The 576,716-nt window shown below is 31.8% G+C and overlaps 1 protein-coding gene, 1 non-coding gene and 1 pseudogene across 2 annotated transcripts; all 3 read left to right on the top strand.

Annotated features, from left to right (window-relative positions):
- The first annotated feature begins 115,546 nt into the window (after positions 1-115,546).
- LOC142332475 (fat-like cadherin-related tumor suppressor homolog) lies at positions 115,547-355,991 on the top strand. The gene is made up of 3 exons (XM_075378921.1): positions 115,547-116,128; positions 321,839-325,224; positions 355,918-355,991. The coding sequence occupies exons 2-3, from the start codon at positions 321,870-321,872 to the stop codon at positions 355,989-355,991; spliced, it is 3,429 nt and encodes a 1,142-aa protein (XP_075235036.1). The 5' UTR covers positions 115,547-116,128; positions 321,839-321,869.
- Positions 200,230-200,346, top strand: LOC142332692 (U2 spliceosomal RNA; annotated as a pseudogene).
- Positions 274,480-274,597, top strand: LOC142332647 (U5 spliceosomal RNA). The gene has a single exon (XR_012758361.1). It is a non-coding gene; the product is annotated as a U5 spliceosomal RNA (small nuclear RNA).
- Positions 355,992-576,716: the final 220,725 nt, after the last annotated feature.

Genomic DNA, 576,716 nt, shown 5'->3' with positions numbered 1-576,716 from the left:
TTAAAATAAAAAGGCAAAAATTATGTTTTTCTGATATTTCAAACTAAAATTAAAAGCCTATTACACTAGTACAAAAAAATCAAAGGGACTCTTACATTTTATGATAAATATGATTGTATTCAAACTACTTTAACTTTGCAACCAAGAGGCTCAGAGATACGAATGAAAAAAAATAAAGCTTGAATATTCTACATTTGACTGTATACTTCAGATTTAAAAAATCATCAATTAAAAAAAAAATCAGTGACAAGAAAAGTTTTAAAAATTTGAAAGTTTCTCTTCGTGTTTGATCGAGCGCATGGGGGAAACGAAATTTTTTGCATATTTTTTTTTGCATTAAAATCGTTTAAAATCTTATGTCTTTAGCTTTAATTTCTTTTTTTATCTCTACAATTTTTCTAAATCGATATATTCTACTAAAGAGAAAAGGCCGCTTTTTTCTTTAATGCTGCATATCTCCTGATCTAAGCAGCGTATTGATACAAATAAATATGGACATTAAAGGGTTTTGATTTAGCTTTAATGAAAATTGTGAGGTCTGTAATGTAGCGTTGCAGTTTTTGGCTTTTGTTCATTTTGTGTTGAAACCTTTAAAGATTGAGACTGTAACATGTACCACTCGCTTTCAGCTTGACCCGAGATCAATTGAATGTCCTATCGCTATTGTTATATAATTATATATATACGATTGTAATTTTTAATTTAATTTAATTTAATTTAATTATATATATACGATTGAATTTGCCTTTAATTGCTCTAATTTAAAATGTAAGTTTCAACTCAGAAATAGGATATGCCACATCTAAAAACAATAATTACAATTGCTGTATTAATGAGCGCATCTTAAAAACAACAACTGCAATTATTATTTTTAACAGATGGTAAATTTAAACATTTTGGAAAGCGCTAGAAGATTTTTGGTTCTCACTGTGGGGGCGGGCGAAAAAGTTTGAGAATCATCGGTCGAAATGAACTAGTTGGACCCTAAAACGTAATTATTTCTAAAAAACAATCTCCGATATCCTATTTTTAATATGATTATTACACTTTTTCTTATAATACAGCTATTCTACCTATATTCGCCGGGAAAGTAATAAGCCTAAATATAATGCTTTGCTTTTTGTAGATAGTGAAGTGAACTGTTGGTGTACGATGACTAGTATATTTAGAAAGCATTGGTGGAGATAAATAATGTTATGTGCGAATAAAAAGAACTGTCGTATTATGAAAAATAAGATACATACCTAAATATTACTTTGATTTTTCGTGTAAAAGTTGATATCCGCATTATATCTGCTAGTATTTATTTTACATCTTATTAAAAATACACAAAATCACATTTTATTATTTTTTTTAACCTATATACTTTGTACAGACTTTTGGTATAAAAAGCATTTTCACGCTACGCGGGTAATACAGTAGCTGAATTTATAAGCGGTGCACTAGAGGAAATAAATGGATTGTAAATTGTACAAATGTTAGGGGATATTAATAGCTGTTGTAGAATAGGAGATATTGTTAGTTTGATATAACAAATTGTCTAGGATTTTCTGTTATAAGGTACATAATACAAAGAAATAAGAACTTTGTAAAAATAGGCGACATTGTTATCCATTGAAAAAGCTAAGATGAATTACAACAGACAATATAATCGATATAGTTTTCTTTTATCTCTTTGTACCTTTTATTTATCAAACATTTTGCTTTTATTCTCTTTATTCTATTATGTTATATTATACGTTCATTTATAACACGATCCTTTTAATACCTATTTAAACAGTTTAATTTATAAAATTGTTTGTATTAGAAAGATAATGTTTTTAAAAAATTATTTTATCGTTAATCTTTTTCTAGTCGTTTAAAACATAAATAAATACAAATTAACTATATTAAACAGGTAGTGTAATAAAATAATAAATAAGTACCGTTTATAAAAACAAATATTTTAAACAAGTTACGCATTTCGATTGTTAATCCGTCATCATCAGTATATAAAAATAAAGTTGTAATTGAAATTATAAATACAAAAAAAAAATAATGTAAAATTAATGAATTCATGTAAAAGAAATTTGAACGATAAAAATTATTTATTATATATATAAAACCATTTATCACTGAAAAATCTTCCTTTTTCCTGTTTAGCCTCCGGGAATCACCGTTAAGTATTACTTCAAAGGATGAATGAAAATGATATATATGAGTGTAAGTAAAGTGTAGTCTTGTACAGTCTCAGGTCGATCATTTCTGAGACGTGAGGTTAATTAAAACCCGACCACCAAATAACACCGGTATCCACGATCTAGTATTCAAATCGTTGTAAAAGTAACGAACTGCCTTTACTAGGACTTCAACGCTGGAACTCTCGACTTCCAAATCAGCTGATTTTCGAAGACGCGTTCACCACTAGACCCGATGGGTTTCAATGAAAAGTTTGCGAATTCTTTCCCGAACGAACATTCTTATTATTGTTACTGTTTTCTCAACGATTAATCTATTTTTTTTTTAAATAATATAATCTATTTATCTCGTGTTTTGGCGATTTTACGGTATTCTTCTCTTTTTTCAATTATTAAAAGATCAGTTTTTTCGCCAGTTTGGAGTCTCACACGTGATTTACACATACTTATTTCATGCGTTTTCGTAAACCTTAAATTAGTGCGTTTGAACCAACATGATAGCTTAATCGTTATTGCATAATGATTATTAAAAAAATTTATATTTTTACGGCCATTTTGAGGTGAACTCAACGGCTGATTTGTGAATTTTGGTAATCATCTAACAATTAATCTGAATTCAAAATCCGAAACAAATACTTGCATACATATTAAATTCAATAAGGAACTGTTCGTTCTTTGAAAATCTAGTGGTTTCTGTTCATCTGTTACTCTTTCGCGCAAAAACTATTTAATCGATTGCATGAACGTACCTTTTATAGCTGGAATGAACAGAGGGTTATTGTCTTTATGAAATTTTTCATCGTTTTGAAGGCTGTGACCGCTTTTAAAACAACTGGATTATGTTCCTTGACGATATTCAACATTGCCGTGGCCATACCGTTGGTTAAATGGAATTTAAAGATCACTTTTAATATTTGAAATTAAATTTTCAACAAAAATGGTTTCGTTGTCTGTCTCGACATCTCTGTTGGTTATTGGGAAAAATAGCTTTAAATGTATGACACTGTACGGCGCTACGGCACAACTAATAAAGCCACTTAAACTATTGCTGTATGTGCGACGCGACAAGCTGCACCTGCCTCCGGCTACTTCACTAAAAAGCATGAAATAAAAAAATGAAAAAAGCATATATATTTTTTCCCACAATTTCGTTTCTAAATTGATATAATAAAGACAAGTTTTTTCTTTCATGTGATATTAAGATTATTATATCTGTTAATGAAGGGAGATATTTTAATTATTATTTTCTTGAATGACAAAAGATTCAGAATGACAAGGTTAAAAAATCCTGAATTGTTATATTTATTTTTTAACACCTGTTGTTATTTAATATACATATTGAAAACCCGGTTCTCTCTCTCTCTCTCTCTATCTCTCTCTCTCTCTCTCTCAATCTCTCTCTCTCTCTCTCTCTCTCTCTCTCTCTCTCTCTCTCTCTCTCTCTCTCTCTCTCTCTCTCTCTCTCTCTCTCTCTCTCTCTCTCTCTCTCTCTCTCTCTCTCTCTCTCTCTCTCTCTCTCTCTCTCTCTCACTGTCTCTCTATCTGTCTGTGTGTGTGTGTGTGTGTGTGTGTGTGAATGTGTGTTTGTGTGCTGTGTGCGTGTACAGTAGTGTACGGCTGAAGTACTACATATAATTATGTATTAGTTCTTAAACACCTCTATAAATGTTCATTACAAATAACACACTTTAATAGTTCTGAAAATTGGGTACTGCCTTCGGTAAATGTTTAAAATATAAACAGCACTTAACTCTTGGGTAACTTCAAAAGAGATTAAATTTTTCATTCTGCACAAAGGCCTCTTCATTATATACAAAAGCACTTGAAAAGTAATCAGAATCTTGTACTTGGAAATTCTTATTACAGTTTTACAGAATTTACTTACAAGATAATATGTAAAATATAATAAAAAACAACCAATTTTGTACCTTGTAAAAATATGAAATGAAATTTTTTACCGTGAAGTAATTTGTTATAAAAGAAAATTTTTTTCCAACAAAGACAAACACATTTTTGGGTTACTCTCTCTAAAAAAATAATTAAAGATTGAAAATATATTTTTAAAAATTAATAATAAAATATTTAAAAAATGATTGTTTTTTTTTTTTTAATAATGTAACATGAAAAATATACGAACAGAAAAGGGTAACCTAAGAAACTCAGTCAAATTAAGGAATTAGTTTAAAAACTCTTGCGTAGTTCTACGCAAGAAGTCCGACTTTTCGTTTCCGACGCTATCACTATTTTGCAGTCAGAAACGCATTGATTTTCAGTGTACAACGCACTATATACTTTGGATTGACGAGTAAATGCTACACAAAAACGTCAAGTGTATACTCAGTGACCACTGTGACTCGCTGCATAAGCGCGTACGAAAAATCCTAAAACATAACCTCAAAGTGAGGTTATGTTGTTAGATGTTAACCTTAAATTTTACGTAATTGAAGCGACTCAACTGGTCTTCAAAAAATTTCACATGTATAAGTTCAAATAGACTATTATAGCAAATCTAAATTTCAATGAATTTGATCTCGTAGTCTTTGATATTTTCGAGCGCAAACTATACATTAATACGATACGGACTGGTGAGAGAAGGGGGGACAGACAGCCCTCTGCACAGCTGGCGTTCCTTCGTGCTTGCATGGATGGCCGACAGTGATAATGCACGGGGACTCTGAACACACTGAGCTCGAAGACACCTCCTGGGGTTGACTAATTCTTAAATGCGGTTTCCGGCCTCGGGAGGTGGTGCTGGTGAGGTGGAGGTTTAGTCGGTAGGGCTCAGGCTACATACGCCGTAACATTTGCAGAACCTGTTAATGAGTAGCGGCCTCGCAGGCCGCTACTTTGTCCGTAAATGGGATTACTTCCCTTACTAGAGGAAAAAAACCTGTATTAATGGTATTTTGGAGATTTTCGTGTTGTAAAATTTAATACATGAATGGTATTTTCGTACTCTTCATACCTCAAAACCTAACGAAACACACTATACGTCTGAAAGTAATACTCTAACTGAGGTTATATTGTCTGTTATCGACCTTAAATTGAGCATAACTCAGGAACCACTCGACCAATCTTCATCAAGTTTTCATATGCACAACGTCAGATAAACTACTACAGCATATCTAAATTTCAATAAAATTGATCCATTATTTTTGGAAATTTTTGAGCCACAAAATTTAATACATCGTCATACAAGGACAATTTAAATTCATATAAGGAAACTTCATTTTAAGTGAATTGAAAATAAATAAATCAAAGAAATAAGCAAAAAAAAATTACAAAAATTTATACACCAGATTTTATGTCTAGATGAACTAGTTGGACTGATTTGCAAAAAAAACGTCAAATACCCAATTTTGGAAATCACCATAATTTCCTCTTTAGTATATCTATTTTAACTGTATTTGTCGGGAAAGCAAACAAAATTTTTGTTTGTTTGGATTCGGAGCATTTCAAAATATTGAAAAATTCTAAGGTAGATCATTTTAAATAAACGGTTATATTTTCTAACTTACATTTTACAACAACGGAGATACCAACATGTCAAACCTTTCGTTCAGTTATCGAAAAAAGTGTTTTGTTTTTTTTTAAACTAAATAATGCTGCAAAAAGTTCACCTTGCAAACTGATTACGATACGCATTTCATTCCTATTTACGTTAACAATATTTTTTCAAAATCTTTTATGTTAATAAAAGTGTATGGTTTATAATGTAGCAGAGGTTGATATAATAAAACAAGCACAGTTATAATTTATGTTAATATATTATAATTATAATTCGATTCAGTGATAGCGTAACTTTGATTAGATAATATTCTGGAATAGCCATATCGCCTAATTTTGCCATAACTGAACTACTTCTGCTATTATCAGTAGTAATTAACACTATAACCAATGTAACACCTGATACCGGAGAGCTATATTCGTGTAGTACAGAAAGAGAGAGAATGAAAGAGTGAAATGGTGATATTGGATGGTTAACACCAATATGAGCGAACGGGTGAAGTAGGGGTTGCTCTATTAGAACTGTCGTGTAGTCTAATATATATAGAAGTGGGATGAATAGTCATGGTATCTGGAAGGGGAATCTTCTCCCACCACTAACTAATTCCCCTCCTTATTCTTTACATTCTTAAATATTCTCTTAAATTGGTAATTGCAAATAGTTAACTAAACAATTAATTATAATCTCTTTAGATTATAAAATTACTTCGCTATTAAAAATGTATACATGTTTAAAGATTATTTACAAAATATAACTTTTTTTTAAAATCTTATTTCAAATTAGTTTGGTAAAGTAAATATTAGTAATTAGTTAGGTAATGTTAAATATTAATTTTAATAAATTAACAATTTATAAATTGTTAATTTATTTCGATGAGGAATAATAAAGTATAATTTATGGAGATTTTTTTTAATTTACTGGTGGTACACTAGGTTCCACAAATGAGTTAAAACATTCGGAGTTAGGGCTTCAATTTCAACTCGAGTTTCAATTGTTAAATGGTCGTTGGCTTATTAATAAACCTTTCCTTTAGATATCCCCAGAAAAAATAATCTGTGGCTGTGAAAATAAATCCGGCGAAGGAGGAGGTCAGTAAATTCCAGAGATTTTAAAATCATCCGTTCACCAACGATTTCTTTTAAGACCTTCGTAGTGAATCCGGCTGTGTGTGCAGTGGTTCCGTCTTATATAGAAATGGAACATAGTTTCTGGCTTACTTAGATTCTTAACTCTGCCGTGGATGGCTGAGGGCGTCTGATGCTGTTACGGATGTAACAGTATCCATAACAGGATGGTTAGTGGCCCTTCTGGATGCTTGGTTTGCCAAGGCAAGCGTTTTGACATCGAGTCCCGGTTTACTGAGATATTCGCTGTTAGGATGAGAACGGATGTGTTGAGAATTCTATAATGGAGCTGCGATGCGGGAGAGTGAATGCATTGATCTCACTCCCTAAAGCGGACCAGAGCAGAGAGAGATAGGGTATGATTTCATTAGAGGCTTATTAAATTTGTGAATCTCTTTCTTGATTTTTAAGTAAAGCAAGAGAACTTATCGTTGTTGAGATCAACACTTTTTGTGTTGGTATGAGGATTTTTTACGTTAAAAAACTTTTAAAGATTCAATCAAGTAATGATCCGTGCGCATAGTCTACCTATTAATAAGAAAGTTTGTGTGAAACCTTCGGAGTTAGAACAATACGTGGGGATCGCGCTTCCACACAAATCGGTTAATTTGATAGTTGAGGGTTGTAAGTTATGGTAGGTGGTCGTGGTTTGAAGAGACCATACGACGATGATAATAGGTTGTGTAAATACACCGATGAACGTATCTTTCGAGGTATTTGCATCGATAGCATCCTGACAGAGGCCAAACTGAAGAACGTATTGTGTTATAAGGTTTAGAGGGTTTAATAGTCGACCTCCGGTAAGGCCAATCAGAACCAGAAACGGAAGGGTAGAGCGGCAACCGGGATCGTCAAAAGGCGGATGTCTTTCCATTTTCTTTTTCTGTTTAGCCTCTGGAACCACCGTAAAGTATTACTTCAGAGGATGAATGAGGATGATATGTGAATGTAAACGAATGTAGTCTTGTACACTCATAGCTCGACCTTTCCCAAGATGTGTGGTTAATTGAAATCCAGCCACCAAAGAATACCGTTATCCTTGATATAGCATTAAAATCCGTATAATAGTCACTGCTTTTACTAGGATTTGAAACTTAAAGCTGTGGACTTCGAAATCAGATGATTTTCGAGGGTCTTCCCCTACGGTGGTCACGATGGCTCCATATTTTTGGAACCAAAATCGCTTGATTGTCAGCAACAGCAGGTCGCAAAAAAATTTGAATAGTATGCCGGTATCGCTTAGCAGTTACGGTTACAGCACTCTAGTCAACACCTTCAAAAAACTACGGCCCAATAATCGTTTCAGTTGTAATATAGCACCAGACTGTACATTTAAGAGGATGTAATTCTCTTTGGCAAATAACCATTGAATTTGCAACCTTCCACATTCGAGTACATAGTTATTAATCAGCCATTCAGATGAAAGTGGCTTAATCGCCACTAGTAATAATTATTGGGCGATAATTTTTCTTCAGATTTGTTCCCCATCTTTAAAAAGTATATATTCTTCTTTTTTTTGTTCTGACTCTATTTTTTTTTTCTTCATTACTTAAAGGGTTATTAAAATTAAAGCACCTGACCCAAAGTGAGAAGCAATTTTGTTTTTATTATTTTCATAAAAGTTATATCTTATTTTTCAACAACTCGTTTTTAAATTAATTTTTCTTTTGTTTATGATCATTTCTTTATAAATAACTTTTTTCTAAATTTTACCCACAGATTAAGGGATCCCCTAAATCGAAAATCTTTTTATTCTAAATTTGAAAATTTTGATGTTTACATCTTATTTTGTTAATTGTGATTTGATCGGTGTAGCCAAGAAAGTCATGCATTACTTGTCATTAACATTCACTAAAGGCTACGCCTTGATTTAGCTACGTCACTCTCATCTCCGCTTCTCTCTTCAAGTCATTATATCAACCAAGGCCCATCTCTTCTTTAACATTATTGATGATGGTTGCTTTCGGCCTACCTCCAGGTTTTTTACCCAAAACCTTGCCTCAAATATATTAGTCAAGAACTGTAAGCTTTTATGTTTATAACTAGCAGACCCGGCAATGCTTAGCTATTGCCAGATTTGAGTATATATATATATAGATTAAATGAACATAATTGAAAGTTTATTAAAACATTAACAAAATTGTACATTACGGAACTTTACAAAAGTTAACCTTTCCTCTTCTCCCTTTTGCTTTTCCCCCTTTTCCACATTTTCCTTTTTCTGATTTTCATTTTTACCATATTCCCTTTTCCTTTCCTCGTTTCCTCCTTTTTCCCTTTCCTTTCACCATTTCTCCTTCCTTTATTTCCTTTTTCCCCTTCTTCTTTCTTTTTTCCCCTTTTATTTTTTCTCCTTTCCTATTTCCATTTCCTTTTCCCGGTTTTCCCCTTTTTTCTTTTTTCCATTTTCCCGTTCTTCCCTTTTACCTTTTTAAATCATTTTTAAATAATCATTAAAGTGACATAACTAAGGATGTAACAAACAAAATTAATGATGAAGCAGAAGAAGAATTTTAATTAAACCGTTTATGAAATATAAAAAGGATTAGAGAAATAAAATGTCAAGAATTTAAAAAAATACTTTTTTTAAATTAAAAAATCTGATGTAGACAACACATGACTTCCTTCTACACCTTTTAAATTACATTTACACATTTAAAAAAAATTAAAAGTCACAAAATTTTATTTCATTAAAATCTTCTCATATTTTTTATTGTTGTTATTATTGAATTATTATTCATCGAAAAACTTTTTTTACAATGAGAGATTATAATTATTAATAAATAAATATATTTAAATTAAAAAAAAAAAAAGTTAACAAAAAAAAAGAAAAGGAAATGATGACTAATTCGAAACCGATGTACCTTCCCCTAAGATCCAAATATTTCATTAATTAAAATGTTATTTCGCTATAATTCTGGAACCGATGAAAATAAGTACCACTTTATGATACACCGTTGAAAAGCTCTCAATGAGAGCTTATTACTGCAGTTAAGAAAAAGCCAAAAATCTAATTTTTTTTTTTTTAATTTGGAATTTTTTGTACATTTTTGGTTCAGTCGATTGCAATCAAAAGGGTAGGTAGGTTGTTAACAACTAATGTTACGAAAGTCCAAAATCCAAAATTTCAACATCCAACGGTTAATCGTTTTTCAGTTATGCGAGGCACGTATGTACTGTGTACAGACGTCACCCCAAAACTAATCAAAATGGATATTTTTGTTAAAATCTGAAATCCGAAATTTTACTTCGTACAAGGAAGTAAAAAATAGATTTATCTGTATTAGCGGTGCTATCAAATGGAACGATTGGGAACTAATCTACAGTCAAACTAAAACTGTCGTTTTTGGTCTTTGATTTTAGACTTAAATTAACACTGTACTCCTCATCTAACAGATATTATAACAAATTAAAACCCGGTGTGTTTTTTTGTACACCCGGTGGTATACTGACCGATTCTATACCGCATAATCTTAGCTATTTAAACTTTATTGTTTTGCTTTTAAAAATCAAGAAAAATTAAAAAAATTCTAACGCTTTAGTTACTTTACAAATTTCCAACGATGTTAATAAAGTTTTTTTTTTGTTTTTATACGTTAACTTTGTATCGCTACACGAAATTAACGCTAATTGGTACATGTATGATTGAATAAAATAACATCGACTTTGATGAGTAAACCAAATCACTTTTTATACACGAACAAGAAATAGAATCTATATGACAAAAAATACAACGTATTATTTTTTATAATTAATTAAAAATATTAAATTCACAAGTAATCTTTGCTACGAGGGTTTTGTTCATTATTCAAAGTGTTCTCTGTTAGAAGGATTCTATTAAAAAGCACTACGTTCGTTGTTTAGAATTTATCCGTAATTGGAAGGTATGGGTTAATAAAGGGTTTCAATTTATTTTTTAAAAAACTAAACAAATAATTTTCAGTAAAATTTATGATTTTTGTTTAATTTAAAATATACCAGCAAAGTAGATTACGTAATACAATTTAACTCGCAAGATAATACAGTATTATATTTTATTTATTTTAAAATTCTGTTTTTCATTGTCACTTTAACTTGTAAAATATAAGGTTACTTTACAATAGAGTGCTGTTGCTGTATATTTAATATGAAGAGCTTTTAAAATGGAACGTTGGAGTAAGATAGGAAATACTAATAATAATGTTCAAAGATGTACGGGAGGTAAAAGTATATGCTAAAGACATAAAAAAAGGATTTAAAAAAAATACATTCAACTTTTCTATGATGTGATGGCAAGTCAGTTGTAATTCATTTTTTAAGAGAGTAAAATTAATTTAAAAAATGAAGGAAAAAAATGATACGGCGCACTATATCGAATTCCTATTCATTATTTAGATTTTTGTTAAAAGCATTAAAAAATATAATAGTTTCGTATTAAGATATTGTTCCTTCGATTTACTTATTTATTTTTAGTAGAAATAAAAGGTTTTTCTTAATTACACTCAAGGGAAAATAACAGAACAATAATCTCTTAAGCTATCATTTGCTAAAAATCTATTTGCAGTAATTTGTATTTTCTTACTTGTAAAAAAACTATAACATTAAAATTAAATTAAATTCAAATCATATTATCATTATACAAATAAAAATGTAAATGTTCTTTTGTTCAAAATCTTAAATTTCCGTAAGTTCTTTGAAATTGCTTTGATTGCTTTGAAATTTTGACACAACGTTGCATTCGAATAAGAGCGTGTTTTGACATCTATTATATAGATGTCACACTTTTGACAGGTAAAAAACATGCTTTTATGGAAAAACAGCGCTATCTATTGGACGTAAAAACACACGCTATACTAAATATTTTACGATTCCATTTCAGTGTTTCCGATATGTATGTCCGCTATAGACTAAAAAACTACTGGACCGATTTGCCCGCGGGGAAAAAGGGAGAAAGGGAAAAATCGGAAAAGATAAAGAGGGAAAAATCGGAAAATGAAAAAATCTAAAAAGGTAAAAGGGAAGAACGGGAAAATGGAAAAAAGAATAAAGTGGAAAGCCGGGAAAAGGAAATGGAAATGGGAAAGGAGAAAAAAATAGAAGGGGAAAAAAGGAAAGAGGAAGGGGAAAAAGGAATAAAGGAAGGAGAAATGGCGAAGAAGAGGAAGGAGAATGGTGAATGGTTATCCGAGGGAAGGTTTTAATCATAGACTGAGACCCTAGCCCTCTTCGGGGTAAAAATGATAATTAAAGATATTTATTAAAGAAAGAAAAAAATATTAATCCTTTCACTTCATTATTATATTTCTACTACCACGGTAACAGAAATAAATAATAAATTTTTCGTTTTCAAACCGTGTGTGTCCTTTGTTTACCGTATTTGTCTCTTTTAATTTTCTTTCTAGTTAAAGATAAAAACAAGCAAAAAAATCGATACAAAATAAAATAACAATTTAGAATCGGTTTATTTATACCGATATATGAACTTAAAGTAGTAAACGCTAAACAGGAATACGATAATTAAGGTTTATCTATTCTGAAATGAATCAAAAAACTTATTAAAATAATAATATCGTTTTCTTAAACGGAAAGTACAAATTCATTTATTTTATGTCAATAGAGAAGTGTTATTTTTAACCAATTCTGTTTACTATTGATATTTAACAAATTTTCCGACAAAAGATAACAAAATAGCAGGGAATTCGGTTGAAACCCACCGGGTTGGTCTAGTGATGAACGCGTCTTCTCGAATCAGATGATTTGGAAGTCGAGAGTTGCAGCGTTTAAGTCCCAGTAAAGGCAGTTATCTTACACAGATTTGAATATTAGATCGTGGATACCGGTGTTCTTTGGTGGTTGGGATTCAATTAACCACACAGCTCAGGAACGGTCGAACCGAGACTGTACAAGACTACACTTCATTTACACTCATACATATCATCCTCATTCATCCTCTGAAGCATTATCTGAAAGGTAATTACCGGACTCTAAATAGGAAAAAGAAAAGGGAATTCGATTTAAAACACAGCCATTCAAGTAGTAATTTATAATCCCTACGTTAAACCACATGTTATTGATATCAGACGAAAAAACAACACAGTTTACTACGTAATGCAATAAAATGAAAAACAAATTAATAAGGCGTTTTATAAGTTGCTTAAAGAAGAGAAATTGTTTCTTTTTTTAAATCTTAATTATAACTAAAAAAAAAAGGAGAGAAATGATTTGAAATTTTAGGACGGTAAACTAAATAGATTATTTTGTTTAAAAACCTGATGATGATCGATAATAATCGAAAATGGGTGTAGATTTTAATTAAGAAGTTTTTGTAATTTTTTTTTGAAGCGTAATCTTATATTCCAGTTTGTGTCGTTAACCGTTTATGTAACTCTTTAATTTTAGAAGTTATGAAATTATACTACTGAAGATAGAGAGAAAATTCCGATATTTTTCATAAGTAATTTTTCGTTATCGTTCTTCAAAAAAATCGAAAATCAGTAAAACAATCTAGAAAATAACATTTTAATGCCGTATAAAACTGATTTTTTTTTTAACCAAACACTAAAGATATAGTATTAAAAAAATAAGTTTTACTTTTTTAAACTTATATTACTATATTTGAATTATAGATAACTGGGTTGAAAATATTTATATTTTTTAACGTAAAAATTTCAATGTACTAATTCAAATTAGGAATAATATATTTAAATAAAAAGGTTATTTGATTCAATATTGTATTCAAACACTATTATTTTTTTTTGCTTCGAAATTATTGATTTACCCGTGCGAAGCATGAACGTCAATTATGTTACTTAACTATATTTAGATATTAAAATAACTACAGCGTTAAAAAAAAAAAACATTTAACCTGTAGAAGTTTACAATTCTAAATTATTTGTAAAGAATTATGTCAATATTTAATCATTTGACCGAGAATGAAGCTCTGAAAATCCATACATGTCACGTATGATTACAGTTGCAGGTTACATTTGTTATATTGTATGTCACAGTTTGTTTATCCACAATGAAGAAAAGTTATATTGTTGTCACTTATATAGATAAACTTATATAAATATAGTACTCTTATTTCTATATAGAATATAGAATTTCTAATATAGTATACATTCTATAAATTATGTCTCTTATTTTATTTATTAACACAGTAGCAAATCCGGCAATGTTTCGCTATTGCTAGATTTGAGTAAATATATATATAGATTAAATGAACACAATTGAAAGTTTGATAAAACATTAACAGAATGAACATTACGAAAATTCACAAAATTTTACCTTTCCCTTTTTCCCTTTTACTCTTTCACCCTTTTCCCGTCCCCCTTTCCTTTTTCCTCCTTTCCCATTTTCATTTACCATATTCCCTTCCCCCTTTTCCTAATTTCCTTCCCCTTTTCCCTTCTTTACGACCATTTCTTTTTCTCTTATTGCTCTTTTCTCCTTTCGATTTCCTTTTCCCGTTTTTCCTTTTCGCCTTTTACCCCTTTTTCTTTTTTCCATTTCCCCTTCTTCCCTTTACCTTTTTCGATTTTTCCCTTTCTCCCTTTTTCCCTCGCGCGTAAATCGGTCCAGTAGTTTTTGAGTCTTTAGCGGACACACATATTTAGATTCCAAACGCTGAAATGGAATCTAAAATATTTATTAACATGTGCTGCTTTTACGTCCAACAGATAGCGCTGCTTTTCGAAAAAAGCGTGTTTTTACCTGTCACAAGTGCGACATGTTAGGTATATAAATAGTAGGTATATAAAAACACGCTTGTAATCGAATGGAACGTTGTATCAAAATTTCAAAGGAATCGATGAAGAACTTACAGAGATTTAAGATTTTGAACAAACAAACAATTTACATTTTTATTTATATTGATGTCACATTAATAAAACTGTATATTGTTTTATTACGATATTTTGAAAATGTCCACGTATATAATTTAAATTTATTTATTCTTGGCCTGTAAGAAGCTGTATCCCTTGTTAACGAAGGATAACTAGCTCTTTAAACCTACGGATTAACAGACTGGATGTGTTATTAATTATAGCACTGCTAGATAATAGTGGATAAGGACGGTATATCGAGTCATTAGTTATCATAATTAATTATTAATGTAATCCGAACAAAGAAGGATTTTAAATCCATAATAAAATCCTAAATTTTTATTATTTTCTCATCTTTATTTTTATGTAAATTTTTTCTTTTTTTCATACGCAGAGTGATTTACGAAAGATGTACAAACTTTCAGCGCATGTTCTACTGGTGAAAATAGAAGAAAAACGTTTTTATAAACTTGGAAATTTTTATGATTTTATTTAGTATTTGTGGACTTAATTCGTATGGTTTTACTCGTAATCAAATACGTACAAGTTCTATTTAAAACTTTTATATGTTTATTACCTATTTAACAAAGTTATTTTACGCCAAACATAAAATAGTGTGTTTTTCTAACTCTGACTTTTGTATTTTACCACAGATTTCTCGAACGCTACTAAAAATTCTGTTCTAGGACCTTTTTTTTTATCGGTTTTTAAGATCGGATAAAACCATTAAATTTACGGCTTAATTTGGGTTCAAAGAATTACAGCCTAACTTGATTTTACCGAAAGCGTAGAAATTAGGATGAAATTTTTCGCCGGTCGACACTTGCTAATGAAACTTTTCCGAACCTACGTTTTTATGAGCTTTTTTCTTTATTTACACCGGTAGATATATCCTAAGAGTTTGTTATATTCTTCGTGAATTACTCTAAATAAAATAGCCCTTATACGGAACGGTTACAACTAATTGAAATAAAAGAAAATATTTCATATTCGAAAAAATATTAAATAGTAAGTTATTATTAATATAATACTCGTACTTGATATATAATACGATGTTGACGTGAAAAGAAAGTAGATTTGAAAAACGAATACTTTCTTTTGAGGTAATTTCGAGTAATTCTGATAAACATTTCGTTTGAAAATATTTTAATAAATATACATTCTACAAATAATAAAAATAAAATCGTTTAAAGAGCGCTCCTACACAGCCCCACCCGATTTTTTTCACTAAGCCCTCTAAGAAGAGATCGAATCTAGGACGATCAAGTGCTATTAAAAATAGCCGGGTTTCACGAGAACAAGACACCAAAAAGTTAAGTTATCAGAGCCTTGAGGTTAACAAGCAAATAAATGAAAACACTTCCTTTAAATTTTCTGTTAAATAACTTAGAAATACATACGTATGATTCCAAATGCGATCTATAACATTTACGTTACATTCTGATTATGAATAAATTATTTATTCGTTTATTTAATGATTCTAGATTTTTTTATAGTACAATTTTTTAATTATGAAAATAAATAAATCGTATAATTTTCAATATTATCCTGTAGCAAAATTAAGCTTTAATAAAATTTCATGAAATATCAGCAACGTTGTTGACAGTTTTTTAATATTTCTATATATAAATAATTAAACGTTAAATCAACGGTTATTAAGGTTCCTCGCATCCTTTGTTTTCTTACACTTAAAATAAAAAAGCCCCTACGGATAAATCATACCAAATTTTAAAAATAATGAATTATTTTATTTTTTAGTAACGATTCTGATGATGAATGTAAACTCTGTGCTTTGTTAAAGACGGTATGTAAATGTTGAAAACTAATTATTTTCAACAGGAGGAAAGATAAAAAATCAATTCGGTTTAAATTTTGATTACCGTTTTTCCTCTTGAGATTATGTTTTAAATTTCTTTTTTTTAATAAAAATGTCAGTCTCCTACCTTATTTTTTTCTTTTTTTAATTTTTTCCAGTAATTTATCAACCCTGAAATCAATCTCTAAATTGTAACACATTATTAATCATGATGAAAATTAATTTTATAAATTAAATTTTTTTTAATGAGATTCTTTTTAAATAAAATAGGTTAAAATCTTATTTAATAAAAGAATAAGGAAATTTCACGTATTTATAAATCTATTTTTTTTTTAAATCGACCTTTATGGTGGAGTGATAGCGTCTCTACTTTTCGTTTGGAAGGCTCTGGGTTCGAATCCTGGTATGTTTTGGCATCTTTTCATAGGTTACTAAAAATTCATTCTCATTTTTCTGTAACAGTTTAATTTATGAATACATTTTTTTATTTTTTATTTTCACACAAAATTACAAATAACACAGTTACATATTTTATTATATTCTCGTCTAAATAGCGATATAGCAGAACTATAGCTCTAGAAGGGAAAGTATTGTAATCGGTCCATTTTGTTGGGCGTATAAAGTTTTCACCGGATTTTGAAGTTTTGACATCTAAGAAATCGAAAAAACCGGATGGAAATTTTTCGGATGTACGTGTATGTTTTCGGTGTTGGACTCTAAATCACCTTATCTCTATAACTACTGGGCCGATTTTGCTCGACCTTGGTCAAATTACTTCTACATATGGGGCATTGATACCGTTCAATTTTCTTCTTAAAAGGTCAAGGGAAGTGAGGCTGTAGAGCAAAGTCGCTCTCAGTATCTCGAAATTTTCCCCGATTAAGGTCATATTTTTCTTAACAAAAATACACATTTCTTAAGAAATAAAAAATAACAATACTTGCAAAAAAATTTGTAAAACCGCATCCCAACTCCAAAAAAGCTCTAAACTACTGCTGTGTTGTAACGTCACAGGTGAGCGGTTGAATTAAATAAATTTATAATATTTAAAGTGTAAAAAAAATAACTCGATCTAGCTGGATCTCGAACTCGGAAGCTGGTGCGTTAATTCTAGTGGCTATACCGGTTTGCCGACCGTACAAGAGAAATTTGTTCTGTATAAGTTGTGAAATTACATTAGTTAATTAGTGCCGACTGTCACCGCTAGTACCGCCACACCCGCGCGATTTAAATACGGCATGCGCGCGCGCTTTAGTTAGAATCGTTGAATTAAATAAACGAAAAAATATTATATTTAAATAAAATGTTAAATTAAATTGTAAGTGGATGGGTCAGTAAGCCGTGCATCAGAAACAAGGCCACACTTCTAGGACTTTCTCGAAACGCGGCTCTAGCCGCGTGACGGGAAAGTCCTAAAATTATGTGTTCAGATTTTTTTAATAATAATGGAAAGAAAATAAAATAAAATATATTCTGCAATATAACATAAAATGTATATGAAAATGAAGGTACCCTCTGTATACAAATCCGTGTTACCACTACAATAATATTTTATAAAGCGAAACGGAAATTCTGATATACACCACCGACAATTTAAAATACAATAGAATCTATAAATATTGTAATCCTAAAATAGTAATTTCTTTTAAAAATTTTCTTCAGTAATTAGATTAGAATAATAACTTTTCAATTTCATCGATTTCTAGTAACCGTACAAATAATAGAGCGTTGAATTCTCTAAAGTTTCTTGATTCATTTATACAGTATTATTAGGTAACAAATTTTACACCTTCAGAGTCACAAATGAAAAAAAATGTCTATATACTTCCAATTTTAGGAACGGTAATGCAAATCTATCATTCCTGCTTAAATTACTTTTGACATATATGTGCGTTAGTCTATACATATTACTCCTTTTATGAAAGCTTTTTAGGACTTTAAAAACATATCTGATTTACTTTGGAATAAAAAATACCTGTTTTTACTAATAGAATAAATAAACTAATTTTAAAGAAAATATGTTTTAAGCGCTTAATAATCATAAAATAATGATTTTTTTTTTTTATAAATTACTAGCCGGTCAGGATTCCGCTCCCTGGAACTCCTGTGTTTATTAGTAAAAAAAAAACCATGAAAAGCATAAGGATTATGCTTTTTGTTTTGTTTTCCAAAAAAAATCTCTGCCAGCCGCCATCCGGCTCGGCAAGTACGGGGCTCTTACCCGCTAAAATACTTCCCCCTCTAGCCAGGCAGGGCCCAGACTTAATCCATATGTTATGTACACAGTCCCTCCGCAATTACCCGGGCACTCTGGTCACCGAATTATAATAGATTCTTCGTACGATTACGAGAATAATGCTGCTTAAAAACCTGCTCAATTTATAAAATCTATCAGCGTATTGTAATTTCTTCAGAGCACAGGACTCTGAGCGATCTGAAGTATGCCGGTTTCAGAAAAGTTGGCCGCCATTTAAAAACCCCACTAACCCGACTAAAAACATCACGAGGAAATGTCCGTACTTCGTTTCTCTTTTTTTCTTTTTCTTTTTTAATCAAGTAACGGGAGGCAGGTGAACCCATTCACGTCGCACACAGTAATATCAACAGCGGCTTTCTTGGCTAAGCCGCTGCACCGTACACCGTTGCACCTTTGAACTATGTTTCTTGATAACCGAAAGAGATATCGAAAAGAGAAAAAAGAGAGACCCTTTTTGTAAAAGAATTAAATTTTATATACTGCAAGAAGTCTCTAGATCAGTGGCGGCTCGCGTATAGGCGCTGTAGAAACTGCTGCACCCGCTATGTCTATTTAATATTAATATAACGAGTCCTTTTTTCTTTAATTCTTTCTTTACGATTGTACAATTTATAATCTTTTAAGCTTAATGTCAGTAGCCATCCCCCAGTTTATGAAACGATACAAAAATTTTTGTATGGAACATACAAAAATTCACAGTTCCAGCGGCGTGGTGTTTGGATATTGTACGTATGCGCACATAGGAAGCTGCACGCGAGGTTGTGAGGGACAGAAGCACTGTCGTTCCCCCAGTTCTGACTCTGGCGTGCTGGTGGAAGGTAGTTTTTTTTTACTCCGCGTCTTTACAGAACGTTCCTTGTTCATTTCCTTTTCTAGTTTAGTCGGTGGAAGGAATATGAAAGCAGTTTAGTTGTTTTTTAAGTAGTTTTCAAAAGATGGCGGAAGGCAAGGGATCTTTGATTACTAAATCTGTGCAATAGCACGCCGGAAGGGTGAAAGAGAAGGTAATTAGTAGAAGCTAATTATGCATTTTTTTCTGTTTACATAGAAATTTAAATTAAGCACCATTGTATTACAATGTTTTTAAGCGGACATTTTATTTAGTTATCTAATTATACTAAAAAATATTATACATATCGACATTTTATATTTTCGGTAAACCGAATACTGTTTTTAAGCGCAATATGCTTAAAGACCGTGTACCATATTCTTTAACGTGATAAAGTGTAGAATTAGATTATTATCCTGCTTCCGGCTATTCTATTCGGTTCTTTAATTTACAGAAAACTTTAACCGTGGCCTTGAAAAGGCCCAGAAAAAAATTTTCTGAAGCAGCCCACCCGCTAATTTTAGGTACGAGCCTCCAGTGCTCTAGATTCGATTAAACCAACAATTTAGCCGTAGTAAAATTCAATATCGACAAGGAATATAATCCGGTTGTTACCGCAAGCCTATGATGGTAGCCTTTATACGACCATCATCTTGAAACGGTGTCATTTTGTTATAACAATAAGTTTATATTCTTTTCAGATATTAAATCTATATTCATGAATAATTTTTGCTCAGTCGGTCGAGTTGTTTTTGCATGAAAGAGTAATGGACTGACAGACAGACACGACTAGATTTATACATATATCAGATGATTTTTTTTAATTTTTTTTTTTTTCTTTCGATATGAGATCTTACATCCGATTGATTTGTTTTGTTAAGTTACGTAATTATTGTTGTGTTGTATTCCTAAAGACTTTTTATTTTATTATTTTCTTAAGCCGTATGTTACGTAAAGAGTTTGCAGCAAATGAATGTTTTTTTTTAATTTTATTTTAGTCTCTGAGAGTATTTTTTGTTTTATTGATTTATTTACAGTCTTTTTTTATATCTTAGATTTTACTTTTTTTGAGAAACTTAGCATTTTTTTTGTTTGTAATTTAATTCGAAATATTGTTTCTTCTTTTTAATCAAGATTTAAAAATAATAATTTTTAAATTAAATTTTAAAAAACAAGGATTTTTTCACGCTACGTCTGTTTTATGATAAGTCACATTCCACCAGATACATATACTTTTAACGCTTCTTTTTTCTTTTTTAATGGAAATTCATTTGGCAGTCCCGCTGTTATGTTATAGATAACTTATGTAAATATTTTTTCAAGCCGTCCGATTTTAATTATTCTTTTTGTGTATAATTATTGTTTAGTATTCCAGACGATTAAGTAGAAAACATTTTAAAGAAGCAATTATAATAATCGTATATTTGATGATGTTACACATCATTATTTAATATTAAGTTATACGGCGTAATAATGTAGTTTTGTGTCATTGTGATACTGTTCGTACAAAAAAAAAATATAGTATTAAACTAAAAACCGCCACTAATATCTCTATTCTGTGATAAAAAAAATCGTTCTTCCGTTTTAAAATAATTGAAGTTTTTAACTTTCTGACTTCATTCGTTATATTTATTTCATGGAATGGAATGGAATGCAAAGTTGGCAGGAGTTTATTTACTCCCTACTTTATCGCAGAACCTGGACAGAGTCCCTTGCTGCTGGATCAGTCTAATCGGGCTTGGTTTTAAAAGGGTTATTTTTAATCTCGGATCTAGTTTTTTCAAGTTTTGTCTATTATTAATTTAGTGAATTTAAGACGGATTTAATTGCATTCCAATCCGTTGTTAAACCAGCGTTATCGAACCCATTTCATGGGCCGACCGCGGAAGGCTAGGCTTATAAAGCCTGTCCTCCCGACGTAATTCCCCTTCAGACCGTCCACTGAAGTCTTTTCGGTGCTAACTCTTTAATAGGCTAGCAGGAATACGCCACAACGGGGCACTACCTGTAAGGAGGGAGCAATGCGTCCCCTTTTCCGGAGGAGTCGCAATTGCTGGGTTATTTTATCTTACTGTAAGTTTTGAAATAGGAGAGGTTGTGTAGAAGCTCTTCATCCGCTTCTGGTATGGCTGCCCTTCAGGACGCATCTCTGCTGGGCTCTGTTCCGGACTCCAGTCCGTGATGTTGAGGCGAGTGGTTGGTCTTCCTTCTTCTTCTCCCTCTTCTTCTTCCGAAGACCTCTTCGTTCTTCTTTGGCCTGCACTTTCCAAGAATTGGTAGTAACCGAAGTTACATACCATTAACCTTGAAATTCCCGAGGCCCCGAAGGGCTGAACGGGGGAAAGTGCAGGTTTCTTCGTTCTTCTGTGCTGTCAGTGGCTGCTGGGCAGGTGACTGCTGGGCAGGTGGCTGCTGGGCAGGTGGCTGCTGGGCTTGTGACTGCTGGGCTCGTTCCCTCTTTCTTCTTTCTTGAAAGGATAGGAAGGTAATAGGGAACTTACAAATGGTGACACCTATTCGCGATCGCGGTTTTGGGGCGGCGATTTTCTGGAAAGAAGTAAACAGAAATTATTCACTCCACGTAATTATTAACCTTCAGACACACGTGTGTCTGAGAAGGGGTTGGGGGGACCGCGTGGCCGCAGTGAAGAAACCATTCGTTTTTGTGGTGGCTGTTGGTATCTGCAACAAAAGAAGCAGAACACACACACGAGAAAAAGAAAAAAAAAAATTAATTTTTACTTTTCTTTCGACTGGCAGGATGAGACGGCACGACGAGTCGTTCCACATCCACGTTTCTCCCGTTTCTGAAACAAGAGAAACAGAACAAAACACACGCGGAGAAAAAAAAAAAAGAAAAAAAAAATTTTGACCGCGTTTTTGTTTTATGCGCGACTTACCGTGTTTGACGTCTTCAAACTATATAACTCGCGAAAACTATTCACTCGCGACCCCGGAAACGCGTCCGACGCACTATTCCGTTTATGGCTCATGAGATATGGAGGCCCCTAAGCCTGGTTTGTCGAATTTATTTCATCATCATTTTAAGTTTCCTTTAATCCAAGTTTTCACGGGTCGGGCCATTACTCTTTCTCTCTTTTCATTCTTTTTTATGTTTAGCCTCCGGAACCGCTGTAAGGTGAATGAATGAAGATGATGTGTAAGAATGTAAGTGAAATGTAGTCTTGTACGATCTCAGGTCGACCGTTCCTGAGATGTGTGGTTAATTGAAATCTTACCGCCAAAGAACACCGGTATCTACGATCTAGTATTCAAATCCGTTTAAAAATAACTCTGCCTTTATTAGGATTTGAACGCTGGAACTCTTGATTTCCAAGTCAGCCGATTTGGGAACACGCGTGCACCACTAGACCAACTCGGTGAGTTTCTGTACTCGTGTACTTGTTTCTTTAACCGTTCTCCCGTCCTCAGAAAGAAACTGATCCCGGATAAGTAAACTGTTTTACTCTTTCTATTTAATTATTTATTTATCTATCTAGGAGTATATTTTATACTTTAAATTTAAAAAAATACAATATAATAAATGGATTTTTAGTTTTCTTTGTTACGTATTATTTTAGGACGAATTACAATTCGTGCTTTATTACATAAGTATTTTATGTGTCTGACTTATTATGATGCCGTATTTTGTGAACCAAAGTTCTCAAGACGGATAACAAATAGTACATACGGGCTAATCGAATAATTCAGTAGTTTTACAGATCTCGAATCCTGTAAACTCCAATCTGCACATACAAAACCGAATAAAAAGCTATCAGATATCTAGCGGGCTGTGACAAAAGTCTTACCGCAAAGAAATTTTAATAAGACAAACAGTTTTACCTAAAGAGATCCTGAAAGTCTTTTCTAAGCAATGACTGTCCATTCTGATTTCAGTTCCTTAAGAGATTGTGCATTTTTACCCGCATGGCAACAGAACATAATTTATCAATGATTTTCAGTTCATGAATTTAACCATTTGATCGTCAAAATATTTAAGAGTGGGTGGCCGTTTATACTCTTTGTACTTTTATTTGGGGGGGGGGATTACTGCTATATATTTCATTTTTAAATAAAAATTTCAAAAAATATACGTATTACTTACTCGTCGTAAACCCATGGAAAAAATATAAGTTTTATTCATAGTTATTTTAAGATATGTATTATTTTCATATTGCTAATAATTTACAATTAAATTTAAATAAATCTTGTTCTTTTAACTTTATTTAATTTGTGGTTTTTTAAATTTTTATTATTAGCCTACAATTTTCAAAATAAATTAAAAATAAATATTATTCTTTTAACAGAAGAATTAATTTTTTAAGGTTTTTTTTCTAATTTTGGTCACACATGAGATTCTAACTTTGCGCTTAGAAAATCATAATAAAATTAAGGAAAGTTAATTAAAAAAAATTGTACTGTAATTAAATATAAATGTACTTTAGTACAACTATTTATAATATATAATAATTTGAATTAAGCTTATAAATCAAATACGACACCATAATACACGTTACATAACTTGTAAACACGATAAAATTTGACCTTAGTGGCAGAATTAAAAAGAATCCTAAATATTCCGAGTTCGATTCAGTTAATCATGATATTCTTCAATCCTACAAATTTTTTTCAATTAATCCATACACATGTTTCGAATATATCCTTTAGTCATATTGGTCACCAAAAAAATAAATAAATAAAAACTAGGTCACAATGGTTAGATGGCCGGATTTCCCGTTTTGGATGAAAACCGGAAAAGTATAAAAAAATACCCCAAAAACCAATTATTTTGCCTCTCACTCTGGTTCCTGTGAACCGATTCGCTTGAAAATCTATAAAGCTCTATTCTCAATAGGTTTACATCATCCCACTAAATTTCATCAAAATCGGTTAAGATTTACTTCCGGTAGAGCGGACTAAAAATGTTATTATATGCATATAAAAAAAGGAAATAGATGTGATTAAAATACATATTAATTATTTATAATCAACAGCGTAATGAACATTTCGGTAAATATGTGAAGGAAACACAAAAAAATAATTCGCATTTCAGAAGCCGTTAATGAAAATTATTTTAGCACGTACTTACAAATGCCAGTGGAAGCTAATAAGTTACTTTTCGTAACACGAAATATTGTATCGAATTACAACTAAAAACTTCTGTCGTCTGATGTAGTAGATGTAGTTTGTTATTTTTGTACTTCCTTGTATGAACTTAAAGAAGTATTGAGGTTACGATTGTAACGTTTTCGGATATATTCAGATAATGTAATTTAATTAGTCTACTAAAACACATACATCTTCACTTACGCGTAAAAATGAACAATAAATTACAATTTCTGTATCGTAGATGCATAACATCTCGTTTCATTTATATAAATAATAATGATTTAAAATTCCCTTGCGGGTTACTGAAAAAACATTTGATGGTAAAGTTTTAACTTTGATGGCACTAGTAAAGAAAAGATTATGTAATTTTTATGTAAAGAAAAAATAATCACACCCGAAAAAAGCTACCTACAATTCTTTTTGAGGGGGAAATTATGATTATTTTTTATTAAAAAATTATCATTATATATTAAAATAAACCAAAATAAATTTTAAAAATTCGAAAATCGGTATTTTCTATTTTTTATGCTTCTCACCACCAAAAATCCTCTTCCAGTATATTTTTTTTTCGTTTACAATGTCAAATAGAAGAAAATACAAAATAATTCACTAAAAAATAAACAAACAATAAAAAGTACCTAATATATCTATTTTCTGGAGGATGGGAGGTGAATTTTGATGAAATTTTATTGTAATATTATTTTTTATTTAATAATATTAAAAGTTTAACTAAATCAAAAAAGATTTTTAAAAACTCAGAAAATCGATATTTTAAATTTTAATCGGCTTCCCCACCGGCAAGATTATTTTTTCACTACTGTTATGTCTAGAAAGACATAAAGAAATTTCGTTAAAAAAATATGCAATAAATAAAAAAATAGTTTTTTTCAGATTTTTGGGGAAGGAGGAGAATTTGGGGTCAAATTTCTTTTAAAAATTATAAGATAAGCATATATATGCATTTAATATAAAGTAGTGGGATTATATTAGAAAAGTTTTAAGAATATTGATCATAAAGAAATTATCTACCCCCCCCCCCCCTGAGGTATTAATTCAAAACTTTACATCCTGACCTCTTTAGGGGAAGACACCTGGCTTGTGACCATTCCGGTCGCCACTCCACCCCTTCCGTTCCTTAGCCCTGATGGGCATTACAGGAGGTTGTCTTTTAGACCATCTAAGTTTGGTAACACAACACTGTCATAAGTTTTGGCCTTTGTCAGAATGTCACCGATGCGAATGCCAAAATTTTACGGATAGATTGCCTAACATACAAACCGCCACTTTTATTTTGTTTTTTTTTTGGAGGGGGGGGGGGGTTCCTGGGTGATGAAACCTCGAGAAATTCAAAAAACCCAAACCCCTTTTTCTGACTGATTACCATAGTTTCCTTCTTGTAGCGTAGTTCTAGATCTATAATGTCAGGAAAGTAAAAATTAAAACAATGATGCCTCTATCTATATAAATAAAAATGTAAATGTTCATTTGTTCAAAATCTTAAATCTCCGAAATTTCTTCAACCGATTGCTTTGAAATTTTGACACAACGTTGGGCAATGTTGTACCTATTATTTATATACATAAGATGTCACAACTGTGACAGGTAAAAACATGCTTTTTTTGAAAAACAGCGCTATCTGTTGGACGTAAAAGCAACACACGCTATACTAAATATTTTACGATTCCATCTCAGTGTTTCCGATATGTGTGTCCGCTATAGATTAAAAAACTACAAGACCGATTTACGCGCGGGGAAAAGGGGAGAAAGGGAAAAATCGGAAAAGAGAAAAATCGAAAAAGGTAAAAGGGAAGAAGGGAAAAATAGAAAAGAGAAAAAGGGGAAAAGGAAATGGAAAGGGAAAGAGAAATGGGGGAAGGAAAGGGAAAGGAGGAAACGGGGAAGGGAATATGGTAAAAATTAAAATGGTAAAAAGGAAAGGGAAAAGGAAGAAAGAGAAATGTTAAATTTTATGAAGTTCCGTAATGTTCATTTTGTTAATGTTTTATCAAACTTTCAATTGTGTTCATTTAATCTCTCGCTCACTCTCTCTCTCTCTCTCTCTCTCTCTCTCTCTCTCTCTCTCTCTCTCTCTCTCTCTCTCTCTCTCTCACTCTCTCTCACTCTCTCTCTATCTATCTATCTATCTATCTATCTATCTATCTATCTATATATATATGACGTAATAACGTGTATAATAAAGTATATATATATACTCAAATCTAGCAATAGCGACGCATTGCCGAGTCTGTTAGTATTTTTTTTAAAAAAAAGGTGTTATACTTCTACGCGTAGTAAAATCTGAATAATACTTTTGTAATGTTTTGAAGTGATTTTACGCGTATTCACATGATTTTAAGTATTCATTTTTTTAAGTAAATATTATAGATTTTTCGTTTGAAATCTCGTGGATAACAGCTTTGTCCTTAACTAGAGATTATCAGCAGATATACTTCAAGTAAACGATTATTGAAAATATTACTAAACGTTTCAACTTAAAACCGACTTAATATTATATGGGTATGCGTACATATTTTATGTATTAAAAATTACATAATATATAATACATCTTTCATGTTTACGTTGTTTCTAATCGCTTAAACCAAAGTTAGACAAAAATTTCTAAATTTTTACAGTAATTTAGTTGAATATCATTATTAATAGTTTATCATGAACAAAATGGCGATCGCCTACTACCTTTTAAGGTACTTAATATTGGACGTCCGTTAACTGTATGAATACACGAACACAGTTTATTTTTTGAATTTTAAAAAAGTGTTAGATCTTGCGGAAGGTTTATCTTTAATCTGGATATTTCATTTGTACTTGTGTTTATATGTACATGCGTGTGTTCAAGCACACGAGTGCGTTTGTTTGGGCGTACTTTTTTTTAATTATTAATTAACAAATATTCCGATAGCAGAGAGGAAAATATGTAAATGAAAATCAACAGATTATTAAATACAAATATGTTTAATAAAAATACCTTTTTGCCTTTAAAATCAATTAAAATTATATATGAGTATTAATAAATTCTTTAAAATTTCAACAAATAACGGTACGTTATTATTTTCTGTTAATCACTGATAAAAAAAACGGGCGGGGCTTTGTCGGGGTGCACTGCCTTTGGTTTATTGATAAGCGTTACAGAATTTGGATGAAATTCCTCCGAGCTGCAGACCGACCAACCTATCTGTTATATGGTATCCACGATCTAGTACTCAAATCTGTATAAAAGTAACTGACTTTACTAGAATTTGAATCTTAGAACTCTCGACTTCGAAATCACCTGATTTATGATGAGTTTACCACCAGACCAACCCAGTGGGTTTCCTGTAGTCGTCTGCTATGTTGTAACGTCACTGGTGAGAGGTACAATTAAATAAATGAATAATATTTAAAGTATAAAAAAGTATTTTTACGTAGCCGATAGTACCGCCACACCCTCGCGAATGAAATACGGTATTCACGTGCGCTTTAGTTAGAATCAACAAAAAAAATTATATTTAAATAGAACGATAAATATTTTTAATTAAGTTGTATGTGTATGTACGTGTAACCCGTGCAACCGAAAAAAGCCACTTGATGAGGAAGTGCTACAATTCTGTTGTCAGCTTTTTTTAATCGTTAAAGTGCTCCGTTTTATGTTTTTTTTTTTTTTGCTTCTGGAAATTTTTATAACTTTTATGGTAAGAATGTTTTTTTGTTTTTTTTTTCAGAAATAACAAGAAACAATTGTATTGGTATTTAAAAAAAAAAAATCTTTAAAATCACTGACTGCTGAATTCGAAATCCTATTTGTAATAACAAAAAATTATATTTTTTTTTGACAGTTCAATTATATAATTATTTGTTGTTTTTTTTGGGAATTCTTTTATATTAGTACTTTAAAGAATTCCCTTTTAGTTAACAATGATTTTTTTTTATTCAGTATATTTTATGAAATAATTTTTTTTAATCTTTTTAAAGAATTCCCTTTTAGTTAACAATGATTTTTTTTTATTCAGTATATTTTATGAAATAATTTTTTTACGTTTTTTAATTCTATTAACATCCGTTTGCCATATGAGCATATTTGTACAAATGAACTCATATAAAATGATGTATTTTTTTTTTTGTTGTTAAAAATAGAGAAAATGAGAGAGAGAATAAGGAAGAACGGTAGAAATTGAATGAGTAAAACAGAGTAAGGCGAATAAAGTTGTATTCGCCCCAAGTTATATGAATCCTTGTTGCTTATTTGGCACTGATCAGCGCCCACGCACAGTCAGCATTCGTAGCGCTAGTCAGCAATGAGCTCTCATCAACGATAAAGGAGAAGTAGGAAGGTTTTCACTGTTTCTGATTACATCCCTTCTCCCTTACTCTCCTCCTCGGTCCTTCTAACAATCATGGCTAAAATCTCCCCTACCACCAACTTCCAACCCCACAAACACCTCATCATAACTTGCACATACTTAATACTTTTAACTCTAAACTGAATGATCATCTATGTCTGAAAGTAAAATTTGGTTAATTTTATAAGGCTGCCTTTGAGCCATCATTTTTTCCCGTTTACTTACATTTTTCATTGAATATCAGAAACGTTGTTTAATTTTTTTTAAATATATCCTTACTACAAATTTTAGATTTTTTTAAATTTTATAATTATTTAGTTATTTATTTTGATTTTAAAGAAATTTTTATTTACTGTTATTATGTTTTTTGTAAATTTGTAACCAGTCCGTAAGCCAGTATTGTTTGATTGATAAGAAAATTTAATTTGAAACTTGAAAATATTTTATTAGAATCGAGTAAGGGAATGAAAAATTATTTTTAATTATAAATTTTTCCTGAGAAAAAAAAAAGTATATATATGTAGAGAGAGAGGGAGAGAGAGTGAGAGAGAGAGAGAGAGCGAGAGAGATTCACGAAGAAAGTAAGAAACGTTCAAGACAAAGAAAAAAATCATATAAACGTAGGTTTGGAAACGCTTCATTAGCGAGTGTCGGCTGGCGGAACATTTCGCCCTGATTTTTACGCATTCGGTAGAATTAAACCGGACTGTAATTCTTGGGACCTAAATTAAAGAGTAAATTTAATCTGACAAATTGAAAATATTAGGTCCCAGAACGGTATTTTTAGTAGTCTGAAAATCCTAGGGTAAAAGACCAAAACCCACCGGGTTGGACTAGCGATGAACGCGTGTTCCCAAATCAGCCGATTTGGAAGTCGAGAGTTCCAACGTTCAAGTCCTAGTAAAGTCAGTTATTTTAACGCGGATTTGAATACTAGATCGTGGATACCGGTGTTCTTTGGCGGTCGGGTTTCAATTAACCACACAGCTCAGGAACGGTCGAACTGAACCTGTACAAGACTACACTTCTCTTCATTTACACTCATACATATCATCCTCATTCATCCTCTGAACTATTATCTGTAAGGTAATTACCGGTGGCTAAACTTGAAAAAGAAAGAAGGGTAAAAGACCAAAGATTGGTGTAAAAAACTGGTTATTTTTTTGTAATACGTAATGTATTTTTTCAATAGTTATTTTTCAATTTGTGTTCAAAGAATTATAATGCGACTTAATTTTATCGAAGGCGCAGAAATCAATCAAAATAACTCACGTCAGCCGGTGAAAGATTTCTGCGCCTTCAATTAAGTCAAGCGATCCTGTAATTTCTGGGATCTGAAGGCACGCCTCTGCAGATAAGCACTCCGGGCTGTTTGCCCTGGCGGTCGGCGTCTCGGATTGGGATTATTAGGTGTCCAAAATTGATTACCTCTTGAGTAGAAATATTTTTTTTTTAAATGATGAAAATGATGTAACTAAAGTTAAATTAGAAATTTAACTCGAAATAGGAACGAATCGGAATTTTCCGCTAGTGATTATTATATTCCAGTGCCTACTTTTTCGTTATAGTTCACTATTTTATGAAGAAAAACAATCACATAAGAAAAGACCCACATATAAATTCCCTTTAGTACGGTGGGGATGATTATTTATTTTTCTAAAATATTTAATTCTTTTATTTTGAAATATTAAAGAATTTATACCGTGTTAAAATTTGTAAACACATACACATATAAAATTGCTGCTATATTTATATCCTCTTCTAAATTTCACAATAAAAATCGGTGGGGCCTCTGTCGCTGACACGGCTGTGACGTAAAATACGTCACGCGTGGTGTAGTGTTGCTGATGTGAAATGAAAGAAAATGAGCGATGATAAACTTAGTTTTAAAAACTAAAAATATTTATTGACAATGTCATCACATAAGGTAGACAGTTAGTTCAAGCAAGACTTTATTTAAAACCGATCTGTGACACGAGAAGTTGACGTCGGGTATTTGTCATTTTACGCTTTTTGAATTTGCCATAATCTGTTTCAATCTCCCGTAGATGATTGCGGTAACATCGCAGTCGTATACTGCGACATTTCATCTAAACAGATAATTTTTAAAACTTTAATTCCGATTATTAGGACTTTAAAACAATATCGATTTGAAAAATTAAAAAAATCCCAGAACGGTATTCTAAAAATTTTCGAGAAATCTGCAGTAAAAGCAAAAAATTGGCGTACACTATTATATGTTTGATGTAAAATAACTTTCTTAAACGTAATTAAACGCATTAAAATTTTAAATAAAACTAGTAAATACTTGATTCTGAGTAAAGCGATATGAATAAAGTTCACAGAAACTAAATACGAAGTAAGAATTTTGAAGTTTTTTATAAAACAGTGCATATAAAAATGTGGCGGATTTTAAGTAGGTATTAAGCGAAACAAAATTTTTAATATTACAAAAAAATAATTAAATATTTTAGAAAAATTTTTTTTTAATTTTAAAACAAATAAAACATCAAGGTGGTTGATTGTATGCTGAACAGCCCCTAATTCTAATCTTTAAATGTAATTAAAAATTAATTTTACCTTAATTTGTTTTAAACAATTTATTTGATAAGTAGTCAATAGCAACCGAATGAAATATTTTGTTGGCTCGTTCCAATAAAATATTGAAATTTTATATTTTGCAAATATTTTTCGTAATGTACATGTTAGAAAAAAAATTTAATAATTTAAAAATACTGAAATTATTTTCACAGAAAATGTGAATTTTTCCCGTTGTTTTGCATTACATATACTGCGTTCTTTCTAACAGATGACCGTGAGGCACTCTCCTGTCAATTACCACTCTGAAGATATTAATTACTGTACACTAAGTAAGTTGACGATTGCTCCTGTCAGTCAACCGAACTTTCAGCTGGCTTTGGCGGGACGGGTGAGCGGGGTTTGTTATACTATCTAACCAGATGACATCAACCGATTACTAATAACTTGACACATTTTAATATAAAATGTCGACACAAGACTATTGCAATAAAGTGATTAATACGCTAGACATGGCAGTTCGCGAAGGACAAATTTTCCGTTTACGTATTGTACAAAGTGATTCAGGAAGAAAGGACAATAACTTGGGAACCGAGTCTAGAGCTTGAAATAAGGAATAAAGTTCATATAACCGAAAGTGATATCAAGACAATAAACGTTTGTCTCTTCCCTTTTATCTGACCATTTCTACAGGAGAAATATTCCTTACGATAATTTATTTGCAGATAATCGATTTACCATATTAGTCGGATCATCATATCTAAAGGTATCCTAAAATATCTAAGGAATTCCATCGTATCTAAAGGAATTAACAAAATGACACTGATATAAAAGGTTAAGAGACTTACATTTCTGTTATTAATTTAGAATTTTGTTTAAAAATAAATGCATGTTAAATATATGTAATAGACAATAGATATTCAAAATAGATAATAAATAATGTTTAAGCGTTCCATTTTTTTTTTGTCTTCAGTCATTTGACTGGTTTGATGCAGCTCTCCAAGATTCCCTATCTAGTACTAGTCGTTTCATAACCGGCCCGATTTTATTTATTAAACGATGAATAATCGATCATAAGAATTGTATTATTTCTGTAAATGTGATATGTATTACATATAAATGAAATCGGGCAGGTAAGAGTTTTGTAACAAATTTTTCTATTTTTTGCTTATTATATGGAACGCTTCACCATTGATTATTATCTATTATTATATATCTCTTGGCTATTACATATATTTAACATGTATTTTTTTCAAACAAAATTCTAAATTAATAACAGATTTTGATAACAGAAATGTAAGTCTCTTAACCTTTTATATCAGTGTCATTTTGTTAAATTTTTGACAGAAGAAATGATATCTGCGAGACACTTACCGTACGGTTTACAATTTCATTGTAATTTTTTTGGATTTTAATTACATTTTATCAATGATTACTTTTAATGTATATCACTTAACATTTCGGAATTGTCTGTTATTAATTTTATCTTAAAAATTTTCATGAAATAATTAAATGAAAATAATTCTTTATTAATGTTTTATCATTGTCTTTTTTAGTCTCTGACTATTCAATAAATTAAAACGTGATAAAAGAAAAATTATTTTCATAATATACCTTTATTTTTTTTCAATAGATATAATTGATTTATAAGACAGTATTACCAATAAATTAACATTATTTTGTTATAATCGTATTTTCTCTTTTATTTATAAAACTTACTTAAAGATACTAATTTTTTTTTTTAGAAATTTTGTGGCTTTTTTTTCTTGATGTGGTAATTCACCAGAAATTTACTGAGAAGTTGTACGTAGGAATTCGGAAATGGAGTTTATGTAGCGTATGAAAAATGCCATCTCTGACCGTGATTCAAACCCGGGACTCGTGGATGAAAGGATAAGACGTTACCACTCCCCACGAAGATCGGTCTATTTAATACATTTCCAATACGATTATTATTATTTCTCATTGTATTTTTTTTTTTTATTATTAAAAAAACGAGCCCAAAAATCTTAAATTAACTCGAATTTGTTTTAAGATAAGGCATCCCCATCTCTTCTAGGAGATATTAAAAAAAAAAAAAAAAAGCATTTAATGCATCAAACTAGTAAAACTCGAAGAAAGATGAAACTTGCCGTAAGGTTTCAGCTTCAGTCGTATTCAAATTATTCCTAATGTTGCTAGCCAGCCTACTGCTCGTAAAATTTTATCTTTCTTTCTCGAACGTAGATTTTTCGTACGATTTTAAGGCAGGTTACAATACGCGAGCTGAAAATTTGCCGTCACCAACTGCTGTGTCTAGTGTACTAGTAATGTTGCGTTTGCATTTAATTATATACAAATGTGTCGTGTATATGGTAATCGATTTATGTCATATGATTAGATCAGGCGTGGCCAGCAGTTTTCGCCAACGGGCCGAATCGGCCAACGGCCGAATGAATCGGAAAGAAACTTTTTTCACGAGCCGAATGAAATATTACAATTAAAAAATTTTAAATACAAAAACGATTTATTTAAGTAAACAAAATTTTATTATGAAATTTGTTGTACTTTTATTAAGATACATTAACGATAAAGTTTGTTCACAAATACAAGTTGAGCTGAAGATTAATAAATATTTCTTGGCAAGTTTTTTTTTTAAATTTCCGTATTTTCCATTATTCAGTTGCTTATCAAAAAAGCTAATATTGAACAATTTTTCGCGGATAGTATATTGGCCGTGCCTGGGTAAAATACTACAACAACCCCGCTCGCCAGTCCTGCCAAAGCCAGCGGACAGTCGGTTGGCAAAGACAGGGGCAGACCTTCAACTCACTTAATGTAGACTTGTTCTAGATAAATTCTCCGGTCCGTATGTAGATGTACATTTGAAATTCAATTCCCTCATTGCAGGTAAAACAGAATGGGTCTGTTAAGGACGTTAAGTTCTCTGTATACGGGTCATATTATTTTCCTTAAAGCAAATGGGACTGATTGTAGGTAGACTCATAGACTCGGCCCGTATTTTCAAAAGGCCTTTTTTGGCCTTTCAGTGCCTTTTTCTTTTTCCTGTTTAGCCTCCGGGAATTACCGTTCAGTTATTATTTCACAAGATGAATGAGGATTCATCCTCTGAAGAATTATCTAAACGGTAGTTACCGGAGGCTAAACAGGAAAAAGAAAAAAAAAGGATGAATGAGGATGATATGTACGAGTGTAAATGAAGTGTAGTCTTGTACAGTATCAGTTCAACCTGAGTTGTGTGGTTAATTGAAACCCAACCACCAAAGAACACCGGTATCCACGATCCAAATTTTAATATATTCAAATCCGTATAAAAGTAACTGCCTTTACTAGGACTTGAACGCTGGAACTTTCGACTTCCAAATCAGCTGATTTGGGAACACGCGTTCACCACTAGTCCCCGGTGGGATGGCCTTTCAGTACCTGCATTTGTAGAAACAATCGTGAAATTTATTATTTCTCCACAATTTTATTTCTTCTTAACATAAATTAAATGCTTCACATAACCAGACATTCATTAAATTATGTGCCAAACAATGTGCGTGCTTCAATATTTGATTTATTAAATCACCTCACATTTTGAACTATTTAAGAAATTAAAAATATTTTCCAGTCGCATGCGTTCTTCTACAGGCAAATACAAACTTACACTTCACCATAAATTCTCCACCAAGTAGACATAAAATATCATGGTTTTCATTTTTTAAATGAGCACAATTATTCTCATAACCGTGAGATAAAAAATTATTTTTTTGTTTCAACATTAATCCGTACACATTTCCTAATAAATGATTTTACTGCTCAAACGTTTTGTATTTTTGGGTTCTGGAAAGGTAAAGAAATTTTAAAAACCTTAAGTAGGCTGGCTATTTTTATTAATGTTTAAAATGTTGTTTTTTTTTATTTTTACTGCGTTTTCGGAATGTTCAGTATGCTTTAGAATTATGTGGTACGTTTGGAACTTTCGGCGTTAAGTTGGTTGCCCTATGGGTTCCTTGGACGTTGGTAAACCAAGACGTTAGTTGTTGAGTTGAGACGTGCTTCGTTTAGTATGTTGTTTCGTTTACCGGAATCAATATTTGCGAGAAACGTAATGGTTCTTTCTGTAGAGGAACGCATTTTTCTCGTTGAACACTTCTCTCGTGAAGGTGACAAGCATACTGCTTTAGTAAAGCACAAGTTTCCAAATATTCCTGTTCCTCACCGCAACGCAGTTCGAAATCTTGTCGAAAAACTTCAAGCCGCAGGCTCTGTTGATGACGCTGATCAAAGTGGATAATCACCTAAACTAAATAAGCAGAAGCTGCTTGATATTTCGGAAGCTATGACCGAAAAATCCATCTAAGTCAATGCTTAAGTTAGCACAACAGAAAGATACCGGACTTGTTACCGCACATAAAGCTGTAACAAAAAACTGAAACTTTTCCCCTATAAATTAATGCGTGTTCAAGAACTAAAACCTACAGATCATGCAAAAAAAACTAAATTATTGCCAATGGTTTATACGTTTTATTGACCAAAATTCCGTAGATATCCTCAACATTACTTTTTTTACAGATGAAGTGCAGTTTCATTTGGCAGGGTAAAATGCTCGACTAACTCCCATGAATCACACGAACAATCTTTACCAAAAACGAAAATTGGAGTCTGGGTTGGTGCGAGTAGAACGCGCATTGTCCGTCAAATATTTTTTGAATATATACTTAATAGCGATCGTTATTGTGTTTTTTAACAACCTTTATTACTCAGTTAACGGAAGTGGAAACAATCAGGGTTGGTTCCAACAATATGGTGCCACAGCGTAAACAGCTAACAGGTACTTTTATGAAAATGGTATAGGACTTTTTTACGAAATGTTTTTGATGAAGGAATCAATTCAGCGGATTGTGGCCTGCACCTTCAGCCGATCTGACCCCCAGATTACTTTCTATATGGTTAACGATCCCATTGTATCGCAACAGTCCACGAACGATTGACGAACTAAAAACCGCAATAACGGCATACATACGAGCCATTCCAGTATATCAGCCGGTTAAGTGTTTGAAAAGAAATTGAAATGTGTGCATTGTTGTATTTTTGTTGGAAGAAGGTCATTTTCAACACCTTTTATATTCTAATCCAGTTATTGTAATATCCGTTCCTATAAAATAATTAAATAAAAATATAAAAAATAATTAAGAAAATTCGTCATTATACTTCCCTAATTCTGGTGCACAGCATCTTTCCCAACGCTATGTAGTACAGGGTCATTCACGGTAACCGGATGTTTTTAAAATAATCATAAAAATTTAATATTTACTTTAAAAAAGTTTTATTGGTAGTGAAACACTTGTTAAATCAAAGCATTTGTTACTTACTCGTGAACGAAAAATTATGTCCGGCAAGCTATGTCCATTTTGTGCAATACATTGTTGTAGCGTTTCACGGTAACTGGCCTCAATTCTTTGTAGCATGTCTACATCAATCTGGGTGACGCGTTGACGAATTGGGATCTTTAGGTCCTGCAATGTACGCGGTTTATTGCCGTACACACGCGATTTCAGAAAAACTCCCACAGAAAAAAGTCACAACTACTCAAGTCGCGGGACCGAGGGGGCCAAGGAATGTCGCCGAATCTGGAAACGATCCGTCCCGGAAACAAGTTACGGAGAACAGCCATCGTTGCCCTCGCTGTGTGCGCTGTAGCTCCATCCTGCTGGAATAACACATTTTGAAAATCGATTCCACCATTTCGTAACTCAGGGATGAAAAACGTATTCAACATCGCAACGTAACAATCAGCTGTTACAGTTACGGCAGCGTCATTTTCTTCAAAAAAATATGGTCCAATAACACCGACCTTCCCTATTGCACACCTTTGGGCTATAAAGTGGTCTCTCGTGAAGCTGATGCGGGTTTCTTTCTGCCCAATACCGGCAATTCTGTTTGTTGACGAAGCCATTCAGATGAAAACGGGCTTCGTCACTCATTAACGATAACAAATTTCATTTTCTTCAAAAACGGTAAGCATTTGTCGACAAAATTGTAATCGCTGCGTGAAATCTTGCTCGTTTAACTGCTGCACGACGGCTATCTCGTAAGGATGGAAATGCAGGTCTGTATGCAGAATTCGTCTTACCGTACTTGTGCTCATTTGAAGCGCTGCTGAATGCCTCTGAATAGAGCGGCGTGGGCTTCTGACGTTGGCTTCCCTTACTCGTTCGATGTTCTCCGGAGTACTAGCCGTTCGTCGGGGACCCGGTGGTTTTTTCTTCAATATTGATCCGCTTGTTCGAAGGTTGTTTACCCGTCGCAATATTGTGTTACGAAAAGGGACACTTGCATTACGATGTATATTAAATTGACGGCGGAAATCTCGCTGAACAGCAGTTACGGATTCGTTATTTCGCACAAAACTCTCATACGCGTACAGGCGTTGCTCTTTCTTTTTTTTCCTGTTTAGCCTCCGGTAACTACCGTTTTAGATAATACTTCAGAGGATGAATGAGGATGATATATATGAATGTAAATGAAGTGTAGTCTTGTACATTCTCAGTTCGACCAATCCTGAGATGTGCGGTTAATTGAAACCCAACCACCAATGAACACCGGTATCCACGATCTAGCATTCAAATCCATGTAAAAATAACTGGCTTTACTAGGACTTGAACGCTGGAACTCTCGGCTTCCAAATCAGCTGATTTGGGAAGACGCGTTCACCACTAGACCAACCCGGCGGGTTACAGGCGTTAGCGTCCACGGCTCCATCTCAACGACTAAAATGTAAATGCTATGAACAAAGAAAACGTCAGACACCAGCCACGTGCCCCTTCCACCACGAACGCCCGAGTGCAACCCGCTTCAAAAGCATCCGGTTCCCGTGAATGACCCTGTATAAGTTAAAATCGAAAATGTATAAAAAATTAAAATAAATGTACGCAAAGTATGTATATTTTTATACATATAGCTAGATAAACATATATTTAAATAAGTAACGTGCTTTGATTTTTATTATTATTATTATTTTTTTTTGTTTGTTTATTTCAATGTATGGGGGATTTACAATGTATACATTTGATATATAAATAAAATGCATATGAGATGAATCATATCAGCAAAATGACCGAAGTAATAATAACATTGATCGTCATTCTTATTTATTTTTTATTGAGTTTATTACTGTTCGTTTGTGTCTGTATGTTTTGTTTTCAGCTTATATGCAGAAAAGCAATCGGTAAAACCAAAAGGCGGATTTAGATCAATGTTGATATTATGCTGTAGAATAAAATCAGTTTGACTGATGATAATGCCAAACTGAGTACTCAAATCTACCGAAATCCTATCCAAACCTACTATTAAAGTACATTGAAATCTGCATAAACCATTCTATTGTTTTATACCTTTTTTTTTATTGTTATAAAACCAGTTAAACCCAAGTCTTTGTAAAATGAAAATAATAAATATAATACCCAAGTATTTTCAGTTAAAATTGATGCATGTATGAATAAATCTGTATTTACAATTAAATATTCGTTTAATATTAGCGATTTTTTTTTTTATTAAAGAATATTTAATTTATAATCCAGAAATATTTATTTAAAAAATAAAAATTATTTATTTCTTAAAATTTTAAATATTTTTAACCTCCGGGTCAACCGTTAGGTATTGCTTCAGAGAATGAGATGAATGATTTGTAGCGTGTGTGAAATTGCCATGCTTGACCGGGATTCGAACCCGGGACCTCTGGATGAAAAGCCGAGACGCTACCACTCACGCCACGGAGGCCGACTGATTATGATTGTTAAATTAAATTAACAGCTCTGCTAAACTGTTATTGAAATTTATTGAAAAATAAAATTACGTTCAAAAAAGATTAGATGACTATTTAGATAAATAATCATCAGTAAATCTAAAAATTGGTGTGTGTATATATATATATATATATATATATATATATATATATATATATATATATAAAATTCAGCCGTTATCGATCCACTGCATGATGAAGGCCTCTTCTGTATGTTTCCAATTAATTACGGTATTGTGAAATGTTCTACCAATCAGTCCAATATAATAGACATTATCATCAATCCAACGAACTTTTGATCATTTTCGTAGGCGTTTAACAACTAGTGGTATCATTCGAATGCTAGTTTAATCCATCTGTCACCAGCTCTTCTTACTACATGGCCTGCCTACCGTCATTTTAATTCTTTATCTTTAATGATGATATCATACGCTTTCGTCTGTTCTCTGATCCATACACAGCTCTTTCTACCACGTTCGGTAACTCCAAATATCAACGTTCCATAAAATTATTTGTGTTAACCGCCGCTTCTGTAATGATAGAACAGTTAATGTCCAAGTTTCGCTTACATAGTTAAGGACTGGCAGGATGTATTGATCACAAACTTTTTTTTTATAATAAAAGGAGAATTTGTTCTTGAAAACAATGTTAAATATCCGGAATGCCTACCAACCAAGTTCAACTTCTCTGATTGTCTCACTGTCAGTTGATATCGATTGGCCAAGATATTAATATAATGATCTATCTCCAGAGACAAAAATCTTTCTTTCCTCGGCAGACGTTATGAACATCACCTTTTTTTTGTTTACCCTCCGGGAATCACCGTCAGATGTTACTTCAGAGGATGATATGTATGAGAGTAAGTGAAGTGTAGTCTTGTACGTTCTCAGGTCGACCGTTTCTGAGATGTGTGGTTAATTGAAACCCAACTACCAAAGGACACCGGTATCCACGATCTTACATTCAAATACGTATAAAAGTAACTGCCTTTATTAGGATTTGAACCTTAGAACTCTCGACTTCGAAATCAGTTGATTTGCGAAGCCGCGTTCACCACTAGACCAACCCGATGGGTTGTTGAACATGACATGACTCTTTTTACGAAAACGCATTTCCTCAATCAGTAGTATATTGTTAATAAAGGGTTCGTTAACGTTTATATGATTCAAATGTTTAACGGCAAAAAATCATACGATTAACTCGTGGCGTCGTTTAACACCTCAACTTTTTCAATGTTATATTCATGTGTATATCGTTCTGTAGAATCCTTCGAACACAGGTTAACTATGTAAAACTGAATGAAATCGGGTGCACCGTTTGAAGCTTTGTAGCGTTGCTGTTCTCACTTATATAGGTAAACCCATACAGTAAACTAGATTTTTTTTTTTTAGAAACACAAATGTTGATATTGCTTTCAAATTTGATAATTATATGGATAAATTTATTGAGAATACAAAATTAAAACTGATAAACCGGTGTTTCCCAAACGTTTCCGAGTCGCGGCACCCTTTTTCAATTATAATTTTCCCATGGCGCCGTACCCTAAGTAAAATTATGACTACTCAAGTAAGAAATAAAAGTAAGTAAAACTCGACTATCTTCTTTTTTTTTCTTTATTAACATTAAATTAATAGTTTTAAATATCTTGGTTAATTAATTATGAAGCTTTTACAATATTTCGCGGCGCTCCTATGAAGAGGCCCTGGCTCCCCGAGGCGACGCGGCTAACAGTTTGGGAATCATTGTGATAAACTTAAAAAATATAGAGTTTACAAACTTGAATGCGGTTCTCGTGATACGATTTATATTGGACAGACTGGTAGATCTTTTGAAAAACGTGTAAGGGACCATAAATCTTGTTTTTCCTATAATTAAAGGATTTCTCATTAATGCTTGACATTTAACTGATGAAAGCATGTTTTTTTAACGGTAATTTCAATGTACTTCATGTTGAGAACAAATATTTGTAACTAAACCTTTTGGATTCATTGGAAGTAAACGTAAAAATTCTAATTTACTTCTAAATGATCGTTTAGACTTAAATAGTTCGCTGTTGTTAAACTTATGGATGTGAGAAGGAACTTCTTATGTTTTTCTAAGTACCGTCTCTTTTTCTGAATTGAATGATCAATAGTATTTACTGATAAATTTTTATACTACTGTAAAATGTGAATTCTCCTTTTTGTTGCGCTTTAACTTTATGCGTTTTATCTCTTTTGATTTTTGTATTTACCTTCTTCATTGTATTTACATTTAGTTTTAGTATTCTATTTGTAACACTTGAGGAAGATATTGTGCACCGAAACAGGTGTTGTGATTTTTTAAATAATTTTGTGAAATCAAACATAAATGTGTATCTTTTTTGTTATGATGAACTTTCATCGATTATCGGCTTCATCCATCGATTAGTTCTACTATATTCCATTTTTTTACAATGAAACAATTTGTTTGATTTATCAGTTTTATCAAGATTCTTGACCGAGAATTTATTGATATAGGCTGATGATTCCGCATCATTACGATAGATACTGAAGTGATTTAGAAATAACCATTTTGCAGTTATAAAACTATCACCCACCGGGCTGGTCTAGTGGTGAACGCGTCTTTCCAAATCAGCTAATTTGGAAGTCAAGAGTTCCAGGGTTCAAGTCCTAGTAAAGGCAGTTACTTTTATACGGATTTGAATATATTAAAATTTGGATCGTGGATACCGGTGTTCTTTGGCGGTTGGGATTCAATTTACCACACATCTCAGGACGGTCGAACTAAGACCGTACAAAACTACACTTCATTTACACTCATACATATCCTAATTCATCCTCTGAAGTAATACCTGAACGGTAATTGCTGGAGGCTAAGCAGAAAAAAGAAAGAAGTTATAAAACTATCGACCTTTTTGCTACGTGATCCCGGGATTCACTGCATGAAGAGTAAAACCGGATCCACAGAACCGATAATGAGGAAGGATAAAGAATAATGAAAAGAGATGAGGTGAAGTGATGAGATGACATTATTTACCTTTTTAGGAATCACAGTAAGAAAAAACAATTTTATTAAAAGGAAAGTTCAGAACCCCTTCAGGTTGCAAGAAAGATTTCCTCGAAAATCCCTCCTAAGTTGGGAAATTTTACTTCGATGGAAATAGCATATTAATGATTAAATATTTTGCGATAATCTGTTTAAAATACGCGTGATTTAATTTATTTGTCCCCAGAAATTTAAGTGCCATACCAAACAGTTAAAAATTCCTAAAGGGACAATTTTGTAAATCCTGGATTTTGTGGCATTATGAATTAAAGAACTGAACTATAAACCGGGATCCTCAGTGAAAGTATGCCTAAAACGAAAGTAGAAATCCCTGCTTAAAAATGTTAATTGTGGGGATACGTGAAGGAATGGTATTTTCGCGTTATATATGTACTCTTAAATTGGTGGAAAGGACAAATTTTGTAGATGAAACTAAAAATTTATATTTGGAATAAAAATATTTTTTTTAAATCCGAAATATCTACTACGATATAACTGTAATAATACGTTTGTATGTGTGTGTGTTTTTTTTTGTTTGTTGTATGAGTACGCGAGAGCTTAAAATAAGGAACGCTTGTCTGTTTCATTCAATCAAGTAATTTTCTCTGTTTTTCGTTCTCAGACTCTCTCTCCCTCTGTTCTCACGTTATTTCTTCTATCTTTCAATTTTCTTTTACGCTCTTTTGTTTCAATTTTCAGAATTCAATCATTTCCCAGTATAATATCCTTTTCAAATATCCTTTATTTTCAAATATATTTCATTTCCCTTATTCCGTTACAGTGTATCTAGATGTATATATATATATGTGTGTGTGTGTATATATTTATAATATTTTGTTTTATATATTTATACATATATATATGTATAAGGTGTATAGTATATTCTTAATTTTTTTATGTATACCAATTTCTTTGGTTTATTTTTCATATTTTCATTTAAAGATAACGTTTTTTGTATTTTTGTTATTTATTTTTTAAGAAAATAGTTTTAAATGTTAAAAACAATGTAAAAATAAACATAAATAAAAATGTTTAAACTTTAAGTAATATTCAAGAAAAATATAGTAAAAAGTTGACTACAAAATTGTGATATTTTCCTGGCGTTAGTTATTTATTCTTAGGTAGTGGAAAAATAATTTTAAAAACTACCTAAAATTTCATTTTTAACGTGAGGGTAATTTATTATGGATTTTTTTTAAAGTAATCATTATATGTTTAAATAAACCAAAAAAGTCTTAAAATTTCAAAAACAGGTATTTTTTTCTCGCCGATTTTGGAGGTGAATTAGAGGCTCCCCTTCTCCAAAAGCACCTTCCAAGAATATTTTTTTTTTAATTTTTTCCACGTATTATGTTAAATGCAAGTAACTAAAATATATTCCACTAAAAATGTACAACCAGTAAAATGTTACCTAAAATTACCTTTTAGGAGAACGCGGGGGGGGGGGGGAATTATGTTAATATTATTACTAAAAGTTTAAATAAACCCAACAATTTTTGGAGAATTAAAAAAATCGATATTTTTAAACTCTGATCGGCTACCCATCCGCAATTTTCCTAGCTACGCCTAGGAAGACAATAAAAAAAATCGGTTAAAAAATATACATATAATAAATAAATAGACAGACAATTAAAAAATAATTATTATTAATGAGAAATTAATAAATAATGCTTATTATTATAAAAAATGAAAATTATTTTAATTATCTACAATAAATAACCAGATTTTTTCGATTTTTGGAGAAGGGAGGAATTTTAGGGAATTTTTTTAAAAAAGCGGTGAGGTTAGGCATGTACGCAAGTACTGAGCTTAATATAAAACGGGGTTATGTTTGCAAACCTTTGAGAAAATTGACCTCCAAAAATTCCCCTTCAAGATATTGACCCGAAAATTTTACCAACGAATTGTCCCACATACGCGAGTTTCTGTGTACCAGATTTCATCAAAATCGCTTTATCCAATCAAAAATTCCTTCAAATACCCCTACACACGTGCATTCGTATTCGTATGTACATACATACGGTCATTACCCCCACTTTTTTTTGTCTTTTGGGGTCCCTGGTTCATGAAACGTTGAAAAAAGCAAAAACACCTATACCCCATTTTTGACTGATACCATACGTTCCCTCTTACAGCATAGTTCTAGAGCTGTAAGCCAGCAAAGTAAAAATAAACAATTATAATAAAAACGTGTCGATATTGTTTTTATAACCTCATTTAAAATGATTTTCGTAAAGTTTAAATTGTTTAATCTATTTTTTTTTTTTTTAATTATTAAGCTAATATCTTAGAATCATCATACATCTTTAAAAAAAAATAAAAAACGTAGAATTTAATCACATTATTATTGAAACAAACGAACAGATTATAAATTATAAATATAAAAAATAATTATTGAATATTCAATAAAAACTCTAAACTATTCCTGAATGAAAAATTAGTTCTATACAGTGGCGGTTCGCGAACAGGCATTGTGGAACTGGAGCACCTCCAATTTCCACTTGATATTATCGATAAAATTTAATATAACGAGTCCTGTTTTCTTTAATACTTTCAACATATAATCTTTAAGCATAATGTCAGTAGTGTACTCTAACTGATCCATTCCATTCTGGTACACATTAATTATTGTACCAAACAATAAACGATGAAATTAAATGTTTCAACACAAAGTACTATGAAAGAAATCTAGAAAACTATTAAGTTCAGAATCTATAAACTTCCCTGGAAACCGTAAAAATCCTAGAAGATGGGCAAAACTAAACCCTGGGAACTTACTTTAACAACCACAATCATTATTGACATAAAATCTAATGGGAATTCTAGATTAAGCATCTAAAAATAAATTTCAAAGATTTCACATCTACGCTATACTGAGTGATTCATCTTCTTTCTTTTTCCTGTTTAGCCTCCGGTAACTACCGTTTAGATAATTCTTCAGAGGATGAATGAGGATGATATGTATGAGTGTAAATGAATTGTAGTCTTGTACATTCTCAGTTCGACCATTCCTGAGATGTGTGGTTAATTGAAACCCAACCACAAAAGAACACCGGTATCCACGATCTAGTACTGAGTGATTCAGAAAAAAATATAACAAACTTTCAGGACATGTACGAGAGAAAATAAAGAAAAATTCATATATATATAAGTTCGGAAACTCTTCCTTACCGAGCGTTTTAGCTGGCGAAAGATTTCTCCACATTCGATAAAATTAAGCCGGACCGTAATTCTTGCCACCAAAATTAAGGCGTAAACTTAGTGGTTTTATATGAGATCTGACCTTAAAACATTTTTTAAATAGGTCCTAGAAATTTATTTTCAATGATGTTCCAGAAATTTGGTGTAAAAGACAAAAGATTGAGGTGAAGCAATACACTACTATTTTATGTTTGACGTAAAATAACTTTGTAAAATGGATAATAAACACGTAAAAGTTTTAAACAAACCCTGTAGAGAATATGATTCTGAATAAATTGGTATGTATGAAGTTCACAGAAACTAAATACGAACGTAAGAATATCGTATATAATAGAAACGTATCAAATAAAAACTTATTAAAAACAAAATGTATCAGGTTTTAACCGGGATTAATCAAGAAATATATTGCGCTGTTATTAGATTTTATTCTGTTGTTCTTTTAAATATATCTATTCTTGTTTATAATAAATTTCATTTATAATCAAATTTTTCAAGGAAAAAATTGAAATACCACAATAACAGAACCACAATAAAAGAGACCGATTAAGTAAATTACATACATGAGGAATTGAAACCACAAGTTATGTAATATCTATCAACTAGGCGTAATAGAATTACGTAATACCCTGGTCTGGGACTTTATTTGGAATTGAAAGGTAATTGCAGGTCTGTACTTAGTTCAACAATACGTATATAACAAAATATTATCGATAAAATTTGTAGAAAATTTATATTATAAAAAATATAAATACAGAAAAGCGGTCTTGTTTAATTTCATTGATTGATTGATGCTATTTGTCTATTTTTCTCATCCTCTGAAGCAATACCTAACAACGGTGGTCCTGGGTTGAAAAAAAAAGAAGAAATTATGAATCCTTGATCAAATGGAATTTTTTGTCGATAATAAATTGTACTAAATCTGTAATATAATTACTGAAGAAGAAAAAAATTCTCTATTTGAGGCCCTGAGAGACACCTTTCTCATATAATATTTTTAGCAACAGCCTCGAGTTGAAAAATAAATAAAATATCAGAAAGTATAAAGAAATTTAAAAAAAGGTTTAATCCTTAAGTTGTGTCCCATGAGATCTCCTTTTTTTAAAAGGTTCTCATCATCATTATCTAATCAGTGTTAGATACAATATTGTGCTTTCTACCTTGAAAATGAATTTTTTTTTAATTCATATTTTCTGTGTGGGTCCCCCCATTTTGCTCTCTTGTTTTTTAAAGATTAAACGTTTAATTATTTTCTTTGATAAGTCGACCAATTTCGTGTAATATTATTAAAAAACTGTAAAAAATTGAGTTTTCTGAAATAAAAAAATAAATGTATAGGCACCAAGATATATTGTCTTTTTTGATTGTCCTTTTTCTTGGGGAAAAAGGTTTTTAAATAATGAGGATAACCTTGTGTAGAAATAATGTTAAATTATTTTCCCCACCGCTAAACGCAATTAAAATTTTAGAATTTTAAATCACAAGAACATTTATCGTAATAAAATCCTTTTTTTAAAGGGGTTGAAAGCTTAAGCCAAAGCTGGGATATATACATTTATATGTAACTAAATATTTGTGTCAAATTTCAGCTTTTTTGGGCAAAGCATTTTTCAGATGAGGGGAAAACTGTTTATAAATAATTTTGAATAATCCCCAATCCACCAATAAATTCAACTGGCTTAAAACTTTAGAATTGTAAATAATTTAATAAGAACATTCACGAAACTAAATCTCAAATTTCTAGCACCTGTTTATAAAAAGTTAAATTAAAAATGGTGAAAACCAACCTCCCATTATTTAAACCTTTTTTCAAAGTGTTGTACTGACAGGACCGGCCAATGTTTTAACTGCGTGGAGGTTGGCCATGTCAACATAAATTGCCAGAAAGAAACCTGCTGCTCTTCCTGAAAAACCTCTGGCCACTCTTTGGGGGGTGGAAGTTGCAGTGACGTACACTGGAAGTGAGGTGTACTCGCTGTGGAACATAGAATTATGGTGGCTCCGGCGCAGGATAGCCTCGTCCAGGAGAGGTGGGACGATCCGGCGTCTCATCATCACTGATGAGTGGACGGGAACGTCTGGCCATGGAGGGTAAATAAGATCGTAGTCCCGCTGGGGGTTCCCTTCGGGGTTCCCCATTAGAGGCAAGGTGGGGAGAATATGTAAGACCATAATCCCGGTAGGGGTTCCACCTGTGGATGCCTCACTAGATGCGAGACGTAAAAACCGGAGTCCCGGTGCGGGGAATCCCTTCGGGGTCCCCTCATTTGAGGCATGGCGATTAATCGAATGACCGGGTCCCGACTACCTGGGTGGAACCTTGACTTCTGCGAGGTACTTTGAGGCGATGGCACACTCCCCGGAGCTGTATTTATGCTTAATTTCGGGTTCGGCTCTGAGGGACGGAATAAAAAAGAAGAAATAAAAAACTTTTTGTACAAAAACAAAAAATAATCCCAAAAAATTAGTGACATAATAAATAAAAACAATAAACTGTTTATACTTATTAATATTTCTAAATTTATCCTTTGTATACTATTAATTCTTCGAGATATTGCTAATATTTTGTCCTAACTTTAAATTAGGCCGATTTTCGTGGTGAAATGGCTCTGCCTTTAATCCAGATATTCTGGGTTCTAATCTCGATCATCAGGCATTCATTCTTTAACACGCTACACATTTTTTTTCATTACGACGACAGGCAGTTGTTGTAGGCTTCCGGCCAGAATAAAACGGGATATAGAGGAATTTTGCTAATAGTCTTTCTTTCCTTCAAGTCAAATTATAAACATTCAACACATCAATTCATTGTTCTGAGAGAACAGGTTGTAGATATTTAATTGTGTCCCAGAAAATTATTCAATTAAATTTCATATTAACTTATTTTTGAGTTATTTTTACTACAAAAATGTAAATTAGTTTTATTATCTCTTGGTATTAAGATTTTTTATATTTCCCTGACCTCTGTTTCCTTGAATAAAAAAAAAATATTTTTTCATTTTCTGGAACGAATAGAATTTTATAATAAGAAACAGATGCCAATATCATAGCATGACTATAAAGAAAAGATTCCGTGATCTTACAAGAGTATTTAATATCCTAAAATATATTTTTTTTTTTACATTTTATAAAAAATGTAATTTCTTGTAATTTCAGTGAAGAGAAGCGTTTTTTTGCAATTTTTATAAATATTCTATAGAGAATGTGATGAAAAAAATATGAAATTCTATCCGGATAATTGTAAACTTTAATTTCCGTTTACCGTTAAGTAGTTATATGTCAGAATGTATTCTTAATACAAAATTTATTTTTCTAACATTTATTTTTATATTATTTTTTAAAAATCTAGTGGCCCCACGCTGTTCCGCAGCATTATTTTTACAAAGTAATGTTATATATTTAAAAAAACTTGGCTAAAAACGTATTCCTATACAACACGTTTCAGCTCAACCCTCTTCTTTTTCTCTTTCCTTTTCTACCGCCAGAAAACCTCGTGCTCAAAACCTACTTCCAGTCCGTTCAGACATTCTACTAAATAGAACGGGCTGATTTTTTTTTTTACTCTGTATATGTCGTAAATGTCATCAAGCATCGACAAACTTTCAAAGCAATCTTCTTGCGAGTAATAACTTCGGAAAGTCCTCGGTTAAGCAATAAATGAAAATTTATTGAGGAATTCTCAGAGGAAGCTCAAGTTTGGGGTCCGGTGATGCTTGATAATGTATCGTTGGTCATTTTCAGCAAAATAAAAGAAAATCAGTCCGATCCGTCCAGTTGAACTCTCACACGGACTGTCGACAGAAATGTCGATTTTGACCATCCCTGAATCCATTTTGACTAGTTTCGGCGTAAGGTTTTAGGACTGCTATAACATCTAGTTGTGCACTTCCCGTTTTGGTTGCAATCGACTGGGCCGAAAGAGTCCACAAAAGCCCAAAATCCAAAATATAAATATTTTGGATTTTTTATTACTGCAGTAATAAGTCCTGGTTGAGAGCTTTTCAACGAAATATCATTAGTAGCACTTATTTTCATTGGTTCCAGAGTTATAGCCAAATAGAATTTTAATTGATGAAATATTTAGATATTGCATCGATTTGAATCAGACTTCATCTTTTTTTTTTTAATTGAAATACATTGATTTATTACTAAATTAACCTCTTATTATAAAAAACTATTTACAATAAATAATAAATTCAATAATAACAAAAAAAAAATATGAAAAAAAATAAAAGTTATTAATGATATAAAATTTTATGTACTTTTCATTTTTTTTTAAATGTGTATATATATATATATATATATATATATATATACAATTTGATAGGCGTATAAGGAAGTCATGTGGTTTCCACATCAGATTTTTATAATAAATATCGGCAAAGAAAGGAAGGAAATATCACAATTTGTTTATAGTCAGGAATATTTCATAAAAATTTTAAATTATTGTCAAGGAAAATATTAATATTGTTTTATAAAAAAATTTTTTTCTACATTACGTACATATGATACTTAAATTTATTTTATTTTATACATATATTTTTATAATTTTAAATTTTATTTATAATATTTCACACGATATATTAAAAAAATTGGGCTAAAAACCTATTTCCTGTTCAATAATTCAATTAATGATATATAATTAATAAATAATCAATATTTATTCAATAATAACAGTGCAAAAAAATATTATAAATAAAAAAATCAGAACTTATTCGTGAAATAAAATTTAATGTTTTTTACATTTTCATTTAATAATTTTACAATCAGAGATTAATAATAATTTCTAAATCAATATATTTAATTAAAAAAAAAAGTATATGGATAGTAAGTCGGATTCGAACCGATGTGTGCATGTTTTCGGATCCGACCCGTTTTCAATTACACCATATAAAATGCTGATACGGACACCACAAAAAAGTGTGATGTATGTGGTGTCCACCACAATGTAATTGTGTAAATGTCCATTTTATTAAAGAATATTTCAAAAGAAATAAGTTTAAACGAAGTACAGCAAATAACGTGTATACGAGTATGTAATTAACAAGGCGTACAAGGAAGTCATGTAATGTCATCAGATTATTTTTTTGGTCTGGATGAACTATTTTTACCCAAAAACGTAAAGATATTCCAAAATAGTAACGGGTAGAAAGATACCCGTTTTTACAATATCATCATAATTTCTCCTTTAATATATTTATTCTGGTGATATTACCCGGGAAAGTAGAATGATTTTTCAAATTATGAAAAAATTTAAATTAGTTGAATTTAAATTACCGAGGCTTCATTATGTATTCCACACAGCGTACAACGGAATAGTGTTAATATATTGTATTAAATTATCGGTTAGATTTTGATACAAACACCTGAGTTACAACACAAACACCCTTCTATAATTGATGTTAGGTTACTTACTATATAACGCAGTACACTCTTGCAGCGGTAATGATTTATTGCTACCGCACGAATAGTGAACAATTCAATCAACACGCACCAAGGAAATGAATTACATCACGTTCATATTTCTCTCTCAATCAGTCGCTCTCTCTTTTTCTATCTGTATTTTACAATGTTTATCTCGCTTTCTAACACTTTCCTTTTCCAGTACTCATAACGGCAATCGTATTTCTTTCTTTCTACGCAAGAGTATGTACATAATGTTTTCGAACGCATAAGTTAATTTTATTTGCGTGATAACATTTTTGTGCGTGCATATGGATAAAGGAAACTTTATAGTACAAAGCAACATATATAGTACTTGGTAAGCCACTGATGCGTGAAACGTGTGTACGTAATGATTCCTATATTCTAATCAGATATACACGTAATCCTTCATTTATCATTGACATATCTTAATAGCAAATCATAATTGTTCTAAGGAATACAAGGAAGTAAAATTTGAGAGAAACATATTAATTATTTTCTTCTAACATATACAAAATTTCTTTTCGTCGTAATTACGAGAGGTTTATGTTTAAAGTAAAGACCGTTTCATCGTAAAATAATTTATTCTGAAAACTTTATAAATATTTTTTATTTCGCTTAAACTACATACCTTATACTACTTCCCTGTATAATCTCCATATGAATCAAGACATTTATCGCAGCGATACACCAATTTTAATATACTCTCGTTGTATTCTTTTGCCGCCAACCCATTTAACCATTGATTAACAGCATTTTTAAGTTCATCGTCACCCGCGAATTGTTTACCACTCAAAAGTTCTTTCAAATTCCCAAACAAATGGTAATGAGAAGAGCTAAGTCCGGACTATATGGTGGATGATCGTAAATTTCCCATCCAAATGCTCTCAGTAAATCACGTGTCGGATCCGAAACGTGCATTATTGTGCAGGAGGACGATGCCGTCGGTCAGCCGCCCACGCCGCCGATTTTGAATGGCGCGCCGTAACTTACGTAGAGTTTTTGCACTTGTAGTCGTTCCAAGTGGCATGAAATCGATCAGCAGTATGCCAAACCGATTCCAAAAGACTATGGCCATCAGTTTGTCTCCGAATGGGCTATGGTTTTGTCGGTCTGGTTGGTGATTGAGGATGACGCCATTCACTTGACTGCCGTTTTCTCTGTGGCGTTGTTCCGTTCCACGTCGATCCGTCCGGTGCTGTGATCTAGTGGATGCTAGCGCTCACCGGAAAGTTAAGCCGTACTAGCATTCCCGCGCAGTACGGTCGCAATTTTTCATTTCGTCCGGATGGACAATCAGTATTACTCATAGTTGCTAGCATTCGGCGCTCGAATCTGATCCAAGGCGGTCACGTCATACTCTTAGCCCGCATGGACTCCATTCTTTGTTCGGATGAACGTTAGCTTTAATGTTGTATTTAAATTTTTATTTTTATATGTCAAGTTATACATTATGTTACGATTCATTTCATTAACTGTCAACACGACACTTCATTAAACCATTATTCAACAAGCAACAAGGCGTTGTCTTCATTCATCACCTATGAACATATATTCCAACCTCGCTCTAAAATCTACCAGGCGTGTAATTCGAAATTCATGATTCATCGCCGATAACAATCGAATTAAGGAACTCATCACCTTTTTCTATCTAGCACATCAAAAATTCTAAACCGGATCCTATTCGGATTTTTTGTGACGTTCCGTTAAGACGTATTAGTTATGTTAGTTCATATAGTAAAGTTCTAATAAGTATAGGTCTGCATTCGCTTTATTTTCGAGTTTTACGGCTAGTGAAAATATTTGCCCGAATTTCAGCTCTTGTAATAAAAAGAATCCTTACTATAATTTTTGGGACCAAAATTAAGGAGTAAAGTTGGTGGTTTCTTATGTAATTTGAGTTGTTAAAACGGGATAAAACAGGTCTCAGAACTGTAACTCCACTACTTTTTAAGATATCCGACGTAAAACAAACTTCGGTGTCAAAAACAAGTTTTTTTAGGTTTGTAGTGCAATAGCTTTATTAAATGACTGATAAATGCGTAAGATTTAGTTACAAAACTTGCAAAGAATTTAATTTTGAGAAAAGTAAAGTAAATACAGTGATAAATGGTAAATTAAAACTTTTAAAAATCGGTTTTTTATTAAAGCAAAACAGACGTAAAATAGACAGAAAATTGTGTTATTTTTTCTGTATCTAATAAATATTCTTTTTAAAAACAAAAACGCTAGTTAGTTTGTAGCATTCTACAGAAAAAAAAAATTATCCTTTCTGCCTTCAGAAGGTTCAAAATTTGCGGCCAACAGATTACCCCCAGCGTTTAAACTTCTGTCCTTGGCTTTTAGACAACGTTGATAAGGTAGATTCAATTTTATTTACTGTTAAAGATATTTTTACAAGAAACTGAGTCAATTCTAAAAATAGTCATTTATGTAACGTAGACAAACCACATGGTACTGTGGAAACTATCTTCTAACATAGATTTCATATTAATATTTGGTGCGGCAATATTTATGACAAAATTCTGGGACCATTTGTTTTCAACGAAAACCATGCTGGAGATGCATACGTACATTTCTTAAAAAATAATTTTCCGGCACTTTTAGAGGATGTACCTTTACAAAACAGAATGAAAATGATTTTCCGGCACGATTGTGCTACGCCACATTTTTCTTTAGTAACTAAAGAATTCTAATTCTTTAGTAACATTTGAATGCTAATTTCTTAAACTGGATTGGTCGTGGTGGACCCTTTATTTACTTTTTATTGGATATAGTTACATTAATTTTCTCAGAATTAAATTCTCTACTTGTTTGTACTAAATCTTCGGTATTTATTAGTCATTTAACAAAGCTATTGTACTACAAACCTAAAAAAAAACGTGTTTTTTAACACCAAATTACATGTTTTACGTCGGATATCGTAAAAACTGCTGGAGTTACAGTTCTTGGACCTATTTTATCCTATTTCTCAGCTCAAATTAGATAAGAAACCACCAACTTTCCTGCTTAATTTGGGTCCCAAAAATTACAGAAATTTTTATTAGAAGAGCTAAAATCCGGTTGAAATCGTCCGTTAGCCCTAACTAATAAACAAAGCGTTTTCAGACCTTTGTTTATATGAACTTTTTACATTACTTTCACTAGTAAAACATGTCCTAGAAGTTTCTCCGTTTCTTTGTGAAGCATCCTATTAACTAATTTACTTGCAGAAAAAGGAGTTATAGAATTAAAATTTTAAAGGACATTACAATATATGAAGTAATTAATTAAAGTTGAGCGTGAAATTTTTTTATAAAAATTAACACAGAATTGAAAGCAATAGAAAAATGCATAAAACCAGTCAAATTAGTGATGAAATATCAGTCTATTTATCTTACCTTCATTTTAATACAAGTTTTTGGAATGGAACCAAATTTTTAGTTTAATAACTTTGAAAAAAAACCAGCACCTGGTTCATCCATCGTTAATAAAATCTTCGGTAGTTAAAAGTTGGATTGATTCAAAATGATGGTTAGAAAGCTGAATTAAAAATGTGAAAAATACAAAATTATGAGAGTTTAGAAAGGATAAATAAAAACTAAGGAAAATGTGTTAGCAGTAGTAGTAGTAATAATAATAATAAAATTCGAAATAGCGGAATAATTTAAAAGTTTAGTTAGTCCATATATATCAGAATATAATTATATACGTACATTTATATAAGGCAGTAATAAAGAGTGTGATAAACTTTGTGCGCGCGTGTGTGTGTGTGTGTGTGTATCGGTGTTTGCGCGGCCTGTGTATTTGAGAGGTATCTAGTGAAGCAGATCCCCGGTTTCCATTTCTCCTGGTTTTCCTCAAACTCTCCCGTTCCATTTCCTTTTCCGGAACTAAAAAAAAAAAGTTGCCTTCTTTTAGACGTTCTGTTCCAATTCCGTAGTCAGAAATCAACATATTTTCATCGTACTGCTTAGGTTAATTTTTTTTTGTTTTAAATGCCAAACAAAAATTAATGTTTCTAAATTGTTTTCCTTTTAATAAGAATGTTGTTATAATATAAAATTAAATTAGAGAAGAGTTTTTTCTCTTAAATAATTATTATGTAACTACCCGTTCAGAAGACGCTTCGTTTATCCTTTCCATCTAGCCAGACCCCCAATATGTTTATTATCTTCGTGCTTGTGAGAATAATACTGATAAATAACAATTTAACCTGTTCATTTCGTAAAAATTATCATTATATTGTAATTTCTTCAGAGCAACAGTTTGGTCAGCACAGGATTCGAAATTTTGTGTGATCTGAAGTACGCATATTTCAGAATAGTCGGCCCACATATAGCTGGTTACCCGTCCTTTTTACGGGTAAAAAACACGGTTGTCAGCGTTACCCGCAAAAAAAAAAACTCCGCGTAGATGTGACAGTACTTCGTTTTTAATTTTGAATTAATTTTTTTCATTGTATGTTTTTTAATCAAGAAACCGTAAGCAGCTGCATCCAGTCGCGTCGTATCCTGTAACAGAGGCAGTGGCTCGGTCGGTTGATCCTTACACAATTTCACTTCTAAAGCTACTTTTCTCAATAACCGATAGAAATTTGAAAAGAAAAAACAGAGACTATTTTTGTAGAAAATTTAACTTTTACTGCAAGTGGTCTCCGAATTTGGTTTGTCCATAATAAAGTCGATTATCGGCAACGAACGTAATCCGTTTATTTACCCCAAGCTACTAAAACGGCCACCATCCTGAAACCGTAAACAGTTCATAACAGCAATAGTTTTATGTTCTTTCCAGATAAAAAAATCGGTGTTCATATAAAATTTCAACCCGGCATATCTTCTAATTTTGAAATCATCTGTTAAAATGACATCGATTTAAATCTTAGCAAAGATATTTCCGAAACATATTCAAATTAATTTTCTTTCTCGTGCGTAGATTCCTTTAGCTTCTTTTAAAATTATTTTTATCATACGGTATTATGAATATTTATGCGTAATGAACAACCAAAAATCGACAAAACAAATATTTAATTTCTACATAAATAGAGCCGCAAAGATCAACCGGTTTAAAAAATAAAAACAGATCTAAAAACATTAAATATTTCTAAGGATCTGTATAAAGGCAGAGATAAATTTATAAAAGTGATTCGAGAATATATTTTCTAGAGAGAAAGAAAAAGAAAGGTATAAACCTGAATAGATTGTCGGAAGAAAGGCAATAACAAGAGTGAATGAAAACTTTTTGGGAAAAGAAAAAGAAGGTAAAACTACGCAAAGCATACGTGATCCTTAGTGGTCGGAACGAAAAGGAGAAAAGCATCCAGTTATTCTTTTACTTTTGTCTATACACCCTTATCAGTCGCATTCCTTGTTGTTCTTCATTACTTCCTACATTTTCTACAATCATTTATTCAATTTTTCTACTTAGTCTTTATTTTATGTAACGTTAGATATAGTATAGTTAACTATACTTCTTGACTTCTTTGCTTCTGTTATGAGCGTGTACGCATCCAGTAGTAGTAATATCCTAGAATTTTTAATAGTAAAATAATAATGTCCTCAAGAATATTTAAGTTGAACGTGTTAACGTATGAATTTCTCTTTTGGAATAGCAGTATTTATGATCATCCAAAGTAAACTCCTACGGTAGGAAAAAATATTGGAATTCCGAATAATTGACGCTAGCGCTTTCTTGGATATTTGGTTTTTATACGGTGCGTTCCGAAAGTCGCTGTGTAGTACGCTTTAGAATTACGTAGTGCATTCTGTTCTTTATCCTGTGGGTTCGTTTCTTAGTAGTAAACCAAGACGTCAGTTGTTGAGTTGTGATTGAACGCGCTTCGTTTTCTTTCGTATTGTTTCGAGTATCGAAATCAATATTTGGCAGAAACGTAACGTTTCTTTCGGTAGACCAACACGTTTTACTCGTTGAACTCGTCTTCCATCAAGGAGACAAGTATTCGTATTTAGTGAAGCACAAGTTTTTTCAAAAGTTTCAAAATACTCCTGTTCCTCACCGCAATGCATTTTGAACTCTTATCGAAACATTTCGGGAATAGGCTCTGTTGAAGACGCTGATCGAAGCGGAAGACTACTTAAATTGAACGAACAGAAGCTGCTTGATATTTGGTATGCTGCGGTCGAAAGTCCACGAAAGTCAGTGCGTAAGTTAGCACCAGCAGCAAGAAATCGGAAATTAGGTTCTGAGGTGGGGAAATAAAGACCGACATCCGGTCTGGGGATACCGGATTAAAAGCAGACGCTTATTAAAGACCGAGATCCAGCCGCTGAGGGGTGCGTCAGGAACGGCGTAGCCGGGTCTGGCATGGCCTCCCAGGGGAGTAGAGGCAACTGGCACCCTCGAGTTATACGGGACCGTGGGTCGGGTCTTGAGGGAAAGGGAGTTTAAAAAAAACATATCGGAAATTGCTACCGTATATAAAGAAAAGAAGTGAAACTTTTCCACTACAAAGTAATGTATGTTCAAGAATCGATTCCTACAGATCATGCCAAAAACCTAAATTGTTTTGTAAATGGTTTAAATGATTTATCGACCAAAATTCCGTAGATGTCATCGACATTACGATTTTTTAAAAGATGAAGCATCTGGGAGGGTATATTAATTCACAAATACACGACTGTGGTCGATCATGAATTAAACGAACAGTTTTTACGTGAAGCGAAAATTAGAGTTTGGGTCGGTATGAGTAGAACGCGCACCCGCAATCTTTTTTTTGTTGAAAATACAGTTAATAGTAACCGTTAATTTGCTGTTTTAACGAAATTCATTATTCGGATAACAGAATTTGAAATCGGTCACAATTTGTTGCAACAAGATGGCACTATATCGCACATAGGTAATAGATAAACCCCTCAATTTCGAGGGGTTTGTGGTCTGCATAATCGCTTGATCTCATTCCCCCAGATCACGTTCTGAGGGGGAGCAGTGAAATAGACAGTGTTTGGCAACAGAGCACGTACGATTGACGAAGTAAAAATCCCTAATAACGGCATACGTACGAAAGATTCCAGTATATCAATTGTTTAGTGTTTGAAAACAAATTGAAACGTGTGCAGTATTGTACTGATGTTGGAAGAGGTCGTTTCAACACCTTTTATAAACTATTCCGTTATTGTAATATCAGTTTTTATAAAATAATCAAATAAAACACCAAATAATAATTAAGAAAGTTTCGTCGTTACTGTTCTACGATTCCAGTGCACGGCAACTTTCCGAAGGGGCTCTGTATTACATACTATTCACAGATACAATCGTTTTTCCCTTTTCCTATAAAACGTAGATTTTGTTAAACTCCAATAGAATAGCAATATTTGGACGATGTTTTCTGAATGGTCTATAACGATTTAGCATTTTCTATTTTGTATTCACCGTAAATTGAATTTTAGTATTTGTATTTATTTATTCAAATGAATATTATAATAATTATGATAAAAAATATATTATAAAAATATTTCTCAAATCTTATGTTATCTTCAACAACAGAGGCAATCAAGTCATCAGAGAGTTATATATTTTGTATTATTCTAACCTTTTTTTTTGTTTTTTTTTCAGAAAGATGACAAAGTAGTGATATTATAATAATAGATAAAAATCAGGATAATAATTGATAGTATAATAATAGTAATGCGACAATTTAATGTAGTAAAACATAATAATATATAGTTTAAAATTTCATGGCAGACTTTTCAAAGACTTTAGGCTAAACCACAACAAGTCAGATTGCCCTACAGCTTGTAATTAAAATGAAAGATCGTTTATACGTGTTTTAATGTTTTGAAGATAAATTTTAATTTATCAGTTCATTTTTTGGCTATAATATTGTAATTTATTTTATTTATAATCGATTTATTTCTAATAACTTTTTTTATTTAAAATGCATAAATTCTATTCAAGATCTATGAAAAAATTCACTTATTAAATTTAAAAATAAATTTAAATAATCTTATTTATATAAGAATTTTTATATTTTTTTTGTTTCGTTTTTTCCGTGAAGTAGGAAAAGGAATAATAAAATAAAATCCACTTATAATAGAGTTCAAAAGTTTTTCCTTTTTTTTTTTAAAAAAAGTTAAGAGATTTTTATTTTCAATATTAGAATTCTTAAAATTCAAGTTTATTTCTTGTAAGGATTGCTTATGATTACTCCTTATTATTAAACTAATCGTTTTCGAAAAAAATGCGGATGTAGCCTAAAACGTTAGTGATCCGATATTAAACAATAGTTATATTTAGTAACCAAAAAATATTTATTTATTACTTCCTTGTACGAAGTAAAGGAAGTATTGTGATTGAGAAAAAATTCGGTTTTCAGATTTCAATGGAAATATCCATTTTCACCGTCCCTGAATCCATTTTGATTAGTTTCGGCGTGACGTCTGTACGTACGTACGTACATATCTCGCTCAAAACGATTAGCTGCTGGATGTTGAAATTTTGGATTTAAGACCTTTGTAACTTCAAGTTGTGCACCTCCCCTTTTGATTGCAATCGACTGGACCAAATGTCCAAAAAAAATTTGGATTTTAGACTTTTTCTTAACTGCGGTAATAAGCCCCCATCGAGAGGTTTTCAACGATATATGATAAACGATAGTTATTTTCAACGGTTCCAGAGTTATAGCCAAATGAAATTTTAATTAATGAAATATTTGGATCTTACAAGGGGAAGGCACATCGGTTGGAATCCTACTTCATACAAAAATTTTTTTTAAATTTATTTTTGTTTTTTTGTTTAACCTCCAGGACCGAGTTAGGTATTGCTTTAGAGGATGAAACGAATGATTTGTAGCTTATATGAAAACGCCATGCCTGACCGGGATTCGAAGCCGGGACCTCCGGATGAAAGTCCGAGAAGCTACCGTTCGCGCCAAGGAGGCCGGCGTGATTTTTAAAGTTAAATACCCTTCTGGTTAACCTACTCCGATAGAATGTCAGCGGTACGTAATATAAAACAACGGTCATATGAGATCCATTCAATTACGATACTCGATGTTATTAAAAAGATATTCAATTTATACGTTACTAGTGCACCAGAATGTTTCCCACAGTTCAAATCTCAGGAATCTCACTGCTATATAAATCATAAATAAATAATCTAGAATTTTTTTGAATAAATTCAATGTCATTGTATATATCGAGAGATATCGGTTATATCGATTGTCATTGTCTATATCGATCGATGTCTATGTCGATATTGACTTCCTCAAACGGTTATTATAATTACGATTATATATTATGTTATTAAATTATTATATTAATAAATATTATGGAACTGATAACAAGAAAACATTTCCGGGATTAATCAGCGTAATCGATTCAGTACTTTTTGAGTTATTAGGCACACACAAAACGAAGATTGTCTTTTATTTATGTAGATTTATTTTATTTAAATTTATTAAACAGGACTTTATTAAAACTATAATTTATTTTGTTAAAGAAAATAAACATACGCGTAGATAACTTCTCCTTCCACTAAGAGGGTACGAATCTTCTTTGCAAGGTGAATCCCGAACGGTAGCGTCTCAGCCTTTCATCCGGTGGTCCCGGCTTCGAATCCCGGTCAGGCATGGCATTTTCACACACGCTATTTTCAGCCTCGCCTTCGGGAATGAATGATGAATGAATGAATGATTTGTGTTTAACCTCTGGGACGACCGGAGGATACGGTGGTCCGGGAGATTAAACACAAAAAAAATTAATCTCAATATTAAAAATAGATTTAAAAACACGATTCACTTGAGCATGGTTTATAGTCTATAATAAAGTTTTTTTTTTTTTAACTACCAATTATATTGCTATTTACCACCAGATCTTTAGCCACCCTTATAATGCAATAAAAATGTAAGAAAATAGTGGTGAAATATAAATCATTTTGGGGTAAAAAGAAATGTTAACAAAATATTTGTTTTGTTATGTAATTTAAGAAACTAAAGTATATCACGTACTTCAGATAAACGTGTTTTTTATTAAGAATTTTTTTCCTACCCCATCGCATTAAATAAAAAATCTGATGTGGATACCGTATAACTTCCTTGTATGCCTATTAAATTACTTATACACTTCTTTTTTTTAAGTAAAATTTTATTTCATTGAAAACTCCTATACGTTTGCTTTTTTTTTATCATTGAATTATTATTCATCGTAAAAATTTGTTTACAATGAGAAGTTAATAATTAATAAACCAATGTATTTAAATTAAAAAAAAAGTTAAAAAAAAAGATGAAGTCTGATTCAGACCAATGTAAGACCAAATATTTCATTAATTAAAATTCTATCTGGCTGTAACTCTGCAATTAAGTACTCTGGAAAACTCTATAACTCTGAAAAATAAGTACCTGTTATGATATCGTTGAAACGCTCTTAATGAGGGCCTATTACTGCAGTTAAGAGAAAGTCCAAAATTCAATTTTTTTGGATTTTGGACTTTTTTTGACGCTTTTGGTTTAGTCGATTGCGATTAAAAGGGGAGATGCACAACTAGATGTTAAAATAGTTCTAAATCCAAAATTTCAACATCCTAGGCTAATCGTTTTTGAGTTATACGAGTTACATACATACGTACGTACAGACGTCACGCCGAAACTAGTCAAAATGGATTCAGGGGTGGCCAAAATGTATATTTCCGTTGAAATCTGGAAACCGAAATTTTTTGCGATCACAATACTTCCTTTACTTCGTACCTCAAAACATGAAAATGACATTTTATTTTTGTAAATCGGTTAGCGAATAATCGAGTTACGGGAGAAAATTCTTGTTGTAATTTTGCGTCATAATTATCAGGTCTACTATTGTGAGAAAATTATTTTTTAATTTGATACTAAATTACATTACTAGAATAATAAATAAATAAAACGTTTAATATTTAATCGAATTGAACGTAAAGTGGAGGACATGAGAACAGACACAAAATTACGACATCAATTTTCTACCATAACTTGGTTATTTGTTAAGCGATTTTAAAAAATAAAATGTCATTTTGTTTAAAATAAAAGGTTTAATATTTTAACAAATATAAATTTTGATAAAACTAATATTTACGGAGAAATAACGGAGTAAAAAATAAACACGGCCACCATTTGTAATTTGCGAAGGTTTTAAGTCCTGATTTTTTGATAATTTTAAAACTTTATTACCAAGACGGTTACCAGATATTAATATGATTCGTCTGCTGAACTTGAGATATAAAGCTTTATACAAAAATAACAAATTGGCGTACAGGAGTTAAACGAAGGAGAAATCGCCATTTTTCCTAAGGATATTTTTTGTTTAGTTTTACAAGCAGAATCGAAAAAGTATTGCCAGCTCACCATTTTACAAACATTCTGTATAAAAAAAAATGGTTTTCCATTAAATGCTAACGCAATTTCAACTAATTAAAAAAAAAAGTTAAATAATCCAACTTTTGAATCGATCTCGTGAAATTAATAATAATATTTAACAGTTTTATTACTGATTCAGTAAAATTAAATTATCATATTATTAACAAGTATTTAAAGGTTTAATATTTTAGCAAACATAAATTTTCATAAAAATAACATTTATGGACATATAACGGATTGAAAGATAAACATGGCCGCCATTTTGTAATTTTCAAATGTATTTATGTCTGATTTTTTGCTAATTTTAAAACAGTACCAAGATGCTTAGCGAATATTAATCTGATACGTCTACCCAAACTTGAGATATAAATTATTATAATATAAAAATAACAAATTGGCGGACAGAGGGAGAACGAAGGAGTAATTGCCATCTTTCCTGAGGATATTTTCCGTTTAGTTTTAAAGTAGAATGTGAAAAATTATAGCCAGCCCACCATTTAGAAACACTCTGTATATAAATTTATACATCCTGTGACATATCCGGTAACGTAAGGATTACATCGCGGGTCCGTACATCTAAATCATTTCAGTCGTAGAGTTGCTGCAGTGAATCGTTCCGAAAATCATTTTCTCGAGAATTTAACGTAGTTTGGAAAAAATAGAGATGTAGTTTACTAAGATTCATAGTATTAGAAGTATTTTTGACCCCGAATTTCTTAATGAAAAACCACAAGAAAAAAATACGTGCGTGTGGCCCTCCGCGGATTATATCTCATTACACATGAGTTTGTTAAAAATTTTTGCCGGCTGTTCATGAATTTAGCGTATTATCAGCAAAACTTGTACAAAGAAAAGCTTCAAAATCCTGAACATTTTTAACTATTTCTTGAGTTGTAATTTTTTAACACAGTTCTAACCTCAATGCTTTCATTTTTTATCCCCAAAACACAAATATAATTTTAGGTAAATCGTTCTTATAAAGAATAATATATCCTTCGAACGAATGAATAGTAAAATTTATGAATAGCAAAACATAAATTTTGATGAAACTTATATTTATGGAGATATAACGGATTGAAAAATAAACATGGCCGCCATTTTGTAAATATCAAGAGGTTTATCAAATATTAACGCGTTTCGTCTATTCGAACTTGAGATATACATTTTTATTTAAAAATAACAAAATGGCGGGCAAGAGGAGAACGAAGGAGTAATTGCCATCTTTCCTGAGGATATTTTCCGTTTAGTTTTACAAGTAGAATCCGAAAAATTATAGCCAGCCCACCATTTAGAAATACTCTGTATATAAATTTATACATCCTGTGACACATCCGGTAACGTAAGGATTACATCGCGGGTCCGTACATCTAAATCATTTCAGTCGTAGAGTTGCTGCAGTGAATCGTTCCGAAAATCATTTTCTCGAGAATTTAACGTAGTTTGGAAAAAATAGAGATGTAGTTTACTAAGATTGATAGTATTAGAAGTATTTTTGACCCCGCATTTCTTAATAAAAAACCACAAGAAAAAAATACGTGCATGTGGCCCTCCGCGGATTATATCTCATTACACATGAGTTTGTTAAATATTTTTGCCGGCTGTTCATGAATTTAGCGTATTATCAGCAAAACTTATACAAAGAAAAGCTTCAAAATCCTGAACATTTTTAACTATTTCTTGAGTTGTAATTTTTTAACACAGTTCTAACCTCAATGCTTTCATTTTTTATCCCGAAAACACAAATATAATTTTAGGTAAATCGTTCTTATAAAGAATAATAAATCCTTCGAACGAATGAATAGTAAAATTTATGAATAGCAAAACATAAATTTTGATGAAACTTATATTTATGCAGTTATAACGGATTAAAAAATAAACATGGCCGCCATTTTGTAAATATCAAGACGTTTATCAAATATTAACGCGTTTCGTCTATTCGAACTTGAGATATACATTTTTATTTAAAAATAACAAAATGGCGGCCAGGAGGAGAACGAAGGAGTAATTGCCATCTTTCCTGAGGATATTTTCCGTTTAGTTTTACAAGTAGAATCCGAAAAATTATAGCCAGCCCACCATTTTAGAAACACTGAATATATTAAGTAGTGGAAAATTACCGGTTAAGCACAAACTTTAATGAATTGAATTAATGAACTGTGAACTGTGATCCTCTATCACTATGCAACCTTGTACGATTAAAATTAACCGAGTTTAGCCTTTTGAACTAATTCAATCTTTTAAATTCGTTAATAAAGGTCACAGAGTTAGGGCTCTTTTTTCCTAAATAATTTTTTAACAAAGTTTAATAACAACAAAAAAGATTTTAATACTAATTTATAGCGGTATTTATTCTTGATGATTTGCTTTTTGATTTTATCTGGTACATGCGACTCTAAAATGTCTTAAATTGTATGTCAAAATAAATTTTCCCAAAAATATTAGTATGGAATTTAAATAAAATCTATTTTTACCTTTTTAATACTTCAGTTTATATACAATTATATAACGTTAAGCTGCTGTACAGGAAGCACTGTTATATATGTATAATACACGTTCTGTAATTCAAATATACAAGCATCTAATCTCAGTTTTCAACAACCGCAATACACGTTAAATTCCAAACCGCGTAGGAATCCTTGGCAATGAACGATTTAATGTAGCCGCTAAGAAAGCTTACATTCTACTGACCTTCACGGAGCGAGTGATTCAACTCCTTTTTTTTAAGAGCGATAACAATAATTCAAATATTATTTCGGCCAGATAGTTTAGTTAATCCGTATAATTTAAATTTCCATGTTAAATATACCGTTAGAAATTCTGATAATAATACTGTAAGTATATTTATATATATTTAAATTGTAATTTTAAGTATATATTATTATAAGACGAATCTAGCTATGAATATTTTTGACCGGTTAAAAATGATAATTAAAGAAATATACTTCTAATACTTTGAGTAAATATTTGAAATATCTTTAAGTTATTTGATCCGGCAAATAATTATTAGTTAAATAAAATTTTATTAAATAGATAAAATGTAAATGAATTCAAGATATTAAAATGAAAGGAGTTAATTTAAGTGCAAGCGGCTGAAATTAGATTTATTTGTTCTGTTAAAAGTTTATACAAGAGAAATAGATTGTACATTAATAATAGAAAGAGAGAATTATAAGTGAAGTCTGTTCATTGCTTAATAAAACAGCCAAAAGAACATTGGAAACGGCATATGGAAATAATGGATGATAAGAGAATTCCATAATTAGCTATGTATTATCGTTTTTACAGAAGGAGGGAAGTAAAATGAGCAAGGAAACGTTTGTGATTTATTTTTTTGTTTTTACGTAGGAACAGGAAAATTGCCTTATTCGTGAAGGAATATGACGACAAAAATATATATTTTATCCTAAAAAAAGTATACGATAAAAATGTATAATTATTACCATTAATTGTACGTATAATATTAAATTTATACGAGTTCTCTCTCTTACTACATATATCGTTCTTCTTTATATGTTGTACATTCGCGTCCGTAAATTTTTCTCTTCACGTTTTCACATCATTAGTTATTCCACTAAAATCTGGCAAAGTGCCGCTGGAATATTAAACTTTAATTCTGAACTAATTTCTTTAGCGAGATATAACCTAGCTTACTTGTAGAATAGAAATTAAACACAGTTTTGTTATGTTTTTAATGTATGTTTTTTCGTTAAAAAACAAAACGTAGTTTTTTTTAAAGTCTAGGTATAAGTAAAATTTAGGTTAATTTTTTATATGAATATCATTTATCTTTTTTAAAAAGAAAACAATGAAAATTCGTAATATAGCGAAATCCGCGAATAACCAGCTCGCTTGTAACGAGGATTTAGTTGTAAAATTCCGGGATTTGTTTGGTTTTCTATCTCATTAATGATAAAATAACTTGCGTTTAGAGCGGTATCGACGAATCATAAACTTTGTTATTACGAGCAATTTCATTTTTTTAAATACTGTAATTCAAAAACGTTAAATAACAACCAAATAATCTCAACGCAAGGGAAATTCCATTTCTACATTTGCGAAATATACATTTACGATTTATACGTAAAGATTGTGACATTTTATCTTAGGCTTGTTCAGGTCAGGTCTGAAGGGTGAAGGGTCTGAAGGTTTATAGCAGGGCGTTTTAGAGTACGTACTTGAATTGTACCTAGAGTGAAAGATCCATTGCGGTATTACTAAGGTTGAAGTTATAATTACTCGGGTTTTTCTGTTTGCAAAATTCCAGGAAAAACTGGGACCGAACAATGATCCGTGAAAACCGCCTGAACAGGTTGATCGAATTCTATAGTGAATTTTAAACGATCTGAGTGAAACTCTGAAGAGGGGGTGATCAAAGATACATTTTATCTATTCTACCCCCTCTAATGAATTCTGTAGTCATAATTTTCAGTTTAAAAATACAGTATTGTACCGTAAAATCAGTTAAACAGACAGTATTGCGTTAAAGTGATCGCTCGGATACCTAATATTCAAATACAGTACAGTAATATTTATTGCCATTTTTTTTTTAAATTAATTGAACGCTAATAGATTTAGTTAAAAGCAAAACGTATTAGCGTCTAAAAATTGTACTACATGTAAATTTTATTTGTCTGTCTATAATACAAAAAACATCGATATTTTATTTTAAAAGAACTTCTTAGGTATACAGCAGTGGTTTCCGAACTTTTCCGAATCGCAACGTCCTTTTTCAATTAAAATGTATCCATGGCGCCCTACCCTAAGTAAAAATACGACTACTCGTAAGAGATAAAATAAATAAAACTCGTGTATCATCATTATTTTTGTACTTTATTAATATTAAATTAATAATTAACTGTAAATGTCTTGGTTCTATTAATTATGAAGCTCTTACAATATTTCGCGACGTCCCTGTGAAGAGGCCGCGGCTTCCCGGGGCGCCGCGGCGAAACGTTTGGGAATCACTGATGTACAGTTTATACTTTGTATCGTAATAGATAATGACGGCCTAAAAATTTACGGTTACGAGGTGGCAACTCGGAAGTACCTAGCATTCGGCTGTAACGATCATATCTGATCGGCCCCTTGAATCTCGTTACAACCAATTTTTACTTACTTTTTGGTACTTTTATGGAATACTGACGCCTCCATTTATCCCCTTCAAATCGGTGGCTTTGTCGAACGAATTTCTTTATTCGTTATTAATTTACGTGCTACTGCATTATTTCAACTTAAAGATTACCAAAAATTTACTTACTGACTGCTAGATGGCGATTTCCAGTGATCAAAGAGGCTTATTGCGTCGAATATTTTCTAGAATCACTTCACATCCACTACCTTACGACGCCCCTTGAATTCGGTGAACTAGGATTCCATGCGGTGCATCGCAGTTCCCATGTGTGATTTTTGTTTCACCGTTTAAGCGATCCCCACAAGTTTTTAGCGGTTTGATTATGATCATCGCTTTGAAGGTCAACAAAATGACACCAAGATTCACAATATAACGGTGGAATCCTTCCGTTTCCAGTGTATCGCTTTGGTATGCGCAGAAGAATTCGAGTACGATTTACTTCCGTCATCGATGACATGCGGCAGTCTTTGAATCGATCTCTCACCAAATCTCACAACGAAACGCTAGCCGTTTTCACGAAATATGCCGCTGAAAACTCAGTGTTGTGAGTAGATGCGACCAACATCATTTTTGCGCCTCGAAAACTATCTGGTCGATTTCGACTACCGTATCTTTTCCCCCAATTTTACCTTACCGGGTACCGTTTAATATAGTCAACTCATACGTCTCAAATGAAATTATTCCAGTCGACTACTGTATTCGAAGCTGCAGCCGATTCACGATGATACCGAGCAACAGTGATTTTAAGTCTGCGATAGGCAGAATATATATTTTTATAAATGGCTTGTTTAGTAATAGGTATAGAAAAAGGTTATTTAATAACGTGTGAATAAAATATTTATCAACAATATAAAAAAAAATTCTTCAGATCATTACAAACATATCTTTAATTCATAAAATATAAATAAATATTTATTCTGATCAGTTGCACATTAATATACAGAGTGTACAAAAAGGAATATCGGGGTTTATGCTTTTAACTTTAACTTATAAGTAATGAATCATAAATAAAAGAGTAATTCTTTCCCTTTAAGTGTTGAATATGAGCACATTTCAGAAGGCTGCTCACATCCAACCGAGCTTCACCCGTACTTTAACTAGCATGGCTTTTTTTTTTTTTTTTTTTTTGTCTCTCAGCTCCCCTGGGCCGGACCGACTTGTTGGTATTACGCCGCCCAGGGGAGTGTCTTTAAACTCAAATAGGCCTCCCCACCTACCGGCTATATACCGGCAAGGCAGGTCGGCCTACCGGTTAGCTCTTTTTGAGAGTTCTTTATCAATATTGCCCCCTTGGGGACCCAAAAGGGCAATACTAATACACCACATTATTACACCACGCCAGACCCAGTTCGCCGCGATGCGGTACCGGGTCCCTTCAGTATTCAGTGTGCTGTTGCCTGACTGTTACCCGTGGAGTCCTTGGTGGCTCATCAGTGCCAACACACCGCAGCATGCTGGACCTCACCAGCAAGGCTGTCCACCCAGTCCTATTCTAGCCAACACCTTGTCTTCTCTCATCGGAGTATTTCTGTAGAACAACTTGTCTAACAAAACTAGCAAAATTATTCCAGTTTGACTCGCTTCTTAGCATGTAGTCTATTGTTGTCTCTGGAGTTATACCTGTGAGTGCCTTACTATGTCTAAGTGTGTCCCACCTATTGCACTCAAAAAAGGTGTGCTCAGCATCATCTATCTCGTTGCAGTAGTTGCAAATTGGCTCTTCTCTCTTGCCTATTTTGTGCAGGTAATTATTGAAGGAACCATGTCCTGTAAAAAACTGCGATAGGTGATGATCAACCTCACCAAATCTTCTCGACAACCATGGCTTGATGTTGGGGATGAGGGTTCTCGTCCATCGACCCACAGCTTCCTGCGACCATCTTTCCTGCAACTAGCATGGCTGGAATAACAGAAACGACATCTGCTTCAAGCCTGTGCCTCAAATCGGGTAGATCAGCACGTAGCGGAAACAAGTACAAAATGCTTTATAAAACCTCAAAGGAAAAAATCACATGGGATCAAATCGGGTGCACCTGGTCAAGCTTTTTCATCGGGTCAATGCTGACCGATCCAGCGGTCGGAAAAGAAGTCATTCAACCGTCCTCGTACAGAATTAGAAGAGAGGTGCGCCTCCTCACTTATTGGTGAGGAGGCGCCAAACCTCTTGTTGCCAAACAAAATTCTCTGAACCATCTTCAAATTGAGGAAAGAGCAGCATATCCAATTAATCAACCGCTGTTGTGCTTGTTTCAGCGGGTTGCCATGCAGCCGTGAGGTGTAGCGCCGTTTTCACGAGGTCAGTTTTTGAATGAACAAACATCACTGTCGGCAGAATGGCGACTGCACTGCCGAGGGCATGGATTCTTATGCATCCTTGATGTGTAGCGGCATCTCCACGATGGTAGTAAGTGAAGTAATGTCACGCGGGACTCTGCGATGAAGCCGAGTGGGAGTAGGAGGTCTGTCCTCTTCTCCCTTGTAGACCAGACCGTAAATTAAGTCCGTAAATTAACCGAGTCAGAGGTACGAACTGAAGTTGAGTTTATTAAGGGAACCAGGAATAAATTTTCGTTGTTGCGAACAACATTTTTGGTGGTATGTTGTTTTTCAATTTGTCTCGAAGAAATCATGAGACGTTTACAAGAAAGTGACTCAGTAAAAGTCTCACTATAACTAGGCGCGAGGTTCGTACTTCCGCGAACTCGGTTAGCTAGTTCAGAGGGAAACGAATGTAGGATACATTCAAGATGTCCGGACGAGGCATACAGCGAAGGAAAAAGCCGAGTTAAAAAATCACCGATGTAAATGCCTCGGTAGACATTTACATCAGTGGCATCCCAACAAGGCCTGGCTTATTACTATGAGATGTAAAAAGTTAGAGGGCGAAAGACGAATCCCGTTAAAGCTCATCAGGGCTCGTATCTGGGGGGGGGGGGTTGCAACCGGAAGGGTCATCCCCCTTGTAGCGGAGAGATAAAGAATCAATTTACGATCATAAGCACAACTACTACCACTGTTCTTTTTGCCCTCTGATTCTAGTCTTAAATCAACGCTGTACATACCATCCAAGAGCCGAGAGATATAACAAATTAAAACCGCGATAACGGTTTTTGTTCACCCATGTTATATAAATCACGCCAGAATAGGTGAATAATATTATAAAAATCTTTTTTTAATTTTTAAAAACTTCGTTTTATACTTTTTAGTGATACTTTAATCAAATTATTATCATACACTGCATGAGTTTAATTAGTAGGTTAATTTGGATTTCAAAAGATAACATATATTGAAATTTCTAATATTTTTATAAAATATCAAACAAATCTGCTAAAAACATTTTGGTTAGGATCTATGTGAATCATACGGAACTCAGTGAACCTCCAGGAGCTGTGTTTCAACTTAATGCCCGCCAAAAATCATCTGTGTGTGTGTGTATATATATATATATATATATAATGTAAATGTTCGTTTGTTCAAAATCTTAAATCTCCGAAAGTTCTTGACCGATTGCTTTAAAATTTTAACACTACGTTGCATTCGAATATGCGCGTCTATTTATAAACCTAATATTATATAGATGTCACACCTGTGACAGGTAAAAACTTGCTTTTTTCGAAAAACAGAGCTATCTATTGAACGTAAAGCAACACACGCTATACTAAATATTTTACGATTCCATTGCAATGTTTCTGATATATATGTCCGCTGTAGACTAAAAAACTACTGGACCGATTTATGCGCGGGGAAAAGGGAGAAATGGAAAAACTGGAAAAGGGGAAATCAAAAAAGGTTAAAGGGAGGAAGAAAAAAATGGAAAAAAGAAAAAACAAGAAATGGCTAGGGAAAAGGGGTGAAAAAGGATGGTGAAAGATGAAAGAGAACTGGGGGAAAGAAAGTAAACGGGGAAATGGGGAAAGGAAAAGGGCGTGGGAAAAAGTAAGGAATATGTTAAAAAATGAAAATGAGAAAAAGGAAAATGGGGAAAGGGGAAAAGGAAAAGTGTGTTAGGGAAAAGGAAGAAAAGGTAAATGGAATGATTTAATTATATGATGTTCCGCAATATTTTATCAAATTTTCAATTATGTTCATTTAATCTATATATATATATATATATATATATATATACTCAAATCTAACAATAGCGAAGCATTGCCGGGTCACCTAGTATATATGAGTGATGACGAAATGTTGTCAAATACGAAACCACAGAAACTCCCGTACCAAGCTTTTTTTTTCATTTTTTTTATGTCAAACGGCAGTCGGACTTGTCAGCTGTGACCTCAAAAACCCCACATAGCCGTTTTGCAGATTTTGCAATTTTTTACACCCGCATCCTTCATTTACCTCACTATGGGGGATGTTTGCAAGAGGAATGGTGGAATATTATATTGTCATCCGACCTTAGTAACTATGCTAAATTTCATCAATCGGCAATGTCAGGAAGTATGTTAAATTAAAGATGCAAGATTTGAGGACAAACATGAAAAAAAACATTGTGAGTTAAAGAAAATCAAGTAAAAAAAAAATCGAAAGAGAATGAATCATATTGGCGTTCAGGAACAGGGAGGCAACCCCCCATGACAAGCTGCCCGGGCATGCCCCCACGCAAGAGTGGGTGAGTCCGGGTGCGTCTGATGATGTTACGGAGAACCCTCATGGTATGAGCGGGTGGACGCATTACGAAGGTCGTGTGAAACATATGTTCGGAGCATTAGGTTACGGTCGGGAAGGGCAGCTCCTTCGTGGAGGATTCAGGAGGGGTTTCCTGAATAGTAGGTTCGGGTATTCCGGTGATGTGAAGGAGACCCCGACGGTTGAGTTCCTAAATGGATTTAGTCATGCTGGGTGGGTAGTCATCCGCCATGACATGCGGGACGGATTTAAGAGATGCCTTACGGCGATTCCTGGTTGCCCCCGTATGTTAAAAGATGGTACGAAAAAAAGGAAAAAATAAAAGATACTTTTTCTATAGTTTAAAAAAGATTAACTGCTTTAAAATTTGTTTGCGTGCATGATTCTTAAGTGATGAAAAACACCGAAGTGTTAAGTATATAATTTTATCTTTTATTTTATATCCGTAACAGCGACAGTTGTTGATAGTAAAGATAACTAAGTCATTTTCTATGTGATCGATTAGTAATGATTTTTCGTATATCCACAAAAACTCCCGCGGTTAATTATGGTACTTCTAACTGTCCATTGACCTTTTAATTAGCAGTCATCAGTTCTTACTAAATCTGTATATCATACATGATATTGTTGAATTATTGATTAAAGCATTCGGAGAAAATGGAAACGACTCTTATTTTACACGGTTGAAAGATTTATATAAGAAATAAATATCTACAAAATACGTAAGTATATGAAAACGAGATAGCTGACACAACGCAACAGAATGGATATAGTAGTGAATAAAGGTTATGTGTAGATAAAAACCTTGAATAAATGTGGACATTTCCAGTGAATCCGTAGTACATATGAATAAAGTAAAATAAAATTTATTCATGCGTACAATTTATACACTCGTAAGAATTGCACCCGTTTGGAAACATGCTTTATATATTAAAATAAAGAAAATTTTCATTTTCTGTTAAATGTTTGTAAATATATGTCAAGAATTTATTTTACATTGAATTTTTTATTTATTTAAACAAGAATATATTATAATAATAATAATAATAATAATACTTATTGTAACAGTTATTTTTACACGGATTTTAATACTAGATCGTGGATACCGGTGTTCTTTGGTGGTTGGGTTTAACCACACATCTAGCAATGGTCGAACTGAGACTGTACAATAATAATACACTTCATTTATACTCATACATATCATCCTCATTCATCCTCTGAAGTATTACCTGAGGCTAAACAGGAAAAAGAAAGATCCTATAGTCGTATAAGCCCTCTTATCCAGCCTCAAAGATTGATTACCGCCAATCAACAGACCGATCTCGCTTAAATGTTCACACATTAATTGTTAGGCAAATTACCAAGATGAACCACGAAGGTAATTTTGACCGGACTTGGTCAAATTACCTTCGTAAACAAAGAACCACATTTTTATCAGCGTATGATCGATATCATTTTCTACGAATAAGTCGAAATAATTTTTTGATTCAGATCAAAAAAAATCTGACAACTAAGTTATAATACTTTCCTGGCTTTTGATTATTTATTCTTACATAATGGAAAAATAATTCTGCACGAAAAAGTAACCTATTACTTTTACCTCCCTGTTTAGCGCTATAGCAGAGCTATAACTTTATTAGCGAAAGTATTTTTATCGGTCCATTTTGGGCTTATGCGGTTTTTACGCGACTTTGTCAGATTAACTCTGTATACAGGGCATTGCTGCTATCAAATTTTCAACTTAAAAGATCAAGAGGGTGATGCTGTAGATCAAGGGTGTCCTCAGCATCCCGACATTTCGTTTAATTAAGGTCTTATTTTTCTAATGCGCATTTGTTAACAATTAAATAATAATATCCTCACCGAAAAAATTTGCAAAATCGCATCCCCCAAAAATGCTCTAAATAAAATAGTGGCTAAGCGGGTATACGGCGTCAACAATACCCCCTCTCACCACAAGGAGCGCTAGTGTAGCACTGACGTACAGCTGTTGTAGTCGCCTGCTATGTTGTGACGTCACAGGTGAATGGTATAATTAAATAAATGAATAACATTAAATTGTATAAAAGTATTTAAAGTGGTCGCTAGTACCGCCACATCCGCATGAATGAAATACGGTATGCGCCCGCGCTTTAGTTAGAATCATTGAATTAAATAAACCAAAAAATATTTTATTTAAATAAAATTATAAATTAAGTTGTATGTGTATGTGTGTGTAAGCCGTGCAAAAAAAATCCGCATGACGGGAAAGTGTTGTCAGCTGTTTTTTAGGGTAGGGGTAAGTAACTTATGATGAAGGTTGATTGCAAAATTATCATTATGTGTTTAAATAAACCAAAACAATTTTTTTTTTTTTTATTTTATCGGCTCCCTACCTTCACAATAATCTTCTAAGAAACTTATAATCCCCCCCCCAACAAGTGTTTTTGCACTAGTTGTTCAAATCCTTGTAATGACAGTTATTTTTATACGGATTTGAATACTACATTGTGAATACCGGTGTTCTTTGGTAGTTAGGTTTCAATTAACAACACATCTCAGGAATAGTTGACCTGAGATTGCACAAACGTGCAGTTCATTTACATTCATACTTATCATTCTTATTCACTCTCTGAAGTAATAAGTTACAGTGGTTCTGGAGGATAAACAGAAAAAGAGCGTGTTTTTACACGGCTGCCAAAAATGTATTTATTATGTATGCATGTATTCCACAGTAGCAACTCAACAGCCGTTCCGATTGTCACCCGTTCTCTCTCTTTTCCCATATAAGTAATTATCCTATATTTAAGAACCATTTTTTTTTTGTAGTGGTGTTTTTTAATATTTAAACTGTTTTACAAAAACAAAGTATTTGATTATTTTTTTTTATTTAATGAATAAAAAACTTTCGTAATAAAATATTTTAACTGAAGAGGAGCGATTTGGAGGTCACGAAACGCATTGATTTTAATTATTTAAGTAATGTGGTTATACTTGACTTTTTAACCGCTGATGTTACTTGTGATTTTAATTATATATATATATATATATATATATATATGTGTGTGTGTGTGTGTGTGTGTGTGTGTGTGTGTGTGTGTGTGTGTGTGTGTGTGTGTGTGTGTGTGTGTGTGTGTGTGTGTGTGTGTGTGTGTGTGTGTGTGTGTGTGTGTGTGTGTGTGTGTGTGTGTGTTAAATTGAGATGTGAATTGGGGCGTGTATATATGGGACAATAACTAAATAGAGTGCCTCATCTCACCTAGGTCCTTTTTTTCTCTTGTCATGACATACACTATGAACAATTTTATTGTTAACAGATCGTGAGTGCAAATGAAAAAAAAAAAACAATTAACAAGTTTAATTTTAGCAATCCAGGGATTCCAACATTAAACTACCTACCGATTTTTATCTCTGAAATGAGTTCTTATTCTAAAATGCAGGTTTTTTCCTGAAATAGTACTAAAACCAGTCGAGATTAAAAAAGCGATTTTAGAAACTACACGTTTATCACATACACTTTAACAAAATATTTTAATGAAACTTTAATTTTTCTTTTTTTTTTGTTCCTTATTTTAGATCCAAATGTTTATATATAATCATTGTTAAATGTGAAAATTTTAATCACAATTTTATAAATAAATACCGCGTTATATATATTATTTTAATCGGTTTATAAAAAAACAAATTCTAGATTCTTTTGAATTTAAAACAAATACTATTTCATTAAAATATTTACTTGAAAAAAAAGGGCAATTATTAATATAATGACTACATTTAACGAGGTTAGTGATAGAAAAATTTTTATAACTGGTAAAGAGAATTTGTTAAATAATTTTTCTCATCATATGTAAGAAAATTTTAGTTAAATTAATAAAAGAGTACTTTTTTTAAATAATCTTCAGTTGTTTTTTTTTCTTTTTTTAAGAAATATTTTAGTATCAAACGAAATACAACAGAAAAAAATCTGATGTGGACATCACATGACTTTCTTGTACGCCTATTAAATTGCATATCTTATTAAAATGGAAAATACATAAAATGTTATTTTATTAATAACTTCTGATACTTTTTCATTATTTTTTATTGTTGTTTTCGAATTATTATTTATTGTAAATATTTTTAGAATCAGAGGTTAATAATTGTTAATAAATCAATATATTTTAATTTAAAAAAAGGAGATGAAGCCGGATTCGACCCGATGTGCCTTTCCCTTGTAAGATCCAGATATTTCATTAATTACAATTTTATTTGGCTATAACTCTTGTACCGATGAAAATAAGTACCATTATGATATATCGTTCAAAAATGGAAGGTGCAAAATTAGATTTTGCACCTAAATTAGATGGTACAAGAGTCCTAAATCCAAAATTTCAACATCCTACGGCTAATCGTTTTTGAGTTATACATACGTACAGACGTCACGCCGAAGCTAGTCAAATGCATTCAGGATTGGTCAAAATGGATATTTCCGTTGAAAACTGAAAACCGAAATTATTCGCGATCACAATACTTCCTTTACTTTGTACAAGGAAGTAAACTGTTAAATATATAATATTTACTGATAAAAATTAAAAGAGTTAGAGGAAAAAACAGAATATATTTGGTAGATTAAAAGGTGTTGAGCCTTTTGCGCACCAAAAATCGTTAGCGTATTCTGGCAAAAGTCGAACAAGACCGACATGTAAGCAATCATAACATCGCCAATGACCTAAACATCCATCATCACCAGACAATTTTAAGCCGTTTGGAGAAAGCTGAATACAAAAAGTGATCCGACGTTTGGATGCCACATATTCTGAAAAATTTATTCTATCGAATTTCTATTCGCGAATGTCTACTGAACGTAACCAAATTGAGCTATTTCTGAAGCGATTAGTCGATCACGAGTGATGAAAAGTGGATAACCTACGGCAATATGAGAAAAAAGATCGAGGAGAACCTCCAGAGTCTGTGGCAAAGCTCACGCTAACGTCCAGGAAGGTTTTGCTGTGCGTTTGGTAAGATTGGAATACAACGTTCATCATGAGCTACTTAATCATTAGTATCATTGGTTTCGGTTTCCGCAGAACTCTCTGAATCGTGTTAAGTTACTTTTAACAGAGACCTATGAAAACCACGCGTCAATTTTTGATTAGAAACCGCAGAAGTTCTATAGCGAGGGGAAAAATGGCAGAAGGTCATCGAAAAAGATGATGCATTATTGGTTTGGTAAGTTATTTTCCAGTAAAAATAAATGTATTCTCAATTTTACTTCCAAATTACCTCGATTTTTACCTCTAAAGGCACGTTTTAGAAAATCTGAAATATTTTTTTAGAGGTGGGGAATAAATTTTAAGAAAACTGTTTCTAAAAATATATTATTATATAAGGCCAACCTTAACAGGTTTGCGTAATTAAAATTTTCTCTAAATCTACATCTTCTTCAATAAAGTTTAAAATAAGAAAAAAAATGTATATTATAACTTTTCTACTTTTTAGGTCCGGGATCTGTAATTTAAAAACTGTGACATATGGACATGACTTCCTTGTACGCCTATTAAATTACATATACACATTTTTTTTTTAAATGAAAAGTACATAAAATTTTATTTCATTATTAACTTCTGATATTTTTTCATATTTTTTTTATTATTATTATTATTGAATTATTATTTATCGTAAAAATATTTTTACAATTGGAGGTTAATAATTATTAATAAATCAATATATTGAAATTAAACAAAAATTTAAAAAATGGACATGAAATCTGATTTGAACCGATGTGCCTTCCACTTGTAAGATCCAAATATTTCATTAATTAAAAGTTTATTTTGCTATAACTCTGGAACCGATGAAAATTAGTTCCACTTACGATATACCGTTGAAAAGCTCTCGATGAGGGCTTATTACTGCAGTTAAGAAAAAGTCTAAAATCCAGATGTTTTTGGATTTTGGACATTTCAGGACACTTTTTAGTTCAGCCGACTGCAATCAAAATGGGAGGTTTACAACAGTCCTAAATCCAAAATTTCAACATCTTACGGCTAATCGTTTTTAAGTTATGCAAGATACATACTTACGTACGTACAGAGATCACGCCGATACTAGTCAAAATGGATGTTTCCGTTGAAATCTGAAAGCCGACGTTCACAATACTTCACTTCGTTCAAGGAAGTAAAGAAATTGTAAATATTCCGTGGTAACGCTATATAACACTATATTTTTGAAGTATTAACTTCCAGAAATATTTAAATCGAAGGGATACAGTGCAAAAGATCAAATAACATAAATTTCAATTTTATGAGTTGGGGAGGGGGTTGATTTTTTGAAAATATTTATTTACTTATAAAATATATGCATTGAAGGCTACAAATTTGTATTAATAAAGATTTCTCAAAAAAATGCCTCTGAAGAAAATCAGAATGGTTTATCACGATATTCTTCCAACCCTTAATGAATTTTATTAAAAAATATTAATAATATAATTAAGGTACCATATATAGAAATATTTTACCCAAATTTAAATAAAATCTGTTTGATCAATACTGAGATATAAGGCCAAAAGTAGTGCGACGTACGCACATACGTATGCTTTTTCGGTTTAGATGAACTAGTTCCTAAAACGTAAAGATTTGCCAAAAACATGATACCCCATTTTTGACAAGATCATCATACTTTCCCCTTTAATGTAGTTATTCTAGCTATATTAGCCGGAGAAGTTAAAGTAGAATTGGAAATTAATATAATTAAAACTTTCCTATATATGGTGATTCTTGTTAAAGAAACAACCAGAACATGAACATATATGGGTCGTAATGGTATACAGTTACCAGAAAGGGATATGAACAACATCGATGGACAGGGGAAAGGGGAAAATTTTATAAAATTACAAAATATATTGTAATTTCTGAACGGTCTGGTATTGTACAATTACATACTAGTTCAATTTTAAACACTATTTTAATAATAATAATAATAATTTTTTTTTGCGGAGGGAGGTGGAAATGCATTTACGCACGGAGTGTCAGGCTCCCGCTGATGGTATTATCCAATCACTATCAGCAGACTACCGACTAAAACTACCCCCCTTTATTCCAGGACTCCACCCGGAGCCGTTTAACACATTACTTCCGGTCGAGTCCTCCTATACTAGCCTGATTAGGTGCTACCTAATTTTCAGGACTAACCAGATCAACCTTTTTGGCCCTGAGAATGTTACCGACGAATCGGGCTACACTTTCCCAGCCGCTCAGGTCACGGAGCATCATCGCAACCACGTTGTGGGGACTCACTGCTCCGAGATCCGCCTCTAGTGTTCCTCGATCTGCCGCCCACCGAGCACATTTGAAAAAGGTGTGCTCAGCGTCGTTCCGTACACCGGGGCAATACAGGCAGTCGGGGGACGGCGCTTTCCCTATGACATGGAGGTAAGTGCGGAAGTACCCGTGATCCGTTAAAAATCGGGTCATGTAGTACTCCACCTCACCATGCCGTCGCTCCGTCCACGGTCTGACCAGAGGGATAAGCCTTGCGGTCCATCGTTCTCCGGTCTCGTGGTCCCAGGTCTCTTGCCGTGCGAGGAACGTGCGAGTGCGTTCCTCGTTGGCAATGGTCACCCGGTCTTCGCCTGCCCGAATAATAATAATATATTCTGGAAAATAATTCTACTTGTTATTCATAATAAAATGAATTCATGAAAATCTATATTCATTTTGTTATATATTTAAGCAATTTATCAACCATAATATAAAAAATGTAGTATTTGCTACATAAATTATTGGTACAAAATTTTATCATGTCATATATATATATATTTAATTTATTTGTTAATGAAAATTTCTAGAAATACACATTTAACGTTTCTGCTATCAAACTAATTTATCGTTACGTTACATCATTTGCAATAAATTGATTGTTTAATGATTCTCTTTATAACAGAGGTAAAAAATCAAATAAGAGCTTATTTTATTCCTTATTCGTTTTATCTACTTTTTTTATCAACTTATCCATTTTTTTATTAAAAAACAAACTCAAAAAAAATTATTTTTTTTAATTTACTTCTTTGCGAGATAAGAAAAAAATATATATATTCCTATTGCATTATATGAGCTGAAAGTTTGTCCCTCGCCAACTGATATGTCTAATTTACTAAGTAATAATGGGAAGAATCGTGAACGAGTCGTTCCTTCGATTCGATTCTTTATACTGAACGAAAGAATCGAGAATCGGTTTGCGGGAGAAACCGATTCTGTTTACGATTGTCAACAATGAATTGGATATAGATTTATTTTAAATTAAACTTTTTTTTTTTTTGCTTAACCGTACGTGTCGGTTTTAAAAGAAAATTTCATCATAAATTACTCCAACCCCGATAAAGAAATCTTACGTAGGTTTGTTCACGTATAATTATTTTTCTGCTACGTAAAAACAAATAACCAATGCCAGGAAAATATTACAACTTTCATCGCCTTAACATTTGGCACCGTTGGTATTTATACGATTATTAAAAAAATATATATGTTGTCTTACCAACAACTGTAAGTATTAATTATCCAAGCGCTTTCGGATTATTCCTCCATCATCAGGATTATTGATCGATAATGAATTTTATATTTGTGCATATAAATGTTTTTTTGTAAGATTAAATAAGAAGATAAAAATTAAAATTATTATGTTCATTACAGTTGATTGTCAAATGTTAAAATAAGTCATGCGTAAAAGAAAACGTCAAACTGACAAGACGTTTTCTAAGTCAGGCGTTAAAAGAAAACTTCTTGTCAGACTGACAAGACGTTTTCTTTTAACGCCTGACTTATTTTAACATTTGACATTCAACTGTTATGAACATAATAATTTTAATTTTTATCTTCGTATTTATTCTTACTTACAAAAAAAAACATTTATATGCACAAATATAAAATTCATTATCGATCAATAATCCTGATGATGGAGGAATAATCCGAAAGCGCTTGGATAATTAATACTCACAGTTGTTGGTAAGACAACATATATATTTTTTATAAATGTATATTTATATTTTTTATATATATATTTTTTATTTATCTATACTTTTTTATATAATATTACAACTTTGTTATCAAATTGTTTTGTGTTACATAAATAAGCGAATGGAATTGTGTGTCATCTAACAGCGCCTTACAAATTTTCCGATGAACAATATGCAAACGTGATTTTTCTTTATGGATTCTGTAATTTTTCTTTTCTTCAGCAGTTAAGCAACACTTAAATGGGATTTGTTTAAATAAGTGAATTGGAGGTAGCGGACCTAACTACTGACCTATAAGGTTGCCTGACTTAACAACCTACCTGCGGAGCTATTTGAAATCATTAGTACGTGAACAGAAGTGTAATACAAGTGAAGAGTTAGTTAGAATTCTCAGCGCGGTTCAACTAACACAAAGCAACCCTTTTGAAATACGGAAAGAGCCAACGTTGAAAATGATACGGAAAAACATTTTCCGTCGGGAAAAATACTGTAACCTCTCTCTGTATCGGAGAACATTTTTTTTTACCATTTATTAGTCGATTATATTGTTTATGTTTCTTATTTTTGTAAAATATTTATTTCTTTTGTTTATAATATTGAACATTTTATTTTGATAAGACCGTTATCCGACTTAAATGCTTGTAAGCAACAGAATGTCTGGAATCACAAACAAAACGCTGTGCTAAATTTTTTTCACTTGAACGCAAAGAAAGATCCTCAAGGAAATCCTAGGTGTAAGGAAAGGCGATGATAACTATAAATTCCGAACCTAAAGATTTCATTGTAGAAATGCTATTTTTGTATGATTTTAATTATTTTTTTTTTAGAATAAAACTTAAAAGAACAATAAATGAATCGATGATATCGGTATTTTTTTTTTTTGTCTTTTTTTGTCTTCAGTCATTTGACTGGTTTGATGCAGCTCTCCAAGATTCCCTATCTAGTGCTAGTCGTTTCATTTCAGTATATCCTCTACATCCTACATCCCCAACAATTTGTTTTGCATACTCCAAACGTGGCCTGCCTACACAATTTTTCCCTTCTACCTGTCCTTCCAATATTAAAGCGACTATACCAGGATGCCTTAGTATGTGGCCTATAAGTCTGTCTCTTCTTTTAACTATATTTTTCCAAATGCTTCTTTCTTCATCTATTTGCCGCAATACCTCTTCATTTGTCACTTTATCCACCCATCTGATTTTTAACATTCTCCTATAGCACCACATTTCAAAAGCTTCTAATCTTTTCTTCTCAGATACTCCGATCGTCCAAGTTTCACTTCCATATAAAGCGACACTCCAAACATACACTTTCAAAAATCTTTTCCTGACATTTAATTTACATCAAATTAATTTTTGATGTAAACAAATTATATTTCTTACTGAAGGCTCGTTTAGCTTGTGCTATTCGGCATTTTATATCGCTCCTGCTTCGTCCATCTTTAGTAATTTTACTTCCCAAATAACAAAATTCTTCTACCTCCATAATCTTTTCTCCTCCTATTTTCACATTCAGCGGTCCATCTTTGTTATTTCTACTACATTTCATTACTTTTGTTTTGTTCTTGTTTATTTTCATGCGATAGTTCTTGCGTAGGACTTCATCTATGCCGTTCATTGTTTCTTCTAAATCCTTTTTACTGTCGGCTAGAATTACTATATCATCAGCAAATCGTAGCATCTTTATCTTTTCAACTTGTACTGTTACTCCGAATCTAAATTGTTCTTTAACATCATTAACTGCTAGTTCCATGTAAAGATTAAAAAGTAACGGAGATAGGGAACATCCTTGTCGGACTCCCTTTCTTATTAGGGCTTCTTTCTTATGTTCTTCAATTATTATTGTTATTGTTATTGTTGCTGTTTGGTTCCTGTACATGTTAGCAATTGTTCTTCTATCTCTGTATTTGAACCCTAATTTTTTTAAAATGCTGAACATTTTATTCCAGTCTACGTTATCGAAAGCCTTTTCTAGGTCTATAAACGCCAAGTATGTTGCTTTGTTTTTCTTTAATCTTCCTTCTACTATTAATCTGAGGCCTAAAATTGCTTCCCTTGTCCCTATACTTTTCCTGAAACCAAATTGGTCTTCTCCTAACACTTCTTCCACTCTCCTCTCAATTCTTCTGTATAAAATTCTAGTTAAGATTTTTGATGCATGACTAGTTAAATTAATTGTTCTGTATTCTTCACATTTATCTGCCCCTGCTTTCTTTGGTATCATAACTATAACACTTTTTTTGAAGTCTGATGGAAATTCCCCATTTTCATAAATATTACACACCAGTTTGTATAATCTATCAATCACTTCCTCACCTGCACTGCGCAGTAATTCTACAGGTATTCCGTCTATTCCAGGAGCCTTTCTGCCATTTAAATCTTTTAATGCTCTCTTAAATTCAGATCTCAGTATTGTTTCTCCCATTTCATCCTCTTCAACTTCCTCTTCTTCCTCTATAAACCATTTTCTAATTCATTTCCTCCGTATAACTCTTCAATATATTCCACCCATCTATCGACTTTACCTTTCGTATTATATATTGGTGTACCATCTTTGTTTAACACATTATTAGATTTTAATTTATGTACCCCAAAATTTTCCTTAACTTTCCTGTATGCTCCATCTATTTTACCAATGTTCATTTCTCTTTCCACTTCTGAAACTTTTCTTTAATCCACTCTTCTTTCACCAGTTTGCACTTCCTGTTTATAGCATTTCTTAATTTCCGATAGTTCCTTTTACTTTCTTCATCACTAGCATTCTTATATTTTCTACGTTCATCCATCAGCTGCAATATATCGTCTGAAACCCAAGGTTTTCTACCGGTTCTCTTTATTCCGCCTAAGTTTGCTTCTGCTGATTTCAGAATTTCCTTTTTAACATTCTTCCATTCTTCTTCTACATTTTCTACCTTATCTTTTTTACTCAGACCTCTTGCGATGTCCTCCTCAAAAATCTTCTTATCGGTAATGATATCGGTAATGATTTGCAAAAAATAAGCATCACAAATGAAGAAATACAAGCCAAGTACTTATTTCAAGACAAAATCAAGAATTTCAGTGCGTTTCAAGAACTAATAAAACAACTCTGTTACAACTTTGCGTGGTCTGAGGAGAAAATAACAACTTCATTCACAAAACATGAAAAATTACCAAATCAAAAAGATTAAAAATCATACGTAATATTTTTCACTTTGTCCATAGATTGACTGAATCGTGAAAAATAAGATCTGATGTGGACATCACATTACTTCCTTATACGCCTATTAAATTACATGCACACATTTCTTAAAAATGAAAAGTACATAAAATTTTATTTCATTATTCTGATATCTTCTCTATAATTCTTCTATATTTTTATATATATATTTTTTTTATTGTTATTGAATTATTATTTATTGTAAAACATTTTTACAATCGGTAGTTAATAAATCTATATATTTAAATTAAAAAAAAGGAGATGAAGTCTGATTCAAACCGATGTTCTCTCCCCCTTGTAAGATCGAAATATTTCATTAATTCAAATTTTATTTGGCTATAACTCTGGAACCGATTAAATAAGCATCACTTATGATATTCCGTTGAAAAGGTCTCGATGAGGACTTATTACTGCAGTTAAAAAAAGTCCAGAATCCAAATGTTTTGAATTTTGGGCTTTTTTGGTCTTGTCTATTGCGATCAAAAGGGGAGGTGCACAACTAGATGTTAAAAAAGTCCTAAATCCAAAAGTTCAACATCCTACGGCTAATCGTTTTTGAGTTGTGCGAGATACAAACGTATCTCCGAAGATACAAACGTCATGCCGAAATCAGTCAAAATGGATATTTCCGTAGAAATCTGAAAACCGAAAGTTTTGGTGATCACAATATTTCCTTTACTTCCGACAATGAAGTAAAAATATATTGTACTCTATATTAAAAGATATGGTAAATTAAAAAAAAAGTTGAATATCGAGTTCTTTTTAGACAACTCTTAATTGAATTTTTTTTTAGTTACATTTTCCTTTACTTTTTTTACTTTTACTACACTCAAATAATAATATTAAAAAAAATTCTCTACCAAAAGATGGGTGGATTGTCTCATAATAAATTTAATATGTATGATTTAAATTTTAATCAAAACTAAAAGTAAAAACAACTTAGCTATCTTTTTAATAAAGAACTAAACCTTTAAAAAAATATTATCCAATAAGAAAAAAGCAAAAAATAATATTGTAAAATAAAAATATAAAAATATAAAAAAATAAATATAATATTTATTATCCAATAAATATTATCCTAGTTACGTGCCTGTCATCAAGACAGGCACGTAACTAGGATTTTTTTTCGGGTGGATTAGGGAGGTTGATGATAATAGTAATGAAAATCATTTTATATTGAAACCGTTTTTACTTCCTTGAAAGATGTAAAGGAAGTATTGTGATTGCAAAAAATGTCGGCTTTTAGATTTCAACAGAAATATCCATTTTGACCTTCCCTGAATCCATTTTCACTAGTTTCGGTGTATATTTGTATGTATCTCGCATAACTCAAAAACGAATAACCGTAGGATGTTGAAATTTTAGATTTAGGACTGATATAAATCTAGTTGTGCAGCTCCCGTTTTGATTGCAGTCGACTGGACCAAAAGTGTCCAAAAAAAGCCACAATCCAAAAAACATTGGATTTTTTCTTAACTGCAGTAATAAGCCTAATTGAGAGCTTATCAACAATTTATCGTAAGTGATACTTATTTTCATCGGTTCCAGAGTTATAGCCAATTAAAATTTTAATTAATGAAATATTTGGATCTTACAAGGCGAAGGCACATCGGTTCAAATCCGACTTCACCTCCTTTTTTTTAACTTTTTTTTTTTTAATTTAAATATATTGATTTAAAAAATAAATAACAAAAAACATAAGAAAACATATCAAAAGTTATTAATGAAATAAAATTTAATGTACTTTTCATTTTTTTTTTTAAATGTGTTTATGTAATTTAATAAGCGTGCAAGGAAGTCATGTGGGGTACACGTCAGATTTTTTATACTACTGCATTTGAAAAATACAAAACATATGCTTAGATTTAATACATCATTTACAACGCAACATAGAATCGTAATGTTAGTATATAATTGTTTTCATAATCCACATTTATTCGTCACACACACACACACACACACACACACACACGCACACGCACGCGCACGCGCGCACACACACACACACACACACACACACACACACACACACACACACACACACACACACACACACACACACACACACACACACACACACACACTTTCGCGTACACTTATTTATACTCCAATTAAAGTTATGAATTATTACTAAGCTAGTCGTCAATTTTTCTTTCTCCCCATATTATCTAAAACTTTATCTAGATTAACAGTAATATCTCTATACAGTGATAAACAACCGAATTTAATCCTCTATTCCCACGACTTGCTACACACAATAGTTTTATTTCCCTTTGTTGTGTAGAACGAGCATTCGTTCGTACGTGTTGTTACCGGAAGAGTCGCTTAAACTTGCAAGAGATATTCGGAAAATATTCATTATACAGCGATCCAATAATTCAATATTTTCTAGATCGCGTTTAAATTTAATTTTTTTAGCTCCTCACACCAAATAAGATACTCCGCTTGGAGGACAGATTCGGAACATTTATTTTGATAATACACGGCTAAGATTTTCAGTTCGTCAATTTGTCCAGGACTAGCTGAACCTGGCAAAAGAACATTAATTCTTTTTGAAGATTCTTCGAATGCCGTCTAGCTGCCTGCTCATGTGTTTGGAATGGGATAAACAAGTTTTGAATTTCTGGCTTGCGGGAAATCCACAGTAATCAGTTTTTTTATTAGTATTGCGTCAGAGTAAGCAAGGAGCTTACAGGTCTAGTAACGGCGGGTTAAGGTATATAGGAGCGGATTAATGTGTAGGGTGATGATTATGTACTGATTTATCTCAAATTTTGTGAAAATACTTTTGAGATGTTATACATTACACATACATTATACATTACAATATAATACATTACAATTATAATACATTATTATACATTACAATATAAAATGCTAAAAATTGATTTTTGGACCCAATTTACTAGATTTAAGCTCTGGATGATAAATTCTAATAAGCCTCAATTTCGGCGGACGGCTGTAGTCCCCTTAGCTTCCCGCTTGTTACGTGCATGGATGAGTGTCATAACAAAATGAGTAGTTGTTGATTCCTGACATTATATAATAGTTACTCTAGAAAATAAAAATTCTATTTAATTTTCAGTTTATTTCAAATCAAAAGTAATTTTATTGTAAGTATAATAATAAAAACTTCAGTTATTAAGTGTATAAAAAGTAATTACATTTTTTCTGTTCTTTTTTTCGTTGTTGATATTCTTTGCGTAAAGAATAAAACTCTTGGTGTTGTGAGAAAGAGTCTTCATTATTCGTATGCTATGTTATTACTTATCAAAATTATTTTATTTTTCCTTTCCCGGCGAATATAACTAAAACAGTTTGTTACATTAAAGGGAAAAGAATTGCGATGATATGTCTGACCCAGGTACGAAGCTGAACGTACCAAATTTTCTAGAGAGCTTATGAGGATCGATTGTGGTTTTCATCTCTAAAACTTAATTGAAAAACTGAAAGGGAATGGAACATAGTTGGCTTACTTAGATTCTTAGCCTTGAAGAGGGCTGAAGGGGTCTGATGCTATTATAGATGTATAGGTAGAAGAGAAACCAGGATAGCTAGGGCCCACCTGGGTGCTTACGTCACCAAAATAAGCGTTTTGACATTGAAACTCGGTTAGCCTAGATATTTTCTGTTTGGATGAGATGGAAATTTGGAGAACTTTGTGTTGGAGCTGTGGTGTGAGAGAGTGTAGGCATTGAACTCGCTTTCGAATTGCATCAGAAGAGAGAGAAATAGGGTATGTTTTTTGTTTATTTATTTATTTATGTATTTAATAAACCGTGCCACCACTGCCAATATATGAATATATATAAATTTTTACAATATATTAATGATGTAGTATTTCAGTGGATTTCAAGAACTTACAAAACAAGTCAACAACTTTCTGTAGTCTGAGGAGAAAAAAGACCTCGCTTTAGAAAACACGAAGAATTCAAATAAAAGATTAAAAATCACACGTAAAGTTTTTACGCGGTCCAAAGATGGCCTAAATCGAGAAAAAAAATTTCCTCTATAATAAAAAATATAAGCTTTAAAAAAAAATTCAATATCGAAATGGGGCTTGTTTTCATTAGAGACTTATTAAATTGGTGAATCTGTTTTTTTGATTTTAATGTAAGAAAATTGAATTGTAGGACAAAGTTGTCGTCGTCCGATCACTTGTTTGTCGATATGAGGATAATATTTTTGGTGTTAGATGTTGGAAGAGTTTTTGTGTGAAATCTTCGTTGGTAGAGGAAGGCGCGGGGATCGCGCTTCCGCAAATCGGTAAATTTGATAGTTGTGGGTTGAATGTTAATGGTAGATTGTCGTGGTTGGAAGAATCCGTACGAAGGCGATAGTAGCTTGTGTAAATATACTGATGGAAACGTCTGACGAGGCATTTGCATAGGTAGCATCCTGACAAAGGCAAAATTGATGACTGTTATGTGATAAATCATGTTTAGAGGATCTTAAAGACGATTTCCAGTAAAGCCTTTTAGGACTAGGAACGGAGGGGTTGGTGTGGCGACCGGAACCGTCACAAGGCCGGTGTTTTTTTCCTACGGGAGTCAGGATGATCGTGTCGAAAATGAAGTATCGGTTTTTTCTAAATCTTTTCTTAGGATCCAACTAGTTCATTTAGGCCGAAAAAACATGGATGCAAGAGCTTGGCTAATAAATTTTTCACATGTATGCGTAGCATCGGAATGAAATAAAAAGTACAATATCTTAGTTACAAAATGCAGTATCTATTTTTCAGTATAATCTCAGTTTACACCGATACATTTTTCCCAACGTGTGACAAGTTTTTACATACACCATCACTGAAAAATTCTGGCGGTCTTTCTCGGATCCAAGTGGCCACAGCTTCCTTTACCTCATCGTCGGTGGTGTAATGATTACCTTTGAGATCTCTCTTGAGATGAGGGAAGAAGTCGCTCGGACCCAAATCCGGCGAATATGGCTGATGCGGGACACGCTTAAGCTTCAGCTTGCGGAGACCTATCAGAGAGTTTGCGCGGTACCCATCGTCATAGATTTTACGGTAACCCAATCGCTCGATAATATGATGTACTCGTTGTTTAGATATGCCTAACTGAATAGCGATGCGTTTCTGGGTGATTAGCCGATCACTTAGAAGCAAATAGTCCACCACATTTCGATATTTCTCGTCAGTCACAGAATCTGGTCGTCCGCTGCGAGGTGCATCCTCAATTGTCGCTTTACCAGCTTCACATTCGCAAAATTTCAACGCCCACCTATTCACATAGTTCTCCTGTCAACAGTTCCGCTGCCGTAAACCGCTTTAAACGATGAAAACTATTCGTAGTATTCACATTTTCTACCGTTAAAAATTCAATCACTGTGCGCTGTTTTAACCGTGTTGTTATTAGCCGTATTCGACTCCATTTTAACTGCTATTGAAAACAAACCGGTAAACGGATTTCAACGCATTATCGCAGGTTTGTAGAGAGGGATTTTAGCTATCATATGCTGCCACGCCCGACTCGATAGTACCTTTTGTTTCCGTGTAGTACGCTAGTGTGCAAAATTTTTCAGCCGAGCCTTGTACGTGCGAACGTACGTATTGTGTTGCACTGCTTTTGGCCTTAAATCTCAGTATTGAACGAACCGATTTTCTTCAAATTTGGTTCAAAAATTTCTATAAATGTGAACTTAATCGTATTATTATTTTTTTAATTCGTTAATGGTTGGAAGGATATCGCGATAAACCGATTTTGATTTTCTTCAGTGGTATATATTAGAAAAAAACTTTATTAAAGCAAATTTGTTTCCTGCAAAAAATATTCCAGTTTTTTTTATAATCAACCCCCCTATTACATTTTAAATAAATGGTTTTCTCTCTTTTCCCTTTGGTTTACAAATTTTTCAAACAATTTTTGAAGGTTTATGCTTCATATGTAAAGCTATCAATAATGATTTCATCTTTTTTTTTAAATTATAGACCTCGGATCTAAAATACAGAAAAATGAAAAGGTTTTTTTCTTACTTTAGTTTCTATTGAACGGGCTGTTAGATTTTGAGAAAACAAATCTAAGCTAATTTGAAAAACTTAAGCAAATTTGCTATACATTTTAACAGCAATGTTTATTATTAGTATCCAGGAAAATTTGGAATAATTTGGCAGTTTTTTATGGTCTGTAGGTTGTGTTTTAAAGCGTTTACTGTTGTGTGTAATATAATATTGTAACATGACTGTACTATTGATCTACTTGTTTTAGCTATGAGTGGTTAAATATGGTATTTGTCTTGCTCCTGAAAGGAGATGATGTCTGCCAGATATAATTTATGTCACTCAGTAATGCGGTCTGTCAGGTCTAGTCTATATCCTTTATTCGCTCAGGTTGTATGTTGTAAAGCTTTTGTCCCAAGTATTCAAAGTTTCACTGCTCAAACGTCGAATCTCCTTTGGGGACTTGTTCAAAGCGTTTACCGATGATATGCGAGAAGTTATTATTTGACTATTTTTTATCTGCTATATCACTGTTTCGGAAATGTAGACTGTGGTTAGCGCAATTGTCTGACCTGTTGGGAAGGTTTTATTTTAGTGGTCCGCGTTTGAATTTTAAGGGTAAATTTTGGGTAATCTGCAATTTTTTTAGAATTTGATAAAAATCCATCTCCACATAAAACAAGCAGTTAAAGTCGAATATATAGCAAGTACTTCACGAAAATTTTGCAAAAGTAAATTGATGTATGATTAAGCAATTATGCATCAGCGTGACCTGGATAAATTTGATGAAACTTCGTTTAGGAACAAATAACTTTTTTTCAGTACAGATACCTGTACACGTTAGATGTAAAATAAAAAGTTAAATTTTACTTTAATACGAGCGGTCAGATATTTAGGTGAATTAACGTAGAAAAAAAAATCACGGTTTAGAAATTCTCCTGAATACGTATTTTAACTTTCCACGTAATATAATTAATGAAGCATGGTATTTCTGACTTGAAACTGAATACAATCAGATATTTTTGTGACATTAAAATTTTTTTAACCGTTATATTTTTAACAGATGAGAAGAAGGGGGAAGAACTCCTAGAAGGAGTTTTGGTGAGTCGTTTATAAAAACGGCCAGTCATTATTTATAATATATTCGTATTACAGATCTGGTACAAAACAAAGTATTACGCTACTTATGGTTTAAAAGATGTATTATTTATACAACACACATTGCCCATTCTATGCTGATGAATTTATTTTGGATATGGTACTTTGAAGCAAAGCAGAGTATCGCGTCTGTAATATACGAAAAAAATAGGGACAAGGGAAGCAATTTTAGGCCTCAGATTAATAGTAGAAGGAAGATTAAAGAAAAACAAACCAACATACTTGGCGTTTATAGACCTAGAAAAGGCATTCGATAACGTAGACTGGAATAAAATGTTCAGCATTTTAAAAAAATTAGGGTTCAAATACAGAGATAGAAGAACAATTGCTAACATGTACAGGAGCCAAACACCAACAGTAATAATCGAAGAACATAAGGATGAAGCCGTTATAAGAAAGGGAGTCCGACAAGGATGTTCCCTATCTCCGTTACTTTTTAATCTTTACATGGAACTAGCAGTTAATAATGTTAAAGAACAATTTAGATTCGGAGTAACAGTTCAAGGTGAAAAGATAAAGATGCTACGATTTGCTGATGATATAGTAATTCTAGCCGAGAGTAAAAAAGATTTAGAAGAAACAATGAACGACATGGATGAAGGCCTACGCAACAACTACCGCATGAAAATAAACAAGAACAAAACGAAAGTAATGAAATGTAGTAGAAATAACAAAGATGGACCACTGAATGTGAAAATAGGAGGAGAAAAGATTATGGAGGTAGAAAAATTTTGTTATTTGGGAAGTAGAATTACTAAAGATGGACGAAGCAGGAGCGATATAAAATGCCGAATAGCACAAGCGAAACAAGCCTTCAGTAAGAAATATAATTTTTTTACATCAAAAATTAATTTAAATGTCAGGAAAAAATTTTTGAAAGTTTGTGTTTGGAGTGTCGCTTTAAATGGAAGTGAAGCTTGGACGATCGGAGTATCTGAGAAGAAAAGATTAGAAGCTTTTGAAATGCGGTGCTATAGGAGAATGTTAAAAATCAGATGGGTGGATAAAGTGACAAATGAAGAGGTATTGCGGCAAATAGATGAAGAAAGAAGCATTTGGAAAAATATAGTTAAAAGAAGAGACAGACTTATAGGCCACATACTAAGACATCCTGGAATAGTCGCTTTAATATTGGAAAGACAGGTAGAAGGAAAATATTGTGTAGGCAGGCCACGTTTGGAATATGTAACACAAATTGTTAGGGATGTAGGATGTAGAGAGTATACTGAAATGAAACGACTAGCACTAGATAGGGAATCTTGGAGAGCTGCATCAAACCAGTCAAATGACTGAAGACAAAAAAATATACGAAAAACCAATATTTGTTTGCTAGTACTTGTTTGCTGGTAAATGTTGAAAAATGTATTGCCTTGTTATAACAGGTTAAAATTTTCTGCCGGTTATTGAGATGTTATTTTCTATGGTAAAGTTTTGCAGTTTGTATTCTTTCGTATTGTATTTAGTGTCTGCGTGTTTCCAACATTGAAAATATGATTATTTACATCTCTCCAGTGTATCGGCAGTTATGTTTATTAACAAAGCCGTTTAAAAAGAATTCGTTCCAATAGCCTAGAAAGTCATTTAGAAAAAACAAACATTTTTTGTAAACATCGGTCTGGCAACTATTAATCATCGTTGAATCATTTATTCACAGAATTCTTCAGTCAGCATCATCTTCATTCAATTATTGATGATACGTTTGAATTTTATAAGGCAGAAAATTATAATCTTTTATAACAAGGTACGAATACATATCAAGCTCATTCATCATCTGCAGTAATACCTTACGGTGGTTCCGGAGGCTAAACACAAAAAAAGAGAGGATATCTGTCATAAATACAAAAAGAATTGATGGAAGTAGAGCGTAGTGACATTTTAAATGAGTCATCTTCATTACTATGTACGTGTAATAGGCGACTACACATGTTTATGATGTACCGCTTATACAATGAGCTTGACGGCACTATTTTTTATAGCTGAAGTCCAGGAACGTGAGTGCAATACAAGCACGCATGCTTACGCTGTTACTCATTTGCTACTGTTTGACGAACAGTTAGAAAACTTTTCATAACGTTATTCTGTTTATAAAGATTAATACGTTTTATTATGTTATGATATGATGCAATGAAAACTAAAAAGTTTTACTTAGTAACTATAATAATAATAATAATAGCATTTTATTTGAGTGAATTCCTGAGCAGAAATAATTTTTTTATAAGATGTTTTTTTTACTCCCCGTCTACCAGACTGTGCTCTTCTGTCTGGAGCGTCTTTGTTTTTTTAGCCTCCGAGAACACCGTTAGGTATTGTATCAGAGGATGACATGAAACGAATGACAATTCTTTTTACCTTCTGAAAGTGCCATGCCTGACCGGGGTTCGAACCGGGGACCTCCAGATGACAGGCCGAGACGCTACCACTTGAGCCACGGAGATGGGCGCATTATCCACATGCTTGTTAGAATAATACTGATAAATAACATTTAAATCACGTTCAATTTATAAAAACTATCGATTTATTATTTGGAAAGTTTTCAGAGTTTAATCAGCCCAGAACCGGAAACTTAGAGTTATCTAAAATATGTGGGTTTCAGAATAGTCGGTCTCCATTTCAATAATAACAGTTGTAGCTGGGTTACTCGTCCCTTGTATGGGTAAAGAAATGGCTCTTAGCTTTAACCGATGAAAAACCAAAAACCACATGTCGGTTACCACACTCCTTGTTCTCATTTTTTTATTTTACGTATTTTAGTTAAGAACTAAAACTGGCAGGTACACCAGTCGCGTCGTACACGTAATAACAGTACCAGTGACTGTATTGGTTGAGTCATCGTGCCGTACAATGTCACAAATTAAAAAAACTGCTTTTTTCGATAAAACCGATATTGAAAAATATGAAAAAACATTTTTGTAAAAAATTTAATTTGAAATATTGTAAACAGTATCCGAATTCGATTTGATCAACGGTTTTTTATTCGATCGTGAAAGTCCATTCCTGGCCAACAAGCCAGGAATGGACTTTAGATTTTTAGGAATGTGACCAGGAACACCATTAGATTTTTGCATCTGCATATGAATGAAAAATATTATATATAAAACAAAAATACATTCTCGCGAGGAATTAATTGGACTAAAGTTGCGGCTGAGCAACTTACGGGCAGCCGGCCTCCGTGGCCCAAGTGTTAAGCGTCTCGGCCTTTCATCCGGAGGTCCCGGGTTCGAATCAGGCACGGCATTTTCACACGCTACAATAAAAATTGTCATTCATTTCATCATCCTCTGAAGTAATATCTAACGGTGATCCCGGAGGTTATAAAAAAAAACTTACTGACAGCCCTAAAGAACTAAAAAGTACAATAAAAGCAGTACAGAAGCGTACCAAGAAATGTATAAAAAAATGGCGGGCTCATTTTTGAACATTTATTACCAACTGGTACGTATAATGTCCTTTGATCTAATGTACTGTTCTAAATAAATTAAAATTTTTCTTTATTTTATTCATCTTTCAGAACTTATTCATTCACCATTCGGTTCTGAATTAAATTCTAGAAGTTTTGTTCTTTAAGTTTTGTTTAAAATTTCTACATGTTTATTACCCGTTTAACAAAGTTATTGTACGTCCAACATAATAAAAACAGGGTTTTTTATCCCATTATATTGGGTTTCACCCCAGATTTCCTAAAAACTACTGCAGATACGGTTCTGGATCTATTTTATTCGATTTTCCAGGCAGTGGCGGATTTCTAAATAGGCTAACCGGGTTATAACCTACGGCGGCAAATTTTCGAAGGCGGTAATGGGCCGCACGGCAGCGCCGGCCCGTCGTTCAGCCTTTAGGCGACACATTTGTACTTCTTCTGTTTCAGGTCAAACACAATAATAAATCATTAGTTGTGGCCCTTAATTAATATCCTAAAAAATTTCAGTATGTTCTCATTTCACCGGGTGAAATGAGAACGAAATCTTTCACTAGCCGTAACTCGCAAATTAACCGTTTTAGGATGTATGTTTATATGAACTTTTTCTGTCGTTTTTACGGGTGGAATAGATTCTGATAATCCCGGAAGAATTTCGTGATACACTCAGTATATATATTTTAGATAAGATTACTTAATTTTTTTATTCTGCGTATAGCGGTATTGGTTTTACGATGCATTGTAATACACGAACAAAGCCGTTAATTTTTTTGTGGTAAATGATAACAATATTCAAAAATGTTTAAAATAAATTACATAGATCTGTTATTTACATGTATGATTTAAACATTTAGAATAATGTAGCGTTGAAATGTATGAACAATCAACTTTTTTAATGAACGTTTTAAAATTAACATATTTTTATCTCGCAAATATTTTATTGTGCTTATATGTATTATATTGTTATTACCACATCAGTATAAAATTTAACAAAAAATGAATTCCTATTTAAAACGTATCATTTTCATTACATTTTTTCCCATTTAAATTAGTAAATAGATTAATTTATTTATGAACAATTTTTTTAGCTTTTTATATTTATGAATTTATTTCAATATTCGTTTTACATCGCTTTTTATTTATTTCCCGATTTAGGCCATACGTGGACCGCGTAAACTATTTCTTCACGAGTAGTTTTTAATCTTTTACTCCAATAAATTTTCATTTTTTATAGTAGAGCTGTTTGCTCTCCTCAGATTACGCCATTTATTGGCTTGTATTTATTGTTAGTTCATTAAATCCTATGAATATTGATCTGTTTATTACTTGATATTTCCGAATTAAATGGACCGATTTGATGAAATTTGTTATGATGATATATGGAGAATTTAATTTTGGTCATCAATTTGGTTACGGGGGAAGGGCGATACGGACCTCATGGATGATCCCATTTAAAAAAAAACAATAATGTTTACTCAAAGGGTAGATAACTTTTTTACATAATTTAATTCCTCTTAGGTAACTAAAATATTTTCTAATAATTTTTGGTTTTATTCGTACCCCATATTTTAGAGGAGAAAAAACAGTCTTTTCGTTTGGTTGTTTCAGTACAGCAATATTTTTGTTCTAATTAGATGATTCCGTTACGTAAGTATGTCGCTTTGGTTTTGTATTTGAGCAATTTAATTAAGTTTACGAAGTAATAAGTCTTTTTTTTTTTTAATTTGTATTTTTTTTAAATTTTTTCAGACTGGATTAACTGATGTTTCTGAAAATTTATACAGTAAATTCTGTATGCGGAACATTGATATGGTATAATTTTGATTACAGTTGTTCAAAGAGTGACGAAATAAAGTCACCAAGGGTCCTGTTTCTCAAATTCTTACTCAGAGTAGAGTAATTTTTTTACACGACTGCCCAAAAAGGTAGGTAATTTATTTAGGGCGTATTTATGTACGATTTTTCCTCCGTAGAATCTCAACGGCTAAACCGATTTAGTTGTATGACTCCGTGTTGGAATCCTTACGTTACCGGGAGTGACATTCATAGGCTGTACGTATATATATATATATATATATTTATATCTGTTGTGTGTGTGTGTGTGTGTCTTGTTGTTAAAGTAGCAGTAGCAATAGCAGCAGTGTTAGAAATTTGCAGGTCGAAGCATAAAACTTCAATGAATTGAATCAATGAACTGTGAGCCACAATCGTTGTGTAAGCTTGGTTTAAATTGTATGATTCGAATCGATCGAATGAATAATATAGCACAAAAATAATAGCGTTAAATTTTCATTAAATAAAATAATATTAAATAAATTAAAAAAATTCCTGTTTAATAATAATGGGCTTCCCGTGGGGACTGCGTGCGAGGCTAGAATGATAAGGTGATACTAGCGTCTTGTGCGACCCTAGACCAATCATTACCGTCAATCGCTAACAAACGGAGTCCCCCTGGGGCACTATTTTGGGAGGAATTTCAACGGGGGTGCTCATATATCTCGGCAAACAATCGTCCGATTTTCAAAATTAAAACGGGGTATTTGTTAGTAGGTTGAAGGCTAACTTTTGCACGCATCACGTGATCTAATACATCACTACATACACTCCCGATCTAATAAATCGCAGTTACTCGGAAACGTTGCTAAATCTTCGCAACCAATCTTCCGATTTTAAAAATTCAAACGGGATATTTGGTAGAATAATACAAAATTACCGTAGAATCAAACCGGAACAAAGGATTGAAATGTATTTAGGTGTGTATGTATATACGTAAGGTTTGTTTCACTGTACCGGCTCAACGGATGAACCAATTTAGATGTATGACCCCGGGTTCGATCCTTATGTTACTGGGAATGTCGTAGGCTATATGTATTTAAAAAAATTGAAAGAAGAATTCTACTGTATTGTAACCCGCACACTCTTTAATTATCCTATATTAAAAGCAATCTTTATTTTTGGCAACGTGTTTTTTAATTTTTATATTTATTTCTTGTTTTATGCCTTTCTTTATTTGCGTATTTATACACTTTAATGTTGTTCTTTAGTTTCCCTTCTAAGTAGGAAGAAACCGTTTTTTTTGTCAATTGCGTATCAAAAAAACACTAAAGTTTTGTAAAGATAACAAACTTAACGGTAAATCATTTTTTTGTTGTAAAAAAACAAATCATTTTTTAATGCATTTTACAGCTACGTTATTCTAGATGTGTAAATTATTCTTTCGAGAATACATATATCATATAATTTGTTGTAAACATTCTTTTATATTATTATTAATCATTGAATACGTTTTATAGCTTTGGTTAAATATTATAATGTAAATAATAAATATTATAATAAAAAAACTACAATGTTACTTAACATAATATTTAAAAGCAATCGTTAAGAAGTAATTTCCAAATTTATGTATTAAAATTTTTTTTAAATATTAATAGTTAGAAATTAGCTAAAATTATATTTTTAGTATTACAGTAGTTACTAATAAAAATTGATAAACGTTTTATTTTGTATGGATAATCATATGTCTATTTTTGTTATCATATGAATTGCACTAAAGATGGTTTTTTTTTGTTTTCTTTTTTTTACCTCCGGTTCCACTGTTAGGTATTGCTTCAGAGGATGAGATGAATGATTTGTAGCGTGTGTGAAAACGTCATGCCTGACCGGGACTCGGACTCGAGACCTCCGGATGAAAGGCCGAGACAGCGAAGATTACGGTTCAAGAACGGCATACGAACGTTTAGTAACAACTGCGCATGCGAGTATAATAACACTCTTTGGAATTTATTTGGTCTTTACACAGATTCAAAAATTGCCCCTTATATTAGTTTAGAGAAGTACAAGGATCACAAAAAAAACAAATAATATTATAAAATAGATCTTTGACATATAATTATTTAATTATTTCATACGATATATTTTATTTAGAAAACTGACAACTAAGCTGTTATACTTTCGTAGCGTGTTTTTATTTATTCTTATATAGTAAAAAAAAAACGATGAAACTAGAAAAAGGTATAAATAATTCAAAAAATCGATATCGATCATTTTTCTCCTCCCCATCCTCAAATTCCACCACCCAATAAATTTTTTTTGATTTATCTACGTTTACTATGGTAAATGGAAGAAAGTAAAAAAAATATTCTACTGTGAAATATATAACCAATAAAAAGATGAAAATTTATTGTGATGTTATTAAAAATCGGACAACACAGTTGTAGGACTTTTCTGTCACACGGCTTTTTTATGATGCACGGCTTACAACCACAACTTAATTTAAAGTATTTATAATGTTATTTAAATATAATATTTTTTGTATAGCTGTACGTCAGGCTATACTAGCGCTCTGAGTGGTGACGGGGCGTACTATTGACTCCGTATACCCACTTAACCACTAGTTTAGAGTATTTTTTGAGGTGGTGGTGCGAATTTGAAAAAGTTTTTGCATGTATTTTATTTTGTAATTGTTAACAAATGCGCCTAAGAAAAATAAGACCTTAATTAGACGAAATCGTAAGATACTGAGAGTGGCTTTGCTCTACATCACCTCGTTGACCTTTTAAATTGAAAATCTAATGTCATCAATTTCCCATATACAGAAGTAATCTGACCAAGTTTGCTAAAAATCGGTCCGGTAGTATTTGAGGTATAAGTTGTGAGACACCGAACACACACACACGTTCATAGAAACATCCACAAAATTTCCATCGGTTTTTTTGGTTCCGATGTGTCAAAACGTTAAGATCAGGTGAAAACAGCATGTGCCCAAATTTGACTGAATACAATATTTTTCCTTCTACGGCTATAATTCTTCTATGGTGCTAGACGGGAAAGTAAAAATTTAAATGACCTAAAAAACGTTTTAAAATTTTCAAAAAAATCGATATTTTAAACTTTGATTGGTTGGTTCCCCCACTACCAATATTGCCCTCAAAATATGTAAAAAATTAAAAGATTTTTCGAGTTTTTGGAAAGAGATAGAATTTTGGGACAAAGATTTTTCAAAATGATAAAATAACCAAGTACGCATGTACTCAGCTTAATATAAAATGTGGTTATGTTTGAAAAATTCTGAGAAAATTTTTCCCAAAAAATTATCCGTCCCATCCCATGGAGATATTGACTCCCAAACTTTTACCAGAAAATTGCTTCATATGCGCAAGTCTTTGTACAAAATATCATAAAAATCGGGTAATCCATTCAAAAGCTATTATGCTCAAACATTCCAACACAAGTACATCGCACGTACGTACATTATCCCCCAGTAATGGTTTTTTTTTTTTTTTTTTTTTTTTAGTTTTTTGAGGTCCCTGTGTCATGAAACGTCGTGAAAAGAAAAACTTATACCCAATTTAGCCTCCGAGAATTACCTACCGTTCAGATATTACTTCAGAGGATGATATGTATGAGTGTAAATGAAGTGTAGACTTGCAGTCTCAGTTCGACCGTTCCTGAGATGTGTGGTTAATTGAAACCCAACCACCAAAGAACACCGATACCCACGATCTAGTATTCAAATCCGTATAAAACTAGAGCCTTTACTAGGACTTGAACGCTGGAACTCTCGACTTCCAAATCAGCTGATTTGGGAAGACGCGTTCACCACTAGACCAACCCGGTGAGTTTCTTGATAGAACTGTACATTATTTTCATTTCGATGATATTATAACCAATTAAACACAAATCTTTAAAATATTTTTTTGAAAAATATGATCAATTGCTCTTCTACTCTCGTTTTATAATTATATCCAACTAAATATGTAGTTTTGGTTTTATTTAATCATTAAAGAAATTCATTTTTTAAATGAGGTAATAATATAAATACTAATGAATTTGTAAATATATACAATCCTGTATATATATGTAATATATTAAATGAGCACAATTGAAACTTTGATAAAATATTAATAAATTGAAGGAAACTTCGCAAAATTTAACCTTTCCCTTGTTTCCTTTCCCCTTTTCGTTTCGTTTTCCCTTTTTTCTTTTGCGTTTGCGTTTTCTTTTCGTTTGCTTTTTTCTTTTTCCCTTTTCTTCCCCCATTTCTCTTTCCCTTATTTCTCTTTCCGGTTTTTTCCTTTCCCCGTTTTCCACTTTTTCCGTTTTCCCCTTCTTCTCTTTTACCGTTTTTCGATATTTCCCTTCTTCCCTTTTTCCCCGCGCGTAAATCGGTCCGGTTATTTTTTAGTCTATAACGGACTCGCATATTGGAAACATTGAAATGGAATCGTAAAATATTTAGTGCTGCGTGGAATGCTTTTACGTCCAACAGATAGCGCAGTTTTTCAAAAAAGCGCTAGCTGTTGGACGTAAAATATATTAAGTGTGACATCTTAAATATATTTATAGTAGGTATATAAAAACATGCGCGTTATCGAATGCAACGTTGTGTCTAAATTTCAAAGCAATCGGTGAAGAACTTCGGAGATTTAAGAATTTGAACAAACGAACATTTACATTTTTATTTATACAGGTATATGTAAATCACCAAACACAATCTAATTTGTTAGCTAAAGACTACCAACGTTAAAAAAAATTGTAATTATAATCAAAGAGCCTGAAAGGAATAAAATCTCTTATCTTTTTTTTTTGAAAATATTTATTTTTATTTCTTTTCTGATATTATGTGTTAGTTCTTAACATTTATAGAATGAATTATCAAATAACAAGGAATCAAGTATTAAAATTTATATTCAAACAATCAATTATAACAGTTGTCGAAGTCAAAAAATATTATACTAAATCAAGTTGATACCTAATTATTGTAACATACAACATGATAAAATTAATTCTTTAAAATTATACCTATATCATTTTGAGTTCTTAATTAAGGAAAAATTACTTTGTAGGTGAATAATAGGAGAAATATACGGTAGAAGTAAACATTTGTAAAATATTACCTCTCATTTTCCTGTTAGTTCATTAAAAATATTTAGTAAAGTTACTTCGGTAATTACTTTATTTTTATTTATTTATTAAAATAATGCATAAAAGAGTGTAAATTTATAATTACAAGAACAAAGGAAGAGGAAATTACTTTTATAAATTTATATATATGTTGTTAAACACAGGATGGATAAATGACGACGTTGGAGACTCGTTAAAAGGAGGCGTCTTTACGGGTTTTAATACACATTAAACGGTTTAAAAGTCTTTATTTCTTCCTTAACATTGTTTTATATGTACCTTAATAAAGTATTTACCCTAAAACATCTTTCCTTCTTTTAATATATTGTTAATATATTAAAAAAAGTGAACGTATTTTTATTTACTCAATTAAATGAATTCTTATTTGTCCTTCAGGATAAATCTAGTGACGTAATAATAAGTTAAATTAAAAATAATAATAACGGTATAGGTGAGAAGGGAATGCCTGATTTATAACGCTAATTAGGTTTTCTGTTTCTTTACAAGCGGATTTATTATTTATGTTTCCGTTCCGCAGAGATAATTTTTTTTTAATATTAAAAAAGATTTTATGAATTTTTTTATCACTTCTATTTTTTACTGAAATTTTGTTGAAACGGTTAATAATAACAGATAGTATTCTAAACATAAATATTAACACGTACGTTGAAATACTTTCAACGTACCCCATTTACACGAATCGGAAAAATCAACGGTTCGGTTTTTGATTGTTAAAACTTTTTTATTTTCGTGGCATTATAAGCTTTAGAGTTATGATGTAAGAAGGTAAGTAAGCCGGCCTCCGTGGGGCGAGTGGGTAGCGTCTCTGACTTTTATCTGGAGGTCCCGGGTTTTAATCCCGGTCAAGCATGGCATTTTCACACGCTACAAATCATTCATCTGAGCCTCTGAAGCAATTCCTAATGGTGGTCCCGGAAGTTAAACAAACAAATAAAAAAGTACGGTAATCAAACCCACCGGGTCGGTCTAGTGGTGAACGCGTCTTCCCAAATCAGCCGATTTGGAAGTCGAGAGTTCCAGCGTTCAAGTCCTAGTAAAGCCAGCTATTTTTACACGGATTTGAATACTAGATCGTGGATACCGGTATTCTTTGGTGTTCGGGTTTCAATTAACCACACATCTCAGGAACGGTCGAACTGAGAATGTACAAGACTTACACTTCATTTACACTCATACATATCATCCTCATTCATCCTTTGAAATAATATCTGAACGGTAATTCCCGGAGGCTAAACAGGAAAAAGAAAAAAGATGTGTAAAATAAGCCGGCCTCCGTGGCGCGAGTGGTAGCGTTTTGGTCTTTCATCCGCATGTCCCGGGTTCAAATCCCGGTCAGGCAGGCATTTTCACACGCTACAAATTATTCATCTCATCCTCTGAAGCAATACCCACCGGTGGTCCTGGAGGTTAAACAAGAAAATAAAAGATGTGTAAAATAAGAGATCATAAAATAAGCGAATTAGAAATCAATAATCATTCTGTTTTTCAAATCATTATGAAAATTGGTACATACGATATTTTTGACGACATACAGATATATTAGAAAATGTCCTACGGGAATCCTCGATAAGAAAGAAGCACAAAACCTCAAACATTAAATAATAACCAGCGTTTGTAAAGTACTATGATAGTAGAAATTTACTTCTTTCGTGATAATCACCGATAATGTGTCAATTTCACGTTTATGTTTTTTCCACACATTTTTCTTTACGGACTTGTATCGACAATTACACAATTTTTACTGTGACAACTATTTAATCGTAAAAACGTTTTCTAATTACAAAAAAATGAAACAAGTACCCGTCAATTAAAAAAATTTTCATCAATGACCGATAGTTAGTGTCTAGTGTATCTCGAGAAAATATCTACTTTTATCTTATAAGAAATGTTTTTGGTATGTGCTCTTATTTTTTTTTTTTTTTGAGAAATTTTTGATAAATTGCATATTTTGTTTGAAAAATATGAAAGAATTAATTAATTTTTAAGAGTTTTCGCTAAAATTTTATTGTTTTATTGTTGAAATTTCCTTGAAAAACTGTTATATTTGATATATTTAAATTTTTTAAAATTGTTTCGGTTAAAGTTTATTAATTAAAGTTTAATGGAACTTTAAAGTCTAAAATTTAAGTTTAATGGAATTAAAGTTTATTATTATTAGAGTTTAATGGAAAATTGTATTCTACCATTAATGAATTAAAGATACCAAATCTAATTTAAAATATTTATGTAAAAACTGGAAAATTAAAAAAAAAAAGGATTAACGAGGTTTTAAAGATTGATGATTTTAACTGTAAATTAATAAATACATAAATACTGTCGAGTTATTTTTTTCAATTTGGTATATAATTGCAGCGTAAAACTTTAACCTATTTTTCATTAATATTTTTACGAATAAAAAAAAGGCTTTTGTATACATTAGGTATTTCCCGTGTGTAATTTTTACCGGAGAATAACAAAAAACCCTATTTTTCAAAAGTTATTTTGATGTAACCAAAAAAATAACAAATACCGAGTCTATGTGACATCGAAAGGAAATCAATTTGTCCATACGTATACTCAGTATTCTTTGTCAAAGAAGTCTTTCGGGGATTTCTTGAGAAGAATTTATTTCGTTTCATAAATCTTATAAACTAAACCCCTTTATATTCCTTTAAAGTTTAAAAAAAAGAAAATATTTACATTTAGTTATTTGTAAAGTTTAAATAACGGGTTTTTTTTAGATTCTTCATTTCATTATTTCACGCTTTTCTTTAATTAAAAAAAAATATTTTTTACATTTAGGTCTTCAAAAAGTTTGTTTTTGTTATCTTTTTCATTATTTTGCCCGTAATTATTTTTATCTGTGATTTATTCTTTATTAATTTTTAACTTGCAATTAATAATTAGTGTTAAAACTCGATAACTGAATCTCAATTCACAGGACTAGGTAATAAATGAACAAATAAATAAATTTTTATTCCGATCTTTAAAAACCATCGTAAATATGTGTGTGCGCGAGCGCGCGTGTGTGTATGTGTGTATCATGTTAGGATTAAGTAGATATACTATTCCATGTTTAAAAAAGTAGATTATTTCAGGATTGGCCTAGATAGAGGGAAACCTTTGTAAAACGTTGATCAGAGTAGAATCACAAAATACACAATTAATTATGCCATAAAAAGGTTTTTTCACCGTTAAAATTATACTGCACGTTATTTTTACAATTATTTAAAATCAAAAATAATTTCATTTTTTTACAGAAAAAAAATTATATATACTAGGAGGATTAGGAATTTGTTTTTTCGGTAACCAAGTGCTTATTAAAACATTGTAATGTTAAATGTTAACATTTTTAAATTCTCAAATTTCGAATAAACAAATCTTTGATTTTAGAGGCTTCCTTAATCTTTGGGGAAAATTCAGGAAAATTATTTATTAAGATTTTCGTAAAAAACAAATTAATTTAAAAGAGGATTTTTTAAATATTGAAAAAAATTAGGTATAACTTTTATGAGAATAATGAAAAAATTCTCCTTTTGGGTCAGAAATATAATTTGAATATCAAAGCTACGTTAATTATTAATACTTAATAATTTAAGATAATTTTTACCCATAATTTTAAGAGCCCTTTAAGTGATGGAGGAAATTTCCAAAAAAAAATTTAATAATAAAGATTAAAAGGGTTACAGCAAAAAAAAAAAACATTATACAGTACAGCCCCGCTATAACGCGGCTCGATATACCGCGGAAACGGATATAACACGGATATAACCAAAATGCTGCTGGAGTTTTGTTGTTGTTGGGGGACACGGATATAGTCTGTCCACCAAAAAATATCGTATCTTCCGCACTTAACTTGTTTCTATGTAAGTACACATTATACTGTATTGGTTTTTACTATTAAACCATTTTTGCTTGATTTTTTGGCTATTTTCTTAATTGATGTCTTTTGTAATTTAAAATTTACTTCTCAAAATAACGCTGTTAGCATCTAACGCGGGTGTCACGTAGGTCCCCCGATAACCGCGTTATAGCGGGGTTACACTGTATACATTTTTTGCGGGTGGGGAATATAAAATTCTTCTAAAAATATTCATATGCAAGTTAAGCTTAACAAATTTCCTTAAGTAAAGTTTTCTCTAAATCTAATTCCCCCTTCAATAAAGGCTAAAATAATTAAAAAAATATTTTCAAAAAAAATTCTTCATTTTAGATACGGGGTCTATAATTGTTTTTTAATTTGTAGAATTTTTTGATAGTGCGGTATATGAAATATAAACTTTCGAAAAAGTTTGAAATTTATTTAAACCAAAGAGAAATAGAGCAAAGAACACACCAAAATCATACATTTCAATAGAGCCAAATGTTTAGAAAATCCGTTTGGTTAACCGATAAGGCCAAAACGAGTGCGGTACACATACGTATAATGTCTTGGTCAAGATTAGTGATTCTCAATCTTTTGACTCCAAGAACCCGTAAAATTAAAAAAAATCAAGCGCCGGAAGGCGGAGGTAGATTTCAGTGGTATTAAGTAGGAGATAAAAATAAATTTCCACATTAAAGTTAAGAAAAATTTCAAATTTACTCAAATACGACGATGGTTGCATGGAAAAAAGTTTCACATGTTTAGCATACGAGAAGCCCCATCTTACAATTCCAGCAACATTTTGGTTATCCCTTGCCGTAAGGATTGGTAATATAAAAAATTGTTGCAGAAAAACGTTTTAGATAATGTTTAGAGGACTAACGAACATTTTAAACCGATTCGATACTGTCTCTATTAAGAAAGGTATGATTTTTTGTCTTCGAAACCCCACTTTTTCCACCCGTTGGGCCAATGGTTGGTTATATCAAAAAACTTTACTTAGATAAGTTTTAGGCCCATTATCCAAGGAATAGTATGAACTTTAAACGAATTTGATATTTTACTTAATAAGAAAGTTACAGAGATATTTTGTTTTTTTTCGAAAAAGCCACCCCATTTCCACCCCCATGGTCCGATTTTGGCCGTTAACGAAAATAACGGAGATGCTGGGTCGAGTTATTTTTAGGGAACAATTTGAAAGTGATTGCGGAAAAAGCAAAGTGATGCGCAAAATTACGGCAGTTATCGTGTCCACAAGAAAGTGAAATATATATATATATAAGTCAATTATTATCCTCAACGTAGTTATAAATTTGATTGCAATACAAATGGGAAACTTATATGTACATCATTTTTCAACATAGTCCCCTTGCATTTCAACGCACTTGGTCCATCGTTGCACAAGCTTCATGATGCCCTCATAAAAGAAGGTTTTCGGTTGAGCTGCGAGCCAGGAATGCACCGCTTCTTTCACTATTTCGTCCGAGGTAAATCGACGGCCCCTAATGCCTCTTTGAGTGGACCAAACAAGTGCAAGTCAGAAGGGGCGAGATCAGGACTATACGGAAGACGAGCCAGTACTTCAAAGCTGAGTTTCTGGACCGTTTCAGCAGTATGTGGACGGGCATTGTCGTGCAACAACACAACACCTTTCGACAGCAGTCCTCGGTGTTTGCTTCTAATTGCAGGCTTCAGCTTGGCAGTAAGCATCTCACTGTAACGCGCAGTTTTTATTGTCGTGCCCCTTTCCTCCAGTACTGGGCCTTGTGAGTCCCAAAAAACCGTAAGCATCAGTTTTCTTGCGGACGGTTGGGTCTTGAACTATTTTTGCAGGACGAATTTGGATGTTTCCATTCCATACTCTGCCGTTTACTCTCCGGCTCGTAATGATGGATCCGTGTTTCGTCATCAGCGATGATTCTGTATAAAAAGATCTTTACCATAGCGATCCAAATGTTTTTGGCAGATGTCTAAGCGCGTTTCTTTATGCAATTATGTGAGTTGTTTTGAGACCCATCTTGCACAGAATTTATGAAACCCAAGTCTGTTGTGGATGATTTCGTAGACAGAACCGTGACTAATTTGCAGACGATGTGTCGCTTCATCAATAGTTACTCGTCTGTCTAAGAAAACCATGTCATGTGCACGTTCAATGTTATCCTCATTTGTGGCGGTAAACGGTCGTCCGGCTCCTTTGTCGTGCGTAACACTTGTGCGACCGTTTTTGAATTTGTCAATCCAGTCGTAGACGTTCCGTTGCGGCAACCCACTGTACCGAAAGTCTGCGATGAATTTCGTCCCCTGATACACCTTCCGACCACAAAAAACGGATCACTGAACGTTGCTCTTCTTTGGTGCAAATAGAAACCGGAGCAGCTATGGTTAACGGCAGAGTAGCGATAATGGAACTAACGGTTTTTTTTTTTTTTTCTTCAGTCATTTGACTGGTTTGATGCAGCTCTCCAAGATTCCCTGTCTAGTGCTAGTCGTTTCATTTCAGTATACCCTCTACATCCTACATCCCTAACAATTTGTTTTAGATATTCCAAACGTGGCCTGCCTACACAATTTTTTCCTTCTACCTGTCCTTCCAATATGAAAGCGACTATTCCAGGATGCCTTAGTATGTGGCCTATAAGTCTGTCTCTTCTTTTAACTATATTTTTCCAAATGCTTCTTTCTTCATCTATTTGCCGCAATACATCTTCATTTGTCACTTTATCCACCCGTCTGATTTTTAACATTCTCCTATAGCACCGCATTTCAAAAGCTTCTAATCTTTTCTTCTCAGATACTCCGATCGTCCAAGTTTCACTTCCATATAAAGCGACACTCCAAACATATACTTTCAAAAATCTTTTCCTGACATTTAAATTAATTTTTGATGTAAACAAATTATATTTCTAACTGAAGGCTCGTTTCGCTTGTGCTATTCGGCATTTTATATCGCTCCTGCTTCGTCCATCTTTAGTAATTCTACTTCCCAAATAACAAAATTCTTCTACCTCCGTAATCTTTTCTCCTCCTATTTTCACAGTCAGCGGTCCATCTTTGTTATTTCTACTACATTTCATTACTTTTGTTTTGTTCTTGTTTATTTTCATTGGATAGTTCTTGCGTAGGACTTCATCTATGCCGTTCATTGTTTCTTCTAAATCCTTTTTACTCTCGGCTAGAATTACTATATCATCAGCAAATCGTAGCATTTTTATCTTTTCACCTTGTACTGTTACTCCAAATCTAAATTGTTATTTAACATCATTAACTGCTAGTTCCATGTAAAGATTAAAAAGTAACGGGGGATAGGGAACATACTTGTCGGACTCCCTTTCTTATAACGGCTTCATCCTTATGTTCTTCAATTATTACTGTTGCTGTTTGGTTCCTGTACATGTTAGCAATTGTTCTTCTATCTCTGTATTTGAACAGAGATAATTTTTAGGAGCTAGGAACAAACCTGCACTGACATGACAACAATTAAACCACGCATGCGTCATCTACGCAACAGGACAATACTACTAACATAAACAAAAATATAACTAAATTGCGGATAATAATTGACTTACCCTCGTATATAAAGTGAAATATACAAACTTTTGAGCTGACGGTGGTCTTGGGGTTTGGGGGATGTGAAATGCGAAGATATATCGAAATTTACGGAAGTCGAATCATTGTACCCATTACAATAGGTAGCTTTCTTATGAAATCTACCTAATATAGAATGAGTATTTTGCGTACCCCCAACCCAGCCCCTGTAAAACCTAGTTAAAACTATGTAGGTGTGTTTATAGCGATGTGTATGAAAATGCATATATGAAGTGAAGAAACATGTGCAATTTACATTTTTGAACTTGATTTGTACCTGTTCTTGTAATTTGGTCTGCTTCCATAATGTTCGCTGTGGAGGGTCATGTTCGAACATGCATATGATACCTTTTTCACAAGTCGTGTTCTTCACAGTATAAAAGAGACGTAAGGGATTGCAGAACATCAGTTTAGTTTCGAATGCGAAGCGAGCGTCTGTTGCCTTTTTTTAATTTTTAAAAGCGAAGTTTCATTGAAAATAATAATAATTGAGGGGTTTTTTAGTGTGTCGTCAAACGCTGTATTTTTTTCAATTAGTTTCTTATTTAAAATGGATAAATATATGAAAAAGACCTGTCTGATGAAAGCAAGGCCATCAAAATAATTCGACACTTTGTAACTAAATTTCCAAATCATAAAGGAAAACCCTTGGAATGTTTTGAAAGACAACTTCTATTTGTAAATCAAACCATACTGATAAAAGTAAACTAGAAGCATCTTACGTCGTAACGTTAAGAGTAACTAAGATGTACGAACCCCAGGACCCATCGTGTTGATCTAGTGGTGAACACGTTTTCGCAAATCAGCTGATTTCGAAGTCGAGAGTTCCATTGTTCAAATCCTAGTAAAGGCAGTTACTTTTATACGGATTTGAATACTAGATCGTGGTTACTGGTGTTGTTTAGCGGTTGGGTTTCAATTAACTACACATCTTAGGAACGGTCGACCTGAGACTGTACCAAACTTACAGTTCATTTACACTCATACATATCATCCTCTGAAGTAATACCTGACGGTGATTCCCGCAGGCTAAACAGGGGAAAAAAGATGTCCAAACCCCACACAATCCCAGAAAACCTCATATTATCTGTTGCAATTGATACGGTCAGTGTTTTAATAGGTGTAGAAGAAGCAAAAAAATTCTGCTTTCTAACGGATACAGTATCAAGGCGAATCGATGTCATGATGCCAATGTTCGCGATCAGGTAATTCAACAAGCAAGTTCAAGTGAATTTTTTACTATTCAGTTTGATGAATCAACAGATGGGGCAAACATTTCTCAGTAATTTTCTCAGACAAACGCAACCATATCAATCATTTATTTTCTTTACATCTGTATTTATAAATTTAAGTAAAATGCTTGTATTAAATAACTTTTTCCTCATAAAATGATTTCATTATTATTTACGTGTAAAATTATAGGCTGATTTCTCGACCCCCGTACGGTCGTGATCTCCCAGGTTGAAAAATGCTGGTCTAAATGAACTAGTTGGACACTACAACGAAAAGATTTGCAAAAAAATCCGATACTCAATTTTTGACACGATCATCATAATTTTCCCTTTAGTATAACTTTTCTAAATATATTAAACGGGAACGTCCGTATTAATTATTAATAATATATTAAATAATTGTAAATTAAATACGTGAAGATTCTAACTAAATAACTACAAAATAAATGATTCAGAAGGCTTCAACAAAAATTATTTAACCCACCGTGTCGGTCTAGTGGTAAAATTGTTCTTAAGTCGACTAATTTCGAAGTCGAAGTTCTCAGGTTTAATTCCTAATGAAGGTAGTTGCTTTTATTCGGATTTAAATACTAGATCTTTAATTACCGGTGTTCTTTGGTGGTTGGTTTTCATTCAATTAACAATACATCTCAGAAATGGTCGACGTGAGTTTGTTCAAGACTACATATTTACGGGTACAGTTACATTACACTGATAAGTCGCAAATGACTTTAATCGAAAAATAATAATAATTTGAGCGTACATTTTTTTACGTATTCAATGAAGATGCGGAAAATTCAAGGTTGTTCTTTTTTTAATTATTATTATTTAAAAATTCATCGACAGAATAATTTTATTTTACGTTAAAGAAAATCTTTTAATTGTATTTTAAATAAAACGGTGGGAAGATTTTATAAATAATTCGGTCATTAGTAATAAATGATAACGGAAGCAAAATAAAGCCTTTTCTCATAAGTCGAAGTGTTGTGTTGAATTATTCGAAAACAGTTCTATTGTCTGGTTTGAGAGAGTTAGATATTATTTTTTTTTTAAAGAATAAATTATAGTACTGTTTAACAAAACTTATAAACCCATAAATATAAACAGAAGGATTAGTTAATATATTTAATGTTATAAGTACAGGTGTACACGATTCATATTTAAGGTTGCCAAATTATGATCTGCCAACTCATTTTTTTGTACTTTAAAAACTCGTTCAGATTTTTTGCGGAGCTTCAAGAGATATAATATGGAAGGGAATATACACACATATATTTTATATATATATTTCCGTGTATACTTTAGACGAGAATATATGTAAGCGTAATAATGATACAACTTCAGAGTTTTATTAAGGCGCTTCAAAAGGGGTTTGATTCTGTTGCAAAACTAAGTCAATTTGATGTTATCTAATAATAATAATAAAACACCTCAAAATTTCGCTTTATGTGCCCTACATGGGCCCACTATTCACACGAAGAATATCCTACCGATAGGCGATTTCTTGCCTTGTTCGTTGAAGCATTTCTGGTGTGATGGTTGAAATAGCATTCCGAACGCTCTCACGCAGCTCCTAGATGATTGCTACTTTTGTCGTATAAACCTTATCTTTGACGTAAACCCAAAAGAAGAAATCCAGAGGGATTATGTATAGCGATCCAGGCGGCCAGGGAATTGAACCGACTCTTCTAATCCACCTACCAGGAATCTTGGAATCTTGGCATGTTGAAGCGGTTTGCGTTCCCACAAAAACGAGCATAGATATCATAACATCTCCAGCAAGACGAGGATCTCCGTACTGGCTTCTTGAAGTAAGGGAAAGACTGGATGAGAAGTTTCTTGGTAGCTGGATTAGAACGGGGCAATTCTGTACATTTACCTCTTCCCAAAAAATGGCTTAACATTTTTTTTTCGCTATATCTTGCTTCAGAAAAGGAGTTAATGGGAGTTTTCCACATTTACATTTTCTACATCGATTGGCCTTCAAACCATTATAATAACTTTTTGCCCATCCCATTTCAGTGATCTGTGGTCACAAAAAATATTTTTTTAGATTCATTAAAGATTACTTAAAATTTAAATACATTCGTAATTTACCCGTTGAATTAAAAATATAAACATTTTTTTTTCTTTAGAATTTCTTGAAAAATTACCAAAAAATTAATTTGGTAATTGGTAACTGCGATTCATTTTTGTTTAACTTTATTGTGCAATTATAAAAGTGTAGCAGTTTTTCCCCCCTTTTTTTACTGTAAATAAGTTGGTCTGCAGTCTCAGCTAATGAAAAATATGAACGAGCTGTGAAGTGAAGAAAATGAATGACTTATTTAAAGTTAAATGTCTGACTTCTAACTTTATTTTTAACTTAACTTTTTTGCTTGAACTTAAAAAAAATTATTTACGTAACAAAATGAAAATGAAAAATATGAAACATTTTTAGCCTTAAATTCGTAACCTGTTTGAGTTATGTGTTTATTGATTTATTGTGTTTTGTAAATTCTTACATTTTTTTTTTCATCAAATAAATAATTTTTCGATAAATCAGATACATTCTTATACATTATTTATGTCTTTAAATAAATATTTATTACTTTATTTGTTACATTTTAAAATAAAATATTTTGGAATTTGTTAAAAGAAAAATAATGAATAAGATTTTTTTTAATCGTTTTGATTTTAAAATACCTGCTTTAAAATTAATAATTTCTATATCTGGGAACCACATTATATAAAAATTTTACCTTAAATTTTGGTTTAAAAAAGTAACGTAGTGTTAATTTTTTTTTTTTGTATTCTCCCCCTGGCCGGATCCTGCATTTAAGTATTACACAGCCCAAGAGAATGTCCTTTACTCTAACGGGCCGCCGATCGGATTTCACTTTGCGGCCGCCTCAAACCCTCAGAGTAGGATCCACCAGGCCCGGCTATGCCGTCCCTGGGTCCCCGGGACTCGATCTTTATGCCAATGCCTCTAACGGGGACACCCGGAGTGGGGCATCCCCGTCGGAACTCGGTCTTTTTCGCTCGGGAGTGCGAGAATCTCCTTGCCTCGTCGCTACCGCCCACACGTGCAAGCACGTGCGAACGGCATCTCCGCAGAGGGCTGTCCCCGAGCCCCACGATTCTTCTCCTGAAGAACCCTTGCCACGAACCCTGCAATGTTGTCAAAGAGTGCTAAAAATTAACAATAAGAAACTCGACTAAGTTTTAAAAAATAAATAAAAATAACATGACATCTGGTAGAAGTAAATAGTCAGACTTATTTGCATTAAACAACGGTAAACGGTTGTACAACATTAAAATAAATTATTTAATGTTTGTTCCGTTAAAATTAGTTCATCTATTTTAAAAAATTGTATAGAAATGAAATACGTAACCCTATATAATCGGGTACAATCAAATGAAATAAAACTCGATTCTCTCTGGATAACAATTTCAGTTAAAACAACAAAAATCCCATTCAGATATTTTTAAAAATACAATTTTGCCGGTAAGGTTAATTTTTATTTATAATTCCGTTACTAACTTAAACGTGAACACAAAAAAATTTAAATTTTAAATATTAGCAGAAATATTATGAAAACTGGTCTACAAGATTGTATCTTTCAATCTTCAACAGATAATATAACTGCACCATTTATTTATTTCTTATAAATTAAAAAGAGCTGAATTACAATTAATCAGAGGTAAGCTATTGTTCTGTGTTTGACAAAATTTAAAATCACATAAACATCCAGAACAGAAATTTGTAGCGTTACGAAAAGGTCTATATAGTCCTGCTTTAACTTCCAAATTATTAGTATCAGAGACGTAAATACAGTGTCATTTTATAACTTACATGGTCGACTCGCCTATACGACTTTGAGTTTGCGTCACTGTTGAGCGGGTTCGCGGAGAGGGGGCACAGCGCAGATCGGCCAAAACTGGCGCTCTCGCTCATTTCCATTCAGCGTAACTCACGACTTAGACGTGATAGCGCGGTGAATCGTGTGTTTGTATTTACAGTTTGCCGATATAGATCGATTTAAGTAATAATAAGTGTATTTTAGACAATATTTATGTAAAAAATTAAACTACGCATGTAAAAAAGTGTAGAAATTCAACATATCTTTTTTTTTGTTTTTTTTTTTTTGCCCGCGTATAAGCCAGCCGAAAATATAAATTATGCATATCGTTGGAAAGGGAAGGTACCTTTCGGGAAGCACCTCTACCGCTGCTTTACCCGAACTAATGGACATAACGAGTGAAGATAACACCCGTACATCTGTCGAAGACGTTCCCGGGCGATGGATATCAACATCATTCCAACTGATGCGATGCAGGACCCCGGTGATCTACTGGTGAATGCGTCTTCGCAAATCAGCTGATTTCAAAGTCGAGAGATCCAACGTTCAAATCCCAGAAAAGGCAGTTATATTTATATGGATTTGAATACTATATCGTGAGTACCGGTGTTTTTTGGCGGTTGGGTTTCAATTAACCACACATCTCAGAAATGGTCGATCTGAAACCGTACAAAACTACACTTCGCTTATACTTATACATATCATCCTTATTAATCCTCTGAAGTAATAACTGACGGTGATTCCCGAAGGCTAAACACGTTAAAAAAAAATTAAAAAAAAAACTATTGGCGTGCAGCGGACAAACGCCTCAAAACGGTATTTGATAACAATCCGTCTGGTCTATCTTTCAGTTTTGTTCGAAATATACGATGGTGGCTCTCCCATCTACAGATAAGTTGTCGATCTGTATCTTGGAGAAATTTCATTCAAGGTCTGTAAGGTTTCACGTTAAAGCAAAGGCCTTGTGACCCGAGATATTTTCGATCTTATTATTTTATTACGTTCCGATTTTTTCCTTCTCTTTAAAAATCGGTTCTGTAGTTAATGAGGACCGATCAAAATTGTCATCCTTTTTATTGATACTTAATCCAAAATTTATGGGCCATAAATGATGCGGTTGTGTGTTTTCTAATATTATTTAAAGATTATTCCGTTTGTGCAGAAGGTTTCCTCAAAAATTAACTTGGCCTTCAAAGTAAAGAAATATTAATTTATATTTCATTTTAAAATATTTATAAAAGTAATACAATTTTTATTTAACAAATTATATTTTAAAGACTTAAAAAAAGTTATGTTAAAACGCCTGTAGTCTTTTATAACGTACAGGTGTGCGCACACGTTTAGTCTTTTTCTTTTTAATAATTTTATTTGTTTTATTTTTATTTTACAGAACAGAACCAGTCAGTCTGGCTGGCTAGTTCGCTAGAAGAGAGGTTAGGATATTAAACGTTTGGGTGGAATGCCTACAATGGATAGCCTGACTGTATGTATGTTACGTCGGTTGAAATTGAACGAACGTCGGTTTGAACTGTTGGTGGTGCTTGCTGCAGTAGTAGAGTTAAGCGTCAGCGACCGGCGGTACGAGGTTGAGTTGATGCGAGTGCATTGTGAAAGCTGGCAACACTGGTTTTAGTCTATGGTATCTTTATATTGCGCATGCGTATTGTGTTGTTTCACTCGGCGAGTTGTATAAACTGGCAGTTCAGTTTTGCCGGCGGCGTCGGTCTGATCGTACCGTTGCGTTGTAGGCGGCTGTTCTGTTGTGTTCGATGACTATTATCGGCCATTGAATAACTCTGTGTCTATACTATTTTCTGTGTCGTGTTTTGAAAATTAGTTTTAAATAAAGTAATACTATAGTGTGTTTGTGTATGTTTTCTGTGTTGTGTTTTATTTTTAAAAAATAATAAGTAAATATTAGTGTTTTTAACTTATAATTTTTTTTAAATTCAGCAACGGCTAGTGGATTACTGTATAACTCCGGATAAAATCAGGTATGAAAACAAGCTTTGGTCTTCATCGTTTGTACTCTTGTTCCGTCTTACCTGCTGCTGCACTCCTGTAAACAATTTCTTGCAATTCTAGTTTCTTTTTATTTTATTTTAATCTCGCTCTAAATAATTTTATTATGTAGGTAATTTAAAAATATATATATTTATATGTTTTTGTTGCGGTAAAACATGAATTTAACATTAAGATATATTTATATTTAATTTAATGAAATATATTCTGCGTAAAGTTAGAGAACACAACTTGGTGTACGTCATCATTAATCTTAGTAATTCACAAAAATTATTGTAAATGGAATATTTTGAAATAAAAGGAAAACGGTTAAAAATTAGTATGAGAATTTATTTTAATAAGTAGAAGTTTTCTGATTTGTCAACCGTGCTCCATTTTATTAAAACAAAGGACGGTTAACCTGTAATACATAAGATTTGTTTTGAAGAAAAATATTTATAATTTAATTTTATTTATAATGTAAAAAATATTAATAATTTTAGTTTTTTATGAACTTAAAATCTAAGAATACGTTTATTAAAAGTAATATCTAATGGTGTAAACAATCGTTAGGTATATTTTGCTTTATTCAAGATGCGGCTGTTAAACCACTGAGCCGATTTTACTTTTACGTTTACATTATTGAAGAGATTTTTACCTTGTTTTTCAATTTAAAAATGTTTGATTCTTGTTTACAGTAAATATATAAAATAAAATTCGTTTTCACATAACGTCTTAAATTGATTTGAATAACGATCTACTTTTGTAGTAAATTTTTAATTAAATATACATTTCTGTACTTATTCCTCTTCTCTTAAACATTATTTTTTATTTACTGAACAAGTATTTTATTGTTTTAACTTAAAATTAAAAAGGATCTTATAAATCTGTATTAAAAACAAAATCTTGAGACTTTTTTTCATCCACAGACAAATTTCTTTTAAAATAATACATCGTTTTGAAACGTACATGAAAAGGTTTTTCAAAGTATTACTGGAATATTTATTTGTGTATTTCATATAATCTCGTGGTTTATATAGGTAACATTTACTTAAAAAATAAATCTTATATCGATTAGATATTATTCTCACCAGTTTAATCTAATTATTTTTTTTTATCGTTAAATAGTGACTTACTATAATTATACAGATTTAAGTTAAAATAATTATTAGTAATTTTGTTAAGAAATTGGTTATTTTTTAAGTAGTGAAATTTTAGTTTTATTTGGCTGGGAATATTTTTCATTTGTAAGCCTTATGCTTTCTAAGCCTATACATGTTTAAGCCTACACAGTCACTCGCTCACTCATAAATTTTTATATATATCGACGTTGGTTGAAATCGATTCAGGATTCGATAAAACATAAATCATTCAATTAGTCATAGTTTTTTTTAATAGCTTATGAATTTTTTATATTTATTGATAAAATAACGTTATCTTAAGACTTTTATATCGTTACGTAATCTTTACTTTCTAGTAATTTTAACAACTTGCTGAGCTTATCTCAATTTCCGGTATTATATTTATAAAATCCAATAAATAAAAATTAATTTAAGGCTTGCCCATTACCGATAATATTTTTCTTTAAATACAGAATGGTTAGGTTAAAAAGAAAGCAAAAGTTGTTTTTTTTTGTTATAAGGAAAATTAATATAATGTAATACAATTGCACTGATTAATAAAAATAAATATAACCGGGATTTAAAATTAGATCATTTTGATTTATATATATTTTTTATTACTTTTTTTCCGTTAATGATTTTTTTCATCACCTATTTGACCGGTTTGGTATTCCTCTCGCATTTTTTCTGTTCTGCGCTATTCTTTTAACTTCAGTGTAATAAATAACTACATCCGTTTTTTTCATTTTTTACCCCCAAAATTTGTCTTTCTGTAAACTCCTTTCTACGTAACAATTCAATACCAAATTGTTATTAGTAATGTAACATTTCATTTATAAAGTACAATTTTAGTTAAATAGTGTCATAGCTCTACAGCTATGCTGCAGGAAGGAAAATATGGTAATCGATGAAAAAATTGAATTTGGTTTAATTTTTCGACGTTTAATTACCTAGGGTCTCCCCCCAAAAAACAAAAAAGTGGGGTGGTAATGTTCGTACGTACTTGAGTTGTCCTGTTTGAAGCTTAGTAACTTTTGACTGGATAAATCGATTTTTATGAAATTTTGTATAGAGACTCGTGCATATAGGGCAATTTGTTGGTAAACGTTTGGGGTCAATATCTCCAGGAAGCGAGGTAAATAGTTTTGTTGGGTCAATATTATCAATATTTTACAGGCATAACTCCAGTACATTAAGCTCAGTGCATGCTTCTTTTATCATTTAAAAAAAAAAAATTATTTCAATTCCCCTTCCACAAAACTATAAAAAAAGCTATCCTCTTATTTATTTTTTCATCGAATTTTTTTGTCTTCCTAAGCATATAAAGGGTGTAAGTGACCCAAAAAAAATATTTTGGGGGTAATATTGCCGATCAGAGTTTCAAATATTGATTTTTGGAAATTTTTAAACTTCTTGATTTATTTTCGTGTATCATTATTTTTCCACTATATAAGAATAAATAATCGATGCCAAGAAAGTATTACAACTATGTTGTCAGTTTTTTCATCATTATTCGACTTTACGCCGTTTGAAGTTTATTATTTTGTTTTCTTTTGTCATCTTTTTACTCTAATTTTCCATCCGACGATTTTTAAATTATCGGCCATTTTTTTGAGAAATATCTATTTATCAATGAAATTAAAATTTAAGAAAAGTTTGTTTCATTTGACGAGTTGATCGACAAAATATATAAAGGAATGAAATCAAGCCGGGTTTTTTTTTGGAATCCGATAATTTGATCGGTTTATGATGCTATTCTTCATTACTTTATGTCTTGCGTTGATCTTTTAACCTCATTATTACATCGCTTATCTGTTCATTATTTTTACAATCGTTGTTTTTGACAGTTTTTATCTTCTACTATTCGATTTGTTGTTACATAATTAAAAACTAAACCTAGCTGTTTTAATATTATGGACGACCAAAGTAACCGTTCTTAAAACAAGATTCTGCCGTAAATTTCTTTGTTGTATTATATATCGTAAGAAATTTTTGTTTTGAATTGTATCTACACCGCTTAATTTTTGAGATTATCATGTACAACCGCATGTCAAACATCTCAATTTTTTTCTGGTCTAAATTTCATGATTTACTTTAAGGAATAGCTACCCGCTCTAATTGATATTTCATATTTTTTGTACATGGGAGATCTTGTTTTTTGTTTTAACTGTTTCTTCTTCCTTGTTTCGTTCATCCTTAGTAATTTGATTATCTTAATAATAGAAATTTGATGTGGACAGCACATGACTTGTACGATTATTAAATTACATATACGTATTTTTAAAAGTACATAAAATTTTATTTCACTAATACTTCTGATATTTTTTATTTTATTTATTTATTTTTTTTTTTGAATTATTATTTATCTTAATTTTTTTACAATCAGCGGTTAATAATTATTAATAAATCAATTTATTTAAATTAAAAAAAAGTTGAACAAAAGGAGATGAAGTACGATTCGAATCGATGTGCTTTCCCCTTGTAAGATCCATATATTACATTATTTAAAATTTTATTTAGCTGTAACTCTGGAACCGATGAAAATAATACCGCATATGATATATAGTTGAAAAGCTCTCAATGAGGGCTTATTACTGCAGTTAAGAAAAAGTCCAAAATCAATTTTTTTTTTTGGACACTTGATTCTGTTAATTGCAATCAAAAGGGAAGGGAGGTAAACAACTAGATGCTAGAACAGTCTTAAAATCAAAATTTCAATTATGCGAGATACATAATATACGTACATACAGATGTCACGCCGGAACTAATCAAAATGGATTTTTCCGTTGAAATCTGAAAACCGAAATTTTTCGCGATCACAATACTTCCTGTACTTCTACAAGGAAGTAAAAATAATAAATTAAAAAAAAAATTGTTATATTAATAATTCTTCGGTGTTCCCCTTCTCTAAAAATTTTTATTACCTTTGCTTTATTCTTTATTTTTTTAATTAAATTTCTCTTTAAGGAAAAAATTCCTGACGTTTAGATTTTATTTGCAACATGGGAAATTATTTATTTTTTGTCTCTTTAGATAGCCGAGTTCTTTCACCCAAAAAATCTTTTTTATTGTTCATTTAAAAGTTAAAAATTCTTTTACATCCTTTGATTCATTCTTTCTGAATCAGAGTTTACCTTTCATAACCTTTTACTGATAAATGATTGTTTTACAGATTACATACTACTAGCAGACCCGGCAATGCGTCGCTATTGCTAGATTTGAGTATATAGATTAAATAAACACAATTGAAAGTTTAATAAAACAGTAAAAATCTGAACATTACGAAACTTCACAAAATTTAACCTGACACTTGAACAGTGAAACCTGTTAAATTTCAGTGAAACCTGAAATTTAACAGCCACTACCTATCGGATTTAATTCAAACTACTCTCTAAACACAGTAGTCGGTTCAAAATACCCCTAACTTTCTTTCTACTGGTCAGATCAAAGACTTCAATAGCATTAAACCTCCGAACAACGTGGACCATTTTGCAAAAACCCGCGCGTAAATAGATTTTTAGTCTTTAGCGGACACACATACGAACATTGTCCTATATTTATATATATATATATAGAGAGAGAGAGAGAAGAAGAAAATCTGTTGGTATATTTGTTTGTTTCGTAAATATCTCGACACTGGCGCCATGTAGAAGGTATAGTTTTTACAAAAAAAATGTTCTTTCACTTTACTAATATATATTCTGAATATGAGCCAAATCGGACCATAAATACAATTTTTCGAAATATCTCGACCCAGGTGTCACCTAGAGGGTCCAAACTAATTCAAATCCTTCGCCGGCGTGCCGAAAACTCAACAAAATTTCATCGCAATCAGATGAATGTTTTAGGAACGCATACGGGACAAACATTCATATAAATATATGTCTTTGTTTTCATTTTCTTTTATTTTTACTTGTAATTTATTTATTAGTGTGCGCGATTTATTCAGTTTGCTGATTAGAAACTATATTATGAAAACCGTATAATATATGTTGCATAAATAATTTTTATTTCAAGTTATACGTAATGCGATATATTATTTTTTTATTTTATTATCGATAAACACAATTATTCTTAGAATTTATACATTATAATTTTGTTAGCTTAAGGAAATTGATAATAAATATTTATTTAATTTATTATTAAACGATATATGTATAATTTTTATTTAATATTTATTTATTTTTTATTGAAAACCTTGGATATGCGTTTGCATATCTATTTAATTATAAAAAAATATTGTTGAATGCGATTGTTGGCGATTAAAATACTCAATTGTGCGTTGAATCTTCCGTTAGTAAAATGAACTGCCCAAGCAGCCGGGACTTGGTCTTAAATAATTTGTTTGCCTCCCTCAAGCCGTGTTACAGGAGAGCCGGAACTGGCTATGCCGTTCCCGGACCCCGCTCCACAACCGGGTCTCTATCTTTTCCCCCCCTTTTTTTTAAGAGACATTTAAAAGGCTTTGCCGCATTCACAAATTCAAATTTTGTTTTTGTTTCATCGGTGATTTCTTATCGCAATTGCTACGATATAAATCTATGTTTCTAGAAATAATATATTGAAGCCCCTCGATCCAAGTATCTTAAAATGATAGTTACAATATGTAATGTTTTCTTTACCTATATTCCATATATAGAAAATTACTTAATTAAAGAACACCGTTATAACTTTAATAAGTTTTACATTGGACAGACAGGACGTACCTTATTAGAATTAAGACATAAGATCTTTGATTTCTCCATTAATCTATTTCTGCAAATCATTACATAGTAACTAGTTTTACATCCATAATAATAGTAGCGATACTGCAATATTAGATATAAATAATAATTGTTAAAAATTATTGATTTTTTGAAGAATTTGAAAAAAAAAGTTTAAATGAATGAACACAGTTTAAATTGATACTTCTTTTGTAATGTATCACCATAAATGTTTCAAAAATTAATTCAAACTTCAGTCAGCGATAAGCGCTCCTATCGGCAGTCTGTGGATGTTTCATTTTGATTGATGGCTTGCTCACATTTTTTTTGTATTAATTTCATTTCATAAAAAATTTTATCGTAGCGATTTTTAAAAAACTGTTAGGTTAAAAAAAAACACTTAAATGAAGTGTTAAAAAATTACGATATATAATGAATACTATAATCTAATCTTCCTTTTTATTTATTTACCGAGTTTTCGAACAAAAGTACAGCATTACTTTCGGTAATATGGCGGGATTGGGGATGTGAAAATGAGTTTTCATTGCCTTTTTGAGGTATGAGGAGTACGAAAATACCAGTCACTTAAATTGTGGATTCCTTAAATATTTACTTATAGGATTATGTATAAAATTTTGTGGCTCGAAAATCTCCAAAATTACTTAATCAATTTCAATGAAATTAAGATATACTGTAATAGTATAACTGAAGTTGTGTATGTGAGAAAATTTAATGCAGATTGGTTTAGTCTTTCTACTGTTATGCTAAATTTAACAATTAAATTTTGTTACTCGAAAATCTCCAACATTATTTGATAAATTTCATTAAAGTTTAGGTATATTGTAGTGGTATATCTGAAGTTGTGCGTGTGAAAATTTGATGAAGATTGATTAAGTCTTTTTTGAGTTAGGCCCAATATAAGGTCGAAAAAATTTGAACCGGGCAAGTTAAAAAATATGTATCTTCATGTTACATATTTTCAATTAACGAAAAATCGGACGTTTTTGTTATTATTTGTACATGCCCTTAATATCGGTTAATATATCATATCTTTTACATTACATTTCTATGAATATGTAGAAAGTTATGTTTTTCTTTCGCATTTTAAAAGTTTTCTGTATGTAGTCCCAACATATTAAAACAAAAAAAATTATTAATTAATATTTTATTGTAAAGAATGATGTGTTATATATAGCTTTGTAACGTAATGTTATTGTTTAATAATGCTGAGGTCAGATGTTTATTTATTGACCTTCATTTCATGCTGTACATATTTAGATAAAGACTTCATTATGAATAATGGTTAATTATGATTATTATTTTTACAAAGAATTTTATAAATATTTTATTAAAATACATTTTACGTATGGAATAAATTTTATACTTCTATTTCGCTTATATTGCTCGATGAATTAATTCGTTACAGAAGGTTATGAATCTTGGACTTGATAATATAAAAATGGAATTTTATTGTAGCGTATGAAAAATCTTGACCGAGATTCGAACCCGGTATCCTCGAGTTTAAGGCCGAGACGCTACCCCTCCACCACGAAGCTCGGCATGAACTTTTTTTACTTCCTTGTGCGAAGTAAAGAAAGTGTTGTGATCGCGAAAAATTGGAAATATCCATTTTGAACATCCCTTAATCTATTTTGATTAGTTTTGGCGTGACGGCTGCCTATGTTTTATGTAACTCGCATAACTCAAAAACGATTAGCCGTAGGATGTTGAAATTTTGCATTTAGGACTGTTGTAACATCTAGTTGTGCACTTCCCTTTTTGATTGCAATTGACTGAATCAATAGTGTTCAAAAAAGCCAAAATCCAAAAAAAATTCAACTTTTTCTTAACTGCTGTAACAAGCCGTCATCGAGAGCTTTTCAACGACACATCATAAGTGATACTTATTTTCACTGGTTCCAGAGTTATAGCCAAATCAAATTTTAATTAATCAAATATTTGGATCTTACAAGGGGAAGGCACATCGGTTCGAATCAGACTTTATCTCCTTTTGTTTTTTTTAACTTTTTTATATATATTTTTTTTCTTTTTTTAATTTAAATATGTTGATTTATTAATAAAATTATTAACCCGTGTTTGTAAAACATTTTTACAATAAATAAAAATTCAATAATACCAGTAAAAACAAAATATGAAAAAAGAAGTTATTAGTGAAATAAAATTTTATGTACTTTTAAAAATGTGTTTTTGTAATTTAATTCGTTATTGCATACGATTATATGTAATAGATTTGGTGAAACATCTGATTATTTAATAATAGTTGAAAATTATATTTTAGAATTGTAATATTTTTGGATTTTCTAGTTTTATTACTGTTTGATTGTATTTAATTATTCTGGAATTTCTGTTTAATTTGATTAAAGTTAACTACACAGTGACTGAAATAAAGATCGGGCAATACATGCCCGATCTTTAATAAATTAAAAAAATTCTTATCTTACAATTCATTACTTCTCATATTCTCCCTAGGTCGGAGTTGATCATAATTTACTTTTTGTTGCCGATCATTTTATCGCTCTTTGATTTGATAAAATTCTTCTAATCTTAATTTGCGTACACGTTCTCTAGTTTTCACATTTTCTCTTTATATATTCATCATCCTCTCTTGATCTTTTTATTCTTTCCTTGGCATTAACATTTCCTTCCTCTTTGTATTTATCATTTTATTTTTATTCATTCTTCGGTTTTAACATTTCTTCCTCTTCATATTCATCTTCTTGTCGTATTTTTAGAGATATATTTCTTTCTTTTTTCTGTATTATTATTTCTTTTTCATTTTTGATTATTCACCGAGTAATACGATAATAAAAACTGAATATTTTAGACCGTAAGGTCGAAATTAACATTTGTAACCGGTATACAGTTGTTCACTAAACGGAATAGTTTAATTATAATTAACATTTATTTATACGCCAGACCAGAAATCTGAAACTTTTGTTAATCAGCGACTCACGAAGATATGAATAATACTGATCTAGTAATACGAGTAATAAGTGGACTATTTCTCTATCCTAATATTTCATGAATGAATAATTGTATAAAATTTTGATGTTAATAAAAATTAATGTTTCAGCAATTCTGTGACCGTCCGATTTATTAAAGAATTGGAAGATCGTACCTCACTTTCAAATAAAATAAATTTAAATGAAGTGCAGCAAAAAAATGTGTATATGTAATTTAATAGGCGTGCAAGGAAGTCATGCGATGTCCAAATCAGATTTTTTTTCACATGGTCGTTTTTGTAGTATATACTATTACTTCTACACTTCATCAAATTATTTAAAAATGGACTTAAATGTACGCTATAAATAAGATGTTTATCGTGCTATATTTGAAGGTAATAATGTAGTCATTCTTCAGTGAATATGAATAGGTATATATATAACATTTTTATTTATTGTCAGTTGAAAATTACATATACAATTTTATTCAACTTATTTATCCTTGAGGCAGGTAGCAAAAGAAACCTTGAGCGTTACCCGGGAGTTCAATCATTATAATAGGATGATTCATGAACTAAATAAAAATACATGATTTTCGTCGCGCGATACATAAAAAAAAATAAAAATTTAAATTGAAAAATTAAGTTAAAAAAAATACATAGAATCAGAATGTAAAATTATTTAAGTTTACATTGAAATCAAATAAAATACAATATAATCATAATCTACAAAAAAAATTGAGAAAAAAATAATTTCATTATAGAGAAATAAAAAAAATACATTATAAGGTAACTTAAGATAATGCAACGAGAAATATTCATAACATAAGACAACTGAATACTATTATGAATTTATACTGCCTTAGCATTCGCTTAAACATTTACAGTTTTATATATGTAGATTTTTTAATGTAAAGTAGTTTATTAATTTATTTTTCTGTATACTATTAATTATTAAAAATATGTTAAATTTATTATTAGTGTGGATTATTATTGTATTTCAATTTGGTATTAAAATATATATTTTAATTAAAATATATATGTAAAAGTGTTAGGATCGGTAAATTTATTTTTGTTTGTAATGCCATTTAATGTTAAATACAACCAGGAGGGGTGTATAGGAAAAAAAAGAACTTAAATACAAGATTCTAGGTTTGAATCCCACTCGTTCATCGTATTTTTCATATACTACAATTTTTCATACTATATATCACGCGGTAAAGATTTTTCTAGTCAAAATCCAACCCAACGGTGAGAAAAAATCGGCTTAAAATAAATTTTATAAAATGATGGTTAATAATTTTTGTTTTTTCATACTTGAAACTTTTAAAACTTGAACAGGTGGTTTTACGAGGATGTATAGTAATGTGTAAAAATTGATTCCCGTATAATTAAGCGCTGGTTGTTTTGTAAATCATTATATTTGTAACACGGCATCGTTGATTATTATTCGAGTATCTATCTGATCTCTTTAGTAAATCATCAGCCTTAATTTCATGACATTCGATAATAGTTAACATTAAAAGTCGAAATGTTATCGAATGTTTAACGTGATTTATTAATTATTATTATTGATTAAGAATCCAATAAATAATGTGTAGTTTCTAATGTTTCACTAAATTTGGCTATGTTGATAATTTTTAATGTTTTTATGTACGTAGTTACGTTATGAAATTGAAAGGATATATATTTCAATTTTTCAAAACGTGTTAAAAATATAACATCTGTTTGACAGTTAGTCTAGGAGCGTTACGTCTATCCTGAGGTATGCGAACTGGCAACTGCACTTTTAAATATCTGAGTCGTTCTCAAAAATATTTAAATGTACCGACAATATTAATGAAAGAATGCAAATATTAATGAAGAATTTTGATAGATTCCATCTCTTCCTGGTGTTTTGCGTGTAATTCTACTGAAAGGCAAGAAAATTCAATAACATGCTATTTAAATTATATTTATTATTGATTTTAGTTTTTACTTTGAATTTAATTTTAGTAAATGACTTCATATTTTTATATATGCAATTATTAATTTTGATTAAAATTTTAAATTAAAAAAAAATTGAATTTAAACATTTTTGCTTTATTTCTGTTTTGATTTTAATTTGGAAAAGGATCTTTTAACAATTTTAAATATTAAGTGTAGTATAGAATGAATTTTAATTTCAATTTTTAATATTTAATATGATACGAATGATTTGAAAAAAAAAATTTACGGTGTAACTGATGATGCGCGTGACTCGCGAAAGTGCTCCTACATGAAGTGTGGAATAAGGTAGGCGTCATTCTACTTTAGTTTATTTATTAATTCCGTACTTAGGTTGATATATATATATATATATATATATATATATATATAAACATGTAGTGATTCATCAACGCCCGGCAAAAATTAGTGCAGATAAACTGATAAAAATTTATATACACATTCTTTCTTCCGTGTAATGTCCATTAATAAATGATTTTTTGAAATTCCGAGTTTAAAGGTGTAAAATGGAGTAAAAATGAAATTAAATATTTTTTAATTTCTCGGTAACAAATGAAGATATCATCTTGATTTTTTGTGTGTCTAATCTTCATGTGAATATCTAAAAACTTGTTCGTAAATTTTTGGAAATTCCGAGTTTAAAGCGGGTAAAATGGTTTTGACTTTTTTTTTGAAACCCGGCTATTTTTTTTTTTTTTTAATTTCTTGGTAACAAAATAAATATCAACTTGATTTTTGGTGTGTGTAAACTTCATGTGAAGAATATAAAAAATTATATATTTCTTGATTTTATGAAATTCAACCTTGAACGGGTGTGAAGAAAGGTAAAATAATTTGAAAAATGTTAGTAAATTTTTCCCATTTCCGACTATACAGAACGAGATATTCACTATATCGATCCTTGCAAATACCCTTCAGATAAATATCTAAAAAAAATTTTCGGGTTTTTTGAATTTCGATTTTTTAAGGGGATGTGACATTGAACGGCGCGGCGGTTCAACATACACAGCCACTGTTATTGTATGTACGGCGCGACTTGCTGCATCTGCCTCCGGTTACTTGACTAAAAAACATATAAGTAATTTGAAAAAAAATTTACAATCAGAGGTTAATAATTAATTATTATTAATTCAATGTATTTAAATAAAAAAAAAGTTAAAAAAACGAGATGAAGTCTGATTTGAACCGATGTGCCTTGTAATCTCCAAATATTTAATTAATTAAATTTTTATTGGGCTATAACTCTGGAACCAATGAAAATAAGTACAACTTATGATATATTGTTGAGAAGCTCTCAATGAGGACTTATTACTACAGTTAAGAAAAAGTCCAAAATCCAATTGTTTTGAATTTAGGACTTTTTGGGACACTTTTGGTCCAGTCTATTGCTGTCAAAAGGGGAGGTGCACAACTAGATGATACAACAGTCCTAAATCCAAAATTTCAACATCTTACGGCTAATCGTTTTTGAGTTATGCGACGTACGTACAGACGTCACGCCGAATCTAGTCAAATGGATATTTCCATTGAAATCTGAAAACCGAAATTTTTCACGATCAGAATAGTTCCTTTACTTCGTACAAGGAAGTAAAAAATGAGAAACTGTGTACGGTCACATCCTAGTGGTGTTATTCTGGTCGATAAGAACCGGCAAATATATATATTTTTATCCGTAATTTATGCGGATGGTTACCCACCTCCATATTTTTTTATAAATGGAATAGTCTTTATTATTATTATTCTCACTCGCAAGACTTTAATGAACACAGCGGGGTACAAGGAGCAGAGCACTCTGGCTAGACGGGAAGGGCGATTGAAGAACCCCTGACCGGCTAAACGTCCCCTGACCGCGACGGGAAACGCAAGTAAACGTTTAGCGCGTTCGAAGTCGCGACGGGCCTGCTAGTTTTATATATATATTATTCACGAAGGGTTATTAATAAAGAAAGTAGAATCTTTCAGGACATCATTTGCTGGTGAAAATAAGTAAGAAATTTCATATAAACATTGATTCGGAAACGCTATGTTAGCGAGTGTCGGCGGCGAAAGATTTCGCCTTGGTTTCTGAATTATAATTATTGTGATCCAAAGTAAGCGGTAAATTCATTGATTTTATATAAAATGTGACCCGACAAACTGAAAAAAATTGGTCCCAGATGTGTATTTTTTCTTAATTTTCGAGAAATCTGGGGTAAAAGACAAAAGATTGGGTTCGAAAAACACTATTGTGTGTTAGATGTAAAAAACTTTATTAAATGAGTAATACATACGTAGTTAAAATCTGCCATATTTTGATAAGTTTTGTTTTTAACAAACTTCGATATTCGTACGTTTGTATTTAGTTTCTGTGGACTTTATTTATACCATTTTACTTAGAATCAAATACTTTACAAGCTTTGTTTAAAACTTCAGAGCCATTTAACAATGTTATTTTACGCCAAACGTGAAGCGGTCTGTCGATCCCGATCTTTTATTCCAGGTTTCTTGAAAACATTTCTTTTTTTTTAACCTCCGGGACCACCGTCAGAGATATTGCTTAAGAGGATGAGGTGAATGACAATTTTTGTAGCGAGTGAAAATGCCGTGCCTGACAGGGATTTGAACCCGGGACCTCCGGATCAAAGGCCGAGACGTTACTACTCGCACTACGGTGACCGGCAGGTTTCTTGAAAACTACAAAAAATATAGTTCTTAGGATACATTTTTTTTTTAATTTTCAGGTCAGATTTGATATAAATTCATTAAACCTAACCTTAGTTTGGGTCTCAAGAATTACAGTTATTTTGGCTAGCGAAGGCGCAGAAATCAGGACGAAAGTTTTCGCTAACGAAGCGTTTCCGACCCTATATACTTTTTTCTTTATTTTCACCAGAAGAACATGTCCTGGAAGTTTTTTACACCGATGTATAATAGACTTATATATAAAACAAAAGCAGAAAACCTCGACGTTTCGTCTAAAATGTAGGACTTATAAAGAAAGACAAACCGCAAATGACAACACCCTCTAAAAACTTTTCTATTATTTTTGATAATTTTCTAACTTTTTTTTTGTATTTGTCTAACCAAAGAAATATAGTTTAGTTATTATTTTATTATTATATATATATGTGTATATATATACACATTCCAAAAATTATATACCTTTTCGTCTATGGAAGATTAATTTAAAATTTGTATATTTATTTACGAATTATTAATGATGTGAAGTGGTTGTGAAAATGAAATTGAAGTGTAATGGTTTGCATTCCCAATTTCAAATCATTTAAATTCTGATTTGTCTGTTAATCAATTTATAAGAATCAAATTATCATTCGGTTAATCGAGATAACGATTTGTGGACTATTATTTCCATTTAGTTTCCTAAAGTGGATTTCCATAATCTCAGAATTGTCACGATTAAAACAATTCACTAAGCGTTCCGTACGATTAAACAGATATATACTGCGAGAACAAGCGGTAATGTTTGTATCCGGTCATCAATCATTTTGAATTAAATATTTCTTAATTCCTTTTCTGTTGTACGCTAATTTTTTAATTTTTAAATATTTACGTTTCACATCTATTACTTCTTATTCGTTAATCCTTTATATTCTTTCTTATTGTTTTTTTTCTCTACACGATTGCTCTGTGCCACCTTCCTTTTCAAAGAAAATTTTACCAAAAATTCTCTCTTCTTCGCGATTGCTATAAAACTTTATTTATTTCTAATTTTCCAAAAATATAATTTTTAAACATTTTAACCTGAACACTCGTAAATTAAAAAAAAAAAACATTTTATATATATATGTATATAGTGCTATATGTGTACATATTAGTCCCTGGCTTTCATAAATTTCATAGTATAATTTCATTCCATTATCTAAATTCACGGTTAATAATAATAGTTCTATTTTATCCCCCCCCCCAACCAGGGAGCTTACCTTATTTGAATTAGTACGTTTTTGATATGTCCTTTTTTATCTTTTCTAATTTTACTTCCAAAAAACTACGTTTTACTAAAGATGCTAAATCCAGAATAGTACAAGTTTAAATTTTTGTAAGTGCATTAAAACTTTTTTTTCGGGAATCATCGCCACTATTACTTCAGAGGATGATTGAGGATATATGTATGACTGTAAATGAAGTGTAGTCTTGTACAGACTCAGGTCGAACGTTCTTGAAATGTATGGTTAATTGAAACCCAACCTCCAAAGAACACCGGTATTCACGTTCTAGTATTCAAATCCGTATAAACGTAGCCGCTTTTACTCGGGTTTCAACGTTGGAACTCTCGACTTCGTTGATTTGCGAAGACGCGTTCACTGCTAGACCAACTCGTGGGTTTAGCGCAACAAAACTACGTAGGGCAAACGTTCATTCCTTAAAAATTAACTCGAGCATTACATAAAATATAATCGAAAGTTTTTTCAATCCTTCTTTTTTATTTTTTTCAAACAATGGCTATTCATTGATCTCTAATATAACAGCGTTCCCTTCATTTCTTTTTCGGCCATCCCAAACTTCTTTTCCCTTTTGGTACATTTCTTTTACTAATTTTCGAAATTCAATTTCTATCCGTCTTTCAGTCTCATCGAATTATTATTTATTAACGTTAGCTTTTATAGAAAAAAAATTATTTATCTGTTATTAAAAATTTGTAAAATTTGTATTTATTTATTCTCTCCGGCCCGACTGTTTCCATTAAAAATATAATCTCCTTTTTTTTATCATTAATTAATTTTGTACCCGTATGTTTTTCAAATTTGTCCTGATCAGTGGCTTTATATTGTTTGTCTAATTTTCATATTTTGTCTTCTTTTTCAGAGGTGATTTATAAAAGCCGATTATGTCGTGTTTGATACTTGTATATTTATCCTTGTCTTAATGTCTCATTTGACCGCTGTAGTAATTATAATATATAATGCATTCACTATTATTCAATTTCTTATTTCTTTTAAGGTTGCTGTGTTTGTCGTCGTGTTCTTTGTTATTGTTGTAGAAATTTTGTATGTGGTTCTGACAACAGTACATTAATCTTCCAAATATTGACGGTTCTTTTCTATGTGTTTATAGATGTGTGTTAGTATTAACATTTTATCTATCTTTGTTAGAGAAGACAGACTTTTACCTAGATTTCATAAGAAAGCTGCCTATTGTAATGTGTACTATGATTCGTCTTCCGGATAATTTCGACTGTTCGCGTTTCATATACCCCAGACCCCAAAACCACCGTCAGTACAAAAGTTTATATATATATATTTGTTTCAAGTTCCTGCTATTTTTGGATAAGGGCTTAAAAATAATCTAAGTAAATTTTTTTTTATATCGCTAACTATTGGTCCAGCGGGTGAAAAAATGTGGGGTTTCGAAGTGAAAAAACAATCATACCTCCCTTAATACGCTCAGAATCGGTTTAAAGTGGTCGTTAGTCCTCTAAACATTACCTAAAACCTTTTTCTGAAACAATTTTTGATACGATCAGCTCTTATGGTAAGGGATGACCAAACTTTTGCTGGAATTCTATGAAGATGGGACTTTTATCCTAAATATGTGAAATTTTTTTCACATGCAACCATTGTTAAATGTTAAATTTAATAATTGCAAACAGCAGTGGTTCGATCTGATTGGAACAATGGATCCAGATCGAATTCGAAACAAAATTCAATAAGGAATATTCACCAAGTGGGAAGACAGGTTTGGGAAGACCGAAGAAGAAATGGTGGTATCGATATTATATGAACAGGGGAACAGGTAATCTGCTTTATACTTGAAAAAAAAGGAGGAAGGATTAAAATACGGTTTATTTTCTCCTCTTCAATGCTTATGTTCGTTTTTAAGAAAGAACCTTTTATTTAGTTTTAATTATGAAATGTTGAAGGACAGTCCTCAGACGATGCGGAGGCATCGTTCGTCCACGCTTGCGCGGGTGGGCGATGGTGATGAAACACGGGGACTCTGGATCCATTGAACTCAAAGGCTCCTCCCGGGGGCTGTATAATGCTTAATTGTGGGTCCGGCTCCGGGAAGGGAGTTGTTGAGATAGGTGGTTAAGTCGGCAGGGCGCAGGCATACATACGCACTCTTTATCAACTTGCGTAACCTGTTAGGCAGCCCGACACTTCGCCCGTAATTAGAGTTTCTCCGACTCGCCGGAGGAAAAAATGTTTTGGTTGCATTTATCATAATTTATATACCTGTACTCTTCTGTATTGTTATTTTTCACAATATATTTTATCACTTTATGTTTTAATTTTGTGTATTTTGTTTTAAAAATGAATTCTCTATTTTTTTTTTTTTTTTTTTATTTATTTTGTACTGGGTTTTTACGTACAAAACTTTTAACTGTGTACCGACAATAAATTTTATTTGCGTTGAATTATTTTATGATAATTTTAAACTTTGATAGATTTCATATTCGTGACTCATATTGGTTGAAAACTGCTGTGTGAGGTGTTAAGATAGTTTTTCCCCCATATATATATATATATATATTAGTTTTAATGAGTTTTCTATATTATTTGAACAAAAAGACACGTTTTGTCTACTTTAGATATGATGAGGGCTTACTAGGTTGAAAGCAATTTGTTTTGTTCTTATTCTACAATGAACTGAAAGTTTACTTGTAATTTGTTTAGAGAGAAGAATGTATGTCATTGTTTTATGTTGCCTTTGTGATAGGAGTACGTACTCATCATTATTCTCTGCTTTATCTCATTTCGTTATTTGTGTTTTAGTATTATTTGCTTTTAAACTAAATTTCTATCGTAAAATTGATTCTTTGTCGTTCAGCGTTTGTTTTAAAAAACTCATTTTTAGTTTCCACTGAAAGAACAAAATCATCAGCGAATTGAATTCTTATTTTCTTCGGTCCAATAGTCGATCCGCTACGAAAAAATTTCGTTCAATTCTTTTATTGCTTCTTCTATATATAAGTTGAAAAAAATCATATAGACTACATTCCTGTCTCGCTCAAATTCTTGTATCGGAACTGCCTTCTCTCTCAGATTCTGTCATAGGTGTCTGATTTCTATACTGATATTAAACAACTGGGTTTTTTTTTGTCAAACCGAATTTCTTTAAAGAAGTTGGACATTTCATCCAATTCAATCTTGCATTACGAAAAATTATTTTTTTTAAAGTAATAATTGAAACAAAAAAAATGGATTTTACTATTTTTAAACCATCGCAATATTTTTGAAACTGTATACAGTATTAAATGAAATTAAAATAAATAAATTATATATCGTAGATTTAATTTTATATTAACTCCTCGGTAACTTGCCCCAGTTTTTTATGTAAGGTCAGGGAGGGTCCTAACCTCTTTAAAAGTGTAAGGTAGGGTGGGTTGAGTAGAACCATATAGTCACCCTACAACCAAGACCTGGAATCGATAATGGGTATTCCTCCCGCCATAATATATTTTATTCTTGATTTCATTGCCGAGATAAAGGTTTAACCTATCAATAAAATCTAATAAAGTATAAATATATATATGAAGCTTATACAACGATGCGTTTGAAAAATATAATCTTATTGTTTTATTAAATTTAATTTTTATCCGGAGGTCCCGGGTTTGAATCCCGGTCAGGCACGGCATTTTTCATAAGCTGAAAATTCCATTTCCATATCCTACGCTCAAGCTTCAAGCTTATACGTCGATATCATAAAGCCACAAAAAAAAGATGGAGATTGGTTAAAATCATCAATTATTTTAATACACTCTAGTCGAATGGTTGTGTTTAAAGAGATGTAATCGGAGGGTGCGGCGTCAGACCGACGTTGACAAATCAGCGAGAAGAAAACAGGAAGTTGGAGGTGCTTTACATCTGTTCTCAAGAATTAATCAAACGAATTTTATTGTTTATATTTTTTTTTTGTCGAGTAATGAATTATTAGTTTACGATTGAGAATTCTTTGTTAATTATAGTTGTGTGTGATTTATAATATGAAGAAGACTTCAAAAGTAAGTTGTTCAAGCAAAGATAATCGTCATGTAGGTGGTTAAACAGAATTTTTCCCTAAAGTAATAGTATTTCAAATTTTTATAAATTTTTTAGTTAATAAAGATTAGCGGTTAATAAAAAAAAACTGTTTTGTAATATTGAAAATTTTATTTCGTTTAATAAATTTGCCATATTTTATTTTTATTAAACTTTAAAATTCTTACATATATATTTAGGTTCTGTGGGATTTATTTAAACGATTTTACTTAAAATTAAATTCCCTACATGTTTTGTTTTAAAATATTTACGTGTTTTAACCCGTTTCACAAACTTATTTTACGCCAAACATAAAATAGTGTTTTATTTACGATTCTGATCGTTTGTCTTTTACAACATATTTTTCGAAAACTACTAAAAATATAATTCTGGAATCTATTTTTAATCTATTTTTTCAGGTTAAATTCCATATAAAACAGCAAAATTTAATATGTATTCGATTCTCAAGAATTATAGTCTGGCTTAATTTTACCGAAAGCGCAGAAATCAGGGCGGAAACTTTTGCCAGTCGATACTCATTAACGAAATGTTTCGGAACATATGTTTATATGAATTTTCTTCATATAACATATCGTGAAACTTTGTTACATTCTTTGTGAATCACCCTATTTATGGATAGGGTATTAACAAAGTACGACAATACTTCTGTGGTGGTCGGGTTTCAATTAATTATATATATCTCAGGAATGATCGACCTGAGACTGTACAAGACTACACTTCATTTACATTCATACATATCATCCTCTGAAGTAATACGTTACGATGGTTCCGAAGGCTAAACAGAAAAAGAGAGTCGCATCGGAAAATAGATAATTTTCAGATAACATTGAGAAAATTTTGCTAAATTTTTTTTTATTAGTGTTACATTTTTGAGCCGTTAAGAGATAGATATACAATTGTTTAAAACTAATTTTGAGAAAAATTAAAAATCACCGCAATGTTGGTTAATGTTTTCATATCCACAACACAAAATTTTTGTTTTTGAATATCCTTTAAAATGGTTTATGAAATCTTACCAATTCATTTAAAATGTTTGAGTTGGCTTTGGCTTTGTCATGGAGGCATGGGTACGGTTGTCAAATCAAAAAAAAAAAACAAAAAAATAGATCAAGTTAAGAAGATTCATTAAATTTAGTTTTTTTATATTATGTTTTGAAAAGATATTTAATGATTGCCGTACTTTGTTGCACTCTACACATACGAGAGAGCTAGATAAAAATACTGTTTTATATTGTATTTTTTTAATTGACGATTAATTCACCACAGAAGCTTACGAAGTTTGCGCGTGGGACTATGATATTGGCAATTTTTAGCTATGAAAAATGCCATGCCTGATCCGGGATTCGAACCTGGAACCTCCGAATGAAAGAATGAAACTCTACCACTTCACCACAGATATTTGTATTTATATTTACTTTTTGGTAACTTTTTCTGTAAATACTGATGATGATTATTTAAAAATTAAAATACTTACTTAGTTTTAGATTTGTTTTTTTCTTTCTTTAAACGATATCTGATTGTTCTTGTGTTCAAATAAGTATTCTATTTAACAATCGATTAATATTATGGAAGCGACTATAAAAGAGTACGGTATGTTTCTATTTACTGACGAACCGTGTACTACATTTGTATTACATTTCTTTGATTGTGGTTGTTTCATTAAATTTCAAAGTAACTGGGTGGTGTTGTATAGACTTCATACTTTTTTTACGTGCAACTTTTTATCACAATATTTATCATTAATTCATGAAAACGACGTTATTGATTTTTTTATATATATAAATTGTTAACTAATAATAAATTTATTATCGACGAACAAACAGTAGGTAATTGAATCCAACATACGAGGGATATCTCTAAAATAAAGACCGCTGGGAAATTTCTCTCCTTAATGTTGGCGAATCTGTGTCGTTCATGGCCACTCTAGTAATGTACTCGCTGTATTGTTTTCTGTAAGTTGTCGCTTTGTAGTATCTTTGATTACTTCAGTTATTACGTTATAAAATGAATAGGAAAATCGATCGTACATCTTTTAAACCATCAAAACGTTAAATCGGCTGAAATTCGTAGGCAGTTGGTTGCTGTGTACGGTGATAATGTTATGAACGAAAGAAACTTCAGAAAATGGTGTGAAAGGTTTATAAAAAACACAGAATTAATGTGCATGATGAAGAACGTTCCTAGGCCGTCAAGGATTTGTTGAACGCGTCGATTATGAAATTAGAAAAGATCGTCGTTCAACGATTTCCGACATGGCCATTCTTTTTCCTGATCTTTCAAGAGCTGTTATCGGTCTCATTGTTCATGACCATTTAGGCTTCAGAAAGGCCTAATTTTTGCCTTATTTTTTAATCGGTCGTTGCCTTCGTCAATTTTCCCCCCCAATTTTCTGTCGGCCTTCTACTGCCCCCCTGAGGGCCTACAGCGCTCACAGCGGGGCGTTATCGCCCACTTTGAGAACGAATGCTTTTAAATTATGATTAACATCAGTACTGATTTGATCGGCCACCGAATAATGATCACCTGACCTAAGGAAATTTAAAAACATAAAAATAATCCCTTAAAGACTTATATAAACAATAATGACATTCCTCGACTAATTATATCGTAAAATTTATAAATAGCAATTGCATTAAATCATACAATATTACTCAAATATAATATACAAACATGTAATGTATAATAATCTCGAGTGAAGTAGAAGTTAAAGATAACTTAGAAATGAATTAATAATTGAGAGAACAGTAATAACAAGTAGAATGTTCGTTCGGGAAAGTCTTAACTCGCCTTTTCATTGATAACTGATATGACTTTTTTTATGATTTCCTCTGAGTGTATCGTATGATTTATTATTGTATATTTATCATAATAATAATAATATAACTTTTATTTTTCATAAGCAATTTTATTGCTTATGACAAACAAAAAAGATGCAATCCATTTGGATATTGTTGTAAATGAATAATCTATAATAAATATTACGTAAGGTGTTTTATAATTTTGTATTTAGAAATGCTATTATAGGGTAATACTGTAACGGTTTACCAAAAGGAAGTCGTTAAATAATTTAATTAATTGTTAAAAAATTCCCTTTTTTTATAGTTAAAACTTTTCAAGGTCAGGTTTCAACAATAAACAACATGCAATAATTCATACGTAATAATTATCTAAATAAGATTTATCTTTATAATTAATTATTTTATCTTAAGAGTTCACTTTTTAAATCACATATCAAAGCGATTAATTTATATATTTTCTCATTTAAGAACTTAATATCCATAAAAATCCTCGATAACCGGAAGTTATATGCAAATTAACAAGATTTACTTCGCCGGATGCATTTAGAATTCATATATGACTTGTATTTCTATCTTTATAAATTATTATTATTTTAAGAATCCGATTTATTTGCACCGAAGCATATTTAAAAATACTTAATAATATTATTAACATTTTTATTTATATTTAAACTTGTCAGATAGGAGTGAATGTAATGTATTGTAAATTCCGCTTTAGGATGGCATTTTTTTTCGGCCTCGAAAGGTTGGTTTGCAGCAAATTATATTAATTCAGGTCCGTATTTCGTAATCTTGCAGTTATTTCTGTATGAATTAAGACACTAAATGTGTGCCTGTTTCTATAAGGTTGTATCGAGTAATCGCCCGCATAGTTCTGGTCCCTTTAACCGCTATTAACCTGATTGCATACGAGTGCAACCTTCATTAGCACCAAACCCGATGAATGCACCGTTATATGTCACTTTGGATCGTAGAACAAGATTTATCGATATTCATATAACCGACATTCCCAGCCGTTATTTTAATTCTGTATACCCTTGAGGGATTTTTGGTTTACTGGTATTACTCCCGCCACCACACCATTCGGTTGCCCTAAAGCATAATACCGAATGTCTGTGCCTCGATGCGACCAGTCTCCTAACTATCTCCTGGAGCTAACCTAATAACGTGAACTGTATAAGTACGGTACTATACACCATTCGCTTTGTGCCCAGCCATTCACCTCTCAAATATTAAACTAAATCGGGTAGGCGTCCCCCGTCTATACTATAATATGACAGCTATAATTGTGACAGCAATTCGCTGCCACGCCTAGGTCGCTAGAAGCCGACTAGTACCTGTCTCCCGTTTACATCGCTTGGAGCTATTGGTTGTTGGCCAGCTATTTCTCGAAGACAATCTCCTACAGCATTTCGGTAAGTGTTTTCCCCTTACCAAACTACCGATGCCGGTTGACCGACGCAACTGCATCGAGGAAATCCCACACGGTCCGACAATACGGCTCACACCACATTGACTCGCCGTTTGCGAGCAGCCAATTTTCCTCTTGACCTTTAAGTTCCAGGATGGTACGAATTCTGCCCCCTCCCCCCACGAGCGGGGCAGTCGAACATCATATGCTCGTTCGACTGGACCTCCCCGCAGACACTCAGCTCATCAGTTGCCGGGCGGAACCTGTGCAGATATTGTTTTGAATTAGCATAGTTGATGAGCACTTGGCCTCCCGTTGCTCTTACAAATTAACTAGAGGCTCACCATCATCCCAAGTCCTGCATAAATTTATGCAAGGATCTTCCCTTAGTAGTGGTGTGCCATTCTTTCTGTCGTGCTTCTATCGCGAGGCTCTGAAGCCCCTCCGCAGGCGGGAGATGGACGGCTGTTCGAAATTTAGTTCCGGTGCACTGTGATCACCGTTTCGCTGTGATACTGGACTAGCTCGAAACCGCATCCCAAATACCTCGGCCTCCCGACCTCTCTACCCATTGAGGGATGCTTGAAACAACCCTACTTACTTCAGACGGGTTTTGATGTCATAAATGTCGACCAAATATTGTGTGGGTATCCGTAGGCTTTGCATACGGCCAGTTCCTTTTCGATATAGTCATATAACCTAAAAAATCAACCCACTTATCATCTGGGCCGTAATTGTTTCACGGTTGGTGACGATGAGCAACCGTATATATGTGGAACAGCGAAATTTTGATATATTGAATATTTTTTTGTTATCTCTATTCGAGTTCCGATCCAGTTTTTTCGCCGCTCTTTACATGTGGTTAAACCTTTATGTAAAATAAAAGAACTGGAAGAAAAAATGAATCAAATAGCATAGCTGGAAGCAGGAAAATAATCTAATTCTACACTTTATCACATTGTAGAATATGGTACACAGTTTTTAAGCGTGTTGTGCTTAAAAACCGTATTCGGTTTTACGGAATCAATAATAAAATGTTAATACAGATAATATATTTTGATGTTATTAGGTAACAACTTAATAAAATGTCCGCTTAAAAACACTATAGTCCAGCGGTATGTAATTTAAATTTCTATGCGCATAGAAGAAATCCAAGAGGAAGGTCTCTTGGATTTGGCGATCGAAGAGCCCTTGCTTTCCTCCATCTTCTGATCACTGCTGTAAAAACCACTAAACCGCTTTCATACTCCTTCCACCGACTAAAGTAGAAAAGGGAAGGAACAAGGAACGTTTCAAACACACGAAGAGTAAAAAAAAAACAACTATCTTCCTCCAGCACGTCAGGGTCGCCACTGCGGGAGCGACAGTGCTCTCTCTCTCACTCGCTACCTAGCGTGCACCTTCCTGTGGCCGCATGCGCACAACAGCCAAACACCACGCGCAGGAACTGTGAAGCACACAGTTCCATATTAAGATTTTTGTATTTTTTCATAAACTGGGGGATGGCTACTGACATTAAGCTTAAGGATTATATATTGTACAAATACAAAGAAAGGATTAAAGAAAAAAAAAATTAATGAATCAAATAGAAATAGGGAGTGTTGCAGTTCCACAGTGCCTATACGCAAAAGCCGGTCAGGCAACCATTCGTATAGTTGCATTCTCCCCGATAAATCCTTGGAATATAAAAAAATGTCCGGGTTTCTTCGGTTATACAAGTTTCATGAGAACTAGATGGCCGTTTAACTATGCGAGAATAAAACTTCTTAATTTTGGAATATTTATTTTTGCGTGGTCATGTAAATTTCTTATTAGAATTTATCGGTTAACGAATGACGCAAGAAATAAAATCACTTAACTAGCTAGATTTATTATTATTTAACGTATCGCTTAATGTGATGTTTATCATTTTATTTTACATGAGGCGCCAGTTTATAACGGTCACGACCGGCCGTTCTGTTTTATTCCAGTCGCGTATATTTTTCTGTAATGTTTTTCACAATATACCATTGTTAATTAACTTTAATTATTGTAATTGCAAATTATTTCAGCGAAATTTATCACTCGGTAAATTAATTGATATATTGCGAGAGAATTTTTTGTTTTGTTTAAAGGTTATTTATTTTTATACAACGCATCATGAAAATTTCCGTGAAATGAAAATTCATTTTAATTTTAAATGCATCGAATAATTATTGTTTTGCTTACAAATTAAACGTTTCAATTTCCTGAAATTAAATTAAACTTCCCGTCACAATTTTTTGTTTCCTTTAAAAGTAAATGTTATTGATATATCTTAAAATAACATATAAATTATTTAAAATTAATATTGCAAATTAAAATTTCTAATAGAGGGTTCGGATTGTTAATTTTTTTAAATTTATTTTTTCAGTAGTAAACCCGGCAATGCTTTGCTATTGCTAGATTTATAAATATAGATTAAATGAACGCAATTGAAAGTTTGATAAAACATACGGATCTTCACAAAAATTTAAATTTTTCCCTTTGCCTTTTCCCATTTTCATTTTTACCATATTCCATTTAATTTTCACCGTTTCCCCCTCTTTCCCTTTACACCCACGTTTCTGTTTCAATTTCTTAAAACAGTTTCCATTTTCTTTCCCCCTTTTTCTTTCTCCCTTTTTCTCCCCCCGTAAATCAGTCCAATAGTTTTTTATTCTACAGCGGACACACATCGGAAACATTGAAATGGAATCGTAAAATAGTTGGTATAGTGCGTATTGCTTTTAGCTCCAACAGATAGCGTTGTTTTTTCAAAAAAATCATGTTTTTACCTGTCACAAGAGTGACGTCTTAGGTATCTAAATAGTAAGTATATAAAAACACGCGCGGATTCGAATCCAACGTCGATTCAAAATTTCAAAGCAATCGGTCAAGAACTTTCAGAGATTTAAGATTTTGAACAAACTAACGTATAGAAGATTATAATTTAATTAACTCAGTTTTTTTCAAATTTTTCATTCCTGGACCGTATTAATAAACATTATATTTCCTTTGAGGCTTTTAACATCGCAAATTAACGCATCTTCGCAAATCGGATGATTTGGAAGTCGACAGTTCCAACGTTCAAATCGTAGTAAAGGCACGGATTTGAATACTAGATCGTGGATACCGGTGTTCTTTGGTTGTTGGGTTTCAATTAACTACACATTTTAGTAACGGTCGACTTGAGACTGCACAAGACTTCACTTCACTTATGCATATCGTCATTCATCCTCTAGTAATACCTGACGGTGATTCCCGGATGCTAAACAGGAAAAAAAGATTTTATAACCGTATTATTATTTTTATTTTTTGATTATAAGTTTCTTCTTTTTTCCTCCCGTTTAGCCTCCGGGAATCACCGTCAGATATTACTTCAGAGGATGATTTGTAGGAGCGTAAATGAAGCGTACTGTTGTACAGTCTCAGGTCGACCGTTACTAAAATGTGTAGTTATTTGAATAAAATGTAAAAAGAATGTTTTTTAAATTCCTCTCATTTTTTGAAATCGTAACTAATTTAAAAACAATTTATATCACAGGATCAATTGATCCTTGATATCAATTTTAAAAGATTGAAATTTATAATAAAAATGACAAACAAATATGTCTCTTCCTCCTTAACCCTGAATTCGATTGACTTAAAACTTTGGAATTTTAAACAGCTTAAGTACTTTTACAGCTTAAAATTTTACAAATATTGAACAGAATTAATCCATCTTCCTTTTCTTTTTCTGTTTAGCCTCCGGAACCACCGTAAGGTACTACTTCAGAGTACGATTAAGTACGATATGTATGAATGTAGATAAATGTAGTCTTGTACAGTCTCAGATCGACCGTTACTGAAATGTTTAGTTAATTGAAACCCGACCACCAAACAACACCGGTATCCACGATCTAGTATTCAAATCCGAATCAAAGTACCTGCCTTAACTAGGATTTGAACCGTAGAACTCTGGACTTCTAAATCGTTATCATCCATCGGTAACTTTAAGTGGGCGTAAGCCTGTTGTTAATGCGCAAATAAATAAATAATGGTTATAGAATATTTAAAAAAGTTTTATTTTTTTTTAGTTTAATATATATGATTAAACCTGTCGGGTTAGTTTAGCGGTTAAACTCGTCATCGCTGATATTTGAAGTCGAGAGTTCTTGTAGAGGCTGCAGTAGCTTTTATATGGATTTGAATAGACTGGATACGGGTGTTCTTTTACGGTTGGGTTTCAATTAATCACACGTTTTAACAGTAGTCGACCTGAGTCTGTTCCAGACTAAATGTTTACCGGTATATTTACACTTACATTGCACTACGTCAGGCCTGGCAAGTCGGTAATTGTAATTTCATTTGCCTATAACACACACACTGACCCAGAAACAGCTGGAAAATTGGTTGGAGGAAAATATATCTACGATTAGTGTTTTGTTTTTTACGGTAAATGAATGAATTTTATCGATATTTTTTTTCTTAAATTTGCCCGCTTCTAAACGAAAAAGAATAAGCACATCTAACAATTCAAGGTAAATCAGATTCTCTCAGAATTATTTATGATATCCGGAATTAAATAAGTTTTTTTTTTATAAGGTAAGATAAATTTTTAATTAAATTAATGCGTTTAAAAATACTTAACAAATATATTGCAATGTTAAAAAAAGAAATGAAAGTAGGGTAAATCATGAGCATTGTATTATTATGAAGGACCCGCCCAACAGAAGAGGCTTGGCAGATAACAGGCGTAGGTTTTACAAAACGCGTATTCCAAATAAACTAGTATGGTACAACTATTATCTATAAATAAAAGGAGTGTCTTTTAATCTCAGGATAACCCCAAAAAAAAGAAGTCATTTTAAAAAAAAAATTTTAATATGTAAATAAATAAGTTGTTCCGTAATTTTTTTAAAAAAACATTTTTTTGTGAATTCTAAAAGTACGTGAAACTGTTTGCCGGTATTAAGATAATTAAAAAAAAAGTTAAAGTAACTTTAAAATCTATATAAATAAAAATGTAAATGGTCGTTTGTTCAAAATCTGAAATCTCCGAAAGTTCTTCGCCGATTGCTTTGAAATTTTGACAAAACGTTGCGTTCGAATACCCGCGTGTTTTTGTATACCAACAGTTTATATACGTAAGATTTTACACCTGTGACAGGTAAGAACATGATTTTTTTTTAAAACAGCGCTATCTGTTGGACGTAAAAGCAACACACGCTATACTAAATATTTTACGATTCCATTTCAATGTTTCCGATCTGTGTGTGTCCGTTATAAACTAAAAAATTAAAGGACCGATTTACGCGCGGGGAAAAAGGAAGAAAGGGAAAAATCGTAAAAGGAATGAAAAAAAAAGAAAAACGAGGAAAAGGAAATGGAAGGGGGAAAGGATAACAAAAGGAATGGGAAAGAGGAAGTGGAAATGGGAAATAAGGGAAAGAGAAGTAGGGGAAAGGGAAAGGAAATACGGTAAAAATAATAACGGGGAAAAGTGGAAAAATGAAAGGGAGAAAGGGTAAATGGAAAAAGCGAAAGGTTAAATTTTGAGAAGTTCTGAAATGTTCATTTTGTTAATGTTTTGTCAAACTTTCAATCGTGTTCATTTAATTTATATATATTTACTCAAATCTAACAATAGCAAAGCACTTCCGGGTCTGTTAGTACACAAATAAAATGTAAAAAGAATGTTTTTTTAAATTCCTCTCATTTTTTGAAATCGTAACTAATTTAAAAACAATTTATATCACAGGATCAATTGATCCTTGATATCAATTTTAAAAGATTGAAATTTATAATAAAAATGACAAAAAATCATGTCTCTTCCTCCTTAACCCTGAATTCGATTGACTTAAAACTTTGGAATTTTAAACAGCTTAAGTACTTTTACAGCTTAAAATTTTACAAATATTGAACAGAATTAATCCATCTTCCTTCTCTTTTTCTGTTTAGCCTCGGGAACCACCGTAAGGTACTACTTCAGAGTACGATTAAGTAGGATATGTATGAATGTAGATAAATGTAGTCTTGTACAGTCTCAGATCGACCGTTACTGAAATGTGTAGTTAATTGAAACCCGACCACCAAACAACACCGGTATCCACGACCTAGTATTCAAAAATCCGAATAAAACTACCTGCCTTAACTAGGATCTGAACCGTAGAACTGCGGACTTCGAAATCAGCCGATTTGCGATGACCAGTTCACTACTAGACCAACCCGTGAGTTGAACAAAAAATTAATTCAAACTGGCGAAAACCTTCCTTTCCATTTTTTTTTAATTTTCTGTAAAATTGAATACAAGCAAAACCGATAAAATTTGTTGAGCCGGTTCGAAGGCAATCAAAATACAGCCCAACCCATATATCTTCCTGTAACTTCCATCGTTTTTTTTTTTTTACATATTTTGAACTGGGGGTTTTGAAACCCCCAATTCAGATTTTTTGTTTTGTTAATTTTTGAACGTGAAAATTATAATTTGTTAGAACATATTTCTTCAGAAGTTAAGAATATGTAATTGAAGCAGATCTCCGTAGTGGAGTGATAGCATCTTGGCCTTTCATCCGGAGATCCCGGTCAGGCATGGCACTTCAAATTTCCATCGGCCTAATGATACATTCGGTAGCAATTCCATTCGGTAGCAATTTTGATACCCGTAAAACTAAGTGTTTATTCATTTTTTATTGATACATTGTTCAATGTATATTTATTAAGAAATCTAATCCTCCTTCTCTGTTAAAAGTTATCTTTCTTTAGTATTAAATTTTTAATTAAAATCAGTAGGAATTTTTAATTAAACTGTTACGTTATTAAAGATGTAAACTAAATAATATTTTGTTTAAGTCTTCGGTCAGAAAACTTTAGTATTAATATTATTATTATTACTCTTCATTTTACGGATTAAACTTTGTGTGTGTGTGTATGTATATATATACATAGTGTTTCTAAAATGGTGGGCTGGCTATACTTTTTCGGATTCTACTTTTAAAACTAAAAAAATTTCTTATGAAAAATGGCAATTTCTCCTTCGTTCTCCCGCTATCCGCCATTTTGTTATTTTTTATAATAATTTATATCTCGAGTTTGGGTAAACGAATCGCATTAATATTTAGTAAGCGTCTTGGAGATAAAGTAAAATTAGAAAAATATCAGTATTTAAATACCTTCGCAAATTACAAGAAGGCGGACATGTTTATTTTTCAATCCATTACATCTCCGTAAATATTAGCGTTATCAAAATTTATTTTATTTGCTAAAATATTAAGTCTTCTATTTTGAACAAAAAGACATTTTATTATTTTAAATCGGTTTACAAATAATCGAGTTATGGCAGAAAAATTTATTTAATTATGTATCTGTTTTCATATCCTCCACCCAACGTTCAATTCGATGAAATGTTACTTGTTTTTATTTTTTTTTTAAATTCTAGTATTGTAAATTAGTATCAAATTAAGTCTTAATTTTCTCATAGTAATTCTGACATAAAATTACACCATAAATTTTCTGCCGTAACTCGAGTATTTGTTAACCGATTTAAAAAAATAATAATAATTTTGCCTGTAAACCGATTCGATACTGTGTCTATTAAGGAAGGTATGTTTTTTGTCTTCAAAATCTCATTTTTTCCACCCCCTAGCCCAACGGTTGGCGATATCAAAAAAGTTTATTTGGAAAGTCTTGGGCCCTTATCCGATGAATAGTTGGAACTTTAAACGAATTCGATATCTTACTTAATAAGAAAGTTATAGCGATATTTGGTTTTTTCGAAAAAGCCCCTTTGTTTCCACCCGCATAGTCCGATATTGCTCTTTAACGAACTCGACCCAGAATTTGGGTCGATGTATTTTATGTATCAATTTGAAAGTGATAGCCCAAATTGACGGCAGTTATCGTGTCCACAAGAAAGTGATATATATATATATATATAAACTTTTGAACTGACGGTGGTTTTGGGGTCTGGTGATGAAAAACGCGAAGATATGTCGAAATTTTCCGTAAGTCGAATCATGGTACACATTATAATAGGTACCTTTCTTTTGAAATTACCTAAAAAATCAACTTTTAAATTAGTAAATTACACCACTGTAGTATTTCTATTAGAGATTATAAAATTAAAAAAAAAATAATAACCATCCTTTTTGAAGGATCATTAATTTAAAATCATAGAGGACTAAGTGGGCGTTACCCATCAATCAAATATTTGTTTCAGTATTCTTATAATGGTATTGTTAAAAAAAAAATGAAGGTAATGAAAGAGGTAATTTTATATATGTAATGTAATGGTAAGTTGCTTAAAAACGAAATGAACAATAAAATTAAAACAACAATTTTTTCAGGGAAATTTGTAAACGTAATTTTTATTATTTGTAATTAAAAATTAATTAATAATACCCTCAATACATTTTTCCTTTCGTTTTTGAGTAGTCAAAGGTAGCTAATTAAAACTACTTTCACATAATAAAACGTATTATTGATGCGTAATAAATAAATTAAGCTAGGATATTAATTAGCCGGCTTCCGTGACGCGACTGGTAGCGTCTCGGCCTTTTATCCGGCGGTCCCGTGTTCGAATTCCGGTCAGGGATGGCATTTTCACTAACGCTACAAGTTATTCATCTCATCCTATGAAGCAATACCTAACGGTGGTTCCGTAGGTTAAAAAAGAAAATTCATAAATCTCTTTTTTTACTTAATTTAATGTCCGGTAATAATGTTTTAACTTACATATATACAGTAAGATGTTAGTGAATGTAATATAAAAACTTAAAATGTATTTTGGGTGTGCCAACTGAGATACCGATGTGTCTATATCTGTTACGTTATGTCAACAGGTAGCTAGCTATAAATTGTATTGTCAGGTAATAGAAGCGCAAGTCGGTATTTGTAACGAGTCAGGTTTGTTTATCGTATATAGATATATTCTGCAAAACATCTATTCCTACAGTCGAGCGATGTTTAAAAAATAGGGAAAAATATGAACAGTGATTTAAAACTTATAGGGTAGAGAAATTATTTCTCAGATTTTTTTAATCTTGGAGTACAGTTTTTATGTAATAAATATATATATGTATACATACAAGATCAGATAATAACGTAGAACAACTGTCGAACGTTGTTTAAAGTGATGTACGAATGAGGGGAAAGCCCTTTTTTATTTTGGTTTGGGATTGTAGGGAGAAATTTTTTTTTAAAGAAAGGTATAAGGGTCTTTGTTGTAAACAGTAATATGCTTCTGCTCTTACCGTGGGCTATATTCAATCTGTTCATCCTCCTTCTACCATTTTTTTTTTATGTTGCACCTGCACGGTTCTTTGTATTATTCTTACTAAAGTTGTAAAAATTCCTCAATCATCTACCTGGTCATTGTTGAAAAATATACTTACTACATGTGCATTCATCCATCTGTGTGCGCGATCGCACGCACAGAGAGAAAGAGTGAGAAATATCCTAATTCACAAGATCTCTTTGATTGGTTCTGTTCAGTCACAAAATCCAACATATTCTAAATTATCGTTATTTTTTTTTGTCGTTTGACTGGTATCGCGCAGCTCTCCAAGATTATCTATTACCAGTCATTTCATTTCCGTACACACCTTTCATCCCTAACAATTTTTTTTACTTATTCCAAACGTTGCCTGCTTGCGTACTTTTTCCCTTCTACCTGTCCCTCCAATATTAAAGCGAGTATTCCAGGATGTCTTAATATGTGGCCTATAAGTATGTCTCTTCTTTTAATAGTGTTTTTCCAAATGCTTTTTTCTTCATAGATTTGCCACAACACCTCCTCGTTTCTCACTTTCCACCCGTTCGATTTTAACATTCTCCTGTAGCACCGCATTTCAAAAGCTTCTAATCTTTTGTTCTTAGGTATTCCATCGTATAAAGTTACGTTCCAAACATACATTCAAAAATGTTTTCCTGACGTTTAAATTAATTTTTGATTTAAGCAAATTATATCTCTGACTGAAGACTCGTTTCGTCTGTGCTATTCGGTTATCGTTATTAATCCCTTTATATTATATTCAATTTTTAATTCCTGTTCAGCTTTTTATTCCGTAATTTTAATATTCTTTTGGATCATTTTTCCGATTCATTTATATTTAGATTTCTTTTTACGGATATAGGTGCTCATTTTAATAATATTTTGATCGTTATGCTTTGATTAATGGCACTGTCATTAGTTTTGGTATTTTAGACTATGTTATAGCTGATTTTTAAGGTAGAAAATTCGTACATCTCATGTCACTTAGTTTTTTTCTACTCCATATTTCATTATATATGACAGCTCTCTGCTGTTTTTTTTTTTTTTTTTTTTTTTTTTTTTTTATAAAATCATAGGTTTGTATGTTTATATGTTTGTTGAAACGAAATCGTTTCTCTCTCTCCCTTTCTCTCTTATGTAAAATCTTATACTTTTTTTATAAATTACATCTTAATTATTAATATTAAGAAAACTATGCTAAAGGTTATGGAAATCAGTCGGGAAAACAGAAAACTCCATCCCTCTCCTACAAAAAAAACACAATTTATGTAAAATGTTTTGAAAAATTAAGCTAGATGTTAATTTTAATTGCTAAACGATCTTCGCATAAGGAATTATTATATTATTTAATAATTTAAAAAACAACATATTTTATTTTAAGTTTTAAATCCGATTTAGCAACTGAAAATAATTTTTTTTTAAGCCTCCTGGCCACCTTTAGGAATTTCTTCAGTGAATGAGATGAAATGACAATTTTGTAGCGTGTGCAAAGCCGTGCTTGAACGGGATTCGAATCCGGGACCTCCGGATGAAAGGCCGAGACGCTACCACTCGCGCCACGGATGCCGGCTATATTTGTAATTTAGACGAATTGAAAGACTTGACTTAATCACAGAGAGATTTCATCCGTTACTCTTATTATTATAGTTAAAAAATAGAAAATTCAATCTTTATAAGTCTCATTATCCGTAGCATAGGGACGCTAAAATCAACGATCAGACTGGGTTCAGGAAAATGGACTAAGTATAATGAAAACGAGTAACTGATGAGGAATATACCTTCATAGGATCCGATAAAATTATAAAAATCACATAGTCCAGAAGACAGTTCGTTCAAGGCTTTCTCCATGTTCCTAATTTTTCCCACATTCGCTCAGGAGATTGGAGCATATTTCCTCCGGCGGCCCCGAATTGCGTACCAAATGTAAAAGTTACACGAACAGAGCTCTGCACTCTAGATCGGTCAGTTAATTTACAGCAGACGCACTGCGCGCTGTTTACTCCTGTTAAATAAATAAATACTAATGTAGGATATATTACCAATAATGCGGTAACATTCATTAAAATATCATCGGAAAATTTGTTTAATATTAAATTATAAAAATTTAAATAATACGCTATTATGATACAATTTTACTTTTAGAATTTAAGTCGTACCTTTAAAATTATAGTTTATTAAATTATCCTGAACGTATCACTTACTTCCCTTTCATTATATTTACTTATGTTCTTCTTTTAAGAAATCATTTTGACGGCTGGTTATAGGATATTTAATTCTAACGGGTCGTTGACACTTTTTAATTTGTTATGTATCTACTTGAAATTCTAAAAAAAATATTTACACAATCGTTTAAACACGGGTAGGCGTTGTACAATCTTCCTTTAATTCCTAAGTGTAACTTTTCGCAGTAGCTCGTATTTCTTTTTAAATTAGCTTTGAAACAAGCCTGTATCGTCGGTGGAAACTTTTCCCTTTTTATTTTTATATGAAAACAAACAAAATGTAAATATTTTCATTCAATAACGGATTAATGTTCTGTAGTAGGTTTGGTGCTCTATTTGTATGTTTTTCTCTACGGAAGGCAAGGGAATTAAGAGGATACACGATTCAAGAACGCTCATTTCCTCATCTCGAGAGAAATTTGTTAGAGAGCTACCGGAAAAAACTTACTGCGTTTTTAAATGGATTGCCTCGCTCTTCTCCGGGAATTAATCAGCCTGTTTTGAATTGAAGTCCTGAGTTGAATTATTAAAATCCAGGATGGAAAAAATATTAAACAAACAAAATTTCTACACGATTGTTTGTATAATAAGTCGTTAATGGAATATTCTTTTCATCGGAATGTTTTCTAAGAGTCCCAGAACTGTTTCTGGGAATCAAAGCAGATCGCGAATTACCAAATACTATTTCTTTATAATAGTTTTAAAGATTGACATTTCTTGTGGATCCTTAATACCGGGTGATTCAAAAAGGACTTCACAATTTAAAAGATAAAAATTTATTAAGCTAACGTACAGATTCGGTTGAGGTCTCATTTCATAGAAAAACGCATCAAGTTTGTCACCCGATATTCACTTTGGTTCTATTTGGCTACCGTTTGTAACGCGACATACATCCCACCTGAAGTCGATTTCATTCCAGACTGTAGCCAGCAAGTCGAGTGTTACCTCTGCGCCGTAAATTTGAAAACTTGGCTCAACAAGAGAGAAAGGTGGTACATAAACCGGATCTTTAATGAATCCCCAGAAGAAAAAATCTGGCAAGGTCAAATGTGGGAAGCGATGTGACTTTTACAACCAATCCACCGACCTGGGAATCGAGTATCCAGATAATCTTGAAATTCTAGGGGGTAGTGAGGCGGTGCCCCGTCTTGCTAATAGTAATGGTATCATCTTGGTCATCATCGTCTAACTGAGGAATTAGATAAGCATGTCCAGATAAACGAAACAATTTAGGGTTGTACCTTGGAAGAAGATCGGGCCGTACAATCTTTACTTGCTTACGGCATAAAAAATGACCTTAGGGATATCACAAGTGTGCTGGAACGATTAATAAGGGGTTTTGGTGCCCCATATTCGGCAGTTATGGGTGTTCGCCTTGCTCATGATGTGAAACTTGACCCTGCACTAAAAATGTATCGTTGTCTGTAATTCTATCGATCAATTTCATACAAAACTGCCGGGAAAAAATTTGTCGTATCCGTATTATGTTGACCCACGGTTAGTTTGTACGGCTTCATGTGCAGTCGTTTACGTAACACACGCCAAACAGTGGTTTGTGGATCGCTATCTCACGTGACGCACGTCGAGTTGATTTCTTTGCACTACATGGAAAGCTTTCTCTGAAGTTTTTCCACTGCAGCTTCAGGGACGCGTGTGCCTCCTGGTGATTTTTAATGTTTAACAGAACAAACTGTCTCGACGAAGGTTTGGTGCCTAGAGTTAATTGTACGCGTACTAGAAGGCTCCCTACCGTGTACTCGCTACGAAAATTACGTTGAACTGCGTTTGCCGACTGCTATTCGTGAACCAACACATACAGCGAGCAAGTTCCGCACCAGTAAATATATCCCTTTTTAACAACATTGGTAACAGCGCTGGTGGTCGATTTCGGTACTAATGAACTACGTGAGTCAAAGTGATATGTTTTGCCATGAAATGAGCCCTCAATCTAAATAAATTTTTATATGCTTTTAATGTTGTGAAGTCGATTTTGAATCGCCAGTATTTTTAATACTCAAGTAAGGTTTTTTATTTGAACAAAAGTTTTCAGTTTACGGTATAAAAGGTTAAAGAAATTAATTTTTGTAAAAGAAAGCAAGAAAAAAAGATAGTGTTGATTCTACTATGGTTTTTTTTATATTTATGGATCTGAACGCTCGTACGCACATTGCACAAACTGTTGTATAACTGCACGGGTGTAAAAATCAATTCTACATTAACTGAGATAGTAGTATACCTTTAGTTTGTTATTCAATGAACTTGCTTGGCCTTGGTGTAGGTTGTATGCATACATTACTGTTTTTTTTTATTTAGTTTTTTTTTCTATTGTTGGTGTCCAGCCATTCATGATATCACCAACAGACAGGTTTCGTTGTTTCAGCGAATGGGTTTTTATTTTTTATAATTTTTTAAAAGAATTTTTGTTCATTTTATAAAGTATATAATAATAATATTTTCTGCTGTTTGTTTATCATTTTATTTTGTTTTTTATAGGTTTTGCTTATCATCAAGAAATAAATACTTGGCAGCACATTAGTGACCGTATATTGTACCTTACCTTAACTGATTTTAAAGATGCCATTAGAAGAAGTATTTTTATTATGCAATGTTTTTATTGTAAATTCCATTCCTTGTGTCTAATTAACTTGGAAAAATATGTGCAAGAACTACCTCATGAAAATAAACAAGTACAAAACTAAAGTAAACAAACAAGAAGAAAAACGAAACAAATAAAAAAAAAAGAAAGTGAAATATAGTAGAAATAATGTAGATGGAGCACTGAATATAAAAATAGGAAGAGAAAAGATTACGGAGGTAGAGGAATTTTTTTTATTTGGAAAGTAGAATTAATAGAGATGGACGAAGCAGGAGCGATATAAAATGCCAAACAGCACAGGCGAAACGAACCTTCAGTCAGAAAAATAATTTGCTTACATCAAAGATTAATTTAAACATCAGAAAACATTTTTTAAAACCTATATCTTTGGAGCGTAGTTTTATATGGAAGTGAAACTTGGACGATTGAAGTACCTGAAAAAGAAAAAGATTAGAAGCATTTGAATTGCGGTGCTATAGGAGAATGTTAAAAATCAGATGGATGAATAAAGTGACAAATGAAGATAAATTGCGGCAAATTGATGAAGAAAGTAGTATTTGGAAAAATATAGTTAAAAGAAGAGACAGACTTATAGAACACATATTAAGGCATCCTGGAATAGTAGCTTTGATATTGGAGGGACAGGTAGATGAGAAAAATTGTGCAGGCAGACAACGTTTGGAATATGTAAAACAAATTGTTAGGGATTTAGGGAGTGTATCGAAATGAAACGACTGGCACTAGATAGGGAATCTTGAAGAGCTGCATCAAATCAGTCAAATGATTTAAGACAAAAAAGAAAAAAATTTCATGTGAGAGTAAATAAAATTCATTTTAACACACCTGGTTGGTCTATTGGTAATCTTGTTGTCGTGAATAAGCTGATTTCAAAGTCAAGAGTTCTCAGGTTTAAATCGTAATAAAGGTATTTGTTTTTATTAGGATTTGAGTACTAGATCGGTGGGTACCGGTGTTCTTTCTTTGGTGGTTGAGTTTCTTCAGTTAACCACACCTCTCAGGATTAGTCGGTCTGAGTCTTTTCAAGTCTATACGTTTATTGTGTAGTTACATTACACTGATAAGTTACTAATGATTTTAATTGTTGGTGCGGCTATAAATTGAAATATATATATATTTTTTTTAAATTTATCAATTTAATTTTTTTTTCAAATATTTAATTAGTTTGGTGGCCTAAATTTTACCAGAATATGTTTTATATTAGAATTAAAATGAAAGAAAAATAAAATCTTCTAACATCTTATTTAGAAATTGTTTTATTATGATTTTGAACTAATTTAAAACTTGCATTTTTATTATTACATTAGAAATTAATAAATAGATTTTTTAAAATATAGATGAGATTTTATTAACAAATTATAATTTACTAACCTGAATGTAGGTTACATTTGTTTTTGTTCAGAAACCTTTTTTTTTATGAACTAACAGGATTGACCACTCTGTCTTCGGTATTGTAGGTCAGTCATCACACTTTTCATCCGACAGCCATTTTACTATTCCCGGGAAAAGCTTCTGTGGTGATTAATTCATCAGTCAAGCGTAGTTGTAAAATTCATCACAGTTATAAACGTATTATTCTACACTAAGTGAGCTGAAGATTTGACCCCTGGCTTAGGGGGGACGGGCGTACGGGGTTTGTTGTATTATCTAACCAGATGACGTCATCCGATTACTAAAACTTGATAAATTTGTATATAGAATGCCAACACAACAGGCTAGCACAGTAGAATGACTAGTACGCTAGACACAGCAGTTGGGGAGGGGCAAACTTTCAGCCTAGGTATTTTACAAAGTGATTCAGGAGGAAACAGTAATAACTTGGGAATTCATTCTAGAGCTAGAAATAAGGAATAAAGTTCATATATCCGAAAGTGCTCTCAATATTTCAAAATAACATTGTAAAATCGTACCCCCACCCGAAATAATGTTTTTAATTACTTATGTTGCAATGTTACAAGTATGCTGTAGAATTAAATAAACGAATAATATTTAAAGTGTAAAAAAGTAAAAGTGTAAAGTGTAAAAAAGGCTGGGTCTCGAACTCGATCGCCCGTTGACTCTGTACCTGGTACGTTAAGTCTCGCGGCTAAACCAGTTTGCCGATCGTAAAAGCGAAATTTATATAGATTTGGATGTACGGATGGTGATTTAAAGTTAATTCGTTTTTATTTAATTTTATTTGTTTTTTATTTCTTTTGAGAATGGTTTTTTTTTTAAATCGAGTTATGAAATTACATTAGCTCAGTTAGTGCCGACCTTTTTTTCTTTTTCCTGTTTAACCCACCGGGTTGGTCTAGTGGTGAACGCGTCTTCCAAAATCAGCTGATTTGGAAGTCGAGAGTTCCAGCGTTCAAGTCCTAGTAAAGCCAGCTATTTTTACACGGATTTGAATAGTAGATCGTGGATACCGGTGTTCTTTGGTGGTTGAATTTCATTTAACCACACATCTCAAATATGGTCGAACTGAAACTGTACAAAACTACACTTTATTTACACTCATACATACCATCATCATTCATCCTCTGAAGTATTATCTGAAAGGTAATTATCGGAGGCTGAACAGGAAAAAGAAAAGTTACTGCCGACCGTCACCGCTAGTACCGCCACACTCGCGGTACTACATTTGTATTTAAATGCAAACACACCAGACTGGTGCATTAGAACAGCAGTTGATGAGGGGCAAGCTGTCGGCCCGCGTATTGTAAATGGGTATTTTGCGAAAATATTTTTAGGGTAAAAATTTAAATCAATTAAAAGTTTATGAAGCTTTTAAAAGTTCATATTTTGACACTTTTATCTCTGGTGAAAACAATTTTCTATTTTTGGTGGAAATTTATTCCTCAAATTAAGTTTTTGCAAAGATTTCAGGAAATCATAATTAAAGCAATTAAAAATTTAAGCAAAAACTAAACTTTAAGTAAGGAAATATTTATATTGGTAATATGTTTTAACAATAAATCTTTCGATTCGCATTAAAGGATAAGTGGATAAAGAAATGTAAGACTACATAGAGACTGAATAATTTAATAAATAATAATTAAACAAATTTACATTTTTAAAGTAAACATTTGTCATTGGGTATAATATGTACTTACTGTCTTATGATCATGTAATCCAAATACGGCACAAGAAGCTTAAGTCTGTTTTTTCGTTTATGATTATTTCTGGAATATTGTTGTGGGATTAATAATAATTACACCCTATTATTGTACTTGAGTAAATACGGTACTATTTTTAAATTTAAATTTAAAAAATTTAATTTTTTAATTTAAATTTAATTTTTTTTTTCACCTCTGAAAAATAAACAAAAAAAATAAAGACTCCTGTAAAACTTTTAGAAAGTTAATATTGTCATACAAATTAATTCGCAACACCTCAAGCCACCCAACCTTACGTTGATTGTCACTTGATAGGAGAATGATATTTTACCTACCCATAACATCTGAAAAGTAAATGAAATAACTCACAGCATTATAAATAATACATCCACGACTTGTTCCTGCGCAAAAAAAAAGGTTTTTTATAATACTAACATAAGCGAATAAAAATTTTAAATTAGATTTATCTCTTATAAACGTAAAAATAACTGGGTGTTATACATCTTGACTGAATAAAAACCTTAAAAATTAAAAAAAAACAAAAATTGTGTTTAACGCCCAAAGTTCATAATTTTGGAAAACAGGAGATATTTTTATAGCTCTATAAATAATGTATAAAGCAGGAAAAAATTGTAAATATTTTCAACAAAAAACCTCATATTTCAATTTTAAGAGGTCGGGATTTATTTTTTTGAAATTTTTTTATTATTTACGTACGCAATTTAAGTAACAAATTTGTCAAAGTAAAGCTTTTTCTAAATTGTCTCTGAAGAAAATCGAAATTGGTTTTTTCATGATATCCGAATATTTTTGAAAAAAATTCTGATATTTTATTTGAAAAAAAAAATATTTGATTAATAAATACCACATGTATAGAAATATTTGATTTAAATTTTAAGTAATTCGGTCTGGTCAATCCTGTGATATACTCTAAGGCCAAAAGCAGTGCACACATACGTTTCTATATACATATGTTGTTTTACTTCGTTGAACAATGTAAAGGTAATATTGTGATCGCGACAAATTTCGGTTTTCAGCTTTCAATGGACATATCCATTTTGACCATCCCTGAATCCATTTTGATTAGTTTCGGCGTGACGTATGTATGTATCTCGCATAATTCGAAAAAGATTAGCCGTAGGATGTTGAAATTTTGGATTAGGACTGTTATAACATCTAGTTGTGCACCTCCACTTTTGATTGCAATCGACTAAACCAAAAGTGTACAAAAAAGCCCAAAATCCAAAACAAATTTGGATTTTGGACTTTTTCTTAACTGCGGTAATATAACCTCATCGAGAGAGCTTTTCATTGATATATCATAAGTGTTACTTATTTTCATCGGTTCCAGAGTTATAGCCAATTGAAATTGCAGTTAATGAAATAATTGGATTTTACAAGGGGAAGGCACATCGGTTCGAATCCGACTTCATCTCCTTTTTTTAACTTTTTTTAAATTTAATTATATTATATTAATAATTGTTAACCTCTATTGTAAAAAAAGGTTTACAATAAATAATAATTCAATAACAATAAAAAAAATTAAATAAAATGTTATGTACTTTTTATTTAAAAAAAATGTTTATATGTAATTTAATAGGCGTACAAGGAAGTCGGGGCGTTCACATCAGACGTTTTTGGTCTAGATGAATAATTTTGACCCTTAAACGTAAAGATTAGAAAAACGTAATACTGCATTTTTGACTCGATCACCGTTCTCCGCAATTTAATGTTCAAAAAAGCTATATTCCCCGGGAAAGTAAACAACTAAACAAATCATCACAAATGGAAATTAAAAATAAATTCCTAGGAGTATTATAATAAAATAATTTATTTTTATTAAATAAAGTTCTACACTGGACAAACAGGATGTGTTTACTCCGCTTGGACATTTATTAGATTCAGAACATTTATTATACATGAGGTTCCTTCTTGTAAGAACTTTTTTTTGTCGGCTATTTGGAGTTTAAGTAAATAAAATAAACTATGAAAATAAATAAAATTGTTTTAAAAAACTACACTAAAACCAAACAAAATTATTTTCTTAATTTCTCTTTAAATTCGATTCAAGTAAGCGTCAATTATGGTTTGGAAGTTGTTTTTTTGTTTTTTTTAAATAAAGCTGGGTTCTCAATTTTGAGTTTTCTGTGACTCTTTTTTTCTCAAATTGGAAGTTGGTTGTTTTATGTAGTTTCCTCAATATTTAAAAAATTCAATACAAATTACTTTTAAAAATGAAATTTTTTTTGGAAAAAAAATTCTTTTACAAAAATTTTCTGAAAAATGTAATTTTTTATATTCTGTATCCAATTAAGTGTAGTTCATTGTTTATAAACCTGATTATTTATTTGATTATATTTGCCTGCCTCTGTGACGCGAATGGTAGTGACTCGACCTTTCATTCGGAGGACCCCGGTTTCGAATCCCGGTCAGGCATGGCATTTACACGTCCTATAAAAATTAACATTCGTCTCGTTCTCAGAAGCAATACCTAACGGTGGTCCCGGAAATAAAGAAAATAAGTTGATTATTACAAAAAGTAAAAAGACAAAAAATTAAATCTGTCCCGCAGTTTTTAATCTTTATTTTTATAAAAATAGATTTTATTACTGTTTTAACTAGTAGTAATGGTTTTTTTTTTATTTTTTGTGGATGTAAGGAACTGCGGATTTACCCTTAGAGATACGCTGTACGGGACACGTAACTCCACCCAAAGAAAAGTTCAATATTCCCTCAGGCTATAAGCACCCGTTCCTCTTTTCCTAATCCTTGAATAAATCCAGGAATTTTACCCAAATGGGAACAGTACATTATTGAACAACAATTTAACTTTTACCAGATTAACAATATATCCTGCAATAAAAATCGTTTTCCCATTAGAAATAATATATATTTAAAACAGATACAAAGTTCCTGAAGGAATATTTTACTCATCTGTGGAATTGTTTGATACGTAAAAAATACAACTATACTATATATATCACTGTCAGATTCCTAAAAAAAAATCATAAATTTACTTAAAACATATTCCAAGAAATAAATATCTACAAAAAAATGTTTTACTAGGAATTTTGGATTTTTTTTTTTAAGTAGCAGTCTATCATGTTTAAAATAAAATTTTATATTATTGTATTGGCAGAATAATAATAGTAATTATTATTATTTTATTTTTCTTAACGGATTACAATCGTTTTTAGATAGCTTAAAATTAGCGTTTTGTTTTTTCATCAGGAATTTCCTGGTTCGAATTTGGGTCAGGCATGGCATTTACCCACGCTACAAAATTGCCATTTCATCTTATCCTCTGAAGCAATATGTAACGGTGATCCTGGAAGCTATAAAAAAAAAGTAGCTTTGAATTGAAAAAGAAATTAACTATAAATATTTTAAGTTTACTACAGATAATTAAATAAATGGTTTTTCATATGCCATTTACGTGTTTAAATGCGACGATTATAAAACTAAATACGACAAAGAATTTTCTCTATTACGTATTGTATATATGTATAAAATCGATGGTAATTATAGAAATTATGTGGAAATAATGATTTTTGAAAATAAAGGTCATCATCGGTACTGTGATCTAATTGAAATGTGTAATTTCAATTCGGGTTTTTTATGACGCGAATTGTACTATTTAACTATTAGTATTAATATAATATGTTTAATAAATAACATTAAAAATCTATAATTATTTATTTAAATGAAATATTCTTCATTATTTTTACTTCCTTGTTCCAAATAAAGGAAGTATTTTGATTACGAAAAATTTCGGTTTTCAGATTTCAACGGAAATATCCATTCTGACTAGTTTCAGCGTGACGTCTGTACGTACGTATGTATCTCGCGTAACTCAAAAAAAACGATTAGCCGTAGGATAATGAAATTGTGGATTTAGGACTGTTGTAAAATCTAGTTGTGCAACTCCCCTTTTGATTGCAGTCGACTGGATCAAAAATGTCCAAAAAAGCTCAAAATCGAAAAAATCTTGATTTTGGAGTTTTTCTTGCTGCAGTAATAAGCCGTCATCGAGAGCTTTTTAATGGTATATCATAAACGGTACTTATGTTCATATTATTTACAATTATTTTGCAATAAATAATAACAATAAAAAAAAGATAAAATATCAGAAGTTATTAACGAAATAAAATTTTATGTACTTTTCATTTTAAGAACTTGTATATATGCAATTTAATATGCATATATATTAAGTCATGTGGTGTCCACATCGGATTTTTTTTTATCGTCAATTGTTATATATTTTACTTTTTGTCTACCTCTAAAAGTTTTTTGAAACTGTGAATTAATTCATCACAGAAGTTTACAAAGAGTTTTAAGGGACGGGAAGGGTAGCCTCTCAGTGGAGGGATGTAGTGGTCGTCCAGAAGGGAGGGCTACTGCATCTTGATGAAACTGAGAGGACCCCGATGGGAAGCCAAGAAACGGCAAGACAGGGAGGCAGTCGACTGCCACGACACCCTGACATTCCTGCGCATAGCCTAACGGTAGAGGCCGGGGATGTTGGGGGTATTTAAAAAAAAAAGAAAAAAAAAGAATTTTACAAAGAAGCTTTCACTCGGGAATGTGAAAATGTAAATTTGTAGCTTATGAAGAATGGCGTGCCTGACCGGGATTCAAACCCGAGACATCCGGTTGAAAGGTTGCTATCGCTCCACCACGGAGATCAGCGAAATGGTAGTTACTAATTTTTTTTACCTATATTCATTTTTTTATTATGAAATTAATTAATCGTAAATATCTTAAAAGTTTCATCGACTTATTTTGTACGTATACTTGATTCTACTAAGTGATTTGCATCGATACTATCTTGACAGTTGCCAAACTGATGACTGTTATGTTTTCAAGTTTGTCTAAACTGCTGAGATGGTGTGGCGACCGAAATCATCAAGTCTTCCCCTACGGGGATCTACTTGATTCTAACAGTCAACAACAACAGTATTGTATATTTTGTCCAGTAAATAAGGGAATAGAAAACCGCTTCAATCTTTCCATTCCTTTCAAAGCTTTGTTTACATTAACGTTACAATTTTGGGAATTGATTATTGTCTTATCTCAGGTTATTTCGGACCGTTCAAATTATAGCAACAAATATATATATATTGAAATAAGTGATGAAATCCTAAATTAAAAATTAAAAATTAAAAAATAAAATTTAAAACTGAGGAATTGGCGTTTATTTATACTGAATAAATACACGTTTACTAAAATAATGATTTTTTTTTAATATTAACAATCAATGGAAAATAAATTACTTATATAGAGTGATTCACGAAGAATATAACAAACTTTGTTATAACAGATACGTAATAACTACGTTATAAAGTTAAAACTTATCGCTAACTTTCGTATTTCATATGTAGGCTGATGACTACATTGTGTTCTTTCTGTAACTCCTTTGTTAAAATTTTAGAGAAAGTATTTTTTTTATTTTTAAATCAGTACATTATTTTTAAATATCAACACCGATATAGCAAAATAAATATTTAATAGAAAAATATTTTGTATTTAAAATAATTCATAACGTACCAGACAGAAACACGGGTACTAAACACTTATGATATTTTATAAATTTATTGATACTGACGGTAAATAAAGGAATTTTCAGATTACTCATGAAAATAATCTGATGTAGACAACACATGACTTTCTTGTACGTCTATTAAATTATATATACACATTTAATGAAAAGTATATAAAATTTTATTTCACTAATAACTTTTGATTTTATTTATAGTTATTATTGAATTATTATTTATTATAAAACTTTTTTACAATCCGAGGTTAATAATTATTAATAAATCAATATATTTAGGTTAAAAAAATAAGATTTCAGTCCCGTTGAGAAAAGATATTATTATGACCGCTAATCTTTACACTTTTAACAAGAAGTCTTGTATTAACGACAATAGTACAAATTCTTTCCTGGCAAATTCGTTTCCTTTTCTTTTTCCTGTTTAGTCTCCGGTAATTACCTTTCAGCTAATACTTCAGAGGATGATGTGTATGAGTGTAAATGAAGTGTAGTCTTGTACAGTCTCAGTTCGATCATTCCTGAGATGTGTGGTTAATTGATACCCGACCACCAAAGAACACCGGTATCCACGATCTAGTATTCAAATCAGTGTAAAAATAACTGACTACTAGGACTGGAACGCTGGAAATTTCGACTTCCAAATCAGCCGATTTGGGAAGACGCGTTCACCGCTAGACCAACCCGATGGGTTGCAGATACCTTTGCTGTTCGCAAATAAAACTACCCTAACAGTTTACGAATGAAATTTAGGCCATTATCTCTTTCACTTATAATATTTCAGTAACTTAGCGAACTTTTATGACGTCATCTTAATCACGCTGACTTAGTTCACTTTGAAATTGGCTCCTTCACTGACCTCTTCGTTATCATAATTCCTCGCCGAGACTGATTCGCAGGACTCGCATTTCGCAGACTCTCCTCGCGTAATTGACATCATAACCTCTCGTGTAGACTCATTTTATATTACTGATTTTTAATTAGTCTTTTAAGGAGTATTTATACTTCTATCCGCTTTACTTGCCGGTCGGACCCAACTCCAAGCGTGAGAACGATCGACCGAACCCTTTCCTTCCCACGCATTCCTAATCTGGTCCGGTAACTGTTCTCGCGGATCGAATATGTGTTTCTCATCTAAATATTTGTTTACGTGTGTCTCAGCGGGCAGTATTTCAAAGGACGATTGTTAAACGGACCTGTTACCTTTACTAAAAGGATTTTTTTAGCCCCTTTCTGGGTTCCTCCTATTATTATATTTTCTACTACTTTCTTCTTAATCGGCAGGAATCCATTATTCAGGTCCGCTAGACCGATTTTTTTACAATATTGAGTTTATGTAAATGATACTTCTCTATACCCAACATACAAACAAAAATACTTTTTCATGTAAGTACGTATAGTTGTAAATACAACTATATACATATATTTTAATTGCAAGATTAAAATACATATTACGGATGACCTCTATCCCCAAAAACAATTATATTAATTAAAATTTAAACGTTGTATATTTATAAATATTTTAGAGTTACGTTACTTCGAATCAGTAATTTTTTAATGATTCAGCCTTTCTTAATTAATTTTGAATATGTAAATATATATAATAAAGGTTTGATGGTTAGAGGGAGTATTTAATATCGATGTGGATTTCTTCAGAAATATATTATTTTATTAAGTTTAATGTCATTGCCTGCCTCTGTGGTTCGAATGGTAGCGTTTCAGCCTCTTTTCCAGAGGTCCCATGCTCGAATTGTCGTAAGGCAAGGCATTTTCACACGTTGCAAAATTGTCATTTCATTTAATCCTGTGAAGTAATACCTAACAGTCGTCCCGTAAGCTAAAAAAAAAAAAATTGGCGGCAACCCGGGAGAATTCATTCTCATTCGAGTAAGATTCATTCTGTTGAATTTTATATCCTGCACTAAAATATTCCATCAGGGTAAGACATACACGTAATTAGCATAGATTAATATTTTTATAATGCCTAGATCGACGAGATTACAGATTGGAAGAACTTCTTGGCCTACATGAATTTATGATCGTAGACAACGTGAATATGTCACACCAGAGAGTTCTGAAAACCTACCGGGTTGGTTTAGTGGTGAACGCGTCTTCCTAAATCAGCCGATTTGGAAGTCGAGAGTTCCAGCGTTCAAGTCCTAGTAAAGGCAGTTACTTTTATACGGATTTGAATACTAGATCGTGGATAACGGTGTTCTCAGGTGGCTGGGTTTCAATTAACCGCACATCTCAGGAACGGTCGAACTGAGATTATACAAGACTGCACTTCATTTATACTCATACATATCATTCTCATTCGTTCTCTGAAGAAGTACTGCCATAACGGTAATTTCCGGAGGCGAAACGGGAAAAGAAACGAAAAGAGCGTTCTAAAAGACGTGAAGAACAATATATATTCTAGTCTCAAAATCGAGTTCAACATTTGACAAATATATTAACTCTCAAATCGGCTTTTGTTTATCACCCTGAAGTGTAGAATTTGAAGATTATGAAATATTTTTGCGAGATGAAAATTTGTAATTATTTCAATTCCAAAAACGGGATGAAACTCCTGAACTTTGCTGTGCTGGGTTTAAAGTAATTTTCAAACGAGTTTTTCTTCCATGTCCTAATCTCATTAAAAATTTTGTGTTGGGATCACATATTTTATCTAAACCTTTTATTTTATCCCGTAAATGTTGAATAGTTATTACTCTGAAAGCAACAACCCACACTTTATTATAAAAAAAAAAATATTTTCCATTTTGTTTAATACGCGTATAGCGTGGGTGAAACCGTGACAGGGAATACTGTTTATATATATATATATATATATATATATATATATATATATATATATATATATTAATTTAATTTTTTTCATTTTATTATTAGATTAGAAATCTCACTGATTTTTTCTTACAATATTAATTCATCCCATTAAAAAAGTTATTTTCCAATTTACTTAATATAACAGAAAAATTTTAAAATCGTCCCTGATTATGAATATCTTCTTTTTTACAATATTGCATTGTGTAGACAGCTTATTACAAGGATTACCAATTAAATAACATTAAAAAAAAGATAATAAATTAGGCAGTTATTCAGCCAGCTAAAATGACTACTATAACTGGCGCTATATTATGATTATCAGAGTATTACTCGACAGTCAGCAATATACAATATGTATACAATTGTACATTTTCCTAATTAATTTGCCTTGTTATATCCATTGTCATCTACATTATTATAATTATAAATTGTTCGTCTCTATGTCTGTTATACATTTCTCTTTACTAAACAGCCCCGTCGACCATCAATTAATACAGTTTTTATTATTATTATTTTTTATTTATTAAAAACTTGTTTAATATGTTTGTTCAATTTCTGAAGGTTAATTAAATGACAAGACAGTTAAAATTGCTTTATTTCATACGTATGAGCATTAACAATTTCTCTTCTTTTATTAGTAGTTCAACCCGGCTTCGTCCGAAGTCTTCATAAAGGATCCTCATTATATATCATCGTATTAAAAAATTATAACAAATAAAAGATTACAAAATTTTAATATATTTTCTGGCACCGGTTTATTTATTCTTTTATATTTGAAAAATAATGATGCGTGAAAAAGTAATCTATTTTTTCATTTTTGGGAAAGAGGTAATTTACGATGAAGTTTTACTGTTAAGTTATCATTGTTTAATTTTTTTATTATAACGTCATAGCGACTTTACAATCTGTTGAGTAAGAGAATTGAACAGTAAGTAAATAAGATCTACTTAAACCGACATTAAGTAGCCGCAGACCTGTGGTTTATGACTTAATAACGAAATAAAAGAGCGCTCCGTATGGCCTGACTATAAAGTCACCTAATTGAAACGATAAACCAAATCACGAATATCGTTTCTCAGCAGTCTTGAAAAGTCACTGATTGTGTTATCCAATAAATCGACTGCCGTAGATTTTGGGTGCCTATCCAAACGATTTTGATATCGTAGGATGGCCGGAGAGATTTCCTGTCGAAGGGTTCGCAATTTAAAATCATAATACGCGAGGTTATTGCTTATGTACCAGGGAATTTTTAGCATTTCTCGCAGTGTTTTTGTCTTCTTTATTTTTTATTTTTCCTCTTTAGCCTCCGGTAATTACCTTTCAGATAATATTTCAGAGGATGAATGAGGATGATATGTATGAATGTAAATGAAGTGTGCAGTCTTGTACAGTATCATTTCCACCGTTCCTGAGATGTGTGGTTAATTGAAACCCCAGCCACCCAACAACACCGGTCTCCACGATCTCGTATTCAAATCCGTGTAAAAATAACTGACATTACTAGGACTTGAACGCTGGAACTCTCGACTTCTAAATCAGCTGATTTGGGAAAACGCGAGTGTTTTTATCTGGTAGCGTTCGTATAAATATTGAAGTTGCTTACTGTACACTACAATTCGAGCCCGTAAGGCCAAATAGGCTTCAAATTGGATTTATAAATCGATAATATTATTTTTTAAATAAAAAAGATTGTTTAAATAAACCAATTTTTTTTTTAATTTAAAAAAAATTGATAGGTTTAAACTTTGATTGGCTCTCCAACCCCAATATAAACTTTTTTTTTCGTTTTTTTGAAGCCAGTTGTACTAGTATCCCTAGGGAAAAATAAAAAATATTCGTTAAACAAAAAAAAAAATAAATGCAATAAATAAAAAGAATAAATTTGAAATATATTTTTCTGAAACATTAAGAAAAATTCACGGCTCTAAAATCGTTAGTGGAGAAAATAGGTTTAAACTATCAGAAAACATTTACAGAAATTTGGATATAATAGAAATACAATAAGAAAAATAAGACTTACATTTTATGGAAATCTATACAGAGTGGATGAGAACAGACTACTAAGCGGTTAGTTACATACTTTCAGAACAAAAAAAAAAAAATTGCGTGGTTTAAAGAAGTTGAAAAAACTAAAAATATTAAATATCTCAGAAGAAATAATTTAAAATAGAAACACCTTTAGAAAAGTAATAGATGAGTCTAAGTTTCCAGAAAAGCAGAAAACTTAAGGGGAAAGTAAAGTAAAGAGAGAAGAGAAAAACACAGGGAAATAATGAAACATTTTTGGAAAAGGAGAAAGAAGTCTAAAGCTGTGCAACGTGATCTTTAGATGGTCCATTCGAAAAAAAAGATAGCTTTTTCGATTTTGGAGAAGGGGATATTTTGTGGCAATTTTTTTTTTATAAATAGCTAAATAAGCACGCATGCATATACCGAGCTTAATATAAAATGGCGATATGTTTGTAAAATTTCGAGAAAATTTACCCCCAAAAATCTATCTATCCCGATCCACGGAGATATTGACCCCAAAGATTTATCAACAAATTGCCCCGTATACAAGAATCTCTGTATCCAATTTCTTCAAAAACGGTCTATCCAATCAAAAGGTATTATGCTTCAAATCCAATACAAGTACGTACGTGTACACAAGTACACAACATTCCCCTCACTTTTTGGGGGCTTTTGAGGAGGTCCGTCGGTCATGAAATCGAGAAATGGAAAAACCCGTACTCCATTTTTTATTGTTTACAGTACTTTTATTCTTTCAGCATAAGAGATATGTTACTAGGAAAGTAAAAAAAAACGAACTGTATGCTCCGTCTATTTTACCAATGTTCATTTCTCTTTCCACTTCTGAACACTTTTCTTTAATCCACTCTTCTTTCACCAGTTTGCACTTCCTGTTTATAGCATTTCTTAATTGCCGATAGTTCCTTTTACTTTCTTCATCACTAGCATTCGTATATTTTCTACGTTCATCCATCAGCTGCAATATATCGTCTGAAACCCAAGGTTTTCTACCAGTTCTCTTTATTCCGCCTAAGTTTGCTTCTGCTGATTTAAGAATTTCCTTTTTAACATTCTCCCATTCTTCTTCTACATTTTCTACCTTATCTTTTTTACTCAGACCTCTTGCGATGTCCTCCTCAAAAATCTTCTTTACCTCCTCTTCCTCAAGCTTCTCTAAATTCCACCGATTCATCTGACACCTTTTCTTCAGGTTTTTAAACCCCAATCTACATTTCATTATCACCAAATTATGGTCGCTATCAATGTCTGCTCCAGGGTAAGTTTTGCAGTCAACGAGTTGATTTCTAAATCTTTGCTTAACCATGATATAATCTATCTGATACCTTGCAGTATCGCCTGGCTTTTTCCAAGTGTATATTCTTCTATTATGATTTTTAAATTGGGTGTTGGCAATTACTAAATTATACTTCGTGCAAAACTCTATAAGTCGGTCCCCTCTTTCATTCCTTTTGCCCAGCCCGTATTCACCCACTATATTTCCTTCCTTGCCTTCTCCAATGCTTGCATTCCAATCTCCAACTATTATTAAATTTTCATCTCCTTTTACGTGTTTAATTGCTTCATCAATCTCTTCGTATACACACTCTACCTCATCATCATCATGGGCGCTTGTAGGCATATAGACGTTAACAATCGTTGTCGGTTTAGGTTTTGATTTTATCCTTATTACAATGATTCTATCGCTATGCGTTTTGAAATACTCCACTCTCCTCCCTATCTTCTTGTTCATCACGAAACCTACTCCTGCCTGCCCGTTATTTGACGCTGAGTTAATTACTCTAAAATCACCTGACCAAAAGTCGCCTTCCTCTTCCCACCGAACCTCACTAATTCCTACTATATCCACATTTGTCCTACCCATTTCCCTTTTTAAATTTTCTAGCCTACCAACCTTTTTTAAGCTTCTAACATTCCACGCTCCGACTCGTAGAATGTTATTTTTTAATTTTCTGGTGACCCCTTCCTTAGTAATCCCCACCCGGAGATCCGAACGGGGGACTATTTTACCTCCGGAATATTTTATCAAGGAAGGCGCCTCCATTATTGCTATGTGAAAATGCAAAGAGCCACATTTTCTTGGAAAAAAGCAGCTGTAGTTTTCCATTGCTTTCAGCTGCGCAGTACTCAGAGGACTGAGTGATGTTGATACGGCCGTTTAAGTCGTCCTGACTCACGCCCCTAACAACTACTGAAAGAGCTGCTGCCCTCTTTCAGGAATCATTCCTTAGTCTGGCTCTCAACAGATACCTCTCCGATATGGTTGCACCTTCGGTCCAGCTACTCTGTATCCCTGAGCACTCAAGCCCCCTCACCAACGGCAAGGTCTCATGATTCATAGAGGAGGAGATTTTTTTTATGTCCATTAAAGATCGATTAATTTAAAGTAAACGTAACAAAAGATTCCTATTGATAATGTTTTATTTAAATTTCTTTCTAATCGTGTAGTACGATCCATTTAATAAACCGTTTACATAGTACAATCCAACAGTATTGTGACAACTTTCCACGAAATAAATGAATTTGTTCGTTGTGGCCGATAAAAGGGCTATAACGAACAATTGCGCGCTTATAAAGGGTATACATATAAAAAATAAAATCGGTTATACATTTCAAAATGATAAAATATTGTATTTAATAATTGAATATTGGGAAATAAGGGGGAAAAACGAAGAGCTACACCAGTGTTTTTTTTTCATAGTTTTTTAGCTTTTCGAACACTTCCAATATAGTTCCGAATTTTTTTTATTTTACCGGTGAAATTAAAGCGGAAAGTATAGTGGTCATTTGAAAAATGGTCTATGGTTTTATTTGCAAAACTTTATGACTGCCCTTTTTTTCTTGTATCATAACATATACGATAGTTTTCGTATATCCATCATCTCGTGTGACGACGTGTTTGTTTGTTTGTTTGTGTGTGTGTGTGTAAATTCATGTATTTAATTACAGTGTAAAAAATATATTTTATAAGCGAGATTTCCGACCTTTAACTGCATTTCTTTCAAGCTGATGATCCCGCAATACCTAGAAATGTCTCTGGAGTAACATCTTGCAAAGAGAAGGTGTAAATTATTTTACAATGTCAGCGGTCTAAACAAAGTTCAATAAATCTTTTCCAGTTTATAACGGAATTCAAGAAAATTGAGAGTAATTCACTTAATTCTACCGACATATTTTAACGTTAATGACTACAAAAGTTTAATGTTACTTTAAATTAATAATGTTGAGTTGAGTCACCTTTCCAGGAAAACCCTGGCTGGGTCTCTTGTAGTACATCAAAATATAAACTTTACCACATCAAGTCCCCTTTTTTTTACGTACGTAGTATGTAACTGTTTCTGTATTTACAATTTGATAGGTAAATTTTGATGCAATCTTTTAACGAGCTACTTTATCTACGTAATTATTAAAATTTTTAGGCTTGAAATCCACTCCTGTTTATCCATTGTAATACTTTGATTAATAAAAGTCAATTACTTTATAATATACCTTGAAATTTCCTTTTGATTTTCCATTTGTGATAATTTGTTTAGTTTTTTACTTTCCCGGCAAATATAGCTAAAATTGCCATATTAAAGGGGAAAGTATGGTGATCGTGTAAAAAAATGGAGTATCGGGGTTTTTAAAATCTTTACGTTTTAGGGTCCAATTAATCCCTGTAGACCAAAAAAAAACAACGTATTCGTATGAATCTGCGTCAGTATGTTTGTCACACTGCTTTTGGACTATCTCAGGATCGACTGAACAATTTTCTTCGCATTTGGCGCAGATCTATTTCTACATTGATCGTATAATTCTTTTTCATAATTCTTTAAGGAAGTGGGGGGATATCGTGAAAAAAAGAAAATTAGATTTTCTTCCGAATCATTTTAGAGAAAAAGGAAATTTGTTACCTTCAATGTAAATGTAAATAATCCAATAAATTTTTTTTCAAAAATGAACCTCTTTCTCTTATAATTGAAATATATGTATTTTGCTCTATCTATCTTTCGTGTAAATATTTTGATTTTAATTTTCCAAACTTTTTATTTCTTTTATAGACCTCTCAACAAATGTCTCCATGATTTTTTTTTTGACCCGGACTTAAATTTCGGAAAATCATTTTGAAAATTTTCTTTTTTGTATTTTACTCTTTGTTGAAAGGGGTGATAGATTTAGAGAAAACTTTATTTAATCTAAGTTCTTAAGATTATCCTATATATAAATAATTTCAGTAAATTCTTTTTTTATTCCTACCTTTAAACGTAGACTTGAATAAAATGTTCAGCATTTAAAAAAATTTGGGGTTCAAGTGTAGAGATAGAAGAATAATTGCTAATATATGCAGCAACCAAACTGCAACGGTAGTAATCGAAGAACATAAGAAAGAAGCCGTAATAAAAAAGGAAGTCCAAAAAGGATGTTTCCTATCCCCGTTACTTTTTAATCTTTATTTAGAACTAGCAGTTAACGATATTAAAGAACAATTTAGATGCGGAGTAACGGTGCAAGGTGAAAAGATAAAGATGCTACGATCTGCTGATGATATAGTAATTCTAACCGAGAGTAAAAACGATTTAGAAGAAACTACGAGAGTGGCATGAATGAAGTTCTACGCAAGAACTACGGTATGAAAAAAACTAGATCTTATCGAAAGTAATGATGTGTAATAGAAACAATGTAATTAGAAATAATGTACTGAATTTAAAAATAGAAAGAGAAAAAATTATGGAGGTAGAAGAACTTTGATATTTGAGAAGTAGAAATAGTATATATGGACGAAGCAGGAGCGATATAAATTACTCAGTGGCACAGACGAAATGAGCCTTCAGTCAGAAATATAGTTTACTTACATCAAGAATTAATTTAAACATCAGGAAACATTTTTGAAAGTATATGTTTGGAGGGTAGCTTTATATGGAAGTGAAACTTGGACGATCGCAGTACCTGAAAAGAAAAGATTAGTAGCTCTTTAAATATGGGCTATAGAAGAATATTAAAAATCAAATGGGTAGATAAAGTGACAAGTGAAGAAGTGTTGCGGCAAATCGATGGAGAAAGAAGCATTTGGAAAAATGTAGCTAGTATAAGAGACAGGCTTATATGCCACGTATTAAGGCATCCAGGAATAGTCGCTTTGATATTGTAAGGACAGATATTTGGGAAAAATTGGCAGGCAGGTAACGTTTGTAATATGTAAAACAAATTGATACGGATGTAGGATGTAGGGAGTGTACCGAAATGAAACGACTGGCACTAGATAGGGAATTTTGATGAGTTGCACCAAACCAGTCAAATGAATGAAAACAAAAAATAAAAACTTTAAATCCATACTGTTTTTTTTTTGCTCTATTTAATTTTTATTATTAATAGTTGGAAAAGTTATGTATGTGTATCCTTGCTAGTTTTTTTTTTTTTGTTAATTATAAATCTTTTTTTCTGTATTAATAAATTTTAATATTGTTTTTCCAATTCGTTTTTCAGGTGTACTTTTTCAGAAGTAGATAAAAATGTACCTTTACGCTTTTTAAAAACTACTTAACTATTAACATTCCTTTATATACATTTCTAAAGTAGAGTAGTACGTTAAATGGAAATTACAGTCTAATATTTACAAACGGTATAATATAACCGAATGATCCGAGAGTTCAACGATACACAATAAAGGACTTATTGTTTAGAAATTGCTTTGCTAGTGGTAAATAACAGTTACTTTAGTATTGTACCGTTAATACCCTATTTATAAAAAGGCTTGATGTGTGCCATCCCAGAATGCAAAGGAAAATGTTGTCCCATTGTTAAAAAAATGATAAAGGTTTTACGATTTGTTATAGCGTCTGAGAAACAGCGCATTTATAAAGTACAATTTAATACTGTACTCTACGACTAAAAAGGTCTTTGACCAATAAGCTTAATTTAAGATAAATAATCTTTTATATGAATCCCAGTTTTGAAAAAAGTAGAATTTTTTCAAAAGAAATATTTAAAAAACATATAGTAAGGGTTTTTATTCAAGAATGGAATTTTCATAATTATCATGGAATTTAATTTATTAAATACGAAAAGAAATATTTTAAAGAACTCATATATTTGTTGAGGTTTTTTATTCAAGAATGATATTTTCATAATTGCCATGGAATTTAATTTATTATATCCGTTTTTTGAATTGATTAAAAAAAATTAAAGTAAATTTAATTGAATGTAAACGTGTAATTTCGTTTTAACAATAATACCTTGTTAAATTGTATTTTCATCAATTTATTTTGGACGTGGGCTCCTTACTTAAAAATCTATTTTCTTACAGCTAAAATATAAGTTTGATTTTATGATACGTTCAATTAATTATGAAACATAACATTTTCATTTACCTACGAAAATTACGAAATATAGTAATAAAATCTAAAAAATTTCGGGTACCTCAAAAACTGTTTATCAAATCTAAAAACAAATATATCAAAATAAATTGTAATTATTTTTCGAATTTTTTTTTACGGAAACCATATATGTCTAGTAGATATTTTTTACCGAATTTGATTTAGTCAGCGACTCAAATATTCTTAAATGAAAAATAATATAAAATTTGATACACTTTGTTTTTAAATCTTTCTTCTCGTCTTGTAATAGATTTATGGTTAAATATATACCTGAAACTTAGTTAAATGTTATATAAAACAGTAATAGTTAAAACTCATTCCAATCGGCTAGCTATTCCACGCTTTTTTTTTTAATTCCCTTCCCCTCATGACCCGATCCACGATCCCGTAAACACGGCCTTGAGGGTGCCAGTTGCCTCTACTCCCCTGAAAAGCCCTGCCAGACTCGGCTATGCCGTTCCTACAACACCCCCTAGTTGCTGGGTCTAGGTCTTTTAATAAGCGCCTGCCTCTAATCCGGGGCCTGAGACCGAGTTTCGGTCTTTCTTTTTCCCACCTAAGGACTCCAAGGAGTTCCTGTTAAATCATTGAAGGTGAGACGCCGTACCATCCCCCCCCCCTGAACGGGGCTGTCCTCCCTGCCCTAACGCTATCACTCCTCACTCATCTTCCGCTTCTTCCAGGGTCTTCTTTCGGATGATTTTCCCTATTACCTTACTGACTATTGACCAGTTCCGCTCACCGTGAAGCATTATCTCCACTATATTACATGCGGTAACCTCTGCCAACCGCGTCCGCGTCATCATAGTTATTCCATGCTGTAAATAATGATACGGACGAATTTATGGACATCGTAATTTATTTTAAGTATTTACGGAACAAATATACTTCAACTTCTCATTTAAATAATGATTCAATCGAACACATCTGTATAGATGTAATATGAAAAACAAAACAAAATCCCCCAACTGTTGTCAGTTGGTGGTGAGTAATTTAGGCAAAAAAATAAGCTCGCTTCTCTAGAATTTTTTTTCGTTTGTTATTTTGTTAATTTGGTCCATAATCACAAATTTTAATCATTATTTGTTTGTTTTTTGAGTCCAGAGTCGTTAAAGTTATTCGAAACTATTTCTATTTTCTGTTCCCTGACAATCAGGTCTTACTTCGAAAGCGGATACTTCCTAAATTATTATATTGCTAAAAATTAAGTCTTATACTTACTGTTGTAAAGGACAAAACAAGGTAAGACAATTATGAATTCGCATCAGTTGTATTCTAGTGTAGATCTCCATGTGCCACACTCTTTGCGAATCTGTATTTTCACTGCTGCCCAAAACTCTTCACTGTGTTTCTATGCGTCCCGATAATTTGATCTTTAAAGTTAATCGAGTGATTAACAGTTTGTAAAACTCTAACCTTGTAAATTAGATATATCCTCGTAACTCCGATAACAATAGAAATTATGTCCATCCGAGGTCTAATACTTTCCTTTATAACATTTAGTAACTTGTCTTTCGTTAATCGGGACCGTGTAGAATACGTACTTTAGTTTCTCTACAGATAACCTCAAACATCCATTGTGAGGTTAACCCCATCACCGCACTGTGTTTTCACATTGAAAAAAGATATTCGTCTATTTGCACGACCAAACCATTCCCGCCTATTATTAATGGGTTACGAAGTAACATGTCCATTCTACCTTCCCTTACAAAATATTTCTAACCTTTTACAATGCACTACCCGTACCAAATTTTTCGTTACAAGATTTAAATCCAGCGGGGTCAAATCTGAGGAACGAGAAGGGCATACACATGGACCTTCACGACTGATCCACCGACCTGGGAATCGAATGTCGAGAAAATCTCGGACTTCCAGGCGGTAGAGAGTTGGAGGCTTCCGTCTTACTGATAGTAATGGCGTTCATCTTGGACATCATTTTCTAACTGAGGAATTAGAAAATGTTGAAGCGTGTACAGATAAACGATACCATTTACGGTTGCCTCCTGGAAGAAGAACGTGCCGTATAGTCTTTGATTGCTTAGAGCAAAAAAAAACATTGACCTTAGCGCTATCGCGAATGTGCTGCAAAGTTCCACGGGGTTTTCGCTACCCCGTATTTGGCAGTTATGAGTGTTCACTTGCCGCTGATGTGAAATGTTGCCTCATCACTAAAAATTACATTGCCTAAAACTGTACGGTTGTCTGCCATCATTTACACGCAAAATTGCAGCCGAGTAACTATGTAGTCGTTTGGAATGTGTTGAACCGCGGTTAGTTTGTGTTGCCTCAAGTGCCGTCGTTTACGTAATATGCACCAAATAGTCTTTTGTGGACGCACGTCCACAAATAGTCTTTTATGACGCACGTCGAGTTGATTTTTTTGGAGTAGTGCAAAGCTTATTTTGAATTGTTCCCCAGCAGCTTCAGGGACGCGTGGGCGTCCTAGTGATTTTGTATGTTTAACAGAACAACCACTCTCAACGAATTTTTGGTGTCAAGAGTAAATTTTATTTATGCCTACTAGGGGGCTCCCTACCGTACTCTAGGAAATTACGTTGAACTGCAGTTGCTGGTTCGTGAGACTAGAACACACAGCGAGCACGTTCCGCACCAATAAATTTATTAATTTTTAACAAAACTGGTAACAGCGCTGGTGAATGAATTCGGTACTAATGAACTACGTGAACAACGATATGTTTTGCTATGAAATGAGACCTCAACGGAATCTGTAAGTTATCTAAATAAATTTTTATATGCTTTTAAATTTTAGAAATCCTTTTTGAATCACCCGCTATTTCAAATTCGCCATATTTTCTACATCTTCCACCTTCAATTATTTATTTTAAACATTCCACTTTTTGTCTTTATTGACAATTATTGTCGTTTATTCGTCCTTCTATCACCAAATTAAATAAAACTGGATGTGGTGTTCATATTCTGTTAAATCTAATTCATCCCTGAAAATATTTCTAACACGTATATTTTGAACTTTACCTGACCATAGCATCTTTTTGTAATTCCATGATACAGACATCTAGTATATTCTTTTTTTCTTATTGTATATATTTCAATATCTTACAACGCATCATCCATACAAATATTTTTATGAATTTCTTATTCATTTAAGATCCTTTATCTTTTTTGCATGATATGTTGTCTTCTTGTGGCATTTTTTTTTTTTGTTGTTCTTTTATATTCGATATACTTTTTCAATCGTTTATAATTTTTTCCTTAATAAGAGAAATTCTTTTAACCTACCTTCTTGTCACGGTTCATTATTTATATTTTCCTCTTACTTATTTTCAAACTGAATTTCTCTCCTAGTATTAATACTCTACCGTTCAGAATTTCCTTTAAATCATTTTCTGTTTCTATCAGAAGAGCAATATTAACGGTTCTCGACATTTTTTCCTTGGATAGTTATTGCATTTCAAAATGATCTTTGAATTCCTATATCGCTTTTTCTACGTATAAGTTGAGAAGGTAATGAAAGGTTACATCCTGGTCTCATTCTTTTTTAATGAAAGTTTGCCTTTCTTACATTCTTTCCTCTCATAACTGATCTATAAATAATTATATTATAGATCTATAAAGTATCTTTATTCCTTTTAACTCTGCATCTAACATTAATCGAAAGGTTTGAATGAGGTTTCTACTTACCTACTTGCTTTCTGAAATTATTTGGTCTAATATATCTTTTACTAGATTCTATTTTTTTCGGTATATATAATTGCATACAATTCATTTACGTATTATATCGATTGAAACTTCTTATATGATTATTTATGAATAAAATAATACTTTTAATTGTTATTTAATGAAATTATAAGTCAACATATTCAATTTTAAAAATGGAGATCAACGGAATAATGACAATAAGAAAAGCTGTGCTCATTATTGCTTTATGTTACTTACCGACTTCTAAAAAGTATTTATAACGGTATTAATATAAAAAGTATTAATTTATTAAGCGAAAAGTATGACTGTAAGTAGTTTTATTAAGTATAAAGTATTAATATAACAGTATTTATATTTTTGGTATGTAGTAGATTTACGTTAACAGGTTGACTGCCGTGGCCTAAATGTATGGAATCGCCAGAACTATTATGAGAGATAAATGTATCTTTTGAGTATCTTTGCTAAATATGTCTGTGAATCTCTCACCGCAGCTTTGTCTTTGAAGATCGAGAGATCGATCTGTAGTACACTGTTCGTGACTTATTCATTTGATCTATACTATTATATAAAGAGGGAACAGGGTTTTTGTTCGTTTGGGAACAAAAAGACTACTCGATCAGTCGCAATCAAAGGTTTACCCATGTTTCTTGCATAACTGAGAAGGGTTTTTAAATATATTTCATCACGAATAAACATTAACAAAAAAAAAAAAAAAAAAAAAATACGTTAAAAAGATAATCCTTCAATACTTAGTATGTTGGCACAAACGTTAATGAATTGTATTAATGAACTGTGAGCCTCTATCACTGTCTGAGCCGGGTTCGAATTAAACGATTTGAATCGATATAATGAATAATATTACAAAAATTATAGAATTTAATTTCCGTTAAATAATTCTATCCTACTAAAGGGCATTTGTATATGTGTCCGTCCCCCTTAGCCGTGGACCGGAATGTACCGATCGCTAGCGGAAAATCCCGATTCGTTAATACGTGTATAGTGGTAGTAAGGTGTATACTTGTTTATTATTATATATCGATATATATGCAAAATATATATTAATAATATATTTTTTATTTATGCGATTGTTTTTCTTCGTAAAATAATGAAATATAACCAAAAAATAGGCACCGGAATATACCGATCGTTAGCGGAAAATACCGATTCGTTAGTATCAATTTCTATAGTAAAACTTCTAATTTAAGTTTAGTTATATTGATTTTCATCATTCAAAAAAAAAATTTTACACAAGAGTTAATCAATTTTGGACACCTAATAATCCCATTCCGAAATGCCGATCGCCAGGCCTAGCTGCGGAGGCGTGACCTACGCCACAACTCTGGTGCTAGTATTAAATAGATTTAAAAAATTTCTGTTTAATAATAATGCGCTTCCGTGGAGACTGTTTGAGGCTAGAACGGTTAAGTGACGCGAACACCTCGTACGAGGCTAGACCATTAATCACCATCAGCTGGTAACAAACCGAGTACTCCTGGGGCACTGTTTTGGTAGGTGTAACGGGGTGCTCTTATAATATCTCTACAAACAATCCTATTTTCAAAATTCAAACGGGGTATTTGTTAGTAGGTTGAAGGATAACCTTTGCATGCATCAGATATACTCTCGATCTAACCGATCAGTTATACGGAAAAGTTATATGTTCTCAATCGATCATCCGATTTAAAAAATTCAAACCGGGTATTTGGTAATATATTATAAATAACATCTGCAGATTTGAAAAATGCCCTTACCGTGTTAGGAATATTTTTAGGTTTAGATTTTCTGGCCGATTAAAAAAAAAATTACGTCACGCAACAATTATACTCTTATTAATTTTATTGTTGGCCATATGTGTACAGTATTTTTAAATTCTTAAGTTAGTACCGTAAATTGATGTTTTCTTGTTCACAGCATTAAAAAATAATTGGATATTGTTGATTTTTTCGTGTTGATATTTTGTAATTCTTTACCACATGTAACGTTTTTTTTTAGTGGTGATTATGTGTAATTATTTATTATTACTTTTTCTAAGGCATAGGTAATAAAAAAAACATTTTAAAAATAAATTGGTGAGTTTTCTCTCTCTTTACCAGGTTTTTTTTACACCTGTAGTTTCCCCGCCTCCGGAGCTTGACACACAATTAAGCATAAACTCAGCCCCGGGGCGTGCATTCGCCTCAGACTACCTCGAAAGGACGCAAGGCCCCGCCCAGGCAGCCGGGAGTCGGTCTTTTTGCATGCCGTGCCTCAAACGAGGAGTTCCCAAAGGGATCCCCCACCGGTACTAAGGTCTTACATTCCCCTCCAATGGCATCCCAAAGGAGTCCCACCCGATCATTGAAGGTGGAAGACCGAAGCCTCCCACCCCTCCCGGGTGGAGCTGTCCTAAGACACTGACGTTACTGTAATAGCAGATCTTTCTTTACTATGTTACATGGTAAAATTTAACTCGGTGCATATCACCAGTGGCGTGAAAGATAAATTTGTTTCTCACCTTTATACAGTGAAGAAAGAGTCAGAAACATGTTTTCTAACATTTTATTGACGGCAGGATATCAGTTTTAATCAGAAAATAAAATCAAAATTTTTAAAAACACCATTAACTATTAATAAAACAACTTAATTAGTTTTTCTAGGTTTTAGATCTGTAATTTCTGGATTACAAGTCATTAAACATATTGATTTTTCCCCCTTTTAAACGTGAAAATTTACAGAATTAAAAATTTAAAAAAATATTTGTTTTACGGTGCAACAATTTAAGTTTTGTTCGTTAATTGGATTTAACATGGCGTTTTATTTAATTATATATTGCTGTATATTCATTGATCACGCAGTTCTTCAGTGAATGCTTCTTTTTATATTATTAAATACGTGTACTGATCTATGTAAGTATATGTATAATATCTATGTATAATATATTTAACAATCCGTGTACTGTATCCCTACCATATGGCTTTGCAGCCGCTCACTTCCAAACATTCAACTCCATCTGTCGGTCGCTTAATGGGATTCATTTATTAATATCAATAAATGAAACGAGACCGCTGAATAATTACATAAATTGTTTTTAAGAGGAACAGACCCTTCTAACTTCAGTTAAAATAAATAACATAAATTTATTTTGATTGTGTGTGTTATATGTTATATATATATATATATATATATACATTTATTTAACATATTATATGTTTTTAAAAAAATATATATTTATTTATTACGACCTATTTTCTTACCAATGAGCAGTGTCGCCTCGTAGCTAAAATTAATGGGGGTGCTGCTCCATAAACTTTTTTTACGGGTCTTTTCAAGGCCATGGTTAAAAATTTCTGTAAAATAAAAGAATCAAAAAAAGTGAATGAATTAGAATAGCTGGAAGCAGGATAATAATCTAATTCTACACTTTATCTCATTCAAGAATATGGGACACTGTTTTCAAGCGGAGATTGTTCTTAAAACCGTATTCGGTTTAACCGAACAAAAAATAAAATGTCAATACAGGTATTTTTTAATATTATTAGATAGTAACTTTATAAAATGTCCGCTTAAAAACACTATAATCCAACGGTGCTTAATTTAAACTTCTATGTACACAGAAACAAATACATAAATAGTTTTTACTAATTACCTCCTCTTTTCCCCTTCCAGAGTGTTTTTGGACAGATTTGGGAATCAAAGAGCCAACCCACCGGGTTGGTCTAGTGGTTAACGCGTCTTCCCAAATCAGCTGATTTGGAAGTCGAGAGTTACAGCGTTCAAGTCCTAGTAAAGCCAGATATTTTACGTGGATTTGAATACTAGATCGTGGATACCGGTGTTCTTTATTGGTTGGGTTTCAATTAACCACACATCTCAGGAACGGTCGAACTGAGAATGTACAAGACTACACATCATTTACACTCATACATATCATCCTCATTCATCCTCTGAAGAATGTTCTAAACGGTAGTTGCCGGAGGCTAAACAGGAAAATGAAAGGGAATCAAAGAGCCGTTGGTTTTCGCCATCTTCTGATCACAACTGAAAAACCAACTAAACCACTTTAATATTCCTTCCACCGACTAAAATAGGGAACGAACAAGGAACGTTACGTACACATACGGGGTAAAAAAAAAACTACCTTCCACCAGCACATCAAGGTCGGCGCTGCGGGAACTACAGGCTCTCTCTCCTCGTAGCCTCACGTGCAGCTTCCTATGTGCGCATGCACACAACAGCTAAAAATTACGCCGCCGGAACTGCGAATCTCACAGTTCCATAGAAAGATTTTTTTTATCTTCATAAAATTGCAGATATCTACTGACATTAAGCTTAAGGATTATTTACTGTACAAGTATAAAGGAAGAATTAAAGAAAAAGGAATCAAAAGGGGTGGGCTGCAGTTTCACAGCGCCCATACGCGAGCCGCCACTGCCAATGAGTTTTAAGTTTCGTAAATAAGTAATTTATTCATAAGTAATCGCAACATACACAACAGAGGATGGAATTATTTTACTTCCTAATTATTACTTCCTTGTACGAAGTAAAGGATGAATTGTAATCGCGAAATATTTCGGTTTTCAGATTTCAACGGAAATATCCATTTTTACCTTCCCTGAATTCATTTTGCCTAGTTTCGGTGTGACCTGTGTACGTACGTTTGTGCGTGTGTATCTCGCATAACTCAAAAACGTTTAGACGTAGTATGTTTAAATATTGGATTTAGGACTGTTGTAACATCTAGTTGTGCACCGCCTCTTTTGATTGCAATCGACTTGACCAAACATGGCCAAAATAGCTCAAAATCCAAAACATTTGGATTTTGGACTTTTTCTTCACTGCAGTAATAACCCCTGATTGAAAACTTTTCAACGATACGTCATAACTGCTACTTATTTTCATTGGTTCCAGAGTTATAGCCAAAGTATCTTTTTTACAACTTTGTAACCCTTACGTTGGATGCATGTAAAGACTTTCTAGCAGTATGTTGATTACAAATGGAATTAATGATTAATATTTGAGGTATTTTTGTTGTATTTAATCAAGTGATAAAGCTAATTTAAATTTAATATTATGTTTCTTATCGTTTAAAAAGTTTATTTTGAGTAGAAATTAAATCACAAGTTTTAAAATAAACAGTAGTAATTACATTAATAAATAAATGTTTTCAGGCTAGAATAGTAGTGATACATTCATAGTTTTACGTAATACGGTTAGTATTGCACCCAGTCTGATAGGGAGCCTTGCGGTTCTTTTCATTTGAAATGAGCTGTAGCAATACGACACATTTCATAATGCACCTAAGTTCTATATATATATATATATATATATATATATATATAGTTAAAAGAGGAGACAGACTTATAGGCCACATACTAAGGCATCCTGGAATAGTCGCTTTAATATTGGAAGGACAGGTAGAAGGGAAAAATTGTGTAGGCAGGCCACGTTTGGAGTATGTAAAACAAATTGTTGGGGATGTAGGATGTAGAGGGTATACTGAAATGAAACGACTAGCACTAGATAGGGAATCTTGGAGAGCTGCATCAAACCAGTCAAATGACTGAAGACAAAAAAAAAATATATATATGTGTGTGTGTGTGTGTGTGTGTGTTTGTGTAAACTGCAAGGAAAGTTAAAACAATTTAATTTATTATGTATTTTGTCTGGTTGTTAATTTGTCAGTATGCGGTTATGTTCTGTTTTAGACATAATGTTATAATGTGTATTAAATAACAAAACTTTTGAAAACAATATAACAACCTACTTGTACAACCGCGGTTTTAAATACATTATTACTAGTTATAATATGATCCCGTCAGAATAGCGTGTAACATTCCAAAATGTTTAACAAATTAGAAGTCATCAATCTTTTATGTATGTTATTTATTAAATGTTTACGGAAAATTTCATTAAAAAACGACTCGTCTAGAAATTTTCATTAATAAATACGTAACCCCCAAAAAATAAGTAATAATTATTGAATATTGAAATTAAAAAAAAAACTTAGTCGAAGTTATATCTTTTATCGATTAATCTGGTACTTAATAATTCCCTTCAAAATTGAGTTAAAAAATCGAGGATGGTCTTAATTTACTCACCGTTTAACGTTCTCTTCCATTAATTTGATAAATGTTATTTACATTTTATTTTAAAAAGAGTTTCGTTTTTTAGTATTTAATTATCTTTTGGTTGGAGGCCAATTATACTTTTTTTTGTATTAAAAAGATATTTTATTTTCCTAAAAACTTTACATGAATGTATAACTCATAAATCTTTTTTCTAAAAAATGTTTATCGTTAAACAGTTATGTTATGTTATGTTATGTTATGTTATGTTATGTTATAAGTTATGTTTTCTCATTATTCTATGACAACTTAAGCGTTTTATAGCCAATGGTTTTCAAATTTTCGGCAATTTTTCAAACATTCTAATATTCAAAATAACCAAATTAGTACACACACATTACATATACACTTTTTTAAAAAAATAAAATACATAATTTTGTTTCCCTTAATATATGATATTTTATCTTTTTTTTATTGTCATTATTGAATTATTATTTATTGTAAAAGTATTTTTACAATCGGAGGTTAATAATAATTAATAAATGAATTAAATTAAATGTTAATTAATTAATATTTAAATTAAATAAAAGAAAGGTTAAAAAAAGGAGATGAAGTCGAATTTGAACCGATGTGTCTTCCCCTTCTAAGGTCCTAATATTTAATTAATTAAAATTTTATTTGGCTACAACTCTGGAACCGATGAAAATAATTACCACTTACGATATACCTCCGAAAGGCTCTCAAATGAGGGCTTATTTATGCAATTTCTGCAATTAAAAAAAAGTCCAAAATTCAATTTTTGGGAGATTTTGAGCTTTTTTGAACACTTTTCGTTTATTCGATTGCAATCACAAGGGAATGTGCACAGCTAGATGTTACAACAGTCCTAAATCCAAAATTTCAACGTCCTACAGCTAATCGTTTTTGAAGTATGCGAGATACATACGCACAGAAGTCACGCCGTAACTAGTCAAAATGGATCCAGGATTGTCAAAATGGATATTTACGTTGAAAACTGGAAATTTTTCGCGTTCACAATACATCCTTTACTTCGTACAAGGAAGTAAAAATGAATCGTTATTAAATATCATTATTTAACGATGATATTTTAGGATGATATCCTAAATCTTAAAAAAAAATTAAATCTGCACTAATCGCTGTCAAAAAGAAAATCCTGTAAAATTGCAAAATAACATAACCTAAGTAAATACTAATGCAAATATTAGCACGTAAGTCAACATATACTGTGCAATTATTTTCTGTGAATAATTGATCATCTATATCAATGCAAAATATTTAATCGGACTTTTATTTACGAAATCATTTCATCGATGAAGTAATAATGACGTTATATTATCATATTCCGCTTATCAAAATAACCGTAAGAAGTTGGAAAGAAAACTACACATAAATTTCATTAATGAGATTTTCTTTTCTTTGGAACAGCTCTAGAGCAGCGGTCTCCACACGTTTTTGGTCGCTTACCCTTAAGACGAAAATAAATATAAGTTGTAACCTATAATATAATATATATATGTGTGTGTGTGTGTGTGGTCAAAAATCAAATTATTTATACGACTCTGGCGTACCCCCAATTATCACTTTGCGTCCCCGCTGTGGTGCGCGTACCCCATTATGGAGACCACTGTTCTAGAGGTGTGCTGTAAGAAGGAAAGTATGGTAAAATCAGTCAAAAAATGGGGTATGGGTTTTTTTGCATATCTCTACGTTTCGTAAACAAGGACTCTAAAAAAACAAAAAAAAAAAAAAAACAGTAGGGGGTAATGTTCGTACGTACGTATGTACGTATTTTGGGTTGTTTAAAACTTTGAATAAACCGATTTTGACGAAATTTTGTTCGGAGACTCGTGCATATGTGCCAATTTGGTAGTAAAATTTTTCGGTCAATATCTCTAGAGACAGGGTAGATAATTTCTTTGGGTCAATTTTCTGAAAATTTTGCAAACATAACCCCGCTTTATATTAAGCTCAGGATATGCATGCACACTTATCTTACGATTTAAAAAAAAATTTGTCCCCAAGTTCTTCCCCTTCCACTAGACCAACCCGGTGGGTTTTGCTAATGTTAATATAGAACTTAATTTACGTTTTCATTTCATTAACGAAATGCTACATGTTACAACCGGGTTTAGCGTAAAGCGGTTTGGTTTTTTTAAGTTGTTCACCCGGTATACGAGTCTATATGTAAAATAAAGAAGTACTTCTTTTCTTTGTTTGTTGTTTTCTACCGTCTTTCAATAGGATATTTTTTTTAACTTCTTTAAGATTGGAAGTAAACTTTTTAAAAAACATTTATTTGACGTAATGTTTATCTTATTAAATGTAATATTAGTTAGTTTGTCTTTTCGCAAAGAAACAGAAAAAAAAATTAATATGGCCAAGCAAAACTATAATTTCAGTTGTTTTAATTTTTTTCTATAATGCGATCAATTTTCTAGCGTATAAAATATACCATGTCTGACCAGAATTTGAATCCTATCCGCCTGTATGAAGGGCGGTAATACGGTGTATAGATTAACCGGTTTATTCTTTAAAAAATAATCTTAGTTTTAATTTTATAAGGAAATAATTTAATTGTAAATAAATTACAATTTATAATAATTTTCTTGTGTTAATTTTTTTTTGAATATAAAATTTGGATTTTACAACTAATTAGTTAATCGTCGATAAATTTTTGAATATGCTGGTTAATTAGTTTAATGCATAGAACGTGAATTATATTCGTTAATTAAAACTTTAATTGGCTTAATACATGTACTTAATGTTAGCCAATTAACATATGACCTTACAACCTTGAGAAAAAAGAAAAAATATAATGATTTAACAGTTCAAAACAGTATTTATACTAATTTATATATACTCCTCATTTCTATATCAATACGTTACAATTATTTTGACAGACTATGAGATATGAATAATAATATATTTGACATTATACTCGTATATTATTTACCACGGTTCGTTGTTATCTTTTAAGTAAATAAAATACTATATATATAGCGAGCTGAGATATCACGTTATCAATTATGTCTGTTAAGCGCACGTTACACAATTATATCTAAATTGTCCGTTCTTATTTTTCTATTACCGTGTTATCTTTTAATTTCCACATTATTTTGACTTACTTAATAGGACGTTCAAATATTTTTACAATATTAATATATTTTGAAGTCGTTGATTTGCAATTATTAATTGAATGAATGTGTTGCAAGTCATTTGTTTAATCAAGCCGTTGTGTTGTTAAACTTTTCAGAGAAAAAGGACATAATTAAGTTGTTTTTTATTATGTTTGTATACAGAGTGATTCACGAAGAATGTACAAAATTTTCAGGACATGTTCTACTGGTGAAAATAAAGAAGAAATTTCATTCATATAAACTTAGGTTCGAATACGTTAATGTTTAATGATTTGCGAAATCGTTAAAATTTTTCAATAATTTATGCCTTTTCCGGAAAATTTAACCAGACTGTAATTCTTCGGGACAAAATTAATGGATAAATTTAGTGGTTTTATGTGAAATCTGACCTGAAAAAAAAATAGGTCAAGAGCCTATTATATATCTGGGGTATAGTATTTTACCCCAGATTTAAAAATCTGGGGTAAAATACTATAGATTGCGGTTGAAAAATACTATTTTATTTTTGGTATAAAATAACATGTCAAATGGATAATAAACACATAAAAGTTTTCTTCAAAACTTGTAGAGAATTTGTTTTTAAGTATAATGATATAAAGTCCGCAGAAACTAAATACAAACGTAAGAATTTTGAAGTTTATTAAAAATAATATACAGAGTGAGCAACATAAAACCGAACCCATAATGAAACCGCTACCCAATACTATGAAAATCTCGCACAACTAGCGCGACTAGTGGATGTATATGTTACTACTGATTGTTGCTGCCGTTTGTCAGTACGTTACGTGTCGGTGAAGTATACATCTTGTTGCAGTGCAGTACTGTGAGTGCAGTTGTATTTGTGTTAAATGCTTTATTCGATGCAGGAGAGGATAGCTATAGTCGAGGCCTATATTCGTTCTGGATCGTTTGAAGAATCACGTCAAGTATTCGTAAAAAAATGTCGTATTAGTGTATCCCAGCGAAGAGTAGCGTATCCGATTTAGTTAAAAAATGGCGTACAACAAGTTTGTTTTCAAATGGAGTCTAGCGCAAAAGTGCATCGATGCCCAGGGTGGTCGTTTTGAACATCTTTTGTAACAGTAAGGTAAATAAATGCTACATTTAAATTACGTTTTATGTTTTTCTTATATAATTTATCCGTATCATTCATAAAATTTCATTCCAACATAACCTACCGATTCTGCAGCGGTTACGTTACGGGTTCGGTTTTGTGTTGCTCACCTGCACGTATTACGTATTAATATCGCGCATAATTTGATTAAATTGGATTTTTTTAATTTAAACGTAACGAACATATAACATGTGCGTTTGTTATTTATAAGAAAATGAGCACTAAAAATAAGTAAATTATCCTTTCAAATAAAAAACAAAAAATTTAATGTTTAAATCGTTTTTATTTGCGAAATAGACTTTTTCAAGATCTTGTAACCATAAACTGAACGTATATTAGAACAACTGTGCCACTCTTATTAATAATGTGTCGCGTAAGACCGGCATTCCATAAACGACTGTTGGGAACGTATTTCGTAAACGATTGCACATGAGGCCATACAAATTAACCGTGATTCAACAGATGACGACAAAGTAACTCGTCCGCAGTTTGTGCGGAAATGATGGATAGAATTGCACACAACGGTACATTTTTAGACAATGTACGATAATTTTAACTGATGAGTGTACGTTTCATATCAATGACAAAGTGAACACCCATAACTGTCTGATTTGGGGTAGCAAAAACTCTCATGAAATTTTCCAGTAAATTCGTGATAGCGCTAAGGTCAATGTTTTTTGTGCTTTAAGCAAACGAAGACTATGACCCGTAAATGATATCGTTTATCTGATCTTGCTTTTCTAATTCTTCAGTTAGACGATGACGACCAAGATGGTTACCGTTATTATCAGCAAGACGGGGAACTACCTCATTACCGCCTAGAAATACAAGATTACCTTGATACTTGATTCCCAGGTCGTCGGATTAGTTGTGAAGGTCCAATTGGATGGACATCTCGCTTCCTAGATTTGATCCCGCTAGATTTTTTGGTTGTGGGGTTTCATTAAAGATCGGATTTATGTACCGCTTTTGCTTGCCGATCTTGTTGAGCTAAGCCTTCGATTTAACGCCGCAGTTGTAGAGGTAAGCCCGACTTGTGGGCTACATTCTGATATGAAATATCGCACTGTAATTTAGACTTTTATAGATATCAGACTGTATAAACACTTTAAGGTTTAGGTGGGATGTATGTCGTATTACAAATGGACGCCATATCAAACCGAATTGAATGTTGGGTGGCAAAATTGTATTTTTCTATCAAACGAGATCTCTACTGATTTTGTGAATTATCTCGATACAATCATTTTTTTATGCTTTTAAAGTTTTGAAGTCATTTTTGAATCGCCTGATACTTAACAATAAAGAAAAATAGCAGTTTTATTATAAAGCATTCTTTTGTAATAGAGAGGGTTGTATTATGTTATTTTTTCGTCTTTCTTATAAATTCATGTAAATTATTTAATGTAAACTCGGAACTGTTTTCTCTGAGAGTAATGATATTTTCTACATACCCCCTGTAATGGGATGAATTTTGTGAAAATTTTACCTTGTAGGGTTGAATATAAATTGTTTTTCCGTTGATTATTTTATCTAATAGTAATTTGGTTTATTAAATCTCTTCGCTTTTCCTGGTCATGCATGTTGTTGTTTTAATTTTTTTATATTTTTTACATCAAAGGAAATTAAATTCTGTAATTATATTATTTGTCTTGTATAATATTTTATAAAATTATCTTTTACGATTTTGTTTTTTAATTCCATAATAAAAGTACTCTATAATCTATTGTTCTTTTTTTTTAAATAAAATTGCAATAAAATACAGGTTTCCTTTCTAAGTTACAATTACATCCGTATAGCTACCGCTGACTATTAATTATTTTAATAGTTTTATCCTGGATATGATAAGGACTTTTTCCCTTTATTTAAGGAATAATCGTTTATAAAATTGAATGTATGTGTGCGTGTGTCCGTTTTGGCTATATTATTGTGTTTGTTGCCCGCTTATTTTAATAACCTCTTGTATTGTTTCTATGTAAAAGATTTACGGCTAATGGTATTATTAATGTAGATTATTCTACTAGGAGCAGTTACATGATACTATAGTATTTTATGTATTGTATTAACTGTTATATGAAATTACATGAATTTAGACTTGCAAATTAGTTTTTATTGTTTCGTTATTAATACTTGTACACCGCTTAAATATCCATAATCCAGTAAACGTAATATTCATCTCTTTTATCAGTTTTGTATTTTCTTCCGCTTCTGTTATTTCTTTTTTCCCCTTCTTTTCGTTCTCTTATTCCTTCATCCTCTCTTCATTTATTCTTGCTATTCACCCTTCTCCTCAATTTTCTCTTAATTTTCCTAGCTACTTTCACTTCTCATTTTTCTTAATGCGTTTTTAATTTTTCTTCGCTTAATATTTTCACTTTTTTTGCGTCCTTTTTTCATTGTCCCCCTGCCCAAGATGAAAAATAACTTCTTTTTTTTTTGTTTTGTCCGGAACCACCGTTAGGTAGTGCTTCAAAGGATGAGATGAATAATTTGTAGCGTGTGTGAAAATGTAATGACTGACCGGGATACGAACCCGGGTCCTCTGGATGAATGACCGACTGGGTAATTTTAATTAACTGTTCGACAAATTTTTTATTTATTTATTATTTTTCTTTATAAAATTAATTAAATATAGAAAAACAACCCTTCTTAATGTTTAGTTTAAATAACTTTTGTTTAATTTTTATACAGAAAAAAATAAATTAATGTACCGTGTACAATTGATCAATAATGTCTACAAATCAATCATTTTTAGCTCCATTTATATCTTTAAGATAACATTTTTTATTGCAAATAATAAAAGTTACGAATTTTTTTTTTTTTTGTAAAAATATTGAAATATTTGAAATTTATAAAAATTGTAAAAAATATTAAAAAATTGAAATTGCGATTTTTTTCTTCATTTTGGGGAATCCATATACAAGGGGAAGCATTCAGGCAAAATTAGTTTTTAAGAAAATAATCCGTAACGGGTGATAATAAATTAAAAAAAGAGTACTTTTTAAAATCGTTATAAAATACAAAGATACAATCATAAATCGAAATAATAAAAAAAAGCTGACTTCACATTGTAGAACTTTCCCGTTACGCAGGAAAATCCGCGTTCCGGGTAAGTCCTACAACTGTGGGTTGTTTCTGATGCACGGCTATATATATATATAGCCGTTTTTTTTTGTTGCGGGGTCACGGTTAGGTATTCCTTCAGAGAATGAGATGATTAATATGTATCGTGTGAAAAATGCTATGCCTGACCGGGATTCGAACCGGGATATCCTGATGAAAGGCCGAGACGCTACTACTCGCTCCACGGAGGCCGGCAATGAACGGCTTTTACACACATATACACAACTTAATTTAAAATATTTATTATTTTATTTAAATATAATATTTTTCCTTTTATTTCATTTATGATTGTAACTAAAGCGCGCGCGCATACCGTATTTAACTCTAGCTGGTCTGGCGGTATTAGCGGCGACGGTCAGCGCTAACTAAACTAATGTAATTTCGCACTTACATAGTACACATTTCTCTTGTACGGTCGTCAGACTGGTGTAGCCACGAGACTTAATGCACCAAGTACCGACTCAACCGAGCGATCGAGTTCGAGACCCGACCAGATCGAGTTTACTTTTTTACACTTTAAATACTATTCATTTATTTAATTCTGCCGCTCACTTGTGACGTCACAACATAGCAGACGACTACAACAGCATTTTTTGGGGGATGCGATTGTGCAAAAAAAAAATATTTTCTTGCAATTAGATTTATTTGAATTGGATTAATAGGGATAAAGTAATGCGCGAATAAATTAAAAAAAAAAAAATATATATATATATATACACGAGGAGAATATACATAAACTCCTGTTTTACAGTTAATTAAAAAGGCCCATTAATTCCTTTTCTGAAGCAAGGTATGCTAATATATATATATATAATTTTTTTGGGAGTGGAGTGAATATTAAATAAAACTTTTGCTGGTTGGTGATCTTGATAAAAAAATTCTACTTTTAACAATTTTTGCAAAAATCTAATACATTCTTCTCTCCTCCTCCAATGGTTGTACCTTTCTACCAAGTTTGAAAAACTCGATCGACGTGGTCAAGAGTAGAAAGCCCAAATACAGACCAGTGACAACACGACCGATGACAGTACAGACATACGGACAGTTGTTCCGATGAGAAAGATAGATTTTTTGGACTTGGGAGCATCGGAATAAATCTTTTCCCTTATTATTTACAATTTATATAAATTATTTTTTTTTCGCTTTAATCCGGTTTGAATAGTCGATAGTTCGAGGCCTGGTCTAGCCAGTTGTAATTTAACCGCTAACGACACCTCGATACTTTTCTTCGACTAATTAGTTTGGGGGTTATAATCTACTTCAGGTTGCCCTGGTAATTTCTAAGCGTAACAGTATACTTAGTTAAACTCATTGAAGGAACAAGAGGCACACCTAGCCGTATATAGCATAAGCATAGAGCATATAGGATAAGCTGTACTATGTGTATATTGTATGTTAATATTTCTGTAGTGTCATTCGAATCAGTCAAATTAAGTCTTAGAGAAACTGTTGTAAATCCTCCTGGTTTCTATAGAATATGTTTATATTTAAACGAACAGAGTTCGCGTTTATGTCACTAGTAATAAAAATATGTTTCTTTTTTTTAGGAGAATTTATCAAAGTATTATTTATTAATAACCATTTCTTTTATCTTTAAATGCCAACATTCGTTTTTTTTATCTACTAGTTTTTATTCCATTATATGAACATATTTTCTATCTTTTGTTTGTTTGTGTTACGCGGACATATAAGCGATATTCTTATAGGGTCGTCGTCAGTAATTACCGAGCTAAAGAAGCCTTTATAATGTTTAATATTACGCCGACAAGAAAATAGAACATACATATTTGAAAGGAGATGTTAGAAAGAGCTCGCTATAGGATGAATAAAGGTGAATACTAATAGTTTACTACGTTGTATGTTGTAAAGGAGTTAGAAGCTTAACATCTGCCCTTTATAACTTAAAACACACACGCATACACGACATACATATATAGTGCTTTTAGCGACGTTCCTTATTGAACTAGCGAGATAGCAGTTCTAATAAACGCTACCACCTAGAAGGTAAATCCGTTAATGTTGGTACTCTTGATGCCTTCCACTTTATTTCTTGTTACGGTATCTATCTTTTGATAAAATGTAGGTTGTTCTTATAAAGCGAATCGCTAGGTTAGTGCCAGCACGAATGTTAGTATACTATAACGTGACAGCTTTTTGGGGGAAGAAAATTGCGCTGTTAAGTAGTGGGAAGTAAACCCGATAAAACTATGTTGTGTTGGTAGATGATGACAGCGTTTAGCGGTTGTAAATTTCTGTAGGAAACTTGCTCAAGCTAAAAACATAAGACGTTTTTTTAGGTTGAAAGATAAAACAAAAATATCATCAGCGTTTTGGTCATTATGGTTTTTAAAATCATTTTAAATATTAGTGTAAACTTTTTATCCTTTATTTAGTTACTTAAAATACAAATAACTTATCGTAACATTACTTTCTTTAACTAGTATAAAATAGTATAATAAATGAAAAGTATTTATAAAAATTAATCCTAGCCGTTAGAAATTTCACCAAATATTTATTTTTGTTGTCTAAAATATTAGAATCTTGGTCATAAAACTATATATATCAGGTTCATCAAAAAAGGTTGCAACATATAAAAAAATCGTATCTCAGAAACTGCTACAGATAATCAAACGAAAAGTTTTTTTAAATTCACCAACTAAAAACGTTTTTTTTTGTATACCTTAGAATGTTTTAATATGGGTTCCGTTGGTAACTCTCCAAACATCCAGCCGGTAATCGATTTCTTCCTGGGACCGCTAGATCATTGTAAGCGAAACTGTGACAATAACAGCGGCATAATTGTCGGATATGGGATGTCGGCAATCCAATCAAATTATTTAGTATGTCAGGGAAAAAATTACTTGTGGTGCGGTCTGACGTCCGATCGTGTGATTGGCACGTTGTTTTTAGACCTTACTTAATCACAGGGAATGTCTATTTAGACATTCTACAACTGTACGTTTTCCGGCAAGTGACTAAATATAACATGAAAGTAACGTTTTTGTAATGTTTTAACAAGATGGTGCGGTCCCACACTTTAGCCTAGGCGTTCTACGCGTTGTCGATGAAAGATTCCCTAATTGTTAGATTAGTAGGGCTGGTCCTGTGCTTTAGCCTCCGGGACACCTAGATTTGACATCCCTAGACTTTTTTCTGCGGGGATACCTCAAAAACATTGTCTAGAGTGAGAAGATCAGGAATGTACAACATTTAAGGCAACGGATCGCCGCTGCTGTTGCTACTGTTACGCCTGTGATGTCCGCTAGAGTCGATTTTTTTTTTTGTCTTCAGTCATTTGACTGGTTTGATGCAGCTCTCCAAGATTCCCTATCTAGTGCTAGTCGTTTCATTTCAGTATACCCTCTACATCCTACATCCCCAACAATTTGTTTTACATACTCCAAACGTGGCCTGCCTACACAATTTTTCCCTTCTACCTGTCCTTCCAATATTAAAGCGACTATTCCAGGATGCCTTAGTATGTGGCCTATGAGTCTGTCTCTTCTTATAACTATATTTTTCCAAATGCTACTTTCTTCATCTATTTGCCGCAATACCTCTTCGTTTGTCACTTTATCCACCCGTCTGATTTTTAACATTCTCCTATAGCACCGCATTTCAAAAGCTTCTAATCTTTTCTTCTCAGATACTCCGATTGTCCAAGTTTCACTTCCATATAAAGCGACACTCCAAACATACACTTTCAAAAATCTTTTCCTGACATTTAAATTCATTTTTGATGTAAACAAATTATATTTCTTACTGAAGGCTCGTTTAGCTTGTGCTATTCGGCATTTTATATCGCTCCTGCTTCGTCCATCTTTAGTAATTTTACTTCCCAAATAACAAAATTCTTCTACCTCCATAATCTTTTCTCCTCCTATTTTCACATTCAGCGGTCCATCTTTGTTATTTCTACTACATTTCATTACTTGTGTTTTGTTCTTGTTTATTTTCATGCGATAGTTTTTGCGTAGGACTTCATCTATGCCGTTCATTGTTTCTTCTAAATCCTTTTTACTCTCGGCTAGAATTACTATATCATCAGCAAATCGTAGCATCTTTATCTTTTCACCTTGTACTGTTACTCCGAATCTAAATTGTTCTTTAACATCATTAACTGCTAGTTCCATGTAAAGATTAAAAAGTAACGGCGATAGGGAACATCCTTGTCGGACTCCCTTTCTTATTAGGGCTTCTTTCTTATGTTCTTCAATTGTTATTGTCGCTGTTTGGTTCCTGTACATGTTAGCAATTGTTCTTCTATCTCTGTATTTGAACCCTATTTTTTTTAAAATGCTGAACATTTTATTCCAGTCTACGTTATCGAAAGCCTTTTCTAGGTCTATAAACGCCAAGTATGTCGGTTTGTTTTTCTTTAATCTTCCTTCTACTATTAATCTGAGGCCTAAAATTGCTTCCCTTGTCCCTATACTTTTCCTGAAACCAAATTGGTTTTCTCCTAACACTTCTTCCACTCTCCTCTCAATTCTTCTGTATAAAATTCTAGTTAAGATTTTTGATGCATGACTAGTTAAACTAATTGTTCTGTATTCTTCACATTTATCTGCCCCTGCTTTCTTTGGTATCATAACTATAACACTTTTTTTGAAGTCTGATGGAAATTCCCCATTTTCATAAATATTACACACCAGTTTGTATAATCTATCAATCGCTTCCTCACCTGCACTGCGCAGTAATTCTACAGGTATTCCGTCTATTCCAGGAGCCTTTCTGCCATTTAAATCTTTTAATGCTCTCTTAAATTCAGATCTCAGTATTGTTTCTCCCATTTCATCCTCCTCAACTTCCTCTTCTTCCTCCATAATACCATTTTCTAATTCATTTCCTCCGTATAACTCTTCAATATATTCCACCCATCTATCGACTTTACCTTTCGTATTATATATTGGTGTACCATCTTTGTTTAACACATTATTAGATTTTAATTTATGTACCCCAAAATTTTCCTTAACTTTCCTGTATGCTCCGTCTATTTTACCAATGTTCATTTCTCTTTCCACTTCTGAACACTTTTCTTTAATCCACTCTTCTTTCGCCAGTTTGCACTTCCTGTTTATAGCATTTCTTAATTGCCGATAGTTCCTTTTACTTTCTTCATCACTAGCATTCTTATATTTTCTACGTTCATCCATCAGCTGCAATATATAGAATCGATTATCGACAGGATATTTGCAGAACGATCGATAGACCTCATTTTGAAACGTTCTAAGATATGTGAAAAAAAGTTTTGAGTTGGTGATTTAAAAAAAAATACTTGTTTGGTTATCTGTAGTAGTTTCTGAGATAATATTTTTTTTAAATTACTGCGGTCTTTTTCGATTACCCTCTAGTATCAACAGTCCAGCTTCCCTTGTACAATATGCGTACAGAACTTCAAAAATTGCAACTAGAGTTAAGATTTATCGCTATTCACAATTTAATCTGATAAAATAGAATATTTATTAAAGGATGCGTTTCAGATCAATTTTTAATGAAATCAGGAGGATATTGAAGTTGTTCAAGAACTACTTCGATTCCAGCCGTCCAGGAGTTTCATCTTCCCGTTTTTTTACGTGTATTTAATCGTGTATTTCATTATTTCTAAATTCAGATAATCGATTTTCAGTATAATCAAAAACCGATTTGAGACTTAACATATTACTCGAACATTGAACTTTTCAGCCGAGTGTATTCGTTACTCTTCAAGTCTTTGATAACGTTCTGGCGTATATTCACATTTTCTATGATCAAAATTCAGGTAATCCTAAAGGACCTTCTTTCTGTCCCTGACTTCCTTCTTATGATCTAGGTATTATGAAAATATTATTACCAAATTGAATGTCGAACTTATGCCGATTATGTATATGGCATGCCCTAATGAAATATCTTAATTCAGGATAGAAAAATGTGGTGAAGTGGTAATTTTCTCGCCTGAGGATGAATTTTTGTGAGTCGCAACCACATTCAACAATAACATTAAATTTTGTAAAACGCGTAATTATTTCCTTACGAAGTCGATGTTATTATTAACATTCAAAATTCCTCAAACCATCAAAACATTTTAAATGTGTAAATAGTCGTCATCCCCGTTAAATTTTTTCGAAATAATTTGTTTTTACGTTTATTACGATGGTAGTACTATGATCAATTAAGAATGAATTGAATGGATTGATCTTTTACAGACAGTACTGACGTTAAATTTAATAAATCACGTAACAGCTTTCTTAAGAAGTCAATATCGACTTAGACAAAGATCGATATATACAGCAACATTGAATTTAGTAAAACAAGTTGTAGGTTATTTATTTGTATGATTTTTTAATTTATCATTTATAAAACTTGTGAGGTTTGAACTTTGTAAATATTACGGGAGGAATCCACCGGGTTGGTCTTGTGGTGAATGCGTCTTCGCGAATTAGCTGATTTCGAAGTCGAGAGTTCCAACGTTCAAGTCCTAGTAAAGGCAGTTACTATTATACGGATTTGAATACTAAAACGCGGATACCGGTGTTCTTTGGTGGTTGGGATTCAATTAACCACACATCTCCGAAATGGTCGATCTGAGACTGTTCAAGACTACACTTCACTTACACTTAAACATATCATCCTCTGACGTAATATCTGACGATGATTCCCGGAGGTTAAACAGGAAAAAAAGATATTACGGGAGGGAAGGGTGTAACAAGAAACTACAGTTAAAATTTGATTGATTCTGTATTATCGGAATCAAACGAAAAATACGATATCTATTTAGGTGCGATGTATTTATTATTAGTATAATAACATGATGTCAACAATACTTTGCAGAGATGCCAAGACATCTGTACGCAGTCTGGCGTGTAATTGTAAATCTACCGCTAATTGTGTAATGTTGAACAGACTCAGGCCGAGCACTCCTGAGACATATGGTAAATTGAAACCCAACCACCAAAGAACATCAGTATCCACAGTCTAGCATTGAAATCCATATAAAAGCAACTGACTTCACAAGGATTTGAGCCTTAGAACTCTCGACTTCAAAAATCAACTGATTTTGCGATTACGAGTTTAACCAGTAGTCTCATCCGACGGGTTAATGATAATATATATATATATATTAATGAGATTTATTAAATTTAAAATATATATATTCAAATCAGTAGGTAGGAAAATATTTTAAAACTTTTATCTTAAAAATGTACTGAGTATTTTTTGAAAAAGTTGTGTGATGAACCAGTGTAACCATTTTAAGCGGGGCATCACACATTATTGATCCAGAAAAGTTTAGATTATTAGTAGTTTATTTGATTTCTAGAATATCTGGCAAACGATTCCATGACTTTCGCGGCTATTAATAATACAAATTAAAAGAGTTAGAAACAAAAACAGAATATATGTATTTTACTGGTAGGGAACAAGTTTTAAGAAAGGATTTTCTAAAAATATTCATGTATAGGTTAGTTTAATAAATTTTCCAGAAATAAAGTTTTCACTAAATCTAAAACCCCCTTCAATAAAAGTAAGAAAAAGATTTTCAAAAATAATTTTCTGCATTTTAGGTCTGGGGTCTATTTAAAAAAAAAAAAAGTCATAGGCATTTTTGATAGATCTATATATAAAGACTAAAAGATTATTAAAAATTATGTAAACCAAAGGGAGAAAAGCAAAAGAACAAAGAACCTATATTTAAGAGGTAAGGGTTGTTGTTTTTTTGAAAAAACGTCTTTTGGATTATTCTTTTGGATTATATATTGTACGTAACAAATTTGCTTTCAAAAGGTTTTCTCTAAAATGCCTCTGAAAAAAATCGAAATTGTTTTTTTTTAGCCATATCCACCCTTTCCTTCAACAAATTAAAAAAAAAAAAAATCAAACTAATCTGACCAATGACTAACAAATAGCGCTGTTTTAAAAAAAAAAGCATGATGTTTTTGTGACATCTTAGATATATAGATAGTAGGCATATAAAAACACGCGCGTATTCGAATGCAACGTTGTGTCAAAATCTCAAAGCAATCGGTGAACAACTTTCGGAGATTATGATTTTAAACAATGGAACGTTTACATTTTTATTTATGTAGATAGAAGCGTGTAATACATCTGTTTTATTTTACCGTAATGTTTATGTTTTCAAAGATTTTAAAGATTGTCTAACTTAATAAAAAATTAAAGCGTAGATGTATGAGAAGTTAAATTTTAAGCGAAGTTTTAAAGATACTATAGACTTATTCCGTGAGGAATGTATCCTATTAAAACGGTTTCCGTATTCCATTACCGTGCAAATAATCACATTATAAATTCAATAAAATGGACCGCTAGATGACAGTATCATAATTTTACGTGAAAACAAAATCATAGAAATAGAATAATATATGGTAATAATTAATTTTGATTTTATACATGTAAATACTGTTGAAAGTGTGTGTGTGTGTGTGTGTGTGTGTGTGTGTGTGTGTGTGTGTGTGTGTGTTTATATATATATATATTATGTATTTGTACAAACACACTATACGAGTATGTTAGTTAATAACGTTTTTTTTCGTCATTCTATTATTTAAATCGAGTATAGAATCATCAATATATAATTTTGTAGTCCCTCGTGGGTTAATTTAATTTGTGTATGAACCGAACTATGTCGTAGAACAGTTAGTTTCATTTAGTCTGTTATGTATCTTTGTATATTACATACTATAATTTCCCTTCAATTTGCCATTATTTATGTTCATACATATTTGCGTAGACTGTTATGCATATATATGGATTTGAATGTATGATGAATTCACTGCGATTTTGCATTTACAGAATACGTTTGATTTATAAATTCAACGATAGGGCAAACATTCATTATTTTGTAATCTTTAATAGTTTTACATATACTGCATATCCATTTATCAAATGACATATCGGAATTCTAATTAAACGAAATAACATTAATACAGCGCAGTTATTTATTTATTAAAAAGAGGTGCGGGGATTTAATTAACGGTACTTTAAACAAATAGTTTGTGCTTTTCTTAAAACCTGCTATAGTTTATCCAGCTCCGGTTTTTTTAGATGAATTTCACAACTTTCCCGAGTAGATTAGGAAAATCTACGCCTCTTTATTATCGATCCCAAAAATTTGGAAACGTTTCCTCTCCAAGTGCAGTACCGGATTAAGCCTCTACTCGGCCCTAGGAAAATATTTTAATTTTGGGCTCTATTTATATAACTTGCGGCCGATTTCAAACAAAAATGGAAGGGGATCTGGGAAATTCCCTTTTCGGCATCAACAAAAAAGCAAAAACACCGCCTTTTCATGATTTTATTTATTTTAAGAGAAAAAAAATTATTTTTCGTTTTTTTAAAGGATATTTTTATTACGATATATTATTAAAGGATAAATTTTAAAGGTATTATTTTTTGTTTAAATACACCGTGTTAATCTCCAAGAAAGGGGCCGTGGCCCCCATTGGATCCACCAGTGGCACTAATCCGAGTTTATTACTCGTACTTTCAGGTAGATTTCATAAGCTATCTATTGTAATGGGTACCGTGATTCGACTTCCAGAAAATTTTAACATATCTTCGCATTTCACATCCCCAAGACCACAAACCCACCATCAAAGTTTATATATATATATTTTAATATCCCTTACTTCCCTGGGCCGGACATACACTTAAATAAAGTTTGGCCGAGGTAAGTCTCCTTTTAATCTAAGGGAGCCTCCTCACCTACCGGTAGCACGTTCAGCACGGCTGGTCAGCCCCCCGGATCTTAATCTTGGTAGCCTCTAATCTTCAGAGGGGGTAACGGGGCTCGACTGTGTGTTCTCCCTTACAGGTACCGGGTTTCGGTCTTTATAGGGCCTGTCTCAAACCGCCAAGAGGGGTAACCGGGCCCCAGTATGTCGTCCCCGGGCCACACCCGACGGCCGGTTCTCGGTATTAAATTTGTTTCCCTCCTAATCTCCCCCGGAATTCACAGCCGTTGATCGGAACCGGCACACCTTAGCATGCCGGGCCTCGCAGCTGGGGCTGTTCGCCCGACCCTAAATTAATAACCCCTTCTTATGCCTTCCACGACTTCGCTGCGTAAAACTGATAACTTGCCGCTTCTCGGCCTGTTGGCTAAGATCAAAGTGTAGTTTCTGTTCTTATCAGCTTAATATATATATTTCACATTCTTGTGTGCACGATAACTGCCGTAATTTTGCGCCGATCACTTTCAAATTAGTACATAAAATATAACGATCCAAAATCGCAGGCGAGTTCGTTAATGAATAAAATCGGACCATTGGGGTTGAAATGGCAGGGTTTTTACGAAAAAAAAATTGTTATAATTTCCTTATTAAGTAAAATGTAGAATTCGTTAAAATTCCTACTATGCTTTGGATGAAAGCCAAAGCATATTTCTGATATACAAACCATTTCTGATATCACCATCCATTGGCCCAGCGGGTAGAAAAAAATTGGGTTTCGAATACAAAAAAATCATACCTCTTTTTAGGCACGGTATCGAATCGGTTTAAAGTCCTGTAAACATTATCTATAACTTTTGTCTGAAATAATTTTTGATATGACCAACGCTTACGGCAAGGAATGACTAAAATGTTACTGGATTGTAACTTGTGGTATGCCAAACATGTGGTACTTTTTTCACATGCTTTGTGAAACTACTGAGAAGATGGCGAAAAGCAAGGCCTCTTTGATTGCCAAATCTGTCCAAAAACACGCTGGAAGGACGAAAGAGAAGGTAATTAGTAAAAACGAATTATGTATTTGTTTCTGTGTATATAGGAATTCAAATTAAGCGCCGTTGGACTATAGTGTTTTTAATCGGAGATTTTATTTTACAGAAAACTTTAACGATGGCCTTGAAAAGGCCCAGAAAAAAATTTTCCGGTTAAGCATCCTCACTAATTTTTACTACGATTCGCCACTGACACCACACATCACTTTTAGTATTTTTCCTCAATTTTTTTTTTATCCATACATTCGTATAATTTTCTCTTATCTCTATAAAACGCTTCGTAACTTTAATAGTTTATTGTTGCCCCTCGCGTATTTAACAAATATTCCTTTTTCTTGAAGTTTATTTAATTTTCTGTTGATTTATCTTCGTCGTTACCTTTTACTATCCTGGCATCGTAATTGTACAACTATGCTACAAGAAGGAAAGTAATCGGTAAAAAAAAAAGGTAAGGGATTTTTTTTTTCATTTCATGAGCCAGTGACCCAAAGAAACAAAAACAGTAATGTACGTGTGTTGGCGTGTTTGACGCTTAATATCTTTTGACTGGACGAACCGATTTTTTCGAAATTTGGAACAGATTCGTGTATATGGGGAAACTTGTTGGTAAATGTTTGGGGTGAATATCTCCGGCGGGTGGGGTAGATAGTTTCTTTAGGATCAATTTTCTGAAAATGTCCCACTTTATATTAAGTACATGCATAGATGCTTATCTTACAATTTGCCCCCAAATTCTTTTACTTCCCCCAAAATTGAAAACTAACTATATTTATTGTATATTCTTTAACCGAATATTTTTTTCCATTTTCCTAAGCGTAGTAGTGGTCAAATAGTAACAAAATATTTTGCGAGCAATATTGGTGGTAGGGGAATCGATCAAAGTTTAAAAATATTAGAATAAAATTTCATAATTCACCCTCTCAAAAAAAGAAATCTTAGGTAATTTTTATTGGTTGTAAATTTTCAACGGAACGTTTTTAAATTTCTTTCATTTAACATTAGTAAACTAGACAAATAAAAAAAAATTCTTGGGAGGTGTCTTTGGGGAGCAGAAAAAATAAAAGCATATCGATTTTAACTTTTATTTAAGAGTTTGTATTTTTGATTCAATAACATTATTTAATATTTTAGTTTCATTTTTTCCGGTTAATTTAATTTAATATGTTCAGAAAATATACTATAGTGATACAGTAAATTCATTCACTTTCAGAAAAAAAATTCATTTACTAGAAACTGCAGAGTTTAATTTTCAAGGAATTCAGTTATATATTTTTGGTGCTCCGTTTACGAACACTCACTCACATTCACAAATACACGCATAAGGTCTGTATATGAAATATGATTTAAAATTCAGTAAATGGTTTTAATGATTGCATTAATGTAAATTTATTTTAGTATATTTCTTCTTTTAATTTAATCCTTTGACGTCATATAAAGTTAGCTGCTGTTGGCATTGTTATCAAAAGCACACCTTAAATTGAAAATAAATTGTTTAAGTTTGGTCAGTCAGGTGTAAATTTTAATTAATAGATTACTGTTATATAATTTCCTTCGTTAACAAAGAACTCTCCTATACTCTCCCGTTCTCGCGCGCTTATACGCACGCCCACACTAGTAAGTACGCAAAATATAACAGTAAATAATTATTTCTATATATTTATATAAGGAAAGGTATTGCAATAATAGTAATACTAAAATTAATTAAAAATTCCTCTGTTGTAAAACATTAAAGAAAAGTTCTTCGAAATTTTTTCAAACGTTACTTATATTTGGAAAAATAAAATGGAAAAAATAGAAGAAAGAAGAAAATAAAAGTACAGGAAGGATTAAGAAGGTAAAAGATTTTGCTGAAAATTAAATAATCAATTAAGAAGCTTAAAAGAAAAAGAAATAACTTATTGACGAATGGTCAGATATCGAAGATTTAATAAAAAAAGATTAATATGAATTCATGTATAAAAATTACACGGTTAGTGGAAAAACTGTATGTATGTATTTAATAAATTTCCAATACAAATGTTATAGTCTTATAAAAAGAAAACTATAAACTTAAAAGGTGGAATGAAAAAATGAAAGTACTGTATGAATTTAAAAGAAAATCACATTATCTTTCCACAGATTAGAAGATAAAATAAAACAAGATAAAATAGAAACAGGAATCCTAAAATTGGAAGTTTTGCAAGAATTAAAAAAAATGAATAATGAAAAGGTTTTAGCAATAAATGACTTCCTAATAGAAGTATTATTCTATTAGGAAATATAATTGTCGCGTGTTCGCGGCTCGATCAGGATACTGAGAGACTGACAATTGATAACGTTTTTATAATTATAATTTATTAGTTAAGAACAGAAGCGAAACAAGACAAATCCATAATAATAATAATAATAATAAACAACTCACTATAATTATCAGAATAGTAGCAATAACGACAACAACAAACAATAATAATAACAATAAATGTTAATAATAATAGAGATTACTTAGAAAATAGAATTTCAGAATTTAATGTAATCGTTAGGATTTATTTACAGCTAGTTAAATATTGAAAACCAGAATTCAGTCCCATTGAAAAAAGAGATTAGCATGACCGCTGATCTTAACACTTTTAATAACTAGTCTTGTATTAAAAACAATAGTACAGTCGATAAGATAAGGATAAAGTTCTTTCACGGCAAATACCTCTGCTGTTCACAAATAAAACTACCCTAACAATTTACGAATGAAATTTAGTACATTATCTCTTTTGCTTGTAGTCTAACAGTAACTTATCGAACCATTTCTTGTTTTCGTGTACTGGAATCACTTGTGCTGTCACCTTAGTCATGTCGAACATAATTCACTAGAATTCCCTCCTTCACTGACCTCGCAGAATACTCTCGCTTCAAACTCGCATAATAACTCCTATATCGTTGCACTTTTTCGCTGACTGACTGTCAACTGGTCTTCCCCAGTGTATTTATACTTCTACCCTCTTTACCTGCAGGACCAGACCCCAGTAGAACATGAGAACTACCGACCGAGCCCTTTCATTCCCATTCATTCCTAATCTGGATCCGGTAACTCTTCTCACGGAATAACATCCGTTTAGGTGTGTCGGTGGGCAGTATTACATAGGACGATTGTTAAACAGACCTGTTACCTTTATTAAACGGGTCTCTTTCAGCCCCTTTCTGATTTCCTCTCATTATTATATTTTCTACTACTTTCTTCTTAATTGGCAGGAATCCGTTATACTGGTCTTGTTACTATATCTTAATGAAGAGCTACGGGAATTGAAACTATGTTATGTTATTTACAATAGCAGGTATGGTCAGATTTTTTTAAAAATAATTATTCTATCCCCGAAAAGTGTGTGGTTTAATAAAATTTCAAGATTAATGGATAATTAACTTAACTTCACGTTCTAAAGATTCCTATGTGATTTTTAAACAGAAGTTTGAGTTAAACGTATGAACGGAACGGAACGCAAGGATAGCGGAAGTTTTTTTCTCCCTACTAACTGGAGAACCCGGATAAATGTCCCTTGCTGCTTTGTCTGGCGGGTTATCATGTGTTTTGGGGCGGTTACAGATTTTATTTATTTTATGTTATTTATGGACGGATTTCGTATTTGTGTTCCGGTCTTTAGACCGATGAGAAATAATTGACTGGGGCCGATACGGGGGTGCTAAGCGTGTATGTGCTTTGTACTTCCGGCCATATTCCCCTTCATTCCGTCCTCTGAAGTCTTTTCGGTGCTGGAGCCTTTCGATCAGATTTAAACGTATGAAGAGAATCGTTATAAAAAGATAATATGGAGAAAAAGGAGGCGGGCAAGAGATGCAAATGGTATAATAAGAACTACTGGAGACCTCCATATCAGACAGTCTGGCCTATAATTCATCGCGCAGAAATCACAAATAATCATTGTAACGATGTAATTACATGTTTTCCTATAATAAAAAAGGTTTTATACTCTGATGATGATTCGGCTATAATTTTAGAATATCCAAAGATCCTGTAAAATGTTTTAAAGCTCAAAAACATAGAGGAATGGTTTGCTGGAGGTGACGTTGATTGTGTACAACGAGGACTTGCGTGACGATCGCATCAATTATGATACAGGAATCTGAAGAAAATGACGAAGATTTTACCACTGTAAATAATAATATTTCAGTGCATCGATCAACTCCCCGATTTGATATCAATAGAAGTTTTGCGGGAAAAAAGATAAGATCCAGAGAACAGAGAACACGGATGGCAAAATTGAAACTAAGAAGTATCACGAACTTCTTTAATGCAACTGAGACTAGGCAAACCTAATGTTTGTATTTTTGTAAATTTCATCCACTTGAAGAAAAACTTCTAAACTTTCTTAAAAATATTTACGTATGAAATAAATTTCCTCAGTTTATGTTAGTATGATTTTCTTTTTTTTTTAATAAATTTTTTTTTGTTCCTCGTGTTACCCGACGGCTCCGCCAGTGATGATGAATAAACGGGAATCTACTTTATTGGTGAGAGATAGGTAGGAAAAGATAAAGGAATAAATGCATGTTTTATAAGATATGGAAAAATCGTTCTCATGTAAAATGGAATAAATTAATGAAATTATTAAATAGATTGCAAATATATAATGTTAATATGAAAAATCGTATGTAGATTAAGAAAAATACTTATGAAAATAAAGGATAAAGGATGCTATCTTTAGTAACCTTTGTTAAGTATAATAATGGAATAATGCTGTAGAGTAGTTTAAAGGAATCAATATAGGACAGCCCTTTTTACCTTCACGACCCCCAATAATATAATGATTATTTCGCGATTCCCAACCCCTACCCAATGAAACCTAGTTAAAAATATTGAGCTACGGCTGTCTGCTAAACTGATGCGATGAAATGGGTGAAAATAAAAAAATCTCTTCCCTTTTTCATACAGACGTTAGGGGGTTATCGCGGAGGAAAGTGTTGTAACAGGGTTATAAAAATTGCGAGATGAATTATTATTTTTCCAGGATAAACAGACGCACATTCACAATATTTTTTTACAGAGAGTATAAGTCGAGTTACTGTTGACTTAGCTGATTTATTTCCGAATTTAAACGACTCTAATGTGAATTAACAAGGACGTGATAACAACATTTTATTAACGACAAACAAAGTTCACGGTTTCATTAAGAAGGTTGATATCTAGGTTATTCGCCTTCAAAGGAAAATTTTGTTACGGTTCCATTCACTTCAGATTATATCGAGAAAAATTCGGAAGAAGAAGACAATATAATTCACCGCAGTTGGGATAGCATGAAGATGCATTTATTCCATTTTTAGCTTATTCCAAATTTTAGCGTGAGCTAAAATTGCAGTCGGCAGAGTATTTTCCGGAATATAAAAATGATAACTCGAAGAGATGAGTACTGAATCCATTTAGTCAATTCTTTGTTGCAGCTGCTAAGATACCGGTTGAGATTCGACTAGCTCATCGAAATGTCTGCCGATAAAACGTTACGACTACAATTCACATCTGAAGATTTAGATACGTTTTGGCTTTCTCGTCCATGTAAATATGGAAATTTAGTAACGGAAGCATTGAAAATATTAATCCCTTTCGCCACGTTTTACCTCTGTGAAAAAGCGTTTTTCGTCTAAAAACTAAATATAGGAATCGTCTTTTATCACTCGAAAACAATTTGATTTTGGGTGTTTCTTACATAGATCCAGGTACGGGAAAACTTTTAAATGAAAAATAAACGCAGCCTTCTAATTCATTTATTTTCTTTACACGCCCACTTTCGTAATTAAAATGTTTATAATAAATGATTTTTTCTCATAAAATGAGTTCATTATTGTTTACTTGTAAAGGTGTAGGATAATTTCGCGACCCCCAGGTTGAGAAACGCTGATATAGGAAGAAAAAGAAGCCACCGGGTTGGTCTAGTGATGAACGCGTCTTCGCAAATCAACTGTTTCGAAATAGAGAGTACCAACGTTCAAATCCTAGTAAAGGCAGTTTACCTTTATACGGTTTTGAATACTAGATCGTAGATAGCGGTGTTCTTTGGTGGTTGGGTTTCAATTAACCATACATCTCAGAAAATGTCGACCTGCGACTGCACAAGATTACACTTCACTTACACTAATACGTATCATCCTCTGAAGTAATATCTGGTGGTGATTCCCGGAAGCTAAACAGGAAAAAAAGGAAGAAAGAGAATAAAAATGTATAAGGTTGTCAAACGACCTGAATTTTTTTTTTTAAATTAACAGGATTCATCAGATGATTTAACATTTTTGAACGCTTGAATACGGTACGAAAATGAATTTTACGAGAGGTGAAGTAATAAAGATAAGAAACAATAATTTCTCCAATGAATGTCTGCAAAAAGACACAAAAATTGAACATTGCAAAGCGGTATAGATGTTAAAGAAGGTTTACAAAACTGGAAAGAATTGCAGTCGACGGGTTGGGAAGCATTTAATAGAAATGAAAATATTTATTCTGAAATAAAATAGATTTACGAATCGATCGAGCGGCTTGTGAAATGTTATGTTCCACATGTATTTTTGTGCGGATGAAAAATGTGGAAACTTAAGAAAAAGAAATAAAAGAAACGCTGGAGGCATTGGAAATGTTGTAAATATCTTGAGAAGATTGTGTGGATAGACAAAGAGAACGATAAAGTAGTTTTGACGATGGTTAACGTGAATAGAAGCTTAATCAATAAAATCCAGAATAGGAAAGTTAATTGGCTAGGATATATCGTGAAATAAGGATTGATTAAAATTGTGATAGAATATATAAAACAGAAACCAGTAAAGAATAAAAATTGTAGATGAACTAAAAGGAAATAATAGTTATTAGGATCTTAAAAGTAACCCTCGGAATATAAGAAAATGTAGACAAACATGCTGGTGCAAAGAACCTGCCTAAGGTCAACTACGGAACATAACCAGCCATATCATAACAGTTTTATTGTCGTTTTTTTTTTAATAATTTCATGGTATTTTTTATACATTTCCCTGTTGTACCGGTCACGATTAGTTACCATAAAATCTACGCTAGTTTCTATTTATATATATATAATCTTTCAAATTACATTTGTTTTGTTAGATGAAGTTAAATGGAAGTAGAAATAAGATAAGACCAGTTTTTCTCTATCTCTCAAACCATACCGTTCAAAATATATATAATAATTATAATAAAATTTTAAAAAAACCACTATATTATGTATTTACTTCAAGTGTAAACAAGTTATGACGTAAAGCTTTCAAGGTGGTTTTAGGGAGATTAGTTAATTTTACGATTTAAGCGCACTACGTTTCCTATACATCTTATATCACAGTTTCTCCTGGCGCGACCGTTTTAGTAGTTCTAAAACGTTGTCCAACTTCTATTTTACTATTTTCCATTACTTTAATTAATTTAACATTATTTTATTTTCATGTTATTCTCTTATTAATTTGTATTTTACTTTGTATTACATATCTTTAATATAAATGAAACGAGCATTTTGCGATCTACTAAATAATTTTAGTTTTCGCTAAAACGAATACTAATGTATTTCATTTCTCTTATTGGATTATTTCCTTTTGAAAAATCTACCTTTATAATTTTTTTGTTTCTTTAATGTATATGTTAAAAAGTAACATCGTCTTCTTTCTGTTATATTATTTACAAGTAAATAATATTATGAAATTACATTCTGTAAATTTTAATTTAGAGATTTCAAAATAAATTAAGTTTTAGTAATAAATTTCTAAATAAAATTTACTTGAAAAATGTTTTAAAGTAAGAGCTCCTTAGAATCTAGATATAAAATATTGTAATTTAACGAAGGTCCACTGGAAATTCTACTCGTAATATAGAAACATGTAGATTATTTAAAATGTGAAAAAATATATTAAAGGGAAAATTTAATATTTGCAATTTTTACTTATTTCTTAATTCAAATAAAATTTATTTATATAGTAAAGAAATTAAATTTTAAACTGACAATAAAAAAATAATTATTCAGATTCTCTGTTATTTAAAATTTAATTCTTTGTATGTGATATTTACCTATGCTCACGTACAATCCTGTTTTTTTTTTTTTTTTTTTTTTTTTTTAGAGAAGCGCGGGAATCTGTTAAGCGAATTTTGTAGGGTATGATAAATGCCATGCTTGGCTGAGAATCGAACCCGGAAATCCCGGATCAATAGTCGAGACGCTACCACTCCGCCGCGAAGATCAGCAATTTTAATTTAATACATAACAGAAGTTTTAAATTATTGTGAAATTTCTGTTAACAAGAAGATTGGAATACATCGTTGTATTTACAAAAATCTTTTAAATATTTTTATATTTTTTCTCTTGTTTACTCCTCGGTTATCACTGTCATGTATTACTTCAGTGGATGAATGAAGATGATGTGTATGAATGTAAGTGAAGTGTAGTCTTGTACGGTCTCAAGGTCAACCGTTTCTGTGATGTGTGGTTAATACAAACCCGACCACCAATAACATCCGTGTCCACGATCTAGTATTCAAATCCGTATAAAGGTTTCACTAGGGTTTGAATGTTGGAACTCTCAATTTCGAAATCAGCTGATTTGCGAAGACGAGTTCACCACTAGACCAACTCGATGGGTTTTTTAAATATTAAAAAAAATTCTATTGTAGTCAATTATTTGCAAAAACACCGTTTAACAAAAGAAACAAGAGAAAAATGAAATATGGTTGAGAATTCTTGAAAATACGTATAATCTATTTATTATATTTTATGTCAATTTTTAACATAAAGTCTATATTCTAAATTAGTTGGTAAATTAACGTACCACGACACATCAATAAATGATTACTATATATAAAATGCGTCTCACGAAGAGGAACACGCTTTTGATTTCGTATCACTCACCCTTTCACCAACTGATTCTACTGAAACTATACAAAATTTTTAACGAAGGGTCTAAAAATGTAGTTTGAAAATTTTAACCTTGTAGGATTTATAGAAACAAATCGGCGGATTTCACATAAAAACATCAGTTTTAGGTAAAACAAACAAGCTAGTAAAATTGATGAATTACAAATTGAAAACCACTCCTAAAATTATAAGAAATTTTTGTATGATTAATAAAGAAAATACTTTACTCAAGCTGAAATCTTCAACAGCGACACACTGGTAACATCGTTTGTTTATGTATTAATCCTGTGTTTTTTGTTTTTGTTTTTTGTCTTCAGTCATTCGACTGGTTTGATACAGCTCTCCAAGATTCTTTATCTAGTGCCAGTCGTTTGATTTCGGTATACTCCCTACATCCTACATCCCTAACAATTTATTTTACATATTTTAAACCTAGCTTGCCTGCACAATTTTTCTCATCTACACCTGTCCCTTGAATATCAACGAGACTATTCCAGGATGCCTTAATGTGTGGCCTATAAGTCTGTCTCTTCTTTTAACTATATTTTTTCAAATGCTTCTTTTTCATCGATTTGCCGCAGCAGTTCTTCATTTGTCAGTTTATCCACCCGACTGGTTTTTAACATTCTCCTATAGCACCTTTTTTCTAAAGCTTCTAATCTTTTCTTCTCGGGTACTCCGATCGTCCAAGTTTCACTTCCATATAAAGCGACACTCCAAACATATACTTTCAGAAATGTATTTCTGACGTTTAAATTAATTTTTTATGTAAGCAAATTATATTTCTGAATGAAGGCTTGTTTCGCCTGTGCTGTTCGGCTACGACGAAGCCGACGAAGCTCCTGCTTTGTCCATCTTTAGTAATTCTGCTTCCCAAACAACAAAATTCTTCTACCGCCATAATCTTTTCTCTTCCTAATTTTATATTCATTGCTTCTTCTATATTATTTTTACTACATTTCATTACTTTCGTTTAGTTCTTGTTTATTTTCATGCGTTAGTTTTTACGTAGGACTTCATCCGTGCCGTTCATTGTTTCTTCTAAATCTTTTTTACTCTCGGCTAGAATTACTACATTATCAGCAAATCATAGCATCTTTATCATTTCACCTTGCACTCCTTACTCCGGATCTAAATTGTTCTTTAACATCACTAACTCCTTATTCTATGTAAAGATTAAAACGTAACGGGTATAGGGAACATTCTTGTCGGACTCCCTTTTTTATTGATTAGATGGGGGTTTGAGTTCTGATAAAATGTTTATTGGATTATTTACAGTTGCGTTGTAGATAACAAATTACTTTTAAATATTCTCTAAAATGCTTCGGAAGAAAATCGAAATTGTTATTTTTACGATATTCCCCTCTTCCTCAAAGAATTTTGGTAAAGAATTAATATGATCAATGTCCCATGTATAGAAATTTATTTGCGCCAAATTCTAAGAAAATTAATTCGGTTAATCCTGAGATAGCCAAAAAGCAGTGCGACATTCATACTTAGGCAGATTCATTCGTGTACATGTGTTATTTTTTTTTTTTTTTGGTCTGCATTGACTAGTTGGACCCTAAAACGTAAAGATTTGAAAAACCTCGATACCCCATTTTTTTTACATACTTTCCGCTTTAATATGTCAATTTTATTTATGTTTGCCGGGAAATTAAAAAAACTAAACATATTATCGCAAATGGAAAATTAAAAGGAAATTCCAAGGAATGTTGTAATAATTGACATTTATCGATCAAAGTATTACATCGAACAAACAGGACGTGGTTTCAAGCCTAAAATTTCAGTAATTGTATGGATAAAGTAGCTCGATAGAAGATTGAATCAAAATTTTGCTATCAAATTGTAAATACAGAAATAGATACATACTCTGTACGTAAAAAAAGGAACATGGATGTGGTAAATTTTATGTTTTTGATATACTACACACGAGATTAGCCAAACAATATTTCCACGGGCTTTCCTGGAAAGGTGACTCAAGTCATCTAAGTAATCTTTGGTTTTTATATTTTAGTATTTTTCTGAGAATAGGTTCTATTTTCAATTATTTCCCGTGTAATATGTAATCGGTTTAAATATTTCTGGATTTGTTTGAACCATTTCATCTTAGTTTCAACAAATATTTGTTTTGTAAATCTATTATTGTTTATTCTAAAAATGTTACTATAGATACTGATTCTCCTTTTTTCCGTATTTTGAAATTTGTTAAATTTTTAGATACATATGTTAATTGGGGATTATAATTTTGGGTCTTATATTTTCCTTATTTTTTTCTTTTTTAAGTTATCTAGAAAACTTTTATTACTTAGCGATAGGGTTTCAACTGCCTATAGGGCCTCCGATTATATTACTATTTTATACGACTTATCTTTGATTTTCATCAAAGATTTTGTTACAGATGTTTTTAATTTAAATGCTAGTTCCATTTTGTGAATTCTTGATTCTGTTGTTTTGTTTTCTAATTCGTTCCAGCTGATCCGTTCACCTAGATATTTAAATTGTTCAACTCCTTCGATTTTCTGATTATATCTTTATTTTTGCGTGAGTTTTATTTAATATTTGTTAGTATTTTAATTCTTTTGAAGAAAATATTAAGTCCTATTTTAGCCGACCGCTTTTGTAATTATTAAACTTATCTTTAACGTCTGTAAATGCTAGGCAGTTAAATTTTAGGCCTTTTGTCCCTATTTTAGGGAGGAAGGAAGAGATTTCAAATGATGAACGGAATTATGGAAAATATGCTGAAACAAAGCGGTTACAAAAGAATAGAAGTAAGTGGAGAGCAGCAGCTGTGACAGAACCTACCCAAATGGCATAATAGTATGAATTAATATCCCTGTTTTAATTTGTTTTTTCCTTTTGGTTTTGAATCCATTCTGACTAATTTTTCTAGCTTGCAATTTAATAATAAAAACTGTGATAATTCACCATTTTGTGTGACTCCAGTTTTTATTAGAAATAGTTCTAATAATTCTCCCGTAAATATTATTTTAGAATTCGTATCTGTTGAAGTGTTAAATTTATTTATTCGTAATTATAATATTACTTATTATAATATTTATCCGACTAAGTTTTAATAGCCTCGGCCTTTCGTCCGGTCGTCCCGGATTCGAATCCCGGTCAAGCATGGCATTTTTAAACACGCTACAAATCATTTATATCATCCTCTGAAGCAATATCTAACGGTGGTCGCGGAGGTTAAATAAAAAAATAATAATTTTCTACTGTAACATTAGATTACAACGTCTTTATCCTTTTCTTGTCTGCATTTCATTAGCGTAAATTGCTACACTCCATATAAAGATCTTTAATATATTTCATTATAATTCTTGGAATCCATGTTATTTTACAGGTTTTTTTTTTTTAAATAAAGATTTCTGATTTTCCATCGGTCAATTCTTCGTAACTTTACGAAGGAAGTAAAAAAGTAAATCTGCGTAAGAAGATAAAGATTATATTGTATAAAATATATGATGTAGAATGTAGTACGTATTTCAAGATTTAATAGATGAAGTAGAATTGTATAAAACCGTATTCTTAGTTAATATTTTAATTTGCGTTAATTTTCATTCTTTGATAAAGGATTATAGATATTCTGTTCTTTTTAAATAATTCTTATTTATAGATTTTTTTTCATCTCTAAAATGATAGGTGATTGTTAATTAATTATCGGCGAAAGGGATTGCAGTATTTGATTAATTAAAAAGAGACAAGGGTGGTTCTTTAAATTAGCATGTAAAATATATTAGCTTTCTATCTATAAACGATAGGCCTATTGAAGAGTAAATCATAGGACGATGTCGCTGATGGGTATGACGCCTTTTAATCAAAACGCATCTCACTTTTCAATGGTAAAGGAAAAGCTGTTTTTTATTTTTTTACTTACCACTCGCACCAAAACATCGTTTATTTTTCAAACCCCTACCGCCTAACCGATTGCTTTTTTTTGAATTCTCTCCGTTAAATTAAATCAAACCACTCACAAACCATGTACCTACTGCACTGTACCTTAAAAATAACCGATGTCGCTTTATAAATTGTTTTTTTTTTTTTGTCTATTTATTAATATATGGTAAGTTACTCTCACTTAATGGCCATTAGTTATAAAAATATTTTTTTAAACTGTTCCATATGTTATTATTATTTCCTCTGTAATCTTTTTATTTGTATGCTTAATGTTAAATGGAGATTAAACTGCTAAATTGCATGATCGGTTTATGTGGCTGCTTTAAAAAAAATAAAAAAAATAAAAATCTTTAAATATAGATTACATTAATTTTATCAAACTCTTTTTCCCTCCATCGAGGGTCTGTTTAAACGACATATAGTTTAGTTTTTGTTATTTTCATTTATCGTACTATTCCTAGGTTTGTGTGGAGATGTTGTTAGGCCTAGGAACTGTAAGTTACATGTTACCAATAATCAAGACGCTATCTTTTATGTTGGATTTAAGATGTGGTTTCGTTTCTTGAGTAGATTGTTCACCTTTTTTCTTTATCGCTAATCATATATTTCTGCAATTAGGGTTTTAAAACTGGACGTCATTCAGGGCTTTTCAGGTTCATTTTGGTTATTGTGTGTTCGATGAAAGTCGACTTGGTTTAAGAACCCCTTCGTCAGTTAAGAATCATTAAAAGAAATTGATGTATAATATACATTGTGTAGTTTTCTGATTTTATTATGATGCAATATGCTTTGGGTGGGAGCATTTGAATAATTTTTTTATGTATCTTTCGTGACCGGTTTTGATTATAAAACTTTGGTGAAACTGAAAAATTTATTTCGCTTAATTCTTAATTATAATTTACCACATTTTGATATGTTTTATTTTTAATAAACTTCGGAATTTTTACGTTTGCATTTATTTCAGTGGACTTTACAATTTTACTCAGATTCAAATCCTATACAAGTTTTATTTATGACATGTGTTTTTTTATCTCTGGTATTTAACAAGGTTTTTATTTTACATTAAACATAGTGTGTTTTCGACCGCAATATGTTTTGTCTTTTTAATCCCAAATTTCTCAAAAATTATTAAAAATATGGTCCTGGGATTTTTTTCGATTTTTGTGGTCATTTTTATTTATAACCACTTTATTTGGGTTCCAAGAATTAAGTCTCTGTTAATTATACCGTAGGCGCAGAATCAGGGCGAAATCTTTCAGCTGACACTCGCTAACCCACCGAGTTCGCCTAATGCTGAACGCGTCTTCCCAAATCAGCTGATTTGGAATCGAGAGTTCCAGCGTTCAAGTCCTAGTAAAGGCAATAACTTTTATACGGGTTTGAATACTAAATCGTGGATATCGATGTTCTTTGGTGGTTGGGTTTCAATTAACCACACATCTCATGAACGGTCGAACTGAGACTGTACAAGACTACACTTCATTTACAATCATATGTATCATACTCGTTCATTCTTTGAAGTAATACATGAACGGTAATTCCCGGAGGCTAAACAGGGAAAAAAGCTGACACTCGCTAACGAAGCGTTTCCGAATCTATGTTTATATGAACTTTCTTCTTTATTTTCACTAGTAGTTCATGTCCTGAAAGTTTGTTACACGCTTCGTGAAGTATTTTGTATAGATTTCTTTTGTCCCTAACGCTGCCTAAATTATCTAATGATTATTAAAAAAATAAATCTTAGTTTTTAAGTACTTTGCCGAATGTACTTTCAGAACTTTAATTTTTTCATGTTTTTCGCAATTTTATAGAATAAACAGGTAACAAATGAGTTTCCCACGAGTCATAACATTTTTACCGGCCAATGTTTGAGAGATCGTGTAATGTCGTACTTTCTTGGCTTTTGGTGAAAACATGGAAGGTGATTTTAATAGATTTTGCTATAGAAACTATACGGTTTAAGTTATCGTCAAGATAACGAATAGCACTGCATTAATCTCCTCTTAAGCATTCACATCCACTGTCGAAATTCCATTTCTGCGAGTACTGATTGATTGACAAAACAACTTCTCTATTTAATTAATTTTTTATTGTGTATTACTTTATTTACTATCAGTTTGCTGAACAATGAAACCAAAAGGAAAATTCAGTAAAATTTAAACAAAGTAGAATACAATAAAACATATAACAATTAAAAATTAACTAAGCGTAACAAAGTATAAAAGATTCGAAAATTAACTGTTAAGACCAAAGAAAAATTAAACGGTAACATAACGTAACATAGGTTATGAGAACAATAAAATTAAACGGTTAACAAAACAGAACAAACAACCGAGTATAAAAAAATTGTCATAAGTCATTTATAAAGAAGAAAAAAGAAGACGTACAAATTAATACTGGTGACATATAAGAAACAAAGTCACTACCGTGAAACATAAACAATTCATAAACAATAAAACAAAAAAATTCATATTACTAAATTAAAATAATTTATAAATGGTATCCGCAAAAATTTCAGTAAAAAAAAAGATGATGATATTCGACATACAAGTTTCTAGATCCAATGCATGCAGCTTCTTTAGTCATTTTACGTCTTTGCTATTATCCAAAAGATTAACAGCCAGATGGGTTTCGTGCCTGATCGAAAGCCTGACGGATATCCAAGAATACTGCCGAGCAGTATTTTTTCCTTTCCAAATAACTGGAGATGACGTCAACAATTCTATGAATTTGTTCAACGCTAGAATGCCCACTCCAGAAACTAAATTGGTAGTCAGGAAAAACAATTCCTTCTACTAAAATAGATCTTTTTTTTTTTTTTTTTTTGTTTTTTTAACCTCCGTGACTAGCGTTAGGTATTAATTCAGAGGATGAGATGAATGATTTGTAGCGCGTGTGAAAATGCCATGCCTGACCGGGATTCGAACCCGGGACCTCCGGATGAAAGGCCGAGACGCTACCGCTCACGCCACGGAGGCCGGAACTAAAATAGGTCTAATTTGACAGGGAAAGAGCCTCCCAAAGATCTTAGAGAGATTAGGTAAAAGTCTGATAGGTCTATATGAAGAATCCACCGGGTCGGTCTAGTGGTGAACGCGTCTTTGCAAATCAGCTAATTTCGAAAGTCGAGAGTTCCAACGTTTAAATCCTAGTAAAGGCGGTTACTTTTTTACGGATTTGAATATTAGATTGTGGATACCGTTGTTTTTTGTTGGTCTTTGTTGGAATCGGGCTATCTAAGATGTTATAAATTTCTCCATCATCTGTTCCCTCATCTCATTCGGCTGTAAGGTCTCTGTTAGTTATTCAGCAAATAGTTCTGCCTTCTGACTGTCACTATGAGCTCATCCAGTACGTGTCCTTAAAGGTGGAAATGAGAACCAGGCTGAAGAAGCCTTCTCGTGATTTTTCAAAACGAATGGTCATTTCTATTCGCAAAAGAAAGACTTTTCACGTAGTTTGTTTGAACAACGTCCCCCTTGGGTAATTACCTCGGTTTGGATTAATTATTCTAAACATTTAATTATTCGCCGATCCAATAAAATAAATAGCATTATTTATTTAGTTTATATTTCATAATATTTTTTTTTATAATCTTTACATTTCTGTTTTATACATTTGACATTGTTGTATGTTAATTAGTTATACATTGAAATAAAACATGTTTAATCTCTGATGGTTGGTACTAACTGTATAGACTGCGTTGTTACAATATTTATATAAAATATCAGCTGTTAACAGCCGACTGAATATAGACAAATTTAACTAATTTATAACGAGTAAGAAGAACTAGACAATTGTAGTTTTATTTTAGTTTTACAACATAAAAGGAGGACATTGGTGGTAAAGGTGACAGGTCGCACGTATGCAGATTTCCTTCGTTCAGTGAAGGACACCGTGTCGCCGGGCGAGGCGAGCAGTCTGTCGGCAAGAAGGCGACCACCAAATCAGAATCCAGAATACTGGGGACACAACTGAGTTTCTCTTGGAGCTTCTCATCGGGGAGTAAATTAGGACCGTATTCCCGTAGATCCCTTTGGATTTCCCACTTGAGACGTGACGTAAAGACCGAGTCCTGGTGGGGGATCCCCTCATTAGAGGCTTAGAGGCATGGTGTATAACTTAAGACCGAGTCCCGACTACCTGGGGGGAACTATGGTTTTCGACGGTGTAGTTGGAGGCGATGGCACCCCCTGGAGCTGTTTTTATGCTTAGTTGCGAATCCGGCTTGTTTTGAGGGGGGGGGGGTGATAAAAATGATGAGCTCAAAAAAAAAACATAAAAGGAGGAAGGAAGTATGAATCTTAACATAGTGTTTGAACGTCTCATTCTTGATAATCTTTAACAGCTTTTTTTGACTTACGAGCCCACCTATTCATAACTGCCTTGTCCTCAGCTCTCTTGAGTAATTGCCACCTTCTCCGAAATCTTCTTTTAGTGGCAATAACATTTTTTTAATAATTAAATTTCATTATATATGTTATTCTAAATGTAATTGGTGGGTGGGAAAGAACTGTATTAAGTATGATTTTATTACTTTTATCGTGATGCTTATTATTAAGATTTAAATCGATTTGTAAAGATGTAATACGATTAGTCTTTAAATGACATGTCAGAAAACATTTTTATCATTTATAAAAAGAAAATTGTCAGCACTGTTCTCGACCGTGCAATATTATCACAATTGGGTTAATAGGTAACAATATCGAATAATATTGTATTATATAAAGTAAAAATAATTTTTTTTACGGAGCGGATTATATATTTAAAAGTTACTGTTGCGGTTAAGTATATAACAAAACGAATATCTTGTATTGACATTTAGGTTTATGTTACTACATATATATTCTGCTTGAATTATAATCCGTTCGTGTAATATTAATGCTTTGACTAGGCTAGTTCATATATGAAGTTTCAATATTGAATATTATATATGAAGTTAAATCATGTAATGTAACAGCACTAGTAATCAAAATAGTGTGTTGTATACGTTATTTAGTTATGTCATGTGTACTATGAATATAAATTCATATATATATAAAACTAAAACGTTTTTATATTATAAAAGTTGTTTGATTTTTATGTGTGTGTGTTTTTCTTATGTAACATGACCTGTTTATTATAATATAATTTTTACGCCATATATATATATATATATATATATATTAAGCAAAGTATTGCTTAAAGTTCCTGCTATTAATAATACAAATTAAATGTTAGAATCAAAAATGAAAAAATATATTTTTTAGAAATATTATTAACTATTTTATTATCTGCGCGCGCTCGTGTGTGTGTAAAAGTAGGCAAAGTATTATACGACTTTTCCGACTATTAATAATAAAAATTAAGTTACAGGAAAAATAATAAATACTTATTTTTTAGTGATGGGGAATAAATTTTAAGAAACATTTTTCTAAAAATATATTATGTAAGTTAAGCTTAATTAAAGTTTTCTCTAAATCTAACTTTCCCTCCAATAAAGATTAAAATTTTCAAAAAAGCATTCTCTCTGCATTTTAGGTCAGAGTTCTATAATTTAAGAACATTGTAAACATTTCTTGATACCTCTACACAGGAAGTTCTCCCGGGACTTTCATAACTTATTCTACTCCCGAAAACAGTCAACTTTTTGGACCGTTCATATTCCTTGGGCGTTTAAATACTGTGGCCTACTTCCACTTTCTCCAAGAAAAATTGCCGTAGCTGCTTGAAGATATTCCTCTAGAGCTAAGACGCCAGGTATAATTCCAGCACGATGGAGCGCCTCCCCGGTTCTCTTGTTCCGTGTTCACTAACTTAAATCATCATTTCCCTGAGAAATGGATCGGTCGTGGAAGTCCATATTCCTGGTCACCAAGTTCGCGTGATCGATATTTGCGTCTGGCGATGGTTGAAAAATATTGTATAAAAAAAAAAATAGATTGAGGAATTAATTGTCCGCATTGTGGATGCGACTAGAGCATCTTAAGAACAGCCTTAAGAACTAAAAAGTGCATCAAAAACAGTACAGAAGCGTGACAAGAAACATGTTGAAAATGGCGGGGGCTTATTTTTGAACAGTTATTATTAACTCGTGCATGTGTATGCGTACTAATTCTAAGTAAAATTCGAATCTTTCTAAATTTTCTTTGTTTTATTCTAATTTTCTTACAAAATTTGGTCAGAATTTAATTTTCTACAAATTTTGTGTAAAAGTTTTATGTGTTTATTATCGGTTTTATATCCAAAGTTATTGGATAATCCAGATTGGATAGTCCAAAGTTTTATTGTGTATGACAAAGTCATTGTACGTCAAACATAATAAAAACACGGTTTTATTCCAATTTATTGGTTTTACCACAGATTTCTCAAAACCTATTGTAGATACGGTTCTGGGACCTAGTTTATTCGATTTTTCAGGTTAAAAACCATAAGAAACCACTAATTTCTCCTCTTAATTATCGTCCTAAAAATTTCAGTACGATCTTATTTCACCAGTGGTAGCTGAAATCCGAGCGAAATCTTTCACTAGTCGTAACTCGCAAACGAAGCATTTTAGGACATACGTTTATATGAACTTTTTCAATTATTTTCACGTGATACACTAAGTTTATCAAATATAAACTTACAAATTTTTTTTAAAATATTTAAACCGAAGTGGTATAAAGCAAATGAATAAAAAAACATATTTTAATGTTAAATTCATGTAATTTTTTTGTTTATTATTTATATATGCATTGTAGGTACTGAATTTGCTTAATAATGTCTTCTCTAAAGAAAATCGAAATTCGTTTTTTCGCGATATTCCTCCTTCCTCTTAACGAAGTTTGAAAAAACTATTAAAGCGATCAATGTATATAAATATTTGAGGCAAATTTAATGAAAATAGGTTCTGTTAATCCAGAGATATAAGGTGCAACACAGTTTGACACGCGCGCCCGCACACACGCACACAAGCCAGTTGCATCCTAAAATGTAAAAATCTTATGTGGACACTACATGACTTAATAGTACCCCTATTAAATTACATATACATTTTTTTTTTTTTAATGAAAAGTACATACATTTTATTTTACTAATAATATCTGATTTTTTCATTATTTTTATTGTTATTATTGAATATTATTTGTTTTAAATTTTTTTTACAATAAGAGGTTGACTAATAAATCAATGTATTTAATTTTTTTAAAAATGAGAGTTAAAAAAGGACATGAATTCAGGATTCAAACCGATGTTCGAATGCAACCGATGTGCCTTCCCCTTGTAAGTTCCAAATATTTCATTAATCAAAATTTTATATGGCTATAACTCTGGAACCGATTAAAATAAGTACCCCTTATGATAATTATATCTTTGAAAACTCACAATGAGGACTTATTACTGCAGTCAAGAAAAAGTCCAAAATCCATTTTTTTTTTGGGCTCTTTTCGAAATTTTTGGTCAAGTCGATTGCAATAAAAATGAAGATACACAGCTAGATGTTACACCAGTCCTAAATTCAAAATTTCAACATTCTACGACTAATCGTGTTTGAGTTATGCTAGTCCACAAATTGGATTTTGGACTTTTTCTTAACTGCAATAATAAGCTCTCATAGAGAGCTTTTCAACGATTTATCATAAGTGGTACTTATTTTCATCGGTTCCAGAGTTATAGCCCCACAAGATTTTAAGTAATGAAATATTTGGTCTTAAAAGGGGAAGGCATATCAGCTGGAATCCGACTTCATTTTCTTTGTTTTTTTAACTTTTTTTGTAATTTAAATATATTGATTTATTAATAATTATTAACCTCCGATTGTAAAAAAGTTTTACAGTAACCAATAATTCAATAATAATAAAAAAAATACATGTAATTTAATAGGCGTACAAGGAAGTCATGTGGTGTCCACCTCAGATTTGTACTATTAATGATTCAAGTTTCTAGTTTTAATTGAAATAAAATGAAATTGAAAACGTTAAAAATTCTTCTGTAAATTTAAAATGTTAAATTCGGTAACACCTTATTATATAAGGATGGTAGTTTTTATTATTATTTTGACATCGATCCAAGAATTTTGTGTATAGATTAATTTATTTTTTTTTTTTTACTTTTTAATCGCTATAATTATCATAATTTTTATTTATTTATTAATTTTTTTGACTGGTTTATTTCATTGTAATCTTACCTGAGTATTTTTCCAGCATTCTCCCGTCAAATTATTCCTAACATTACATTAGTAATATACATTTAACTCTTTTACGGGATGTCTACAGCCTTTATAATCATGTCCTCCGACTTTTTATCCCAATATTTCTATATTTTTATACTATCAAATTAGTCGTTACTATAGCCTCGGTTGTTTAGTTTATCCGTTCTTATTTCGATTTTTCTCTTCATTAAAGCAGTGTAAAACATTATTAGATAAATTGTTTGGGACTTTTATTTTCTTTAGACATGCTTAAAGCCTATCAGCTACTCTTTCAAAATTATGTTCTTCCATGTCTTTTATTACCGTTATTCTTAAAGAATTACACTTTTTTAAACCGCGTATTTTGTAGTTTTTTAAGCGAATTGGCCATCTCTGGTCCGCGTGAACAAACTTTATTTTTTCTTTGAGAATTTAATCTTCTGTCATCACCGAGACATTTTTCTTAATCTTTCACTGTGATTTTCTTGTTTTCTCTTTCGCCTTGAGCCATTTAAATTTTTTTTAAACTCGTGAATTTTTTTTCTGAAAAATTTCTCTGTCTAAAATTTTATTTTTCTCTTATTCCAATCGCTTGGAGATCCTTTCCTATTTCTAGAAGGCAATTGTTTTTTCTTTAAGATTATCAAAGAAATTGAAAATCTTTCTTTATTCATTTACTTCAATCGATCGTAACATTTTATTCTCCGTTTTTTAATTATGTTCATTATGTTTAAAAATTTTATCGTTTGATCTTAACATATTTTTATTATTTTCGCACTTCGGATTTAATATTTTTCTTAGATTTTTCCTTCCTTTTTAAAAATATTCTTTAGTCTTCTTTGATTAATTAATTTTAAGTTTCATCCGCGTAAAGACTTTCCGGTTTTATAATCGTAATGATTGAATTTCGTATTTTAAATAATCGATTATTTATTGAAATTTTTTTTTTTTACAAGTCATTACCATTTTACGTGCCAACTTTTCTAAACACACTTTTTCTTTTACGATTTTACTTTCTTGTACGAAGTAAAAGAAATATTATCGTCGCAAAAAATCTAACTTTTCTGATCCCAACGGAAATATCAATTTTAACTATCCCTGAATCCATTTTGACTAGTTTCGGTGTGACATCTGTACGTACGTACGTATGTATCTCGTATTACTCAAACACGATTAGCTGTAGAAATTTTGGATTTAGGACTGTAGTAACATCTAGTTGTGCATCTTCCTTTTTGATTACGACCGAATTGACCAAAACAGTCCAAAAAGCCCAAAATCCAAATCTTTTATATTTGGACTTTTTCTTAACCGCAGTAATAAGCTCTCATTGAGAGCTTTTCAACGATATATCATAAGCGATACTTATTTTCATTTGTTCCAGTTATAACCAAATAAAAATTAGTTAACGAAATATTTTGATCTTACAAGGGGAGGAACATCGGTCCGAATTCGACTTCATTTGCTTTTTTAACTTTATTTTAAATTTAAATATATTGATTTATTAATAATTATTAACATGTGATTTTAAAAAAAATTTACAATAAATAATAATTCAATTATAATAAAAAAAAATTTTTAAATCAGAAGTTATAAGTGAAATAACATTTTATGTTTTGAGAATTGAGGTACACCAAAACGCGCCAACTATACGGATTTTAAGTGACAGTGTTAGGAAGGGCAGAAAAAGAGACTGAAATCAATTATGATAATCCTTTTTTTCCCCCGTTTTTCCTCCGGGAATTACCGTTCAGGTATTATTTCAGAAGATGAATGAGGATGATATGTAGGAGTATAAATAATGTGTAGTCTCGTACAATCTTAAGTTCGACTATTGCTGAGGTCTGTGGTTAATTGAAACCCAGCCACCAAAGAACATCGGTATCTAGTATTCAAATTCGTATAAAAGTAACTGCCTTTACTAGGACTTGAGTGCTGGAACTCTCGACTTTCAAATCAGCTAATTTGGGAAGACGCGTTTACCACTAGACCAACCCGATGGGTTAATTATGATAATCCTAGCGGAAGAATAAAATATTTTGAAAAACTTAATATAATAATTATTTATTTATATAATTTTTATATTTCTGATAGTTCATTATTTATTTCCTGTAGTAGATTTATCTTAAGATGGCACCTTAACGTAAAAATTCGACAGATTTCACCTACCTAATTCTGTTAAAAATCGTTTTCTAAAAAATTGCATTTAAAAAAGAATTTGCGTTATTGAAGTTCATATTTTCGATAAACTCGTATATTATTAATAAAAATTAACGGAACAAATAACATTTTCGCTTCCTGTTACTTTTTACAAGTATATTTTTAGAATAAGGCTATATTGTAGAAACCTCTTTATGTTCTTGAATTATTTTAACAGGAAAAATATTTTATCATTTCATACTTGAACGCGTTACTGTGAGCTCTTATCCTTAATGGTGAGAAATTTAGCAAATTGAATGCCACATCACTATTGTTCTTTCATTATACTTTTCTTCTCTATATTTAGTTCTTAGGATTCACTCTTTTTCATCGTATTCGTTATATATTTCCCTTTCCTCTTTTTTATTATTTTCGTTCTTCTGTATTTTTTATCCTTTTTTATCATCCTTCTCAATCATATTATGTTTCTCCACCCTGTTCTATTTATTTCGCTCATTTTATACAACTCCGTGTTCGTTCGTCTCTTTTAGATGTGAAGTGGATTTAAGTACCGTTTGCGGTCTAACTTAGTTTACTGAAAATGTTACATTTATTTACTCATTGCATAATAGAATTCTAGTCACAATGTTTTTTTTTGTGAATTGCCTATACATTATAAGAAAATCTTTTGTAAACATTTTTTTTTAAGCTGGCAACTGTGTGATTGAATTTTTATAAAATTTAAATTGAGCTTAATTGCTTGAAATTAGTAAAAACATGAACAGTCACCCCGATTATCGGCCATAATAACCTGGAAGAGGATACGCATAATCCAAAATCATAGCAAATCGCGGTCGATCCAAAAATAATAATTAATAAAGTAATATGTGTATTAAAATGATCCAGAAGTTTATTAAAAATGCGTAATAACAAATAAAAATGTTCATTATTACTAAATTTCATTAAATTATTACTACTTTTCATTATTTAAGTTTTCGACGTGTAAAAAAATTTACACGAAACGTGTGTTTTACCAGGTTTCGTGTAAATTTTTTTACACGAAATTAAATTACTTTTGCTGAAATGAAAAATAAATAAACAAAAAAAAGAAGATTTTTCTCGGAAATTTTGAGGTTCTGTTAAAAAGCGACCTCTCCAAAGTTGTAGGTTTTTGCATGATCTACAATTTTTGTATTGGAAAATTCTTTTTTCCACCCCTAAATCACCCTTCCATAACCTCCGCTCAGTCATTTATTTTTTTTTACGTTTATTATAAGCCCCTTTACCATTTCCAGTTATAAAAGTCCAGGTAACAATTTTTTTTCTTTAAGCGTAATTTGGTTGGACTAAGAAGATACGAGAAAAAAGATTCATAAACAAAAAAAAAAGCTGACAACACAGTTGTAGGACTTACCTGCCATGCCGATTTTTTCTGATGCACGGCTTACACGTTCAACTTAATTCAGAATATTTATCATTTTATTTAAATATAATATTTTTTGTTTATATATTTCAACGATTCTAAGTGAAGCGCGCGCCCATACCATATTTCATTCGCGCGGGTGTGGCGTTACAACGGCCACTTCAAATCATTTTTTTACACTTTAAATATTATCAAGTCGTTCTGTATAATGACGCCGGTGAGAGTTTGTCTACACCGAAAGACGTTCTTACTCTGACCAACTCGCAAATCGACATTGAAAATTTTAAAAATAGTTTGAAATATAAAAAAAAAATAATTTTCATGAAATAAAGCTACATCATCGCAGAAATAGATGTTCTTAATGAATATACGTTTTTTTCGATAAATATATGAAAATCTTCGGAATTTAACGTTTTTTAATTTGAAAATGTGAAATTTTTGTTCCCTAACCCGTTTACGAATCGTGCCGCTAGATAGCAGTACTTGATAGTACCAGGTAGCTTTTAATTTATTTACTTCTACCGCTCACCTGTCGCCGGCATCTGTGGTACGAATGGTAGCGTCTCGGCCTTCCTCCCGGAGGTCCCGGGTTCGAATCCTGGTCAGGCATGGCATTTTCGCACGCTACTTGTCATTTATCTCATCCTCTGAAACAATACCTAACGGTGGTTTCGGAGATTAAAAGAGAAAAAAAAACCGCTCGTCTGTGACGTTACAACATATAAGATGATTATAGCAGCTGAAAGTCAATTCTTTTCTGCTCATTGTGAGAGGGGTACTAATGACACACCTACTATAGTTTATTTAGAGCATTTTTTGAAAAATGGCGGTGCGATTTTTCAAAATAAACTTTTTTGGGGATTGCTTTTAGTCGTTAACTAATGTGCCCAAGAAAAATAAGACCTTAATTAGGCGAGATCTCGAGATTCTGAGGTCGACTTTGCTCTACAATCTCATCCTCTTGATATTTTATGTTGAAAATTTAATGGCATCCATGCCCTATATATAGAAGTAAGCTGACCGGGTTTGGTCAAAATCGATCGAATAATCCTGGAGATATAAGGTGATTTAGGGTGCGACAAAAAACACCGAGCACACACACCTACATATGAACATCCGGAAAATTTCCAGCCGGGTTTTTTGGGATCCGGTATAAGCCACATATGCCAAAATTGGACCGATTACCATACTTTCCCTTCTTTAGCTATAGCGCTAGACGGGAAAGTAAAAATTAATAAATTGTGTGTTTATTCTTTCAGATTTTTTTTTTTTTTAAATAAAAACGATTGATTTTTGTTTTAATAAATTAAATTCGTCGTTTGCGTAGCATAATAATATCACACAATGAACTATCGTCCTATTACATCCACAATGGACTTTTGTATATAATTATCACATTCAAAACAAGCACACATTCAAGTAGCAAATGAATGGAGTAAAACTTTCCAAGAAAAATTAAAAGCTGTAAATTTTTAATTTCTTTATAAGTTTTTGAAGCTTTATTTTTTCCGAAAAGCATTGCGGTAAAATCGCTCGCTGATAATGGGGGTTGAGTGTAAATTATTTATTTAAAAAAAAAAAAAAATATGTACTGTGATATTAATACTTAGATTACCGTTATGTGTTGTGTATCGGATTTAATTTGTCTTTAGGTGTATATTTAATAATGTTTAGTAAATGTTGTTTAATAAATTCTGATATTTTTTGTCGGTAAAGATGATAGTTTTCATAAGAAGTTTGCATTTTCCGTTGTGTCTAACATGTGATCCCATATTTCTACGGTAACGGGTAGTTAGAAGGGGAAACTATGTGCGGCGCTTCATACTGTGCCGCACATAGTAACCAATCTGCTATGTTTTCAGACTGCACGCTGCGACAAATTATTCCTAAACTTACATTTAAGTATTTTTTAGGATTTCTACAGCTTTTACAATCATGTATTCCTACTATTTTTTATCGAAATATATCTGTATGTTTTTATAGTATCAAACTCCTTGCTATTATAGCCTCGGTTGTTCGATTTATCTCTTTTATAAAACAGTGTGAAACGTTTTCAGGTAAATTTATTTTCCTGAGACATGTTCAGAGCATATTAACTACTCTTTCAAAAACACCTACCTCTTTAATTACGTTATTATTAAATTATTACGGTATTTTTTTAAATCATATTTATTATTATTTTTTAATCGAATTTGCTATCTGTGGTCCGCGTGAACAAACTTTATTCTTCGTTGATGCTTTAATCTTCTATCGTTTCTTAGTCATCATTGTTCTTAATCTTTCTCTGTGATTCTTTTGTTTCCTCATTTACCTTTAGATGCATCCGATAATGGTCGGTACATTTTGGTTAATAAATCGTGAATTTTGCGTAGTAGAGGATGATAGTTTTCATGAAGTCTATTTTTATTTCTACGGTATAGAAGGGGAAATTATGCGCTATACTGAATACTCTGTTATCGATGTGCAGTCTACCTAGCGGAAAATTTGACATTGCAATTTTGAATATCACGTTATGTTCTACTCAAGTGGTGTTAAATGTCGTCGACATATTTACCTTGTAGATTAGATATAATTTGCAACAGTACTTTGTTTTGAACGGGTAACGTTTTCTTATTCTGGCTGTAAGGGGACGTAATTCTTTTAATCTTTTCGAAAATTAAAATAATTGAAAAGATATTAAAAATGTACTGTATCTCGAAGGACGGTTCAACTGAAAATTCTTTGTTTTTTTATACACCTTTACTTCCGAAAAAATACGATTGTAATAAATTTTTTATTGATTTTATTTATAGTCTTTTAATTTAAAAAATAATATTAGTCGTTAGATAAATGAGAATAATTTTGAAGCGCTTTTTGGAAGAATAACGTGTTATATCATCATTATTCACTAAAGGCTACACTGTCGATTTTCCCATGTCACTCTCATCTCCGCTTCTCACTTCATGAACCAAGGCCCATCTCTTCTTTAACATTATTGATGATGGTTGCTCTCAGTCTACTTCTAGGTTTTTTTACCCAAAACGTAGCCCTCAAATATATTCGTCAAGAACCGGTCATGTCGTATCACATGTCCTATCAATTTCGCTGTACTTCGTATGACATTTAGCAAGGACCACCTCCCGCTCGCTTCTGCTAACACTTGATCATTTCTTTTCCTATCCACCCGGCTTGTTCTTGTTATTCTCTTCCAAATCCGCATTTCCATTGCTTCCAGTCTTCTTCTTTCCGCTTTCCCATCAAACGTTGCTATGAAGAGGAAACGTTAACGCCGCTATATTTTATAAATAGCAAAATTGTAATAATTCCTAAGACGGGAGATTTAATGGTTGCACAAATTACAAAACAATCTCTTTATTATCCCGCATTTGAAAGATAATGCTAATCGTGTTATAAATCATGTTAAAAATTTGGACTTAATTTTAATTTTTACTTTTTAAACGTAATTGAATTTTTTTAACGATTAAAACTATACGTTGTGGATTTCATTTTATTTTGAAGGTAAAGGATAAATTTCTTATCGTTTTAAAAATTGAAACGATCATCTTTAAATAAACTAAATTTTTATCACCTAGAAAAAAGTAAAATATAAGATGTAAATTAAAAGAAGTTTAACATCTTTACCGATTTATTTTTTATTACCTAAATTAATTACATAAATTCGTATTAAAAAGAACTTATGGAAAACTCTTTTGTCTTTCTTTAACAACGGAGTTGATCTCGTTTGAGCAGTCTTTCTTTACACTAATCTCCAATTTGGAATTTTATTTTATTTTACCTTTTTTTTAATTTATTTTTTCTGTCTTTATTATTTATCCTTTTTTACCTTTTATTTATTAAATGAAAGTAAAATATAAATTCATTCTTGTAAATTTGATGTCGTATTTTTTACATTTTTATTAGGTTATTAGAACGGGCGGTTTTTTTATCCATCCTTTTTCATTGTGCTTTATGATTATTATCTACGCTATCTTCCTTCTTAAGTTATATAAAATTACGTAATACGTAGTTATATAGTACGATATTACTATATAATGTATATTATTAATAGCTTGTGATAAAACATATTATATTACTTTTATATTTCAAAAATCACGTCTTATAACAATTTTTAAGAACATTTAATATAAAAATTGCAGTTTTACCGTCTTCCATCAGATCGCATTTGATTTCAGAAGAAACATTGGGAAACTAATTTGCATAACATAATATTTTTATTCTTTTAACTGTAGATATTTTATAAGTAAAACTGTAATTAATTTCCATTCATAATTTGCAGATTATTCAAAGAAAATTCATGAATTATCCGGTGAAAACAACAATATTTATTAATCTTAATATTGCTGTTTCAAAATGAATAACGAGGTATTAAAGCTACGTAATATTTCTCAAGTTTCACGTACCTTGATTAACGAGATGCAAAAGCAACTCTAACAGTTTTAACTGCGCAGTAGCTCTAAGGCCTACAGATTACTAGCTTTGTAAACGATACGATTAACCGTGACGACGAAGACTTTCTTTATCGTGTCGTATTCAGCGACGAATCAACAGGTAATTAAACACTCATAATTGCGTATACGGGGATCAGAAAATCCTCGCGTAATATTGCAGTGTGAACGAGACTTCCCGAAACCGAATGTTTTTTGTGCCGTGAAACGTTACAGTAAACTCGCCCGAAGGCGAGTTTCTGCGAATTCTTTTTCGCGGAAGCAAGTGTGTCTGGAATGAAGTTTACATGCTACAACTGCAGTACGAACTACAACTTTATTTGGCAACAAGATGGTGCACCTCCTCATTGGCATAATGCTATACGCGATCGGTTGAATGAAATTCTCCCCGATCGCTGTACCGGCCGTCAGGGACCAGATGACAGAGCTTATTTGCCGTGACCTTCACATTCGCCCGATCTGACTCCGTGCGATTTTTTCTTTGGGGATTTATAAAGGATCAAGTGTATGTTCCACCGTTACCGGCTGATCTACCCGGCTTGAGACACAGGATTGAAGCAGCTGTCGCGTCGATTACTCCAGACTTGCTGATTAAAATACGGGATGAACTTTCCGGTCCGCTGGATGTGTGCCGTGTAATGAATGGTGTTCACGTTGAACAGTTACACGAAAACCTGTTTGAGTTGTTCTATCGTTTCCTGAATATTTAATCGATGTACTTGAAATTTGATAAATATTACATAGCTGTAAATCTCCGGTATTCATTTTGAAATACACTATGACACTTGTCTTATTTATTATATAAAGTTTACTCGAGATTTTTTTACAAACAGTGAAAATTTATAATTAAATGAGTATTTTTATTGTTGAAACATCATTACTATTATATATAATTAATAAATTAATAAAAAATAGATATAAGTGAAGAATAATAATTACAGTATACATAAAATAAATAAAGGGAAAGAAAGGGTCGTTTATAATGTATACGAATAATTTCGATCTGTGCTTATAAAAAGTCTGAAAATGAAATAATAATAATAGAGGTGCTAGAGTATCATGAAAAAGATTTCAAATTATTCTTATCCAATTACCTAATAAGTATTCAAATATTATGATTAAATAAAAGAAAGGTATACGATAGACTCCTTAAAAACATTATTAATGATAATTAGGGCTGCTACCAAAATCCTTTATTTCGTGTTAAAAATGGTGACAATTTAAAATAATTTTGATACTTTCTTGGCATTTGATATCTTATACGGTGGAAAAATAAAAGTCGACTAAAATTTATTTTTTCGGCTGGAGGATAATTTTTGATGAAGTTTTATTGTAAAATTATCGTTATATCGTATGTTTAAATAAATCGAACTATCGCATGAAAATAAACAAGAACAAAAGAAAAGTAATGAAATGTAGTAGAAATAACAAAGATGGACCGCTGAATGTGAAAATAGGAGGAGAAAAGATTATGGAGGTAGAAGAATTTTGTTATTTGGGAAGTAAAATTACTAAAGATGGACGAAGCAGGAGCGATATAAAATGCCGAATAGCACAAGCTAAACGAGCCTTCAGTAAGAAATATAATTTGTTTACTGCAAAAATTAATTTAAATGTCAGGAAAAGATTTTTGAAAGTGTATGTTTGGAGTGTCGCTTTATATGGAAGTGAAACTTGGACGATCGGAGTATCTGAGAAGAAAAGATTAGAAGCTTTTGAAATGTGGTGCTATAGGAGAATGTTAAAAATCAGATGGGTGGATAAAGTGACAAATGAAGAGGTATTGCGGCAAATCGATGAAGAAAGAAGCATTTGGAAAAATATAGTTAAAACAAGAGACAGACTTATAGGCCACATACTAAGGCATCCTGGAATAGTTGCTTTAATATTGGAAGGACAGGTAGAAGGGAAAAATTGTGTAGGCAGGCCACGTTTGGAGTATATAAAACAAATTGTTGGGGATGTAGGATGTAGAGGGTATACTGAAATGAAACGACTAGCACTAGATGGGGAATCTTGGAGAGCTGCATCAAACCAGTCAAATGACTGAAGACAATAAATAAAAAAAATAAATCGAAAAAAAATTTAAAATTCAAAAATCGGTATTTCTCTATTTTGTTTTGCTCCCCTCCAAAATTATTTTCTAAGAAATCGTTTTATTTTTCTGTTTATTTTGTTAAATGGAAGAAATTGAAAAAAATCCACCAAAAAGTACAAACAATAAAAATAAAGAGTTCTTTTTTGGAGTGAGAGGGTGAATCATGATGAAATTTTATTGTAATACTATTATTGAAAGTTGAAATAAACCAAAATAAGTTTTAAAAAATACAAAAAAAATCTATATTTTTAAACGTTTATCGGTTCCCCCCTCCTGGAATGGACCACAAAGTATGTTTTTATTAATTAATTAATTTTTTGGGGGGGTTCACTGTATTTACTATTCTGCTTAGGATTACACAAAAAAATTCCGTTGAAGAATAAGCTTTTTTTCGATTTTTGAGGAAGGGGTAATTTAGGAGCAAATTATTTTTTTATACGGTAAGATAAGCCTACTCGCCTATACTGAGATTAATATAAAGTTTGGTTATGTTTGCAAAATTTTGAGAAAACTGACCCTAAAAAACGCTCTTCCTCTGAAATTATTGACATCCTTAAAGTTTTACCAACAAATTTCCCCGTATGTTCCTCAATATATTTTCCCACTTTTCAAAACCGGTTTATCCATTCAAAAGGTACGTATATACTACGCACGTACGAACATTATTTATTTTTTTAGGATCCTGGGTCATGAAACGTCGAGAAATGAAAAAAAACCACTCATACCCCATTTTCTGACGGATTACCGTACTTTCCTTCTTGCAACGTAGCTCTAGTAGAAGTTTGATGCTAGCAAAGTATAAATGTTCCTTAAACACCCTTAGAACTAGGACAGAGTTTCCTATCATCTCGTGCTCTTAATTTAAAACAGCACGGTACGTACGTATTACCCGTCGACCAATAAATTACAAAATTTTGGGTTATTGTTAAATCACCCGATATAACCGTTATATTACCTTTTTTATAACCGTTTATATTTATTTATTTTATAATATAATTTAACCAAACTTAACCTACGCTCGCTAACCTTGACTAATTAGCACAGTAATGTTTTGAGTGTTTAAATAATAAATTCAGTAATTATTGCGATTATTTATTATTTAAATAATCAGAACATTACTGTTAATCAGTCGAGGTTAGCGAGCGAATCGAGCGTAGGTTAAGTTTGCTTAATTTCATCTATAATTTATAAGCGGCAAACTTTTGGATTATTGTTAATATACCCGATATAACATTACAACAATTTTTGTAACCGTTTATATTTATTTATTTTATAAATATAATTTAACCAAATATCTTTACGCTTGCTTCGCTCGCTAACATTGACAAATAACCAACTTTACTAGGACTTGAACGCTGGAACTCTCGACTTCCAAATCAGCTGATTTGGAAAGACGCGTTTATCGTTGGACCAACCCGGTGGGTAATGCTAATTATTTATTTAAATAATCAAAACATCACTGTTAATTTCGTCATTTTCAAATCAACGCTGAAGTAATGGTTCGTTACTTGTTCATTTTTGCTAATGGGTGCACTGGTACTGGAATTCTATTACGGTACTGCTTTTTGGGAGAAATAAAAAATGTTCCTTCCTCATAAAATTTGTTTTAACTTAAAGTCTCCCCTAAGTTTATTTTAACATTAAGTTTTCATCGTCTCATATTTCTCAATAAAAGATATTACCATCTCCTTGAACGGGTGGGATGAAGAACGCTGCTGTATATTATAAAAATCAGATTTCACGAAAATGGTTCTTGCTTTTGGTCAGTAGCGGCTCGTACCCAATTTTAGTGGGGATGCTGCTCTAGAAAATGCTTTTCTTGGCCGCGGTTAAAGTTTTCTGTAAAATAAAAGAACCGAAAAAAGGAATCAAGTAGAATAGCTGGAAACAGGATAATAATTTTTTTTTTCTTTTTTTTTTTTTTTTTATATTCTCACCTACTCCTCTGGAACGGATCTACAATCAAGTTTGACTCGCGCCAGAGGAGTGTCCTTTACTCTAGCTCGCCTCCCCGCCCGCCGGGGAGGCGAGCTAGAGTAAAGTAAAAATGTCCGGCACGGCAGGTCAGTTCACCGGTTAGCTCTTTTATTTCTTTTATAGATATTCATCATACACTGATTACTGAGAGTCCACCACCCTTGTTCTCTCAGCAACAGTCACCCCTATTCTTTAATCTCTCTCTTTTTTTTATATGATATCATACCAACCCAACCAATTAGTTTAAAACATAAGCCACGGAGTCCTCAGGTTTCTTCACCTCTCTGCCCATCCACGCAAGCACGAAAGAGCATGAGCTCCACCTTCGGCTGTCCGTCATCACAATCGAGCAAGAGCACCACCTTAAATTACCCGTCAACAACAAACAGCCTTATGACAGTTTTCAGTATCTTTTAACAAATTTTTATAAACTTATAATATAAGAAACACAAAGTTTAAGAATCTATAAGTTCCTTCACCACTTATCCGATAAAACCTACAAACCAGAGCTCCATCATCAACTTCCCCTCAACAACAAACAATTTCCTCTTGTAAGTTTTCAGTATATTAATACATTTTTATACATATTTTATAATTTTTTTTTTTTTTTTTGTGTGTGTAAACCACACTCAAAGCTATATTTCAATATTGCCCATTCTCTCAAATATTGACAAACTGAAATTGCACCTACGACAAGCCGTCATCAGCGAGCGGTTTCTTCTTGACGAGCTTCCTCATCTTTCTTCTTTATAACTGCGGTTATAAACGACGAGATCACATTAAAGTTATCCTCGTTAAGTAGCATTTTATCCACCACATTCTCCGTAGATAATGGCCCTATACGTCTTACACAGGATTGCCTGCTTTCAGTCCAACGGTTACATTCAAATACTACATGTTCAGGGGAATCATATGCCCCACAGTAAGGACAGTTGTTGTTACCTACCCTTAGTCTTGCACATAAATAGGACCTGAACGACCCATGCCCTGTAAAAAATCGCGTTATCCAGTAATTTATGTCCCCGAACTTCCTTTCTATCCACGGTCGGATCAAAGGTATCAAACGATGTGTCCATCGTCCCCTGTCGGCTACATCCCAACGATGTTGCCAATTACGCAGCATCTCTTCATATGCTTGTTTAGAAGGTTTTCCACGTGCTATATTCACTCGCATCTCCGCCAGTTGTTTAAGCGGAGGAACTCCTGCGATTACGAATACCGCCTCGGTGGAGACTGAAGAATATGCGCATATCACTCTTAAGCCCATGCGCCGTTGAATTCCTTCAAGGGCTCTTCTGTTCTTGTCGGCACGCAGAGCTCTTTCCCAGACTTGTATACCGTAAAGTAAGATGGAATTAACTACGCGAGCGTAAATCTTACGCTTCGCAGCTCTGGATCCTGTCATATTACCGAGTAATCTGCTAAGATTTTTGACCGTGCTTAGGTTTTAATCTAATTCTACACTTATCACATTCAAGAATACGGTACCCGGTATTTAGCACATTTTGCTTAAAACCCGTATTCGGTTTAACCGAATAAATAATAATATTCAGATAATATTTTTTTATTATTATTAGATAATAATCGTATAAAATATCCGCTTAAAAACACTGTAGTCCAATGGTGCTTAATTTAAATTTCTACGTACACAGAAACAAATACGTAATTAGTTTTTACTAATTACCTTCTCTTTCGCCCTTCCAGCGCGTGCTTTTTCACATTTTCGTGTAGCTGCCTATGGCATGGACCATATTCTTGGGGTCTGCTATAATACAAAATCGTACTTTCCGTTACTGGAAAATTTACGAGTGCTCCCCCTAATTTGACGGTGATTCCTAGGACTTATTGAATTTTCCTAAATAATTTATTTTACTCTCTAAAATGATTTTTTAAAAAATAATATTGTTTTTTTCCCCTGAAAATGGTAATTAAAATTTAGAGCATTGTTTTCAATTAATTTTTTTTTTTTTGTTGCAGGTATGGATTTTCTAACATGAATTTATGGAAGGATATATTTTTTACGGTAATTTTATTTTAATCAAATATAATCATACGTAAAATTATAATTATTATTATTATTTTTATATTATATAAATTTATAACTGTTGCATAATGCACAGTTTAATATTGCGGTTGTTAAAAATAATTTATAGTAATAAAACGTGAAATTAAAATCCGAATGATTTTAGAGATAGATTGTTTGTGTGGGAGAAGTTCATTTCCGATTCTATTGTTCACCGAAATAGGTTTTCTGCGGTTTTACAATTTCGTTATAGAGATCAGTAATAGAAGCTATTCAGGTTTTTATTGGTACCCGCTTCACCAATATAATAGTAGTAAAGGATAAGCGGTTGTATCATTTCTGCATGCTATTAAATATTACGAATCGATACGTTTTTATAATACAATTAATTTTTTTTTACTTAATATATAAAATGGTTTACGAAGAATGTAACAAATTTTCAGGACATCATACGTTCCGAAACGCTTATATAGTGAGTATCGGCTGGCGCATGATTTCGTCCTGATTTCGGCGGTTCGGTAAAATTAAGTCAGACTGTAATTGTAGCTTGCCTCCGTGGCGCGAGTGGTAGCGTCTCGGCCTTTCATTCGAATCCCAGTCAGGTACGGATTTTCGTACACGCTACAAATCGTTCATCTCATCCTCTGAAGCAATATCTAACGGTGGACCGTAAAAAATAAAAAATAAAAAAAACGGCTAATTCTGACTTTCAATTCTAGATCGCGGATACCGGTATTCTTTCGTAGTTTTTTTTCTTCTCCCCGGGCCGGATCCTGCCGTTAAGTATTTCACAGCCCAGGGGAGAGTCCTTTAACCCACCGGATTGGTCTAGTGGTGAACGCGTCTTCTCAAAATCAGTCGATTTGGAAGTCGAGAGTTCCAGCGTTCATGTCCTAGTAAAGCCAGTTATTTTTACACGGATTTGAATAGTAGATCGTGGATACCGGTGTTTTTTGGTGGTCGGGTTTCAATTAACCACACATCTCAGGAACGGTCGAACTGAGACTGTACTAGACTACACTTCATTTACACTCATACATATCATCCTTATTCATTTTCTGAAGAATTATCTGAAAGGTAATTACCGGAGGCTAAAAACGAAAGAGAAAGAAAAGCGGAGTGTCTTTTACTTTAACGGGCCTCCACGTGTCTTGTATTCGCTTGGATAACTTGTCATTTGGATCGTGTGTTGTTGGTAACCTCTGGTAGGTTGGCATCTAGCAGTAAAAAAAAAAACATGTTCATATAAAAGTCTGGAAAATGTTTAGTTTTACTTTTTTAAATTAAATATTTTCATTGAATAAAACAACATTTATTTTTAATTATAAAGAAAATTTCTTTTGTTAAAATGTCCTTTTAGTAAAAATTAATCATTTAACTATGTGGTAAAATAAATAAAACAAAGTTAAATCTAGGAAGTCTTTTTTTACGGTTCGTGGTTTAACCTTTCAGTTAAAAAAAAAGTACTCTAACAGACGTAAAATATTGTTATTTAAAAAACTTTATGATTTTCGGTACCATGTAAAAGCTTAAACAAATATAAGCCTAAATCTATAAATTTTAACCAAATTAGTTTTTCTTTTGAAATTTTAATATTTTTCTTACGTTATCAACTGTAATATAATTCACCATAACGATTTTTGTCATGGCAAGCAAAAAAAAAAAAAAAAAAAAATTAAAACTGAAAAATTGATATTAGAGATTTTTAGTTTCATTTGCTTTATTGATTTGATACACGTTTCCATTGTTGTCTACTTTGTACCGGTCTCTTACGTCATCTATTTTTTTTTTCTTTAATAAACTTTCCATTAGGAGAAGACCAATTTGGTTTCAGGAAAAGTATAGGGACAAGGGAAGCAATTTTAGGCCTCACATTAATAGTAGAAGGAAGATTAAAGAAAAACAAACCAACATACTTGGCGTTTATAGACCTAGAAAAGGCTTTCGATAACGTAGACTGGAATAAAATGTTCAGCATTTTAAAAAAATTAGGGTTCAAATACAGAGATAGAAGAACAATTGCTAACATGTACAGGAACCAAACAGCAACAATAACAATTGAAGAACATAAGAAAGAAGCCCTAATAAGAAAGGGAGTCCGACAAGGATGTTCCCTATCTCCGTTACTTTTTAATCTTTACATGGAACTAGCAGTTAATGATGTTAAAGAACAATTTAGATTCGGAGTAACAGTACAAGGTGAAAAGATAAAGATGCTACGATTTGCTGATGATATAGTAATTCTAGCCGAGAGTAAAAAGGATTTAGAAGAAACAATGAACGGCATAGATGAAGTCCTACGCAAGAACTATCGCGTGAAAATAAACAAGAACAAAACAAAAGTAATGAAATGTAGTAGAAATAACAAAGATGGACCGCTGAATGTGAAAATAGGAGGAGAAAAGATTATGGAGGTAGAAGAATTTTGTTATTTGGGAAGTAAAATTACTAAAGATGGACGAAGCAGGAGCGATATAAAATGCCGAATAGCACAAGCTAAACGAGCCTTCAGTAAGAAATATAATTTGTTTACATCAAAAATTAATTTAAATGTCAGGAAATGATTTTTGAAAGTGTATGTTTGGAGTGTCGCTTTATATGGAAGTGAAACTTGGACGATCGGAGTATCTGAGAAGAAAAGATTAGAAGCTTTTGAAATGTGGTGCTATAGGAGAATGTTAAAAATCAGATGGGTGGATAAAGTGACAAATGAAGAGGTATTGCGGCAAATAGATGAAGAAAGAAGCATTTGGAAAAATATAGTTAAAAGAAAGAGACAGACTTATAGGCCACATACTAAGGCATCCTGGAATAGTCACTTCAATATTGGAAGGACAGGTAGAAGGGAAAAATTGTGTAGGCAGGCCACGTTTGGAGTATGTAAAACAAATTGTTGGGGATGTAGGATGTAGAGGGTATACTGAAATGAAACGACTAGCACTAGATAGGGAATCTTGGAGAGCTGCATCAAACCAGTCAAATGACTGAAGACAAAAAAAAAAAAAACACTTTCCATTTCATTTACTATAATCTTTTTTTTCTTTTACTGATTTTACCTTTCGCATTTCTTTATAAAATCAAATTTACATGTTTCAAGTTAAAGAATGTCAAACGAAGATCTGACTTGACAGTTATTTTATCTAAGATACTTTTTCGCAACGGAACGTTATATTTAAGAAAAAAAGTTAAGGAATGAAAAACTTAATTTTCTTAGAAAATAGTAACTTATTATTTTTCTGCATTATTACTCTTATCCTAGGAAGTTTTGAGGTATTTGTTACATTATAATTTCGTATGCCTCCTTAAAAACTACTGCTCCCTTTTTTGGAATTTTTGATGGAGAAATATTTTTGAATATTAAATTATTAAAAATATTTTTCTCTAAATTTTCCATCCATGTTCACTTTGTATATTTACAAATATATTAATTGTAATTGGTTTCTTTTTACTGTCGAACATGTCACTAGAAATTTAAATAATTTCTTTTTAAATCTTGTATATGTATATATATATATATATATATATAGATTAATGTTTGTTTATCTCGTATGCGTTCCTGTACCATTCATCGGATTGCGATGAAACTTTGGTGAGTTGTGAGCACGCCCACGAAGGTTTTTAAATTACTCTGAACCCGCTAGGTGGCACAGGGGTCTTGATATTTATTAAAATTGTATTTATGGTCCGATTCGACTCTTATTCGGTATACGTGTTACTTACATGGAAAGAAATACCTCTGCAAATAATGGACCCGCTACATGAAGCTGGGATTGAGATATTTGGAAAAATTGTATCTATGGAACGATTTGGCTCGTATTCAGAATAATATATTAGTTACGCGAAAAGAAAGTTTTTGCAAACACTATACCCCGCTAGGTGACGACGTTGTTGAAATTTATTTACGAAACAAGCAAGTATACAAACACATTTTCTTTTTCTGTATATATAAAAGACAATGTTCGTATGTTTGCTCGCTGTAGACTAAAAAACTACTGGACCGTTTTATCCGCGGGGAGAAAGGGAAAAGTTAAATTTTGTGAAGTTCCGTAATGTTTATTTTTTAAAAGTTTTATCTAACTTTCAATCGTGTTCATTTAATCTATATACATATCGACTTCCAAATCGACTGATTTGGGAAGACGCGTTCACCACTAGACCAACCCGGTGGTGTAAGCTTTGATTACTTAGAAGGAATATATTGAATTATTATGGAAGTAGCAAAATGCCCCTTTTCATATTAGAAATATTTTACAAGAACTGCTCCTACTAACTAAAGTGCGCTACTGTGCATTGTAAATCAAAAGTCGACTAATTTTTTTAGTGTGAATAGTACTATTACTTACGGTACTACATCACACACTTGTTTTACCTCGTCTGCCCACTTCATACTGCAATTAAACAGAGCTGGGATTATTTGATTTTTTTTGTAACTTGATCTATATATATGTGTGTGTGTGTGTGTTAAACGTTTTTACCGACTTTTCGAAAAATGTACGGTATTACTTTCGGTCGCCGTGCGTGAGCAGGGGGTAACAATAAATTTTCTTTACGTTTTTAGGTATGACAAGTACAAAAATTTCATTCACGTAAATTATTTTTCCCTTATGTGTGTATATATTTAAAGAAACTAAATTTCTTTAATATAGAATTTGCCGCGCTGTGCGTAGATAGAGTAGTGACCGGCTTACACGGTAGACGGTAGAGAAGGCTAAGTTTGGAAAAGGCCACGTGTGATGAATATAATCATGCGTGATATATAAAGTAAAAACAAACTAATTTACTGATTGTTAAAAAGGAATCGATACGTTAAAGAATAAACTTAAAATGTCGTTTCCTTGTTTGCAGGTGACAACTTGCGTAAATAGTGTAAATATAATCTAGGATTAATAAAAATAAAACTTTGTTTACGAAGCAACAAAATATTATTTGTTTCAGTTGATTTCCGGTAAAAAATTTAGAGATTAATCTTATATATATATATATATATATAGGCGTAGTATAAAATGTGTGGCTCTAAAATCTGTAAAACTAATAGATCGATTTCATTGAAATTTTGATATACTATAATAGCGTATCTGAAGTTGTACATGTGAAAATATTATGAAGATTAATTGAGTGGTTCTTGAGTTACGTTCGATTTAAAGTCGGAAAAATTTGAACGGTACAGGTTGGAAGCGCGGTTCATTATGATGCTATAAGTTGGATCGTGGAAAAAAATAAAATAACGAAAAAGCTGTCTTCTTGCGCAGAAATGCTCAGAATTTTTAAAAATATTATAATAATTAATATTTCTATAATACAGTGTTTATAAATTTAATATGAAACTAATTTTCAATTTAATTTTCCAAAATTCCTTTCTTATCATCCGGATGTAGTCAGTTGAATTTACCCCGATTTAATTGGATATAATTTTATTATATTTTTCATTGATTGTGCATTATATTGCGGAAAATTCAACCAGTGAAAGGAAAATATAATAAATAATTAATCGTTTTGAATTTAATTAAAATTTCCTGCCATTATTGAAATATATATATATATATATATATATATATATATATATATATATATATATAAACTGTAACCCTTTTATTTAAAAAAATACCCTCAATGATTTTTTTAAAGTATATTTTGATTAGTTTCTCTTTTTTTAAAGAAAATAATTTTTATCCGTTGAACGTATTCATTAATTTTCATATTTATTAGTGAATTAGACCAAGAAATTGGTCTACGTTTGTAGAAGTAAACCATATTATATTTCAATATCAATATTAGTTAGTCTAGAAATTTTAGTGTCGTTGCTGTGTCGTTATAATAAAAGCAATCTGGAAATTTCAACCATTGGTACGGTACAATTTTGTGTATGTATGTGTTTATGGACCTTTAAAAGTAGAACGAAGGAAATGGTTTTAAGTAAAGTAAATATATAGTTATTGAAAAGAGGTATTGAGAGGTAGGGAGAAAGAATGACTAAAAAAAGACGAAATGATTATAATAAAAAGAGTGTGATGGAAAGTGAATAAAGCGGTAAAGTATGGTTCGGGATTTCAGTAAAGCAGTACAGAGGGTATTAGTTTGCTATAGTTAAAGGTCATTTACTGAAAGATGGAGAAAGATGTATTGATGTTTGCGGTTGTGTTAGTGTGTATGTGAAAGAGAGAGAGAGCGAGTGATTGCTGGAGAGAGCACCGTTGTAACAAACATGCAAAAGTTCAATTGTGTTTTTATTTACCGCATATAGAATGTAGAATGTATTGTAGCAAATCCTGTATTAGAATTTCGGTTTTTTATATATATATATATAAAATAGAATTTAAGATTTTGTACCGTGTGAAAAGTTTATAATTCTATAGCTTTTTTTTACTATATACACAAATATCAAACTATTCGGTTTTGTTTAAAAAATAAAGAAATACTTGGAATACATTTATTTTTGATTAGAATATAAATATTCCACTTCCCTTTTATTATTATATTTTATATGAATTATTAGTATTATTATTTCGTGCTGTGTTATTGATTTTTAAAATTTTTCACCATATTTTTATCTTAAACTAATTCTGTATTATAGTTTGGTTTACAGAATATTTGACTGCAAAATTATATATATATATATATAGCCTATATTTGCTGTACTGGAATAAGTAATTCTCGTTATTATAATTCGTGCGCACGCACGATTACACACAGAAATAGAAAGAGAGCGAGAGAGAGACTTCATTTTTTATTAAATTCAATGAAAGAGTAAAAATATGTTTAATAATGGCTTATAATAAATATAAAAAAATCTTAAACGATTTATTTTTATATATTACAAGCCGGTCAGGGCTTACTTCACTCGCCCTTCCCGTCTAGCCATGGCGCTCCTCCTCCTTTTGGACTTCCACAGCGACCATTACTTTCTTTTTGCGATAATAATACTGTTAAAAAACAATTAAATCTGTTTAATTTCGTAAAAATTACCAGTGTATTGTATTTTGTTTAGAGTTAAAGTTTGGTCATTACAGGACTCAAAAAGATGAGCGATTTAATTATGCGAGTATCAGAGTAGTCAGTCCCGTCGTAAAAATAGTAGTTATAGCTGGTTACCTGTTCATAGTACGGGTAAAAATGTTTTTCTACACTCTTCATATATGTACCAAAAAAGGTGACCGTACTTTTTGTGTTTAGTCAGATAACAGGAGACAGGTACAACCGGTAACCCACCGGGTTGTTCTAGCGGTCAACGCGTCTTCCCAAATCAGCTGATTTGGAAGTAGAGAGTTCCAGCGTTCAAGTCCTAGTAAAGTCAGTTTATTTTACACGGATTTGAATACTAGATCGTGGATGTTCTTTGATGTTTGGGTTTCAATTAACCACACATCTCAGGAACGGTCCAACTGAGACTGTACTAGACTACAATTCATTTACACTCATACATATCCTTATTTATCCTCTGAAGTATTACCTGAACGGTAATTACCGGAGGTTAAACAGGAAAAAGAAAGAAGGTGCAACCAGTGGTGTCGTTCACACTTTAACAGCAGCAGTGGCTGTGTTGGCACACCCTCGCACATTTAAAGCTTGTTATCGATAATCGAAATAAAAAAACATTTTTTTGTAATAAATTTAATTTTAATTATTACAAATAGTTTTCGAATATAATTTGATTAACGAACTGGCCATTATAATATTGAATATTGGCAACGAACATAATTTACTTTACTTTTGGTCATATTGCCAACTTGTGATTTCGACCGGAAGTGGGCTAACTAGACTGAAAGTTTTTTTTTTTAAATGGGACTCAAATATTTTCAACGAGAATTTGGATTTTAGGGACAAAGTTACGTAAGTATTGTCCGAAATATTTTTCCATAAAGTGCCATCTTTAACCTCTAAATGACTTTCGAAATTTACCTAGTCCTGAATTCTTTTCAAAAACTCTTTTAAGCGCCAAAAACTTGATTTTTTCAACAAAAAAAAAGTATCGCTTCCGGTTCTGTAATAATAAGTTCTACGTTTCATCGAAAAAATAGATCTCCTGTCAAAATAATCTAGTTCTGGTCGAGACTGGAAATTAATGAGCTCACCGTTCGAGAGGATGGACGTGGTTTACAATAAAATTGTTTTCTTTTCTTTCTACCGGAGAGTTGAAAAGATTTTGAAAGAATTTAGGACCAGTTAGAGTTAAAGATCATTTTTGGAACAAAGAAGGCACTTTTGGGAAAAATGTTTTAAAAGACTTATGTAAGTTTGTGCGTAAAATGGAAATCGGTGGTAAAAAAGTATGTCCCGTTTAGAAAAATGAAGATCCGGTCTCGCTAACGCACTTCCGTAAGAACCGGAAGGTGATAATATCACTAAACGCGAAAACATATGTGGTTCACTATTGTAAATTTTTTGTTGTGTAAAAATCAAGTTTTTGTTCCTTAAAACACTTTTTGAAAGGAATTCAGGACTAGGTAAAGTTCGAAGGTCATTTATAGGATAATGATGGCACTTTATGGAAAAATATTTCGGTTAAGACTTTACGTTTCTATGCTCTTAGAATCGAAATCCACGGTGAAGATATTTGTCCCATTTGAAAAAATGAACTTCCGGTCTAGTCGAAACCGGAAGTTGGAGATATGACCAAAAGGTAAAGCGCCCCGAATCGGTGATCAAAAGTTTTTGCATTTTCCAGAAAAATAACTTGCTTCAAGTTAAGAATAGGTGGGCGGGTGATCTACGATAGCCGGTATATAAATTAAGTTGTTTCTGTGAATCTGTTGCAGTCAAAAATTACTCAAACGATTTAGCTGAAATCTTGCGTGAAGAGTTTTTGTATCTGAAAAGAACATAGGGTTATTACAGTTACATACAAATATAACATTTAATTTTCTTTTAATACATGTATTAATGTCTAGACACCTTTTAGAAGTGTTCAGTTTAATATTTGGTCGACTCTTAAAAAACGCGGCTTCAATATTGTAGAAACATTTATTACACCCAAAAAATCGTGTGAAATGCAGTGAACACGATCTATCGAGGTGTTTGCAATTTTGCGATTTAAGATTTTACCTTCTGTCGGGGATCGTTTATATGACATTTGAATTTTTGTGACGATTTCTTCGATTGTATTGGTTTTTGGGCATCCCGAGCGTTCATCTTAAATGAATGTACGATCACGTTTAAATTCAACAGCCCACTTTTTTATATCCTATGGAGTTAAACCTTTTAAAACAGAGTTCTTTAAAACGGTTAGAACTTCAATCAACCCAGTTATTTTTTTAGTATCTCAAAACCTTTTTGCTTTACTTTGTTTCTTGTCCTTGTTTAGCTTCCGGGAATTACCGTTCAGGTATTAATTCAGAGGATGATGTATACGAGTGTTAATGAAGTGTGTATAATCTTGTGCAGTCTCAGTTCGACGATTCCTGAGATGTGGTTAATTGAAACCCAACCACCAAAGAACACCGGCACCCACGATCAATCCGTGTAAACTAACTTTACTAGGACTTGAACACTGGAACTCTCGACTTCCGAGTCAGCTGATATGCGAAGATATGTTCACCACTAGACCAACCCGGCGGGTAAGATTAACAATCTGATTTTATTTTACCGAAGGCGCATAAATCAGCAATCTTTCGTCAGCCGACACTCACTAACGAAGCGTTTTCGTAACGAAAGTTCAGGTTTTGTGTTTTTAGGTTAGTTTATGCTTTACTGGATCGCCTCAAACAATGAAATGCACGCGTCTGAAACTTCGCAGCACTGTATCTAATGAATCATGCTGGTCAAATATACTGATTCGGTCATACTTTTACCATGTCTTACGTCAGGCCGATATTTCTAAACGACCCTGGTACCAAATGATATTAATCCAAATAAATATAGAAGTAATTTATCGTTAAAGCAGTTAATTGCCTTCGTCGAATATTTGATGTTTTAAAAATTAAAACAAAAACAAAACAAAATGAAATTGCAAAAAAAAAATTAAATGAAAAACTAAACAGGTGTGTATATATATATATATATATATATATTATTTTATTTAATATTAAAATATATTTTGTGTTTATAAGAAAATTAAATTACTATAACCTTTAATCGAGATTCACACTTCACCTTCAAATCCCACTATGTAACCGAAAAATACATTAAATTGAGGTTATATTATTTGGTGCCGATCTTAAATTGAGCGTAACTCAGGAACGATTCAACAAATCTTCATTAAATTTTCACATACGTACTTACAGATACACTACTTTAGCGTATTTTAATTTCAATGAAATTGAACTAATAGTTTTAGAGATATTTGAGTCCTAAGTTTTATACATAAATATTAAGGAAATTACATTTTAAGTAAATGGTATTTTCGTACTCCTCATAACTCAGAACGTAAAGAAAATTTAACTTCTTCAAAGTCAGAAAACGAATTACATGAAATTTATTTTTTTTGTTGATGAAATATATATATATATATATACATATATACACACACACACACACACACACACACACACACACATATATATATATATATATATATATGTGTGTGTATGTGTGTGTGTGTGTGTGTGTGTGTAAAATATGAAAAAAGAATTGTAATGTATTATGTGCGGTGAGCAGATTGTAGAAAAAAGTGAAATTGTATCGTTTATATCAGTGGAAAAAAACAAATTTGAATAACTATCATTTTGATTAAAATCGACGAACGAGTAATCGCCATTTTGTTGATTCTCCCTTTACTGAATTTCTCTTTTATGTACATTTAGTTATTTTCTCTTTTCACACCGTTTATATGCATATATAAATTTAACGTACGTTGATGTACTAGATACTCCGAGTTTAAATTATTGGTAGCATACTGAAATATATATAGCTTTTTTTGTGAAACGACTACTACACAAGGGAGCAGGTGTGGATTTTCAGCAATTTGTTTACCTGTGTGTTAACAAAATAATTTCAGCATAGCGCCTCGTTTCGTTTATATATTACTCTAATAGTGTACCTCCTCGACGAAAGTATTCTGTATAGTATGTTGTATGAACGATATTGTGTGGGGTGCCTGTGTTCGCGCATTTTTATATATTTGATTTTTTTCGTGGACCGTTCGAACATGTGATTTTATTATTGAGTTCTTGTTTTTTTTTTTGTTTTTTTTTTTAATTACCTGTTTTCCCTGTTTCACTATTTAAACGTTTGTAACGTAAAAACGGTTGATTTTTACCGACTTTTCTTAGAAAGGTTCGGTATTACTTTCTGTTGGACGGTGGGATTGTGCTGAAATTAAATTTTCTTTATGTTTTGAGTTGTGAGGTGTACGAAATTACTATTTACTTAAAATGTAATCACCTTTTATTTATATAGGCCTATGAATAAAATTTGTGGCTCAAAAATCTCCAAAACTACGTCATTGATATCATTGAAATTGAAATATAGTATAGTAGTGTTTCTGAAATTGTGCATGTGAAAATTTGATGAAGATTGATGTTGTCGTTCTTGAATTACGCTAAATTTAAGTCGGCAACAAACAATTTTACGTATTTTTTCGGTCGCATGGTAGGATTTGAAGGGGGTGAAAATGAATTTCTTTACGAAAATACCGTCGTTCATGTATAAAGTTTTGCGGCACGAAAATTGAGGTTAACATAACCTCAATTTCAGAGTATGTTGATCTTGTATTGTGGATTTTTAATGCGTATTCATGCAGAGATCCACAGTAGTGTGCGTGTTTAAACTTTGTGCTTGTGTGTAGGGTCTACTCTTTATTTTTAATTATTTCACCAAATTTCGGCTATAATAATTTTATTTTCTTGTAAACGGAAAATATATTTTAATGTGAAATAAAAACAAAAAGAATTATACCCCTTTTAGTTTTCTCATTTAATTTATGTATTATACGTTTCTTGCCCAAAAAAGTATTCAAAATAATATAATGAAACCTCGGTCTTCGTGCGCAGAACAACGATTTTTTTTTTTTTAATTTAAGGCTATATTTTGTGGCTTACGTTTACGATCGTAATATTAAATAAAGTTATTAAAAACATTTTCATTTTAAAATTTAACTCCTGTTGTTATAAGTAGCTGAGTTTGATGCTTAATAAAGTAAATGCAATATCGTTGATTTCAAAACTAATAACAACATATTTTAGATAATTTTTATTGTGGGTTTAATATTCTGAAACGGGAATTTTTTTACTATTTTTTAAAGTATGTTGTGGTAGAACGAAAAGTCACCATTTTCATTTTAAAATTTAACTCCTGTTGTTATAAGTAGCTTGATTTTGATTTCTTATTATTAATAAAAAAACTACTGCACTAATCCCAGATTTGTGTGTGCGAGCGCGCAGTGTTTTGAGCTTTTTAAGAGTTGTTATTACATTTTAAAAACCATTTTATTTTTGTTCTTATTCGACGTAGGTAGACAGATCAAAAACTCTTTGTCTTTCTCGTTATTTTAAATTGACGAATATATTATTATTATTATTATTATTTTATAAAACTTATCTTTTAGTAACAAATTAAATTAAAGTTTTTCTTAAGTCTTTTTTTTTTTTATTGAGAATTAAATTTAACTTCCAAAAGAGAGAATTTGTGCCGAGGACGCACGCCGTGCCTCTCGACTGCCTACCTATGAATACGACATAATAGAATATATTCAGGCGCAAGCTTCAGGATAGAAATCATTTTGGTTTGGTCATTTATTTTTCTGTTGGCGATTCATTTATTTGTATATACTAATTTTCTCGGATGGTAATTAATTAAAGGAAACTTTTTTTTTGTTACAAAACATTTTCCAACAGTTTCTTTAATGAAAGCTTTGCTTTAAATTTTTTTAGTCTATATTGTAGTTTTTTTTTTTTAGATTCTCTTTAGTAATTTTTACTTTTACATGTTAATAGTTGCCCATTTTTTTAATATTATGGTTACTTTTAGAAACCTACATCTACAAACATATTTTTTTCTAAAATGAGTAGCTACCCTATGTAAAAGCTTTATTGAAGTTGATGCATTAGTTTTCTAATGGCGATCAACCAAAGTTAAGCTAAGCGATAAAAAGTTCAAAAAATGATATCTTTTATCTTTCTTACCACAATAGGATATTTTTAAAAAGTTAACTATTTAATATCATTAAACTTACCACAAAATTATCAAAAATGTATTGTAATTTTTTTGAAATCGACTGAATAGTTTTTGATTTACAAAATTTTAAACTGGAGTATTTAAAATTTGAAATGTTATTTAATAATAGCAATATTAGACGACGTTACTGACTGTTGATAATAAAACACGCCACTTTAAATGAATATAAAGAGATATATTAACGTTTTAAAAGATTTGGTCTAACTTGTACACGCAGTTTTAAAAATATAGTTATCGAAATAATTATTTGCTGGTTTGATTACTATATACTGCTTGTCGCCGTGCCCAGTTTGAGATTGTGTATGATTGGTTGGAGGTGATGACATACTGTCTTGATAGGTTGTGATTTCATTTAAGACTTTGATAAACGTAACCAATCAGTGGGCTTGATAGTACTATATATATGTATCCACTTCCCTCTCGTAGTAAAATTTAATCAACCTCTCTGCTAACATATACTTCAACTAACATAGCGAAATTTATCGATGCCCTATTGCAGGGTAGTAGTTGGTGGTGGGGCTGTTGTTACTTTATATCCAAAATGCCAGTTTCCAATTTTGCTACATTTTGGAGTAAACTTCATTTAAAGATTTTTAAGTGGTTCAAGTAGTAATTTATTTTTATACCTGTTGTCATAACAGCGACAGTAACCGAGTAACGAGCGTTCTAGTCTAATATAATCGAGAGAACTTGGATACTATTTTATGGATGATGTTTTTTTTTAAGTTTTAGTTTTTCTTATTTATATATATTTCTATTAATAAGTATGAATAAAGACTGTTAAAAGAATCAGTAGATATTAAAAAGCAATTAGTAAAAGGTTTCAAAATTATAGATAATTTAAAAGAATGTGGGAGCTGTCTGGAAATAAATGGTTTAATTGGAAATTGAAATCGGACACGGTGCAAGAAATCTGATTCAAGGCGTATAATCATATGTTGATAATTAAAACATTTTTCTCTCCAGATACAAAGAACCAACCGTAAAATCTCACGCTTCCTAAGGTTGGCTCTTCAACAAAATTGTGAACCACTTTGGCAGATTTCCAGAGGATAGTTTTATTTATTATTTTTAAAGTTATTTATTTATTTTATTTTATAAATTATTTACTCGGTTAGGATTTTACAATTTTTTTTCGTCTGTTAGAAAAAAAACCGTAAATGTGGTTGGAGTATAGGCCTTTTGCGATTATAAAAAAGTAGTACAAGATAAGATCCATGTCGCGCGAGTTCGTTTTTAATTAACTGCTTGAAAAAAATTAGCTAGCTAGAGGCGTGTGGCTATTAACTAAATTATATGTCATTAATAAGTCCTCCACTTTTTTAGTTGTCAAAATGACTATGAACGTCAACTATATAAGAATAAATAAATAAGCTTCATTCTCCTTGTAAATTATATATAATATGTAATTACAACACAGCTTTTTTTAATTTAAAAATATTTTCATACTTAAAATATTAATTTAAAAATGTAATTTTTCCAAAGACAAATAGAAGTAAATTTTTATAAGAAAATTCATGGATAAAAGACTTTTCTATAAGATATAAATTTAAAAATAAAAATTATTTTACTTATACTAACATCCTACGTAAACACTGAGAAAATAACTAGGAAATTAATATGGACTTATAAAACAAATAACCAAAGTAAAAAAAAATGTCCACTTGTAAAACATTAATACTAAAAAAATACATTGTTCCTGTAATATATGGTAGATTCCGGATAAACGGAAAACTTTGGGACTAGGATCCTAAGCCCATTAAGCGATATTAACGAAAAATAAGGAGATATACATAATTCAGTAGAGTACATAGTAATTTTATTTAACTCGATTTACTGTCTTATTATTCAGAATTTTATTTCTGAAAATTTATAAACAAAATTATTCAATTACTAGCAGAACCGGCAAATTTTTCGCTATTGATAGATTTGATATATATATATATATGTGTGTGTAGAGTAAATGAACACTGTTGAAAGTTTGATAAAACATTAACAAAATGAACATTACGGAACTTCAAAAAATTTAACCTTTCCCTTTTACCCCACTTTCGGTTTTACCATTTTCCCTTTTATCCCCATTCCCTACAGCATTTCCCTATCCTCTTTCCACTATTTCCCCTTTTATTTTTTCCCATTTTCCCCTTCTTCCCTTTACCTTTCCGATTTTCCCCTTTTCTATTGTTCCCTTTCTTTTTTTCCCCGCGCGTAAATCGGTTCAGTAGTTTTTTAGTCTGTAGCGGACACACATATCGGAAACACTGAAATGGATTCGTAAAATATTTAGAATAGCGTGTTGCTTTTACGTCCAACCGATACCGCTGTTTTTTTTTTTAATTCATGTTCGTTTTCCCCTTCTTCGATTTCTGAAAAAAGAAACATAACAATAATGTTAAATATAAAACAAAAATGTATAATAAATACTTTTTATACAATCATTGCAATTTTTTAAACGTAAATAGAAATAAAAAAATTACCTTTTTTGTGAAAAAAAGTAAATATTAAATATACTATACAAATCTTGCCTTATATATTCTCTTTATGAATTTAGTAATAAATATTTATTTTACAAAAAGTGAAATTAATATATATATATTTTTTTTTTATTAAAATATTAATTTATCTGTTAACTTTTGTTTTAGAAGAAAATCAAATTTGTAAATTTCATGAAAATATTACACAACCTTCTTGTGTAAAATACGGCTGAACTCCGCCAATGAATTTTCTTACATCTTATGTAGGTAAGCGTTTGTCTTCGAGTTCGTCGTGTGAAGACCAGGTCGTACAAAAATTTCCCCTAGTGGTTAAGCACTGTGAAGACCAGGTCGTACAAAAATTTCCCCTAGTGGTTAAGCAGAAGTTACCTCTATCTATGTGTGTTAATCAACGGTTAAACGCCTTTTATCACCAATAAAATTATGTTATTTTACGAGTAAAATAAAATGAAGAAATAAACGAACTAACGGGCTTTATAAGTGGAGTAATTTTTTTCATGAATTATATCAGTACGTTTCTTTTTTTTTTTTAGAAACTGCTCCCAATTAAATGGCTCCCGGAATTCAGTATACAAGCTTAATTAATAATTCTGTATAATGATTCTGAATCGATCAAACGGGACGCAGTTTAATTTGATATATAAGTATCGTTTTAATTACTTGCTTATAATTACAACTAAATAAATTATTTTAAAAATAAATAATCTAATAAAAAATTTCGCTGTTGTAACCAATATATTTGTAAGGTTTGTTTTTAAATTGTAATTTGCGATCGAATTTGATCTATTGATATAATAAATAAAAAGTTAATGATAAAAGAAGAAATTTAAAGAAACCATATGATTTCTGATGGTGGGGTTTTTTTTGACCGGAATTGGTAATTATACTCTCTTCATACCCAGTATTAAAACCAGTTCTACATTTTATTGATTAAATGTAAAATCAGAACTATATAGTAGTAAATCTGGTCGATATGAAAAAAGGTTCTGTATTTGACCTGTATGTGTTTTTTCTTTATTGTTATTTGTTTTTATTCCCGCTATATTCTTTTTAAAAATTGTCAGATTTCGTTGATTTTTTTTTATCCAAGACGAAGGTCGAAGGTGTTCTGTAGTCAAGTTGTACGTGTTAACTGAAAAATATAATTTTTCGTATTGATTATTTAGAAATATTTTCTTTGTTGTAACCGTCATTATTTGAAAACTGAGGGTGAAATATATATATACACAACAGGACGTACTCAAAGTTCTCCCAGGCTCGGTTTTCAGCTACCCCGATGATATATTCTCTTTTCATACTGAAATTTGTAGGACGTTAATTAAGGGGCAGAATTAATGATTTCTTATAATATTAACTTGAAAAATCGAATAAAATAGTTCCATAGAAGGATCTGCAATATTGTTTGAAAAATCTTGAGTGAAAACCAATAAATTGGAGTAAAAAAACCCTGTTTTTCATATGTGTAACAATAATTTTGTTAAACGGGTAAAAAATATAATACTTATAAACAAAACTTGTAGAAAATGTTGTAAGATAAGTTGAACAAAACAAAGAAAAGTTAGAATTTTATTTAGAAACGGTACTTAAAAAAGTAAGTTTTCATCCGGAGGTCCCGGGTTCAAATCCCCCGGTTAGGCATGGCATTTTTCATTCGCTGCAAATTTCCATTTGAGCTAATGATTATAGTAGTTGAACCAGTGGTCTCATAAAATAAAAGAAATCGCAAACCTTTGCTCACGGTTTTTGAAATTCGAGTTTAATTTTTAAATGAGCGCGTTAGGCCTGCGGGTGATAAATTTTGCCGTTTAATATAAGGTAATAGAGCGTGCGGGTGTATAGTATAATAGACAGACATACACACACGTGTATATATATATATATATTATTTATAAAAGACAAAAGACATATTTTACTTAAAAATATTATCTTTATTAATCTCCTGGGTTAACCAATCAACTATACAAATTTATAATTTAAATTCACTACATTTCACTTCGAATTCTCCAAGCTTTCTCAGGTGACAACACACATTCATACATACATCATACAACTCTCTTGCTTACTATGAAATTACCTGATCTACCCATCCTAGGTAACAATATTTTATCCCCGCCATTGTAATAATTCCCCTTACTCATACCTGTCTCATCTTATCTTTATATAATTATCTCTTTATATAACCTTAATGTTATTTCCTGTTTATTGAAACTTTTACAATGCACATATTTTTCTCAAAAATTACAAACATTATTTTCCTTAAAACTAAATTTATAGTATAAATATGATTTTTTAAATTAAATTTAAATATACGTTGCTTAATCCGGTTATTTTTGTTCTGTTGAAAGCGTTTGTGTTCTCCTTGAGTACGTAATTTCAAGACTGGTATTTTTATATGTATTTTTTTCTTTGTTTAATATTTTGGTGCTATTGTAATCGAACGAGTGTTTATGTTCTATTGTATGTTTTGTGAGCGGTGTCACTTCCTTTTGTCTTTATTTGTAGGCTTCTTTTCTGATTTTAAGGTATTGAGATGTTTGTACAACGCACACCGCGTTACAATCTTTACACGGAATGCTGTGTACTACGTCGGCTTATATTTTTTTTCTATCGGCAATTTTAATTTAGAACACGTACTATTCAGATTGTTGTAATTTTGATGGGCCATTGCGAAATCCTGTCGTAGCAATTTTTAACATTTTCTGACACATCTGCGATCAAATGGTAATGCAATATAATTCTCACTCTTATTGTTTTTATTAGGTCGGTTGGCTGATATATTATTGTAGTGTTTATGAATTGTATTTTTAAATATTTTATTTATGACATTTCCAGGATAATTACATATTTTATTATGTAAGAGAATTTAGTTAGTATGATGTGTGCGTGAATGTATATTGTCACCTGAGGAAGCTTAGAGAATTCTAAGTGAAACGTAGTGAATTTAATTTATAACTTTGTTTAGTTGATTGGTTAACCCAAGAGATTAATAAAGCTAATATTTTTAAGTAAAATATGTCTTGTTATTACATTTAATTCTATCCATTCAAGAGGAAAATAAACTTTTACATTAATATATATATAAATATATCATTTATATATATATATATATATATATATATATATATATATATATATATATATATCCTATACAGCCCGGTAACGTAACGATTCCTACGCAGGTCTAATACATTTTTCTTTTTTCTATTTAGTCTCCTGAAGCACCGTAAGGTATTACTTCAGAGGATGATATGTATGAATGTAAATGAAATTGTACAGTCTCAGGTCGATTATTGCTGATATGTTTAATTAATTGAAACCCACCCACCAAAGAACATCGGTATCCACGATCTATTATTCAAATCCGTATAAAAATAATTGCCTTTACTAGGATTTGAACCTTATAACTCACGACTTCGAAATCAGCAGATTTACGAGTGGTAATACATCTAAATCGGTTCAGACGTTGAGCTGCTACGGTGGAACAAACAAATATAAATACACCCTAAATATATTACCCTCCTTTTTATGCAGTCGTGTAAAAAGTAGTAACTTGTTTTTGCGTTTTTCTATTTTACAAACCTGGGTGCGCGTGGTACATTGGTTTGGAATTTTAAATTTAACTTAATATTATCAAAATTTGTTAGTCTGGCAATAATTCAGATATTTTATGATTTAATGAACGATTGTTCTACTGTATAAGATTCTTAATTTTTCACGTGAAAAATGATCCTTTTTTAAAAAATATTAATTTGTTTATAGTTTTTTTTAAGCAAAGTATTTTTATTAACCTATTTTTAAAGAAAATTAAGTCAAGGTCCACATGCTTTATTTTCATTATTAATTAATATAATTTACCTTTCCATAAAAAAAAAATGTTAAACATTAATTACGTACATTATTGACTCCCATCCTTGGACATAGTTGACGTGTGTAGTACAACTTCAAAAGTTTTTTCATTATTCTAAATAATTAATTTATTATTAAAATCAGGCATTTGTGGAGGCGTTATCAAGGTCTACTAGTTCTTTCTCTCTTACTCAAAACACTCTTCTATCGCCCGTCGTTTTCTAACGTTATTGCTATCTTTCTCTTTCCTTTAATTTCAGCTCAGTGCGATATTGATTTTGTTTATGAATGAAACATACAGTATCTTTTTTCTATCGGCAAACTGTGACATATGTTTTGTATTTTTCCTTTATTATTTCTCCATCGTCGCCTTTTAAACTTTCATTTGTCCTTGCATATAAGTATTCTCTTTCTCTCACTCTGCGCACGCGCGCCTGTCTACGTCGGTTTTTTCGACAGAAATGCCGAGTTAATAAAAAGTGAACTTATATATGAAGGTCATATTCTTTGACTTCATTGTAATATGTTTCAAATCTTCTTCTTCTTCTTTTATATATACTCTTATACATATATGCATATATATATATATATATATATATATATATATATATTTTTTTTTTTTTTTTGTATTTTTTTAGTTCTTTATCTTATCGCATTAAAAAATTAATGATTTCACACTTAAATGAACCAAATCATTTATTTTAAGTTTTCTGTTTTTTTGTTTTTTTAATTAGATTTATTGTTAATATACATTATTGTTATATATGTTTGATAATTCAGTCAAGGAATTTTATATTTTGTATTAGTATAAATAAATTTTTTAAATGTTTTATAATTTATGCGTTTTTCCCCTGCTTAACCTCCGGGAATCACTGTCAGGTATTATACTTCAGAGGATGAATGAGAATGATATGTATAAGTGTAAGTGAAGTATAGTCTTGTACAGTCTCAGGTCGACCATTTCTGAGATGTGTGGTTTGAAACACAACCACCAAAGAACATCGGTATCCACGATCTTGTATTCAAATCTGTTTAAAAGTAACTGCCTTTACTAGGATTTGAACGTTGGAACTATCGACTTCGAAATCAGCTGATTTGTGAATACCCGTTTACCGCTAGACCAACCCGATGGGTAATTTATGTAAGTTTAACTTTGATTATCCCTCCTTTAATAAGCTATTTTATTATTCGTCCTTTAAGTAAAATATATATCATATTTCAGTAGAAAGTATACGCGCGAGCGAGCGCACACACAGAGAGAGAGAGAGAGAGAGAGAGTGATGGTCCTGGAAGAATGTAACAAATTTTCAAGACATGTTCTACTTGTGAATTTTTGTTTCAAACCTTATTTACAGTTTGTTACATTACATAAACCTTTACTAAGTTGAATCACACCGAAAATAACATTTTAAATACTCTTCAGCGAAACTACTTAAAAATTACACACTGGTATAAAAATACGTGTATGACAACAAATAATTAGTAATTATAAATGTTACTTAAAATCAGTAGAACAGAAAACAAAATAAGTTATAAGTAGAAGAGAAAAAAATGCTCAGCCGATGAATAAAAAGAAAAGTATATGAAACAATCTGTAATTAAAAATTGAATAATTAATGAACAATACTCACATCCGAGTTAACTGTGGACATACTAAGGCACTATAGGGACACTTAGTTGTAGAACGTACGGTCGGTTCAATCTTCTAATGTATTCCCGTTGTCTAGTAGGTTTGCTGCCAAGTGATTTATATGATAGTTAAGCCGTTGTTCATAATTTGAATTGAAACGTTGTATTTCCTCCAGAACGGACCGTAATCGTAAATAATCCTGGATCTCATTGTTATTCACCTTGCTACTTTATTCTGAAACCGGAGTAAGATGTCAACTTTGATTCTGCTCGCGATGCCCCGTTTGTCCAGAGAGATTTTAGAATTTTTGAGTATACCGGCAACTTATTAGGCGACAAGGAGAAACGAGAACGTTTACCCGATGAGAACATTCCTTGAACTTTATCTCAAGTTGTCTACTATCTTATATGACCTTTCCCTGTTAGTCGAGGAGACCTAAATACCTCACACTCTGATGTGAAAATTAAAAAGAAAGTATATATAAAAATAAGCAAGAAAACGCTTCGTTACTGAGTGTCGGCTGACGAAAGGTTCCTGATTTATGCGTCTTCGGTAAAATAAAGTCAGATTGTTAATCTTACCCACCGGGTTGGTCTAGTGGTGAACGCGTCTTCTCAAATCAGCTGATTTGGAAGCCGAGAGTTCCAGCGTTCAAGTCCTAGTAAAGCCAGTTATTTTTGCACGGATTTGAATACTAGATCGTGGATACCGGTGTTCTTTGGTGGTTGGGTTTCAATTAACCACACATCTCAGGAACGGTCGAACTGAGAATGTACAAGACTACACTTCATTTACACTCATACATATCATCCTCATTCATCCTCTGAAGAATTATCTAAACGGTAGTTACCGGAGGCTAAACAGGAAAAAGAAAGAAAGAAGATTGTTAATCTTACCCTCCGAGTTGGTCTAGTGGTGAACACATCTTCAGAGATCAGCTGATTTTGAAGTCGAGAATTCAAAGGTTCAAATCCTAGTATAGGGAACTGCCTATACTAGCATTTACTAATTTTATAGTACTATTATACTACTTTTATACGGATTTGCATACTAAATCATAAATACCTGTTTTCTTTGGTGGTTGGGTTTTAGTTAACCACACATCTCCGAATTGGTCGACCTGAGACTGTACAAGACTACACTTCATTTACATAAATACATATGATCCTCACCGGATGATATTTATGATTCTCTGAATCACCTGACGGTGATTCCCGGAGGCTAAACAAAGAAAAAAAGATTGTTAATTTTACTACTCAAATTAAGTGAATAATTAAAATATAGATCCCAGAATTGTATTTTTAGTAATTTTCGAGAAGGCTGAGATAAGACACAAAAGATCGGGGTTGAAAAACAAACTATTTTATGTTTGGCGCAAAATAAGTTTATTAAATGGGCGATAAAAATATAAAAGTTTTAAATAAAACTTGTATTGAATTTGATTTTGAGTAAAAATATATGAAAAAAGCCCATTTAAATTAATTTTGATGCTTACATCAAAAATTAATTTAAACATTATTTGAAAGTATATGTTTGGAGCGTAGCTTTATATGGAAGTGAAACTTGGACGATCGGAGTACCTGAGGAGAAAAGATTTGAAACTTTTAAAACGTGGTGCTGTAGGAGAATGTTAAAAAGCGGGTGGGTAAAGTGACAAGTGAAAAGGTATTGCGGCAAATCGATGAAGAAAGAAGTATTCGGAAAAATATAGCTAAAAGAACAGTCAGACATATAGGCCACATTTTAAGGCATTCTGGAATAGTCGCTTTGATATTGGAGGGACAGGTACTGTGGGAAAATTGTGAAGACAGGCAACGTTTATAATATGTAAAACAAATTATTAAGGATGCATGTAGGGATCTAGGGTTGTACCGAAATGAAACGACTGGCACTAGTTAGTGAATCTTAGAGAGCTGCATCCAACCAGTCAAATGACTGTAGATAAAAATAAGCCCGCAGAAACTACATACCTATGTATGAATTTCGAAGTTTATTAAAAACAATACATATCAAAATAATGCAGATTCTAACTATGTATTAAATGAAATAAAATTTTCAGTATTACAAATGAAAAGTAACAATTTTTATATTTTCATAAAGAATTTCTGAAAATAACAAATACAAACAGAAATAATAAAAATAAATTACAACAATTAAATAGTCTGTTAAAAATGTTGTCCGCCATAGTGATATAGACTTAAGTTTTTCCGGAAATTTCAATATTCTTACGTTTATATTTAGTTTCTATTGACTATATTCAAGGTATTGTAATTTTATCTTTTTATTACCCATTTAATAAATTTATTTTACTCTAAGCGTAAAATAGTATTATTTTCGACCCCAATTTTTACTATTTTACTCCGGATTTCTCAAAAATTTCTAAACTACGACAGTTTTGGAATTTTTTTTCAATTTTTCCGGTCAGATTTCATGTTAAATCACTATTAATTTAAATTGGTTCCCAAGGATTATAGCGTTACTTAATTTTACCGAAGAGGTAGAAAATCAGGACGGAATTTTTCGCCAGCCGACAGTCGATAAACAAAGCGTTTCCGAACCTATGTGTTTATGAACGTTCTCCTTTATTTGTACAGGGTGTTCCGTATAAAACGCAACCTATCAGTCACTCATCCATGAAATTTCAAAAATCAAGCTTACTCCCCTACTCGTTATTGAAATGGACTCGTCCAACATCTGAACATCGCGGCGACACAGTAGAACACTATCGATAGTAACAACAATGCAATCATTACGTTCAGTGTATTGCTAGAGACAAGATGGTGCTTTCGCTAGATGAACGTGTTTTCATTGTCGAGTCGTACTTCAGTACGAAATCAGCGGTTGCAGTGCAAGATTTGTTTCGCCATAAGTACTCAGATAAACCGGCTCCTAACAAAACATCAGTATTAAGGTCAGTCGCAAAATTTTTTGAGACCGGTTCTGTTAATAACGAGGAACACAAAAGATCTGCGTCGGTGTTGAATACAGATACAGTCACTGAAATCAAAGACCGATTATTCGCCTCGCCAAATAAATTGATCAGACGTTTGTCTGCTGAAATTAATTTGTCTAAATCAACTGTTCATCGGGCGACCAAACGATTACAATTACGACGTTATCGCATTCAAACGGTTCATCGACTTCTTGAGCCCGACAAAGAAAAACGATATATATATATATATATATATATATATATATATATATATATATATATATATATATATATATATATAATATACAACTACATAGGTTTGTTTAACTCGATCTCTATTAAACGAAATCGTAAAAAAAACAATTTCGAATATTTTTTTTTTATACGTGTTTGGTCTTATTTATTCACCAGGGAACTGTTTTAATAGGGCAGGGCTAGTTAGTAGTAAATAATTCAAAGGTGCAAAAAAATGGCAAAAACTTTTTTTGCAATTTTTTACATAATTGCACGACCGTTTGCTCTTATTTGATTACTTAGTGGACTACATATTTCAATCGGTTGATAATAATACGTATTATTTCATGTCATATTAGGAAGGTTTAGGTGTGCTGTATCACAGTCTGTTAAAAGGAAACGCTTCGAGGGAAATCGTACTTAGATTAGTGCCAAACAAAATAACACAATTTTTATAACAAAAAAAAAATCTGTTGTGGATACTATATAACTTCCTTGTACGTCTATTAAATTACGTATACTCATTTTCGCTATACTTCATTTAAACTTATTTCATTTGAAAGTGAGATACGATCCTCCAATTCTTTAATAAAAGTGGACAGTTACACGATTGCTAAAATTTTAGTTATTAACGTCAAATATTAATTCAACAATCACCTGAAATATTAGGCTAGAGTAAAAGTCCTTTGATTGCTCTTTAAATATATTTTTTATCGAACAATCCAATAATAAAAACCGATTAATCTATACCGTAAGGTCAAAATTAATATTTGTAATCTGTTCACTAAACAGAATACTTTAATTACGGTGATAAACATTTTTGTTTCCTAACATGCGATTCGTGATATTAATCTGGTTTTAATGCTGAAAACTAATACGAACAGAATCTTTCTATCGCCAACCACTTTTGAAAAAAATTTAATTAAAGGATTTTTGTCATTTTTCAACTTATAGTTAGCATTTTAAGGTCTTACATTGTATTTTGTTAGCTCGTTTTTTATTGTTTAACTTTGTTAACAAAATTTATAAGCTATAAATAAACAATACTAGAGAAAGAATTAAAACATATTATAGTCGCGTATTATGACATCATATCTAATACTGAAGAGTGAGCCCTCATGGACAAGATTAATCATCTCTGTGCGGGTCAAAACATCAAAAGAAATTTCGGAATGTAAGTGAAGGAAAAATTATAGAAGGAATATTTGTTGGCCCTCAAATAAGAAAGTTTGTCAAAGATGATGTATTTAACTCAACGTTAAATAACGTAGAAGTGCAGCATGGGCTTCATTTAAAGACGTTTGCAAAAGTTTTCTCGTCAAACAAAAATTCGACAATTACCACGATATTGTTAATCGACTTTTTATTTCATGCAGAGCTATAGGATGTAGTAATATGTATATAAAATTTATTTTATTTATTTTATTTTTCTGTCAAATAATTAAATAAATTTTGTTTAAAAACAAATATACAATTTTTATAAGAATTTTCCAAGAAAATCAAAAAAGTAATACGACTCTAAATTATAATTTTCAATATTAAATGATCTGATTTTTTTGTTTTCTGTTTAACCTCCGGTTCCACCGTTAGGCGTGCTTCAGAGGATGAGATGAATGATTTGTAGCGTGTGTGAAAACGCCATGCCTGACCGGGATTCGAACCCGGGACCACCGGATGAAAGGCCGAACCGTTATACTCGCGCCGCAGAGGCCGGCCCACCAAAACTCTTATTTTTATTTTAGTTTACTTGTAATTTTATTTCACTAATAATTTCTCTTTTTTTATATTTTTATAAATGAATTATTTGTTTATTGTAAAATGTTTTTTTACAATGACGGGTTAATTATTATTAAATAAGTATATTTAAATTAAAAAAAATTAAAAGTTAAAAAAACAAAAGGAGATGAAGTCCGATTCGAACCGATTTGCTTTTCCCTTATAAAATAATCAAATTTATTAAACTTAAGCTATCTATGAAAATCAAACAAAAAAAGTTGTTAATAATTTATTCCCCGGCTCTAAAATGTCTGATTTGCCTCAAACACTTTAATTTTTATTATTAATAGCCGGGAAAATCATGCAATACTTTGCCAGCTTTTTTTCTTTCATTCATTGAAAATAATGAAATTTATAGATTATTATAAAATAATAAATATTAGTATTGATAAAATGTAAACTAAACGTGTAAATTTAATATAATAATTTTAATATTATAAAGGTTTTTTTAGATTGTTTGACTGATTTAAATGGGGATGGAAAATGCTTTTATATGAGATTGCTAAAGTTATCACTTTCATTCGTGGTTCAGTGAACTTAAAAAAAAAGATTACAAAAAATAAAATAAATTGGAAAATGTCTAATCTGATATCTGTTATCTGTTTTTGTTGGGGATACTTTTTTTTTTGCTGTACGTTACTTTAAACGGGCGTTTGTGGAACAAAAATTGATTACATGTGAGATATTTTTCAATTAGAAACTTCTGTGGTGGTTGTTTCGTTTTTAATAATAGTAATTGAAAAAATAATAACAAAAATAAGCAATTATAGAGTTTTTGGCATCAATCATTAATTATAATATAAATATATAAAATTAGCGTTCTAACGCTCTCTCTCTCCCACACACACTCTCTCTCTCACACACACACACACACACACACACACACACACACACACACACACACACACACACACACACACACACACACACACACACACACACACACATACATACATACATACATACATACATACATACATACATACATACATACATACATACACACATACACACACACTGAAAATAATGAAAAACTGATAAATTAGTTAAAATGTATGGATAAGATCCATATAAACGTATTTTTAAGATTGATTGTACGATAGGTTACGTAATTATGGTCACAAAGGGTATATTAACTTGTTATCCACCCTTGTTGAAATTTAGTCGGTAATATCCGGTTTGATGTTTTTATCTACTAAACATTTAACTATCCGGGTTTCATCAGGAAACAGTAAACATAATTAATCGTTTGTAATTTACTTAGAATATTTAAAATTATAGTTCGGTTATTAAACCTTTCACAACAAAATTTTATGTGTGTAGCAAATTATAATTTTCATTTTTTTGAAAAAATAAACTCGTTTTAGTTACGGGTAAAATTTTCCGCATATTTTGTTTATATTCTGTTCATTCTTAACAAGGTTTAAAAAATAAGAATTAATATTCCAAATATTTCAATAAATACGAGTAATTTGCTGATTTTAACTCGATGCACTTTACACAGCGGTTTTCGAATAGAGAAAATTGATTTACTGAACAAACTGACCGAACAATATTTTAGCAATGGATCTACGGTACGATTTTTAAATTGAAAATAATAAAAAAATAAAAGATTATCGATGTTTTAATATTCATACGGTTTTGTATTAGCAAACAAACCATAAACAAGTAAATTTAATATTTATAAAAATAGGTCTTTTAACTGCAATGTGGTGGAAAAGTTTACGTTATTCTAAACGATTAAATTTATTTAAATACTAAATAATTCATCGTTATATAACTTAGATATTACGAATTACAAAACTTTAAATTACATTTGAATACGTTTTAAATCATCCAGAAATAGAATAAATTTAAATTTAAAATATAAATCCTCTAAATTAAATTACAGTAATTATTTTTATTTATGAATTTCAGGTATTTTCTGTTAATGCGCCCACATTTTTTTAGATAGATTCCATAAGAAAGGTACCTATAGTAATGGGTATCATGATTCGACTTGCGGAAAATTTTGATATATCTTTGCGTTTCACATCCCCAGAACTCAAACCACCGTCAGTTCAAAAGTTTATGTATAGATTTCTATATATATATTCCACTTTTTTGTGTACACGATAACTGCCGTAATTTTGGGCCAATCACTTTAAAATTGATACATAAAATGTAACGTCCCAAAATCTCGGTCGAGTTGGTTAAATTCGAACTATGGTGGAAATGCGGGAGAGCTGTTTCGAAAAAATCTAAATATCGTTACAACTTTCTTGTTAAGTAAAATATCGAATTCTATTAAAGTTCCTACTATCTTTTGGATAAGAGCCTAAAACTATGTAAGTGAATTTTTTGATATCACCAACCGTTGGTCCACGGGGTGGAAAAAATAGGGTTTTGAGGAAAAAAAGAATCATACCTCCCTTAATAGGCACCGTATAGAATCGGATTAAAGTGTTCCTTTGTCCTCTAAACATTACTTAAAATTTTTTATTGAAACAATTTTTGATATGAGCAATCCTTACTGCACGGGATGACTAAAATTTTGCTAGAATGGTGGCTTGTCGTATGCTAAACATGTGAAACTTTTTTCACATGCAACCGTTGTGTATCGAGTAAATTTGAAGTTTTTCTTAATTTTAAGGTAGAAATCTTTTTTATCTCCTATTTAGCACCCATGAAATCTACCTCCGCCTTCCGACGTGCTGAAAGAAATTTTTTTTATAAATTATTAAATGATCTTTTTTGTTTTACCCCGCCATTTATTCGCTTAGTTTGGAACCTATGACCATCCAAACACGAAACTATTATATTTACACTCGGACAACACAAATTTATAGTAAATTCTGATAATATTTAGTTCATATAGTCGGATTATCCATATGAACGGTTTACAGCGTAATGTTACAAGACAACTAAGAAAACTTTACAAAGTAACATACAGTTTTAGGATATTAAAAGCAAAAAAAAACTTTTACGTATCATTTTGAACTTAGGTCATCCGAAAGCAGACTAGCCGTACGGTGAACCTGACTAAATCTAACCCGCCAGATTTGGCCGGTCTCCGTGGTGTCAGTGAAGCGTCGGCCTTTCATCTGGAGCTCCCGGGTTCGAATCCCGGTCAGGCACGGTATTTTCACACACTCTATAAAATCATTCGTTTCATCCTTTGAAGCAGTACCTAACGGTGGACCCGGAGGTTAAAGACACAAAAAAAAAACCACGGATTTAGCCTAATGGTGAACTCGTCATCACAAATCAGTTTATTTCGAAGTCGAGAGTTCTAAGGTTCAATTCCTATTAAAGCCGGTTACTTTTATGCGGATTTGAATACTAGATCGTGGATACCGGTGTTCTTTTGCGGTTGGGTTTCAATTAACCACACATCTCAGGAATAGTTGACCTTAGTCTGCACAATACTGCACTTCATTTATATCCATACATATCATTCTCATTAATCCTCTGTAGTAATACCGGAAGTGGTTCCGGAGGATAAACTGAAAAAGACTAGATCTAACCTTAAACAATACTTCGAATAACGGAACATTATTATGCTGGCATATAAATCTTTGTGCACAGAATGAAATGGAAAATACCAGATCCCGATGTTATCTGTTAGCCAGGTGCAATTTAAAGTTTATTTACATTATTTAATGTAATGATTCAAACGATATTACGTCATATTTTTTTATAAATCGGCGAGGAAGAACTAAACAAAAAAGGTGCGGGGCGCATAACTGAAAAAACCCATAATTTCTTTAAACGAATATTATGCTATTCAAATTGGAATGCTTAGGACATTAAATATACTCGTATACTGTGCCATACTTACTAAGGAAATGAGGAGTAAAGTGGTTTCCCGTTGATTTTTTTTTTATTAAGCAAAAAATAATTTTTCATATCGCCAGAAGCAGGAGAAAAATCTCCTGCTTCTGGCGAATACTATACCACACGGAATGATTGTGTAGTTTTCGATTATTCTACTTTTGTACGGATGATAGTTTTAATAAACTAAATTAACATTTAGACAATTTTAAGGAGTGAAATTTAAATCAAATCGAATTTCCAATTAATAGATTATTTATTTCTTTAGCTATTTTTTAAAAGTATTTTACAGAAACTGAATTTAAAAAAAAGTTAAAACATGTTTCTTAGACATTTTAATTAAATATTTTTAATTTTTTTCTTCATTCCACTGAAGAATGTAAAAAAAATCTTTAATTTTATTATTTCCTGAATTTATTATAAAAATTTTCTTTCTTAAAAAACTTTATTTTTAACTTTTGGTCCGTGATTATAATAAATTATAATAAAACCATTATATAACTGTAAAATGTTTTTATAAGTATCTTATAATTAGGATAACATTTATTTATTTTTTTAAATAAACATTTGAGTGTGACTGAAGTTAGTTAAAAATAAAATCAAAGTTGTAATCTTTGATTTTATTTTTAAAATAGAACAATTTTATACGCTCAGCCAAAACGATGACGTGTCTTAATGTATTGTAGGTACTTTATACGCATTTATTCGAGGTTTTTAATAGTAATTTTTTATTATTGTTTCTATTTTCTTTGTTATTACTAATAATATATATTATTTTTATTGACCGAATGGGACGAAGTCTTATTTTAGCTCGACCTTTTGATTTTATTTTAACTAAGCATTCCGAATAGTCGTTTTATATTGTTTTAATATATAATATATATTAAACGGTATGGATGAAGTCCTACGCAAGAACTTCCGCATTAAAATAAATAAAAACAAAACGAAAGTAATGAAATGTAGTAAAAATATCGTATATATTGAATGTAATAATAGGAAGAGAAAAGATTATGGAGATAGACGAATTTTGTTATTTGGGACGAAGCAGGTGCGATATAAAATGCCGAATAGCACAGGCGAAACCAGCCTTCAGACAGAAATATAATTTATTTACATCAAAAATTGATTTAAACGCCAAAAAAAAAAGATTTTTGAAAGTATATGATTGCAGCGTAGCTTTATATGGAAGTGAAACTTGGACGATCAAAGTACCTAGAAGAAAAGATTAGAAGCTTTTGAAATGCGGTGCTGTAGGAGAATGCTAAAAATCAAATTGGTGGATAAAATGACAAATGAAGAAGAGGTGTTGCGGCGAATCGTTGAAGAAAGAAGCGCTTGGAAAAATATAGTTATATTAAAATAAGAGACTTATAGGCCACTTATTAAGGCATCCTGGAATAGTCGCTTTAATAATGGAGGGACAGGTAGAAGGGAAAAATTGTGCAGGCAGGCAACGTTTGGAATATGTAAAACAAATTGTTAGGGATGTAAAATGTAGGGAGTATACTGAAATGAAACGACTAGCACTGGATAGGGAATCTTGGAGAATCGCATCAAATCAGTTAAATGACTGAAGATAAAAAAAATTGTTAATTTTCTGTCCGAGCGTTGATAACACCTTGTGTGCGCAGGAAAAAAGGTCGATCTTTTGGCATTTCAACTGTTTGTATATTAGTAAGTTATTACATCCAAATACTTATTCCGACAGTTATTAAAATTTTGATACGTTTCCTTGCTGTAAGGGAAAAATGAAAAATCGTTAATAAATATGTTAAGATTTTCCATAATTATTTTTTTCTATTTTTAATTGGCGACGTCTCTCTTTGTTTGATTAAATCTTAAGAAGAGATTTGATGGACGAAAAATGTTTCTACCTCCCTAGAACTGCCGGCCATACAATTATTATACAATAAATTAGTAGAACAAGGAATGAAATTACAAAAAATGAGGGAAGCACGTACTGCGATAAAAGGGTTGAAGAATAGCAGCTGTAGTTGGCTCACCGGTAAGCTTCAAATTTGTGGCGACACCTATATCTCTTCGGTTGTCATCAGGGTTTAATATCAACTGCTCTGTAAACAGTGCTTACGATGTACTAATAAATACAGCAGTAGAATTTTTTGACGGTGTTAAAACATTTGACAATCAAATATGATCGATAATTCAGTTTTATAGTTTATAAAATTTCTTCGTATCTCATTCTGTTAAATTCAGTAAAAAAAGATTAGTACTCAATAAGTAATTTGATGTACCTAGAATTTTTTTTCCAAATAGTCAATTGAGATAACGTTATTCTTTAAATTTAATAACTAAACTTAGTAACATTTCTGTATAATGTTGATTTTCTTCTTCTTCATGTTTCTTCTTACATTAAAGTATTATCTTACGTCTCCTCCTTCTCCCGACCAATATCTATCATAAAACTGTAATCATATATCTAAAAACTTTTACTTTGTATTTATTTATTTTTTTTTTCAAAAATCTTTATTTTTCGAGTACCTATTTACTTCTTTGTACGAAGTAAAGGACGTCGTATTGTATCCGCGAAAAATTTCGGTCTTCAGATTTCAACGGAAATATCCATTTCGACCATCCCTGAATCCATTTTGGTTAGTTTCGGCGTGACGTCTGTACGTATGTATCTTGTAACTCAAAACGATTAGCCGAAGGATGTTGAAATTTTGGCTTTAGGACTGTTGTAACATCTGATTGTGTATCCCTTTTATTGATTGCAATCGAAGTATAAAAAAAAAGCCCAAAATCAAATTTTTGGATTTTGGACTTTTTGTTAACTGCAATAATAAGCCATCATTGAGAGCTTTTGAACAATAAGTAGTACTCATTTTCATCGGTTCCGGAGTTATAACCAAATAAAACTTTAATTAATGAAATATTTTGATCGTACTAGGGGAAGACAGGGGTTCGAATCCGACTTCAACTCCTTTTTTTTTAACTTAAGAATATTGATTTATTAATAATACCGATGAATATAATTTTTGTTTGGTAACATGCGATACATAATTTTAATCTGTTTTTTCATTCCGAAAACTAATAAGAACTTTAAATCTTTCTACCGCCCACCATTTTTGAAAAATGTTATAATTTTAATTAATGGATTTCTTCATTTGTCTAAGTATAGATACTTAGCATTTTAAATTCCTATATTGTATTTTGTTAGCTCATTTTTTATTGTTTAATTTTGTTAACATAATTTATAAGCTATAATTAAACGATACTTTCTTTTTCCTGTTTAGCTTCTGTTAACTACCACTTAGATAATACTTCAGAGGATGAATGAGGATGATAGGTATGAGTGTAAAGAAAGTGTGGTCTTGTACAGTCTCAGTTCGACCATTACCGAGATGTGTGATTAATTGAAATCCAACCACCACCAAAGAACACCGGTATTCACGATCTAGTATTCCAATCCGTGTAAAAGTAACTGACTTTACTAGAACTTGAACGCTGGAACTCTTGATTTCCAATCAGCTGATTTGGAAAGACGCATTCACCACTAGACCAACTCAGTGGGTTCGACCTTGCACCTAGAGGCTGTTTTCTCTTCTTACATTTGAAAAAGTGGCTTGATGGACAACGGTTTAAAAACAACGAGGAACTCGAGACTGCCGTCGTCATCCGGTTCAATTCCCAGGGGGGGAACTTCTGTGCAGAGGGGTTAAAGAAACTGGTGCAGCGTTATGAAAAGTGCTTAGAACTGAGTGGCGATTATGTGGAAAAGTGATGCAGATATGTAGTAAACTAAAATTGTAAGTTAAAACTTCTCGTAGGAGTTAATTTTTTTTAACGACTAAACGGTCCTTACTTTATGTATATGCCTTGTATATCTTTACGAAACAGAATGATGATTTAGTTATAAAATTTTATTGTTTTTAAACAAATTGATGAAAATTAAATTTAAATATACTATCAAAACCTTTATTAATAAAAAGATTTATTAGGTGGATTACCGCGTTTTGCGCAGAATACACTAAATAAAATTAAAATATTTATGTCTTTAGAAGCTTTATATGTAAGTCTTTTTTGGGCTACTCGAAATAATACAAAAAAAATTTTTCGCCGTATTCTTGCTGTATGTATTTATATTACAATAAATATACATACATATAAGCTATATTTAAGGGGTAAGTATGGTAATTATTTCAAAAATGGGATATTGTTTTTTGAAAAGCTTTTCGGTTTAAGATCCGACTAGTTGAAAAAACATATATGTATTTATATGCATAGCACTGTTTTTCGCCGTATATCACAGTATTGATCAAACCGATTTTCTTCAAATTTGGCTTAAATATTTCTGTATATGGGAAATTGATCGGATTTAATTTTTTAAGTGGGTCGTGGGATATTGCGAAAAAGAACTTTAATAAAGTTTTATAAAAGCAAATATTTTATCTACAATGCATACATAAATGTAAAAAAAAAGTTTTTTTAAGAATCAACCCTTATGTCTTAAGATTTAAAATCCCTTTTTTCGGTTTAAATATTTTTCAACATTTTTGTTTTGAAAGTTTGTACTTTTTATACAGAGGTATCAAGAAATATCTTCTTTTTTTTTTGGACCTCGCATCTAAAATGCACGTTTTTTGAAAAAGTTACTTTTTATTATTTTAGTCTTTATTGAAGGGGGTGTTAAGTGTAAAGTTTTCTTAAGCAGCAAATATTTTAAGCTTAAGGTATGTGAATATTTTAAAAAAAATCCTTTAATTTATTCTTCATCTCTGAAAAAATGTATAATTTTTTTTTTTGTTCTAATTGTTAATTTTTGTTATTAACAAAAATTGCTTTTGTATTTTTCTTCATCGCGTAAAGGGCTATTAAAATTGAAATTAACAGCTTTAGATATATATATATATATTTATTGTACAAGACTAGTATAACGGAGCTGAGTAACTGATTCCTGCTAATTAAAAAGAAACTAATGGAAAACATAATGGAGGAATCCAGAAAGGGGCTCAAAGAAACCCTTTTAGCACTGGTAACACATCCGTTTAACAATCGTCCTTTGTAATTCTGCCCGCTGACATACCTAAACATCACGCTAATCCTTGAGAAAAGTTACCGGACCCAGGCTTGGGGTCTCATGGGAAAATGCGAGGAAGGACGATCATATTCACGCTTCGAGTTGGGTCCGATCTAGCAGGTAAAGAGGGTAGGAGTATAAATATTCCAGGGAAGACCACTCTGCGAGAGAGAGCTACGACAGAGTTCTGCGAGAAAGTTCTAAGCGAGTAGTTATTATGCGAGTTTGAAGCAAGAGTATTCTGCGAGGAGGTCGGTGAAGAAGCGAATCTCTAGTGCTTACAAGCTCGACGTGATTAAGGTGACGTCACAAGTAATTCCAGTACATGAAAACAAGAAGTGTTCGGTGAGTTACTGTTAGATTATAAGCGAACGAGATAACGTACTAAATTTCATTCATAAATTGTTAGGTCGGTTTTTATTTGTGAACAGCAAAGATATTTGTAGTAAAAGAACTTTATACTTCTTATCTATTGTACTGTTGATGTTAATGCAAGACTAGTTTTTAAAAGTGTTAACTGGTTGTTAAACAGTTAAAACGCGATAAAAGTGTTAAGCGGTCATGCCAGTCTTTTGTCAACGGGATTGAATTCTGGTTTTCAATGTTTAACTAACTGTAAATAAATCCTGACGATTACTTTAAATTCTGTTTTGTATGTAGTAATCGCTGTCTATTATTTTTATTATTATTGCATTTGTGAACACTATGATTATTATTCGTTTGTTATTCTTATTGTCATTGTTATTGTTGATTTTTCTTCTTTTATTTATATTCTTTAATAAATTGTAATTATATAAGCATTTTCAGTTATCAATCTCTCAGTATCCTGATCGAGCCGCGAACACGTGACAATATATATTATCGAAATTGCAAATATACGAATATATATACTTTATAAAAAAAATAAATTTCTGTTTGGATGACGACGAATTATTTAAAATGATGAAATATTGAGTAACAAATTATTAAAGTTATACTTTTTAATATAAAGTACTTTAAAAAACGCTGAACTGTGTTGTAGTGGGTGAAAACTTGCTGAAATAATGATGCAGGCTCTGTTTTAAATTCACATGAATAAGTTTTTTTTTCTTTTTATAAAAGAAATCAATGAAACTGAAAAGTACATACGCCCACGCTTACTTTAATAGTAGCGAGTCTATCTTTTCAAATGGTTTTTTTGTGTCGGTTAATTTTTTTTTTAAAGGTTTTGATATTAAGGAGTATGCGTAGCTGTGAATAATTATTATCTGCCAAGTCACACCGAGAATTGTCACTAATTTTTTCTCTTCTACATTCAGCTTTTTATATTTTTTTGAACTTTCCCCTAATGATTATTCTTTATAATATCTTTTTCTAAATTTTTTATTGTTCTATATTCATTTACTTTTTTTTTTCTATTACTCTTCCTTCCTTTTCCTTTTATACTTTTTATTTATTTATTAAATATATGATGAATAAAAAAATACATAATTTATTTTAATTACGTAACTGTCAACGTGTTTTTAAATATTATAAAATTTCAAAAGGTATTATTGTCTTACTTTAGGTCAAATATACTTGAAAAATTGTCTTTAATTTAACTTTTAAAGATAAAAATTACAATATTAGTACGATAAAATCTAAAAAAAAATCCACTTACGTGTCAAATTATATACTGGAATATAACTGAAACAATTGATAAATTGAATGTAATAAACAATAGAAAGAAAATAAAATAAAAATATTAATGACGTATTGTTTTAACGGAAACTATATATAGTATCAGGTAATTAAAAAAAAGAGCGTTACTTTATACAGCCAAGTTATATTGTAGGAAATACTGGCGCCACCACTTGTTCCTTTCTATAGGCTTTTTCGAACGAATTATTTCATTTATTGTTATTATATATGCTCCTGCATTATTTCAACTTCCAAAGATAACGAAAAATTTATTTACAGATTGCCACATAGCGTCATCCGACAGCCAGATGTTTCTTATTGCATCGAGTATTTTCTGGAAGGGTTCTCGTCTCTTGTAATGCGATATCACATGAGATTCTCGGCGAACTAGGATTCTATTTGGTACCTGGTAGGTCCCCCTTTTCGCCTCATCCCGTTAATATTCCCACAAGCGTTCAATGCCAAACAACACTATCGGTTTCGTAAAGACGCTTAGCATGTCCATTGCGACTTATTCTGGTATAATATCTCGCAATTAATAGGTGGTACTCGATGGCATCGTGTACGTTAATCGGTAACTTCCAAAAATTTATGTTAAACGTCGGTAGCGAAGTTAAAATGATTTCACGATAAACATCGAGAACCAGTTCTAGATAATCGGCTGGGATATATCGGATACAGACGGGGCGAATCCACTAACTGAATGTGGGGGAGCCGTTTGAGGCAAGGAATTACATTTCCCTACTTCCTTGTCATCGGGTCGGGTATGTATTTTGTAGCTTCTAATGAATACATACTACATTCGGAAATATTTTTAAACACGAAAAATCGTTTAACCAATCATTACTATTGCTGTAAAAGAGGCAAAAAGGGACGGTTTCGGAAAAACCAAAAGAGTGTTTAAGTTTCTTCAATTTTATTTCGGAAGTGTGTGTCAGGTGATTGCACAACTGAACACTGATCGTTCAATTAATTTAGGCAGATCTGCTCGGTTCAGTGTTGTCACGTGGTCTAGCAGCCCGATTTCGATTTATAAAAATTAAGCTGTAAGTTAATCGAAGTGATCCTCACGGGGATTCCTTAAGCTAAATTAACATTAAACTCGGACTGTACAGTCCCAACAACTTTAATCAAAATTGCCATGCAAACTATTAAAATAACTGGAATCCTTATTTTTCGATTTTTAAGCTCGGGAAGATTTTTTTGTTTTTTTTTATGAGTCGGAAAAATGTGATTTACGCACGCCCCATAAATGGGGCAGTGTCGGACTCACACAGGACCCGCTAGATGTTGTTAAGACCGTATATATACTTGCAACTTACCGACTAAAACTCCTATCTCACCACTTCTCCCCGCCGGAGCCGGGCCACAATGAAGCACTCTAAGCCCCAGGGGATGCCTTCAGGCTCAGGGGTTCGAGAGTCCTCGTGCATCATCACCGTAACTCATCCACGCAAGCGCGAACGAACTACGGCTCCACAGAAGGCTGTCCTCTCGCTCTCTGGTCTAATTCTTCACCTAGCAGCTGGAATACTTAGGAATTTCTCGTCAGATCTTTAATGAAATTTCAAACAAATAATCAAGTGGTGCGCTTCAATTAAGCGGAGACCAATCGGTCGGTCAATTAATTGGCTCGAGCAATATATTCTCAAAGGAAAACGGAAGTAATTCTGTATTTCTTTACGCAATTTGATTTCATATCGTTTAGCTAGAAGTAAAAATGAGCTTGCATTTAACTTTTAATGCGAACAATTTTATATCGCTTACTAACCTATTCTATACAAGCATTAGGGACATGCGAATTAGTTGTTGTTCATTCTGAATATGTGAGGCGGTTAAAGGGGGTTCATGAATCCGGATTCATGTATTGGATCTTTTTTTTAAGAGGTGGAGGAACCCTGTTTACGGACGCCTAGCCCGTGTCTGGCTTGCTAACAGGGCTCCGCAAGGTGTTATTAAGTGCGTATACATATCTGCGCACTACCGACTAAACCTCCACTCCTGGCTCCCCCCCTTCCAGGAACAGCTTAAGGAAGCATTTCAACTTGTGGTCCCTCTTCAAATTGTATAAAACTTTCGCCTTTTACTAAAAATATTTCCGCGGAGAGGGGCACATGATGTGTCTAGATGTATTGGATCATGGAACCTAATAGCGATACTAAAGACAAGGCATCTCTTCGTAAGTTGTTCTTCGTCAAAGTGTTGTATGTTATGTTTATGAACATTTATGTTTTTAATGTTATGTGTTTCTATGTTAATATCTTTCGTATTCATAGTACTGGACATTATTATGATTTGTCGATCATTAGTGGGTGGACTTTATCGACGTTTATCCTACCTTTGCTTTCATTTGTTCATATCTAGAATGTAATTAAGATATTTCTTGGGAAATTCCTATATACCTCCATTATTTTTATAAAATTTATTTATGATTTCTAATTTACGAAACCGATTGTAAATGTAATTTGAGAAAGAAAAAAGAACAAAGTTCCCTGGTCTCAACAAAATTTCATTGGTACCCTTTCCAATGAAATTCCAACTATATGAAAGAAATATTTCAAGAATAACAAACTTCAAGAAACGCCGTTCAATTTATTTAAAATTAAATGATATTCTTTCATATATATATAAATTATCTACTGATGAGTTTGTGAAGAACTACTAACTATATTAAAATATCAATGTTTCTTACTTAACCTAAAACTAACTTTAAATTAAAACACACAGAAGTGTTTCATTTTTTCCGCTTTGGGAATATTTTCACTAAATAACAAGCCATGATTACTGTTTTTTTGTAAGTTTGATTAATTTTTGAAAAGTCCATTTCACGTGTAGCTTTACAAGATAAATCATACTGAATGCAAAAATTACATTAAACACTTATTCGTTTCAAGAAACCAAAAACATCAACGAGTATGCTTTACGACATTTATAATATCCATTTTGCTATCTGAACTGAATTTACATCGCTAGTGGTTGTAGTGAAGGAATTAATCCTTATACTGAGCTTGCGTAGGCACACCATCTTTGACCTTGGTCTATAAGCTACTTCTAGTCCAAGCGGCGTATTGATGCAACTGCTCAGTCGTGAGTTGTGCTGTAATAAGTCAACACGTGTTTGTGTCTCTCGTCACAGAAATGAAACCGAAAAATATTGCGCAACGGTATGCCATTTTTTTTTGCGTTAAATCGGGTGAAAACGCGACGACAACTTACGGTAAGCTTCAGAAGGCGTTTGGAGAGGAGGTTATGTCAAAAGCTAAAGTTTTTCGGTGGCATAAAATTTTTAGTGAAGGCAGAACGAATGTTGAAGATGAAGACCGCAATGGACGACCATCAACCTCACGGACAGATGTCAACTTGACCAGGGTGCGTGAAATCGTACGATCTGATCGAAGATTATCCGTGAAAATGATCGCAGAAGAACTCAACGTCGATCGAGAAACGGTTCGTCTAATATTAACTGAAGCTCTTGGTACGAGAAAGATTTGTGCAAAAATGGTTCCCAAAAATCTCACACAACAGCGAGAAACACGAAACAATGTGGCAGCCGATCTTTTAGAGCAAACGGAAATCGATCCAGATTTGTTGAGCCGTGTTATCACCGGTGATGAAGGTTGGTTTTTTCAACACGATCCAGAGACAAAACGCCAAAGTTCGCAATGGTGCTCAAAGGGATCACACAGATCAAAAAAAGCTCGCATGTCAAAGTCAAAAGTGAAATGCATGCTTGTGTGCTTCTTCGATTCCAAGGGAATTGTTCATAAAGAGCGGGTGCCTCCTGGACAAACAGTTAACCGATATTTCTACAAATAAATTTTAGAAAGTCTTTGTAAACGAGTTCTTCGTGTCCGTGCCAACATCGCTGATAATTGGATTCTGCATCACGATAATGCGCTATCCCATACTGCTCTGTCAGTACAGCAATTTTTAACCTCAAAACAAATTTCAGTACTACCACAGCCACCTTATTCACTAGAGATCGCTCTATGCGACTCTTTTCTATTTCCAAGAGTCAAAATGGCGGTCAAGGGACACCATTTTCAAACAACACAAGATGTCCAAAAAGCTGTGACGAGAGACACAAACACGTGTTCACTTATTACAGCACAATTCACGACTGAGCAGTTGCATCAATGTGCCGCTTGGACTAAAAGTAGCTTATAGATCAAGCTCAAAGATGGTGGGCCTACGCAAGCTGCAGGGTTGCCACATCTTGCAAAGAAAAATCAGTCTCATTACTTTATTGTCGCACCTCGTATATATTTTAAGTACTGGAGGCTAAACAGGAAAAAGAAAAAAAATTGTTTTTATTAATTTTGTTTTTTGAATAATATTTCTGTTATCCGAGGAGGGGCCCTTTACACTTCTCTAGGACTTTGTTGAATTTTATTTATTTATATAATTTTTTTCTGTTTATTTATTTATTTTATTATTATTCTGACTGTGATTTTAGTTGTAAGTTTTTGTAATATTTTATTTTTATTACCGTAGTTTTTTAATGTTTTATTTATTTTTATTTTAGCTGTAATATTAGTTGTAAATTTTTTTAATCTTTTAATGTAGTTTAATTATTTATTTTCCTTTTTTTTCTTTTATTCACTTTACTCTGGACGATAATAACACGCAAGCGTTTTTCGCTCTTAAAAAAAAACGTAGCTACATTTTTTTATTTTCGAATTGGATTATGTTCGAGTTCCAGTTGAATCTATTTACTTGTGTATACTTATTTAGTTTATTTAAAATGTATTTTGTCGCTACATCTGTTCATTATCTAGAGGATAGTAAATAAATAAAAATCACGTACGTTTATATATATATATATATATATATATATAGTTGCAGAATTTAGTTTTGTACTATTATAAGAGGAAATCAGTAAAATGTTACAAATAAAATACGATTTTATTACATCGAAATTGTTTCATAGTATTTTTTTCTCTCTTTTTGTTTGCTTAGAAAATAAGATTAGAATAAACAAGACAGTCTTAACTATTTTCTTCACGTTTCAAAGATTTTAATGCTGTTTAAAACTTTTATATCGCTAGAATACTTGCAAATAATATAGATGTTATCCGTAGAACAATAAAATTTAAAATCGTAACTAGGTTACTGTTCTACGATTTCATGAATAAAACATATATGTCGTATATAATAATTAGTATTGTGGTATATTTTTTCTTCATAAAACTATGCTATAGTCCAACTCCTTTGCAGTAATTAAAATAAAATTTGAAGCGTATTGTTTGCGAACATGCGCAAATATTAATAATTTATTTTTTAAATATGACGTAATGCAGAATAATACTGATTGTTAGGGAAGTTTACTTAAATTATTAAAAAAATATCTTCTCTCTCTCTGTGTATATATATATATATATATATATATATATATATATATATATATGAATGTGGGTGTACTATTTGTATTTAAAAATATTTGCCTTTACAGTATTTTTTCTTCTCTCACTGTTTTTCACTATATATATATATATGCTTATATAGATATTAATAAATTTGCTGATGAAGCTTTTTTTAAATGTTTGCTAGAAATTCCAGTTCCTGTATATCATGTCATATATACCTACTTTTTTAATTAATTAATTATTTAATTGCCGTCATTTCATAATCAGTTTATTAATATACGAGTATATTATAATATAGGTCATATTAATTAATTTCAAACCGATCGTAAAAAATCGATAAATTATGTCTTTTTTTTATTTTTACATTTCGTTTTAGCGTTTAGTATATCGTATGAAAATATGTATATTCCTTGAAATTTTGTTTGTCTGAATATATTATTTATGTAGAATTAATCAAATATAAAAGAACATAAAACATATTGAGGATATGTTATACCGGTGGAAATAAAGAAGAAATTCATATAAGCATCGGTTAGAATTGTCGGCTGGCGAAAAATTTCGTCCTGATTAGCGCGTTTTCTATCAAATTAAGCCAGACTTTGATTTTCAGGACTTAAATTAATTAGTTAATTTTGTGATTTTATATGAAATCTGACCTGAAAAACAAAATTGTACCTGAAATTGTATTTTTAGTAGTTTTCGATAAATCTGAGGGTAAAAAACAAAAAATGGGGTCGAAAACGCATTATATTATGTTTGACGTAGTGTAATTATGTTAAATTTATTTTACCTTTTTTGCCTTCAGTCGTTTGACTGGTTTGACGCAGCTCAAGATTCCCTATCTAGTGCTAGTCGTTTCATTTCGGTATACCCCCTACATCCTACATCCCTAACAATTTGTTTTACATATTCCAAACGTGGCCTGCCTACACAATTTTTTCCTTCTACCTGTCCCTCTAATATAAAAGCGACTATTCCAGGATGCCTTATATGTGGCCTATAAGTCTGTCCCTTCTTTTAACTTTATTTTTGCAAATGCTTCTTTCTTCATCGATTTGCCGTAACACCTCTTCATTTGTCACTTTATTCACCCACCTGACTTTTTAACATTCTCCTATAGCACCGCATTTCAAAAGTTTGTAATCTTTTCTTCTCAGGTACTCCGATTGATTTTTGATGTAAAAGAATTATATTACTGACTGAAAGCTTGTTTCGCCTGTGCTATTCGGCATTTTATATCTCTCCTGCTTCGTCCATCTTTAGTAATTCTATTTCCCAAATAATAAAATTCTAAATAATAAAATTATAAAATAATAAATAATAAAATTTCAAATAATAAAATTCATAATCTTTTCCTATTTTCACATTCAGTGATCCATCTTCGTTATTTCTACTACATTTCATTACCTTCGTTTTGTTCTTGTTTATTTTCACGCGGTATTTCTTGCGTAGGACTTCATCCGTGCCGTTCGTTGTTTCTTCTAAATCCTTTTTACTGTCGGCTAGAATTACTTTATCATCAGCAAATCGTAGCATTTTATCTTTTCACCTTGTACTGTTACTCCGAATCTAAATTGTTTTTAACATCATTAACTCCTAGTTCTATGTAAAGATTAAAAAATAACGGCGATAGGGAACATCCTTGTCGGACTCCCTTTCTTATTACTGCTTCTTTCTTGTGTTCTTCAATTGTTACTGTTGCTGTTTGGAATTGTTCTTCTATCTCTGTATTTGAACCCTAATTTTGTTAAAATGCTGAACATTCTATTCCAGTCTACGTTATCGAATGCCTTTTCTAGGTCTATAAATGCCAAGTATGTCGGTTCGTTTTTCTTTAATCTTCCTTCTAATATTAATCTGAGGCCTAAAATTGCTTTCCTTGTCCCTATACATTTTCTGAAGCCAAATTGATATTCTCCTAACACTTCCACTCTAAATTTATAATAAACGTATAATAATTTTAAAGAAAACTTGTAGCAAATTAAATTCTTAGTAAAATGACGCGAATAAAAAGTGCACAGAAATTAAATACAAACTTAAAACTTTCGAAGTTTATTTAAAACAAATATCAAAATATGCCTGACTTTAATAAAATATTAAACGAAATAAAATTCTCAATAATCCAAAAAAACGGAATCAAATATTTTACAAAAAAAAATATAAACACGAACAATAAAACCAACTTACGAAAAAATGAACTGCTGTACCCCCCGCCGAAATGGATACAGTACTCTGCCGGACATACAGTATTTTGGTGGCTCATTTTTCTTGATAGTCGTGAATTTACCGCATTAAGAATTCTAATAAACTCTTCTCTTGTATAATTCTTTTGTTCATATAATGATTTCAAGCTGCCCAACAGATCCAGAGGTGTTAAGCCAAGCGACCTTGGAGGCCGGTTTATTGTTCCCCCACGTCCAATTTACTTTTTTTTTTTAAGAAGTCGCATTTATATGTTGTACAGAAAAGTGTGGAGTCGCCCCATCGTACTGGAAATCATCTGCCTTCTTGTTTTAGGAAACTATAAGTTTTGTTTAAAAGTTTTTCTGTTTGTTATCCATTTATCAAAGCTATTTTACGTTAAACATAGAATTATGTGTATTCGACCCATATGTTTTGGTTTTTACACCAGATTTCTCAAAAATTCAGTTCTGGGACTTGTATTCTATTTTTCAGATCGGATTTTATATAAAGCCATTAATTTTCTTTCTTAATTTGGGTTCTAAAAATTACAATCTGGATTAATTTTACCGGAAGACGTAGAAATCACTGAAAGAGTTATTTACCTGTTGTTTTAAATTATATTTTGATTTTTGATTTTTTTTAAGGATTTTTATATTTTTCATTATTTTAAGAAATTTTAGTTAATTTATAATTATTTTATAAGTTAATTTCATGTTATATTGCTTAAAGCTTATGTTTACTTATTTTTTATCTCATAGGGCGAAATCCAACCGACACTCGATAACGAAGCGTTTGCGAACTTATTTTTTTATATGAACTTTCTTTTTTTATTTTTATCAGTAGAACACGTTCAGTAAATTTGCTACATTCTTTGTGAATGACTCTGTACATTCATTGAAACAGATATAAGTATTTTTTTAAATTCTTTTTTTACAAAACTCATTTGTTTAGGAAAAAAATGAACAAATTTATAATGAAAGCATTATAATTAAAGCATATAATTAAAGCATTATTTATTTATAAAAGAACATTTAATTAGTTTTACCCAGAAATATATCTCTAATTCTATTTTCTTATTTAATCTTGGGTATTATTTATCGTTAGGATTATTCTTTGCTAAGCGGTCTCGTAACCAATTGGAAATCGAAAACTGTTTTATCTGTTGATATAAGATATTTTCTGATTAGCTACGGTTTTATGGAAAATTCATTCCTTTTTTTTCGTCGAAGTTAAATATTATTTTGATCAGTCATAATCTTACGTATGAATTTAAAAAAAAAATAAAGATAAAAATTTTTTTATCTATAAGTTACTTTCGGTGCAAGAACATCTATAGACTTGTGCTCTGTTACTACACCGTACCTCGTGTTGATGTTGAATTTCTTTCTCAATAAGAATGTAAAATCTTAATTTAAAAAAATAAGTTTTGGTTTCAGTGCTAAATTGATTATCTTTTTCTTTTCAATTTATTAACTTACAATTTTTTCTTTATACATTTATAATACAACAAACACTTGTAAAAGTTGATTTTCCTGAGAATATTGTAATTCAAACTTCATTGCAATACAAAGTTTTACTTTTCGGATTAAATATCATTTATATTCTGGTGGTGGGGGGGCTTTACTATATGTAATATGTTTTGGTAATTCACTAAAAAAAGGTAACTTCATTCATTACTTATGTTATTATGCCTGGCATAGGACGTTTGTTATCTTGAGAATAATTATACCGGTTTTGCAAGTAATTTTTTATGCCAGGCTGCATAAAGGTTTTATGATATCGAACATTCATAAAACTAAAATAATAATAATATTCATCGTACGAATAATTTCGCCCGGATTTCACTTCCAATGGTTAAATGAGATAATACTGAAATTTTTAATATGTTGTATAAGGAGTAAATTTGATTTTTGTTATCTGTTTTAAAATCGAATAAAACAGGTCTCATACTGTATCTTTTGTAGTTTTCATAATATCCAACGTAGAACAGAAAAATTCGGTGACGACAAACAAGTTTTTTTTAGATTTGAAGAAGAATAACTTCGTTTAATGAGTAATAAATGGGTAATTTCATTATCAAAACTTGTAGATAATTTGATTCTGAAAATTAAAGATTGTTTATTATATTGGCTCTTAAATATTTTATACCAGTTTTGAGAAAGATTGTTTGCTGCAATTTTTGGGAAAAAAATTTGTTGTCATCTTGTTTGAATTGACGCGTTAGATTTGTTTCAGTTCTGAGATATTTCATTTCTAGATCTTATGTTTTATTTTTCCTTCTGTTTAGTTATTTCCTTCATGAATTTTTACTTTTATCTCTGTGTGTAGATTTAACTTTAATTCTAATTCAAAATCTATAATCTGCTGTTTCTTCTACATTATCTCATATTTTCTATTAGACTTAGGTATCCGTTTTCATTTCTAAATTATCTGTTTTACTTCGAATTTTTTCTAAAATTTACCGTTTCATTTCGAATTATATCATTTTTTTATCATTTCTGAAATAGTCTTCACCAGAAATACCATGCGGAAGGATCTTATCCAAAAAAAAAAAACTTTTTTTATCACGATAGAAGCACAAAAGAGAGAGCACTGTGCTCTCTCGAGACCACTGTAGTTTATTCTTTTCCAGATATTCTTCCAGTAATTGCATATTAGGTAGATTTCATAAGAAAGCTACATTTTTTAATGGGTACCATGATTCGACTTCCGGAAAATTTCGACATACCTTCGCGTTTCACATCCCCCAGACCTGAACAGTTCAAAGATTTATATATATGCATACATTTTTATATATATACATGTATCACTTGTGGACACGATAACTACCGAATCTTGCGCCAATCACTTTCAAATTGATACATAAAATATAAAGACGCAACATCTCGGTTGTGGTCGTTAGTGGGCAAAATCAAACCACGGGGTGGAAATGAGGGAGCTTTTTTAAAAAAACAAAATATTGTTATAACTTACTTATTAAGTAAAATAATGAATTCGATTAAAATTCCTACTATTCTTTTAAATTAATTTAATTTAATTAAAACGTATGTAAGTAAAGATTTTGATAACACCAACCATTGGCCCAGCTGATGGAAAAACTGGGGTTTTCAGAAAATCATATCTTCATTAATAGACGCAGCATCGAATCGGTTTAAAATGGTCTATAGTCCTATAAACATTACCTAAAACGTTTGTCTGAAAAAGTTTTGATACGACCAACCATTACGGCAAGGAATGACCAAATTATTGCAGGAATTGTAAGAAGATGGGGCTTGTCGTACGCTAAACGTGTGAAAATTTTCACATGCAATCATTTTCGTATCGAGTAAATTTGATGTTTTTCTTAACTTTAAAAGGGGATTTTTTTCCCCCTACTTAAAACCCGTGAAACTACGTCCACCTTCCGGCGTGCCGAAAGGGATTTTTTTGTATTTAACAGTAATGGTATGTACAAAAAAAAATGTAAATGCAATGCAATGCAACATAAACTGAACGAACGGGAAGAAAATTAAAACTGATATATCGATCGCATGATATCTTTAAAAATCAAAAACAAAATTCTAATTATGGAACGCATTTAATAAAAGGACGTTCCGCAATGAAAATTGAGGAATAAATGAAATTAATTCACAATTGTATTAAAAGAAGAAGAATGAACATTTTAGAAAATTTAGAAGTCTTCAGATTAAAAGTATTAATTAAACTATCATAAACGAATAGATCAACAATCAAGAGGTTTTTTCAAGTACCTCAGGTTACTGAAAACAGAAAATAGATAAATAAAATTAAAAGATAAGTATAACTGTTAATAACAAATAAACAAGAAGATGGCCAGATAAGGCATGACCTCAAATAAAGGGAGGGGCGTTGCCGGTCGAAAGTCAATATGCGTGTTGATACACGGCTGAAAAATTCGAACCGGAGCTTGGCAGCTCTGTCATACGATTACCATATAGTTAGGCGTTCGAACTATCAACTGCTATTTGTATTTGAATCTGGTACGGGTCCCGATACAATATTCGACCGGAATAATTTCATTAAAGAAATGATTACCGACTACACTGAACAGCACAAGTACGGTAAAATTGGCGAAAACGTTACGGATGTTGAAATTAATGATAATCGTTGTTCTTTAGGGGCAAAAATCATGTTGGTAGCTGTCTACCCACAACAGCGCGCTTTCGGCAGCATTTGTCGTGAAAACGAGCGAGTTTTTCGGTGTGAAAGTTGTTTACAGATCGATTTAAACTCTGCTAAATGCTATCAAACATAAGGTTAAGGACGGGATTATCTTGTACTCGGATTCGTGGAGTGAAAAATATGCAATAAAAATGGAAGGATTCCACCATTATACTATGAATCATCGGCATTATTTTGTTCATCTTCACAGCGGTGCTCTGCTCAAAACATTGAACGCTTTTTGATGTACTTGAGGAGGGGGGTCGCTGAATAGGCGGAGCACAGAACTGTCAGGTATGTGGATTCCTACTTCGGCCGAATTCACGTGGTTTGGTACGATAATTATCGAAAACTTGTTCTACAAAATACTCGATGTAATAAGGGACACCTGAACGCCGGAAATCATCAAGCAGCAGTTGGTAAGTAAATTTTCCGTGATCTTTAAATTGAAATAATGCAGTAACAAGTAAATTAATAATGGATGAAAAAATTCGTTCGAAAAAGTCACCGATTTGATGGGAACAAATGGTGAAGTCTGTATTCGATAAAAGTATCCGTTTTATACAAATTTGTACCGTTTTGGAAAATATCTAATTGTATGGTGTGTGTGTGTTTGCGTGTGCGCCCGTATGAAAGAGAACTTATTATTACGACCAATACGTGAAGTAAAAATTAAATTTATAATTTTATTCTATAATGAATTGTATTCTATATATTTTTTTATTTCTTATCTGTATGATTTAACAATTTTATTTCGTAACATTTATCGCTAAAAAATACTTTTTTTTGTTTCTTTTATGAGAAATTCTATCGCTACTATAACTGTAAAAATATTAATATTTATTTGTTTGTTTTTTCTTTACCCGTTTCGTTTCTTTCTGTACTTTTATCCGGTATTATATAACTTTTTTTTATTTTATTTTCACGTTTATGATATTCTCACATACATTTTACGTTTTATTTTCTTCTTGTAATACTTTTTATTATTTATCTATTTATATGATGCATTTTTTATTATGATATAATGAATTCAGGTACGTTTTTTTGTTATTGTATTTATTTTACATATTCACATGGAAAAATATTCGTGGTGGAATTATTCGTACGATTCCTTCCTAACTTATTTTCTTAAAGCGTTCTTGTGAATCAGCTGTTAGTTTTTTTTATAAAATACTATAGATAACTTCAATATCTTCCTTTTTATAAACCTTTTTTTTTATTTACCCTATTATATTTAATACTTTTTGTTTATTTATTTCCGTTATAGGATAGTCGAACTTCTTATTTCAAACAATTATTTTTAACTTTTGGTTTTATTTTTCTTTTATGTTATTTCATCTTTTTTTCTATTTCTTTCTTTTATCTTTTATTACTTTTTGCCTATAGTTCAATAGTACTTTTTCATTTTTATTTTGGATTACTGCCATAATTTTTTCTTTCTATTCTTTTTTTAACCTTTCGATTTTTACACATGATTATGTCTCCTTTCACGCCAGTTATGTATATACTTCATTGTAAAGAAAATTGATTTAAAATGTACGGTATAACGGTTGCGCTTAGTTACGTTTGTAGTTCGAGCGCAATAATTTTAATACAAATTTAATTATTACTGTCAGTTAATTTTATAAATATTAAGGGAAGTATTAACAAATATTTTATTTCATTTTACGTGGATAGGGAGGAGTTTAAAATAATTTTACAACCAATTTTTTATTTTGAAATTAAAAATCTGATGTGGGCATCGCCGGAATTCCTTGTACGCCTATTAAATTACATATACTTTTCTTTTTAAAATGAAAAGTACGTAAATTTTATTTCAATAATAACTTCTGATATTTTTCACATATTTTTTATTTTTATTATTTATTATTGAATTATTATTTATCGAAAAAAATTTTTACAATCGAAGGTAAATAATTATTAATAAATCAATATATTTAAATTAAAAAAAAGGAGATGAAGTCTGATTCGAACCGATGAGCAAGATGTGTAAAATATTTAATTAATTAAAATTTCATTTGGCTTTAACTCTGGAACCGATGAAACTAAGTACCACTTATGATATTATATCGTTGAAAAGCTCTCGATGATTGCTTATACTGCAGTTAGGAAAAAGTCCAAAATCCATACCTTTTTTTTGGTTTTTGGATTCTTTTGGGCACTTTTGGTCCAGTCGATTGCAATCAAAATGGGAGGTACAAAACTAGATGTTACAACAGTCCTAAATCCAAAATTTCATCATCCTACGGCTAATCGTTTCGAGTTATGCGAGATACATACGTATGTAAGACGTCACGCCGAAACTAGTCAAAATGAATTTATGGATGGTCAAAATGGATATTTCCGTTGACATCTGAAAACCAAATTTTTTCGCGATTACAATACTTCCTTTAATTGTACAAGGAATTGAAAAGAAAACATGAAAATTTAGCAAATTTCAACTAAGTATTAAACGATACAAAATGTTCCGTATTACGAAACAAAAGAATTAAATATTTTTTGGAAAATAAACCTACAAAATTAATAAATAAAAATGGAATTAAACAACATATGTACGTAAACTTAATAAATATAATTTTATTCAAAATCAAATTCTGTACCAAGTTTATTTAAAACATTTTTGCGTTTCTTACAGTTTTAACAATGTTTTTTTATATCAGACATAAAATGTGTTAGCGAGTCAAAATTTGTGTTTTTTGATTCCAATATTTTGTATTTTATCGCATATTTTTCGAGATCATCTAGAAATACAGTTCTGGGACTACCTTTTTTCAATTTTTCTGGTCAGTTTTCACAAAAAAGATTATATTACTCTTCCTGAATCGGGGCTTACATGTTTGTTAATAAAATTAAACGAAACAAAATCAAAGTACGTCAAGGTCACACTTCCTCATTACGTAGGGAACACTGTCCTCCTGTTTCTTTCTTCAAAGTTCCGATTCCGAGATGTCAGGACTGTAAATATTTGGGGTTTCATCTTGACCGACGACTTACTTGGGCGAACATATCAAATCTAAGCGGAAAAAGTGGGATCTCAAATTTAAAAACACGTATTCGTTGATACGACATAGATCTTTGCTTTCAGTAGAAAGTAAGTTATCGATTTATAAATCGGTTTTGAAGCCTGTTTGGACTTACAGGTTTGAATTAAATTGTGGGCTACAGCATGCAACTCGAGTATTGACATAGTTGAACGCTACCAGACAAAAATACTGTGAAAAATGCTGAATATACCATGGTACAGAAGCAATAGACTCATATAATGATCTTAAGTTGCGAACCGTTCGGCATGAATTCTTTCTGGTCGACCTACGGTATCAAAATCGTTTGGATGGGACTCGATTTATTTGGCGGTCAATTTACTGGATAACACGATATTATGATACGCGATGTATTACGATATAATACGCTAAGGGATAAGGGATAATATTCTCAGTTTGCCTTATCGTTTCAATTAGGTGACTTTGTGGTCTGGCTGTACGGAGTGCTCTTCTATTTCATTTCGTTGTTATCGTTAATTCACCAGCCGCTTGGTCTGTGACGGCTTATTAATTCAAATATAGATGTTATTTACTTATTGTTCAATTTTCTTGATGAACAGATTGTAAAGTTTCTGCATCGGTATAAAAAAAAAAAAAAAAATCAGTTTTCACATAAAACCATTAATCTACCTCTTAATTTAGGTCCTAAAAACTATACTCTGGCGTAACTTAACTGAAGGCACAGAAATCTTTTGCCAGTTGACATTCACTAACGAAGCGTTTCCGAACCTATGTTTATGTGAATATTTTCTTTATTTTCATCAGAACATGTCTTAAAGTTTGTCACATTTTTCATGAATATGGACAATAAATGTATAATATCTATGTAATAGATTTTATTATAATAGCTACTTTGGATCCGTACATTTGTTGACGAATTTTCGTTTAATCGGTGAACTTTTGTGTATGAATTTTTGCTATTTCTGTCCCTCACAAACTTGTTAGTCGCTCAATGAATTGGAGATCCAGGATTTAAAATTCATAACTTTACATATATCTAATGAATATACGGCGCTGTTCATTTTATTTCTACTTCTATAAGAGTAGCAAGATTGTTTTTATTTAACACCTACGTTTGATTTGATTGTTAAAACTATTTTTTTGTTTATTGTAAATCTTTTTAAATATGTTGAATCATCCATTATACTGTCCCATTATCTGTTACGAAAAAAAGGATTTCTCAATATGAATAGAAGAATAACTATTAATTTGAGAGTTTATGTATGCCTATGAAGGAAAGATGGGAATTTTGATGGATTTTAGTTTTAAAATAATTAAAATTGAATTTAATTAATCGGTTTAAAAAACTAGTCTTAAAAAAGAAAAAGTTACATTTTAATGAGTTGTCTTTTTATTATTTATGCGGTTTTTAAAATTATTATTATTATTATTTCATTATAACTTTTCGTTAAAATACTAATGGCGTAAAATGTTCAGTTACTGGTATTTCTTTTTTAATTTTGTATATAAATAAAAGCATTTTTATTTTTTCTAATACGGTTATTTAAAAAAGCAACAAAAATAAAACGAACGAACATAAAAAAAATATTAAATGAATAGAATAATTAATTGTACGAATGTAAAATTAATTAATAGTAGTAAAGGAAGTTAAAATAGAAAGAAATCATTTTTATTACTGAATTTTTCATCTTTAATCGTTTTCGTGTTGGTATTTTGTAATAAAATTTAACATATGCATTATATATTAAATGGGTAATTTTATTTTTTATTTTTATTAATTGAAGTACAAATTACAATAAATAATTTCCGTAATAAAATTATTTATTCTAATTTTTCCTTTTTTACTAAGTTCTCTTTATTAATATAGACTAATGATTAGAATAATAAATACAGAATGAAACGGGAAATTTTTGAAAATTAAATATTTTTATGAAAAAATTATACAAACAAAAATTATATATTTTGAAGATCATATCTTGCAGGTTAGTCCATTTCTGCGTAGTTATCTCTGCTGTCTCATAGTGTAACTTTCTGGTTCGACGCAACATTGTAACAGGAATTTCAGTAATTGCTGTTCGGATTTTGGCTGTCAGTTCTTCTTTCGTAGCCCACCGAGCTGATCTGGTGGTTAAACTCGTAATCGAAAATCTGCTGATTTCGAAATCGAAAGTTCTAAAGTTCAAATTCTAGTAAAGGTACTTTTATACAGATTTGAATACGAGATCGTGGATACCGGTTTTCTTTGGTGGTTAGGTTTCAATTATTCACGCATCTCAAGTATGATGGTCCTTTTTTTCCCTGTTTAGCCTCCGGAACCACCATTAAAATATTACTTCAGAGGATGAATGAGGATGATATGTATGAGTGTAAGTGAAGTGTAGTCTTATACAGTCTCAGGTCGATCGTTTCTGAGATGTGTGGTTAATTGAAATTTGTGGTTAATTGTAATTTTATTACGGAAATTAACCGCCAAAGAACACCGATATCCCAGATCTAGTATTCTAATCCGTATAAAAGTAACTGCCTTTACTAGGATTTGAACGTTGGAACTCTTGAACGTTCTAAATAAGCTGATTTGCGAAGACGTGTTCACCACTAGTCCAAGCCGGTGGGTCAGGAATGGTCGACCTGAGACTATACAATACTACACTTCATTTACACTGATCTGATCTTATGTCATCATCCTCATTCATCCTCTGACGTAAGTGGTTCCGAAGGCCAAACAGAAAAAGATAAAGAGTTCTTCTTTCGTACCAGGTCGACTGCTACATATTTTGTTTTTAAGGTGATTGCACAAGAACAAATCGCGTACTGACAAATCAGGTGACCTGATAGATCGTGTAATGTCATCATTTATCGTAATGCCAATCGATTGGCGTACATCAGCCATCGATATTCGCGTTGCATGTGATATTGATCCATCTTGTTGAAACCAAACGTTGTCTGTAAGTTGTGGAAATGCCTTAAAATTTTACTCAATAAAGTTTTTCAGTATGGCAATTTATCGATCTGATGTTATTGTAGTCGTCTGAAGAAAACAAATAAGGGGCTTTTATGCCATATGATATCAGAGCATATCGCATAATAACCATATTGCTGTGTAATAGGTCCTGGTGTAGGATTTTCTTGTGCCCAAAAACGAACATTTTAATTTTCAAAAAATTAGGTTAGAAGAAAATGGGGTTCGTTCGACATCCACAATTTGTAAATTATAAAGCCCTTATCCTGGTTTATCTTTACAACCATTTGTTATGAAATTGGTGGCTCATTTGTCATTGTTTGGTTTCAGTTCTCGATGGATATGCCAACTGTACACAAAGTGAGATGAAGGTTTGCCCCCTGTCTGTCAATCGAACTGTCGGCTGCGTTAGGCGGAACGGTTGATAAGGGTTTTTTGTACTATCTAGCAAGATGACGTAATCCTATTACTAAGAACGTGACACATTTGCGTATAAAACGCTAACACGTCAAACTGCACAATACAATGGTTAGTACACTAAAAACAGCAGTTGGCGAGGAGCAAACTTTCAGCTCACGTAATATAAGTATGGTAAAGTAAGTCCTGCAACAATATTTTTGAATCACATGAATTATGCAACTATAGATACACTGCATTCCCGTTAAAGCCCATCAGAGCTAAGAAGGGCGTGGGGGTTGGTGTGTCGACCGGAAGCGTCACCCGTCACAAGGCGGGTGTCTTCCCCTTCGGGGTTGGGATGTAGATACACTGCATGACGACGAATTGAACGGTGCGGTCTTCTTATGACACTTTCGATTTTGTTGAGTATACGAACGGCCCGCACACCGACAGGAGGGGTTTTTTTTTCATTACTAAACCGGTTTCTCAAAATCATGTGTTATTTGAATCGGCTGGTGGTACTCGATAGTGGTGTTGTAAATTAAACTGGCGGCGAAATTTGTGAGTTCTTCACACGCTCATTATTTTCATGAAAATTCATTGATGGTAAAAACACGTTGTACACTGCTCCAAGGATGTACGATAACTAAAAGGCAAGTTGGCGGTGAGTACTTCTGTAAGTTAATCTGTGTTGAAAGTCGTTCAGGGATACCGATACAAATTTCAAAATTTCCCATTCCCTGAATCACCTGTGTGACAGTATTATATAAAAAATAAAAGTTTATTTTTCTTTAAATAGATTACTATAAAAATAGAAAATATTCGTTCGATATTAACAGAACATTAAACGTTTTTTATTTACGTGAGATGTTGATTGATAATTTTGACTAAATAGGATTATCAGACGGCTGTATTAATATTACATATAAACAAAGAAATGGAATAATTTCTTAATCTTTATTCTCCGGTATGCTATCTGTCTCATGAATCTGAAATCACTTTTGATCAGAAATAAGATGAAAAATTATATTATAATTTTGAAATGTCGTTAAGGAGAAGAGTAAAAATGTTAAACAAAATTAAAATGGACAGAAAAATATGAGAAATAAGATGTATTTATAAGAATAAAAGAAGACTAATTTGATGAAGATGACCAAAATAAAAGTAAGGAAACTCCTTGTTTAAAATCGTTTTTAGCGAAGGAAAAGAAGAATTGATTTCCTTGTAAAATTTATTCACGAAAGAAGTTAAATTAAGGTTCAGGATGTAATTTAATGATTCCTGTTAAATAATGCAATATATAATAAGAAATTTACTTATTTTTATTATACGGTTTAAAATCTTTAAAGATTTTACCAAAAGTTACCAACTTTACTTTTTACCACTTTTATATTAACTCTCTCTAGGACTACGTATGTGAGATTCATGATACGGAACCTTTCAGTCGAACTTTGAAGCACTTCCGTTTTACATTCGCTCTGAAATTTTGCCTACAGGTTTGCTCGTTTTAGCAACATTTTCAGGTCGCTATGATGCGTTAATTAGTGAAAAAATGCCCCGTAATAAAGGGGGAAAATGCCAGCTTATGCGTATTGTCTTAATGAAACAACTATCCGTGTTTGTGATATTGTCGTTTCAATTGATTAAATTGAACGAAAGTATTTTTTCTAAGGCTGAGAAAAAAATTTAAATTTCATATTACCGTTACAATTAATATTTAGATCTGATGATTCATGATGATTTTTGTCATCACTCTTCTTCGATCATAAGTGAGAAGTTCGCATTTCCCCGTGTAGATTACAAACTACGATCAAAATCACCTTAAAATTGCAATAAAAAGGTTCAAAAATGTACATAAAAAAATCAAAAAAATAATATTGCTGCCGACAGAGGTTGAACATGTGACCGCACACACGGTGAAAAAAAAAAGTTGTCCACAACTTTTGTTAAATTATGGCTGGAGTTTCGAAATCGGGAATTTCCTTTGGTGTATTGAGTAACATTACTGACTGGCGAGACTAGAGACCTAAGATTTGTTTCGTTTGTGATGTTTGAAGTTTATATGAGTATATTCAGTAATATTTTAAGATATATGAACCTTTAAGCTGCCTATACTCTTGTCTGCGTTATTGGAAATTGGAGGTATGAAAACTTCAAAAGATCGCTCAAACCTGTGCGTTAAAGCAGCTGTTACTATAAACTTATGAAGACTAAACAGTAGAAAATAAATAATATATAAAAAAACTTTTTAAAAACCACCCTTATATTAAATGCACTAAAAAGTAGAAAAAAAAATGTTAAAACACCACTCTTATTAAATTAAGAGTGCACTAAAAGGTAAAAAATAATTTTCGAATGGTATCTCATAATGTATTTAAGAGCAAGCTTTGATCGTGGTATATAAGATTATGTGAAAGTTATGAGTTTCACACAATCTTATATCTTGAAGCTATGGCTTCAAATAAAAAATTTAATGTTTTTGCCAATTTTTCATATGCGTAATGAATGACCTAAAGATTGGGGTGCAAAGATTTTTACTTTGACATCAGCACCTCACTCTTCAGGCCATTCACCAAGCACATGAAAAAATTGGCAAAAACATCAAATTTTTAATATGAAGCTACACTTTCACGTAGTCTTACATATTACCATCAAAGCTTGTCAGATCCGTTCTTAGATACCGTCCTAAAATTATTTTTTACCTTTTAGTGCGTTTAATTTTAAAGCTGTGTTTAAAAAATTTTTTATTTTATGTTCTCTTTGAAGGATTTGTTGGCTCCATCTATTTACTTCGGTTGTATCGTTAGATTGCCAGCTGCTTGTCATCGTGTTTACATAATCGGAAGATAGACGTTAGGGACAGACAGGTTTGCCAATCTGTTCTCCACCCGTGGGATTCTCTGACGTTCTCACTAATATAACAAGTTGTTATTTCATTCTATAAATGTAATCAGCGCATAGTTAGATTTGTTTGTTAATCTAGTTACAATATTGCATTGGATTTTTTTTTTGTAGGTTTGAATCAGTTGAGTGGTTCAATCGTATAACGTTAACCTCAAAACATAAATACATCTAATATTCTTGATATATTCCATGTAATTTTATATCGCTGTATTTTCTAATTATATACTTTCTTCTGTAATCAAACAGAAAAATCTGATTATCTTAATACATGGCCCGCTATGAATCTTTACCGTTCAGTCTTTAACCGTTCGAATCTTTAATATTATAAGGCATATCAATTTATTGTTTCGACTCAAATTAAGGGATAATCTCGTGTTTTTACTTCCTTGTACGAAGTAAAGACGTGTTGTGAACGCGAAAAATTTCGGTTTCCAGATATCAACGGAAATACCTATTTTGACCATCCCTGAATACATTTTGACTAGTTTCGGCATGACGTCTGTATGTACGTATGTATCTAGCATAACTTAAAAACGATTAGCCGTAAGATGTTGAAATTTTGGATTTAGGACTTTGTAACATCTAGTTTTGCACCTCCACTTTTGATAGCAATCGACTGAACCAAAAAAAGCTAAAAATTCCAAAAATTTGGATTTAGGACTTTTTAATAACTGCAGTAATAAGCCCTCATTGAGAGATTTTCAATAATATATCAGAAGTTGTACTTATTTTCATTAGTTCCAGAGTTATAGCCAAATAAAATTTTAATTAATGAAATATTTGGATCTTAGGGGAAGGAAAATCGGTTCAAATCCGACTTAATTTCCCTTTTTTTAACTTTTTCTTTAATTTAAACATATAGAGTTATTAATAATTATTTTTTTAAAAAAATTACAATAAATAATAATTCAATCATAAAAATTAAAAAAAGGAAAAAAATATCAGAATTTATTAATGAAATAAAATTTTATGAACTTTTCATTTAAAAAAATGTGTATATGTAATTTAATAGGTGTACAAGGAAGTCATGTGGTTTACAGATCTAGTTCTTTTTAATTATTACATAAATATCATTATCCAGTCTTTATTATAAATCAAAAATTTTCTTTTAGAAAATAGCTTACCTGTCAAATAAGAGCTAATGATAATGGTAATAAAAATTCTATTTTTGTATTTATTTTAATGCAAATACATTAAGATATATCGTCTCTGGAATAAGTACGGTTGCTTATTTTTTATGATTTCTTTTCGTTTTAATTTTCTAGCAATATTAATATTATATATATATATGATTTATTTCGTGCGAATTGGCCTACTGGGGACCGCGCAACAAATTTTTTTTTCATATTTCTCTTCTTTTGTTAACCTGTTCTTCTGCCTTCTGGTCTCTTTGCCGGATGTTCGGCTGTTAATTTTCTTTTTGTTTTTGTTTTCTTAGCCTCCTGCAATACCGTAAATTAAGTTTTTATTTGACTATACTTGCTTCTATTTAGCGCATCTGTTTGTACGAATCTAAGTTCGGTTAAGTCTTTATGGATTTCTTTAAACCAGAGGTTGGAATATTTTCTTTGGCGTATTATTTTAAAGATTTTTTTGATGAGTCTATATTCATTCATTCTTATCAAGTGTCCAAACAATATTATCTTTTTTCCTTATTTCTGTTGTTATATATGTATTATGCTGGTTTTCATTACTTAATTTAATCTTTATTTTATAAATATTTATTTTATTTTATAAATTTTTAATATTCATTTATATATTTTGTACGCTTTAAAAATTTTTTTGGCGGGGATGGATCCAAACGTGTAATATATTTTTAGTGATTAACAAATTTTGATTAAAATCTCTTAAAACTTGAGTTGGATTTCTGTAAACATTTTATAATATTTTATTGTCTGAATAAATTGATTCAAGAAGGACTTAACAAATTTAAAAGCATACAAAAATGTATTGAAATAATTTACAGATTCGGTTTAGGTCTCATTTATATCAAAACAAATAAAGTTTTGACTCGCGTAGTTCATTAGTATCGAATTTGGCCCAAATTTACCAGTGTTGTTAAAGATGGGTACATTTAGTCGTGCGGAACGTGTTCACTGTGTGTTTTTGTTTTACGATTTGCAATCAGCGACTACAGTTCAACGTAATTTTCGTAGAGAGTACGGAAGTGATTCTTCTAGTACGCATCATGGTTGCTAATGTGTGGGATTTTTGTCGGGATTTTTGCATTTCAGGAATTATATTATTTATCTAAATATTATTTACTTTCAAACTGCATTGACATAAGCAGTTGTTAATTTTTTCATAATGGCAGCGCGGAGTAGTGACTGTAGTAGGTTTGTATTTGAATATCTCAATTTTAGCCCCTCTTCGTGAAAAATTCGTGCAAAATTTTCCCATCGTTTGGAAAACACATTTCTGAATCGTTCAAGGCCCCTTAATTTTGAATAATTTATTTACCGATAGATTATTTTGTTAAAAAAGATTTAAGTCATTATGGACGAAATAATTTTGTTCTTTGTAATTTGGTTTTTGAGATTTTGAAATGTAATTAATAATTTGTTGGTTATGTTCCTATGTATTTTGTTGATACACTCAATTCAGTATTCTTTTGTAATTATTTTATTGTTCTGTTATTAATCAATCAATCACTTGATCCAAAAAGTATTTAAACTAATTCATTAATATAATTTAATTTCCTTACGGAATAAAAAACATTGAACGGGATAAATTCAGGAATTTTCATTTCAATTGCGGGAATTTCGTGATTTTGATGAGATCCAGATGGGATTTTTCGAGTTTTTACATCGGCAACCTTGGTAGGCGTACAATTTATTCTTCGTTACCAAACTTCGTTGAGATAGGTTGTTTTGTAAAACATACAAAATCACCAGGATGACCTCGCGTCCCTGAAGCTGCTGTGGACAACTCGGAGAAAGCTTTGCGCGTAGTTCGAAGAAATCAACTCAATGTGCGTCGTGTGAGACTGGCATTCCACAAAGGACTGTTTAGTGCGTATCGCGTAAACGATTTCATATGATGCCATACGCACTAAACACGGTTAAACACATTACAGATGACGACAAAGTTGTTAGGCTGCTGTCTGATGGATCGAATTGCAGACAACGATACATTTTTAGACAATGTAATTTTTGTGTCGTGAGTCAACCTTTCACATCAGCGGGCAAGGTGAACATCTATAACTGCCGAATATGGAAAAGTGAAAACCCTAATGAAACTCGGCACATTCGTGATAGCCCTAAGGTTAATGTTTTTTGTGCCGTAAGCAAACAAAGATTGTACAGTCCGTTCTTCAGAAGGCAATCGTGAACGGTATCGTTTATCTGGACGTGCTACAAAATTTTCTAATTCCTCAGTTAGATAACGTTGATCCCGATGGATGCCATTATTATCAGCATGACTGAGCACCATCTCACTACCGCCTAGAAGTCCATTCTTTTTCCTGTTTAGCCTCCGGTAACTACCTTTCACATAATACTTCAGAGGATGATATGTGTGAGTGTAAATGAAGTGTAGTCTTGTACAGTCTCAGTTCGACCGTTCCTGAGATTAATTGAAACCCGACCACCAAAGAACACCGGTATCCACGATGTAGTATTCAAATCCGTGTAAAAATAACTGACTTTACTAGGACTTGAACGCTGGAACTCTCGATTTCCAGCGCCTAGAAGTCCAAGATTTTCTTGATACACGATTCCAAGTCGGGTAGATTGATGTTGAAGTTAAAACTTCATAGCTATTTCGCTCCCAAAATTTGACCCCGCTAGATTTTTTCTTGTGGGGTTTTATTAAAGATAAAGTTTATTTACGACCTTTGCCTGTTATTCTTGTTCAGCTAAGACTTCGAATTAATGCCGCAACTGCAGAGGTAACGCCCGATTTGCTGGCTACCGTCCGGAATGAAATCGACTTAGGTGGGATGTATGTCGTATTACAAATGGAAGCCGTATCGACAAAATTGAATGTTGAATGACAAACTTGATGTGTTTTTCTATGAAATGTGATGTCACCCGAATCTGTATGTTATCTCAATAAATTTTTATGCGCTTCTTAAATTGTGAAGTCCTTTTTGAATCACCCAGTATACTGAACGATAATAATAATTAAAGAATACTTTATCATGTAACCGATGGCTGAAATTGGAGGCTTTACTTAACACATCCCTTATATTTATTGTAGACAGTATATTATCAACATATTATTAAATAATACAACTGTAAATTTACAGGTCTACTCAGAATTGTAAGGCAGTAATTTGGGAGTTGATTTATGCGTTAATACGTGAAAGAATTTCTATAAACTATAATTCCAAAAAAAATCTTTATTTTTGAGTTACTGCTAGCGAAATATTTCGTCGTGATTTCTAATCGGTAGGTAAAATTAAACCGATTTATTCTTTGAATCTACATAAGGGGTAAATTAAGTATTTTTTTGATTATTTTATAAATTTGATTAAAGTGCAGTTTTTATTATAAATCAAAGGTTTTCCCTTAGAAAATAAATTACCTGTCAAATAAGTCCTAATTCTACCGGTAATGAAAACAATTAGTTACAGAAAGTTGTTTTATTTTTTTTATTTATTGTAAAGCGAGTAAATTAAGATATATTACCCTCTGGTCTAAGAAGAGTAACTTATTTTTCATGATTTCTTTTCCTTTTAATTTTCTAATACAATTAAATATAGTTCATTTATATCTATTTAATTGACTTTTATAATTAATTAAATTTAACGGACTTAAATTGTAAATAAGATTGTAACAATAATAATAAATAACATAGAACTTTTTAATAAAGTTAAAACCGTAATTAAAGTTTTGAATTTAATCTTTCCTTTATTCTGCAAAGAAGTAATCGTACGTATTTAGTATTATGATTTTTTTTTTTTTAACTGAGCTCTGTTGCTTCATTAATGTTATTAGAAAACTTTTCGGGTTATTGGCTGTAGTTGGATAAATAGATAAATATCTAATTTAATTTTTTTTAAATATTGCATCTCTTACAAAGATATTTTGAAGAGTGATAAGTAATTAATCAGATAAAATCTGTACGTTACATTCAGTGTAAGTAGCAGAAGACAATTGCACGATCATTATTCTTAAATAATACTGTTATTCTATAAATCTCAACTATTTCCATATCGGAGTCTTTATGTAGATCAACGGCTTACCTAACTGGAAACGTTATATTAAAACGAAATATCCTGTCTTGATGTAAAAAACCATTAATATTATTTTGACTAACTTATCAATAGTGTAATTTAAAAAAAAAAATTTTAATTAAAAATTATATACATGCGTTTTTAACAATTTTAATCAAAATATTTCAGAAACAATCGAAAGTTTTATTAATTTAAAAATATTTCATTACTCCACATGAAGTACCATAAATAACCGAAAATGCTCAAGATTCTTTTTTATTTTTTATTTTCAATCGAACTATTTTTGTCTTCTTTGACATACTATTAGTACAAACGACCCCAAAAAAATACTTTTTGAAGTTGTACTTCTTTTGGCGCGTTAGGAGAAACTTATCAAAGTATATTTTCAGCAAGTTACGGAAGTTGCGCGCGCCGATGTAACATACCATGAAGATTCGCGCAGGCCCAAGTGGATCCGTTTGCACGCACATGCGTGTAATGTCTAATTCAGTCAGTCGTTCGATGCAATTAAGTGATTACCACGTGTTATAAACATAACGGATATCGAGTCGTATTAAATATATATTTATACACACGGATTTCTGAATATTGTTCATATTCGTAAAACTTTATTTATATAGCTGCGTATATTTATTTGTGAATATCGTTATCAAGATTTGAGGTTATAGTTATGTATTATTTTTTACGAGTAAAATTATATTTTTTAACGACAAAGAAATAGCACACATCAGATAAATTCTTGATTTTGCATATAAATTTTAAATTTACCAGAAACAAATTATTTTATAAATACACTATTATAAAATAAAACTATTTGTATCGTATTTTTTATCGTAACCCTCGTGGCTATTCGTTATCCGAAGAATTAATGGAACTAAACTAATCGAAATATATTCGATGAACTTTGTTTTATACGACAACGAATACTTCAATGCATTTTAAACTGTATAAAATAAATATTATTTAAGTGTTATTTATTCAAACGTTTATTAATAGTATTTAATGTCGTCTGTCGATAGTCTGATTCGGTTCAAATTTGTTTGAATGCTTAAAAAAATGATTTTTTTTCACGATAAACAAGTACAATTTTTACGCGTGTACATAAGTACACACGAGCTTTTTTTTACCATTTTGTTCAAAACTAAATTCTCTACAAGTTTTGAATAAAAATTTTATGTGTACTACTCATTTAAAAACGTTATTGTACGTCAAACATAAAAAGCAAGGTTTATTACTAGGTTTATAATTTTTCAACCCAAGTTTCTCAAAACCTACTGCAGATACTGTTTTGGGCCATTTTTTTTCTCGATTTTACAGGTCAAAAACCTGAAAGAGTTGATTTGCAGTAACGTTCTAACAATTTCAGTACTACCTCATTTCACCGAGGTAGCTGGAATCCGAGCGAAATCTTTCACTAGCCGTAATTCGTAAACGAACCATTTAGGACATATTTGTAAGAACTTTTTCCATTATTTTCACGAGTAAAATATATATATATATATATACACACATACTGTCGCGTGTTTGCTCGAGCAGGATATTGAGAGATTGACAATTGAGAATATTTATATGATTACAATTTATTGGTTTAAAAACATAAGTAAAACAAGAAATCAGTATTAATGACAATGGTAATAATATTAGTCAACGACAATCATAAAAAAAAAAAAAAACTATTCACAACCAGACTAATAATCAAAATAATAATAATAATAAGACAATAAAAATACATCTCATAATAATAATTAGAATAATGACAATAATGGCAACAGAAACAACAGTAATAATAATCATCATCATAAATGTCAGTAATAATAGTAAACAGAGATTACATACAAAACAAAATTTACAATCAGGGTTTATGCACAGGCCGATAAATAATCAAAACCAGAAATCAGTCCCCGTTGTCAAAAGACATAAAAAGAACGCTAGTCTTAATACTTTTAACCGCTAGTTTTGAATTAACAACTATAGTAGAAGAGACAAGACAAGTATAAAGTTATTTCACTGCAAATACCTTTGCTGGTCGCAAATGAAAGTACCGAATTTATTAATGAAATTTAGTACATTATCTCTTTCACTTATAGTCTTACGAAATTCGCTCTTTTGCTGACCTCCTCACAGAATACTCTCGCTAACTGCCTGTATAGTAATGAACATCATTACTTTCAGAAAAATGAACGCTAATTAATATTGTTTGTACCATTAGGTACTTGATTTACATACATCAAAGTCATAAGAAAAACTGTGTTATATCATGTAAAGGAAAAAAAATTAACTTTTTTCGGAAGTAAAACTTTACAAAGTTTAGCCACTCATTGTTATATATATATATATATATACAAAACAGTGAGTGAAACTTTGTAAATATATATATATATATATATATATATATAAAAGATTAATTACTTTAATATATATATATTAAAGTAATTAATCTTATTTCAGTAGGAAAAATATTGTTTTATTATTTTAATAAGTTATTTATTATTAACTGCGTCTTAGTTTTCTTTTTTATTTATGTTATTTAAGAAAGTAAAGCGAAATTTTTCTTTTTAATTTTTTTGTACAGCCAAATCACTATATATATATCTTTTAATTAGATTGAGCTAGAAATCGTTCAGTTCATTAAAATCTGTTGTTGGCAAGCCTTTGGGAATTTTGGCAGTTTTCCATACGTTGTACAATATGGACTGTCGTATTTTACCTAAATTTTATGTACACTTTAATATGAAATAGTGCTCGACCTAATTTCTGTAAAATGGTTACCTTTTTATTGATATTATAAAATATTATATCATATCCTTTTAGTTAATGAATTTGAATAAAATATTGTAATAAAGATAATTTATAATTGTTTTTTTTTTTTTTTATATTGTGTGTTCAAAAATAATTGTATTTTTCTTCTCTTCATTTATCGGGGGATTTTATTTTTGTTATAATTTCGTAAAATAAAAGATGTATTATAACTTTCTTTTAAATATTGATTTAGGATATAAATTTATTAAATATATGTACATACTATAAGGATTTTACTCTTATCTACCACCGAATTTAAAACTGCAGATAGGTTTTACATACTATAATGAAATATTATAACGTTTTCGGATAATTGGTTTTTATTTATTGTCTTTTTATATTATAAATTTCAAACTTAAATATTCTATATAAGTTTAACATAAAGCAATTTTTTTCATTTTGACGTTGAATTCTACTTTAAAAGAACTAAAAAAAAGATTAAAAAAATTGGTCATTAATTCTTTCTCCAAGAGTGCTTTGTACTAAAAAATAAAGATGATAAGTGGCGAAAGCTTAACCCTTGCTCTTCTCTTGTAAGTCCAAATCATGGGGTGATATTTCTACCTGAAGAATTATTTTGTACAGCCCTCGTTAAATAAGATTATTTAAACAGAAGTTTAATTCATTTATATGTATATTTTAAATATTATATGTAGATAAAAATAAATAATATTCATACAATTGCCTGATTTTAAATTATAAACCTCAGTTTTTACGTACAGTAAAATATTACCGTAACGGAATGATATTAATTTTTTTCAATCTGTTTTATTAAAAAAAAGAAACATAAAAAGGCTCTGTTTTATTTTTTTTAAAAGCCACAATATGAGAAAACGTTGTTACTTGATCTAAAATACTATTGAATTAAATTAACATATTTATTACTAGAAAAAATACGAGACGTCTTCTCTAAAGTAAAGATCGTTACATTGTAAAAAATATTATTCTGAAAACTTTATAAATATTATTTTATTTCTCTTAAACTACTTAGCTTATGCTATTTCTCTATATAATCGCCACATGAATCGAGACATTATTTGTAGCGACGCACCAGGTTCAATATACCCTCGTCGTATTCTTCTACCGCCAGTCGATTTAGCCACTATTTAATAACATATTTAAGTTCGTCATCACCCGGGAATCGCTTACCATTCAAAACTTCCTTCAATTTCCCAAACAAATGGTAATCAGAAGGAGCTAAGTCTGGACTGTATGGTGGGTGATCGTCCATCAATTGTTCTCAGTAAATCACGTATTGGACCCGCAGCATGTGGACGTGCATTATCGTACAGCAGGACGACGCCGTCGGTCTGCCACCCACGTCGCTGGGTTTGAATGTCGCGCCGTAACTTACGTAACGTCGTAGAGCTTTTATAGTCGTTCCACGTGGCATGAAATCAATCAGCAGTAACAAACCGTTCTGAAAAGACTGTGGTCATCGGTTTGCGTCCAAATGTCTGTGGCTTGACCTTTTTCGGTCAGGTTGGTGATTGAGGATGACGCCATTCACTTGACTGCCGTTTTCTCTCTGGCGTGTAATACGAAATCCATGTTTCATCGCCAGTAACAATAGAATCGACGAACTCATCATCTATTTCTGTGAAGGCATAAAAAATTCCAAAGCAGATCCCATTCGTTTTTTTTTGAGATGTTCCATTAAGACGTGCGGCACCCAACGTCCACAAACCTTACTGATGCTTAAATGATCATGACCAGTGCGACCGATAACGGCTCTTAAAACATCAGGAAAAAGAAGAGCCAGGTCGGAGATCGTTTCTGATTTCATCACTGACGCGTTTCAACAAATCCTCGGTGATTATCGAGGGCCTCTCCGAACATTCTTCATCGTGCATTTAAATTCTGCTATTTCTAAACCTTTCACACCATTTTCGGACGTTACTTTCATTTATTACATTATCACCGTACACAGCAACCATGTTGCGTGTGAAAAATGTTTCAAATGTTTAGTACACGAAAAGCCCCATTTTCTTACAATTCCAGCAATGTTTTGATCATTTCTTGTCGTAAGGGTTGGTCATATAAAGAATTGTTTCAGACAAAAGTTTTAGGTAATGTTTATAGGGCTAACCACCACTTTAAACCGATTCGGAACTGTGCCTATATAGGGAGATATGATTTTTTGTCTTCGAAACGCCATTTTTCCCACTCCCTGGGCTAATGGTTGGTGATATCAAAAAGGTTTAGGTAGATAAGTTTTAGGCCCTTATCCAAAGAATAGTAGGAACTTTAAACGAATTCTAAATTTTACTTAATAAAAACGTTATAGTGATTTTTTGTCTTTTCGAAAAAGCTCCCCCTTTTCCACCCCCGTGGTTCCATTTTCCCCATTAACGAATTCTTCCGAGACTTTGGGTCCTTATATTTATGTATCGATTTGAATGCGACTGACGCAAGATTAAGGCAGTTATCGTGTTCAAAAAAGGTGAAATAAATAAATAAATAAATATATATATATATATATATATATATATATTCGAGGTGCGACAATAAAGTAATGAGACTGATGTGAAAAAAATGTTGCTTACCGTTTTAGTCATATTTAGTGTTGTCTCCTTCAAAGTAGTTCCCCTCTGATTGCACACACTTATTCCAGCGCTTCTGCCATTGATGGTAACATTTCTGGAACTCATCATCTGTAATATCCTCCAAGACCCTCGTCACAGCTTTTTGGACATCTTGTGTTGTTTGAAAATGGTGTCCCTTGACCGCCATTTTGACTCTTGGAAATAGAAAAAAGTCGCACGGAGCGATATGTAGTGAATAAGATGGCTGTGGTAGTACTGAAATTTGTTTTGAGGTTAAATATTACTGTACTGACAGAGGAGTATGGGATGGCGCATTATCGTGATGCAGAATCCAATTATCAGCAATGTCGGCACGGACACGAAGAACTCGTTTACGAAGTCTTTCTAAAATTTCTTTGTAGAAATATCGGTTAACTGTTTGTCCAGGAGGCACCCGCTCTTTATGAACAATTCCCTTGGAATCGAAGAAGCACACAAGCGTGCATTTCACTTTTGACTTTGACATGCGAGCTTTTTTTGGTCTGGGACCATTTTTGCACAAATCTTTCTCATACAAAGATCTTCAGTTAATATTAGACGAACCGTTTCTCGATCGATGTTGAGTTCTTCTGCAATCATTTTCACGGATAATCTTCGATCAGGTCGTACGATTTCACGCACCCTGGTCAAGTTGACATCTGTCCGTGAGGTTGATGGTCGTCCACTGCGGTCTTCATCTTCAACATTCGTTCTGCCTTCACTAAAAATTTTATGCCACCGAAAAACTTGAGCTCTTGACATCACCTCCTCTCCAAAAGCCTTCTGAAGCTTACCATAAGTTGTCGTGTTTTCACCCGATTTAACGCAAAAAGAAATGTCAGACCGTTGCGCAATATTTTGCGGTTTCATTTCTGTGACTAGACACAAACACGTGTTCCCTTATTACAGCACAACTCACGACTGAGCAGTTACATCAATGTGCCGCTTGGACTAGAAGTAGCTTATAGACCAAGGTCAAAGATGGTGTGCCTACGTAAGCTGCAGGGTTGCCACATCTTGCTATCATTACTTTATTGTCGCACCTCGTATATATATATATATATATATATATATAAATGTATATATAAGTTTTTAATCAGACGGTGGTTTTGGGTTGTGTGGAATGTGAAACGCGAAGAAATGTCTAAATTTTCCGTAATTCGAATCATGATACCCATTACAATATGAAATTCACCTTTCTTATGAAATTTACCTAAAAACAATGACGTAACTGCAATGCAATGAATTAATCTGTTTTGTAACTGGTTTGCAACAGACCTGATCAGTTAGTTCTAAAGCAATAATGATGCGATAAAATTAGTTTGTTTCTTGCAGTGATTCTTTCTATTTTTATATAAAATTCTTTTCCTCCTGTTAGGTACGTTGCAATTTGTTATCTACTGAATAATAAATAACCCCACACACCCCGATCAAACGAGGATGATATGTAAAGGAGGTGTAGTCTTGTATAGGCTCAGGCCGACCGTTCCTGAGAAGTGTAGTTAATTGAACTCCAACCACTGAAATCCACCGATATCCACTGTCAAGTATTCAAATCCGTAGAATAGCAACTAACGTTTAGTAGGATTTGAACCTCAGAACCTTCGAATTCGAAAATCTGCTGTTAAACAAGGGATTTGTGACGAAGAATTTTCACTAGAATAGCCCGATAAACTATATGTTAAAAAACAGATGGTGGATAAAGTGGCAAATGAAGAGGTATTGCCGCAAATTTATGAAGAAAGAAGCGTTTGGGAAAAATAGTAAAAGAAGAGACTTATAGGCCACATATTAAGGCATCCTGAAAGAATCCTTTTGGTATTGGAGGAACAGGCAGATGGGAGAAATTATGCTGGCAGGCAGTATTTGGAATAATGTAAAACATATTCTTAGGGATATAGGATGTAGCAGGTATACCGAAATGAAACGACTGCCGCTAGATAGGAAATCTTGGAGAGCTGCATCAAACCAGCCAAACGACTCAAAAGAAAAGAAGCCTACATAAAATTGATAAAGTTGATTTTTCTTCACATTAACGAATTCCGTACAATAATATATACAAACTTGTTTGTATGCAACATCAAAGATCTTCCATTAGTTCAATAATAGGTTCGTTAGATGTTCTGTAGAAAAATTAAAGTTTTTCTTCGTGAGTTTAAAGTTCTTTGTTGTAAATGTCGTTCTGTTTATGTTCTTATTTATGAAAAAGATGGATCCATTATTATTATTTTTTTTTTTTTGTGTCTAAACCAGTGGTTGTCAAGCTTTTTTTAATTTTCGACCCCGTTGATGAATCCACATTTTCTCAAGGCGACGTCTTATATCAAATTCTATCAAGCGTACTTTTGAAATAGCTAATAATAGTTTTTAAAGGTTAGATAAAAATAAATATAACACATTTTAGATCACAAAAAATATGTAATTGAACAACTTCTGTGGCATTAAATTAAAATAAAATTGTGTAATATTTTCCAGCGAGGAAGCCCGTGGCTTTCCAGAGTGCCGAAGCGAACATTTAGGGAACCATTGGTCTGTAATACTGTTAATCGATTATAACGTCTACAACCTCGCGTCACTCGGCAGTGCGATCGATACAAACCGAAATAGATGAAGTGGAAGATAATCGCGTCGGTAGACAAGAACGCGAAGTAGTAATTCGTTTGCGAAAATTATCTGAGAGCCGGTACATAAACAAATTACATACCATTGTGGCAGTGGTAAAAGGGCCTAAGAACATGTTGATGCGTGTAGTATACTCACACGTTCAGGGACTACAAATGTTAATCTTTGTCAAAGTTATGTAAACAGCTGTAGCCTAAGTAATGTACCTGCAATCGGTTATATGTTATGAGAATGAATCATTATAAATATGACTAGACAGTAGCTCCTCTAGTTCTTTTCTAAAACGGGGATAAAATTAAGGATAGATGAGTTATTAAGGATGTTAAGGACTTATTAAAATTTGAAAGAAGTTGTGGAAATTCCCGCTTCCCTTGCACGAGAGAAAAATTAATACTGCTACAAAGAACACTTGATATTTTGTAATCTTTAACTAAGTTTGAAGTGAAAGATTTTTTCATAATCTTTCGTACAGGTCCTTTTATTTACATGTATTTTTTTTAACCCCCGGGACCACCTTTAGATATTACTTCAGAGGATGAGATGAATGATTTATAGCGTGTATGAAAATGCCATGTCTGACCGGGATTCGAACCCTAGATATCCTCGCCTGAAAGGCCGAGATGCTACCACTCGCACCATAAAGGCCGGCACATTTATTTGTATTAATTTTTTTTTTACATTACTGATGATGATTGTTAAAGACGTTGACAACTGAGGGTTGTTACTGATGCACGGCTTACACACACAACTTAATATAAATATTTATCATTTTATTTAAATATAATATTATTTCGTCTATTTAATTCGATGATTCTAACTAAATCGCCCGCTTATACCGTATTTAATTCGCGCTGGTATAGCGGTATTTTTCTTTCTTTTCTTCTTTTTCCTGTTTAGCCTCCGGGAATTTTACGTTCAGATATTATTTCAGAGGATCAATGAGGATGATATGTATGAGTGTAAATGAAGTGTAGTCTGCACAGTTTCAGTTCGACCGTTCCTGAGATATGTGGTTAATTGAAAACCAACCACCAAAGAACAATGGTATCCACGACCTAGTATTCAAATTCGTATAAAACTAACAGCCTTTCTAGGATTTGAACGTTGGAACTCTCGACTTCCAAATGAGCTGATTTGGGAAGATGCATTCACCACTAGATCAACTTGATGGGTTGCGTGTAGCGGTATCTCAACCCCGTAGGGGTAGCGTTGTGACGCTTCCGGTCGCCGCCTCTTCCCCGTTCCTTGCCCTGATGGGCTTCAACGGGAAGCGGTACTAGCAGGGATGATCTGCACCAACTAATTTAATTTAATTTTACAACTTTCTTAGAATAAATTTCGCTCGTACAGTCGACAGACTGGTGTAGCCGCGAGGTTTAACGCACCAGGTACCGAGTCAACTGGGCGATCGAATTCGAAACCAGAGCGAGTTTTTTTTAATATTTTAAATATTTTTTATTTCTTTAATTCTACTGCTCACGTTTGACGTCACAACATAGGAGTAGTATAAAGCATTTTTTGATGTTAGGATGCGATTTTGAAATTTTATGTCGCAAATATTGTTATTTTTTAATTGTTAACAAATCAGGCTAAGAAAAATATGACCTTAATTATGTATTATCTCAAAATACTGAGGTGACCTTCGTTTACAGCCTCACCCCTTGCCTTTTTGAAAATTTAATTGCGCATCAGTGTCCCATATATAGATGTAACCTGATTAAGTTTGATCAAAATCGGTCCAGTATTTCTGGAGATACAAGATGATTTTAGCGGCCAACACCGATCACGCGTTCGCATACATTAATATCCGGAAAATTTCCATCCGGTTTTGCGGGTTCATTAGGCGCGAAAACGTCAAGATCGGTTGAAAACCGCAAATTCCCAAATTTGACCGAATACAATACTTTCCCTTCTAGAACTATTGCTCTGCTATGGTGCTATGTAAACAGAAAGCAAAGGGAGATGCATTATTTTCGTTTGTGTGATTGAATCTTTTTCGATAATAACTCGGTTTGGCAAAATTAAAATCTTAAAATTTATAACGTACATTGTTCTATTCGCGTGGCATTGATTGTTTTAAATTATGGAGGCTATAAATGTGATGGCGGATTTAGAAAGGGCGTAGGGATCCTATTTTCTAGTCATTTACGGTAGAGAAGTTGTACAACGCCTTTTTTATTAACTGCAGCGTCTGATCATCCAATTCATCAGCAAAACAAAAAATAAAATACTAATTTAATTAAAAACAAAAACTTTTATTTCATTTTTTAAACTTTTTTTTTGTTATAAAAAATAATTTTATATTTATTAAATTTTTTTTTTAATGCAAGTGGAAGGTGTAAATACATTTATTAAAGCTTCAATTTTTATATAATCAATAAAAACATTTTTTATTCAGCTTAAAGATCGTAAATATTAATTACAATTTTTGTTACTAATTCTTTACTTTTGGGTTAAAAATGTTTATTCTAAAATTTATAATTTAATTATAAAATTTGTACATTTTCCACCCTCGTGAGACTCATGAAGAAAATTATTTATAAATTCCTAATTTTAATAATTTCACGGATTTGCTTCGCCATATTTTTTACCAAGATAATTATTAGTTAGTTTTTATTAAATCCCATTTCCAAGTGATTTTGTAATATTTTTATAAAGAATATTACTCAATACCGGTGGCTCCGCGTAAAGCAATACCTCATTTTTAATGCGACCCCAATGTTTTTATTGGATCTGGGCTTTGTAGTCCGTAATATAAAATATTAATTCTTAATCGTTGAATTAATTCAAAATTGAATTCGTAACACGATTGTGTCTCGACTCTGAAAAAATATGTTCAGAATTCACGGGACATAACACGTACCAAAAATATGTAAAAGCAACTTAAAAGATGAGTTATACAAAAAAATTATTCTACATTTTGGATAAAATTTTACGATAAGTGACACGAAAATTAAATGATACCAATTACTTATATTCAGAAGTTATCAAGAATAACGATAATTGGCGAAAAAAGATGGGGGTTATTAGCATGTAACCCTAATATTGTTTATTCGTCCATCCCTGGATTAAATTTCCCTAATATATAAGTAAATTTGTATACTCGTACGAAATCATTCACGTGCTTATTACTAGAATATAACTGAGTTTTGATATAACAAAGTAGAAACAATAAGCACCGTAATAAAAAAACTAGAAAATAGCTTTGCTACCTTAGGGCATTAAATTTGTGAAAAATTTACATCTTTTTTTGAGTAAATTTATGATATCGGACTCAAGGTCTTTATTAAGCCTTGCCCATTTGACCAAAATTAAATGATATCGATGCTTTACATAAAGAGAAATTATCATAAATATTTCATCCAAATCGATCCATCCAGCCTGTAGTTATCAAAGTAAAAAGCAGGTCTACTTATGTACATCATCTTTCCGAAATTTTATTATTTTGATTTTCTTTACCTACGAAAAGTACGGTAAAAGGTACGTACTTCGGTCGCACGGTGGGATTAGGGGATGAAAATGATTTTTCTTTACGTTTCGAGGATTGTGGAGTGCGAAAATATTATTCACGTATAAAATTTGGTTTTGGCTCGAAAATCTTCAAAATTACTCGTACTAGATCAATTTCATTGAAATGTAGATGCGTATCTGAATTTTTTCGCGTGAAATTTTGATAAAGATTGGTCGAGTGGTTCTTAAGTTACGCTCAATTTAAGGTCGACAACATAATTTCAATTTGATGTTAACATAACCTCAGTTTGAGGTTATGTTGACTGTTTAGTGGTATATTTTTCTTACGAGCTTACGCAGGAATTCTTTGTGGTGAGTGAATTGTTACCTGATGCTTGTGTCTATGATCCACTCGTTAAACGAATGTATTCGTTTTAGAGGGATTTCAAATGTCAAAATCCGCAAAAACCCCAATATGAAAAATTTGACTCGATTAGAATTCTCTCTTATACGATATAAGAATAAAACTTAAAAAGTAACACATCAAAATCGGCATTTAAAAAAAAATGTTTTAATTACCATTTGAAAAGTATTATCATTTATTAATTTTTTTTTTTAAATTGCTTTATACCGAATTAGAAATTAACTTTTGTCAAAACTTAAATTAGATAACACTTTTTTATATGTTGTGATAATTTTTTCGATAATATTTCTTTACAAAAATATTATTAAGAATATTTTATTTTCAATTTAGCAGGTCGAGAAGCGTGAACAGTATATAAAAGATAAGAAAAGAAGGATGTTCGCAAATAGAATTCTCCCTTACGAGATTAATAATTTACTTTTTTAATTTTCTGAAGATTACGAAGTAATTAATTTTGTTTAAAATTATTAATTAATTGAGTTACTTAAGTTATTAATTTAGTTACTTAGTCGAGATAAATTGGCTGCGTGATGACTTCTTGTTTTTGGAATCAACGAGTAAATTAAATTAAATCATAATTTTACTCTTTTAAATATGAGTGTTGTAAACTGCTTGTTAGTTGCTTTCCTGTGCTTTTTCTGGCAAATTCTCGACATTCATAGAAATTCATCTATGATTGTTTTTCTCTTTTCACTTTATACTTTGCTCTATATTTTTTCCACTTTTCCATTTTTTATGTGGGGTTTCTCTCTTTCTTATCGTTAATTAAAAAAACGAATGCTTTTATTTTTATTCTTACTACTTAGAAGACTTTAATTTTCTCTTACATCTTAAAGTTTTCTTAAACGAGTTTTCTAGTTGACGATTTTATAAAATAATGAAAATATTAAGCTTCAAGTTAAAAGAAATACATTTTACTCCGCAATATTAAAAAAAAAAAAAAAATATTGTTTTCTTAACAGTTACGTTTATTTTCACATTCGAAATAGTTTTATATATGAACAACTTAATAAATTAAAAAAAAGAAGGTTTTAATTTGCTTTATTGCCTTATTTTTTATCATCAGTTAATTGACTTGTTTGATATTATTTTTCATTCCTTTCTGTTCTGCGGTAATGTTTTTTTTTAAATTCAAACTATTTTCTACATTTTATATTCTCAATTATCTTTCTTTCTTTTTCCTGTTAGCCTCCGGGAATTACCTTTCAGGTATTACTTCAGAGGATGAATCAGGATGATATATATGAGTGTAGTCTTGTACAATCTCGGGTCGACCGTTCTTGAGATGTGTGGTTAATTGAAACCCGACCACCAAAGAACACCGGTATCCACGATCTAGTATTCAAATCTGTATCAAAGCAACTGCCTTTACTAGGACTTGAACGCTTTGAACCAACGACTACCAAATCGGCTGATTTGGAAAGACGCGTTCACCACTAGACCAATCCGGTGGGTTATTCTCAATTATCTGTTCTTTATTCAATACCGGTGGTTATGTTCAATTGAAATTTAAATTTTATCGATCCATCTACTATTCTACCATTTCCTTTTAACAGCACTTTTGAAACCTCTCTATTCTTTTACCTTTTATATCTTAATGTATCAATCATTTTGCAATATTTTAATGGGCCTATTCTACAGTCAAATATTTTTTAAGAATCTTTTTTTTCTAATTTTATACGTTTAATTTAAAATTACAGTTTTTTTTTCTGTATAAAAGCTCATTTGTTTCTCCCAGTACTTATATTACTTCATCTTCTCCTTTGTAATTTTTAATCTTGTATGGAAGAATTCTTCATTATCATCCTACCTTCGTTACATTTCATTATGTTTATTTAAAATACAATAATAAGGACAAAGACAGGGAATAGTAAAATTCGGAAGTAAAGAAACTTCTTGTATGTTCCATAAGCAGTAGATTTTGGTTAAAAAGTAGTAAAATATTATAATTTTCTTTAGTTTTTCGTGTTTTTTTTAATGAAAAACAAAAATTAAATAATGAATTATACAGTATGATTCACGAAGAATGTAGCAAACCTTTAGGTCGTTTTTTACTAGTGAAATTAAAGAAGAAAGTTCATATAAACATAGGTTCGGAACGTTTCCTTTGAAGAACTCATAAAGAAAAATGATTTCTGTGTATTTTTCATCGGTAAAATTTATAAGACATGTTTGATAATTACACACACACTTACTATTCTGTTCACTTATTTAATTACTATCCGGTCCGTTTACACAGAACTTGGACCCTCGGGGCTCAGGTCAGCCTGGGCGAACCGCGGAGCCGATTCAGGGGCTCCTCGGGGCATACCCCGTGACCTCGTTTCGCATGCCGTACCCAATTTGCTAGCGGGACCGGCATCCTGGATACCTGAAGAGCTCGCTTCGGTTCTCGTTCCCATCTATTCCGATCTATCGATGGACCTTCGCACTCTACGTTATCCTTATTTTGTGAGAATAATACTGATGAATAGTAATTGTAGTATTCAGGCTTTATTGAAAAAGAAACTAAATTACAAAAGATAGAATAATAGTAATTACGGTAACTAAATTACAGACACATTGGACGACGAAAAATTCATGTATTAAACCGGGAGTGTACCTGATGCGACCAAAAATTACCCTAATGATCTACTAACAAATACCACGTTTGAATTTTTAAAATCGGACGTTCGTTGGCAGAGATATAAGAGAACCTCATTGAACCTCCCAAAATAGCGCCCCAGGGGCATTCCGTTTGTTACCAGTTGTTGGTGGTGATCGGTGTAGCCTCCCACGAGGTGCTCGCATAGCTCATCACTCTAGCCTCACACGCAGTCCCCACGGGAAGTCCATTATTGTTAAACATTTTTTTTAAATTTATTTAATATTTTATTTAACGTAAATTTAATTCTATCATTTTTGTAATATTATTCATTCGATCGATTCGAATCGTTAAGTTCAAATCCAGTTCACACAGCGATAGAGATTCACAGTTCATTAGTTCACTTCATTAAAGTTTGTGCTTCAACCGGTAAATCTCCACTACTACATCTTTTTTTTTCGAGATGAAATATATTTAAAAATCTTTTCAGTTATGCCAAGGAACACGGGGTAAACGTTTGGTTGCGATTAATCGAGTAGTTTTTTGTTCATCCCAAACAAACAAAACCCTTCCTTTATTTATTGCAGTATTATGAATGTAGGGGTTTATGTGGCAACCGGAATCGTTACAAGGTGGTTGTCTTCCCCGTTGGCTGTCAAGAATTAAATGCAATACAAAAAGCTTAATTGTTGAAATCAGCTAGCATTACTAACTTATGTAAAAGATTATTTCAAAGAACTTTAGATAAAATTAATACTAAGTTAATTTTAAGAATCTAATATATAATTACAAAAATTTGTTGGGGGTTCGAGAACTGACCGACCGATTACTCTTAAATTTTCAGGATACATTCATGTTATCCCAGGGATGGTTTTAAGTCATAGATCCAAGCCGTAGCCTTCTAGAATATGAAGTTATGAATCTTTCCTCGTAGACGACGATACCTTTTTGATTTCGTTTTTCGGCCTAAAAATAGTAAACTTTGTGTTTTATAACATATTCGATTTTTAGCTCTCAAGTTTGATGACCTTATTCCAAAATACAGGATGTTCTAAGGTAATGGAAAAGGGTACCAAAAAGTATATGTTCGTCTACAACAGGAGCTTCTACGTCAAGAACGAAGGAAATTTTTGAAAAAAGAGAGCTTTTCAGGCTTTAATTAGTTATTATTTATCTGTATTATTCTCATAAACATGAGGTTAACGAACTCAGCGGGAATCTAATCTGACTAGACGGGATAGGTGAGCGAAGCGAGCCTTAACAGGCTAGCGTCTAATAAATTGATTCATTGAACTGTTGTTTTATTTTATTTTTTTCATAACTCGGTATAAAATTGTCTAAAAGTTTTGTTTAAATCTTTTATATGTTTCTCGTTTAAGAAAATTATTTTACGTCAAACACATATAAAACCACATACGTATAGATATGTAAAAACATGTGTGTGTTTTTGATACCGATCTTTTGTTTTTTTACCCCAGATTTCTCAAAAATATAGCTCTGGGATTTAGTTTTTCTATTTTTTCGGTTAATTTCATATAAAACCGTTAAATTTATTCCATAAGTTGGATCCAATAAAGTACCATCTGGCTTAATTTTACTGAAGGCGCAGAAATCAGAGCGAAATCTTTCGCCAGGCGACTAACGAAGCTTTTCCTAACCTATGTTTATATGAAATTTCTTCTTTATTTACACCGATAGAACATATCGTGAAACTTTGTTACATTCTTCGTGAATCACTCTGTATTTTAATGTGTTACACGAAAATATAAGAATCGGGAAGTTAAAAAAAAAATTGTAATTTTTTAATATTTTTTGTTATATACTGAATCGGTTATTTATCTCCAACTCTTACTAGATATAACCCGACTGATTGAAGTGGGAAAACAATTGTAAACATTTGTGCACGTTTATACACGAGTGCATTTAATTAATATATAAATATGCTGGAAATAATACGTTATTAATCCGGTTGAATTTGTTATTTCAGAAAACAAGGTGGTGTTTTTGATTTTATTGCGTTTCTTTCATTTATTTGTTTGTTTGTTTATCCGGTAAGCAGTTAAGTAGCAATGTAATAATGTTGGTAAAATTCCAACTACCACAAGTGACTTTTTGTTGTTCTTAACCGTTTACTTCAACAAGTGTTGCCAACCACAACATTTAAAATACTTATAGTTTTCCCTTTTTTTCAAATGAGTTTTGGCATGTAAATGATAAATTGAAACTACTTTTTTTATCTTATAATATTTTATTACTTATAAGTAAATAATTCTTTTTAAATCTTGCACGGGTCTGCGCAAGAAAACCAACCTTTCCTTAATTTAGTTTGGTTTTAATATTTTTTTTAGTTCGGTTTACAATCGCTAACAATAGATACGGTAGATAAAGAAACGTCAACGTTCCAATTTGCAGTATCATAAACGCGCTTCTAACTTGTCCCGGTCAAATCTTTTTGACCTTAAATTGAGGGTAACTCAAGAACGACTCGACTAATCTTCATAAAATTTTCACATGCACAACATCCAATACAATACTACGACATATGTAAATTTCAACGAAATTGGTTTAGTAGTTTTGGAGATTTTCAAGCCACAACATGTTACACGTAGGCCTATTTTATATATAAATGTGAAAGTTTGTAGTTCTGTCTCGTTGTTTGTTTTCGAGGTAAATCGAAGGGAAGTAGTTACACTATTTTTACTATTCGTTCAATTTTCTTAAGACAAATCTTTTTGTCAAGAAATCGGTTAACAAATGATGATCGTAAATAAAAATAAGACAATTTTTACTCTTATTTTGAAGCGTGTTATAGTTTGAGTTACTGTTATTGGTAATTATATATTGAAAATAAATGCATGTTGAAAAGTGCAGGTATAAGATTACGAGATGAAATCATTGCGTGTACTGAAATATCCTTTTCTTTTTCTACCCCTTTTACCATTACATCGGGAGTCACGAGTCGGTTCCTTCATTTCTTTCTACTTATTTGCATTCACCTCTTCTCACTCAAATCCGTTTCTTTTCTACTACCTCAATTCTGGCTTTATAAATAGTTCTTTGCCGACCTCGTTGTCGCCTTCAATCCGTTCTTGCCTCTATAAACTGTTTTGGCTTTCTCCTCTCGCTTTTCCAATCGCATGACTACTTCAACTGTCTCTTCTTCAGTATCTTCCTCTGTGACTTTTGCCTCGACTGCTGTGTAATACTTTCATCCCTTATTCCAGCACTTTTCGTGATGAAAAGTATCTTCCTAGAGGATCTAATTTCAGTAATTGTAATTAAGCTATTATTTTCTCAGCGAATATAGCTAGAATAGGTATGTTAAAGGGGAAAGTATGGTGATCGTGTCAAAAAAGGAGTACCGGTTTTTTGCAAATTTTTACGTTTTACAACTAGTTAGTTTTTCATCTACATCGTTGATTCTCAAATTTTACACCAACCCCGCACATTAAGAATCAAAAATTGTCTACCGCCCCCAAAATTTTTACTATCTTTTAAAAATAATAATCGCAATTGCTGTTTTTAGATATGCTCTTATAAACAGTAATTGCAATTATTGTTATTATACGTGGCATTTCCTATTTCTTAGTTTAAACTTACATTTTAAATGAGTGCAGTTAAAATGCATATTTAATCACATTTGGAAGTATTTTTTTAAAATTTGCTTTCATAAAAATTACAATTGTATCTATAAAGTTATAACTATGTAGGTAACATATATATCTGTATAGAACATGATCTTGAGTTAAGCTGAATGCGGGTGATACATGTTACAGTCTCAATCTTTAAAGATTTCAATACCTGAGCACAAAATGAACAAAAGATTAAAGACCCCATAATTTGTCATTAAAGCAAGATTAAAACCCTTTAATTTCAACATTTATTTCTTCAATGCTTGCTTAGATCGGGACATATGCAGCATTAAAAACAAAAGTCGTCTTTTCTTTTTAAAGTGGAACATTTCGGTTCAGAAAAATCGTAAAGAGACATCCAAAAGAAGAAATTAAAGCTAAAGTCTTACTTAGTCTTTTAAACTATTTTAATGGAATTTACTGAAAAAAAATCTCGTTTTCCACATGCGCCCGATCAAACACGAAGAAAAACTTTCAAATTTTTAAAACTTATCTTCTCACTTATTTTTTTTTTTTAATTTGGTGACTTTTGGAATCTGAATTATACTGTCAAAAAGTAGAGACTTCAAAATTTTTTTATTCGTTTCTTGGTTGCAAAGCTAAAGTAGTTTGAATACAATGATTTTTTATCCTAAAATATAGGTGTCCCTTTAATTTTTGTATTTGTATTGTAGGTATTTAATTTTAATTTGAAATAACAGGAAAACAATGTTTGCCATTAATCGCCCACCGCCTTCCTTTATTTTCCTGTTTAGCCTCCGGGAATCAGCGTCAGATATTACTTCAGAGGATGAATCAGGATGATATGTATGAATGTAAGTGAATTGTAGCCAGTCTTCTACAGTCTCAGGTCGACCATTTCTGAGATGTGTGGTTAATTACCCAACCACCAAAGAACATCGGTATCCACGATCTAGTATTCAAATCCGTATAAAAGTAACTGTCTTTACTAAGATTTGAACGTCGGAAGTCTCGACTTCGAAAATCAGCTGGTTTGCAAAGACGCGTTCACGACTAGATCAACCCGGTGGGTTTATAAATATAATCTAACCAAACGCGCGCTAATCTTGACTATTGAACGTAGGTTAAGTTTGGTTAAACTATATTTACAATTTCTGTGTAAATACCTCCAAATATATAATAATATGAGCAATTACTAATACGTAATACGTAATGAAAAAACAAACCATTGTGGGAAAAAACAGAAGTCCCACAAATTTTTCCTAAATTATTTCCTCAGAGTAATAAAACCCTTAATATTAAAAAAAAGGAAAAAAAAGTGTTATTTGAAATTAGTAAATTTTGATGCTTAAATCTTATTTTGGTAATATATTTTGCAATACTTTATCAGTATTTATTTAAATCTCCTTCAGAAATTTTTACAATAATTATTAAGGTATAATCTATCTAAATATTAATTATTACGAAATCTGTTATTACAAGGATCGCACGCAGGAAATTCACATCTGTAGATTTCTATCGATTAGTATCGATTTAATTAAACATTTTTAAGGACTAAAAAAACTGTAATTTTTCTGATAACCGAAGTGAAAGTTAAAAGAAATTTTATTAATGTTACTAGCAGACCCGGCAATGCTTCGCTATTGCTAAATTTGAGGTATATATATATATATATATAGATTAAATGAACACAATTAAAAGTTTGAAAAATCATTTACAAAATGAACATTACGGAACTTCCCGAAATTTAACCTTTCCCTTTTCCCCATTTTCATTTTTACCATATTCCCTTTCCCCAGTTTTTTCCTTTCCTCCTCTTCTCCCGTCCCCTTTCTTTTATCTTGCCCTTTCCATTTCCCCGTTTTCCTTTTTCTTTTTCCATTTTCCCTTTCTTCCCTTTTCGATTTTTCCCTCTTTCTTTTTTCCGATCTTTCCCTTTCTCTCTGCGCGTAAATCGGTGCAGTAGTTTTTTTAATCTATAGCGGATACACATATATCGGAAACATTGAAATGGAATTGTAAAATATTTAATATGACGTGTATTGATTTTGCATTCAATAGATAGGGTTCTTTTTTTTAAAAAAGCATGTTTTTGTCCTGTCGCAGGTGTGACATTCTCAGGTATATAAGTAGTGGGTATATAAAGACATGCGCGTATTCAAATGCATCGTTGTGTCAAAATTTCAAAGCAATCTGTAAAAAACTTTCGGAGATTTAAGATTTTGAATAAACGAACATTTACATTTTTATTTATATAGATTAACAGTAGTAAGCTGCATGTATCATAAATTTATCAAAACGTTTGGATAAATCACGTAAAATTGTTGGACTTTTTTTTTCTTAGTCGAGATTGAAAATAAATACACCTCTAATTTAATCGTTTTTTCAGTTTTATTTAACAATTGTTAACAACGTTTTCTTCAGTTACAAATATAAAAAATTGCCTCGGCGTATAATAATAGTTTTTGTACGTTTTTTTTATCGGTTTACAGAATGTTGTCAATTCTTTTTTTTTATACGCATAATTTCTATTTAAGGTTATGTCAATCAGATATCATTGAAATTAAAATTTATTGTGATTAAGTTAGTCTTGTAGATGTGTAACCTAAATAAAACAGTTATAAATTGATTATCCTATGTTTTATTCTAGGTATAATTAATTTTCGTTTAATTGTTTTTGTTTAAATATAGAATGTTTTCATTAATTAATCATTCTAGTGAAGACGTCAACTACATACAGAGCAGAATTAATATTTTATTGTTATATCGGGTTAAGTTAGGTTAGGGTAGGTTTGGAGGAACATTTTGTAATTTACGAGTGACGTGGAATAAATTGATAAAATATTTTGACTATTTAAGTTTACTCGTAATATACTGTAAAATTATTACATCAGGATCTTCTATATGTGTATTTAATGTACATTCCTTGTGCTATTTCATGTTTATACTTTACGTCATCGTTTATTTATTTTGTAATGACTAGTGTATAGTATGTTGTTTAATACTGTTTAGATCTGTTTAACGGTTAAACTGCCTATTGTTATTTTGTTTTGCAGTACTGTACGACGTAAGTCCCATACGTATAGTCATGATTTATATATACATACGAGTACGTTAATTTTATTTAACCGTTCATTTTGTTTAATACAGGTAGGAACAGTATTTACTTGTTTCATTTAATACAACTATACTTTTAATTTATATTTCATATCCATTTAATTATTTCATTTTAAAATACTTTACTGAATGTTAAAAGTTGTTTGTTTTAATTAATTAATATTTATTGTTATACGTCCAGTGACGAACCAAATCACTATTTTGTTGTTCTTTTGCCAATTTCAAGATCTTAACTAGTATTTATTTTTTGTGTTAATCTTTTAATTGAATTCGACTGGAAAAAATACATCTGTGAGTAGTTATTAACAAATTTAAAAATATTATTACGTATTTTTTAATGGTAATTTGGCGACGTTCATTTTGCCGTAAAAGCGGTTTTATTAATCAGTAATACAAATTAATGGGCCTATAGCTGTTATAATAAATTATATCCTGTACTTTTTAAAATAAAAATACAATTATTCTGAATTTATCTTTTTACGTTCCCGGTTATAATTATTACTGCTTCAGCAATAAAACTATATTTCGAAAGAATAGGAATCGGCCAAGTATTTGAGTTTTCGTAAATGTCCACGTTTCATTTAATAATTAGTGTAAATAACAGAAAATAGTTATATATGTTATACATGTTCAGAAAAGAACCGAACAATGGAGATATGTAGTGACGTGCGGTTGGCAGTGCTGCGGACATGTAGCCACATGGTCTTGGATTGCACATGCTCTTGTGTTCTGTAACCTCTTGTTCTTGGATTGTTGTTTAATTTTTTTAATCTTTTTTAGTTTAAAATTTTAATAGTAATATTAAAATAATGTTTTATCATAATTTATCCACACCCAAAAACAAAATCTTACATAATTTTTAGTGTTCGTACATATTTAAGTGGAATTTTTTTGTTTCTACATTTAATATATTCAACGTAGACAAATCAACAAAATTTCTTAGGAGGTGATTTTGTGGGCGGGAAAAGAGATAAAAGAAAAAAATATCGATTTTTTGATCTTTTTTAAATTTATTTCATGTATCATTATATTTTCCGTATGTTAATAAATACCCAATGCCAACAAAATAACAGTTTTGTTGTCAGTTTTTAGATAGATTTCATAACAAAGCTACCTATTGTAATTGGTACCGTGATTTGACTTCCCGAAAATTTCGACGTTTCTTCGCGTTTCCCATCCCCCAGATCCCAAAACCACCGTCAGTTCTAAAGTTTATATGTATATATTTCACATTCTTGTGGACACGATAACTGCCGTAATTATGCGCCAATCATTTTCAAATTCAAAAATAACTTGCCCGAAAATTTCGGTCGAGTTCGTAACGGCCAAAGTCTGACCATGTGGGTGGAAATGGGGGAGGGACTTTTGGAAAAAAATAAAATATCGCTGTAAATTTATTTTTAAGTAAAATACCGAATTCGTTTAAAGTTCCTACTATTCTTTGATTAAGGACCTAAAACTTATGTAAGATGAAACTTTTGATATCACCAACCATTGGCCCAAGGGGTTGAAAAAACGGGATTTCGAAGACAAAAAAGTCATACCTCCCTTCTTAAACACATTATCGAATCGGTTTAAAATGTTCGTTAGTCCTCTGAACATTAACTAAATTTTTTGTTTGAAACAAGTTTTGATATGATCAAAAGGTTGCTGGAATTGTAAGGAACGGTAAACATTTGAAACTTTTTTTCACGTCAACTATTGTCGTATTGAGTAAATGCGAAGTTTTTCGTAACTTTAAGGTGGAATTTTTTTTATCCCCTACTTAGCATCGGTGAAATCTACCTCCGCCTTCCGGGGTACCGAAAGGTTTTTTTTTTGTTATCATATTGATATTTTTCAGCCGAAATTTTGTCGGAAATGGAGAACGATGGATACCTATACATAATATAACTGATTAAACGTGAATTAAAATTAAGTTTGTGAATATTTTGAAGTACCAAAATATGTAAAGTTCCCGCAACAACTATACATATCCTAATAACGTTGATAAATATATTCTAATTAATCGTATAATTTTTTTATATTGTTAAAATAACTGATAATTAAGTATTTTTTTTATTTTATCTGTTACAGATGTCATGGTGAGATAGTAGTTAATCGTATAATGGAGAAGCGATGCCCTGGGCTGTGGCTGGGATGTTTTATAATCACGGCATTGCTTCTACCTTCAGTTCATTTATTACCGGAAGATGACATCAACAAAGAGTTTCCACGTCAATCGACAGAAAATTTTCAGTTTACAAGAAAATCGTATAATGTTACCGTTCCAGAAAATTCTATGGGAAAAACATTTGTTACTCCTGAAGAAAAAATGGGAGTTTATAGAAGCGATGAAGATTTAGAAGTTAGATTTAAAATAACAAACGGTGATAGAGACAGGTTTTTTAAAGCAGAAGAACGTCTTGTCGGTGATTTTTGGTTTTTATTATTAAGGACACGAACGGGTAACGTTGATGTTTTAAATAGAGAACGTAAAGATAGATACGTACTTGAGGTACGCGCTACGGCTACTAAAAGAGACGGCAAAAAAACAGCTGTATTAGAAACGGAAGCGACTGTTATAGTAACCGTTCTTGATACAAACGATCTCAATCCGTTATTTTATCCGACTGAATACGAAGAGACCGTCTCAGAAGATGTACCTTTACATCAAAGTATATTAAGGGTTTCGGCAGAAGATGCCGATTTAGGACGTAATGGTGAAATTTATTATAGTTTTCAAGAAAGCACTGAACAGTTTGCCGTACATCCTACTACCGGTGTTGTAACTTTAACGCTTCCTCTTCGATACACTGAAAGATCCATCCATCGATTAACAGTTTTAGCTCAAGACAGAGGTAGTGTTCTAAAAGGTGGTGGAAAACCGAGTACAGCGCAGTTAACGATTAACGTAAAACAAGTAAATTTACACGGTCCTGAAATTTATGTTCATCATTTACCGGATATTGTAGAAAATTCTAACGCAGATATATACGCAATAGTAAGAGTTGTCGATCGGGATCAAGGAATTCACGGACAAGTTCGTTCTTTAGAAATTGTTGATGGTGATCCAGACGGTCATTTTAGGATTACACGCGGTTCGACTAAACAGGATGAATTTAATATAGAAGTACTTCGTTTATTAGATAGGGAATCTGCACCGCAAGGTTATAATTTAACGTTACGAGCTATCGATCGTGGTATTCCACCTAGACAGACGTATAAATCTGTCCCCGTACATTTAGCGGATTTAAATGATAACGCACCGGTTTTTGATCGTGAAATTTATGAAGTCGATTTACCAGAAACTGCACCAGTTAATTCACCAATTATACGTTTAAAAGTTACAGATGCCGATCAAGGGCGTAACGCTCAAGTATTTTTAGAAATTGTTGGTGGAAACGAAGGTGGAGAATTTCATATAAATCCAGATACGGGTATGTTATATACAGCAGTACCTCTTGATGCGGAATCAAAAGCGTTTTACACGTTAACCGTTTCGGCTATCGATCAAGGAAATGCTGGAACTAGAAAACAGTCGTCTGCAAAAGTTAAAATCAATGTAGTTGACGCTAACGATAACGATCCGTTATTTGAATCGGCAGAAGTGACTGTTACTGTTAATGAAAATGAACCGGCCGGAACTTCAGTTTCTAAAGTTACAGCACGCGATAAAGATTCTGGTGAAAACGCATACATATCTTATAGTATAGCAAATTTAAATCCTGTACCGTTTGAAATAGATCATTTTACCGGTAACGTAAGAACAACTCAAGTTTTAGATTATGAATCTATGAGAAGGCAATACGTATTGAGAGTTAGAGCTTCTGATTGGGGTTTACCTTATAGAAGACAAACAGAAATGCAGTTAAAAATAATATTAAAAGACGTTAACGATAATAGGCCGCAATTTGAAAAACTTGATTGTGATGGGAATGTACCTAGATTTTTACCGATCGGTAGTGAAATTATTACTCTTTCTGCTATAGATTTTGATGCTGGTAATATTATAAGTTATCGAATCGTATCCGGTAATGAAGATAGTTGTTTCTCATTAGAAACGACATCCGGTGTTCTATCGGTAACATGCGATTTAAGTGACGTTTTAGTTAACGAAAGAACAGTTAACGTTACTGCAACAGACGGTACACATTTTGCCGATGTTACTACTGTACATATGCATTTAGTCAATTCGAAACACAATACCGGTGAATTTCAATGTCGTGATACAAATGTCGCAAGAAGATTAACAGAAGTCATAGCATCGGCTGAACGTAACAATAATCCACAAAATCAGGAAGAATTTGCAATGATGCCGTCAAGGTACGGTGAAAATGTTCACGCACCAGAATGGATCGGTTTTCCGGTACAGTTAGAGGTGAACGAATCGGCACCGCTAGGTTTCGTTTTAACAAAGTTACGCGCTAGAGATCGTGATTTAGGATATAATGGTAAATTAATATACGGTATTTCATACGGCGATCAAGATTCAGTTTTTAGGTTAGATCCTGATACCGGAGAATTAAAAGTAATCGGTTACCTTGATAGAGAACGAGAGACTGAATATTTGTTAAACGTAACTGTATCAGATTTAGGTAGACCTGTAAAATCGGCATCGAGAGTACTTCCTATAACGATATTAGATGTAAATGATAATCCACCAAAATTTCAAAGATCTTTAGCCAGTTTTCGTGTTACGGAAAATGCTAGAAACGGTACTGTTATATTTCGAGTTAATGCAACCGATATCGATTTAGGTAAAAATTCTGAAATCTCATATTCAATGGTTACAGACACAGATGATTTTAAAGTAGATCCAAATACCGGAATGATTTACGTATCGGCACCGTTAGATAGAGAGAAACAACAATTATATGAATTGAAAATTAGAGCTAGCGATTGCGGTGGTGATTCAACGGATCCGTCTTCCTTACATTCTGATGCTTTAGTTCGTGTTAGTATCGACGATATAAATGACAACCCTCCCACATTCAGTTTATCCTCGTATTCGGTAAAAGCACGTGAAGATATACCGGTAGGAAGTGTAGTAGCTATCGTGAGTGCGACTGATCCTGATTTAGGGCAAGGCGGTGAGATACGTTACAGTATTTTAGGTGAAGCTGAAGTCGATATACCGTTCAAGATAGATCGTCTTACCGGAACCGTTCGCACACTTAAAAAATTAGATTTTGAAGAACGTCAGATTCATAGTTTAACAGTGCGTGCTAAAGATCGCGGTACACCATCGTTAAGTGCTGAAGCGACTTTAATTATTGAAATAGTTGATGTGAATGAAAATCTTCATCCTCCTCAATTTGATGATTTTGTGGTTAGTGCTTCCGTTGCTGAAAATCAACCGATTGGTACGTTAGTTACTACTATTAAAGCATCAGATGCAGATCCTCCTGGTGATGATTCAAGAGTTGGATATTATATTAGAGCTGGCAGTGGTGTTGGATATTTCTCAATCGATGATGAAGGTAAGCCTTATGTACTTCTTTTATATAAAACCTTTTTATATATTTAGATATTTATGTTTATAATCATCACCTATTTATTCGATAACGTTTATATTACATTTTACATAATTTATTAACTATCCTGGAGTACAGGAATAAAATCTAAACGGGAAAAGCTGTAAATATTAAGAGAAAACAATGAATCCAGTAAGGATGACAAAACATTTTTTGGTAGGGAGGAATATAAGATTGGCTTTAAGAAAATCATGTACGATTATATAGAATTTAAAAAATTAATGAAGTTTTAATTTCCTATACTATAAGTAGTCAACCTTGTAAATCTATTTTGAATATACGAGGTGTGGCTATTAAATAACGAGACCAATGCTGTAAAATATTTTATTTTAAATTTATACATATTTAGTTATTACCCCTCTCCTCGATCCCTACAACGCTCCATGCGAATTTTCCATTGTTCGAAACAGTGCTGGAAGTCTTCTTCTGCGTGCTCTTTCATGACGCGTGCCGCTTTTTGTTTCACAGTTTCAACGGTCTGAAATTTTGCTCCTTTTAATGCAGATTTGAAGTTTAGGAACAGATAAAAGTCACATGGTGACTTTTATCAGCCGAATAAGGCGAATAAGTATTTTAATTTCTTCTGTGATTCCTGATTTGGCTGGCTGTTTTTATCATTTTTAAATTTACCTTTGACAAGTTTTAAGCAATTAGAACCACGCATATCATCTGAAAATGGTAGGCAGTTACATTTAAGAGTCACGTACCGGGTTGGCCTCGTGGTGAACTTGTCATCTCAAATCGGCTGATTTCGAAATTGAGAGTTCTAAGGTTCAAATCCTAGTAAAGACAATTACTTTTATACGGATTTGAATACCAGATCGTGGATACCGGTGTTCTTCGGCGGTTGGGTTTCAATTAACCATACATCTGAGGAATGGTCGACCTGAAACTGAACGAGACTACACTTTCATACATATCATTATCATTCATCCTCTGAAGTAATTACGTTCGTGGGACCAAAGGATAAACAGATAAAGAAAAATACATTTTAGTCTTTTTGTTTCTTTTTCACTCTCATTTTCTTTTTGGTTTTGGCTCCATTTTCTAACTACTTATTCTTATAGGTAATTTAATGAAATATTGATCATTCATTAGCTTGTCTGACTCCAGTTTTGATTAGAAATGGTTATAATAATTACCCAATAAATTTTAGTTCAGAATTTTTTTTCGACTAGTGTATTTTAATCAACAGCTGAAATAGTCTACCGTTACAGAAAATGTCTGTCTAGATAGATATAAATACAGAAAGAAAATGTTTGAAATAAAGTTTCCTTTAGGTGAAATGAATAAACTCAGTACGGCCATTATCTGTTTAGAATTGGAAAAAGACCTACCCCACAATGTGTGTACTGCCCAGAGACTGATGATGCGGAACACACTGTGTTTGTATGCCCAAGATGGGCTCCAAATAGAAGAGAAATTTCGGACAACGGACTTACACCTGAAAACCTCTTAAATTGGATGGTCTATAGTGACGATAACTGGGATTTGTTCCGTAGGTTTGCCGGGGAAATCTTACGCACCAAGGAAGAAGAGGACAGAAGAAGGGGTTTGTGAAATTAGGGTAGGGAGGACAGTCCCTCCGTGGAGGGCCCGTACGCCGTGGTGTGCGGGTTCCTGAGAAGGGGGGGAACTCCTGGGGAGTGTGGGACAAATAAAAGATCGAGTCCCGGTTGGCGGTGCCGCTCCTGCGGGTGCCTCGGTGCTTAGTGGGGGCGGTACCGCTGATTAGAGGCAAAGACATAATGACCGAGACCCGGTTCCCTGCTGAGGGGATGGGAGGTGGCGTAGCCATACCCCGTCTCCGAGGCGGGGGATTAGAGGCAGGCGAATAAAATAAAATTAAAGATCCGAGACCGGGGGAGCTAACCTGCCGTGCCGGGTGTACAACCGGTGGGCGGGGGACACTCCCTTAGAGTAAAAGGACACTCTCCCCGACTGAGTATACTTAAATGGATATCCGGTCGGGTTGAGTAGGGGAAGGAAAAAAAAAACCACCAAAGAACACCGGTATCCGCGCTCTAGTATTCAAATCTGTATAAAAGTAACTGCTTCTACTAGGATTTGGACGTTGGAACTCTTGACTTCAAAATCAGCTGATTTGCGAAGACGCGTTCACCACTGGCCCAACCCGGTGGGTTAAGTAATGTTCTTAAAGTTCATTAATAAACCTCACTTCACTTCCATAAAAACAAACAATAAAGAAAAACTAACCGATAAACAAATAAGTAGTAAATAAAAACAAACAAATAATCAAGTGATAACGAGTCAATAGACATTAATATTATAGAGATTGACAAAACTAAAATAACTTGTAGCTATAAACAAAAAAAAATGAAGAAGTAAATGAAAATGCCATCGTTAGATTTGGCGATAGTAATTTCAAACTTGTCTTTCAGTAGCCAGTACGACTAAGTCAAGATCATGGAGGCGTCTGAACCTTCGGAAGTCTTCGCTGTTATGAAGCAGATTGATCGCTTGGTGGTTGACGTGATTTTGATAATATTGTTGGTGTTTAAAATAGTATTCTTTCACAACCTCACGAACCGTCGGAAGCTCCAGGTATTCGTGAATCTCATCGTTCCGTGTGAACCATGGTGCTTCCGCATTTGTCCCTGTTACCTTGTTTTGGAAGCGTTGTATGACATTTATTAGTATTATTTGTTGTTCCCCACAACTCTACTTCTTCTTCCTTTATAATATGTTTCTGTTAGGATAATCTTGATTATATTTTTAGTTTTGTTGTCTACGCGTAATTTTTTTACTGTTGATTTTAGAGACTTTTTATCAATGGATTAATATTCTTTTGAAAGACAGTTAATATTAAATAAAAAAAAACTGTTTTACTTGAAAGTATTTTCTTAATTCTGTTTTTATTTCCTTGTACGAAGTAACGGAAGAATTGTGATCGCGAAAAATTTCGATTTTCAGATTTCAACGGAAATATTCATTTTGATCATCCCTGAGTCCATTTTGACTAGTTTCGGCGTGACCTCTGTACGTTTGTATGTACATGTTATGTATGTACGTATGTAACTCGCATGACTAAAAAACGATTAGTCGTAGGACGTTGAAATTTTGGATTTAGGACTGTTGTAACATCTAGTTTTGCACCTTCCCTTTTGATTGCAATCGACTAAACCAAAAGTGTTCAAAAAAGTCCAAAATCCCCCAAAAATTGGATTTTTAAGTTTTTCTTAACTGCAGTAATAAGTCCTTATTGAGAACTTTTAAACGATATATCAGAAGTGGTAGTTATTTTCATCGGTTCTAGAATTACAGCCAAATGAAATTTTAATTAATGAAATATTTGGATATTTTAAGGGGAAGGCTTATCGGTTCGAATCCAAGATTTCATTTCCTTTTTTTTAAGTTTTTTTTCTAATTTAAATATAACGATTTATTAATAATTATTAACCTCTGCTTGTAAAAAAAAAATTACCATAAATAATAATTCAATATAATAAAAACAAAAAAAATATGAAAAATATCAGAAATTATTAATGAAATAAAATTTTATGTACTTATCATTTAAAAAAAAAAAAACGTGTCTATATAATTTAATGGGTCTACACGTAAGACATATGATGTCCACATCAGATTTTTTATAATTGTATTTTATACTTAGTAAAAAATAAAATATATTTTCCGAAAACAGAATATAATTCGTAGTATAACAATTAAAAAAAAAAACATATTTGTAAAATGTAAATTAATCGTATAGGTGTCATTTTAAAATTCTTTAAAATGTAATCCAGTTTAGCAGAAGAAATTTGATTGGGTTTTTCGTTAAGATAGAATATTTCAGTACGCATACTATCTTTATTAGTTTCCTTTTTTACAATATTTGAAAACAGGAAATTACAGATTTATACCGTTTCAACTTCTTCAGTTAAAGGATTGTCGTAAACGTGATTGAATATCTACATATCGATGTAATGGACTTTAAGAAGTGTACTCTTTATAAATGTGACCGCTTAGTCACCTATTTAGACCGTTTAAGAATTTTTTGATGTAATCAATTCGTTTTAGTGGAAATAGATCAGAAAATTCAAGAGAGTTTATAATTTTCTTCTGATGTATTGGATTTAATTTAAAAAAAGTAAGATATTTTAATAAATAAAATCACTATGTATTATTTTTATATGACGTATGAAAATAGTCTCATAAAGAAAATTATACATCTAAAAAAATTATTCCAAAAAAAAATAAATAAAATTACAAAACATTCTTTTAATCAGAAATCAACTTTATTACAAATTTATTTATTCCGTATTGATTAGTTGTTAGCTATATGTGAATCAGGTTGACAGTATGAACAACCGTTCTTTTAGATATTACTTTGATTTTTTCTGGTGCAAAAAAATAAAATATTTTGTTAAATTTCGTTTTTAATATAATTTTGAATAGTTACGTATCATCTGTACATGTAATGTAATGCTAAATTGGGTTGTCCTTTCGTGCGCATCTCGCAAAAATTATTTGACAGATTTTAATAAAACTTTGTAGATTTACATATTAGAGATTTGATCATTATCTCCGATTAGAAATACCATAATATTTCTAATTGGATATTAAATAATTCATTAAAGAAAAATATGGTTCTTTTACTTCGTTATATTTCTGTTATGTTGGTAAAAGATCTCTCAAGTTCAGATCTACACGCTTTTAAATATTAATTATACGATTATTATTATTTTTGCTATTAGCTTAAAAAAACATATTTAGGGAATTTTTTACGGTTTATTTTGCCTCTCGCTATTGGATTATGAAAAGGTAAAAAATATATGCCTTTAAGAAAGAGAAGTAACCTTTTCTATTACTCAAAAACTGCTAAAATGATAAGGATATCTCGGTCTTCTGAAACAGCTGAAGTGCGTGATTCTCGGTTAACTGCTGATCGAAAGCGCTACGCCTAGACTTGAGTTGCAGTAAATTTGCAACGCGAACTGCAGCTAAATTTCTCACGAGTTCATTATATAGATACCATATTCCACTGATTCCCAAACTGTGCGCCGCGGCGCTCCGGGGAAGCGCGGCCTTTTCACAGGGGTGCCGCGAAATATTGTAAAAGCTTCATAATTCATTGAACCAAGACATTTATAATTAATGTTAATAAAGTAAAAAAATAATGAAGATGCACGAGTTTTATTTATTTTTATCTGTTACTTTACTAGCAGTCATACTTTTACTTAAGGTAGGGCACCATGGAAAAATGTTTAATTAAAAACGGGTGCCGCGACTCGGAAAAGTTTGGGAACCACTGTCATATTCACATAAGGATAAAAGTGGCTTTAGCTATAATGTACAGATTAATTACGCCGATCATGGACATATTGGCGCCATTACAGAACTGTGTTCTTATCGTCATGCTTGTAAAGGGTAAAGGAGATGAATAGAATTTTTTTTTTTTTTTTTTGCCTCCGAGACCACCGTTAGGTATTACTTCGGAGGATGAGATAAAATAACAATTTTGTAGCTTGCGTAAATACCTAATCGAAATTCGAAGCTGGAGCCTCCGAATGAAAGGCCGAGACGCTATCACTCGCACCACGGAGACCGGCAAAAAAGGAATTTATTGTGCATCAGGAAAGGTTCATTTATCTCCAGTTCAAGAAGCGCCGAAGGTACTTGAAGCACTGTTGATTGGAAATGGATGGAAACCATCCTAAATCCAAAGATCTGTTAAACTAAGAGTCTGCAAAGCCCCTTTCCAATGACTTCGTTTGGAGAATTTATCAGAATTATTCTCATAACCATAAGGATAATGAACACAGCGGGCTAGAATTGTGTTTGTCTAGGGGGGGGGCTAGAAGGAAGACCCCCTCTGTGTTGGAGCGAGCGAAGCGAGTCTGACTGTCTAGTTTTAGATACACTCACACACCAATATGTTTATTTTTTTTTTTTATAAAATATAGGAAGATCTTAATTTATTATTATGAAATTTTAAGTTTTTAGTTATTTTTACTATATAAACTTCCTCTACGTTTTGTAATCGTATAAGATTTTTGAAATTATAATAACAAAAAATATCAAAGTTTTGTTAGCAATAGTGTTATCGAGGATCGAATTAATTTAATGCAGTTAAAAAATAAAAAAAAAAACATGTATATACAGAGTTTAATCTTATGATTTCTTTAAGTGTAATGGATCGACATTTTTTATGAAAAAAATAATATTTTTTTGATTGTAAGCAGTTTTTAATTTGTGTACATTTTTCATAATTAAAAAGTTTTTATCGAGAATTATTTTTTATTTAATTTTAATACGTTTCTGTCACTTAAATTTAAATAATTTACGAACAACTTACGGAAACCTTTAAATATGAATTAAATAAAAATGAATTTAAATATGAATAAATTAAAAACAGTTTAATGATAAACATGACGAATTACTTTTCATAAAAACTTAAATGAAGTAGTAATGCAAATTATCTCTAGTTTAGTAATGTGCAAGCTATTAACTGCAACTGTTATAAAAACTAACATTTCTGTTGACAGAGACTATTTTATTAATAGGGTATTTACGATGTTATTTCGTTCATTTCAATTTAAGTAAATGGTTATTTCAATTACATTTATCTACAGAGTGTTGCACGAATTGATCCAACATTTTGTTTCGTTAAAAATATTATTTGACTTGCAATACAGAAAAGTAAAATACAATGCGTTTACTATATACCTGGAGATTATGTTCTGCTTATCACATGTTCAGTATGACCACCATCACGTCTACCAACTTCTTTAACACGAAATCCTTTGTTGTTATGAATATTATACAGCGTATTTAGATAACTTCACAGTCTGTTCAAAAAAACAATGGCTCTATTACCCCGTAACTTGAGATAGCGACCCGTACCATCATGCTTGGAGCGTGATACACCTTTTCGTGAAGCTCGTGTGGATTTCGGAAGCCCAAAAACGCACATTTTGTTTATAAGCAACCCCGTCTAGGTGAAAATGTGCCTCATCTGAAAACCAAATATTGTTGAACGATACGTCTCGGTTCACACCTCGTTCAGCGAACGCCATTCTTTGATATTTGTTGTCAGCCGTTAATTTAGCAACTGTTATATTGTACGGATCAAATCTAAATCGGGTTTTAAAATTCGCTGCAAAGATCGTTTAGAAATCCAAAGTTGTGCTGCTGCTTTTCTTGTTATTTTCCCGGGCTCCTCATCAGCGCTGCTCTGCTCTTGACGGCTTCGTCATTCTACGGAGAACGAAGATCTGCAGGCCGTTCGCGCTTACTCTAAAATACTGAACCATAAATATTCAATTTTTCGTAAAGTCTGCTTATTGTTTTAAATGAGGGCGATCACCGAATTTAAAAATGTTCACGAAACCGTTTTTGTGTAAGCACCACACTTTTCGTTTAATAACACAAAAGTTCCGCGCTGTTAAACAGTCAGTCTTTCTGTGTCAGCCATCTTGGAACGATACACAAACTGCGCACTCGTAAAGAGAAGAAGCTAATTATTCATGAACTGCTGTCACTTCTGCCAACATAAAACACAATAATAATGTTTGAACAATTATTATTACCTGAACAATTATTGCCAAAAAAATAGTTAGATCATTTCGTGCGCCACCTTGTATATTAATGTACAATCAACTTCCGATTATCTGCGAGCGGTTTAACTCCGTTGCGGTTTAATCGCCATGCCTCTCAGAAAAAAAAGAGTTTTACAACCTTATAAAGAAGCTAAAAATTTAAAGTATTTTTATCATTTTGTGAAAGTTTTTGCTCGTTCATTCATTTATGTCCTACTTGAATGCGTGCTTGTTTTGAATAAACAAGCAGACATATAGAATGCTTGTTCTATAGTTTATTGTGAATAATAGGATGATATTCCATTTTTTAAATTTCTTTTTCTGTTTAACTTCCGGAACCACCGTCAGGATTACTTAAAAGGATGAACGAGGATGATATGTATGAGTGTAAATGAAGTGTAGTCTTTAACAGTCTCAGTCAGAGCGTTCCTGAGATGTGTGGTTGACTGAAACCCAAGAATCTACGATCTAGTATTCAAATTCGTATAAAAGTAACTGCCTTTAGTAAGACTTGAACGCTGGAACTCTCGACTTCCAAATCAGATGAGTTGCGAAGACGCGTTCACCAGTAGACCAACCCGGTGGGTTGGGATGATCACTGTGCGATATTATTATCCTATGCAAACTACGACTTCAATTTATTAAAATATTCAGTCAGGAAAAGAACAAACAATCGTATCTTATTTAAAAAAAAAAAAAAATATATATATATATATATATATATATGAAAAAGTAAAATTGATAATTTATAATTTTTTTAAGTATTTGAATTTTTTTCTCTTTAGCTATTGTAGTTTTAGTTAGTGAAATTAATAAACACCGTTTATTTCCATTACAATAGGTATCATTTCAGAACAGGTTCTTAGACATGTTTTACGGTTATAGGCCAACAGGCGGCGCTGCAGTAGATGTGTTTCTCTGAAATGGTTTTTGATGAGGTTTTTTGCATTGCATTGTTATCGCCTCAGAGAGGTTCTTAGATTAGCTTTACGGTTATATCCCACCAAGGGGCGCTGCGTGTTTCTCCAAAACGGCTCCGTGGGTTTTTAAAATTTTTAATTTTCTCACTTGTTTCAAACGTAATTTTAAATAATAAAAGAAAATTACGTCAATTAGCAGAAATTTGATTTGATAATAAACACTCGGTTTTTTAATTTTCTTAATCTGAAGCGAGTTATTTTTGTAAATTTATTGCTAAAGATATAACATCTGTAGTACAAATTTAAAAAATTACTATTACCTTTTTTTAAATAAGAAGCGATTTATTTGAAACTAGCAGACCCGGCAACGCTTCGCTATTGCTAGATTTGCGTATATATATATATATATATATAGATTAAATGAACACAATTGAAAGTTTGATAAAACATTAACAAAATGAACATTACGGAATTTCACAAAATTTAAGCTTTCCATTTTACCCTTTCTCCTTTTTCCCTTTCCCCCTTTCCGTCTACCCTTTTCCTTTTTCCCATGTTCCCTATTTCCTTTCTCCCATTTTAAGTTTTGCCATATTCCCACTTCCCTTCCATTTCCACAATTTTCCCCTTTCTACTTCCTTTTTCCATTTATCTTTCCTTTACTTCCCTTTTCCGCTTCCATTTTTCTTTTTTCTTTTTCCCCGTTTTCCATTTCCCCTTTTTACCGTCTTCCCTTTTCTCTTTCTTTTTCCCCGCGTGTAAATCAGTCCAGTAGTTTTTTAGTCTATAACGGCACACACATCGGTAACACTGAAATGGAATCGTAAAATATTTAGTGTAGCGTGTGTTGCTTTTATGTCGCGCTGTTTAAAAAAAAACAAAAAAAAACGTGTTTTTACTTGTAACTGGTGGACATCTTAAATATATAAATAGTAGGTATATAAAAACACCTGCGTATTCGAATGAAACGTTGTGTCAAAAATTCAAAGCGATCGGTGAAGAACTTTCGGAGATTTAAGATTTTAAACAAACGAAAATTTACATTTTTATTTATATAGACGATTAAAAATTTACATGTTTCTTAATTTATCAGCATAAATAGTTACTTTGAACAGTAAATCCCGGAAGTTAGAGTTTATTACAAATAAAAATTAAATTTAGTTCTTATCTGAAACAGAATTATTTCAAATTATTTACAATTTTTTTTTACAAAATGTAAAAAGTACTATGTGATATAGAAAATTAAGTATAATAAATAATAATTAGGAGTAATATTTTATATATTTTCTTTTGATGAAATTGGAAGATACTAAATTCGTCGAATTAAATTTTTATAATTTTGTGATAATTAAAAAAAAAATTATCTACTATCTCCAATCTAATAATTTTGTGCTGTTGTAAAATTAAGTTTCCTATTCATTTTAAGAGTAATATGTATATTCAATTTACTGAAATAATAATTTGCGTGATATTAAGCCACTCAACTTTATTTTACGTCACAGTTTAAAAGATAAACATAATATTATATTTACGATACATATTTTAATAAATAATAATATTACAAGATTTAAATGAGAAAATGAAATGTGTCTATATATATATAGTAAAAAATATGACTTCGTTTTGTGTACGTTTTTCATGTTCACCTCTATCTTAACCGTTTAAGTTACCTATAAAACTTAGACCTCATCATCAGTTTTTATTACGGTTATAAAAATTCTAATATATTTTTATATGTGTAATAATTTCTAGAGTTGGTTTAATACAGTTTAGGAAATGAGTACTTCAATTTCATTAAAGTTTTTCCTCTTCCGTTTACGCTAATGTTTATACGCGTACATCATTTTTATTTTCTGTTTCGCGTCCATATATCTTAAATTGAAGAATTGAATTAAATTCATGGAATTTCCTTCGTTCTAACGGTCTTCTGTTCTTTTTTCCTTCGTTCAATATCTTTCAGAAGATTCATATTGTTTAATTACGCTAGCGTAATTACTACATAATCGGTAGAATATGATAGAAGCTAATTAAAGCTTTTATAAATAGATTATGGAAGGGGATTTTCTTAATATTTCAATGATCTTGCAGTATTATCGATTCCCGGTTATCTTTCTCTACAGTTTTATCATCTTCTCTATTAACTATCTCTTCCCCTAAGTTATCAAAATAATCGAAGGTATCGGAAATTATTTTATACATTCGTTATTACACAAGGAGGAATTAAAAAATATATATATACTAATACTGTCGCTCTGATTTATTTATGTGTAATTACGGCGATATGATATATCTCTGTAATAATTATTTATTTGAAAAATTATAGTATTTGTATTCCAGACTACAAATCCTCTAAAGCTTGGAGAACGCTATACGAATCGCTACGGATAAGGATGTGACGATATATTTTTTTAAATGATATTCTATTTTGATGGCGTACAGTTCAATATTGTAGACGCTTGTAATTTCAGGTAGACCAAATACACAGGTTATGTTATTTACAACAAAAGCGCATCCAGCGGTATCATTCTGCTTCGATCCGTCTACGCGTACTAGTGTCTTTAGTAGAAAACGGTAAAATGTTTGCTGAAAGACGAGAATTTAATTTTTGTATTATACACAGTAAAATTTTAATTAAAATTAACGGGGTCTAGTCTCCACGAAGGATGTGTACAGAGGTAGGTTGGGAAAATAGAAGGCGGGTCAAAATGTAAAAGACATTAAACGCCGGGTACGGAGACTCATCGGTGCTGAATTACGTGGATCGTTTTCATACCGTTGGAAATGACGGTTTGTGAGGACCGCTTTAAGAACCCGATGGTTTGGTCGTCCTTTAAGACGGACGGAGTAAGATACTAGCAGCTGGTTCCCCTTATCCCAAAGCGATCGATCGATTCGATCGTCCGACAAGTACGCTTGCGATAGGGCTTGATCTAAACGCACCGGTAGCAAGACGAAGAAAAGAGATATCAGAAACGATGAAAAGACAGCGGGTAGATAGAAAAAATAAAAAAAGAAACAACCGCGAATAAATAAATGATCTAACCCGGTGGTTCCCAAACTTTTCCGAGTCGCGACTTTTTCAATTAAAAGTTTTCCACGGCGCCCTACCGTAAGTAAAAGTACGACTACTCGTAAGTAAGAGATAAAAACAAATAAAACTCCCGTTTCTTCATTATATTTTTTCTTCATTAACGACAAATTAATTATTACAAATGTGTCGGTTCGATTAATTATAAAGCTTTTACAATATTTCGCGGCGTTCTTGCGAAGAGGCCGCGTCGTCCAGTTTGGGAATCGCTGATCTAACATGTTCCAAGGTGAACTATTCGGAAAAAATAAGTAAGTTTTTCCTAAATTTTCCCCGGAGAGTAAGGTAAAAAAAATCACAAAAGAATTTTATTCGTAATTTGGGAATATTATTATTTAAATCTTATTTTGATAATCTTCATAATCAATAAAAAAAAACCTTTGGTATTTAGGTTATCAAATTTTTTAAAATGAGGAAAACTCATTTTTGGTTTTTTCTATATTGACGTTTATAATAGTAAATTTGGCAAATATTAGGATAATTAAGAAAGTTTTTAAAACGGCATAATCCTGTCAGAACATATGACTTTTTAAGGTTATTTTTTATGATTTTTCAATACCACTTTTTAATCGGCGTAGACGGGAATGTCATGCGATATTTTGCTAGCTTTTTTCATATTTAGTAATCGAGTTGTACTTTAATTATGTCCAAATAAATTAAATAGTATTTTTTCTACTGATAAAAATGTACAAAGACCTATATTTTAGGGAAGTTTATTGCGTAAAGAAATTTTTATTTACCACAATATAGAAAAGATCTACAATTCAAGAAACAGATCAATATATCCAGGTTTTTTTGTCTTTTCATTCCTTTATCTGTAGAACGATTTACGTTTTCATTTTATTATTATTATTTTTTTTTTCATAATATTTTTTTTAAAAGTGGAATCGATATAATCCAGGAAATCCAAATATATTGTCGCACCGTTTGGGATTTTGTATAATAATTCAATCCTTACCTCGACTACCACCACCTTGATTGAAAAATATGAAATTCCTAATTGTAGAACATTTTAATCCCTTTTTTCTTGTTATTTTAGTACTAAATATTTCAGCAGTTTGTTGTATAACTATTTTATTAATTAATTAATTTTTTCATTTTTAATAATTGTTAACTTTGGTAACATTTTTAATTAAAAATATTTTAATATTATTTCCTTTTTATATTCAGAAATTTCTTTCTGAACTAAATATATAATTTTTTTAAATTAAATTTAAGAAAGTAAAGCAAAAAAAGGCTGTTTTGTTTCTTAGATTATTAAAAAAATCACAGGATAATGTAATACAAAAAAATTCCATTTTATAAAATAATTAATCGTCGTGGCTTGCTTCACTTCCTCGTCTATGCAGGGGGTTCCTCCCTGGAACCCGTGGCCCAGGTCGGCGCAGGCGAGTCTCGGGGCGCTTGATATCGACCCCCAAGGCCGCAGAGCTCGCTTCGCAAGCTATTCCCATCTAGCCAGCACCCCCGCAGCGTTCGTTAAAGTATTCAGGTTTTACAGAGACCTATAAATAATAAATTATTCAACCTTTATAGAGACCTGAAAAAGACAGAATAGTAGTAACTTCTTTCTTTTTCCTGTTTAGCTTCCGGTAATTACCTTTCAGATAATACTTCAGAGGACGAATGAGGATGATATGTATGAGTGTAAGTGAAGTGTAGTCTTGTACAGTCTCGGATCGACCGTTCCTGATATGTATGGTTAATTGAAACCAAACCACAAAGAACACCGGTATCCACGATCTCGTATTCAAATCCGTGTAATAATAACCGACTGGGACTTGAACGCTAGAACTGGACTTCCAAAACAGCTGATTTGGGAAGACGCGTTCACCACTAGACCAACCCGGTGGGTCAGAATAGTAGTAATGTAACTATGGTAACTGAAGTACACAGATCTTTGATGAGGAAAACTTCACTAGTGATAGAAATTAATTTTTTTTTCTTTCTTTAATGGATATTTTTAATCGACAATTTCAGCCCCAAGGGGGCTAGAGTGTGATCTATGGATTTAAAACTTTCCTAGGATAACTCGAGTGTATCCTGCTAATTGGAAAACGTCTGTCGGTTGGTTCTCGTGTGATGCAAGAACATACAAACAGACAGACAGATAAAAAAAAAATTCGACTTTATACGAGTATATAAGATTTTTTTTTGAAAAATTAAGAATAGGTGTATAGCAATAAATGTGTTAACATTTTGTTAAAATTTTTAATGTTTTAAAAAAAAATTAAAAAAATTATTTATTTTGAAAAAATTACAATGTTTTTTGAAAATATGTGTAAAAACAACAATAAATTTATTAAATTTCTTCTTTTGAAAATTGTAATATTTTCTTTATTTTGGGGAATTTTAATTTTGTTTAATAATTAGGAATTTTATGACTTTTTTCTGTTGTACCATAATAATCTGGGGAACTGGATTAGTCATATAATAAAAGAAGTATTATATTAACTACCGTGATTGAGGGTACTATGAATGGTAAAAGAAGAAGATTGAAGATGATAGATGACATCATGAACGGAAGTTTCAATGATACCAAAAACTGGCCTGAGACAGATGTAACTGGCGGCGTTAAAGGTGTCAGGGACCTGACACCTTCGAACTTTAAATCAAAATCCCTTACACCTTCACACACATATTTAATTCAATAACTTTTCGTTCTTTGTAAACTACAATTAAAGTATGTAACGATTTTATACTCTGCTTATTAAAACGGATTTTTTCTTATTGTTTTTTTTATTTTTTTTTATTTCTACCATTTGTGGATGGTGTCAATATGCCCACTTAACATGACTTTATAGCGTGATTTGATGGTATGTAAAACGATTGGTAAAGTGGTAAAGAGGATTCGGTTTTCTGATAACGCTTTCTTGGAGCATCCATTACACAATTTTACGGTCGTAAAACGCCTCTTGTTGTCGATTCTGTTTAATATTCTTTTTATCGTTTATATCAGACTAGTTTGTGAAGATAAATTTCCTAAGTGCTCATGTAGTTCTATAAAATTAGATTTTTTTAAAAATGTTTCTTACGGGTATATAAATATAAAATTTTCTTAAATTTTTGTAAAAATCTGATGTGGATTCATGTGGTTTCCACATTTCTTTCTTTCTTGTACGCCTATTAATTTAGACAAAGTTTCTATTAAATATATTTTTTTTTGTTGTTGAATTATTATTTATTGTAGAATTTTTTATACAATCCGAACATAATAATTATTAATAAATCAATATATTTAAATTATAAAAAAACGGTAAAAAATAGGAAATGAAGTCCGATTCGAACCGATGTGGTTTCTCCTTCCAAGATCCAAATATTTCATTAATTCAATTTTATTTGACTATAACATTCGACCAACGAAAGTAAGTACCACTTATGATATACCGTTGAAAAGCAATAAGGACTTATTACTGCAGTTAAGAAAGAGTCCGAAATCTAATTTTTGGGGAAATTTTGGGCTTTTTTGGGCAGTTTTGGTCCAGTCGACTGCAATCAAAAGGGGAGGTCCAAAACTAGACGTTAGAAGAGTTCTAATTCCAAAATTTCAACATTCTACGGCTAATCGTATTTGAGTAATGCGACATAAATACGTACGTACAGAAGTCACGCCGAAACTGGTAGCGTCTCTGCCTTTCATCCGGAGGTCCCGGGTTCGAATCCTGGTAAGGCATGGCATTTTCATACACGGTACAAATCCTTGAAGCAATATCTAACGGTGGTCCCGGAGGTTAAACGAAAAAATAAATGAAGTCACGCCGAAAATAGTCAAAATGGATCCAGGATGGTTAAAGTGGATATTTCCGTTGAAATCTGAAAACCGAATTTTTTTCGCGATTAAAATGCTTCCTTTACTTCATACAAGGAAGCAGAAAGCTGACAACAAAGTCGTAATACTTTTGTGGCATTGGTTATATGTTCATATTTAGCGAAAAATAATTATAAAAAAGTTGCCTGTGAATTCTTTTATGGTGTAAGGGTAATTTCTGATGAACCTTTATTGTAAAATTATTATTATGTGTTTAAATAAACTAAAAACGTTTTCAAAATTCAAAAACCATTATAATTTTTTTTCGCTACCCCACTTCCAAAATCACCTTCCAAATATTTTTTTTTAATTTTTCTACCGATACTATGTTAAACGGAAGAAAAAAATTCCACCAAAGATATACAACCAATAAAAAGTTACCTTTTCTTTCTGTTTCCTGTTTAGCCTCCGGTATCTACCGTTTAGATAATACTTCTGAGGATGAATGAGGATATGTATGAGTGTAAATGAAGTGTAGTCTTGTACCATCTCAGTTCGACCATTTCTGAGATGTGTGGTTAATTGAAACCCAAAGAACACCGATATCCACGATCTAGTATTCAAATCCGCGTAAAAATAACTGGCTTTACTAGGACCTGAACGCTGGAACTGTCGACTTCCAAATCAGCTGATTTGGGAAGACGCGTTCACCACTAGACCAACCCGGCGGGTTAATAAAAAGTTACCTAAGATTATTTTTGGTTGGGGATGAATTATGATGAAATTTTATTCTAATATCATAATTTAAAGTTTATTTTTACTCCTTGTACGAAGTAAAGTATGTATTGTGATCGTGATAATTTTCGGTTTTCAGATTTCAATGCAAATATCCATTTTGACCATCCCTAAATCCATTTTGACTAGTTTCGGCGTGACGTCTGTACGTACGTATGTATCGCATAACTAAAAAACGCTTAGACGTAGAATGTTGAAATTTTCAATATTGGTAAAATCTGGTTGTGCACCTTCCCTTTTGATTATAATCGACTGAACCAAAAGTGTTTAAAAAAGTTAAAAATCCTCAATAAATTCGATTTTGGAGTTTTTCTTAAATACAGAAATTAGCCCTCATTTGAGAGCTTTTCTAAGATGTATCTTAAGTGGTATTTATTTTCATTGGTTCCGGAGTTATAGCCAAATAAAAGTTTAGTTAGTGAAATATTTGGATCTTTTAAGGGGAAGACACATCGGTTTGAATCAGACTTCATCTATTTTTTTTTAATTTCTTTTTTTTAAGTTAATTATAGTGATTTATTCATAAGTATTAACCTCTGATTGTAAAAAAATCTTTACAATAAAGAATAATTCAATAATAATAACAATAAAAAAAAAAGATATGAAAAATATCAGAAGTTATTAATGAAATAAAGTTTTATGTACTTTTCTTTAAAAAAAAAAACTGTGTACGTGTAATTTAATAGGCGTACAAGTAAGTCATGTGGTGTCCATATCAGCTTTGGTGAAACATCTGATTATTCGTTTTTGTTTTCCTTTTTTTGTTGGTTTCATCATAATAATTTAAAAAAAAAACATAGTACTAGATAGATACCCACCGGGTTGGTCTAGTGCTGAACGCGACTTTCCAAATCAGCTGATTTGGAAGACGAGAGTTCCAGCGTTCAAGTTCTAGTAAAGCCAGTTATTTTTACACGGATTTTAATACTAGATCGTGGATACCGGTGTTCTTTGGTGGTCGGGTTTCAATTAACCACACATCTCAGGAAAGGTCGAACTGAGACTGTACAAGACTACACATCATTTACACTCATACATATCATCCTCATTCATCCTCTGAAGTATTAGCTAAACGGTAGTTACCGGAGGCTAAACAGGAAAAGAAAGAAGAAGTACTAGATAGATATAAGACATACATTTATTTAAAGAGTGATAAGGGGATGTTTACTCTTGTCGTAATATTTCAGGTAAGATTTTTGAATTAATAATTGTATACATATTTGATGTTAATAACTAATATTTTAGCGACTGTATAACTATAATTATGAATAATTGTTGTAACAATATATTATAAATAAAAATAAATGGGGTTATTAATTCGGTTCGGATAATAGTCGCAAACATCTTACAAACATGACGTTATTATCTTATTGACTTACGAATTAATTTTATTCTTGACGACCGACTGTTATGACATAACAGTTTAAAAACTATTATTTATTTGAATTTACATTAACATCCCCGAAGATGGAGTAACAAAAGATGGCTCCGAAAGTACTAGGATTTACACTTTTTAAATTGTTGGTAAATGATAATTTAATTTATACAACTGTGTATCTGTCCAATTTATTAAAGAATTGGAGGATAGCATCTCACTTTCAATTGAAATAAGATTAAATGAAGTACAGCAAAAAATGTGTATTTGTAATTTAATTGGCGTCCAAGAAAGTCATTTGGTGTTCGCATAAGATTTTTTATATTTGATTGACTATCACAATAGCTCCCAAATATATATTTGGGTCGCATGCCCTACTATTATTCCTTGGAAGACCTTAAAACGATTCGGTTAAGAAGTATATTATAAATAAAAAATCCCTTTTTTTAGATTTTTGTATACGAGGAATTTGAAGGAAATTTTTTTTTAATGGTAAGGTAATTATGCACGCATACACTGAACTTAATGTAAAATGGGGTTATGTTTGAACGATTTTTCGATAATTTACCTCCCAGTTACCCTTCCTGGAGATATTTACTTCAAAATTTTATCGACAAATTTTCCCATGTATACGAGTCTTCGACAAAATTTCATCAAAATCTGTTTATCCAGTTAAAAGTTATTTAGTTTCAAACTTACCAACACACGGACAAACATTACTCTCCACTTCTTTCTCCCTGAGTCATGAAACGTCAAAAATATACAAAGAAAAATACAAAAAATCAATACCTTATTTTTTGACTGATTGCCATACTTTCCTTCTTGCAGCATAACTCTATATCTATGAGGCCAGGTAAGTAAAATTCCATTATGGATTTTCATATAAGCCAGTCGTTTAAAAATAAAAAAAAAAAAAAAAAAAAAAAACAGTATTTTTTCCCCTTAAACTAGAAAATTTGCTATTATGTTTTTATTTTTTTTACTTTAGTAAAAAGTTATCCAGCCTCTTCTCAAAGATTATGTCAAAGGTCGTTGCCCTTAAACTAGTCAATCATTTTCATAATATTATCAGGTCACGTGAAAATTTAATTATTTGTTAAGTAAAATGATAATTTATTATATGTCAAGTAACTCATAGGAGATCGTAAGATTAATGCTTGTCATGATATTTTTAATTCCTTAAAAGTCGAATATTTAAAGTAAATATTCGAATAAATATCGAGTAAATATTTGAATATGGTATTTGGAAAAAATGTATATAATTATACGCTATGTATTATAAAACAGAGTTACACATAATAAATTTGTTAATATTTAATAGATTCTTTTGATAATTATAATTTAACTGTTCTTGTTTTTTATGCGGTAAATAGATTTTAAGTGTGTGCTCAATTATAGGCCTTAACACTTATCTAATAACTAACTGTATCATATAACGGATAATTTAAGAAGAAAGCCAGTTACAATGTTACGGTTGACCCATCTAGTGGTGAACTCGTCGTCGCGAGCTGATTACGAAGTCGAGAGTTCTACGGTTCAAATCCTTGTAAGAGCAATTATTTTTATACGGATTTCAATACTAGATCGCGGATACCGTTATTCTTTGGCGGTTGGATTTCAATTAATCATACATCTCGGGAACGGTCGACCTGAGACTGTACAAGAGTAGACTTCATTTACATTCATACGTATCATCCTCTGAAGTAATACCTTCCGGTGGTTCCGGAGGCTAAACAGAAAAAGAAAGAAAAAGAAAGTACAAAAGGAACTCTACTGCGGGCGTTCCTTCTTCGGGATTTGGATCGATAGAAATTTAATATGGTAAATAAACAGTTTCCAAAATTTCAATTAATAACAGCATGAAATAACCGTTTCGCATTGATACGCAATGAAGTAGATGTACAGATTTTAGAGATTTCAATCTCATAAACTAGTTGCGTATCGTTTCTAATTCTGAGTGTCTTTTTTTGCGGTTAGGCTATTCTAATTGCGATATTTCATCCGCTGAATATCTCATTTTCCTTTTTCTAATAGCTTTTTCAATTCTGTTTCTTACATTTTTCGGTTGAATTTAAGTGATCCTTCTGTTCTCAGTCTTCTTTATATTTTCTTTTACGGTTAAGTATATAAGGTGTAACGTTCCATCCCCTTATATCATTTCTTTTGTTTTATAATTACGAGGAAATTTTTTCTTGCATTTGTTTATTAGTTTTTTAAATTTATTTTTAAAACTTTATAATCACCGATGATGATAGTTCGATGATCAAAATGCGATTTTAATTTTGAAAAGTTATATTTAGTTTTTGTTTGTTTTACGTTCAAATTTCCTTGCGTAATCCTAAATTCTTTAATATAGAACGCGGTTGAGTTAGTTTACTTTAACTCGGTGTTGTGACAGAGGGGGATGAACAGCAAAATCCGGGATTTATGTACCTACCTTATATGGATATTCTAGAAAGTTGTTTAGAGTGTGTGTAATCCTTACGGTTGTTCTTTGTTTATCTTTTTTTAACTTTTTCGATGAGTTGAGCAGTACCCTATAACTAAAAAAAAAAATCATTTTTCTGAAAAGAAAAAAAATAAAACCCGCTCGCTTTAAAAATCATTAATCATGTTACGTGTTACGTAAATACATGTGCGTACGTGATATATGAATGTACACAGCTGTTTTTACTGAAAATTTATTTATTCCCGTTTATTTTTTTATGAACTTTTCAAATTATTATTATTGCTATATTTTTAAATCTAATCGTCGCTTAATAAATGATTTATGTCGTTTTAAGCTGTATTAAAACTGATTTTTTATCTAGACGTTAAAATTGATTTAACTTTGTTGTGATTTATATATAAATATATATAGTTTTTAGATTAACCTTTTTTTTTAGCATCTAGCAGATTTTTTTAGCTTCAGAGGATGAGATGAAATGATAATTTTGTAGCTTGTGAAAGTGCCATGCCCGACCGGGATTCGAACCTGGGACCTCCGGATGAAAGGCGGAGACGCTACCACTTGCACCACGGAGGCAGGCACTTTTTTTTATTAACAAAAAAATATTTCGGAATCTTTTTAAATTGTGTTCTGTTTCACTCTGCATTGCTGATCAAAATTTAAAAAAAATACGAACCGTTTAATAAGCGTTACTTGTTATATCTATTTGAAAAAAAAATTACATTACAGTCGTTTTCAAGAAAACGTATCCCTTATTCCAAACTTAGTATCTATAATAATGGAAGAAAAGATTTCCCGCATCAAGTTGCATATTTTATCAAACATATCAGCATCCTTATTTTTTCCTGTTTAGCCTCCGGGAATCGCTGTCAGATATTACTTCGGAGGTTGAATAAGGATGATGTGTATGAACGTAACTGAAGTGTAGTCTTGTACAGTCTCAGGTCGACCGTTTTTAAGATGTGTGGTTAATTGAAATACAACAACCAAAGAACACCGGTATCCGCGATCTAGTATTCAAATCCGTATGGAGCGGAGGCAGACCAGATCGGCCAGAACTGGTGTTCTCGCTCATTTCCATTCAGTATAACTCACGACTTAGAAGTGAAAGCGCGGCGATTCGTGAGTTTCTGGTTAGAGTTTGTCGACGTAGATCGATATAAGTAATAATAAGTTTATTATTAATGTGGGCGATATTAATGTGTAAAAATTAAAGTAAACGTGTAAACTCAACAAAATATGAGAATTCAATTTGTCGGCCTCAGTCCGCGTAAAAGCCAACCGGAAATACAAATTACGCATATCGTTGGAAAGACAAGGTTATGGGCCGCGCACACGTACCCCGATATCCGGTACCGAGCGAGCGAGACATCATCCTGCTTTCAACATACATCCCCGATTTCAATATCTCATCTTTCGACTTATCGTTTGTAAGTTAAGCGAGATACATACGTACATAAGACGCGCGCCAAAACTAGTCAAAATGGAGTCAAGGATGGTCAAAATGGATATTTCCGTTGAAATCTGAAAACCGAAATGTTTCGTGATCACAATACTTAACTTTTTTCTTGTACTTCGTTCAAGGAAGTAAAAAACACCGAAGCAATATTTTTTCAAAAATGTTTACATCTATGCAACAGCCTTTCTTTCTTAACTAATACTCGAAATAGCCCTTTCTACGCACTTACTGTGACCTAGTTTTTTTTTTATTTTTATTGTTCACCCAGTGTAGCACTTCTACCCAAAATAATGAAAAAATTAAAATTCAATAAGAAATTTGGTTTTCATCAATATGAATGGCTCGTACGCTGCGGTAGCCGCAGCGTACGAGCCATTCATCCGTTACGGTTAGAACTGTGTTAAAAAATGACAATTAGAGAAACGGCTAAAAATTTTTTTTATGCTTTTCGTTGAAAAGTTTTTGTTTTAATACGTTCAAAATTCATGAAAGTTATTTAGTTACTATTGACAAAAACATTACCAAAATAATGTATAATACAACATAAACCATGTAACATTTTTTCAGCGCTTTTTTATATATATATATTTTTTTTTTTCTAAAAAGAAGGGTGCGGTTAAAATATAGGAAAATGAAATATTTTTTTAGAGAAATTTTGTTAAGTTTTGTTGAGTTAATTTCGTTTTAACTTTTATTATTGTGTATTAAATAATAATTCGGTAAACAGCATAATTACTCTTCAAAAAAAAAAAATTACTTGTTTTGAAATACAAGTATACATATCTATTTTTAAATAGATTCGTTCCAAGGTAAATTATTCAACTCCTTTTTTTAGGGGTATTATTGATTACTCCAATGAAGAAGGTGCCTTAAAATTAATACAGAAAGCTTCTTTTAATTAAAAATATTCAAGTAATTAGAAAGCGAGTAATTTAATTTTTTTTTATATTTTAAAATAATAATTACCATTTAACTGTAAATTATTAAATATCCTCCGATATAATTATTTATATAGAAATTTTTTTATTAAATTTTTCTATGAATTAATAATAGTTCGAATATAAAATGTTATTAAAAATAATCCAATATACTCTAATACCTTTTAAAGTATTACAATTTTTTTTTCTTTAATTTGTAAGAAAATTGCCTGCATTAATTTAATTTACGACAATGGTTTTTCTTATTAGTATTATTTTGTGCTAAAGTTTAATTAAGAAAATACTATGTTGGATAAAATGAAAATTTTCTTAACATTTAACTAACTAAGCCCTGAATCTAATAAATTTATTGTACAAAAAAAAAGGCACACAGTAATTCCGTTAAATTGTACGGATAATTTTATTAATATGTTTTTATAATACGGACAGATATGAAAAAAATTTTATTATAAGGGAAAAGTGACGTTACCTATGGCTATGATTAAAGTAATATTAAACTCGTAAAAAAAAGTTACATGGAAATACTTTGTGCTAATTCGTAGAACTGTTTTTGAATAATCATTTTCCGTAATCCATATTTTTATTTTTTAAATTAATTTACTTCATGTTGTTTTTTACATTGTTCATATTAGAGTTTTTCTAACTAATCTATACCGCTAATTTCTCTTGAATTAAATTTATAAAAGTTGTTTATTTTTAAAGCTCTTCTTCTGCATACTATTCTATCGATCGTATTCAGTAGTTATACGTTTCTTAAACATGGAGAAACATAATCTGCAGTTAAATTACACGAATATTAACAAATGTTTCTACCTCGAAGTAATCTATTTTTTAGTTTGAGAAAACCACAACCCCTTACTATCCTTGGGAGGAGTTGCAACTCAAAAATTTAAATAGAAAGAGAAGAGTTGTGACATCGTTTTAATGGTCATTGAAAATAAAATCTATAAAAAAATCCCTTTTGACACGCCGGAAGGCGGAGATAGATTTCACCGGTGCTAAGTAGGCGATAAAAAAGATTTCCACATTAAAGTTAAGAAAAACTTCAAATTTACTCGTTACGATAATAGTTGCACGTAAAAAAAATTTTCACATGTTTAGCATACAAGCCCCATCTTCTTACAATTCCAGCAATATTTTGGTCATCCCTTGCCGTAAGGGTTGGTCATATCAAAAATTGTTTCCGACAAAAGTTTTAGGTAATGTTAAGAACTAACGATCACTTTAAACGGATTCGATACTGTGCCTTTTAAGGGAGATATGATTCTTTTTTGTCCTCGAAACTATTTTTTCAACCTTCTGGGCCGATGGTTAGTGATATCAAAAAAGTTTACTTATATAAGTTTTAGGTCCTTATCCAAAGAATAGTAGGAACTTTAAACGAATTCGATATTTTACTTAAACATAAATTTTTAGCGATATATTTTTTTTTCGAAAAAGCCCCCTCCCATTTCCATCCCGTGTTCCGATTTTGGTCGTTTACGAATTCGACCGAGATTTCAGGTCGTTATATTTTATGTATGAATTTGAAAGTGACTGGCGCAAAATTACGGCAGTGTCCACAAGAAAGTGAAATACGTATATATAAATTTTTGAATTGACGTTGTTTTTGGGATCTGGGGTATGTGAAATACAAAGATATGTCGAAATTTTCTGGAATTAGAATTACGGTACCCATTATAATAGGTAGCTTTCTTCTGAACTCTACCTAAAAGAAGCCCTACTGTAATTTTTGGTACCAAAATTAAAATAGCTGATGGTGTGCCACTTTTGCACACGACATTTAAGTCTGTTAAAATCAATGATCTCCGCAAACCATCCTTGAGCGGCCGAAGCAAATGAAAGACGAAGGTATTAAGTTTTCAGCTGTAGGGAGGGTGTTCCAATAGTACCTCAAAATTAAACTTGATGCTGTTAACCGTGTGCGGGCGGGCATTGTCATGTAAAAACAACACTTTCTTCGACGATAAACCTCGGATTTTGTTGCAAATTGCTAGCTTCAGCTTGTTTTCCAATATTTCACTTTAATTCGCGCTGTTGATTGTAGTTTCCTTTTTAATGAATTCTTCTAGTACAGTTCCTTTTGCGTCCCAGAAAAACAGTATAATATTTCCCGCCGATGGCTCGACTTTGAATTTTTTCTTCGTCGGAGATTGTGGATGCTTCCCCACGGTCTTTTCCATATGGTATTTCCATTCCGTATTCTGGCGTTTCGATTCCGGATCATATGAAGAACCCACGCTTCATCACCGGTTACTCTTCTACTCAAAAATTTGTCTCCTTCCTTGTTAAACGACAAGGAACGAAGAACGCTTACTCGATCGCTTCAAAGCAGTCTTGGTACCCATCGCGCATAGGCTTTACAGAAGCCGTGCTCGCCGTGGATGGTTTGATGGGTAGAACTATGACTGATTTTCAGAGAAGACGCTACCTCATCGATAGTAACTAGGTTATTCTTCAGAACCGTATTTCGAATTATTTGAATTTTGTCCGTGGTTGATGTAGACGGACGTTCTGCTTCCTCTTCGTGCATCACTTGTTAGGCCACTTTTAAACTTCTCGAGCCACGAAAAACACTTTTATATGATAACACACTGTCCCTGTATATTGATAAAAGTCTGCGATAAATTTCAGCCCCCTTTACACCCTACGACCAGAAAAACCGGATCACTGATCGTTGTACGTATTACTGTAATAGCCGGTAGAATATCATGCGATCGGGATCAAATTTCGCACATGTGAGCGCAGTCGTACCAACTCTTAAGTATAGATGCGCAGAAAGCAGTATGGACAACCTTGAAGGTGTGTTAAGTGAAGATCATTTCTGACTCGCCCTCTTATATAACTGTGATAAAGGAAGTTATATTGCTTAAAGGAAATTACTTTTGCTTGTAAACCGTTTTTTTTCATATCGACTGTATTTGGATTGTAATTTAAACCAGGGTTCGGCAAAGCGGCGCCCGCGGGTGCCATGACGCCCTCGATGAGATTTTTATACGCCCTCACTATATTACACACCTACTAAGCCCAAAAACCGTATCGGCGTCGCGCGTACTAAGACAGCACAATTGTGCAAGCTCAATGTCAGCAAATAGCAATCAAGGTTATACACTGACAAACTTGCTACATAGCACGTAGGAATATTCTCGTTTCTGATAAATTTGGTATTATGTTACCGTATTTTGAGTGTTATTATTATCGACTTTGTTTTATTATTTACTTATTATTAGTAACCATATCGCGCAAGATAGTCGCGATTTTCACTATCAAATTCGTATCGTACTGGTTAAACGGATTTTATAAATAACTCATCGTGAATAATTGTAAGAGAAAAAGAATTTATTCATTTAATGTTGACCGGGAAGAACAATTTTGTTTTATTGACTTTAAAAGCAAATGCATCTGCTTATTGTGTAATAATAGTGTGGCGCCCCACATCTGATTTAAACTATAAGAAAAAAATCGGTCTAATACTTTTTTTTTTTAATAAGGATTTAAATTTCAATTTTTTTAGTCAAGAAAAAAGGAAGGTGTCGACTTCATACATTTAAAATTTTAAGAAAACGTTAAAATAATATATTTTTTACAAATTTTCTATTAAAATATTTTTATTACTTTTTAAAAAAAATATTGCTTTTTTACATAATTACACAGATTTCTGGGGTGCGTTAATCAATTCATTGTTCATTTAGGTCACGATTAACTTTGCAATATACATTTTTAATCTATCATAACCAATGAGATCATCCTTTGTTTACGGTAAATTTTAGTTTAACCGTTCTGTTAATAAATTTTTAATTTCAGTGAATATATTACATCTTTTGTATAAGAAGTAAAAGTCGTTCTAATTTTTGTTTTGTTGAAGTGCGATTAAAGTATTCAAAGAATTTTTATTACGCTTAGTTTCAAATTAATCCAATAATATCGTTAACTGTTTCGTTTGAAAGTACATAATTATGGTAAAATTAGATGAAAAAGGGTTTTGGGAAGGGTGAATTAATCTGTTCATTTTATGGAGTGAAAGAGAAAGAGAATGATTTACTGTATAAAAAGGTATTGTACGTACGCGCGCGTATGTTATTTGCGGTTGGACTTGCATGTGTACAGTATGGGTTTTATTAACATCAAAGGGGTTCAACTAATTTTTGTGGATTTACGTAGTCACGTTGTTCAGCGACATTAAATCTCATGTTTGAAATTCCTGAACGCTAATAAAATTCGGTGCTTTACGATACAATTTTATAACAAACCATTATAATATGTATATATGTTTTGCTGCCTAATATAATGATGTAAAATATTACAGTACATGCTTGCTCAATATGTTTGAAATATTAACGCACATTCACCAGTAAAACTAATTTGTTACTAACATTCAATTACTGATCCGATAACACTTAGTACTTAGTATTTTACATCATTATCGGCTTTAATATTGAAAATACAAATTTTATAATGACCGATAACTTTTTTATCTAAAAAACAACAGAATCTTAATAATAATAATTTGTTTATTACTACAACAGAACAGCTATTCGACAAAAACACTTATGTACAGTTAACTTGAAAAAGGGAAAAAAATACAACCATTATTAAACATATTCCACCACAATAAGTAGAGGACAAACAATATTATTATAATAAGTTTGTTGTTAACTATTTTAACTTTTACCTATTCCATAATCGATACAGGGAACCAATCGGTACAGAACATATTACCTTTTTACTTTTAATTTTGTTTTCATTGAACTGCAAGAACTCGATTTCCTCATTATAATCCCCTTTTCATCGCTCATTAGGTGACAGATCGGAAAGTCATTCATATTGTAACGATCTTCGATTTCCTTAATGAGAAACAAGTTATTCCCATCTGAATATCTTGGAAAACTTTGCCGTGCAGGAGACTATAAAAATGGAGACCGTTCCAGAGTCGTCTCCTGTAAGCAAGAAAGCCGAATCGTTGACGGATATATTCTTTCGTCACAGATAGCGGGAAGTTGGAAATAAATCGTCACAGATAGCGGGAAGTTGGAAATATATCGTCACGATCACCGCTTCGGATTAGAAGCATCTAATTCTGACATTTTATAGACGTAGTATGATTATTTCTATACCTAATCAGATGTCTAGCTCTTGATAGGTACGTTCGGGTTTTTCTTGCTCCGTGTATTTGCTGTTGTTATTGCGTTTTTCTTTATAGTTGGGATACTGGGTACCGGGCGAAGCAGGACCGACCAATGTTTTAACTGCGGGGAAGTAGGCCGCGTCAAGATGGAATAGCTAGAAGGAAGCCCGCTTCATTTCCTGCAAAACCTCTGGCCACGCTTTGGAGGGCCGAGGTTGCAGAGTTGTACACCGGAAGTGAGGTGTACTCGCTGTGGAGCGTAGAATTATGGTGGCTCCGGTGCTGGATAGCCTCGACCAGTAGGGGTAGAACGCTCCAGCGTCTCATCACCGATGAGTGGACTCATCGGCTGGACTCCTGGCGGAGCCCAGCGGAAAGGTAAATAAGACGGTAGTCCCGTGAGGGATCCCTTTGGGGGTTCCCCGTTAGAGACAAGGCGGGGGGAATGTAAGACCATAGTCCCGGTGAAGTATCCTTCTGGGGGTTCCTCAGAGTCCCGGTAGGAGGATACCTTCGGGGTCCCCTCATTTGAGGCATGGCGACTAATCGAAAGACCAGATCCCGGCTATCGGGCTGGTACCTTGAGTTCTGCGAGGTAGTTTGAGGCGATGGTACCCCCCTCCGGAGATGTATTTATGCTTAATTTCGGGTTCGACTCTGGGAGGCGTGGTAAAAAAGAATAAAAGAAAGATTATTTCTATACCCACAATCAACCGATGAGGAAAATAAAACAAAAAATCTTTTTAGTACAAACAGTATAATTGGCCTTCAACCAAAAGACAATTTGTTCTCATTTGGGTTTTGTTTTTACTGTTTAGTCTCCGGGAATTATCGTTCAGGTATTACTTCAGAGGATAAATGAGGATGATATGTATGAGTGTATATGAAGTGTAGTCTTGTACAGTCTCAGTTGGAACATTCCTGAGATGTGAGGTTCATTGAAACCCACCTACCAACCGGTATCCACGATCTAGTATTCAAATCCGCATAAACGTAAGTGCCTTTACGAGGACCTGAACGCTGGAACTTTCGACTTCCAAATCAGCTGAATTTGGAAGACGCGTTCACCACTAGACTATCCCGGTGAGTTAAAGTTGTCATTTTGTTTGCGCGACTTACGATCATCCGACGATATAGAAATAGAAGATAAAATAATCATAAATTTTAATTATATAATAAATTATACTGAGAATATCTCTGAAATTTCAATTTTTGCCCAGTATTTATAGAATAAAATTAAAAAATAAGTTAAAAAAACGCAAAAGGACCAAATTTTCGTAATTTTAGTTTGTTTCCTTTAAAAAAAAAAAAAAACAAGTAATAACTCATTTTAATCTAGGAATCTTTATTTATTATATTATAATTTTTTGGAGCTATGAATGGTTGAATAGTTGATTGGCTACCATTTTATAATTTTCAAACTAATTTAATTTGTGCTTAGTTATTGATAAAGGAATATATATACAAAGCAACATTTCTTACTTACAATATTAGAAAAATTTCAAAAAAAATAAATGATTTGCCTTTACATTTATTCTAAATTTGTTTACAGTACACCCACTGTTGCGTCTCTGTTTATTCCTGTTAATTTTTTTTTGTATTTTCTTATACATTTTTTCATTTATTTATTTTCTTCTGATAAAGTTTTTTTTATGGTTTATTGTTGATAATTTTTACTTTCTTGTTCAAAGTAAAGGAAGTATTGTGATCGCGAAAAATTTCGGTTTTCATATTTCAATGGAAATATCCATTTTGACCATCTCTGAATCCGTTTTGACTAGTTTCGGCATGACTTATTAAGATTTCATTTAGTTATAACTCTGGAACCGACGAAAATAAGAAACACTTATGATATACCATCGATAAGCTCTCAATGAGGGCCTATTATTGCAGTTAAGAAAACGTCCAAACTCCAATTTTTTTGGATTTTACACTTTTTTGGACGCTTCTGGTTTAGTCGATTGTAATCAAGAAAGGAGGTGGAACAACTAGATGTTGTAACAGTCCCAAATTCCAACATCCTAAACCAGAAGCGTCCAAAAAAGTGTAAAATCCAAAAAAATTGGAGTTTGGACGTTTTCTTAACTGCAATAATAGGCCCTCATTGAGAGCTTATCGATGGTATATCATAAGTGTTTCTTATTTTCGTCGGTTCCAGAGTTATAACTAAATGAAATCTTAATTAATGAAAGATTTGGATCTTAGAAGGGGGAAGCACATCGGTTCGAATCAAACTTCTTTTTTTTTTAACGTATTGATTTATAAATACTAACCTCTGATTGTAAATAAAATTTACGATAAATAATAATTCAATAACAATAAAAAAAATGAAATAATATCAGCAGTTATTATGTAGTTTCATTTTAAAAAAAATTGTATATCCAATTTAATAGGCGTACAAGGAAGTTATGTGGGCCCCACATCAGATTTTTAGACTGCCGCACGGTTTACTTCAAGGCAATTAAAGAGATATCCTTTCCAATGAAATCGGTTTAAAAGAGAGTAATAATGATTGAATGTTCTTAGGAGAGATGACATTCGCAAAATGTTTTTTAATAGATTTAAAATCCTAAATGGTGTACGGTTTTTTATTGTTATTCAGCAGTGTATGTAAGTTACTAATAATATCAGAGTTTTAAAAAAATGTTTCAAAATTTTCGTTAAACAATTTTTAAGAAAATTTTCAAATTTAAAAACGTTAAACGGTTTTAGCTTTTCTTAGATTTTATTCCAGGGTAGAGATATAGCATTGATTGATTTAAGGTTTGTCTCTTTTGGAGAAGAAAAGCGCATAAAAACGGTTTATCTACCCAACCTACATAAGATTAAGTCGTGGATTGACACGACTAAATGGACGTGCCAATCCAAGGCTTAATCTATACTTTGTGTATTCTTTAAAAAAATTGGCATTTTTTAAAGTACGAGTATAATAGTTTTGTTTTTACATTTATTCTAAGACACCCTTATTAGCATTTCTGTTTTCCTTGGTTAATATTTTTTTTTGTATTTTTATTATATATATTTTCATTTATTTATTTTCTTATATTTTTTTTTTATTGATAATTTAAAAAAATTAAAAATTACCATAAAATTCTAAATGCATTTAAACATTTTTTGTCGATTGTTGGGTGCAATTTATTAATAATATTATAAATTTTTATTGTGTTAAAATTTTATGTATTTTAGAACGACGTGTATATCTTTTATGGAAATTCGCTTTAATTATACAGGTTGTGCCTGGAATTGTTGGCCAAACTTAATTATAAGTAACTTGTTCCAGACATCAAAATAATCAAAATCGTTCACGTGGAGAAATACTCTATCTCGCTTTATTTTCTTATTTCCACTGGGTTGTGTTTTTTTTGGTTTTTTTTTTTTGAATAAAAATTTAAATCTAAAGAAAGGATTGAAACTCCGCCGTTCTCCGTGGCAGAATGGTAGCGTCTCGGCATTTCATCAGTAACTTCCGGAATCGAATCCCCGTCAGTTTTAATTGGCTGTCATTTTGAAATGTTCGTTTTGCTGTCTCGACGAAATAAATTTCAATTTACGGATGTTATATACATTTTTAGTAGTTGATGGGGTGCGCCTACCCGTTTAGCAAATATATGGCAAGTGAGCGGGTGGGACACGTAAGCCTGTGGGGTATGACACCGCGCTTAGTCCGCTTACGCTGTTAGGTAAGCTCTAGGAGCTATTTAGGGTAACGGTTGCAAACTGTTCGAGGCTCAGTAGCCGTTTGTGGCACAGACATTTGGTCGTATGCTTTAGGGCGACCGAATGGAGTGGTGGCAGCAGAAACACCAAGCAAACCAAACGTAATAACGAAAGTTAAATTAGAAATTTAACTATAGAAATTGATACGAACGAATCCGAATTTTCCGCTAGCGATCGGTACATTCCATTGCTGAACTACACATACAGATTCACATATAAATTCCCTTTTGTAGGGTACGATTTATTAATTATTACGTTTAGATATATTTATAAAATTAAAAAAATATTATCCTATATACAAATACTATATACAAAATTGTACCCGCTAGCTCGTTTAGTTATCAAGGAGAAATGTTTTTTTAATCTTTAATATTTATCTCTTGTTTTCTATTTAAATGATACATGTGTACATATATATGCAGCAGTTTTATTAAAAAATGGTTGAAATCAAAAGAAATAACAATTTTTCAGTTAATAATTTCCCGATTGAATTTGATTTTGGAAAAAAAATTGTAGAAAGAAATAAAGGCTTTAAAAAACGATGGATTCGATATACTATAATTTAGTGAAAGTCATTTTGAAGAACGAGAGAGAAAAAATGTTTTCTTTCACCTGTTCAAATAAATGAATATTAGGTGAAAGTTGTGTCTGTTAGCACATAAAAAGTACGTAAAATTGTAATTGGAATGTTGTGCAGTAGTGTATAAACTAATCTCTTGTTGAGAGTTATTTTAAGAATAAATAAACATAATTAATTATATTTATTTATGACAAAAATAGTGTTGAAAACACGTTTATTATATAATCAAATTTAAAAAAAAAATTCTACAGTAGTCGCCACAAAAAATCGTTTAAAAAAATTCTTATTTTTACGTATTAACCCAGTTTTTCAGTATTAGAATATGTATTCAAAATAGCGTTCTATTTTAATATTATGTTCAGTTAAACTGTTTTGTACCAGTAAATTGGTGAGGTAAACGTATAATTCAAATGTTTTATGTCATATTAACTAATTGCAAGCAGATGTTATTGGTGTTTATGTAGATAGCTTATATATTTACGTGTGAATAATATATTCTTGTCTGAAATAAGACGTTGTTTATTTTAGCTCGTGAAAATTGTGAGAATGGGAACGTTACGCTGAAGTAACAAATTAAGTTGAATTTATTTTACCGCTTGTCTATCAATTACTTAAACCTCTCTTTGTTAATAATTAATATACTTAGTATCTCATTTTATTTTATTTTACTTATTCTTTGTTAATTGTTTACTTATTTTTACCTTTTTTATTGGATGCAATTTTTTTTTTGTATAATGCGCAATAAATAAATGTTTTATTAAAATAAACTTGGGTTAATTATTATGTTAGATTTTTTGAAGTGTAAAACCTTATTAGAACAGAAAATATTTTTTTATAAAATTAATTCAGTACGAATTCGCTGTAACGCGGCCATCCGAAGACATCTGTTATATCTACGTTATTTCGAAAAAAACAAAAAACAATGCCATTTGATTTGTAACACAATTAAAATACAATGTGTCCATAAAATAACAGTGGGGTTCTAAAATGTTATAACTTTGGAAATACTGTAAGAAGATGAATTACACATTAAAAGAAAGAGAAACACTGCAAGTTCTTACGTGTTCAGTAGACTTCCATGTATGCTCCCTTAGTTGCCGAACAGACGTCAAGACGATATTCAGTCTGTTGCCATACGTGGCATAGAACATCCGGCGTGATAGAAGAAACAGTTTCATTGATCCTTCGTTTTAAACAGTATAGATTTCGAACTTGAATGAAATACACACGTATTTTTAAAGATCCGTGGGGATACTCCCGTTAAAGCCAATCATGGCGTGGTGGGGGAGTGTGTGGCTACCGGAAGATCCACGGTGATAAGGTCTGGAGACCATGCGGGCCGCGGGCCAGGTAATCCAATCCATCCTTGTCCAACCCGTCGCTGAATAAATGTTTCGTTAAAGAAAACCGGCACGATTGCAGCAAAACGTAGAGAAACTCCGTTTAAATGGGAAATGAAATTCTCCGGTATTTGGGACGATAATACCCTTCTATCATACCCAGGAAGATGTTTCCCGTTATTGTTTTTTCAGCAAAAAATAAGGGATCGATAACTTTGTCTCGTTCAATAACGACCATTACATTCTTTTTTTCACTGTCATGCTGATGTTAAATAACGTCAAGTGGAGGTTCGGCACCCAATATACGGAAATTATGCCGATGAACTCGTCCAGAAACAACGGAACGTTGCTTCATCAATGAAAATCAACTCGTTTAAAAAATCATCATCCTGTTCTAACTTATTCAGAATGTCTACAGCAAAATCAGATCGTTTCACTTTGTCCTGCGGATAAAGTTGTAACACTTGCGTTTTGTTCGCGGTAAACATAATCGTCTTTTTAACACGTTATGAACAGTTCTTTTAGGAATACCCGACTACCTAGAACACTTCTGCACGGATTTCTTCGGGATACGGAAGAAACTTGTTTCCGCTGCTTCAATCGTTTCATCAGTTACTGATGGCCGTCCTGAACGTGTTTCCTTCACTAGGCTGCCTGTTTCTTTGCGGGGAATATTTTCATTGTACGCACAACGATATTCACGCCTAACCGATTCAAACATAGCAAGCCACAACACACATTGAACCTTCCTCTGCTCCGGAAATACGATGACTAACGTGCATTGCTACTTGCGTGTACTGCAAACAACACGCTTGCGCTTCCTTTGGCACTGATAACCTAGGAGTGTTTTTCTTTCGTTTAACTCATTCGTTCTCAAAGTAGGCGATAACGCCCTAATGTGGACGCTGGATGCCTTCAGTAGGGACGGTAGAAGGCCAACAGAAAATAGGGGGCGTTCAGGCGGTATAGGAAGGCGATGGCTGGTTGACCCACCGGGTTGTTCTAGTGGTGAACGCATCTTCGCAAAACAGCTGATTTTGAAGTCGAGAGTTCCAACATTCAAATCCTAATAAAGGCATATACTTTAAACGGATTTTAATACTAGATCGTGGATACCGGTTTTCTTTGGTGGTCGGGTTTCAATTAACCACACATCTCAGGAACGGTCGAACTGAGAATGTACAAGACTACACTTCATTTACACTCATACATTTCATCCTCTGAAGTATTATCTAAACGGTAATTACCGAAGGCTAAACAGGAAAAAAAAGAAAGGCGAATGCTGATTAAAAAAATGATGTTTTCTTGATATTTTAAACTAAAATTAAATATCTACTACACTAGTAAAAGAAATTAAAGGGACACCTATATTTTATGATGAAAAATGGTTGTATTGAAACTACTTTAGCTTTGCAACCAAGTGACATAAGGAGACGAATAAAAAAATTAAGATTGAGTACTCTACTATTTCATACTATATTTCAGATTTCAAAAATCATCAAATTTAAAAAAAAGTGAGTGAGAAGAAAATTTTCTTCGTGTTTGATCGAGCGGATGGGGGAAACGAAAGTTTTTCAGAAAACTGCATTAAAATCGTTTGAAATCTTAATACTTTACCTGGCTTCAATTTTTTTTTTTGTCTGCTTCTATGATTTTTTTGAACTGAAATATTCCATTCTAAAGAGAAAAGGCCACTTTTTTCTTTAATGCTGCGTATCTTCCGATCTAAGCAACGTATTGATACAATAAATATGGAAATTAAACGGTTTTAATCTGGTTGATCTATCTTTAATGACAAATTGTGAGGTCTTTAGTGTAGCGATGCAGTTTTTTGGATTTTGTTCATTTTATGCCGAGGTATTGAAATCTTTAAAGATTGAGACTGCAACATGTATCACCCGCTCTCAGTTTTACCCAAGATCGTGTTACAGTCTCAATCATTAAAGATTTCAATATCTCGGCACAAAATGAACAAAATTTCATAACTGCAACGCTACAAGATCTAACAATTTGTTACTAAAGCTATACTAAAACCTTTTAATTGATGTTTTTAAGAGCGCATCTTAAAAGCAGCAATTGAAATTATGATTTCTAATAAATGGTAATTTAAAAATTTTGGGGGCGCTGGAAAATGTTTGATTCTCAATGTGGGAGGTGGGCGAAAATGTTTCAGAATCAATGATTTAACGTATAGTTCATCGCTTTACAATACTTTCTTCCGAAGCTATAACCATTTACAGCCCCACTATTATTTTACGGACACTTCAGTACCGAATGTTGTCGAAAAATACAGCAATGATGAGTATGTATTATGTTTTACTTACATTTTTGTATCTGGATTTCATTTTCACATTTTTTTTTGGAACGGTAAACTACGGTAATTGTACAGACTTTTAGGCAATTCCGTTTTAGCTTAATTGAACATAAGACAGTGCTGTGGTAATTGATTTGTATTCAAAATTTCATAGTCGTATAGAGTACTATTTTATTAGAAGATACTAGTATATTAGCACGACACATCTGAACGTATATAACTTAATTTAAAACAGTTATTTGTAAAAATAGGACATCGTTTTTGTTTGATTGGAATTCATATTTTTCTTTTTTACAACTACGTGTAATTTCGCTGAGCTAAATGTATTACCGAGCCAACACAACTGTCTATAGGGATCGGAAAGCCACGGGGGATGCATCCACGAAGTAGGTGGACGCATCGTTTGATCGCGTACATTGAGCCGGGGGCCGAGAGTAAGTTTGGCAAACCGGGATTCTGGCTGACAGAATTCCTGAACGGCTATGGGGCTTTCGTTCACACCTGTGTGGACGAAGAGCTGAAGACCCCTTCTGCCCCTACTGTCTGGAGTTAGACACGGCAGAACACGTGATATTCCAGTGCCCACGGTGAGACGAGGAATGCCGCGGCTGTACTGCCGTAACTGGGCATCTCGAGGTGGGGACAATCGTTGAAGCGGTGTTACGCATTTCGGTGGACTTCGACACTATGACGGGGTTTGTATCGGGAATACTGCAACTGAAATATCGTGAAGGGAGGGTGTAAGGAACAGCTCCGTACGGAGCTGCCGTTCGTCCGTGCTTGCACGGGTGAACGGTAGTGATGAAGTTCGGGGACTCTCAAGCCCCTGACCTAAAAGACTGAGTCCCGGTGGGGCGACTCTTCGGGGATGTCCCCGTTAGACCGAATCCCGGTTGCCGGATGATTGAGGCCGGGAAACGCATATCCGGGTCTGGCATTTCCCTCGTTTGGCGACAACAGCCAAAGGCACCTCCCGGAGCCGTGTTCATGCTTAATTGGGGGTCTGATTCCGGGAGGCAGGGGAAAAAATGTATTAGCGTGCCGGCCTCCGTGGCGCGAGTGATAGCGGTTCGTCCTTTCATCCGGAGGTCCCGGGTTCGCATTCCGGTCAGGCATGGCATTTTCACACACGCTACAAATCATTCACCTCATTCTCTGAAGCATATCTTTATGCATTTATTTTTTGGCATATTTTAATTTTAAATTAAGTTAAAAAATATTAATTCATTTTTTGATCTGTGTTTCCAGTGCATTACACAATCATGAAAGATGTTATTCTACCGCTCTTCCAAAAAAAAAGAATCTATTTATGTTGTATAAAAGAAAGATACTATAGGATCAATAAAGGAATTTCCTGTACAAAATTTAAAAAATACATTCATGGAAATCGCTCGATTTAATGATTGAAAGGTAAAGCTTGAATATATTTGTAAAAAGTGTGAAAGAAAATATACATTCCGGTAGAATTGAGAACATTATACTATATTCTGAAAGCGGTAGAAAAAAACGCTGTAAAATACATTTAACATAAAAGAAAATAAATCTTGTATTTCACACGTTTTTTAAATGAGCTTAGTAAGTATGTAAGAATTTCTTACGTTTATCGCATCTTTTATGTAAACTTTCTGTTGTAAATAAATTCGTAAAATATTATTAATAGGCGTATTATCAGATATTGCGCAATTATAAGTGTATTTAACCTTTTAAAAAATTTAAAAGGGGAAGTCATGACACCACATGACTTCCTTGTACGCCTATTATATTTTGTTTTATCGTTATTGAATTATTATTTATTGTAATTTTTTTTTACAATCGAATTAATAATTGTTAATAAATCAGTATATTTAAATTTAAAAAAAAAAAGTTACAAAAATGATGAAGTCGGATTTGAACCGATGTGCCTTCCCCATGTAGAATCAAAATATATCATTAATTATCAATTTATTTGGCTATAACTGTAAAACCAATGAAAATAAGTACCGCTTATGATGTATGGTTGAAAAGCTCACAATGAGGGCTTGTCACTGCAATTAAGAAAAATTCCAAAATCCTTTTTTTTAGATGTTGGGCTTTTTTGGACGTTTTTAGTACAGTCGATTGCAATCGAAAGGGGAGGTGCACAATCAGATATTACAACAGTCCTAAATTCAAAATTTCAACATCCTACGGCTAATCGTTTTTGAGTTATGCGAAATACATACGTACGTATAGACGTCACGCTGAAAATAGTAAAAATTGATTCAGGGATGGTCAATTGAATATTTCCTTTGAAATCTGAAAACCGAAATTTTTCGCGATCACAATACTTCATTTATTTCGTACAAGGTAGTAAATAAGGTCCTGCTATGTTTTATAGAAGTTTTTTTTTTATACTATATCAAAACTAAAACATTTTTCATTTTTATTAAACGTTTGCAAAGTTCTTTTTAAAATTACAGGACTTTTTTGGTAAAATAAACGAGGAAAATTTAAACAGTTTAACTGCAACATGTATTTATTGAGAGAATGAGATAGTATTTTTAATAGTGATAGAATGTAAGAGAGAGATGGCGAGTGGGCGTTAGCGAGAAAGTAAAAGAAGACAAAGAATGTAGACAGTGTATAACCGTGATGTTATGCACATGTTTTAATTAATCCGACCCCTAATTCTCCTAGTTATTTTAATATGGTGTAGTCATCGCAATTTTTAAATGATATTTTAATTGGTTGTATTTTTATTCCTTTGATATAACAGTTATTTATAAAAAAAAAGAAAAATGCGTTAATGTATTTAAATTGACGTCTTTGAATGATATCTTAGTATTATAATAGGCGGAATAAATTTTTGTATGCAAAGTCTTCCGGATAGTGAAGTCACCAAGTCTATAAGTATGAAAAAAACATTTATTAACATAGTAATAATAATAATAATACCTGTATATTAAAATTCTTCTAAATATTTTTCCCCTGATGTCAAAAAACACAATGAGCACGGTCTGATGTTTGATTTGCTTATTCGAGCCTTCTTGTGGTGAAGGATCGTTAAGGCGTACCACTTAGCACTTTTCCTCTTCGTTTCGCGGTCATACTGGAATATCTACATTTCATGACTCGTGATAACATTTTAAAAAAGTGAGCATCGTTTTCAAAAATTTCCAAAACGTCTTAATAAATTTCCACTCGGCGAGATTTTAGATCGTCGGTCAAAATTCTTGGGGCAAACTTCGCGGACACTTTTCTCACGCGCAAATCTATAGTCGATCGATAGTTTTTGAAATATTTAACATGTCGGCCGTTAAACGAAAACTCATTCAACGGTATGTTTGCAAATTTCTTTCACACGAGTCGCAATTTCGTCGTTTCAGGAGGTTGACGGGCGTCCAGCGCGGGCTTCGTCGTCGATCACTTCAGGACCTTCCAAAAATTCCTTCTACCATCTGTAGATTCCTTCTATCATCTCCGAAGGCCTGTTGAACCATCGGAAAAGTTTCCGCTGCAGAAGTGCCAAGTTTCTCGCAAAACTTGATCGCGTATCTTTGTTCCAGCGTGTGCTGCATCGCGACTTGTGCAAGAGACGAAACAGAGGTTTACGAAACCGCCCGTCCTTCTCCTCTGAGAGCTCGGAAACAATTGAGAAATTACACTCTCGGTGGTTGACTTACACCATCATCGATTTTGGTGGATGATAGAGCGCACCAACGTACAGTCGCTTCACAATAAAATGCGTGACATTATTTTCCGGACAGACCTTGTGTATGTATATATATATATATATACGATTTAATAATTATGTGTCTGTTTTCATGTCCTCTATTTTTCGTTAAATTCGATGAAATATTATTTGTTTTTATTTATTGTTAATTCTAGTATTGTAAATTAGTATCAAATTAAGTAATTATATTCTCGCAATAATAGACGTAATAATTATTACACAAAATTGCAACATCAATTTTCTCTCATAACCTGACTTATTTGTTAACCGATTTAAAAAAATAAAATGTCATTTTGTTCAAAATAGAAGACTTTATATTTGAGAAAAAAACATAAATTTGATAAAACTAATATTTATGATGATATAACGGATTGAAAAATAATCGTGGCCGTCATTTTGTAATTTTCGAAGGTATTTAGTCCTGATTTTTGATAATTTTAAAACTTTATTACTGCGATTCGTCTATTCGAACTTAAGATATAAATAGTTATATAAAAATAACAAGATAGTGGAGAGTAAGAGAACGAAGGAGAAATGCCATTTTTCCCAATGATATATTTTATTTAGTTTTACAAGTAGAATCCGAAAAATATAGCCAGCCCACCATTTTAGACAAATTCGACAAATTCTGTATGTATTTTTTATTTTTTTTTTAATTTATTTGATAATATCCATTTAATAAAAATTAAGACTTATTTATTTGCGATAACAGTTCCTTAAATTACCAGTGTAATTTTTTTCAAAATCCAAAGTTTATCCCTCCGTCAGTTTGGGTACAGACATTTTACCAACTTTTTATTTTTACCATTTCTATTGTCTTACTTTTAAAATGATATATCACACAAAGTGTGTTACCATTTATAATATTTGAGTTACTGCCCCCATAAGAAGGAATTGAAATTCTATTTCTTGCCGCTACATTAACCTGAAAATTACAGTATACTATCTGGAACGGTTTTAAAGTTGTTGAGGGGTTTCCATACTTTTGACTCATTCTGTATATTATACTCATTCTGTTTGTATTAATAATAATAATAGATAATGTTGCTCATTATTTGAATTTTGCGTGCATTCAAACGTATTAATATTAATTATTTGCTTCATTTTATGATGTAATTTTAATGCATAATTTACAATATTATTATCATTTTAATTAATCATTTTGTTCAGAATCAGTATATTTAGGTTTTGAATTAAACATTCATTAGTTGTTGGTAGATGTGATTTTATCAAATATATATATATATATATATATATATATATATATATATATATATATATATATATATATATATATATATATGTCGTAGTTTCGTTGTCAAATATTGAGTTAATAGTTGTATCCGCTGACAAAGGCTACGAAGTATCTCGTGAATGTTTTATTAACATATTGTAAACATAATATAACGTACCTGTGCACAAAAATATTTAATTTTTTATATTTACTAATTAATCAATTATATCTATGTAAAACAGTTTGTGATTTATTTAACATTACTCTTTATTTTATTATATTTTATTAACATATTTATATATATATTTTTTTAATTAATGGGTTCTACGTAAGATAAAAAAGTATAACATTTCAAATTAAAAAAAATTTTTGTGTAGATTTATTTTTTTTAAATTATTTACTATTTATTAATCAAAATAAACCAGTTAAAAGTATCAAGTGATTCAAAATCGGACATGGAGATTTTTAGGATGCTTCTCTTATATTCGTGTGATGTTACATAGATTATTCTAGTCAGCTTCTCAAAGGATGGTTTTTAAATTTACCGTATTAGCGAGGTCCTTATATTCATAAAATTTATCTGTGTAATTTTTTTGTACAGCATTATTAATAGGAAAGAATTGCAAATGCGAAATTTAATTTTCTTTTTCGAGTTTAAAAGTACGGCAAAAGGAGAAAGGTTAAAATTTTTCTTTCGTTAAAAAAAAGATTTATTGAAGGACACTTAAAAAAAAAAGAATTTAAAATTCAGTGATCTGGAACTAATTTTGAGTACTGCAATCTTTCTAGTAAAAAGGGATTGTTCATTTCTTTGTTTGTATATTGTATGCGTTCACATTTTTGTTTTAGGTGCTACTGTCTCAGAGCGGATCACGTGGTGCGTCAGGCGGCTGTGCGCAGCCGACTCTCTCCCGCTTTCTTTATGAATAAAGCGCTTCATGTGTTAAAAAATCAACAACTAAATTTTACTGGCTAGAAGCAGTCCGTTGTCGATAAATTTACGGATTATTTAACTCAATTTCTAAGCGTAGATTATTTTAATTTATTTTTTTGTTCATTTTCATTTACCTCCCCCTCAGAGCCGGAACAGCATCTAAGCATAACTCAACTCCCGGGGAGTGAGGGTGCTTTGCCTGAAACTACCTCGGTAGAACACAAGGGTCCGCCCAGGTAGCCGGGACTCGATCTTGCAGTACATCCCACGCCGCCTGTAATGAGAGGACCCCAAAGGGGTCCCCTTACTGGGACTCCTGTCGTAATGCTCTGCCTCTAATGGGGAACTCCCAAGCGGATCCCCCACTGGGAGGAAGGTGTCCTCGTCCAATCATTGATGATGGACAAAAATAATAAATAATTATACACCTGTTAGTGTATTATTGTTTATTAATTCTATTGATGTAATTTATAAAATTTTGTATTTTATTTCTACTATATGAATTAGAATTTATTAGCTAATTATTATGTATTTATAATTTATTAAATTGAAATCAAAGATTAACAATTCTTATTAATATTTTAATTAATTATATATGTAATTATTCAAAGTTATTAATAAGAGGAAAGGATGATTAGTTAATATTTAGCAGTAAGAAAAAAAACAGTTTATTTAAAATTACGTTCGAACGGATTGTGGGGAAAAACGACTAAGAGAGCAAAGGGAGCGGGTGAGAGTCAGCTGCGCGCAGCCGCTCGCCGCACCACGTGGTCTGCTCTGCGCCAATAGCAACAGAGTTAGGAGCAGCAGCTGATCCGGTAACTAACACAACCTCACACGAAGGCACACACAAAGCTAAACGAAGAAGACTACTTACCCCAAGCCATTTTCGCGGCGGGCCGTAGTTCCGCCTTTTTTCCAGTTGTATATTTTCTTTTTTTCATTTATGTTAAATTTAATTTAACATTTTTGAATAAAGTCGCTTTCCTATTTTGCAAAATAAGTATCTTTTGCAGACGTACTTTAAGTTGATTTATTAAATAGCTTCAAAATAAATTTAAAAAATCAAGTTTTATGTTAGCCTCCGGTCAATTTTCTATTTATCTGATGACTCAAATGTAGTAAAAGTATGATTTATATTCATAAAAAAATTTATAACATCTGTTTTTCAAACTAAAGCTAACAAAAATTAATGAATAGGTATATAATGGGTATATCAACTCAATATAATATGTAATTAAAGTACTGTATAAAAATTCCGTTAGGGAATATTTTGGTATATTAATACAATATTTTTTGTTTTTATTATTTGGGTTATGCACATAATATATTTATTTATTACAAAAACCTGACGACAGCAATTACGAAGAGCTCGTTTTTATTCATGTACTAAACTTAAAGCCACATTTATGCTATTAGTTTTGAAAGACCAATTTTGTGAACTAAAATTAAGTGCAAACAATAACTTATTACAATTATAGAACATTCTGGTCTAAGGTGTGCGCGCGCGCACACACACACACACACGGCTTGAATGATGAGAATGAAACTTTTGATTACATTTCTCAGCATTCATCGTGATGTGGTGGTTACCTCTCTTGAATCGCTCGTTACTTATAGTTCTGATAATAAACAGAGTTTTCTGGTTTACACATCGGATTTTAAACAACTTCAGAGGATGAAATCACTTACCCAAAGATCGGATAAACGGATTGGCTAGGCGATGTCTCCACATAGTTAAATTAAAAGTTCCTGAAACATTCTCAATTCTGGTAACATCAAAGCGTACCGTTCTGTATTCACTGTTACTGTTCGATCGTCTTCAAAGAAGTATTGGTCCAACACTTTAAACCTTGCCTTCTCTTACTACACTATGAACCGTTATATATGAAGGGATGCTCATGAAGCTTTCTTAGATATGTATTGAACCTACATTGAAAGTTTATTCTTTTTTTTTAACACAACTGTACAGGTAGAAGTGAGCATTATGATTCATAAGGATTACATTTTTCTATAATAATTTTCAACATCGTCTTTGTCTCTAATCTGAAGGGTTAATACATGAATAACTATTAGTTTATAGGGATGAAAAGTCAAAATGCAGTAGTATTCTTCTTTTAATTTCATTGGGAATGTCAGACCGGAAGAATTACGACGCAGCAAAACGCCAAACGGTAGCTTTAATCTCCGACCTGTTTATTGTTCTCCGTACGGATCTCGGCCTTCCCGATGGTTTTTTATACTGATTGTTGATGTTGTTTTTCTGAAATTCGCGGACCACAATATTATCATGTCAGCGACCAATACTAAAATCTTGACGGAATCTTCTCTTACACTCTATAGAACTGTAGTTTTTGAAAAAATATTTCCACGGTGAAAGCGCAGTGTTTAACATTTCACAGATCCATGATGTTAGTTTGGTAGAGTGAAATTCCCCCGCTACTCGTACAATAACCAATCACAGGGCAGGTCCTACTTTTTCCCCGTCCTTTATAATAACTTAATTGAGATTATTAATATTAATTGTAAAGTATATAATAGGATTATTGGGGTAGGCTAGATTTTGATGTTTTAAATTATAAAACCTTTTGTAAAATACTAAAAAAAAAAAATAATAAAAAGTTATACTTTAAAAAAGTACTCCTGTTGATTACTATAAGAGTATTCCTCTTCAATATTTCTCGTATGCCAGTTTTTATTTGTTTCCACGCTATAATTTCCTTCGGGTTTATCGTTATTAATATTTTTGTTTCAGTTATGCGTATTAAATATATTTTCTTTGTGTTTTAACGATTAAAATAGTTATTTTTATGTTTCTACATCTGTAATGATAATTTTTGCAAAATAAATATTCAGTAATTTTTTTGTTTTTTCAAAAACATTTATACAATACGATTTTACAAGTTGTTTATATTTGCTTAAACGAGTACATGCAAAGATGAGTTTCATTAGAAAAATAATCTTTGTGTAATTAAAACAACTTTTTAAAGATAAAAAGGTAGAACTTTATTTTTAATGTTATTAAAGTTAAAAAGTTACATCGATGTATAAAAAAACTTAATTAGAAATATATATATTTTTTTTAATTTACGGAAAACTAGCAGACTCGGCAATACTTCGCTATTTCTAGATTTGAATATATATATAGATTAATGAACAGAATTGAAAGTTTGATAAAACATTAACAGAATGAACATTACGGAACTTCACAAAATTTAATCTTTCCCTTTTACCATTTCCCCGTTTTCCCCCATATTCATTTTTACCATATGTCCCTCCCCCTTTCCATTTATTTCCCCCATTTCTCTTCCCCCTTTCCTGAAATTTCTCTTTTCCCCTTTTCACTTTTTTCTCCTTTCCCCTTTCCACTTCCTTTTCTCGTTTTTACTTTTCTTCGTTTTCCCTTTTTTTTCCATTTTCCCCTTCCTCCCTTTTTACCTTCTTCCCTTTTACTTTTCTGATTTTTCTCTTTCTCCCTTTCTCCCTTTTTCCCCTCCGCGTGTAAATCGGTCCGGTAGTTTTTCAGTCTGTAGCGGACACACATATCGGAAACATTGAAGTAGAATGGTAAAATATTTAGTTAAGTGTGTTGCTTTTACGCGCAACAAATAGTGCTGTTTTTAAAAAAAAAATGATTTTACCTGTCAGAGGTATGATATTTTAGGTATATAAGTAGTACGCATATAAAAACATGCGCGTATTCGAATGCAACGTTGTGTCAATATTTCAAAGCGATCGGTGAACAACTTTCGGAGATTAAGATTTTTTTTACATTTTTATTTATATAGATAACGTGTCAGTTGTATTTACTTTTTTTCTATAATTACAATTTCAAAACTTATTTTCATATTTTTATATCTTTTTTTATATTTTAAAGTGCACAGGATGCATAAAACATTTAATAGAAAGTAATATTTTAAAAATTAAATTTTTAATTATTTGAAATGTCGTTTTAAAGGTTTTTTTAAAAATAAATCTGCTGCTGTTTTATAAGTTTTTCTTCTTTATAATTACTCTTTATTTTTAAATTTAGTTCATTTATTAGTATTATTGTTACTTTTTTTTCCGCGTAGGGGGAGGAGAAAGTTCTGCAAGCCGCCGTCAGACCCGTACTGACAGCAGTGCGGGGCTCCCAACCCGTTAAAAAACTTCCCCCTCTTATCACGCAGGGGCTGATCTAAACCGTACGGTAAGTGCACAGATCCTGCACGATCACCCAGGCACTCTACTATCCGAATCTAGTTGACCGGAAGGCGTCCCCACGGGTCGGTCGACAAGCGACGACTCCGAGGAGCCCACCCCCAGAAGCCGGCCTCCCTTGATCACCCGTCATCGACCTCCAAGTCTCAATCGATCCGCATCCCCTCAGCCTGTCGCCGCCTCACCTCATCGGCTTTCTCTCCTATCATTGATGCAATCGTAGTCGAGACACGTTCCCGTTTGTCGCTATTGCTGAGCATCACCTGATTATATTGTTGATCCCCTCCACACCCTGATCCTCGAGCACTACTCTTAAGTCGCGCTATCGGGGCAAAAGAATACATTTGTTTATTTTTTGCGTAATTCTATCTTTTTTTCTCTCTGTTTTAATGTAAGAATTAAAAATATTATCGGTATCGATACAAATTACATACATTCAAGGTGATTTACGTTCTCCCCGACCGTTAATGTTACTTTTACATTTATATTACTGTATATTATTTATTGTTCTACATTTAAAGTAAATATTTATGAAATAATGCTTGACTGAGTTGTAAGAGCGCTGGTCTGAGAATAGATGCTACATTATACGTCACGTTTGAGAATAGAATTTAGATGTTTCTAGTAGACTCAGAAAATAAATATTTAGAAATTTAGTTACAGCAAACGGCTATTTTGTGTCTTTCCGTGTTGTAGATAGGTGCGAGGATGAAACTATTAATCGGTTAGTTAAGAGAGTTAAAAATTAAGAGTAGATTAGCGAATTTGGAAGAAGCCTAATACGAATTTCAGAAAACGAACCGATGGAAAAACGTTTGTCGTTGCGTTTGCAACGGTGCTATACTAATCGAGGCCAAACTGATCATATTTAATCGTATTTCGAAGGCTTAAAAGACCACACCCAACACTGTTATGAAGAGAGGGGTTGGCGTGGCGACTAGGATCGTCATAAGACGGCTTTCTTTTCTAAGGGGGGTGAGGATGGCGGCTAATCATAACTATACGGTGGGTGATCAATTTGTACCCGGCTAAATGACGCGATGAGATCTTGTTTGTGTGCGGTCGAGGATTGTCATGAAGTAGCAGGATTCCCTTGCTGAGCATGACGCGCCTTCTATTTTGGATCGGGTAACGTAATCCAGGTCTCGCATTATACTTCGGTATTTATCGTTTTATCCCAAGACAAATAATCAATAATTTACTGGCCCGGTCTATTTCAAAACACGATTTTCCGGGCTGACATTATTTGCTTGAACTTCACTTTCTCCGGAGATATTGAGTGTTCCCGTTTCATGGACTGTTCTTTTGTTTCCGATGTAATGCGAGACACCCGTTTCTCGTCCCCAGTAACAATTGGGCTTCAAACTACATCGCCTTCATTGATGTATTACGTCAGAAAATTCAAACCGCTGGCTGAACGTTTGATTTCGGTGTAATTTAGAAAGCATTTTTGTTAGCCAGCGTCAGCACAATTTCTGATGCGGGTACCTACACTCTTTCAACGAGAACACTTCGTGAAATTAAAGGAAATTCATTACGTAATGATGAAACGGTAAACTGTCCATTCTTACGAATTTTCAATCAACTCTATGCTCCAGGTCAGTAATAACAGACGGTCGCCTTCTCCGTTCCGCATTTTGTAAGTTTGTGCGGTTCTTTTTAAATGCCTTAAGGTATTTTCTCATCGTTACATCGGAGACTGCGTTAACCCCGTACAGCTCACTAATCTGTCGATGAATTTTGGGCGCTTTCATACCTCTTGTGTATAAGAAACGAATTACAGCAGGTATATCACAACTGGCGGCACTGTCTATAGTCATTGGCAATTTAAACACTTACAGGAAACTGTAAAGTCTAACAGTCGCGTAATAGATTCTGTAGCAAGCCAATAGATGGAGTTACTCAGTGCTACAGCCGCATTACTGAGGACATACATCGAAACGGTACTTACTTAAAAAACATACTTCATACCAAACGTTTAATACGTTCTTTTTATTTTATGACAATTGTAATAATGGTAATATCATTTAATTAAACGAATTTTTAAGCAGAAAATTATAATAATATTTTTAATTATAAACATTTTTACTTCCTTGTACTTACAAGGAAGTATTGTAACCGTAAAAAAATTCGGTTTTCAGATTTCAACGGAAATATCCAGTTTGATCTTCCTGAATCCATTTTGACTAGTTCCGGCGTGACGTATGTACGTACTTACGTATGTGTCTTGCATAATTGAAAAACGATTAGTCGTAGGATGTTGACATTTTGGATTTAGGACTGTTGGAACATCTAGTTGTGCACCTCTCCTTTTGATTACAATCGACTGGACCAAAAGTGTCCAAAAAAGCCCAAAATCCAAAACATTGGGATTTTGGATATTTTCTTAACTGCATTAATAAGCCCTCATTGAGAGCTTTTAAACGATATATCATAAGTGGTACTTATTTTCATCGGTTCCACTGTTATAGCCAAATGAAATTGTAATGAAATATTTGGTTCTTACAAGGAGAAGGTACTTTGATTCGAATCAGACATTTCCTTTTTTTTAATTTAAATATATTGATTTATTAATAATTATTAACCTATGAGTTTTTTTACAATTGTAAAAATAATTACCCTGTGTAATAATAATTCAGTAATAACAATAAATAAAAAATATCAGAAATTATTAATGAAAAAATTTTTATGTAGTTTTCATTTTAAAAAAAATATATATATGAATTTAATAGACTTACAAGTAAGTCCTGTGGTGTACACATCAAATTTTTATTTAAAATTAGGAGTTTATTTCTTGATCTATTTACTTATTCTAAATTTATAAAGTATTTATTTAATACATAAATTTGAATGTTATTCAGTGTTGTTAATAATATTAAAACATTTTTACAAATCACCAATATTTTTTTATACGTCTGGAGTAGTTTTAACATACATAACTTTATTTATGCTGCCTTTTTATGATTGTTTGGTTGTCAATATAAAATCCTTATCGATAACCTTTGATAGGATGTAGAAAACAAATTTACTTTATATTATTTAAAAGTGGAAACGCAATTGTTTCGGTACAAAACTATATGTTTAATCTATCTAATAGAACAGCGTTTCAATTCGGCAATATTTTTAAAGATTTTTTGTTTTTAATTTTTAATTGTATCGTTGATTTTTAAGAATAACTATGAAGGTCGTTTAATTAATTACACAGGCAAATAACTGTATTATTATTAATCGTTTAATCACCATGAAATTAACGGTATCTTACAACAAAATCTCCTGCTACATTTAGACAAACACTTTTCCATCTTTTTGTGAGCCAAAAAATATTGGTAAATTATAAAATTACGAATATATTTTCACATTCGGGAGAACTTTATCGTAGCTTTATATCATTTCTGTTCATTTTAATTTTTTAAAATACCCATGTTTTATATCTTTTTCGGCTTTTCGGTACTGATTTTTACAGATATTTGTTGCCTATACAAATTAAGAAAAGTTAAAAGCTTTTAGTCATATATATATATATATATATATATATATATATATATATATATATATATATAAATGAATGCTTGTTTTTGTTTGTCCCATATGCGTTCCTATATCATTCATTCGATTGCGATGGAACTTTGGTGAATTGTACGCACACCCGCGGTTTCTAAATTAGTTTGGACCCGGTAGGTGGTGCTGGGGTCGACATATTTCGAAAAATTTTATTTATGGTCCGATTTGGCTTGTGTTCACAATATATATTAGTTACGTGAAAAGAAAAATTTTTGCAAAACTATACAAGCAGACTTTCTTCTATATATATTATATATAGAATTTATACTATATAATATTCGTATGTGCGTCCGCTATAGACTAAAAAACTACTGGACCGATTTACGCGCATGTTTTTCCTAAATGGTCGCGTTGTCCGGACAAGGTTTAAAGCTATTGAAATCCTCGATCTGACCAGCAGAAAGAAAGTTAGGGGTATTTTGAACCGACTACTGTGTTTAGAGAATAGTTTGAATTAAATCCGATAGGTAGTGCTGTTTTGACAACTGGATTTATTTACATTCTGACTTTTATAAAATGAAAGGTTAAATTTTGTGAAACCCGTAATATTCAATTTTGTAATGTTTTATCAAATATTCAATCGTGTTCATTTAATCGATATGTATATTCAAATCAAGCAATAGCGAAGCATTGAACATTGCCGGGCCTGCTAGTGACTTCATAAAAACGAACTGAAATGTAAAAAATAACATTATTCCATTCTTCAACTGCAACAACTTCAACAGCGACGTGACAATGTACAAAACTTATTTATTTATTCATTTTTAACGCTACTTTTCAAAGTAATCCTCGGGTACATTTAGCACTTGTTTTATCATTTTTGACCTTTTTTATTCCAGTAGTAAAGAATTATTCACCTGTGTTCAATTCTTGTCGTCACAAAGCCTCTTTAAGACGACGGAATAAAAAAATTGTGATGAAGTGAAATCGGAACTGTAAGGTGGATGTGGCAATAAACTACGACTCTATTATCAAGCAGAAGATTACATTTTTTAAGAGAAACTAAGACTGTTTTTTTTCCTAGGATATCATAATAGTACTTAGCTTTTACTGTTTGTTGTTTTTCCAAATAATGGTAATAAGTTGGGCCTTTATAGTCCCAAAACACTGTTTGTACCGGTTGACGAATATGTTGTAAATTTTTTCTTGGGAGGCGAACTCATATATTTTCGTTTCATACTCTGGCGTTTTAATTTGACTCAAATGATGAATACAATTTTCTGTAGTTATGTTCTATTTTAATCTCGGTTTGCGTAAACTAAATGTTAAATATGTGCGGGAAAATTTTTACAAGGAAATTAAACCTAGATTATATTGTTCTACTTTATTTATAAAAAATACTTATGTATTTCGTAATAGAAATTACAATATCTCAATAGTAAATTCATAGAAAGTGTTGTTATTTTGTAAACAGAGTAATATAATTTATTTTAACGTAATGATATGTTTTTATGAATGAAATTCACAGTTGAATGGGTTTTTATTTATATATGTGTGTGTGTGTGTGTTTTGTGAGTAATCATGCAACATAAGTGGTGGGCTTGTCACAGGAAATAGGCCGAGGACTTTAACGCTATCGAGTATATCGCCCACTATTGTAAACACTTCGTTGTTAAGTGAATATATATATATATATATGTGTGTGTGTGTGTGTGTGTGTGTGTGTGTGTGTTATTCTTTGGTAAGATGACAAGAATAGTTAGTAGTTGTTACCTGTTTAACATATCACTTATATATATTTATATATATATATATATATATATATATATATATATATATATATATATATATATATATACACACACACATAAAAAATATGTCCCACTTGGACTTAACAACGCTTCATTGGTCTGCTGTCTTATTTTACATAATGGTATTTGTACATACACATATATGTTTCCGCTGTCTACGTATTCAAGGTTTGCTTCCACCTTTGTTAATTTGTATATATTATTATAATGTCGTAGAATATTCTATCAATTTTCAAATGTTTTTGCCTACTTTTTGAAGAAAAGTATGCATGGATGAAGAGGATGGGGGTATGAAAATACTTTTCTTTACGTTTTTACGAATAAAGAAAATCGGGTTTCCTTTTATATATATATATATATATATATATATAATAATACCTGGTAATTCAAAAAGTATTTAGTACTTTAGAAGCGTATAAAAACTTATTTAGATAACTTACAAATTTGTTTGAGGTTCATTTCATAGAAACATAAAGTTTGGAATCCACGTAATTCATTAATATCGAATTCGGCCACCAGCGCTGTAATCAGTGTTGTTAAAAATTGATCATCTTCTGATGCGGAACGCGCTCGTTGTAAGATTTTTTTTTCATGATATGCAGTCCGGAATTGCAGTTTAACGTAATTTTCGTAAAGAGTACGGTAGGGAACTTCCTATTGTAACTTCCTATTGAGAACAGGCGCCAAAAATCAGAACGCCTCAAAAAGATGTGGGCAAAAAGAAAAGAAGCAAGAATAAAACAACTTACACGATTCCGAAATAAGAAGAACCGATTACAAAATGGACTGGCCCAGAAATTGAACTAAAGAAATACTATGAGATCGTAAAAACAAGAAAAAAGAACGATTTTTACATTTGTAAATTCAAAAAGGGCATTGAAAACGGGGTACAACTTTAAATATTACAAAATGTTTACTACCCTTTAGAAGCATGAACACAGTAATATATCAATATTTTTAACCTAATTAAAGAGTTTGAGAGACAAAAGTTCATGTTTCTTTTTAACGCTAACCTTTGAAAGATTTTGTGAACACAAAAAAAGTTTTTCATTTTTTGTTAATTGGGAGTAGAGGGTTGGTATACTAAAGAGAATCTTCAAACTCTATAATCACTATTCTTTTGAATAGATTATAGAACTCGGTTTAAAACAGAATGGTTTTATTATAGTAAAATTTGATTTTCCTACAATAAAAAGGGTTTCAGTAGTATGGGGAAAATGGCAACTTAACCTCTTCAAATACAGTTTCTTTTTATTGCCTGAAATTAAAATTCGTTTTGAAAAAAAAGCCGGATTGATTTTTTTTAAATATTTTATTAAATTAATGATGCTTCATTAATAGAACTATGCTGCAAGGAAAATATATTTTTTTTCTAAGAAAAATACAAACGTATAAAAAAATTAATATAAGTAAAATTGTATTATTTATAAGAAACCCATAATATTCAAGTTAGAAGTAATAGTCGTATAAAATTATCCCTGACAAACAAATTCGGTATCTTTATAGAATAGTATAGGAAGATGACAAGTGCTTAAGTAAGATAAAAAAAAAGAAAAAAAACATTTAAAAGCTATGCGACTAAATATATAAACAATCGACAAGACAAGCTAGCTTACATGTTGCACGTGCTCTTTTTAATACGAATTGGATGAGTTCTACATCGAGAACGATCTCACCCGAATATACGCGGAGATGGTCGAGCGGGAACACCTGCGATTAAAGTTTACTTCTAAGGAGTTTTTTTTTATTCTTTTTTATGTATATCTCTATTAAAAAAAAAAACTAATTCTGAGATAATTTATTTTTAATTTTATTATTATTATTTTACTAAATACAGTGTACGCATTATTTTTTATTACTGATGCTTGTAGTTCGTGGATTATTTGTCATAAGAGAATTGGTTCTAAACGTATATTAAACTAACGTTAAAGTTGTTAGTTCTTTGAAAGTTCCATGTAGACGTAAAACAATCAAATATCCATTAGTTTTGCAATTGATTTCAGTATAATTTCACGGCCTTAAAGTTAGTATGTTAATGATAATAGCCTACGCAATTATACGATATTATGAAAATTTTATATACATAATTTGTTCTTAACTACCGCAATTATACCCTTCGCTTATTAAATATTTAGAACTTTTCAATAAGCGACATTTTAAATTATAATGAACGGATTTAATATTTCTGTTTAAAAATAAATAAATTCGCTTTTTCTAATGACGTAGAGATTTACAGGTTTTAAGAATTTTTCAGTATAATTTCAGTTTATTTTCTTTTAAAATATCTCCATATATTACAAAATGAATGAGAAAAATAGACGGCAGTGAATACTGTGCAGCGAGTACCCGGCTACGCTGGTACGTTATGCAATTCATTTTTTAGCTTGAAAGAAGTAAAATCAAAAAATATTCATTTTGGGGGGTGCTAAACTCAAGGGTAAAATTAATCTTTAAGAAAATAATCTCCAGGAGGTAATAATAAATAAATTAAAAAAAATTTAATTGTTTAAAAATGTATATTGTCATAATTCTAAAAAGTTATTTTCAAGGATGGGTGTGAAATTTTTCATCTATTTTTTTTTCTTCAAGAAATACGAAAGAGTAAGGGTTATCAAAAAATATATTTTTTTTTGCAGTGGAATACTTGCTAGATTGATTTAAATTTAAAATTAATTTTTAAAAATTAAAAGAAATATATTTTTTGGGTACCGCGGACCATTGGAACGGGATGGGCCAAAAACATTTATACTGGTTTGAAGGCTTATTGATGCAGAAAGTATAGGTTCAAAAAAACTCCCATTAACTTTTTTTTGAAGCAATATGCAGCTAAAAAAATAAAAATATATAGTCATTTTTTAATGAGGGTGTGAATACTAAATAAAAATTTTTGATAATTTGTTATTTTGATTAAATGATATGAGGGTTTGAAAGAAAGGTTTTTTAGGCAGAAGTGCGGTAGTAAAGATTTGAAATTTTATTTCGGGCAAAACATCCCCATCCAATTTTCAATTTGTGAAAAAATTTAATACATTCTTCCTCCGCGAAGGTAGACCTGTCAACCAGGTTGAAAACAAAAGGTCAGCGGGTCCAGAGTTATAACCATAAATCAAAATTAATATACATATCTTCGTACATACGCAACAACCGTCCGTCTGACAGAAATTGATTTTTTGGACTTTGAAGCATTGGGATAAAAACATTTTTATCTCGGTATTTATTTTTACTTTGTGAAGTCCTTTTTGATCTCCTGGTATAATTAAATACATTTACATAAATATAACTGAATAAATCAAAATAATTTATATTTTAATAAATGATATTTCAGTTTTAATGAAATCTATTTATTAATTCTTAATTTATATTTTAACAGTTTTAATATTTTCCCCAAATTCTTATTCTGTTAAAAAAAACAGGTTGCTCTATTATAAGAATAAATATAGATTATGGCAGTGATTCCCAAACTGTGCGTCGCGGCCCCTTCACAAGGACGCCGGGAAATATTGTAAAACTTTCTTAATTAATTGAACCGAGACATAATTATTAATTTAATGCTAATAAATTAAAAAAACAATGAAGATACACGATTTTTTAAATTTTTTTCTCTTAGTTACGGAGTAGTTATACTTTTACTTAGGGTAGGGCGCCATGGAAAGATTTTAATTGAAAAAGGACGCCGCAACTCGGAAAAGTCTGGGAACCGCTAGAGAATGGTACAACTTTATTCGTTTCAGTTTCCAGTATATTATTTTTTTACTTCCTGTAAAAAGTAAAGGAACTATTGTAATTGCGAAAACTTACGGCTTTCAGATTTCAACGGAAATATCCATTTTGATCTTCCGTGAATCCGTTTTGATTAGTTTCGGAGTGACGTCTGTACGTAGTACGTATGTATCTCGCATAACTCAAAAAGGATTAGCTGTAGGATGTTGAAATTGTGGTTTTAGGATTGTTTTAACATCTAGTTCTGCACCTCCCCTTTTGATTGCAATCGGCTGGACCAGAAGTGTCCAAAAAAGCCCAAAATTAAAAAAAAAAAAAAATGGATTTTGGACTTTTTTCAACTGCAGTAATAAGCCCTCATTGAGAGCTTTTCAACGATATATCATAAGGGTTCATTATTTTAAACTTTTTTATTTATTTAAATATATTGATTTATTAATAACCTCTGATTGTAAAAAAAAATGTATGTGTAATTTAATAGACATACAAGGAAGTCATTTGGTGTCCACATCAGATTTTTATAAATGATATTTCAATTTTAATATTTTTTCCAATTCCTTAACCTGTTAAAAAACAGGTTGCTCTGTTTAGAAAAATATAGACTACTTAGTACAATTTCATTCGTTTCAATTTCCAGTGTAAGTACGAGATTAGGTTTTTTTTTATGTAATCTATTTTCTATTGATTGTAACGTATTTAAAGAATTAAAATTGATTTTTCAGTAGTAGAATTTATTTTATCGTAACAGGAAACCACCTAACTTTAGAGAATTAGAAATTATACGGCGGATGTTTATGCTATTTATTGACGTAAATTACCTTGAAATGTAAACTTTAGATACGCCCTGTTTTTATGCCGTTACGCCCTTAGTTCGATTATAATTTCATGTTATGTTATGATGTATGGGTGTGTGTGAGTGTGTGTGTGTGCGTGCGCGCGCAAATTTGGTCATACAATAATGCCGAGTTTATTTCTGTCGGTGCCTTTTACAATTGACTTTTTTTCTATGATGTTACTGACAAACTATTTTCATTATTATATGTTTCATGTGTAAAATCAATTCAGATTACTATTTATAGTTCAAGGTTATAGTGATAGTTTTTTTTTGATCGCTTAAAATAAATCTAGTTCAAACTTGTTATTTTAAATTACATTACTAAAGTAAGCCGGTCGGTTAAAGTTCGTGATTCAAAGGGAGAAAAAGTTATGTACGCGTATATTGTATAATAGATTTTGCCACAACTGCTTTACTTTCGGGTTTTTGTTTTTAATGGAACATAATTGGAAAAATTTTATTTCTTAAAATTGTTTGCATTTATTACTAATAAATTACAAAAAGATTAATTTGTTATTCTTTACAAACTGACAAAAAAAAAACAACACGTGTTACAAAGTAAAACAGCTTAAATAAAATAAGAAAATAGTTTTAAAATGTATCTACATTACCGTTAATGTTATTGCATTAACGGCCTCCGTTGCGCGGATGGTAGCGTTGGATGGTTTTTAATCCGAAGGTCCCAGGTTCGAATCCCGGTTAGACGTTTCACACGCTACATTTGCCAATCATCTCGTCCTCTGAAGCCACACCTAAAGGTGGTCCCGGAGGTTAAAAACAAAAAGAAAAGGAAAAAAAAATGTTGTTATAAGCATCACGGAGTTCGTTAGAACTTCGTCGGTAAGAGGCGACGAAGTCAACTAACTACGTTTACAGTGCAACATGACCTAACCTAACAGTGAAATGAAAACGGGGAAAAAATAAGCGAGGAAACATTATATTTCAGCTCAGTTTGATTTGTAATAAAGAATACTTTGAAAAAATAACTCTAATTTGATACACAAGGTTTTTTTCCATTTGATGGACCGCGGACTCGAATATTGTCATCTTATTCATTATTTAATTTGCCTTTACAAGTCGCGCCGTTAGATAGCAGCACTTGATACTAGGTAACGTACAGAAACATGACGTGTACTTGAAAAATACAATTTAAAAGAAAATATACTACAGTTGTCTTAATAGTAAATGCTCTTATGTAAATGAAAGTTCTGAAGATGAAACAATTTTTAATTCCCATCACTTCTTTAAAGAAAAAATAAAAGTATTAATTTACAAGAGCTTATACTAGTTTTATTACAAAAGGAATAAATAAAACAGAAATAGATTCGACTGGTAAAATTGAATTTAACCATAAAAATCGAGGGTTACACTACAAAAAAATAAATGCAATATTACATCGTGGATTTTCGATTCGTAAAGGTCATTATACAAGTTTTATTAAAAAAGGTAAAATATGGTATCAAGTGAATGATATGACTATCAACAAAAAAAAAAATTGGTCGTGAAATTCAGTTTGTTCTACGATAAATTTTACTAATAAATCCATAAGATAACAATCAGTAATTTACAAAAAAAAAATAATAATCTAACAAAACGAAATGATATACAAAAAAAAAATTTCAATGAAATTGTAAAACGTACGGTAAGAGTCTCGCAGATATTTCTTGCCGGCCTCCGTGGCGTGAGTGGTAGCGTTTGGGCTTTTCATCCGGGGGTCCCGGGTTCTAATCCCGGTCAGGCATGGCATTTAGAAACCCTACAAAAAATTGTCATTCATCTCATCCTCTGAAGTAATATCTAACGGTGGTTTCGAAGTTAAAAAAAAAATATTCGACAATCGGATAAAAATATATTGTCAAGTTATCTTCTTTTTTTTTTTTTTGTAATTTAACACTATATTTCAGTTTGTAGGTTAAATAAAATATTTTTAGATGTGTAAAATAAACCCACCGGTTTGGTATAGTGGTGAACGCGTGTTCCCAAATCAGCTTGTTTGGAAGTCGAGAGTTCCAGCGTTCAAGTCCTAGTAAAGTCAGTTATTTTTACACGGATTTGAATACTAGATCGTGGATAGCGGTGTTCTTTGGTGGCTGGGTTTCAATTATAACCACACATCTCAGGTCTATCTGAGACTGTACAAGACAGACTAGACTTCACTTACACTCATATATATCATGCTTATTCATCCTCTGAAGTAATACCTGATGGTAATTCCCTGATGCTAAACAGGGGGAAAAAGATGTCATTTCTTCCGGTCAAAAAACAAAAATTCCTATAATACAAATAAAACGCTGTTTTTAACAAAACGTTACTGTATCAAAAAAGGTAAGACACTACATTTTTATTGTCAAAATATGTTATTATAATTAATTATTAACATCCTGACAACACCTGATTTAAAAACTTGCGTCGATTTCAAAAAAATAAAAATTTATAGATTGAATAGCGTATTTTTTTTGGATATTTAAAATTTTTTTAATATTTTATTTTAAATTCTTAAATTTTATTTTATTTGAATTAAAATCCATTACACAAGAAATACTTCTTACTTATCAAAAGAAAGCCATTTGTGACGGATATAAACGGTGAAAAAATTATTATTTGATAAAAATAGGAAATAGATGCTGAGAAAATATATGATTTCTGTTAACGCTGAACAAAGGTAATTGTGGATTGCAAGATTATTTATTACGGTTTTACTCTGAATTAAATTTGTTGAATTTACCTTTGAAAGTACAATGAATGTTAACTATTGAGTTTACGCAAACCGTAATAATATCCTGTAATAAATAATGATGTTAAAAGAGAAAAAAAACTATATTTAAATTTAATGGTGTGGTCTTGGAAGTATTTTACGAAACCATCACAGAATTTCCTCTCGAAATAAAATAAAAAAAATTTGCACAGAAATGCGCAAGAACAACCTTTTGTTAATTTAATTTTGTTTCAATATTTTTTTAATATTATCTTCTGTTTAATATCGCTAACAATAGATATCGCAGATAAAAAATGTCGACATTCCAACTTGCAGAATTATCAAAACGAACGCAGATTCTGACTTGTCCGCTCTAATTGTTTCGACCTTTAATTGTGCATAACTCAAGAGTGACTCGACCAATTTTCATAAAATTTTCACACGCCTAACTTCAGATACACTGCTACGTTATTTCTAAATTTCAATGACATTGATACAGTAGTTTTGGAAATTTTCGAGCTACAAGATTTCATACAGTGGCATATACATATATTTACTTTAAGGAAACCTCAGTTTAAGTGAATGGTATTTTCGTATTCCTCATACCTCAAAACTAAAAGAAAATTCATTTTCAGTTCCCACTCCCAGCAAGCGACCGGACGTCGCTTGCTGGGAGTGGGAACTACCTTACTTTTATACGAAAATTCGTGATAGGTAAAAACAAATACTTATCTAAATCGGTTTATTTTTGGTAATGGGTCTTGAATTAACAGAAATATAAAATTCATACACTTCTGCGTGTATCGAATTAGGGTCCTTTTTTAACCTTCCCTTCTAGATAGCACTATAGCTCTAGAAGGGAAAGTATTGTAATCGCCAATTTGGGCATATGCGGTTTTCACCGGATTTGGACATTTTTACACCTAAGGAACCCAAAAAACCGGATGGAAATTTTCCGGATGTCAGTGTTCGTATGTACCCCCCCTCTTATTCATTCTCTCTCTCTCTCTCACTCTCTCTCTCTCTCTCTCTCTCTGTGTGTGTGTGTGTGTGTGTGTGTGTGTGTGTGTGTGTGTGTGTGTGTGTTGGCCTTTAAATCACCTTTTATATCTCCAGAACTGCAGGACCTATTTTGACCAAACTTGGTCAGAATGCTTCATGAATACGGGTTATTATTGATGCCATTAAATTTTCAACTTAAAAGGTGGTCGACTGAGTGAGGCAGTAGGGGAAGGTCACCCTCAGTATCTCGAGACTTCGCCTAATTAAAATCATGTTTTTCTTAGGCGCATTCGTGGCTATACCTGTCTGCCGACCGTATAAACGCAATTTGTTCTATGTAAGTTGTGAAATTACGTTAGTTTAGTTAGTGCCGACCGTCACGGTTAGTACCACTACACCTGCGCGAATTAAATGCGGTGTGCTCGCGCGGACGTTAGTTAGATTCGTTGTATTAAATAAACGGAAAAATATTATATTTAATTTAAATGACAAATATTTTAAATTAAGAATCGTGTGTGTAAGCCGTGCATCAGAAACAACCGCTGCTGCAGGACTTTTTTTTGTAATCGATTAAAATGTTTTAAAAATTTCAATTTTTAGAGGTGAGGTTGGTTTTTAAAATAATATTTCACCGGCTTTATTTATTTATTTTTTTAATCGCTTCTTTTTTTCCTTTCAAAAATTTAATGAAACCGCTTGTTATAGGTTGCAGATGATGCTACTACATCAAATATGATGATTTATCGGGTTCGCGTGTGTGGGTGTGTTTCAAATTAGAGCATCCTCTTTTTGTGTAATAAATTAGAAAGTTTTATAAATAATAAAATTCCAATATTCAGAGGTGAGATTGATTTTTAAAATAATTTTTCACCGGTTTTATTTTTATTTTTTTCTCGATAGCTATTTTTTTTCAAAAATTAAAAATACAATGAAACTGCTTCTCATCTGTTACCGATCAAATTTTTATAATCGAACGCCAAATCTTTCTGCGGATAAAAATTAAGATAGGTAATAAACACAAAGATATAAGTGTACCGATGTATATACAGATATCCTTAAATGCGAGGCCCATCTCTAGGAAGCGATTCCGTTTAACACACTGAAGAAAAATATCCGGTGAACAAAGGTTCCGAAAACGCCCTGTCCGCAATTTTGTGTTTTTTAAGAAAAAGTTTATTTTTCGAGAACGGTGTTGAAGATAACGCGATAGAATTTTTTTCTTTATTCTAAAGTAACATTTTTTAATAGGAAAAAAATAACGGTACTTTTCGTTGACAAATTTCAAAACGGTGGTCGTTTCTATTTTTCAATCTTAAATATCTTAGGAATTTTTAGATTTTCAAATTGTATTATATTATAAAATTTATGAAGCATTTTTTTGTTAACAAAACGACACCACAGTCGTAAAAATCCGTCGACAAACAACAGATTATTGCCAAAAATAGGGTAAAACGGATATGGCAGCCATCTTGGTTTTTTTATTATTGTGATATTATCGTGATTTCTGATTAAAATTGCTAATTTTAATCTGAAAATTTGACTTAGTTATTAAGTGAATCACGATAATAAAAAAAAACAAGATGGCCGCCATATCGATGTAAGCTTACTTTTTGTAAGAACTGTGTTGTTATTCGTCGGATTTTTACGACTAAAGGCCGTTTCATCCACAAAAAAAAAACGATTCGTAATTTCTATAATACAATACAATTTGATAAATCTAATAATTCCTAAGATATTTAATATTTGAAAAATTTAAACGACCGCCATTTTGAAATTTGTCGACAAAAAGTATCGTTATTTTTTTCCTATTAAAAAATGTTAGTTTAAAATATAGTAAAAAAATTTTATTGCGTTATCTCCCACTGTTGCTGCAAAAATAATTTTTTAATTAAAAATACAAAATAGGCGGACAAACAGCAGAATATGAGTTTTCGGACCACTGGTCATTTTTTCTTCACTATGTTAAGGTAGAATCACTTCCTAAACTCCCGGTTAAAGGATACCGTATATATGCGCTACTACTTTAATTGATTTTTTTTTTGGAAGGATTCACGTGAACGCCATAAAGACAAAAAAGTTTTTTTATATCGATCAGTTGAAATACTTAACCTCTGTTATATAATTTAAAAGAAAGGAAACGTATGTTAAGTGTTAAGTTCTAATCGATAAGGTTTGAATTCCAAAAATTTCAAATACATTTTTCTTTTTTTCTTTATTGAACTAAAGTTTTCCGTTTAAAAAGTAATTTTTGTTTGATTATACGATTATCGTTAATTTTATTAAGAAGTTTAAAATGAAAAATATTTAAGAATTAATTTCAACAATTTATATTGAAATATGAAATCGTTGTTTCTCGCTACCTAAATATCTGTATTAAAGTATTTATCTTTGCAACCCGTATTGAAGTATCAGTTTGTTTTAGTTCTTGTGTTAACAAACCATATATATTTTATATTTTGTACAGGTGAGACAAAAATTGGGAACTTTTGAACTCCCTCTGCACCTTCCAAACTAACGTCGGTTTTTTAAAACATCTTTATGACGAAAGCACACTACTGCATGACCTTTCCGTCGCTAAATGATGACTGTGCGGCAAGGTTGCCTTTGCATAAAACAGTGCTTCCAACTGTACGCGGCTACCACCAAGCGTTTTAAAAGTTCCCTTTTTTTGTGTCGCATTTGTGATACCTAGGTGTTGAAGCGTTGATTTTCATCGCCCTAATCTTATCTCTTTATATTTACTTTCTGACATCGTAGCACGAGAAGTACGATAATCAGTCAAAAAATGCTGTGTGGATTTTTTTGCATTTCTCGATGTTTCATGACCCAGGGACCCCAAATTGAAAAAAACGTGGAGCATAAAGTACGTAATACGTGTGTTGGCGTGTTAAATGCTTAATAACTTTTGACCGCATGAATGATTTTGATGAGGTTTGCATAGAGAGTTGTGTATTCGGGACAATTTGTTAAAATTTGGGATCAGTATTTCCAGCAGGTGGGGTAGATAGTTTGGGGCCAATTTTCTCAAAATTTTGGTAACACAACCCCACTTTATATTAAGCTCAGTACATGATTATCTTACTATTTTTAAAAAGAATTTGCTTTCTAATTCTCCCCTTTCCCAAAAATTTTTAAAAAACTCTCTTTTTATTTATTATATATTTTTAACCTATTTTTTTTATGTCTTCCTAAGCGTAATACTGCAATTGACCCAAATAATACTTTGGGGGTAGGGGAGCCGATGAAAGTTAAATTTTTTTTCGTAATTTTTTGCTTTTTTCATGCGTTATTTTTTCTCTACCATATAAGAATTAATAACCAATAACAGGAAAATATAACGACTTAGTTGTCAGCTTTCTGATTTTATATGTAATAAAAGTGTTACGATTAATTTTTTCCGTTAATGTGAATCGCTTGTACTTTCGTCCCCTTGTTTAAGCGGTTGACAACATACCTATTATTTTTATTTTAAAACAACAGAAAACTTTTATTTATTTTACGATTTAAGGTTACTTAATAGTATAAAATTTAGGATTTTTCTTTTAAATAGGATATTAAACTCTCTTATTATAGTCGGATATGTTAATTCTTGTATTTTTATTTGATTCTCGTCGAATAGTACGAGGCTCGGCCGATAAATTTTGCACATATATGCTTAGCATGAGAATGAAAAGATATATGGCAACGAAATAAAAAACGAATAAAAGCACAATACCTTAGCTACAAAATGCAGTATTTATTTTTCAATATAATCCCCCTTTACACCGATACACTTTTCCCAACGTGTGACAAGTTTTTCCATTCCGTCACTGAAAAATTCTGGCGGTCTATCTCGGATCAAAGCGTCCACAGCTTCCTACACCTCATCGTCGGTGGTGTAGTGATTACCTTTGTGATCCCTCTTGAGATGAGGGAAGAAGTGGAAGTCGCACGGAGCCAAATTCGGCGAGTATGGCCCGTGCGGAATACGCTCAAACTTCAGCTTGCGTAGAGCCATCAGAGCATTTGCGCGGTATCTATCGTCCACATTTTTTACATTAACCCAATCGCTCGATAATATAGCGTAGTCGTTCTTTAGATATGCCTAACTGAATAGCGATGCGTTTCTGGGTGATTCGCCGGTCACTTTGAAGGAAATTATCCACCTCCTTTAGATATTTCTCGTCAGTCACAGAAACCGGTCATCGCTGCAAGACGTGTCCTCAATTGTCGCTTTTCCATCTTCACATTCGCGAAATTTCAACGCCCACCTACTCACAGTACTCCTGTCAACAGTTTCACTACCGTAAACCGCTTTTAAATGAAACGTAATCCTCTTCGGTGGTTCTATGAACATCACGCCACGAGAATCACGAAAACATAACCGTAATTTTTCTTACAGATGGAACCGATTTAATTTTTTTTTTTTTTTGGCTCACTTTCGCACGGTTTCACACTGTTGGGATTGCTTTTTGATCTCTGGTGTGTGATGGAAAATCCACGTTTCATCTGTTGTTATAAAACGTCGAAGCATCTCATCGGAATCGCGTTTAAATCTCTAAACACCTTTGAGAAGTGTTCAGTCTAATGTATTTTTAGTCGACGGTTAACACACCTAGCAGCACCCATCCGGCGGATAGTTTTTTCATACGCAAAATATCTTTTCAAATATAGCGGACTCGATCTATCGACATTTTTGCGATTTCAGCAAACTCGAGTACCTTCTGTCGGCTATCATTTAATACGGCATTGTGGGTTTTTGTAATGATTTCGTCAGTCGTCGCAATCGTTTTTGGGTCTCCCGAGGGTTAATCTTCTTGAATTTGTGTACGATCATGTTCAAATTCAGCAGTCCTTTTTTTAACCGTCAAAAACCAAAGAGAAGAATCAACGTGAGGTAGAATATATAATTGTTTTTGTACGTCCGTGGGAGTTAAACCTATTACAACAAAGTACCTAATAACAACTCGAACTTCAGTTTTGTACGTTTTTCAGAAAATTTTAAAACACTTTCTTTCCTCGATCGACGCAAATAAATAAATGCACTCATCTAAACCTTGCAATACATTATATAATGGTTAATAAAGGATCATTAATGAAAGATTAATAAAGCATTAATAAAGGATCTAAAGGAACATGATAAATATTACAGTTTTGATCATACTTGCGCCATCTTTACGGTAGACTGAGAACTTTCCGACTGACAATGGTGTATTTTTTATTCATCTTCTCTAATTTTTATGTAAGTCTAATGATGAAGATGTATTGAGATTTGATCACTTAAATATGATTTATACTAAAAATATTTAATTTTTTATAGTTGATATTAGTTATTTTTTTAAATTTACATGTAATGCTATGATTTTATTTTTATTCCGGGTTGAAATCCTTTCAAATAAAAAAATAGTAACGTTGCTAATTTGCCAAGTGTTAAAATTTTATTCGATAGATAAAAAAGATGATAACGAGGAATTTATCGCCCCCCTCATTCTCTCACTGTGTGTGCGCGCGCGCGCTCGTGTGTGTGTGTGTAGGCTTTATGTGTAATTATCATGACTATATAGGTGATTTAGATACGTGTATTATACATTTACAGAGTTCGTATTTAAGTGTGCTATCTATTTTACAATGACCCGTTTTACCCATTAACGTTCCGAGTAAATTAATCTATACTTAGTAACACTTGACGATTAAATTGTGAACCAAATTTTAGGCGGATTTGATAAATTACTGTAATTATCTCCCACTCCTGTTACTTTATTTTTCTTTTCTATCCCGTTGTTTTGCCTTTTAAATGCTGCTTCATCTATAAATGTATGCGTATATAAGAGTAAAATCAAAGTCGTACTTTTGCTTCGTAGTATTACGTACTGTTAACTTTAACGTTACAGTTCTATTAATTTTTTATACTCGAGAGTAATTACAGATTGTATCACGAAGTTCTTCTGGGACTTTCATAATCTATTCTATTTGTGAATGTAATGGAAATAGTTCATATAAATATACATCGTAAAATGCTTCGTTTGCGAGTTACTAACGTATTTTAAATTTCACTAACACCTTCAAATTTTTGCGTCTGAGGATGGATGAAAAATATTGTACGGAAACAAAACTACATTCTCGTTAGGTATTAATTGTCCGCATCATGGATGCGGACACAATATCGCAGCCCTGCGTACGTTAAACTGATATCCTCCTCGTTCCACACTGGTAAGCAATTCTCCAGGATCGCTTCCACGGCTGTTATTATTGTTTGGCGCGGTTGTCGAACGACTGCGTATTATTTTGGTATACAACGTCTTTATATAATCCCATGCGTTGGGAGCTTCAAGGCCTATCCAGCTTTTGGGGAACCTGTCCTTGAGCGCAGTCCGCACAACTTCTACATGGTGCGGAGCTGCTCCATACTTTTTGAAAATTAGGCCCTTCTAATTTCAGTTTGCCTGCTTTCAGTCTGCAGAAATTTATATTTCACTATCGCGTCCGAGTGAGTACACTGTACCGGTAATTCATTTCTGCTCGAAGGAAAAAGATAGCCCAGAAATTCGATTACGCATGATACCCCGCTAGACATTTACTTTCGGACATTTGCGGACGTTCCAGATATTCGTGTAAATTTTCTGAACTCTATATTCGACCGTTATGGCGATTCACGACTCCATGATAATGAAATATTATTTAGCTGAAAATAAAACGGGCTGCAGGTAGTTTTCATCAGCAGAAATGATGTTTAACATGATCAGTACAAATTGAACTCTTTACCGCTTACCGTCAGGGTTAATTTCATGACATAACTCTGCATTTTATATGTACGAAATTTTAATCGCCTGCGAACAACACTATGGACACAGCGCTTTTAGAAATGTTTAGTTGACGACTAGCTCTACGAGCTGAACTAGAATAGATAGTCAAATTCTTTCTGTGTTTTCGAAATTTGTTTTTGACCAGTCGGTAAGTATCCTTTCAAAACGCTTCCGGTTTTAAATCGTTTTAAACACACCATTCGTATGCTTTTGTCGCTCGAAGAATTTTTACTATAGACTCGCATAAAATTTCTTTGTACGAAAGTCACTGATTTTGTTACTGAGAATCGGTATACGCAGATGGCTATACTGTTAAACCCCAAACTCTTAAGAGTTTTGCCTGTGAGTCTAACGCAGCAGCTACCTGGCGGAAAATGTGTAAACTAATTAATAGTTATCGCTTCAAGATTACACATAAAATACAGATTACGTGCTGGAGAATAAAAACTGTATTCGTTCTTGAAACCTCGGAGTTCGTTTTTGGTTACTCTGTATAAATGTATTTTTCTGTATTTTTCATATATTTTGTTATGCTGTTCTAAATAATGGTTTCCCTTGATCCGTGCAGGCAAATCCTAATAAAGTGGGGTTTTTTATGGTATAGCTTACCTACCCATTTTTGATGTTATGTTTACAGTTTAGCATTTTATCATTCTGTCTATTCCGAGTAAAACATTTAATTACCTTTATTTACACACACACACACACACACATTTTTATATACATATATATATATATATTATACGTATCAGTAGGTTTTTACCGTCAAATCTATTTGCCTGTGTAATATAGCCTGCTACATTATTTTGTACGAACTCGATTTCTTTATTTTTTTTAATAAGGTAAATAAAGCTTTATGGAAGATATTGGTTGTAAATATACTGCGCCTGTTATTTTATCGAACGAAATGAAGTAGTGATTAAATTTTGCGTTAATTGAGCAAGCGATGTTGCCAATATTTACAATGAAAAATTCCCATTGATTTTTTGTTTTCTTTCAGTTTGTTTATTTTTATTTTTCATATCATATTTTCTGTTTTGATTCGTTATATTTTCAGTGTTTTAAAATATTTTATTTGGTAAAAAAACAAAAATGAATAATTTTTTATATTTTTCATATACTTTTTTTAGTTATGATTTTAGTTTATTAACTTACCTTCTTTATAAATCCATGAAATTCTTTATTGGGAGTCGTAACTTATTTTTACTTTGCTTATGAAAAGATGCAAAATATATATGTATATAACTCGTACAGTATCCAAAGTTGATGCGTTGAATCATTACTGATTTATTTTTAACATATATTTTGTAGGCATTCCTTCGTCCATAATGCATATTTATTAACCAATAGATATTTTAAAAAATGAGAGAGATGATTCGTTTTGTATATTTGAATATAAATTAATATTTCATTCTGCATTTAGGAATCAATAAATTCAGGGAAATGTATAAATAATAATAATAATGCAAACAACCGCATTATTTATTATTTTTTTTTATTATATTTACGAAACTTCGATAGGTATTTTAGGTGATATATTTGTTCTTAGATCTATTAATGAAAAAAAACTGGCAACGTATTACATGACCTTCTGGATGTTAATAATACAAATTAAAACGCTATAACCAGAAAATGAAAAAATAAACACAAATATAATTTTTTTAGAAATGGGGAATGAATTTTAAGAAGTATTTTTTCTAAAAATGTCCAAATATAGTTAAAAATATCCCTTAAGAAAAGTTTTGTCTAAATCTAACACCCTCTTCAATAGAGGCTAAAATATGAAAAAGGAAATTTAAAAAAAATATTTGAAAAATATTTAAACCGAAGGAAGTTAGAGCAAAAAAAAAAAACAAAAAATCTATTTCACTTTTGAGGTGGGAATTGATTTTTTTATTATTTACTAGCACACACGGCAACGCTTCGCTATTGCTACATTTGAGTATATATATATATATATATATACACGAGTAGATTAAATGTACACAATTCAAAGTTTGATAAAACATTAACAAAATGAACATTACACGGTACTTCACAAAATTTAACCTTTCCCTTTAACTCTTCTCCCTTTCTTTTTTCCCATTTCCCCATTTTTATTTTTATCATATTCCCTTTCCCCTATTTCCTCTTTCTCTTTCCCCCCTTTCTTCTCTCTTTCCATTTCATTCCTTCATTTTCCCTTCCTGTTTCCCTTTCTTTTTTATCCTTTTTCCATTTTTCCCTTTTACCTTTTTCGAGTTTTCCCTTTCTTCCTTTTCCTCGCGCGTAAATCATTCTAGTAGTTTTTAATCTATAGCGGACACACATATCGGAAACATTGAAATGAATCGTAAAATATTTAATATAACGTGTGTTGCTTTTACGTCCAACAGATAGCGCTGCTTTTCTAAAAAAGCATGTTTTTACCTGTCACCCAACCACCAAAGAACACCGGTGTCCACGATCTAGTATTCATATCCATATAAAATAAACTGCCTTTTGTAATAGGATTATTCGTCTTGTTGGAATGACGTCTATTCTTCTTTAATCTTTATATATCTGCGTAAACTGACCGTTCAAAATGAAACTCCGTAAACGCTTTACAAACCGGATGGCCAACACGAGACTAAGTTATCTGGTAGAATTAAGAAACTGTTTTTAATACAGAGTTTTGAGTGGATTATTGCAGCTCGAGTAGAAGAAATACCGGATGATTTGATTAAAAGATAGTTTAAGAAATAATGTATTTTGAATGATGGAAATGAGGTCGTTTATTTGTGGTTAAGTAACTGGGATAATAATTGCAATTCTACGGATGACGAAATCTCGAGCATTGATGAATTAAACCTACTATAATTTCTTTTTTTTATAGAATTTATTCACAAAATAGACTGAAATAGTGACAATGAAAAAAAGTACTTTTACTGTGCTGATTTTATTAATAAAATTCAAAAATGTATCAATTTTTTTCCAGTTTCCATACCTGGGTGTTTGTGGTACTTAGGAAATATATTGTTTAAAAATTTAGTTACTATATTGAATAGCTAAGTTTAACAGAATTAAATACAATGCCGTTATCATTATTTTTTAACATTTTTGCTTATGATATCAAACCAAACGTTTATTTTCTTAAATGTAGAATATAATTATTTTTACTTCCTTGTACGAAGTAAAGGAAGTAAAAAAATTTCGGTTTTCAGATTTCAACCGAAATATCCATTTTGACCATCTCTGAATGCATTTTGACTAGTTTCGACGTGACGTTTGTACGTACGCACCTATTTATCTCGTAAAATTGAGACACGATTAGCCGTAGAATGTTGAAATTTTGGATTTAGGACTGTTATAATATCTAGTTGTGCACCTCTCCTTTTGATTGCAATCGACTGAACCAAGTGTTCAACAAAGCACAAAATCCAAAAAAAAATGGATTTTGGACTTTTTCGTAACTGCAGAAATAAGTCCCCGTTGAGAGCTATTCAACGATTTATCATACATAAGTGGTATTTATTTTCATCGGTTCCAGAGTTTCAGCCAAATAAAATTTTAATTAATGAAGTATTTGGATCTTACAAGGGAAGGCACATCGGTTCGAATCAGACTTCATCTCATTTTTTTACTTTTTTTTAATTTAAATATATTGATTTATTAATAATTATTAACCTCTGATTTTCAAAAAAACTTTTATGATAAATAATAACTTAATATTGACAATAAAAAAAAGAAAAAATATCTGAATTTATTAATGAAATAAAATTTTACGTACTTTTTGTTTTTTAAAAAAAAAGTGTTTGTTATAATATCCGATACCTTAAATATTTGTTCAGATCGATCGAATAAAATCCATAATTAATCTGTCGTAGGCCAGTTACTTAATATTCCATTATATATTATCTTGACTCTTTCGACCGAACGGACGTCACAAACGCTCAATCCATTTACTATCATAGTGTCTGTTTTTAGGCAAATTAAGGAAAATGTGTTGTGGGTTCAATCCTCCCGACAATTGAAACTTGTGAAAATGAACGACATATTTCCAACTTTCTCTTTTAATTTTTGTCTGATAAATGAATCACAGATTTTTTTGTGTGTTTGTTTGTAAATAAATAATAATAAATGATAACTTTTCGGTTGGATTTTAAAACAAGTCAATATTATAATTATTCAGGTAAAAAACAACAGTTTTACAATATTATTATATTATTACTTAAAATAATACAAACAACAGCAGAAAGTTTCGCATTCAATGCAAGGCTTCATCAAGTGTAAAGGGATATTTAGGAACTAAATATTTTATCTGCCTAATTATATTTATTTTTGTTATTTGCGTCGAGAATTATTTGAATCTGAATATTCTGTATTCTTGTTAAATGTATATATTTATATTACGTATATTAATTTATATACTAATTTATCTATTTAATGTTTTCAAGTAATGAGGGTTGTGTATTAATAGATTTTTATCTAAGGTAACGTATACTTCTTTATACGTATTTTCTATCCTGTTAGGAAATTCTATCTACAGACTAGTAAATCGGTAAAATAAGGTTAAAAATAAAGATTCAAGAAGACATTGAAAGAAAGACATTTCATAATGTAGAATGAAATAAAAATTTAATATAACGAAAGAAAAAACCGGATTGAAATACAGCGAAAGAAATATTATTCTACGAACTGGAATCAAATAGACGTAATAAGAGTACAAGATGAAGAAATGAAAGAGCCGATTCAAAAAGTAATTTAGAAAAATGTAGTTTTGTTAAGAACTTGTATATAGAAATAGCAATTCAATACGAAGGAATAATTTGAGAGTAGAATAATTATCCAAAAAGAAATTTAATATTAGAATTCCCCGGTGTCATTTTTCTTCTGATAGAAAACACATATGATTTGAAAATAATGTACTGTGTCGTAAGGATTCAAAGAATTTTAGTTAAAATTACATAAGAATAAAAGGGAAACGTAAAGAAACGTTAAGATAGAGTAGCACGATATATTAAAAATTTATTTAATTAAAAGAATCTCAAAATTGGATAATATTAGATAGATTTTAAAAATATATAGTAATCAATCGACTAAGGGGTCTGATGGACCCACAGATCCCGAACGTTCAAAGATAGCTGAACCACAAGCGCTGGAAATTTGAGAACGAGTTGACCCAGTTCTTACCGATCACGGGTATTTTAAAGTACATGTGCGCTCGAAAAGTCCTTACGCGTTACGTGGCTATTGCGGGAAGGAGAATACCGCAGATGGCACGGTATTAGTCTGAAATCGGTTCCTGCAGCATAGGGAACCATGCTAGAGGGAATTCGGGGTGCTTTCTCCAGATAACATCATGGGGACTGAGCTGCGGACCGAACGGTCTTAGTACGCGGCGTCTTCGATGTCGGTCAAGATTATCCGCACGAAGATGGCAGGAGAAGGGCATGAGTGGATTATTTCTCCCAGATTCTCACTTGGAGCCGTGTATAAAACTGGTCATACCTCAAAGTGAAGGTAACAAAAAAGAAAAAGAAGATTAATATTATTTTCCATGCGGTAAAGTAATCTTTATCGGTCGTACGTCTAAAAATTAAGATATAAATTCTTGAAAATAATTGTTGAATTATAGCGAACACTTTAGTGAGACATGAAGAAGAGGAAATGTCAGAAAGGAAAAGAGTAATCTTCTGTTGCAGAAGGATTTTTAAAATTGAATACAAATTTGAAGAGATCCTTAAACAATTAGGAAGGAGAGAAGTTGATGTCAGAATCTTATAAAAAAAAAAAAAAAAAAAAAAAAAAAAAAAACAATTAGGTTAGGTGGACCATCTTGTATTACAACATCCAAGATTAATTAATTTTGTGATAGAGTGACGTATAGAAAGTTAGATAAGAGTGTTACAAATTGTCTATACCTTGTAGGAAGAAATAAAAATGTATAGATCAAAAGAATAACACAAAAGTAACGGAAAATAACAGCAAACCAGTCAAATTACGGATCAAAAGAAATATCTTCTTTTTGAAATATATTACCGCAGGTATTATCATCAAACTTAATATGCATATCATCTTCTTTTTTATCCTCCCGTAAAATCCTCAACGATTTAAGCTAAATTTAAATTTAAAATTAATGCGTAATATAAAATAAATATACTTATATTTATTTAATTTATATTCGGTATGTTTTCTTTGTTACAGGTACGTGTTTAAAGATGGAACTATTTCTAAGTTTACTCCTGATGGGTCAGTTAATTTTATTATTACTAGTATTTTTTTTTAATTTAATTAATATAAGTTATTAGATTACTTTTTTATCTGGTAAAATAAAACACTAGATTTTGATTTGAGAGTACCTAGCTATTTCATAGGTATTAGTTACATTCATAACAAGCCATAGTCATTATCACTCTACCAGGCACAACATTGCCAAATCTTTGCCCACGCACATCGTTCAACCTGGTCTAGTCAATCATATCCAAATTGATTTTTCAGTACGTGAAACAATGAGTGATTGTTGATTACGTGCCTACAGTCCGGCCACGCTTTACAAGCAAGTCCAGTTTCTCTCTTCTTCTTAACTTGTGTTTAACTCTAAAAAATACAGGATTAATTAGCTGTCTGTTAAAATTTTGAAAAAATTGTATGTTTTTAATAAAAACTTGTTTACATATTCATAGGACTTTAATAAAAAAAAAAAAAATCTTTATTCATTATTTTATTTTTTATAGAAAAATAAATAAGCGAAACTTATTGATCGCAGTTACGTTAAACATTTTGTGGCATCCTTAAGTTTTCAATTTTTTTGTTTTTGTTTTGTAGTACGTAAATTAAGTCAACTTTTTTCTCCCTTTGGCTAAATGTATTCTGTAAGTACATTTTTTTCATATCTCAGTAAAATTCTTGTTAAAGTTTTATTTAATAAAATTTAAAACTCACTTTTTAGTTTTACCCATTTCTTTTTCTCATTCTCATTCATCTCTTTTTTGGTTTTAAAGAAATATGTATGTATACGTAAGTACAGTTTTGAGCTTTGAAAGAAATTGGATAAATATTTAAATATAAATGCCGTATTACAAAAAAAATTTGGATTAAAAAAGAGTAAGCGATCTCTCTCACTCTCTCTCTCTCTCTCTCTCTCTCTGTGTGTGTGTGTGTGTTTGGTAGTGCTGAGGAAGATATGTTAAATCTATATGTACGTAAAGTAATGATCCTTTATTAAATTTAAAAGTCAAGACGCTTTCATAGTTTTAACTTTTTGTAACTTATCGGAAATTTCTACTTTTCCTACTACTGTTAAATAACTTATATTTTAATATTATTTTAATTTGACCACTCTGAAACACATATCAATTTTTTGTTCTTTTTTTTAACATCAAAAAAATTACAAAGATATTTAGATAAATCTTTAAAAAGGAATTTTTCCATTGACGCTGAAAATTGTGTCAAAGGTTGGGCCATCATATTGTAAAATCCCAACCGATTTTTTTCCACTGGATTTCCTTTGTCATTAGCTTTTTTTTTTTTATATAGAAAATGTTATTGTGATTAATTTTTATTTTTATTAAAAGTACCATAAATAGTTTATTCGATTTTATTATAATAACGGTTAAAACATCGTTGAGAAAACCAGAGTAATGAGTAATGTAATGAGTAACACCAGATGTATGACGATTTTAAGAAAAAACAAAGCACGAGATAGATTTTTCGTGTCATCAGTCATTTAATAAATTTTTTCTCTTACGCGCTAATCTTTTAATTCCAACATATTTACTACATCCTACATTCTAAACTATTTCTTCACATAACCCAATTTTTGTCTTTTTCTACAGTTTTTATTTTCCCGGAGAATATAACCAGAATAGTTACATTGAAGGAGAAAGTGTGATGATCGTGTCAAAAATGGGTTATCGTGTTTTTTTTTGCAAATCTTAAGTTTAGGATTCAACTAGTTTATCTAAACGATAAAAACTAATGTGTTCATCACATAACTTCCTTGTACGCCTTGTAAATTACATATACACTTTTTTTTAAATGAAAAGTACATAAAATTTGAATAACTTCGGGTATTTTTTCTTTTTTTTTTTATAGTTAATAACTGGAACCCATGAAACTAAGTACCGCTTATGAAATAGCGTTGAAAAGCTCTCAACGAGGGCTTATTACTGCAGTTAAGAAAAAGTCCAAAATCCAAATTTTTTGGACTTTGAGCTTTTTTGGTCCAGTCGATTGCGATCAAAAGGGTGTAGTACTAGATGTTAGAACAGTCCTAAAACCAAAATTTCAACATCCTACGGCTAATCGTTTTTGAGTTATGCGAGATACGTACATACTTGTACAGACGTCACACCGAAACTAGTCAAAATGAATTCAGAGATGGTCAAAATGGATATTTCCGTTGAAATCTAAAACCTGAAATTTTTCCCGATTACAATGCTTTCTTTTTTCGTACAAGGAAGTGAAAAAATAGCAATAGTATTAAAGCTTATTTTCTTTCATGATTTAAAAGCTTTTTTTCTTTTCGATCCGACAACTTTACATAGTAACTTTTACATAGTTTTGACTTCTTTTTCTGTTCCCAAAAGGTTTTTATTCTTTTGCTCTGTTGTTGTCGCTTTTCTTTCGTCTATTTATTCAGGTTTCTATACATCTTTTTCTTTGGAAACTTAGATTCTCGGATCATTTTTCTAAATTTTTTCCTGTCTACGCAGATCCGTAGAAACGTTTAATATTTTTAAATCTCTTTCTATTTGTTTAAACTAGTTGGTCTTTGTGGCTCTGTTTATATAGAAATTAAATATTTGTTTTGTCAATCTTCGGTTGTTCATTCTGCACAAATGTCTATAAAACTATCTTCTGTTTAGGTTAAGTTCCTTATTTTTTGTGAATGTTTGTTTATTTCTTTTTCACTTATCTATTTTTAAATTTCATCTTCATATTTTGGTTCATGACGTTTTCTTAATTTTTTTTTTTACTTTTGCTGTTTCTTGTTCTGAAAAAAAAACTGCAGACATTCTACCCTTACAGTTCTTCTCCTATTTAAAAGCTTTTATTGTAGTTTTTTCGATTTCTTTATTTGTACCGGATTTATGAAAGAATAGGAATTAGTTATGTTGATTTACGTCTCTGATTTTCTGTTTCGTACGAATGCTAAGTTATTTTAACAAAACTGATAGATTAATTTGATTGTAATCAAGAATATCAGTTTATTCGATTGAATTGGTAGGTATGTCTGATTCAAATATTTTCTCATAAAGTTCTTAACCGTAAAATTAAACCTGAGGATCAAGGTAAATCGTATTATTTACATTTTTGTTGGCGTAATAAAATTTTGGACATTTTTCGTAGAAACTAAAAATTATAATCGGAGATAACTTCCGTTACCAGAATCGTGTATAATCTACACATAATTAATGAAATGAACTGAATTAGGTAAAATATCTCGTAGGGAAAAAATTAATGCGGTTACTATTTGAAAATATTTATTACTGACTTACAAATATTTTTCCCGTAAAATAGATAAAAAATTATACTCAAAGGTAAACCAGATAATGTTGTTTATAATTAATATTAAAATTACGGTGTAAAAAGAGTAATAATTTAATTATTGAATTAATTTGCCGATCCCAGTGGCCGATAGGTGTTTCGACCAGTCATCCGGAGTCTCGTGTTCTAATCCCAGACAGGCCATTGTATTTTTCATACGCTAGAAAAATTATTCATCAAGGAAAAAGAAGAAAAAAATTGTGTATTATGTAAATAATGCATAATATTTATGAACGTATGTAATGCTAAAATACTATTTTATTTTTTAAATAATATTTCAATTTGAAATAACTTTTCCGACTTAATATTTATTTTAATTTTTCGGAAAATTAAAAAAAATTACTATTATTATAATTAAACTTTGAATAGCGGCCTCTGTGGGGCGATTGGTAGCGTCTCGGCCTTTCATCCGGAGGTCCCGGGTTCGAATCTTGGTCATACATGGCATTTTCACGCGCTACAAATCATTTATCTCATCCTCTGAAGCAATACCCAGCGGTGGTTCCGGAGGTTAAAAAGAAAAAAAAATAATCTTTAAATAATTTAAATTTTAATATTTAAAAAAAATTTCAATTTTAATATTTTTACTTCTTTGTACGAAGTTAAGGAAATTTTGTGATCGCGAAAAATTTCGGTTTTCACATTTCAAAGGAAATATATCCATTTTGACTAGTTTCGGCATACGTCTGTACTTATGTATGTCGCATAACTGAAAAACGATTAGCCGTAGGATATTGAAATTTTGTATTTAGAATCGTTGTAACATCTACTTGTGCACCTCCCCTCTTGATTGCAATCGAATGAACTAAAAGTGTCCAAAAAAGCCCAAAATCCAAATTAAGATTGGATTTTGGTCTTTTCTTTAACCGTAGTAAAAAGCCCTCATCGAGAGCTTTTCAACGACATATCATAAGCGGTATTTATTTTCATTGTTTTCAGAGTTATAGCCAAATAAAACTTTAATTAATGAAATATTTGGATCTTACAAGGCACATCGGTTCGAATCAGATTTCATCGCCTTTTTGTTTTAACTTTTTTTTTAATTTAAATATATCGATTTTTTAATAATTATTAACCTCTGATTGTAAAAAAGGTTTAATAGTATAAACAATTAAAAAAAAATTAGAAAATATCAGATGTTATTACTAAAATAAAATTTTAGGTACTTTAAAAATGCGTATATATAATTAATTTAATAGGCGTACAAGAAAGTCATGTAGTGCCCACATCAGATTTTGTTTAAATATTATTATAATAATCATTTTCGTTAATATGAAATTTGTTTTTTTACCGGATTGATATTTATTTATGTAACCATTAAACTCATTTGCTATCGTATCATATTTATGATTTTCGGTTGATAGATATATATAAATTTAACTTGAATTAAATTAAAAACAAACTGAATAATCTTGAGGGAATTCTTCAAATTAAAGAAGTTATTATGCATGTTTTTGAAAATTTCTCCTGATAAAAAGTCTTCCTCAATATATCTTTCGATGTACACACAAACATGCACCCACTAACGCGACCATACACTGTATTGTAAGCTCCCTTTTTATAGCGTGTAGCTTATTTTAAGCCTTTTCAACGCTGTATAATAGGAGTAAGCTCTTTAGAATTAAAGTAATAGGAGAACATGTCGGTTCCTGGGTCTACTTACAGTTTCAGCTGCTATTAAGAAAGATTCACTGAAGTCTTTAGGTAGGTACTTCTTTTCTATTGATAGCTACTTTATCTTTTTAACATACATCTTCTGTTGACTGATAATGGAAAAATATGTGTTTTTTCATATTCGGTTTTTTTTCTTACCTAACTCGCTCGACTTAAAAGATTAATAATTCTTTTTTTTTAATTTTATGTTAATTTCAACGTCTTACATTATGCACGTTATATAATAGAGTTTCTATATATTATAATTGATTTTAATAAACCCATCTGTTAAAATTAGAGGTCTTAATACGTGAATAAATTTTACTTTATATTATTTTTGAGACGGCCATACTGTACACTGTGTGGCATCCGTTACAAATGGTAATACCGTACAACTGTACATTGTAGTTAAAATAATTTTATCTGTACTAGAGTCAATTTAACATTAATTAACTCGCTTTATAAAAATTTATTCAGAAAAAAGATTAATAAAATCAAGCTAATAAATTAAATTATTCTTTAATTTCATTCTAATTTAATTTAATTTTATGATAATTCATATTTAATAGAGAAAATTACCCTATTCTTTCCTTATAGAACAAGAGGATACTAATGGATCAAACAAAATGCTATAATAATAATAATCAAAATTAAAATAAAAATGTTACAATTACGTATCATCAACAGAATTACTTGAAGTTCAGTTTTAAATAAGAAAAAATAAAGAAAAAAGGTAAATAAAAAATCAAATATACATAAGTAAAAAGTTACATTTATAAAGAAATTACAGGTTTGAAAATTACAAGGCATTATTTTTTTTTTTTACATTTACAATTATGTAAATAAGTTCCAAGATATCCTGAATTACAAGAAGTAATTACTTAATTAACAACATGTTTACGAAGTTAATAAGAAGCACGATTAAATTTTGAGAATCCAAACAATAGCAATTAAATTTTCATTATTACCTCGTGTTGAATTAATTGTTTATTTGTTGGTTTATTATTTTGTTAAAAATAAATGTATGTAGATGTAATAAAAATAAAAATTTTTTAAAATCTAAAAGTAAATTTTTCAGTCCTTGAAATGTAGATAATTAAATTGTTTAGTGGTAGGTAGGAAATGAAGGAGTTGTTTAAAAACAAAACAAATGGAAGAGGGTGCTAAGGTTCAAGTCCTCTGTAAGCGACCGCGCGTCTTAATAGTAAACTGATCGAATTCAAATTTTGATATTATTTAAATATAACGGATCAACTTATGATAATATTGTATTTTATCTGTTCTACTTATTGCATTAAAACGAGCTTGAATTGTTTGAAAAACATTAGTTGTTTAAGAAAGTAAATTTCCTTTTACAATTCATAAGTTACGGCTCCTATCTTTAAGCTGTCATCGTCGGTGTAGGAAACAAAGAAAATAGCGCTCTATGTGGTAAGAGGGGGTACCCACTTAATTACTGGCTTATTAAGAGTATTTTTTTTCCAGTGGGGATGTGATTTTGCAAAAAAAATATTTTTGGAAGTATTATTTTTTAATTGTCAACAAATGCGCCTAAGAGAAATAAGACGATTAGGCGAAATCCCGAGATAATGAAGTGACATTCTCTACAGCCTCACCCCTTGGCTTTTTAAGTTGAAATTTTAACGGTATCAATGCCCGTATATAGAAATAGTCTGACCCAAGTTTACTCCAAATCGGTCGTGTAGTTCTGGAGATATAAGGTGATTTAGGGTGCGACACCTAACACCGAACATTACACGTACATACGAACATCCGGAAAATTTCCATTTAGTTTTTGGATTCCTTAGATATCAAAAGGTAAAGATACAGGTGAAAACCGCAACGCCCAAATTAGACCGATTACCGTACTTTCCTTTCTATAGCTATAGCGTTAGGCAGGAAAACAGAGTTTAAAAAATTCCAAAAATCGATATTTTTAAGTTATAATCGGCTCCCTCATCCACAATATTGTTACCAAAGTATATTTTTTGGTCACCTACACTACGCCTAAGAAGGTATAAAAAAATATGCGATTAAAAAGATAACTTTTTCACTCTTGGGGCAAGTGAAAGAATTTGGGGTTAATTTTTTTTGGAGGAGGAAATGGTAATTAATTTTTTTTTTAAATATAGTTTATAAAAAATGGTAAGATGCATGCACGCATTTACACTAAGTTTAATATATAGTCCTCACTTTATGTTATATAACATAACTCCTTATGTTTGTAAAGTTTTGAGATAATAGATCCCAAAATAATATCTACTCCACCTTCTGGAGAAATTGACCCCCAAAAATTAAATAATAAATTTTACCCGATAGACGAGTATACGATTTGCTGATGATACGGTAATTCTAGCCGAGAGTACAAAAGATTTAGAAGAAACAATGAACGGCGTGGATGAAGTCCTACGCAAGAACTACCGCATGAAAATAAACAAGAACCAAACTAAAGTAATGAAATATAGTAGAAATGATGAAGATGAACCGCTGAATATAAAAATAGGAAGAGAAAAGATTACAGAGGTTGAAGAATTTTGTTATTTTGGAAGTAGAATTACTAATGATGGACGAAGCAGAAGCTTCTTCATAGCTATTATCAAGCTATAGCCTGTGCGCTATTCGGCATTTTATGCCGAATCGAGCCTTCATTCAGAAATATATTTTTTTTTCATCAAAGTATATGTTTGGAGCGCAGTGTTATATGGAAGTGAAACTTGGACGATCGGCATACCTGAGAAGAAAAGATTGGAGAAGCTTTTGAAATGCGGTGCTATAGGAGAATGGTAAAAATTAGATGAGTGGATAAAGTGACAAATGAAGAGGTGTTGCGGCAAATCGATGAAGAAAGTAGCATTTGGAAAAAAAAATTAAAAGAAGCGAAAGACTTACAGGCCACATATTAAGGCATCCTGGAATAGTCGCTTCAATATTGGAGGTACAGGTAGAAGGGAAAAATTGTGCAGGCAGGCAACGTTTGGAATATGTAAAACAAATTGTTAGGGATTTAGGGAGTTTATTGAAATGAAACGACTGGCACTAGGTAGGGAATCTTTTAGATCTTTATCAAACCAGTCAAATGACTGAAGTCAAAAAAAAAACACGAAACAAAATTTCATTAAAATCGCTTTATCGAGTCAAAAGTTACTAAGCTTCAAAGACGCACTGCACGTACAAACATTATTCCACTCTCTTTTTTATCTTTTTTGTGGGATCCCTGGGTCATGAAACGTCGAGAAACGCAAAAAAGACCTTACCCAATTTTTTGACCGATTACAAACTTCTTCTTAGAGTTATGATGCTTGCAAAGTAAAAAAATCTATTCCCAGTGACAATTCGTGATAATAATGGGTACGATTACATAGTGAAATTGTGGTAACGGGAAGGTGTTGAAAAGTAGTAGGGTGGGCGTGAGTTGCTTTTTAAACTTTAAAACGTTACGCAATAGTAATGTAATTTATCTATTGTTAAAAGGTCAACGTTTAAGCAAAGTTCATTTTTATATTCACATCTTATTTTTATCTCTTCGTTTTTCAACTTTTTAACTATCTTTTTTTTTCGATTAAATACTTTTTGTTATCCTTAAGTAATATATTAATTTTCTTCGACCAAAATTAAAAGTAGCCTATATAATTAAAGGAATATTAAGTATTTCTTAATTATTATGGAAGAAGTAATAATGTTTTAACTACTAATTTTTCCTATAAAAGCAAAAAAAGTATCATGAAAAGAAGTATTAAGAAGTTTTTAAAGTGTTACTTAAATTTTAATTAATTTTTTTTTTATTAAGAAAATTATAAGAAAGTTGAAAAGTTTACTGCTAATTTTTTTATTAGAAGCAGCAAAAATCTATAAATAGGTTTAAAGTACTTTCATAAAATGAAATATTTTTAATTTAAAATTTTTGTTATCTTTTAAGTTTATTTTTGGGGTATTTTAAATAGAATTTTAGCTTGAATGTTGAATCTGCTTCAGTTATATTTAAATCATATTTTCTCTTTTTGTTTTGTTTTTTCTTCTTTTTTAATGTCATACCTATCTGTACACGTTGTTTTTTTCTATGTTATCTAAGTCGCTTATTCTTTTTATTACCCGCTTTCATAACTCTTTCTTTTTAATTAAAATCTTGTTTTTTCTATTGATTATATCTTAGATTTATTATTATTATAATTCGACGCTAATGGAAGACGCTAAGCATTCACGATTCATATTTCTAACGCTTGGCATTCTTCTTTTCCCTCCAAAACTTTTTCATTCTTTTGGCAAAGGCCTTCTTCCTTCTTCAGACCGTTTCGGAAGATGTTGTTTCTGCTTCGGCGCTTCTGGTTTAACTTCCCGTTCATCTATTTTATTTCTGCGTGTGTTTCTGTCTACGATCTCCCCCAGCGTAATTCCGGCGTGTTCTAAATCTTTTCGTGTTTCTGCGAGTCAGGGGATTGCAACATTTAATGTTAAATACCCGATTATTCTTTCGGTCAGTCGGTTTTGCGGCCGCCTGCAAAGATGTCCGAAGAATGATTCTTCGGACACCTTGAATTCTTGGATTTATATAGAAAGTTAATCGCTTTGACGCAAGCGATATAGTTAAAAAATAAAACAATTGACAATTTATCACAGGAATCTTAGTTATGCGAGTTAGTTTCTTGTCCCGGCCTACGAATCGATTAAAAACTAATTCCTCAGATTAGTCATCGATAAGAAATTTATTACCTAAACTGGCACCGGCAATTAACAAAAGATAAGTTGGTTGAAGATGAAAATAAACTAAATCTGTGTACAAAAACTAAAATAAATAAAAATTATCCGTGAAATAGAGATGATAAAAATAACCAACAATTGAAGTCGGAAGATCCAGCGGTTCCCTACCATCTCTTAATTTACACCAAGGGTTTTCAGTAGATAAAGGGCTAGATTTTCAAGATAAATAAGAAAAATGGGAAAAAACTTCACTAAAGAAGAGTTGTAGGAGTACAGTTGATCCTTCAAAAAATGTGTAACGTTATGTATTATCAGAGCAGGTTAACATTAAGGCATCAGTCCCTATTTAAGAAGGCAAATAGGGGAATATCTCTCGAATAGAGAGTGCTCAGCCGATACGCAGAGTGAGAGCCTACGGTTCAACATTTATGGAGGTGTGCCACAGGGCTCTGTATTAGGACCCTTACTTTGGGTACTGGTCTTCGATGGGGTAGTAAGACTTGAATATCAGGATGGGGTACAAGTAGTCACCTATGCCGATGACCTGGCGGTACTCATTAAGGGTAAAACTATTGCTGTGATACAAGTGACAAACACCCATTTTTTATTGCTGAAATGCAGGACAGAGCTAACATCACTCTACGGATGATAGATGACTGGATGAAAGAGAGGGTACTGCAGTTGGCAATTGATAAATGTAAGTTCCTTATGTTTACTGGGAAGAGGATATTAGACCATCCGGCCATTAAAATAGGGAATCGGCAAATAACAGAGGTTGAAAAGGTCAAATACCTAGGTGTGACGTTTGAAAGGAATTGCCGGTTTACTCAGCATATAATAGAAATATGTAAAAAATGAGAACAGATGACTAAGAGTCTGAACGTGATAATGTCAACTCTGCGAGCTCCAAGACCCTCCTAAGAGAAAAGCGATATCGTCTACTGTGATCTCGATGATGTTATATGCGGTACCAGTGCGGTGGCCCTCAGTCAGGATTAAAAGGAACCTTAAAAGACTAGTGAGCACTCATAGGAGGCTATTGCCGGGGGTTGTATCAGCTTACAGGACGGTCTCCTATGATGAGTTGTGCGTTTTTTTCTGGGGTCAGACCGATAGATTTGATGGCCCTAAATAGAGTTGAGAGGGCGCAAGGCCTTGAAGCAAACGAAGCCAAAGCAAGACTGAGATGGCGTGAAGACGGACCGGCCGAGCGCACTAAAGAATTAATTCCTGATCTGGCAGTATGGTCGGGCAGGAAGCACGCGGAGACTAATTATTATATCACGCAATTTTTCACAGGTCACGGCAACTTTAACGAGTACCTCCATCGTGTTGGAAGAAGGCCAGGACCAGAATGTATGTATTGTAGAAGAGCAGATAATGCAGAACATACATTTTTCTGTTGCGAGAAGCGGGCAACAAAAAGGAGGAACTCTGGCATAGTAGGCATGAGCCCAGCAGAAGTACTAGTTTATATGCTCGGGAATGAAACAAACCGGAAAAAAAGTAGCAGAATTCATAAATGGAGTGTTATCAGAGAAAGACACGGATAAAAAACGATCGGGATACTAGTGTTAGAATAGGGAAGGGCGGACAGCCTCAGTGGTGAGAGACGGCATGCTGAGGTGTGTTGTCCTCGATGATCCATTGAGGACTCCAAGGGGCTTAAACCCAATAGGACGCCAATAGGCTTCGATGAAGAACAAAGAGAAGTAAAAGACCCGGTGCCACATCACGGCTATCCTAGGTATGGCGTGGCTACCAAATCGGGCAAAGTAGCAAACACTCAAAAGAGCTGACATCGGCGAGCCGACCTGCCATGCCGGACGTTCAGCCGGTAGGCGGGGAAGATATCTTGCTTCAGAAAATGAGTTAACTGGAGTTTTTTTTTGTTTATATTTTCTACATCAAGAGGCCTGCCTTCAAACCACTATAAAATGTTTTTGCCCTTCCCACTCAAATGGTTTCTGGTAACAAAAAATATTTTTATTAAATGTATTATAATTAAATTTATCTCTCAGTTTATGCATTTTATTTAAAATGTAAAATTTTTATTAATTTTAAAAAAAAATTATTAGTATTTTTTGAAAAAAAATATACAAACATTTTCCCCCTTTTCCTATAAATTAAAATTTTTTACGTTTTGACTGTGTTTTTTGTACAATTTTAAACGTTTTTGTTTTAATTTTATTATATAATAGCAAATTTAGAAATAAATAATATCGTTTATTATAAGATGGAAATAATTATACGAGATAACATAAATCTACAATCTAACCTATGAAATAACAATATTGTACAATGTAAGCTTTAAAATCGAAATATCATTGTTGGTTCAGGTCGCTGGTTTGACTTGAATATTTAAAGAACGATTTGCATATAATTTTCAGTAGATAAGCTTCTCCATTTAAGATATGTTTAAACCCTTTTTAACTGCTTTTATCGGTTAGAAATTGATTCACAAGTCCCAACGGTAGTTTAATCTAATGGTAGGTACCAATATGTGTATAATTTAAACTGTTGTATCGATGTCTGTTATTACAGCCTGGGGTATACTTCTTTAATGAAATATTTTCAAAAGGCTTTCTTTTTATCATTCGTTTATAAGTTATACATATATCGTACGGATTATTTGTTTAAATGTTTTATCGACGTACGTTTCATCGAAGGTTGGGTATATATGTTTTAGTAATTCTTCGATACTTGAATACAGCTTTTTTTTCTCTTTATTTGTACATCGCCCTTTATATTAATGCTAAATAAATTTTTAATCCCGTAAAATCTCCTTAATTTAAATTTGACTTTACCGTTTTACATTTGACTTTTATTTTATTTATACTACTATATATATATATATATATATATATACTAGCGGACCCGACAGACGTTGTCCTGACGCGGCATTATTCTGTAATAAATGCACACACATAAATATAAGTAACTTAATTAAGTTAAAATTAGCAGGAATGTGTTCTAAATTTCATTAAAATTACTATTAGTATGATATTATCAGTTTGTGATTGTTGTGTTATTGTAATGGGTTTATTGATTAATTATGTGTAGTATGGTTAATATTTATTTTCATTAAATATTGAGATATCTGACGAAAATCGAAACGTCGTAAAATTAATAATTAGTGTAATTAATAAATTTTCATCCACATTACTTCTAATTTTCACTTAACATCATTCGAAAAAAGTACCTCCTACATATTTGTTTTTTTATTTAATAATTTTGATGTATCATAACAATGTAACAGCTTAATTAATCAATTAATAAAAAATTAAAGCGCTGTAAAAAAGCAACGTAGTTAAAATTTTAGTAGAAATTTTTATCATTTTTCTCATTCTTTATTTTAACATCTATTTTACCAAATTTTAGATAATTGTAAATAAAAAATAATTTTAGAAAACTTTTTATAAAATTAATCAGCTAAAACATTATAAATTCAATTTTTTAAATATACTTTAAACTATATTATAAGTAACTTATATTTTCATTTTATAAATGTTATAATTTATTTTACAAACTTAAATTTATATTTTCAAAGAGCCGTTCAATACTTCATAAGTTGCATAGAATAAAATGAGAACTGACAATTTAAATTTGTAGGTTAAGTTGATTGTTATTGAATGCACGTGTATACATCATTAAAATTCATGAAAAATCATGTAAAATACTCACTTCAATACTGCACCTTACAAATTTGCACAATGTACATTTTTTAATTAAACTTTAAAAGGTTATTTCAATAAATAATAATACAATATAATATTCTCAATAAGCGCGCAATTCTAGCAGAATCGGCAATGCTTCGTTATTGCTAGATCTGAGTATACGTACAGATTAAATGACAACAATTGAAAGTTTCATAAAACCTTAAAAAACTGAACATTAGCAATTTAACAATATTTAACCTTTCACTTTATAAAAGTCAGAATGTAAATAAATTCAAACGGCAAAACAACAGCACTACCTATCGGATTTAATTCACACCACTCTCTAATCACAGTTTTCGAGGGAAAATAATTTTTTAACGAAAAGTGTTGCGGCTGCAAAATCATTACAATTAATACTGAACATTAAGAAACTTACAAAACATTACGGAACCTTATAAAATGTCACCTTTAACTTTATAAAATTCAGAATGTAAATAAATCCAATTGTCAGAACAGCACTACCTATCGGATTTAATTCAAACTATTCTCTAAATACGAATTTTAATGTAAGAACAACACTAAGCTACGACGCAAGTAACTGATATGCGAAAAAGCAAAAAAAAAATAATAATTCCTAGAATCCGATCGCAGCACCAACTACCGGGTTTGACTGATAAACCAAAAATTAAACAAAAAAATTCTAAAACGCGATCGCAGTTCTGCCTACCGGACCCAATTGTGAACCTTAACCATCCCAAGATCAACAACACATAAATAAATTAAAAAAACATTTTCACTTCAATACTGTACCTTACAAATTTGCACAATGTATATTTTTTAATTACACTTTAAACGTTATTTCAATAAATAATAATATAATATTTCTCAATATGCGCACAATTCTAAACGCGATCGCAGTGCTGCCTACTTGTTACTTAATCAGTTGTGATTTTGTTTACATTTGCAACGGCCATACGGGCTCTTTGTGATTGGTCGTTGTGTTTGACAGCGGACATCTTGCATTGATCTGATTTGTTTTCCTTTGTTTACATTTCCATCTGAATTATTAGCCACTTATTTATTAAAAAATTGTTTTCTCGCGATTTTTTGTAACACAATAATAACACGAAATTACGAAATATTTTTCTCAATTTGATCGCAGCACCAACTGTCGGGACAAACTAAAATTAAAATAGAATATTATTGAATATTCAATACTGCGATAGTAGTGCAGTCTGCCGGATTCAATGTAAAACATTCCAAAATCAACAACTACTTATAAATAACAAATTAATTAAATTACATTTTCCATCGGACCAAATTGTGAATCTAAATCATTCTCGAATCCCCTTGAACACACACACAAAATTTCATCAAAATCAGTCCACCCGGTTAGGAGGAGTTCACTTTCATACACACGCACACAAGAAATATATATATAAAGATTATTATTAACGTTTGAGGACTGGTAGTACGCGCGTAAGTCAATTATTATCCGCAATTTAGTTATATTTTTGTTTTTGTTGATTATTCTATAATCGTCGTATATGAGGTTTCGTCTCACGGAGAGCACTATCTCACCATGCATCGTCACTTTTCACGGGTGCTAACCTCAGGTAAGATCGAACGCCAATTTTAAATTCAAAAATTTTAAAAAAGGGCGTATATCGAAAACGGTTCGTCCTAGCCCAATTCTAACGCGATTTTGAAAGGCTGTATAGAAAGGAACTTTCCAATTTTTTGAATCGATTGGAACTAGTTTCATCCGTCCAAGTCCAGCCGTTTTCGAGATACGCCCTATTCACAACATTTTTTTTGAAATTGATGCTGAAATAAAATGAAAATGTGCTTAGTTAACAGTCTTAATCACTTTAAAATTATTATTTTTTTAAATCGGTCATCATTAATTTCAGCGAAAGCAAAAATTAAAATAATTCAAATTTCTACTTATGAAGATTTTTTAATTACTTTGCCGGTTAACGGCGAGTAAGCTATTACATTTTCATATATTAATAAACAATACGTGATTGTATTTAGCTTAAAATTCTCTTCAACTTCAATATTAATTTTCACATCAGTAAGGCCCATTTTTATTGATTCATCCTGTCGCGAACAATCAATCACATCCAAGGGATATTTGTTTTTATAATCTGAAAACGTATATGGCGAATTGGTCAATTTATAATACAATTGTTTAAATTCTAGATTTCGCTGAAAGTAGTGATACCAAACATCATAATAAAATTTACACGATCATAGTGTCAATAACTATCTCAACAATAAACAAAATAAACAGTCTACAACCTCCATCACCCATAATCTCGCTTTCGCTGAAAGTCATGATGCCCGATTTTAAAAGTAATCAAAACTGTTAAACGAGTGGTTAAAACACATTTTCATTTTATTACATCATCAAATTCAAAAATATTGAGAATAATTTTTTTTCATTGCATTTTAAAATACTAGTTGTGCTTCAACTGGTAATAAATCTATAGCTTTATTCACCTCAGAACCAATTATACCACGACCTTTTTTCTTGTTCGTGTCTATATATTTCAGTATAAATAAATTAATGATTTTGCTGCTTTTAACTAGGAAGAAACCGAATCGTTTGGTGGATGGAGTTCCAACCACCAAAATATTTCACAATAAAACAGATTCTTTCGCAGTTTTACTCGGCTCAATGTACAATAAATTAATAAATATATGTACAAAATAATAAATATTTTTTTACAAGACGATAAAATTTTATTTATTTATTTTACCTTGTTTACCCCCACTGTCTTTATTTTTTTAAATTTACCGCTACAGTGTTTGCCCCACGGAATTCCGAGGAGCCAAAATTTTTGCATAAATAGTGTTTGCCCCTCATCGATTATTTTTTTAGATTCTTTATTTTGAATCCAATTTCTAAATCGCTTGCCATATAGGCGATTCTTCGTATATGAGGAATCGATTTATTATTGTTTAAAATGTTAATTTTAAATATTATATAAAATTGCAAAAATGTAATTGAAAAGTTTATATTTAACCAGAAATTACTAAATCTAATGGATATTGTAACCTTTGGATTCGCTTTATGTAGGATATTTTGTTGGCTGGAATTCCAGCCGACTAATTTTTCAATTTATTCTTGTATCGGTAGTAATTTTAGTAAACGAGTTTACATGAATTATTTTCATCACTCGAATCTGCGGGACCAAAATACTAATTTTGTACATTCTTTTATTACGTAATAAATACCAGAAATTACTAAATCTATGGATTTCTACCCTTTGAAACGATTTTATATGAATTATTTTGGTAGTAAAGATCTTCACCACCAAATGAATTGAAAAAAAAGAAAAGAAACTAGTTTAAATGTATAGTATATTTGCATCAATAAATAATTTTTTAGATATTGGAATAACCTTTTTTACAATTCTAAGCATCAATACCACTTGTAAATCTACATCATGGTAATTATGACCATTACAAAACTACATTATTGTAATAATATTCTATTATTTTCATCGATAAAGCAGAAATTACTAAATCTAATGGATTTGCACGCCTTTGTCGCCTTGAATTCGTGGAGACTAATTTTTGTGAATAATAATTAGTTAATTCAATAAATTCCAAAAATGTCTAATATTTTCAATAAATTGAAAAGTTTAAATCTAACCAGAATTTACTAAATATAATGGATTTGTACCCTTTGAATTCACTTTATACAGGATATTTTGTTGGCTGGCCAGCCAACTAATTTTTCAATTAATTCTTGTATTGGTAATAATTTTATTTATTTCAACTTTATCATAGTAAACCTTCCCCCCCCCCATCGTATATGAGGGGCGGCCTTATTATTGTAAAAGGCAATCAATTCTTTTCAATCTTTATTACGAAACCAATTATCAAATCGTTTTCCTCCATCATGACATAATTTTGTTGCATTAAAAAAAACCCGTATTTGTGTCAAAGAAAAGGATAAAAATAAAGGTCGATATAGAAACAACATCGATAAATTCATCATTATTGAACGTAACGTCCGAAGGGGTAAGTAAACACTACTATATACAATTAGATTAAAAAGTTTTGCGTTAAAAAAAATTTTTATATTTGAATGGGATTTTCCAAGTTCACTAGACGAGTATAATTAAATGTATTTATTATTTTTAACCGCAACTTCACTATATACATATTAAAATCTTCTGGTATATTGAATATGTACTTGTTTTTTTTATTCATCTCGTTACTTATATCCGGGTAATTTGTAATGTAGTTAATAAAAATCAATTATTTCTGGTTTGTAGATGAATATTTTTAACTTTTCAATTTATCGAAAATATTAGACGTTTTTACAGATCACATATTAGAATTAATAGAATAATTTGGTGGGCCGAATTCGGTCCCCCAAAATAATTCATATAAACTCATTTCAAAGGTTACAAATCCATTAGATTTAGTAATTTCTGCAACTTATTTTGTAATAAATAATCTAAAAAAGTAATAGAGTATTTTGGTCCCGCAGATCTGCGGGAGCAAAAATAATTCGTATAAAGTTGTTTCAAAGGGTACAAATCCATTATATTTAGTAATTTATTTATTTAGTAATTCATTTTTTATTAATTTAATGTATTTGAATAAGTTACATACATACTGGATCAATTTATTGAAGAAAACATCCCGCTTTCGCTGAAAGTAATTATGCCCGATTTTTTTAAATTAATTTAAACGTGATTAAAACTGTTAACCGATACATTTTCAATTCACTTCAGCATCAATTTCAAAAAATGTTGTGAAAAGGGCGTAACTCGAGAACGGGTGGACTTGGTCGGATGAAATACCCGTAATCCATTCAAAAAATTGGATAGTTTCGGGTAAGCTTTTCAAAATCGCGTTAAAAATGGCCTAGGACGCACCGTTTTCGAGATACGCCTTATTTTTAAAATTCGGCAGAATATTTTTTAACGTATTGTATAATTTACTCTTAAACGGGTGTAATCTTCTTTAATGTATCGCATAAGTTACTCGCGTTTATGCTTTTTAGTCGTGCATTAATCAAATTATTATCATACACTGCATAAGTTTAATTAATAGGTTAATTTGGATTTTAAACCTCGCATAGCCGTTTTGCAGATTTTGTAACTTTTTTACACCCGCACCCTTAATCCCTACACTTAATTCACCCCCGTACAGCGGAATGTTTGCAAAATGCAAAAGTAATTGTAGAATACTGTATTTTCATCCGATCTTAGTAACCGTGCAAAATTTTATCAATAGGCAATGTCAGGAAGTATGTTTTTTATTTAACCTCCGGATTCATCGTTAGGCATTCTTCAGAGCATGAAGATGAATGATTTGTAGCGTATGTGAAAATACCATGTCCGACCGGGATTCGAACCCGGGACCTCCGGATGAAAGGCCGAGACGCTATCACTCGCGCCACGGAGGCAACCTCTGAGTCAAGAAGTATGTTAAATTATTACTCCTGGACCCTTATTTTACCCTCGTACGGGGTGATGTTTGCAAAAGTAACGATGGAATATTGTATTATCACCCGACCTTAATAACTTTGCAAATTTCAACAATAGGCAATGTCAGGAAGTATGTTAAATTATTACATTTGCACCCTTAATTTACCCCCGTACGGGGTAATGTTTACAAAAGTAATGAAATTGTATTATCACCCGACCTTAGTAACTGTGCAAATTTCATCAGTCGGCAATGTCAAGAAGTATGTTAAATTAAGAATGCAAGATCTGAGAACAAACAAACAAAAAAAAAATTAAAATTGAAAAAAACATTGTGAGTTAAAATAGAGCGCAAGTGAAAATAGTTCAAATTTAATTGTTTTAATAAAACCTGTTTACCTTCTTTTTTTGGTGCGTAGAAATAAAATTATATTTCAAAATTCTTCGCGAGAAATTTCTACTATTATAAAATCACTTTAAAATTGTAGGAACACCTATTTCTGTATTGTTCTGATAATAATATTATTAATGTTTTTCATTAAATATTTATAATTATTCAATAATAACAATATTACTAATAATACTAATGTTGTACTATTGATTTTAATTGTCAGTATACAGTCTCGGGTAAACAAAAGTACGTGTTTGCATATAACGGTTACGTATGCGTTTAGGTTTGTGAGATTTGTTGATACATTTCGCTTAGTCGATGTTGAATTGTAAGAGGGTGGTGGTAATGCTCTGCCAATGATGAGAAGGAGCGGGGCGGTTTGAGGTGGTTCTGCATTGTGCGTTGAAATCATTCTAATAGTTGCAGTAGTATTAGTAGTAGAAGCAGTAAACGTGTCCATCCGCTATTCGGCTCAGTCTGCGGTCTAATGTAGAATTCACATGGGATTTTCGTGTTTGCTTTTTACTGACGATTGTTGTATCTCTTGGGATCAAACAAAGAACATTAAATTAGAGAGAGAGTTAGTGGAATAGAAATAGAGAAGTTGAGTAATTAAATTTTATTTAACTTCCATTTTGAAATTATTATTCGAGGGGTTTTGATACTTTTTAATTTTTTATTATTATTATTGTATTTCAGTTACATGTTTTTTTTTACCTTCACCTATCCTATAGATGCAGTACTTACTCGTTATAATAAAATAATTTTTTATAAAGATATAGTAAATGGATTTTTTTCCTAACTAATGTATGATGTTTTTTTTTTTTTTTTTGTTGCTGTGCACATATATAACAACGGGATTTCAAGAAACTTAAATAACGTTGCTTTCTATAAAAGTAATGATACAAATATTATTACCACGTTAAAAAGATTTTAATAGCATTACATTCGAAATAATTTATCTGCGTTGGAATTTTTTTATGAGTAATCCACGGTAATGTTAATTTAAGACAACGGGAAGTTGCTTCGCTCTTTATTATTCCTGATAATCTTATCTAATCTACAAAATATTAAATAATGCATTGTCCCCCCGTTTATTAAACGAGATTTTTGCCATCGTCTAAAGATTTTCTTGAAGCAAATTACCTTTAGTTTGATTGTGTTCACGGTTCCTGTATGAGTATATTATCCCTTTCTCACTACCAGATTTACCTCCATCAGAATTCTTGATCCTTTTCTTCCCGTTGAAATTAATCGGTAATTAACTGGAAACCCTTTTTATTTATGTAAAAGATCTAAAAATATTTGGTTAATATTAATGTTTTTTGGTTGCTTATAGGGATTTTTGGAGTAGGATCTATTTATAAATCTTTTTCGGTAACTTTTCTTTATTATCCAGTAGTATTTAAACAAACATTTTTAAACTGAATTTAATTTTTCTACGTTGATTTCTTTGTTGAATATATTAGGGCTGTCCAGAAAGAAACTTACGTTTTGAAATAAGAAACCAACCGAATAAAAAAAAAGAAATTTTATCATATCCATTTGAAAGGGACAATTTTAAAATATTTTTCTACACAGTCGCCATTTAAATTGAGGCATTTACCATAACGATGAGCAGCTTTTCAGTTCCTTCTCTGTAGAAATCTACCGCCTTAGATTTTTGGCATCATCTTGCACAAAACTTGTTGTAACCAAGCTTCTCCGATTCAATTTCGTGCAGTAAACTTCGTGAAATTTGGGGGAAATGAACTGAGAGTTCTGTAATCGTAATGCAGCGAGTTTTACGAATTTTATCGTTGATCTTCATCGTCAGTTCATCAGTCACTAGGCTAGGCCGATCACTGCGGTTCTCATCGTGAACATTGGTCCGGCCATTTTTACAATGAATCCATCACTACCTTACTCTACCTTCACTCGTTATTCCATCTCCGTACACCTCACAAAGTTGCCGATGAATTTCAATCGGTTTGAGATATTTTGCCGGTAAAAAGCTAATCGCTGAATGCACCTCACAACTCGCTGCATTTTCCATCGAAGTGCGCATTTAAATAATACACAACGAACAAAGTAGAAAAATCACAGTCCACAAGCTACGACAGCTTGATGCTACTGAGTGTAGAAACGTTTTGACCCCGGGTGGCGGCTTTATCCCCACACTAGGCACAAACGTAAGTTAGTTTTTGGACCGCCCTCGCATATAATATTTTTCATTTATATTATTTAACGTAAAGTTATCGGCTTCTCTATTTTTCTAGCGCTTATTATCTTCACCTTTTTATTTAGCAATTTACATCATCTGTAGCAAAGTGGCTTTTTTCAATGTATTCAAAGCTTTGTTAACCTATTTAATTCTCTTTCCCGAAAATGTCTTTCATGGTTTTAGCCGTTTAATTCATTTATGTATTTATATTTCTGAGACGGGCTTCATTTCTGCTCTTATGTTTTATATCAGCCGTGGTGATAAGTTGTATATATTCAGAGATCTAGATAGAGATCTATATATTAGAGAAACAAAATTTAATATTATACAACAAGAAAGTAAGTTTCTAGAGGCTGGCCTCCATGGCGCGATAGGTAGCTTCTCGTTCTTTCATCCGAAGGTCCCGGGTTCGAATCCCGGTCAGGCATGGCATTTTCACACGCTACAAAAATTGTCATTCATCTCATCCTCTGAAGCAATACGTAACGGTGGTCCCGGAGGTTAAAAAAAAAACAGTTTCTAGATATATCAATATCTAGAAACATTTCTCTATTTCTATTTTAAATCCTCTATTTTGAATATTCTGTTTCTCAATATGTAGATAAATTTGCCACATTTTTATATAATTTGTTAATAATAAATTTTGTAAACCATACATTCGTATTTAGTCTCTTTGGATTTTATTTAGAATCGAGTTCGTTACATTTTTTTTATACTTTTGTTTCTTTATTACGGTAGACATAAAATAGCTGTCTTTTTGATCCCAATCTTTTGTCTTTTACCCAAGATTTTTCGAAACCTAATAAAGAATACAGATCTCCGACGTATTTTTTTCTGGATTTTTTAGATCAGATTTCATAGAAGACCACTAAATTAACTCCTAATTTCCTAGACCACTAAATTAATTTGGATCCCAACAGTTACAGTTTGGCTTAATTTTACCGATGGCGCAAAAATCAGGACGAAATCATTCGCTAAAGAAGCGTTTCTGAAACTATTATGAACTTTCTTTTTATATTTATTTTCTTATAAAATGTCCTGAAATTTTGTAACATTCTTCGTGAATCAATCTGTAACTGACCATAATATGATATTTGCCGGTTATTATAGTTGAAATTTGGATGTTTAATATGAGTTTATGGGTTTTCTTGATATCTTCTTTTTTTATAACGGTACTTGAATTAATCCTTTATTTCAAACAGTATTTAGTAATAGATAAGGAAACGAAAACCCTATTGGATAAATTTATCCTTGACCGGTACGGTTGAGTATCCAACTTTTTTATAAATAAGTATAAATAATATTTGTAGCTTATTCAACCATGTTTTATTATTTTGAACGATGTACGTTTATGTTATCTTAAAGTTTTATATATCGATTTAATACACGTTCAATTGTTAGTTATTGTATGAGTAAAACCTTGAACAATTTTATTTTCGGTTGCCGTAATTCTTATTTATAACCGCTTTTTTTTTTGTATATTTTTCCTTCTTCTGTTTTATTTCTTTTCGATGTTTAGCGTCTGTTTGTATATCTTTGGTTAGATCTAGTCATCTCTTATATATTTTTTTCTTTCTTCTACGCATGGATATTTATTTTACGTTTAACATTTAGAAAGAACAACTTAAGTAATCGGTTTCTAACAACATTACATTTTAAAATACTTTTAGATGTTTCACAGACCGATGGAGTTTATAAATTTATCAAACGGTAATGCTATTTATTTTTAAATTTATTTTATTATGATTTCTTTTAGTGTTCTAAATTTTTAACACTTAATTATTTATTTTGTTATTATTGTGTTTTTTTTTTTAATTCTGTTGAAAATCTCAATAAGAAAGGATTTTAGAACGATGTAAATATTTCAATTACTTAATTTAAAATCTTTATATATATCAATGTAAGGTGGTATTATCCAGAAAGGATTAGGGAACGGTGTTATTAGATAATTACCTTATTCCCGGGTCGAGGTTTTAATACAACCATCCGAAGGTAACAGGAAATATCATGAATAGAAATAGCATAATCACCGCTATCAAACGTAAAAAAAAAGTAAGTAGGTAGCAGTTATTCAAACATTTTCCGAAATTCTTAACATGTATTCAGTGAACATTAAAACGAAGCAATCATCTATAAATAGTTCGTTCATTTAACGTTAAACATCGATGTGGTTGTTGATAAAGAGTTTGTATATCCAAGTAACGGTTATTAAACTAAAAAGATAATCCCACACTATTGAAGTATCTCAAAATCCTTCCAGGTAACAGACACGCAACCCACCGGGTTGGTCTAGTGGTGAACTCGTCATCGGAAATCAGGTGATTTCAAAGTCGAGAGTTCAAATCCTATTAAAGTTAGTTACTTTTATACGGATATGAATACTAGATCGTGGATACCGGTATTCTTTGGTGGTTGGGTTTCAGATAGCCACATAACTCAGGAACGGTCGATCTAAGTCTGTACAAGATTACACTTCATTTGCATTCATACGTATCATCATCTGTAGTAATACCTTATGGTGGTTTCGGAGGCTAAACGGAAATAAGAAAAAGGTAACAGATACTCAATTAGTTTACATTTCCTCGGAAGATTTAAATATCTTTCTCAGAATTGGTTATCAACGTTTTTTCATAGATAAACTTAAATATAAACGCAATAATTTTTCTTTCTTTCCAGAAAATTAAAAACTATTTTTTTTTATTATTAACAAACTGTACAAATTTCCTCCTTTGAGGAAATTCATAGGATTTTTTTTTTTTTGGAAACCCTATATTATTTAACAGTAACAACAAAACCAAGTTTAATCTGTCAAATGTAAATCATATTTCACATCACATATTATCAAACTGAAAAAATATAGGATCGGTCAGGATCTCAGCATTTTCCACATGTATTTGATTTTACCAGCACCTTTATCTGTTGATTCTAACCTTTCATTTTGAAAGGTTAGGTTTTTGAAAGCAGCAAAAGTTGTTTTTCTTCAAGAAATTAAAGAGCCTTTGGAAATTGAGCTTAAGATTCCTAAAGAAAAACTTTTATCATTATTTTATGATTTTTGGAAGCATCTAACTGAACTTTTTAAACGTTTATAGATATTCTTTCGGGAGTGTAAGGGTGTCACAGATTATCAGAAATTAAAATTTTAAAATGAAAAAAGGTTGTTTCTTTATAATTTGTTGTGTCATTCTACCTTTTTTCTTTTAAACTCACATGTGACGGCCGGCATTCGCCTGGGAGGCTTTACCTCAGCTACACCTATGTGTCGTGGCGGTGACTAAAACCCACCCTAGCTTGGCGCCCTTGCAGGCCCCCCATCGGGGTCCCCCTTGCATCACCGGGAACGTTCTGACCTTCCGCTTCTGGTGGGCCCGAAAATTTATCCGAAAGAGGACTACTCCTTCCCATCCTACTTCTACACAAGTCGGAGTATGTAGACCCCACGCATACCCCCTCACCCGTCCAGCGAGCCCGCATACCTTGAGGTTCCTAATGTTTCATCGAACGCCCCGACTTTATCCACTCTTGCTTGTGGTTAAAGCCAAGACGCCCTCAGAAATAGGGCTGCCCCCTGCCCCTACATTCATTCATTCATTAAAGTTTTATATTTAATATTTATGTTTATTTAATTATTACTTAATGAACTTTTCAACCGAACATGATAAAATTTTTACAAAATTCCAAATACTATTAATTTTTTTTAAAATTATGTTGCGGGGAGTTGCTTATCGGGCTTTACCACCTGATAGGCATTTCAGCTTTTTGCTTTGTTGTCCAGTCGCTAAATAGGAAACAAGATTCCTGCAGTCAATACACAACCAATTCCTTCTTAACAGATGCCAAAGGTGTGCTGACGTTTCAAGTCCTAGCATTCTCGTTTGGGAGCACTAAGTCGGATTTGATTTGTGTATTTTATAGTCATTCCTAAGCAGCAGACAATTTTCACAAATTTATTTGCGGTTATAATATACTTTTCTTTATCATAAAGCGCTCTTTATTAATAGTTATTATTTATTTATTTTTATTTGTAACAGGATTGGCTGCTTAATTTACAAGTTCTTATTTAAATAATCGGTTTATCGATGTTTTAGAAGTCTTGATATTTTTTTTAGCATATAAACGTAAATATCTACGTACTTTCTTTATGCTTGACCGGGATTTGAACCCGGGTCCTTCGGATGATAAAACCAAGACGCTACGAAGGCGCTACTTGAGGCCGGCTTCTATGAAGTAGCTTTCTTTTTCTGTTTAGCCTCCATTTCAGAGGATGAATGATGATGATGATGTGTATGAATATAAATGAAGTGCAGTTTTTTTACAGTCTCAGAGGATGACCTTTCCTGAGATGTATGGTTTGAAGTACCAAAAAAAAAATTAAGGTACTTCAATTAAACGATACTTATTTTTTTTGTTGATTGACCTATTAGAAGAGGTTGTTACTAAGTTCTATGCGATGATGTCTAGTGATATAATTAATATCTGAACGTTTTATGTTATGACTTGTAAAAAATTTTGTTTTAGAAATAATTGTAGGAATATACGGGAATAAAAACAAGAAGTACCTAGTTCACGTATAATATTTATTTTTCTAGTTGGAGCGGTATGCAGGAAATTAAGTTAATTTCCGACGCTATGTAATATTATATTCTAAAAATTAATAATTAATGATCGCGGGTCATATAAACATTGATTTTTTAAAAAATATTCCATTATTATTTAATGTGCAATTTACTGCAATTGAAATTGAAATAGCTCGATTTTTTATTTATTGTTATTTTATTTTTATTTTTAATTTTACTTATTTCATTCAGAGCGGTTTAATTGAGCAACTAGAGATCTGATGACTCTTTAATTGCTTTCTAGCGTGGTTTAGTATAATTTGGCAAAGAAACACCACGCTATGGTGTTTATTCGTTAATGTTCAGTTGCAGGCTGAATAAAATATTCTATTACTCAACGTTAAAAGGAAAAAAATATATACTGCAGACATTTTTTTTCCGTCGGGTCCGTATTAATTTTATTTTCTGTTTTTATTTGAATTGTTTTTTTCGTTTAATTTCATTATCTTAAAAATTATACTCGGTTAAACTTACTTTTTCCTTCTTCTTTACTTTTTACGACTTGAACCTGACCGGTTTCGTGCAAGCTATGAACTTTAACAAGTAGGATTAAATCAGAAATTTTTTCAACAGAAATTGCAATTTTTTTTGTGATCTGTTTCACTTCATAAAGAATCAAAAGGAACTACCTAACCGGTGGTTTGAACAGTTAGTTAATCCTATTTTTATGAATCTAAGGACACTAGTACAGTTTTCTTTTTTTATTGATTAATAGACTACCGAAAGATTATCTTTTGTACGTAAGTTATATAAATATTACGTTACTTTTAATTTGTTTATTAAAACGTATTTATTATTATTTAAAAAAAAAATACTTTCTATAATTATTATTACAATTTTTATTAATAATTTAAATTTATTTTTAAATTACAATGAAATATGTCGAAGTATAAAAATTATATGACCGTATAAATCTCAGAAAGACAAACGATATCGCAGCACACGTGTTTAATTTTATTAAGAGTAGTACAGTCATTTTACAATTATTTTTATGTTACGATATTCGTTATTATGTACTAGACAAGTAAAATTACTACAATAAATAAATTTAAAAAAAATCTAATTAATTAAATAATTTTAATTTGTAATAACTTTTTTACAATTTAATTTATTAGTTTCCTAATATAGGCATTTTAATATATTCTTGTATCAAGAGTGATTTGTAACTAATTTCAATTCGCCTGTAAACGTTATGGTTATGGTAATTTAAATATATAAATTAATATAAAAAAATTACTTAAACGTGTACTAAAAAAAAAAATAAATAAATAAAAAAATTTAATTTTAAAAATTTTAAATTAAACAGTATTAGTATTATGATCTCGTTTCTTTAATAATTCAACTAGAGAATTTTATATAACCATTTATTTTTTTTATTTTCTCCGTATTTCACTGCATGAACAAATAAGCATAAGCTAAATTAGTAGGTTTGTTTATTTTTTATAGGATTTTGTAAAATAATAACGTTTCCAAATCATTTTATGAATTAATAATTAAATAAATAGATAAATAATAACACTTATCACTTTATTATTCATCAATTCGTCTTAATAAAAAATAATCATGTTTGCATCGTATATAAATTGATTTTTTCGTGGCTAAAAGAAAGATTTTATTTCATCGTACTAAATTACTTGTATTTTATTTATAATAGCGTGTGTGATATAATATAATCTTATACAAACAGTAAAAGTGATCGTACCATTTTGTATAAAATTAAAAAGAATTAGCGCTGCGATCTCGTTTGTTTAATAATTTAACTAGGAAATTTTATATAGCCGTACATTTTTTATTCTGCATATTTAACTGCGTGAACTTATAACCTATTAGTATTTTTTTTTAATAGGATTTTGTAAAATAATAACGTTGCGAAATCATTTTATGATTAAATTGCTTTGTCGTTCGAATACACTTTTTTTTATTATCATTATTTAAAATGTAAAAAAAAAAGAATAATAATAAACATAACATTTTTAAACGGTGAAAATTATTTAATAAAAAGCATACCTTAAGTGTTTATATATTATTTAAGAGGTTTTATGTAAATGTATACATTCGATGAATATAATGTATAAAACATGTTATCGTGAAATTGCGGTCTTTGTTAAAAGCTTCGTAAATGCTTTGTCGGCTTTCAATATTGAATAGTGTAAGACCGCATTGTATAACATAACCGGCGTTAATGGATGATCGAATTGACTATTGCGCGTTGTTAAGTCTTTGTTGAAGTTAGCGGCTCGATTTGACCGTTTCATTTGTACATATACTCACACTTACATACGTACGTAGTATTCATTGTTCTGGTTATCACTTACATTAACTATTATTCCCGTGCAATATGGCACTATTAGGTGTAAAAGGGGTGTAGTTTTCAATGCCGGTATTATGTAACAATAGAGAAAGCTATTGAGGTGATTTCAAGTTAGGGCAAATTAAATCTATAAATTTACTTTTTATAGCAGGTTTTTTTTCTGTTCTTGTAATCTAGGAGATTATTAAGGGAATAAAGTTGTACTGTCCATTTTAATAGTAGATTTAACTGAAACGGGTGGTAGTTTTATTTACGAATTTATAAAGTAATTAAAATTAAATGGTTTTTATCTTTCCTGTACTCACTTATCCTCCACCTTAACATTTTTTTTCTTCTTTCTATAAATTCTAATAGATTAATTATCAGAATATAACGTGTCGGTAAAATGATTAAAATAAAAATAATAATCGTGCGATAATAATAATCATTGCATTGTATATAAATTGATTTTTTTATGAATGAAATAAAGATTTTATTTATTGTACTGCTAATTTACTTGCTTGTAGTGTGTAATAGCGAATGTGATATAATCGTATACAAATACTAAAAGTGACTGTACTACTCCGTATCAAACTAAACAGAGTTAGTGCTAGTAACGAGTAACTATCTTATTTGGATGTCTGGAAGATTTTATAGGAATATAGTTGAAGGGATTTATATAAAGTACAAAAATGACATAATATTTTTCATCCGTTGTCTTCCTTTTAAATGAAAGAGTAAATGTTTCCTGTTGCGTTTTTGCTGAGATTACGAAGTAACAAAATTGTAAGGATATCAGAAGAATTAAATATATTCAATAAAAATGATCACTCATTGAAAACAAATCTGGTTAGTATACATTCCTCTGATTTACATTCGTTACATTCATAGAAACAAGAGATAATTATTAAAAATTAAAAAAAAAACAGGGGAAAACAAAACATAGCTCTTTAATATAGGGTAATTACTAATATGGGTTAATTAAAGAGAGTCCGGGTGACAATTTTGTATATAGTATAAATTTGTTTTGAAATTCTTTAAATTAATTTGTATATGTAGCCTATGTCACCCTATCTATGGTAACATAAAGATTCTAACGCGAGGTCATACCCTATACACATTTCACTCCTTTATGGGCAATCGTGTAATAAATTATTAGAGTATAAACCAAAGTATTTCTTAAAGGTAATTTAAAAAATTTAATTTTTTAAAGGTTAAATTTATTCTACAAACACAATTGTTTTTAATTTTAACAAATTCATAAACATTTTTTGTGGTCTTTTTTTTTAATAAAAGTTGATATTATTTTGTTTTTTTTTTCATGGACTGCTAAATCAATTTTCTTAGAATAAAATTACACATTTATTAGTCATTTAACAACGTTATTGTACTTCCAACATAAAAAAATGTTTTTCGTCACCGAATTTTTCTGCTCTACGTTGGATATCATGAAAACTACGGAAGAAACTGCTACAGATACAGTTCTAGGACCTGCTTAATTCGATTTTTCAAGTCAAAAACATTAGAAATCAAGTTTATCCTTGATATACTGAAATTTCACCTGGGGAAATGAAATCCGCCTAAATGTTTTGCTAGCCTTAACTCGATAACAAAGCGTTTTCAATCACATGTTTGTATGAACCTTTTTCCTTATTGCAAGCTCTATAATCAGTTTCCAGATTATCTCTCTTTCCTTTTTAATCACCTGTGTATATATACATATATATACACACACACACAAACGCACACGTATTTACATAGCCTTTGACATACCTGGTAATATTAGGATTCCAACGCGGGGTTATACGTCAACTCGGTTCAGTCGTTGAACTGCTACGGTGGGACAAACATATATACATACAGCATAATTACATTACACTACTTTTGGAGCCGTGTAAAAACTAAGTAATCGGTGATAAAAGTCTTTTCTGTCGTTTAAAAAATGCATCGCTTTCAACGCGTGGCGGAAAATAATTTATTTTCTGTGTTGAACAACACATTACAATCTCGTTTACATAAATTCTTTGTTTATCATACGAAAAATATTTTTTCAGATTTTTTTTAAGCAGAAAGAAATTTTTAATTAATCCTTTATTTCAAAAAGGATTTATTAATACATAAGGAACGATAGACCGCACTGGATATATCTATCCTTGACCTGGATATTTTGTTATCGTAGTTTTTTTGTAAACATATCTATAAAAGTATAAACAATATTTTTAACTTGTCCAAGCATATTTTATTATTTTGTAAAACATTTAGATGTTCACATAAATTCAACTAGCAAATGTGAATATGTGCCAGTTTTTGTCGCTTTTATTAGTCTAATCACTCGGTATTTAACACTTTAATATGCTATTATCCTATCGTTTTAAAGAGCATTTGCATATGTCTGTCTGCGGGTCCGGCCCCCTTCGCTGAAAACATCCTTATATGATCGAACATACTGCCTGTCAAAAAACAATATGATTTTTTTTTTTTTAAATATTTATTAACAATAAGTAAGAAGAAACACCAACAAATAATAACAAAAAGAAAGAACGTGCGTACATATTGAACTTACTGCCGGTCAAAAATCATAAAATGTTTTTCATAAAGGTTTATAAACAATAAATAACAACAGTAATAATAATTATAAAATAAATGAATAAATTTTACTACCGTAATTCATTCGTTCAATATCGTAGCAGATCTTAAAACACAACTATTTTTATAAAAATAAATCGATTCTGAAAATATTGTCCTTTTTTTAAACCTCCTGGTCCACCGTTAGGTATTGCTTTAGATGATGAATGAATGATGATTTGTAGGCGTGTGAAAATGCCATGTAACAGATTATCCATTTTTTCTTTTTCCTGTTCAGCCTCCGGTAATTATCGTTCAGATAATACTTCAGAGGATGATATGTACGAGTGCAAATGAAATGTAGTCTTCTACAGTCTCAGTTCGACCTTTCCTGAGAAGTGTGGTTAATTGAAACCCGACCGACAAAGAACACCGGTATCCACGATCTAGTATTCAAATCCGTGTAAAAATAATTGACTTTACTAGGCTTGAACGCTGGAACTATCGACTTCCAAATCAGCTCATTTGGGAAGACGCCAGTAGACCAACCCGGTGGGTGCTTATCCCTTTAGATTAACTTATTTCTTAATGAGGAAGGGTACTTAACTGAACGACGACGAATCCTTTTTTCGCTCTTCTTGATCGATTTTCATCATACAAAAAAAATTATTTTTGAATACGTAATAGTAGCATTCCGAGACGCCGCCCGCCAGGAGGGTCTAGCTGCGGAGAGGACCTGGGAGCGTAGGTATAAAAACTCGCCCTGAAGCTAGTTCTTGTTTAAAATAAATAAATAAGGACATAAAAGTAAACATAATTATATCGTAAGAGATTTACAAATTAATGGCATTAACATCATGGATGTAATTATTTGTGTACAGTATCTTATATAGCTGACTATACTTGACGTATGCAATGTTAGAAGGGTGAACATAAATTATTTAGCGCATTTTAAGGTTTAATAAAAAATTAATAAAGCATTGTAGCGTACATTGATTTTTTTTAACGATTATTATTATTGATAACTTTGAATGAATACGCTGGCACAACGTAATGACAGCGAGGAAATGTTTACATTTCAGGAGAACGCAGTGTGCGTACTATGATTTCATGAATGCGGATCTGTTGTTACTAACCCAACGGGTTGGTCTAGTGGTTAACGCGTCTTCCCAAATCAGCTGATTTGGAAGTCGAGAGTTACAGCGTTCAAGTCCTAGTAAAGCCAGATATTTTTACACGGATTTGAATACTAGATCGTGGATACCGGTATTCTTTGGCGGTCGGGTTTCAATTAACCTCACATCTCAGGAACGGTCGAACTGAGAATGTACAAGACTACACTTCATTTACACTCATACATATCATCCTCATTCATCCTCTGAATAATTATTTAAACTGTAGTTAACGGAGGCTAAACAAGAAAAAGAAAAGGATCTGTTGTTACTGTTCGTAGACTTTTTCGTTTAGAGTACGGCCGTGATCTTTTTAATAAAGACTATTAAACGTCGGTATAAGCAGTTAACGGTAGTGGAAGTACAGTACACAAAAAATATTTTGACAGAACTCCCGTCTCCGAGAAATTGTGGATCGAGTAAGAGAAATTTTTTAGAGAAGACTGGGTAAATTAACTCGTGCGAGTTTAGAACTGGGAATACCGCAGTCGATAATTACGAAGATTTTTCCAGAAGCGCATAAAACTTCACGTATAAAAAATCAGTTACAATTTTTCCATGTACATTCTTGATAAAGGGAACGAAGATAGTGTGTTTTAAAAAAAAGTCATCTCCCTAACGAAGCTACCTTCATTGTTTCTGGTCACATTAACCGTCAAAACTTTCGGATATCGGGTAGCCAGATCCCTCATGCCGTTCGATGAACACAACTTGATAGCCCAAAAATTAACTTTTGGTGTCCATTGACTGCTTGTGAAGTGATCAGATAATTCTTCTTTGCCGGACCAACGATTTCTAGTGGTAGTTATCTAGACGTGTTGGAAGAAACTACAAATCGATGAACATCAGCAACTCAACTTTACTTCCAACAAGATGGTGCGCCACCAGGCCGGGGTTCACATGTTAGGGACTACCTACGTAAACAATTTACCTCCACTTTCGATTAATTCAATAGCCACCCGATCCCGTGATATTACGCCATTCTATTATTTCTTTCTTTGAGGTTTGTCTAAGTTAGAGTGTACGCAACGAAGATTATCAACATCGATTAATTAAAAAGAACAATCGAAGATATAATTAATAAAATAACTCTAAATATTCTTCATAATGTGGGGTGTGAAATTGAATATCGTCTAGTCATTTTACGCCCCACAAAATGTACTCGTTTGGAACTTGTTTTAAATTAAAGTGTTGTAAACAAAAACTTTTGAAATACAGTGTTCAAAAATAAAACATATAAGTTCATTGCTTTTTTACTTCCTTGTACAAAGTAAAGGAAGTATTGTGATCGCGAAAAATTTTGGTTTTCAGATTTCAACGGAAATATCCATTTTGACCATCCCTGAATCCATTTTAACTAGTTTCGGCGTGAGGTCTGTACGTACGTATGTATCTCGCATACCTCAAAAATGATTAGCTGTAGGATGTTGAAATTTTGGATTTAGGACTGTTGAAAAATCTGGTTGTGCACCTAACCTTTTGATTGCAACGATTGAACCAAAAGTTCCCAAATAACCCAAAATCCAAAAAAAAAGCTTTTGGATTTTTTCTTAACTGCAGTAATAAGCCCTCATTGAGGACGTTTCAACGTTCATCATAAGCGGTACTTATTATCATTGGTTCCAGGGTTGTAGCCAAATAGAACTTTAATTAATGAAATATATGGATCCTTAAAGGGCACATCGGTATGGATGGCACATCGGTTCGAATCAGACTTCATCTCCCTTTTTTTTACCTTTTTTAATTTAAATATATTGATTTATTAATAATTATTAACATCTGATTGTAAAAAAAAAATTAAAATAGTTCTCTAATCACAGTAAAAAAGAATCAAAAATAATCAGTAGTTATTAGTAAAATAACAATTTTTTTACTTTAAAAAATGTGTATTTGTAATTTAATAGGCGTACAAGGAAGTCACGTGGTGTCCACATCAGGTATTTTTGCTTATCCTCCGGCACCATGGTAAGGTATTGCTTCGGTTGATGAGATGAATGACAATTTTGTCGCGTGTGAAAAGCCTTCTTCGTCATATTTATTTATATTTATACCTTTTTAATTTTTCCCGTGTTTTTTTTTTTTTTAGTGACTATTTTGATTTAAACATATTTCGCTTTATGTAAAAGTAACGCTAATAATATTGGTAATATTTTATCATTTTACAGGATAAAAAAAAGCTTTAAAAATTAATCTAGGTATTACATGTGACGTCAAAATTTAAAACAAAAAAAAAACAATTTTTTTAAAATATAATTAATTCTCTTATAATTATTTTCCATGAAAGAAGAACTGCTAAAAATTTTTTTTTAAATTGTTTATTATTTAGGCTATGTTTAATTTCCACGGTTTTTTTTATATATTAAAATCTATTTTTATATTAGGTTAATTATATTAAAATAAAAAAACCAACTGAACGATATAGGTGTGTTTAAATAAAACATTATCTTTTATACATCACTGAAGATATATATGTATTTTTTTTTTTTTAATTTTAATGAACAAAAGTTCTGTTTTAAAAGTTTTAACGTAGCAAACAAGTTTAAATTCAATTAGGGGTTTTTTATTCCTACGATAAGTAAATTAATTCCTTTTTATACGTCCTTTTACGAACCCACTCAAACATCCATTTTACTTGTCTTTTATTAATTAATAATGTAATTTTAAATTATTAAACTAACTATATTAAAATTAAATGAACAATAATTATAAATTTTATATGAAGTTGAATGATGTTGAAAAAAGGATTTAATTAAGGATACAACAGTAGTATTATTATTTTAAAATGTTAAAATGTACATCAACTTTTAAGGCCTTGCGTATTTATTTAAGCTTTGTTACAGTTTACTTTAAGTTTTAATCATTTATGTTAATGGTTTTTAATTTTTTTCTCTGGTATTGTAATATTTTTTCTAATTAAAAGGTGTTGTAAAAATTCCTCAGCACTAGTTATTGTAGTGTATTTTAAAGTTATTAAAACTTCCTGTTCTATATGATTACCATTTTTCAATCAAATAATAAAGTTAACGTTTATTTTTTTATTTTCTTTTTATTTAGGTTTCAGTCTGAGCTATAAAACAAGATATCCTTCTTTTTTTTCCTGTTTAGCCTCCAGTAATTACCGTTCAGATAATACTTCAGAGGATGAATGAGGATGATATGTATGAGTGCAAGTAAATGAAGTGTTGTCTTGTACAATCTCAGTTTGACCGTTCCTGCGATTTGTGGTTAATTGAAATCCAACCACCAAAGAACACCGGTATCCCCGATCTATTATTTAAATCTGTGTAAAAGTAACTGATTTTACTAGGACTTTTACGCTGGAACTCTCGACTTATAAATCAGCTGATTTGGGAAGACGCGTTCACCGCTAGACTAACCCGGTGGGTTAAAACAAGGTATCTTGACTCGCTCATAATCGATCCCCATTAAAATCTAGTGGACGATAAACGAGTGAAATTTTTTATATATGTTCTTACGGTTTAAGAAAGACCTTATTTAAATTCCGCGTTTTGAGGGTTAAAATAGAGTAATATTAATTTTTATTTTTTTTTTGTAATTTCTCGGTAACAAATGAATATATCAACTTAATTTTTTGGTGTGGGTAATCTTCATGTGAATATCTGAAAACAAATTTACAAATTTTTCGACATTCGATTTTTAAAGAGATGAAGAATGATACAACATTCTTCATGAATGTTGTATAAACATTAAGTATTATTGCATATTTTTACCGTTTCCGACTTTTTTCTGTTTAGCCTCTGGAACCACCGTAAGGTATTACCTCAGAGGATGATATATATGAATGCAAATGAAGTGTAATCTCGTACGGTTTCAGGTCGATCATTACTGAGATGCGTAGTTAATTGAAACGAGCCACCAAAGCACAGAAGTCGTCCGGATACTGTTGGAGGTATCCACGAGGAAGTGTCGTCCGACACCGCCCCACTTAAGGGGTACGTAAATGGTATTTCTCCGCAACATCGATAAAAAAACCTAAGAATATTTGTTTTTACGATCTAGTATTCAAATCCGCATAAAAGTAACTAGGATTTGAATTTTAGAACTCTTGATTCCGAAATCGGCTGATTTGCGATGATGACTTCACCGCTAGACCAACCCGATGGGTTCACCATTTTTGACCGTATTAACAAAATATTCACTCGATTTGGGCAGCATATTCTGTCGTATGTAAATGTACTTTTCGTACAATCATTTATAGAATTATTTAAGTAAGGTTATTAATACTGCATAAATTCTAGGTTCTTATTTCTTATTCGTTTAAATAAAACTAAAAAAAGAGTATATACACTTTAAATTTTCTTCTGTTACAATGATAAATGTTATATATCACGTTTACATTAGATGTGGGGACGTTAAAAGAAACATTTTTTTTCCTTAACAGATATCAATTAATTGTCGCAAACTTTGTGTTCATCATTTATATTTAATTCCTGGGTGTAAGCGGTAATGGATGTATTTTACCGCTTTATTTGTAATAATACGAAGAAGAGTATAGTGTGTTGCGTGACGCTACTGTCGATCGTGGGAATCTTCTAACACACATCTCCTAGATATTAATATATATATACATACATATATATTTTATTTAATTATCATTAATGTTGTTACATTAATGAAACAACCGTAAAAGTATATACATATTTTATACGCTGATAGTTTTTATAAATTGGAAAAGACTTTAGTTTTTATTTATTTTTATTATTCTCGCAATTTTCTTGAGGTTAATGAAAACAGGGGGTGCAGGTGCAGAGCCCTCTAGCTAGATGGGATGGGTGAGCAAAACGAGCCTTTACCGACTAGTTTATAATAAATATCTTTTTAAACTGTTGGTAACCGGTAAACAATTCTTTTATAATGCTTAGAATTTATATTTTTTAATAATATTGTGATAGAATTTATATTTATCGGAGTATACTTAATCGATGAAGGCAAGATGACTAAATTCAGTAAGTTAGAAACGCAATAAACATAATTTTATCCCTAGTTGGCGTAGGGGTGTGAGGTGGGCAATTGTGTCTAATGATGCGTAAAATTTGTCAAAAAAGCTTTCTTTGGTGCGTTTTTAACACTAGCCAAGATACTCATTGTATTGTAATCGGGAAAATTCAGCGGCTCGTAACTGTGTTTTTCCTTTTATTATTATTATTGTAGTCGGAAAAGTTAAGTAACTCCTATATCTTGATTTTTCCCCCTTTATTATTATTAGTATTATTTTTAGAATTATTTAAAAATATTTACCTTGCTACCCACCTACGCATCTGAAAATATTCTGCTACAAGGTATGAATAACCGCTCGGAAAAACAAAGGATAATTATTGAATTTCAAATTATAATACATTATTTTTAAACCGACATAAACCTTATTACAAATTCAAAAATTACTCTTCGTAACATAAATTATAATAATAAAAAAAAAATTTGAAAAGAAAATATGTACTTTATAAAAATTAAAAAATTCTGGGAATTTAATTTTTTTAAGAAAATTTATTTTAGTTAAGAGTAAACAAACAAACGATTAATTCAGGTAATGTTGTTACAAATACACCCACACACATACACACACCACATACATATATCTACAAATAAACATGGATGTGAGCGAGAACGTTATACGGTTACATTATAGTGAGGAAAGAAAATAAAATTAAAAAAAAGGGGTTGAATAGAGAGTTAGTACCATTCTTCAATATTGATATTAAAATTTTAACAAATCAACCGTGAAATTCAAACAAAGAAAAAAAATCCTCCTAAAATATGTACATATGAAATGAGAAACTTTCATACTCCGATACTAGTAGACTATTTTATATTCTACATTCTATCAAGCGTAAAACAAAATATGTTACACGCGTGTAATTTAACCAATATTTTTATAATACTAGCTCGTTTTTAATCTTTTTTTTTCTATTCCGGTTGATTATACTATAACCTAGGTCAGTATCATAGGTTATCACCAAAATAATAGTTCTGTTGAAGTCGGGTGTTCGCAACAAACATAACCGACTAAATTCAAAACCGGTAATTCCTCCCCGACAGAAATTAAAAAAAAAAAAAATAGCATTAAATAACGTTATGCGAACCGTGCCGATGTATATTTATTTATTTCAGTTGAGTATACAGACGAGCCGATAACGCACCGATTCAAAAAATTATTACATTATTTCTAATTATTATTGCTTGAAACTTACGTAATAAAAAATAAATAAATCGTAATTAAAAATAAAAATGCTTAGTTAATCGTAAAGAAAAAAATTGTTTAGCGTGAAATTAGAGTTAAAATTAAGTTAAAAAATCTGTTGTGGACTTCACGTAGCTTCCTTGTACGCCTATCTAATTACATACATTTTTTTTTTTTTTTTTTAATAAAAAACGAAATAAAATTTTTTTTCATTAATAACTTCTGATATTTTTTTTATTATTGAATTATTTATTGTAAATTTTTATACTACCAGAAGTTAATAATTATTAATAAATCAATATATTTAAATTAAAAAAAAAGTTAAAAAAATGAGATGAAGTCGGATTCGAACCGATGTGCCTTCCCATTGTATTACACAATTATTTCATTAATAAAATTCTATTTGGCTACGTTCTTGAACCGATGTAGATAAGTACCGCTTATGTTATTTCGTTGAAAAGCTCTCAAGGAGGAATTATTTCTGCGGTTAAGAAAAAATCAAAATCCATTTTTTTGGATTTTAGAGACGCTTTTGATCCACTAGATCGCAATCATAAGGGGAGGTGCCCGACTTTATTTTAAAACAGTCCTAAATCCAAAATATTTCAACATCCTACGGCTAATCGTTTTTTTTTTTTTTTTTTTAGTTATGCGAGATACATATGTATGTACGTACTGACGTCACGCCGAATCTAGTCAATATGGATTCGGGGATGATCAAAATGGATTTTTCCGTTGAAATCTGAAAACCGAAAATATTCGCGATCGCAATTCTTCTTTTACTTTGTACAAGGAATTAAAAAAGCTGACGACAACACAGTTATAGGACTTATAGCCGCCTTCCAGGAAAGTCCTACAACTGTGGATTGTTTCTGATTCACGGCTAACGCGTACAGCTTAATTTAAAACGTTTATAATTTTATTTAAATATAAATTCTTTTTTCGTTCGTTTAGTTTAACGATTCTAACTAAAGCGCGCGCGCATACCGTATTTAATTCGCGCGGGAGTGGCGGTATTAGTGGCGACGGTCAGCACCGACTAAATTAATGTAATTTTACAATTTACATAGAAAAGAATTCGCTTGTACGGTCGGCGACAGTTGTAGCCGCGAGGTTTAACGCACCAGATACCGAGTTCACCGGGCGATCGAGTTCGAGACCCGGGTTGACCGAGTTACTTTTTAACACTTTACATATTATTCATTTATCTATTTCTACCGCTCAACTGTGACGTCACAACGTCATCAGACGACTACAACATTTTTTTGGCTGGGGGTGCGATTTTAAAAATAATTTTTATTTGCAAATATTCGTATTTTTTAATTTTTTAATGCGCCTAAGAAAAATATAACCTTATTATACGAAATCTCGAGATACTGAGGGTGACCTTGCTCTACCGCATCACCCCCCTCACCTTTTAGTTAGAAAATTGAATGGCATCCGTGCCCCATATATAGAAGTAATCTGACCAAAATCGGTAATATAAGGTGATTTAGAGGTGAACATCGATCATACGCACGTACATACGAACATTAACATCCGAAAATTTCTATCCGGTTTTTTGGTCAAAACTTAGGTGTCAGTACGACAAGATCAGATGAAAACCGTCACTTACTTTATGCCCAAATTGAACCGATTACAATACTTTCCGATCTAGAGCTGTAGCCCTAGCCGGAAAAGTAAAAATTATACATTCGTGTTGCCGAACAGCTCTAATCGTAAAATATTATTTTTCCACGGCTTGTTATTACCGAACAATCATAAAAAAAAACGTACTTACAATTTTTGTAATGTTTGAAAAGACGATAGTTGGGGGAGATGAAACGTGCGGTAAAAACATACTCGATAATTAACAATTATTTATATTACACACAAAAACTCATTCAATACCTTATAATAAAAAGAATAAAAATTTTAAAGTAAAGTCTTTAGAATTGAGAAAAAAGAAAAATTCAAAATATTTTCTTTTATTAAATTTACATAATGTATTCATGACATCAGCGTTCATATAACAATTGCTTTTCATAAGATTTGAATGAGTTTTTCTCATCGTTAGAAAAAAGAAAAATATGTACGAAAAGAATACACGTGACTTCATTTGAATTTTAAACGCGCAGACAATCAAATCAGTACGGTACAATTATGAGATCGGTAAAATCTGTGACAAAAAAAAATTACGATGCGACATAGATATCGATTTCAATAAAAAATTACTGGTTTTTTTATATAAATATATATTAACTTTTTGATCAGCATTTTTTATGGTATACTTCAGGCCTAAATTTAGACGCTGTAACAGGGCAATTTATAAATATAGATATATACTTTTAATATGTAATAATATGGATAGATTTTATATGTATTTTGTATGCAAGACTGACGATACGTAATTGTGAATGTTTCCATCTCACGACAACGCTGATACATTGATGCGGCGAAACATATATAGGAAATAACTATGACAAATGTTTGGTAAGACGATAATTAAAATTACATATATATGTTATTATAAAAAAAAAAAATGTTTATACACACGTACATATAAATAAAAAATAAATTGCAATTAATATTTTTCCGCGTAAAATATTTATTATTTTATTACATAACAGTAACCCGTTACCGGTCTTCTAGAAGCACGTGCGTGCGTGAACTGGTACTTACCAGTTAATCCCCCGCCGGTTAAACTTAACATAGTGTTGACCGTTTTAGGTTACTGTTATAACTGTACCGTGTGGCGTAACAGTGATGTTCCAGAGTGGGCACGCCGTACTCTTATCCAGATCTTTTTTTTTTTTTAGAAAATAACAGTTAATCTTTAACTTTCATTTGCGTTATCGCCTGAGGAGAAATGACAGTAGAAAAATAATAATTTTTCCCGTAGACAATAGATTATCATTAACCGTGAATTAGATTTCATTAAAGTAACAAAGTTAGGTATGTTATTATTAAAAGGGTAGTCTTTTCAACCCAGTCGTTGTATTTCCAGCAACCCTGAGTTAAAAATAGTAAAATCACGGTTACGAAATTTTTTTCTGATTTTAGTAATAAATAATTTCTAAAATTTTAATATTATTTTAATTCGTGGGAACTTTCGTTTGCGGTGCTAACTACCTAATTTGAGTTTAATCGGCTCTAAAAATGTTCTAAGCATTTTGTATCCTTCCGTTCATAATTCATATTTTTTCAACGTTATGTAAAATTTTAGAATTCGCTATTAGGGAAACGTTAACTGCAGTTATTGAATTGTAAAAGAGGAATCTCTATAGGAACGCGACTGGTAAAGCCTAAAGAAAAACATAGTTTATGTAACCACACGATCAGTCGTGTTTGTAAAATTCCAGTTCTTAATTATTTATTCTAATTTTACCTCCTAATAAATACTCTTTTCATTTAATTAAACTTTAATTAACTCTTGTTCATCAGATAATCATTTATTTTTGTCGAATTTTATTTGTTTATTCTTATTTTGTCTGCTGAATTTATTTTCGTTAATTATTTTAATTTATTGTTATTTTCATTTATATATTTATTCTTCTTTATCGCTAGCGTTTATTTTCTTTCATTCTTATTCCTGTAGTCTGATCGATTTGTTTTTTTATTTCGGTTATTCGAAAGATATTCAGTCGATTTTTACTTTAAATTCATTCAAGATTAGTTTGCCTGAAACGACTTGGAAGATGAAAGGAAATTTTTGTAGAAATCTCTATCTATATATTTTGTACATTATTTTGAAAATTGAATATTGTTGAAGAAATTGATAAAAAAATACCTTAAATTTCTTTGTAAAAATTACTTAATCGATCAAAACGCACCTGGAATCGGTTTGGTTTTTATAAAATCATTAAAACTGGCGGTCAAAATCCGTTATATGCCCACAACGCTTCTGTAGTCAGTTAGTTCTTAGATGTGCGCCACTAAAACGCTATATTGAAATCTATATAAATAAAAATGTAAATGTTCGTTTGTTGAAAATCTTAAATCTCCGAAAGTTCTTCACCGATCGCTTTGAATTTTTGACATAACGTTACATTGGAATACGCGCGTTTTTTTATATACCTAAGATGTCGCACATGTGACAGGTAAAAACATCCTTTTTTAAAAAACAGCGCTATGTGTTTGACGTAAAAGCAACACACGCTATACTAAATGTTTTACGATTCCATTTCAGTGTTTCCGATATATATGTCCTCTGTAGAATAAAAAACTACTGGACCGATTTACGCGTGGGGGAAAAGGGAGAATGAGAAAAATCGGAAAAGAGAGGAGAGAAAAATCGAAAAAGGTAAAAGGGAAGAGGGGAAAATGAAAAAAGGGAAAATGGGGAAAGGGAAATGGAATATATTAAAAATTAAATTAAGAAATGGAAAATTGAAAAAGGGCAAAAAGGAAAGGAGAAGATCAAAAGAGAAAGGTTAAATTTTAGTTCGCTATTCATTTTATTAATGTTTTATCAAACTTTATTTGTGCTCATTTAATATATATATATATATATATATATATATGCACACACAAATCTAGCAATAGCGAAGCATTGCCGGATCTGCTAGTAAGAGAATAAATAAATAAAATTATAATTATAATATAACCAAACAAACTACGCTCGCTTCGCTTCGTTCGCTAGTCAATGCGATCATTAGGCCAATCATATTGTAGAAATACCTCGTTTTTTTGCCAAAATTAACTTTCATGTAAGACATGTAAAAATAGGACAACTTCCGTAGAATTGAATGAACTACTTTTCCACCCTCGCATTTTTCCGCATCGTTTTCAAAATGGCGTCCAAATTTGGCGAAAAACAGTTTTTCGTTTTAAAGAAAAATTAGACGTTTTACAAAAACAAGTTTTAAATAAAAGTTGTAGAACTTTTTGAAGCAAAAGGTTTAAAGCTCAGCCCGATGTCAGTTGATCAACAAATAAATTAGTTATTGCAAAACAACTGCTAAAAATAACGTATTATTCAATTATTAATATATTTAAAATGAAAAACATTTTTTTGAAAAAACTTCCAGAATATGTAGTCCTTGGCGAGTAGAATGAGTTCCTTTTTTGACTTCTAGAAAATATTGAATAGTTGATGCAAAAATCGAGTTTTTTTTTCGAAAAAAGACGTTTTCTTAAAATTCGAATAACTCATACTGTAGTGCACCTACGTGGCCCATCCGGGGTTTAAAATTTTCATTAAGAGTCGTACTAACCTGTGCAAGTAGTGCGCGTATCGCAAAACTATTGCAAATATGCGAAAAAGCGACGAAACATCGACTTTTTTTCGGCTCGAAAACTTAAATTATTATTTAATGTTGGAATTCCATCGAAATGGTATTTCCACCACCTACTGGAACCAAGAATATGTTTTTTTTTTTCAAAAAATTGCTACGACCTCCTTTTTCAATGGTCGAATTGAGACTGTGCAAGACTACAATTAATCTACAATCGTACGTATCGTCCTCTAAAGTAAAACCTTACCGTGGTTCCGGAGGCTAAATAGACAATAAAGATAAGATTGACCGTTTCTTAGATATGTAGTTAATTGAAATTCAACTACCAAAAAACACCGGTATCAACGATTTATTTTTCTAATCCGTATAAACGTAACTGCCTTTACTAGGATTTGACCCTTAGAACTCTCGACTTCGAAATTAGCTAATTTTCGATGACGAAAATAGACCAACCCGTTGATACATTCTAAATCTGGTAACACAAAATAGTCAGGATGCCACCGATGTAAATGACTCGGTAGACGTTTCCGTCGATGTATTTACTGAACTTAATATCGCCTTCGTATGGCCTCTTTCAACCACGACCACTTACCATAACTTACCACCTTCAACTATCAAATTAACCGGTTAGCGGTAGCCCCATTCCCGCCCCTTCCTCTAACACCGAAGTTTTCACACAAAAACTATTCCTATGTCTAACTTCAATTATACTATGTACTCGCATTATCTCTCTTTTAGTCTTTACGAGTGGCATGAGTAGTCTTTAGTGAGTAGAGGAGGCAAGTAGTGGCAGTTTGCAGGGAGGACCTGCCTTTAGATTTTATATACACCATATAAGATTACCTTCCACCTCAAGCTTCTTGTGACAACAAATGAACTATATTTTCTTATCACCATATTCGTTTATTAAAAGCCGTCTCATGTTATCAGCGTACTGTTGTAATTTGATGTATTATTTCCTGTTATTTATATTTTTAATTATTTCGTAATCGAATGATATATTAATAAATAAATTATTATTAAAACGATTAATTTAAAATATAATTATAGCTTAAATTATGATATTTATTACGAATAACCGCTACTGTATGCAAATCTTCAACGTACCAATAAATGTAATAGATACAAAAACTATTAATTACTTATTAGTTTTCTAATGTTTATTATTAAATAATTTTGATTGATTTCCCATTGTTCTATTTAATCATCGGTTTACATGTTTATCCCTACATTGCTGTTATAATTAATCTGTGTGTATTACATTCGCGTACAAATAGATTTTTATTATGCACTACTAGTGTATTTTTGTTATACACTTTAATTTACAGTATTGTTTTAACGGTCAAATAAATTATTATTTATTTAATGTATTCTTTTTTTGTTTCATAAAGGTTATGTCATTTATAATTGATTTAAAGAAAAAAAAGTATTTTATCATTTTACGTTAACACCGCCTGCTGAACCCGGCTTCGCTCTACTCTTTGGGGCGTAAAAGGAGCTTCAGTTTTTGAAAACCGATTATTTATCGTAATCGTGTAAAAATACTTAACTTTAAGTTTAATTCACTAAAATTTTACAAAATAATTGTAACTGTTTACCACACAAACCATTAGGTACAGCCACATGTGCGATTTTTTTTTTATATTCTTGGTGACGTTTTCAAGATACGATTCGATTTTGCGTGCCTCACATTTAACTGCGTATTACGAGAAATTACTGTATTTAAAAGATTTTTATTATTTATTTTTTCGGTATTATAATTATTCGTTTCGATTTCTTATTTATATTTCGTAATTTAACGTTAGTCTTTGTATTGCTATCAAATACGCTCTTGGACTTTTTAAAATTCGTCGTACCGTTCCGGAGATATAACTGGATTTCGGAAAAAGAGAATAACCGGACAACCAGATCATCAAGAGTATATCTTTTGAATGCAAGCGTTAGCCTTTGTAATGTTTGCAAATACCCTGTTATTATTATAACAGTGTAATCCATAATAATATATGTATATATATTAACTAGCAGACCCGGCAATGCTTCGCTATTGCTAGATTTGAATATATATATTTATATATATATATAGTTTAAATGAACGCAATTGAAAGTTTGATACGTTAAGAAGATGAACATTACGGAACTTCACAAAATTTAATCTTTCCCAACGCTTCTTCGTTTTCCCTTTCCTTTTTCTCCTTTTTCCTATTTTCATTTTTCCCATATTTCCTTTCACCCATTTCCCCCTCCTTTTCATCATTTTCCCTTTCCATTACTCCATTTCTCTTCCCTTATTTCCCATTCCCCTTCGTCTTTCCCCCTTTCCATTTACTTTTCCCGTTTTTGCTTTTACCCGTTTTCTTCTTTTTATTTTATCCATTTTTCCCTTCATCCTTTTCTACCTTTTTCGGTTTTGCCTTTTCCGATATTTTCCTCTTTCTTTTTTCAAATTTTAACCTTTCTCCCTTTTCCCCGCGCGTAAATCGGTCCATTAGTTTTTATTCTTTTTAAAATCGTTGAAGAATTTTCGGACATTTAAGATTTTGAACAAACGAACATTTATATTTTTATTTATATACATATATATTTTGCATATATATATATATATCGATATGTGTGCGATTTATATCAATATAACAAGTATACACCTAACCACCTCGAGACGTGTACTCTAAAGAATCGGGATTTTCACTAGTGGTCGGTATATTGCGGTGATAAAGTAAGGTGAACGGACACACACAGGACGCAATTGTCCTTTAGTAGGGTAGGATAATATCTTTTATTTATTTAATTCAATGTTTGTAACTAAAGCGCGCGGGCATACCGTATTTAATTCGCGCGGGTATAGCGGTACTAGCGATCACTTTAATAATTTTTTTACACTTTAAATATTACTCGTTTATTTAAATCTACCGCTTCTGTGACGTCAAAACATAGACGACTTCGGCATCTGTACTTCAGTGCTGCTCTAGACCTCCTTGTGATCAGAGAGTACCCCCTCTGACGCAGTTGAACCGCTTAGCCAGTAGTTTACTTACAGCATTATTTTGGGTGGCGGTGCGATTTTACAAAAAAAGTTTTGCGAACATGATTTTTTAATTGCTAACACAACTGTGCCTCGGAGAAATAATACCTTAATTAGGCGAAATCTTGAGATACCGAGGGTGATCTTGCCGTATAGACTCTCCCTCTTGACCTTTTTAGTTGGAAATTGAATGAAATCAACGTCCCATATATAGAAGTAATCTTACCAAGTTCGGTCAAAATCGGTCCAGTAGTTATGGAGATATAAGGCGATTTAAAGAGCGACATGGAACATACACGCGTACATATGAATATCCGGAAAATTTCCATCCGATTTTTTGGCTCCTTAGGCGTCAAAACGTAAAGATCGGTGAAAACCGCATATGCCCAAATCGGATCGATTACAGTACTTTCTCTTCTAAAGCTGGTATAGCGCTTGACGGGAATGTAAAAATAATAATTTTAATATACTTTATTGTTAAAAATTAGTTTACAATTTTTCTTCTTAGAAAATGTTGAAAATAAAGCTTACCGTCATCGTCATTATTTTCATGAAACGATCAAATCGGTAAAGTTTGGCTTGAACCATCTTTCGATACACAGTATATCAATGTTTAACTTTTTTTAATTGTTTTTTTCTCTTTAAGAAATAAAGTATCGGTAAAGAAATTGTTGTATTTACATAAGTTGTTGTAACGGGTCCATAGTGTAGAAATAAATTTCAACTGATGATAGATTAAATGAGTTGAAACGTTTAAGCTTAATTTCTGGTAATTGTTTAGCAGGATTATATATATAATAGAATTATATTTGAAAAATTAAACTTTTTTTAAATCATATTTTTTAAGAGAATTAGTTTTAGAAAAAAAAAGTAATTTTCAAAATTTTCGTTCGCGGCTTTATATAAATTTATTTTAAAGATATTAAATATTGTAAAAGTTTTATTTAACGTTACGAAATAAAAAATTACAGTAAGGTATTTTACACGTCACTTCCAGTTTCAGAAGAAAATGCATTAAGAAGATTTTTGAGGATTTTTTTATTTGTTGAAAAAAGAAAACAAATACACACACACACACACACACACATATATATATATATATATATATATACATATATGTGTGTGTATTATATATACACACATACATACACCAATAAAAAAAGCAGGCAAGCAGAAAAAGAAGAAAACAATTGGGAAATCCTATTTTGTTGAAAGATGCATCTTTCATTCTTGTTTTCTCTCTCCCTAATTTTTTTTTGCTCTCCTTTTTCTTTTCTTAACATTGGCCCTTGAGAGATTCTTCTTCTCGTCTTATTTCTACGTCACTGCTTTTACCCGGACTTTAGGCTTACTGAGAATGTATATATATATATATATATACTAGACTTTCAATTTCGCGAAGAATTTTGATCGTAGAATTTGTTGTTTTATCGATATATATGTATACATATATATTGTTTATAAACTATTTCTGTCTTTGTCATTTAATCGATAGATTTCTTATACGGTTTTCCTTTTATTTTATTGCTAAATTTAACAATAATATAATTTTTCTTAGTTTAATTGATAATTTAAAAAAAAACCATATTATTTACTGTTTTTACTAATTATCGTATTTCATTTTACTTCTGTTTACTGTTTTTTCAGTAATACTTAAATTGAACAATTAAATAGTTACATTTTTTTTAACTATCGGCTATATATATAAAACTACGAATTCTTTAACCGTTATTGAGAAATCTAAAATATAGTTCCAATTTAAATACAACTAATATAACACTAAGTAAAAGTTATAAAATTTATTTTATATATTTATATAGTACTAACAGACCCGGCAATGCTTCGTAATTGTTAGATTTTAGTGCACACACACACACACATATATATATATATATATATATATATATATATATATATATATATATATATATGTGTGTGTGTGTGTGTGTGTATAGACAAAATGAAAAATTACGGACTTCACAAAATTTAACCTTCTCCTTTTCCCTTTCCGCCTTTCCTTCTTCCCATTTCTCCTTTCCCCCTTCCCTTTTTCTCTTTCTCCTTTTCCCTTTCCATTTCCTTTTTCCCCTTTTGCCTTTTGCGATTTTTCCCTCTTTCCGTTTTCCTATTTTTCTCTTTCACCCTTTTTCACCGCGCGTAAATCAGTCCAGTAGTTTTTTAGTTAATAGTGGACACATATATCGGAAACATTGAAATGGAATCGTATAATATTTAATATAGCGTGTGTTGCTTTTACGTCCAACAGATAACGCTGTTATCCAAAAAAAGCATGTTTTTACCTTAACAGGTGCGACAGGTATTTAAAAATACGCGTGTATTCGAATGCAACATTGTGTTAGAATTTCAAACAATGTGTGAAAACTTTCAGAGATTTAATATTTTGAACAAACGAGCATTTACATTTTTATTTACATAGATGTGGGTGTGGGTAGAGTGTATCACGAAGTCCTCTCTGAACTTTCATAACCTATTCTACTTGTAAATATAATTGAAAAAGTTCATATAAACATATGTTCTAAAATGCTTCGTTTTCAAGTTACGGCTAGTGAAAAATTTCGCTCTTATTTCAGCTACCCCAGTGAAATGAGATCGTACTAAAATTTTTATGACGACAATTACGAAACAGAATGTTTTGGTTTCATACGGTTTTTGACCTGAAAAATCGAATAAAATAAGTCTCAGAACCGTACCTGTTGTAGGTTTTGAGAAATCTCGTGTGAAAACCAATCGGTTTGAGTAAAAAGCCTATTTTTCATGTTTGACGAGCAGTAACTTTGTTAAACGGGTGGGAGCAAACGCATACAAGTTATATACAAAACTTGTAAGGAATTTAATTCTGAAGAAATTGGTGTAAGATAAGTTAAATATAACCAAGAAAGGTTTGAAGGATTTGAATACTAGATCGTGGATACCGGTGTTCTTTGGTGTTTGGGTTTCAATTATCCACACATCTCAGGAACGGTTGACCTGAGACTGTACAAGACTGCACTTCACTTACACTCATACATATCATCTTCATTCTTTTCCTGAAGTAATACCTGAACGGTAATTCCCGGGGGCTAAACAGGAAAAAGAAAGGTTAGAAATAATTCGGTTTTATTTTAAAACCAAACATTACTAATTTGTCAGAAAAGTATTTAACGTAAACAAAACCCAAATTCTTTTTTGACGATGTGAAAAATTTGTAAAAACAAAATTTATTGTTAAAAATTAACGTTAGAAATTTTCTAACTTTTCATTGTTTTATTCAACTTATCGTGCATCATTTTGCCGAATTAAATTCTATCCAAGTTTTTTTTTTAACTTTTATGTGTTTCTTACCCGTTTAACAAAGGTTTCATTCATCAAATATAAAAACAGAGGTTTTTACCATGGTTAATTGGTTTTCACCCCAAATTTATCAAAAACTGCCCCTGATATAGTACTGGGATCAATTTTACTCGGTTTTTCAGGTCAAAAACCATATGAAATCACTAATTCTGCTCCTTAATTAACGTCTTTAAAATTTCAGTATGTTATTTCACCGAGGTAGCTGAAATCCGAGCCAAATCTTTCCTATCTCGAAACGAAACAAACTTTCCACTCGCAAACGAAGCAAATTAGGATGTATGTTTATATAATTTTTTTTTCTATTGTTTTCACGAGTAGAATAGGTTATGAAAGTTCCGGGAGAACTTCATTATATACTTTGTATGTATGTATATATGTGTGTGTGTGTGCACGCGTGCACGAATATATATTATTTATTATCATTATGGTTTTGATTACAACTAATTTTTTTTTTTATTCAGATTATCATTTGTACTTAAATGCATTTCATATATTTAAAAGTAGGTTACGTAAAATTAACTGTAATCAGAGGAAATAATTTTCTTGAATTTTACAGAAAAGTATTATTTTGTATACATTATTATATTAGTTTAACCTATTTTCTTGTTCAACTTTTCTTTGTTTTAATAAATCATTTTCATTTATTTATTATTATTTTTTTTTTTTTTAGGTAAGCCGTTATTATTATTCCAATTTGCATGAACTGTAAGTAAATTATTTTATTATTAGTATTATTATTATTTTCGATGTCGAGAGTTCTAAGATTCGAGTTCTTGTAAAGGCAGTTCCTTTCATATAGATTTGATTGTTAAACTTTGTATACCGTTCTTTGGTTCCTTGGTGGTTGGGTTTCAATTAACCACACGTTTCTGGACTAATCGGCCAGCATTCCAAACTACATGTTTATCTCATACATTTGCACTTACATTGAACTGCATTTGCAACGTCACGCCTGGAAAGCTGATAGCAGTAATTGCATTTGCACACACACACACACACCCAGACCGTGCAGCAGCTGGAAAACTGGTGAAATATATATATATATATTTATTGTGGTTGTTGTTGTTGTCGTCGCCGTCGCTGTTGTTATTATTATTAGTGTTTTTAGAACATTTAATGAAAATAATATCAGTTTAGTTTCAGTCATTGGTATTTATTTTAATTATGCCAAAATTTAAATCTCGGAAATTGTATTACATATAAAAAAAAGCTTTAAATGGAGAATTTTACTTATACTCGTATTTCTCGAACCGTTAAACTTATGTTATTGGAATTTTGCAGTTTCCTTAACAGTTTTTAACCTTTTCCCATCACAATGCTCCGCGCTTCTTAGCGCTCCGCAAAAATAGTTGGTATCTGATTGCCTCTCTTCATAGTCTTATGCTACCCTCTTGTGAAAAAATTTTCAAAAAATTACAGTATATTAACGAGATTTAACAGATTCTGACAAAAAAAAAAAAACCTTACGATTGGATATTTTTTATGCCTGTAACAACAAAAAAATTGAAACCGTACAAAAATTACGATAATTTAATTGCAGAATTTTTTTTGCGCATTTCTACCGCGTTTTTTATTAGCGAAATTTTTTTTTTTTTGATTTGTGTTTATGAAACATAGTTTGCTGATTAAAAAAAAAATACTTTCAAGCAAATCGGTTGAAAGTTGGGCAAAATATGATGAAAAACCCGTGTCATAAATTACAGATTAATTAGCATATCAGTTTCGAGAAATTTTTATAGTTATTTATTTTTTCTTAGCGTTACATATAATGTAAAATTTATTTTAAAAATTATAAGACTTCCTTAGAGCATTTATTACGTAAAAAAACTTTTTTTACAACAGAGTATTGCTGTTACACGCCACGGGGGGGGGGGGGGGCAATAGAGTTCATGAAACGCATAATAATTACCCCAGTAATTACAAGCTATTCGGTACAAACAACAGTTATTTTTTATGTTACTATGTATATAAAATCGTAATATATATTATATATATATAATATATAAAATAAGAAATTACGAGCGCGCACTAGTTTTTACACCAACATATAAATCGCAATCGCAACAAAAGAATGAAATAGATGAAAAATAATAAATAACCTAAACAAATAAAATGAAGTAATAAATTTATAAATAAAAAGCTCTTACCCCTAGTTGGTGATATTTTGGCGTGTGTGATACACGAGAAAGCATCCATCTAAACAGAGTGGTACCTCACAAGCCACACACCTCCAGACTGATCTTACGCGAATGCCGTTTGCCGAGCACACAACGCATTGTCTAAAACTGTTTGTTCCCTCACGTTTAGGAAAATGTCTTGCTTCACAACTTTCAAGACGTAAAAATTCACGATTTCTTACATAAGATCCTCGTGCAGAAAATCTCGTAGGAGATGATGAAACAAGCCCTTTCAAAACCTCATTTCGAAACCATCAGAAGGATTGGTTCTTCTCCATCTTATTGCCGTATTATTTATTATTTATTGTAAGCCGTATAAGCATTGACAAGAAGCATATCAAAAATGTGGAAAAAGAGCATGTCAAAAATGTGGAAAAAAAGTTTTTTCGTCCATTTTGTCATGCGCCTATGTAAGTAATAGCTTGAAGACAGAAGATAAGATTGATCAACAGCCCCCATATAATTATTGTAATCTACAATCATTACAGGTCTCACGACATTTTCTGTACCGTGAATTGTTACACTGTATTTACCCTCTTCAGCAGGCCCATGAATAGAAGACAGAAGTGTTACCATTCGCTTGTCATTGAATAGAATACAAGATATTCCATCCAGTGTCGTACGACAGGCTAACCGGTGTCTGGTCAAACCTAATTGTTTACGTCTGTTTCGTGTGAATTCAGCTGGCATTCCAGCACGATTGGATCGAGCTGTTCCACAAGCTAGAATTCCCACATCTTTCAGTCGTCGATATAATTGCAGGGATGAAAAAAAATTTTCCATATACAAATGATATCCACAATTTTCATAACCTGCAATTAGATCGATAACTGTACGTTCAGTAATTTTTTCGTTTACATTTTGTTCCTCTCGTTGTCTCCCGAGATATACATTCATATCGAATGTGTACCCAGAATTATCGAAAAGTCTGTAAACCTTTATCCCAAAGCGCTTTCGTTTACTAGGTATATACTGCCGAAACAAGACTCTACCCTTGTAGGCGCATAAAACCTCATCAACTACAATTTGTTGTCGTGGATTACAGAGTTCACGAGATTTCTGACGAGCAATTTAAAATATTTCGCGTACTCTCCAGAGACGGTCATAGTTACCAGTTTGCATTTCTGATTCTATCGGTGGATCCTGGTTAGTGAAATACTTCAAAATATGAAGAAAGACAGTTCTCGGTAATGTATTCCCAAACCAAGCGAAATGGGAAACCTCGTCAGTCGACCAGTATTCTTGTAAAGTGTGTCTTACAGTATGACCCATTTCCAGGATGATTGCAAAGAAACGTTTCATCTGGGCAAGACTAACGTCACCTTGAATTCTGTCCTTAGGTAATGGCCTATCAGGTCTACGGCTTTGAAAATACAAATTAGTTTGTGATGTTACTTTTTCAAGGATAGCCCCAAAAAACAACATAGATACGGCAAACGGCGTCTGCCCATGAATACGGGGATCAGGAATATATTCAGGCACATTGTGTAAATTCCTACGACGCTTCTTAGGCCGACCTCTCTTATGAGGAGCGGATTTAGCCAAAAGGTCGGGATTCTTTACAAATGCACCTGGTTTCGGAGCCGTAAAAGGCAAACTGTTTAGTGTGTCATATTTACACCTATCAGTACAAACTAACCAGGGATTTCCAAGAACCGGCAGACGACCTTCCAACTCGTAACCTTCGTCATCTGTAACTGTTTCGTCATTTTGGGCCCGGTCAGTTGGATTTTCTTGTAACTCCGCCGTGTCAAGTTCCTCATCTTGGAGAGGAAATTCAACAGCTGGTTGCATTTCAACATCCAACTGCACTGGAGAACGATAATGGATTTCATGAAATATATTACCGTTTCCTTCAGCATGTGGATGTAGAACTGAACCGGCTACATTTATTTTCTGTTCCGTGTCAGTATCACTAATCGAATGACCTGGATCATCATCGTCGCTACTAAAATTCAGGAGATGCGGTTCCGAAAAATCGTTACTCCTAATTTCAGTATTTTTGATGTCATCCAAGCCCTCAAGGTCGTCACTGTCATTTTCGTCATAATCTGAAAGTTCTTCGTCAAGAGCAAACCTAATCTGTTCGTCATTCATTGTCTCGATAAAAAAAAATTACGGCAAATAAAAAAAAATCACAAATTTAAAAAAAACGCCCAATATGTGAAAAAAATCGCACTGAATAAAAAAAAACCGATGTAATTTTGAAAAAAATAATGAAATAATATATTACCAACGGAACGCCGGTTTGCGATAGTAAGTTACTTACTGCAGTTCACTCGTACTCACTCACACAATAAAGTAACATATGTTAGTATAAAGAAAGAGATTCAGTAAAAACTACGTTTTATAAAAATCCCCTCCACTTAAAAGGCTATTCGGATTGACAAAAAACTATTTTTACTGTATACTGTTATTCATTACGAATCGGTATGTGTTTCATTGATGCCGATATCTTTTGTCAGAAAAGATTTATTAGGCCTCAAATAAAAGTGACACATTTATGACCACAAATTCCTTTTTTTTTTGTGTGTGCCGTATAACATAACTTATTATGTGTTTCAATACATCGTTATGTTGCTGATATAATAAGCTAGTTTTGTAAATAATAAATAAATCCGTAACCCTCATAGCAATTATAATACACCAGTCACACACACACACACAAGCACATTTCTGAGAAAAAAATGGTCATATTCTTTCTTGTCCAAATAAAACATTTTAATTCGTATAACTATAGTTCAAATTGTATAATAAAACTGATTTCTTTGTGAATATAAAAAAATATAACCGACTTAGATCCCATATAAAATGTTTTTGTAACAGCGTTTTAAAACTGTCACCGCACAGAGCCACTTTACTGGCTTCCTGATCTGAAAAGGTTAAATATGGAAATCAACCCTTGTACCAAGTGTTAAATTGCTATAAGACCTTGGCATTTTGTTTTCGTAAATTCTAATAAAAAACATTTACAAATTTCATTTTACGCGAAAAGATTTAATTAGGATCACGCAGATATAATTTTTTTTCTAGCTTACCTTCTCTTCTTCCATGAATTTTTCGGGATGAATTCGTTTTCTTTCTTATCATTCCGTTTTCTTTCTTTCCTCATTTTATGCGACAGAAACTTTTACACTGTAAATTAATCTTCGGAAGTTATATCTATCGCAACATTCCTCCAATTTCAAGCCTTTTCTTTTGAGTTCCTCTTTCATGTGTTTCAGGTAGTTTGATTTGTTCTTCATGTTCCACAGCTTGTCAAAAATGCATTTATTTAATCTGTTTGAGTCTATCCTGTTCATCGAGTCCTAAAAGTTAAACCGTGTTTGGTATTTTTAATTTGGTAGACCTTGTATCCTTCCGCTGTTACCTTCGGACCGTGGATTTTCCTTAGTATACTTCTTTCGATCTTGAACAATTTTTCGAGGTCAGTTAAGTGTAATGTTTCAGTCTCATATAAGATGATCGATCTTATTGTAGTTGTATAATGTCTTAATTTTGCGATATTAAAGAGATTATTTTTATCGGTGATAAATCTGTGGTTCTCCAGTTTTAACGGTCTGTTTTCAATCGACGCTTTAACTAAAATGTGTTCTGCTTATATTTTATTCTAGGTACTTAAAGCGGTTGGTGGCATTCATCTTTCCGTATTTGGTTCCTATTGTCTTTTGTGCGAATGATTTTTTTTTTAACTTCCGGGACCACCGTTAGGTATTGCTTCAGAGGATGAGATGAATAATTTGTAGCGTACGTGAAAATGCCACGCCTGACCGGAATTCGAATCCGGGGCCTCCGGATAAAAGGCCTAAACGCTACCAGTCGCGCCACGGAGACCCGCTGTGTAAATGATTTAGTGACGATGTTCGTCACTAGTTATTTATTGGTAAAGGATAATTTAAGGCCTGTTTTTTGGGCTATTCCCAAATTCTTCTGTTTGCGCTACAGTGGCTTCCTTTGATTCAGCTAAAAGAAACAGATCGTCAGCAAAGCGTGGACATATTTTTTTGGATTAGATCTTCATACCCGTATGTAACAAAAAGATTTTCTTATTTTTCCCAAAAACAAGTTAAATAAGATCCGTTGTAATCCATGATCTTGTCTCAACCCTATTGTCATTAAGAAAAGTTCGCTTATTTCTCCCAGATGTTTAACTTGAGAGAAGGTGATTTTAATGAGGTTTAGTGTGTTTATGGTCTTTGTTTATTTATTTTAAGCAATGTTTAATTCAATTATTAAACTAAGATAATTTTTTAATACCCATATATTTTTTTTATATTTATTTCTTTACTAGTATAACAAGATTTTATACAGTAGCGTACGGTTAGAAGAATTAAAACGGCTAAAATTAAAACCAAACAATATTAAAAGATTTTTCAATTTAAATAATAAACATTGTTAAATAATTCATTAGAATTTTAGAGAAAGTATGAAAATGATGTTTTCTATAAAAAAAAAATTTGCAAAGCAACTTACTATTGAAAACCAGTGGCGACTCGCGCATAGGCACTGTGGCACTGCAGCATCCCCTATTTCAACTTGATATCAGTAACATTTAATATTACGAGTCATTTTTCTCTTTAATTATTTTTTTTATAATTGTACAATATATAATCCTTAAGCTTAATGTCGGAAACATCTCCCAGTTTATGAAAAAAATATTAAAATCTTTGTATGGACTGTGCGCTTCACGGTTCTAGCAGCGCGGTGTTTGGTTGTTGTGCGCATGCGCACATAGTAAGGTGCATACGAGGCTGAGAGGGAGAGAGAACACTGTCGCTCCCGCAGTGCCGACCCTGGCGTGGTCATGGAAGGTAGTTTTTTTTTTTGCTACGCGTGTGTTGTGCTTAAAAACTTGTACTATATTCTTGAATTCGATAACTGTAGAATTATATTATTATCCTGCTTTCAGCTATTCTATTTGATTCATTTTTTTGGGGTTCTTTATTTTCCAGAAAACTTTAACCTTTTATACGTGTTTGTTTCGTTTTACACAATTTTAAAACAAAGGTTAAAAACTTTCTGGAGCAGCACAGCACCCCTACTAATTTTTGACGAGCCGCCTCTGTTGAAAACTAAATAAAACTGGCTGCCATATTGGAAAAATGGAAACCGATGAAAGATCCAATATCATATTTTAATGTTCGTAGAAAATATATCGATTTCCCTTTTTAAGGTTTTTTTAATAGTCCTTTTAGTTAAAGAAACCTTACTACTTAAAATGAACCTACTTATGTGACCTACTTAAAATGAGTGTACCGTATCATTTGAGTTGTTTTATTACATCCTTTGTAATGTAATAAAATCAATGAAGAATATTGTTAATATCATTTTCAATTTTTAATCAAATTGAATGGATACCTCAAGTATTTGAAATAGGGCCTGCATATTTTTTAATTTTATAAAGTTGAATCGTTTAAAATCGATTTTACTGTTGAAAATTTTTTAAATGTAATATTTTAATTAATATTACGTAAATCATGTTTAATTTGCAATAAAAGAGTTTTTATTGCAACAATTACTGCATTTTGAAAATGCATATCCGTTTGAAGTGTTCCTATATGGAAGGATAGGTGTGAGTTATTGTAGTAATTTAACGCTGTAAATTTTATTGAAAAGTTAATGAATTGTGTTGCGTCACGTTCCAGAACGTGATAATCCTAATGTTAAAGGTATATTATAGTAAATTTAATGCAATATTTATTGCATTCACGGCACTCGCATTTGTGATTTTTTAATTTGTATTGTATTGCATTGTGGTGAGTTTAATAATTCTTTCTGTATTTTTAAAAGAATATCGCATTGAATAATTTATAATTTTATAATATATGATTATGTTGTATGAAAAGAAAATATATATAATAATAATAATAACAAGATATGTCATCATTCATATTTTGAATTATATATTTCCCGACTTTCAAGGGTATTGTATGTTGGACAAATCGTCCCAGCGCCATTGTTTCCTCATGGTAAATGTAATTTCAGTTTAAAATATCATGGTGTACAATTTCTTAGTTTTTGTTAAGATTTTTTATATAAAATATAATACTGTAATGCGTAAACTAAAAAGAAAAAAAATACGCGAAAGACTTGTTATTTTTAACGCTTAAAAAAAATTAACTAAGGTATTAACAACCGATGTTAACAACAAATGACATTAACCAATAAAAAAATTATGAGTTTACATTATTGATTAGCAGGTTTTTTTTAATAACGAAAATTTCATCACATTATTAATTTTTTATTATTTTATTTCCGCACAAAATTGGAATTATAAATAGTTGATATAGGCGAACAATAATTGTATAAAAGAAATTAGAAATGCATAACTGTGTTTTTTGCTTAAAAATTTTACAAAAATATTAGGCGGCATAACCTCAACCTTATGAGAATAATACTGACAAAAGCAATTAAAAACCGTTTAATTTACGAAGACTAACAGTATATCGTAATCAGTGGCGGCTCGCGTATAGGCACTGTGGAACTGCAGGACTCCCTATTTCCACACGATAACATTTAATATAATGAATCCTTATTTCTTTATTTATACTCGTAGAATATATAATCCTTAAGCTTAATCTAGCCATCCCGCGGTTTATGAAAGATACAAAAACCTTTGTATGGAACTGTGCGCTTCCCAGATCCAGCGGCGTGGTGTTTGCTTGTTGTGCGCATGCGCACATATTAAGCTGCATGCGAGGCTGAGAGGGAGAGAAAGCACTGCCACTCCCGCAGTACCGACGTATGCGTGCTAAGGTAGTTTTTTTTTTACTCCGCGTATGTATGGAACGTTCGTTTTCGTTCCTTTTTCTATTCTGTGGAAGGAATATGAAAGCGGTTTAGTTGTTTCTTTTCATTAGTAATAAGAAGATGGCGGAAAGCAAGGGCCCTTTTATTGACAAATCTGTCCAAAAACATACTGGAAAGACGAAAGAGAAGGTAATTAGTAAAAACTAATTATGTATTTGTTTCTGTGTAGATAGAAATTTAAATTAAGCACCGTTCCAGTTCTTTAACTGAATATTACAATAATTACTGGACCGAGTACAATTTTATATATAATGGTATTGTTCTATCATTCGTCTGGAAGTTTGTCAGTTCGAATCCCCCGATCAGGCACGGCATTTTTTCATACCGTACAAAATTTCATCTATCATTAATTTACGGTGTCTACCCGTTTTTACTGGAAGAAATGAAATGTATGATTTTTTATATATTAATCGACGTCCATACTATCTGCATTTCATCTCCGGAAAGTTCTGAGATCGTATCCCTATCAGGGTTTTTCATTTATCGTATACTTCAAAAATTTATCTTTGCTTATAAAAAAAACAACATTTTTTTATAATAATAAACATTGAAACCGTAATTGGACGTCAACCAATGGAAATATGGAAAAAATGGAATTTTATATTAAAAAATGATCTTACCTTATTATTAAATACGATTTAAAACGGAAAATATTTTCCATTGAAATTGTAATAGGAAGATGTTTTTCTTCTTAATTTTATCAAGAATTTTCTTCTTTATTTTCTTTTGAATGATTTATCGGCATTTAGTAAGAAAGTGGTAACTATTTTTATAGGCAATAATCATTATAATAAATAAAAAAATATGCATTTGTGAAACGTAAAAAAATATATACATAAAAACATTTCAGGTTATTTATTTTTTTGTGTTTAACTGTTAATGGAACATTTACAAGATATTTAAAGAAATGCAAGAGAGAGAGAAAAAGGTCAGCCGGGTGATGTATTAAAAGTCAAAAGGAACAAAAAAATAGAAAAAACATAATAAAAAAAGTTATTAGAAGAGTTAAGGTGTAGGAATGAGGAGGGTATTTGTCTCATTTTAAGGGGACAAGGTGCGAAGATGTTTATCTAACTAGTACAAGCAATGGTTCTTTCACATGAAAGCAACAGCGACCAACCGACCTCTCTATGCTATGCCGACCTCCCTTTTATTTTATTTTACTTTCTTCTTTTTTAGTTTACCTTATTTTCAACAGACGGTAAAAATTCCTCAAGAAGAAGAAGAAGATGGAGGAGCGTTTTATACTTTATAACTCTGCACGCTGTTCTAAACCGCTACCCTTATATTGTGTTGTTACAGCCCCCTTAAGTCCTAACTCATCCCGATTTTTTGTAATGTGTGTTTGTGTACGTGTAGATATGTGTATATGTCACGACACTGAACGCGAGTTAACGTACAAGAATAATAGCTGCAGTAGACGCACCCCTTGTTGCACGCTAATACTGTATTCTATATTTTGTTATATTGTTTAATGTTTAACACTCATTCGGTTCATCCCTTCCTTTTCAATTATTCATGAAACAGTTTTCTAACAAGTATTTGATTTTCTTTATTCATATTATTACTTTTTCTGTTATACATTTATTTATTTAACTACATACGTTGTGAAAAACAAAAATGCATAACAATTATCGCAATTCATTACGTGCATTATTTAAAATGCATTGCATATTACTCTATCGATTTAAAATATGCAGTCTTACGGATTCAAAAAATATGTACATTTATAATTACCAAAATAAATGAATGATTTATTATTTTTTAAATTATTATTTATTATTAAATTACGATCTTATTACGCTAAATATAATTACAACAAACCAGAATCATACAAAACTAAAACTGAAGTTTGTTACATTGGACATAGAAACAGATATTCATCTGAAAATTTTCCGAAAATATAACAGCAAAGGGTAAAATACACGATTTGGTTAAAAAATAGCGTACAACGTGGTCGGTTTCGAAATAAAAACGAAATATAAGACTACACAGCCCGTAGCCGATATTTAAAGAAGAATTTTTACCTAATCTATATTAATCACCGAAGTAAAATACAAAAGTTTTCGTAAGATTCTTCATTATTTAAATATGAAACCACACCGTGTGACAATTTAAAAGAAAAGACCAGCCGAAACGTCTTAATTATTGCGACTGGTTTTTCAAAAAAATTGTCACGGTTAAATTGACCCGATACTGTATCGCGTGTTAGATAAGACATAGTTTTTTTTTTTTGCCTGACCGGGATTCGAACACGGGACCTCCGGATGAAAGGCCGAGACTCTATCACTCCCGCCACGAAGACTGGCAGTTTTATTTATCTCTTTCTTTCTCCTGTTTAGCCTCCGGGAATTACCGTTCAGATATTACTTCTGAGGATGAATGAGGATATAAGTGTAAATGAAGTGTAGTCTTGTACAATCTCAGTTCGACCGTTCCTGAGATGTGTGGTTAATTGAAACCCGACCGCCAAAGAACACCGGTATCCACGATCTACTATTCAAATCCGTATAAAAGTAACTGCCTTTACTAGGACCTGAACGCTGGAACTCTCGACTTCCAAATCAGCTGATTTGGGAAGATGCGTTCACCAGTAGACCAACCCGATGGGTTAGTTTTATTTATCTGGACATGTTTACTCGCACAACACCAGGTATAGAATGCCTGAAAATCCATACCAGATGTTTGAGCGTCGCTGGATTTCCACTTCACGATGAGAAAATCGGTTTTTATCATATTATGTCTTGTAATCGTACATCGGACCCAATATTTTCTCATTTTTTGACTGGGCCGTTTATACAGAATTTTTTTTTTTAACGCCTTTTATATTAATTGATTTGACATGATTTTACATCGAACAGCCCAATAAAGATAAATTGCCAAAGTATATGATAGTGTTTCCTGCCTTTGTGCAGTCGTCGGACTTAAGTCAGTGCTTCACATATATTAAGATGAATACCGTTCATAAGATCTCCCGAGTTGGATAACCCACAGAGAGGGCTGTCTGCCATTTCAATTCTATATAGTTGAGCACTCAAGTAGTTATGTCCAGAAATGATCGTGAAACAGGCTACGGTCACACTTCGCGGAAGGTTGTGGGAAATTCTCAAAGAACTGTGAGTTGTACCATACAATTTTCAAAGAATTCTATAATCGGTTAACAGATCGTGAAAAAGTAGGTTTCTTCGAATAAAACAGAGCAACGTGTCGAACATTAGACGATTCACTAGTACAGATTCTTGCAACTCTTACAAAAGAATGAACTGCCAGCTCCCCAGATTTGTCTAGCTAGGATTTTTTTCCTTTGCGGGAATATTTTTGGGATATAATTGACGAATCAAATCTTCATATTATCGATGAACTGAAGATGAAGATTCAACAACAATTCAAGGCATTGACAATGTTTTGTGTCAGGTGTCTCTCAGCATAAAAGGACATTGCAGTATAGGGCACCCACTTCAAATATCTTTTGTAAAAATTTGGTAAAGTTTTGCTAATATGAAAACAGAATTTAATTTACGTTTGCGGTACGTCATTACTTCCCCTTAAAATGTCCGCATCTGTGTTAAGTTTGTAGCGCTTCATTTTTAAGGTCTCACTCGATACTTCGTAATTTTAATAAATTACAGTGGCGGCTTATAACTGCCTTATAACTTTTTTCTGGGCCTTTTCAAAGCCATGAATAAAGTTTTCTGTAAAATAAATTAACCCAAAAAAATGAATCAAATAGAATAGCTGGAACCAGGATAATAATCTACTTTTACACTTAATCGCATTCAAGAATATGATACACGGGCTTTAAGCATATTGTGCTAAAAACCGTGTTCGGTTTAACCGAATAAATAATATAACGTCAATATAGATAATAATTTTTAGTATTATTAAATAATAACTTAATAAAATGTCCGCTTAAAAACGCTGTAGTCTAATGGTGCTTAATTTAAATTTCAATGTGCACAGAAACAAACGCGTAATTGCTTTTTAATAATTACCTTCTCTTTCGCCCTTCCAGCGTGTGTTTAGACAGATTTGGTAATCAAAGAGCCCTTGCTTTCCGACATCTCCTGATAACTACTGAATAAACAACTAAATCTCTTTCATGTTCCTTCCACCGTCTAAACTAGAAGAATGAAGGAACAAGGAACGTCCCATACACATGCGGAGGAAAAAACTACCTTCTACCAGCACGCTAGGGTCGGCATAACGGGCGTGACAGTGCTCTTTCTCCCTCGCAGCCTTGCGTGCTGGTTTCTGTGTGCGCCTGCGCACAACAGCCAAAATAACGCCGCTGGAACTGTGGAGTGCACAGTCCATGCAAAGAGTTTTGTATGTTTTTCGTAAACTGGGGGATGGTTACTGACATTAAGCTTATGGATTATGTATTTTGCAAGTATAAAGAAAGAATTAAAGAAAAAAGGACTCGTATTATATGTTATCGATAATATTAAGTGGTAATAGGGGGTGCTGCAGTTCCACAGTGCCTATACGCGAGCCGCCACTTATAAATTATGATCAAAAGTAAGCTAATTTATATTATATTTTAATTGAGTTATTACTCGTCAACGTTTGGAAAGCATAAACGTTTTGATGCGCAGAAGTTCTCTAAATTAGGTATCTGAAAGAGTGTTAGTAGTATATAACTGAGCGGTCAACTTGAAATTGGCCCCGTCATTTTGTTTAGTTTGTAAATAATAGTTTATTCTCAAACGGTTACATAATAATTTAAAGACGCGTTGAAAATGTTGTCCGTCCATTTCTACGCACTTGCCAACACGTTTTACCGTGTTCCTAGCTATTCTTGTTAGCTGTACTCTGTCTGTTTTCTAGATAGCTTGATAATCTGTGATCTTCTTTCTTCTTTGGCCTGGCTTTCCGTGAACCGGCTGTAATTGATTTACTACTGGCTGTTTTTAGTGCTGAGGCCATTTATATAGTGTAAATGGACCCGAGTAAATTGCCAGGAGCTGTGTCTCAACATACTTACCGCCATGATTTAACACATCTTAAGATAATATAAGAAAATTGAATTCATAAAGCTTGGCGACTAGACTGTATCGTTTGCTTGTGTGTTACGCACTAACAATTAATGAACAAAAGCACACGTTTAATAAAATACAAATAAATTATGCTGGAAAGAAGGGAAAACTATTATTTAAGATCGCATGATGTCAGACAGCAATGCTGCCTGAACATATATAATCACTTCTTACTTCGTTTAAAATCAAAATGCTTTGACCATTCTTTTTTTTTTACACATTTGGAGCAGGATATTAAGCGGAGTACTAAATTAAAGGATACTTGTGGTTTTATGTTTACTGAAGCTTATTTTGTGACGTCATTATAATATAACTTTGTATTTTGATAAATTTAAATACTAGCTGAAACGTTATGCGTAGTCTTGCGGTTTAATTTTTAATATAATACAGTAAATTCGTCTTTTCGGAATTAATTATAATTTACCAAGATTATATTTATCGTTAATTAAAATAATTTTTTAGTATTTAATATACATATAAATTTATTTCTGACTTATTTAATTTTAAAATTCTTAATACGTGTGGATTTTTTATGTTTTTTTTATTTTATTTTAGTAAAATATATAATTAAGTCAATTTTTTTTCCTAAAAAAAAAAGTGAAAACTATTAGGTACTGTTGGTTATTAAGTTGTATAAACTTTTCTTATAACTTAAAATTTAATGAAAATGAATGTTGCCTGTTGTTTTAATTAAATTTTCTAGTGGAGTTGTTAAAATTAAGGCGTTATTTTGTCATAGTTTTTTTTTTTTTTTAACTTTAATCGAAATATATTAAATATTTTAAAATGTTAAAAGTTTTGGATTAATTTTATTTATTTATGTTTTTATTTGTTTTGAGAATTTCGTGAGAACAGTTATGTAATAAAATTATTCATCTCCTTTTGTAATTATTTTTATTGATTACGTAGATATTTTTAACGAATACGTCGTCCCTGCCCTGTTTATTTTTTAAATTTCCGATTTATTTCATTTTAACAATATGTAGGAAGGTAATTTAAAGATTAAATCCCTCGAACGGAAACGATGAGAAAAATGTAAATTTCCTTATCATAATGATGTAAATTCAACTCTGTATGATATTATGTGTTGTAGCCAGTAACGTAGAGTTTATTCTGTGCGTTAATCGTGAAATGCTGAGGACTCAAAGGGAGACCGTAACGAGGAAGAAGAAGACGGAAAAAACAGAAATAAAAAGGGGAACCAAAGAAAAGGGAAAAATGGTGAGGGAATTATAAGAAATAATAACTCAAAAGATCTAGTTGCACCGGGCTGACCTGCCAAGCCAGACATACAGCCGGTAGGCGGAGAGGCTCGGATGCGGCATGGACAGGCACCTGGGCCGTGTATACTTAATTGGATGACCGGCTCAGGAATTTAGGGGGAAAAAACCAGGGCGTGGAACAACCTGCACGATACGCCTCGTTATGAACTGATGTATACCGTTGAAACAAACAAATAAACCAGGCCTGGTTGGGATGCCACCGATGTAAATGCCTCGGTAGACATTTGCATAGGTGTTTTTTGAACTCGCCTTTTGCCTTCGCCAAAGGCCTCGTCCGGACACAACTATATTGAACAGCACAGTTAAGATAAAATTGGAGGAAACTTATGGGCTACGAAATCGATGAGCGTTATTCTCGAGGCGCGAAAATCATGTTGGTCGCGTGTACCCGCAACAGTGGGGTTTTTGGCCGCATTTATCATGAAAACAAAGACCATTTCTTTATGAAAGTGTTTGACAGATCGATTCATATTCTACTGAATTCTATCAAAGACAACGTTAATAACGACGGTATATTGTACTCGGGTTCCTGAGATGCGTACCACAGCGATGCTTTAAAAAATAGAACGGTTCCGCCGTTATATTTTGAATCATCGGTATTATTTCGTATATCTTCACAGCGATGTTCACGATCAGACCGTTGAGCGTTTATGGGAATCGCTGATTTGGCGGAATAAAACGCACAGGGGAACTGTCACGCACCATTTGGAATCCTACTTTCCCGATATTGTCCCGTGTGAAGGAGACGAGAACTCGTTCCAGAAATACTCGATGCAATAACGGACACCTGGTTGCCGGAAGTCGCCGTGTAGTAGTCAGTCAGTAAATTTTCCGTTGTCTTTGGAAGTTGAAATAATTCAGTAGATCGTAAATTAACAGTGAATAAAGAAATTCGTTTGAAAAAGTAACCGATTTGAAAGGATTAAGTGGTGGCGCCGGTAATCGATAGAAATATTACTCCAATCTACTGTATTTTTTTTTTATTTTATTTTGTATAGATTGTAATGTTATAATCTCTTCAAAATATCGAATGGAATTTAATATTTGTAGCGTATGAAAAATTCAAAACAATTTTTTTTACCGAGATTCGAATCCTAAATATTCCAGATTTAAATGGCGATTATACCGCTATGCAGAATTAGGTAGGTGGTAGTCAATTGTCAACGACCTGCAATCGTTCTTTACAATTTTAATTTCAAATAAAGAAAATTCTGCCGCTTTTAATTAATATTTTATTCTTTCTTGCCGTTTAATTTTCACATTATTCACATTTTTGTCACGCTTTATTAATTCGTTTTATTGTAAAATTTAATTTTTCAGATGACAAAGGATTATATTTCTAATTAAACCCTGGTCTTTTGTATCTAAATAACTACTTTATTAGCAAATTATAAAATTTTTATTGTTTTTCCCCATGATTTATTGAAGAGGGTAAACGGTTTTTTACGTGAAGAGTGGTTTGTATAGTATTAGTATGATTTTATCGTCTATTTTAATGATGATGTCACAATTAATTAGTGGATTATACTATTCGTTTAAATTATATTTCTTTTGTTATTTAATCAACCGTAGAAATTTTATCATTCGTCTACTTTTTAGCGTCGAATTTTATTATTATTATTATTATTATTATTATTATTAGTAGTAGTAGTAGTAGTAGTACTATTATTAGTTTTAGTTGTTTTTCTAATTTCATTACTAATTTATTAAAAATTAATGTTTTATAATAATAATAATAATAAAAAATAATAATGACGTTAATTATTTTGTTGATAATTGGATTATTTCAATTTTAAACAAAGTCTTTAATATATAGAACCTCAATTATTTGATTACTTCTCTTATTGGCTTTTATACGTTTTTTTTTCTTTTAGCCTCCGAAACTACCGTAAGGTATAACTTCAGATGATGATATTTATGAATGTAAATGAAGTGTAGTCTTGTACAGTTGGTGGGATGGCGACTGCACTGACGAGGGCATGGATCCCATTCAGCCGTGAGGTGTAGCGACATCTCGACGATGGTTGAAAGAAAGTACGTGTCACGCGGGACTCTGCGATGGAGCTGAGTGGAAGTAGGAGGTCTGTCCGCCTCTCCCTTGTAGTCCAGACCGCAGTCCGTAAATTAACCTAAGTCAGGGATATGAACTGAAGTTGAATTCACTAAGAAAACTAGGACTAAATTTCGTTGTTGCGAACAACATTTTTGGTGTTTTGCTGTTGTTAATTTGTCTCGAAGTTTGAGATATTTACTTGAAAATGGCTCAATAAAAGTGGAGCTAGGCGCTGGGTTCGTTCTTCCACAACCTCGGTTAGCTAGTTCAGAGGGCAACGATGTAGGACATTCAAGATATCCCAACGAGGCCAGGCTTATTGCTATGAGATGTAAAAAGTTAGAGAGCGAAAAACGACTTCGGTAAAGTCCATCAGAGCTAGGAACAAGGGGGCAGGTGTGGCGACCGGAAGCGTCACAAGGGGGGTGCCTTTCCCTACGGGGTTAGATGTAGTCTTGTACAGTCTCAGGTCGACCATTCCTGAGATGTGTGGTTAATTGAAACCCAACCACCAAAGAATACCGGTATTCACGATTTAGTATTCAAATCCATATAAAAGTAACTGTCGTTACTAGGATTTGAACCTTAGAAATCTCGACTTTGAAATCAGCTGATTTGTGATGACGAGTTAATCACTAGACAACCCCGTGGGCCGTTGACTTTTATATCTCATTACAATAAATTTACCTTTAATATAATTCCACCAAAGGCCTTTCAGTACTGTAAACAATTAATAATATTAACCTTTTTTTGCAAAATCGATCGGTAATAATAATTGCAAAAACAACTAACAAAAAGAAAGCCACTTTTATCTCTGTTTCTTCCTAGGAAATAATAGATCTGCTTTACCCACCAGGGAAAAATTTCTCTTCGTATTCCTTTTATGTTTTGCTTAATTAAATTGTTTTTAAGATATATTTTTTATATCGCTGAATGTCAGTATTCTATTCATTTTAAATTGTAGGACAAAGAGAAATATCATGTGTTATAAAAGTGTAATTCAAGCGTTCATCTATTCCATTGATATATCTCGAAGTGATTAGCTCTTCAGTTTTCACGTATTAATTTATGGCTGGAGACACCACAAACAAACATGTACAGTCAAGTTAACGTAGTATTTGCTGGTTATCTATTATGTATGCTGTAACTCGTGAAACTCCTGATAATTCCGGATACCGGATGGAGGTATCAAACGTTCCTATTCCACTGATACGACTTCGATCAGATCAACATGAGTTATTCCCGAGTTATTATTCCGGTAGTACGTTAAATTCCAAAGTACTTATTTTGAATTATTTATATTTTCACCGTCATACCTAAGTTATCTTCTAAAAACTCTTATCGTATTTAATTAAAAAATTTACGTGCGGTTTTTTATTTGAATGTCATTGTTAATTTTTTAAAAAATACACGTTTTTACTTCATTTATTTTTTTGTTGAGCTTTTATTATTATTACTCCGCCGCTTTCCTTAGCGAAATATCATAATTTTATTTTTACTTGAAGTTCTGTGATCGATTCCTGTTCAGGCACGATATTTTTTCACCCGATACAAATTTCAATTCTAAATTCTATCCGAAAAAATAAACTGTGTACGCATTCTTTTCTTAAAAAAGTCCCTTTTGGCACGCCGAAAGGTGGAGGTAGATTTTACCGGTGCTAAATAGGGGATAAAAAAGATTTCCACCTTAAAGTTAAGAAAAACTTCAAATTTACTCACTACGACAACGGTTGCTTGTCAAAAAAATAGGTTTCATATGTTTAGCGTACGACAAGCCCCATCTTCTTACAATTCCAGTAACATTTTGGTCATCCCTTGCCGTCAGTCATATCAACAATTGTTTCCGACACATTTTTAGGTAATGTTTAGAGGACTAACGACCATTCAAACCGATTCGATACTGTGTCTATTAAGGGAGGTATAATTTTTTTTTGTCTTTAAAACTCCATTTTTTCACCCCCTGGGACAATGGTAGGTGATATCAAAAAACTTTATGCAGGTAAGCTATAAGCAAAGTAAAATATAGTAATAAGAATAGCAAAGAATAGTATTATCCAAAGAGTAGTAGGAACTTTAAACGAATTCGATGTTTTACTTAATAAGAAACTAAAAGAAATTTACTTAATAAAGAAATATTTTACTTAAGAAAGTTACGATTTTTTGGTTTTTCGAAAAAGCCTTCCATTTCTACCCCTAAGGTCCGATTTTGCCCATTAACGATCTCGACTGAGATTTTAGGTCGTTTTATTTCATTCAGTTTGAAAGTGATTGGCGCAAAATTACGGTAGTAATCGTATACACAAAAAAGTGAAATATATATCACGGTACCCATTACAAAAAGGGTTTTAATCCGTGAAAATTCCTCTTAATTCCCTCACCATACCCGCGTACGTATGTTTGTGTGTACATATGTATATACGTACTAACGAACATTATCACCACAGTATTTTGTTTTGTTTTTTGGGGTCCCTGGGTCAGGAAACTTCGTAATGAAAAAAATCCATAGCTCATCTATTTAATGATTATTTTTTAAAATCTTAAAACCTTTTACTGTTCCTCGTAAGGTATGTTGAATACTTTTCATTTACTTTACCTCTTATTAAAGTTCTGTATCGTTTAATTGAACTCCTGATCCCGTAGAGGAAGACACCCTCTGCCATCCCCTCCGTTCCGAGCCCTTACGAGATTTACCGGAGGTCACCTTCGAAACCTCGGATTTTGACATATTCCAATCCGCCTCGGCCAGAATGCCACCGATGCGAATGCCACGAGTGACATTTCCATCGCTGTACTACTATTTAATGAACTCAAACAAAACACATCCCACCGATTCTTAAGCGAGACTGAAAATACCTAACTCAATAAAGGAATTGAACCACCTTCCTGTAGAATGTAAAAATAGGTTCAACACACAACACGAAACGTGTAATTAAACTTCTGTAAGGATCAAGATGTGAAGTAAAATGTTTTTTTAATTTTGCTTCAGATATACCGAAATTTCCAATAAAAGTAATTTAAAAATATCATGGCCATGTTATATACCGATTACTATGTTAAGTATTATTAAAGACAATTTTTTTTGTTTGAAAATTATTTTTAATTCATTTTCTTTTATACTTTTTTACCGATTTTTCGAAGGATTACGTTTGGTCGCATGGTTCTTATAGGGAATGAAAATGAATTTTCTTTACGTTTTGAGGTATGGGGAGTACGAAAATCCCATCCACTTAAACGGAAAAGGTTTCCTTTTCTATATATATATATATAAATATTTTTTTTTATTAATTTATAAGTCTATGTATAAAATTTTGTGATTCGACAACTACTAGATCAATTTCATTGAAATGTTGATATACTGTAGTAGTGTACCTGATGTTATGCTAATGAAAATTTGATCAAGAGTGGTTGAGTCGTTCTTTAGTTACGCTCGATTTAAATTCGAAAAAATTTGAGCTGGGCAAACAAAACAACAAAAAATCGATCATCTTACGCAAAACACCACAAGAGTTTTTTTTTAAATTAAGAACATTTATTAAAATTTTTTTTTTCCTTCTATGGAATAAATGTAAACCAGATATAGAAATATGATGTAACAATATTAGGGTGTGGTTTTATGGAAATTTTATTAGTTCGTTCATTTTTAGATTGTAAAAAAAATATTATAAAAACTAAGCCGCTAAAAAATATTTGTATAAATGCTTTTTTATCTTATCAATTGGGAATGTATAAACTATTCTCTTTGTAATGTTTCAAATCTATTGATTTATGAACCCGGATTTTATTAGAATATTTAAGAAAAATCAGTTAACGGTTGATGAATTATTGACGCATGATGAAACTAGAATAAGTTGTGGTTTTATGAAAATTTTATTTAGTTTTTTTTATAAGTTTTAAAAAAATAAAACCATCAGAATAAAACACGAATGAAGGAATTTTTTTTATGTAATCATCTTAAAAATTCAGTTAAAAATTTTACTTATACTGTGTGTGTGTGTGTGTGTATCTTTTATCAATGTATTCCAGATAATCGGACCGCTTCGTGACTGGGAACATGTTCTTTCTCTCTTAAATGGTTGGCTTAGTAAGCGATATTGAGAAATGAGGAAATATACCCAAATACAGAAGAGTATATATACTAATTTTGAAACACGATTAATATCTTATTATTTAGAATTACGTTTCTAATACAGTATTAAAGTTACTTAAACAACATTATTAAAAACGAATTGAATTGTTGTAATCTTATATACACAAAAAATATTTTAAGTTTTTTAAGCACGGCACAGTTTGTATATAATATAATTTATATATAAATAACCTGAAATTCAAACTCGTCAACAATTCGTCCGTGTTCTCTTTTCTGTCATTCGACCGTCCTCAGGAAAAGTTATTCTTCAGTTTGAGATCATTAAAACCGGGCGCAATTTTTAACCGATTTTGTAAAACTCAGTAGGATATGAACCTACTAGAAACAAAACCCTATTGATTTTCAAGCGAACCGGAGTTAAAGGCAAAAATTGGGTTTCGGGCACGTTTTCAAGGTTTTAATGTTGTAACTTGACGCGTGGACATATTAGGCAGCTAAAGTTACATTTCTGCGAGCACCAGTAGGTGCGTGCTGGTTTTCCAATGGTCCCGAAATATCAAGTTTGCAGCCCAAATCAAATTTTTGCGAGTACCGCCAGCTGCCAGATAGTTTCTGTGTAGTAAATCCACCGGGTTGGTCTAGTGGTGAACGCGTCTTCCCAAATCAGCTGATTTGGAAGTCGAAAGTTCCAGTGATCAAGTCTTAGTAAAGGCAGTTACTTTTATACGGATTTGAATACTAGATCGGAGATACCGGTGTTCTTTGGCGGTTGGGTTTCAATTAACTACACATCTCAGGAACGGTCGAACTGAGACTGTACAAGACTACACTTCATTTACAATCATATATGTCATCCTCATTCATCCTCTGAAGTAATACCTGAACGGTAATTGTCGGAGGCTAAATACAGGAAAAGGAAAGTTTCTGTATAGTAATTTAGTTTCACAATAATCCAAAATGTGATTTGGTATAAAGTAAAGGGGTTGATTCAAACGATCAATTTGAAATTTTAATCGTTTTGGGTCGACATGAATCTTTTTTTTTGTGAGCACGGCTCTAAAACTAGACAAATTATGACTAAAATTATCATAATGGGTTGTTGGAAAGTAGCAGTATTTAGCTACTGATGCAGTAACAACTCAACAACTGTATGAAAAAAAGGAACAAAAAACACAAACAAGTATAAGGTATTTATTACAACACACAGTACTTCGCTGTTAAATAGAACACATGATAATAACCATAACATGAAAAACAAAAAATTATTACCGATTGCAAGCTAAAACGTCGAAGGCAATATTAATTTCAAAAATCATTATAGCAGTGCAACATTCTTTTTTTCTTAACTAAAACTCGAAATCCGCCTTTCTGACGCACTTGCAGCAACAGTTTTTATTACTGTTTTATTTATTTTAGTTTATGTCTTTACTGTTATCTTTGCTGATTTTCCTTGTATTTTATATTGTTTACTGACTATCGAAATGGAGATAAGTTTTTAGATTTTTTAGGATTTTCTTTGTATAATTTTATAATAAAATGCATTCGGAAAGTTTATTTTCTGCAATAGAATTTTGGAAATGTAATCACGAAACTTTCTTAATCATTACTTTGTATTTTATGTTTTTATTTTATAGCAAAGAATATTACAATAACTGGAATAGTTAATAAAAGGTGTTGAAAATGACCTCTTCTAGCATCAATACAACACTGCACACTTTTCAGTTTGTTTTCAAACACTTTAACCAGTTGATACGTATATCTCATACGTATGCCTTTATTTCGGTTTTTAGTTCGTCAATCGTTCTTGGTCTGTTGCGATACACTGCTTGTTTTTTTTACTGTTCCCCATAGAAACTAATCTGGGGGACTCAGATCGGGCGATCTTGCAAGCCCTAAATCCCTCGGAATGATTCGTTTACCAAAAACAGTTCGTAAAAAATCATTGACCTGTTAGCTGTGTGCGCTGTGGCGCCATCTTGTTGGAACCAACCGTGATTGATTTCCACTTTTCTCAACTGTCTAATAAAGTCTGATAAAACAGCACAGTAACGATTACTAGTAATTGTATTTTCAAAAAAGATTGGACTCACAATGCGCGTTCTGCTCATATCGACCCAATCTTTGCTTCGTGTAAAGATTGTTCATGTAATTCGTGAGGGTTAGTTGTCGAACACAGTCGTGAATTTTATAAATTAATATATCTTCCCAGATGAACCGCGCTTTACCTATAGAATTTTTTTCAATAAAACGTTTAAACCATTGACAATAATTTCGTCTTTTGGCACAATCTGTAAGTTTCAGTTCTTGAACACACATTACTTTGTAAGGGAAAAGATTCAGTTTTTTTTTTACAGCTTCATCTGCGGTAACAAGTCCAATGTATTGCTGCGATGCTAATGTACACGTTGATTTTGATGGATTTTCGGGCATAGCATCCGAAGTATGAAGCAGCTGCTCTTTGTTTAGTTGAGGTGGTCTTCCGCTACGATCAGCATTTCAACAGAGCCTGTTGCCGAAATCTTTCGATAAGAATTCGAACTGCATTGCGGTGAGGAATAGGAGTATTTGGAAATTATTAAGAAAACTTGTGTTTCACTAAATCAGTTTATTTGTTGTTACCTTCACGAACGACGTGTTCAACGAGAAAAATGCTTTCCTCTACGGAAAAAACCATTACATTTCTCGTAACTATTGATTCTTATAATCGAAACGAAACGAAGCACCTTCAGTCACAACAACTGACATCTTGGTTTATTACCGAGCAACGCCCAACGAATCCACAGGGCAACCAACCTAACACCGAAAAACAAAATGCACCACATAATTTTAAAGCATATGCATTAGCATAGCGACTTTCCGAATGCTCTGTATTTATTTTTAAGTTTGATCAACGCGAAACGTTAAAAAAAATCATTTAATGCTCCTGTAACCATAGTTAAACTTTTCAATCCTCAAAGTTAATAATCTGAATTTGTCTTGAAAGTCCCCTTTTGGTGGGATACGTATTCTAATTTTACATTGTGATCACGGATAGATCGCATTCATCTATCTCGTATTGTTGAATCTACAAGTATCTGTTAGGAATTATTCTATTAATTTTAAGACTGCACCTTTAGATCCACGCTAATGTTATTGGATATGTTAAATTTATTGCTCTCTTAGTATTTAGATGATTTATAGGAATTGCTTTTATTTATAGATCCTATCCAGAGATTATATTGCTTAATCGTATTCAGAAAATCCACTTTCAAAAAATAAAATTCTCATATTTCTCCTTAAGATTTATAACGTCTATTATATTTTAATTAGATGTGTTTCCAGCAATATTGAAGAACAATTTTAAAATAACAATTGCATAAAGTAGTGAGTTTTGAGTTAAGAAACTATTTTCATTAGTCCGTATTTTATGATACGGTTGGAGCTTTTTTTTTTTAATAAGTGGTTTCCTCTGTCAACCAAGTTGCTTCTTACTTATAAACTTTATAAAAGTACAGTTAAATGTTTATATAAGTTGCTAGATTGAAAACTTTTACATTTCTCCGCTAACTTGTGTCCTTTTCTAAAAACTTAACCCGCAGTTTATCTTTTATGGAACCGTTATCAAAATGGTTTACTATAATGATATTTTTAGATTTTAAAATGTTTTTATTAATTGTCTGTAAAGTTTTTCACAGATTTTGTTTTATTATTGTTTCTTTTTTACGTTAAAACCGCAGTGAAATTTAAAAGCGAATTTTACGATAAAAGTAAAGAATTTTTTAAATTATTTTTTAAAATTTATTTTGTATGAATAGAACTTTTTGTGAGAGAGATAAGAATTTTTTTGGTTTCAAAAGTTAACGGTATGTAAATAAAATCAATTTTCTTTATGAAAACTGATATTTAATATAATACAAAAATGTAACATAGTAACTTGTATTAAAAATTATGATATTTAATTATCTCAATAATATATTAATAAAATTTCCATTCATAATCGAAAGAATTGAAAAAAAAAATTATAATTAATAATGTAAGAACTGTAAGGAAAATTAAAATGTCTTTTGATGAAACTGGTTTCATTAGGATTCACTTGACTTTCATTCACCTTTATTTCTTTATAGCCTCTTTTTTCAGCGGATTTGATTGATTTTCAGCGGAATTTTACAAGTGAGGTATCATTTTGTTTAAAATAAAATGCTTAATAAATTTTGATCAAAAAAATAATTACCAGGTTTTGAACATTACAAAATTAAGATGGCTGCCATTTTTAAATTTCTGAAGGTGAGGCAGTTTTCATATTTTTTATTTTGTCGGAAAATAGTAGGCCTTGATTTGCCAAATTTAATTAATTAGGGTTACCGGTTCCTGAGAAATATTTTTTTGATGAAAATCACAAAATGGCGTCCAAAAGGAAAACAAAGCAAAATAGGAGTCATTTCGATTTGAAGTTTTTTGCTCATTTGGTGTCCTTAATCGGTTCCTGAAGTTTGGTAAATACGTTCCGGAACGCTCCTATTTTTTTGAAAACTTTCTCTTAAAATTTATTCTCCGTCGCTAAAAAATATACATTTTTTTTTTTTAATATTCAAACATTGTATCGTTTGTAAAATATAATTATTATAAATATAAAATTAAAAACAGCTTACCAATATGTTATTTGATTTTCTCAAACGTTTTCGGCTATTTTCTCATCTTCAGGAGGAATTTATAATTTAGAATTAAAATATATAAAATTCACAAGATAAAACTATGTAAAGGTAGTTTGAATTTTTCTAAACATATTTTAGATTCTAAACATTGTTATAATCCAGATAAACTCCTAGAAAAATTTGATTACTCTAATAATTTTTATAATACTATTAATCTGGAAGAAATTCACACGTTTAGAATCTAAAATAGGTTTAGAAAAATTCAAACGATCTTTGCATTTCTTTGTTACGATCGATTGTTGTCTGTAGTTTTATCTTGTGAATTTTATATATTTTAATTCTAAATTATTATAAATTCCTCCCGAAGATGGCAAATTAGCAGAAAACGTTTGAGAAACTCAAATAATATATTGGTAAACTGTTTTTAATATTATATTTATAATAATTATTTTTTTCAGTTCCCTGTACGAAATAGCGGAATGTGATCGCGAAAAATTTCGGTTTTTAGATTTCAAGGGAAATATCCATTCTGACCGTTCCTGAATACATCGTGACTAATTTTGACGTGACATCTGTACATACGAATGTATCTCTCATAACTCAAAAACGATTAGCCGTAGGATGTTGAAGTATTGGATTTAGGACTGTTGAAAAACTAGTTGTGCTACTCCCCTTTTGATTGCAATCGACTGAACCAAAAAAGTCCAAAATCCAAAAAAATCTGGATTTTGGAATTTTTCTTAACTGCAGTCAGTAATAAGCTCTCATTAAGAGCTTTTCAATGATATATAATAAATTATACTTATTTTCATCGGTTCTATAGTTATAATCAAATGAAATTTTATTTAATGAAATATTTGGATCTTTGAAGAGGAAGGCATATAGGTTCGAATTCAGACTTCATGTCTTTTTTTTAACTCTTTATTCTTTAATTTAAATGTATTGATTTATTAACCTCTGATTGTAAAAAAAAATGGTGATAAATAATAATTCAGTAATAATAATAAAAAAATAGAAAAAATATCAGAAGTTATTAATGAAATAAAATTTTACGTCCTTTTAAAAATGTGTATATGTAATTTAATAGGCTTACAAGGAAGTCATGCGGTCCCCACATCAGATTTTAATTTGTTTTCTTGGCTTTAACTTTTTCAAATATTATTAATTTTTTTTTATTTTCATTATTTAAAGGGCTATTAAAATTTAAGTAGTTTGGGCACGTGTATTGTATTCCGGACCCAAAATTGAGAAACAATTTTTTTTAGTTATCGTAAAGTTATACTTTATTTTTTTAGTATTTTTAAACAATTTTCTTTTAAATTATTTTTTTGTTAGGGATCCCTTTTTTATAAATAATTGTTTTCTTCTAGATTTTACCCAATAGTTAAGGAAGCCCTTAAAATCAAAAATATTTGTTATTCAAAACGCGGGAATTTGTAATTGTTTTATAAATGATGAAATTATTTTATTTTAAAAATAAAAGTCAAACCCTTTATGATTTTTTTCTTTTTTGTTTCAAATTAAAATTTACAAATCGGTTACACTATTAGAGAAACTATAAGTAAACATCATCATTTACAGAGAGGCTTCCTTCGAAGCTTCTGAAAAAATGACATCCTAATATTCTTATACAAAACATCTAATGTAAGTTAGGTCAAAGAACATTGCCGCTGGTTGTTCAATAGAAAACAAAACCAACTACAAGAATTCATAAACAAGTCGATACAGTTCAACCTCAAATCACATATATTCACCAAGGTCTAACACGTGGAATCGTTGAAGCCTTCTAACATCTTCAATATGTCTTGAAGGTTAATAGCTAACTAGTTCAAGTAGTTGTTTAGCCGCAATTTATATTTTGTATTGAATCGTTGATTTCTTCTCGAATATCGGTAAACCCAAGTATTCGTGGATTTCGCTGTTTATTTCGAATGCGCTTAAATGATGCTCCTCAGTAATTTCTGTTGGAATCAAATTAATGTTTAAATTACAAAAACTTCAATGAAGCACCTTTGCTGTATTGAGTTCGGCGTAGCTGGGAACGTCATGCACTACTTTGCCAGTTTTTTTTACATCAAATATGTCCCGACTAAGATTTAAAATTGTTTCCTCTGTCATAATTTCCATCAGATTCTGCCCCTTCTTAATTTTCTAATTTTATCAGTTCTATTTCATTTTCTTCATTTAGGTACGTTATAAAAACATATATTTTTCAATGATAAATCGATTAATATGTGGTTAATCGGTTTTACAATTATATTTAAAGTACCGATATTTATCGTTCAATGTTGTATCATATGGATTGGAAATAAATATTTTATTTGCAAATGATTGTTTGATCACACGGCTATGAGTAAAATCTGACTCATAAATGTGTTACATTATTATTAATATTTTTTTTTAAAATTTCTCCTTTATAAATACAGGGTGCGGCAGCATAATTTGCTAATTTGAATTAGGCGCCAGTAAGCGTGGTTTGGGCGTTAGAGGATGCGGATGGTCTTATCCGAAATGGTGGGTCGGGACGTTTTTTCTCCCTTCCATTTCAGTACCGAGAATGCGGTGGACGAAAGAACCGCGTTTGCCGAAGAGGCTAACTTTTCTAACGGCCGCTCGATCGTCGCCACGCAGCGAGCATTCCGCGCACACTTTAAGATTGTCATCCGAGCTCCTGTTCCTGGTCGGTAATCGATTGTTATGTGAGAAAACACATTCAGGAAAACCGGCAGTGTTGCAAAGAGAAGGCCAGGGGTACGGACCGTCAGATCACCCCCAAAACATCCAGGGGGCAAGGCAGTCTTTTTTGCGACATCATCGGCGCTCGGCATGTACTTGCCCTTCTTTTTTTTTTTGCCAAGGCTTGACGAAATGAATGTTGATTTGAGGTTCAGTAGAATGGAGCCACGGCGCGAACTTGCAAATCGTGTTTTGTGAGAAAACTTCCGTGGGTGCCTGATCTCCTTGAGGAGCTATCTTTAGTGGCCCGCGCGTTCACTCGATTTACCCCTTTTAACTATTTTTTATAGGGGTATCTGAAATCCCTCGAATACGTGGATCGTCCAAGGACCCTTGCTGAACTGAAGGAGAATGTTCACCTAGCAATAGCCAACATACCCCTTAATATGCTGGAAAGAATCGACCGACGTTTCCGAATTATGGTAAATCAGTGTATCGCCAATGGGAAGCGCCAGTTGTTGGATACAATTTTCAAAACAGTTTAAAAGTAAATTTCCAATGTAGTAGCATATTATGAACAACTAATTCCACCGATACGCTATAACATCTTCGTTTTTATTGACCCTTCAAGTCACCAAATTATGATGCTGGACCCTGTAAAACATTCAAACAGATCTCATTTGGAGATTGGATCGTATAAATCCTTTTTTAATTTTTCTTTTGTGTGTAAAACTTTGATTAAAATAGGTTGAACCGAATAATTCAGGTTGTAATTTGTAGTAAACATGTATAAATTGTAATAAATTTGTACTGAAGATAAAGATATAAATATTCGTTTGAAATCAATTTGAAGATGACAAAAATTAATATGTATGAAAAAGGAAAATATAGATAAAAAGTTTATAAAAGTTAGGAATTATTATTTAGTTTTTAATTTATTTCAAAGAGAAAATTGCTTAATCTAGATTTATATATAGATTGTTATATGAACTTGTTGAACATACTGTTGTTTCCTTTAAAAGAAAATTAAATACAAAGGGGTTAATTTATGATACATTCTGTATAATTAAACATTATATTAAAATTTAATTATGAATTATTGATTGAAGTATTGTATATAATAGTAATAATAATAATAATAGTATTAGTAGAAAAGTTGTTTTAGTCACGAAGGAGCTTTCTGATAATGAATATTCATAAGAGAATACGGCCTGATAAAACCAAGGCTTAGTTTAATAGTTTAAGGCTTAGTTTTAAAAAAAAACCGAAGCTGAATTTCACTTGTCTTTACATTATTTTCAATTAACTTAATATATTTCTGAACAGTTTGTTTTATGTTTTTAAAAAGAAGATAAATATAACGAATAAATCGGTTGTATGTATGATTTTTAATTTAATATCAATTTATTGAAATAACAATATATACTGGATGTCCCATATAAAACGCAACCCATCAATCACTAATCCATGAAATTTCAAAATTCAAGCTTACTCGCCTACTCGTTACTAAAATGGACTCGTCCAACATCTGAACATCGCGGCGACGCAGTAGAACACTACCGATAGTAACAACAATGCAATCATAACGTTCAGTGTATTGTTAGAGACAAGATGGTGTTTTCGCTAGATGAACGTGTTTTCATTGTTGAGTCGTACTTCAGTACGAAATCAGTGGTTGCAGGGCAAGATTTCTTTCGTCATAAGTACCCAGATAAACCAGCTCCTAACAAAACATCAGTATTAAGGTTAGTTGCAAAATTTAGAAAGACCGGTTCTGTTAATAACAAGGAACAGAAAAGATATGCGTCAGTATTGAATACAGATACAGTCGCTGAAATCAAAGACCGATTACTCGCCTCGCCAAATAAATCGATCAGACGTTTGTCTGCTGAAATTAATTTGTCTAAATCAACTGTTCATCGGGCGACCAAACGATTACAATTACGACCTTATCGCGTTCAAACGGTTCATCGACTTCTTGAGCCCGACAAAGAAAAACGGCTGCAATATTGTCAACGGTTCCGTCGATTTCTGCGCGAGGGAATTAATGTTATGGATTCGTTATTTTTCACAGATGAAGCACGGTTTCATTTGGATGGCTTCGTAAACAGCCAAAACAGTAGGATTTGGAGTTGTATATCCCCCAAAAAGCTGAAAATCCCCACGTTTATCACGAAAAACAATTACACCCGCAGAAGTTGGGGGTGTGGTGCGCGATATCGCGGAAGAAAATAATCGGTCCTATTTTTTTCGAGTACACCATTAATGCAGAACTATATCATAATATTTTATTTCGGTTCATTGCACTCTTGGAAGAGGAAGACAGACACTGCTGGCTACAACATTACGGTGCGACATCGCACTACGCAGGTTCAACTTCCGATTTCGTTGAGGAATTCTTTGGTAATCGCGTTATCGGTCGAGGCTTGCGGCCACCAAGATCTCCAGATTTGATTGCGGCGGATTTTTTTCTACGGGGTTACCTCAAAGAAAAAGCCAACAGCAACAAACCACGAACAATTGAACAATTGAAAGTCAATATTAAACAAGCTGTATTAAATATCCACCACAAACTTTGAAAAAAGTTGCAAGAATCGCTTTAAAAAGAATTGTAGTATGTATTTAAGAAGAATGGAATCCAAACCCGCGACTTCCGGATAAAATGCCGAGACGCTCGCTAATTTCGTATAATTATTGTAAACTGTACAAATTATAATTTTTTTTTTTTTTTTTTTTTTTGGCTGTGAAATTCCGAATTTAGAATCTTAATAATTTATTTACAAAGGCATTTTGTTTTATTTTCAGTTTTTCTGAAGATAAATGCCAATTTCCTTAACGCAGACGATGGTGTGTGATTTTTAAATATTTTTTCATATCGGTAATTTCCAGGCTTTCTCCGACAATTCTTCCACCTATTATTCTGAACGGTTTTTGCTACATTTTCTTCTGTATGTTGTCAATGGTTTTTCTTTAATTTATTTTGGTTGTTTTTATTTTTAGTGTTTAGTTTTATTTTTACTTTTTTTTATATTTTTTGTCATAAGTTCGCGGTTCGACAAGTATATTGAGAGTCTTAATAAACGTAAACATTTCTTATAAATCTGCTCTTAAAATATGTAAAATAAGAAAATAATACTAATAAATATATATAAAACAAAAACAATAATAATTCAAATAAAAAGGCAAAATTGTTTTAATGTCAATTAAGTTTTAAATAACAAAATATAGTCCAGTTTATTAAAAACGTTGAAGTGACTGATAAATATTGCATTAATAACAAACAAGTAAACAACAGAAAAATCTAAAATTCATAAAAGTCGCTTTCCGCAAATATTATTTACTTTTACTGTTTACAAATGAACTATCCTGCATTTTATGAATGAGTAGAAATACTGTCGCTTTCATTACTGTTTAAAAACAATTCACCGAACAGTTTATTGTTTTCAACCGCTGACCAAAATTGTATTTCAGTCGTTGTTACCACCAAACGCTTACTGTTATCACAGCTGCTCCGAACTCGGCCTTGCAAAACTAGTGACCCTGTCCGTTATTAGTCCCTGGCAGAGTTCATACCTCCTGACCTGCAGAACCAGTTTTCAACCATCCTTCTGATTGTTGAAGCGTAATAATTTACACTGTCCTAGCCCTTATGTTTTTGTATAAGTTCTTTTTTCAGCCCGATAATAATCCTTCTGTTCGAACAGAAGTTTTGCAGGTGTCATTGTCTGATTACAAAGAACAAATTGGTAAACGGTCAGTTATTCTAAATAAAGAACCCTTTTGTCGTTCCTTCTAGATTCTTCTTTCTTTATTTTCTTTTTAATTTGAAGAAACTCGTAACGCTTTCCCTATTACTATACTTTTTCTTATGGTTTATACTTATGATGATTATTTGAAAATCGAAACGGTCATCAAAGTTTAGATTTGAAGTAAATTTTTCTTATGTGATTTTTGAATCGTAATTATGTTTTCCAATTCATTTCAGTAATTGTTTAGCATAGCTCTTTAATTTTAATTTTTTTTGTCTTCAGTCATTTGACTGGTTTGATGCAGCTCTCCAAGATTTCCTATTTAGTGCTAGTCGTTTCATTTCAGTATACTCCCTTCATCCTACATCCCTAACAATTTGTTTTACATATTCCAAACGTTGCCTGCCTGCACAGTGTTTTCCTTCTACCTGTCCCTCCAATATTAAAGCGACTATTCCAGGAAGCCTTAATATGTCTCCTATAAATCTATCTCTTCCTTTATATTTTTCCAAATGCTTCTTTCTTCATCGATTTGCCGCAACACCTCTTCATTTGTCACTTTATCCACCCATCTGATTTGATTTTAACATTCAACTGTAGCACCGCATTACAAAAGCTTATAATCTTTTCTTTTCAGGTACTCCGATATTCCAAGTTTCACTTCCATATAAAGCTACGCTCCAAACATGTATTTTCAAAAACGTTTTCCTGACATTTAAATTAATTTTTAATGTAAACAAATTATATTTCTGACTGAAGGCTCGTTTAGCCTGTGCTATTGGGCATTTTTTATATCGCTCCTGCTTCGTCCACCTTTAGTAATTCTACTTCCCAAATAACAAAATTCTTCTACCACAATAATCTTTTCTCTTCCTATTTTCACATTCAGTGGTCCATCTTCGTTATTTCTATTACATTTTATTACTTTCGTTTTGTTGTTTATTTTCATGCGGTAGTTGTTGCGTAGGACTTCATCCGTGCTGTTAATTGTTTCTTCTAAATCTTTTTCAATCTCAGCTAGAATTAATATATCATCAGTAAATCATAGCATCTTTATCTTTTCTCCTTGTACTGTTACTCCGGATCTGAATTGTTCTTTAACATCATTAACTGCTAGTTCTATGTAAAGATTAAAAAGTAACAGTGATAGGGAACATCCTTGTCGTACTCCCTTTTTTATTACGGCTTCTTTCTTATGTTCTTCAATTATTACTGTTGCTGTTCCTGTAAATGTTAGCAATCCTTCTTCTATCTCTGTATTTGAACCCTAATTTTTTAATCTATCAATCGCTTCCTCGGCTGCACTGCGCAATAATTCTGGAGGTATTCCGTCTACTCCAGGAGACTTTCTGGCATTCATAATTTTTATTATTTTTCTATATTAAGATTGATGAAATTACAAACTACATACTGTAGATGCAACCAGATTGGTTTTCATCCAGTATACCTGCTGTCTCTCGTTCAGATCGTGTTAAAATGACTTTAGTATTATTTGGTAATAGGTATTTTAAAGTAGTACCTTCGAAGTTATCACATTATCTTTATAGTTTTTTTTTTGGTAATAGTAATTTTTATTTTTTAATCTTGTAGACTTTTCAGTAATAAATGTTTCGTACTAATTTGATTACCGTTTATTTAATCTTACTTTTCCCTGGGGGCATTGAAATTAAGATTTTAATTCATTAATTGTTTTTCCTTTGTTTCAAAGTTTTATTTAATTCCAACTTTTAAGGAATCTAATTTTAAATCATTATAAATTTCGCCATCAAATAAGTGTTCACATTTACACATTTTTTTTATCTTTACCAATTATTAGTTCTCTTATTTTTCCTTTCATCGATATTTTTCCCTTTCGTGAATCTTTGTTGTTATTATTATATCATATTTGGCTTCATTTCTGTATAATTATCTCTTATTTTTCTGTATGCTACTTTTTGTAATTAGTTTCTTTGTTATATCATCTTCTGTTTGTTGTCGGTTTATTTCTTCTATTTTAATTTTATCTCTTATTTTTGTATAGAATTTTCTTTCTTTAACATCTTTGTATTTTTTTAAATTTTATTTATAGTTTCGATGTGCATTTAACGGTTCAAATAATGTACTTTTTGTTTAATTTGTTTAAAAATGTATTTTAATTTAGATATCTTCAGCTGCATCTATATATTTTTTAATAAAACCTTTTCTAATTTTTTTAGTCTTATTGCAAATTTATTTATTCGTGTTTTTATTTAATTTGATTTTTTTTGTTACTGCAAGGCGTGGATGTTCAAAAATATTAGAATTTCTAGAATTATTTTAATAATTTTTTCTTCATTGTTAGTTGTTTTAAGCTAGCATTTACTTTTCATTATAAATAAATTATAAATCTTTTATTTGTCATACACTGTGAATTAACTAAAAACTTACTATTTTCATCTCGTACATCGTTGTTTTTCTTTTTTGTAAGATTCCGTCCAAAATTTGTCAATTATTTAACGTTATATTTAATTAACCTAATTTTTACAGATTCAGACTTTCTTCCTGAAAATATTACACATAATACATATTTAAGTATCGCCTTTAGGTGGCATATTTTTATTTCATAGTCGCGATTTTTTTTCAGTAAATTGTAATTTTTTAATATCATCTTTTTTATTTGTAATTGAATAATTTTTTATCGTGTTCTATGGAAAGATGCCCATTTGATCTGTATGGTTAAGGATATATACAAGGATGATGTACGTTTAATTTTTTCGAAACGCAACGAATTTATCAATCATCCTGTTTCAGTTCGACCGTTCGTGAGATGTGCGGTTAATTGGAATCCAATCACTAAAGAACACCGATATCCACAATATAGTATTCAAATCCGTATAAAAGTAAATTGGCTTTACTAGGACTTGAACGCTGGAACTCTCGACTTCCAAATCAGCTGATACGGGTGGACGCGTTCACCACTAAACCAACCCGGTGGATTGCATTATACGTACCAATTTATAATAAATGTTCAATTATGAGCCCGCCATTTTCAACATATTTCTTGGCGCTCTTCTGTACTTCTTTTGTTGCTCTTTTTAGTTCTTCAGGACTGTCCGTCCTTAAGTTGTTCAACCGCATCCGTATTATTATTATACAGCTGTTTCAAACTTTTACAAGATGTAGCCTTTTCAAGTCTAGTTCGACGGGTAAGCCTTCATCCATATTGCCAACAATTAATTCCTAACGAAAGCGTGTATAGAATATTTTTCATTCACCCCCAAACGTTTATGTATTTATTACCTATTTAACAATATTGTACGTCAAACATAAAAACACAGGGATTTTTAACCCCTATTTATTGGTTTTCATCCCGCATTTTTCAAAAACCCATCAAATACAGTTCTGGGACCTATTTTATTTGTTTTTTTCAGGTAAAATACCATAAGCAATCATTAATTCTGCCCCTTAATTAACGTCATCAAAATTTCAGTACGACCTCGTTTCACGGGTAACTGAAATCCGAGCCAAATCTTTCACTAGCCGTATCTCGGAAACCAACCGTTTTAGGACATGTTCATATGAATTTTTTCCATTATCTTTACGAGTAAAATAGGTTATGAAAGTCCCGGGAGAACTTCGTGTACACTGTGTATATGAGTTGTCTATTTTACTCAAAATTTCTGTTCTTTCTTGATACTTACAATTTATTCTACGAATGGAATCCATTACACTAATTTAATTAAGATGGCAACTTCACCATTTAGCCGAGCAGTGAAAAAAGTTATAATAATTTTAATGTGCATAAAATAATTTCTGCAGAGTGTAATATCGTGCCGGCTCGTGTGTGTGATTTTATGTGTTTCATGCAGAAATGCAAGTTCAGTATTAGCTTTCCTTTTAACCTGTATTAATACTATAGATATACCGTTTAAATTTAAAGGGGTTTATTGTTAGAAAGGGTGTAGAAAACTGGGGATTAGTCTGTATGTGTGTTAGTACGTAAAAGTAGGACAGAGATACCATGTTGTAAGTTTTAGGAGGTTGCTATTCTTGCATGCCCCTATGTCGTAAAAAGCAACCATCCCGCCCACAACCTATGAGGAGACATAAACCTCTTTTTCCCTCTCTCCTTTAACCTGGCCTATATATTTTGCTCGCACACTAGCATATACGGTTTTTTTTCTTCTATGAATGTGTGTATATATACACACGGTTGTATAAACTGTAAGCAGGAAGGAAAGAGGTAGTAAGAAAATTTTCTTCTTTACCTTTTAAATGTCTATGTATAAACTTGAAGGTTTAATACAGGTGTTCCTGTATTTTAGCTTTATTTAGATTATCTTTGTAAATCTTTATCCTTTATTGGATAATCTTTATAAACATTTTCGTTTTAAATAAACTCAGCTCCTTATATTTTCTCAAACCCTTCTTTGCTTAGAGTTCATTTTTACCATTTTTATTATCCATATACGTTAATGATCTACAAATAATACGTATCGTTCGATTACATACTGTTCTGTTTCTTGATGTGATGAACTTAACGTTATATTAATATTAACGATTTTTACGAGGTAATAATTGCAAGAGAAAGAGCTATGCTACACGGTTATTGAAAAAACTGTATAAAGATAAGCTTAAAAATCGTTTTCGTAAAGTACAACGTGGTTCAGGAAGTACATAGGAAATTATTTACCTTCGGATAGTTCCTAAAGAGATTTCAGCATTTTAAAACTACTATAAGTTGTTGTAAGCTCCCCTAGAGCTTACCTAACAGCGTTAGCGGACTAAGCGCGATGCCATACACCACCGGCTTCCATGTCTCAACCGCTCACTTGTCATATATTTACTAAATTCGGTAAGCGCACCTCATCAACTACTAAAAATGTATATGACATCCGTAAATTAAAATTTACTTCGTCTAGACAGCAATTCGCCGCCACGCTTAGGTCGCTGAATGCCAGCAAGTACCTGTCCAACATATTAAAGCGCTTGGAGCCTTAATTGGCTGGTGGTCAGCAATTTATATCTAGGTTAGCTTCCCATAAAAGTGCTTTAGGAGTCTTTCCCTTAAGTAAACTAGTGATGTCGGTTGAACAAAGCAACCGCATCAAGGAACTCTCACACGGTCCGATAATGCGGCTCTCGCAACATCGACTCGCCGCTTGTGAGTGGCCAATTTTCCCCTTGACCTCTAAGTTTCAGATGGCCCGGTCTCTGCCCCTCCCAAGGAGCATGGCAGGGCAGTCAAACATCATGTGTTCATTTGACTGGACCTCCCCGCAGACGCACAGCTCATCAGCTGCCAGACGGTTCCATCTGGCAGCTATAGTTAATGGAACTATATTAGATGTGACGATTTTTTTTTATATAACTTTCATTTCCAAAACTGAGTTTTGTATAATTTTTTCCCCTGTTTATTTGCCCCGCACCCCAGAGCCGGATTCGCACTTAAGCATAAACACAGCTCCGGGTGGGGAGGGGTGTCATTGCCTCAAACCACCTATGCAGTAACCCTGGGCCTTTTTGTTACTTATAATTAATTTTTTTAATTAATTAATGCTTGTAATATTATTAATACAGTTAAGTTTTTTTTTTTAGCTCTGACTAAATCTTTCACAATCAGTTACGATTAACAATTCCGTTTAGTACTTTTTTTTTTCATTTCGTTGTAATTTCTGAATGACGGAACTTATGTGTTTCTTGTACCTGGTATCACAAGTGTCTACAATGCTGAACTGTACGTCATCAATATGGCTTTGAATGTTATTAAAACAAAATATCGATACATTCTTATCTTTAGCGATTCTTGTAGTGCTGACCAAGAGTGATTTGTATTCTAGACACTCTATCGTCCCCGAAATTCATAATACAATCGCTTAATTGAATCGTCACAACACACAAGTGAGTTTCTGCTGGATTCTTAGCCGTTTGCGAATTCTGAGTAACGAACGTGCGGATTTCGCTGCTAAAGATGCACGTAGCCAACCATGTGTCATGGCGACTGGACGGAGTACAGCGGATAATAAATTCTGACACATCAAAGGTACGGTATTACCATGAGACTCTTCATGATGAAAAATTCGCCGAGAGGAAGTGGTCATGTGCCGATTGCGATTAGGAAATACCAGAGCTACGCACGGGTATCTGATGTTGGCAGAGAACGCACCACTGTAGGTACGATGTGACTGTGCGCCACATCCTTGTGGACTGTTTATGTTTTGCGGTTTTATGTCGCAAATTTAAATTACCGAAGGACATTTGGCGCATCGTAGGAAATTATACTAATGTACTAGACCGGGTGTTGTTACTTCTACGAAGAATAAATGTACTTAATAAGATTTAATGTTAATTAGAGACCGGATTATATGCATTTGCATATTAAGCTCATTCTCACCGGTTATTGCATATTTTCCTTAAAATTTAGTGATGATGCATATTTTCGCTATATTTAAAATATTTTTCGGTAGGGTAACTACCGAAAAAGCGCATTTAGCAGTCCCGGAACAGTACCTCCGACTTTATGTTTACAAAAGTAATAAAATATTAAACGATCATAATTTATGGAATTTATCCTTATATTATTCAAGAGATTTCAATGCGTATTTCAAGCTTTTTATGTTGCATATATTCCGGCTCTGATGATAATCAACCGTAAATTTTATTTTGTAATTCTTGTTACATATTTTATTCTAACGGTTACGTTTCTTTCATTATTTTAATTCTAATATTATTATTATCTTAGTTTTCATTTTAGTCTTCCCTTATTTTATAATAGTTTAATATCCGATGATAACGTAAAAGCGTTTTTCGCCCCCTCAAAAAAAAAACTAATTTCTAAATTATGTATAAAATGAAAGTTTAATTGTTAACAGAATCGCTACTTTTTTTTTATCGCCTTCTTATTTAGGTTCTTCCACGAATCAAGCTATTTAAAAAAACTCAATAAAACAAAACTAATTGTTTTTTTAATAAACCGTTAAAAATAATATTATCTTTGAAAAAGAAAAGAAAAAATAATTTTTTTTCTCTATAGAATTTTTAACTTAGAAAAAGTTGCTGGCTTTGTAGTGAGTTATTAATTTTTGTAGTGAGTGATTTTATATAATTTTCAGTTATTATAATTAGTAATTGTCAGTAATAAACCACCGGAGTAGAGGATGAATAGTAAAAGTAATGTTGTATTAGCTGTTATTGCAACTATTTTATTATAATGAAAGGTTTTGTTTTATTTTCGTAAAGATATAATTGTTTTAACTGGATTTGAATGCTCGTGTTTTTATTTTTTCTTGAATTAGTACGGTTCCGTTAGCTGCGGTGTTTTCTGGATTCTTTTGTTTTATTAAATTGCACATTAATAGTAATAAATAATTCAAACAATTTTGTTCTCGTTATATAAATAAAATAATTGTTTTATTCAAAATGTTTATAGAGCTTTGGTCACATAAACGTCACAGAATTAATTACGTTTATATATTTTTTATAATTACTAATAATATTTTTTCTAACTATTAACAGTAATAAAAAATAATAAATTCAAGGGCATAAAATCTAAGAACAAATGACAGACGTAGACAATAGTCGTTTGTCTTTTTAATAAAGCAGACAGCTTTGGTTATTATTGCATCTGACAGCTATGATTGGTGAACATGTTTAAGTATCTGTTTGTATTACGTCATACTTTTCCATTCCCACCAATGAAAAGTCAAAGAGTGGGAATATACGACTGTGACGCTAGAAATGACTTTTCTACTCCACTTTTTACCGTTTTAAGTTCGGTTTTATTTATTTATTTATTTATTTTTTTAATGTTTCACTCTTGTTATTCATAATATGGATGTGTCAACGCCTCGTCAAGAGATTCATGCCACGCATTCACGTTGTTCTCCCTCTGTCACACTCTCTCTCATCCTGTTGTAATTAATTTCCCCGTTCATTTATTACCAAGAGAATACAATTATTATAAAATATGAGATTTAATTAATTATTTATTTAACATAGGCGTATATGTTGTTTTTTTAAATACAGTAATTTCATTGGATAATTTACTCGTTTATTATTTATTTAGTACTAATAACCTTTATTTAATGCGTTTGTATAAATTAAAAATTATAATAAATCTACTTACGTTAAGTAAATGAACGTAAATTAAACGTTTTCTATTAGTGTGGTATGTACGTGCGCGCTGACGTGTGTGTGTTTGTGTTGTTACTTATGTTTTTAAAGTTAATTGCACTTGATAGTTGCCAAGTTGTTACCAAATATGTTACGAGATAAATGTTGTTGAATTTAATGTCACGCAATATTTTTCCGCGTATGTGTATAACTAATTATATGTTCTTAGTAGATCGTGTGTGTATATGTGTGTGTGTGTCCTTTTATTTATTTTTATTAAATAAAATATGTTCTAGCGGCCATGAATTTTTTATTCTTATTTTGTTCACGGAAATGTAATGTTACTGTAATTATTTATGCGTATAATAATGATAGATATAATTTTTATAAATTCTCGACAATTTGTTTATTCTCTATAATAAATTTGTTTATTTTTCAAGTTATGTAAAGTACATTATTAATTTTTATTTTTCTACTTAAATGTTAATATTATTTTTATTTTTTTTTTGTGCGTGTAGCCCTGCATTAAATTAATAATTTTTTTTTAAATTAATGTTAATTTTAGCGAATTCTAAACCGATTAAAAACATTTATGTTTTTTAAAAAATGTTTGTTGTTATGTATACGCATATATTCCCTTAGAGTGTACCTAATGTGATGTATAAAATTAAATACAAGCTATCATCGATAAGCTTGTTATAAGAACGCGAGTTTACTTTCCGACAGTTTAATAAATGTTCATCCAATAATATCCGAATGTTAACGAAGGTTGTGGTTGGTTACACATCGTTTTTATCTATTGCTCATTTTTGCAAAAGCAATGGAAATGATCGTAGATAAACTTACTAGTTTCTATGCAAATAATCTAAACTTTGCGCTATTTATTATTTTTTTTCAACGTTAAGAAGTTAGCAATAGTATTAAATTGTTGAAAACTTAAAAAAATATATATATCTTGAATATCGCAATTTACCTTTTTTTTTACATTTTACTAGCTACTTCATTCTAAAGAGAGTGAAGTACAATTAATTATCTGTAATATGTTATTTATTGAAAAATATTATTTTATTCTGTATTTATATAATACTAACGGATCCGAGAATACTTCGCTATGGCTAGATTTGAGTATATATATATATATATATTAAATGAATACAATTGAAAAAATTGATAAAACATTAAAAAACTAGACATTACGGAACTTCACAAAATGTCACCTTTCCCTTATTATTCCCTCCCTTTTTATTCCTCCTCCTCCTTTTTATTCCCTCCCTTTTCCTTTCTCCCATTTTCCTCTTTCCCTTCCCTTTTTTCCCGCTTTACTTTTTTCTCCATTTCTCCCTTTTCCCCCGTGCGTAAATCGGCCCTTTAGTTTTTTAGTCTATAGCGTACACACATACGAACATTGCCTGTTATATGTATAGAAGAAGAAAAGTCTGTTTGTACATTTGTTTCATGTTTCGTAAATATTTCGACACCGTGCCACCTGGGGCGGATATAGTTTTTGCAAAAATATTTCTTTTCATGTAACTAATATATATTCTGAATACGAGCCAAATCGGACCGTACGTGTAATTTTTTGAACTATTACAACCCCAGCGCCACCTAGCGGGTCCAAACTAATTCAGAAATCTTGCGGGAGTGCGCACAACAACTCGCTTAAATTTCATCGCAATCGGATGATTGGTATAGGTACGCGTAAGGTACAAAAAATAAACGTTTTTATATACAGATAAGATTGAAGTTTTGAATTTTAATTTTTGTAGAATAAAATTTCCATTTTATTTTTCATCTTATTTCATTGATCATTATGTCAATCAAATATTTTCGAACCGTAATAACCGTTGAATAAATTTTTATGAAACTTGTAAAATTAAATTTGCCAATTAAAATACAACAAAAATCGACATTTATCTTTAACTATTTTATTTTGAAGAGCGTGAGTACGATTGGTAATTTTTTTAGAACTAAAATTCATTAATTTTACGAAAAGAAACACAAAATGTCTTGACATTGAAGTAGGCATCATATGACATAGAAAATATCAGCTGTTCGAAAAGACTTTCAGTTATACGTAATCTGAGTTGTTTATTACAAAATATTGGCTCTGCTTGAAACGTATACCATGGAAGAACAATGATGTGGTAAAAAAAAAACAAAAAATGGTCGAAATTCGCTGACATATGTTAAAAAGTACATTCACACACCCAGATTCGACAGCAGCTGAAAAACTGGTTGGAGAAAACCAGTGGCGGCTCGTTGCTAAAATTAGTAGGTGTGCTGCATCAGAAAATTTTTTTTTGATCATTCATAAGGCCGTAGTTAAAGTTTTCTATAAAATAATAGAACCTAAAAATGAATCAAATAGAATAGCTGGATGCAGGATAATAATTCTACACTTTATCACATTTAAGAATATGATACACGGTTTTAAGCGCATTATGCTTAAAAACTGTATTCGGTTTAACCTAATATATAATGAAATGTCATTACAGGTAATACTTTTTAGTATTATTAGATAATAATTTAATAAAATGTCCGCTTAAAAACACAATAGTCCAATGCCGCTTAATTTAAATTTCTATGTACACAGAATCAAATACGTAATTAGTTTTTACTAATTACCTTCTCTTCGCCCTTCCGGGCGTGTTTTTGGACAGATTTGGCAATCTTGCCGTCATCTACTGATCACTACTGAAAAAACAACCAAACAGCTTTCATATTCCTTCTACCGACTAAACTAAAAAAGGGAATAAACAAGGAACGTTCCCTGCACACGCGAAGTAAAAAAAAAAACTACCTTTCACCAGCACACTAGGGTCGGAACTGCGGCAGCGACAATGCTCTCTTCCTGAAGCTGCACGGATGGCGTGCATCTTCTTATGCGCACATGGGCACAACAGCAAAACACCACGCCGCTGAAATTGTGAGGCGCGAAGTTCCATACAATGATTTTTGTTTCTTTTTCATAAACCGGGGGATGGCTACTGAAATTTGATTATATATTGGTCAAGTATAAAGAAAGGATTAAAGAACAAAAGGACTGAACTCTTTATATTATATGTTATGGATAATATTAACTGTAATTATGGGGTGCTGTAGTTCCACAGTACCTATACGCGAGCCGCCATTGGAGAAAACAACAAATTGTTTCCAAAAGAACTACGCTACTCTTTATGAATAGATTAGTGTTACTTTCATCCCTGTTAACAAACTCCTCAAACTGCTTCTTGTTTTCAATCGTCGTCCAAAATGGAGTATTCGTAGCAGTCTTCACTCGTTGATATCAAACACCTTCTGTTATTGCTTTTATCGCGCGCTACGTCGAACTTGAACTTCAAAAAAACTACTAACTGTCCTCCGCCGGTCCCCGGCAGTATTTATATCTCCCGACATAGTACGTACCCGACAATCCTTTTGATTGTTCCGGCGTAATAATTTTTATTGTCCGCGCCTTCTACGCTTTCTATACCTACTTTTCTGGAAAGAATCCCTTTGTAATTCCTTCTAGATTCTTATTTCTTTATTTTCTCTCTCGATCTTGTTTCTGGAAGCTTCTCTACCCGTTACAATATGAATTTTAATGTCTCTTATTTGGTTAAACTTAAAAAATTCTTCTACTTTGCTCTGTCATCTTCTTTCTATTAACTGGATTTCTGCAAATTTGACAAATCGTTATTCTATTAGTTAGCCTCCGTCGATACTTTCTTACATAAAATACTGCTGAAGTCTGTAAATTAATTTTTTCCATCTTGTGTAGACTCGCGTTTGTCTTCGGTTTGGTCTTCTTCTACTTCCAGTTTTTGAGTAATTTCTTTAATTATTTCATTCCCATACAACTTGAAAAAATTACGTACTGTGTAGATCAGTACGTATAAAATTTTTCTTAAACGGTGTGGGTAGGTTACCACCTCTCCCTAAAGCGTTTAAACATAGATTAAACGACTTACATCATTTATAAAATTGTTTTTTTACGGGAAAAATAAATAAATATACGAACTAGTAGGCATTATAAACGGCATTTTGGGTCGTTAAACCTGCGCACTTTTTCAAGAATTATACCAATATGTTTATGTTTTTACAAAGTTGCACCAATTATAAACGGTGCCCGAAATAACCGTTGGTCCTAATAACTGGAATTCACTACATATATATATATATATATATATATACCTTGTAAAGGTGTTTTTTATTTTTTACTATTACTATAAAAAAAGCTGACAACACAGTTGTAGGACTTTCGCATCACCCAGCGTACGTACGCATACACAGACAACTTAATTTAGAATGTCAGTGATATACTAGCGTCCCTTGTGGTGACAGCGGGCATTATTAATGCAGTTTTATTTTGAAATCATTAAATAGTAGTACACCGATGGGAATGTCACTGGTGCATCCTGGCCGAGGCGGACTGGAATAAGTCAAAAGCCCAGGTTTCGAAGATGACCTCCGGTAAAATCATAAGGGCTCGGAACGGTAGGGTTGGCGGAGCGTGTCTTCCCTTACGGGGTGAGTATATTCACTTAGCCACCGGTTTAGGGCATTTTTACGAGTGGTGGTGGTGTGATTTTTTGCAAATATTATTATTTTTTAATCGTTAACATATATGCGTAAGAAAAATAAGACTGTAATTTGGCGAAATCTCGACATACTGAACGTCACTTTGCTCTACACCCTTAACCCTTTGACCATTAATTTGAAACTTTAATAGTATCAATGTCCTATTTATAGAAGTAATCTGACTAAGTTTGGTCAAAATCGATCCAGTAGTTCTGGAGATATAAGGTGAGTTATAGTGCGACACCGAACACACACACACACACACACACACACATATACGAACATCCGGAAAATTTCCATCCGGGTTTTTTTGAGTTCCTAAGGGATCAAAACGTCAAGTTCCGGTGAAAACCGCATATACCCAAATTGGACAGATTACAATATTTTCTATTTTGCAGATTTACAACTAGACCGAAGAGTAAAATTTTTATTTACTAAAAAAAAATTATTTTTCCATCTTTTTATCGCGTAAATAATTTTAAATTACGTTCGAAACATGCAATAACAGTATTACTTTTTACCTCTGTAACTAATTAATGTACGTTGAATAAGGCTGATGTATGTTATTTAATTACTTCTGTATAATAAAAGTATATTTTAATACTATGTAATATTATATATAAGTTTTGTTGCAAGAGTTTTTAATAGTCGGACTGTATTAGTCACATTTTGTTGTAAGATTTAAGTAGTTGTAATAATAAAGTTTTATTTCTAATGAACGAGTAGTTTTACATTAATAAACATCGACTTCATCTCAGAATATAACGGAAACTGGGAGGATTTTTTCGTTTCATATTAATAATATGTACTCGAATACAAGCGTTAAATTTTATTTTAAAAGATTACCTTCTTGAAGATGACTGTACTCGAGGACAAGTCCAAAGTTATAACTCAATTCCCTTTCCGTTATCCTTTCTATCTCATTCTCTCTCTATTTCGCTTTTTGTTATAATAATAATAATAATATTTTACTGTTGAATCGTAACTTATAACTTATGTATATAAAGTTCAAATAAAGTTTTTAAAGAAAATAATAAAATTCAAATTTTAGTACTAGAGAAGGCTTTAATTTCAGTTTCTGTTAAAGTTTTGTCGCGATGTTAAAATGTAGATGTAGACGATATCTAATAGTAATCCCCGCACCTCCAACCGTACTTTCTTTGCTTAAGATTTCTAACTCGAATCCTTTTTACCTTACTATTAAAATTTTCGAAAAGCAACAAAATTTATATATATTTAACATCTTCTAGTATTTATTTATTGAAGTAATAATAACCGTTTCTATTTAATTTTAATTTCAATCTATTTATAAATATTTAAATTTGAATAATATTCTGAAGTTAGTTTTAAATAATTATTCTTATGTAAGACTTTGAAGAAGTAAAATTTAGTAAAATAATAAAAGGTTGTACTTTTAACTGTATTATATTTTCATATTTCCTTTTTTACTTGCTTTATTTTAACTCGTAATATTTTTTTTCAATTTTTTTCCGTAATTTTTTTTTATGTTTGTCGTCAAATCTTGCAACCTTAATTAAATACTTAAATATTTCCTGACATTGCCGATTGATGAAATTTTTCACGGTTACTAAGGTCGGGTGATAATGCAATATTCAACCATTACTATTGCAAACATCCCCCCCGTAGGGGGGTAAGTTAAGGTTGCAGGTGTAATAATTCAACAAACTTCCTGGACTTTTGACGGGAATACTGCAAGGGAAATATCGAGAAACGAGGGGGTGAGGGACAGCTCCGTACGGAGCTGCCGTTCGCCCGTGCTTGCACGGGTGGACGGTGGTGATGAAGTGCGAGGCACTCGAGCCCCTGAGCTAAAAGATTGAGTCCCGGCGGGGTTGTTCCGTTACAGGCGAAGCATAAAGGACCGAGTCCCGGTTGCTGGGTGTTGAAGGGAACGGCATAGCCGGGCCTGGCGTTTCCCTCATCTGGCGGCTAGAGGTATAGGCACCTTTAGGAACCGTGTTCATGCTTAATTGGAGGTCTGGTTCCGGGAAGAAGAGGTAAAAAAACATACTTCCTGACATTGCTGATTGATGAAATTTTAGACAGTTACTAAGATCGACCCACCGGGTTGCTCTAGTGATGAACGGGTCTTCCCAAATCAGCTGATTTGGAAGTCGAGAGTTCCAGCGTTCAATTCCTAGTAAAGGCAGTTAATTTTATACGGATTTGAATACTAGATCGTGGATACCGGTGTTCTTTGGTGGTCGGGTTTAAATTAACCACCCTTCTCAGAAATCGAGAAGTCTCAGGTCGACCTGAGACTAGAAGACTAAACTTCAGCTACACTCATACATATCAAACTCTGAAGTAATACCTGACGGTGATTCCCGGAGGTTAAATAGGAAAAAGAAAGAAAGTTAGGTCGGGTGACAATACAATATTCAACCACTACTTTTGCAAATATCTCCCCGTGCGGGGGTAAATTAAGGGTGCAGGTGTAATAATTTAACATACTTCCTGACATTGCCTATTAATGATATTTTGCACACTTACTAAGATCGGGTGACAATACAATATTCCACCATTACTTTTGTAAAAATCCCCCCGTACGGAAGTAAATTAAGGGTGCGGGTGTAAAAAATTGCGAAACGGGTTTAGTTTTTGGGATCCCAGATGATAAATCCGATAGCCGTTTGACATAAAAAATAATGACAAAAACTTGGTACGGAAGTTTTTGTGGTTTAGAATTTGACAATATTTCGTCATCATATATATATATATATATATATATATATAATGTTTGATATTTTATATATGTATTAGAAATTTCAATATATAATATATAAATCCAGATTAACCTTCTAATTAAACTCTTGCAATGTATGATAATAATTTGATTAATGTATCTCTAAAAAGTATAAAGCAAGTTCATAAAACTTTCTTAAAATTTTTGTAATATTATTTGTCACTGCTTACAAATATGTATGTAGTATATAAATACAAGTTATTTAATTGATTAAATATTGGATTTTGAAGTTTTTCATTGAAAAATCTGTTTCAGTGGGATTTTAAATCTATAATAATGGCTTTTCATATTAACGGGTGGAGCAAAAGAAGCAAACGCTTTTTAAACATTAACACAAAGAATATTTTTAAATGGTTATTTTATTTCGATGATATAAATGCTAATTATAAATTATGGAGATTTTTTTAAGCTACTGATGGAACACTACGTCGCGCAAATGACCCCCCATTTTCTCCCTCACAAATGTGTGCTCGTTCTAGAGAAGTTTTCTTGACATCGGTTGAAAAATTTATAATTAATGCTTCAATTTCAGTTGGAATATTATTTTTTATTGGTGGATGATCGTTGGATTATTAACATAACCCGTTTTTATATATCCCTAGAGAAAAGAATCTGGAGGTTTTAAATCCGGTGAACGAAGAGACCAGTTAATTGCAGAGTTTTTTGAATTATCCAATCTCCAAATTTTTTTTAAGAGTTGCATACCGAATCTGGCCGTGTGTGCAGTGCTCCATCTTGTTGAGATCACATCACTACACTGTCACCAACTGCAGATCGCAGAAAAGTTTAAATCATATACCTGTATTATTCCCCAGTCACGGTTACAGTATTCCGTCAAAATCATAAGAAAAAAATGTGGTCCAACACATTTATTGGACCACATTTTTTGTTCAGGGAGAAATTTGAAAAGGAAGCACCAGTGAATTGTTTTATTTACAGATTAGTTAAAAAATTTCGTGAAACAGGTTCTGTGTTGACCAGAGACGTGCCCTACACAGGATACGACGTAGTTTGTATACAACATTAAACCGGCAGTTAAAAGATCTCCTCATTAATATTTATGGAGACGAAGCCGAGAAAAGAGCATTTCACTAGTTCCAGCCCACACTGCGATGAGGAGAATGCAGAAATTTATTTTCGGTCATTTGACTGGTTTTATGCAGCTCTCCAAGATTCCCTATCTAGTGCCAGTCGTTTCATTTCGGTATACCCCTTACATTCTACATCCCTAACAATTTTTTTTTTTAAAACCCTATTCCCCCAGGACGGATTTACAGCTAAGCACAATTGAGTCCGAGAGATTGTCCTTATATTCTAAGGGGACCTCCCCACCCACCGGCCGTACGTTTGGCATGGCAGGTCAGCCCCCCGGTCGGATCTTTTAAGTGCCTGCCTCTAATTCCCAACGGACGGTAACCGGGCCCGACTATGTCGTTCCGGAACTCGGAACCGGAACTCGGAAATAGACATTGCCTGCCGCAGAAAAGAGAGACAAGGTCCGGCTATACCGTCCCGAGCCCCACCCCCAGGGCCGGGACTCGATCTTAACTTATTCCCATCCTATAAGCCCATGGAGTCCACCCGATCGTTGGAAGCCATACACCTAGGCGTGCGACCCCTCACATATGGGGCTTTTCACCCTTCCCTATGCTAATATTCCCGTCGTCTCCCCTCAGCCTCCTTGGCAGTCAGGACGTAGACCGCGACGTCCCTGACAATTTGTTTTACATATTCCAAACGTTACCTGCCTGCACAATTTTTCCCTTCTACCTGCCCCTCCAATATTAAAGCGACTATTCCAGGATGCCTTAATATGTGGCCTATAAGCCCGTCTCTTCTTTTAACTGTATATTATACAAATGCTTCTTTCGTCATCAATTTACCGCAACACATCAGACATGTGGTTAAACGAAATTCCATCACCAAAGAACACCAGTATCCACAATCTAGTATTCAAATCCGTATAAAAATAAATGAGTTTAGTAGGACTTGCTGGATCTCTCGACCTCCAAATCAGCTGATTTGGGTAGACGCGTTCACCACTAGATCAACCCGGCGGGTTTATATATATCAGACTGCATTTCATTACATTAAATAAATAATTTATTTCTGGGCTTGGAATGTAATCGCAAGAATTACATAACTTTCATTCCTTTTTTTCATAATTAAATTGCAAATCTTTATCTATAAAATTACTGTGTTTTAATAAATAAGATGATTATGTCAGATGAAATGAAGGATAAATAATGTTAAATAAATGGCAAAGGTATTAGAATTTGGTAAATTCTAATTCGAATTGCTAAATCTCTCGTCATCAATTTACCGCAACACATCAGACATGTGGTTAAACGAAATTCCATCACCAAAGAACACCAGTATCCACAATCTAGTATTCAAATCCGTATAAAAATAAATGAGTTTACTAGGACTTGAACGCTGGATCTCTCGACCTCCAAATCAGCTGATTTGGGTAGACGCGTTCACCACTAGATCAACCCGGCGGGTTTATATATATCAGACTGCATTTTATTACATTAAATAAATAATTTATTTCTGGGCTTGGAATGTAATCGCAAGAATTACATAACTTTCATTCCTTTTTTTCATAATTAAATTGCAAATCTTTATCTATAAAATTACTGTGTTTTAATAAATAAGATGATTATGTCAGATGAAATGAAGGATAAATAATGTTAAATAAATGGCAAAGGTATTAGAATTTGGTAAATTCTAATTCGAATTGCTAAATCTGGGTCTATAAAGATTAGAAGTTAAGTAAAGATTATTGTTTATTACTGCTATTTTAACTGAAAGTAACTGGTATTCGGATCGATAAGCAATTTATACCTTACGAGTGATGGCAACACAATATGTATCCATCTATTAGCATGAAAAATCGCGTGTTACAATAATTCATGTTTATATATATATATATAGATGAACGAATGCACGCACGGGCATTACCGTGCTCGTATAGTAAGCATACCGATATCTGACTCGCCGTTGTTATTAATACAATAAAACCATGGTTATCAGTTGGAGTTAATGATTCATCTCCTATTTTTAGTTAAAAATTGTGGAAAATTACATTACTATAACAAAGCTGTGAACGTTTTTATCGCCGAATTGTAGTTTGCTTCAAGTTTTTTTTTTTGTATTTTTTAATTGTCATTCACTCGTTTTTTTATCATATATATATATATATATATATATATATATATATATATATAAGAAAAACGAACGAAATATATATATATATATATATATATATATATATATGTATATCTAGAGAGTATTTTTAAATGATTGGCCTGTGATTCTGGGTGGAATCTATGACTCTAAAAGTTTCATATTTTGTTATTATTTTCTTTCAATTTTATCTAGGGTTAATTTCATTTTCAGTTTTATCACTGTATTCTTGTATTGTATTTACGGTTCTGATTTATTTAATCTGTATGTATGTATATATAATCTTGTCACTAGCTGAAATTTTAGTACTGCAAGACTTGTATCGTGTAATTATTTTTTAAATCCACTTGGAAATCCATATTTGACCATTATTCAATAAATGGTTAGTTTATTATTTTGCTCCTTGAAAAATAATTGATTGTAACCTCCGATACAGTTATTACTATAGGGGGTACCTAGTTCCACAAGATTATGTAATAATTGTTTACTTTGTTATTTTACTTCTATTTTATATTGTTTGGTTTGGTTGTATCGTCTACTAAGCTTATCTATTAAGAATTTATAACTGTAAATAATTTTATTATTATACATACACACACACGCGCACACACACACACACACACACACACACACACACACACATCCCCATCATTTAGTTTAGCCTATAAATAATTGGCAATCTTTTAATCTTCTATATTAAATACGTTTATGTATTCAGCAAAAGAAAATATTTATTTTCCTCTACAAATTTAATTTAAATTAATTGAAATATATTGGTCTTTAATTCTAGTTCTAATATTTAACAAGATTTTTATATAAATCTTACTTCGACTGAGAAGTAAGATTTATATAAAAATCAAGAAAAACAAGATACAAGAAAAAAGTAAGACCCTTTTTTCTTGTATCATCCTGACTTCCGTAAGGGAATACACACGCTGATAGTCCTGATCATTCCGGTCGCTACACACCACTCCCTCCGTTCCTAGTTCCGATGGGATCTTACCGGAGGTCGTCTTTTAGACCCTCTAAACCTGATAACACATTACAGTCATCAGTTTGACCTCTTGTCAGGACGCCACCGATGCAAATACTTCAGTAGGCATTTCCATCAGTATATTTACACAACTTATTTATCGCCTTCGTTTGGCTTCTTCCAACCACGACCACCTATCGTAACTTACAATCCTCAGCTATCAAATTAACCGATTCGCGGAAAACAATCCCTCTGCCTTCCTCTAATACCGAAGTTTTACACAAAAATCTCTTTCCATATCTTACTTCAATTAGATTATGCACTCAGATCATTACTTAACCGCGTCTTTTAAACACTAAAAATACTATTCTCATAGGAACAAAACAAGTGTACGCAGTAACAATTTTATCCTTCATTTCAAATTAATCAAAATCCTCTTGATTTACTTCAAAATCAAGAAACAGATTCACAAATTTAATAAGCACGTAATGAAAATAAATCCTATATCTATCTGCTGTGGCCGCTTTCGGGAGCGCATTCTGATCGGTTTCGGGAGTGTAGGCAATGCCTACACCCTCCCACACTGCAGCTCCATCACAGGGTTCTCCAGACATCCATTCTTATCCCAACAGCGAATATCTCAGTTAACCGGAGCTCGATGCCAAAACGCCTATCTTAGCGAAGTATGTACCCAGGTGGGCCCCTAGTCAATCGTGTTTCTATTCTATCTGTTTCTAAAACATCATTTCTCCTCAGCCATCCTCCGCAGGGCTAAGAATCTACGTTCCATTCCCTTTCGGTTTTTCAATTAACTTGCAGATCGAAATCGGGATTGACAGTTGGAAGCCCTCCAGCTACTTTGATACGTTCAGCTTCGTACCTGGGACAGATGTATGTAAGACGTGACGTATACCATCCTGGTCCTTAACTCCGGACACAAGCCTGAATTAATCAAACCAAATTTGACCAATCTATCTCGAAAAGCACCACGTCCAGAAATAAAGTGTAAATAAGCCGATCGGGGAAAATCCACGTAACTACCTGAAATAATATTGACTTTTTAATCTTTTTTTCTTTTTTTCTTTTGTTCTCCTGCTCCCCTGGGCTGGCCCAACAATCAAGTATCACTCGGCCCAAGGGGATGTCCTTGCGACTCTAATTAGCCTTCCGGCATGGCAGGTCGGCTCACCGGTTCCGGATATTTTGTTTTTGCCTGTGCCTCTAACCGCTAAGTCCAGGGACACCGGGCCCGGCTATGCTGTTCCCGGGCCCTGTCCCAGCAGCCTTCTTTTTTTTTTCTTTAAGTAATTCCTCCGATTTGTAATGTACTTCCTTTGCTCGTATAACGTTCTTTATTGTCAGCCATTCCTCTTTACCTCTCAACATATACTTTGTTATAGTTTCCGGGGTAATCTCTTGTATATTATATCTTGCTTTTAGATCCTCCCAACGTGCACATTCAAAAAAGGTGTGGCAGGGCGTGTCCTCTTGATCGCAGTACACACAATTTGAGAGCTCCCTTCTTTTAAATCTGCGTTAATATACACCAAAAACTCCGAGAAATTGTGTAAGGTAGTACCCCACGTCGCCGTGATTCTTCCCCAGCCACGGTCCTATCCCAGGAATAAGCTTCTTTGTCCACTCCCCAGTCGTAGATTAGTTCCACTTCTCATGCCGTTCTTGTCGCAAGAGATTAGTGGCATCATCTCTGCCCACGCCTTCATAGATGCGTTTCGTTTGGGTAACCCGTAATTGGATCGGCGGTACCGCGGCCAGGACTCATGCCGCATCCGCCGATACCGCGGTACGCCGCCACAATCCTTTAATTTCGTCTCTGCAGTGATGTCATCATCCTCATTTTTTTGTGAATGTATCATTAGTTTTTTCACTATTTAAATAACCGATGGCAGGAAAGTATAACTTTGTTGTCAGTTTTTTTTTCAATTTCTTTTTAATGAAAATATATAATTATTTCGTTTTACACATATTCACGTTTCAGAAGTTTCAAAGCGTACGATTTAAAATACTGATAATAATTATAGATAAATAATGTAGAAACTACTAGGAGAAGCTATGACGGAATGAAATATTGAATAATTATTAAGTAATAGCTCCAAATATTCTAAAATAATGTGATGTTTACACTCTAGGGTATCGCCCCTCCCGTTTATTAATAAATTATTATTCCGGTATTTACGCTCATTATTTCTAATTTGAAAATTTAACTCGAGCACTTTAATGAATATACGACTATTTTAAAGTCGAGTAAATTACCTTGTCGGTCGGTACGTTACGTAGGTATGTAGTAGCGCTGGAGGTTCCTTTTGTTTTATTGATATAAATTGGTCGTCAAATGTCATGGGAGTAACGTTCCGCCCTAAAATGTTCACCGTCCGCGGAATATCAACATATACCGACCAAACTACTAAACCGGAGCCCGTCTATTTTCCTTTAATATTATCAACCGTAAAAGGAGATTATTAACCTTTGCTTTACCCGTGTACCGACCGGTCATATCGCGTATTAAAATACGTTCGGTTATATTTTAATCCTGTCTGATGGAATGAATAGATGCTCGCTAATTGCCGTCATGGATTTTCTAATGATTTGATATGACGTATCTCTCTCTTTCTGTCTCTGTTCTTAATTCATTCGCGTATTCCCCCCTTACTCTATCTATTATATTTCATTCGTTAATTCACGAACACATGCTTACGTACACACAAAGTCTATACAAATCTGCACGTATATTAAACCCGTGTGTGTATTCTCATTTTTTTTTACACGCTCTTTTGTTATAAATACGGCAAAACAATAGCTTTCCATTTTCTCATATTAGTCTGTTGTTATAATGGCTTATTGTCTCCGTAATATAATACGACGTGTGTGAGTGTGTGTTTTTCAGAATATTTTTTTTTGTTATATTTTTAAGTTCGTTATTTTTTTTGGTGGTTGTCACGTGATTTTTCTATCCGCTAGAAGTAGATTTTGTTTTATTCTATCCGTATATATTTTTAATTAATGTGTTTTTTCGTTTCCTTTTTTTTTTGATCGGGTTGTGAATTAAAACAATAATAAATTACACGTCCGTTTTATATCTATATCCTACCCTACTAAAAGGGCATTTGTATGTGTGTCTGTCTGTGCGCGCGTCCCCTTTAGCCGAGAACATGCTCACATAATCTAACGTACTGGCCCTCAAAAAATCACATGATTTCTTATTTGTTAAATGTTTATAAACAATAACTAAGAAGAAGCAACACCGACGAATAAGGGCGAAAAGAAAGAGTGCGCTCAGATGATTGAACATACTACCCGTCAAAAAATCAGGATCTTTTCTTAAACATAAATAAGAAGGGAGTTTACTGAACGATGATGAACCCTTTTTTTCGCTTTTCTTTGATCAATTTTCAACATTAAAAAAAAACATCTTTTCATCTCATAAGAGATAATCAATTTTGGACACCTAATAATAGCATTCCTGCAACTAGTATATATATATATATGTCGGAGAATAAAGTACAGTGGAGTATCTTCCGACAAAACGATGAGAATATTCTTTAGAATATCTGTATTTTTAGTAGTTTTAAGAAATGTACCATTACTTGTAATGTTTTGTAAAATAAGGTTTAAATTGTTTTATTGCGGTAGGCTTAGGCCTAGGTAGGCACATGGTTGTCAACGTAGTCGGGATCCCAGGACGATAGGGGTATCATAAAATTAATAAGGAAAAGGAAATATGCAGTAGGTATATTATTTGAGAATATGGAGAAAGGGTAGTCTTGCTTTGGAACCCAGATCGAACGGACGTCCTGGTGGTCGCGAATTCGTTGTTTCCCTGAGCCTCGGTCTATCGCAGGTTGTTTTAGTATTGTTTGAGTTCTAAATTAAATTAATCTTATATTATGATTCGTGTACTGCTGAGTTATTGATGGGTGATAGTTATCATTTGTAATTGTTTCATTGTACGAGTTGTCTACTCATTTTTATTGGTTGAGCTTTATTATAGTCTTATATATTCTCCACTTGTAATAATAAAAGTGAGTGAAACACAAAACGTTGAATCCCTGACAAATCTCCTCGCCTCTCCGACATATATATATATTTTAACCGATTTTAAAAATAAAAGAATTTTGATTTCAGCTTTTTTTTGTAATCAAGTCTTAACTTAGTCTTGAACTTAAATTTCATAAAAGGATTGATTTCAATGATTTTGCAATGTAGTCCTGAAAATTCTTCTGGTGGTATCATAATAAATATTTTTTTCTTATAATAATTTATTTAGAACTTATTAAAAATTTGAAATTATTTATTAGCGTACGCTATACGTTATATAATAATATTACTTTATACATTATCTGTATATTTGAAAAGAATTTTCTGGATCGGTGATTAGTAGTAGATTATTAAACAGCCGATTCCATTTAAAGCATTTTCGCAAGAAAAAATCAAAAAAGATTTTTCTGGGTACAATCAAAAACTCTACACTTCGCTATGGACTTTGATAAAATTTAAAAATATTATTTTAAATAGATTAATCTTACGTTAAGGAATATTTAAAACAATAATAAAAGTAAAATATGTTAAATAAATTTAAATAATATAACTTTTTAACTTGAAAAATCCTTCTGGTTTTCTGGTTTTTTTGGCATTTACTTTTTATTAAAAAAAAATATATTATTTTTATTTGTCACTTTAAGGGAATTACTGAAACGTTTTGTAATAAAATAGATGCGCGAGGTATTTATGATTTTACCGGCGTAGCCGGGAAAATTATGCAATAATCCGCAAAATTTTTTAATATATTTCTTACTTATTATTAGTTAAATAAAAATTTTAAAGTTTTTTTGTTGGAAAAAATACTATGCAAGTTACATTTAATTCCCTCCTAATACACACTTACTTCGCTATTAAATAGCACGTATAGTCTTACCTATTATGTATATATATTTATAGACATAGTTGTTTGGGGGTTACGTATAATAAACATGTCATCTTCAGCGATTCAGTTCAATTGCAGACCTGCTTTGAGTTATAATTATCCTATCGCGTTTCAATTAGCAATATTTCATTGCATGATATATTCGTAAATTCGTAAAATAATTTCTAACTTGATTACATCATTAAATTTTGGTCTTTACCTCTCCTTTTATCATTCTCTCTCTCTCTCTCTCTCTCTCTCTCTCTCTCTCTCTCTCTCTCTCTCTCTCTCTCTCTCTATCTGAAATACATTAGTTTTTATGATCATGCAAATACAGTATTTTTTTAAATTAAATATAAAGTAATTTTTTTCCTAACATATGTACGTTTCAATCTGTTCAATTAGTAAAAAATAAGCAACCCTCCCATGGCTCAATGAGATGAAGATATAGTCTTGAACAGACTCAGGCCGACCATTTCTAAGATGTGGTGTAAGTGAGATGAGAACGTGTCGGATCCGTAAACATGTATACTTCGGTTCGAATCCGACTTCATATACATACATTTTTTTATTTGATTGTTTTTAATTTAAATATATTGATTTATTAATAATTATAAACCTTTGTAAAAATTTTTTAATTCAAGTGAAATGTACGTAAAATTTCATTTCGTTAATAACATATGATTTTTTTTCTTTTTTTTTTTAAATTATTATTTATTGTAAAACCTTTTTTACAATCGGAGTTTAATAATTATTAATGAATCGATGTATTTAAATTTAAAAAAAAAAAATAATAATAATAATAAAAAGATATGTGTATGAAATCGGATTCGAACCGATGTGTGTATGGTAGATGCAATATTTCATTAATTAAAATTTCATTTGGCTACAACTCTGGAACCGATGAAAATGATTACCTCTTATGATATATTGTTGAAAAGCTGTCGATGAAGTCTTATTACTGCAGTTAAGAAAAAGTCCAAAATATATTTTTTAGGGCGTTTAGGACAGTTTTGGTTCAATCGATTGCAATAAAAAGGGATGGTGCACACTAGATGTTACAGCTGTCCTAAATCCGAAATTTCAAACTCCTACGGCTAACCGTTTTCGACTTATGTGAGATACACACGTACGTACGTACAGACTTCACGCCGAAACTGGTCGAAATGGATTCAGGGATGATCAAAATGGATATTTCCGTTGAAATCTAAAAACGGAACCCGCGATCACAATACTTCCTTTACTTCGTACAAGGAAGTAAAATGCAGAACTATTCTCCGTTTACTATAGTCGTAAATAGTTTAATAAAATGATTAAGGGATTTTATAGCCGATAGAAATTTGTATTACTACGGGAAAAAAAACAAAAAAATGTTGTCTTACTAGAAAAAAAAAAAATGGTTTAATTTTTTTTCCCCCGGGGAATATAACGTAATCGCTATATTAAAATATTAAAGGGGAAAGTATGGTGGTCATATAAAAAATGGAATATTGAGTTTTTTGCAGATCTTAACATTTTAGGGTCCAACTGGTTCATCAAAAAAAAAAACATATATATATATATATATATATATATATATATATATATATATATATGTCTTTTTTCATTCAAAATTTTTTTGATAATTAATATATATATGTTTGACTCAATGCTTTGGGCCTTACACCTCAGGAATGAACAAACCCAGTTTCTTTAAATTTTGCTCAAATATTTTTTTTTTTGATCATATTATTTCTTTTTCTTCAAAATTTGTTATGGTGGTGGGGGATCACAAAAAAAACCAATTTAGATTTTCTTCTGAGGCATTTTAACAAAATTTTATCAAAGCAAATATGTTACATACAATGCATATATAAATATAATATGTTTATATGCATATATAAACGTTAATTATAAGTGGTATTTATTATCATCGGTTCCAGAGTTATAGCCAAATAAAATTTTAATTAATGAAATATTGCATCTTACCATACACACATCGGTTCGAATCCGATTTCATTTCCTTTTTTTTAATGTAAATATATTGTTTTATTAATCATTTATTAACCTCTCATTGTAAAATAAATTTTATTATAAATAATAATTTAATAACAATAAAAAAATTAGAAGTTTTTAGTGAAATAAAATTTTATGTACTTTTAAAAATATATATGTAATTTAATAGGCGTACAAGGAAGTCATGTAGTGTCCACATCAGATTTTTTTTTTTAATTTTATATTTCACGTATAGAGGTACGTAGAATTCTGTTCAATTTTTTTTTATTATAAGCCCTGGACTTACAAAGCAAAAAAAAAAAAGACTTTGAAAATCTTCTTTTACCGTTTATTGAAGGGGTAGTTAGATTTAGAGAAAACATTACTTTTGTTACGCTTGACTTTTATATGAAAATTTTTAGAAAACTTTTTCTTAAAATTTAATTCCCTACTTTAACAAACATATATATTTTGTTTTTTGATTTTTAACTCTTTTCATTTTTATTATTAATAGCCGGGAACGTCACGAAATATTTTGCCAGTTTTTTTAAAACTATAACTGCGGTAAAGGTACAAAACTGTCGAACATCATTCAGTATGTTGATTATAATAAAAATGAGTTCGATATATTTGGAACGTATAATATACGTTACATTAATAAAATTTCACATTTTACAGTTGTCGCTTTAATAACAATGTAACTTAGAAAACCTTTTACTTTGAATTTCGTATGGCCTAATTTTTCACAGCAAGGACATGTAAATGATAAAACCGGTATAGGATTTTAGTAGATTGAACTTTTGTCAATATCTGTTCGTAAAGTAACATTTCAGTTGCTTTACATGTAGGCAACTTCCTATATGTTCGCCTGTGTGTTTGTTTTGTGTGTTTTCTCTTTGTACATTAGGGTAGTATCACAAGGCAATAGATAAATTTGCGATAGTGAAAACTTTAGTTTAAATAATGAACGTATGTAAAAGAAACGGGTGTATCAACCCGGTTAAATATTTTCTACACCGTTTGATCCGGTAGCCAATTTCTGTATGAAAAATTATTTATACCTGACACGAAAAATATGCATTGAAATCTACCTCGGTAGTGTGTTGAATTTATTAATATCCAAAGAAAATTGATGGCGGTATAGAAGATTGCGTTTGAATAAAAATATGTCGTGTTGAAAGAATGAAGGTTCTTTTACAAGTTTTTTGCGATATCTTTTTTTAAAATATTTATAATCCTACCCTGCTAAACGGCATTTGTGTGTGCGTCCACCTTAATGTACGATCACTAGCGCGGAAAATACCGATTCGTTAGTATCAATTTCTACAGTTAAATTTCTAATTTATTATTAAAAAAAAAATATTTTTACACAGGCGGTAATCAATTTTAGACACCTAATAATCCCGTTCTGAGACGCCGCCAGCCAGAACAACCCGCCTGGAAGACCTATCTGCAGGGGCGTGTCCTAGGCACGCCCCCGCAGCTAGTGCTTTAAAATAAAATGAGCCAATGTGTACACAATTAATAAAAATAATAAAAAATCCCTGTTTTTATTATTTGTTTATATCCTAGCCTAAAAACCGATACTTTGTTGATGGAATTCGGATTGTTTTTTTTCCAAATTAAAAAAGAAAACGGAATCAATAAAAATACTGTTTAATAAATTGTGTTCTAGTGGCACAATAAAACTGTTTTTTTTTTCAGGGTTGTGTTGTTTACGGTTAGGCTAACTATGCACCTTTTTTTTTTTTTGTCTTCAGTCATTTGACTGGTTTGATGCAGCTCTCCAAGATTCCCTATCTAGTGCTAGTCGTTTCATTTCAGTATACCCTCTACATCCTACATCCCCAACAATTTGTTTTACATACTCCAAACGTGGCCTGCCTACACAATGTTTCCCTTCTACCTGTCCTTCCAATATTAAAGCGACTATTCCAGGATGCCTTAGTATGTGGCCTATAAGTCTGTCTCTTCTTTTAACTATATTTTTCCAAATGCTTCTTTCTTCATCTATTTGCCGCAATACCTCTTCATTTGTCACTTTATCCACCCATCTGATTTTTAACATTCTCCTATAGCACCACATTTCAAAAGCTTCTATTCTTTTCTTCTCAGATATTCCGATTGTCCAAGTTTCACTTCCATATAAAGCGACACTCCAAACATACACTTTCAAAAATCTTTTCCTGACATTTAAATTAATTTTTGATGTAAACAAATTATATTTCTTACTGAAGGCTCGTTTAGCTTGTGCTATTCGGCATTTTATATCGCTCCTGCTTCGTCCATCTTTAGTAATTTTACTTCCCAAATAACAAAATTCTTCTACCTCCATAATCTTTTCTCCTGCTATTTTCACATTCAGTGGTCCATCTTTGTTATTTCTACTACATTTCATTACTTTTGTTTTGTTCTTGTTTATTTTCATGCGATAGTTCTTGCGTAGGACTTCATCTATGCCGTTCATTGTTTCTTCTAAATCCTTTTTACTCTCGGCTAGAATTACTATATCATCAGCAAATCGTAGCATCTTTATCTTTTCACCTTGTACTGTTACTCCGAATCTAAATTGTTCTTTCACAACTATGCACCATGGAAATATAATTTCTTTTTTCATTTTTTTTTTTTTTTTACTCCCAATATTCTTTCATTTTTCCGTATATTTGGTCTTTCTGTCTTCCGACCATTTCACTTTGGTGTGATTATTTTCCTTCCTCACCGTTTCAAATTCAACATCGTGTATTTTTTGTCTGAATAGCTTTCTATATTTCATTTCCTGTTTTTGGATCTATAAGTTCTGCAATTTCTCCACATTTATCGTAAATAGCCTTGGTTGTTTCTTAAATAAATATCAATTAAACTCTGGGGAAATTTAGTTTCTGTTGATCCATTCTATATATATGGCCCAGGCATCTCAAACTTCGTCTACTTATCGCTTTTTCGGTATCTTGTATTTCTTCGTTGGATTCAGTCTGTATCCTTCTGTTGGTTTGTTTGGGCCTAAGATTTTTCTCATAGTTGTCTGTTTTCTTTAACGATTCCAGGTGAGTAAGATGTATAGTACCGTTGGTCTCACCTCTGCGGGTGAGACCATATTGATCGAGCTACTTTTGTCACTGTTTGTGAGATCACAGTAAGACCTTTGAGAGATTCTTTTTATTGTTAATATCTTTGATCGGGAAACGTAATTTATCCGATTTCTTTCTTCTCTTTTATTTTTGGTCTATCCATATCTTATTGTTTCACCTAGATATTTGAAACTAGGTACCGCTTCATGGTTTCCTTATTCTGGGCTCGTTTTCTTTTTGAGGTCGTTTTTCTTTCCGGTAGTTATTTCTGAATTTTTAAAGGATATTTACGAGGTTTGCTTTCTCAGTCGCTGTTTAAGGTCCTGCACTTTTAATCGCTTCTTCCTCTATTTTTGATGGCAAACCCAGAACATCCGCAAAGGCCAAACATCTGACTTGGATTCCACTGTTTTTACTTTCTTGTACGAAGTAAAGGAAGTATTGTGATCGCGATAAATTTCGGATTTTAGATTCCAACGGAAATATCTATCAATTTTGACCTTCCCTGAATCCATTTTGACTAGTATCGCCGTGACGTCTTTACGTACATATGTATGTATGTAAGTACGTATGTATCTCGCATTATTCAAAAACGATTAGCCGTAGGATTAAAAATTTTGGATTTAGGACTGTTGTAAAATCTAGTTCTCTACCTCCCCTTTTTATTGCAATCTGCTGAACCAAAACATCCAAAATGGCACAAAATTCCCAAAAAATTGGATTTTTGGCTTTTTCTTAACTGCAGTCCTTCATTGAGAGCTTTTCAACGATATATCATAAACGGTACTTATTTTCATCGGTTCCAGAGTTATAGCCAAATTAAATGTTAATTAATGAAATGTTTGGATCGTACAAGGGCAGATATTTCTGAATCGGACTTCATTTCTTTTTTTTTAAATTTACATATATTGATTTATAATTGTAAAAAAAATTAAATAAATAATACGTAATTCAATAACAGTAAAAAAAATACATGAAATAATATCGGAGGTTTTTTATGAAATAAAATTTTATGTACTTTTCATTTTAAAAAAATATGCATATGTAATTTAATACACGTACAAGGAAGTCATGCGGTGTCCTTATCAGTTTTGTAAATTTAAACTAACAACATCAGTCTAATTAAAAATTGGAGTATATTTAACAATGATACATTTTTCACTTAAATATTGGTTTTTTCATCGCTAAAAATTGGTAAGTTTTTACTTAATTATATTATTTCCATTTAAAAAAAGTTCTTTTCTATGCAGACAAACCGTAAATTTGATATATACATTTTTTTAATCTAAATTATAATTGCCATTTTATCATTAGGTGAATTCATTAATTTGGTCTGTTTTTAAACAAAGAGAAACCTATCTGGCGAGCTGTAATTTATATTTGAATAGATTTTACCGAACAAAAAAGCGCAATAAAACTATTAAATTTATGGTTTGTTGCACGGAAAATGCATTGCATGTATCAAATAATATTTATCGAAATTTATATCGCTACGTATATATAAATATAAATTTCATAATGTAATTTGATATCAAAGTTTTTGTTATTTTAATTGAGTTTTTATGACTGTTTTTTTTTATTTTATGTTTATTTTGTTACACCGTACGGTTCTAAAGTCTTATCTTTTTTTTGCTTTAATACTTAAAATAAAGTTAAATAGTTTAGATTAGTTTCTTTTTAATTACTTTAATTATGATACCTGTAAATCGTTTAAAGAAAGTTAAATTTTTTGTTATTTGTTTTATCATTACGCCGTTATCAAATGATTTATGAAAATAAAATTAATAGAAAATATCATGTTAATAGATAATTAAATATTCTTTTCTTCATCTGTATTTTTCTTTGTATTACCCGAATAAGTAAAGAATATAATCTACAAAGATAAAGAATAAACTTTGTCGAATAACTATTAATTGTACTAGATCAGCGCTGGTATGAAAGCGGGAGGGTTGCGAAATTAACCTACAACTTTACACGTAAACAATAATGAAGTCATTTAACGAGAAAAAAAATCATTTATTATAAACATTCTGCTTACATTTATAAGTACACACGTAACGAAAATAAATTAACGAGATGTTGCGCTTTTTTTCACTTAAAAGTTTCTCCATACGTGAATCTACTCGTATGTTAGAAACACACAAACGCAAATTGTTTTCAAGTGATAAAAATCGATCCCTATATTTAGTTTTTAGCGCAATCATAGACGAAAAACAGAATTTTTTATTAATGTAAAACAATAAGCTTTTACTGATCATAACGTTATTAATTAATTTATTTAAATAATAAAAAATTTATTTATAATTAATAATGTATTGAAAAATGAAAAGAAAAAAGAGCGAGTAGTATTTATTTTTCAAGGTTATTTGCACTCATGATGAACATGTTAGAATATTTGAGAGATGAAGGAACGATATTTCTACAATGCCGTTAGGAGTACACCGAGTATAACATCTCAAACAGGGTGCTTTTGCTTAACCACTTCTAGATGTCTCGCAAATTAATGATTCCGATAACGAACAGTCATTGTTATACATTAGATTTACATGACCTGTTTACTTGAGCTACAAGAAACTTTGCTATTGGTTTCCATAATCTAGAGTTGTCCCTCTCATCTTCTCATTATCCGTTATCAATTATGTTGTGGACTATTTAAATATCAAACACTCATGTTATTACCGTGTAATTATCGATTTTTTATTCGCGTTAATTATATGCATATAAACAATAATTCACGAAGAATATAACAAATTTTCTGTTCAAGATCTAATTGTGAAAATAATGAAAAAATTCATGTAAACATAGGTTTGACTTTTTTACGTTTTTATTGAAATTCTGTTACTTTATTCATATAATTTTATTCAGAATAAAATTCTCTACAAGTTTTCTTTGAAACCTTTTTAATGTGTGTATTACCTGTTTAACAACATTATTTAAAAAAAAAAAAAATGTTGTACATTTTCGACCCCAATGTTTTTTTTATATTTTATCCCAAATTTCTCGAAAACGACTTAAAATACAGACGTGGGATCTACGTTATTCAATTTTTCAAGTAAGCTTTCATATAAAACTACTAATTTTACCGCTTAATTTTGATGCCAAGAATAACAGTCTTCTTCTTTCTTTTTATTTTTAACCTCTGGAACCACCGTAAGGCATTCTTCAGAGAATGAATGAGGATGATGTGCACGATTGTAAATGAAGTCTTGTACAGACTCAGGTCTTACTTCGAGACAACGCGATTGCTGAAAGAAAGTTGGAAACAAGCCTATTTTGCTGCACTATCAGCGCACTCATTGCCTGAAATTCTAATATGGCTGGGTATCCAGCAGAAGCTTACAGTTGTATTACGTTGAGTCTTTTGAGAAATAATACTCTAAATCTCACGTACAGTAGGATGCGTTTTTTAGCCTCCGGGAATTACCTTTCAGATAATAGTTCAAAGGATGAATGAGGATGATATGTATGAGTGTAAATGGTGTTTAGTCTTGTAGTCTCAGTACGACAATTCCTGAGATGTGTGGTTAATTGAAACCCAAACACCAAAGAACACCGGTATCTACGATCTAGTATTCAAAACCGTATAAAAGTAACTTACCTTTACTAGGATTTTAACGTTGGAACTCTCGACTTCGAAATCAGCTGATTTGCGAAGACGCGTTCATCACTAGACCAACCCGTTGGGTTGTAATTGGGTGGATGGACATATACCGTGCATTTTCTTACGTAGGTAACATGTTCCTTTAGGTAACTTGCCTCTATTGGGATCGAGTGGTCTTTAAATAAAGATAAAGTGAAGATACATTTTTTGTTGTCAAATTCAATAAAACTGCTATGTTAAGGTATTTTTAAAATAAAATTGTAAAAAAAAGATTGGAAACCATATTCATGATTAATGAAAATCTATACTGAATGTGCATTTCGATTGTTAAATTATCATCTTTGAGAAATAAAATTATTAAAGCAATATTTAATTATTATATTCATCTTCTGTATAAATAAAAATGTAAATGTTCGTTTGTTCAGAATCTTAAATCTCCGAAAGTTCTTCACCGATCGCTTTGAATTTTTGACAAAAAGTCGCATTCGACGCGCGTGTTTTTATATACCTACTATTAATATAGCTAAGATGCCACATATGTGACAAGTAAAAACATGCTTTTTTTTTAAAAAAAAACAGCGCTATCTGTTGGATGTAAAAGCAACACATGTTATACGAAATATTTTACGATTCCATTTCAGTGTTTCCGATTTGTGTGTCTGCTATAGACTAAAAAACATTTAGACCGTTTTACGCGCTGGGAAAAGGGAGAAAGGGAAAATCGAAAAAGATAAAAGGGAAGAAGGGGAAAATGTAAAAAAGATAAAAGGGGAAAGAGGGGAAAAGAAAATTGGAAAGGGAAAGAAGAAAAAAGAAAAAGGGAAGGGTGAGAGAGAAATGGGGGATTGAATGGTGAAATGGGGGAAAGGGAATATGGTAAAAATGAGAATGGGAAAGAAAATGCTGAAAAGGGGAAAGGGTAAAAGGTAAAAAGGGAAAGGTTAAATTTTGTTAAGTTCCGTAATGTTCATTTTGTTAATGTTTTATCAAACTTCAATCGTGTTCATTTAATCTATATAAGTACTCAAATCTAGCAATAGCGAAGCATTGCAGGGTCTGCTAGTTATTAATAATAAACAAAAAAAACAAAGTCATAATAAATAATTAATCAATAATTCGCCACTCCGCTGACCTCAGTGGGGGAATGGTACCAACCTTCCATCCGGAAAGTCCCGGTTTCGATTCCTGGCAAGGTTTTTTATTGTATTTTAAGCTTTCATTTTGATGGCATTTTCATAGGATGTTAATCTTAAAAAAGAGGAATTTTAAATGTAATGTATGTATTTTTATTAGGATTTGAACGTTGGAACTATCCACTTCGAAATCAGCTGATTTCGAAGCAACTGTAAGAATTACAGTTGGCTTAAGTTACTGAAGGCGTAGAAATCTGAAAAAATCTCTTGCAGCCGATACTCGTTAACGAACCTTTATTTATTTGAACTTTCTTGTTTTTTTTCACCAGTAGAACATGTCCTGAACGTTTTGTTACATTCTTTGTGATTCATTGTTTATATTGTATTCGATAAAGGGATTGCACATGTTAAAATTTAAAAAAATGCAATTTATTTATGCTTAAGAATTTACTATTTACGGAGTAAGTAAATTATATGTAAAAATAATAATTCTGGTTGTAGTATGAAAACTAGTTTTATCTGTTTTTACAAAAACTGATAAAAATTTATACAAAATTTAGAAGTCAGTATTGCGATGAGATTATAATTAGTATTAATAAATTTGTTTTATTATTTACAAAGGAATATAGCTTATATTTTCATTATTGAGTAAATGATACTTTCTCTGTTAGGCAAGCTCTAGGAGCTATTTAGGACACTGGTCGCTAAACGTTTTCGACGCTCAGTAGGCGTTTGTGGCACAGACATTCGGTCTTGTGCTTTGGGGTGACCGATTGGGGTGGTGGCGGGAGAAATGCCAAGTAAACCAAAATGATACCTTCTCTGCTGTGGAACTCAAAGAACAGCTTCTTGTACTTGATCACAGACCGGAAAATTGTCGCGCTTTTGTCAGAAATCAGAATACGAACGTTATCGCAGCTTATCTAGCCCCTTAATTCATACAAGCGAAGAGTTTCAACATTTATCCGAATTTCTACATCTATAAATTCTTTCTATTGTCCTATTTTTATTGTTTCTGGTTTTTTTAATTTATTTATCGTCTTTACTTTCTTTACTTCTTATTCTCCAACTTTACATTAGTAGAAGATTCTGTACAAGCCATAATACATTTTTTGATAAAGAATTACTTTGTTTGATTGTTGATTGTCATCTGTTTGCATGTATCAATGTAAGAAACACAAGAAGAGCAACTGGATTTATACTAGTACTGGTAGCTACTAAATGTTTTTCTATATTTTCTCGCTATTATACATTTAAAAACAATGTAAATTATCTAAAAAATAATTCTTTTAAATCTTCTCAAGTATATTCTAATAAATTGTAATAAAAATAAATATTATTATTTGAAATAAATTTTTAATAACTACTTACAAAAATCAGTTTTTTTTCATTCATTCATTCATTCATAGTGTTCTGCCATTAGGACAGGTCCTGTGGCTACTGCTCTCCACTTTTTTCCCCCCTGCCTTCTGGAACCAGACTCCCAATTAAGCACGAACACGGTTCCGGGAGGTGCCTTTGCCTCTAGTCGCAAAGACGAGACGAGGGAAACGCCAGGCGCGGTTATGCCGTTTCCAGCCTCCATCATCCAGCAATCGGGACTCGGTCCTTTTTGCTTCGCCTCTAATGGGGACACCCCCGGAGGGACGACCCCGCCGGGACTCAGTCTTTTAGCAAAGAGGCTCGAGAGTCCCCGTACTTCATCACCACCCACATTTGCAAGCACGGGCGAACGGCAGCTCCGTACGGAGCTGTCCCTCACCCCCTCGCTCCCCCGATATTTCATTTGCAGTATTCCCGGCACAGACCCCGTCACAGTGTCGAAGCCCACCGAACTTCGTAACATCGTTCCGACGATGGTTCCCACCTCGAAATGCCCGGTTACAGCAGCAGAGTCGCGGTGTTTTTCGTCCCATCACGGGCAATGGAATATCACTCTTTGCGGCGTGTCTAACTCCTGACAGTAGGGATAGAACGGGATCTTCAGCTTTTCTTCGTCCACACAGGTATGACCGAAAGACCCCCATGGCCGATCAGGAATTGTGTCAGCCGGAATCCCAGTTCGCCAAACTTCCTCCTGACCCACGGCTAAATGTGCGTGATCAAACGATGCGTTCACCTCCTTTTCGTGGATGCATCCCACCTGGCTCGCCAATCCCTGTAGACAGTTGCGTTGGCATCGTTCTTAGACACCTCGTTAGACATCGTTCTTGCTTACCACCTTGCACTATTCGTCGCTAACCTCTTTCTTTCAACATATTTTCCCTTTTCCATAAACCCATTCGTCATTTGAAATCTTTCTTCCTTTTCCTTTCTTTCCGTTCACCAAACTTTCTATCGCATCCGCTAATGAACAACTTCTCATACAATGTCTTAGCCGGTTCCTCTTTCTATCACGTTTATCATTTTCCTTTTCCCTCCGATTCACCTTAATATTTAGTTTGTTACCTGGTCTTGCCATCTGATATACTCGTATATCTTTTTTTTGTCACACCCGCATTTCAAAAACCTCGATTCATTTTCTGTCTGCCTTTCTCATCGTCCACGGTTCAGCTCCATAAAGCATCATACTCCAAGTAAAATATTTCATTAGTCTCTTCTTTAATGCTAAGTTTAATTTTCCACGCAGCAATCTTCCCTTCTTATTAAACGCCTATTTACTTCTTGATGTTCTCGTTTTAATCTTTACTTTGCAAGTCGGGTCGTCGGTTATAAAGCTTCCTAAGTACTGAAATGTCTTCACCTGTTTTAAAACTTTATTTCCTATCTTCATCTCAATCCTCTTTTCTTTGCCACCTAATACCATATATTTTGTCTTCTTTTTGTTTATATGTTGACTTTCGCAAGCTTCATTTAAGTTATCAAGTATTTCCTTTAGTTTAATTGGATTCTCCGCCAGTACAGTCATGTCATTAGCAAAACGTACACATTTCTCCCCCCCCCCCCCACTATCATATTCCTCTTTACCCATTCAGACAGCATTTAATTATTTCTTCCAGATATATACAAAACAGTGACATTTAGCATCCCTGCCTCACTCTCTCCTTCCAATTCTTCCTGTCATTTTGCCTCCTATCCTCACCATTATTCTTTGGTTATTGTACAGCTTTTTTAATAGGCGCCACTGTTTCCAGTCAGCTCCTTGCTTTTCCAAAATTAGCAGTAATTTATCTCATCCAACTATTTCAAACACCTTTTCTAGGTCGACAAATACAACATTCACTGTCTGCCTCCTTTCTATGTACCTCTTATCTATTACTCTTAGCAGCTCCAACGCGTCCCTTATACTAACAACTCTTCTAAACCCGTACTGTTCTTCCTCAATACCGCCAACCTATTTATATCCTCTTATTTAGAACCTTTAATAATTTACCTTAGCTGCATGTGATATTAGGCTAATCGTTCTATGTTTTTCTTTTCTTTTATATTCCTACCATTATATAATTACGTTTAATATATTATACTACATATTGTTTTTTTATATGTTCACGTCTATTATTTTTTTTTGTCTTCAGTCATTTGACTGGTTTCATGCAGGTCTCCAAGATTCCCTATCTAGTGCTAGATAGCGTTTCATTTCGGTATATTTCCTACTTCCTTTATCCCTTATAATTTATTTTACGTATTCCAAACGTTGCCTGCCTACACAATTTTTCCCTTCTATCTATCCCTTCAATATTAAAGCGACTATTCCAGGATGCCTTAATATGTGGCCTATAAGTCTGTCTCTTCTTTAAACTATATTTTACCAAATGCTTCTTTCTTCATCGAATTGCCGCAACACCTCTTCATTTATCACTTTATCCAACCGTCTGATTTTTGACATTCTCCTATAGCACCGCATTCCAAAAGCTTCTAATCTTTTCTTCTCCGGTACTCGGATCGTCCAAGTTTCACTTCCATACAAAGCTACGCTCCAAACACGTAGTTATAAAAATGTTTTCCTGACGTTTAAATTAATTTTTACGTTAGCAAATTATATTTCTGACTGTAGGCTCGTTTGGCCTGTGCAATTCGGTATTTTATATCGTTCCTGCTTCCTCCATATTTAGTAATTCTACATCGCAATTAACAAAATTCTTCTACTTCCATAATCTTTTCTCTTTCTATTTTCACATTCAGTTTTCCATCTTCGTTATTTCTACTAAATTCATTGCTTTCGTTTCGTTCATGTTTATTTTCATGCGGTATTTCTTGCGTAGGACTTCATCCATACCTTTCATTGTTCCTTCTGAATCTTTGTTACTCTCAGCTAGAGTTACTATATCATCATCAAATCGTAGCGTTTTTATCTTTTCACCTTGCACTGTTACTCCGGATCCAAATTGTTCTTTAATAATATTAACTGCTAGTTCTATGTAAAGATTAAAAAATAACGTGGATAGGGAACATCCTTGTCGGACTCTCTTTCTTATTACGGCTTCTTTCTTATCTTCTTCAATTATTACTGTTGCTGTTTGGTTCCTGTAAATGTTAGCAATCATTCTTCTGTCTGTATTTGAACCCTAATTTTTTTTAAACGCTGAACATTCTATTCCAATCTTCGTTATGGAATGCCTTTCTTGGTCTATTAATGCCAAGTATGACGGTTTGTTTTTCTTTATTCTTCTTTATACTATTAATCTGAGCCCAAAAGTTGCTTCCCTTGTCCCCCTTCTTTTCCTGAAACCAAATTGGTCTTCTCCTAACATTTCTTCCACTCTCCTCTCAATTCTTCTGTACAAAATTTTGGTTAAGATTTTTGATGCTTGGCTAGTTAAGCTAATTAATTTGTATTCTTCACATTTATCTGCTCCTGGTTTCTTTAAGAATTAGATTAATTATTATTAGTTTATTATTTAAATTATTATTAATTTTAATTTAGTAGATTATTATACATATTTTTATAGATTGTATGGTATTCTGAGAAGTTTGGTAATAATATAAAAAACCGCTTGAGTTTATGAATGTTATTATTCTGATATGTTATGTTTTCAGTTCGTATAACAGCCAGTATAATGTTCTTAAAATTCTAGTATAACATTACTATATTATAATAGACATTGCGTCGTCTTCAAAAAAATTCAATGTAGTTGTAACTGTGAAGTAACTGTTCATTTAGTGCGCGCTAGTTTGTGTTTACTTTTACTCTTTGCGCATTTACTAAAAAAAAATATTTCGCAATTTCAGTGAAAAAATTAATTCTCTTATAAATAAATTAAAAAAGAATTTGTATAATTTTTAATCTAGGTTATCTTATTTTATACGGTTGTATAGAAATTAGTGACTTTTTTTTTGACTAGTTAAAAATATTTCAATCGATTCAAAATTTACATTAACTAAAATGATTTATCACTGATATTATTATCTGGTATTCATTCATACGGAAGAAGAAAGGTTGACAGTAGGTTGCGTTGTTATTCCGAAAGGACATTGGGTGTGGAAATGGTAGTCAAACACACAAACATACACACACACACATACACACACACTTTCTGTCACTCCCTCTCAATCCTTCTCTCTCTCTCTATCTCGCACACACACACACACACACACACACACACACACACACACACACACACACACACACACACACACACACACACACACGCAGAGATATATAGAGAGAGTGTTAGAGAGTGTTTGAGTGAGAAGGAGAAAGTTTGATGGGTGGAGTATGTGAAGAGGGATGCGAGAGAAAGAGAGAGAGAAAATGCCGTGCTCGCACGGTGCTCACATTTGTAATTTAATGCATTTCAATAATTAAAAACAGTTTCTAATCACATGTTACCGCATGTAACAATTTTAATGATTTTGTAGATCTCTTGCCAGGTTATTCCCCTAATGTATTCTCTGAATATTACCCCACCGTTTTTACTACTCAACCCTCTCTCTAACACTCTTCTCCCTGATCACCTCCCTCTTTTCACTTTCATAATAACAGTAAGGATAAATTGATACTACTGATTTTACGTTATGTATTACAGCTTATAGTTTTGACAGATAATAATTACGCCTAGTATTCATTTTGTTGTGTGTTCCGTAATACGGTAGAGTATTTGTGACATTCTATTGGTTAGTGATTAATGTTTTCTACCGATCAGGTTTTGTCAATTTATTTTTTTTGTTGAATCACTTAAAAAAAATTACTGTAATTTCATTCGTCTTATTAATTAGGAATTTATATTTTCACTCTTCTAATACAGGTAAATTTTTTTTTAACGGAATCAGTAAATTCTTGTTGCGTTATATCTTTCGTATAAGTTTAAAGTTATATAATTCGCTGCTTAATAACGGCAAAAAATAAAAAGTGTTTTAGGTTATTTCGCAATTATATTTCTTGTTATTTATATAGAATTTCATTCTGAATTATTTCGTTCGTTTCATTATTTTTTTTTTAATCTAGATTTACGTTAGTTCTAAAATGTTTAAAAAATTCCAAAAGTATATCGTATTAAATTTAAAATTACTAGTTTTTTACTGGCTTTTCGATGTAAAGCACTTTCGGTCGCACTGTAGGATTGGGGAAATGAAATTGAATTTTATTTATGTTTTCGTGTTTGAGGAGTACGAAAATACATACACCCAGTGATTCAAAAAGGACTTCACAACTTTAGAAGCATATATCACTATTGCGATAAATTAAAGTTTCGCTTGAGGTCTCGTTTCATAAAAATACTCAAGTTTGTCACTCCACAATCACTTTGGTTCGATATGGCATCCATTTATAATGCGACATACATTCCACGTGAAGTCGATTTCATTCCAGACTGTAGTCGGTCATTACCTCTGCAACTACGAGTTTAATTCGAAGGCTTAGATCAACAAGACCACCGGGCTAAGGCGGAACATAAACCCGACATTTAATGAAACCCCACAAGAAAAAATCTAGCGGGGTCAAATCTGGGAAGCGATGTGGCCATGCAATTCGATCTTCACTATCGATCCTCCGATCTGGGAATCAAGTATCGTGAAAATCTCAGACTTCTAGGCGTAGTGAAGTGATGCCCGTGTTGCTGATAGCAATGGCGTCCACTTTAGTCATCACGGTCTAACTGAGGGATTAGAAAATTTTTTGTCCAAATAAATGATACCATTTACGGTTGCCTCTCGGAAGAACGGGCCGTATAGTCTTTGTTTGCTTAGGGCACGAAAATATTGATCTTAGGTCTATCACGAATGTGCTGCAAAGTTTCATAAGGCTTTTCGCTACCCCATATTCTGCAGTTACAGTAGTTAATCTTGCCACTGTTGTGAAACGTTGCCTCATCGTCTAAAACTGTATTGTTTTCTGCAATTCTAACCAACATTTCAACACAAAACTGCAGCCGAGGAACTATGTCGTCATCTGTAATGTGTTGAACCATATTTAGTTTTTTCGATTAAAGAAAACATTTTAAGTTAAAAAAGAATAATCAAAATAAGATTAATTTATTTTTAACTTTTTAAGCTTTTATTTTTCATAGCTGATGTGAAGATGACATGACTTCCTTGCGCCCCTATTTAATTACAAATACACGTTTTTTAAAATGAAAAGTACATAAAATTTTATTTCATTGATAAATTGTGATATTTTGTTATATATTTTTTTATTGTTATATCGAATTATTATTTATCGTAAAAGTTTTTTACAATCAGAGGTTAATAATTATTAATAAATTAACATATTTAAATTAAAAAAAAAAAGAGTTAAAAAGTAAAAGGAGAACATCGGAATTGAACTGATGTGCTTTCCTCTTGAAAGATCCAAATATTTCATTAATTAAACTTTTATTTTTCTAAAACTCTGAAACCAATTAAAATTAGTACCACTTATAATATATCGTTGAAAAGCTCTCAATGAGGGCTTATTACTGCAGTTAAGAAAAAGTCCAAAATCAAACGTTTTGGATTTTTTTGGACACTTTTGGTCCAGTCGATTGCAATCAAAAGGGGAGGTACACGACAAGATGTTACAACAGTCCTAAATTCAAATTTTCAACATTCTACGTCTAATCGTTTTTAAGTTATGCGAGATACATACGTACGTACAGACGTCACGCCGAAACTAGTCAAAATGGATATTTCCGTTGAAATTTGAAAACCTAAATTTTTCTCTATCACAATAATATTTATGAAAAAGGGGAATTTCCGTCAGACTTCAAAAAAAGTGTTATAGTTATGATACCAAAGAGAGCAGGGGCAGATAAATGTGAAGAATATAGAACAATTAGTTTAACTAGTCATGCATCAAAAATCTTAACTAGAATTTTATACATAAGAATTGAGAGGAGAGTGGAAGAAGTGTTAGGAGAAGACCAATTTGGTTTCAGGAAAAGTATAGGGACAAGGGAAGCAATTTTAGGCCTCAGATTAATAGTAGAAGGAAGATTAAAGAAAAACAAACCAACATACTTGGCGTTTATAGACCTAGAAAAGGCTTTCGATAACGTAGACTGGAATAAAATGTTCAGCATTTTAAAAAAATTAGGGTTCAAATACAGAGATAGAAGAACAATTGCTAACATGTACAGGAACCAAACAGCAACAATAACAATTGAAGAACATAAGAAAGAAGCCCTAATAAGAAAGGGAGTCCGTGAAGAACATAAGAAAGAAGCCCTAATAAGAAAGGGAGTCCGACAAGGATGTTCCCTATCTCCGTTACTTTTTAATCGTTACATGGAAGTAGCAGTTAATGATGTTAAAGAACAATTTAGATTCGGAGTAACAGTACAAGGTGAAAAGATAAAGATGCTACGATTTGCTGATGATATAGTAATTCTAGCCGAGAGTAAAAAGGATTTAGAAGAAACAATGAACGGCATAGATGAAGTCCTACGCAAGAACTATCGCATGAAAATAAACAACAACAAAACAAAAGTAATGAAATGTAGTAGAAATAACAAAGATGGACCACTGAATGTGAAAATGGAGGAGAAAAGATTATGGAGATAGAAGTATTTTGTTATTTGGGAAGTAAAATTACTAAAGATGGACGAAGCAGGAGCGATATAAAATGCCGAATAGCACAAGCTAAACGAGCCTTCAGTAAGAAATATAATTTGTTTACATCAAAAATTAATTTAAATCTCAGGAAAAGATTTTTGAAAGTGTATGTTTGGAGTGTCGCTTTATATGGAAGTGAAACTTGGACAATCGGAGTATCTGAGAAGAAAAGATTAGAAGCTTTTGAAATGTGGTGCTATTGGCGAACGTTAAAAATCAGATGGGTGGATAAAGTGACAAATGAAGAGGTATTGCGGCAAATAGATGAAGAAAGAAGCATTTGGAAAAATATAGTTAAAAGAAGAGACAGACTTATAAGCCACATACTAAGGCATCCTGGAATAGTCGCTTTAATATTGGAAGGACAGGTAGAAGGGAAAAATTATGTAGGCAGGCCACGTTTGGAGTATGTAAAACAAATTGTTGGGGATGTAGGATGTAGAGGGTATACTGAAATGAAACGACTAGCACTAGATAGGGAATCTTGGAGAGCTGCATCAAACCAGTCAAATGACTGAAGACAACAAAAAAATAATAATTCCATTATTATTTTTTAATTATTTATTGTTTTTATGTGTATTCCAGAATTCATTATTAGATGAAATTTGTCTTGCTTATAAATGGAACGTTTTCATTAACAGATGAATAGTTTTTTTTTCATTAATCAGTGATAATATAAAAACGTTCTTTAATTCGAATTCTAAAGATTATTAAAAACGAACATAAAAGTCAGCAAATGTCATAAAAAGTTCAAGAGTGTAATCGACAGCTCCAGTTAGCTGTTTTTATTTGCTTTTAATGTTACATTTAGCTCTCTTTTTCGTTACCTAATTAACTTTTTACATTTATATTAACATTAAATTCATCTTACATATGTTTTTAAACATATTATTGCTCTCGTGTTTTAGATTATTTAAGGAAATAAACTTCTTTAACTTTATACTTGGCGGATCGGCTGAAAAAATAATTTTTTTTTCAAAATATATATATAATTAAAAAAGATATAAATATTCAATGTTTCTAAAACGGTGGGATGGCTATACTTTATCGAATTCTACTTGTAAAACTAAACAAAAAATATCCTTAGAAAAAATGGCAATTTCTCCTTCGCTCTCCCCCTATCCACCATTTTGTTATTTTTATATAGAAATTTATATCTCAAGTTCGGATAGAGGAATCACATTAATATTTGGTAATAAAGTTTTAAAATTAGACAAAATTTAAACACAACAAAGAAAAGCACAGCCTACTCAAACGGGCCTTCCCGTCCGCCTGCCATAAGTCTAGGCCGACAGGTCAATCCGCCGGTTAGATCTTTTCATTGCCTGCCTCTAACTTCTAATATGGGATATCCAAGCCCGACTATGTCGTTCCTGGACCCCACCCGAGAAGCCGGGACTCGGTGTTGACGCCAATGCCTCTAGTGAGAACACCTCGTGTAGGGCACTCACACCGGGTCTCGGTCTTTTTCGCGAAGGGATGAGGAAGTCCCAGCGCCTCATCACTGCCGCACATCCGTGCAAGCACAGACGAACGGCAGATCCGCAGGGGGCTGTCCCTGAACTTCTTGCCGCCACATCCTGCCTGGCTTTGTGCTGGAGTATCCGTGTCGCAAACTCGGTTACCGCACGAAATCTCTCTGTCTCTTATAACATACGGTTTATGATTGTGTCGACAGTAATGGGCCCAGTCACCGACTAATAGCAGCGACATGTTCGAACACCGGTGGCAAATTCGGTATTGATACCGAATCTACGTAAGTAAACACGTGATGTGTTTTGCTTTGAAATGAGACCTCAACCGAATGTGTAAGTTAACTAAATAAATTTTTAATGCTTTTAAATTTATGAAGTTGTTTTTTAATCTCCCGGTAATAAGGACGACAAAATAATCAACTAATTACTGATTTTACCGTTACAGTATATTATTATTATTTTTTATTATCATTTATATTTGTGGGTTTTTTTTTAATTTGCCTTAATTCTTTTTTTTTTTTTTTGTAAGATTTTTGATTATGAGTTAATACTTTTTCAAAAGGAAATAAAGTAAAACATCGAAAAATCATTCTTGCGCATGAAATTTTTGTTATTTTTATTTTTTAAGGAATTTGCTTGGTCACGGAAAAGATTCAAAAAATTGTTTCCGTTCATATTAGAATTTTTTTTTACTATTAAATCACGTTGTGCCCGCGCGCGCGCGTGTTTATACTTATCAGAATCTGATTATAAATGTTATCAAAATCTATTGGAGACTTTTTGTGATTTTTTTATAATGACTATTATTTCATTTTTGTTACAGGTATGTTATCAAGTTGTTTTGGAGTAATATAGGGTCTTACTAAGAAATTGAAAGAATTTCAGGACAAGTTCTAAAAGTGAATTAAAAAAAACAACAAATTCTTATACGCATGGTTCCAGAAATGCTTCCTTGTCGACTTATACTTTTTTTAAATTTCGCCTTGGTTTCTACTCTGTGGATAAAGTAAAAAGCATATTGAAATTCAAGAATTTCAATATTATTTGTTTTCTTGAAACTTAAAATTATTTTGTTAATTTATGGTATCATTGATTATTAGAATAAAAACCTAATAATAAAAGAGCTCTTAGAACTGTTTGAATTTTTTAGAAAATTATTATAAAACAAGATTGGTTAAAAACAAAATTCTTGTTTTCGGTTTGACGTATAATAATTTAATTAAATTCCCGATAAACAAATAAAATTAATTAACAAAATTATTAGAGAATTTAATTCTGAGAAATACATTTCTTTCTTATTCCTGTTTTGCCTCCGGAAATTACCGTTCAGGTATTACTTCAGAGGATGATATGTATGAATCTAAATGAAGCGTATAGTCTTGTAAATTCTCAATTCGATCTATCCTGAGATGTATGGTTAATTGAAACCCAACCGCCAAATACCGGTATCCACGATCCGTAGTATTCAAATCCGTGTAAAAATAACTGACTTGAACGCTGGAAGGACTTCCAAATCAGATGATTTGGGAAGACGCGTTCACTACTCTGGCGGTTTCCTGAGAAAAACGTTTCTTTTTTTTTTATCGGACCATTCTTAAACATCCCCAAGGCAACCGGTCCTCGCAGTTAAGCAAAACTCAGTCACTTCGGAGTGTTGCGGCAGCAGTCTGCCCTCCCTATTTAACCTCGTGTTGAGGGCTTCCCATCGGGGTCCTTCTAGCTTCATTAAAGAATGCCGACTTCCTCTTCTGGACAGCCGGCACTCTCCTCCACTAAGAGTCTACCCTTTTAGGCCCTACCCCGCCGGTCCAAGCATGCATTTCGCATGCCCTTACACATGCTACATACGACCCTCGCACCTCGAGGGCCCCCAATGCCATCATCGAGGAGTCCCGGCCCACACTTGGATGTGGATAATCATCCTTATAAAAACCTAAGTTAACGTGTACAAGACAAACAAAAAAACCTACTTTTTTAATATATAAGATACATTATAATTTTAAAATGAAATAAAAATATTTGCAAAATCGGTAAACATCTAGAAATAAAATCAATTATTAAAAATAAACAAAAAGCATATTAAAAGCTTGTTATTACAATAGTTTTTTAGACCTCCTTTACTGTTAACAGAATATTGTGGTCGATTTAAAATTCTTTGGGTGGTTCTTAATGTATCTGCGTTACTGTTTAGAATTCGGAAACGAACCGTTTCGGGACCTTTGTTTTTATGAAAATTTTTCTTTTTGTTTATTTGTAGAACTTGTGGTGATTTTCTTTTCATTTCTTCGTGAGACACCTGTACAATACTGTAACGTACTGCAAATAGTAAGTTAACATTTACTAATTTTATAAAATTATTATTTATATTCTTTTTTTTTTAAATTTATGTATTTAATGTATAAAAAAACGGTGTTAACTTAGAACATATTTTACGTTCGACATCTTAAGAGAATAAAAATTAAAAACAAAAATATTTTGTTACCATATAGCTTATACAGATGGACTTGTTAAATCAAATTAATACGAATATTTTAATTTGTTAAGTTGGTACTGAACTGTAACACAATTAGCTACTATACGTAATGTAATGTGTTATATAGTTACATAACGTTCGATGTATTGTGTACTTTACAATATGATAACTTAATTAAATTAATTTCCAGGGAGGAATTGATGAGGTTATGATGAAAAGTTAATGAACATAGGTTAACTTTCTCGTCGACTAACGCGGGCTTATGTTTACCAAACACGCATTTGTTTGTACGCGCGCACTCTCATGTTCCATATACAATCGTGCGTTAAAGAAAGAAATAAGTATTTTGTGCAACAGCGAGAAAAAAATAGATAAATTACGGTTCTTTTTTTTTAACATTATAGGCTGTTTTAAGCGTTTATAAAAATAGTTTTTTTGTCTAGACGATGTTTGTTTATATCGTTAAAATTGCTAGAGATGTATACAGCAATATTTTTAACCGTACCGCAATAACACCAATAATATTTTTATTTATAACTTAGCCCTTACTGTTTCTTAAAACCACAATAATGTTAAACCACTATTGCGGTTTTAATAACCACCGCGAGATGTGGGACCGACAGAAAAAAAGAATTTATTGTCATAATATAATAAACAAAGCTAAAACTCTATCTTTTTTTTTAAGTTGTGGTTTACCTTAATATTATGCGGTAAGGTTTGTAGGGTAATTGTTGCGGGTGTTTCAGTTATTTTTATTTTTTTATTCTTTGTTTTCATTTTATTATTTTTTACGGTTTATTTATTTAAAAATTTTTATTAACTGTACTTAAGTTTCATTTAAATTTTGTTTGACTATTTCTCTGCCTTATAAGAATAAAATATAAAATTCTAGAATTTCAATGATTACAAAAATTTACCGATAATTTTATTAATATAAATAAAAATCAAAAAATCGAATATTTATATTATTTGTACAATGCTTTAAGTAAAATTATTAATTAATTTTCTTTACTTTAATACGGATTTCGATATTCCATTTTTAGGGTATATGTATATATGTTTGTTTCACCGTAGCAGCTCAACGGCTGAATCAATTTAGATGTATGATCCCGCGTTGGAATCCTTAAGTTACCGGGAGTGTCATGGGCTATATAAATATACGTAGGTGATTCAAAAGAGCAAGCCTCCGTGGCTCAAAGTGTTAGCGTCTCAACCTTTCATCCATAATTCCCGGGTTCGAATCCCGGTCGGGCATGGCATTTTCACAAACGCTAAAAATCATTTATCTCATCCTCTGAAGCAATACCTAACTGTGGACCCGGAAGTTCAACAAAAAAAATAAAAAAGATGATTTAAAAGAAAAGGGAAATAATCTGGAAACTAATTCTAGAGCTTGAAATTAGGAAAAAAGTTCATACAAACATATGTCTGATAATGCTTATCGAAATACAGCTAGCGAAAAATTTCGTGCGGATTTCATTTCAGTATATTAGTAAACTTGATGGTTTCTTTTGTTTTATTAAATTTTGTTATTAAAACATGTAGAAGATTTTATTATGAGAAAATGAATTTGATTAACTCCATGAAAAAAAAATCAAATTTTTGTTATAATAAACTAAAAAAAAAATGTATAATATGTAAAAATTTAAAACAACTGTTTTTAGTACAATAAATTTAGAAATATGATAAATTAAAATATTTTTAATTTACTTAAAAAAATACTCACTGTGGTATATACTCTAATAATTATCACACGACTGCTAAAAAGGAACGTAATGTATTACGGTAGTGATTCCCAAACTTTTCGCCGCGGCCACTTCATAGGGACGCCGCGAAATCTTGTAAAAGCTTCTTAATTAATTGAACCAAGACATTTATAATTAATAATTTATTGTTAATAAAGTAAAAAAATAATGAAGATACGCAATTTTTATTTATTTTTATCTCTTACTTACGAGTAGTCGTACTTTTACTTAGGGTAGGGCGCCGTAGAAAAATTTTAATTGAAAAAAGGGCGCCGCGACTCGGAAAAGTTCGGTAAGTACTGTATTAAGGTATATGTACGTATGGTTTTTCCACCGTAGCAGCTCAACGGCTGAACCAATTTAGATGTACGACCCCGCGTTGATATCCTTACAATACCGAGAGTGTCATAGGCTATATAAATATATACTTGAAAAACACTAAAAAATTTGAAAAAATATACTATATAAAAGTACTACTATATACCAAACTGTCAACCGAACGCTCTTTAATTATTCTATATTAAACAGCTTGTTTGTCTGCAATGTTTTTTTTTTTTTGGCAGTCGTGTTTTAATTTTTAATATTTGTCTCTTGTTTCATTAGTTAACCGTTCTTTTTAACGGTTTTAAAAAAATATTTTTATAGTAATGTAATATATTCATTTATTTTGATTTTCTATGTTCATTTATGCTGTTTGACAAAAAATGGTTTTCTCTTCGGTTTTTGTACTATGATATTTTATGTCCTCCCGTTTTCTTTTCTACTGATCGCAGACAATGTATACAATACGTTGTTTCTTGACATAAAATTGTTATATTTTGGTGGATGTAATATACCAGATGTACCAAAACCAGTTGTCGATGTTAATTTTTCTGAGTGATGTTGATGTTCACTGTATAGTCCAGAATTCATAGTCTAAGTAAACGAAAGCTCATTTACCACTAGACAGAATATATCGGCAACCATATGACTGTTCGCTAGATTAAGTCACAATTAACAAAGTGAAGTTCTTACTAGAGCTGAACCCAAACTGGATTTTGGTGTACTTGGCACGGTGATATATGTGAAAAGGTAATCGGATTTTACTCTCTAATTCGATTAGTAAGCACGGCGAGATGCTTGTTATTATTTTTAGAATATATCATTTCATAAGTAACTTGTTTTATATGTCAGATCGTCTACATTCCTTTTGTTTATGCCGCCTAAGATAGATAAAATCTATAAAATATTTTATATATAATTTTTGTTTCATGAACATCATGTTACGTCACGTACTAGAGTCAGTGCATGGTGTAAATTTCATATGACCGTATATATATATATATATATATATATATATATATGAATATTTGACTTTTATTTGACTTTTTTTTCTTTCTGTGACTAATAAATGTATCTAAGCACAAGTGAAAAGCGTCAAAGAATACATTTTTTGATCGTTGTATAATCATAACATATGTTGAACCGAATGTATTTTTCACTTGTTAAAGTAAATGTCATTTGTATTTTCATTGATCTTCAACCGTCATCAATGATATATATTCGTTTCAGTAAAGAAAATAGAAACTACTTCACCCTTAATTTACCTAAAATATTTGGATTGACGTTGTTTTTCTTGAGATTTATTTTACTGTTTTGTTTAGACAGTTTATTATTTCATATCAGTTTGCCTATCAGGCAGAATGATTTGATTTTTGTTATGAAAGCATGTTGATTATAAAGAAATGATAATGAAAAGTGTTTCAAAAATATGATAAAGGCAATTGATGATGCGAATTATGCCAAATTTAACGGCAATTTACCTTTAAATTGTAGAAATGTACAGCTAGAATTTCTTTGAATTTACATACTTTGCAACGGTTTAAAAATGATTGTTCAGGTGGGTTATAAAACATCGTAAAATATACCCACCTTCGCTGAGTATGTGTACGAGAAAAAATTGTTTAGAATGTTCCTTGTAGCCGATGTCAGGAATGTATTCTTTGCCGTGATAAATAATATTTCTTTTGTTTCGATTACATTTTCTGAACTGTTTTTCGAAATCGAAGGTTCTTAGGTTCGAATCCTAGTAAACGTTGGTAGCTTTTATTTTGATTTGTATACTAGATAGAGGATACCGTGTATTTTGGTGGTTTGAGCTTAATTAACCACATATCTCAGGAGTGGTCTGTACAAGATTTCACTTCATTTACATCTCATACTTACCATTTTCATTACATTGGGTCGATAGTGGGGGTCTTGTTTATTGTACACTTTTCTTTCTTTCTTTTCCCTGTTTAGCCTCCGGGAATTACCGTTCAGGTATTACTTCAGAGGATAAATGAGGATGATATGTATGAGTGTAAGTTAAGTGTAGTCTTGTACATTCTCAGTGCGACTATTCCTGAGATGTGTGGTTAATTGAAACCCAACCACCAAAGAACACCGGTATCCACGATCTAGTATTCAAATCGATATAAATGTAAGTGATTTTACTAGGACTTGAACACAGGAACTTTCAATTTCGAAATCAGCCGATTTGAGAAGACGCGTTCACCACTAGACCACCTCGGTGGGTTGTTTATTGTACACTAGTTGAACAGATTGCAACGTACATATTGGGGATATACATGTTCTGAACTATCAATTTTACACGTCGATATAATTAGTACAGTAAAACGAAAACTTGCATACTTAACTGTTCTACTTGTAAAGCTGTATTTTTATTAATATTCATGTGACTTTTACAGTAGGATATAGATGTAAAACTTTTACTCCAGAAACACATAAAGCAAGTAATTATTGTGATATCTTTACGTTTTACATGTCATAGCCATTTAACTGCTTTCTTACTTCAAAACCAATTGCTTTTCTACATACCTTAATGTTACATTAAAGTAAATAAAATACTTAATGTTACATTTTTAAAGTACTTTTTTGTCCTACTACAGTGTGCTGTTTTCTTGTCTTTCGTTATTTACGTGACGTCGGCAATATTTTATGAATTTGAAGAAGCCGTAAGGCAGCCATACATTTATGTGCAAATCCGAATTTCTATTTTTGAAAATGTGATATTCATACATATCACAACAGCCCAACCAAATAACATTTACAGAAAAAAAATTACTACGTGGACTTTTATAAGTGGAAATGATAAAGGGGCTTATAATAAACGTAAAAAAAATAATAAATGCATGAACGATGGTGGTTGGAAGGTTGAAAAAATTATCCAATACAAAAGTTGTAGATCCTGCAAAATTCTACAACTTTTTTACCGGTTACTTTTTAACATAACCTCAAAATTTCCGAGAATAATTCGAAAAATCTTCTTGTTAATCTTTTTAAATCTAATTTTAAATCTTTTTACTTTTAGGAATATGCATTCCTATCTAAAATTTAATATTGAAACTATTGTTTAGCTCTCCTGGAAAGTTGAGGTTTTTACATTCGTTACTTTAGCATGGTGGGGAGAATATATATCTATATACAGGCATATGTATACGATTTTGTGGCTCGAAAATCGCCAAAACCACTGTAAACTACTGTACCTATTTAATTAAAAATTAAATATATTGTAGTAGTTTATCTGAAGTTGTGTTCGTGAAAGTATGATGAAGATTGGTTGAGTCGATCTTGAGTTAAGCTCAATTTATGGTTTTAAAACCTGGAAAACATTTGTGGTTTTGTCGATTGTGTAGTGGTGTATTTTTTATGCACACTTATGCAGTGAGTCTCAGTGATGAATGAGTTGAAACTTGATGCTTGTTTTTTTATGGTAGTGCTTTTTTGACGCGTAACTATTTTTTATTGTAAAATTTTAGATTAGAACCAGTTGATATTTTTTTTAAATGACAAAATAAGAAACTAAAAGTCAGTCTTCTTGCGCTCAAGTGCGTACATATTTTTTTACTGCTACCTAGAATGCAGTTTATCTTTTTGACGGGTAGTTTTCTACATCCATCCGTTTAGCTTTCAGAATTTTCCCGCTAATTAACTTTTAACAACTTTTGTTATTATTACGTTTCTACTTTTTATTTAGTGCGTGCTTTACGATTACGATGCACTGAAATACTTGAATGTGTCTTGTTCATTACCACTTACACATTGAAAAACTGTTATTTTTGTGTATTATACAACGTGTTCGGAAAGTTGCTGTGCAGTATGCTTTAGAATTATGCGATGCATTTTGTTCTTTCTGCGTTAGGTCGGTTGCCCTGTGGATTCGTTGGACATTGCTCAGTAATAAACCAAGACGTCAGTTGTTGCGTTGTGATTGAACGTGCTTCATTTTGTTTCTTGTTGTTTGGTTTGTCGAAATCAATAGTTCCTAGAAACGTAACCGTTCTTTCGGTAGAGGAACGCATTTTTCTCGTCGAACACGTCTTTCATGAAGATGACAAGTATACTGATTCAGTGAAACACAAGTTTTCTGATAAATTTCCAAATACTCACCGATCCTCACCGTAATGCTGTTCCAACTCTTATCGAAAACTTTTAGGGCAGTAGGCTCTGTTGAAGACGCTGATCGAAGTGGAAGACCACCTATACTAAACTAACAGAAGCTTGATATTTCGGATGTTATGGCCGAAAGTCCATCAAAGTCAATGCGTAAGTTAGTACAGCAGCAAGATATCGAATTTGTTAGAGTATAAAAGCTCTAAAAAAAAACCGAAATTTCTCTCTATTATGTGTTCAAAAACTGAAACAGATCGTGCCAAAAAACTAAATTAGTCAACGGTTTAAACGTTTGAATATGACAATCTCGTAATTATCATCGACATTACATTTTTTACAGATGAAACTTGATTTCACCTTGGAGGATATATTAATTCGTAAAATACACGATTGTAGTGGACAACAAACTCCCAAGAATTACACGAAAAATCTTAAGTCAAAGCAAAAATGAAGTCCGAGTTGGGTACGAGTAGAACGCGTATTTTGGGTCTAATCGTTTTCTAAAATACAGTTAATAGTGATGGTTATTGTGTTGTGCGATCGTTTTAACAAACTTCGTTAGTCGCTTTACAGAATTGGAAATCAGTCACGGTTGGTTCCAACAAGACGGCGCCACAGCGTACACATCTAACAGGTCAATGACTTTTTTTACGAACTGTCTTTTGTGAACGAATCATTTCTAGGGGTTTTTGGCCAGCACGATCGCCCGATCTGACTCCCCCAGATTACTTTCTACGGAGGGGGCAGCGAAACAAGCAGTGTATCGCAATATATCAAGCACGATTGACGAACTAAAAACCGCAATAACGGTATACGTACGAGACATTCCAGTTCATCAGCCGGTTAAAGTGTTTGAAATTGAATTGAAAAGTGTTCAGTGTTGTGTCCATAAAGGAGGTCATTTTCACCACCTTTTATAAACTATTTCAGTTATTTTAATTTTCGTTTCTCTAAAATAATGAGATACAATGTAATAATTAAGCAAGTTTCGTCATTACACTTTCGTAATTCCAGTGCACAGCAAGTTTCCGAACTCACAGCATTTTGAAAATTTTATAATTTGTAATAGTGCGGTATTTCTGTTGATATAGTTTCTCAGAAAATAATAATCTGCTTAGATTTTCGGTTGAAAAAGAAAATAATTAATTTGACTTGGAGAAATTAAGTGCCTGAATTAAATAATAGGAACTGTACTTTATTACTTTTTGTAAATTTATTTGCAAAGGAAATGTAATATCGATAAATACACGAGGATTGAAAAACAAGGAAAAACAAAAGTTATTTATTTCACAGGAAATACCAAAATCGTGCTTTAAGTTTCAAATTCTTTTGCTTTATCGGCTTTTGTTGAAAGTGTTGTCTACAATTTGTCTACGTAGTTTTGATTAAAATCTTACATATGCAGTATTACTCCGGATTTAAATTGTTACTTCGGGCTTAAAAAACGAAAATAAGCCAATTACTCTTTCATAGTAATAGGTTAAAAAAACGAAATCATGAAAAATGTACGGTTCTCTCGGTGACCTAAATGCTTATTATTCTCCTTAAATTATATATTATAAAGGAATGGAAAACGTCGTATTCCGGCATTAAATGTAGCGTTACTTCTCGCTAAGTTGATCGTTAGAACACATGCATGGGTTACGTCCTTCTTATAAAATATACTATCAAAACGTAGGTTTCAAATTTAAACTGTTAGAAGTAATTGATTAATGTCTTATTAACTATTACATCGTCAAATTAAAATATTTTATTACAATCGGAAGCAAATACATGCGCAGTAAATTTCCAGGGGTATTTACAGTCCTTTGGCACCAATAATAATATTATTAAGGAGGTAGAGTACCGTGATATGACGTCATTAGTAACAAGAAGTCAGTCCAGTAATCTAGCCCCATCTTATCCGTCAGTAAATTATCGTTTCCGACGCACGGATGGCTTTTTTCTGGGTACCTTCAACACGCTTTATTTTCTTCGGTGCCATTTCGATAGGTTTGAAGGATACGGAGTCAAAAATTTCAATTAAAAATTTTACAAATTATTCATTTTCCAAAATAATTACTTTTCTCTTTTAACTATCTTACTTTTCGAAAATTATTTTTCAATAATCATCGATTTCTATATCGATAACATAACCGATTGTAATCCTCTTTCGATTACAATTTGGTTTTGGACTTTACAAATATCTTCATACTCTAAATAACTGTCTGATTTAAAATTAAATCAGACACCCAATGTCTTAAGGTTAATACATTGAATTAATCCGCATTCTTTCTACTTTATAACGAGTTTATTTGCTTGTTGTTTTTTTTGTATACTTAATCGCAAAATCTGAGATTGGTTAGAGGTTACACTGAGTAAGTGAAAAGGAGAATGGAGTTAGTTTTTCAAAGTGAAATGTTGATGAAATGTTTTCTCGTGTTTGGAACTGGTACTGTTCGGCACGATCGGAATAAAACGTTAGATGTGTATAAAAGAAAAACGGTCCCACAATATATATATAAATAATTGTTTTTAATTTTTTTTTTGTTTTTAATTTATCGAGTCTATTCTTAGAATTACAAAATAATAGCAAAATTAGGGATATTTTGTTTAAATTTTTAATTTTTTGATCTACAAAAATTTAATAAACTCCTAACTAATTAAAATCAAAAAGAAGGAAATCAATATTTTTTCCATGCAAGTTGAAAAGTTAATTTTTCACAGTATAATTATTTTTTTTTTTTTTGTTTTTAAGTAAGTGAACAAACTTATAGATCACTTAAATAGAAATCTTTCGGAAATTTTCTGTGCAAAACAGTTTGATATCCGGGAAAACTATTTACTACTGTTAAAAATAAAGCCAAATGGTTGTTTAAATATTATCAAAAAAGGAAATTTGAAGAACTAAAAACTTCGCAGTTAATTTTTTGTAATAATGTTGTACTTATGTAGATTTCATAAGAAAGATTTCTATTGTAATGGGTACCATGATTCGACTTCCGGAAAATTTCCACATATCTTGGCGTTTTACATCCCCCCAAAAAGTATATATATATATATATATATATATATATATATATATATATATATATGTATAATTTATTTAATTAAAATTATTCTTAAAAAAAGTATAAAAATTTATGTTAAAAATCTTTTTTGACATTTAAACCTAACTTGATATACGATAAAAAACGTGTTATACCTTCTTAATTGTTTCATAGTTTACTTTTTCTCATGAAATAATAATTTTATTGATTTTATTTATTAATGTAATCGTAAATATATAAAAATAATTTTGCTTTCTCTTGAATTTCAAGAAATATATATTTCAACTCCTTTTTATTTACTTATCTCCTATGTATATTTTTTTGCCGTCGTGTGAAAACGATTTTATAAGATAACAAAAAGACATTGACATTTCTCTCGTTCTCTTTCTCTCTCGTAGAACGTATGTTGTGCAAAATGCTTATCATAACAAAATTTGAAGTAGGGTGGGATGTAACGGATGACGTAGTAGAGAGAGGAAATTTCCATCTTTATCGATATCCAAATTCTCAAACCAAACTCACTTTGAATAGTGTAGTTGACAACATTGACATATATTGGACTGTCAACCAACCGGGAGTTTCATCAACAGAGATCTCCTTCACACTTTACTTCTTTATAACACCCCTTATTTCGTTCAATATACCCACTCAAAATTTTTACGGTTTATTGTAGTACGTATTGTTATTAAATATTACGTAAATTCTTGTTACCGTTAATCTATTTTGTTAAAACTATTTTCGTTTATATTTATACGTAATTTTATTTTTCTTTTGAACCGGTTTTTAACTGTCATTACAATACGTAAGCTGAAAGTTTTCTATCGCCATCTGCTGTGTTTAGTGTAGTAGTCGTTGTACTGTACTAGTCTGTTGTTTTCATTTTATGTACAAATATGTAATGTTATTAGTAACGGATGATGTCGTCTGGTTAGATAGTACAATAAACCCAACTTGGCCGTCCACCCTAAGCCAGGCGATCAGCTCATCTTGGGTACTACGTGTAACAGTATTTTTGTGTTTGAGTAATTATACATTTTATATTACATAACTTTTACCGTTTTATTTATTTTTTGTTTAGTTTTTCAGTTCTTAAATAAATTGTAATTTTAATATTAATACGTTGCCAGCTTTTTTTTTTCTAAAATATTTGTAAAAAAAATATAACATACTTTCTTATGTTGAAGACAGTTTTAATTAAACTGCGTAGCAATATTTTTACGTTCGCTTTTTTTCACGCTTTAATTTTACGAACGTAGATTCTCCTCTTTATATATCTAATGAGCAGATTTTTTTTTATATAGGCAGATTTTTTTATATATATCCACAGAGTTTAAAAAGTTAAAAAAATAATAAATAAATAAATTTCCACTAAAAACTAAGACTCTTTTAAGTTGTTTTTTAAATTTTGTTTTTTATTTTTTAAGTCGTTTTTTATTAATAATAATTTGACGCGGGCCAAAAATCAATATATTTTTAATATCCAATAAGATTTAGGTGGGAATATGTATGTTTAAAAATAGCAGGAAATATTGATATTAATAATAACCAGGGTGGAGAAATAACCCAATAACACACTATCATGCCCTTTTATACCAGTCATTTTAAACATTCTCCATATTAACATATTTTATATTATAAAATATAAGCATTATTGCATATAATTTTAGATATAAATTATAAATATAATCAACCAAATTTAACCTACGTCGCTTAGATCGCTAAACTCGACTGATTAACAGGAATATTTTGATTATTTAAATATTAAATAATGCCAATAATTACTGAATTTATTAATCTAACCAAACTTAACATACGCTCGCTTCGCTCACTAACCTGGAATAATTAACAGTAATGTTTTGATTATTTAAATAAATAATTTCCGGCCTCCGTGGCGCCAGTGGTATCGAATCGGCTTTTCATCCGGAGGTCCCGGAATCGAATCCCGGTCAGGCATGACATTTTCAAAAATAAAAAAATAACTGCAGCAGTAATTACATAATTTATTATTTAAATATTCATAACATTACTGTTAATTAGTAAGGTTAGCGAGCGTAGGTTAAGCTTGGTTAGATAATATTTATAAAACCACCGGGTTGGTCTAGTGATGAACGCGTCTACCCAAATCGGTTGATTTGGAAGTCGAGAGTTCTAAGGTTCATACCCTAGTAAAGGATTTCATACGGATTTGAATTCTAGATCGTGGATACCGGTGTTCTTTGGTGGTCGGGTTTCAATTAATCACACATCACAGGAACGGTCGAACTGAGACTGTACAAGACTACACTTCACTTACACTTATACATATCATCCTCATTCATCCTCTGAAGTATTATCTGAACGGTAATTACCGGAGGCTAAACAGAAAAAAGAGAGATAGAGTGAGACTGAAGCAGACGAAACGCATGTTTTAAACCGCTAGTACTCAGCTGCGAGTGGGAGTATTGACCTTCGGTGACTCCTGCCGAACAGCTCAGACTACGCAATTTCAGCCACTTTTGGAGCGTTAAAAATTGTGTGTTTGCTGTCGGCAATCATTTAGAAATAATGGTTCTGTGATAATGGTTCAACGCCTTTTTCATCTAAATTTTAATGTCGAGGTGCAGTTTCAGATACAAACACCGTACTCCGATGGGTTAAGGAGTTTAGAAGTACTGGAGTTTTGATGAAGAAAAAACCATCTTGCCTTTCCCGTTCAGCCCGAACTCCGGAAAACGTAGAAGGACAGGTTATAGGGCTGGGTATGTTACATCGTTCGATTCATCGCACGGTGATATCAAATTTCACCCGCACGAAATAATGATCGTCCAGCAACTAACTGAAAGGGATTTTGTGATTTTGGGATTCCTTCGAATCGAAATGTTAAAAACAGGCTCTTTTATCGGATTTTACATTAATAAAAAAAAAAATCTGAAATGCATTGGTTGAACATTCTTTTATGATAAAATTAAATTACATACAGTTTATGAATACTTTTTTTTTTGGTTTATCCTCAAGAACCACCGTAAGGTATTACTTCAGACGATGAATGAGGATATGTATGAATGGGAAATGAAGTGTAGTCTTGTACAGTCTCAGGTCGACCGTTCCTGTGATGTGTGATTAATTGAAACCCAACCACCAAAGAACACCGGTATCGACGATCTAGTATTCAAATACATATAAAAGACTTTACTAGGGTTTGAACCTTAGAACACTCTCGACTTCGAAATCAACTGATTTGCGATGACGAGTTCACCACTTGACCAGCTTTTATTAATATTTGATGTTGGTGTCTTGATAAATGTATAAAATTAAAGCAAAAATCAAAGGAAAAGAATTCTGATAAAATATAATAATAATAGTAATACATTACTAGAATATAAATTATTTTTATCGTAAAATTTATACGTTATAAGATTAATTTATGACTTAGTTTTTTACTTTTAAAAACTACAAAAATATTCCTTTAAATTAACTTTTGTCGTTGAAGATAACTTAGTTAGATAGAACATTAAAAGAAACTTTTTATCGTGTATATCGAAACTGAAAAAGTATCGAAGAATTTTCTTTTCTCTTCGAAAATTTACTGACGCGATAGTTCTATTTTTATTTATGTAGCAGAGAAAATTAATTAAAATTTATTGTTCTTTCCATTACGTTAAATACTTTTTCATCGTAACCATTCTCGTTGTGAGGATTTTTATATTTCGTATTAACCAGGAAAATAAAATTGATGTACTGTTTTTTGTATACGGAAAATAAGAATGTTTTTTTTTTATTATTAATTAATAATTAACTTAATTTACTAATTAATAATTTACTTTTTAATAATTAATGTCACAAAAAAATTAAATTTATGTAGATACTTATGTTTCATTATCATAATTTTAAAAGTTAAATCAATGGTACAAGTTTATCACTAGAGACCGGATTATATGCAACATAAAAAGCTAGAAATATGTATGAAAAGTGTCAATATATGCAACTTTAAATAATAAAAAAAAAAAAAAAAAAACTTTTATTTCAAAATCAGCATACACTTAGTAAGTGGTTGAATAACATATCGATAAATTCGATAATTAACAATTATTTAACATTTTGTTACTTTTGTAAAGATAAACAATCGCGAGGTATTGCTCCGCGGCTAATAGGTTTGACCGGCTTCAACTTAAGATTTTATTTATTACCAAGGTATTCTTTCTTTTTCCTGTTTAGCCTCCGGTAATTACCGTTTAGATAATACTTAATAGGATGATATATACGAGTTTAAATGAAGTGTAGTCTTGTACAGTCTCAGTTCGACTGTTCCTGAGATGTGTGGTTAATTGAAACCCAACCACCAAAGAACACCGGTATCCACGATCTAGTTTTCATATCCGTGTAAAAATAACTGACTTTACTAAGACTTAAACGCTGGAACTCTCGACTTGAAAATCAACTGATTTGGGAAGACGCGTTCACCGCTAGACAAACCCGGTGGGTTAAATTAACAAGGTACCCTACAGATAAATATTTTTAAATATAGCGAAAACATGCATCATCAGTAGATTTTAAGGGAAAGATGCAATAATAGGTGAGAATGGGCTTAGTATGCAAATGCATATAATCCGGTCTCTAGTTATCACCATGTCATTTAAGCGGAAAAGTTTCGAAAATATCGTCAGCTGTTTTAATGCAGGCTTTAGATTTTTTTTAAATCATCAAAATGCTATGCCTGACCGGGATTCGAACCCGGGACCTCCGGATGAAATTCCGAGACTCTACCGTTCCATCTTGAGCCCGAGGGGGGTCGCTTTTGTGCGGTAAGTCCGTGGACACCCCGCTCCCGGTGCCTGAGTGCGTTGCTCACGTGGTAATGATGCTCATATGTTAATGATTATGGCTGACGGTCGTGCGGGTAAGGTCGGTAAGTAGTTGACTTGTGCGTGTGTGTGTTTTGTGTACTCTGGGTGAGATTGTGGAAATTTAATTAACGATTGAGAGCACTTCTTTGGTGGATAAGTTATATCTTGTGGCCATGTCTTCATGATTGTTGTGCGCTTGTCTTGTGTTGGCTTGATCGTGGCTTGTGTTGGATTGAACACATAAATGTGTGCAGTACGTCTTAGTACCTGTTAGGTATTCTATTTTTTCTGAACGTTTTCCTCTAGATATTTGTAGTGTGCAGTGTGTGCATGTAGTGGTATAGTATGGATGATGTTTGCTTGTTGTGACCGAATGTGTGTGTGTGGGCGCTTACCCCCCTCCTGAAGTAATGCTTTATTAGCGGTTTCCCAGGAGGTGGGGTCGCCAGGGGTGGAGGTTTAGTCGCAAGTGCGCAGGAATTTATACGCATTTTCTATAACAGCTTGCGGAACCTGTTAGCAAGTTCGAAACTGTTTCGGCGCCCGTAAATGGGTTTCCACCACCTCTAGTATTAACTGAAGACTGGAGGAGTTAAGAAAAGATTAAGAGGAATATTGGAACGTCAAAGGAAGCCTTTTTTTTTTTTTAGAAAAAACCTACTTTGAAGCAGCATGGATGTGAATCTGAGGAAGAGACTGGTAAGATGTTACGTTTGGAGTACACTTTAGTACGGTAATGAAACATGGACATTGGGGAAAAATAAAAAAGTTAAGTCGAGGCCTTGGAGATGCGGGTCTGTAGGATGATGGAGAAGGTAAAATAGGTGGACAGAGTAAGTAACGTTAAAGTATTAAGAAGAATAAGCGAATATAGAACAATATTGGGGACCGGCAGAAGGAGGAAAAGAAACTGGATCGGGCATATATAATTAGAGGAAAACGAAAAATAAATACAGTTCTTGTATCTAAATCATCTTAATCTCCGTTGAAGATGAAAAATGAAGCGGCTGAAGTTAATAATCGGCATAAACGTTAGCAAAGGTTACGATAAGGCAAAAAGGGTACGGGACAGAAACAGGTAGAAACAACAGTGATGCCAGAGAAATCCATCGGGTCGGTCTAGTATGAACTCGTCATCGCAAATCACCTGATTTCGAAGTCGAGAGTTTTAAGGTTTAAATCCTAGTAAAGGCACTTTTATACGAGTTTAAATTCTAATTCGTGGATACCGGTCTTCTTTGACGGTTGGGTTTCAATTAACCACACGTCTCAGCAACGGTCGACTCTATAAGACTACACTTCATTTACATTCGTACTCGTATCAGCCTCTTCATGTCATCCTCATTTATCCTCTGAAATAATAGGTTACGGTGGTTGCTTAACAGAAAAAGAAAAAAATGGTGGCAGGGACCTGTCAAGATACTGAACACCACATCATGATGATGATTATATCATTAATTTTGTTTACTTATGGTTGTATCAGAAGCCAGAAGATACGTACTTTTACGATTACGTAAGCCACGATTACGTCATTTTAATTGTGTCAAGGAGAGTGTCTCGCTGGTTTTTTAAGTAATATCTATTAAATTAAATAAATTGTTGGCGTATATCAATTGGTTTTTAGGATACGCTAAAGTTTTTTTTCTTTATATCTGTCTATTTTCTTGTTTATTGTCATTTGTCTTTTACCATCCTTAATTTTGTCCACTATTAGCAGTCTTTTATTTCGTTTTCCATCATTTCCGTTTAAGGGCAAAATAATATTTCTCTTTCAACCAGTCGTTAGATACGTTATGTTTTCCCCTTTTTGTAGCTTTTATTTCCTTTTTTGTTCATCTACTATTTCCAAATTAATTAATTACAATTTTTTTTTATTTTAGATATAATTCAACTGGATTAAATTTTAAATGCCGATATATCTGAATATTTAGTTTTTTCTTGGTTCAGTTAACTTATTTGTATTAGAAATATTATTCGAATTACTTATTATTTATTATATTGTGGAAAACAATGTTAGCAAATATTAGCAAAATACATAACTTTTTACATTACATTAAAGTTTTATTTTTATAACAATTGAAATGTAGGTTGTTTTTTTTTTTTTATTATTTTTACATATAATTTAAAACTGAAGTATTTAAACTTACTATCTCGGTTTTTATTCATATATTTTCGAAATTTTGTGGATAAATTGATCGAAATTTAGGCATTTTTCAATTTAAAATATTCATAGGAAAATTAAAAAAAAAAGGCAATAAGATACATGGTCAATAAAGATAAAATTAACCCCAATATTTCCCCTCTCGGGGGACCCGGTTTGAGGCAGACTGTTACGACCAAAACCCGGGTGGGTCTTTGTTAGTTGAGTTGGCAGTGACACCTCCCGGATCTGAGTTATGCTTAATTACGGGTCTGGCTCAGGAAGAGTGTATATAAAACCAAAGAAAAAAAACGCCCCGACATTCCAACTTAAATCTTTTAAATTTAAAATAAAACTCTTCCTTTCCAGAGAGAAGTATAATAATCTCCCTACACTTTTTAGGAACCTCTAGCGGTATTCTGGCTGTGTATTTCAGTTTTCCTTTTAAGTTTCCAGAGATCGTTAAAAACGTTTCATTCAATGTTTCTCGCTTGAGTCTTAATTATTGAAGCGGAAGGATTATTATTTCAACATAAAATTATTGATTATCGATGTACTCTTCTCCTTTAGGTAATACACTCCGATCATTATACAGATGCCAGTTGTTTTTCAGATGGGATTTTGTTTCTTAAACTTGTACCGGTGTCTGCTTGAAATAACGACTTTCGATGTTGCAGTAACGTTAATGGAGCCAAAAAATCCATCAACTTCTTTCAAACAAGCATAACAAACATCACTTGTAATACTAAAAATATGTAATAAGCTTCAGTGATTGTGGTTTGGTAATAATTAAAATAGCTTTAATAATTTTGTTATAATTAAACAACCTGTAAAAATTTTGTGATTAAATAAGCATTTATAGTTTCATTATATTATATCGGTGTGTTTCATATTGGGTTGGTCCGTTGGTGAACGCGACTTCATAAATCAGCTGATTTGGAAGTCGAAAGTTCCAGCGTTGAAGTCCTAGTAAAAGCAGTTATTTTTTACGGATTTGAATACTAGATCGTAGATACAGGTGTTCTTTGGTGGTTGGGTTTCAATTAACCAGACATCTCAGGAACGGTCGAACTGAGATTCTACAAGACTACACTTCACTTACACTCATACATATCATCCTCTGAAGTAATTCCTGAATGGTAATTCCCGAAGGTTAAACAGGGAAAAAAATAAAGGTGTGTTTCATATTAATAAAATGGAACTATCTGATCATTATTTTACAAATGAATAAAAAAAATCCCTTTCGGCACCCTTAAAGGCGGAGGTAGATTTTACCGGTGCTATGTAGGGGATAAAATAGATTTTCACCTTAAAGTTAAGAAAAACTTCAAATTTACTACAATCGTTGCGTGTAAAAAAACATTTCACATGATCGTATACGACAAGCTCCATCTTCTTACAATTCCAGCAACATTTTGACCATCCCTTGCCGTAAGGGTTGGTCATATCAAAAATAGTTTCAGATAAAAGTGTTAGGTAAGTTTAGAGGACCAAACTACTTCTTTAAACCGATTCGATACAGTGCCTATCAAGGAAGGTATGATTTTTTTGTTTTCAAAACCCCATTTTTTCTACCCCCTAGGCCAACGGTTGGTGATATAAAAACAGGTTACTTAGATACGTTTTAGGCCCTTATCCAATGAACGGTAGGAACTTTTAAACGGATTCAATATTTTACTTAATAGGAAAATTATATAGATATTTTGTTTTTTCCTAAAAAGACCTCCTATTTCCACTCCCATAGTCCGATTTTGTTGATTAACGAACTCGACTGAGATTGTGGTCGTTATATTTTATATATCAATTTGAAATTGATTGGCGTAAAATTACGGCAGTTATCGTTTTTCACAAGAAAGGAAAATATATATATAATATATAAACTTTTAAGCCGATGGTGATTTTGAGGTCTGGGGATATGAAACGCTGGGAATATGTTGAAATTATCCCAAATCGAATCGCGGTGCTCATTACAATAGGTAGCTTTCTTATGACATTACCTAAAAAAAATTTATCCGCGGGTTTAAAATTATAAATTTAGTGGTACGTGAAGGTTGACGACCGCGTTTTAAAGGACAAAATAACACTAAAAATTGGACTTTTTTTCATATTATTAGAAACGTGTTTTTTTGGATTACAGGTTCAGGATAAATTAGGCCTACTTTAAAATAATTTTACGATATAATTATTAGAATAGTATTTGAAATATAATTTTTCGGGAATATATATTAAATTATTTCGCCTTCCAAAAGAAAGTCCTTTTCTTTTTTGTAATAAATTAAAGTAATAACATTTTTAAATTAATTAAAAAAATGTATAAATATTTTGAATGTAGCATTTTAAACAGTATTTACCGGGAATTTTGTCTAGGTAAGAGAATAGAGCCAATAAAACACACCGGTAATTCACTTAGTGCTGGTATAATGTAGTTTAACTGATGTCTGTAAACAACCCTAGAGTACAAAATTTCATAAATTTATTAGTAAATTTTGTATGTTTACGTAGCATAGTAAAAAAAAAATTATACTGGAAAATATTTACCTTAGCTGTTTGTGCTATTACGGTTTGTTGGTTGCGTTTAAAACCTACGTTAACTAAACAAAAATTCCGTTCAGTTTACGTACACAATCACAGGACTTCATACTGTTTTGCTATTCATACATAAAAAAAAATTCATGTATTTCATTTTTTCCCAGTTCTTTATTATTATTATTATTATTATTATTATTATTTTATTTATTTATTTTTTTGTAGTTTTCACTGAACGACACTTTTAAATAAACTATTGTAAAAATAAACCTTTACCTTTCATTATTTGTTATATTTCTATTAAATAACGCTTAATATAAAACATAAAAAAATCGTTGGACGACGCTCAAAAATAGAATCGCTATATTTTAATTTTACAGATATATTTCTTTCTAAACTGTGTGTACTTGTTTGAACCGAAAAAAATAATTTTTATTAAATTTAAATATTTGATTTACATCTTGTTCCTGAATGTACTCCAAGTTAAATATTTTCCGATCTTTAAAACGATATAGTAATAGTCTGTATTTTACTTTCTGGAAGGTTTAGAATTTGTGAAGCTTAGTGATCTTAGATTTAATTTCGTGGTATATTGTCGCGTGTTCGCAGCTCGACCATGATATTGAGTAAGTAACAAACTAAAATTTTCTTATAAGTACAGTTTATTACTCTGAAAACATAGAAAATAAAATAAATAATAATAATAATAATGACGTACAAAATAGTAATTCAGATATGGACTAGATTTGTTTAAAGATAATTAAATAATAAAAACCAGAATATAGTCTAATTTTTTAAAAACATTATAATGACTGCTAATATTAATACCTAACTAATGTTGCATTAACAACAAGATTAGATTAGACCAGTTTAAAGTACATACAATTCGATTCTCTGAAAATATTATTACCTTTGCTGTTTACAGGAGAACTACCCTCACGTAATAAGTGAATTTAATATTGTCGTTTTCACTACTGTTTACCAATAATTCACTGTTCACAACTGGATCCTTGTGACGTACTCTTTTCTGTATAGTGCCCCAGAAAATGTTTAGCCTTTGTTTTAAAATTGTGTAAAAAAAAAATTTACTCGGAAACTTGCTAACGCCCTAAAAGTACAAAATCAAACAATTTTCACTTTCTTTAACCTAATTTGTTACAGTTCAAGCTTGATCTGTTCATTTGAAATATAAATCCATTCTTCCCGTTTTAATTTGCGCGAAGAGATCAAACACTTCTCCTTGATCAGACGCGGAGTAAAAAAAAAAATACCTTACACCAGCACGCCAGGGTCGGCACTGCGGGAGCGACAGTGATCGCTCTCCTCGCAGCCTCCCGTGCACTTTTGTATGTGCGCATGCGCACAGCAGCCAAACACCACGTCGCTGGAATCCATACAAAGATTTTTGTATCTTTTTTTATAATTCGGGGGATGTCTATTGAAAACAATTAAAGAAAAAAGGATTCATTATATTAAATGTTATCGATAATATCAAGTGGAAATAGGGGTTGCTGCAGTTCCACAGTGCCTATACGCGAGCCGCCACTGTTTATAAGTTATAATGTGTTTGTATTTGATTTATAGCTTATTTTCGTTTCTTTGAGTGGTATTTATGTAATATTGTTTTACATGTAAATTATGATTTTGATAAGATTTTTTGTTGATTATGTATGTTTATCATTACTCATGCTCTCGGCTTAAGTGTTTACTTTTGAGTTCAGGCTTGATGTGTGTTATTAGAAATGACTTATTGTATTTATATTTTAGCTTTTTATTATATGTGTGTTATCGTATTGTTTAATATTGTAACTATTAAAGTGAATTTAAATACATAAATAAATAAAACTGTTTACACGTTATGAAAGGGAAGACAGCAATTCTTGATTCGAATAACTGTTATTGATGAAACACGGATACATGTTTTTTAACGTGAACTGATGTCACAAAGCAGCGGGCACTCTTCGATACCAAGATGTTCTTGCATGTAGTCAAAAGTGAAGCGATTGATGATTTTCGCTTACAATAAATACGGTATTATTGCTATCGGCAGAGTGCCAATTAATATTCACTGTGCTGCTTATTACATAAACTTCAATTTGCGACCGAAAGTACAAAAACTGCGTCCAGAAAAAAAAATCAATATTTTTTGTCAATTTTGTATGACCGTGCACTTTCACATTTTGCGAGTTGTGTCGGTATTTTCGACGATTATTTATGGGAAACGCTTTGCCATTCACCATATAGCCCTAATTTGAATCCGCCGGACCTTCATTCTCTTTCCAAAACTGATTTGTTTTACCTGTTTGAAAGAGTTATCAGCTGCCATGACCTAGGAAATTCGAAAGCTCAAAAAAGATCCATCTTCTGATAAGAGTCCAAAAACTTCCAGACTGTTGGCGAGAGTGCATTATACATGGACATATGTTGAAGGATTTGTTAACTTGATTTGTTGTAAAAATAAATTTTCTTTGAATTCCTATATACTTAATTTTATTATCTATCCTACAAAATATACAAGATTTTCCGTTGAAATTTCAGGAATTGTGAAATATTTTGTCGTAGAAAAAGCTTGAGAAATTCTAATGTAGATAATAGGAGCCTTCTCTAAATCCTTCATTTTCTTGTCAGAATCGTTTATTATGACTTTAATAATAGAATAGGTTTTTTGGTTGAATCGCAAAGTGATTTTTGATTTGGTTTTGTAATTATGGTTTGTTCGAATTCTTTGTCATAAGTGATGAAAAATTTCAACAAATTGGATAAAGAAAAGAAAAACCATGAGGAATTCGGTGTATATATATATATATATATATATATATTTTTTTTTTTTTTTTTAATAGAGTGGATTATATTTGAGCAATGCAGAGAATTTTTATAATATTTATCCTTTCCTTTTGATCTGTTCACCCTCATGCCGATTTCTTCCTTTCTACATTTAGAATATAGCTTGACAATCTCCTTACCACTACGTAACCCAACCTAAACAATTTACTGCTGTTTAAACAAACCGTTTTGAATGAACAAATGGTAATATGTCTCCAGTCAGTCAGTCGGCTATAGTCGATAATATATTGCCTGTCTTTTGTTATGCCGCTTCCTTTTTTTTTATTAAATTTCAAACTCAACCGTTTAAAGCGCTAGTGTGTATATCTAACAGATGTAGTCTACGGTAGTTTGTTTTAAACGATTGAACACATCACTCTTTTTATATTTCTTTTATATATGAGAACCAGTACAATCCATTTTAACCTTACGTTAAACCAGTAAACGGTTTTGATTTATTTCGCGGATTTATTAAATTGCTTTACGGGTTATTGAATTATTATTTTTTTTTTTTAAAGTAAAAAATAAAAAACTTTTTTTATTTAACTAACCTATTATTACGTATATATATTGTTTAAAAGGAAAATACAACTTTCCTTTAAAAAAAATACTTTTTTTTAGTGTTGCAAATAAAAATTAAATCGAAAGAAACAATGAGACACAAAAAATCTGTATACATTTTTATTACTTTCCCGGGGAATATAGAAAAGTAGAATTAAAAGGGAAAGTATAGTGATAAAGTCAAAAACTGGGTACTGTGTTTTTTCCAAACGTTTAGGATCTAGTTCATTTAGACTGAAAAAACTTATGATATATGTATGTGCGTCGCATTGGTTTTGGCCATATTCCTGAGAATAAAAAATAAATATTTTTACTTCCTTGTACGAAGTAAAGAAGTGAAAAATTGATCGCGAAAATTTTCGGTTTTCAGATTTCAGCGGAAATATCCATTTTGACCATCCCTCAATCCATTTTAATTTCGGCGTGACTTCTGTACATATACGTACGTATATACTACGTATACATCTCGTAAAACTCAAAAAAGATTTGCCGTAGAATGTTGAAATTTTGGATTTAGGACTGTTGTACCATTTAGTTTTGCATCTCTCCTTTTGATTACAATCGACTGGACCAAAAGTGTCCAAAAAAGCCCACAATCCTCTTTTGTATGGACTTTTTGTTAGCTGCAGTTTTAAGTCCTCGTTGAGATTTTTTCAACTATATACCATAAGCGGTACTTATTTTCATCGGTTCCAGTTTTAGCAAATAAAATTTTAATTTATAAAATATTTGGATCTTACAAGGGGAATGCACATCGGTACGAATCCGACTTCATTTTCATTTCTTTTTTCTTTATTTAAATACGTTGATTTATTAATAAATGTTAAACTCTGATTGTATAAAAAATTACATTAAATAATAATTTAATAACAATAAAATTAAAATATGAAAAAAATCAGAAGTTATTAGTGAAATAAAATTTTATGTACTTTTAAAAATGTGTATTTTTAATTTATTAAATGCACAAGTAAGTCGAGTGGTATCGCATTAAATTTTTTTTAAATTGAAGACTTCGGACTAGAAATGCAGAAAGATTTTTTGAAAAATTTTAGTTTTCTTATTTTCCTTAGGGTTTATCGACCAGGGTTTTTATTTAGAGAAAAGTTTACGCGAGTATATTTGTAAGCTTCAGTTATACGTGAATAGTTTTAGAATAATCTTTCTTAAAATTTATTTCCCGTCTCTAAAAAATTTATATTCCCCTTTTTTGGCTGTAAATCTTTGAATCTTTATTATTAGATTTTATTTTTGTATTTGTCTTCATCACTTAAACGACTGTTAAAATTAAAATAGCTTTGGAACCGATATTATATCCGGGCTCAAAATGAGAAGAAATTTTTTTGCACTCATTTCAAAAAATTTACGTACTTTATTTTTTCAATATTTTTGAACAATTTTCTTTTAAATTATTTTTTTTAATAATCATCAGATTCCTAATATTTGAAATGACTATAGAACTACTATATGACTTGGCTGGCGTAGCCGGGAAAGGCCTTTTTTAGACGACTGCCCAAAAAAAGAGTGTACGTATAAATGTATGTTTGTTCCTCCGTAGCATCCCAACAACTGAACCGATTTATGACCCCGCGTTGTAATCCTTACGTTACCAGGAGTGTCATAGACTATATAAATACGTATATATATGTAGTAGCAGGGAGTTGCCGGTTGAAACACAAATTTTAATGAACCATAAGCCTCTATGAGCCTTTAATTATTGCAATCCTGTTACTAGTTTCAATACTGGTGCTAGCTGGAGCAATTACGATATTAACAAGCCGAAACTTTAATATATCATTCTTCGACCCGAAAGGAGAAGGAGACCCAAAATATCAAATTTTTTCTAAAAAAAATAAAGGACCAAAAACTGAAGCCTTTAATTCTAACCAAATTACTAAATAAAGGAAATTCCTGTATGAACTGGATTTAAACCGAACGATTCGAATCGATCGAATGAATAATATTACAAAAATGATAGAATTAAATTTACGTTAAATAAAATAAAATAATATTAGTTAAAAAAATTTCTGTTTAACAATAATAATGAATAACGGGCTTCCCATGGAGACTGCGTATAAGGCTAGAGTGGTCCTTCGTATGAGGCTGAACCGATCATCACCATCAACCGGTAACAAACGGGGTACTCCTGGGACGCTGTTTCGGGAGGTGCAATGGGGTGCGGGGTGCTTTTTTAATATTTCTGCAAACAGTCGTTCGATTTTCAAAATTCAAACGGGATATTTGTTAGCAGGTTGAAAGCTAACCTTTGCACACATCAGGTACAATCCCGATCTAATGTAACACAATTATTGGGAAATGTTGATATATTTTCGCAAAGAATCTTCCGTTTTTCAAAATTCAAACGGGGTATTTGCTAGTATAATATAAAATCACGATGGGATTAAACCAGATAAAAAAAAATAACTGATGTACTGAGAAATGGGCTTATTACACGACTGCCGAAAAATGAGTGTAATGTATATAGGGTATATGTGTGTATGTACCACCCGTACCAGCTCGACGGCTGAACCGATTTAGATGTATATCCCGCGTTGGAATCCTTAGTTACTGGCAGTGTCTTAGGGTATATAATATATATGTTTAACTAAATTTAAACACTTTGGAAAGAAAATGGATATACTATATACAAAATTGTCACCCGCATGCTGTTTAATTATCCTGTATTACTAATTATTTTATATTAAAGAATGGTTTTTTTTTGTAGTGGTGTTTTCTAATTTTTAATATATATATATGTCGGAGAATAAAGTACAGTGGAGTATCTTCCGACAAAACGATGAGAATATTCTTTAGAATATCTGTATTTTTAGTAGTTTTAAGAAATGTACTATTACTTGTAATATTTTGTAGAATAAGGTTTAAATTGTTTTATTGCGGTAGGCTTAGGCCCAGGTAGGCACATGGTTGTCAACGTAGTCGGGATCCCAGGACGATAGGGGTATCATAAAATTAATAAGGAAAGGGAAATATGCAGTAGGCATATTATTTGAGAATATTGAGAAAAGTCAGTCTTGCTTTGGAACCCAGATCGAACAGACGTCCTGGTGATGGCGAATTCGTTATTTCCCTGAGCCTCGGTCTATCGCAAGTTGTTTTAATATTATTTGAATTCTAAATTGAATTAATCTTATATTGTAATTCGTGTGCTACTGAGTTATTGATAAGTGATAATTATCATTTGTAATTATTTCATTGTACGAGTTATCTACTCATTTTTATTAATTGAACTTTATTGTAATCTTATATATTCTCCACTTGTAATGGTGGGAATGAGTGAAGCACAAGGCGTTGAATCCCTGACAAATCTCCTCGCCTCTCCGACATATATATATCTTTGTTTTATAAATACTATATTGGTATATAATGTGGTGTTCTGAATCTGATGACACTGCTTCTTTTGAATTGATATCAGTCGTATAACTAACTATTAACCTATTTATATGTAAGACGATACGTACAGAATTTTTAACCTAAATTTTAATTTTTTAAAATAAAATATAATTTTGGTTTTTGTTTATTACATTCTAATTGTGTTTTTCCTTTCTTTCCTTGCATAAATTACAAATGAAAGTTGAATTATCTTTCTAATAATCTAGTCTAACGCTGAGTTAAAAAAAAATTTATTAGATTTTGTTATCGTTTTTATTTTAGTTTGTCTATATTTAGACCTGCAGTACTGTTTTTGTAAGACTTTGTTTCTTTTTTTTAACATTATGTTTTAATATTATTATAAAAAATTTTAACGGGTTTTTAATATTCTTTTATAATTATATTGTTATATCTTTTTTGTTTATTTGTAGTTTCATTAATATCAAGTTAATTACAAGGGTTTGTTGTTACATTTCATTTTTTTAAAAGGAATATGCTAATTTATTAATAATTCATTTACAATATCTTATACGCTTTATTTATTTTATGGGTGAATTTTAATATTTTTCAGCATATTAAAAAAAGAAATCAATAATATTTTAATTTTACGATTAATTGAATTATCAGTTTTCCGAACATTTAGTTTTATTATTTTTCTTTTTTTTAAATTTATACACCTCATCTGTATTTTGAACTTTTCCATGTATACGCAGTGTCTTTTTTAATATTATTTCTCGTACCAATTGTCTTATTATTTGTTTAGATTTCTGTTTCGTGTTCAGTCTCCGGTAATTACCGTTCATATAATACTTCAGAGGATGAATCAGGATGATATCTATGAGTGTAAATGAAGTGTAGTCTTGTACAGTCTCAGTTCGACCTTTCCTATGATGTGTGATTAATTGAACCCCGACCGCCAAAGAACACCGGTATCCACGATCTAGTATTCAAATCCGTGTTAATATAACTGAGTTTGGCAGAATCGTTAATGTTTTTAACGAGTTTTGTTTTTTTAAAGGAAACTTCGATGCCAGATTTAGCTGCAATTCTTTGAACGATTTTAAGTTGTCGGGCTGTGGTTTGTATGGTTTTAGACTGTAAAATTTCTATCGGCAAAAAGAGAGGTTGTTCTTTTTTTAAGTGTTTGTATATACACATACACACACGAGGCGTATTCATTAAGTAAACGCGTTTGGTCATTAAAAAAAATTAACTCGTGAAAAAAGGTTTTTTACTTACAGATTTAATTTAGTACATACCTACTTCACTTTTCCACATAATCGCCATTCAGTTGTAACCACTTTTCGTAACGCTGCACCAGTTTCTTTAACCCCTCTGCACAGAAGTTCCCCGCCTGGGAATTGAACCACTTGACAACAGAATTCTTGAGTTGCTCGTCGCTTTCAAACCTTTATCCAACAAACCGCTTTTTCAAATGCAAGAAGAGTAAGTATTTGCTAGGTGCAAGGTCGGGAATATATGGTGGATGATCAAAATATTCCCGACAAAAATATTGAATCTTCTTCCTGGTTAAGGCAGCGGTGTGAGGATGCGCGTTCTGGTGAAGGACGGTTACGCCGGACGATATTTTCTCGTGTCGTCGATTTTAGATTGTACGTCTCCGTTTGGTGAGCGTTTCGCAGTACACGTCAGTTGTAATTGTAGGCTCCACGTTCCAAAATGATGCCCTTTTCGTCCCAAAAAACGGTAACCGACATTTTTCAACTCGAGTACTGAGATTGCTTAAACGTTTTCGGTTTTGGGGTACTTTAATGCGCCACTGCATCGACTGTTGTTTCGATTCTGCGTTGGTGTAGGATATCTACGTCTCGTCGCCCGTAAAAATGTGGGAAAACACATCGTTTCCATCTTAGCGGTCCAAAAACGCTTGTCCACTGCACATTCTCTGCTCTTTGTGTTGGTTTGTGAGCATTTTCGTTACCTACCGTGCAAGCAGTTTGTGATATCCGAGCTTTTCTGTGACAATCGTGTAGATGGTGTGTCCAACGTACAGAAATTCATCAGCCAGAGCGGTAATCGTCAATCGCCGATCACATCGCAGTTTTCTGTTTAGTTGTTCAACGATTTCGTCGGTCTGAATACCGGATCTGTCACTCCGCTCATCGTTATGCACATTTATGCGGCCATTTTTAGTCTCGACACTAGTGTCTAACCTTTCTTCCACTCGTTACTGTAGATTTATACACTAGGCACAACTCCCGATGAATTTCCGCAGCTGAAGATCTTTTTGCACTCAAAAATCGAATCGCAGCGCTTCACAACCGGCGGGAATAATGATTATCGCGGACAGGGGGATTTGCATTCACCGGCAGGCAAACGACTACGTAATGAAAACGACAATTGCAATGGCTTCTTAAATAGCCTATAGATGGCCCTGCACGCGTGAAACTGTGTTTAGACTCCTTAATATTTAAATATAAGCCGACGGTTTTTAGTTTATAAGTTTGCCTCGTATATACGACATTAGTGTTTTAAGAACTTATACTTTGTTACTCTCAATCGGTTCAGTAGTTCTTAACTTAATACTGATGAAAAACTTTTAGTTTTAATGGATATTGACTTTTTTAAAATATCCTTTTTATTTTAACGTTACTTTTAAATCATTTTATTTACCAACTTTTCTTATGAATACAAAAATGTGTATTCTTAAAGATTCCTTTTTAACACGTACTTAATTATTCTGATATTGTTTTCGATTTACTTTTTCATTTATAAATTTTAAATTATATAATGTATACAATTTGTTTTGATTTATTCTTCTAACAGAATAATCCATTTTAAGAGAAAAAGTCTTATTAAAAAGAATATTTATAACCGAATAATAAACGGAAATAATAATAACAGAATTGCTGAAAATTGTTAGTTCAACAATTGTTCGTGCAGTGTAGCTATCCAAACACTTTAGGAACTTTCTCTTGCCGTTTATATGCAAACAACTTCCAACTCTATAAGTCACTTTTGAAACACCGGGTAGCTGTAGGAAATAGCGGTAGGGAACAGTTTCTATATAATTAAAGAAACTCAATAAGAAAAACAACTCAATTAGATTTATGAAGGAAAATTTATCTTCTATTAATTCGAAAATTATCATAACAAGTTTTTTAAATTTATATAAGTAATGTTTTAGTTATATAGTAATGTTTTTATTTTTTCTAATTTTTTTATTAATATTTGATTTTTTTTTTTAATTATTGATTTTTTAAAAATGTTTTTTAACAAAAATATATAGTAATCATATTATTTGACAGCTTACAAAATTGTATGCATCTATCACACGATTTTGTGTCGATATTGTTGACAATATTCCAACCGTTTCACAAAACCAACAAAGTGAATTCTTGCCGAATCTCGTACATCTGTATTGAGATGCTACAAAATCTTATAAGCCTGACTTTGCCTACCATGAAGATCATGTTTTATGCTGGCGACATACCCGTCTCGAGATTCCCGTTTAGCTTTCTTCACTAACGTTTTCGTTTTTCTTCCTTGAGTTTGATTTTGCTCTTTATCGATCTCCGATTGCGTTGAAAGCCAGTTTAGGTACGATTGTTTTTTCTTATTAATTTTTCTTTCAAGATCGTTATTCAAAATCGTTATCTTTCAAGATCGTTATAAAGGGTTAAAGTGTAGTTAAATGTTTAAAATTTACCATTCTTTTTATTTATTTATCGGTAACAAATGAAATTATCAACTTGGTTTTTGATGTTTGTAATCTTCATGTGAATATCCAAAATCTCATTTCTAGATTTTTTCGAAATTCATCCTTGAAAGTGGATGAAGGAATGTAAAAAAGTTTCTATTAACGATAGCAAATTTTTCCTCGTTTCCGATTATATTAAACTAAAAGATATTTAGTCGATTTGTGCTTGCAAATACTGATCAGATAAATTTATTAAAACCATTTTCGGGTTTTATGAATTTTAATATTTTAATGGGTAAAAAATACATTTATTTATTATATTTTTGACGTTTTTTCATACCGCTGTTGAATCAATCATTATAAGATTTTGTAACATTGTTATGGTAATTTATGTTTGTAATTCTGATTATGTACTTCGCGAGCGAAGCCGCTACGGGAAATCAAAGAACCGTATAGTGGGTCTTATACTGACCAAACTGTTGCTCTGATGAAGTGCGGGGACTTTCGATCACCTGAACTAAAAGACTGATTCTCGGCGGGGCCGTCCCTTCTGGGGTGTCTCCATTTAAGGCGAAGCACAAAGGACCGAGTCCCGGTTGCTGGGTGATGGAGGCCGGGAACGGCATAGCTGGGCCTGGCGTTTCCCTCATCTGGCAGCTAGAGACAAAGGCACCTCCCAGAACCGTGTTCAGGCATAATTGGGGGTCTGGTTCCGGGAGACAGGGATAAAAAAAAAACTGTTATTCTGAAGAAATTACAATACACTGAGTTTTTATAAATTGAACAGATTTTAATTTTAAAAATCTTTATTATTGCCACAAGCGTTGATTTAATGAACATAGGCGGTTTTGGCTAATCGGGAAGGGTGAGCGAAGCGAGCCTTGATCGTTCAAACATCCCCCACGGGAAAGTTAGTAACCATATACCGCGGGCGGAGCTGCTACGAGAGTGCAAATATATATACATATATATGTGAATGTAATATTAATCGGTTTCATTTTTAATAGCGCTAACGTTCTAGAATATTAATAAATTAATTCAGTATCATTACTAAATTAAATTTCATTTTTAATAATTGCCAATTTTTTCAAAACATCAGTTACGCCTATTACATTAATTAATTTAATTTGATGATAACTTTAATTATTTTATATCGTTTATTCTTTTTTTTATTTACGGCTAATTAAGGAAATGTACATTTAATTAATTATTTTATGAATTTACACACATTTAAAGTTTTATTAAAACGTTTTATAAATATACGTTCTTTAGATTACTTGAAGCTTCAGAAGCAATATTTATAGATTGTTAGATCGAAAGAGTTACGTTGATGAATATTATTATTGTGCAAGCAAATCCAAATATTCATTACATACTAAAAAATAAATAAAAAAAATAAATTTTGTATTATAAAATTCCAAATATTTTGATTAGAAATAATTAGCCATTTAAATATCAAGGTCAAGGTTGTAGTTATAGTAAACGACGTTTACATAAATAAATTAGTTATCGTTTTAAAAAATAAAAAAGTCTGTTTATTTTTTCTTTGGGTCAAGGGAAAAGATTTTAATTATAATTTTTATCTTTTTTTGTTTTATTAATATTTTGTTTTATATATATATATATATATATATATATATATATATATATATATATATTTAGTTTTATTTTATTTTGACCTCGAATTTCCTTCCGTTCAGTTTGAAGAATAAATGTTTATTTTAAATATAGCTAACAGTAACCACATACATTCTTTCTTTATAGTTGAGTGTATTTTTTATTCGAAAAAATTTATGGTTATGTGTTTTGGCTTAATTAAAACAGAAGTGACGCCATTCCACATTTATCTGCAATATTAATCGATACTTTGAATTTGCTTTGGAATTGGTGAATTTGGTTACATAGTTCCTACTTATTTGTCAAAAATATTTTTTCCGAATACGTCTAAAATATTATATTTCATTATTTTTATATATTTATGGACAACTGTGCTGTAATTTTGATGTTTTTTTAGCATTATTTAAAATCTTAAATTTTTTTTTAAATTTTTTTCTTATTTACACATTTAAATATAAATGATTTTGGAGACGAGAAACCTTTTTTGTTAATTAAAAAAAAAAAAAAGTAAAACCACGATGTACATTACTAGATAAATGCTCGCATAATAATTGCATAAAAACAGTTGATTTATCAGGTCCATAAAAAAATTCGGTTCCTCTTCTTTAGCCTTGGGCTCCATCACCAGTCCTCTGTGTTTCTTATCCATCGCCGTCTCTATGTAATTTTTCGTTCCCATTTTTACAAAATCATAAAGAAAATCTATCTAAACCTGTTATTCCTGATTTTTTAGCTATCCATATTATGATTTGTTTCTGAATAAGGCGATTCATTACCTCTTGTATTTGCTTTGTCTAGTAACTTTTATTTGGCCGAGTTCTTAGACCGACACAAAACCCTTAGAGAACCGGGGGTTATTTTTTATACGGATTTCTTCCCCTATTTTTTTTTTGAAGAGCCAATTCCTAATTGCAAGGCAGCAGCCCTGATTTTGGTCCGTGCGGGATTATTCTATTTCCCCGGTACCAAATATATCTACTGCCGCCTAATCCGCCACCTGGGGAGGCGCCCGATTGGAGATCAGGAACTCCAAACTGGATTCTCAGACTCTAAGAAATTTTTCGAAGTCAAACATGACGCACATTTCATCAGCGATACAAAGAACAGATAAAAGAAAAATCATCATTGCAAAATCAGCTGAACTTGGAAGTCGAGAGATGTAAGATTCGAGCTTTTTAAAGGCTCGATTTTTGATTTTTTTTTCAAATATTTTATATACTAATTATTTTAATAAACAAGCTACCCGTGCCGAAATTTATGATTCTACTAACCGTGTTCAAATACCAATTGGAAGGAATGCAATGTGCTTCTGCAGTCGCAGCAGATACGGAGAGGGGGATTTAAAAAACAGTATACTTAAAATATATATACTTATATATATACTTAAAATTGAGTAATTATAATATAAATTTGGAAAATGTTTTTTATTTAATTATTTTTAAAGCATTTCATATTTTATTAGGATACTATCCTATCAGCGCTCTCTTCGCTCGCCTATTCCTTCTAGCCTGGATCCCCATTGGGTTTATAATCCTCATGCTTATGAGAATAACAGTTAAAGTATGTTTAATTTATAATAATTATTACTGTACTATAACTTCTTCAAAGCAAGAGTTTGGTCAGCAAAAACTCGAAATTTTCTAAAGTATGCGGGTTTCATAATAGTCGACCCCATCTTTAAAAAAAATGTAGTTATAGCTGTTCGTAGGGTAAAAAAAATATTTTGCACGGTTTTTAAGATTTCCTGACAAACACCACGAGGAGGTAACCGTATTTCGTTCTTTATTTTTTTAAAATTTTGTTTGTAATTTTTTTCTGTGATTTTTGTGGAACAGTTTGTGAACAATATAATCTAAAGAATCGAATGTAAACAATATTAAAACTTTTCATTCGTAAGTGTATATATATATATATATATGTACAGATTTTTTCTACAGGAGAATCTGGAGCAAGGTTTCTCGAATGAGCAGTTGCCCATTTGAGAGACATTTAGTGTCTCAAATGGAGACCAGCTTTTGTGATTTATATATTGTTATCAAAAAGGAAACTTTATGTGGAAAGTGCGCTTGAAAGCGAAGGACTAGTCTAAAGGAATGTACAAAGTATACGTCGCACATTTAAAACTACTTTTATCGATAACCGAAGGAGATTATAATAAGACGAAGAAAACATTTTTATCAGATATTTAATTTCAAATACTGCAAGTAGTTTCTAAATTCGAACTGACAAATGGTTTGGCTGTAATAAAGTTGCTTATCGAAGGAATATATCTGCGAATATTGCGGTAACAAAATATAATCATTTTGTTACCGCAAGTCATTGAAACGGCCACCATCTTGAAACGATGAAATATTTCGTAGCGGCAATAATCCTATGTTCTTTCCAGATATAAAAATTGTTTTCATGCAAAATTTCATCTCAATCGGTTTTGTAATTTCTGCGTGGAAGAGTAACACACGAAAGAGTAACAATTTTTACCACAGAAACCATTAGATTTCTTTTAAATATTAAGTTGTATAGAACCGGCCTCCATGGCGCGAGCGGTAGCGTCTCGGCCTTTCATCCGGTGGTCCCGAGTTCGTATCCCGGCCATACATGGCATTTTTCGCACGCTAAAAAATTTGTCATTTCATCTCATCCTCTTAAGCGATACCTAACGGTGATCCCAGAGGCTTAAAAAAATTTATTAGAAATATTTCTTAATTTTGAGTCGGTTCAGACCAAAATCAAAATTATATATCGATAATTTTTGTAAATGGGCTATTTTTTTTTTAAATCTAAAAATGAAAAATCGATGATTCATAATATTAGCAAAGATCGTTGGTTATAATGTATTTGAATCTTCTCCATTCATCTTTTATCAAAAGGTAAAATGATATAGAGGCGTTAAATTAATATGACGTAGTGTTGGTACGCGATAAGGATTGTGGGAGTGTCAAAGGAAGGCAGGCTTATTAATGGCTGGGCTTTAGGATCGTTCGTAACGTAATACTAGAAATAAATTATATTTACCAAATTTTGACCTTCCTCTTTTGGATATTTGTGTAATGTTTAGCTTTTAAATTTTAATTGTTCTTTATGATATATAACTATATGGATCGATCGCTATCTCTAACGCATATACTAAGAAAGGGATAGATGTACAATGTTCCCTAATTATTTCGGTAAATTACGAAAGAAAGTTAAAAAAGATAAATCTGACATTACCGTCTTGGCGTTTACAAATTGTTGATCTTCTGTTAAAAGTATAATATCTATTAAACCGACCGGAAAAGTGTTATTTAATATTATCTCAAACGTTTTATGATGTCGTAGTATTTATCATTTATTTTTCGTAAATTTAGATTTTTTATAACAACAGTTATTTAAATGATATCTCGGATATTAAACATCGTGAATCTTATGAAAACACTAATTTTTCTTTTACTAGTCGTAATTATGTGAAATTCGGAAAGAATTTTCAAATTTCACTGAATTTTCACGCTGCCTCGCGTACAGTTTCCTGTATGCATGCGTATGCGCACAACAGCCAAACACAGGCCACTGGAACTGTGAAGCGCACAGTTCCGTACAAAGATTTTTGTATCTTTTTCATAAACTGGGGATGGCTACTGACTTTAAGCTTATATTGTAGAAGTATAAAGAAAGAATTAAAGAAAAAAGGATTCGTTATATTAAATGTTGTCGATAAATCAAATGGAAGTGTATACCTTGATTTTTTTAGTACGGTATGACTGGACTGTATCACAAAATTTATCTGTTATTTATTTATCGTAACTTCTATTTAGTAGACTTCTTTCAACTAGTAATAAATACTGTTGGATATGTATTTTTCGTTAATAAATTTTTAATTGAATATCTGCAAAGGAAAAATATTTACATAAGTTAATATAAACGATCCGGTTCCGTACATGTAAGAGTACATAACTAGCAGAATCGCTATTAATTACTTAAAAATCAAGGTTGATTTATGTTTTATAACGTTTTGGAAACATCGAGTTAGATAATTTTATGGTTATAAAAAGATAAAACAAAACATTGTTACATATACTGTGTATTCAACCGACAGTTAAAGTTTAGTCCTTAACAGGAGTATTTAAATCGAGTTCACTTTAGTATGATAAATAATTAATTCGCTGGTCTTCCTAATTGTCTTACTGAAATCGGTTGTGTGCTTGCTGTAGATAAAGTATAAGCCGATTAAAAAAAAACTACTGTAGTATTATATTATGAATAAGCTACAGTAGTTTTCATTTTTGTGCATCGTTTAAATATTTACACTATTTCATTTTAGTCTTTCTATGTATATATATATAAAATGCGTGTGTGTGTTTGTCATCTTGTCATGTATTTTTTAAACTGTTCTGCTATTGACGTAATCTCCCAGTTGTATAATAGAGCAGCGTCACGTTTTCATACAACACCATTTTTTCGAATTATTCGACAGGGAGCAATTTATATAACTCTTTGATCTGATTTTTATAGATTTATATTTCTTTTTTTTTGTTTTTTTGTATTACAAATTTTCAAATTTAAAGAACTTTATTTTATTGTACGAATCATTTCAATGAATTTTTATTTTATAAATATGTTTAGTACTTCTTACCTTGTGAAAAAAAAAGGGTGTAATCGCCGTTTCCCCAACACTCGCGAACGTGAAAAGTTTGATAAAAAAATTGTAAGACACCCGACCATCCTATTTCGTAATTCAACAAGAAGAAGAAGATCGCCGACCCAATCACAGCCGACCCAATTTAATGAGATTATCTGATTGTAGCATGTAAAACATCATATTACTTAATATACATTATTTCAAATATCTATCGTTGCATTTAAGAAATAAAATATTCAACATAATGTTTAGAATATTTATAAATTAATAAAACTAATTTGATCTAAATATATGATATATATGTATGAAAATTACAAACGTGTTTTTTGATAAAAAGATTAACATTTTTAATGATTTTTTTTTCTTAATACAGACTACTAATGAAAATTTTTTACACGTATTATAAAATAAACGAAGTAATTAAAAATTTAAATAATCGAAAAATCTTCTATGTATCATGAAATTTGAAAATGTCTGATTCTTGAATGAAACGTTTGTAACAATAAATTGTGATATTTCAAAACTAATTGGAGACAAATATGTATTGAAAAATTTTAAATGAAGAAAAAAATCATTTTCACAGAAAAATTGCAAGATTTTATTCATGATCTTCATTTTTACAACTATTTCTTATGATGATATTTGTACTTGCATACACGGTCTCACACTCACAATAGACATTGAGATGTTTGTTGTCATTGATTGATGGGCATATATGACATCGCCTGTGTTTTTTCTGTTGCAATTCAGGTTCGATTTTTCCTTTTTTAATTTTTAATACATTTCTAATAATTAAGTCAGCGATGTTGGAAGTCTGGATTCAAGTCGACTCATATGAGTTAAGGCAAGTGATTTTCTTAAATATGTGTCCATATTTTCAGGGCTTATTTTTCATGAACATTCGTAAGGTGCATAGACCCTGAAAACTGACAAGCATCTTTTCTACAATTAGTTATTTGGAGGGAGAATAATTGGACTGGCAATTTGAGATGAACATTTTAAATAATTTGAAAATATGAGCAGTTTTGTCACCATATCGTATACTGGAGTGTACTTAGTGCCGTTTTCAATATGTATAGAAATAAAAACCGCTAAAGGGACATGGTTTCCCTGAATATAACACTTCTAGTTCCATCACTTTCTGCAGACATCTTCTTTTCTAGAATTAAATATACCAAATAAATACAGTAGTCCATTAAAGCTTTTAATTCAATATTATCAGTGTGATTAACAAAGTATGTTGCAGAGCAGTAGTTTAGTGATAATTTAGTAATTTTGTTAATTTTATGTTCTAATATAATGTATAACATTTCATCAGTAAACAGTAATACCCAATAATAAATTGAATTAATAGATATTCAAGTTTTTAGCAGTTCCTTTTATTTGAGAAAGATAAGTCCTAATAACATTAGTTCAGTACTCCATTTATAACAATTTTTTTCATAAACAGACTTTCGTCTAATTTCCTCTTCAACAATTCATAGGATACACTCGTGTTTTTGTTTTTAATTTCACATACATTGTCAGGACATTCTATGTCATATTCACTAAATATAGATTCACGGTCATACAGATCATCAGTTCATTAAGATATCTACAATTTCATTTTCGTTCAAGCTTTTACTACTTTCACAAGAGGTACTTGTACTCGGTAAACTCATAATTTCTTAAAAATGTAAAAAATACAATGACGATTTTATTTCAAACATATACATTATATAAAACTATACTTTTAGAAGACAAGTCAACGAAATCGGTGGAGTAAAAGCCCAGCAGCCGCCCGACGGAAGAGAGAAAAGGCCTGCACTTTCCCCCGTGCTGCCCTTTCCACGGGGCTATTCAAGGTTTACGGTTTGTAAATTATTTACACTAGGTTTACAAAAAGGCAGGCTACAAAAGAAAAGAAGAAAGAAGAATGAAAATCGGGCCGCCAATACGAAGTGAATCCGGCCCGACCGAACCCAGCAGAGACGCAGCAGCGAAGGTAGAGTGAAGATCACTTCACCGATCACACACCGTCCTTTTCTACGTAATTCTTACATTATATTCCAGCCTGCATATGGGACTCCCTCCGGAAAGGAGAGCGCATTGCTTTCTTCAAACAGTAGGTAGGATGACGAGGTCCAATTATTTTTAATAATATGATTTTTATTGTATTCTATTTTTTAAAAAGGACTTCTTAAAATAAGAGTCTTATTTCATTTTTTAATGTAAAACCCAGGGTTTCATATCTCATTGAACGCACTATAATTAACGTATTATCCTAACATTTTTATGATAGTTCATATACCAGGCGTTTGTTTTAAAACGCAACCACCATCCCAAAAAAAAAATTAAAAGAAAATAATGATTAGTATAAATGTTACAATTATTTGTGCAAAACAATATTGAAATAAAAATATTTTATATCAAATGTTATAAGTGTCCACCATTTTCATCAATGCAAACCTTTACCCTCCGTTTCATATTCCGTGCAACCTTTCGACGTGTACCTATTCCGATTTCTCGTAATTGTTGAATTATGTCGGCTTTCAGTTCTTCTATGTTGTGTGGATTATTTATGAATACACAATATTTCGTTATCCTCAGAGAAAAAATCTGCAGGAGAAAAATCAGGTGACCTAGCTTGCTGGTCGTAAGCCGATCGATATTATTGCTTCAGCAAAGAAACGTCTTAAAAGTTCCGTTGTTGTTCTTGCCGTGGGATATGTGGCTCTATCTTGTTGAAACCGTAAATCTCTTATCATTTAATTATGGATTTGCAATAAATTGCGTCTCAATTTCTTTGTAGAGGTCTCGATTAAGAGTGTTTTGAAAGAATATGTAATAAATTATTCTTAGCTTGGAAACTGCATATCGCACACGAATTTTCTGTGGGTGTAGAGGTCGTGAACGAATGACGTGAGGATTGTTGGTTGAAGCAAGTGAGCGGTGGGATACGCAAGCGAGTGGTGTAGGGCAGCACGCTTATTCCGCTCACGCAGTTAGGTAAGCTTTAGGAGCTGATTAGGATATCGGTCGCTAAATCGTTTTGAGGAATACTAGCCGTTTGCGGTACGGACATTCGGTCTTATGCTTTAGGGCGACCGAATGGGGCGGTGGTTGGAGAAATGCCAGACAAACTGATTATAACAGCTGCGTAAAGGTGGTTTAATATAAGCCAAGGATTACAAGTTTTCTTCAGAAAAACGTGCCGGAATACACTTCAAGTAACGGTTTCTTCACAGCTACCCGTTTTTTTGGGTTTCAGCCCGTTGATACCCGGTAGTTTTCGGAGTCCCTGAAAATGTTTTGTTCAGGTGTCGACGGTGGATGGTCGAAAGAGGCATCTGCGAACGGCTAACTGGACCCCTCGATGTCGACATGATTGTACCGACAATGCTATCCGAGTCGACAAATTCAGGGCTATGTCAGAATATATAACAACGGTACTACAGCACAAAGGCATTGATGATGAGGTAGCGAGGGGGTGATGAACAGCCTCCCGTGCAGTCGTCGTTCGTCGGGGCTTGCCGGGATGGGCGGCGACGATGAGACTCAAGGACTCCGTAACCCTCGAGCTGTTAAGACCGAGACCCGGTCGGGGCCCTGTTACATCGGAGGCAAGGCATCAAGACCGAGTCCCGGCCCCTAGGCTGGGGTTCAGGAACAACATAGTCGGGCCTGGATATCTTGTCCCTAGGGGTTAGAAGCAAGCTCTGAAGCGATCCGTTAGAGTGGATAATACCCTGGGCTGTGCTTATGCTTTACGGTGAATCCAGGCCGGGGAGATAGGTAAACAAAATGATAATAAAAAAGCCCAGGATTACAAGTCGATCTACATACATATTTTCTGTAATATTTTTTCGAGTTAATATGTATTAATTTATATGTTTTGTGTATTAAATTACCAGCTTAAAAAAAATTTCTGTATAGCGAGATTTTATCTAAATATAAAAATATTATTATTCCATTAAGTTATTTAATTAAAAAAAAAAATAATAGAATTTACTGCAGTAAAAATTTCATACTTAAACTGTACTTGGAGAAATTCCTTGATATAAGTATTACTCGTGACGTATAGAAAAGCTTGGTAAAAGAATTTTTAGGTAATAGATGTTGAAATCGTTACAGAACAACTGTAATGGACTGCTGCGCGAGTTTATAAAGAAAATAAATCTTGAGTTTTCCAGCTCTTCTTTTTATGTTTTAATTTTTCAGATTTGTTCCTTTATTTAATTCTAGTTGAAAAAACATTTTTTCTTTTGTTAACCGACATACTTAGACTTTTTAAAAACTTCTTTTTGGATATATTTTGAATTTTTATATATTTAGTATTTATTTTCGACGGAGAATGAGATAGCTTTTTTATGTTTTTGTTAATGGTTAAAAATTTAATCCCCGATAAAATTTTACATCATAACTTTTTGGTTTTACTAATTTTCCTGTTGTTTTTTATTTAAAGTAAAAAATAGTTAAAGCGGGGGATGAATTGTAATTATCCCAGTTACACCGGTCAAGTTATGAAACTCATTTTTTAAATTCTATTTAAAAAAAACTAAAAAAAAAAAAAAAAAAAAACCGAATTATGATTATTTTATGTATTTAATTTACGGTTAATGAAATGATACCAAAGCTTTGAAGAAGCTTGTACGTGGAATATGGAAATGGATTATTTTAGCGTATGATTAATGCCATGTCTGACCGGGATTGAATCCGGTATCGGCGGGATTTAAGGCCGCGGCGGTACCACTCCGCCACGTGCTAATTTCTTATGTGTATTGTATTTGGCTTACTTTATTTCATGTGTTTATATTTAAATAATTAATATGGACTTTAAATTATTTTTATCTTATTTTTTTTATAATCGTAAGTAAATTGACGTAATGTTTATTTGTACTGATCAAATATTTTCCTCTAAAAAAAGTTTCTGAAATTATCATTACCTGAATTTATGAATTTAATTATATTGTTAAAATTTTAGGTGCATAAACAAAAAAAATATTTTAAAAATTGAAATCTTTAATGTTTATTTATTTTTATTTTATTTTTGTATTTCTGAAGTTCAACGATCAGACAAGAATTGTTATATAGATAACTTGAAAAAATAATGTTCATGAGATTTTATTTGCTAATATTATTAAAAATTCTGTTTTGTATTATCATCAAATGGTACGTATGATCGAACCCTAACTATTTTCATTTGTCGTGATTATAGAATTGTAAAAATATTCGAATTGAAAAACTCATTCTATTATTCTGCTTGCCAACTTAATCCACAAAATATATCGTATCCTGTAAATTATTTTTAATATAATAAAACACTTTTATTAACTTCTTTTTTCTGTTTTATTTATCTTTTTATTCTGTGATTTATAGTAAAATAACAATATATATAAAATAACACACACACATATATAGATTATGCTGTCACTAATTTGGAATTCAAAATAGAGGCCACTGGTCTGTTGGTAAAACTATATATATATATATATATATATATATATAGCTTATATTTTATTATAATTTTTTGTTGGATGATTAATTCACCGTATAAGCTCGACGATTTTGCATGGGAATATGAAATCGAAATTTTTGTATGAGAAAAATGCCATTTTTGACCAGGATTCGAACCCGGGACCTCCGGATTAAAGGGGAGACACTACCATTCCGCCACGGAGATCGACAAATTTAATTTCAAGTTGAAATCTTACATTATTTTTGTGTTGATTATTAAAATAAATCTTTTTTTATTATTTTAATTCATTAAAGTTTAGAAACAGATTACCTTATGATTTCATTTGCATTAAACTGCAAAAAAAGTTTAAAAAAATATATATAATCTTTACCACTAAAGATTACCTTTTTCCTATAATATTTAAATCTGGAGCTTTAATCTGTATATATATATATATATATATATATATATATATATATATGAATGATGTTTGTCCCGTTTGCGTTCCTAAATCATTCATCCGATTGCGATGAAACTTTGGTGAAGTGTGCGCACTCCCACGAAAGTTTTTTAATTATTTTGGACCCGCTAGGTGGCGCTAGAGTCGAGACATTTTGAAAAATTGTATTTATGGAATGATTTGACTCATATTCAGAATATATATTAGTTACATGAAAATAAATATTTTTTTAAAAATTATACCCGCTTGTGTCGAGATATTTACGAAGCAAACAAACAAATACAAAAACAGACTTTCTTCTGTGTATGTATATATATATATATATATATATATATATATATATATATATATATATATATAAGGCAATGTTCTTATGTGTGTCCGCTATGACTAAAAAACTATTGGACCGATTTAGGCGCGGGTTTTTGCAAAATTGTTCGCGTTATCTGGAGAAGGTTTAAAGCTATTGAAATCCTCAATCTAACCGTAGAAACGATGTTAGGGGTATTTTGAACCGACTATCCGTGTCTACCGTGTTTAGCGAGTAGTTTGAATTAAATCCTATAGATAGTATTGTTTTGACGATTTACATTTATTTACATTCTAACTTTTATAAAAGGTTAAATTTTGTGAAGTTCCGTAATGTTCATTCTGTTAATGTTTTATCAAACTTTCAATTGTGTTCATTTAATCTATATATATACTCAAATTTAGCAATAGCGAATCGTTACTGGGTCTGCTAGTGTTTTATAATTTTTTATGTATTCTTATAATAGTTAATCAACACGGATCTAGTTTGGAAGTTCTGTCAGCTGATATATAGAGTGCAATATCTTTTCCGATATTCTACTGATATATAAATATAAATTACTAATTCCGAAAATATTATAACGGTGTAATCTCGTAATTGAATATTTCAAGAGCGGTTAAATAATGTATTTGATTGAAAATATAAACTAAACTAGAATTATTTATGTCACTTGTATAAAAAAAGACAATATATTTTCGTTTGTTCCCGATAACCGTACATGTATTATCCCTAACATGTCTTCTAATGCCGGCCTTCGTGGCGCGAATCGTAGCGTCTCGGCTTTTAACCGGAGATCCCGGGTTCGAATCCCGTAAGGAATGGCATTTTCACTCGCTGCAATATTGTCAGTTCGTTTCATCCTCTGAAGCAATATCAATCCGAAAAAAGTATGTCTTCGAATAAATAGGCTTACTTTTCGTTCACCTTCCAGATATGTTGTGTATTGAACAAAAAATCAGTCGTCGGTTCGATTATACATTTTTGTATTTAAATGTAATGTATTTTATAATTTAAAATGTAAGGAAATAAAAATTATTCGGAATAATATTATCGGTTTTATTTTTTTAAAGATGATATACTGTAGAAGTTGTTTATTTATGGCGATGTGTGCAAGTATAAATCAGATAAAGTCCAGTTAGTTTTATTGCGAAAAAAATAGTTTATAGTGTCATAGACAGATGTAATATATTACTCTTGATGATGATAATTCCAATCAAATCATCTGGAAGTCTTTAGGCATTTTATCTTTATATTTGCGTTAGTAACTAACCGATAAAATAAATATTGTCGTTATCTTAGAAGAAGAAGTTTTAAGTTATATCTTCCTTTATTTTATGAGGTGCTCTAAAATCGGGATTTATAACTTGTTTTCATATTTATTGTTTGTTCATTTTTCCTTGTTTTTTTTTTTATTTTTATTTTTAATGCGATGATTAACTTCAGCGGTAAAAAATGTTAATTCGTTTGACTTATCGTATATCAAGGGGTTTCACGTGTGTTCGATATTTAAATACGATGAATTATTCTTTTACTTAATTTATTATTAGAATTATCTTTTAAAATTGTCGATTCATTATGTCATATTTCTTCACCAGATTTAAAAACTACTAAATTTTCAAAACTATTATTTTTAAGCTTTAATTTATCATAATATTTCTGAGCGTTTATTATTTAAAAAAAGTTTAGCTCGTACTAGCAGTTTACAAAAAGATATTGTAGAAACCTCATTTTAACTCCGTATAATGATTGAAGATCACCATCTTTCTTTTTCCTGTTTAGCCTCCGGTAATTACCTTTCAGATAATACTTCAGAGGATCAATGAGGATGATATGTACGAGTGTAAATGAAGAGTAGTCTTGTACTGTCTCAGTTCGATCGTTCCTGAGATGTGTGGTTAATTGAAACCCGACCGCCAAAGAATACCGGTATCCACGATCTAGTATTCAAATCCGTGTAAAAATAACTTCCTTTACTAGGACTTGAGTGCTGAAACTCTCGACCTCCAAATAAACTGATTTGGGAAGACGCGTTCACCACTAGACCGACCCGGTGGGTCGATTGGTAGATCACCTAACCTGACTCAAAAATCACTCTGCCGTTCCCAAATATAAGAAAAAATACAGGTGAGGTTTTTTAAGGAGATTGAAGAAGGAAGTTGTTTCCCGTTGTTTTTTTTTTCACCGAGCCGAAAATACGGCGTGTCCTGAAAGAAATCACCCGATTTTAAAATTTCATAACTAATCGGCTTTTAATCCGTTTTGTTCGATCAAAGTACTGTTAGAAAGAGTATCTCTTGAATTTCAATTACCAGCAGATCAAAGCAACACCTCACGGGAATTTGTACGTTCGAGCATTTTTGAACGGTAGGATTCTTTAACAATAGATCGGCCGTATGGGATTTAATGATTCAGCTTTACATTACTAGCCTTCAAAATCGCCAGATCTCACTGTGCGATTTTTACTTGTGGAGTTTTTGTAAAAAAATTCTGTCTATGTGCTCCCCTTTCATCTACAGAGGTCGAAATGCGGAACCGCATAACAGCAGCCGTGGTAGCAGTGAATATAGAAACGCTTGCGCTAAGGGTTTAGACAAATTCGATTTCCGTGTGGACGTATGCCGTGCATCCCAAGGTGGCATATTGTCAAACCTATGACTTGGTATAAAAAAACTTCTTGAAAAAACCTTTAATACAAAATCAAAAATTTACAAATTTAATTAAGCTTAAGTTTTTATATTGAATATTTTTCAAAATATAAACAATTCAAATCGGATGATTCTTTCTGGGACACGCTGTATTATTGTATTAGTACCACGCCGCAATTTTTGAATTACAGGAGATGTTCAAATTTACATCCAAAACGACAGTAAAATTCTTTTCGGCTATTCTCCGTCATTTCTCCCTATTTAGGTTTGCTTATTTCTAGCTAAAAATGTCACTAGCATTTTGAAAGAAAAATATAGTTACTTTCCATTTAAAAAAAAAAAAATATCAAAAAACGGGCAAATAAATAAATTTGCAATAAAGTGTTCGAAATTTATTTATTTAAAAAAAGAAATTGTGAATTGCAAGTTAATGAAGACTGAAACTATTTTCTAAAATAAGTTAAACATTGAATGCTTACATGAAGAAGTTTGTCAGAACTTCGCCGGTAAGATTGCGCACAACTGGCCATGTTTACAGTTCTAAACATCACCTAACCTATAAGTGAAATGAAAATGGGAAAAAATTTTAAAAATAACCATGAAAGCATAATATTTCAGTTTAATTAGATTTGTAATAAGGAATACTTTCATTAATTAAATCCCACCCGCAAAAGGACACTGGTATTCACTATCCAGTATTCAAATCCGTAAAAAGGTTATTCTTGCCTTTGCTGGGATTTGAATTTTGGAACTCTCGACTTCGAAATCAGCCGATTTGCGATGACGAGATAACCACTAGACCGATCCGTTGGGTTTACCGATTAAGCCAGCTACTCTTCAATATATGCGAAATCGAATTGTTACAGCAGTGAATTCAATAACCAGGGACGAGTTACCGATAAAAATAATTTGGGACCGATTAAAATAATTAACTGTTATTTATAAACGGTAAACATCATTACTTTCAGAGAAATCACCTAGTTAGTAATGTTCGTACCTGATACTCTTTTTATGCTTCCCTTCTGTATAAAACAAACCTGGGATATATAATTTAAAGCAGCAGATTAATGTTCCTGTTTCGTTTATAAAAAAATGGGTCGCGTAGACTGTCTCCGTTCTCCTGGGGAAATATTTTTTCCCCAGTGTTGTTTTGTACTATGTTCTTATTAGGAATCCCTCTTAACGGACATAATCCCGTTCATATTATAATTACCATGTAGCAGTAGATCTTAAATATGTATCTATTTTCGAATCGACAAGAAAGTTAGATTTTTATCTGTTTTAATATTGTTAGGAAAAAAGTGGTTTCTAGAGAGTGAATACTACAGTTAAGAAAAGTAAACTAGATATAGTAGGGATGGTTGGTTACTGCTTGAGCTATCCCTCTGTTACGGTAATTCACCCTCGCGATTGTAGATAAATGTAGAAAACATTTATCTACATTTATTGTAATGGATACCGTGATTCGACTTCCGGAAATTTTCGACATATCTTCTCGTTTTATATCCCATTGACTTCAAAACCACCGTCAGCTCAAAAGTTTATATATATATATATATATATATATATATATATATATATATATATATATTTTACCTATTTATATATTTAAATATATATTTCATTTTATTGTGGACACGATAACTGCCATAATTTTGCGCCAATCACTTTCAAATTGCTCCTTAAAAATAACTCGTCCTTAAATCTCGATCGAGTTCGTTAACGGCCAAAATCGCTTCATGGAAGTGGAAATGGGGGGGGGGGGCTTTTTTGGGAAAAAACCAAAATATCGACTTTCTTATTAAGTAAAATATCTAATTCGTTTAAAGTTCCTACTATTCTTTGGATAAGTCCCTAAAATTTGTCTAAGTAAAGTTTTTTAATATTACCAACAATTGGCCCATGGGGTGGTAAAAATAAGGTTTTAAAGACAAAAAAAAATCATACATCCCTTAATAGCCATAGTATCGAATCGGTTTAAAGTGGTCGTTAGTCTTCTAAACAACTAAAACTTTTGTCTGGAACAGTTAGTTCTTGATGTGACCAATCCTTACGGCAAGGATGACGAAAATTTTGCTGGAATTGTAAGAAGATTGGGGCTTGTCTTACGTTAAACATGTGAAACGTTTTTCCACGCGCAACCGTTGTCGTATTGAGTCAATGTTAAGTTTTATTTTTAACTTTAGGTGGAAATATTTTTTATCTCATACTTAGTACCGGTGAAATCTACCTCCGCCTTCCGGCGTGCCGAAAGCGATTTTTTTTTGTATTATTTTTTTTATTGAAGTTAGGCTTACGTCCAATTACAATTATAACGGTCGTTATAATTCAGTTACATTTATCAATGGGTATTTTTATTTTGAGATATATTTTGTAGACATTGAGGAACGCCACAGTTTTACTTGAGAAACGTAAATTTTAAAGACAGATATGCTACTACGTCTGAAATCATTTATAATTACAGTTACGCAGATTAATTATGAAATTTTCTTATTTTGTTGGTTAAGTTTTTTTTTTTAATTTAAGAATATGTAAATTAAACTGAAATTCGATTGGATGATCGGTACTCTATTAGTATGAAGAAACATTTTTCTGTGCGGTTAATTTTATATCAAACCGTAAAAGGTGGATAATAAAATGAGTTAAAAATAATTAAAAACTTTATATAACTTTAAATTCCTTTATAAAGTAGACATTTTTATATTTTTCTATAGAGAAAACGTATTTCCTGTCTCTCGCGCGTGCGCAAACAGAGACAAACAATCTTTTATTTTCTTTCAATAAATATTCCGTTTATAACAAATTATTTTTAAAAAAAATTTTTTTAATTTATTTTATAATTTTCTTTTTACATTCTACTATAATAATTTTTTTATCTTCCTTTTTGTTTAGGGCGTAAGCTCGGTACTATATATATTAATCCAATTTAATTTTCCTTTTTTTTTTGTCGATTTAATTAAAAGATGTAAACTTTTGATGAAGTTTTTAAATAAAAGTAAACTTATCTACCTAATGTACGTTTGAAAATTAAGTTGATTTGATTTTTTTTTTTGTTAAATTTTAATCTTCCATTTAATTTGCGTTTACCCTTGGTATAAAATGCGCGTGTATGTATTTTTCTGATAGACCATAGGTAGCTGTTTTTATGAATTACGTACATGTCCATGTTTACTTATTTCACCTACGGTAATTTAAGATAAAGAAATATTGGTTTTTTTCTGTAAAATAATTTTATGTAATTACACTTTTATTTATTTAATCGACCCAAATTTTGATTCTTATCGTTATTACTGACCGATAAATTTATAATTATTAAAGTATAAATAAATTTTATAAATATTATTTTTATTTTATACAGAATTATTCACGAAGAATGTAACAGACTTTCAGGACAGTTCTAATGGTAAAAATATAAAACGTGGTTCATGTAAACATATGTTCGGAAACGCTTCGTTAGCAAGCGTCGACTGGCTCAAGATTTCGCCTTGATTTCTGCGCCTTCGGTAAAATTAAGCCAGACTGTAATTTTTGGACCCCAAATTTTAAGAAATGAATTATCGTTTTAATGTACGATATCTGACCTAAAAGACTGAAAAAAATTAGTCCCAGATTTGTATTTCTAAAGGGTGTTCAAAAAGGGACGCGATCGTATGGAAAAATGAATAAGTTACAATAGTTGTTGAAAGCGGCCTACATTATGCGATTCACGTAATCGAATACGACGTTACACGCTCTTAAAACATGTTGCAAAGTTTGTTGAGGAATTTCAGCGACACATCGTTCAATTTCGTTCTGCGATTTGGGAACGGTGTGAGGATGAATTTTTTAAGCAGCATCCTTAAACAGGTAACCTTCCGTCCTTTAGGTAAAGGAAAAATAAGAAAGGTATAAATCAGGAGACCGAGGTGGCTACCATCCCTTCGAAATCATTTGTCTATGAAAACACCGATCCAAGAAAGTCATAGTATCGTTGGTTGTATGTGCCGTAGCATTGTTTTGTTGAAACCACGTGTACTCTAGCCGGTCTACAAGTATAGTGTTTACAAATCGTCGCACCATCTGTATATAGCGCTCGCTATTCACTGTGCCGTGAAAGAATATCACGAAGATTCGCCTGCGTGAAATTACGCGCCAAACTCCTGCTTTTTGTCCGTGTAGCTGATTTGGATTTTCCGTACACCAAATGCGTTAATCCTGTGCATTCACGTATCCATCAAGGCAGAACCGATCCTCGAGTTCTTCTCCATCTGTCGTTACAGATGACGTGAACCGCTGACAGAAAGCTAAATTATTTCCAGTCTCTGCAGGTAACAACACGAATTCTGTACGGATGAATCTTTAAACATTTGCGTAATGTTGTGCGGGCGATATCGATGAATGGAAAAATGAAAAGACCGTACTGGCTAGGTAGGCGTTCCACCGACTTCTTAGGAATAACGGAATATGCAGCTTGCATCTCGATCAATTTTCCTGGTGTTAGCACTTTCGGTCGACCGCTGTGACTGCATCTGCCACATTTCCTGTCTCTTAGAACTTTGCGTACAAGCGCTTGATGGATGACTTCTTTGGGGCATCTACACAATACTTTTTTTATGAAGGCAATTTGGCACCTACTATAATTGGCGCATCTAATTTATCGGGAAACAATGATATTCTTTGCCGCATTGTGCAACTCCTTTTTCCTCGGTTAAACCAGCAACAAATGAAGGAAACATTCTTCCATCGGGTCGCGTCACTTTTTCAACATTCTTTAGTAGTTTCGAGAAATCCGGGGAAAAAACAAAAGATTTGAGTCGATAAACAGTATATTTAAAATAATGTTAAATACAAATCTTTTAAACAAAAATTTTAGAGAATCTGATTCAGGATAAAACGGTGCGAATAAAGTCCACGTAAACGAATTAGAAACGTAAAATTTCGAAGTTTATTAAAAACCTAACGTTTGAAAATGCGGTAGATTTTAACTAGGTATTCAACGACACAGAATTTTCAGTTTTACAAATCAAATAATTAAATATTTTAGACAAGCCATGAAAAGCGTATACGATCAAATAAATTGCTGAAAATGTGCTCTGCTACAATGGATACAGCAATCTGCCTTCGAACAATATTTTTGGTGGCTTTCCGTATTTCAGCAAGTTTATTTTTGTATTAATTGTACCGCGCTGAGAATTCTGACATCTAACGCTTCTCTTGTATTATACTTTTGTCTATATAATAACGATTTCAAGCGACCCCCGTAGATATTAGTCCAGACGTGTTAAATCAGGTTACCTTGGTGGCCGGTTGATGGGTCCGCCAGGTCCAATCTAGTTGTTAAAAAAGTGTTAGTATGTTAAAAGAAGAAAAAAAATAATTGTTGAAATTCTATTTCGGGTAAAACACCCTTACTTTTTTTTCTAATTTTTGCAAAAGTTTAAATCATTATTCCCCCCCCCCCCCTCGAAGGTAATACCACCTACCTTCCAAGATTGAAAGAAAATTGGTCAGACTGGTCCGGATTTATAAAACCAAGTACTGGCCAACATATGAAGATACGTCTGTCTGATAAAAAATTGATTTTTTGGACTTGGGAGCAGAGGAATAAAAAACTTTTCGCAGATTATTTATAATTTATTTAAATTTATTTTTTCTGTTTTTTTATTTCCTTAAGTCATAAAACTTAAAAATAAACCGATCTTTTTAGGTTTTTTCACCGATCTATCTACACACTTTCCTATTATTGCTATAATCGCAGAGTATATTGCTATAGTC

This window comes from Lycorma delicatula, chromosome 11 (genome assembly GCF_047948215.1).
Source record: "Lycorma delicatula isolate Av1 chromosome 11, ASM4794821v1, whole genome shotgun sequence".
NCBI lineage: Eukaryota > Metazoa > Arthropoda > Insecta > Hemiptera > Fulgoridae > Lycorma > Lycorma delicatula.
Note: the sequence above shows the minus strand (reverse complement) of the source record. Positions and strands in the feature narration are given on the sequence as shown.

Excerpts from the sequence above, each read along its gene's own strand:
- LOC142332475 (XM_075378921.1), top strand. The coding sequence starts at position 321,870 with ATGGAGAAGCGATGCCCTGGGCTGTGGCTGGGATGTTTTATAATCACG. Across the intron at positions 325,225-355,917 it reads TTTCTCAATCGATGATGAAG|AACGACGTGTATATCTTTTA; the intron begins GTAAGCCTTATG and ends TATGTATTTTAG.